Below are 576,716 nucleotides of genomic sequence, written 5' to 3' on the forward strand. Positions count from 1 at the left end.
AAAGCATTCATTGCCTGTGCATAAAATGGTAGGACAGAATGGCCAGGGAAAGGAGCAAAATAAGAAAATGTCAGCCAGCCAGAAAGTCTTTTAAGAGGCAACATGGAAAGGAAGGGCCTTATGAATGGATGCTAAGAGCCAAAAGAAGCTGTTTTGCAAAGCTCCACAGGATGCTCCTTCTGAGTATGAAAAACGTTTATAAACTGAATGAGTGCTCAAAGAAGACCAGAACTGTGTGTAAATAGAGGTGAAAGCTACCTCTTCAATACTAAGGAGGTGATTATAGGTAGGGAGAAGACAGGCCATGATAAACCTTGAAGTAATAACAAGTAGCTTAAGTTTCAAGAGCAAGTCAGTGGGAAAGCACAGAGAACAGACAACATGGTTAAACTTAAGCGTTGGGAAAGTTATCTTTGCAGGAGCACTGGGGATTGGTATGGTACATCTGTCACATTTATGACAGGATGAGTACAGTGATTGATCCGTAAGATAACAAGAGCTGAAGTTGTAACAGCGAAGTTGTAGTTTTCTGGGTAGAGAGAAAAGGATGTACTGCATAGATGGCATGCAGAATGTAGTTAGGAGACTCAGTTATAAATGAAGGGGATGTCAAAAAGAGTGAGCTTAAAAGAGAAGGAGGTGGTTCAGATTCACATCTTTCCTAATGAGGAAGGTGCATGGCACTCTTCATGCAAAAAAAGACAAGTGTGCCTTGGTCATACAGGCTTTGCTGTGGCATGCCACTGGAACACAAGAGAGCCAAAGGAGTTCTGTGGCTCTGGGGCTGAGCAGCATTGTCTGGGGTCAGTGTCCACAGGGATCAAAGAAGGACAAGGCTGGAGAGGATCATGAAATATAAGAGTAGAGACAGTGGCACCTGAAGGGCCCACAAAGGAAAGCGGGGGAAGGAAGGAAGGAAGGAAGGAAGGAAGGAAGGAAGGAAGGAAGGAAGGAAGGAAGGAAGGAAGGAAGGAAGGAAGGAAGGAAGGAAGGGGCGGAAGGAAGGAAGGAAGGAAGGAAGGAAGGAAGGAAGGAAGGAAGGAAGGAAGGAAGGAAGGAAGGAAGGAAGGAAGGAAGGAAGGAAGGAAGGAAGGAAGGAAGGAAGGAAGGAAGGAAGGAAGATGGCACCTGTGCTCACTTGCTCTTGTGAGAAATTTGCAGAATCAAATTTGCAGAGGACCTGGTCTGAGGAGCCAGTGTCTAAAAGGCTGTCAGCAACAATAAAGATGCTTTACTTGTATAATGCAATTGTAGTCCCACACCTGTAAAATGCTCCTAATGTAAACTTACCTTAACCCTGCTGTTTAAAACTTTCTCCCATCACTCCTTTTCTGCTACAGACATACCAACACACAGGACAGTATCCTGTAGAATGAACACTGCATTAAAAGCAAATCTGCATCTCTTACCAACTCAGCACTAACACTTCCCTTGCCAGTTTTCCTTACATACAACCAACTAAACCAGAATGCTCCTCAAAGTGTTTTCCCCCTTCCATGGTTTAGTGGCACAGGAGTGTCAGTCCAAAGTGGCATCATCACAGCCCTGTCCATGTCACACTTGAACCAACATTGTTCTGCCACAGGCCATGTCCCTGCTTACCTCCACTGTGCTGGAGTCCTTGGCTTCCCACAGCAGAGTGGCCAGGCCATGCACTGAGAGAAGGAAGGCAGGCCCTGTCACATCTCTGCCTTCAGAGACATCCCTGCTTCTGGGTGTGTTTTTGCCAGCTCCACCACACGTGTTCCACCCAAGTAGCTCCATGCCTGGAGACCTGGCTTGGAAGACCCTGCAGGTACTCTGTACCTCAGGAGTTTATTAATGCTGGGATTAATCTGGATGCCAAGCACATGGCAAGTCAGTCACATAATATTAAGCTGAATTCTTGCTTCTCTGCTTTAAGAAATAGGGCTTCCAGCAATTTCTCCTCATCAGATCCAGTGTTGCTCCTGTTTTACAAAGTTCCCCACCCCATGCTTACTTCAGCATGATCCCAGCTAGAGAAAACAGAAAAGGGAAAACAACAGCTTCTCTGAGTAAATAGTTTGGATGCCAAATATGGAGGTTGCACAAGATTTTATTCACCTCTTGGTGGAAAAAAAAAAAAAAAAAAGAAAATTGGAAAAAAGGTCTGAGAACAGAAAGTGTTTACCTCTTAGAGGAGTTACTTCTTGATAAACTTGGATCCACACTATCTGGGGTAGAGCACAAGCACTTGTGTTATCTGCAAAGTTATCAGCACCTTGGCTCATGTTTCCTCAACAGCCAGAACCCCATTCCCCAAGTTCTCCTGCTACGTCCTGCAGCAAAATGGCACCAAATGACACCTGGCTATGCCCAAACTCCAATTTCTGCCATGAGGATGAGGCAGAAATGCCAAAGGCATTGTGCTTATGTAGGACAAGAGATCTTCCTTTGGATTGCCTTGTATTTTTGCTGGGGTGTGAAACAGAAATCTGTCCATGTCTGTTCAGCTTCCTGCTGTTAGGAAGCTACTCAATAATTCAGTTATCTCTCTCCAAAGGAAGCTCTGCTGGCCTGCTGCTTGCTCAAGCCAGTTTCTGCTGCTCAGCAATGAAATCTGAAGTGCCACACACTTCCAGGGGCCCTTTTGGCACCAGCTCTTTTGTATTCCAGTGGCCAGCAGCAGCTCCTTAACTCTTTGACAGCCAAAGCTCATTATCATTTTTATAGAATTAAACAGTGCTGCTCATTCTCCTCAGTAGATTATCACAGCAAATTGATGGTTATTTGAAGGAACTGCCACAATAGGAGACAAAACACTGGCAACAGATAAAACAAAAGGATGCACACAAAGCTCTTTAATTAAACTCCATGAAGGGATATGAATTCTAGCAGAGATTTTGGTTACCCTGCTGAGTCTCCTTCTGATTAGCTACAACGCATCTGCTGGCTTTCCTAGTATCCATCTGTACTGTTAAAGAGAAATTTATTCTGGCTAGGGAAGATGACCTCAAAGATGTCAGTTGTGGATAGTCTAATAGTTTATTTATGTTGACAAAGTGGTTCTGAGTTCTCCTTCATGTGCTGAAGCGAAGAACCATCCTCTTTACATATAATGATGGGTTTAATATGTGCACACACACACATACACACACACACACACACACCAATGCCCACACACAAATAACACTGAGAGGCTAACAAGAAAGCCAAAAGAGTTTGGAAAATTGTGAGGGAAAGGATATTTCTCCAAATTGCTAAAACTTCTTACCAGCACAATTACTTTTTCTTCTGGCATACATCATCTATTTTCCCCTCATCCTGCCCCACCTCCTTCCCTCCAGCATCCAGGTGCAGAAACTACAGTGAAGGCTAATGGATGGAACAAGGACAAAAAGTCATAGGATATGTACTGTAAGGCATACTAATAACAAGTTAGGCTGTCACTTTGAAGTCTGACTTTTTTTCAAAAAAATTAAAATAAAATAAAGAAAAGAAAAAAGAGAGAAAGAGTAAGAATTGAAAACAGATCTGTCATGGAGCATTTGTAAGAGGCAATGCCACAAAACCCTTTGGGACTTTCCACTTAGGTCATAAGAGATCTGGTTCAAATTGCATTGGTCCTTAATCCACAGGTAATTGACAGCACAGCTCTCAGTGACTCAGTGTGGAACAGTGCTGCACTGCTCATTACTACTGCAGACCTTTAAGCAGAATATTTTTAGTCACATGCACCCTTTTGGCTCTACAGAGCCTATTGAGACAATAGACAATTTGCACGTTTATAATAATTAATTACCTGCTGGCACAATAAAAGCCGCTACCATCCATGTCCACTTCAGAGGGAAGTATCTGATGGAACAAGGCCAGACTATAACATGCACACACACAGCCTCAAAACACTCCTGAGAAAGGGCTGTTCCCTGTGCTAAACATAGTGCAGGGTTTTTTCCCTCAGAGCCCCAGGAACTTGGGTGGATGAAAGACCTCTTCCTCATCCCTTACAGAGCTCTGAAAATATCCCAATTCTGCCTAATTTATACAACCCAGTCCTCAGGGTCCTTCTCAGTTGCCAATACCCTACTGTGAAGGCTCCATTAAATCTTTTATTTATTTGTCCATAGAGGCCATTGAAGAATGTCACAAGGTATTTCCCTTTCCAAAGTAGGTTCAGCTAAACATGAATGAGGCCCCTAACATTATTCTGGATAAGGGTGTGTACTGGTATTTTTGCCAGATGACTGGCAGGCTGCAGGGAATACATATTCCTGAGCTTGACTTCTGACCACCTTATGAGCAAGTAGGTGCAGATTTGTCACAGTCATGACTTGGCAGTATTTTATGTTCATTCTTTGTAATGTCACAAGCAAATGAACACAAAGTTCAAAACAATGGGGGGAAAGTATCACACCAATTCTCCCTGCACAGGCTCAACCTCTGCTGCCACACTGAGCAAGCTGAAGTCAAGGGCCAGATTTTTCTTCTAAAATTATAATTAAATAATAATTAAAATGTTCCAGCACAGTTCTGGCAGTGAGATTTTATGCTAGCGTTGAACAGTAGGTTTACTGGTAACTCAGACAGCTGTACACCTTACAAAAATTCTCTGTAGCTTAACCATCCCCAAGGATATCTGTCCTGATCTAAGTCCAGAAACAGCTGAACAAGAGACTCTGGCCAATTTCAAGTACCACTAAAAATGACCGATACTTTCCTATTATAAAAACACAACTCAAGAGGATCTACTTTTTCTTTATTTTTTTTTTTTTTAATAATCACATGCAATTCTTATTACAAAACTAAAGTTGGTTTTCCATTTGACTCAGTCTGGGTAGAAAATACATTCCTCAGTTCTAAAGCCAGTAGGATTCTGCTGACTCTAAACTTAGCAATTCTTCTCAGCTATTCTGCACAAACAATAACTCTACCTCACCTCCAAATGCCCCAAGTGCATTCAAGGTACACTTGTAGGGCTTTTTGTTCCTTTGCAACTTCTGTCTCCAACTTCTTATCCTCTAAGTTATTAAATTCTTGGCACCTCCTGCTTCATTAGATTATTGAAGTCCAATGTCTGAAGAAGGGATTTTGGCACTATTACTGTAAATATATGGAAGCCAGTGTGATGACTGGTTACTTGTATTTATTTAAGTGTTCCTGTGCAGCATCCAAAGTCTGTTGACACCCAGCAGCACAGCATTCTGCAAAATGCTTTAAAAGCAAGCAGAAAGTAAGTTTCTGTTGCTGGCAGCTAATTCTTTTAAACTTGGAAAATGATAAGTTAAGTACTACATCTCCGGGTCACAGCAACCTTTTCTAACAGCATCATCTAGAAGCGTAATTTTCTCACATCAAGCAGTTTGAGGAAGATGAATCTGCTTCTCTATTTCCAGTGTTATGAAACCATGATAAAGAAACAAGCCAATAGAAGTACATAGCCCAAAAATATGCTTGCAATCTGGAACATCTGAGGTACTTGATAAAAGCATTTGAGGACTTATGCATAATGGAAGCAATACACTTCTCAATATAACATTAAGAACAAAGTTATATTGCTGAAAGAGATAATGCTGCATGATGTCCATGACCAGTGGCCCTGGCCTTCCTACTGGACAAATCTCTTACTACTGTTGAGTATTACAAAATCCCTGAGCTGTGAAGGACTGTGACTGTCCCTGGGACCTCAGATTCTGTGGGATGTTATTAACAAATACAAATACATTAGGTTTTGCAAATTCTGAAAAGTGGGATTGCAGTATTAGCCCACAAGGGTTTTCCAGAAGGAGATTTCAGTATTGCACTGCAATGGGGTTTGCAGAAAGGGTCAACCCTGTTGTTCTGTTAGGCTACATATCTTTCCAAGAGTGAAAAGAAGGGCAAAACTAGTTCAGAAATTATATGTTGTGGTTAGTTTCTTCCAGCTATAGCACATCAAGCCTGTGTACTTTAGCTAGGTGAAAGACTGTCTGAAAAAAGCACTTTTGGGAGGCTTGTTCAGTAAATTGTTTTTCCATGTCTTTCTGAAGAAGAGTTTGTGGTACTTCACAAAGTTGGCATGGAACTCCCCAGGTACCCTGATACATTCAGTATGCACAGCTACAAGAGCTATGGAAAGCTTTTTTCTATAGGAATATGAGTACCCGAGGCAACAACACTCCTCTAGTTTGGAAACTAAGCAGGTACTTTTGTCTGTGTTTACTCCTAGGGGAAACTAATGTGATCATCATAAGGCTGTGAGTTACATCAATTTTAAAAGATACTGCTTTGAATTAACAGAAAAGTGGCTAGGAAAATTCTTCCTCCTGGAAATCTAGTTCCCAGCTGATTATTTATGTGTTGATATTCATTCTTTCCAAGTAAACAAAAAAATAAACTCTTCTTATTAGCCAAGTGAATCAACATTACTGGAATGAAAATCATTCTCTTACATCAATTGTTTTTCCCCTTCCTCCAAGCCCTTAAGAAAAGGCCAGAAAACCCACCTTAGAAAAAAAATGTCTGCAGCAACCTTATAAATTAAAACAACAGGAGCGATAAAATTATAGGGAGAGAAGGATTTAATCTTTCACTCAAAACATGCATTGGAAAGAATTCTATTGCATATAGATCCAATGCATATCTGCAAAGAAGAATTATGAAAATATGCCCTTTCTGGGCTAAAGAAATATGAGATCAGCAGAGGTACCTGAAAATATAGATAAATTAGGATTTCAAAAAATTTAACTCTGCATACAGTTCTGGTGCTCCCTCTCTACCCCAGGGTTGCAGTCAAGGTAGGAATCCTTGAGTCAGATAAATTCTATTTCCAAATGAGGGAGAAGCAGGTCCTCAAAACCACTTTTCTGCAGTGGAATTAAAAGAGCTCACTCAGTCCTGTCATCAGGATTGTCTCATTCTGACAAGGAACCCCCACCACAACCACTTTCTATAGAGTCTCAGGCTGAGTGCAGACACTGACATGTCACTAGAACTCATCCAACTGTGTTTTACACAGATACCAAACAACCATCATAACAATGCAGTCTGTTTGTGAGTGATTTTTCATTGTCTGCAATATAAAAGTCAAAAATGGTCCCAGATATTGGCAAAGTGCCATTTCGAGCAGACACAACTGAAGGGGGAATTCCCACTGCAAAAGATGCAGGACAACAGAGAGAAGTATTTCTCCTCCTAAGGCTAAGGGTGGGGGGTGAGTGGTGGAGACTGTCCTTCCAAAATCTTAGGTGGCTATATGGCATTTTAAGATGCCAAACTTCTTAGCATGGTTTTGCTCCAGTCCTAGGGCAGCTAATGATGAAGGACACTACACAGCAGCAGCCATCTGTGTAATTCAAGGACAGCACAAAGTTGTACCACAAAGTACATGGTCAGAGCAACAGGCAGCGATGTAAAATACATCAGGAGGATTTCTCATTTTCTATTTGGAACATAAGTAACTCAGAAGTCTGCCAAAATTCCATAACCATTGATCTTCTGTGAGGAGCTCTTTCAGCCTAATGGAGAACACCAGCAGCAGCAGCCAAAGCAAAGATCACCAGCTCACCAGCACTGCTGTGCCTTTTTGTAATATCTGATCAGCCTGTTGGCTGCTAGACAAGCCCTTATGCCTATGACATCTCCTGCTTTTAAAGTGGGAATAAAAATCATCTTTATAGCACTCAAATCAAAAATCCATACACTCCTCCACGGCTCACCTGCAGCATCACCCTAGGCCCAGACTCCTGCAGAGCTGTACAGTCCTCTGGGAAGCCTCCCCAGCCCAGCCTCAGTCCAGCCCAGCCTCAGCCATGTGCTGTGCCCCATGTCCCCCAGCCTGTGCCCCCACACCCTGGTCACCAGGAACACCAGGTCAGCCCCAGCATACACAGAGAGCATCAGGCACAAGGACACAACTGCATTTCTGTAAAAGATAGAAGGCTTATGGCAGCCTCTGCTTTTTAGGCTGGCTGTGGAGGGAAAAATCTGGCACCAAGCCTACTGGTAGAAAGCAGCTTGACATATTTTGATCCAGCAGAATGAGTAAGTTTACACAAGCTCAGTGCTTTGTGTTTTTACTGTACCACCAAAACACAGTTAGAGAGTACACAAGTATTACCTTTACTGACTCCTTATCTTGGAAATCTTCTCTGTGTATTTCATCCAAGTCCTTTAAGCACCCACTCAGTGTGTGTGCAATCCTGACCTCCCAGGACCGGTGATATTTGCACACCACAGACACAATGGAGCCATTTGTCTTGCAAGCAGGCCTGGGCAGGGGAGACAGCTCTCTCCCATAGCTGGCCCCAAACAGGGCATTTGTTTCAAATGACTGAATTTCAGAGCCTTTAGAAAAAGACACGGTGGTGGTGCTGCTGCTGCTTAAACCTTATTTTCCTCTTTCTAAACTCACACAGACATTCTGAAGCCACTGGCTACAGAATGAACAGGAGAAAGACAAAAGTATATAAGAGTACATATACAAGCAGTGCATATACTCTTTAGTGAATGCAAGCCAATTCAGGGGAAAGAGCTGCAAAAAATAAGAATTGTTAGAAATAGCAGGATGCCCACACTACTCTGTTAAGAATACTGATCATAAACTGCTATTTTTTCCCTGGTGTTTCACAATGTAAACAGCTAATAATTTGCTTTCCACATGCTTTGGGAGCACTGGACAGACTGTCAAGCAAAGACCATTTCTGTTCTCAGTATTTCCATGAAGCTCTCACTACAAGTCATTGTTTTCCTACATGCTCGCACAAAACAAATTTGCATTTAATATCAATCTGGTGCAAGGACAGTTTTCTCCTTTACAATAATTAGGCTATTTAAAGGTGTTTTCATCAAATGCATGATAAGAACTTCTGCATTGTACCCCTTGAAATGTTCTGCTGAATTTTTGCTAACATTTGGTAACAAATCTCATGAGAGCCTTTAATGGAAGTTAGCATTTTTTTCATGTGTCATATTGCAAGTCTTCAAAGCAGAAGTTTATAACAAATTCTTAATGTGACTTTAAAGCTGGGAGCTTTTTCTAGATATCTGCTTTATGTTTGCTCACATTACTGACTGCCTAGAGTTTGGCTGGCTCTGACCAGATCTAAGCACAAAGGCAAACTGAAATGACGCAGAACTTACTTCTTCCTCCTTTGAACTTCCTTAACAAATAGAAATTTAGCAGCCTGTGCATCAGGAAAGTAAGCAACAAGAGAAAAGAATCCCCAAAACCATAAACAACCAAAACCACCCACTCTCATGCCAGCTGTTTTTTAAACTGATTTCTATGGTTAACAAAAGAGACAGATTGGGAGTCATGAAAGATGAAGCATGTTCTACCCACATCAACAGCACTTCCTGGAGGCCACCAGCAAATTGAACTCCCATTAAAAGGAAAAAAGAAAAAGAAAAAGAAAAAGAAAAAGAAAAAGAAAAAAAGAAAAAGAAAAAGAAAATGAAAAAAAGAAAAAGGGAAGGGAGGTTGTATTAGGTATGTATGACTGTATATCAAAAAGGAGTTACTAGCCTAAGGGAGAGGACAGGTTGACAGCAACTTTGTATGTCCTTTATGATGCACTAATCCTGAGCTGATCAGGAACATCACTGCAGTAAACCCTATCATTCAGCAACATCCTGCCTGCCCTATGGGCCATGACCTGGGCTCTGCAATTCCTGAGCACACCTCACCTTACAGCTTCAGAGCCGTGTGGAGGTCTCCAAACCACAAGTTTATGGCTCTGCTCCACAGTGCTCACCCAATAGTGATGTGTTTCCAGTCACGTATTGTGTGTCAGCAGCCTCTGCAACCTGGGAATGGAAGTAAAGTGGTGGAGTAAGGACCTTTCCACAGCTCTACTGTTGCAGTGTGTTCAGCAAGAGACACTTCAGCTTGTAAGACCCACACAATCCTCTCTGGCAGTTCAAGGCAACGTAAATCAGCCCTTGCCTTGCAAAGATGCTCACAGCAATATGAGCCATCCCAAAATGAGCCCCACCAAAACACTGTTGCAGTCAGATGAGCCCCCCACACTTCCCTTCAGGCAGTCTCATGGCAGCACTGCTGGTGCAAGCAAGAGCTGTCAATAGAAGGATGTAGGACAGAAAGGCAGCATCCTTAGTTTTAAATCTCTGTGGGCCACTGTACTCACTTCCTGAGGCTGCCACATTGATCCTCCTTTCTGGGAAATTAGTTTCAGCCTATAGAAACTATTGAGACTCAAAATTTGTTTTTGTAAGAGTACCATGTGAGTTACAGCCATTCTGTTTTGAAATGAAAATGTTTAATCTGCCAAGAACTATGAGGAAACATAACATTTTAAAATAAAAAAAGAGAAAAAAGTGAGCAAAATACCATAATTGGACTTTTCATGGATATAACTGTTAAAATGTAGTTTAATTTAAAACCATACGGCACACCAGAATAATTTATTTAAAATTTTTCCTTTGCTTAGGTCTTTGTATTATTTAAAACTTGTCCCATATTGATAATTACAAGGTATGGAAAGAACTGTCTATAGCATTCCTCTTCCATAAGGCCAAAACTTTTGCTTTCCAACCAACTGTGAAGTGCCTAAGAAAAGAGAAGTTTTATGCTTTCTTTGGCCATCACACCAGCTTGTTCTTACTGCCTGAAAGATGAATAGCATGTCTAGATAACTGAACTCCGACAATTAGAAAATCAGACTAGTTAGTGAACTGTCATTTTTTTAAAGCAAGGAGACCTTGTCAATTCTACCTGTCAAGTGAGTTTGGACAGATTGATAAACATTTCAAGAAAACAGAATAAAACCTGTTCTCTCCACGAAGCAGATTTTCATTTCATTTCTTTGCTCACAAGCACATGAAAAGAGAGCACAGCACAAGACTGTCCACAGGACCAGACTTTATTACCAATACTATTCCAGGTCTTTTGCTCAAGCTACTGCTGTGAATGGGAATGACTTGAAATTCAGTTTCATGGATTTCCTGGCAGATAAGATAGTATTTATGAGTTGCCTTAGCATTCCTACATTTGAAGCAATATGAAGATGATTGGCAGCAATCCAATTTCATTATTCTTAGATGAGTCAGTAAGTGTGGAAAGAGAAATTAAACGGGCAGCCAATCAACACACACAAAAAAAATCAGATATTCTGAGGCCAAGAAAGTATTTATATGCTTATGACTCAACTTTTGCAGCAGTGTCTGCAGCAAGAACAGGAAATATACTGTTGAACCCTCTTACGACAACAGCTTTGATGTGAAAGGCCGGAATAGCTCATTCTGCCTGCTGGGATTCAGAAAGCCAGAGTGTAATCCTGGATCTCTGCAGAATGCACTCACAGGAGCTTCCAAGCTCATTAAAGAACATCAGAAATACAAGGGTCCTGCAGGACACATGGTGAGTAAATGGCTTTCAAAGACTTTGGAAAGGAACACAGTTGACAAAGGGCTGGCCCTGGAAGTTCTGCTGCTGTTTTGCATACAATGTGTATGTAATATATAAGGCTCATCTACCTCTGCAGTGGTAGGTGACTGCTGCTACACAGCCGTGGAGGAGATGAGGTCCTCTGTCCTATTGTGGCAGGAAAATTTCTTATATTGGAATTTTCTGAACTCAGAACCTACAATTTACCACATCCTTTTCTGAGTATTTGTGTTGAGGCTCAAGACAGCCACTTCTTTACAAAGTTTAGGACCTGCCTCTTGTGTGCTGATTATCATTTGTTTTTCTTCTTGCACTGCAGATGTTGTGGAGGACATGGTGAAAGCAATGTATAATGCTGTCCTGCAGCAGTAATTCTTACAGCAGATATATGCTGGGGCAAGGCTATCAAATCAGCTATGTGTCTGACTTTAATGACACTATAAATTGGTAGAAACAGAGAATTTATCAGTGGATTTAGATTAGTTAACTTCAACATTTTTAGTATGCAATACCTGCAAATCTGTAGATAGAGACAGTAAATATATTAAATTGCTTGCCAGCTAGGCCTAATTTTCTTGATACCCCTGGTAGTCCTTCACAAACCAACTAAAACCTTCCAGTTTAAGTTCAAATCAATACAAAGATTAATCCATTCTACAAGTAAGATGCTGGTTGATGCAGGCTCACAGAGCATGCAAAAGAACGCAAACAAGTCTGATCTTAAAACCAGAAGCATAAGTGAATGATTTTTTTTCAGTATTATTTCACTCAGATAAAATAAAAATGGTTTGGGAACCTGAATATGTGCTTCCAGAAAAAAATGCCAAATAAAACCAAATCAAAACAAGGTGTCCCTTCAGAGCAGCACAGGGAGGAGATATGGAAGTACAGGAGGTTCAGATTTGTTCTAAATAATTTCCTTCTCACAGATCCAAAGCTGCTATCTGCTGTTAGGCTCTGTTTTATCCTTCTGCTGGAGAATGTTATTCAGACTGCCCTTTTCACCTACTAAATCCGAGCAGGACAGAAGCAAAATAATGCTGCTGCAGCATGTCCAAGCTGCTATCTGTCTTTTCTAAATTTCCTTAATATTACCATAATACTTGGAGATTAAGCTGTCCCTTGAGTGTGAACATCTTTCTCTCTGCCACTAGTAATCTGTACAGCTGACCTGGTAACATGCTCTCGTTTCCTCCTGCAGTCTCATACTAACACTCTGCAGGCCATGCCACACACAGCCCTTTGTAATCTCTTGTATAGACTTCTTGTAGCTGGTGATTTCTAGATATTGGCTTTTATAGCTCGTAAAGCCACTAGTGGATATCAAATTTAATATGTTCAGCTGACATCAATGATGTGTTTTATCTCTCACTCTGAATTACAGCATTTCTGGGATTTGCAAGTTCAAAACTAATACAGCACAGCAGAAGAGGCCTTTTAATCCTGCTTATTAGCAAATGGGAGTTTCTGACATAACCCAAAGGCTCTGGCAGACAGACACCACACAGCTGAGGAACAGACACTGCAACACAATGGATTCCAAGCACTGACACCTCTGGCAAATAAGCTTCTCTGGAGAAGTAGCATTCTTCTTTTCAGGGAAGAAGCCACCTTACTCAGAATAACACCCTTCTGAAGACATGTCATCTTCCACATAACAAAATGAGGTGCTGATAGCTTGGTTGAGGCAGCTGGGAGAAAGGGTAAGAGAGAATGCAGGCTCACAGTGGAATGGAGGTACTTGAAACCCAAACAAAAAGCTGAAGCTTTCAACCACTAAAGAGTATGCATTATTTACTGCATGCCACTGGACTGAGCAAGTTTCTTAGCTGGCCACAGTTTACCCATCTCCCCTACCAAGCAGCAAGAAATGCAATGCACTGACAAGCAGGGTGAGAGGGGACAGAGTTGGGATGCCCTCCTCCAGGAAAGTGTGTGTGCCCAGCTCACAGCCAGGGGCCCGGTGAGCTGGGCGGCGTTTCTCTGGCTGGGGCACCAGTGTGGTGGAACAGACTGCTCCAACACAGCACAGGAACACAAGTTATGAGTAGTTGGGAAGGGTGTCTGTGCAGCAAAGCCTTCCTAGCACCATTAACATTTTATTTTTCAGATTATACTGTAATGATATCCTAACCATGAGAAGTCAAATTTCCATCATATCATGATTTCATCACATTAATTTCTCTCAGATCCCCAACTCTTACTGTGTGCCAAGCAATCATGGCCCTTTTTTGGTGTGTTTTATCATCTCCAAGCTTCTCCTGTAATCTGTAACTCACTGGCAACTAACATTTGTACACCACTCCCCACAAACAGCATCCAGGAAGAGAGTAGACACAATATTTTATGCTCACTTAAGCACAACTATCCTGTTTTCACACTCAAAGACAGATGGGGCATTTAAAGCATGCAAGTTGTAGGCACAAATCTGCATCACACTTTGTCACCAACATTGAAATTCACCCCATTACCTACAACCAGCATTAAGAAACCATGCAGGGCAGATTGTCCTCTATAAAACATCATGTTAAGACCACTTTTTAAGAAGAATGGCTATAATTTCTAAATATTTTCCAACAAAATATTGTTGAAAGGATACTCAAATATTACTCTTTCTCCATTCATGGGACATGACTGAACAGCATTAATGATCCAAATCCATAACCACAACTTCCCAAATGGGGACTCTGGGATACCAGCAGTTGCAGTGACATGATTTTTTTTTTATGGTATTTGGCTTCTTTAAAATGAAAATAGACTATTCATAATTAATCTCCCTTCTATCAACTGAAGAACTTTCATTTAAAGGAAAAAAGCATTCACTCGAATGTTAAGAGCATGCATAAATCAAATATGGAACTAAAAGACATCTAATGATATTTGCACAAACATTTTCCAGCAATGACTCTGATTTTAATTATCTAGTGGATGAATCGTGCCTGTGAACAAGTCCAATGGTATTTTGCAGCCAATTCCTAACTCTGTGGTCCATGTCTCCTAGACCAAATTTGTTTTGCAGCTTTTGCACAAATATTTTTCATTTTGCACCCTAGTTTTACAGCCCCTCAATTTTTTCCTCTGCCTTTTAGTTTCTAAATGCTCTCTGTTTCTATCTATACAATCAACCACAGTGCACACAAAATATAACATGGGATATAAAACTGTGAAAATAAAATCTGGGAAAGTTGCAAGCAAATTTTCTAGCAAAAAATACATGCTTGAGAAGACATAAATAAAGATTTTAATAAGCCTCACACAAACAGGCACATGCCTTCTCATTCCTCCAAACTGTCAGAGCTCTTGCATAAGACTTCTTTTATATTTGTCTTAGTCCCTGAAGTTACACACGTCTTAAAGTTAAAAAAGATAGACTTGTTAATAACACACAAATGTTCATAGACATAACATCTTTACAGATATCCTCTGTGAGCAGATCAAGCTACTCTCCATATGTATTTAAGTGAAGTGGAAGGCTGGAGTTTTTAAGTTGTCAGATCTGTGCCTGGGTAAGAGTGGCTCTATTTTCACTCTTGGAGCAGGGAGAGATTAGCAGCTTGAAATCACTTTGACAGTTTCAGTTACTCTCCTGCATACTGCAGGGAATTTTAATTCCAACCTGTGAAATTGTAATTGCTTCTCAAGAAGAGCAGGAGGATTCTGGGTAATGGCCACAGCCAAGCTCAGTGTCAGAGTTGCCAGTTGCTGCCACTTCTGATATTATTTGCTGTTATTCAAAAATCACTCCAGTTTTCCATATGGGAAGTTGAACCGGGAAGTGAAACTAGATTAACAGTAGCTGTCAGATGTTCAGAGATGTGCAGGGAATGATGTAACAGAGGTCAGTCTCCTCAAAAAGCACCTTTTCTTCTTTCTCTTGCTTTATAGAACAAGCATTACATAAAACACTTCTATGTCATACTCTTTTTCTAAACAAGTATAGTATTACTAGAAAGCTACAATGAAAAGACTAAATGACAAAGTCCTCCAGCATACAATGCTCAAGCAGAAAATAAAATGTGTGTACTTAATGCTGTTCACAACAGATTTAAGTTGTCTTTGCTACTCAGGGTTCTGTGGTTTGCAAGATTCCTCATTGCAAACAGCCAAAGAGAACTCAGAGCTACCACAAACACTTAAGAAAAATAGTTGAGGCTTTCCTGGTATCAAATGGAAATTATATTCTTTTTTTCTCTGACAAAAGGTCATTGAACTGTAGACTGCTTATTAGCAGACACATTCTCTAGTGATGAGTGTGTTCAGCATGTGTGAAAGTGGGATCAATTGACTATGAGGTAACTTTTCCTGCAATGACCTTGTTAAGCTGGAGTGCCGCAGATTTCTCACCCATCCTGATGGCTTGCAAAGAGGGAATACTTGGAAATAGGTCTCAAACATAATGTTGATGTAAAAATTAAAAATGCTGCCTGGCAGGGTACTTAGGACATTCAGGGAGCCAAAAATCACAGATCAGATGTTCAGGTCAACTCGTTCCATGAGGAGGATCTATTTGTTCAGCTCACTCCACACTCACTGAGGTTTCCCAAGCTGCACCAGTTGCCCCAGGCAGTCCAGGCTTGGTCCAGGTGAGCTGTTTGACCAGAACCGTTTTGCTCAGCTCAGTGGCTTTGGAAGCTTTATTTGCACATAACCAGAATGCAATGACAAACACAATGCTGCTCTACAACACAAAGTGTCAAAAACCTCTCTCAAAATCTAAAGGAAGGCAACAAAATACGTGATAAACAACACTTCCTACTTATCAGATTAAAGCTCAGTTTAAGAATATACTGCAGGCAATGTCATTTACAAAGTCTTCTTTGGCCTCTTTCAGTATATTACACTATTTCTAAGAAAATAAGCTGGTCCCATTAAAGTCAACGATGCACAGAATCTAAATCACAAGCTTGGTAAATCTCTGTAATAGCTGATGCAATGAGTCTGTAATTGCCACGATTAGATAAGCTAGAGTGGCTGACAGAGATAATGCTAGAAGCACACAACATATCTGCATAGATTATTCCCGTCACATGCGAAAATTTGGCTCGGATATAATGATTTTGCCAATCCACAGTTTTCCTGAGAATCTCGCAATCTGTGGTACTTTCCTGAAAATTTCAACTCCCAGAGTCATGTTGGTGGGTTTTTATCTGAGAATTTTTCAGATTTGTTAAAAAAGTAAATTACTGATTGTTATATATTCCTTGTTGTACAGAAAAGCCTGACAAAAAAAGCATGCCAACAAACAGAAGAAAATTAAGGGCATGTTTTTGTTTGTTTTTTTCTTTTAAAACTCGTGGATTTTGAGTCTTAGCTTATGACCTTCAGTGGTTGCTATCAAAAATTTAATATTTGATTGATCACACACCTGATTTCCTAAAGACAGTAACATCTGCTGTTATAATTTACAGGCTGTGCTGAAAGCATCATGGTGGAGCTTCCTGGTTAATTGTCTGTAACTATTATGAATCCACAATTTATAAAGTACAAGCACTCTAACTAGGGGACTATTCCTCTGCACTGTAGAGACAATGTACTGGTTTTGGCTGGGATAGAGTTAATTTTTTTCACTGCAACTGGTATGGGGCTATGTTTTGGATTTTCTGCTGCTGAGGAGGGCTCACACAGAGTCAAGGTCTCTTCTGCATTTCTGGGAATGGCTGAGCACCTGCCTGTCAAAGTAATGAATGATTTATTTCCTTGGTTTGCCTTGCTTGCATGTGCAGCTTTTGCTTCATGTAAGTGTCTTTACCTCAACCCCTAAGTTTTATCACTTTATCACTTTTACCTTTCTGATTCTTTCCCCCACCCCACTGCAGGGGGGTGAGTATTTCAGCTGCCTGCTGGGGTTAAACCACAACAGCCACGTAAGACAGCTCAGCTCCATCTGGATGTGACACAAACATTAAAAAAACCCTCAACAGTGCCTGTGTTATGATTTTAAACAGTCTCTGCAAGTGGAAGTTTGGATGAAGATTCAGAAAGGTGACAAGTCATGAACAAACCCACAATATGATGAGGTCAGGTGCAGGAAGAACTGGGCACACAGTCCAGTCCCTGACTCACCAGCACACTCACAGGATGTGTGGAGATTCTGTCATGACAAAATGGCTTGAATAAAGTAGTTATAAATTTTCATTGTGTAAAATGCAGCCTCCCCACTAAGAGAGTAATAATTGTTTTACTGAGAACACAAAGCTAAGAGATTCCCAGGTAGTTCTCTAAAGATTGTATAAAATCTACAGACTGTATTAAATTCATTTTTTCACAGAACTCTATCACCAGAACAACATCTTCCCATTCAATTATAAAAACCCAACACGTTTAGAACTACTTTTATATAAAAAATAATTCTTCTTGTATTAAAAAAGCCTAATAACTCATTGTGAAGTTGAGAGATGCAAGACAGCAGGCAAAAATTCTTTCAAACATGACAGCAAAATAAATAGCAACAAATAACAAACTTTAATGGCCTTGCAGTGTTCATTCTAATGTAAAAAGACATATACCAAACAATCACACTGCATCAAGCAAAATCTTCAGGAAAGCTTTAAATAATCTACCCATAAAAGATGACCGATATCACTTAATGGAAAGATTCCTTATAAACTTAATGCAATTTTATCTGATACAGCAAATATGAAAAGAGCATGTAATGCAAACTTTGCATCATTTTAGGAAAAAAAGAAAAGGAAAGATGCAACAACCTGTTCTACCAACCAAGGATCTCAGGTTTTGGCAAGATAGGCCTTCCCACAGCTTATTAATGTTCTCTCCTTTGAACGACAGGAAAGGCATAGAGTGAGTACAAATTATTGCCCAATTTATATTAGCTTTTTTTTTCTAAAATAAAAAAAAGATTTGTTGGTAAAAGTGTTTCCTTTGAAGATTTTGAACAGCAGTTTCATTGTTTTTATAAAAGCCCCATTCAGTTCACAGTTCTGTTTTCATTCCTCCGTAGTAAAACATAACAAGAACTGCCAGTAGAGCCAGGCTGACAGACAGGATCTTCAGTCCACCTCCCTCTTGTTGCCATGGCAGCTGCAAAGCCATCCAGGAGCTGAGCCGTGCTTTCACTGGGATCTCAGCGTTAGGCTGTGCTTTCCACTTTGTGCCATTCTGTGCTGAACGTCGGAACTCCTGTGAAGAAATGCAGACGTTAGGACTGAAACTGTGTTCTGTCTTTTTGATTGTACATACCAAATACACTCTCCTTTTTGTGCTGAGGTTCAAATTATTGTCCTTTTCAAGACCAACAATTCAACCTGCACTGCATCATCACCAGGTCATCAGTTTTTTGTACAGGAATCTTATAAATGCCATACAAAATCAGTATTTCTAATGAAATTAACTGCCAAGTCAATGCAGCTATTAGCAACAGAAACAAATCTCCAGACCTCACTGACACCAGAGACAGCTGTTTGATGGTTATTTTTTAATTTGTTTTGCTGCTATCTCACTACTTTCCGAGTTTTAGCTTCTCCAAAAGAAATGTCTAACCAGTGATAAAGGGGACAACACTCAATCCTTTGCACAGCAGGGATTTTCTAAAGTCAATCATTGACTCCTGGTGTGCCAGCTCAGTGGTGCTTGAAAATCCTCCCAAAGGGCTTTTCCTTTCCCCTGACCCTCAGGAGGCAGCTGTGCTAAAACACTCACCTTCTCATTCAGCATATTGAATCCCACTTCCCTGCTGTGCCTGCCATTACCATTCCCAACCTGACTGCAAGCACCAAGATCCCCAAGAATATGATGTCTCTTAAGTGCAGCACAAGTTACAGATGTTGCATCACTATTTCAGCAGAAAATCCAAGTGAAATGAGTAAAAGGCTCTTTTCTCTCTTTTCTCCTTATTCAGTTCACTATTGTAGATACTCAAAAGGAAGAACATACAGTGAAACTCTGATGACATTTGCAAGAGATGTAAGTGGTAAAGGTGTAATTAAACAAAGGTGTAACAATGCTGCATCATAGGATGCAATATTTCTGTTGTTCCTTTCTGTTTTCCTCCCTCTAGTTGAATAATCTCTTGGGAATTCAATTGAGTTCAGCTGGATTTTTAATTGGTTTGAAATTTTCCAGTTAAAAAAAGGTTTTTGATTAAACCATTTTATTTTTTTTCTCTTTCACATTTTGTATAAAATAAATCAGGGACCCAGAAAGTACCTATCTGGATAATCTTGTGTTTCCAAGAAGCTGAAACAGGGCCACATGAAAATACAGACCAGATGCCCACGCTGTCTTTTACCAAACATTTCTGGGCAAACTCAAAGAAATATCAAAGCTCCAAGAAAGGTGCCTGCCCATGAAAGTGTGACAGCACAATTCAAACCTTCTGTAACTGCCTCCTGTTTTCCATTTCAGCAATCAGCTCCATTATAGTAATTGTAGAAGGAAAATAATGATTACTACTGGTTAGGTAAGTAAGCATCAAAAGGGCAAATGACAGCCTGGAGTAAGTGCTGTTCTAACAACTGAGTTATTGCTGACTTGGATCCCAATTCACACAGGCAAAGGGTTACTGATCTAGTGAACTATGAAATGAGGATGACTTCTCACACATGGGCACCTAGAAGAATGTCAACTGGGTAAACAGAGGAAACAGGTAAGCACACTGGGGTGTAATTCTCCACAGAGTGAGGCACAGGAACAGCACCACTCCAGAAATTCAGTCTATACTGTGCAGGACATGTTTACTTAATCAAAAACTATTGTTAAGTTATTAATTACGATCAATTTCTAAGGTGTCTGAAATTTTAGCACTTGGCCAAAGCTATCTTGTCCTCCCAAATCAAAGTTGATTAATCTTTGCCTGAAGATTAAACTGGAAAATGTACATTATAAAGGATTTTTTACAAATGAGTCAAAAATCTTTTGCAATTTATTCTTTCTAGATATTTATAAAGCATAAATAAAAAGGGCCAGTACCTCATAAATAATGCTGGACCTTCTCCTCAATGCTTCAACTCCTATCTACATTTCTTAGGAAGACTAGGGACAGCCAGCAAAATGCCCCAACCACAAATTGTAAGTTGTAAAATGTTTTGAGGGACTTCTTTTACATTTTCTCCTTCACAAACATTTAAGCACATCAGTGTTTCATGCATTCAATCATGTTTCTGTAACATAGTTTACAGTAGTGGTTTCACTGGCATTTCATTTATGTTACACAGTTTTTCTGTTTTCCAACATAAAACCAAAGAGTCTCATCTTGCTGGTATAATTTTGATCATGCCTATACTGCTTTTTTTTGTTACCATACTGTTTTCTTACACCTCTACTGCAACATGCACTGCATATGCATTAGGTAGTGCTGCATACTGCTGGTAGGACAGAATGGCACAAGACATTTTGGCAAGGTTTACAAAGTTCCAGTGGTGGTGAACACTTCTGGCGAGTTGTCCAAGTAGCATTTCATCTAAGTCAGCCTGTACAGCTGTGAAATTTGTTTTTTCCTTACTTCATCATATTTCCAATAAATGAGATGATCATACCGATACAGTAAACCCATTTTTGGGTTGTTGTTTTTTTTTTTTTTTGTAGAAAGACAGAAATATCTCCAATTGCAAACTGAAGTGACCCTTTTCTTAAAGACATCACAGCTTACCACTTAAACATGTTGTGTTTCTGTTTGATAGTGTACACCTCTTCAGGTGATCCTGCCAAATATTCCCTTCCAAGGAAAGTACAGTGTATTCATCTGATTCATGTTTTCTAAGCACTGTTCTCTAGTTTGGCCCAAAATTCTGCCTGACACATGAGTAATACCACAGGCTTCCATGAAATTTTCCCTCATTATCATCACAGAATATGCCTCTGTGGAAAAAAAAAAAAAAGGTACATCTGGCTCTCTGTGACTGAAAGGCTCCTGTAGAAAATAATCTTTTTGTCCTCATCCTGAGATTCATACAGAGCTTTTAAACCCAGGATAATCACTCAGAGACACCTGCAGGTGGATGCCTCTTCCTCAGAGTCTGTTGTGCACAAATTCCCCAGGGGGAAGAGGAGCCCTGCTAAAGGGACTGTGTCACTGCACCCTCTCCCTCCTGAGGAAGGGCTGAGTGGCCCTTGCCACAGCATGGCCTGTCAAGAATATAAGCAGTTCTTCCAAGCACACAAGTATCCCATAAACAGCTGTGTTAGTGAAAAACACTGTAAATATGACTCTATGCACATTTGGTGTAAAAAGCTTCGGTGGAGGTAAAAAACTAATTTTTTGAACTAGCATTTACACTGTCCACTCACTATGCTCTCACTTAATAGAAGGATTAATTCTGAACAGTCCTTATTTGTGTCTCTGTCTCTAGATACAATATTCAAAGTGCATTAGCTTTCCAAGGAAATCTTTAGGTAATTTCTGTAATATTCTGACCTGATATAGCTGTGATATTTACCACATACAATCACTAGTCAGAGTGCAACAGTTCCTTAAGCTGAGCTCAGATATCACACTTTTGTAACTGCAAGAGTCAGAAAGATTACCATAATGATTCATTTCAGTGGAATTTAGAGCAAAATTCAAAGACTCTTTCAACAAAAAAGTGCTGGGAGGAAGGCCTAAGGTAAAGAAGTTTCAAAAATACGTGTTTGTACTAGTTTCAGTCTTGATAGGCCACACACTCTTTGGTAGACTTCTTAAGCATTGCTCTCACTAAATAGGACCACAATGAAGGAAAAGGTACTCTAAGATTTAAAATGATATACTGTTAATCAAAATGAGGGAAGGAAGGGAAATTACCAAACTGAAATGCACAGACAGAGACTTTGAGCTAAGCATCTTGTATTTCCACGGAGGCAGCCTTTCATCTTGTTTTGGCAGTCACAAAGTAAACACAAGACTTTGCTAATAAGGTATAATATAAATTATTAAAACATCTAGCGTATGATCAAATGCATTTCAGATTATTTTTTGAATAATTCTGCCTTGACAACTGCCAGGAGTAATATATTTTGTGTACTCTTGCACAGACCCATTGATTGCTGTCTTTCTGAAACTCCAGTCCCAGAGCAAACCACTGTGCATGAAAGAAATATATATAATCACATCAAAACCTGAGATTTGGCATCTGTCGATCACAGCCTAGCTTTTTGTAAGATCTCACTTCATGTTAGTCAACAAAGACATAAGAGAAACTCTTTAGCTCTGAGCTGAGGTTTTAATAGATTCAAAACATTTCTTACATGCAAATTTCTTTTATGGCTCAGGGGCACTGTTAGAGCTTGAAGTGTTAGCTAACTGCTGTGAAAAACTTCTTGACTGAGCATATCTCAAGATAAATTAGACTTCTGAATTTTTTAGCCCAACCAAGTACATCACAGACTTGTACTACTGGCTTTAAAAACACGGACTTTTACATAATCATGCACAACAAGTCTGTGTGACAAATTTAAAGAAAACATGTTAAAATATGCATTACATCTCCTGCTGCACTATTTGAAACTCTGGGCTATTACTCTTTAAAGGCATTTTTCAGATTTAAAAAAACAAACAGTTACTGAAGGTCACATAGATTACACATCCAAAAAATATGTAAATTGAGTTTCATTGAATAGTTCTGGAAATGTCCCTACATTTAGTTCTGTAGGTATTAAGAGAACTCCTTTGATTTATTACTTTAAAAAGTCTATCAGCCTTCTGCAAATGTGGAATGCTGATCTTAAATTACAAAGTAAATGGCACAGAAAAAATTTTTTCCTAATGGAATTAACATGGTAATTCCTCTAAGAAGCATCCCTGCCACCATGTATTCCAATGAATGCCCAGTACGATGCTGTTAAAAGAAAATGCTGTCTACAAGCATGCTTATGTCAGATGTTTTCAGCTGTTCCTAGGAATTCACTGATTCCCAACACACACAGAGTTTACTTACCCATTTTAAAAAATGAGAAACCTTGAGGGAAAAAAATAAAGCACCCAGGTCCTTTTGCAAAGGAATTTCATGTTACTACTTCTTTTTGGGCTTTGAAGACACCCAGTGATGATCACCACAACCTCTCTTTGCCTTTGTTCCCCTGCTGGAGCCCATTCCCTTTATATCCATCTGAACCTCTCATTTCAACTTAGGCCCAGCATCTCATCCCCCCTATGTGCCAATGGGAGGCACTTGGCTCGTTCTTGTCAAGAACCCCTCACTGGGGGGCCTCTGCTGGGGTCCCCTGAAGCCACCCCTGCTCCAGCCCTGACCAAGCCTCAGCCTCAGCCTCTCCTCCCAGTCCAGCTGCTCCAGCCCCTGACCAACTCCATGATGCACATCTGAACTCCTTACAGCTCCCAGCTCCTCATTTGTGGCAAGATCCCTGCAAATGACCCAGTCTAAGCAGGTCAGCAATACTCCCAGAGGCTGGACCATGGTCAAATACAACCATACAGGTAATAATGGGATGCTGTAGAGACTGATTGACCTCAAGCTCATCTGCATTAAATCTGACAGTTCCTTCCAGCTGTCATCCTTTATGGACACAATCTTTAACCAGGGCCTTCCCTGACCTGCACAGCAAGTCAGCAAAGTCTGTGTTCTTTCCAGTAACACCTGCATGATCCGTCTGGTTCCTTTGATCAGTATGGAAAAAACCATTTTGCTCACTAGTCAACTTTTACCTTGATTACTACTACAATAATTTCTCCTGTCCATTCTCTTTTCCTTCTACTTCTCCTCATTTCTCTCTTGCATCATCTGACCATGCAGCCTCTCAAATAAATAAAGGCAGAGATGCCACTAGGAACAAAAATTCGTAATGTCATATAGAAACACATCTGGAACTTCCTCCCCCTACATTAACATTAAATTCAAATTTTAATATTCCTATTTAAGAGTATAAAATGAATTAATTTTCTCTCTGTAAATTCCCACCATTACTGTATGGCTGCATTGGTGTTTTTCTTGGCAGACATCTCCCTGCTCTCTTCCATGTTCTTACCTAAGGGTAGGCCCTTGCCTACCTACTTCTTTTTCCTCCCCCAGTCTTTCATATTATTCCCTCAATCAGCCCTCAAAATTCAAAAAGCACTTAGATGCTAGACAGAAGGCTGAGCAACTGGGGCTTATTAAATAACTTCCTTTGTGATGTACACTTTGAGCCGGAATAAAACAACCAAAAAGCTCAACTAACAAAAGAAACAAAAACAAGAGAAACAACCAGTTGAAAAAACACAAGCCAAAAAACACCTCCAAAATGTTTAAAACACAGTCTTGTTCTGTTTTTCATTATACCCACTTGTTTTACCCTGTTTCTTCATATTTACCTATAAATGCTTCCAGCCAGGACTTGAATCTCTTTTTACATATTAGACTTTTGTGCTGCTATTAAACTTAGTGACTCAGTACCGTTCCACTACACAAACAATGCACTGTCAAAATAACCTGTCATTCAAGGTCAGACACAACATCTTTAAAAAAGTGTGATACCTGGGTTCTGAGCTTTATTTTTTTTTGCAATGAGGTGTGTGGGGTGTCAATCACTATGACAGAATCAAAGGACATGACAGCCAGCATTCCAGCCAGCACCTGCAACCACAACAGAACTGAGAGATCTTCTACACAGAAAAAGTTTGCATTTCAAAAATCATCCAAGCAATGACTTGAAATGAAGAATAAACATAGCAGCACAATGTGGACAAATTCAGGATGGGGTTCTGTCACTATTTATCTCCCTGTGCACAGGACAGTTTTATGAAGAAGATGGCAGGTACTTGCTCTGGGCACTTATCTGGTAATTAGCTGGCTAACAGACAAATCTGTTTCCTAGATCACTAGCACAGGCTTCATGGCTTTGAAAATACATTACAGTGAATTACAGGACGTACATTAACTTGTAGTAACTAGATAGCATTTTTTGGTGTGCATACCACAGTCTGTCTTATTAGATACCATTCCATAAGATTCCAGCTTGCTCCTTCTTCAAAGGAACACTGAGATTTTTTTTTTTGGGGGGGGGAGATGTTTTTTAAAATAAGAATTTTAAAGTTGTGTTTATAATACAACAATTTTCCCAGTTTATTTTGTTGGATGGATGATGAAAGAAATACAACATGTGAATGTTCAAAGTCTGCTCTACAAGTGAGAATATTAAATGAAATATAATATGCTTTTTTTACAGCACAAGCTTTCAGAGACCATCACCTCTTTGCTTCCCTTTTAAATCTTGAAACAACAGTGACAATTATGTGGAGGTCAATGGTAGCTACAGGCAAAGACACAAAAGGTTTCCATCAGAAGGAGTATCCCAGTAAATGAATAGCTAGATCTGAAAATGTATATTCATGTCACAAGAACTACCAATATAACTGAATGATATTCACATATCAACAGTGAAATGAGTAATACTGGTTTTACTCAAGGGACACTGTCTCTCAAAATCAGGAGATTTCAAAGATCTTTCACATACAGCAGAGTAGAATAAACTGATATATGTACATATTCTTGGCTAAAGCCTCCCCCTTAATCCTAGAATATGTCATAATCTTGAATTTATGGTGTTTTCATTTCTTCCTACAGAACCAAGCATTAAAATGGAATGTTCCATAGAGACTTATATAATACAACAACCTCAGAGACAAAGGATACAGCCCTTCTTACAATTCAATGTCGTGGGTAATAAATATGGTTTAAAAAGAGCATTTTAAATACTTTGCAATGATACTAGGTTCCGGAGTTTCAAATTTCATTCCAGTAGGTATCTGTGGGATCTATATGCCTCCCTCATTTTTCAGGGAGAGAAAAAAAAATTAAGAAGATTGAAGTGCCTCCAGTGCCACAATGCAAGTCAGCAATCGGGTCTCTACAATTTAGATTCCAGCTGCCAGCAGAAGCCAACATAGCCTGTAAAGTCTGTGAAGTTGAAGTTTTAAAATAATTTTCTTAAAGCTAGGCAATGCCTTAATATGCAGGCTCCTAACAATTTCTCTTACATTTATTTTCACAGACTTTTCTACCTAGGATTAAACACCTCCAGTTCCTGGGAGTGCAGATGCTCACCAAGCACAGCTGGAACCAGACCTTGGCAGAAAGAAGCATTTCATGTAAGCCTAAAATTTACCAGTTAATACAGTGTGACTGATCTTGATCAACTTTGTGGCTTCAGTGATAATACAAAGGTTTTCTTTTCACATTGTCTGTGGCCCCTTTCCTTTAAGTATCCTTAGCTGTTTTAGGAGGTCTCCCACAGTGCCAGTTAGCATACTTTTGAGCACCTGAGGGAGTGTCTGGAAATCTGTGTCTCCTTTTTAATTTCACACTCAGTCAAGTTCAGCTGCAGTTAATGGAGGGCTCTCTCATGGAAACATCAAACAATGGTTACTTTCTGTGATTAGCAAGCCTAACTGCTCTAACACAATCTCTCTATCCCCAGTCACCACAAATGATTCGTCAGCCCTTCCCCACAAGAAAGATTACATGAGAAAAACCTTTCTTGGCTTGCAGTGTATTTTATTCTAGATAATCATGATAGCACCTTGGCACTCTGTCTAAGACATCAAAGAGCCTTAAGTATCCAATCTGCAGGCTGGAACAAATATCTACCCTCAGGAGAGACTTCGTATCATTCAGAGGGTGGTCTGACCAAAGTTCTGCAGTTGTACAGGATTGGAGTGCCTGAGCAGGGACTTGCACCCTGTCATGCTCAAATTCTGACCATCTGTACCCACTGGACCTCAGTTTTATCCCACATGGGTGTTACACAGTGTGCTCTATCAGGTTGTATCCGATAATTCTGAGGATTAGCTCATGAGGAGAAATTTAGTTCTTCTGGAATTACCCATGAAATAAAAAATACAAATTTCCTCTTTTTCTCTGAAATATCATCCCCTAGAGTTGTCTTAACTGCTGAAAAGTCAACACTGTATCTTGCTTGAATTCATGATACAAAATTTTAATAATTTTAAGTATCTATTTCCAAGCATCTTTAACTGGCCACCATCAAATTGAATAATGTTCTCCAGACTACCCTCCCAGCAGACACTTTAAACATCTGCTTCATCTTTATCAGTGAAATGGGAAGACAAAAGCTACATTTCAGGAGGATAATGTAAACATAAACTTATAACTGTTTCTTAAGCTCTCAGAAATGTAGTTATGGGGGTCACAGAAAAGGTTAGAAAGAAATAAATAACTCCCTTGAAAGAGAGGTTTAAAAGACATGTAACAACATTAATGTTACATGACAAACAATGAAGAGGAAAAGTATCTAACAGTAGCTTATTAAATTGGACACTAGGAAATTTTTTTTTACCCAAGAGGTTGTCAACCATTGCAACAGGTTGCCTAGGGAAGTGGCTGAGTCACTGTCCCAGAAGGTATTTAGAAGATGTGTGGATGTGGCACATGGGGCCATGGTTTAGGGGTGAGCTTGGCAGTGCTGGGTTAGTGATTGCACTTGATAATCTGTAAGGTCTTTTCCAACCTAAAAGATTCTGATGCTAAAGGAATTGTCTCAGCTCTGTGCACAAAAAAATTGCACATGGACACATGTGAAAATACTTCATAAACATAAGACTGAAACACAGTACAGCTGGCACAGAAATGAGGATTGTTAAACTTTCCTTTGTTTAGAAAAGGCTACTGGTCTGTGAGAATACAGCCCATAATATTTTAATACAGCTTTCTCTTGTGTTTTGCCATTGCTTTTGTCTCTAGGTGAATACAAATATTGACAGCAATTGACTCCTGGTGGTGTCCTCTACACCATTTCAATATCTCTGCCTGTCCTATTAACTTTTGAAGCTACTCACTTCAACAGTGGGAGAACGCCAAGGGCTGGTAAAAAAACCCTCACCCAAATCTAAATCACTGCTTCCGCTGAGGGAAGATCACAGCCTCAATAATCTATTTTATGCCACCATGCTGCTGACCAGCCTGTACTCCTGAAACTCCAAAATCACATGCAGTACTTACACAAACCAGGAGAAGAAGTTACAAAAAAAGGAGATAAACACAAATAAAACAGAGGATGACCTGAAAGTGGCAAACATATACCAGGTGTCTACAGGGGTGAGAAATACAAGCCCACAGGATGACAACTGCAGGGCTTAATGTAGTCTTTAACAAATTGATAGGTTTGGATTTTAAGATCTTTCATGTCTCCATACTAAAGCATAACAGCACTACAACAGTTTTCTTTTATCATACAAGATACTCCCCCAAGTATAATTCATTCATTTCCAGCTCTTAAGAGCTGCACATCTGGCTTTCCCCTGTGGTTCTGTGACAAAATCTGATTATATTACAGAATCTTAAGCACTCCTCACTGAAAAAAATAATGAACTAACATTTCTTTGGACAAGAGACACATGAGCTGAAAAAGGAAAAGAATTCCTGTCATTCTAAGCACTACTTCCATCATTTCACCAAATTAAAGTTCTTGTATTTTGAAAAAACTATCTGTGTCAGAAATGGATATTCACAGCTGTCCTTTTTGTATGATAATTATGTTATCTGCACTTATCAGAGATTTTGTATGTGAGAATTGCAAAATAGTTTCCATACGGATAAGATAAATCACAGTCACACTGACTGAAATGACTTAACAATCACATGCGAAGTCATGTCAAAACAAGGACGAGAGTTAAAAAAAAAATCCTCTAGTCCTGATAACAGGACCCTTTCCTCAGGACCAGAAATCCATCTGGTTGATATTATGCATAGGTAGTTTTTGTAGCAATGTGATTTTTTTAACAAAAAGAGCTTACTGCCTACATATTTTTGTTCCATCAAAAGTACTTTCACAGACATTTCCAAGCCACTCCAATCCAAAACGAAGCATTTGAGCAAATTCTGCCACAGTACAGATATATATATATATAGGTATGAAGAAGAATCTATCAATTTGAAAGCCAAGACATTTAGTGAATAATTTTCTCAGATAAAACTGTGTCAAGGACCCCCTGATTATATTCAGACTAAAGAAAAATAACAGTAATTTCCATGGGGCTTTTTCTTTTTGTTTTGCATTTGACATCTGTTTCTCTAAGCCAGTCAGGTTTCATTCCTTTCACTATTTATCAATCATACATTCATCTCAGGTTGTAGCACTTGGGTGGTCAAACCTTTCTGAGAGGTCACTTGGATCTACCAAGAGCCTAGACTGCCATGTCTTGCCAATCTCCTGGCCAGACAGAAATGCATCATGTAATTAATAGCTACGAGCTCTCCTGCTCCACGTGTCACACATACATGACACTGACCTGGCAGCCCTTGGAAAAGAGGGTATTGAATAACACCAAATGAGCCAGGTCAACTCTTTAGGTTGTCCCACACCAGGGGCTGGCCATTTCTGGAATACAGACAACATGCTCACACATGTGTGGAGAGGGCTTCTTCTTTACTTCTTTCTTTTCTTACCAGTAGAAACACAAAACAGTGTTTCTACTGGTAAGACCAGGTAAAAAGGCAAAAAAGCCCAAACAACCATGTCATAAAGAAGATACTGATAGAACAGTAAAATCAAGACTCATTTGCTGAATTAAGTTGAGGCAGAAACTTGGGATTAACTATTTTCTTATGGGCTGATGAGCTATCTACATCAAAAATGGTCTGTCTTCGGTCCTTAATTATTCTGTGTGATTGCCATCACCAAGAACAACTAAAAATCTACATTTCTTCTAGAAAAATATTTATAAACATTTTTACATGTATCCTTTTAATTTATAAATGACTTGTTGGAGCTTTTCCACAATAAAGAATGAGAAAAATCCATATTATTTCTTTCATACCATGGTGGCATTAATAAATGTGTAGAAAAACTTTGGATTTGACTTTATGCTACTGTATCCTAATTAAAAATTACTTCATGCCAGTGCTTGTTACCTTAGTGATTAAAAGCTGAAGCATCACTGCAGTACATATATTTTCCTCATCATAATTCCAGTTTTTTATAATATCTAGAATGGAAGAAATATGTCCTAGATCATGATTTTATTATCACACCAAATCTGAGTTGTGATCCTGACTCGAGGAAAAGAAATGAAAGTAAATATGCTGGAATTTTAGCATCCCATGGGCTTGAGTTTCAAGCACAGAAAAGCTGTGCTTGAAGCCCTCTGACTTTTTTGGAACCTCAAAACATGAACTGTTTCTGATGTCAACCTGTGAATCTGCTTTGAGTCATCTCAAAGTGGAAAAGATGAACAAGCTTTGGAATATGTTGTGATGAAAAAGAAAGGTTTAACACCTAAAGGACCCTGCAAACAGATGTAGCACCAATTTTACCTTAGTGGGAACATATATGGGATTTTACCAATTTTACCTTAGTGGGAACATATATGGGATATTTACACTAACCCTACCACACCACCACTATAACCATTCATGCTAACCTCACTAGATCTTTCAATCCAGAATTCCCTCATCCCACTGCTGGATCGGACCATTACAACAGATCCATTTGTAACTTCTGGCTAGAATAGCTGGCATTATAATAAATCAGTAGAAAATCTTTTTGCATTTTTAAGAAGGGTTCTAAGGTCTGAAATAATAAATTGTAGGTGAGGGAACTCTACGAGTAATTTAAATACACAATGGGAAGTAGTCAGAGAAAGGTTATCAAAGATTGGTGTACTGTGCACTAACCACAAGTAAAGCTGTCTTTAACAAAGTACTTAAATAATCAGTAATTTTTGTGTTTCTTTTATTTAATGGTCTTTGATAAAGCCCACAGGAACAGCTTGCTTTGGAACTTGCTAAAAATAAGAACTGATCCTAAAGCTCAGTCTAGGAGTCAGGTCCTGTGAAAACTCATAGGCCCTGAGCCAAGTTCCTTAAAGGGAGAATGCAATTTTTTACAGTGATTATTACCCTTGTAGTTTGAGAAGCCCCCTTTAAAAATATCTTAGTGGGAGAGATTGTAGTAGGAGGGCAAGGGTTTATTTCTATTGTTATTTGGTCCAGTAAAACTGCAACAACACACTTTAATAGCTAATGGCATGATAAAAGATCTGGAGGGAATGTTAAACTTGATATGGAATACAGCCTGCACAAACACAAAGTTACTGTATGTGACCTTTGAATAAGCAGCAGCTTCTAAGCTTGCCTAAGCAAGATGCTATAACATTCTGTGGACTGTCGTTGAGCACACAATCATTCTAATGTGTTCAACAGTCACAGTAAGTTCTTTGGATATTCTAGGGTAGTTGGGAGCATAAGCTCAGTGGACTAAATTTAAGGATGTGAAGTTCACATCCAATTCACTGAAGGATGGCATTTGAATATCTTAAGATACCTTTTCTCCAATGTAGCCATCAAATAAAACTTATTACTCAATGGAAATTTCATTTCAAAGACATAGCCCCTGCAAAAGTGACTTTGAATTTTTATATGCAGACATCTTCCCCAAATATAATTTAATAGTGTCAAAACCATACAAAATTTGTTTCTTTCTCTTACTGCAAAGCCTTTTCCTCTTTTTCTTATCCTTTCTCCTTACCCTATTACCATTGACACTACAAAATTAAAAACAAACATCTCCAATCTCTAATAAATCTCTTATAAGTATATTAAAAGCACAAACATAAATCACTATGTCCACGTATTATAAAAGTCTGACTGGAAGATTATGATTAAAAATGTATCTGGGTATCCTACTATTACTCACAATTAATCCTAATATTGCAGAGCAGTTCAATGCTTTTTCAATAGATTTGTCAGAATAAAACAAAAAAGTTACTTTCAAAATTTATGTATACCTTAGCAATTCTCATTATCATAAAGGGAATAAGCAAGAACACAAAGGATGATTATTAGACTATTAGAAACCCATTAATCTACTCAGAATCTAATAAAGATTTTGAACATGTAATAATATTAAAGGATATAGAACATGGCAGTTTACCTTTAACATGGTTTGGTAATTTTTTTTAAATGAGCTATACTTTTAAAACAATTTTTAGTTAAAAAATAGCTTAATGTCATGACTGTAATTTTTATTGCCCTTCAAAACAATCTCAAAGGTAATGAATCATCTCACTTCAATGGTTTTGGCAACAAATACATTTCTAAGAGGCGGATGTTCAACATTCCAGAACTTTGTATGTGTAAATTCAAACCTCCTACTGACCTTTCATTTGGTGATGGGGAAAGCTGTATCATGAGCTACATGTGCCTTTTTTTTGTGCTGTCCCTTTCAAGTATTGATGTAGAAAGACTATTTTAATTACAGCTTCAATAAAGGAGGAACAGAGAAAAACCATCCACTCAAGACATAATATCTGATACCTCTGACTGTGTATTCTCATAGGGAAAGGAGAGATAGGGAAGGAATGAAGAGAGAAATACTGCCTAAGTGTGCTTTTTTGGTGATCTAAGGAGTACTAATAAAAAGAAAAGGGATGACTAAGTACTGCAAACAGAGATAAAATGTACACATATACTCCACCTATCTTTGCTGGAGAGGTATAAAATTCAGACCTATGATGATTTTTGTGGACTGGATGTAGATGACTTCCAAAACAACATAAAATCTGAAAAAAGTTGTGGCTGCTATACGTTTCTCCTGAAAGCCAATTAAAACTTACTGAACATGGGTATATTAAATAAGAAAGGATTACCAAAACCAAATGCTATTTAATTTTTCCTGAAGAGTCTGTTAGAGATCTGATGGAAAAGAAAAAATATTTTAAAAGGATCTCCTAAATATTACGGGGAGTGTCAAGTAGTTAAAATTACCATGGCTACACATTTCCCTATACCAACAGAGAGCAGAACCTACTCACTGATCTTGCAGTGCAGCAGGTTGAGCACTAGAAATAATACACAAAAATGGCAGAACAATTTTAGCCCTGAGAGTTTTACTTCTGGAGGCAGAAGGGGTAGAACATTTCTGTTTAACCTTTGCTTATTCTCCAGAAAATGACTTAGAGTTGAATCCTCCCAGCCATTACTATTTCCATTTATTGCATGAACTGCACAGGATTAACATAATTATGTATTTTAAGTGATTAAACAGTGACATTCAGCAAAATAACACTGTCTGTTGAGGAAATGAAAAGTACATAAATTAATGTTCAGTTTTTTTCACCTGAAACGGACTGTGGTGAGCATTTGTTTGAAAAGGGTCTATGTAATATGTGTTGTTTCAGCTGAGCTTTGATCACTGTAGTTGAAATTCAGCCCTGCCAGAGGGAGGAGCAGAAAGACAACATGCCCATTAAATTAAAGACACCAGGACAAAACTACTTGGTCTTATGCTGGCTCTTGGGCTTGCTGCCTTAAATCACCCCTGTGTATTTTAGCCCTTAAAGCAGGGCAGAGAAATGTGTTGGATCAACACACTTGCACTACCTTCTGTTCCAGTTTGGGAGTCATCAAATGGCTAAATTAAAACATTCATTGAATTATAGCAGATAAGGCTGGAAACAAAGAAGTCACCTATCCTATACCCATGACCCAAGGTGGCTGACTTACATCTCCAGTGTTTGTCACAGCATTGGCTAAGTATGTTCCTAGAGATCAGCATTGATTAAAATTCCCCAACCACTACATGGGATTCGAGCCAGTGCTTATCTAAACCCAGCAAGAAAAATTTACTCTGCCCATACGAAAGACTTGACTGCAAGTTTCAAATTTTAAGCCAAGAAATGGGCTTCCAAGCAGAAGAAAAATTCAAGTCAACTCAATTGCCCAAATGAACAAAGCCAACACGGCACGCAGATAATGCGTAGATAATGAAAATCAGCATCTAAGAAAGAGCACATGACAATTTTCAGGAAAAAATGAGACTTTCAAAGGTCCTTTTATAAAACATCCAGAGGTGGCATTGAGCTCTGCTCTTCAAAAGGAAATATAGCTCTTATGACACTAACTTTATAGTAACCTTCCTGAAAGAACTGAAGAAAATGTAAGAAAAAATTATTAATTAAGAAGGATTTTACACGATCTTTTATGACCTCTATTTACAACCAGCAGGGAATACAAGGAGCACATTAAGCAAAACAGATTAATACATGCAAAAGCACTAAGTACTTGTGCACTTAGCCCTACAATCAGTTCTTTCAGAGAATCATAGAATGGTTTGTGTTGGAAGGGACCTTAAAGATCATCTGTTTCCAATTCCCCTGCCATGGGCAGGGGTTCCATCTGACCTGACCTTGAACACTTCTAGAGTTGGGACATCCACAGCTTCTCTCGGCAACCTGTTCCAGTGCCTCATTCCCTCACAGTACAGATTTTTTTCTGAATATGTAATCTAAACCTACTCCCTGCGAGTTTGAATACGTTCCCCCTTGTCCTGACACTACCTGCTCATGTAGGTAGTCCCTCTCCATCTTTGTTGCAGATTTCCTTCACACACTGAAAGGCCACAATTAGGTTAACCCAAAGTTTCCTCCTTTCCATGCTAAACAAACCCAATTCTCCCAGTCCTTCCTCACAGCAGAGCTGCTCCATCCCTCTGATCATCTTGGTGGCTTCCTCTGCACTTTCTCCAACAGGTCCATGTCCTTTCTGTGTTGGGGACCCCAGAGCTGGATGCAGCACTGCAGGTGGGGTCTCACCAGAAGAGAGGGACAGAATTCCCTCCCTCTCCCTGCTGGCCACTGCTTTTGATGCAGTCTAGGATGAGGTTGGCCTTCTGGGCTGCAAGTCCACATTGCCAGGTCATGTCCAACCTCTCACCCACCAGTAATCCCAAGTCTTTCTTGGCAGGGTTGCTCTCCATCTGTTCACTCCTCAGCCTGTGTTCATATCAGGGATTGCCCTGCAGCTCCTTGCACTTGGTCTTGTTAAACAAGATTGGAATTCCATCCTTCAGGTGAGACAACTGCACCATTCAGCTTAGTGTCACAAGAAAGGTATCAGAAAGAGGGAGAGAGTTCAACTGAACTAACAAAGGGATGTTCCTAAGAATGCAAGAGTACCAAGTAATGTATCGTATTTTCATAAAGAATTATTTGAAAATGATTTTACACAGAAAATGTTCCTTTTTTTGTCAGTGTGTTTCTCTTACATTTCTCATATTGCCCTTTCTTGGACTATGTGATAAAAAGATCCCTTTGCAAAGTAGTTTTCTGAGAGAGGTAAGAGGTTCTATATTCTATATTAGTTTATCTTTCTTCTTTGGAAATTCTGATCTTTCATTAGCATTTTTCATACTTTCTACAGTTTCTGAAATTTTATGAAAGATTCCTCTACTCACATCTCTATGCCATTTTTTGATCTAAGATTTGCTTCCTCATTCCCTTTTTGCCCTAAATCTCTAATCTCTAGTTCCTGTTCAGGAACCAAATTTTCCACCACTTTGAAACTCCAGCACATGTAAAAACTATGCTTATTAATTAACACACATCTTCCACATTTCCTTCCAAGTCCTTGAAGGAAGTTTCCATTAGAGAGATCTTAATTCTGACATGATTTCTTTCATTTCTGTTCCAGCAGAAGATATTTTCTCCCCCCTTCTCAATTTTATTTTGCCTGCAAGTGAAGCACCCTTTCTACCTGAGATCAGAGAGTTTCCTTTAAGCTATGCTTTGTTGAATTTTCTTGCTGGCAGGCTATAAAGAAGTGTTTGATATATGCATCTTTCCTGTTTCTTAACATCATAAAAAAAGGCTGGTTGATGTTTTTGCTCATGTAACTAGAAAATATTTGTGGCTAACTGTAAGACCAGTAACATAAATCTTCATTAGTATCCCGAAGCACAATGCCACGATAACCTACTGCAGCTAAAATGCAGGGAGGACGGGAGAGAAAACAGAAAAAAGCAGAATGGCCAAAATAATTGGCTGCTAACTGAAAATCAGTGGCTCACTCCTCATTTCCTCCAAAGAGCCCAATGACTTGAATAGCTATTAGCTTAAAAGGCCAGCTGTGAGTATTTCCAAGGCCTAGGAACCAGAGAGATGTGCACCAAGATCCCAGACTCACAGAAGGAGACATTGGAAATGGTGGCTCCCAACAGATGCCATTCACAGAGGAAGTGTTAGGCATGGAGAATATAATAAACAGAGAAACCAATGGAAAACAGAAAACTGAAAGATGTGCCTGTATTTGTTTGAAAAGAAAGTCAGTCATAGAGGCATTATAGAAACATGACCTATGAACATAAAATAATCATGACTGGGGATTAAACAGCCTGTTAAAATTATTTTTTTTTCCTCTTGCCTTAATTTTCCATCTGATTAAAACTTCCCACCAAAGGCCCTCAGACTTATGGGGCTTTGATTCTGGCAATGCATTGCAACTCTGGCAGGTAGCCAGCCTTTTATTTTTATCCCTCAGCCCTTTGGTCTTTTCTTCATATATTTCTCATCTTGCAGTATTTTTTTCCTCTAGCCACAGAACATATGTAAACAACCAGAATTATTTTTGGAGTACAGAAGCATAACATACTCTATTTCTAGTTCTAACAAGAGATCATATTCTTGCAGATTCTTACTTTTTTCAATGATTAGTTTTGGGCAAACATTTGTCTGTAAACAGGATACATTTATTAGGTACTTTACTTTATGCTGCTGAGAAACAGTCAAGATCCCTAAATATGGCCAAATAAAACTAATACAAATATTAAAATTGTTTTTTTTTCTAAATTAGATTACATTTAGACTGTTGACACACACTGCTGACTTTTCAAAAATATTATCCAAAGATAATATACTCAACACAATGTGCATTGCAAACCTACCTCCAAATCCTAAAAGACAAGTTTACCAGAGTGCTTAGGAACATAGTAAACATGCTAAATTGCTTTCTGAATCTCAAAATGCTGAAGTGCACTCTTAATGCTTTGTCAGCTTCAAGCCTACCTCAATGAAAGGATGTAACATCAACAGCATTTGCTTCTTCTTTTTGTTCTTGTGAAACTTAAGAGAACTAAATCTTGATCAGAGCTTTGAAATACTTATTCACTGATATCTGTAATTGCAGTTAGTAACTTGTGACAGGTTTGTTTTGTCTGAATGTTCATTTTAAGGTTATTGTCACTACTTTTTAATGTCCAGCTCACATACATCCTTAGATTTACTAGAACCAAATTCAAAACTGCCTCTACACGTGTTCATGCTTTATTGACTTCAACTTTCACCTGTATCTCCTCTGCAATGTATGCCTTCTAGACGTGGTTCTCTTACTGAATCAGCAACTGTCCATTTTAAACCCAAGCTTAAGATTATAGTAGATCTGTCAACCAAAATTTCCAAATGTGCTTGCCCTCCCAAATAGCCATCCTGTAAAACTGTGCCACTTGAAGACATCACTCCTTTTTGAGTGGCTTTTATAGGAAAATTCATGCTGAAGTTTAAAAAAAAAATCCTGGCAAATCTTCTGCATTTTACAACTTAGTATGTCCACAACAATCACTAAGTCTGATTCCTTTGACAGCTTTTTAACCCCATCTGCTGACTCCAAGACTCTTTTGTCCTTCCCATCCCAAATTCTACCACAGAGCCTAACATTATTGAATGTCAAGATCTTCCACCATCTACTTGGTTACAGTTTTTTCCTTAAAGAGTCTAATAACTGTAAGACATCTTACACCATAATTCCACATCATTAGTACATTAATGGATATACGTATTAGCTGTGTTCTTCATATACTGAAAAAGCATGAAATGCTAGAAATACTCTGAATTAATTCTATATATATTTCCCTCCTTACTTGTCACAGACATACAATGTGGGAATATTTTATGAATATTATTTTACACTTTAAACTGTCCTTTGTGTTTTTGCATTTTGCAGTCCCTCTTTTTCAGTCAAATCTGTCGACTCCAGTTGGCGACCTACTTCTTTTATTTCTTTGGACCAATTTCCTGCCAGAGTCATGCAGCCAAAAAGGTAAAAAAAAGGTCTGCAACTGCTCCTTCAGACACACATGTTGCTTGTGGTGCTCACTCTGAATTTGTCAGAAAAAAATTATTGAGGGTAATGTATCAGATGAGAAAGAGAGCACACAACTGCAGATAAGCTTTGATTCTTTGGAGGTACTTTTCCTCACAGCATCTCTAGAAGTACCTTCTTGCTTAGGATGAGTTTATGACTTGCTTTGACATCCTCACATGATGATGCTCTCAATTGATTAATTTCTTTAAAAACTACAGTTTCAAAAGCTTTCACTCTTTCTGTGAGCATTCCTCATTAGAGAGAAGTACAGCTGTGATGGATTTTGAAACACCTTTTACTGTGTCCTATGTAAGTTAATGAAAACACTATTAATAATGAGCGGATCTTAATTCTTGCTCATAAGTATGCATAGTGGAAAATTTATCCAATATTTTAGTTCTGCAAGCTGCAGAAAACCTGCTGGAGACACTTGGGACCTTGTTAAAGATCCAAGATATTTTGCTACTTTTGGGAAATTTGAATTCATCAGTTCTGAGTTGCCTCCTTCATCTTTCCCCAGCCTGCCATCCGTGCACGTAACAAGCTAAAATGGCTCACATGACCCTCGTATGAGCCCCTTTTATCTTACTCAAAGCATCTTTCATTGGAACTATGTGTCTTGAGCACACACAGCAGGAAGTGTTTCCCAGCAGTCCAACCAAACAGAGCAACCCAAATTGCATCTTGCAGCCAGTCAGAAAACCAAGGTAACTTTTGTGGCAAACTGACTTTTTTTTTTCCTGAAAACCTAAAGAAAGTTCCTGAGCTTCTATTTATATGTATGACTTTTCAAGATGAACTTCCCACTAAGAATTTCAGTTCATGTTCTATATATTATACATTGGCCAAGTGTGATTAAAAGCTTTCAGCTGCACCCTCTATGTACTGAAGCTGTTCCATCTACTGAAATACTGAGATTCTATTTTCTTCCATTACACAAAAGTTCCCAACATTTCCAGTGGCCCAATCATATATAAAATACTCCCTTGAAGGAGCACTGGTAACCACAAATGTCATGAAAAGCAGTTTGCCTTATCATTTGCTTGCTGCAGCCATTTATGGGGGGGATTCCAGGTACTTGTTCCAGGTACATATCTCAATGAGTCCCTATGGAAATTATCAGTATCCTTGATTGTAATATTTTAACCTCTCATTTTAACGTTAAAAAATTCAGTCAAGTCTGCCTGCTTGTCCCCATCTACAAGCTTCTGGCAGCACATAGTCAGTTTAATGACAGTCTTGGTTCCGTTCCAGCGGATTATTTAAAAAAAACCCACATTCTGATGAAAAAATCAGCTGTGCTTAAATAGCCACATAGTCCAACCAGACAATTTGAAGGTTTTGGCTGTTTTTTATCTTTTACAGACCCTTATCAGGCCAATATACACATACACACAGACAATATTAATGGGGAGCTTAGTAATGTGTTTGTGCCTAAGTGTCATGATCTGCTGAACACATTACAGTAGGTGCATTACAGGGAATGCATTATTGCTGCTCTGTGTTTCCACAGCCAGGCTTATTCAAGAGACCAAGGAGCTTAGCTTAACACTGGTCACCTCAGGTATGTCTTGATGATGTATTTTAAATGTGACTACTTAGAACATAAACAAGGACATGTATATACTTAAATACTTATCAGCAATTTACTGTAAAAGCAGTAAGGTGGCTGATAAACTGCCAATTATCCTTCTCCCATGTGCTACATATTTGTTGGAGATCTTAACAACAGTGCTGGAGAAAGGACATCAAATGATGCTTAGAAATGTGATACACATTTTCATTTCACACTCCATCAGTTTTTACAACTAGAGCTCCATGAAATGTATGAGAATACTTGGCTAACAGCCATATCTACTGAGCTGTAAAATAAGAATCAGATCTCTTTTTAAAAGAGTTTCATTTTTTTTACATGACTAAATCAGATGTTGACCTTTTTCCAAAATATATTGTAAATATATTCTGCACCTCTACCCATCAATTAATTTTGAATCTCTGAATAGTGTTTAGACCTTTTTAAACAGATATGTAATCAATACATTTTTTTGTTTAGAACAGCTTTGTAAAAAAATTAAACTAATTCCTCCTTCCATTAAACTGAAATATATTGAATTATATAATTACTGGTGTTTAATCTTTTCAATTCTAGTATGTTCTTTACCCATCTTGCATCTAGAAACAAGAAACAAGTGTATTATTGCCTTTATAGTCAGCAAAGTAAAGCTATGAGCATCAGCAAAAATATATTTTGAATTCAGATTTCAATCTGTCAGAAAAGATTAAAGCTTCATGCATATATAAATGGGAACTATAAAATGATAACAGATACATAGCATGGAATCATTTTGCTTGAACAGCTGTGGATTTGCCAGTGTAGCAAAGCAGAAAATTTCTTTTACTCACCTCTGTTAAACCAGAAACTTCTCCTTTTGCTAATGGTCTGCTGATGGATGCAGTATGAACTCTGGCATCTGATACTGGCTGCCCCTTCATAAAATGTTTCCCAGCCTCATAAATATTCACTTCTACCATCTTACCCATTAACAGTGGATCCTTTGGCACAAGAACCTTTCAAATAAAATAAAGACATAGTTACTAAATATTGCAAGGAACATTAGAGTCTCTAGTATTCATTCAGAAAACAGATTTTTGATAAACATCAGAGAAAATCCTAAATTTAAACATTTTAGTCACCAGTGTACACTACAGCCCTGGCACACTTGACCAGTAAGATCTCCAGCCTGTATTCTACAAGAGCTTTTCAGTGTTAGCTCAGCTCTTTTCAACTCCAACTGATTCCTAAAGTCATGCTTTTTGATTGATGAGAAAGTTGGGCCTGAATTACAGCTTTTGAATCCAGACCCAAACAGTTCCCAAGGACATTTGTACTACACAATTCTAACAGACTGCTGTAAAGCTTCCCATTTTCATCTCTGTCCCATGGCACTTAAAAAAAAAATCGGAGTCTGTAAAGGCTTCAGGACAGAAAGTATACCCTTTTCTCTCTTTGCACAAGCCTTTATTTTGATTGTGCAGATCCTTTGCAGCTGAGATGCATGATTGACAATGAATGCCTGTAAAAATAGATGACTGTTTCTTGGGTCAGCAACTAATGCCACTCTTTCCTGAATTTGCACAACCGTGATATCAGACAGTCCCACTTCACACAAAAGCACTAAACAGATGTTCTTAGGTCATGCATTTAAAAAAAGAAAGGGCCCAAAACACAGGAGCAACATTTTTTGGAATGGAAGAATAAATGGACTTTAAATGGCTCCAAAATAGGTAAGCAGTTGAAAAAGAAAGGCGGAATAATTTATTGATGAAATTACGTTTTTTTCACTGTTTACAATGAAAATTTGAATCATGGGGACTTATTAAATAACGTTTACTTGAAGCTTATCCACACACAGAATCCTAGAGTGGATCAGGTTGGAAGGGACCTCAGAGGAGTCATCTGATCCAATCTCCCTGTTCAAGCAGGGTTATTGTAGAGCACATGGCACAGGATTGCACCCAGGCAGTTCTGGAATTTCTCCAGTGAGGGAGACTCCACACCCTCTCTGGGCAATCTGTCTCAGTGCATGGTGACCCACACAGTAAAGAAGCTCTTCCTCATGTGCAGCCCCACATTTCTCTTCACAGAGAAAAGCAAGGCACAATTCTTCCCAAGAATATTTCTGGGTTTCACATTCTCTGAACATCAGAGAAAGAAAACACAATTCTTATCTTATTTGCTGTGCCTCTGTTTGTGCAAAAGTAGAATGCAATATGGAGATTGTTTACCCAAAGTGATGGTGTTTTGTTTCCTTGGCCTATCAGGGCCAAGAGTGTGTGTGTGTCAGGACTGTCAGCTGACAGTCATGAGAATTCTGAGCAGTTGTGTGCAGAGTTGAGTGCTTGGCAGATTCAGTTTAGATGTAATATAGTATAGTATTAGTATAATCAGCCTTTTGATAAGATGGAGTCAGATGCATCATCATTCTCTCTCCCCTCGTTGGGGTTGGCTGCAAATTCGATACTCATGTTCAGGGGGAATTTCCCGAGCATCAGTTTCTGCCCATTGCCTCTTGTCCTACAGCTTGGCACCACTGAGGAATAGCCTGGAAACACCCTCTGACACCCTCCCTTCAGATGCTTAGGGACATTGATGAGATCCCCTCTCAGCTGCCTCTTCTTGAGGCTGAACAGGCCCAGCTTCCTCAGCCTTTCCTCATGAGAGAGGTGCTTCAGTTCCCCGATCATCTTTGTTGTCCTCCACTGGACCCATTCCAGCAGCCCTGTGTCTCTCTTGTACTGAGGAGCCCAGAACTGGACACAGCACACTAGGTGTGGCCCTACCAGGGCTGAGGAGAGCTTTTCAAAGGAAAAGATCTTATCTTTTTCTCTTGATTCTTTGATGCTGAAATGGAAGTGCCTTAAAATGGCTTAATTTTTAGGACTACGTGTGCAGAGGACTTTCAGAGAAAAAAAAATCTGTGCCACCCACATTTGGAGACCATTTTTTTGCCAACACTGCCTCTCCATTTTCACCTGTCACAACTGTTGATTGTCCCACTTGGAGGAAATCACCACTAGTGGTTTTCCTTCTTCTCTGAAGGCTCAAGGTGTTCATGACTGTAAGCACTTTGAGATCCTAGGATCTTGCTGAGCTTCCTAGGCATCTTCCAAGAAAGGCAGAAATCTTTGCCTTTCAGAGACAGGCAAGCTGAGACTCAGCAAGCACAAAGTCAGGATTGCAATGCTCAGAGAGTGTTATAATGTGACTGGATCACAGTTCTTCCCAAGTAACTCATCTTGGGCAAATTTAAATCAAAGGGAAACTAGGTAGCTGAGTATATACTGGGCTCATGACCTCTGTAAGTCTTCCATCTCCTCATGAAAAAGGAACTAAATATAAACCAAACTTCAGAAAAAGAAACAGGTTAAGTGAAAATAACTGGGAGAGTGTAAACAACCAAGCATCCAGGCTTGGCATACACTCAGATATTTTTTGAAGTATTTGTTAAGAAAAAACCCTCAATGGTATTTCTAAGAAACTAAGTTAAGCCAGCAGAAACTCACCTCGGCTGTGGATCTGGCAAAGCAGTCTTTGGTCACTTTAGACTGTTCTGTTCAATGTAAACTGTACCACCTAAGCCTTCACAAATGTCAGCTGCAGCTCCACCACTAAGTCTGTCTGTGCAGCTGCACTGATGTGGGTTTAATAGCAAATTCTTTTAGTACAGATGAGCTCAGTGAAGACAGAATACATTTGATAACTATTTGAGTTAACAAAACACTACAGTAGGATTCTGAGCTTCAGCTTAAATAATATATAATATGATATTTAGACTTTAGAGTGGTTTTCAATTTACTGCTATTAATCTTAGTTACTAGCATGGATTCTTGTGCTTACCTGGGTGAGCAGTAGGATACCATCCTTATGAAACATGCCACACATAACATTTTAGGGAAAGATTTTCATTCTCTTAATGGAAAGCATTTCTTCCCTAATAGAATTTAAAATGAGTCCCTATTTGTATTTAGTGAATTCCTTACCAGTCCCAATGATGAGCTGCATAAAGTGCAGTACAAACAAAAAATCAACACTTTGTTTCCTGTACATATTGCTTTTCATTTAATTAATTAAGCTCCCATAAACAAGGATTGAACAAAAAAGTCCCAAAAAATTTCTTTTTAATCTCTATGTGGAAGACCATCTTCCTCAACTCTGACTGATAAGCTACAAAATCAAGGAGCATCAATACAAAATGATAGAGAGAAGTTGGATATGCAGTAAAAAAAAAGAGATTTATTAAAAAAAAGGAGAAAGTGAGGAAAAAATAATTAGTGACCCATATATCTAACAGAAACAGATAGTTCAAGAATAGTAATGTTACTTACTACTGAGGAAAAACAAATAAATTAATTCTGTAACATAACCCAAAACCAGAAGCACAGCCATCATCTATAATCTCTCCAGGTTCAGAAAACAGAATACCTAATGGTAGCAAAAGCAAATTGTAGACAGCTTAGTCCAATAAAATGGAGAATAACATCATGATGATTCAGGAAAGACAATTTTATTGGTCTTAAGCAAGTCATTGGCTTTTGAGCAAAAATAACCATTTTGTGAAATTTATGTGTGTACTTCTTTCCCAGCTCAAAGATAATGGTTTTGTGTGGCAAGAATTTATCTACTGGAAGTGCTATAAGGAAATGACAAAAACTAAAAGGAAGGTATGCCATTAAGGGTGACCCACACAAGCCTGAGAAGTGAAGAGAACCCACAAAAGCATAATGAAGTTCAACAAGTCCAAGTGCAAGGTGCTGCAGCCAGGTTGGGGCAATCCCAGACATAAGCACAGACTGGGAGAAGAACTCATGGAGAGTGAGAGAGAAGGACTTGGGGGTGCTGGTGGATGAGAGGCTGGACATGGGCCAGAAATGTGCACTTGCAGACCAGAAAGCCAATTGTATCCTGTGCTACATCCAAAAAGGGGTGGCCAGCAGGGCCCCTTCCAGCCCAAACCATTGTATGATTCTATGAAACACAACATATCGTGTTGAAGTCCTTATCTAAAAAAGTTTCTGACCCTTCTATTGTTAGGAATTTTTTTTTCAAATTGCATTGCTTGAAACACTTTTCAGAAAGATGTATGCAAATTATCATGACTCAACTATTTAGAAATCAGTGCTTTGGGGACACTGAAATTAAAATTCCTGCAATAATTAACAGCTTCTTAAACCACGCTGTACACTCAAACATCCACTGTATATTTCTTAACATAATTACAGGTAAATTATATTTAAAATACAATAATAAAACAAAATATCTCATAAAAAAGTCTTGATGGTCACATGTTTCCTGGAAAATGCTTCATATTTCTTTACTAGATTTTTTTTTATCCTGACACACTGTGTTGCTGGGATTATCAGAAAACAAAGATAAAAGAAAAATATGTTATTTGGTTTATTTAACTGTACCTGCTCATAGAAAGGATTGTGAGCAACATAGTAATTGGAGTCAAAGGATTCTTCTGTTACCAGAACTCTCTGCCTCTCACCAACCTGGAAAATAGAAGATGAGAGATGACTCAGAAAGCAAAACCAATGAATTATACTGAGAACTTCAGCTACAAACAAATGCCCTTAGCAGAAATAATCAAATTCTCTGAGGAACCTCTGTATCAGCAAGAAAGTGGAGTAGAGAAAACCCTACTTACAAGAGTCTAAAACTGACAGGGTTAAAAGAATCGAGGGATAGAACTGAGGGGCTGTAATGAAAAAAATGAGGGGCCTAACAGGAAAATCCAGTTCAGAAATATAAACTGATTTTTATTTATTAACATGATAGCAAATAAAAATGTCAGATATGAATGAAGTTCATTACCTTTTCATCCACCTAATGAAAAAAATCTGTGATCAATCACCAAAAGGGTGTCTTTTCTTTAAAAGTCACACTTGTAATTTACAATGCTGGGGCATCTCCTTATTCCCTCTTGGTGATCTCATTTCGCTGTACTCATGAGATCACACCAATTTCCATGGCAGTGGAGCCAACACTGCATATTACAATGACTCAAGAAGAAGAGTTTTTAACAACTCACAGACCCAACATGCTAAAGGCAAAATAAACACTGGTCTGGGAAGACCTGTGTTTCAATTATACTTCTCAACTTCCAAATGCACTTACACTGTTCAAAGGAAGCATCAATTTTAAAATTAACTTGAAGACTCAAAGACAAATCAGTTGCATTCAGGGACCAAACAGCTATGGAACAAAATCTGACTTTCCCCAAAGTTCAAAATCTCCCTCTGGTCCTGTCCATTACTGAGTTTATGATGAAGTGTATAGCCTAATTTCTGCAAACCTGGAAGGACATCTAGCTCACATTTTTAGTCTGAGCCCATCTCTACTTTTTCCATCTAAATGTGTTCTAGATTATTTCCAAACTATTTGACAAATGCATTCTGCAAATTACAACTGTCTAGCAAGTTAAATTTACTCACTGCTTTTATTACTATTCTGAGACTCAAGAAGGTTTCACATTTTACTCCACGGTTTTAATATCCATGAGCAAAGTTACATTCCCCTCCCCTCTCCCTGAAAGATTCCCACCACATCCCAGTGGCAGCTGTTACACACAAATTTAAAGATCTCCATCATAAGTTCCATGTGAACTCTGCAAGATTCAGAGAGGATAATAATGTTTTGATTCTTTAAGGTACAAGCAGTAAAAGATAAGATTGGGATTTTCTCTTACAGTTAATTGTAGAAAACAGAACTTTAAGAAATAGGAGCAGCAATGTCACATCTGCATTACAGTATGTATATGTACACACATATGTATATACATGAGATATGTATATAATTCTCCACTTGCTGAAAAGAAAGATTTCACAGAATAACTCTTGCCTTCTCTTCCTCGTGCATTTATCTGGAACATTCCCAAAGTAAACCCTGGAAAGCAAAGGAAACAGCAAGCACCCAGCTCATTTCCCCAAAGGCAGATAGACTTCACTCCCCAGAACCACAAGTTGTGGGGTACACAGCAGAAGGGGGCAAATCCCTGAGTTCCAGACCCAGTGACAGAATCCTAATAGTAGAAAAAAAAGTATATTTTTGCATACTTTTAAGAGGTGTTTAAGACTTGTTTATAACACATTTAGAATTTCCATTCTCTGGGAAGTCTGCAACTACAAATAACAACTGATAAACATACTCAAATTTTAGTAAAAATCCAGTGTAACCAACAGCATGGTGGTTTTTTTATTATTGTTTTCAAGAAAACAGTAATTAAATTTAAATCCCCAGAGGAGTTTTGCAAAACATGTCATTCAGGCACTCAAGATAAATACTCCAGTAATAAGATTACAGAAAACATTTCCCCTAAACTGAGAGGTTTTGTTGCTTCCATAATATTTGAGACCACAGCTTTTAAAAATCACAGCTCAACATCTGCTGTAGCACTGAAGTGCTCAAGTCTCAGATGTCCTGCAATATTATGAAAAAGAGGAGGACAGAATGTTAGATAAGCAACAGTCACCCTTGGGCAAACATGCTACCACTGAAAAGCACGAAGGCCAATCACCAAGTCATGTCCTCACATCCTGTTTATTATTTACTGACACCAAAACTTAGCAAAACTGGCTCAGAGAAATGTTGGGTCTGTAATCATTTCTCAGTTGTCTTGTGGTTCCCTGGCTCTCTCTGGTCATAACAGTCTGCCTTCATCATGGCTATGAAGCCTGCTTGTGAGGCAGACTAGGCTACATGTGTTATCTTCATACTCTGAGATGACAGAATGGTAAGCATATTATGCAGAAAAAAAAAATTAAAAAAATCAGAGGGAAGAAGAAAAGAACACCTGTGTTAGATAATTTGATATAACTGTGGTTTCTTCAGAGACATGTTGCCAGTTTTTTCTCAGCTTTGCTTCCAGGAGCCAAAAGAGGTCAGGTCGGCATGTCTCAGTGGGCCAGAGGGAGAGGTTCTGGGCTCAGAATTTCTTGGGAATGGGAAGAAATCAGGAAGACTAAATTCATCACATAGGATCAGAATGGTGGCATTTAAATTGAAGATCAGAAGCTCAGAGGAGCAAAACAGCCTATACCAATTTACAGTACATGCATACAGACAGACGCACAGAGAAGACTAGCATGGGGCACTGTAAGGAATGAAAAGTAAACCCAGTAATTGTCCACTTGCTGAAGTTATGGATCTGGCCAAGGCTGAGCTCCAAGAGAGATACAATACTCAGCTATTTGCAGACTCCTTTGCCATAACAACAGAGAAGGAAAATTCCATTTAATGAGTTAGGCCATTGCGTATTCATGATCTACAAGAGTAATTGGCTACATGCATTTGTAAGATAGAAAATTACTATCTATCCTGCATCCAAGTATAATTAAGAAGAAATGTAAGTACGCAGAACGCAGCTTTGGTATTGAAATTTGTTCAAAAAGTGGAATATGTCATCATTTCTGCAATTATTCCCCTGGGATCTCTAAGTGCCTAAGTTTCACCTCTCTCAGAATTTAAATATGCAGAAACCAGACATGATATCTAATAACAGTCATAATTATAATAACTTTGATGATTTTTTTTCAGGCATGTAGCAGCAGAAGTAGTTCAGTATCTTATTTTTATTCCTATTCTTTCATCTGCTTCCATAGGTACACATGAGTTCCAGCTCTCAGGGAACTACAATCCTGCCAAAGCATCTGGAACTGATGCAACTCAGCCCTGGCATCTCAATTTGGAAAGGTTTCCTATAGAAGCATTATTTATTACTTTATGGATGACATTATGAAAATATTGATGAATGATAGCAAAAAAACCTTGCCCAGCAACCTCCCCCATGCCAAAGTGGACTGGTCACATAATTTCCTCAAGGGCAATTTGCTTTCACCCAAAACCATGCAACAATTGCTGCTGGTCTGATCACTTCCTGCACTGCAACAGTTACCAGGAAGTTTGTAAATCTCAGAGTTAATAATCAAATCATTTAGGAACTTTTATTTCATTTTCATTTATCCTACAGGAAATTCTGACATGATAATTCTTTAACTCAGTTTTTCCTTTACCGGAAACCATGAAAAGCAGGTTTTCTAGCTGGCTGATTTTATAGAACGAATGAACAGCAAGAAATGTCCAAAATCCTTCTTGGCTGCAGTCAAATTAAGTTTCTCTTTTAAACCAAAACTGACTGAATCACATAAAACACAAGACCGATTTTTAAACTCTGCAACAGTTTGGGTGCCAAGGACTGTCCCTTTTTACATGCTTTGATAGAATATTGCTAAGTAACGTCAGCAGCGGTGCCTGCTGTGATTACACTCAGGTAATGTATACCTCCCTAATTTATTTTTTTCCATCAATGAAGACTATGATTGCACAGTTTGGATTTGTTACTTACTACAGCCAGAGCATGTGGAACATGATCTTTTCCAACGTTTCCTTGTTCTTTTACCTGTATTTTATCAGCTTTGTTTTTTAAGAGCCGCTGATTGGCTAAAAATATATAAAATTCATAACCAGTGTACTTCTATACCTCTCCCATAGAAGAAAGCACACTGCCCATGTAGCAACTCCACTGATTTAGAGATAGTGGCCAAACCCTTCTTCAGACTAAGTTCAATTCATAGTGGAATTGGTGAGCATGTCTCCATTTCTCTTGAAGGAGGCTGGCTTGGATTCTGACCCAAATCATCATGGAACATACTCAGTACAAGGCTTGGAAGCCACATAAAAATTTGCTTTCCTCTATTTGTTATTTAAATATGTCATAAAGCAAGCAACAAAAAATACACACCATCACAATTTATGTGTGCATGTTTTAGCAGATTATTCTGATGTATAGAATATTTCTAGTAAATATATTTGACCTTTATTAAGTATAACAAAGTTTAAGCAAAAGCAATGTAGATAGTGTTTCTTCTACATCAGTTTTGGTTTACTTCTCTCCTGATTTTTCAGTTGCAGTCTGATTATTTTGAATTAATTTTAGTAATTATTCAGACTATGTATTCTTCACTATAAAGCAGAAATGAACTACAGGATCTATTTTTTAAAAATCATGTGAATCCATCTGTAAATAGAAGCCAAATTTCTTGAAAATTATAATCAAGCATTCTCTAGGTCTTCTGTTTACATATTGTAGAGGTGCTCTCCACCTGACAAAGAAGTCAAAGTATGGCAGTACCTCCCTGTAAAAGCAACAAAGTTTCTAGAAACTTATGACATAGTCCTGTTTGGATGATACCAGAACACATCTCTTTTCAAAATCTCCTTTGTAGTGCTTTGCTCTGCTATGCAGCATTACTCCTCCAAAGTTTAGAATGTACACATCTCTCCCTTTCTGAAGGTAATCTTGGAGACAAAGCATAGAGTTGTCTCAGAGCTTTTAGACAAAGTTGTTTGGGATTTAAATGTGGATACTGGAAAGCAGTAACATTAAAATAGTTCAGCTGGGATAAATATACTTTTCTAGCACACAGCACAGACAGCTGCCACTTCACAAAGGCTCATGTTACAACGGCTGTCCAATTCCAGATGGGTACATGCCTCTTTTTTATTATGTTATGTTCAGTGCATAACCCTGCACAGAACTACAGCAACAGAGTGACATAAATATTTAGAGTTCCACATATTTTGCATCATATGATAATCAGTCAGATTAATCTTTACAGAATATGTCTGGCCCTTTTTACCTGGGCACAGAAACATTGAACCTGAGCACTTCAGTGCTGCAGAGTAGGCAGCTGAATTCACAGATTTCATGTATCCCTACTTCTTCCTCCCAAACCTAGACAATGCTGTCTCAGTCCTACAATGCCACTAATCTGCAACAAAACCAAAATTCCCAGTGTTTTTCCTGTACTTATATTGCTCAGGTTTTTTCAGCCTTGGGAAGAGCATTGAGTGCTTGTCTTCACATACAGGAAAGTATTTAGCTCTTAACTAATGAACTCTGGAAACCCAAGTGAAATGCAGACAATGCTCAGCAAGGTGTCTCATTTCACCGTCAACCAATACAGCTGATTTTGTTAAATCATCATTTTTGAACTGCCCTTCTTTAAACAAAGCTGCAAAATTATTTTTTTAAGATTGCATAAAAAGTATAATTTATGAAATAATATCTAGGAAAATGGCTTTTTAAAATTTTGTTTTAGGCACACTTGCTTCAGCCACACTCTTCTTTCCACAGCATCATTCAAAATTCAGAATGGACACAGGCAACAGATGCCCACAGAAAAAACTCTTTCAACCATTTTCCAGGCTGGCTTGAGGCAGTGCAAGCTGGAAGGAAGGATTAGGTATAAATTAAAAGACAGCCAGCTCTAATAGTACACAATCAGCATAACAAAAAAGTGCTTTAGACCTTCGGCAGCAGGCACTGCAGCTCATTAACAGCAAGTGAACACCTTCTCTTTGGTCCCCTTATGAATTTGTTGGCATAGTTATGGGGGAAGGAAAAGGTAGGGAGAGAAGGAGGTGAGAGATAGAAGTAGACTGCTTCTGCTTTCTTGGCCCACTACTCACGCTTCAGGGTAAATAGATCCTTTCTATTACTGTGCACCTGCATCTGACTGCTTCATTTTGATTTGGTCTCCTGCTGGGAAAATGTAGCTTCTCCCAGCACATACAAACCCTGCCATGCAGCTTAGATGAAAATTATATTCAGAGATGTGAGCGGTGACCTAAAAATGACAACTGGTCCTCAAAATATCTGATTCCTTTTAAATTCTGTAAGCCTGCATTTTGCTTGTCTCTCCTTTTCATTGCCTAGAAAAGGGGAATAGAAGTAGAATGTTGACAACTCTGCCATATTACATTTCCAAATTTCATTGACTGTGTACAATATTACAAAAGGAAAATAAGTTTTCTGAAATGGGAGATACATATTGCCCCTGAAAGCAGTCTCTCTCAATTGATCTTTGTTTTGTAAACCTCAGCTTCAGCAGAAAAAGGATGAGGTGTCAGAAACTGGCTTTTTTCTGGCTTTTCTCGTTGCTAAGACGCTGTTTTGTTGAGCTCTCTGAAACACTGTTTCCGCATGTGCAAAATCCAATTCTGACTGTTACACAGAGGAGTGAGCACAGAGCTGGGGAAGTTGCTACAGCAATATAAAATACTCAGTGCAAAACTGGTATTTGAGACTATCCAATATAAAATACTCAGTGCAAAACTGGTATTTGAGACTATCAGGTAGCATCAGCACTCAAGCAACTGCCTTAATGTAATACTGGCAAAAGCCCCTCTCTCCTCTTTTTCAAATGATCTAAAAACCGCCATAAAACTGTTGCAAATATCTACAGAAAAATTCTAAATAACAATACCATCTCAAAATAGGAACAACAAACATCTGAGAAGGTAAAATATGTTTAAGGTCTTCCTTACATAACCCTAACATTTCACAAATAAAACAAAAAACTAGACAATGAGTCTACCCTTAAGAAAACTTGACATTAAAAATAAAAGTATGGGAAAGCATACTGTCAATGCTGATTTTATAGAATGGAAGATGGCCTTTAGGAGAATCTTTTCATTTTCAACTTCCAGCCAATTTGGCAATCAGATGGATTATGGTGGCATGAGTAAACAAATATATGGGTTCTTTAAATTTTATTGTGCTTTTTTTCCAATAACAAGCTAAGCCTGTAGTGAAACGAGGCAACCAAGCTTAAAAGAATGATGGTCTTTGTTAGGAAAGGCCATCCTTATGCTTCTTCTGTGAAATTATTTAGAATTATTTAGATTGGGTGCTTTTGCTGGAAGCAGTTCCTTAAGACATACTGTGTATTTCCAAGTGATTTAAGCACAATATGAAGTGGTAGTTGCTAAGGCAACAATGTGCAATTCCTGTTTCAGTGATCTCTCTTAACAGCTGCATAAGCCCAGGCAAGTATCAGTTATATGAGAATTTATAAATCAGCTTGGTAAATACCCTATCAAATAACTTCTCCAGGAATTGCTTTAGGAACTCACAATACTAAACTGTTTACTCAGACTAAAGTCTTGTCTACACTACGGAAATAGAAGTGCTCAGCAGTGGCTCTGTCAGGAGGGTGCTGATGTAGCACAGAGAGATACAGGGCTGTGTTCAGCACCAGCAGCTGTGGGAGAGAATTGCCAGGAATAATAAGGAATAATAATTGCCAGGAATAATAAAAGGCCCCAACGTAAGCTCCACTTCAGTAAATCGCAGGCCGAACCACAGGTCGCTTCCTCACAGACAAAACAAAGAAGGCAAAATTTAGGAACAGATGAAAATACTGGATTTGAGAACACAGATGACAAAGTGAACACAGCACTGATACAAATCAGTCAGTTTTGTCTCCCCTGACATGATGCTGGGATCCCTCCAGTAAGATTGGGTGCTCCTAGAATTCATCTGTAGTCTGATATTTTTTAATCAAATACACCAAAAAAGATTGCAAAAAAAGGTCTGACTTCTCTCCAAAATATCACTGTAATTTTTCTGCTCATCCTGCAACTGAGGCCAATGTTCTCTGTTCATCTCATCTGAGAAGAAAGGGAGAGCAGATGGGATGAAACAGAAAAAAACAAAGGTTCAAAATGACCCTGTTTGCAAAGCCAAACCCAACTCTCCCCCAAAATCTACTAAACCTCTCTGAATACATTTAACAGCACACAAAATACGTAATGCACCATTGTGAGTTAATTAACTCAGAATACAAAATGGTGGCACTAGCTGAGAGTTTAAAAAGGGCATAAATATGTATCAGCCTTCTTTTCAAAAGAATATAAAAACTCCTCCTGCCTACACGAATCACAGGCTACTGAAAAAAGCATCTGAACATCATCAGAACCTGCTAATGTTAATGAGGATAGGATAATGATATTATTTTCTTTTGTTTTGAAGGTAGACACTATATGATCAAAAATTACACACTTCAGGGGGTTTCTTCAGTCTAAGGCAAGGTAAGACCCTAGAACTGCTGACACTTCTAGCAGCATAATGCTGAATGACAAATAACATCAAGGGCTCACAGAGGGACCAAAGTGAATGAGTCATTAAATAATGATAAATGTAGTGTGACTTTACATTGTTTAGAATTTAATAGCAACTACTCTCAAACTAAATGGGATGCATTTTACTATTTTTAAACTGTACGCCGATGATTTGCACCTAAAAAATGTAAACAAAAGAAACAATTCTTCATTAGCATACTACAATGATAATTTTGACCAATTCTTTATTATCCATTCAAGGAAATGTAAATAAATCAGTTCAAGAAAATTGTAAGATAAATAATTTCTGTTTTAAAACAAAAAGAAATTAGTACCATGGACTAAATATCTTCCTAATGTCTTCTCCATAACTTACTCAGTTCTCAAGGCTAAGCATAAAGTTAACACAGGAACCTCATCTGGGTCCTGTTGCGTACTCATGACCTTCTGCATTATACCAGGAGAAATATTTCAGATTAAAGGCTTGACTCCTCAGTAAATTCTCTTAAACATCTACTCCACTGTGTGCCATCTTCTCTTTAAAAAAAGCCCTTACATAGCTCAGACAGTAAGAAGTACTTAAAAACTGGAAAACACTATGAGTTTCTACAATCCTTCAAACAAGGCAGCAACACCCTTTGTTGTATTTGGATTTTGATACAACAGAAAGAGGAACCAGATGTACAATTAAATTGCAAGGAAAATCAATTATTGAGGTAGGTCAACAAGTAACATGCTAGAATTTCTAAACCCAGGTGTTATGATCACATTATAAACTTTTTAAATAAAAAAACATCATAACTGATGTTTAATATTTTGTCTGTAGCTCTGTGCATATCACATCACTAATCAGATTATTGTACACTCACCTAGTAGGTTTCCAATTCCACACCAAGTGTACTGGCTATTTTATTAATTAAGCCTATAGAATGGTTTGGACATACACACTGAACCTAGACAAGCCTGAAAATTTTTATGGTATAAAGTCTTTGCTAATAGGAAAGAAGTAGGAAAAAGAATGATCCTCAATTGTGTGACACATTTTTAACCCTCTGTCTGGGTATGACAAGAGGGATGGTTTAAGTGTACATGAAAATGGGGATTCAGAGGGAGATTTACACTCAGCAGTCTTGAACACTCAAGGAAGGAGTGGCCCTGCCTATCTTTATGATTTTTGCAGACCATCCACAAAGGAGGTTGATAGCTGTGAAACAGGGCCTCAAGAATAGAGGATCTTCTTATGCCTCTGTGAAAAAAGCCTGCAAATACAAATAGAAATGTGCCATGTAAACATAACAATTCTCCAAGGAAAAAAATATTTTGAATTTCTATTTATGCTCCTTCCCTTTTGTAAGTAATCTCCCATTAATCAGAGTCAAAACGCAACAGAAAATCAGAGGCACAGGAAACAAATCACCATTCATTAAAAGAAATGTATTAATCAATGTGGCACACTAGGCAAAAATCACTGTTGTATTCCCACAATTACTGTAAATGCTATAGTCTAATGTTCTCAAAGCCTAACTTATGAAGGTATCAAAATGATGCAGAAATACTTGTGAGAAAAGTTCACACAGTTGTTTTTGCTGTTACCTTTGCTCAATCTTGGATCACATCAGAAGGACAGTAGCATGCAGCATTTTATTGTCCTGTCCTGCCCTTGTTCTTCTTCTGTATTTCCACCTTTCAGAGTATTATTTTACCCATGCTTGACTGGAATGAATAAACTGAGTAAGACTAAACAATGTTCCCACTCCTCAGAAGAAGTGCAGACTAAAAACTTAAGAGCAGCAAGATTTCTCCTGGCTTCTTCCCTCCTGCCTACATCTTAGTGATTTGCCCAACACATTGTTTTATTAGGCTTTTCTACCATGTCTGGCCTAAGACAATTGCTCTTTTTATTTTCCCTGAAATTTGTTCTGCTCCTGAAGGGACTCTATGAACCTGTCTCATGCATGCAAGAAGAAATGCAAACCATTGTTTCCATTTCCTCCATGTTGAGATGCTCCAAACATGGAGAAAGAAAAGAGACACCCCCATGAAAAAAATGAAGCTTACTGTTTTCCACTTTTAAGACCTACTCCCCTTTCACCTCTTACACCTCTCCCTCTATTTTACACCAGTAAAGGCAACAAAACCATAAGCTGCCAGATTCCAAAGGCAAAAGGCTAGTAATTAACTTGAAGTTGCCTTTTAAACAACTGAGATGGGGCACAAAAAATGAGCCAGGCCTAGGTCTTTTTACACTTTAAGAGCCAGCTATTGAATTCTCCAAAATGACTTCTGCATCAGAATCAGCCTTGCATCATCTGTATCTTACTTCTATGTGAGAAGCAGCAAGAAGAGTACAAGCTACTTTCCATCAGGTGATCACATAAAACAGGTATGTAAGATAAAAGAAAAGAATGATATTTACATTTTACACTGTTTCATGAAATTATGAAGACAAAGTTGCCTGGCAACTGGGTTCCTCAACTATACTGGTGAAGAGGTCTGTGCTGATGGAAGTCTCATATTGCACAACCAAAAAAATATTATCAAGAGTGCCAGCATGGTGTCTGGAGTACTATTATAGCACACTATAATGAGAAAGAGATGAGAATGAAGCTAGCTGTCCAAAAATAAGAAGGCTCCTGGTTAAAAATAAAATAAAAAAATAGTATTGTTCCTTTCTCCTAAGAATATGGTAGAAATGGCAGCACAATTCATCACACTAAAAAATGACATAACTTCACATAAACTGCTCACTTTGATCAGTTCTAGCTAGCATAACATCTTTTGCCAGTATATCCTGCATCCAAGTAACTCTCCACATATTTGCACTTTCATCCTATTATTTTTCCTAGCTGATAATGTCAAAGACTATACAAACACCTCAGGATCACTCAGGTTTTTCAAGCTCTAGAAACTTGACAGGGATTCTGGTAAAGATGGGGATTGGTGATTGAAAATTGGTGGAAACTGCTGGGAAAATGGTGGCAACAGAATTTAGAGACATTGCGCTGGTTTTGCAGAACGAAAGGGCAATTTTTGTCCAAACAAAGAGAAACTCCACTCAACCTTCAAATCTACATTTTAATTAAGAATATCAGCAGCTTCATTATTAACATGAAGTTGGGCATGCCTTTATATTGCTTTTTAGTTTTCAAGATCATAAATTAAACAACTTACAGATATGTCCGCCAAAAACCCCTGCCATTTTATATAGTGGATTTTGCTATTCCATCATGTTTGAAAGCCAGTAGAGCGAATAGAGCTTTTGCTATATCTTTTAAGGAATACTGTTAAACTCTGAAGAATGCTTTTGGTAAAGGAAATATTTGCCCTTTTATTTGTTCTGTATAATCAAGGACAGAATTTCTTCAGGTAGTATGAGATAACTGGTCACGTTTGTATTTGAAGCACCTTGAAAATACATCTTTCAACTTCTGTCACAAAAATTCTGACCACGTAATAAATTTGCCAAACGTTTTTCCAAATAAATTTCTTTAAGTGCTATGCAGTGAGATAAGCCATAGTGTGTGCCACAAGTGACCTGATGGTCCTTCTAAAGGCAAAAAAAGGAGGCTCCTAAAACAAGAATTCCTTCTAGGTTTGTCCCAGGTAATTTCCTTTTATGAAGGCCAGATGGCAGGGCAGGAAATAGAAAGGCTCATGACTGCTAGCACCCAGCAATCCTCACGGAAGAGAAGCCTGATGCTGGTGAAGCCCAGCATTTATAAATGACATTAAAAAATGGGATTGATTAAAAGAAAACAAGGACTTCATACAGAGGCAAGGAAGATGAGGGGTCTTGGTAAGTCATGCAATAATTTTTCTCTCATATAAAGAGTCCATTGCAAAGAAAGGGCCTAACTCACAGGGTTACCTTTATTGGTTATAATTGCACACAGCTGATATTCCCTCTGCTCCAGGGTTGAAGAAGAGGTAATGCCTCACTTTCTAGGAAATTATTCATGACCCAGCTTCAGTGAAGAAGAGGTTAGCCTCTCAGAGAGGTTGAGATGAGTTATATGATCCAAACTCAAGAGAGCATGAAATAAATGCAGAACCTGGGAGAGAGGATATGCTATTTCATTTACACAAAGAGAAAAGAGATTGAATGAGGAAAGAAGTCAGCAACAGAAAATCTGTTTATGAAGGAAGCAGATCAAGTATAACAGAGTATCTGGAAGGGCTTTTTGCAAAACACAGATCAAATAGCATTATCTGCTCATACTTCAGGCTTCGCATGCATCAAGTATAAATTATTGCATGGAAGAGAACATGCTTTCAGAATCTGTTTATTGAAGAGAGTCAGGCAAAGAGTTTGCTGCACAGCTCTCAGAAAGAATCAGCTTTAGGCCTTGTCACATCAATGATTTATAGGGTGACACTAGGGAAATCAATTAAGCTCTCTACGCGCCCCAGTTTTCCCATCTGTAAAATAGGGGCAAGCTGTTATTCAAGGAGAGTGCTTTTCCATTTTATAGCCTTCCTTCTTGTGTTTGGGTATTTGTTATTTTGTTAATTTTTACACTATTCAGTGTATTGGTCTAATGTGGATGTGTTTTTATTTTGGCATTAGAATATACCCGTTCTTGCTTCATTTTAACTGTTTTGGTTTTATATAAATTCATCCTATAATTTTAGCAGCAGGATCAAAAATATGGCTTACAATGTGAAGGGAATACCTACTTTTCCCAGAACACACATCTTTCAGGAAACTATTAAAGAAATCTCATGGTAGGCATGAATGGAAAATCCAAAGATAAGGAAGTCAGGCAAATGTGGGAAACTGCTATTTATTTTCACTTTAAATTGTTTAACAGTTCTGCAGCATTTCAGCACTTCAACATTTAGTAATTCTTTGAAAAAAACTGCATAGAAAAAAATAATTGACAAAATACAGTCTAAACCTCAGGAATCTTGGAAAAAAAATGACATGGTTGTCCTTGGGCTTCTTGTTTCTTAAATTTTCTTTGTTTGTTCTCTGGTATCCACAGAGTAAGAAATTCACCATTCAGAAGGAAAATCTAAATAAATACCTTGCTGAGGTTTTGGACTGGAAAAGGAAACTCAGTCCAGGGCATTGGTAGCCTTTCTATTCCTACAGATAGATTTAAAATACACCAGTCACAGTTGCCTTCATTTTTGTACTATTCCACATTGCTTAAAAATGGGCTGAATAATAAAAAAAGCAAAGTAGTTCAGAAGCACAGAGATCTAATTATTTATGAATAACTGTCAGGAAGACTTATATCTATACAATGCTTTTGCCTCAACTTGGAAATTTACTCTTTTGCCTGTTGAGGTAACAATACATTCAACTTGTAAAGTGGGAAGAAAACAACTAAGAAAATGTTTTAAAATATAGTTTCTGTTTCAGTATGAAACGCTGCAGTCTCCTCTTAGGAGGAAGCCAGTGCAAATGTGATTGGCAGATACAGTAACAAGGATTTTTTTCTGTCCCTGCCATCTGAGCCCTCTGTTACACTGTGACTTGCATGAAGGATAACCATATAACTGTGAGGCCATCAAAATCTGACTCCAGCCCTGCCATTTGAAATTCTCCAGCAGACAGCAAAATTTCAGCAACCAGGTTCTTCAATTATAGGAGGACTGGGAGATTAATTTAATGTGTTTAGATACTTGTCTTGCCATTGCAAATATAATCTTCTTACTCAAGACACACCAGCTGCCTTGCGCATTAGAAAGAAAATTATTATTCTGCTATGCACAGAATGGTGCACAGGACATCGGCTGAAAATAAAGAGAAATGATGGTAAAGCAAACACCAGTTTGTGGTTACATTGAATCCTTGGCAAATGGCAAATGACTCTGAACTGGCAAATCCTTTTATCATTGCAGTTTTTACAGTAATCTCAAATCTCTCCTTTATCTGCTTTTTTTTTTGGCTTGTTTAACACAGAGACTGATGATCAGTGAAGCAAAAGATTTAGTTTAAAGGTGTCAGCTAATATCTACCACAGAGCTGCCATTACTCTTCAAACTGGCTTTACAGATAAGAGCTGGCTGCTCACTGGGTGGCCACAACAATATTATTCGAGAAAATATCTTGAGGTGTTCATATTGGCAACTGGGTTACAATATACCATGCATGTGTCCAGAAATGTTATCTAAAGTCACTGAGAGGTTAACAGTAAGTATGTATGCTTTGTATACAAGATACTATTCCAGGAGAACGCTGTGGTTGGGTGGTCTGATTTAAGCAAATCAAGTTGAGTCATATCACAGAGCTGTCTATTTTTATTGTTTTGTTTTGGGCTTAATAGATAACCCTTTTAATTTTGTTGAATACAAGATACTTTCTGTTTTTAATCCCATGGCATTATATTTTTAAAGAAAACACGTCTCTGATCTTTGTAAACTTCCATTTAGTTGATTTAGTCCCCATTTTTTCACAAGTTGCTCTTAACACAAACTACACTTGGACAAAGCACTCTGAATGCTGCTGCAGCACATTAGGACAGTGCAATTTTATATCCAAAGGCAACAGTGTAAATTGCAGACAAACAAAGCCAGTCTAGAGTGCAATCTGGAGACCTGAAGTATGTAGCTGGCAGGGTGACACTACATGGCATTCAACAGCTCCTCATTACAAGGGACAGTGTTTTGCATTTCTGACTGCTCCAGCTGAACATTCACAGGCTGGAAGTCACCATTCTCACATGAAATTCTGAAAATACTGTATTATTGTTCATGTGTGTGTTACTGAAATAGCAGACCACATAATACAACTGATTTTACATTAGCCACTTAAGTTTGAATAACATTTTTGTTGTTCAGGTTAAGATATCTCAAATAACAACAGTCAATGTTTTCACAAAACCAGTCTGAATCAAGATCAAAGCAGCACCTATTTGTTTCCACTGCACTCATGGTTTGAAACTGATTTCTATTTCTTGTGCATTTGCTGAGTCAGTTAAAAAGAAATGATTGGTTTAAACAAACAATTTGAAAAGAAAAACAGATAGAGAGGTGCACTCTATTCAGAATTTCAATGCATTCCAAAGAGAATTTCAGTGAATGCACAGCAAAACCCCATAATTTAAATAAATGTTAATTTTATAACAGACTGATGCAGCCCTTCTGAGCATTATTTTCTTTAAAGACCATAATTGTTCTAAAGACATATGGCCCACAAGGGAAAATGGATAGTGAGGACAAAATTCTCACAAGGAAATACTAAAATTGGAGTAGGAAGACTGTTGTGTCTACCAATACTTTGCATTGCATAGACCTGATATTTGGATTATGTAAAAAATACTCATCAGTTTAATCAAAAGGAATCTATTTAAAAACAGAAGGACCTTGGATACAATTATTTAATTGTATGAATAATGTAGGGATTCCTCAGTACAAGTGTACCAGAGCTGCACATAAGCCCTACATATGGATGCAATGCAATAAATCACACACAAATGTAACTCTTGAAAATAGACAGGCTGCTTCTTTACAAAATGTAATATCACATATTTCCCTGCTTTCCTAGAATTCCACTGACAACTTTAAGGTTTTAAAGTAATGGGTTTCACCCTGTGAACACATGCCACAGAAGGCTGAGGGAGGCACTTCATAGAGTTCACTATATAGGCTGGAAACCTAAACATTTGGTTGCATCATATAAAAGAAGCATATGCACAGCAGATCCATCTGACATTTTCACACTTATTTTAGAAAATCTCTTCAATTTCCTGATGATTTCAGTCTACATTTAGTTCATTACTAAGTCCTGCAATTGCAGAACTAAAATTAATCAGAATCCCATTTACTTTCTGAAGAGCACTCAAAAGTCTATGATTTTAAATTAATTTATGCAAAGAGAAAAGCTCTTGTCTTTGTAAGTATAATTCTAAGCCATATAAATCGAAAGTAAAGCTTTAAACCCGTAATGACCCCTTTTCCATCCAGTCTTAAATGGAGTAATTAAGCAATAACTTCCATTCCATCTAAGTACATGCAGCAGTGATGGGTGTCTGCTTGCTGACTAAAGCCTGAAGCATTTAATTGACCTGTGGGAGCTGATTATTGCAAGTACAGTCATATGGCATAGAAGCTATCTACTTTTTGCTAGAAGAAATCTTTCAAAGTAATTAATAATTTTGGTAATTTAGAAAGATTATGCATAACTATTCGCTCTGAAGAGACTTAAGCTGTAGTCAGCAAGCCTGCCACAGATTTTTAAAGATAATAATATCTGTAGGTGTACTCATTTGGGTTGTAAATTTGACTCTTCAGAGTAATAGAACAAAAATGAGTCATTGGCCAAGGGCTCAGTTCAGAACTCAGGAATTATCTCTGGATTTGCCTGGAGAGACTGACAATAAGGAATCCCTCACTGACTTTGCTTCAATCTGATGTTTGCTATTTATATCCTTGTAGCAGTGCTTAGAAAAGTCCTAGGTAAATGAAATTCATACAATTGAAAACAGAATACATGCTGTTTCAGATACCCTTCACAGCTGCACACAAGAACAGGCCAGTATCAGAACAGGCAGTCTTCCTGAAGCAAGTATTCCAAAGTCACAAGACCACTGAGCCTGCAGAGAGATTACAATCTCCACAGATAATGCAACATAAATGCACTTTCCTTGGCCAACCTGCACTGCACACTCAAAGAGGATATTAACTGCTGGGGGGAAAAAATTGAAAAAACTCTTCTGCTAGAAAGCGGCAGTGTGAGACAAGAAGGAATTTAGAAGACATTTGTTTGCAAGTTCTCCTCTGTCTAAAGAATAGGAAAATAAATTCACTGTAAGGATTGTGTCCATTGCTTGCTGTTAATAGATATTACCTCTGGAGTACTGGGATCAAAAACCAGATGAATATTTTCTTAGCATCTCAATGCCCAGGTGATGGCTTTAATGCCTCCTCAGCTAGACTTTTTAAAACTAAGACAAATTACCAAGTGTAAATATCCAGTCATAATCATGGAGTGCTAAGCTGAAAAAGACCCAAAGGTCATTGAAAACCCAGTTCAGCATTCCTCAAGGGATTGTCTATCCCTTGGTGGACCTCCAGATGGGTGTTGATCATAGTAAGCAGCTACTTAAGAGATAACACTGATCACCCAGACCTGGTGGAATTCAGACTATCAGAACTCATGCCTTACAAAAATGACCATTCGAAAAAAGAAAGCTTAACAGGTAGTTGTTTTCTTTTGATTAAAGACTGGGATGTGGGAGGGAGGTATGGTGGATTTATTTGTTGTTGTTTTGCTGTTCGCTTTTTTTAAAAATCTGTCAAAATTTAGGGGACAAGAGAAGAGTCATAAGTACAATAAATATTCCCTGGTGAAGCACTTTATACAATATAGCATAAATTACCATTGAATAAGATTTTGCATGTAATATATATTTGGGACAAAAATATTATCACATCCTGATAATGAAATGGGAATTGTTTCTAAAAGACAAACTGCAATATCTCAATTTGTTGGAAGCAAAAGATGGAAAACTTCAGCTATCAGTTACACATCCATCTTTATTTAATATATTCATACATGATCTAGAAAAGAGAGTAAGTAATACAGACTTGAAATCCATAGAGGAGATTAAAATGGAGAAGATATGGAAACACTGGTAAGAGAAAACAAATTGAACTATGTATAGAAAAACAAGATTCTCATTCTGAAAATGTCAACTGATCTATTTGGAAATACATAATCTGAAACACAGATGCTCTCTGGGAAACTTTGAAAACAACAGTGCTGAAAAAGATTGTTGGGAAGACAGAACACTGGACATTAATTTGTAAAATGACACAGTAGTGTAAAATAACACAGATCTACGTTATATTAGAATTAATATACATAGTATTTATATCATGAGTGTGGCACTAAGCCATTGAGCTTAAGCATTCCTTCAGGGCCTTGGAAATAAAGAGTTGTATTTTTTTACTCTGAAAACTATAAGTACTATGTCATTCCCTTTCCTTTGTTTTTGAAAGTTTTACTAAATTAAACCTACACTAAACTAGAAATCCCCGCAATTTTCTAATGCTGGTTTTGCCAATATTGAAGAGAGCAAAATGCACAGACAAATGGCCAATCAGATGTGAGCAATGTCCTGCTTTGTGGTCACTGGACCTGAGCTAAGGCTTTCCCTTCCAGAAGTTGAATTACAGAAAGATTTGGGAATTCTGAGAAAAAAAATTGACATTGGAAATCTGGAGCTGGCAAGTAAAGAGGCGAGATCACAAGGCTGACAAAGACAAGGAGAAAAGAGTAACAAGAAGCAATGAGACAGTGCAGCACCTCTGGAAGATATGGTCAGGTAAAACCACTTGACAAGGAACCTCAGTATGAGTCAGTTAAAACCACAACAATCAAAATATTAGGAAAAAAGTCCTGTGCCACATGAACCTTTATTATTCTCACATAAACAGAATTCTTTTCATAGGTAGCTTTTCTTAGTCTTGTTTAGTTTGAATATGAATGACATTTTAAAAACATAAATATTTCTCAGCATGCATTTGAAATTTTTCCTAAAGTTTCTACTGCTTTGGTTATCCTTTGAAGTATGTTGCTGCTGCAACATCCATTGCCTTTGAATGTCAGGCAGCATCAATGCCCTTCAGAAAGAATATAGAGTTTTACCGTGAAATTGGATTGTCATATTTTAAAGGAAAATATTTTTATTTTCTCTCCTCTGTCCCATCAACTTCATATGTTGCTCAGTAGCTGAAGCCTGTCTACCATTATTTTCACTTGTATTAGTAGTTTGCTTGGCTTGTTTTCTTTTTTTTTTTAAATCAAAGTAACTTTTTCACAATTAAGGAATCCTAGATGCAATTGTTTCATCCCCATTTCGGTTTGTGTAATAGTGGAGTGAATTTTGCAGTTTGTTATCTAATCTCTGTAGCACCGCTTAAGTAGAAGTGATCAGGAAAAGGCCTCAGAATTCTGTCTGTAAGAAAACTGGACATGACTGTTTTACCTAGCACTAACTTTTACCTCCTTGACTGCAAGAGTTTATTATAAAAAGAATCAAATAAACAGTACATTTCTCAGTAATCCACTTAGGTGAGAAATGGATGCTTAATCCCAACACATTTTGACCTCCCTTGATCAAGTTCACAATTTATGTGGAATGGGAACTGCCAAAACCACCCCCATGCTAATTATGTAAAAATAACAAGTGATGCCCTTTTCACCTTATATATAGAAAGAACTTTGGCAAGGATAAAGTATCAATGAGATGGGAAGTCAGCATGTTCTCATCTTTACTGACCAACCCTTTAACACCACTGCTTCTCTTTTAACTGCACCCTTCACAGAACCCAGCACAAATGAAGCCAGCTCTGTGTTTGCATTACACATGCAGTTTTTCAGGCAGTACTGGTTCATATTCTCTGATGTTTTATGAACCTACTGTTGGATGACAAGAGCTTTATAAGATGTCCATCAACCAAACTACTCCAACTTTTAGATCATATATATTCATTCAGCTGCTCAAATCATAATGAGAAGTAATGAAGGAAGTACATATTCTGGTATTTCTAATGCTAATTTGCTCATTGGCAGCTGCAAAAGTCAACTTTCTAGATTTTGGGAGCAAAGTGAAGATCCAATTTAATATTTTCCTCTCTGACATCAGCCAGCTCTCAGAGAACAAGAAGTTTAAGCTGTCTAGCAGCTAGAATTCAGTTTGGATTCAATGAAACCTTATTGGAAATATTTGCAAGAGTCACCTTCGGCACAAATCCTCTGTCCCAGGTGACAACCCAGCTGTATCCCTGAGATATACATCTGTATACTTTAGGGAGTAACTAACAGTAATTTTTAGTTGGCAAAAGACTGCAGCCACTCTTGGAAAGCTACTTAAGCTACAATTGCCTGTGTTTACTCTTGCCAACTCGGCACTCACAAATTGTCCTCTAGTCCAGATGACAAATAAATAAAGGAATATTTTGGAACTTGTGTCTGGCTTGCAATTCAAATATCTAAAAAAGCATTAGCACTAGCACCAATACTACATTGCCATTCGTGTCATTTTACAGATGGAGAGACCATGACTAAGCTGAGAATAAATATCTAAAATTTAAGAAAGCCTAGATAGAGGCTTTTGACACCATAGGTGTGCTGAGCACAGGCAATCTCTGCATCCAAGGACACTTGCTCTGTAGTGAACGTACCCAAGAGAATTGTACAGTAGCTTGCTATCCTGAAATATTGAACAATTTCTGTGTCTCACTACCCAAAACCTGTGTCCCAACAAGCCTGTCTAGAGATAAACAATGAAGTTATTTTCTGCCTTTTTAAATAGTCCTTTTAGATTATTTAATCTCAAACTACAGTGACTAGAAATATTTTTAGAATATGTAAATTGTACTAAAAAATCCACTTACTTTGAAGGCACTGGAAAAAAAATCCCACTTTGAAGTAGAAAGAGACATGGTAACAAAAATACCCCCAAATCTTAGCAGTGCTTGATTTCTCTCTTAATTACATTTCTGAGTGATCAAACCAACATATAACTTCAGGGAGTCTATCTGAAAGAAAAAATCATTTATCCTCAGCAATGAACCAAAAAGAAATCTTTTATATTTCTTTATTTATACCCTTACATTTCAGTTCAATTTGTGTCCAAACAAGACATGTCCCTGTCAGTTTATGCTCACAGTTCACCCTCATCTTTAACCTTAAATCTAAGCAGAGCTGATAACCTCTCTTTCAAGCCAACATGTATTTTGTTGGATTGATCCAACCCCTCTGCCTTTAATAGAACTCAGCAGCAGCTGGTTTCAAACTGCTTGAAACCTTGGAGATCAAAGTTTGATGAACCCCTGTCATTCTCCCAAAGAATTAAGATCTGTGAAGAATATATGTACCTCCTCAGGCTGATTCCAAAAATATAGCAAGTGAAATGAAGAGAAGTTGTTTATTAGAGAACCATGCCAAGCATTCATACTGCTGGAATAGGTATTTTCAATTAAAACAAATAGATACTTTCAACAAAGCTGTACAGGCATCCTCACAACAAATTAATTTGCGAGAGTTTGCAAGGCAACTGGATCCTCCAGAGATAATATTGATGGAAATTGCTCACTACTAATAGTTAACATACAGAGAATGTGGCTGTGCAGAATAATGTGATATCCTGGATTAGATTCAGATTTTACACATATATGTGAATTGCTCTTTTCCCTTTCCAAACTACGACTCAGTATGTGGAAAACTGACATACTGGCATAAACCACATGCAGTAATCTGTGATTTCTCTTGTCAGCCAGATGCTATTTATCACGCTCCCTTTCAGCAGTGCTCAATATACCACAGAGTTCTTTTAATAATCATTAGGTTGCCCTTCATCATCCTATAGGAAACACCTACCACCTGTTTTGATTGCAACCTACCTAACCAAAAAGCATGACTGGATAGGACCTGAAAAAGTCTGATGAAATAAAGAGTGAAGCAAGACCCTAACAAAATTATTTCAAGAAAAAAATCATAAATCTAACTGCAAATTCCCATTTTTCCTATTGGATGCTTTGAAGTCAGGGTAGACATCTGCATTTGAGTGTTCAACTAGCAAAGAAGGTATTTCATACTTGTTTTTGCTTTTAAATGAAAAGATACTTTCCTTTAACCCCAAAGTTCAGAAATTTTCTTCCTCCACCTTTTGCTGTATGATGACAACAAATGCAGTTCTTATAGATTTACTGAGGTCCTAGGTGATATATTACACAACCTAATTAAGATACATAGAAAGCAATGTTCGATTTGCATTTTTAAAATGCCAGATTTATAAATTGCCATTTTTACAAATGCAAAATATTTTTCTTTTCAGCTACATTCTTCTCTGAACTGACATGTATATGTGTGTGTGTACACCACTAATCATAATTTGAATTTGCTCCGCCATATATATATATACACACTCACACAAATGCACACACAGACATGCACTCTAAATGCCATCCTGAATGTGTAATTCTTCCATCATCACCATTTATTTATCATATAGTCCTGTAAGACCAATCTCTCTTCAAGATAATTCACATGCCATATGCAATCTCCAGTGATAGAAAAAAACCAAAAAACCACCCTAAGAAAACAAACAAAAAGGCAGTAAAAGCACATTATCCTTTAAGGATCAAAAGCTGCAAGAAAGGAGAACAACTGCATCAGGATTTTTGTGTGAGCTTTACTCAGGGTCCTTCTCCCCCTCCTGCACGCTGTGCGAATTCAGTCACCTTAACACAGGAATGGAGCTGCTACATCAGACTCAACAGCATGTGTGAAACATAAGTTCCTTCTTCCAACCCAGAGGGTTTTTACAAAAAGTCTGTACATGTCAGTGGACTTCTCAGCCCCCAGATATTTCTCCTCCATGCAACAACACAACTAACAAGTTAGAGCCAGGAAATTGAACATCTGCAAAAACACCCATCATTCATAAACACAGTGCCTGATGTGTTGGCTGCGCTGCTCACAGATCAGGCAACAATCGGTGATAAAGTGGATTTAGGTAGAAATTTACCTTTTTCAGTTAAAGAAATAGAGCATATGCTGTGGGACACCAGGTCCTGGTATCCTTTATAATTCATGATATCTCATGAATTATATTGTTTATTTCTCTTGGTTTATTGCTGATTTATTTTTTATGCTGCTAGCAAGCTATGTTTTGACTAATTTTTTCAATTGGCTTCCTTACTAAGGATCCTTAATAGATAAAAAGTAGCAAAAGCCAATTTCACCTTGGCAGCAAAAAATTTAGAGCTCTGTATTCTCTACTCAAACACAAAACAATGAAATCCTCATTCATAATATCAGATAATTCTGAATATTAAAAGCTACCACCTGTACTTTTTTTTTGGTCTGGTGTTATTTGATACTCTTCAAATTTTCACAGTATAAGAGCACAAAGTTTAATTTTAATGAATGTAGAAAAAAGGAATTATTAGTAGATGTCAAATTTACTTAGCTACTTTTTAGAGTGATACACATTTAACTGTGAAATGTACTCTTTATCAGTGTTCTCACCTCCATTTATTTAAGGTTACAGAGTCCTAGAATTAATAAACAAAACACTACATTTGTTGAATTATTTTCTATAATGCACTTCCCACACTGATGATGTCTAAGTTGCCCAAATGGCAAACAGAAGGAAACAAATCTTTGGCAGCTCTGAAAATGCTATACTAATGGAACATCCAGTCAGATTGTGCTAAGAGAACCTCCAATGTTAAACTCTGAACTTGGATCTCCGACTTGAAGTCCAACTTCATCATGCAGCAAATGAAGAGGCAAACTGAAACATAAACTTTTTTTGATTTGCTGAACACATAAGCTCAGTATCTTTGTAAATCAGACTCTACAGTCATACTGTATACTGTCAGACAAGTTTTAACGTAATTCTTTTGATTCTACTTTATAAATAAAATGTTACTTTCCTATACTAAGCAGATAATTACTGTACAGTACTGTGTGTTACAGATATTGCCCATAGGAAGACTCCCTTTATCAAGTATATAGTAAGATCAACACTACACATTTCTAAATCAAGCTATGCTGAAGAAAAAACTCATTCAGCTCTTATTTATTTTTAGGACAAAAATTTTACAACAAAACATTTATGACAAAAATCACAAAACAACATGGTTGGCATGGTTGACAACAACTTGTCAACAAACAACATGGTTGTAATAGTCTGAGCAGCATATTTTGAAACTTCAAATTTAGCCATGCTGTCCCCATTTGAAAACCCAAGAATATCTTGGTAAATCCCCGAATCCACAGGTTATTGAAAACTAAAGAAGTGTATTAGGTCTGGATGAGCTGGAGTTCATTTGCCATCAGCAGCCCTCAGAGTGTTGTGCTTTGCATTGGTAGCTGGAAAGGTGCTGATAACACTCCTGTGTTTTGGCTACTCCTGGGCAGGGCTGGCACAGCATCAGCACTGCCTCTCTAAGATTGCCTCCACATCACGGAGCTGGGAGTGGGCAAGGTTCATCCACTACAAGAAGTCACCTGTTATGGACTATCTGAGACTCAACATATCACAGTATTTCACGTACAAAAAACACAGACATGTTGGTGGTGGGGGAATGCAGAGCAGTTTAACACTTACTGAGGCACAGCAGTGCTTCAAAGAGCCAGCATTCAAGATGCAAGCTTCTTAAAGGGCCAGTGGAAGGAGGATAAGTTGGACTCTGAATGAGTCAAAATGTCTGAAGAAGATGGTTTAGTGACAACTTATGATCTTAGAAGATGCTTGAATGTATTTATGTCTTTTTGTTTCAGGACATTTTTATAGTAGAAGACCTTAAAACTGAGAGGATTATACTGTTAAAAATGGGCATGTGCATACAGAAAAATTCTGTACAAATGTAAATTACAGTATTTTTTTAAAAGCATGTACCCAAGTATTTTTCATCGCTACAACAGTAGAAAACTGCAGCACTTGATTCCCACTGCTGAGTCTCAGCCTGAAGTAGGACTGTATGACAGCACAGACACTACAATTAATATCACCAGGAAAAATAAAACAGGTAGAATAGGCAATAGAGTAAAACTGAACAATTTAGAATTCAGAATCCTGTGACTGGATTCCCCACCTCCACATCTCACACACATTCGCCAGGGTTCTCTGTAGCTTTGTGCACATGTGTAAAAAAGTTTTTATCATCCAGGGGAAACCACTATGGAAACCTGTGGCGAGAGAGGAAATAATAATGGCCTACACCTAGCAATGCCATAAAGTTTCACGCCATTACACTTTGGAACATTTTAGTAAAGGAGAAAAGACGGGCAAGAGCCACCGATCACGTGGGAAGTCAGCAGGTTTGAGAAACCCAGTCAGTGTGTGAGTGCCTGAGAAGGGGAGGCGCTGCTGCCAGGCAGCCCCAGAGGCTCCCCAGGCCTGCAGCTCCCTGGCTTTGCTGCCTGAATGTCGCCTGTTTGATGGTCCCCCCCAGCTCCCATGTGATGCAGGGGTAGCATATCGGATCACTGCAGATGCTGGGAGCTGAAGGCAACAGAAAGAAAAGCCTTGACGTTCTGTCATGGAGATGACAGGACAAAATGGCCTGCAATAAACAACAGTTTGAGCAGGATAATTTGATGCATTGAGTTCTTAAGCTTTTCCAGATGCTGAACTTTGCTTGGGATGTGAGATAAGGGGACCACAATTACTTCACTGAATAGAGTGTGGTTGTGTGAAACCAAGAAAAAGGAACCTTTCCGTGAATGCAGAAGAAATCCACATGCTCTCTTTTATTTTTTTTTTTAAGCCTTTTTTCCAGCAATCAGCTTTTAAGAGGATTCGTGTGCAGGTCATTTACTCTGCAGACTGAAACAATCAATGTTTCTAATCAATTTTTAGTAATTTTATTTTACCATTGTTGCATTGCCACTGCAAAACAAAAAATTAAAGCCCAATAAAAACCACCAAGCCTACACAAAACCATTTTTTCATCCTCCATCCTCCAGCAATCAGATTTACAAAAGTAGCTTTCTAACTGCTGCAAATGTTTTTAAATCTGTGTAAAGCCCCAGTTTCATACATCATTGTGGCAGTTCAGCATCTCTGTGCTCATGAAAGAATATATGAGCAGCGTTGTGTTTCTCTGGAAATTGGCCCCTATTATTGGCACATAGGCAGACTCGCAAGAAAACCACGCTGCTGGAGTACTTTCCATAAATAACAAGTTGTTAACCCACGCCTGTTGGGTCCAGTCCATCCTTTCTAAGCAGTTATTTGATGATATTCCACATGCAGGGGAGCTGTGGGTAAACATGCACGGAAACTGTCTCTCTGCAATCCAAATGACAGAAGAACTGCGAGCCCCAGATTTACATCACACTTGAAAAAATAATGAGCACCACGGGTAATTTTAGAGCTGAAAAAAGATATTTTTTTGCAAGTCTAATGGGATTGTATACGCTCCTGCAAATAAATACCCAATAGGCAAGGATCATCTATTGAATATTTGGACTGGCCTTTGTGCACTGCACTTGATATCTAGAATGCTTACTGATGTTTGAATTTTCTCTTGTGATACAGAAAGTTAAAGACAATTTCCTTCTCGTTCAATATACTGATTTTAATAATACTGCTTATACCATAGTGTGCATTTAATCTCAAAGACTCTTCATATATTCTAAGAGAAAATTAAAATCATGCAGTGCAAACCAATGTTATCACACCTATCCTCTAAAGAAGCATATAAAATGTTTAAACTTATATTGTCATAAAGCAAGACAAAAAAGGAGACAAACTACAGTCACTTTAATGAATTCAGCGAAATACAACTGACACCAGCTGTTGCCTAAGTGGTCAGACTTGGAACATAAATTCCTTGCAGGAAGTTTTGCATGGCCAGGTAAATGACAATTTAAATCTCCCTTACACATTATAAACACCTAGCAATACAGTCACAAGAAACAGCTCTGTCTGCAGAACATTGTCATTGGTATATTGGCTTTCATTAGAGGTCATACTAGTTAAACTCTTGCCTACGTTTAGAAAGTTGGAAACTGGTAAAATCAAAATTCACAACTGCATCTTGAACACACAGACTCCTACCTTTCTGATTATTAAATGTTTGGCAATAAACATTAAACTTAATTGACAGGACAACATAATAAATTAATTGGCAATATGTTTTTCAGGATATATTTATAATTACTAATAACCTACAACTCCTAGTCCCAATTTTCCCTGAAGTAAGACCCCCTTGTTATTCACTCTTTGCCGAAGAAGCTTGCCAGAATTTTCAAATTTCAGCACTTGTTTTAAGGTCAAAGCCAGTATCCTAAGGGAACTAAAATATTTCAGAGCACTCTGAGAAAAATGGTATTTGAAAATAAATTTTACACTTCATTTGTCAGGAACATCTTGAGGTGTTGTCAACACAAGAAGAATAATTTTCTAGAGATGTTTCTTCCATCACTTTAGTTCCAAATTTCCAGGGATGGAGAAATTACACATAAGAGTAATATTATAGCTAAAGCTATGTCCCTTCCTACTTATCACTGAAGGAGAAGAACAGGGTCTGCTTTCTATATGGAACATATACATTCCCACATTTCCCTTTCAGTAACTGCTTGCAAATAAAGTTTTAGTGTGATTCTGCAAAATGGTAAGCCATTTAAATTTTTTAATGTCTTCCCTGTACTTTTTATAAATAGTTGAAAAATAAACAAAAACCTTCATATATACTACTGGCAGTATATAGATATATATATATAAAATAGATAAAGAGATAAGAAACATGGCTACAGCACCCCCCTCAGAGACCTAATATTTTACTTGAGTGGTCCAATGCCAACCTTCAAAATTTATATAGTATATTCAAACTTAGGCATTGAGAAATATTTTACAGCTTTCTTAAGAGACAAATATTCTTAAACAGCCACTTAAATTATTAGTTTTTAATATAAAGAACAGCTGGATATAAACAGATTGAAGGAAATGTTACTTTTACCACTTCATAAAACACATGGCTCTCAGAGACTACTTGGTTACCTAAAACTGCTTAATTGTACTAGGAAGCCAAAATCAAATACTCAAAAGTTACTTAATTCACACTATGAATACTACTTCAGGGCAGAATTAGAATGACAGAGTCATTTAGGATTTTCTGCTGAGAATTTTCTCTTCCCTAGGTCAAAACAGCAGCAGAGATAAATGGTGCTGAGTGTTATTAGGATTTTTATTTGCTAAGCATTAAAGACCTTATTTAGATATCACTGAAGTTTCATAGATGAATAAAAGCATCATCTCATTTTCTGCCAACTCAGCAGTCAAACATTTTCTTCCTTCTGAATGACTGATTCCCTGTCAAATGCCCTTGTGACTCACTTTTATTTTTCTAAGGAACTAAATACCATTTATGAACTTACTTTTAAAGAACTCATTTGTGACTGAACTTTACATTCTCTTTAATTTATAAAATACTACTTCATGCATATGCAGATAAATTCTGGCTTTAGACACCTATAAGAAAGGTTTCTGCTCTGAGGCAGTGAGCTAAGGCACTTCTGTAAGGTTTGCTTATCATTTCCCCATACTTCAGATCCCTGATGTTAGAGCAGTGCTTTTTCAGTACTTCACAAGCTCTTGTGAAAAACTTGTGAATGCAGAGATGGCTGATGCCAATTAGAAATAGGTAGGAGGCCACATGCAGAAGGAGGATGATAAAAACTTAATGGAAATAATTAGTTGTTCAGTGAGTACTGAGCTTGCTTTGCAGCACATATGATAACATGAGATCATGTAAATGTAATTCAAATCTACAAGGGAGTAGGAGTAAAAGCTGTCAGACAACCATGAACTTGGTCTTGCTGATTCAGGAAATCAGACCTTGTACAATGTACAAAACCCAGTACAGGCAATGAACTTGCTGCACCAGTGAACACCAGAGTCAGGCATGTGGTGTCAGGGCTCTTTTTACACATCTCTCATAAAATGGAGATTCACTAAGCCTTGAAGGCTACTCATTCACGTGGAAGCTTGGTGAAACAGTGGGAAGTTGGAAAAACTGGCCAGCCAAGCTTGCCTGAAGAGGAAGAAGTCTGGGGTATTGGACTACACTTAAAAGGAGAAAAAAGCCTACGTGCTACAGCTGGATCTTCTATCTCAAGGCACCCAAAAGACTCAGAAAGAATGCACATGAACTAAAAGAAACAAATGAGGTTTATGCAAGGAAGAGGAAGAATGGGTCATACTTTCTTGGCAAAGGTATATCTGTAGGATCAGATCAAACAGAGATAAAATCAACAGGTAAAAATTGGACAAGACAAGGACATACTCCACGGCAGAGAGAACAATGAATACATAGGGGAAGAAACTGAGTTTAATAATGTGATTCTTCACCCAAGAGTGGTAGAGGAAATGAAGCTGTGAAATAGAGACAGCCATTTATTACTTTGCCTGGGCTTGTATACTACTTACTTAAAGAGTCTGGCATTTGGAACCTTTACAATGTCCATGTGCTTGTTAGATTAAAAGATTGACCAGCCCCGAAGAAACAAGTTTTAATAAGAAGCAGCCACAAAATTGTGCAACCTGAGTGTTTCTGAGCAAGTAATTTAATGCATGACGACACATGGAACATAGTTTCAGTAAGAAATGTATGTTTGCGTTTATATATGATGTCTGTATAGATGTACTGGGGAGGCAAAAGAGAAAAGGTATGTTTCTCTTGGCCAAATTCATTGTATATAAGAAAAATTCCTTGTGTTTGGCATTTTTTTGTACAAGCTCTCCTTGTACAATTCCAGAACTCCATTTAAGAGTATAATTTCTATTATTCTTTCTTACTAGAAATAACATGTAATCTGCTTTTACCTTCACTTGCTGATATTTTTGCATGCATTCTCTGCTTAAAGCTCTGCCACTCCAAAAACATATTATCTGTTTTCTTCCTTCTTCCAAAAATCATTGTTTTGTTTCCTCTCTTCTAGGGAATCATCATTAAAAAAAATACTGAAGTAATGAACAGAGCTGAGTGTGGGAGTTGATCTACCAGAAGATGTAAACAAGGCACAATCTGGGTGAAAGTGGACCAAATGACACATCAGGGAAAATCACAAGCTTTCCTCCAAGCACTCGTCTTCAAGTCAGGAAGGTGTTAATAACTGCTATCAATCAGGTCTTTCCTCTACAGGCAGCTACAGAGGTGAGATGTTTATCTGCTAATTAGGTATCAGTACTTCAATATGTTCTACCTTTTCCCTTTCAATGCTGACTGAAATAACAAAGTTCTGTCCTCCAAAGCATAAGAAATCCTTTAAAATAATCAGATACCACATTCAAAATTTGTTTGTGATATACAAAGGTCTGAGCAGAGAAATGTCATCACATCACACATACATGCTTGCCCAGCTATGACTCCTATCAATATCATAACACACTGCTAAGACCCTTACATTAACCATTTATTTTTCACTAGATTGGTCGCTAGTTATTGTAATTGCTTGTTTTGTAATTTGTAACTGTTTCTGTAATAACTTGCTGCTCTTCTTTGATTAGCCTGCCAGCTTTACATAAATCATTTTTCCTAGGATCATGATGCTTTTTTTCCCACATCCAGTGAGACATTAGCTATGCCGGCACCTGAAGTGTTCCACAATAGACTTAAATGAGAATGGAAGACATATCTTGCTCAGAGGTTTGCACCGCTCTTTGATGTCTCTGAATAAATCTGTAATGGCTGTAACCCCGTGGTAAAAACAGCTCATGAGCAATTAAAATTTAATTTTATTTCACTTCCACTCAGAGGGAGTATTCACCCAATTTCTGTACTATAAGCACCTGGTACAGCTGTATGATAAGATGGGAGAGTTAAGCATAGCAAAGCAAACAAAAATTTCCTCCCATACTTACCTGCTAGAGGCAGATCTACTGTCAGCACCATTATGCAAAAAAACTTTTTGCCTGCTTACCCTCTTTTCTGCACCTGTTTTTTTGCCACAATAGCATAGGGAGATGGAAACAACTTTCTTCATAAGATGCCTTTCTCCATAAGTTGTAAACAAATAATGTTCACTTCCACCACAGAGTACTGTATTTGTTTGTTTTGTTTGGAATTAAAAGTACAGAAAATGTTGCTTTTTGGTAAGCACAGGTTTTCTTTTTTAACTTCCATTAATAATCCACTAAAACATAGCTTTATGCATACTTTAATCAAAAATGTTACCACTTTTTTCAAAGCACTGAAGGAGATTTTTATTCTCTCCATGTTAATAAGAACATTCTGTGACCACTGATCGGCCTTGCTGCAATTGAAATGATAATACTGATATTAAATTTAGTTCTTACTCCTCAGAAGACACTTGCTGCTGCTAAAGCATTGCAACTTACACTGTTGTTATAGAAATTTCTAATTTAAAAAACCCACCAAACAAGCACTTAGTGTCTCAAACATTGTATTTCTTCCACAGGCAGCTTTTCTTGTCTTAGGTCTTTAATGCTATGTTAATGCAGTAGTGTGTTTTTCCCCATTAACAGTAAAATAAATCACCATGAACTACTTACTATGTTTTAATTGCTTATGCATGTATTTAATTTAATTTATATCACCATTTGCCTCCTTGCTGAAATCACACAAGGTTTTCAAAGTTGTTGACACCTAATACCATTATAATGATCAAACTGCTTGATCAGGTTTTTATATTTAAAGGATTAAAAATAGCAGCCATAATGTCCTATTAGACACAATGGCATGATTTCAAGGCTGTCCTATCAACTTCATCCTGACAGCTTTTCTATTTCCCACAGCTGCCTTGCTCACTTATTCCTTAGTGCGCAGAAATAAAAGTATAAATCCAGGCAATGAAAACAGTCAAGCTGCTCATAAAATGTCATATTACTCTGAGACTGCACATCACTTCCCAAATAGTATCCTGTCAGTCACATGCTCATTCTTTAAGCGACGGAAGCACTGGCCTGAAACATGCTTGGAAAAAAGAATCCCCTCTAAAACAAACAAACAGAAAGCTATCACCAGTAAAATTTAGAAATTTTTCCCTTAATCCCATACTTGCAAGGCATTCAATACTATTTAAAAAATAATTTTTAAAATAGCCATATATAAAATGGAGGGGAGTAAAGGTGACAAGACATCACTGTGCTCATTGTGTCACTGACAAATCAATAACCGAGATGTGTGGATATGGGGATACAGCTCTTTTTTTTTAGGACTATGATGGATGGAGTATGTGACACTAACAAATGTCAGTGCATTCCTTCAATAGAAATTTATGCTGTCAACAGCAGAGTTTTAAAGTGCTGGGTTTGGTTTGTCTTTTTTTTTTAATCTTCAGAAAAGTGGAGTTAACAAGTTTGTAACTGCTGTTACTAATCTGTAAGCTTGTGATCAATGTCCCTATATAATATCTGTGGTATTTCTGAAAAGATTTAACTCATCATACTTATTCCAAACTTGCAGATTTACTGTTGAATATGGCCCCTAAAAGATTACCTTGTATCTCTCCAAACGACATAAATCTGCTGACACATAAGGAGAACTTGCAAGATTCATGAAGAATTCCTGAAAGCACTAACTGGCCAGTATAACCTACTTCATTTTTTCATTAGAGAAACATGCTCACCTTCAAGCAGGTTTGGGGAATCGTGCACCTACTGGGAAGTGAGTAACTCAGGAACCAAAAGTTACCTCTCTGCCCTCTCACACAGTCATAGTTTTACACCAACTGGCATTGTACAGATTTTGGCTTGCTGGTTTATTTTAAAATTGAGCATGTTAATGAATGTAAAAGCACCTCAATGTGTGGACAAGTCTTTCCAACTAACCTCACACAAGTGAGATTCCCTTTCCTAACGTACACAAGTGAAACAAAAAATAAAGACTGAAAAGAATGCAAATCATCATTTGAGAACACTGAGAAGCTTCAGAGACACAACTGGAATTATGAACTTATTTCATCCAGCATATAAATCTGCAAAAATATTCCTATGGTCACTGTTGTCTATGAAGCTCTGATGTTCCCAGGGTATGTACACACACATATTACAGGAAAAATTAACACAGTTGTTTTTAATTCCAAATCTTTCTAAATTCTTGCTATGTGATTTACATCTTGTACAGTATTAGAATATAGATAATACAGTCTCCTTTTTATGGTAAGAAAATCTATACTTCTGTAATATCTTCTTTTGCAGACTTGATTTCTCTCCATTAACACTGCATTAATTAACACCTCTCACATTTATGCAATTAAAACCAATGCTGTTAAGCCAGTAGACTCTCTGCAACACAACAGCCATGCTGGCCATCCTGGAAAATCATTGGCAAATACTCCAAATTCCACCCCAGTGCTGTGACATGACACAATTTTACTGCAGAACAAGAGGAAACAGGCCATAAAAAGCAGGCTTATGGCTGAGGCAATGAAATATGCCACTGCCATCGAAGCAAACCAACTTTAATGGTAAACTCAGTATATGGAAACTTGGTAACTGTGATCCTGTGAGGCTGGAGATGTAGTCACAAGAGATACTACACTCCTGGAGCCAGCTGCTTCTTCAGACAGAGCCAGGGAGCTCACCTTGCCAGCTAAAGAAAACAGCCACCTACACAGTTACTTAAAGAACCAAGAAGTAATCTTAGAAATGAAGAGCTGTTACAGAAGATGGATAGGAGTATGCATCTTTCATTCATCAAATCCCAACTTCCTCCTCAACTAAAGCTTTAGGAACATAAAAACAAGACTCAGAACTTATGCCCAAAGATCTTTACATGCTTAACTGCTTCTTAAAAGGCTCGTCTTCACCACAGATCAGAAAGGATGAATGAATGAAAACATTTTTCAAGGTCTTAAAATACATGTTACAGATGTTAGAATTCTCCTCCTTTATTTTCAGTTTAATTCAACATTTCCAAGTGGTGCCTATAGACTACCAAGGACTCAAGGCATCACTTAGCAGCCATGGGAACAGAAGTATTTAAGAGTCAAGCCTCTCTGCACGTGGTACAAAGGAGACTCAAGTATGAAAAAAAAAATTTTTCCTTAAGGTCTGACTCTTATCAGGAATCCTTAGAGTGGGCTTTGCACACTGTTTCACACAGGTTTAAGATGACACTTAAATGTTCTGCAGGATTAAAAAAGAAAAGAGAAATACTATTCTGAGAAACATATGACTAAAATTATCATTGTAAAATGTAATTCAGTGGCTTCAGAGTAGCTGAGTTGCATAATGGTCACCAAATTATTTTATTTATAAACACAGAAAATAGGCTTTGGCAGATGACCTTGACTGCTTTTTCTTCATTAATCAAACTTTATTGCTTCAACTATAAAGAACAGAGCAGTTTGTCATTCAAGCAAGAGTAAAATATATACACATACACATTAAGAATATAATAGCTATACCTGATAACCTTCCAAAATATCCATATTTTATAATAATTACTGTTACATGAAAGAGTCATTTGACCAGCAACATAAAAATAAGCCCTGGGATTAAAATTTACCATCGCAAGCAACTTATGAAGATTTTTTTTTCTCTTTTCCCTTTTTTCTATAAACCCTGGATCTACTATAAAAACCACTGGGACCGGGACAAGCCTGAGAAGTGGGCCCATGAGAATCTTATTAGGTTTAAGAAAATCAAGTGCAATGCACCTGAGTTGGTACAGCCCCTGGTATCAGCACAAGCTGCGGGATGAGGGTACCAAGAGCAGCCCTCCTGAGAAGGATTTGGGGGTGCTGCTAGATAAGAAGTTCAACATGATCCAGCAACGTGCACTTGCAGCCCAGAAAGCCAAATCATTCTGTGATTCTGTGGCTAAGTATTTTACAAATAGAGTGAGAGAGCATGGATACACTACCAGTGGTTTCCCAATAATGGGGAAATTTACAGAAGATCAGAGGGCTATGACAAGGGCTTTATTTTGGACAGTATTTAAATAAAGAACAAGCTTTTAGTTGGAAGAAAACCAGGTAGAAATAGGAGTAAACCACTTCCACTGCACTCACTCTCAATCTGCTGCAAATTAACCCAATTAGTTTGAGAATATTTTCCCCCTCAATTCAAACACCTCCCTAGATCAAAATCAAAAACATTTATTAACTGATGCTTCCAACTGTGACAGAAATTACAGTCATTTTTGTAGTAGAGATGGTGTAAAAATGCAATCTAAAAATATGATTAAAAGCTCAAAAGATGAGTAACCCAAGTTCATCTTGGAAATGGCTGTTTGGATACTGCTAAAGAAATGCATTTGGAGTTAATTAGTTTGCTTTTTATCTGTTCCTCAATTAAGAACTTCCTACTCTCCCTTAATCATGAAACAGCTATTAAATTTAACAGACCTGTCTAGATGACCTTACACAAGAAGAATAAATTAATTGAACAGATTTTCTTAAAAATATGAGAAGCGTTTTATGAAAATAATGGTACTAGCAATGTTCTGATCCTTCCAGACTTTGTATCATATCAAATCAATCCCATATATAACATCTTAAATTCCTCCTGTAACTCTCATAAAATAAGTATTTTGGAACACTGGTTATTCAGGTATTTCCTGAGAGCAGATTAATTCTTTATATCCTTTACAAAAAAACAAACAACAAACAAAAAACCCATCAAAAAGGTGCCAACAAGTGAGAGAGCACACATGGGTAAATCATGTAGTATTTCAATCATTAACACTACATTGCAATAGAATAATGGGAAAAAACCCTGTGGAAGATGTGATTAGAACACATTTCTACATACAAAACAAGGACTCATCCCGTCAGTGTAGTTCCTTTAAATCCTGCTGGAATCCTGTTGGATTCCTGTTGGAATGTGGGGGGTTTTGTCCAAGAAAAGCCTTCATGTGTCAGAGCAATTCCCTTAGTGTTTTTCCCTTCAGAAAGTCATTCCAAGTTCTGTGCTGCACTTTCTCCATGTGTGAATATGGCAATAAAGGACTAGAGAGAGCTACAAAGCTGAACAGTGATGTTCACAGATACCTGCTGCTTTCTAATGCATTCCAGAAACACTTCTTTTTTAAAAGGCAGAAAAACCACAACAGTAATCTGCTCTGCAGTATTCATTCACCCCGCAATTAATTCACTTAACAAGCAGCTGAAATGCCCTGTTAAACTTTAGTAACCAGGTTAAAAAAATCAATATTTTTTTAAGAAAGAGGTCATAATTTCTCAGATCTTAAAAAAAACACAAACAACCCAAACCCACACAGTGTTGTTATATTCTAGGTTTGCCAAAAACAACGAAAATACACTGTCATAAACATAGAATCATATTGCCACTCATGCTATGAGGATGGTGGTAATGGGGAAAAAAAAAAAGCATGGGAATCCTAAACAAAGGCCAAAGCTACTTTACCCACCAGGTGGGCAAGCAGAATCTTAGATGCAGAAACCTACCTCAGGAGACTCAAACTTACTGAGACATATCAGAATGGAGAGGTGAGAAAATATTTTACACATATTTAGTAAACTAAACACAGGCCTTCAGATGTCCATTAATCACCTCAACCATTTTAAAATCTGCTCAGAATGAAGCTTTGTCCGTCATTGTCCTGGGTGACTTCATACAGCAGTAGAAAGGCTAGTTCTCACTGGTTTAACAGAGCAAAAAAATTACCTTCCAAGCACACAGCTTAATAAAATGATACTTTGCACCCCAAAGAAAGAAGTCTTCTAGGGGCATCATGAACAAATTTGATAGGGCTGTAAAACAAAATTATCTTTGTATGTCTCCTAGAAGAAACAAGGTACTAAACACAGATGAGAAAGGAACACCCTTTTAAGATTGGGGTGAAACAATACAGGAATGTGTCAAGATTTTTAATCTAGATGCTTGACCTCAAGGCTAATTGAGAGTTCCTGCTGTCTGTACTGTCAGCCCCATATTACACAGGCAACAGAAATAACAATCAAAAGACAACAATGGTAAAAAGGCATATTATCCTGACTTGCAAATTTCACCTATTAAACAACTGCCCCTTTTGATGCTGCAAGTGAGAAAGCATTAGCATTCTTCAGAAAAAATCATGATTTCATGAATCTGCAAATGCAGCTGTGCCAGGCATAAGAGTTATACAGCATTTGCCCAAAGGTTACAAAAGAAGAGCTTCAAGAATTTCTTGGCTTGTTTTACAGCAGTTCAGTACTGCTGACTATCAAAATAATTTCTGAAAGTATTCATTTTTCCTGAACCTAACTGCAGTGTGGAAGCCTGACTTTGACTCTTCCAGCACCAGCTCTCTTACCAATTGAATCAATCCTTTTTATTTAGAAAAAATATTTTATGATATGATTGTTTCAGTCCCTTGCACTTGATTTATCTACCACTGCAGTGTTCTGCATGCTGACATCTATTGACAAAGAACATGGAAGAACTGAGTTCAGACCTTAGGATGATAACTTTTTGTAGTCAGGGCAAGACCTTAAGATAAAGAACATGCAAATCTGACTCAGCTCTCATGGTTCAAGTCATCTTGGGCAGCAGAAAGCACTGAGTAACCAATGGCTGTCTGAACTCTAAGCCAATATAACTTTTAAGAAACATGATTGGAAGGACATTAAAACCATGCCATCATTAACCACCTTCATTCAAAATCCCACTATGTAGGACATTACTGCTACCATTTTAGACAAACACACAATGCCCTAGATACACATGGACCAAGGTGTATTGGTTAATACACATTGGTCCATGTGTATGTACAATTTAACAGTTCTAAAGAATTTACCTCATTGTTTTACTGTTAGTAGAAAAAGACCTGACCAAGTCAACAGGGAAGAATAGCTGATGAATTTGCTTCATTCTTGGGCCTTGCAAGAACTGGATGCATAAAAAAGTAAGCCCCCTTTCTTTTTTAGATGGATGCAGACAGCAACAAATAAAGACTGTTAATACAGGAAGCAAAGCAGCAAGGATGGCAACATATTGGCTCAAGTTTTTTTTTGAGAGACCAGTGCTGGAGAGACACAAGTGAGGTTGCAGGCTCCTTGAAGCCAGCAATACATTTTTGAAAGCAATCTTCTGGTACAGGATTTTGTGTCCATTGCCTCACTTCTTTCTTCCTCTTCTCTCTTATCCTCTACTCCAGCAGGGTAAGAGGAAGTTTTCAAGGTGAGGTAGATGAAAGAGATGGGAATCATAAGGGAAGCCTGCAGCAGACAGAATTGTGGGATTCTCACTCTCACTGCTCTCCTGCAAGGAGTGCAGGCCACCAAAAGATTGAGCTATGTTAGCTCTGTGTATTATTTGTGTAAACAAGGGGGAAAGCACGTATATTTGTAATATATATTCAAGGACAGGTCCCTCCTCCAACCCCTTTTAAATATTTTGCATGTGATCTGCTAAAAAGTCTCTTTTGAAACCCAGGTAAAGCACTGGTTATCCTAAATAATCACCCTAAACATTCACCTTCACAGTTTCATAAGTTGGCAAGTGTAAGAGAACACACCTAAGATAAAACATGTGGTTTCCACTCCAAAGAAAGAGAAAAGACAAATGAAGCCAAGCTGTTTCCATATTTTTAAATATGATTTAAATAACAGACCTGTTTTCTAGGCTGGTACATATCCTCCAATGCACATGCCAGTACCCTTTCCAAACTGGAGGAAGACTATTTAAAAACTGCATCCGCTACCACCAACCCCCCATTTGAAAGTTTCTTTCTTCCTTGACTCAATGCCAACACGATAATTCCACATGAAATGGGAGTGTAGGAGGGTATTATTGGCACTAAAGCATGGGAATAACCTGCGGGAGGAAAAGCATTTCTCTTATTCCTTCCTTAATCATAACTTCTGCAAATAAAATAGGGGAAGTTTGGACAGAAGAAATGTCTGGTTTAGCACAGAAACTGAATTCAAAGCAAGAAGTTTATCCTAAGGAAAACTTAAATTTTTCCTTCCTTACCTGCAACAGAGAAATTAGAAGGCCCACAAGGATTTACAGAACATGCGCTCTATGTGCATGGTGAAGGGGAGAGAAATGTCTGGCTGCAGGAGGCATCCAGGAATGACAAATAAGGATTATTTGCATGATATTCCAACTACCTGCATCTATTACTTCAACAGACACCATGACAAGGCTGCTGTCAGCACAACAGTGTTGGGATTCTTCCTTGGCACAGACAGACCCCACTCCAGGGGGAAGCAGACATTTTTACAGAAGTCTGGAAGGAGGCTGCTAAAACCAAAGGAATAATTTTTAGTACCTCTTAGGTTTTAGAATACCGCCTGTGTATTTATACCACCCTTTCCCATTCCAAGCATTTTCCTGGGAGGAAAGTGCCCTGCACAGAAACATGGGGAGGCTTCCTTGCCCATATTATGAGGTTTTTTTTCCATTTAAAGGAGCATCTGGTCTAATGTGTGTGTTTTAATTAAATGCAATCATTTGTAGCTCAGAAAAAACATATACAAAAGGCCATACTGAATCAACATAACTGCAGCTAGTGACATCTAGATTCCATAGTAAAACAATAAATACTCCACAACAGTATAGTTCTAAGATTAAAAAAGGGGGGAAGCAATTTCAATGAATTATGATCTGTGGTTCCTGCAGCTATTTACAAAAGAAAAAATCCTTTGATCTTTGCTATAAAGAACAAACAATACTTCTGCTGCAGTGCAAAGAAAGGCTGGATTTCTACTGAGTTGAGGCTGTATTCATTTGTTAAAAAAGGAAGAAGGTGACTGCAAGGAAACCAGTGCCATGAATCATTCCAATAATTCAGAACTATGCCACCCAGCTGCACATATCTCTTAGAGCCGTATGCAAAACATTACTGTACACAAGCAGGCAGATTAGCTCAAATAATGGTCTAGCCTAGCAAGACAGACCTCTTTTTGTTGGCTTGAATAAGCTCATACAACTTCAAATATGCAAATCTGAGCCCAGCTTAATTGTACTTGATTATAGGAGATGCTGGGTATGACAAGAGATAGAGTCGCTTCCAGTCAGGAAAAAAGTGCCAGTTACATCTATAAATCACATTAGTAATCAAATAAACATAATCCAAATATCCCTTTGAGAAAATACCAAATCAACATGCTTCGTTTGGTTAATGCTTCTGTTTCCACTTGCTTCTAAATGTTTCCCTCTGGTTATGCCACCTTCTGACCCACTCCCCAACCTCAGCCTTGCACAAGTTCTGTACTGCCTCTCTTCCATCTTGCCAGGCACAAGTGCAGTAGTTCTTCCTTGCACTACTACAAAAAGCAATTGAAAAAAGAAATAAAGCTACACAGAGTTCTGAAGTTGATTGTGTTTGTTGCAATTTGCTACTTCATAAGGAGATAGCAATATAGGAATCAGAGAACCCTCCCTGTTCCCCAAAAATTCAGTTCTGCCATCTTAAGTTATAAGGCAGCTCAGGAAATCCAAGATGACTCAGAAAATAAAGCCATGGGGGGAAAAAAAGGTGAAAATAACCTATCCTTTTGTTGATTTTAAAATAGTGGTGGTATAGCCTTAATGATATGAGGATACAAAACCAGTAAACTTCATATGGTGAACTATCTTTTTAAAAATAAATTAATATCAGCTGATAGATTTGGGAGCAACAGAAGAGCTTCCAACGGCCTGAGAATTTTTTTAACAGTAGCAATTTGTCTAATAAAAGACATAACCTCTGCATACAGTCTCTACAAACTCTGAAGTCATCTTTACCCAGAGAGTCTTTCAAAATAGCACGAGGCACACGGCCTGACCAGGATGAGGCTTATTTAACACCAGTGCTACAGACATGAACTTCACCTGCTTTGATTGACTTCCCCTATTCTGCGTCCAAGATTCTCTTCCTGTAGAAATGAAGGGAAATTGTGGGACTACTGCATGCATTTTCTATGTGTGATCTGCAACTCCACAGTGGCATTTAGCTGAGCTTTTCAGACATCTGTGACCAAACTGAGAACTATTGCTTTGACCTGCATATTTGACATTTGATAGATGACTTCAATGAACTTCCTCTTCCATGACACTGCGTTTGGGAAAACAATGTGTTCTAATATTCTCTGCATGAGGTTTATGAAAGGCCAGTGAACTACCTTGGGCTTTTCTGAGGCAGCAGATGTCCAGCTACTCATTAAAACATACAACAGTTAAACTTGGACAAAAAGGCACAAGAAGAGGAAAAAAGGTACAAGAGGAGGAAAAAAGACTTTCATGAAGTTTTATTTAAAAAGACAAAAATCCCAAGCAATATCTGTAAATGTACTGTCTCATTCAAGAGTCTTTCAGGATAAAGCAAAATTATAGTTTATATTAATTCTAATCCAAACTTTCTCTCATTCTGATGCAGAAATAAAATCAATAATTTACTGTGCATCCACAAACAGCTTTTTATTTAATTTGACCTTGCAAATATAAAACCAAAACATTTTAACCTTGTATACTACAGCTAATTGGAAGTAAATTTTACTTCAGAAGATACAAGTTTAAATAGATTAATTGCCTCATCAAGCAAGAATAAATAATAAAAAAAAACCCCACAAAACAGAAGTACTGTTTTGTACTTAGTACTGAGATTCATCTATAAAACCAAATGTACAAAGTTGAAGGCTGTGAAAAAAAATACTATAAACATTTGAAAATCACTGGTATGGCTTTAAGTCAATGAAACACAAGCAGGAAGCTCCCCTTTAACTATCTAAGAGCAGCATGCCAGGGCAGTGTTAACTGTTCTCTCCTGCTTTGAGAGGTTTGGTGCACGCAAACATGGAGATAATTTGAAACAACTGAAATATGACTGTAAAAAACAGGTAGACAATGATTCAAAAATTCTTGGGATTTAGGATTAGGCAGAAGCAGCCAACTAATTACACATTCTGTTTGTTTTAGCTGAGGGAACAATGAAGGTTTTACAGTTACTACATTCATCAAACATTTTTCACTGTTATATGGTAAACAAAATTTATGTCTTTCCTCCAAGTGAAGCAGACAGTGAGTCTGGTAGGACTGTTTTTTCTTTCCTTAAGCATTTGTTTCTTCACTTGCTGTTTTTCTCATATATAAGTCTCCTGAGGTATATCTGAAGGCACATTCACCTTGGTATTCATAAACAGTGTTTATATGAGGCACACCATTTACAAGGGCATTTCCTCATTCCCATCACTTTTTGAGGAGAGGGGCCATTGACTAAAAATTTTTTAAATTTAAATGTTTAACTGATGGCATTTGCACCATTACTCCTTTCATCATTAGAACTTTTTTCTATGTTTCCTGTACCTGGGATATTTCAGTGAGAGCAGAGAAAACATATAACATACACAGGCACAAGTTCTACTCTGTAGAATACTTTAAAAGAAAAACTTTAAAGAAAGCAATACCCTTTTGTGGTTTTTTAGAACAGGAGATCCAATTGTATTCAAGGAGTAATTTTTTCTGGACCCCAGAGGGAAACTTTTCCATGGTCAGGATGTGTGCAACATGCTGTGAAAAAACAGCTGAGCTCTGCCCCATGGTGCATGAATGTGGGGTTCTCATCACTGAAGGGCCAAAAGACGTACTCATTATCTCTATCCCTTTTAATTCTATTTTATAAAAGTAGCTCTTTTTCCCAGCTGATCACTGTCAAACCTTCTTTTGGATATCCGGAAAGAGCCATGCACCATCTCCACCTCTCTCTCACCCTCCCTGTTCCACTGGGAACAGCACCTATTGTAGATACACAACTGAGCATGCAGAGCAAGAAAATCACCTCTGAGAAGACATCTTTTTATCCTTCAAAACAATCTGCTCCCTCACCATTTCCTGTATTAAATTCTTACAATATTTTTATATTTACAGAAAAAATAAAGGATTTCTTTCACTTGTGTAAGAATAATAATGATTCCAAACAGACATTTTCAGGATGAAAATATACTCACAAAATTTCCAGAAAAAAAATTCCAAGTACCTGATAAAAGTCATGTAGACAATTATGCTGCATTTTCTAATTTCCTAAGATAGCTTAGGCTCAGTTTTTAAGATACAGTTTGCTGTCATTTGGTCCATAAATGCAAGCAATTGGGATTCATGGCTTCACACACCACTCTCATTATGCGTGCTCACTGCAAATGCTTGCAGTGTGGATATCACATTCTTAAAATAGAGTGTTTGAAAATAATTTAGTCTTTTACATGAGGTCACCTTTTCTCAAGGCACAGTATAATTTTTAATTTATGCTGGAGATCCTGTATCTCTGAAAGATTATGATTATGCAGACTTTATAAAAACACTTAAATTAAAAAATAAAGCAGGTGCTTCAAGTTTCTGCAGAGACATGTGCAGTTCTTTGGTTACAATTTTTAAGTGCCTATTCATTAGGCTCCTCGTAGGACAAAGCTGTGCATGGAGCCAGCTGGCTTTCAGGTACTTCTGCTGCTGTCCAATTTAACTGTGCAAGTGGTGCAGCATAATAATTCACAGGCTGAGATCACGAGTACAGTTACACCTTAACACAACTGAAGATGATGAAAATGTTTGGCAGGGGAAAAAGCAGCAGTAAGAGTCACATAAACACTATTTCACTAGGAATTCTGGGAAAAAAATCCTCCCTAAATGAAGAAAAGAAGAAGAAGAAAATGCAACCTTCCCATTTTCTTCTTACGGAAGAAAATGGGAAGGTTGCATTTGAAAAATTATCCAGTAATAGATAATCTCACCACGCTGAAATTAAAATTAAAATTTAATTTTTAAATCTAAAGTAATTTCAAATCTCACCATGCTGAAATTAATATTAAAAAAATACCTAAAAGACACTGCTCACAACATACCACCAGCAAAGTGTTTAAAATACAAAATCAAACAGAAATCCACCTTAATCCCTTCCCCTGCTCCCTGAACATTAGAACACCTTTAAAATGTAGATGTAAAATAATTACTTGATTGTGGATACAAATTACTATGATTGTTAAAAAGATCTGTTGTTATATAGCGTGTTTGTATACAGACTTGCATTTGTGGCATAGCACAGCACAAGCAGCAATAAATCTGCAATATTTATATACACACAGTTAGGTGTAAGCCCAAATTTACACCCCCAGAGACAAGGGATATCACTCCTAACAGGGCCTCACTTGGAACTGATCCAGCTTTTGAACTGTAGATTAAATACTATTTTTATTTTCTTGGGAAAATAAGGTAAAATTTATCATATTCAGGCAAGAACAGAATGGCAGGGTTCACAAGACAGATGGTGCCTGAGTACTACAGCAGTTGTCACTTTGTTGTTCACTGCTGAGGAAATAAGGCAGAACAATAACTTTGGACTGGTATTTGACTTAGACACATAAGTATGTGTCAGCCAATTTTTCTCCATACACTCATACATCCCCACATGCCTGTTATGTTTCCTATGAGATGCAAATTCCTTTTGCCCCCACAAATAAGCTGCTAGCAATTTTTGATTCTGGATGATTTATAGGCTTTAGCTTAGAATCAAAAGCTATCTTATTTTCCCGAATAAAATATGCTGATACCTAATTTCAAGTATATCTGTGGAACTGGGATTTTGAAAGATTGTGAAAGAGGAGACTGTTCCTCAAAAATCACAACTTCCACAACAATACACAGGCAGATACTGGCAATTAACTTTCTCCTCTCATTGGCTCTGAGTTTTCTTTTTTTGTGAAATTATGTTCTCAGAATCAGGTTAAAAAAAAAAAACCAAAACCAAGGCCCAGCAGAGCTCTTTCTAAAGATAGTTTGGAGAGCATTCGCCACAGAAATGACGCATATGTGTGTGATACACGGCATATTATTTACCACTAAAGACAAAATAGCTTTCTTGGCAATAACATGATCCTATTTCAATATAAATAACTGCATTACTTTGATTTAGATGTGAGGCATTACAAAGGTTTTACAGTAAGTAGTTTTGCTTTCCATACTTCCCCAAAATGTTTTGATGTACAGACCCAATTTCTTACCAGACACACGGAGCTTGCACAGCGTGCACAGTTGTCAACCATTTCTCCTATGCTACACACCCTCAGAATCCAACCCATACAGAGCTTCCCTTTCCTTAAAACTACACACACCTCAAGGAAAGGAAGTACTCAAACACAGTATTTATAAAGGAGTTAGTTTAAAAGCACCAAAAACCTGTATGTAGTTTCAAGGAAGAAGGAATCCTTTGTAATAAATTATAAAATATTTGCATGTGTACTTTCCCCATATGAATTCATTCAAATGCTGTGGATTTTTAAATTAAAAAGTACAGAAATTATAAAAATAAGTACCAATGGTATCTATTTTCCAAATCCAAACATCCCAAAATAAATTTACATTAGTTTCTGATACAAATTTGTTAATAACCAGAGCAAGAGCAAAACCAGATATAGTATATTAAATATTCCTGGCAAGGAGTTCATTAAAAGTCATCCTATTTGCTGATTTGTTACTGGAAAGCTATATAAAGAATGGAATATGTATACAGATACAGAATGTATACAGAAGCAGATAAATTGAACAGATTTTAGAGTATTTATTTACTCCTTACATTTCTTTCAACACAGGGAGTGACAATAAAGCTAAGAAAGAATGTAACAAGAATTCAACCCAAAAATAAAACTCAAAATTCAAATTCCTCCATCCTCCCTACTGAAATTTTTTTGTTTCAAAAACCACAGTGGCCATAAGAGCCCAGGCAGCATGACTACAGAAACACAGAATTAATTGACTGCACTGACATCAGGAAGCTAATTCATTAAACCTGCATAGACTAAGATAAGATTGACTGGAGCTGTTCATCTGAAAAGGCAGGCCTTGCATTTCAGAAAATATGGTAATACAATGTTTCTGCATATTGAGCTGCTTACTGAAAGTTGAAAACACCAGTAATCTGTATCTCAAGTTGTTGTGGGCTGCTTTCCTAAGGTGGCATGTACAAACTTGGAAGGAGATCAAAGGAGATCTACCATAAAAACATTTTACCTGTTAGGGATTTCTATCAACCATCCTGCAGGCCCTGATCTCACCCTTTTACACTACACCCCAGTGTTTGAATGACAATAGCAATGTTTTTTTCATTCTCAGGAAGACACTGCCATATATATTTTACCTTTCCCTCCATGTTTTGAAGTATAATGGAGAACATCTTGTATTCTGTAACACAGAATATCTTGCTCATACCTGACAAAGCTCAGAGGACCCTTTTCAGAATGCTGATATGAGCAACTGTCCTTTTGCAGACCTTCATTATCAAGAGTGTGTTGGGTGGCTCCAGCTTCCACAAGTGTGGTGTGCTGCTGTGCTGTGTGTGTTTGGTGATGTGCTCTGTGTATGTGTGCTGTGTATGTACAGTGATGCTGCTATTCCAAACTGGAAGATGGGTAATGAGAACACCAGGGAGCTGTATACATACTGAAGGCCTCTTCTGAGCTTGAGGATCCAGGCTTTTATGAACAGCTTAGGAGAAGATAATGCCTTTTGGGAAGACATTAACTTTTTACTTCCATAATGTCTCTGAGGTGAACTTTAATTACAATGATTCAGGCAAAATAAGGTGGGAGTTCTGCATCTGGGAGGCCACAGCAAAATTTCTCAAGATCACTTGCTGATTTATTAGAGAACTGTAATTCAACACTGGGCACAGTTTGGTCAGAAGTGTGGCCATGAAGATTTTTTTAACATACACCTTGTCAAGGGAATGAAGATGGTGCTTTTGTAATAATGATTAGGCAGGTTTTCTTCATCCTAATTTTCAGCATCCATACTTAATTTAACACACATTAATGGTGAATTATGGTTCTCTCAACCCCATATGTGTATTCTAAAAAGCTGTGAAACTATAAAAAAACCAGACAGGACTTGTTTTTAAAATAAATGTACATGAATACATGAACGCATTAGAGGGAGACAACAGAAAAAGTAGTTTTGCAGAAAAATGGAAATGAGCAAATGTGAGACAGGGTGCTCTCAGCATCTGCATAGTGCTAGACCTTAGAAAGCTTTATGAAATACAGTGATTGAATTTTCTAAAATCTTCCTCAAAAACTGTTTCTTACTGTATGTCAAACAACGTTCTAACATGCTGTTAGCTTGAACCCTAAGAATAGTTTTAAATTAAAAGAATTCATGCCAGATATCTCAAAAGAAACCTTGTCTGCTCTACAGAGACACATCATCAAGCCTGGCAGAAATAAAATTAGAACAGGAAATTTTGCTATAGTTGATGCTGTGGATGAATGTTGCTCCACCTTCCTGCTAAGTTATATATGGAATTCTTCCATACCTAAAGATATTATTTTCACATGGAAAGCAGAGGGAAAAGTGTGTGTGTGTGTGCATATAGATAAGATACCAGAGTACCTGCAAGCTCTGCGAACGAGACTACAAGAGGAAAAATGAAAGAAAATAGGACTAAAAAATTAAAACATGAAACAAAACCCCCACAATAATTCAATTCATAGCTGTGAATGAAAAATTGGGGGCTGCAATACTTACACAGCATTTGACTGGAGAGGAAGAGAGGCACACCTCAGAAAGCCACTCCAGTGGGACCAGCAAATGTTGGATTTAGGGACAGAGCGACTGCGCTCACTTGATTTCTTATTAAGAGTATAAAGCACTGCTGTCCATCCACCATTTCATGGAGTGTTAGATCCATAGGTGCAAGGGAATTCAGGGCAGGTTCTCATCCTGAGGTCTTTGAAACTTTAAATGGTAAAGATTGAGCACATTCTGAAAGCTAACAACTAGCTCATTGCTTCAATGTCATAGATTATATAAGACAGGCCAAATCTTCCCATTAAGTTAAATTGTAAACTATAACAGAATGAAAGCAGTCTAATGAGAAGGTTCACAGATAATGCTTTACTTGTAAATTAGAATACCGAATAAAATCTGGAACACTGAACAACTGCATGTTGGCTGCTTAGTTCTATATTGGGAGATCTTATTTTGCTAATCCACTGATACAATACCCTAAATCCACTATTGTCAAACTCTCTCAGAAGTTTTCAAATATGGCCAATTACCAACTTTTATATATTGTATCTATAATTCAGATTATTATTTTTTTCCTTAGGATGTGAATTTAAATATAACCATTTTAAGATGTTCTATACATACAGAATTTAAAACCTGATAGTCTGTTCCAGACCGTGGTGCTAAAAACATCAGAAGTGCAGGTTCAATCCCCGTACAGGCCCTTCACTTAAGAGTTGGACTCTGTGGTCCTTGTGGGTCCCTATCAGAATATTCTGTGATTCTTAGAGCTCATGCTATGTTTATAGAGAAATAAGGAACTTCAGTGTATCAAAAAAGCAGCAGAAAAAAATTTTAAGATTTACCTAAAACACCTGAGATGCAATTCAAACACTTTGGACAAGTCCATTGTTCTGAACCAAATATAATAGCAAAAAAACTCCCCATAAGGCAGTGACTCAGTGACTGTAAACAGATTATAGAAAGTAAAATGAAATAAAGTTAAAACTAAGAGTAAAATCAAAATATGGGCATTCATAAACAGAAATTTATTTAGAGACCTATGCAACTCAATCTGCATGAGAGGCTTATTGCACTCTTTTGCATGACTGGAACTTATAGGAATTAAATACACAAGCACATACAATCATGCACTTTTCAACATACAGCATTAAAAAAATCCTGTCGAAATTTTCATCATTCAGAATATGATTAATGCAGCCTATCAGAAGCCAGATGGTGCAAAACCAGAGCCATCAATCAAAATGAAAAGACCACTGTGTGCTATCCTGAGTGATGTGCTCTCAAATGGAATTTCTGGTCACAGATCCTAATGCATGATGTGCAGTGCCATAAACATCATGGCACTGCCCCTAAGGAACAGCCACAAACACAGCAGGCTTTGTTAGGCAAAAAAAAAAAAAAAAAGTAGAATTACTACTTGCTGCTGTAGACTCTGACTGGGAAAGGCTCTGCAAGCCAAATATATGTACTTTAAATAAAAAATTAAAAGCAATGCCTTTAATGAGTTTAATGTTTGCACTGATGACAGTACCTGTCAAACTGTGCACTTGCCATTTGATTTAATATGGGATCGTGCCATACATAAACAAAGCAGCTGCCACTGTCTGTCTGACACGTGAATTGGTATTTAATATCTCTTCCCACACAGGACTTACAAATGGTTCATGTTTTTAGCTTTCTATTACACATTTTCTGCAAATGTTATACAGAAAACAAGGTGGGGTTTGCAATGGAAAACAGTGGTGGCTCACATCTTGTAAGGTTTGTACCAAGCAGGCCTAGTACTTAAAAAATCAGCCTGTAAAAATAAAAGGCATGAAGAAGCATAATTTGCCGTACCATACACAAACTTCATAAATGATGCTATCAATATTAAAGGAGATGCACAAATGAGCAGCAGTAATAACATATAGGTGCTTTTACCTGGAACTAGCAAGGCAGTATGAAATAAAGGACTTGTTAGCATGAGTGCTTGTATTTGCAGCATGAAGTGTTTTATCACAACACTTCTCTCATGTGCGTCACATAAGAGAATATATCAACTTTTATAGAAATATATTTTGTGAAAAAATAAATATCACATTCTCTTTTAAAGACCTGCATAAACTACCTACATATCCATCTCTTTTTCTATAAGGCTTGGAGACTAGGTATGACTGTCAAGATTGCATGAGAAATGGGAGGAAGAAAAATTAAACATGACTAGAGCAGCATTTATATAAACTAAATGTCATCCTTCAAGATTAACTTCTTACTTGCTTTCAGTAGTATTACAAAATTTGCTTACTTGCTTTCAGTAGTACTATGCATATCAAGAAGAAACTGTAATGCCTTTGTTCCTCTAAGGAGATTACCCCCCCCCCCCCCCCCATTTTTATTCTGATGATCACGAGATACCCAACCTTAAATTAATCATTAGCCCTTTATACAACCATCTTATACTTCACTTAATGCAAATCAAAGAGAGGCAGGTTCCAGAATTACAGGAATAATCTACAGTGTCTTGGAAAGATGGTTTTTGGATTCTGGAATCTCATCAAAATTTGAACTTACAGAAAATTCTAGAGAAGATGGTGCCATACAAGCATCTCATACTGGAGCCTTTCCCTCAGAAAATGCATGAGAGCATGTATAGTTTCTTTTATCCCTCTATGGATGGGTACAGTTTTTTGGATGAAAAGTCTCCTATGTTCTTAAAATATCAGAAGAAAAAATTATATAAAGGAAATTAAGATGTCATATTAAAAGAATGAAAAAGGCTTTGTTAAGGTACACTTATAATAAAATCCAGGTTTGTACCTCTCTTCCTACTGACCAGCACCACTCCTTCCTCCTGATGCACTAAAGCTCAAGTATGTTGTGTTTAAGATGCTTCTTTCACCCTGAACTGGAACCCAAACCTCCCTTGCATGTTCACACTGCAGGCTGAACTGAAAAGTCTACTCAGATTCTCCCTCCTTGCCCAAGGTTTGAAAGCCTTTCAAGCCTACTGTAATTCACACAAGAAGTAAATGTTAGTATCTGAGACATTTAACCTAATGTTGCCAATTTTGCTGTAAACATATATACAGTGTATACATGTGAGAAAACTGACATCATCCAGCACTCATCCCACAATTCTCGGGAAGGCTGAGCAATTTGTAAAAGCCACAGGATGCTTGTCTAATTATATCTAAATACAACCACTCTTTGTCCCCTAAGATCACAAGAGCTTCCCTCCAACACAGGCACACTGAGTGCAAAATCACTAAGAGCATGTCTGAGAGAGCCCTGAATTTCACACACAGCTAGGACAATCACCTAGATTATGCATGGAAAATCCATGTGGTTTTTCTGTTAGATTCTGAGACTCCTCCTCCAGCTGCCCTTCAAAGCTGAGCTCTTGAGCTCACACTGACAGTGGCCAAACTGCACTGCATGGAGAGACAGCAGGAGAATTAGTTTCCTGTGTAGAGCAATCTAATGCCCAAATTATATCTACTGTTTTACACAGCCACTTTACTGAGACTTCTCTTTTCAACTGTATAACTAACCTCTCTTCACGCTTTTAAGTGGAATATAGTGCAGAGAGGAAATTATAACAAAATAAAAATTAATGGAGCATCTCAAGTTCCAAGAGTTTAAATTACAGCAGAAGATGGAATAAGTAGCCAGCACTGACTTATTCCAAATGGGGAAAAATGTGATCCTATCCTAGCATGATTTATGCAAAATATACCAGATTGTTTCTGGATGATACTTGGAATCAATCTCAAATCAAAGGTTTTGTTAATTATGGGGTTTTGTAGATGTGTGTATGTGCATATATGCAAGTCTGTGCAGAAAATTATACCTTATTTTCAGACAAAAAGCCAAAAAATCCACACCTCCTTCACAACTTTATGTCAAAGGGTCAATAAAACATGATTTTACACAGGAATAATTAAGAAGAAAAAGAAATGGAATATCCTCACTACATGAATAAAGTAAAAATCTACCCAAGATTTCAGGTACCAGAAGACTACTCAAAATATTCCAGTAATAGAAGTACTGATGCCTATTTGATTAACATCTAAAATTTTAAATACTATGTCAAATTAATTACAGTACACAGATTTCCAGTGAGAAGATGGGGATCTGAACATAAGCACAGTTATCAAATCTACCAGTGAAGTTCCCAAAACTTCGGTCTCTTGGTTAGTGCTTAAATAAATGCAGGCAAGTCCAAGAGCTTGGTCATATGAATACTTACATCAATAGCAAAGTTTGAATAATGGGGAGCTGTACTACCACCTCTGTGGATGGGTTTCCACAACACTGTGCTCATGCACTGCTATATTTGATGCACTGATGCCTTCCCCTCCCACAGCCACTTCAATGCCATGGCAAAGTACAGCTAAGTGGCTCCATAAAGAGGAAAATAATCAAGAAAAACAGAAGGGCAGGTGAACAAAAAAGAGCAAGAATGTAATGTTAGTACCTGAAGAAGATATTAAAGAAAGAATAATTAGAAAGAAAGAAAGCAAAAGAAAGAAGGTAGACTACATAAAGGAAAAACCCTTTTATTTTTTGAGGGGAGAAAGGGCAATAAAATAAAGAAAAAGGGAGGGGTTGGAAATGGGAAAAAGTGGGAGATAACTAGGAAATCCAAACCACTACAAACTGCAAAGCCAGAGAGGAAAAGGTCAAATGTGGTCTTAAGGAATAGAGAAGGAAAGATACCTGAACTTGAAATGCCCATGGCTAGTTATACACTCCATCACATTTTGATGTGATTTTGATGCTAACACAAGACTGAAGGGAGCTTTAAAAAACTGTAGCAGGGTCAAGCCTGTTTATTTTTTGTGATGCCAAGGTTTTCCAGCAACTAATTTGAAAAACCCTAAGACCTTTTTTTTTTGTATTTTTTGTCTCAGTATCAGATCAATCAATGATGGACAAGGCATATAAATGATACAAGACATGAAGCAAAAGGTAATGTCTTTCTCCAGAAAATAACAAGAGGATTAATGGGCATCAAAGAATTTGTTTTCCTTAAGCTGATATGGCATGTATTTAATGTCACTGTAAAACTTGTCTCATTTTATGTTTCAATATCTTTTGGAGTAGAATATCTTTATTTCAGGCAATCTACTGTACCAGGTACCATTTACAAGCTGTACCAAGGAGAAAAACTGTGAAGTAAATAACCACTATTTTAAAACTGTTTAACTGGATAAGTGGTTTTACATGGGGTGAAGGATATATGTGGATTTCATGAGTTCATTTATTAAAACTGTTGTCAAGATCACTAATGAAGATATTTCAGTAATACATCTGTGAAACCTTGTTCAACACCTAAGTACAAACATCAACATATAGCACAGGTACACCTTTGTGTATAGATACAAACAGGATTTAACAGACTACTGTTAAACAATTTTTTGAAAGGCCATTTAAAAAAGATAGAAAAAACACCTCTCTATCCTAAAACAGGAAAAGCCTCTGTTCTGGAATAGAGGTAACAATCCCAAACAATTCAGTTAGCATCAGACAAGGTTAGATGCTTTAAATGTCCAACTACAGCAGAAGTTACTAGCATTAAATATGGATTTAACCAAAATATTAATCATATCTACTAATAATGTATATACTTGTCTGCATATAGTCTAGGTTTTGTGTAAAACAAAACCAACCAAGAAAGCATTGGTTTTAGAGCAACAAATTCAGGAATTGGGTTCTTTGTTTCATGATTTTCTGGATGTAATGTGCACTTCAAATAAGACTGCAATTCTTTAATCACAACACTTCAGCTACAGAATTAAGACAGAGCAAATATGTATTTTTCTACAGCATATACAATGGAGAAGAAAGCCTTTTTGTTGCAGTGCTTGCCTTGTTTCTTTGCCTATTCTCTACAAACCCTGAAACAGTTCCTGGTGTATGAACAGCCCTTTCTAAACTATCTCTGTATTAGCTCACTCTGTGTTACAGATGGCACAAACTTAAATGTAGCTTAGAGTTAAGTCAAGAATAAGCAGGAGCTTTTGATACAATTAGATTTTCTTCACTATCATCAAGTAATGCTCAAGTGTGCCATTAGCACGAGGCCACTGCATGGCTCTTCCAAATAGAAATTGCTTTTCTCTTTCAGTAGTCTTCTTTGAAGCCTCACATCATATCAAGAGCACAAAACAGCTTTATGTAACCTCCTCCAAACAGCAGCTCTGAACAAGAGAGAAGAGAACAGAGAAGAATGGATGTAGGTTACAATAAGAGTATTTCCATAAAAAGCGGTCATATCTGACATCTGAGATTTTAAATTAAACCCAAAATCTATTTCAAGGCAGGAGATAGCAAAAGGCTCTGGCCCTTTTGAGCAATAACCTAAAAAACCTTTTCATCTTACAAAACAACAATTCAGAGCACCTCCTTTAGAAAATTCAGATCATGGCTTATATCACAGGCATTGCAACCTCACAGTTGCCTTACAATTTAGTACAATGCTGTTCCTGGAATAAATGAAAAGCAGGTTAAAAGGATTTTTGTTATTTTCCAGGATCATATATCCAAGTAATTACCAAAAAAATCTGAAGGCTGACAGAGTACCACAAAACTGCTTTCTTTTTTTCTGGCTCAAAAGTAAAACCTACACATTCACAGTATTCCCACCACACATCTTACAAAACACAGTTAATAACTGAGAAGCATTACTGTCCTTATGAAAAACAATAAGAATTGCTTGTGGTTTCAGCAGTTCTGTAATTTCCCATTTCCAGCCTCCAAAAATCATCCAAATTTGGTTTACGTAAACATGCTAAATGCCATGCTTCACATGTAAAACAAACCACTTCCTAATGCCAGTAGCTTTTGAAGATGACAGCAGCAAACATATAAGATGTCCAAGTCTGAGAGATCTGGAACTATGAACACAGAAAGATGTTAATCTCACCTGCCACGTTTAGTGTTGCAACTACATTTTAGTCCTACTCAGCTACTCCCACAGCAATACTTCCAACTCTACAGGTGTCCAAGATGTCGATTTAAATGTCCTCTTATGAAACACGTTGTCCCACAGTGCAGACGCATCTTCAAAAAAATAGTTTTAGAGTCTAATTAACAAGAGTAGTGTGGTGATGCCTGCCATTAGAAAGTTAGCCAACATCAGTCATTTTAGTTAGAGTGGCTTCATTCAATAGACATCAGAATTTCTTTTGTTCAAATTGGCTTATTTGTGAAGGAGTCCTGGTACATGGGAGAAAAATGAAAGAAAGCAGCTTATCAGTAGGAAAACTAGTCCCAACTTAAGTGATTGACTTCCCATCTCCCCCTGTTTCTGCTGTTGAGATAAAGAGTCCTCATCTTGGTGAAGACAGTTTTGCTGGTTCTCAGTGCCACCACCACACCCTCCATTCTCCTGCCACAGTCTATTTTTCCCAGAGGCCACCAGAACAGCACAGAGGTGGAAGGAATGCAGGACTTAACAGGTTTTTTTTATCAGGAGCCAGCTGACTCCAAACCCTCACCCTTCACCTGGCACTTTACACTTGCTTTCCAATATTTTATGTTTCACACAGGTGCCCATGATGATTCCTAAACAATGCCACAGCCCTGGGCATGGCCATGTTTAATATGCTGTGTTATTGTCAATGAAAACCACTTGGAGCATACAGATATGCCTCCTAAGGCAGCGCCAGAAGACATCCCACCTGTTTCATAGTGGCCCCTGCCTGCTTCACTGTGAAAATAGTTTCACACCCTCATTACTTACAGCCTATTTCAATGTTAATTTTTGAAAAATTTCTGACATAAAATGTCAACTGTCCAGGAGAGCTAAGGAATGCAGCAGCAGAAGCCTCAGTTTAAGGAAACTGACACTCGATTATTTATTTTCCATTAAGCATAAGGTCTGTGTACTATTGAAATAATTGCTTGAAAACATCATAGGTCTTTTAAGTAGCAGCAGCCATTAGTACCTTAAGCATAGCCTTGTTATAATCTTGTCATTAATGTTCCTTGAGTGAATTATGCACATATCTACCCTTATCAAAGACAACAGGACATAACTCCCTGCTTCCCAAAATTGCTTATGAGGCTAAGAGCTGACAAAAAAAATCCTCAAAAAACCAAGAAAATATTTTCTGTCACTTAATTGTGTATCACAACACATTGGTCCATATAACTTGCCAAACACACAGGCATTGTCTACGGGATTTTGCTCTTTTGCATGTTTTAACATTTCCAGAATACATTATTAAAGACCATTAGAAGCATGAGGCTTAAAGATTTTACAACTATTTTAGCAGAATTTCATCAATTACAGCACATTTTGAAATAGCAACTATTTTTTTTAATCCTGAGCACACCTTCATTTTGGGAGAAAATCTCTCAAAAAACTCTTCAAATCATATGAGTGTTGACTATACTTCTTACTGGGCTGGACACAGTATATGCTAAAATAAATCTGTAAAGCTATAAGACATGACCTTATTTTTTCATATATTTATTCATATATGTTGTACAGCAAGAGATTCAGGCTGCAAAAGGCAGAAGCAAAGAAGAAACTGAGTTTTCAGCACAACTCCCAGGGGATTTCTCAGTGTAACAGCCCCGTGCTGCCAGAGGCGTGTACAGACATGCCCTAAGGTATCCCCGGGTACCCTCCCAAGAAAGCAAGGCAGCAAAATGTGTAGTAGTTCTGATATACTGTGATTACAATATGTAAAAATGTTCTTCTGCGGAGCAAAAATTGAGGATTATAGTTTTAAACAATCACTCCAGGGCTAGACTGAATGCTTAAACTCATCTGACAAAAAGAAATGGAACTAGGGCTCTGCACTTCTGAATTTGGCTATTAGGTGCATACTGGATCCTGAAACTCCTATTAAGCTTAAAACCTGTTGTCTTCACCAGGTAAACTATTATAACAGCTACTTTACCAGCTTTAAAAACAACTGGCTCACAAATTTTAAAGAGCAAGGGTAATTTCAGAGAGAGCTCAAATTCCATTATTTCTGAGCTAAATATCTACTTCAGACAGAATAAAATTCTTACTGTGTGAAAAGTGAAACCTCACAGCGTACACACAAAAAACATTCAACAGAAATTACTTGTGTGCAAACATAATCTTTCATTAAGTGAATTAAGTGAGCTTGCAGGAAACTGGCAGAATACAGCTTCTCAACTATCTGCTTTTACATTTTAAAACATTAAAGTTGTTGTTGGTAAGCTTTATGAGGATGCCAATTTTATAATCTTTTTCTGATGGTCCTAGAAAAAGATTAACTGTATTTAAAACTGGAAGTGCTGTTCTATGGCTAACTAGAGAAAAGATACACAGCAATCAGAACTCAACTCTCAAGAAAGCCAGACCATACATATTTTTACTCTACATAAACATGGAAAAGCAAGTACTTCAGAACAAGGAATGGCTTAATCTAAAAACACAGTGCTATGTATTTTTACACATGCCAGCTGAAATAAGTTTGAATAAATGGCAATCACGCACCTGGAATGAGATATTGCTCAGCATTTCCTAAGTTAGTTCAGAAAATAACTAACTAATTATTTAGTTCTGAAAAGAAAGAATTTTAGAAGATACTTATTTTAAGAACAACAAAAGAAAAAACTGAGAAAAGGCAGTTCTTTTTATGTGCCTGACATGAAGAATTCAATATATTTGCTAGGCATTAAAGACTGATGCGAAAATGGCTAAAATGAGCTTTGTCTGTGGCACAGTATCTGAAAGACCTGCAGGTTCTGTAGTCAAAGGCTCTGTAAAGCATTTCAGTAACTCTAGGTAAAAGAGAGAAGGATCAAATCTGCCTGGATAGGAGAAGTATATAATGGGCAATTTTTGAGATTTGCTGTTGAATGGTTTTATCTGAATAATGAGAAGGGCAACTAGATGGTAATTTACACTTGTTTAGGAATTAAAGAATACAGGAGCTCAGCTAATTCTCTCCTGATACCAGCAGAGTATCTCTCCTTCTTTTCCATTCCTTCTGCAGGAAGAATTTGAAAGCTCTGCCTCCTCTGCTGCTGAATTAAGGCCTCATTGGATAAAAGATAAAACTCAACACCTGGAAGTGGAAGGGAAAGTAAATCCTTGTTTCCACATCTATAAAAGTCCTTGGTTTTCATCTGGGAATGAAGACCCACAAGCATTTAAATGTCTTTCAGGATGCTGTAAGTTACACTAGATTGGAAAATATATATTGAGGTAACATTTTCAGGGGGACAGTTACTGTTTCTAAGAGCTATTGGCCTCCTGACCATGCATAAATAGTAACAAGGTTAGTAAGGGTAGTATAGCTACTTCATCAAAATATCACTTTCTGATTTAGTGAGTGAAATGCAAGTATGGAAGAATGAACACTTTCTGATGTTCTGATTAATTTTTCTCCTTACTGTGAGATATCTCATCCTAAAAAGATGAAGTACTGTCAAATCTTTGTAGCAAGTCTTGTTTAAGCCACTGTAGTTAATGAGATTTTCACATCTGTTTTAACTACTACTACTAAGCACAAACATACCCTTAAGTTTTTCTTCTTATCTATTTTAGAAAGGTTCTCAGAGAAAAATTGTTTAATCAAGAAAGAAATAATCCTGGAAGCCACTAATTCCAATCACTCATGCCATGATCCTGCATCACCAACTCTTTCACAAAGTGATTATCAAATCTTCTTTTACACTTCCTGAAAATGATCTACAAAATAGCAAACAACATGTGCCCCTGCCCTGCCCTCAAATCCTTTGGCCATGTAAATCAAACAAAATAGAACTAGAGCAAAGCTAATACACACCTCCAGTAGAAATAACTGTATTCCCAACTAATGTTAGATTTAATACAAAAATTAAAAGCCCTCCCCTAGACTGCAATACTCATGAAATTGGAAGCTGAGGTGGAAATTAAAAGCACAGAGCAAGAAATCTGCAGTGAACTTGTTGCAGCCTACAAATAGGAAGTAGTTAGGAGAAGGAAAACCTTCACTGTCAAATGGAAAATATGGAAAGGCCATAACTTTAATACAAACTTTCACTTGTCCTTTCCCCTGCACTTGTACTCTCAGATATATACAGAATATGCTTGGAAGCAACAAAAGAGTGGAGGTACAAAAATCACCCATCAAACAATTGTACTACTTTTAATAATATATTAAAGGTCCTAAAACAAAGATCAAAAGCGAATATATTTAAGCATTTATATTCCATTCCACATTGTGTGATGACTAATTTGTAAAGAGTGCAGAAGTCCTCACAACTGCAGCCAAAATCATTTGAGAATACTTTGATATAATGCCACAAAGGATATGAGCAGGAAGACAGCAGGAGTTACAAATGGCCAAGTTCCATTAAAAGTGCTAATAAAAGAATAATGGAATTTCCTTGTACTATGAATAAAAAGTGTTTTGTACAGGAGAATTAAGGCATGGAGAGGAATATCAAAGTTTCTTGTTCACCAGTTGCATCTCCTTATTAGATCTTAATTGACTTACTATTACATTTACCTTAAAATGTTTCAATTCAAAGGAGCAACAATCCCATTCAAAATCTTATCACACTAGTTTCCTTTATTCTTCATGTTTCTCCATTAAGGCCATTTTCACAGGCCTTAATATCAGCTTCACCAATCTTTGTAAATAATGTGAGACTATTTATAAAAGAAGTACTAAGCAGAGATGAATTTTAACTTGAAATTATTAAAGCTATGGAATATAACTGCTGTTTTACAATGTATTTTTAAACTAAAGTTTCAAGTGGCCGGTAACTACAGAACTCTCCCAGCAACAACCTGCCTGATAAATTTAATCCATTCATTTACACACTGTGTTTCTCATTGACATATGTGTAGTTACACATATGTTGCATATGTGTATGTGTTCCTACAAAGAGATGGATGCACATACATACTTCTGCCACCTTCTCCCAAATATAAAACCTAGCTGTTTTTTCCAATATGTTTGGTAAATGGCCAGGAAAAGAAGAGATAGAGTTCAGAACTTTCCTTTGCAATGTCTAAACAACAACAACAACAACAACAGAAATGTTTCAAATCTTTCTTTGTTTTAATGGATACTTGCAAAATCACTCACACTTCTCAAAACAGAAGCAGCAAAGACAGACATCTCATACTGCTGACAAATTTTTAAAGGGTTTTGTGCACTTGTTATAAGAATATGCCCACAGAGGCATCAGAGATAGGAGGAACACCATGAAAATATTTTAAAACTTACTCAAAATTCCTTCAGTCTGCTGCTTAATGCTCTCTTCTGCATAACATCCAGAAGAACCCCATGACATAGCTATAGCACAGAAATACTGTGATCTCTGTCTCTCGGGTCTCCAAAATCTTCTTGTAACAACTTTATATTTTTTTTTAATTTCACATTGCAATGAGAAAGGACCCTCTTTTTTCCCCTAGATGTTACAAACAAGTTCTAATGATGCGTGTTTCTATTTCTTCCCCAAGACAACCACCACTGCTGTTCACCCAGCAGCCTCTTTGAATGATGCTTTTGTGATCAATAGATAATTCATTAGTATCATGTATCTCAGGGCCTAATTGACACAACAGGCTAAGCAACATACTCTAGGGTAACACAGTTCCTAAACACAGAGGAAAAAAAAGAGGGGAATCCAATACCACATGCAGTCACTTTGCAGGATTTAATGCCAGTCTATAAATTATACTTCTACGAGGTTAATGCGAGTCACTGGTTTCACCAATCAGAAAATGCACCTTTTCAAGCTTGGCTTAAAGAAACAAAGAAACATTTATGTGACAGCAGAATTTAAGTAACATGCTCAGCAATTTCAATTTTATCATTTCTCCTCAATTTTGCATCAAACAAGAAATATAGTTACCACAAATGTTTGGAATTTTTCTTAACAACAAACTGAGATAGTATATTTTTTTCTTACCTTATGATCATATGGGTTGTATGAATGAAACAGCTGGGACAGATCCTTCGTTCTCTGTTTCTTCTGTAAAGGATTATTAATAAATAAGCCATATTAGAAAAGTTAAAGGAGAAAGAGAGAAGCTACTGATTAAAAAGCTGTATGCAGGTACAAACACATTCTCTCCCCACTTTGTTAATGACACTGTAGTTATGAAGAGTAGTGTATGCAGATTAAGGATATTAAATATTACAGGAAATAATTAACATATATATTAACAATATTAAGGAAAATATCCTTAATAAATAATAAACATTTATCTGTGGAACCTCAGTGGAATGTGTAAACAATTCACAATATATCATAAATAATATTTTAGAATACAGATAATAAAACTGAGAGATCAGGCTACAATCTTGTAAAGACTTGTCTACTATTCTAGCATGTACATGCAGTATTGCCATATAGAAGACCAGGTGTAAAGGAAGTCAGTTTGAAGAAGAATCATTTATTATTTGTCAATTTCTTTTGATGCTAATATTCTCACTGCTTTGATTGTGGAAAATTAATAGGTGATATCTCATTTAATGCCAAGGCACAGGGAAAAAAAAATTTGTTCTGTTCAGAGTATAGTTCAAAGACAAAACCTGCTTGATCCAACTCCTGAATTTAGCCAAAGAGCTTTCAGTAATTTCAGCTGATGTTAAATAGAATTTCTCAGCTGTATCCTATGGGCAGGAAGAGGAGAAAAACATCCTTTGTCTTTAATGCAGGGATGAGTCACAAATGAGTTCAAAGTTTTATTATGTAAAAATCACTGTTTACTTATCTCATAGCTGGGGAATGCAAATCATTGCATGTTAGAAAATGTGTAAAGGGGAGACGACTGCAAGAACTCCTTGCTTGCAGTCTGTACCAGTGTCTTATTTAGCCATTGTTTCTGTGAAAGTAGTTTTACAGCTAAGCTGGAATGATCTCTTTATGTTTCCAGCATGCTAGGAGCTACATACACAGCTGCATGACTGCAGAATTTATTTTAACTTCTGGAAACTATAGGGCAATTTAGTAACTTTTGATCATGCAACATGAACTATGTATTTTCTTTCTTTACAGAGTTTTTATTTTCACTGAAATGTTAAGCAACTTACAATGACTTCTTTTCTGGTAGTACAGCTGTAGACAGTCAAAGTACTTAAAATACTATAAAAATTATTTGGAGAAATGTGATAAAAACTTAAAAAGAGATATGAAAATGATTACAAAAAAGAATGCTTGAAAAAAACTAATTTAATGTAGCATCATGCAAGAGGAAGACTAAAGCACTTGAGTTTTGGTTATGGAAACCCCACTAATCTTTTTAGGAAGAAAACCCTACAAAACCCAGAAAAAGTCCAAGTCTTGCTCATTATTACTGAAGACTATTTCTCTTGCATTCTTTTGACTGCAATTACTTTAATAACACTCAGTAAAATGATATGATGGAAAAGCAACCATCTTTCACCTTCAGACTCACCAAAATGCTGGTTACACATTGAGCTAGAGAAAGAGTGAAGATGGCTTCCCTCACACAACACACTGACACAGTCTTAATCTTTTTGTTATTATAGAAAATTATGGTTTCTTTCATACCTTTCCATAAAAGTTTTATTTTTTTTGTACAAAACCAAAACTCTCATGACTGGGGAAATGCTGGAAATTCCTAATAGAGAAAAACATGCAAAGAAACTTCTCAAGATGCAGATGAAGAAATGCCCCAAAATTCCCAGGATGGCTCATAGGCTTAGGTGAACTAAATCTAAACAGCATTTTATTGTTTTGTATGGAATCTGAATATATACAGATAAAAATGTCATAAGCACAGAGTTAAGGTTGCTTAGTGATAACTTCTGTCTTTCTACAACAAAAAGTGTACTTTAACTCAGATCTCTAAAACCCAAAAATATGTAGTATTTCAAAACACACACACAGGACAAGGAATTCATGCTGCTCCAATGGTAATCCCTTCAACTCCTACAGCTGGCATGAGTCATATGGTATGAATAATAAGTTTTTGAAATAAAGCAGCAGCATGGTTCACAGCTCACCTGCAGTACAGAGCAGAAGGTAAAGCAGGCCTCTCCATGTCTAGAGGCTACAGTGGAAAGTAAAGAGTCCAAAAGCTCCTTCTCCTTCACCACCTCCAGTGGACTATTTCAGTCCCTAAACTACCTATTTACACATATCTATTCAGAATTTCTTCCTTTAACATAGCTTCATACCCCTGTTTATGTTCCCTCAGCTTAGTCCAATATCCCTTTAAAGTACCCTTTGACCAAAAAAACCCTTCTATTTCCCTGCTCTTTTTCTTCAATGTTCTGATTCTCCAGTCCTTTGTTCTGTACCAATAATGTTGCCAAAAGCACATCATAAAAAGCCACTCAAAACCCCTCTCTGAACTTAGGCAACTGTACTAGTTTATCATATTGCTCCACGTGCAGCAGCACTACTGCTTTCAAACATGCTCACAGACCTACAGAGGATATATATCAATTATTCCTGAAAAAAATTATATTTTCTTTCCAAATTAGTATGAAAAGACCTTCCAGGAGTCTCATAGCAACATCAGGCTCATAGCTTATTCCTGTACTTCTCTGAGGCTTGCCATACAGTGATAGATAGTCCTTAGTTTGCAGCACTTAAAGGAACAAGTTCAGGGAGAGGAAATAGAGAGAGAAATTCAGATCCTATACTGATGTGAGCCACTTAAAAAATATATATGCATATGACTGTAAAAACAAATTTTCAGTTTTCTGTGTTAAAAAGTTGCAAAAATACCACATTATATAGGAGATAAAAAGGAGACACTTTTTATATCTTTATCAGGAAAACTATGTGAACATCTGCTGAAAATGAATTAAACTGCTGCTGCAGGACTGAGTTAAATACTGTAAAACTGTATATGCTTGTACACATAAGCATGCCAGGATGGAAGGTTTTCCTTAAATAAATCAATATTTTTTCTAAGTGAGTTATTTCAAGCTTGTTACTAAAATGCACCTAAGCAATTAACTTCTGAAAAGACAGGTAGTGTCCAAGATATTTATAAAAATAAGAACAAGAAACCAACATCAACTAATGACATTTCTGAGGACAGAACACACAATGTTAGTAGAGAGGAAACAACACATTATCTCAATTTCATTATTTCCCCCATCCTGCAAGCAGATATGCAATGCAAGTAACACACACTTTGCCCTGTTTATTTCCTTTCTCTCTCATTTTGCTGGGCCTCAGATTTTTGATTACTGATATTTATTAAAGGGATACTGGTCATCCACTATGCATATTATATGTTCAAGGTAAAGTAACAATAAAGGTTCCTTTGACAACAGTCTGGGACTATACACCAATAAAGCTGAGTTAGTGATCTTGGTGTTTTTACTCTTTTTCTAGTGCACTGCTTTTTAGCAATAATAAAACTTTTTCTAATGTCTTACTATACTGTGGATTATTATTCTACTTTTGCAGAATAATGTAGAAGTCATGAAAAATCACTTGAAGAACAAGAGAATGCAAAAAAATCAGCCAACCAACAAAAAAACCCCAACAAACCCTGTAGTACAGAAGGAATCTAAAACAATTTAAAATATTTTCTGCACAAGTAAACCAGAATAGAATTTTGTGCTGACTACCATAGATTTTTTTTTTTTTGCAAATAATGGTGTGAAAATAGGGTAAAAGTAGGGGTATCCTAATAATAAATTTTTATAATCAGAATATACTTTAGAAAAATAATTTTACAAATGGAATAGTTACAACAAATGCTAAACACTGTAGGCTCACACATGCACACATGTATATTGCACTTATCTTGTGATCCTCTTTTCATATTCAGGTGATAATTATCTGTCTTTCAGATGATTTTAATGTAGCCCAAAACTTGTTTGCTTTCTTTTCAAGCATGGTGTCATAGGTCTGCAATGTTTATTGTGAAGGAGAACTACAATATCACTGAGGTATTTATTTTATAGATTACTTGGAAGCTACTTAAATGGAATATTCTCAGATTTTCACCTAGGAATAAAAGGGACAAAATTACTCCCAATATGAAGGTATTACTGCTTTCCTTTAGACTCAACTTTCATTTTATAAAGCCTATTTTCACCTTCACAGTTCTTAATAATTCCAGCCTTATACTGTGGCAGATCTGCAGATTCCAGCAGTTCCACTGAAAGTCTCAGCATCAATATATTGCCAGCAAAGTTCTCTTGTCTTTGTTTTCTTGCTCAGATGATTTAAAATTATTCCAATACACAGGGCTGCCTTCAGTCACAAGAACATGTATCTGTTTTTGTTCAAATGCTCTTCTTTTCCTTCATGAGTACAGTGAATAATAACATGTGTCAAGGCAATCAGATTAATGTCTTTATTTCAGTTCTGTTCCCTCACTTACCAATCATCTCCCCCATTTCTGTTTTACATACTGCTGATCAGAATTAAAAAAAAAAAATTATTTTACCACAGGAACTTTATTTAAGTTAGAGTTTATAAAGCATCCCACCCCTATCCTTGAGCATGCTAAAAACCAATAGCAATATTCAGTTTTTCTTTCAAACAAATCTGGAAAACCACTTTACCTCCTTTCTGTAGTATCTAATAAATTCCCTTCATTTAAAGTCATATTAAACTTAGTGAATCAGGGAAAAATGTAACTACAATTTTGATACAGTTTGGGAGAAAAATGAAGCAGCTTTTCAAGTATTTTCACAGTTTCCCTCCCCAGTATAACTAAAAGCACAGAGGCTTCAGAAAAACAGATACTCACAAAACCATGAGATTGGATCTTTCTTTTCTGAAACAGCACTTTCTACCACGTTTTGTGTTATGGAATTCTCTGACTTCAGTAACATCCATTTTCTGATCAGTAAAAAAGCTGTGTCTTTCTTTTCCCTGATGTTACATCTGTGATCTCAAAACTACAAAGGCCTGGGGTAGTTCCAAACTCAGAACTTTTATAAATTAGAAGGAAGCAGGTAGCACCCTACCTGAAGACACCCCCTGGACTAACTTTGATCTCCACAGAATTACTTGGCAAAACACCAGAGAGGGAGATAGCAACTACTCCAACCAAGGTACATTTAAAAGCCTTGCTTGGAGATTCAATCCATAAAGTATTAAATCTGTGTACCTATAACCACAACAGAGATATGAGACAAGCCACTGGAACCACCATGTTATCAAAGTTTGCAGATTGCTTTTTGGTCTGCAAAACAGCTTTTAAAAAAGTGATCAGAAACCACTGAACCATTCTCTTTGACCTCTGTTATTCAATGCATCACCCTCTTAGAAATGATCCTGAAAAAACATTGTGCCCTAGCCAGATTTCTTGATAAAATCATACCTGGTGTTCTTTCTGCACTTGTATCCATGCCCTGTAAGCTGTGAAAGAACAGAAGTGACAATACAGGCCTGACCACTTCTCTGCTTCCTATCACTACCTCACCTCTACTGACATTATTCCTGTCTTTCTGATCCCATCTATAATAAAGCATAGAAGATAATTTGGGGTCTTTTGACCTAACCTACCTGAATTACTACATTATTACTATGTATTACTATGTTTACTCACTGCTCTACTTCAGCTACTGACCCACATATATATTCAGCTTGCTTTAAGAAATAACTGTCTAATAATTTTTGATCCATGCATAGAAAATATCATTTAATGTATAGTGTGTCATTCAGCAGTTCACATCAATGTTACAGGACAGTGGAGTTTTTTGCCAGCTCCAATTAACAACAGAAGTGTAGATAATTAATAATTAATATTTTGGGGTTTTTTTTATACAAAATAATTCTTTAAAATGTATAGCATGGTTCTATGACTCCATGCAATATTTGTCTATTTATTTTATTTAAATAAAATAAATTTAGTTTATTGTCTAAAAGAGCAAAATATATAAAACTTCACACAGCTTTACTGATAATTAATACTATAAAAGGATTGCAAACATTAAAAGAATACTGTCTTCAGATTACAGCAACACAAATTATTATGGTTTAGACTATTTTACATTTTATGTAGAGATTCTGATTTATGGAAAATTACAGACGTTTTCAAAAAACAGCTAGGATCTTCATCAGAATATCTGTCAACTGTATATTCAATGTCATCTGTATATTCAATTATCTGAAAATAATTTGTTGAAGGATGCATTTTCAATTAAATCACGTGCATTGCAATTTCCTCCTTCTTACCTCCTATATATTAGCTATGTAATACAGACACTTCAAACCCATATATTTCACAAATGTTTCTGAATTTTCTTCCTTCTGGTAAATTTGAGACATTTTAATTTATCTTATGATTAAAGCTTGCTATTCCTGTCACTTTTTATTAGAGAGATAGGCAATCACCAATCATATGAAATTTAACAAGGGCAAAGTGCTGAATTCTGCACCTGGGATGGGGCAAACCTGGATGTATGGACTGAAGAATAAGAGGCTGGAGAGCAGCACTGTAGAAAGCGATGAGAGGGTCCTGGTCGATGTCAAGGTGAATCTGAGCCAGCAGTGCCCTGGCAGCCAGGGGGGCCCCTGTGTCCTGGGGGGCATCAGGCACAGCATGGCCAGCCAGGCAGGGGAGGGCATTGTCCTGCTCTGCTCTGGGCTGGGGCAGCCTCACCTCGAGTGCTGGGGGCAGTTTTGGTGCCACAATGTAAAAAGGACATTAAACTGTTAGTGAGTGTCCAAAGGAGGGCCATGGGGATGGTGAAGGACCTTGAGGGGAAGCTGTGTGAGGAGCAGCTGGGAGCACTTGGTCTGTTCAGCTTGGAGGAGACAGCAGAGAGACCTCATTGCAGTCAACAATTTCCTTGTGAGGGGAAGAGGAGGGGCAGGCAGTGATCTCCCTCTGTGGTTCAAGACACATTTGGACAATACTCTCAGGCACTGGCTGTGATCCTTGTGATGTCCTGCACAAGGCCAGAAGTTGGACTCAATAACCTTCCAACTCAGGATATTCTACAATTCTATGATTCTATAAATTATGCAAAATTTATTCTGAAGACTTTTACAAAACAATTATTAATTTCAGGAAAAGCCTTCAGCACTTGTTCATTTTGAGGGTCCACAAATTCGGTATAGTTTGTAAAATGCTCTGTTGGACTTCTGATAGATTTTTGTATCTGAAATGCATGTTGAAATTTCACAGTCTATATGAGAAGGATATTTCCTAAGGATGCCACTATAACTGATTAGGAAGACTGCTTAGGTCAAAACAATTTGTAGGCCAAAATATCTAGCTGAATCTTGGCCTGTGCTATCAGCCATATTTCAAATCAGATTGACACTAAATCAGAAATAAAGTGATCGGTCATGAGGGATAGACTGGTTTTGAATATAGTTATTGCAGCCAGTTACACAACAATATAAACCAGAATGAACTGCAAACTACAGCTTAGTAATGAAATGTTATTTTAAAATATCCGTGTATCTGTATCTACAGACATATTAAGCCCAGGACAAACCTGTCTGCAGGGCACTCTTCCTTTTTATGGTCTGGTGAGGTGATTTATCTGTGTGCTGCACCACACACAAGCAGCCTTGAAAGCACCAAGTTTTCCAGCCTTCCAAGAAGAACAGAAAGAGAAGTGCTGAAGAGGGTACAGTGTGGTATAAACTGTGAGGAGCAGTGCTCAAGTGCTTGCTGTGTGAGAGAGACCACCTACAACACACAAATTCAATAGAAACAAAAAAACTGTTCTCACTGTTTTATTCTATATTTATTATATCTATTATTCAATCCTCCACTCTACTTACAGATTTTCAGGAATTCCTGGTTCCAAGAGTTTTAGCCCCATGACCAGAGGTGTAGGTACAGCAATGAAAACAGTGGAAGTTAAAGTTCCAGAGCACTCACTGTCCTGACTGACTGTGATGGCTTTGAGGGAGTGCACTTGGATTATCAAAGACAAGCTGAAGTTCAAGAAAGGGTCACCAAGAACCCACCTCAGGATATTTCAGTGTCCTTTCATTCCAAAGCATGTTGTATGGGCCATCATAAATGTTACATTATTTGCAAATGATGGACAAGCTTAGTTGCCTCCATGATACAAATGAATTTGCTGTCTGTGTTAAGTTACAAAAAATTACACCTAAACCACATTCTCATTTGAAGAAGTCTGGAATTATGAAAATTTTCTGTTCTGATGCCTATATCCAGTTTCAGGGAATAAGTTGTTACTAATTACTACAGCTGCTGGCACTGTTTTTAGTTCTGAGCAGTCTGGATTATAAAGTGAATTAAAATTCCAAACTGAAAAAGAGCATTTTGTTTCAGTTTTACATAAGCTACATAAATGTAATTCAAGCAAAAATTACAAAAATTACAAAAAGGCACAGTTAAGACTTCTTCCATGGCTTTTCTACTTCATTATGAGCCAATGAACAGGACAGTAGAATAAAGAGTAGATTGGAGATAAAACTGTTTTCTCTAATAAAATCAAAGGCTATTCTACCTTATCTCTGAGAGTATCTTCCTTTTCTTCTATTCAGCTCAGGAGTATGTGGTGTTCAAAACCCCTGGTGCTATTTCCGCTTCCTTGCAACTAAAAATCTCACAATTCCATCAAGGTTTTCAGACAGACTCACAGGGGAAGGAGGATGGGTAATGAATGCTCATGGCCATTACAAATCTTGGAGGACTGCACTTTCCAAAACTATTTTTTTATTCAACATATGTTCTGCACATGGCTGCAAGCATCAGTCCACAAAGTTACATGATCTTAAAAGCAGTTTCATTATTCTTGCAAATTCTGTAACTATTTCTGGCCTGACAATGAAATTTAGGAAGAACTCCCCCTCTTCCTCCTTATGTATATTCTCCATATTTTATTTTCCAATTATTTTTCTTAACAACATGGCCTAGACTGAACTCATAGTTGTGCTTTACTTTAAGATGTTCTAATTTTCAACTTTGATTTGTATAAAGTTTGTAAGGAAGCTGCTGGTAATTTTCATTCCAACCAGTTTCTGCTGAGAAAAAAAAAAAAATTAGAACACCAACTAAGCTGGTTTCCTAAGTGCATTTCCAATCCTGCTTTGAATTTTGACTTGTTTTCTCAAGCAACACAGTTGTGCTCCTTGAAAGCACAAGACTTCTATTTTACACCAGTGTAAGATTTAGGAGCCACAGCTCCAAGCTAGAGTAAAAATACTTTTGTCCTTTCTCAGGGGTCTGACTCTGCACTGTCCAGCTGTTACCGTGCAATTTAACTCATTCCCCAGATTCAGCTATGAACTGAATTTTCAGCAGCTCCATAGGCAGACCGTTTACAGCTCTCAAAAAGGGTTCAACCTATTTTAAAACCTACCAGCTCAACTGTCTCCCACAACAACAAAAACAGATTTTCATTTCAGCACCTGGTCATATAACTGAAGGTGGTTTGAGCTTGAACTGATTCTAGCCTAAAATAAAATGGCTTTAAGCACTTACAAAATTCTGTTTAGTAGTTTTGTCTAACCACAAAACCCCTATTCACAGGTAATTCTGCTCCTTTGAAATCATTGCAAAAACCTGACGTTCTTGCTATATGCTGGGGTAGATTTAAAGATACAGCAGAAAAGCAGTCAAATGTTTCAGCCATCTTCTAAACAGAGGAAAGAAAGAACCAGGCTTTCACAGGTCAACCAGTTTATAGAATAACTGGGAAAAAAACATGGAGGAAATAATCCAAAACTATTTCTAAGCATCTAGAAGGTAACAAAAGGAACCAACATTGATATGGCACTAACCAACAGACACACCAATCAAAATAAAACCCATCAAAGAATAACTGGGTTTATAGATGAGAGAATTCATAGCTATCAATGGTTTGTAGGGCCTTCTGCAGTACCTCACATGCTGTTCTCACAAAAATCATAAGGGAACATGGATGTAAATAAAACTACTAGAAAGCAACTTGATGGAAAATGTTAGCTTGGAATACTAGAGCAGTTCAGTGAAAAATATTAAGAATTATATATTGTTTTTTTGTTCATGCTCTACATTCCCCTCCAGTGTTCACATTTTTAACTCCCTGGTCCCAAAGTTGTCATGAAAATATTCACTCAGGTTTTTATTCTAGCAGAATAACAAACAGCAAATAAAAGTGTACTGCTGAAATACAGATTGCAGTACAGAGGTTCAGCAGACAAAATCAGACATTAATCAGTCTTGGCTTCTCTTACACACGAAGAACATTCTGCATGTTACACCATGCAGTATTGCAAGTGCTGGGGAGGGGAGATGTGTATCAGGGGGGCCAAGAACCTTTGATACACCAGGAGCAGTTATCACAGCTGCATCCAATTCCTGGGGCATGTAATGCCAGTTAGTCACAGCACTTAACAGGGGAGCTCATAGTGACAATACAGTGGAGAAACAGTACTGCTGAATAAGTGGCATTGTTTCTTTTTTTACTTACTTTTCTTTTCTCCCACCTTATGATCGCTGCAGCATTCCTCTTTAATTTTAGAAGAATATCCCTACATAATCCCATTGCATGATCTTTGGATTGGCCACCATTAATCTGATGCAAAAAGTATTATTGATTCTGCTTGGTCTGTGAGAATTAGAAATGAGGTGGTACCTTCCTGTCTGGGCATTTAAATCACATTAACTAATCAAGTCCACCTGAAGCTGCACTCTCTCAACCTTCAAGTGCTTAACAGTGCCATTGGTTCTGTCATGTATCACATGAAACCTTATCAAGTTATTTCTAAATCCATATTGGACAGCAGATGAATTCTTTCCTTGCTTTAGTTCTGACCATGGCCTTCCCAAGTACCTTGTGCCCCATCACTACCCACTGAAGTCTGAAACATATGCTCAAAGGCAAGAGTGGTCCTCAATTGTCTTCTTTCCTCACTGTCTGCTTAGCAGGTAGCTTACCAGCCTTTTCTTTGATGGGACACCTACAAGGTCCACTTGTGCTCCTTTCCTTTTGAGCTCTGAACATGGCTAAAGGTGTCCTTTGCACAAGCAATGCTATTCCATTTGCTGTCCACATACCTGAAGTTAAAAAGTGCCAAAGTAGAGGACAGCTAATATTGCCTGATGCAGGAGTGAGTGGTTATTTTTTCAGTGAGGCTGGGACAGTTTGGCAACATTTGGGAAATCATGTCTTTTGAATAGGTAAGAGCACATGAATTTCCACAGAAGATTCAGCTGCTTGTGTGCAGAGATTCAGAACTACAAAACCCATACCCATCCATCCAGCAAAGGAGGTAAACATCACACTGTATCTACTGGCACTCAAGAATGCCTATTTCTAGGCATTTCTAGTGCCTTGCAGAAATCAAATCAAAGAGAGATTTGGTGGATCTGCAGCCACCCAGTTAAGAAAGGGTATTATGAAACTTCTTGGAGATCTCCTAGAGGGAAGTAACAGTAAAGCAGTCTAAGAAACATAAGTAGCCATTATAGAATAAAGGCCACAAAATTTCTGCTCCCACAGAGATGATCAAATACAACTTGTCTGGCAGACAGCAGTGAGGTGTATATTGTATTATGCTATCCTTATGGAAAAAATCTCTTAGTGCATTATGTACTGTTCCTGTTATTGGGAGATATGAGAACAGATCTAAGTGATGATTTGATTAAATGGAGAGGGATACAAGGTCTGATCACTGATATTTATTTCTCCTGATAATGGTGAATGTACTAACAGTGTGTTAGTTTTCTAACCCTTCAGGGTGACCGAGCAGCTGCAGCAGCTGCCTCTGGCCAGCTCTGTACACTCAGCATGATGCCACATGGTATGGAATACTCCTTTGGCCAGCTTGGGGCAACTGCCCCAGCTGTGCAGCCTCCCAGCTTCTTGTGCCCCTCCAGCCTCCTCGCTGGCAGGGCATGAGGAGCTGAGAAGTCCTTGACTTGCTATAAACACTATTTAACAACAACCTGAAATATCATGTAGTGGTATCAATATGATTCTCATTTTAAATCCAAAACACAGCACCATACCAGCTACTAGGAAGAAAATTAACTCTATTCCAGCCAAAACCAGGACAGTTATGAAGTTTGTAAATTGGTTATTCACCTCAGTATAGTAAGCACAGTGCTTAATACAACTAATACAGAGAGAAAAAAATAATAAGACACTTCAGAGGAATTAAAGGAAATGTTCAATAGTTGACTGACAAAATTTTCTAGCTAGAAGCAATGTAATTATCTTGTGATATAAAGAGAAAAGGAAAGAGAAAGTGAATATATAATTGAAACTGAATTTCTTACACTATTGAAAATGTATACAGCAAAATTAGAATCCACACTGCAGTTGATAGCAGTGTAATCATGAAGTTGCAGCCACATTACTGCTCTCAAAACAGCTACCATCTCCTATTCTCAGTAGAGATGAACCTAATTGTACCTTGTTAAGATCCTTATTTTCAAAATTACTATTTCCTCATGTATTTTCCATGTGACAGAAGTCAAGTTGTTCCTGAGATGATAATCTCCCCTAATGTTTCAGAAATTGTGATGGACCAAATCACAAGGACAGAGGAAAGTCCCCACACGAGTAATAGCTGCCTTGAAAAAATAAAGACCAGAGAAGTTATCAAAAATGTAAGGCATTACATGCTTTTGATTTTCAAGAAAAAAAGTAACTTTCACCCTTAGAATTATTCTGATCTTTTGCAATGCAGCTAAATATGAGTTCCCTACCAGACACATCTGAGTCATGTTCTCTTATATTGCTTATTACTAGTTTAACTAGAATCTGCAATTTGAGTTATGCAGTTATCAGCACTATCACTTTTATAAGCAAGCACAGCAAGGAAATTGAGAAATTCAGATACATAAAAACAATAATAGCAGCAGTAACAATACACAAAATAGCATTTCATCGTTAACACATTTCAGAGTGAGAATTTTCAACCCACTGGACATAAGGAGCATCCAGACTCATCTCTGAAACAGGGCATGGAAAAAATGGGGGCAAAAGAAAGAAAAAACAATTGGGTAGCATTTAAGTTCTGGACAACATCTTGGCTCATTTTCCATGCACATGACTCAGCATTACCATAATTGCTTCTTAAAAAAAAAAATCATGCCTAGGTTTGTTTTGACTTTTCTCTAAACTGGAAAGAGTGTTTGTGGTAAGCATAATCTAATTGATGGTTATTAAATGATGAGACCATTCAGACAGATGTCTGATTCTCCATGGACATTTTTTCTCCAGGAGAAATAAGAAAGGCCTGCAGCCTAAGCTGTCTTTTCTGAATTTATGATGGCAGAAACATCCATCTGGATTAGTGTCATCTGCCATTTTAGCAAAATATTGATGCCTGTAAGGCTCTCAGTGATAAATTATCTATGTGAAGGGACGATTCCATGTAGACCTACTGATTGTTTTTCTATTCAGATAATCTCAAATGAGGATTTTCTCCCAAAAGGCAATTATATTTAAGATCATCATCAAAACCATCCCCTAAAAATATAAAAGTACTAAATATTACTATGCTTCATACTCTACAGATTGTCTCTAGAAGTGGTAAAGTCTTCCAAAAAAAGCTAATCTAAAAGGAACTGACACGATAAGTATGTTTTTGTTGCAGCTGTGATACTTGGGCAGAACCACCAAAGCCATTTGAGTCAGAATTGCTGAAGAGGAACTCAATAAAGTGGAGCAGTTTGCAACTAGCAATGGATTTGTCCACTGCAGAAGTGTATAAAAACTGAAACAACATAGCAAATATTTTCAGCCTTCAGAAAAACATAACAAAGAAGAAAAGAAGAATAAGAGTTGTCAAATAACTTGCTCACTGATTCAACATCTGATCTTAAACAGATGTTTAAAAAACATCTGTACAGACAAAATTCTTTTCCCATAAAGAAATGCTACCAACAGATCCACTGCAGTGGATACTGTCATGAACACCTCGTGGATGCATCAAGCTCCCAAGTGCAGCCTGGTGATCCAATGCACACTGAGGCTCTTGCACAGACCAGCTGTGTGGCAGTGCATGTGCTATTTCTTACCCAATGCAAATGCAATAAAATGCCTTCATTAACATGAATAATATTTCATTAAAAGATGAAAGGGTCAGAGTGCATAACGTGGATGGTTGTGCGCTACTTTCCTTTTCCTAGCAGAGAAACATAAGTTACTCTAAGCAAGAAATAACAAATAAAATGCCTGTCCATTTCTGGTAATGCAGGAAAGACCATCAGCTGCTGTCTAGAAGTAATGTGAATATAAAACATAGGAGATTAGCACAAGCTCTTCCTGCTCTGTTTGACTAGTTGCTCTCCATTTCTACTAAGAGATAAAAGAACAAAGGATCTCATAACACAGGATTTTTGAAGGACTACAAGGAGAAAAAAAAAGAAAAAAGAGAAACAAAATCTATTAATTACAGATTTTCATCAGCCCTGGATTAGAGGCCCTATCTTCTTTGAAGGTTCTATTTCACTGAAAGCAATAAGTACTAGTGCTACAAATAAGAAGAAAGAATGTAAAACTGGGTTAAATTTGCAATTACCATTTTCCAACTAATACTTCTAACTACAGAACAGCTAATGTTCTTTTAATAATTTATCTCTTCACAGATTGTCTTCCCATAAGTACCCAGTTAAACATAAGTGAGTAAATTAACTTAAGCTCTGCACCTCCTGTGAAAATGGCATGTTTAAGAACTTGTGCATAGGAATACAAACCTGAAACACAAACCATTGTTATGATTTTTAAGCTTCCTACCTTCCAAAAATTACATTTCTGAACCTTTTTTCATGTATCAAAATATCGAAAAAGCCTTCAAGACTAAGATAAATAATGCAACCATGTGAGTTGGTTACACTAAGGAGACTACTTCAACAGCAGGCATTTACACTTGAAAACTTACAATTTCCCATTATGAGATAGTCTATAATAAATTAATAAATTGCTCAAGCTCACTACACTAAACAGCAAACTGAAGAAGCCAGATATAATCTTATTTTATGTCTCCAGCAGCGGACACATCCTATGGAATTCATGGTACATACTGGGAGTAAACAGAGATACTTTGTTTAGCTTTCAGACACATAAGTAAAGGAATACAAGTTCCAATATATTGTTTTGACTTTATGTTGGTGTACCAGGATACATAAATTGAAAGAAATAGGTTTTTCATTTAAATTGATTTACATTGCTGGCTGACTTTCATTCTTACACTGAAAGGAAAAATAAATGTTATTTATGCCCACAAAAATGATACAGTACTGAGCTGAATTACTACAGGCATCAATCTTGTATACTTTCCTGTTTTGAGATTCAGATTACAAAAATAAAAATTCAATTTTTTTGAAATAAATCAAACCATGCCTTCTGATATGATTGCTATCATTATTGCTTATAAATAGCTATTTATATCTAGCAAAATACAATCAATAGCCATGTACCTTCTTTATAAAAACAGTTTGGAACTTAAGATGAGACTGTTGGAAGTTGGAGGGAGGGAGGGAGGGAGGGAGGGAGGGAGGGAGGGAGGGAGGGAGGGAGGGAGGGAGGAAGGGAGGAAGGGAGGAAGGGAGGAAGGGAGGAAGGGAGGAAGGGAGGGAGGAAGGAAGGAAGGAAGGAAGGAAGGAAGGAAGGAAGGAAGGAAGGAAGGAAGGAAGGAAGGAAGGAAGGAAGGAAGGAAGGAAGGAAGGAAGGAAGGAAGGAATTCAATTAATGGCCTTTAACCTGCAGGCTGAAGGAAGTAAATGAGCAGTGCATAAGGACAGTCTCAAGATAAGTGGCCTGTGAATTTAATATTTGACAAATAAATCAGAGAAGATCACTGTTATTAATTCTTTGCATAATTATTCATGATAAGCTTGAGAATGCTGGAGTCACAGAAGTCTTAAAATGGAAAACATTTCTATGTGTAAACAATCAGCTACTACTCTTGGTAGTCATTCACCCCAAACTTGATAAAAAGCAGACAAGATCTTCAGTATAACCACAGTATTACCCTTCCTGACAATCTGAACAGTCATTTCTATATGAAAACACATTCAGTGATCTAGCCTAGCATCATTTCCCTTACCGGACTGAAAAAATCCTTCACTCGAATGTGGCACAGTTCTGCAGAAATGTACATTTTTGTGTACATGCTTTATGTATTAAAGCCATCTGAAAATGCATCTTACCACTGCAGCTGGAACTTGAGGCATTTTTGCAGCTGGGGTTCCTGGACGTGGGTAGAATTGATTAATAAACAAACTTGGAAACCTGTACAGTTCTACAAGTTTCATCGTTTCTTGAAAATCTTCATCTGTCTCTCCTGGAAATCCACAAATGATGTCTGTAGCAATTGTTATTCCAGGCACTCTGTAAAGGAAGTAGAAAGAAACACTTAACTGAGGACATGTAGAAGTCTTGCACCTTAAAAGCTAGTGTACATAGACATATAACCCTCAACTTTATCTACAGAAATTGAGACGTACAAGGATCTTGGGGGAAAAAAAGATTTTAACCCCATTGTTTGGTAATGAGAAATGCATCTGGTGCTCATCTGAGAGCACAGTAATAGAAGATACTGCAGCAAATACTGGATTAGGATTGTGACAGAAGAGTGAAAACATCTGGATCAACTCTTCCTTCAATCAAAATTAGAGGTAATCAGCACACCTTGTTATTTCTTGAATTCTGATTGCTTAATCCATAAAATGCAAACCTTTTGAGACTCAGTCACTAGAAAATGTCAACTATTTAATATTTTATAAGGCTGCTATCAAAGTAGAACAAGATATCTGAAAGAGGGGACTGGCATGCCATATCACCTAGCAAATTTAACAAAATTGGCTTTAAAGCCAAAAATACATCTTTAGTCACAACTTAAAAATTGACTCAGTATTCTAAAACATCGGCCTATGCCTTGCTTTAAAAGGAAAACAAAATACTTAAGTTCACATGCATGGGCAGTGAGTTCTCTTGTTATTTAAGCAATGTCAACATTTCCTAACTGTTCCCCTTGGACTGAATATGCAGATCCCTCACACACACCAGGTTAAGGCAGCACAGCTGACAGACAACCCACAGACACAGAAGGTTGCACAGGAGAGGGTGAAGTTAGGGGGCTTCAGTTGAAATTGTGCCACTACCACCATCCTGGACATGGTGGGAACATGCCATGAACACTTTCCCCAGTAGATACTGGAGCAGCCATCAAGGCCTGCACCCAGACTGAGCTTTGTGTACAGTGGGAATAATGATAAGCATCTTCTGGAGAGAGGCAGAAACACATAGTGCTCCCTCTCGACACAGATGAGACAGCTTCCACAATGCAGAGTTCACCCCACACTGCCAGTAACAATGATAAACTGCAGAAAATATTGGAGAAAAGGAAGAATTCTATATAAATATGGGTGGTATCTAACTTGGAACTGGCCCTGTTTCAAGGAGGGGGAGTAGATGAGATGTCTTCCAGAGGTCCCTTCCAATCTAAATAATACTACAGCTCTTATATAGGCCACAGGCAAGGGAACAGAACAGCTGAAAGAGATTGTTTTAGGGGTGAATGGCATAAAGACAACTGTCACAAGCAAAGTTCACACTTGAGGTTAAGAAGGGGTCTCCAAGACTGTCTCTAACCTAAAGAAATGGATGGAAGGTTTCCCTTCCCCTCATCCAGTTAAGACAATGCAGAACTGTGAATGTCAGTGCATGTAATCCAAATTACATTTATAAAGCATTCAAATAGCCAAAGAAAACTATAATTTCTTATTAGGAACTACATCACCACAGAAAAAAAATAATGCTGTGACTATAGTGAGTGAAGAAACTTGATTTTGAATAACTGAAAGAAAAAATTCCTGAAAGAAAAACTTCCTGAAACAATGAGTTGTACTGAAAAAGGAAAACCTGTTGGCAAAAGACCCCAGAAAAGGGAAGCAGAGAATACTGTTCTTATTAATTTTATTAGGTGCAGTATTAGACCATAGCTTATATCTACCAGACCAGCCTTCAGACAAATTGTACATGGTAGTAAATATATTTTGTGATTTTTTTTCCCCCAAACTTAATTTTTTTTTTCCTGCAAGTATTGGCAATGAGCTTATATTAATGCCTTGCCCTTCTTTTAGCATGTGCCTGGACATATAGGTAGCAGCACAGGAATTTATCATCTATTATTAGAATCTTCTTTCACCTTTTCCTTACGAAAAATCCCCAGCAAAGAAACCAAATTCTATCAATTCCTTTTTGAATTCACAAATTCAGACTCCACCATCTGAGTGGTGGAGTCTGAATGTGCGAATTTTGAGGTTAAAAGGTGGCATTTGAACAACAAATCAAAACCACTATAAAACTGAATATTTTCAAGGACTTGATACAAAAACCCTAAGTGGGAAGCACAATCTGGATGTTGTGCAGAAGAGCAGAAATTCCCAGAGCTGATGGCTCAGCACCCTCAGTCACCACTGCTTTCCCAAGACTGACAAGCATCAAGACATGAACTTCTGCTTGATATCAAGTAACAATAAAATTCCTTTTCTTTAAGGAATGAGTGAAGAGAGCAGCACCACACCCTGCAACATGATTTTGTTCATACCACAAATATCTTGGTAGCAGTAGTAAGCTCATGGAAGAAAGAGTACTTTATAAACCAATGCCACCTAACATCAGCTGCCATTTCTCAGAACATGAACAGAACATTCATTACATTTGAAAAAACCATTATAATGAAGTTATTTTATCCATTTTAATGACACTATTGGCAACAGTCAAAGCATTTATTACCAATGGTAGTAGTAATACCATCCTTTATAAAGGCCTGGTTGTTTCTATAGCAACATGAATTATAAGGTCCAATCAAGCTAGATACAATAAAATATGCTCTTTTTCTCCATAACACCAGTTGTCATTCAGTTAAAAGGAAATTACATATTTTAAAAATTCATAAACTCTACAAATGTCTGAACTCCATTTGCTGATAAGGTGTTAATTATCTTAGTAATTAGATTTCTTCCTGGATGGAATTATTACACACAAAGAAAAGCCTGGATACAAAAAGAGAATAAGGACCACGGTGTATTCAGCAACAGCAATTAATTACAGTTCAATCCAGTGTAACTGCCTAAAATATGACATTGCAGAGTGCATTTTTATATCACTGCTGATTATATTGTTTAACAAGCAGTTTAAAAAGGGGAGAAAAGCATGAGATTTCACTCAAAGTCCAAAATGACAAAAATCAAGCTCTCAAAGACTTTTCAAAGCAGTGATGAACAAAAATATGTACAATTAGTTCCACATGTGAAACATAATTTCTTAATGAAAAAAGAGGGGAAAAAGATATCATTATGGAAAAATATAAAACACATACACACTTGAAAATTAAAGTGACCTTTTCTCTGACAGCCTGAAAGAAAGCAGCACAAAACTCTTTATTACTTTGATTCAGATGATGTTTAAGAATTGCTCCATCTATGAAATATGATCCAAAATCACATAAAAACAAATTCTTGTGCATCAGCCAATACTATTATTATTTTATACCAAATGCTGCTTATCTATTCTGAAGCAAACAAAGAAAACACTGCTGAACATCCCCTGTAACATTTATTACATAAACTCATTTATAGTTGGCCTAACTAACTATTCAGTTTTCACAAATGGTTTTTAGGGTGTAGGATAGAAGCTCTACAACATGTTGACTGTCAATTGATATGTTTTACAACAAAACTGTGGAATTTCAGAACAAGATGAATTAGAGGAATTATTAAAGCCATCTATAAGACAAAACATTTATATTTTCGAATATTATATTTTCTAACATTTATAATTTCTAATATTTATTTTCTCCCCTATGTCCCTCTACATATATAAATCCCTTCCCTCTACTCAAGCAGACTGATGTTTTGCCATTCTGAACTAGACCAGAAATGCAAATCCCATCAAGGCAAGACTGATGTTTTGCCATTCTGAACTAGACCAGAAATGCAAATGCCCATCCCTGGGCAATTCTGAATACCCAAAAAAGAAGCAACTGCTTCACCTTACAGTGAAGATGCATCTGTTTTAGTATGATGCTGTAAGGGCCAACACACCCATGAGCAAGTGCTGACACCACAGGTATCCAAACCTCACAGAAAGGAAGAACAAGATGTGTTTGAAAGAATACAGAAGAAAAGCAACATCTTGCCTTCTGACTAAAGAGGAACCAAGTCAACCTCTGGGGTCAGAGAAAAAAATCAGACCCAAGGACCTGACTGATGCCTGGAAGTCAAGTCATGGACAAGCGACTTAGAAAGAAGATAAAAGGGATAAGAGCTGACAAAAATAAAACAGCAAGACCACCCCCCCAACCCATCCCACCCCCATTTTCGAAGAGCAGTATTTCTAAGAAAAGCAGCAGCAAAATTGTGAAAATGTCTAGGATTCACTTGTTACATAGACCATTTAATGTGGTTTTAGCTACAGAAAACATTTCCTTTAGCAATAACCATTACAAACCAAATCCACGTTCCGGGAAGAAATTATGTAAAGCAGCTAAAATTATCACCTTCAGCTACTCACATGACCACTTGAAATTCTTTTGCATGATCACATATTCTTCCCACTTCCATTTCAGCAATTAACACTTAAATCCAGAAATAACTTAAAGCCACCAACTTGCTCTTAAGCAAGACCAGCTACCTCTACCCCTTAGAGTTTGACAAAATACTGGATTTTGAATTAAAAATAATGGATTAGAATAAATAGCAATATGAATAAAAAGAAAACACTATGTAGTCTTACAGAAGGGTATGAGAATACCCTGTGTAATCTATACTAATTAAAGTAAAAACAAAACGTGTGATGACATAGCAACTTCTTGATTCATAAATTAGAAATTTGCATTGAAAAAATATTAAGAAAAACCCCAGAATTTTTATGAAAATGAAACCAACCTACTCTGAAATGTTATTTCAGCATCATACATTATTTTATATTTTAGAATGCTTCCGCGGTATAAGCTTACTCAGAGAACATGAAATGGGGTTAATGGATGAAATAATTTGAAGGTATCTGAGTTGGTCTTTCAAGCGTATTTACAGAGCCTAACAGGCATCACAATGTGCTATTTTGTGTTGGAGCCAAAGGATGTGTTTGCATCTTCCCAGTGACCACACACAGTCTTCCAGAAGCCCTTTTCACTCCCTTTTCTCTTTTCTCCATCAGGCCTAGTCTTGTGGGATTTCTGACTTCAACTTTAATGGCACACTGAGGAGTCACACCAACTGGAGCTAGCACAAGAGAAACAGACTGCTCAGCTGGAAGCACCGTCAAGGAACAACAGGAAACTTCACCCCGCTTCTCTCTTGGCTATATGGAGATTAACCTGAGGATTAAGCCATGGAAAAATCCCCACACTTTGAGAAAGGAATTCAGCCTGTTTCTGTTCTGAAATCCCCCAGTGCCTCTCTCTCTCTCTCTCTCTCTCCATGGACTCATGGACTATGAATCCAGCACAGGACAATATACTCCTAAGTTAAGTGTCTGGAGTTGGGGGACTAAACCTGAGCATAATTTATGCATTTCTTCATCCTCTCCCATTTATGATTTACTCTAAATTACACAATGAATGAACAGGCATCTAATAAATGGATATCCACTGAAAATGTTTTTCTTAGTAATCTTTTCCATATGTGTTTAAAAGTAGTCCAGGATGTGTGAGTTCAGAACCTCTGTGTCAGAAAAACAAGTTCTTTTGAATCCTCATATCAACTGCTGAACTGATTTACACATGGAGTAAAAGTGGAAAGTACCTTGGTTTAATGACAACAGGTATGTCATAAACACTTCTATGTAAAGTCTCTTAAATGATAACATACTGGGCATTATGGCCAGATATAAACTATACTTTGGTAAGACACCTTATTAAAATGCAGCTATATATACATCAAGAACATTATTATTTAAGAGAATGTATATAGGAATTACATAAGAAATTATCTTATTTCAAATGTCAATATGTTCTCTATTACTGTGTAAGACAATTCCAGTTTGTCTCACAAATCAGTTCTGTTTCACCTCAGTTTGACAGAATTAAAGCAAAAAAAAGGTAACTAGGTTGATACTGCATGTAAAAGTATTTAAGTGGCTTCATTTATAAGCCAACTCACTTTTTACTCAACTATTGAGACAACAAATACTATCAGATGTTTAAGTAAGTCTATTGTGTTTATGTATGTAAAAAGCATAATTTTAATACTTTTTTAAAACCTATTTTCACAGCTTGGATCATATCCCTCTGAAATTGATGCCCAAGACACAACAAACCAGAAAAAAAAATGTAATGCCATATTGTTTATATGCTTGCTTTGATTAAAAAACAATAAAACAGACAAATGAAAGCCAGACAGGACCACAGAGAAAACCTCAGCATATTTTTTCAGAGTATTCTTGCAAATTTCCCTGAAGGAAGGTATGTACACCTGGGAGAATAGTTGGCAAGGCCATTAAATCCTACCAGTTAACTTGGAGGTGGTTCATAGTGAAACACTTCAAATTTCACAGGTAGCAGAAACTACACAGTAAGTCCAGCCTTACAGCTACAGAGTCAGGGGATGTATCCTGCTTTTTGCATTCCACACCTTACAGAGCACTTGAAGCTGCTCCTTCTGGTGATTCCATAGGGAACATGTTACACCTGAGCTTTGTGATCATCAGCAGTGTCCAACAGATTTACAAGTGCAGCTTAATATGTTGGGCTTGAATTTGGAGTAGTTTGTGGTTTTGATGTAAGTCATCTTAAGCAGGCTGTAGAATTGTATCTGTGATTAAGAAGCACAATCCAACAGCTCTCAGAGTTTAACTGAGAGCAAGAACAGGTATTTTTTTAATGACTGTTCTTTTCCCAACCCACCTCCTGCCCCCAGAAGAGCTCTTTCAGAAACTGGGCTGAATGACACCTGGAGGCAGCAAGCAGACCTGATTTCCAGAGCTCAGCTTGAGAAGGTATAGGTGTGGAGGACTCCGTGCAAGTAGGGACTGGGCTGTCCTTGTTACCAGGGAATAGTGACCTAGATAAAAAGTATATCTCATAATTAGCATGGCTCACTGCCTGAGGATGAAAAGAGTACACATGGTTTTACTCTCTTCAAACAATTATCGTGAAGGTTGCCAGAGTTCCTACTAGATACAGCCCAAATGGTTTAGAAGAAGCATTATAATACTTCCCATTATCAATTTTCCTTAAAAGAAAACAACCCCAAAAAACCCAACCCAAAAACTAAACAGTTAAGGCTTGGACCAACTTAATTCAGCTATAAGGTGTTCTACTCTCCCCATAAACAATAAACATTTTATAGAACTTCATTACAGATTTATAACTTCAGATCATTGTTTTATGATTAAAAAATGAGCGACTTAAGACAAAAAGCTCAACATCCTTAAACTTCATTTCCATTCAATCTCTAATAAATACCATCTGCTGTGTACTTTAGGGATATAATACCCGTCAAAAACTCAGCCGTATTATGAGAACCGGCACCAAGTTGATCTGAAATGCATATTTGAACAGATGTGTTTAAATTACATCTCTCCGTCTATCCACACACATAAATTCAGAATAAGCATGTGTTGATTTAAAATGCATAAAAAAGGGATTTGGAGATGCATCAAAAGTGAACAGCATCTCAATGGATCAAGGCTCGCATTACTAAAGGTCATCCCTAAAAATAAAGTTTGAATTTATTAAGGGTTGCACCAGGGAACCGTTCTTGGGAACTGACTTAATGTTTGCTGCTCTAAAGCAGCCATTGAAATTACACTAATTTTCTATGACCCTTCACATTTTAGCATTAGAGCTGTCAGGCATGGTCAGAAATAATAGGATCTCAGCCATGAGTAGCAGAGAATATGATATACTTTTTCTCAGTCTGACACAATGCTTATCACCAATACTAAATGTCTTGGGCTCTGAGGACCCATCCACGTCTGTTTCAGTGACAGTCATTTAGCTCTTCACTCTGACACAGAAATCAGGCATATAAAACAAAATGATTAGCATGCTTTTTGGCATGATGAAACCAAATTAAAAAAATTGCAAGCAGGGCTCCATTAACAAATGCTAATTAAAAAAAAAAAAAAGAAAAAGAAATATTTCTGAACATGTCTTTTCACCAGTCTATAATCTATAGTCCTGCAATGTTTCAGGGATCATGAGGATAGGACATACTGGACCAGAGGGCCATCTTAGTCAGCAATCTAGTCCTAGCAATGGGCATCAGAAGTAGCCCAGGAAGCATTTCGGATGTTGAGCCCCCCCAGTATCCTCTCGTCTTTCCAACTGGGTTTTGTCAGAAAGATATTTCTGTAACCAGCAGCTTCTGATGGATTTCTTTTCTATTAACTTGTCAATAAGTCTCTCCTTGAATCTAAACCCCTCCATTGCAAAATAACTTGAACCAAAAAAATCTCTGGTGAGCCTTCCATGTGCTAATTCCATTTGATGTCCCCTAATTGTTATGCTGGGAGAGACCAGTAACAACTCCATTCACCTCAGTGCTCTTCATGATTTTACTAACCTCTGTTCTAGTCCCTCTCAATTAGCATTTTCCAGACTGAAGAATCCTTAATTTCCTTTGTGCGAAGATCTGTCATACCTCTGATAATCTCTGCTAGTCTTTACAGTAACATTGCTCATTGTAACCTATCCTTCTTAAGAGGGGCACTGACAGCAAGTAACAACACAGGCACAACAAGATAAAAATCTCTTAAAATAGTTCTAGAATTTAGATAAATGTTCTGCTTTTAATAGTTTTCTTTCAGGTTTGGGTTAATTTGTTTTCTAGTAAGCAGGTAGCAAAAAGCAATGGACCATACATAAGGTAAGGGACAAGAGAGAAATAAGTTTTAGAAAATAAATAAACTAAAAGTGAAAACAAAAAGGCCAAGCACATTTCAAAGACAGGACAAAGTCAGCAATGTGGTGGTAAAGGGAACTGAAGATGTCTAAGGAGGAATAGTAGTATGACAAGTTGCAAGACTTTAACAGAGAATGTAAGATTTCTGTCTGAAGCAAAACCAAGAACCGAAAAAGATAAAAAAATAAAGAGGAAATAAAATTGCCAACGCGACAGATGTTTTATTCCTAGGTGTTGGTTCAAGATCGTAAATTTACATTAATGACTTTTGCAGCACAGGGAAAGAGCAGAGAATGGCAAGACATACGTTAAAACAAAGAGTTTGAAAAAAACATGCATAGTTTGAAAGAGTTCCCCCCAAACAGCTGATAGATTTAAAAGAGACACAATTCTTTCACATCACAACCTAAACAAACAAATTGACTGTATCTTTTTTCTGTCTTACAACTTTGTGAGAAATCATCACACAAAAAGTTTTCCAGTTGCAAACATCAACATGGAAAGGATCAACACTGAAGGAAACAGCAGTTAAAAACATAGGCATGATGTGAATTAAATTTAATGTAATCTCCATTCCATTTTCAAAGTACCTAATGAAAGAGAACTTTTACCACACCAGCTGATCATCCAAAACACAGCAGCTTATGTGCTACATCCTTATCAACACAGTACTTGCAGAATGTGTTGTTATAATTAAACCTGAGAGTCACAGTTTTAACAGAGCAGCAGGCAGGTTGTCTAGGGCAAGGCTTTAGCAGCCATAAGCAGTTTTCCTGAATATTAGCTAGAGGCATTTAAATCACAGTTCATGTACTCTAAATAAACAATGCTGCAGTTCTACACCAGACAGTTCTTGATGTACATTCCTATACATTCTTAAATGTGAATTTTTCAGAGCCAGCATCTCTCAAGTATCAACTATCTGGTAGGTCAAAACCCTTTACTGTCACCTCTCTAAAACTTTTCTTTTCCCCTTAGAAAGCAATGTATATACAGGAAAGGGGTTGCACAGGGAACTACTACTCCTATCAGCAGCATAAAAAGCAAATTTGAATAATAATAAAAAATTTCTCAAAGTGTAGTATTTGGCTCAAAATTCCAATACCATCCCCTCCCTACTCCACAAAGATTGAAAGCTGCTATCATGTAACTTCAAAGTTTTTCATTTTTATTTCATGATCCACTGGCAAATGTGACTATATGGTCTTAACACTTCAGACCCAAGCGTGACACGATGATTGGGATGTACTCAGAACACACCACCTATATAGCTTCAGAATTATATTTTCAGAAGTAACACTTCAGACTCACAAGCAATGATATTTCCTTATTAAGCCAAAACCCATGAGCTTAACTTCAAAGAGATCCAGTGTGCTTTACTAATTAAAGTGTGATAAGATAAAGTTAATTGTATTTCAATATAATCATACTTCAATCAGCATAATGCAATATAACTTGGATCACTGGAAAACAGAGAATTTACCTTTCAAGAATAAATTTAAAGAAATTATGAAGTAAATATTTCAAAGGGCATGTATAAAGAATTATTCATTCATTCATTTAAAAATATAATTGAAACAATAATTAGAAAGAACTGGGCATGACTGTTAATGGGCATCACTGGAGTGATAGTACACCACAAACACCATCTGCAGATCACTGTCTCATCCCATTCATGACATTCTCTGATAACAATCTGAATTTAAAGAAATCACACCAGAAATAATATCCATCTTTATGAGCAAGAACAATTCACTTGGCTAACTGGAAGGTAGCAGAATGGCTGTGAGAAGTATCTGTTTTGTTCTCAGGTATACCCAAACAGCAGGTGAGTTCAGAATACAAGAGATTATACAGGATTGGTCCATAAAAATAAAATATTATTTTATGTATCAGTTAATAAGACACAATTTAAAGCTAAATACTAGGCCTTGTCTTCCAAGTGGAGAAATGGTTAGTCTGCTATGTTGCTTGAGAACACTAGGCAGAAAAAGCAAAATCACCAGGAAATCAGCTCTAAAAGAGTTAACAGTTCCTAGTTAACCTCTCAGTTAAAAGGTCCTGAACAGTTTTCTAACAGTACCTAGTCAACCTCTCAGAAGAATGGCCTCAATTAGCCATGTTCTTACACATTTCATGTTTGTAATGTTTTGGTAGCAGCTTCCTTTGCCTAGAATTGCCAGTAATTTAAGAACATTTCCTTGTAAAAGACAGAATCAGTTTAGAATATTGGGGTCAACTGAAGTAATTAGTGCATGCATTCCTTCAAAAGTTTTGAAGGACATTCAGATTCATATATGCACACCAAGCAACACATAGGGGACATCGGAGGCAAAATCAGGAAAAGAAAGGATGGTATTTTAGATGTAGACTGCTACCTTGCCAATGACAAAGTTAAAACAATACAAAATCAATGAACACTGTTGCCTCAGGGAAGCTCTTATCCATTTCTCTCTGTTCAATTCAGTGAACTACTTCACTTTCAGTGTGTCACGAAGTTGCGGATACCTTAAAACTGACAATTGGGATAGCTTACCGTATCTTTATTATTGTCACAGTCAAATGCCTTAAATAAAATAAAGGACTGCTAAATGTGTAGAAGTTCAGGTGCCTTTTTTTTTGAGGACTCTGACAGGCTGTACACAGCCACAAATCTTAATCTATTCAAGCAATCCATTCACTTTGCTGCCTAAGGGTAGGGTTACTAAGTAGGAAATTTTAAAAAATTTCAGAAAAACGTAAAAGGAATACTGCATGTCAATATGAGAAGAGGTATTACTAAGTAATAATAGCAAAGCTATTAATGAAATCCAAATAAAATCCAGAACTTTAGAAAAGATAATGAAACTGCAACTATTCAAACAAAAGGCTGGAAGGTGGTCACCTTCATATTTTGGGCTTGCATGTGTCAAATGTCCTCTGCTTTGCTGAGGAGCACACACCGTATAAATGTGTTTGTACATTGTAAAGAAGTAAAATAGCCAGAAAATGAAGCCCTCAGAGTTAACAAACTCATATTGTGGAGAAATAATTAAGGCAACTTGATGTTGTGAGCAGTTACCTGATTTGACCTGCCAGTGACTGAAAGTTAAAAGAGAATTAGCACAAAACAAAAATATGCTGTTATCACTGAAGAATCATCAAAGACCAAATTAAAAGTATGTTTTATTAAGAATTCAAAGATATGACAGCATACCAATTATGGCAACTAAAGCTCTTTGGCATCACTGAACCATTAACATTGGATAGGTAATGTATGAAAATTGTATTTAGGGAATAAGGTTTCAGTAAATTTAATAGCAGTAGAAGATGAATAAAGATGTAACTGAGATGAGTAACTTCTTTCTCACATATGAATACATGTAATTAGGTAAGAGACAGGATCAGTACCAATTGGGTCTAGCAATGTGATTCAAAGCACAGGAGCAACATCTAAAGATTAAGGGAAACAGATTTTTTTCTGTCTTGACATGGTAAGACAGAAAGGCCTGCCACATGAAGTCCCAGAACCCAAACAGAGTCTATGAAGATCCCACAGTTAGTAAATTAGGCAGGACACTGCCTACCATTGAAAACTAAATAAGAATCAGGATGGAGCAAGGCAACTGCTCAGGAACTAGCATCAGTCCCCAAAGAGTTGGTAAAAGTTAAAAAAGCAATACTTAAGAAAGAAAAGGAAGAGAACTGAAAACCTTCAAAAGCGTCATTATGAAAGGACATCAGTGATGTCATCAGATGGGAATATTAAATCTAACAGTTCTGATAAAGGAAATAAATTGAAAACTTTTGTTACTAAAGAGATGAGTATAGAAACAAAGAGAGAGATCTTGATAGCAAGACTGACAGCGATGAAAAAAAAAAATGTTTTTCCTGAGGTTCCCAACATTCCAACATTCTAATCAGAAAATCATATTACAATTTGCAGGGGAAGAGACCTCCCCAAAAGCCAACAAATTTCTGTAGCAGGCTAAAACTGCAGAATTAAATGAAATCAATACAGAGAGAACTGAAAAAATGTCTCAAATGAATGAAATAAGGTGGTTATAACTACTCAATTTTGCAAGCTGAACACAAGTTTGAATGTAATCATTACCATGAACTCCGTCTGCTAAAGCCCACTTAAATGTAATGAATAATTTTATAAAATACTCAAAGTACAATACAAAGGGAGTAGAATATAAAAATGGAATCCAATCAATTCAGTGGAAACAGCAGTGTGTGCATTCAGACTGTATCACTGAAACCAATTTTATCAAATCACACAATGTTCCACAATAGCCTTTGGGCATCAGTTAAAGAACCTGGAAAACCTGTCAAATGCCTGCCAGGCACAACAGTGCCCTTTTGGCTCTGCAATACCAGCACAAAATAGGAAGAATTCTTAGGCAGCAAGATCCACAAGGCTGGTGCAAAAACTAAAGTCCCAAGCTGAAATCCAATGTCTGGGTGTAACGTGTCAGGCCTAACACAGACACCGGCTTTTCAACCATGAGAAAAACAGAAGGCATGGTATAAAAGGAAGTCTGAAGGAAGTAGCAAATCAGGATCATTAAGGATGAAACAGGCTGTATCTCAAACAATTTAAACTCATTCATTATGGAGAGAATATTGAGCAACTGATACAAAACTACCATCTATGTAACAGCATTCTGAAAATCCTTATTCCATGTGGGTGGGAATTTCAGACATGCTTGAAGTAGGTAGAAAAACATGGAATAACTTCAGAAATTATTTATTGATTTAACCTTTGAGTCCATTAATGAAAAATATTTCATCCTCTGTGATCTATTGCAAGTCTTTATAATTCACAACACCTCCTTTCCTTCTGTTTCAGTGCCAGCGTTGAAGTTCCAGGAATTTCAGTAGGTTGGGTTTTCTTATCAGCTGAGTAGAAGACATACTAGTTAGCATTTCTCTAAACGTTTTTTAGGGTTTTACCTTACCAGAAAAAAAAAATCTGAAAATATTCATTACATTTTACAGTTCTCATTTTCTTCTATTTTTCTTGTACTTTTTTTTTTTTAGAACATACCATATTTTTCAGCCGAATAGGTTTAAATGTTAGTATTTCTCCCTTTAGGGAAAAACTGAACCCTAAAAAATAGTAGCAATAACAAAATTTCTTTGGCATCTGGCTTGCCGTTAACAAAAAATAGAAGAAGTATTCTAAGGAGAGGATAAAGACCAGTTATCTTCCTATAGACCAGAGAAGATGAGTCGCCTACATGTGATCACATGGTGGTGTAAGCAAGCACTGAACTATGATGTGTTTTATGTCAGCAGCATCCAAAGAAACATCCTTCAGGCCCACATCTGTCAGCCAGTAGTTCATGTAGTAACAGGAGCAGCCCAGACCTCCTCAGAGTCCCCTGATTTGATCTAAGCAAGGAACACATCTAAATGGAAGGGCTAAATGTGCAGACAGCATATCTCAAAGTAAAATCTGTTACGGGCAAATAAATAACCTCTCTTCTTCAGAGGGACTCCTGCAGTCACTGCAAATGATCTAAGAGTATGGAAAATCTGAAGACAGGCACATTGTGTCTCTAAATGAACCAAGACTGAAGGACAGCTATGCCAAATGCAGCTTTTTGCTAGGCACAGGAGCACCTAGCAAACATGTAAGTGGTTTCAAATGTCCACTTCACATATAAAAAATACAAAGGTATGATGCAGAGTGTAGTTGTGTGAGGTTTAAGTGAAGGAGCTATTAAAGAAGCAGCAGATGAACCCTATTAATGACTTTGTAACATTCCTCTCATCTACTGTGAGAGTCTGAGGTATCTGTTAACCTGCCTGAACTCTTCATCACCAGATACAAGATCTTTAGGGATTGCTCTTTAGGGCTCTTCCCTAACATACAGAAGGTGAAATGCAGGCAGGATACAAAATAAGTATCTGTAAAGGAAAGCAGGAGGTTTAAGGAGAAAAACAAGGCACAATGACTTTCCTAAAATAGCTGAATGGTGGACGTCACCTTGAAGAAGGACTTCAGAAATACTACATGGGCTACCTTGCCTTTCTGGAAAACAGGAACAAAAGGAGAATCCGTGACGAGAGCTCAAATCCCTTTTTTCCTTCCAGCTAAAACACACGCTACCTTCACAGGCAATGATCGTAGTGAACTCCCAAAAGATAATGCAAGGCCTAAAATCCATTGTATATATGCAAAAGTAAATAGAAAGATGCAAGACTTTAAAATCCTGTCCTCCAGAATCACAGCTAATAATTCCAGAACAAACTTGTTTTGGTGATAAAGGTCAATTTACGTTAACTGTGGCAGCCTGCAAGGTGCAACAATGGCATCTCAGTATAACCCTGTATATCAAACTTGCAAAGGTACCATTTCCCACAGCAAAAACACTTCTTTGGGCCTGCTTCAGGTTTCAGAACTTGGCAGAAAGCTGCACAAGGACAACACACACCTTGAGGTGCCTCACCAAGCCTTCGAGCCTGGCTTTCTGTGGAGGCAATGCAGGTGCTACAGGAGTAACTGAGAACTGGCACTGTGAGGGATTTCCTTGACAAAACAGCACAGTGAATTTAGGAAGTAAATACTTGGAAGATGCCATTGTGAGTTTCTGGGTCAGGGCTCACTTATCAGAAAGACAAGGTATTCAGATGTAATGTGTTTTTTATCCCATAAAAAAGTAATAAAATAAAAGTAAATGTAATAAAGGCATTTTATTTATTATGAAGGAAGTCCATCAGAAAATGAAAAAAAAAAAAAAAAAACCAAAACAACATTCTGGGAAATAGGAAAAATCACATTTATACCAGGTCATTAAATACATTCTTGTTTCAAGGGGAAAAAAACCCAGCAGATCAGAGGAAAAATCTCAGGATAGAAGTTTAAAAAGAAGGATAAATTAATACCAAGAATTCATCAAAAATACTAGAAGATGATTTAAACTGGATGTGAAACAGGCTTTTGTGACAGAGTTAAAAAATGAAAGGAAAATCGTCAAAGCTAACTTCTGGATGCTCCAGAAGTCTAATGGAAGGAACAATTAATTTCTGTGCAAACTCTTTGCAGAGGATGGGAACATATCCCATAGAGATGCTGCATTACAAAAAACAGAATTAAAAATCCCCAGCCACTGCCATTATACTAACATAATCACTGATTCAATTCACATTTAGTTCAATCAACAAAACAATTTTTTGTTCTTAAGAATTATTTGAACATTTGCCTTAAGAAAAAAATATGTTTATTTGCATTATTAATGAAAACACAGTAATATTATCTCATCACTTAATGTCATAATTACTGTACTTCACTTAAATGCTGTCAAGTAAAAGCTGTATTTTGTGAAAACATACGTTAAGAGACAGACTTCAGCTTCTTCTATTCTTGTAATGATGAAAACTCTCAAAATACATCAAAAATTTGCATTATGCAGAAAATATAACTAAATTATCTAAGGTAACCAGCAGCAGCAAAGCATGTTATGACTTACTGCCATTAACTCTATATGATATTTTAAAGACATAAACAAAGCAGGAATGTAAATCTTAACAAAATCACGTCTGATCTTTTATATAAAGTTTTAACATTTTTGAAGACAAAAACCAGATAACTAGGACATTCTTTTTGTACATCACTCTGAAATACTCTGGCAAAGCACTAACAGTTCTGTTCACTATGTTATGATAAATGGTAATAAGGACTCCTTTTTCCCACAGAAAGTTGTATTGGTTAGTGTGGCAAGGTTGTGATAGTAAGGGAGCCTGCAGGGGTAGAGTATGCTACATGGAAAAATACTTCCCAGGTCACAGCTGGGAGTCCAGCTGGCTGCCTTAGCCATTTCTAGGAATAAACATGTGAGTCAGGTACTCCCCAAATCTGAAATCAGCAGTGTGGGAGCAGCTGTCTCACTGCAGTGGAAAAATTGTGCCAATCTGTTGTTCAAACCTGAACTCTACAGTCTGTCTGTCTGCCTCCCTCACTCTGCAGAGTCTGGGACAGTAGATTTCCCTTCACCAAGCACAGTGGCTAAACATCAACTGTGGGACACACACACACACACACACACACACACACATACAAATTCAGCAGCAGCTCTATGATCACACAATCCATTTTTCAGATGTGTGTACCATTGTGTAGTAAGTTGACGGCTTATGTTTTGTTGAGAAGTTTGTCTCAACAAAAATCCTTCAAGGCAGATGAAAGCTCAGAGAGATCAGTATTTTTCTGTAATACAAAGCTTTTTGTAGAAGACTGATTCAAATTTGTTGGGGTTTGAGATGTTCAAAAGGTATTACCCCAAAGCTGACTGCAAGTCTGTATGGAGCTGTGTTCTGATCTCAGAGTTGCCTCCCCTGCTGAGGGCCAAGGCTCCTCCAGAGGCCAACCACGGAGGCATCTGACCCAGCAAACTATAAGATAATTTATTTCTATGGCCTCTGGGTTTCGTTAATAAATATTTTCTCCAGATTCAAGACAAAATGGCTTACAATCAGCCACTCTAGCTTTCTCTTCTCCTATGGGAAAGGTGTTCCCATAGGAACTAACATTTTCCAGCTCGAACTAGCACCTGAATTACAATTTTCCAGTAGGTGGATTGAGAAGAATGTACATTGCCTCTTGTACCAGACTTGCAATACTGTCCTCCAACCAGACTTGCAATACTGTCCTCCTGTTATGAAGTAATTTAACAGCTGGACTTTGTCAATTACTCCTACTAAACAAAATGACAGCTCTACATAATGATGAGGAGCAAAATAGAAAGACAAAAATAATTATAAGTGCATGAGATAAGTGGTTCAGCTGTGGAAAATAAACATTCATCTGTTATAGTCAGATATTTGTCTTACGCACAAACCTTTTAAGGTTTCAGGTCTGTGACTATTTTGCCATGTAATATTAAGTTTACAACTATAAATGACATTCTTACTAAAAAAGAGGTGAATCATCAACTTCTGAATACTTTATACAGACCAACATAAGATGCACATGAACAAAATTTGAGCTTAGCCGAAGTAATCTGTACCACTGTCCCCAAATAAATATACAGACAAAACCTCTGGGTAGCAGAATTATCATTCTTCTTGAATGCAACAGTTTTAATTGGATAGCTACACTTTTAAAGAGGTTTAAAAGGCTTTGTATATTTCTGTTTCCTAGTTTTCTTCATTTAAGCAGTTTGTGTTTAAAAAAATAACCATTAAAGGTACCGAACAGTTACAGAAATATTGCCTTTTTCATTAATTCATTCTTTTCAACTGATATTCCCTGAAAGTTCGACAAATGTAGATTCAATCAGCACTTATCAGCTGGCCAGCTACCACCTTCATCAAAAACTCCTTTGTGTCACATTGTCTTATGTGATCAGAATAACATGGCTTACAAAATGAATTCATTACTTGGTACTATGGCAAAAAATGTGAAAAAAATACACACTGAAATGAAGAAATACTTCTCTGAAACATATCAAATATGAAAATTTAATGCCATCATCAGAATTTTCTGATGCATATCTGAGCACTATAAGGTGTACACATATTTATATCTGTACTAATCTGCTATCACAAATACTTATACATCTTAATATATGTTTGGATATGCTTAAAATCTCAGGAGCAAATTAAAACTGAGAATTATTTGCCAAGCCAATCTGCTATTAAGCAAATTGATATTAATTACAGTTATTGTTTTAAAAACAAATTAGACTTCCCTCCCCAGGTTGTGTTTCAAGAAAGTGAACCACAATAAAAATAAGTACTCAGGAAAAAGCCAAAGTGATTTTAGCCATTTTGCTTTAAAACACTAGAGAAATATCCCAATAAGTACAAACAAGAAGTTAAACTCATAAATATTAAATGCTTTAAAACTTATTTCCACTACTGCATTCCTTCCTTATATCCTTACTACAGATTTTGTATCATTACTTCCAAAGAACACATTCACATGCCTTCAGGGGGAAAAGAAAAAAGGAAAAAAAGATACCATCTTGCTACACTGAAGAAACTGAATTAGATGTACTTTACTAATTTCTACTGCATCATCTAACAATACTCCCACATTAGGATTTTACGGAAGAAAACTGCAGATGAGGCTGCCCAGAAAAAGGAGAGCCTAATAATAACGGCATACAGAGAGTATCCGTCTAAGCAATTTCACTACTTATCTTTAGCAAAAAGAGTAAGCCAGATTGTAAGCCAAGTATAATAATCAGATGAAATTGCTTTTACATTTCATCAGGGCACATATCTTCTCTTTCCAGCAACTATTCAAAAAATTATTCCTTGAAATTTTGGCCAAAGCAGAGCATCACAGTGTAATGATCTCAAAGGATTTGAACGGCAAACGCCCTGTGTGCCCACTAAGTCTGCACTCAGCAAGCTGGGCTCATCCTGGGTACTTGATTTCCCAGGCTTCACCCTCCAGTTCTTACTATGGGAGTTGAATAGTAACCTGAGAACCAGGAGAAAAAAACCCAAACCAACCCTCACATAATGGTTCTCTTATCTCCAGAAAAACCTGTGTGTTATATAGAAGAAAATGCTGTAAAATGGGAGTACCCATAAGCATGCACATCCTGCTAAACAGGTCAGTATGCAGACCCAAAGTGATCCAGAATCCAAAGAGACTTAATATAAAAAAATTACAGAGCATGGAAATTTTGAAATCATAGCTCCTTATACAGTATTTTCCTCAAAATAAACAGGTTGAAGTTACATTTGGTGTCAACTAATCTTCAAAGTAGTCTGTAAATTTGGAATTATTTTACGTTAACATCACATCACATGATTTGCTTGGGACTTCCATATTTTTATGTGTACATCCTCACACGTGAACCGACAAGATGCACAAACAACAGGATAACTGAGAGTTGACAGCCCAGAAAACTCCAATATTCTTGATGCATCTGGAATGAAAGACTATGGCTACCGAACAGTGACTAGTAATTTACAAAGTGGCAAAAATCTAATCCTGTAAACCATGGCAGTAAAGAGATCTCTCCATGAACTAACCAAAACCTGAATTACAATCTGTAGAACAGTGAAGACAAAGATTCAGAAGTTGCAGATATTGCCTTCCTGCCTTTCATTCCCTCACTAGGAAAAATGTATCTCCTTGCTGAACAGTAAGGGTGCAGTAGCATTAGCTGAGAAAAGGGCAAAGTGCTGTACAGGCCAAAATGGAAAGACTGTCCTCCTAAAACAACATTTAGCTAGGTTGAAGTCATGTTACAATTAGTTAGTTCAGCACCTTTGAAACCTCTAGCCTACTTACACCTCTTTCCAATACCTTGTCAATCAAATGCAGGGCAGGAAGGGTTACAAACCTACCAAAGTCCAAATTTAAATTTCAAGACAACTAATCCTGTGATAAAAAGGAGTTTGTCCATCAAAAGCTACACCATGAAGCACTAGGGTCAAGTCTAGACACAAACTTGAATATACCTCTGTACTATTTGATAAAAAACACCCACGTTCTAGCTTTTGGTGCTAATTCAATACCTTTTAAAGGCACTCAATTAATTTAAAACATAAGAAAAAAAAAAGAGACATGTTTGGTAAAGTGATTAGTTCAGACTCCAAGAGCAGACAAAAGACAGAGTAGAGAAAAGAGTCTAGAGACTGAGGTATAAAATTACAGATAAGTACCAAATACACTCAGCAATTTCTTAGCAGAGAACGTAATAAGGATTTTAAACAGATGACATTTGCATTTGCAGTAGTCAGACTGACAGAACAGATGTGCTAAAACCCATTAAAAAAAGCCCAAATCTGAAAGCCTTGTCAAGGTTTGTTAGGGACACGATTTACACGTCTGCAAAATGAGCTCAAAATGAGCTCTGTCTCTCTCTGAGAAACAGAAGTGCATTTTGAGAAAGAAAATGAAACACATTCACATTGTAAAAAAGTGAGGGAGTTGATATAGTCTACTTCATAATTACCTGCATTTTGAAAGTGAGTAGAAAAAGGTATATAAAAATAGTACATGGTTATTTTAAAATTACTCTTTTCATGGCCCTCTGATTCTACTTTCAGTAAATGTCAGGGAAGTAAGGAGCCTTGCTGAAGCCAGCTGTCCCAAATGGACTCTGTAACACCTTCTCTCAGTTTGGACAATATCTCTAGTTTCCTGGGACATCAGGCAGTTGTCTGTAATGCTGGGCAATTAGGTCTTCAGTTTGCACTTGAGTGAATAATTTCCTTCCAAGTTTGTGATTTATTTTCCACTGCACACATTTACTTTAGGTCCTTTACTGCCTTCTTCCAACCGCAGTAATTATGTATCTACCTGTGCTGAAAAATCAAGGCTTGATTACAGAAAAAATTAATGGAGGCTCAGAGAGGCTTTTGAGTAGGTCAGATTTTAATGGAAAAGGGAGAACCAGTGAAAAGAAACCCCAGAACTTTCTGCCTGACAGAGCTGTGGCTTCTCTGCTGGCAGACCAAGTTTGCTGTCCTTCTGATGATATTGGAAAGCTCCAATGTTTCCAGTCTGAGTTATGAGACAGTCTCAAATGAACAGCAGTAAACCTCCACAATTAATGTTATGCTCCTATCTCAGGGGACAAACAAAAACAAACTGGGAGGCAAACCCAGCTTTTCCTCAGAATTACTCTGTTCTCCAAAACAGAAAGGTATAGTCTTTCAGTCTAGCTCTAAATTTCCCTACTTTTCTATTTGTCTAGATTTTAGGTTTACAAATCTCTTATCAAGCAGCAGTATTAGGAGACATAAATATAAATTTTGATGAACAATCACTTCACAAACCAAAAAGGTAAGAGAATATAGTCTGGGCAACAAAAGCAAATTTGGAAAACACATTACCAGTCTAAGGACTTTTTAATGGGTATATATTCACATTGCTGATTATTCAAGCAATTACAAAATATGACATTCAGATCTCAGGTTTCTTTAACTCAAATACATTCCAATTGTTTGCTTTTACCATCAAAAGTAAATTTCAGGGGATTAAGTTTCAGAACTTCAAGATAATTAAAGCTGTCTTGCTCTTTTTGCAACTACAAACATCACCTTTCAGAAATATAATCTATGCTGAATCCTGAAAGTTGAGATCACTTGAAAAACAGCGAACATTTTGATATAATGACACCAAAAAGAAGACTTTAAGATAAAAGACTAAATCTGTCTCTGGATTAAATTCACTTAGCAGCAATTTCTAGAAGTCCTCTATTTAGTTGCAAACTCATGCAGGAATCAGTCCTGTGAATAGTGCCTGCAGATTACTCTATTAGCCCCCAGAGACGACAGACCAGGGCACTAGTTCTTACTTAATCCCTACAGACTGTGCACACCCTCTACAATAATAATCAATACATCCTCACTTTATGCTGTTGTTCTCTAAAACAGTTTAAAAATAAATTCTCAGGAAATATATCTATATATCTCTATTTATATATTAGATTTCCAGATACATGCAGATCGGTGGATCAACTGCTCAACAGTATTTTCCTAAACAGTCAAACATACTGAAATTTCCGTGCAAAAAAGTGCAAAATATGATAGAAGGAATTTCAAAAAAAGAAGTATAAAAGAAGCCTTTTGTACTTCAGTTTTTTACAGTCTAATGGATTTGCCTTTCTTGCTTTATATTCTATGCATTTTGCTATTGATCTTCATAGTAAACCAAAAATGTTGGCACATGGTTAGGGAGAGTGGCTCTGCAATACAGAGAGTTGCATATCAAAAGCCAGCACTAGAACATCAATACTAATTTTTAAAATTCATTTCTATTGCTCATGCCTGTAGAGAGTCCTCAAAAAGAGGAAAAGTGTGACATTTCTAACTTCACAGAACAGAGTGTCAAGAATGCTCCATTCTTTTAAAAAAGAGAGTTTCAATATAGAGAGTACTCTGTCTGGAGTACTCTTGGAGAACTCTAACTTCTCTATAAGGTATTCTGTGCTCAGCAGGATATAAATAAATCCTCACTCTGAAGAAGATGCCTCTGCAGTCACTTATGGCTCTCCAGAGGAAGTAAAAGCATTTTTCTCATCTTGGAGAATAAAAGCCCCAGAGTGTTTTGTTGGCCTGATTGAGAAAAAGACTCAGAAATCAGTTGGTTATGTCTTTGGGGTTCCAAAACAAAAATTATGACATAGCTGTTTCTTTTCCTTTTTTCTTTCATATTTACTTGCTGGACTAAATTTTATGTGCTTAGATGTCTGAATGCAAGTTATTAAACACTTAACTGATAACCATTAGCATTCCCTGATCCATGGCTTTACTTCTTCAGCAGGTTAACCTATATAACTGTTGCTTTCATAAAACTCTTGGTGAAGTTATTATTAGAGCAGACGTCACATTCTAGAGACAAAGGTGACATTTCGAATCTACTGATAAGTCCTTGTACATTTTGTGTAGGAAGCTTCTAGATAATTTTATGGCCCCAGCAATAGAGAAAAGAGATATAGGGGGTTCTATTTTACCTTTTTGATAAATGGGAGATAATCCCTTTTGGCTGTTAAAGTAGTTTAAACATATATTAATTTTTAGCTATTCTGGCTCTAGGCTCTGGATTTGTCTGCAGCCATGTTAAGTTCTGGTAAATTTTGTGCTGAGATCTTAAAGGAATATCTACATGAGAATGTAATAGCTGGCTGCTGTCACGAGAGTAAAGTCTACAAACAAAGACTCTATGCTCTTAAGGGCAAAGAAAAAAACCTTGCATTTTACAGATGAGCACATGTTCAAATATCCAAAACATTTTCTCTACCTTGCGTGGCTTCTTTATCCTGCTGCCATATAGTTCAAAGATTTTTCCATCTTAATATCTGGAGACTATTTTCTAACAGGAACTACTAGATAGTTTGGTATTTTCTTAATAAGTAGGATAAGTAAAGTTTATTGTTCTTTAAAATCAAGACATCAAACCAGTTTTCTTCCTTGTTAAGTTCACTACAAAAAAGCCCTGGAAAAAGACGTATGACATACATTACTATATGCTCAGTGACCAGCTGTTTTAAATTTGGGTATTAAGTAATTCACTCTTTGCTGTGTGCAAGAGCTGAATGATTTAATAAATCCCCATATGCCCCAACATGTGCCAGCTATACTGGGTAATCAAAAATCCAGCTGTTGTTATGATAATAGCTTCCAATTCTAAAACTACTGAAGAGAATAATGAATCAACTTCAAGTCAACTAAGACATAAACTGACACAGTTCCACTTAAGATACGTGGGAATACAATACATCTGTTAATTAAAAACTAACACTGATCCATAGTCACATGAAATTTAGTGCCAAGAATTCATGGGCATTGTTTGTGGTGGAAAATTAATGCAAATCAACCTGTATGAAGACAAGCAGCCCCGTTTCCATCAGTTGTCCTAGATGCATAGGAATGTCCTATAAATTACACATTCAGTTTGCAAAACAGATTCTATTGTGTCACAGTTGGCTTTCTTTCTTACATATTTTAATTCCCATGCAGCTATTAGATGACATGTTTTACATAGCTAGACTTCTCAATTTTTCAATTATCACAAAAAAACTGATTATGAAAGTTTGATTGGTTTGATGTACCAGTATTTTAATGCAAGGTAAGAGTCAAAGGTACAATGTCACTGCCTTAAGTCATTGAACAAAAACACAAACAAAGAAAGCAGAAAGAGAGAAAGTAGCCAAACAAGGTGTCAGAAATTATTCTCCAGACACATGGTTTTTTGATAATCAGTGCAGAAATACCCATCAAAATATGCCACTATTAACTTTTTAAAAGCTAAGAAAATACTTTCTTGGATATGAAATTATTACTTATAGTTACAAATGCTTTGCAGGTAGATACAACTTTCATCTTGGTGTCAGCATAAGCAAATACATTAATGATACATTCTTTCATTTCTCACAATTAGCTGTGTTATTAAGGGAAATAATTTTGAAATTAATCTAGAACTCATCAGTCCCCTAAACAAGATTAGAGTGTTACTATATTGATGCAAATTTACATAAGATATAGGACATAAAATACTTATTAGAACAAACAAACACAAAACCAAGCCATTTACAATTGCTGGAGCTGGATCATCTCCTGTACACAAAGTGTGCAATGCTCTAAAGCCGCATTAAAGACAACTTCAGTAACTCCAACTTCAAGCAATCTATATATAGTAGTTTATGTATAAAAAAATCATTTAAAAATGCATTTTTTCAAAAAAGTTTGGGAATATATTGACAAATTAAAAGCATGTCATGCAGAGATTTAAGATGCTTATAAAAGCTTGAGCCCAACCACATCAAGGGGCTTACAGAAAACTCAAAGACTTTGAAAGCTTAAAGGACCTCATTTTTTTCATACCTTAATTATGAAGTTGCAAATAATTGTGTTTTCAGCCACATGTTCTTGACATTGCAACAAACCCAACACTGTCATTTTCTCAATTATTAGTAGACTTACTTTTCTTTAAGGAAATCCACTACTTGTTTGAAGTCTGCCACACAGTATTCTCTTTTCATGTCCATGAGCACACTGTCAGAGGCTGACTGGACTGGTATGTGCAGAAAAGCATACACTCTTGGATGATTGAGAATCTTGGCCATTTCCTGAGAGTTATTAAAAGAAAAAGAAGCTTTAAAGCATTATGAAAATAATACAGAAAACTCAGATTAATATATGGGGTAAGTATCAGCAGTAATACTTCTAAAACCCAAACAATACTAAATTGCCCCAGCCCAGTTTGAAACAGTAGGGACAGGTGCAAACATCTGAAAGCAATTTTTTTTAGGAGAAAATAAGAAGAAAGTGATGAAATCAAATCTCCTTTGAGATAGGGATCACATTCCCTCTGTTGTATTGATTACGCAATTAAAAGAAAATTTTAGAGGCAAAGTATTATGAAAATTGGTGATTTCAGACAGTGGCTGTTTTCAGAAGATGGCAAGGGTTAGTTGCTTTCTTGTTGGAATGAAGTAACTTCTCAGATACCAAAATGAGAATGTCTGTAACTGGAGCATCCCTAAAGTTGGCCAGTTGCTAATTAAGGTACATCTCATCACTTGCAAACATGCTCCAATACTGGTCTGAAATATTGCGTGTGTTACATCAGAGAAAAGGACTGAAATTAAAAGTACTTGGCTATAATTTGAGTATAATTAATCAGGGGGCAGCTTAAAACAGGATGTGATACAAATGTAGATTGTACAAATGCAGAAGGTCAGGGGAAGAAAAAGTCAAGGTAAGAGCGAAACAAGGTAAGAGCAAAACCAAACCTCCTAATGAAAGCGAAACCAACCTCCCAACAGAGGCTTGGCAAGGAGAAGGAATGTGAGACAGAGAATAGAATATGATGGTCCGGTTTCTCTCATTTTTATTATTTAACCAATTAAGGACATACAGTCAGGCAACAAAGTTTAAGTATTTCTTAAAGTTGAAACCAACCAGCACTGAGATTGCAAGCAATATGGTACCATACTGCTTGTTAATTTTTGTCCTGCAACAAATAAGTGAACTTGGACAAAGAACCATATTCTATGAACAAGCACATCTTCACATATGATTTTTGATTTTCCCTTTCTCCCTGAGCTGTGGCATACAGGAAATGGCCTGGGACCGAGCACTGCTCTTCTGCCAGTGCATTCTGTGTGCTCCAGTCAGGCTCACTCAGGCCACTCCTCCTGTTTTCTCTGATGGCACAGATACTCTGGCTGACAACACATACTGTTGCCATATTTACTTTTTAAGCTGCAACTATTTACAAATTCTTCCAGGCCATTAATCAGCAATATTAGTCATGCATCTAGATTTTCTCTCTGCATTTCTAAAAGGCTGTCCTAGATTGTTCAAAGAGAAGGCAGACATCCTTATGCCTTTTCATTTGCAGGAGCTCAGTTTTTAAAGCACTGATTTTTGGAACAAGAAGAAAAAAATGCTCTCTCGATACTCACTTTTTATCTGACAAACAGATATGTACAAAACCCGAAACTCTGTCAAATCACTTCTGGAACCAGTTTTGAAAGTTTCTGTCCAAGATCCTATTACATAAATGTCTCAGAGAAGTGGTTACATTATTCTAGGCAACAGCTACTCCATCTCAGGCATGTAAACTCAATTTAATACATAGAATTGCACACAATTTGATATACAGAAAGGCTGTGTGCAGTGAACCTGGCTCTCAGTGGAAGCTGGAGGTAGCTGGCCTCATGAAAAAAGAGTGAAGAAAAGGCCACCATGCATCCACACAGATTTTGTGTCCAATTTAAATGGAACTATACTTATCTGTGTCCTTAATAACTGTAGATGTTCAGCTAGAACATATTTTCAAAAATGAAATTGTACAGAACAAGTACCTAAAAGTGGGATACCTTCCTTTTTTAAGCTTTAGAAAATCTTGTGAATGTAATTTATATGAAGCATCCTTGTAGTCATCTGTGACTTTTCTGTTTATCAGTAATCAAATATGTTTCTAAAATACGAAAAATATGAGCTGAAAATTAAGCTATGGACTACAAGCCTATTATTCTGCTTATCTCTTGGTTCCAAGTACCTGATTCAGTTTTCAAAAACAGATTTATGATATAAGGAATGAACGCAAGTCATGTTTCATAACATGCTTCTAAATCTGCCAAGTTCTTAAAAACAACTCACCCTATGACATAGGAAAAAATATTCTTTGCCATTCCTCTCAAATTTTGCATCTTCTGAATAACAGACTCTTACATATGAGATCAGTTTGTGAATTCTTTTTGAGAGTAAGAAATCATTTAAGTGTTATTTTATTCCAGCTTTTGTAAGGCTGAGAATCATCTGATAGAACAAAAACCCAAACAGATTCACTGTGTCTGTTTGTGATAGAAATATTCAATTTTAAAAATATCTTATTGTTTATAATATCTTATTATTTAAAAACCTATCTTGTTTTACCACAAAGTTTTGATTTTTAAAGTCACAAATGTAGAAATAGCAAATGTTGGTTTTATTTCTCATATTCACCTTAAACAATGAAAATGTTATGGTGAAGTGTGAAGAATGAAAATCAAATTCTAAAATCTCAATAGGGTTTTCCTGCTCAGAGGATTCAAAAAAACCAAAGCACTCAACCAAAGCCACTAGCTGCTGGTCTGACAGTAACATGCAGAAGCTGGTCTCACAGTTAATCTCTTTCAGGGGGATGTGACCAAGAGGGAGCTTTTGGCCACACTTCCTGTAAGAGGAACCAAACCAATGGTGTCCACCAGCCAGTGTTAAACAAGACTGATCAGAATTCCTTCTTCCAGTTATCCCGCATGTAAAGAAAGAAAACACATGTTTTGTGCGATCACTGTTGTCAATAACTTTCAAGATTAAGAACACAACTGTTGTCATTTAAAGTAATTACCCATGGTTCTGTACCAATGGGATGCAAAATGCCTGGCATTAATTAACTGAACTTTTCAACTATCCCTACAGATCCCTGCATACAGTAAAAGCTACAGCTGTAAGCCCAAAAACATTATTGACTATTTCACTGCATCATTTTGGTTCAGAAAGATACTCCATATCAAAAGAACTGGCATTCTTTAGAAAGTAACTTGCTTGCCTTGTGTATCAGAGATTCACATGCAACACACACATGGTCTGCCTGGGAACACTAGCACAGCCTAGCTGCTGTGGTCAAGGGTTTCAGGGATCTTATGGACAGTCAAAGCTCCTTCTAGAGATGAGGAGGTTGCAAACAGCTCTTTATACTGTAAACTCCTTTCTTTACTTGCTTTCTGTATCTAAAGCTACACAAAATGCACTGCATGTGCTTTGAATCAAAGATCCTACTGATAAACTGATTTCCCACCAGGTACTTGAGGATTGTAACGATTAACTTTGTGAATTTAGCACAACACAAATTATTAACAGAAACCAAACACACGACAGAAACACCTGATGACCCACTTTTTCATTGTCATTCACTTCTAAGTACTGCTGGTGGTCTCAAATTTACCTTTCATAACCAGAAACTCTGAGTGAGCCATTCAGAAGGAAACAGAATACTGAATTAAACAAAAGCTTTGCACGATTGCATCAGAAATCTGCATAAATCAATCTTCCAAAGTTTGCACTGTTCAGATAGAAATATCACATTCTGACCCGTAGCTTTAAGGCAAGACTGTTCCAGTCTTATCTTTCATCCTCCCTACCACTAAAATAACACTGAAGTTCCTTGCCACATACGTTTCATCAAATTACAACTACTCTGCACTTAACAGTCATACTTAGTCAATGCTGACAGAACTACAGATTGCACATAGAATATCAGATTTCATCACTGAATAAAACTATTAGTTAATATCCTAAAGAGTATTTGAAGGACATCATGGGCTAATGCATATTTTTACTTCACCATGTCTCAACATCCTAAGCTTAACATCTATTTCCTGTTGGTTTTTTATAATTATATACATTTACTTTTTTCTGAAGTGCTCTGCATTACTAGGTATAATTACATATTTCAGTTAGAAAAAAAAACAATCAAGAATTTTATTTCCATCTGGAAACAATAAATGAACAACATTTTGAAACTATATCACTGTGAAAGAAACTTTCTGTCTTTCATCATGACTGAAATGGCTGATTGCCTTTTCTTGCTATTCCCTGGAATCTGATAATGTGTCTATGAATGAAGGGATGCGCTACACAAAAATGAAATATCATGTAGGAGCTAAAAGGTCAAAAAGTAGCACAATTTGTTTTAACCTGACTCTAAAAAAATAGGCGTCATCTACATTTGGAAAATAACAATGTATGTGAAGCATCCTTTAGGATACTGATCACATATGAAATATTTTTTTCCAGTCCTTAGCAGCTGGAGTACATTAGAACACAAAGCACACTACTAGAAAGATTTCTATCTAGTCAGTGTACTTTATCCTAGCAATTACAATACACAAATTTAACCACCTAACCAGAAAATCACACCTACTGTTTGCAATGACACCATGTGCAACCATAGAAAATTGCAGAGACAATAAACATCAATATCTGTGCATCTTTATGTCAGTACCAGCAAGCTGTTCAGACAGCAATTCTTTCCCCTTACCTAAAGCAGGCAAAAATCCAAGTATTTGAATTCTGTCTTGTGTTTGAGTCATGATAATATGAACAGCTTGCTTGCTAGCAAAAGGATTTTGTCCTCTGCCAGCAGTGAAGCCCAAAGAAATCCTCGTCCATATGGAAACATGACAAAATGGCACTCCCTCAAAACTTCATCCCTTTGTGGCAGATATTACTTTGGGATATGTCACGATGGGTGTCTCCTGACTGTTGTCTTTCAGAAGCTGAGCGGTGCTACCACCAGCACAGTCTGGATGAAAATCAAGTGGCTGTGGCCCATTTTATAAATTCCTCTGCTGCAGTGCAGCTCAGGAACAGATGTGATCTTGAGATGCAGGCATGGGAATGATGACACAGTTATGATCCAGTCTGGAAAACCCATAGCAGCTTTGTTAAAACGAATGAACAGAGAACTCTCCCCCACTTCCCACCCCCTGTGAGCAATGGGGCTTTAAAAAGCTAAGAACATGTGGGATGTCCCTGAGGACACTGGTTGGAAGGCAGTGCCTCTCCCTCATCTGTGTATGAACCGGGGGAGATATGCTGAAGCCACATGATGGGCAAGCTTAGAGGCAACCGCTACCCCATGTAACATGACATGACATGCTCAGGTCTTTATCCTGTCATTAGGATAAAGGCAGGTCACACTGGAGCAGCTAAAAGCCCATGCAATTCTAACCAATGTAATTTGAAGCTTAAAATCAAATCTTTGGGTTGCCAGATGGAGGGTAAAAATCTGTTTTGCCATATGGGAAAAATGCCTTCTACATTACCAAACAGAAAACTGGTATTAGCTCAGGCCACCCTTGGAAGTGGATATAAACCAGACTGCAAGCTGTGATTTGCTGATAGGAAAACTAGCCGTGAGAGTCATATGCTCAGCCCTAGCTGCTCCCAGCTGTTCTCCTAGGTGTGGGACCTCTCTACTGCTTCCAGCCTCAGAAAACAGACAAACCATGGCTAGCTAAGCAACTTTTTACTTTTTCCTTCCTCACAGCTTAATATGTGTTAAACCTAATCTCTTAAAAAAAAAGAAGGCAAACCATGCCAAAGCAAAATCACCTAATATTCACTGAAGGGCTTGCCACATCTTCCTTTATTAAACAAGAGCACAAGCTAACTCGAGTTCCTGAACAAGAAGTGATGTTCAGATAGTATCACAATACAGTAACTGCATTTCACAGTCCAAAGCTTCAGCTGAAATTTTTCACATCTCTTCCCCTGAGTCAGTGCACAAAGGAAACACACACCACCAAATACACTAGGTACCTAATTTTGTAAACCTAGGTACCTATTTTTCTAAACACAAAAATATCAAGAATTCTCCTATTCCATTAACAGGTAGATATGGTTCTTTCTAAGATTATACATGTTATATCCAAGAATAAAAAGAAATTTCTTGCACAGTACCATTTATTCATATTTTTTGACAAAACCAGTAACCCCCAGTACAGACATCTTAAACCTTGGTTCCTGAAATTCTTCACAATGAGCAAGCTGGCTTCCCTATCACAATTTGCTTCCAATATTAAAGCAGACTGACTTTACATTGGGTAAAATGTTATCCATCTCCATTGGGTGGATTGCTTATTACTCAGCCTGTGATGAGCCTTGAGCCCAAGCACATCTCAGTCTCCACCTCACCAAAACAGAGCTGATTCAGTGACACCTTCAGCATGATACCACACTAATTTCTGTGCGCCATGCAGGAAAATGGTTCAGTGCTTTCAAAGATAAGAACTGTTATTGTTGCTGCTGCAGCCATCGTTACAATCTTAAAGAGCCTTTGTGGAGCTTCAGAGTGCTGTTTGTCCAGTTCCAAAAATTGACTCATTTTAAGGTGAAATGTACATTTCATTAATGGTTAAAGCGATGGTTTCATGACTTCAAACCAGCCAACCAAAGAGCTAATACTAATTACTTGTGAAATTATTAATTCTGACATGCAAGAAAATACACCTTTTTTTAAAAATTTTCTCTATGGTCCTCCCTAATTTCTCATCATTAAGCACTCCTCAAATGAAATATTTTTTTCCAGAAGTAAATTAATACTCCTTTTTTCAATATGTATTAGAAACACCTATTGGGAAGGTCCCTAAAAAGTTGATTTATTGCAACAGCACACTGCTATTTTAAATAACTCTCTGTCTCAATCATACTTTATGCTAATAAAACCTTGAAAACTAATTAAAGCATAGAGAGGCACACACAATAGGCAAGTAGGATTGTCACACTTTTTGTTTTCAGAAAGCTGAATGAGTGAAATGAATTGCTCATTTCATCCATACCATGAATTTGTTCTCCAGCTCAAAAATGAGAATCCCATAGGATAGAAAAGAATTGATGGTTTCTGCTCAGAAGGAAGACATAGAATGAATTGCACCCCTCCAGAGTTCATCTGTACCAAGACGGGGCAGTGCCAGGGAGCCTCTCTATTGTTTCCCTTCATTTCAAACAAGCAAGTACAAGATCTAAAATAGCAACTGCTTTAGCAGGTTCCAGTGGAAGGAAAACACTGGAAGGTTTTAATCAAAACTTAAACCTTTAGGCAAATACTATCACTTCCTTTTGTGAGCTGACCTAAATTTCATAGTAAAACAGAATAAAAATATTGCAAACCATAACGGTAAGATTTATATCATAGAATTCACATTTTTCAGTAACCCCTGCAATTTAACAGAGCTAAACCCATTGAATCCAAGAATGAGAAGAGATTTTACATCTTTTCCATGATTAATAGTGGTACAACAACACAAAGCAAATATTACTGTGCAGTTTTATTGAAGTTTCTAGAACATCATGTATTTTATTTTTCTCATTTTTAAAGAAAATCTTCACCTCAAGAAAATCAACCTTTTTTTTTTAACAAATGCCAATGCCTAACGAAGCAAGCAGTCTTACTGAAGATTATGTAGATGATGCTGCAAAGCACAGGGAATGTGACAGCTCATCTATCAAAGAAAACAAAAGGGTTTATGCATCTAAACTAACTAGAAGCTTTTGAAACAGCATGGAGAGTAGTTGGTAGAACTTTACTTATTATAATATAAATAACTAGGAAAGTGAGATGCTATTTGTTTAACAATGAATGCAGAAATTTTAAAAGATGGCACAGTTTTTTATGCAAGCTCTAAGTTTGACAATATCTTCTACCTCAATGCCTTGAAGTGCATGGCAACTGATAAAAATCCTATTTTTATTTAGCACAAATGCACTATCCCATATATGCATTTCCCATTCTTTTAACATATTGCTCAATTACTGGTGATTTTTATTTTCTGCTAGTAATTCACCAGAAGCTCCAGCTCCAAAGGACTGCTGGGATGAGACAGTATTGTAAGTAATTGACAGCCTGACACTCAGCACAAGATTGAGTGTGGATCTGTCTGCATTTAAATACTCTTCATTCTCAGTCAGTCTAACGAGCAAGAGCAACATTCATACGAGCAAATCATAATTAAGGTACAACTAATATGCACAGATTTAACTGGTCAAGCAGTGTGCTACTTAATGTTAACCCCTTTTTGCAATACCAGGTTTTATTCACAGATTATTAAATATAGAAGAGCACTAGATGCATGCATAAAATATTCTGTTGTGATAGAAAACTGAATTTTGCATAAATAAAGCCAGTTTTTTATGTATCTCAAAGCATTTTTTCTACTAGTGTTATAAAGAACATGAGCTCCATTCTCAACAACACAAATACTCCCTTCCATGTTGTCTGGAAGGAAACATTTATTGTCCAAAGTTCACAATTTGCTAAGGTTTTTGAGAGAACCCAATATTCACAAATACAGCATAAAACCTTCAGGAAGAGTAAAATGGGTTCTTATTTTGACATTTATTAAGCCAAATCATATTCTACCAGCTGGAAACGAACATGTCACCAGGCATTTACAGACGTTAGGATCTGCTGTGTATGCGATGTTAGAATTCTAGATTAGAGAAAATGGCATGACAAAATGTATCCCAAAGCACAGCAGAGATTCATCCATTTCCCAACTCCATAATATAAAAAAGTACATTGACTCTGGGGTGAGCTCATGTTCCCATGACACTATGTCTTAAGAAGTAATTTAAAGGAAATGTGCTATATTTGAAAACCCCAAAGACAAAGAATGCTTTGAGAGGAAGTAGAGGAGAGACAGACCATTTTAGTACAAAAAAATAAAAAGCAGGAATATAGAGAGTTAGCAAAGATGCACATACAGCTTCCATAGGACAAACAAGCATTTAACATAAAACCAAAGGAAATAGTAAACATCCCTTCATACCTCACCTTTTATTTTTTTCAGGAGGACAGAGGCAATTGCCCCATCCACCTCCCTTTAGTATCTGAGGTTCCTTTCAATTATACTGCCAGCAAAACAGACACAGTTTGCATAGAGACAACTTTGTAATTACAGCAAGAAAAAGTTGCATGGTCCACCGAGTACAAAACACTGCAAAACTCACAGTAATAAGAAGTCAGGGGCTTAACTATTCATTTATTTAAATGTATGCTGCAGTTTTCATTTTTTCTGGTCAAATCAACAGATTTTAATTGGCACTTTCAAAAGCAGCAGTCTATGAAAATGACAAAAAATAATACTAGAAACAAAGCAAATACATGCCCTAAAGTCCTTTTAATTCTTGAAATTATGCTGCCCTTTTATTTGCCATTGAGGAATGTGTGCATATTATTCCCTTTTTAAATGCATTTCAAATCAGCTTACACTCGAGGTTATTCAAAACTTGAGCTTATGCACAACGCTCAATAATGCTTGGTGCACTCAGAGGAAAAAAAGGACAACAGAGAAAAAAGAAAAGTGAATTAGTAATTTTACTGTAATACTGTAACAATTTCTTATGTGCTGTGTCAGGGCACGTTTGAGGGAGCCATCTGTAGGGTATCAGCTTCAATGAGGTTAAGAAACACAAACACCGAGCTGACACAAAAAATCAAAGCAAAAGAGCAAAGAAATACTACTGCGACTTGTGGTACACTTGGCACACCTTCTGCATTTAAAGGCTCTGCTGCCATGCAGACTCCATCTCAATGGCTGGTGTATCACTCAAATGTCCTGAATTAATAACGGAGATACAGCCCACAGATGGCATATAGTATGGTTTGAGACAGACTCATTTTGACAGGTGACAAAGACGACTACTCATCTAGTCATGTGAAATTAAGCACTTACGGGAATGGCAGGTGTGAACTGCCTCCTTTATACAGATTTGGAAGCATCCTATCACTCACAGAAAGTGCCGTACTAAAATCCCAGACAATTCTGGGATTATGTTAAATCCACAAAGGAGGCAAGTTAAGGCTGAGATGTGAGTCCCTGCCCTTTTACAGTCTGGATGATCTAGAGTCCCTTGTGATTTGGACAGAGCCCTGGATACTTAAAAAGAAAATTAAGTTTCAACCCAAGGAAAAGTGAAATATAGTTTAGGCAAAATCAGTATCTAACACTATGCCATTAATATTGATTTCAAGCTGCTATACACTTCACCTTATTTTTTACTTTTCAGACTAATTCCCATTCATCATTTATCTACTACCATTGCTTTAATGGATTTTTCCCAACCCTCCCTTTCCATCAGTCACTGGAAGTGGATGTTAAACACTGTTTCACCAGAGCACTAGCAAGTAGCTTCATAAAATGACTGGGGATAAAGTGTCTGGAGGTTACCTCTAAAGCAGGGTGTATTCCTTATGTACTTTTACTACATGTTGATACCATGGGGTGATAAAATCTTTGACATCTGGCAGTGTGTGTAACTAGAGCAGTAGCTCTGTGCAAAGACATATGGGCAAGAACACACAGGAAAACCACACACAAATACACTCCTTGCAGGTTTTTCTAGGACTATATAATGGATTTTAACACTAATCTTCTCCTTCACATTATATAAAACAGAAAACACCTGGGACAAATTCTTTTTCCCTGGCCATAGTCCATGTCTGTTTATTAAAATTTTCTTCCATGTAGATAAAATCCCAAGTTTTCCTCAATGTCATGTTGCATTAACATTTTAAGAGAGGACAGACACCGGGCAAGGGTGTGTCTCAAAAATCTTCAGTTTGAGACCAACCTTGAAATAAGCAAGCTATATGCTTCATGCTGTATCCATGCAAACAGACTGCTAAGACTGTGAGAGCACTTTGGAAAATGCAATACTACCTCCATGCCCAGGTTTTCTCCGAGGAAAACTGAGGATGTCTCCTGCAGGTAAACCAAACTCCAACTTCTTTCTCAGTCTTAGTGACACAACCAAGAGTTTGAGTCTCTGGTCCCTCAGTTACTTTGAACACCCCAAATAATCCTCTCTGTCATAACAGCAAACCTCAAGCTGAAGAATTCCTGCCAGGATTTGCTGTGTTCACTTTGATGTGCCCACTGAAAGCAGCAGTGAAATTTTAAAATGCAATTCCCCATTCTCCCTTCACAGCCATTGGTTCGTTCAGTCTGGGGTGAACTTCGTAGTGGACAAACTAAATTAGCTTCCAAGGAAATCAGAGCAGTAGCCATACTCCAGGTTCACCATGAATGTACTCCATCCACATAGGTGGAAACAGCAGGATTCAAACTAATGGTATGCCTTTGAAACAGCTTTGGATCATGGGTAGTGGGAAAGTTTGATTAAGAGAATTACATTTATTTTGAAGTAAAGAGTCCAAAATGCAGATAAATTGAGATATTTGGTAGCGTCTTCACTACCAAATTCTGTGTTTTCCTCATCTCCTCTTAATACTTCATACTATGCACTAATGTAAGCACAGACATCATCTGTGGCTAAAGAAAATAGAAGATAAAAAATCTAGGACTTTAGATTATACCCTGAATAATTATGACAAAGGCTTTTTGTAATGACATAGGTTAGTATCCAGCATGCCAAAAAACATCTAATATTTTGCATGACTATAAAACATTGCATGGTTCTAAACACATCTTTCTTTTTAGACAAGAAGGCCCGAGTGAATGCAGAATTTCTAATTTGAAAGCACATGTTTGCTTCTCATCCCAAGACTATTCATGCTTCACAAGGCACTGCTACCACCATATTTACTGAATAAAAAACTGAAGTACTAAATTCACAGACCAACAAACAAACACAAGTATAGTAAGGATTTTCATGAAATTAACAGAATTCTCTGAAATTACAAACATCTCCAAGTACAGAATGGCATTTATCTGACAGCAGTACCAGAAGGCACTGGTTATGCTATTTTAAATCATATGAAAACTTAAACTGACTCCCTACCTGACACAAACTTGAGTTTGAATGGCCACTGGCCCAGACCTCCAAATCTACCCAGCCTTCCAGCATAAGAGCTTTAATGTCCATTACAAGCACTCACAGCTTTTCTTTGCCCCCTCCTCTGTTCTATTCCCACCACTCCTGACCCAAGGGAAGTTGTCTTCTTCCTCTCCTTGTGCTGGCCTCCATCAGTGGAACAGCAGAGCTGTTGGCTACCACTTCTTAGTGGAGACTATGAAACTGATTCCCAGACACTGAGGCAGATGAAACACTCTCCCCTTCAGGTAAACTCCAGTAAATATAGAAGAAAAGTGAATGAATCAAAATTTTTGCTTTTAGGCTGAGTCTCTAGGGAAGCTTTATCCAGATCTCAAAATTAATTTCTACATTTAGAGGACTACTGTTGCTCTATGCCACATATCATTTTGAAAATGAAACAAACCCCTGCCATGCAGTTGCATGTGTACAATTGTATGCCAAAAATGTCTGATTTCTAAAAAAGATACATGATTGGAATGACTTTGTCCTTTGTATTGCATACAAAAAGGGACACAAGATTAATACATTTTCCCAGGTAAATTTTTTTCACAGAAAGCCAAACAACATGACAATCAGAAATATGACTTCTGAAAAAAAATCAGAAATTTCAATTAATAAAAATCAGGAATTTCAATTAATAAAATGCAGCACCTTCTAAAACAATTAATGAAAGATGTCTGCAACAAATAACACATCTTCATATCTTAGGAGATAACAGATCTACATCTGGATTTTATCCTAATCAACTGACATGAGAGTTAATCAGCTTCTCACTTAATTTTGGTTTTTTAAACAAACTACAGTTTTACCCTTTCCTCAACTGGAAAGTTAAAAGCATGTTGCCCATAAAAAGTTTCTTTTGTTTGGTGAAAACGTATACAGGAGACTGCTTACATTCCCCAGTGATCCTTCAGAGAAAAGTCTGGTAAGCTTGGAAGAGGAGATTAAATAGAAATGCAGAAAGCAAAAAAAAACCAAAACAAGCATTATCACTAATTTAGTTTGACAAATCAGCAAAATTATGTCACAAAATTTCAAGACCAGAAATTCTTGGTCACATGCGAAACACAGAAATGTGATTGAATAATCTTTAGAAAAATCATATAAACTCGAAACTGTATGGAACACTGAAGAGGATGAGCAACAGCAGATGTTGCTACTGCACAAAAAGGCTGCTGCACACAAACACATGGTTCTGCACAGCAACATTCAAGACACCCATTTTCAGTAGGCTTCCATGAATTCCTCTGCCTTTGCCATGACACCTAAAGATGCATTTTCAAAGAGATAAGAGTACTTTTCCTAAATGAGTCAGGTAGAAAAATAAGTCCTAACTACAGCACCTTCTGGAAAATTTAGAAACAGGAAGACTAGATATCATAAATTTACAGATTTTTGTGACATGCTCACACTTACTATGATTGAAGGAAAGCAACATTCTTTCCACTTTTCATGTATTATATCAAGGGTGCCCCTTATCTCAGCAGAGCAGTTTGTTATTTACAGCAATTGTTTTTTCTATTTTTTTTAAGCTTTGAGAGCACTCACACAATGACCAGCAGTGACAAAAGCAGCAGTCTATGCCAAAACACTTTTAATATTGTGAATGAAAAATGAAAGCAAAAGAACTAACTATGAAAATTGCTAAAAGCTTGATTTGCTTTTGTACAAGATGCTGAAAAATGTTAAAATACAAAAAGAAAAGAAGAAAAGCTTGTGGCAGATATGAGAGTCCCAGACACAATGCAAATTCTCAAAAACACTACTACACTGCTTCCTAAAGGCTCCTATTCAGAGTGCTGAGTTAAAAGCCTCTCTTAGTGAAGTATATGCTAAACCAAAGAATTAAATAATAACTAGCAAGTTTCTTGCAACTTTCTGCAGGTCAAATTCTTTAGCTGGTGAAGTGAAAACCTGCTTATTCCTACCAAGATGAGATTCCTCTGGCCCACATGCTTCCACAATAGGCAAAGGTGCAGTTATAGCACTCTGATGAGAAAATACTGTCCTTGACATCTTAAGAAAATATAAGTGCAACTATTAATGGTACATTATATTTGGGAAAGCAGCATGGATACCAGCTACTTATCTGGGTAGTAAACATGCACATGGTTACAAAATTTACTTTCAACTACATCCTTCCTTCCTTTTTTCCTCCTCTTTACAGTTATGTTTATTCTGTGGACAGTTTCTAGGAATTTCAATAAATTCATTTGGTGACAGAATCCATCAAAACCAACCTACCTTTCAGAAAAAACTCACTTCCTCCTCTGCATGAATAAGCTACACTTTCAAATTCACACTGTTATATACTTCTAATTTCATTGAACTGCTTTGTTACATTTATTTTAAACACAGATATACACTTACCAAGTGTATATCTATTTCTATATCTTATCAAGGAAGTCATAAACACGCTAAAAATAGGATAATGAATGCATCATTGAGTGAGACCACTATATAGTGTTTCTGGAAATATTTGTCTGAGGTGAAGCAGGAAGAAAAATTCAATCCCATTGTCCATCACTTGCAAATGACATTTCCTTTAGTTCTTGGAAACGCTAGATACACACACAAATGAACATTACTACCATAAAGTCCTACATGTCAGAGATCTCACTAATATTATAATTCCAAAATTACTTGAGGATCTTATTATCTCAGTAACTTGCTGTGTCAGGCAAATGGCTTTACACTGTTAGTCTAATGTTGTAAATGCATTTTTAAGTCTATTATGTTTTTAAGCTACTGCTTAAAATGAAAGACACTTCACATAAGGTTCCATGCTGACTCACTCAATGAATGTCCATGTTGGCATACAAATGATTCCTTTTCTTCCCTTACCTCCAGATGCTCTAAAATATAGGGAGGGTTTGTCATGCCAAGCCTCAGCATAGCTCCCTCAGGAATAACTTCAACCAGCTTCCACAGAAGCGTGGGGAGGTCTGTGCCAATGTCTCTGCCATAAGCCCCTGTGTCTTCACTGGTCAGCCATATCTCACAAACACCCTCTGTGAATAAAAGAAAGAGATAATTAACAAATCTGTTTTAGAGCTGTTTATTTTATCATACAGCTGCTCACTCTTTTAAATGCAGTATTTCACATGGCTATTATGCAGCCAGACTGGGTATTCAATTGCAAAGGGGAGGGAAGGAGAAGGAAGGCTTATCCCATGGGTAGCAGTGGGTTATTAAGTTCATTTTATGAGCACAAGAGTGCTACAACAATGCTGTAAATTATCATTGCTGTGGAGTGATTAACATTCACAGCCAATGACTAATTCTGTGCTGCCTCTACAGCAAGTCAGACAAGTTTAACACTCTGTTTTATTTTTTGAGTCTAATTCATTAAACACCGCAAGAGACATCACCCAAGCAGAGTTTGCACTAATGGTTATTACAGTAGTTAGCTTATTAGCTGGTAAGCTTCCAGTGAGCAAAACCAGCTGTAAAGCACTGTGACTGACATTCCTCCTGAAGTAACTATTAAAATCTTGTATTCTTTTAATTATACAATTAGCAATGCAATATTAAGGTTGCATTGAAAAGGTTAGTGACCACTGCATGACTGAGTGATAATATGGGAAAACCTGTTTCCTGGCAGTTAATGCTTCATTTTCCATCAATCAGAGCCTTAGGAAATAGTGCATTTGATTTTTATTGTAAATAGCAACTTCAAACACTGATATTTGGTAATAATATCCTCCTACCCAAAGAGAGAAAGATTGTACCACCCTTTAACAATAGTTGAAAGCACTGAGGTTTCATGCAGCCACTTCTGCCGGCCTGCCCAGCTTTCATCCTTTTTTGCAATACAATCCCTCCATCCTTCCTTACCACCCCAAAGCAAGAAATAAACCATCAAAAACAGGGTGTCTGTGAAGAAAACACCCGTGATTTACAGCAAGATAAGATACCATTAACTCAGTGAAGAGCTAAACTTCTAAAACCAGTCATGAACTGGTAAAAGAAATTATCAAACACTAGAAGGTGCATAATTCATAAAAGCACACTTTGGGCCAGCAGAGAATGTATCAGAAAATATAAATGTTTATGTTACAAATTTATACTCAAATGAGGAAAACTTAAGCACATACACCAACTTTAATCACATAAAAAGCAATAAACCTAGAAACCAAATGTTTTACAAAATGTAAATCCAAGACTGCTACTCCTAAATTCACACTGCAACAATAATGGCAGAGAGCAAGCCATGCTGAGCATCAAAGTTAATCCTGTTGGCACAGAAACGTTTTCAAGGTAATTTATTACTTAGAATGAAAAATGCTTTACAATTTAAGGTTAACTGGAAAACTTCTTACTTTTTAAGTTTTGGTTCAAGAATAGGTTAGTGAGGGAGATGTACAATTTGTATCTTGAGAGAAGTCTGGTGTAAAGCATTCCTGAAGTAGTAAGTGCTCTTTGGTCGACCATTTGCAGTCACAAGTTTGTAGTCACACTCAAACTGAGCTCCCTGTGCAGAATCTGCCTGCAGGACACAATTACACTGTGGATTTCAGTGCACTTGCTAATGTTTTTGGAATTCATCTCACCACAGGCAGTACCCACCATGAAACATACTCTTGGGTTTGCTGCCTGCCCTACATTTTCCTGAAACACATGAAGAAAGAAGTGAATTTTATATGCTGTATGTTAACAAAGAAGAGAAATGTAAGGAATCTAAATGATTGATAAGGTCCTGTTTTGTTTAGTTTGGGTTTCTCTATATGAGTCTCCAACAGCCATAGGAGCACTACAAAACTTATTGATTGGCTGAGTTTCTACTGTAACAGAGTAATTCTCATTTGCAAGCTTTCAATCTAAAGAGTTGCATGGGGTTTGAGTTGGATTTCCTTTTTCTTTTTTTTCATGAAAATGGCTAATGGAATACTGCCTCACAGTTGCCAAATGAACGCTAAGGAAAAAAAAAATAAATCACTGTCTAGGAATGGAAACAACATTCTGGTGGAAAACAACAGCGAGCTTTTAAAGCTGCATAGGTGGGGACCATTAGCCCCCTGGTGGGCTGAAACTTCAAATTAAATCACAAGAAGAGGAAGCAGCTGTAATAGTAAATCAGCAACAGCAGGAATAACTGTCTCATCTGCTCTCCGATCAGGGTGTTGAACAACAAGCAATGGGAATAATGCATGCTGAGAGATCCAAGGATGTAGGCTTATTACCGGGGGCAGGGAGGTGCAGGGAGGGGGAAGAACACCTGTATTTTAGGAAAAAGTTCATGTCTCAGTTTCAGGTTGACAAAATGGATCTTCAAATACTGAAAGCTACTGTGAGTGATAAATATTTACAAGGAGGATCATTAGGATAAATCAACTTTGTACATAACTGTGTGAAAGAGGTTTTGAGTGGACTGATTTTAGGCCATTTTTTTTTAGTCCTTTGTATACCCAGATTAGGAGCCTAAACTTACACCAGGTAAGAAGAGAAAACAATAGACCTCTCAAACAGTATTAATGAAATCAGTCAACACCTCTCATTTTCAGTCCACCCAGCTCCCCTCCAAACTCCAGCCTTCCACAGGAACCTGTTTAAATCCACCGTCTAATCACATACATAATATTTTTCCTTTCTTTTGCAGTGAACCTCATTCAATCATTCACCACTCTGTTACTGGGCAATTTTGGTGCTAATAAAGGCAAGCTGATTTTGTAAACAAGAAAATCAATCCAAACAGGAGGCTTCAGATGTGGAAACTCAGAGCATTTGTTACAGTATTAAGGCCAATTATCCCTATATCCAAGTAATTACAAGTCTGCCTTTGGTCACAGCTCATGGTTTTTTCTCACTCTGCCATCACTATCCAGCACAAAAGAGAAACCTTAAGAGTTGGCCTCTGATCTGCTGTAACTGGAGATTACGGAGAATGAAAAATGTTGGAAAAAGAACAGGTTCCAAGCAAATGAAGAAAGTTCTGAGCCTATTCCTTCTCACATGTCTCAATATAAAGAATACTCACTGCAGATTATCTGATACAGGTTTTAATTTCATTTCTGTGGGGTAAGCAATCCTTATCATGAAGGAGATAAGAAATCCGACATCTATCACTTTTACAAAATATGTGTATTCCTGGTTTAGAAACCACTTGAAATTATTAATTTCTTTTCTAAAAAACTTCTAGCATTTTTATTTTGCTTTATCTTCACGTCACTATTGTAAACACTGTTTTTGGCAGTACCAAACGTCCTTTAAACTGAAGTGTACTCCATCAGAAAAATTCATTTATTTCAATCTACAGAAAGATCTGAAGATGTTAAAATACTGGACACCAATCCCAGTGAAATTCTCACATTTGATAACTGACTGTACAAATTAAATACAATACCCAAATCCTCATGATTTTTCTTCTCCTTCCTTCCTTGTTCCTTCTCTTTCCTGGCAGATTTTTTAATGTGAACCAGAGTGGCTTTTCCAACAGCACAATTCTCTGCAGGCTGCTTCAGTGGGAGGCCCCTGACTCTGACCTTCTCAGTAGCCCACATATGCTTATCAACAACTGCCTGACCTCCTGGTGATTCCTTCTCCAACAGTGAATTCTTATGGCAGCCTGCAGTGCTGCACAGACCACAGAAATACCTCTCCCAGTGGTTGAGAAATTGAAAGACCATCTGCTAAGGGGAGGCCTTACATAAACGTCTGTGTCTTGCAGACTTGAGGACAGTCAATCTGACCATTCCTGATCACAACCTTAGAAACATTTAAAAACAAAAAAATCATGGTCAAAGATGAAGGCCTAGAAGACACCAAATTCATTGTTCAGAATGAGCTTAGCCTACTTTATTTTCTCTTCAATTATTTGAGTTTTTCCTTATTTATTCAGCATGGATTTTACGGGAACCATTTACATACTTGATGCAGAGCATTGTGCTAGATTACTTTGCTGAATCAAAGCCTTAACTGGGAAATTGTGAAGAACTATGCAAATAGCAGAACACTGTACCAATCTGGATATAATGCAAGTTTAAACAGAAACTGAGATTTGGAGGATTCAGTTTCCTCCTGTAATTCTGAAACACTCTGCAAGGATTGATTCAGCGTCATCCAAGTGTCCTGTTAAGACAGTTCAACCACATGGATCCGCACTTAAGCATCCCATTGCAGGGGCTTCGCTGAAAGAGAAAATCAAACTGGGAACAACTCACTGGTGCTAAGGGGGATTTGGAAGGATTCATTTCCAGTTCACCAAGAGACCCTTACTCTTATTTCACCTGAATGTATACAGGGCTTCTGGAAGACAGAAAGAATGGAGCTGGACACAATCCTATACAAACCCTAGTTATTCAGTAACTCACGCCAAACTGTCATAATTTGAGAATACAGGATTCTTGCATTCTGGCAAGCAGATGATACAAGTAGACTGAAGTAAAAAAGACAGGTCTAAGTTCATGGCTGCTGAAAGAGGCAAACTGTCAGGCTATGACCTAAAGGATCAATGCTTTTTCTGTATTTTGTGAAGTGCAGGTTCAGCACCATATTGTACAGATAAATGCATGGCTGCAGTTCTGCTCACGACGCACTATGTACAAACTGTCTCACAGCCTGTTTCTAGAGGATCTTTATTAATGCTCAAAACTATTTCCTCTTTTTAAAAGACCTATTTTTTTACCCTTCTGGACAGTCTTAAGGACATGGAAGATGGTTGTACACTCCTATTTTCTTTATGCTTGCCACAAACAGGAGAACAAGATCTGAACAACATCATGAATGTGGGCTGACCTACTACAATTGCAGCTGTGTTCTGAGTATTTCCAAGGACAGCAATACCACAGCCACTGTGGGCTATCTGTTCCAATATTTGATCAGCCTAAGAGTAAAAAGTTTTTATTTTCACCTAATTGCAATTTGCTGTGTTCCAACTTGTCCAACTTGTTAACTATCATCCTACCTCTGCAAGACCTGTCTGACTTCAAGACAGTCCAGCTCTGTCTTCTCTCTACTGTCCCATTAGGCCATTGCAAACAGCAATAACTCCTCTTAGCTTTCTTTTCACAAATCCATTTCTTGTCTATTATGTGCTCCATCCTCCTGATCATTGCAATGTCCCTCTGCTGAATTGCTGCATTGTGTCAGCCTTGTCCTGAGGCACCCAAAAGTGGACAGAGCACTCTCTCTGTGATGTCTCACAATTGCCAAATCCAAGGTACCAGTCGCTCCCCTGGGGCCTGCGGCTGCATTCTCCAACAGCAGCTGGGGCACAGCTGGCAAATGCAGAGGGGTTCCACTGCTGACTCATGTGCATCAGCTTTCCCAGAGGAACTCCAAAGGCTACAAAGCTGCTTCCCAGACAGTCAGCTCTCCACATCCATGGTGCAGCATTTGGTAGCATTCATAGTGCAGCATTTCATCCCAGATTCGGGACATTTTACCTGCCTTTGCTAAACTTCATGAAGTTACACTAAGTCCATTTCTCCAGGCAGTTGAGGTCTCTTGCAATATTAGCTGTACCCTCCAGCCAGTCAAGTATTCCCCTAATTTGAGTATCATCTCCCAGATTTCACTTTGTTACAAAAGACATGAAACACTGGCTGCAAAATACCCTTAGTACCTGCCATCTAGACCTTATACCACTCTGGGATTGCCACTCTGGGAACCTGGCAGTCCAATAAATTCCTTTCCCTTCTCACCATCCAGTATTTCAATCTATACTTCACCACTCTAAGAACATTAAGAACTATGCTGAAATTATAGATGAATTAAAGGTAAACAAAACCAAACTACACCTAAACAAAACAGAAAACCCCAAAAGGAAACAAAAAATCCAATTCCACAAAACAAAACAAACAAAAAAAACCCCAACATCCTCCTCCCCCCCCCCCCAAAAAAAACCCAAACCAACCCACCCCAAAACACCTCAACTCCACTGCTTTCCTACCCTCCACAAAGCCACACATCCCATCTGAAAAGTCACTCAGGCCTGTCTCATGGTTTGCTGTTGGTAATCCTATGCCAAGTGTTCCCAAGCACACTCTGGCCCTTCCTGTGCCAGGACACGGCTTCTAGGAGTATCTGCCCCATCCAGGGTAAGGTTCAACTGCCCTGTAGTTCCCCAGTCCTCCTGTCTTGCTCTTTCTGGAGGGCAGGGTGACACTACCCCCTCTTCCAGTCATCAGGAATCTCCCCTGGTTGTCATGTCCTTTGAGGGATGAGAGGGAACAGCCTCATAATGACTTCAGCCAGCACTCTCGGTACACTTGGATGCTTCTCACGGCAGGATTACTTCTATTACTTCTGCATGTCAGTCTGCAGGTACAAAAATTAGAGCTGTGTTTTGCAAGTGCCAAGCTCAGTACAAGCCTTTAAAGCAGTTGTGGTTTCTACTACCCACAGGATGACACATATATTAGAGTGCTTAGGAAATGAACACAGTAACTTTTATGGTCTACATATTTTTGAGAACAAATGTTTGGAAACTAATACAAAGTGGCATACAGACCAAGTTATACTGACTGAGATCATTCCACCTATGTAGGAATAATGTGTTATTTTAGAAGTTGAACACTGAACAGTATCACTTTGGAAGATTCTGCTTGGCTGTGTTGTCTACCACACTTAGTAATAAAATTAAAGACATTTTTTCTTTCTCCTTGCCAACATACTTCAGTAAATGTTTACTCTAACAAATTATTAAAGTTATCATGTATTTATATAAAAATGCTATACATTAGTATATATCCATGGTAGGAAATTCTTAGACCCACTGAAGCCATAACAGGAACTTGATTTAAAGGATCATTTACTACAGACATGACATAGATACTTACAACAAATTCCTGATCCTGCAAACTAATGCAAAAAAGTTTGGGCTATATTCACAAACTGCAAAATAGAAAAATTAATTGCACCTTGGCCCCTCTTAACTCTTCCAGCTATTGCTTTTTCAAAACTATGAAACATATTTTGGATTTTGGTTAGATTAAGTTATATTTTCAATAAGTAAAATGCACTGTCTCTCACACAGTAAGTTGCAACCAGAGCTTAAATGAACTTTGATGGAAAAGAGCTGAAGAAATACATTATCAAGCACAATACAAATTAGTTCAGGAAACAGTGTGGCTCTACTTCATTAAAAATGTGCTAATAAATTTTTTTAAATGTACATTTTATACATCTTTCCCCTCCAAGTGCATTCTTTTTTTTTTATTTTATGTAATTTACAAAATCTAATCAGAACTGAACCACAGGGAAAAAAACCCCAAAACAATGAGCATTAGGAACAAGAACTTTTTCTAATTACTTTTAAGTTAGAATAACAAAACACTGTGGTATTGCAAAAATTTAAAACTGCCCCCATCCTCTCCAATGCCACAACATATGCATATACTTCTGCTAACACACTCCACACCAATTTTTAGGGTTACTTTGGAGATTTTACAAGAACAAGTGCACACTGAAACTAGCCATCTACTCCTTAGTAACACCAAAGTAAGTTTTAGGTAATGATCCTCTACCATCTGCTTTCTATTTAGATGTGAAGTCTGATAGAAGAACCTAATAACCACATGACTTATAGCAGCTTTCTATTTTATCTTCTGTGCTTAACAAAGTGGAAGCTGTAAATGCATTTATTCCAAATTTTACTTTTCCAAAGTCATGCATCTGAGAAATGAAACTGATGAAATCATTTAGAATATGAGTTCACTGAATTTGCTTATTTATCTAAATCCATCACATAAAAGTCTCAAAACCAGAACTGCTCCTTCTGCTTTGCCATCAAGGCATTTACAAAGGAAGTTCACTACCTGTGACTGTTGTAGGGATTAGCAGTTCTACAATTTGTATCATAGTTTATTTTACTCACTTCTGCTATATTGATAAGCAAAGTATTTTTATAGGAGGAGTTTTTTGAAACTAAGGAACAAGAAAGGTTGTAACAGTACCAAAAGTTTCATTTAAATTATTCCTCCTTCCTATGGCATTAAAAATAAAAGTTTGAGAGTTCTCGATAAAAAGCATGCAGCAGATAAAGCCAACTAATCATTAAATACCAAAGAAAGCATAAAAGGTTTTTCTCTCCCACAAAGCAAACTCTTGTCCTTGCTTACAAAAGAGGTCATTCTACCCCTATAGGGCCCTCTGTTCCTAACAGCTCACTGCTAGAGCACAAACCAGCAGCCCTGTCTCGCTCGTTTTGTAGCTGCAGTGTGAGAGCAGAGGGGAGAGGAAGGAGGGGAAGCAAAGGGAACAGGATAATAGGTCACTTGCTGCTGCAAACAGCATGATAGCTAATCTTATTATGAGTCCAGTTCCATTCTGCTAGAACAAGGGAGACTCAAAGGGGCGTGAAGACAGTCAGGCCGCTGAAGTTTGCTCAGTGCCAACACTGCAGCATTATGCATCTTGCTTTCAAGGAGGATTAATGATACCATACATCATGATGATAAATTGGGGTTTGTAGCCAGTTTGAAGAGAAAGGGGAGGAAAAGATTTTTTTTTTAAATGGAGGGAAAAGTGCATAGCTGAATTTCATGAGTTAGTCCTATTTTTCAGGCTGAGGAAATCATTCTTTAAGAGAGAGGTCAGTGTTTTTTCTATTGGTCACCTGCCTGTGACCCTCCCATTTCCAGGCATGTGTGTTATGTACACAATCGCCTGTTTTGAAGGTTAGCTCTTGCACAAATGAAAGAATGGAAAAAATAAATCCACTTAATCATTACACTTGCCAGCTGAAAAGAGATAAAACTAAAATTTGCCATTCCAAATACAGACATCCTCCAAGAATTCCTTTGGTTTTCAGAGACAGTGGACATCTACTGCCTGAGTTAACAGAGTAAAAGTCTCGTGTATTAATTATCAGGGACATAATTGCCTGATGTAAATTAGTTCTTTGCTAAACCAATAACATTATTCAAGGAGCAGGTTCAATGATAAGCAATGGTACCTACAGGAAGAAAATAAAGCATAAAGGACTGAGCAAATAGGGAATAGATTTGCAAGAAGAGACTTAAACACAAAGGAAAGCAATTTCAGAAAACATAGACAAGGCATGAGTTTAGAATTGTTCTGCAGCCCTGTACACAGCATATAGAAATACAGGTTCCTGAAGCATGGAATTATTGCTCTCTACTCTGTACCTCACAAACACACTTCGTAAAATATTGATATGCTCGTGTTGTCCTGGTACTACAGGCAGGCAGAGAATATTTGACCCTCCACCAGAAGGGTCAGTCCAGCACCCTGCACAAATACTCTTCAGTTACTGAAAGACATAGAGCAAAATTTCCATAAACTTAAAAACTGAAGAAACAAAACCTATTATTGCTATGCCTATTGTCAAAACACAAATGAAAAACCTGCATTGAGCTCTGAATTCAAAATGAGGTATACGAGAAATCTTGTTTATGACTTTGGAATTCATTGGGAAAAAGAGAGTAACGTGCCACTCATTATAACATACGCTTGCTGTTTTAAACCCCAAACATGGGCTATCGTTCTGCTGTAGATGAATATCAGATGCAAAGGGTCACAAAACTGCACAAATTCAAGGAAATGGTCACGAGCTGTAGGCATATTACAGGATGCAGTGCTAATTAATGGAGGCTTTTTACTGAGTATCCATCTCTGTAGTGCTAATGAGTTTGGATTAATTTAAACAACATGTTTTCATGGAAACTGATTAATTCTTGGGAAGTAGCATGGCATACCAAGTTTCAATCATTAAAAATGTTTGTAGCCAAGCTAAATAACTCTTTGAATCTGAGTTTATCATTATATAAACTTCTACAGAAGGAGAATGACTTAAAACTTCTACAACAGGAGCTTGCACACAAGCTGCCAGGGTGCGTTGGAAGTATTTGACATGGAGCTTCATCCTCCACAGAGCATTCTTCTGCTCAAATTTCTTGCATTTTAAAGAGCTAAATCCTATAGTCCTATTTAATTCAATTTTTTTTTTGACTTTTACTTTTTAAAATAGGAACAGCAAGAGGAGAAAGAAAACACATTTTAGGTATTTAGAGATGATATTTTAAAAATTAGCTGAAAATTAGTTGAAATAAGTTGGGTTACAGTAAAATGTCAACATTTCAAAAATGTAATCAAAGAAAGGAGATAGTTTATGTCTTTCTTTGACTGAAAAGTTAACAAAAATGAATAAATAATCCTTATTCTGTGACATATACCAGGATTAGGTGAGACATCTTTTAAAACCTTTCATGTTCTAATCACAAAAGAACCCTAGAATTCAGAATAGAATGCTCTCATAAGGGACAAATAAAAAGGTGTTAAATGCTTTGTTTCACACTAAGTTATGAGCCAAGACATAATACTGTAAACCTCGAATGGCAATACAGAATACAGAAATACTTTAATAAAGACAGGCTTGTTTTACTTTGTTTTTCATCAATTCCTCAATATATCACTGTAATTTTATGTGGAAATACTGAATCTGAGGGAAAAGACTGATTTAAATTACAAGCATTCTTTGTATAAAGTGTGAAAATAGCTCAAGAATCTGTCAAACTGATGCATCCTAGAAAACAACAAAGCAGGGAAAAGAGTCAGCATGTTCAAGGGCAAGGTGGTCAGCTAAACATGGAATGCACTTAGGGGATTCCAGTTCCATAAGCCAGCAATACAGAGGGGTAAATACCATTTCTGGGGTAGATAATCCTTATCTAAAGTTACCTTCTCTCAGCAGCATAGATAATACCATCCATTCATTACAGCCTGTATCTACAGGTAAGCCAAGCTTGCTGCACCTGGTGCATGTGTCCTTTTCGGCTTTTCTGGGCTTGTTTTGTTTGTTTGTTCTGTTTCTTTAAATGAGAAAAATAATTGCTAGGAAAACAGGCATTACAAATTAGGAAGTCTGCAGACAGAAATAACATCGTAGTCCCCTGATTTCTGTCAAACACCTCTTTTAATGTTCACTGTTACTTAAAATATTTTCTCAAATGAAGTGTATTGTCTCTGCAACTCTAAATGAGTCAGTTTAACCAAAAAAGGAGAATGCTTGCATTGCACTAGTAACACACCTTCCCCCATTCTAAATCACGAAGTTCTTTAATTATATTCACTGAATTACCACAGAGCACTCAAAGCCTTTTTGGTGTGTAGCCACCTTAAAATAATTTATTTTAAGTATTCAATGATAGACCACCAAAATATATCATCAGCAGAATGCAATTAAAATGTGTTGGAGATGTCCACAGAGAGGTCAAATAGAAATCTTTCAAGGGCTTTGAAGGATATTAATGTATTTTTCTCAAACAGATTAATGCTCATAAAGGACTCAATCTAAACAATAATTTACCTTTTGATGAATTTATTATATGTCAACATAGGAACATGAATTAAATCTAAATAAAGAGAGATGAGCTTCTTTCCATGAACCTTTAACAAAAAATATTGAGAGTGAAATTACTTAGTCTTTTAAAGACTAGAATTCAAACAAGGTCCTAGTCACTCAGAAAAGGTTTATTATTCCATCTATTAGAAAACACCACTAAACAGATGACACTAGGAAAGAGCCCCTTAAAAAATATTATTGAAATAATCTAAGAACATCCATTTGTTAAAGATGTTTTTTTATTAAACACTTTTTTATTAAACACTTGGTAACACAAGTCTACAAGTGTTCCACAAGTTTACCTTTGTCTTCATTTAAAATTTTCTGAAATGTGTTCCTCAGACTTGTTTCTAACACCTTTAGAGCCTATATTCAGCTCTAAAAGACACAACCCAGCAATTAAACTTGAGGAGAAAAATTATAAAGGTATCAAACTTTGCAAATCTTAGAACTGCTGTTCAGCTGCATTAACTGTTAGAAATGAACGTGTACTTGATTTAGGAAGGAGAGGAGCAGGGAGCAAAGGCCAGGTTCCAAAGCCTGGCTGAGGTGCTCATGCGGCTACAGGGACATGTCCCTGGGAAAGGAACATGCAGAACATCCCAGGGGTTATAGGGCATGTGCTGCAGTTTGTGCTCCTGGCCTTGGCCACTGCATACCAGAAGTTTCTATGGGCAGGGGAAAATTATGTTGAAGAAAAACTCTTCCAGGCAGCACCAGTTCTGCCAGTTAGTATGGATATGCTAAGAAGTTGTATTAAAATGTAAAATATTCAGCCTTTCAACACTCTGAGCAACATTACCACAGCATATTGATGATTAATCCATGTAATTGTTGGATTGCAATCAAGCTTCAGAATTCCACAACTACATTATTTTTAGAGGAACTTAAAGAATAATTTTCTTTCAGAACCCTATGAGCCTTGAAAATAATTCAAACCCAAAATTTCTAGAGGAATCACAAATCAAACACAAATGCCATTCCAAAATGTTTCTCATTTTTTCTGAAAGAAATATGATCCAACAAATAAAGGAGTGCTTTTTTTGCATATGTTTATGTTTTCCAGTAATGATAGATGGGATATTTGCAGAACAGTTTTACTAAAAATGCAAAATGCATATCACTAAGTTGCATAAAGAAATAAAATACAGACAACACCCTACAAAGTCATCAAATATCCAACCCAAAGTACAACCAAAAAATTAAAATGTGTACTATAAAATACTCTGCCCTGCGGCAGAAGAAACTTGCTGCATGTTCATACACCATTTGTCACTTCTACATATGCCATAGGCTTTAGCAATGCCAGAAAAAAGAAGAAACCTAACGAAAGGTCTGGTTTTAGTCTGTTTCAGAAATGGGAAAAATGTCATTTCTTAAAAGCATATCTTGATTGTTAATAATTTCTTTTTAAGAACATGAACTTTAGCCTTGGGTCACGTGCTGCAATATCCAAATAATCTAATAAAGAGCTTACAGTAACTCTTAATTTGTAGCATAAGACATCTTTTTGTCCCTGTGGAACACTAACAACAATTTGGCTGCAACTTATATTGTGTTATATACCTTTAGCCGTTTTTTAATGAACAGAAACAATTGCTTAAGAGACATGGGAATAAAGTGGCTTTGTGAGTTTACCATATTTTCAGAAAGATTCCTTCTAATATTTCCTCTCTCCTGTCTCCAACCTCTGAAAATAATGAGAGCAATCACCTTTTTCAACCACTTACCTCAAACAAAAATTAAAAGGATGCCATAAATCCTAAATACAGATCACAGAATACAGTGAAACATATAAGCATAAACCCTAAAGTGATGCACAGGATGAAAACACTTCCATGAAACCTACAGAGAAGCTCTAGACACACATGTAGTGTATCTCAGCTCAGATACTGTTTGAGACTCAGCCATGGGAAAGAAGCCTTTCAAGACTGAGTGTGAACACATGAACGCAAACACAAATTGGAGAAATGAGCAAAACTGGCTGTATTCAATAACACCAGAGTCTTAACTACAGATTGGCACAGAAAAATAAACTAAAACCTCTTAAAAGAAAATGTTCAAAAGAAATGCATTCCTTTCCTCCAGCTGAACAAAATATCCAGTCATCTTGGGATTACTATGAAGTTTTCCCTCATTTGTTTAGGTTTAGAGTTACTATTCAAACAGGAGTTTTGATGCCACTCTTACTTATGAAATATTAGTTTGAATCAATCAGAGTGGGTTTTAGGAATAAAGAAGAATGGACAACATTCAGCTTTATTTTTTTAAAAAACAACTTCTCTTTTGCTTTTACTGTGAATTGAGTTAGTAGATGCCAATACTGTTAAGTGAATCTCCCTACTCAAGTCTCCAATGTGGATTCAGATTTCTTAAGCTTGTATTTAAGAAATATAGCTTTAATCAGGATACCTAAGAAAAAAAAGGCTTCCATGATCATGTTGTGCATGTATCATTCTATTGCAGTGACTTCTGAATTCATTGACCAATTTCTATGAAATTGGGCAGAAAAATAGTATTCTCAACAACAGTAAGTTTCCACAAGTTTAATGAACAACAGTAACCAGCCAGAGAAGCATTCCCCAAGCATTTGTCCCACTCAAGGGAAAGCAGGCAGGACTGACTCTCAGTTTATTTGGGTATAGCCACCAGCCTGGAATATCACACATGGAAAAAAGGGGGGTTCATACTGGTTGAGAAGTCTATCATCATCACAAAGCACCAAACTTTAGAAAGCAGGCTGTATCACACCACAAAAAAGCTGGTCTTCAAAAAATATCTCAAGCATTGCATAAATAAAAGTACAGATTCATGAGATTTTGCAACTTGTAATTATAATTATTTGTGCAAATACTTTAGTTTACTTCTACTTAAACCTAAAGAATAGTATGTGACAGTAATCAATAGTATGGGGCAGTTAAATGATTTGCCATCTTCAGGTTGTTAATATTCTTTATCACCAGGGCTCCAAGCAATTCATCAAACCATATGCTTGAATGAAAGCCACTGGAGCAATAGTTTTTCTGCATATTCTCTGTGTGTATGTTTCTATGCATGACAGAACAAATATTGAGACTATCTGACAGTCTTCCATTTTATTTTGCAGGTCTGTTCCAACACATTTAACCACAATGCATATCTCCTCTCTTTCCTCCCCTTCAACCTGCCCTGTTGATGACCTTAAATGCAATTTAAATGAACCACTCTCTGCTAGTAATGAGAAATAATTCAGCCTCAATGATGGTTTGTTAAAGGCTTCTCTCATAAAAGAAGGCACACATATCTTTTCATTTCAATAATTTTGAATCATATGAATACATTTTGGCTTAAAAAAATCATTCACTGGTGACGTTAGGGAGGACAGACGTAAGTCAAATTTCAAAGTAAAATAATTTATTTGTTACAGGCATTAATCATAAATGTAACATAAGGGAACCACAGCCTGACCAATTTCTGTGCTGCAGTTTCAGAATTACTAAGTTCTGCTGCCTTCCCATGTTGAGAGGAACGATTTCATAATTCTCCCCACTGCACATTAATGCCTTTTTCCCCTCCATAAAACAGCACACAAAATGCAAATATTTAACAGCACAAAGTGCACAAAAGAAATTCACTTGTAAATAAGTCCAATAAAGACATTTAATATCAAATTTTTGTCTAGCTCTGTGAAATTACTACAGACAGATCTACAAATGCATTCAGTCGCCCGGCTCCCATTGATACCCTTGAGCACTGATCTTTACAAAGGTATTTAAACACCTCTGAGCGTATTTTTGGGATATATGAACAGTGAACCTTGCTGGAATATTTTGTATGTGGTCCATAATTCTTTTTCAGCTTCACACGAGACCTTCTGCTATCTTTTTTGTTTAATCCAACCACTGAAACAGAATGATATAGCAAGACAGAAATTCTGGATAAGAAGCAAAAATTTGCAAAAATGGACTCCTCTTTAGCCCAGATAAACAATTTAACATGTAAGGATCTCAATGTACAAGTGTTACTGATTTAGAGGAGGATAATACTTATGAAAGTGTCTGCCTCATTAAAAACAGGATCATAAAACAAAAAGCTCTGTGCTGCTAGACAAACTCCATTGTGTCTTGCAGAAGTGTCAAGGCTTGGCAAACGTCCAATTGCTGAAACATTGCCAGGCACATCAGATATATATTAATGCAGGATAATCTGTAAGAAAAGCATTCTTTCATAAACATTTTTTTTCTTTGTAAAACCATCAATCAACTTCCTAGCTGAGCACCATGTGGCTCAGCTTAAGAGATCCTCAGGAATGCTTCAGTGTCTATAAACCACTGACTTACTTCACAGACTTGGTGCCTTTCAGTGCCCATTGTCCTAAGTATTTGCTGAAGTTATTTGGCTGGCTGTCAGCAGCTAATTCTGATTTGTAACTTGGGAAACCAGCAGCAGGAAGTCCTTGGATCTGACTAGTGACATCCTCAGCACCAATTAGCCAAGGTGCAGACTGCCAGTAAAGAATTTTTTGCAGTTCCAATTATTTAATAGGAAGATACAGGACCACCTAAATATCTGTCAGAAAAAGAACTAACACAAGCGTCTTGTTATTTAGCCCACCTTGAACTGCAATGAGAAACAAAAGACCACATGCTTTTGTTCCAAAGTTGTGTTTCCTTATTAAGATATATTCTAAAAAACCACAAGTGCATTCACAATTCAACACACCAGCATTGTAAAAATAAAACAAAGCACAAAGTTTCCAAAGAAACCTTATTACAGAATGGTAAATTTACATGGCTTATAAGGATTGAACTCATCTATCCAGGGAATAAATACATTGAAAGAATGGCTGAAATTATTTCTACACTAAAGGAATTCTACTGACATTCTGTGGAGTTCATCTCAAATTATCAGTATCTGCCTCTCTATTTCATAGGAAAAAAGGTAGTTTACTTAAGCATCTAATCTTCAGGGCCACTCACTAGCTTTCATCCGAAGCATTCCAATGTTATTACTTAAAATGTATGTTCAAATTCCATAACATAAATTAAAACACTATTATTTCTCCGTAAGTTCACAGGCGTCAAGATGAGGAAATTAGCATTGTTTAAGCCAGTGAGAGAAAATATAAGCAACCTCACTATAGCTGCAACTACTGGATTAATATCTTGTCCACAGATTTATGAAATGTGAGGGACTGAATGACTCCATGTAAAGGCAATAACGCATTTCATCTCAGATTGACTTGAATACAATCCAATTTAAAGGAGACTAGAAACCTGAAAGGTTTTTGATGGCTTATATATCACCAATTTGCTGCTTGTATGAAGTTCTAAACAAAGTGCTAACTTAAAGGAATAATACAAACCAGTGCATACATCCTGCATTACTGTTTTTGCTTGGACACGTCCAAGTGACCTGGCTTGCAGCAGCTATCCCAGACACTTATTTAAAGGAAAACAAATCTACTAGAGAACCTTGAAAAATAAAATTATGGGCTGAAGTTAAAGTACTAGAAAAAAAAACTAAAGGTGGCTTATTTCAAGCTAGATTGTGTTCTTATGCTGCAGCTGTGCCTGTAGTCTGGTTATATTTAATTTCTTTAAAAATGGTTCTTTAAGAAGAATCATATCACACTCTGTAATGTTAGCATTATTTTTTGATGCCTGAATGATCTCAGTAAATAAATAGCATTCATATTATCCTACAAAGAGTGCTTAACTAGCTCTCTTTTAAACTGAAAACACTTCACGGCTATGTCACCCAATGGAGATGCGATTTTTATTTCAAATAATTAATGCATGTTAGGAATAAGAAAATAAAGAAAGACTGCCCTTCATGTCATTTCTCTTTCTCGTCTAAAAAGTTAGTAGGTAAGTTTTCTTCTTAGCATAATTAGTTCTAATACGGTAGAAATTCATATGACTCTAACCAGTGCCATGTACTGTATAAACATCAACCCAATGCATCTTTTCTAGAAATCACACTCTTGTATCACCAGTTGGATACTAGAAGTGAAAAGCATACAAATGATAGCTCTCAGAAGTCAAGTCTGTTTGGAGCAGTTATTTCAGGAGATTATTTTTCCTTCACTTCTCACTCTAAGCCACCTCTATAGACTGAAATTATGACACATCAGTTTCAGCACTCCTGCAGCCTAAAGGAAAGTCTCAGTAGACATTGCTTCATTAAACATGAGCACTTCTTTGCAGACAAAGCCTGACAATCAAGTCTACTTGCCTTGCCAAATCTGTTCTGCTTCTTCCAAGCCCTTGTTTTTCTTCTAAGGGTCTCATCCTACAAGAATATTAAAAGGCTATCTATTGGATCTACAGTGGTCTCACACTCCTGTATGCTGCAGGTTCATGTCCCTGACTTATCTTTGCACAAAGTCGAACAGTAAGCTGAGGAGACAAACTCTTTCTTTTTCCCCTTAGTTTTTCTTCCCCCTTCTTTCTTAATTGCTGTTTTCTGCTGAGAAACAGCTTTCTTGCATGGTCTCCTATTTGGCGCCTCAGTAATGAAGCAATGTAATCAGAAAAAGTAGTTAGAAGGAAGAACATTTGATAATGGACAGTCCTGACACTGACCAATGTAAACTGCTGTTTAGAAAGAATGAGAAGATGTATCCAGGGGTAAAAGATGATGAAAACAAAGAAGAATGGCACGGCATCTTAAATAGTCACAACTTTTCTCCAGCCACCTATTTCTCTTCCGTCCTGCAGTGAGAAGGATAAAGAAATTAATGGACTAACAATGACCAAACCTAATCTGTCTGCATCCTCCTAAGGCTATTGCAATCCAGCTCTCCAGATGTTCACAGAGCAGACATTCAGTGTGTCATCCTAGTGGAGAGGGCAGTATAGGAGCCAGTACAAAGGGCCAAGAGTGGGGGGAGAGGAAGGTGTCTCTGGGAGCTCACTTTGAGCTTCTGTTAGCTTTGAAAGTAAAACTTCACCTTTTACCCACTCATTTTAGGGCTTCCTTCTCCTTAAATCAACTTCTCATTTCTCAATATCAGCTCAGTAGCTTTTCAGCTACTACAGAAGTAGCTACTTACAAATTTTGGAGCTTGTAGAACTTACAGGCTCCAAAATTTCAGCTGTCACAGGTGCTGCAAAGTGGTTTTCATTACACATACAAATTTGATAAAGTGCATCTAGAAAAAGCTCTGTAATAGCTACAATTCCAAGCTCAAGCCTAGGATGGCACAAATCAAATCAGACCTGCACTACACAAAAGGACATGAGTGATATTTAACTTCTCCACTCCTGATGCAAGAGTGCAAGCCCTACCAAGTTTCAGTGGCTCGTTTTAAAAATGTATATGCTGCAAAATCATTCTGCATAAAGAATGCATCTATTAAGTATTTAAACTAAGTATTTAAAATTAAGTATTAAAAATACTATGAAGAATTTAAAGCATAAGAGATTAAATACCTTTGAGCCCTGAATTGCATGTTATATGAAGGTGAGTGTTACATTTTATTCTGGTATCATTCTATCTTAAATTCTTAATAGAACTCTCTGTCACAGTAAGGGCAACTTGTATTTGTGTCAATTTGTGTCAATGTTAATCCTTATGCTTATGTGAATTCCTATCTTTATTATACTTTTTCCATAATTCAGTCAAAATATAGACAAAACAGTGCATATGAATTTCCAAAGAGCTCTCAAACACCCTTCACCAATAACTTGCAGAGAAGGTAATATCTCATGGGATAGAAGGACTGATGCCTCTTGTGGATTGCCTTACTACAGATAGGAAGCAAGTGTTAGGAATAACTTCCCAGCTTTTACAATAGACAGAAATGTCCACATTTGTATGTGGATTGGTGTGTTCAAGACACAAACAATATGAAAAAATTGTGAAATAGGAACACAAGAAAAATTTCTGGTGACAAAATTATGCACAAGAAGTCAAAACTAAAATAGTTGTAACAACTTACAGAGATGATAATGAACTAAGAGGTCATAATAATAACAACACAATAATAATAACAACAGGCCAATGAAAGCCTGTGCAGATAAATACAAAATTACACACCACAAAAAAGAAGAAAAAATGAAACCCTGAAAAAGAAGGGCTCAAAATTATGTAGTACAGCCTGAAAAAGGAAGATAACTTTTTCCTCTGGATAATTTTTTGAAAACATTATCTAACTAATTAACACCAATCAAAAAAAACTTGGCAGAATGCTAACACTGAATAAAAAGAGAATACAAAACTAAGGGAAAGCTAATGCTATGCCTTTTCACACACCCTTGGTATTTCAAAATTCTGAATTCTATCATGGCATTTCTTCATAAAAGTTATCATGAAGAAGACTGTAATAAAGCAGACACAAGTAAACAGACCAGGTAATCCAGAATTCAGTTTGAGAATGACAGAGGTGAAGGAGAATACAACAAAGATATACAGAACCTTGAGCTTACCATGAAGATCATCAGGAAAATGACGATGCACCTACTTTCAGTATTTCAGATTCCATGCGTTTATAGAACCAATAAGTGTCTTGGGCAAAAGCTTTAGGTAAAAAAATTGATATTGCAAACAGAAAGTAAAAAACTCATTGCTATGGGCTGCTGCAGAGACTAGAACTCTAAGTCTATAAGAAAATTTATGAATTTTCTATTAAAGACGATTTTCAGACTGCTATCTCTGACATGGGAGGACCCATGAAGCTGGGGGCCATGCAAGGCTTAAGCTGAGCCTCACCTTGAGCTGCCTCACTTCTTTCACTGTTGCCAAAGCATCCAGTACTGACCACCACTGGAGAAAAACAGAACAAGCTTACTGAGTATTCTTGGCAGTGCCCTGATACAACAGAGTACACTTCTTCATGATACCTACTTCAGTCACCTGTAAAGGTGTGAACAAGGCAGGAGAAAATGGCAAGTTACACTGATTATAGATGAATGCATGATTTTATAATAAAAGACAGTGTACTAAATAGCAATTCCAAAAATTGATATGTTTTTCATATCCTCTCTATTCCAGGCCTTGAAATTCAAGGGAAATGTGGGTTTTGGTGAGACATGCTGGGGAATCCCATTTTTTAAGGCAAAAGCAAGTATAGATATATGGAGTTATATTTTCCTCAAACACCTTGTCAGGCTGAAAACACAAACCACCTGAAAGAGAAACTGGAATGTCACATTAGGAAAATAGGCAGCTCAGCTCTGCCTAAGCACTTACATAGAAAGCTTTATCTAAACAATATCGCTCTTATTAATAGAAGGAAACCTTTTTATTTAAAGTATTAAAATATCTTCACTTGAAAAGCTGAGACAAAGACATGAAATTCAGATGCCTAAATGCTGGAGTTTCAATTCAGTCCAGTGGTGTGTACCAGAAAGTCATTAGGCATCTAAACAGAGCAGGAACAATCAAGAGCAATGAGAATGACGTGTCACAGAGCACGATGTGAGGCAAGCATGGCAGAGAGCATCACTGCTAAGTGCAGACACTCTGCCACCTGGATCCAGGCAACAAGATGACCACCACTTTGTTTTATTCCAAGGAAAAAGAACTGCCAAAAACTAAGAGGTCTGGGCTTGCTTAAAAGATACTCATCCAACTGAGATGATTTTAGATGAAAGAAAATGGGAACTGTGTAATTATATACACTTACCTTGACAAATAGAAAGCAATCTGTGATTAGAACGTAGTAATTAGTTACAAAACGCTTCCCATGGATTTAATTACCCATCAGTCTACATGTTTCTTAATTACTTTTATCTCATTGAATCAGTAAAAATTTCTGCCTGGGGCAACTGCCACTCACTTATTTACACAGCTTCTAGTTTTTACAGTGAATATATTACAGCAACATGGCCAAACAATGCTAGAATTACAGTTTAAATTTCATGCATAAGAAATTTCTCCCTCAATTTTCTATGGAAATTACTTTCTTATATGTGAATTCAGACCTAACTTTATTATCCATGTGTTCAGGAAGCTTGAAAACATTCAATGTATCATTGAAAAGAAATTCAAAGAAAAACCACAAAGTTCTTAAGTAAAAAGAAAAACAACAACAAAAATACATTGTACTCACATAAATGAAAAAATGGTTGACAAGCAAAATCGTAAACCTGATAGACACACAACTTCTCAGAGAAATGTATGAAATTTGTAAATTTGAATCAAATCTAAAGATGTAAGAACTTCTGAGGGTGTAAAATTGACTCCAAAACTGCCCTGTTATTGGTAACATCCTCCATCATCAGCACAGCCTCCTTGGTGTCAGTATTAGTTAAGGTCAAGAGATATGATTAAGTCACCCAACCTGCACAGAGTACTCAGCTGCCACAATCATTCATATGGACAGAGAATAATTACAAAAAATGAAACCAAATTTGTAGTTGCAGAATTAATAAGAATGTCTCCTTTGTCTACACAAAACCCAGAAGGGTCAATTCATTTGCCTGCATTTTGGGTATAGTGACTCCTGCTATGTTCACCTGCTGTTTGCTCTGAAAACAGACTCTTTGTAGCGAGAACTTTGTCTTTCAGTCAAATTGATGGGCACAATATTCCCAATATGAAATAAATAACTACTGCATATTGCATACATTTCTATAAGGTAATGTGCAATGACAAAACTGGCTTTTTCACAATTGAACTTTTCAGAATTTATAATTAGCAAAAGCATAAATATGATTTAAGTGGCAAATGTCAACAAGTCCTAATAACAAAAATTAATATAATTTACACTGAGAAAACACTGGAGCTATTCTAGCAAAGAACAAGAGCAAAAGGTAGGTTCCACTAGCTGCTAACACATTAGTTATTATATTTTTCTCAAAGAAACTTTCCTAAATGGCTAGTATCCTGAAGCTTGATAAAAATGCCTTCTCCAATGAGGGTTTGTTTTGTTTTGGGGTTGCTGTGCTTTTTTAATTTTTTTAAAATATTATTAATATATCCTGGTGGACCTTTCTGTCTCTCCTTTCTATGCCAGCAGTTCTGTAATCTCTCTTTCACCTTTGAGACACCACCAATTTCATATCACATTTGCATTTATTTGCTTATAAATTAATGAAGAATAAAAATGTTAAACATTGTCTATGAGTTGTGTGCTTTCTATCTTACTGTGTGTTTTCCTAAATGTTTCTCTATAATTAAAAAAAAAAAAAAATTAAATGTACAGTTATCAAAAAAGAGCAATTCCAGGATATGCCTTTGGTCCTATTTGTTCAAGTGTGTATAAAAGGCTACAACTCCTATACTATCTTTTTATTTCTAGAAAACACAGCAGCTTAGATTTATTTTCTCATGCATATAGGTATTGAAAATATTTCCACTAGAGCAAAGGAAAACATGTTGGAGTAAAAGCTTCTAGCAAGAAAAAAAGCAAAATCAGTCCTTGCACATCAGCAGGGACGCTCATGGCATCTTTTGGAGAAGCACCAATGCCAAGCAGCAAGGGCAGCTGGCTGAGGCTGAGCAGCAGCAAACCTCAGCTGCAATCTTTGAGGACATGGGGCAGCTCACCTGCCTGACATAACATCATCCCCTCTGCTGGGCTCCTTTCACACCTGGCCCACAAAAGCCCCCAGTTATCAGGGTGAGTCTGAAAATGCACATCTCGGTCCTGTCATCAAAAGCCAGATTTTCCTCGTAGCTTTAGTAGTTAAAAATCAATGAGTAAAGTAATCTTAATGTGCAAAAGTTGCAGGTCTGTTGAATTATTAATAAGCAATACAACTGTAAATGCTTTTGTTCACCATTCTTCAGTGCACTTGCAAATGATTTCAAAACGAAAGGTGCTGAAGCATGAAGATTATAGGCAGCCATTGCTTTTTGAAATCACAGTGCAGGGAATTGGTGGAATTCTTGCCTGCCTGGGTTATAATCAGACATTGTGAACTTTCCTTGAAAGCAGACTTCAAATTCACAGGGGTCCCCAGCCTTCAATCAAGAGAATGCTTGAAACGACCTCCATCTGCCATTTTAATGTATTCTTCCCAAAGACTTCCATAAATATTTAATATAAGAAACGCACTGTTTAAACACAATGAGTAGCTTGTGAAATTAAAATTGGCTGACGGATTACACAATATAATACACAGTAAACAATGGTAGAGAAACCATAGGCAGAGCCACACACTTTCCTTCTGTTCTTCAACTAAATGAATCAGAAAGGAACGTGAAGGCAAATTTCATGACACTCTTATTAAAGATATAGCAAGCCTTGTACAACAGCCTTAATGCAGAGCATGTCCCTAATCTCATGTGTGCACGGGCACAAAACAGACACTTGCCTGTCAGCTGGAGCGAAGACATATACAGAATCTCTTTTTTTTTTCTCTGAATGGCTTCTTTGCAAGGCAGTAAAAGCCTTCCTCCCCACCCTCTTCAAAGCCCTACAATGACAAAGCTGAGAAGACAAAGCTCTGTCCAAGATTTTAAGTTGGGGCTTAAAAGGGTGAATAATTAAACGGCCCAAATTTGAAAAACACTAGACATCATATGACACTAAACCCGCAGCAAATGCTTTGCAGGCTGCCTGACATACAGCCTCAACCAAATCACTGAGACAACTGCATTAGCAAATCTGTCAACAAAGCACATCCTGGCAATTTTTTCACACATTTGCACTTTCTGGAAAAGCAGTTGTATGTAATTTACAAAATTCCCAAATTTAAACATTCAGAAGGAGCTTAGCAATATATGCTGCCTGCTCTGCGTGCCTGCATTTGATATTTACATACAGATACATATACGCAGATATATACAGAAAAATATACGAATTTATTTTTACCCTACCCTACCATGTGGTAGGGGTATAATAAATATTATTATATTTATTGGTGAAATAAATAAATAAATAAAATATATATGGTGAAATAAATAAATAAATATATTTATAAAGTGAAATAAATATTAAGAATATTTGTATGTTTGCAACCCAAAATTACATCTCTTAAATATTTTGAAATACATCTGTGGTACATAACATCAGAATGTACTCTTCTACTGCAACCTACAGTGTTGCTTTATCAGTAAATAAGAAGTGAGTTTTGTTTCTGTAAGAGAAACAGTTCTTTTCTAGAAAATATCATGCCCTTGTTAGAGAAAAAAAAAAAAAAAAAAAAAAAAAAAAAGCCACAAACAAAAAACCCAAACCAATCCAGGACAAGTATGAAAACAATGCTTAATCTTGCATGAAAATGTATATCTAGATAAGGCTTAACTCCATATGAAGATGTAAACATGACACAAATACAGGAATTCACTGAAGAAACCAACCCTAGCATTTTTGTGTGTGAGAGGGATTCACTGAAGAAACCAATCCTAACATTACTTCTGTGTATACACACACACATATAAATGTGTTTATATGACATGTATATACATTAGTTGTTTTGCAGATTTCTCAAAGCCAGGACCTCATAATTCCTGTGAAAGCACCAATAGAAACATAGTAGTAAACCACTGTAGTTACAGTCCTAACTTTTACAGTAACCTTTTATACCTTTTGAAATAAATTAAAATAATTTTAAAGCACGTGAATTTTAGGCAAACAAATTGTTCTATCAGATGTATTTTTCTATTCTCTTTCCATTTTCTATTATTCCTGCCTACATATAGGCTCCTTTCCTCATTTTTGGAACTCAAAACTCTTTAACAAAATTTTATTTAAAAGAGAAATTACAGATCAAATTTATACCTACCCATTGCCCAAGTCAAGCCTTCCCAATCCAACTGCCACTATCTAAATCCTTTAAACTGCAATTACTGATAAAATTTATACTTAATATAATTCTAGATTTCAGTACGTTTATTTTTCAAAAAAAATCACAAAAATTCACAAACATTTACTGTCCCTTACTCTCTTGCTCTCTGGATACACTTATATCTACAAAAGCTCATTTACTGAGATTATCATACCAAATATATTTTCTGTACCATATGCAAACCAGAGTCTTGGAATCTAGATGGATCATCCACTAAATAACGTTTCTATTCATTCTTCATTCAAGGACACAAAACCAAACCAAAAAATCCTATTATACATCCTTTGAAAACTATTCCTGATTCGCTTACCAGCCATTGCTATATACAACATACAAGCATGTACACATATGTGTGACGACACTTATCTTTAACAGAGAGCAGTTTCTGGGAGACAGAAGAATGTCTGACAGGGCCCAGGATGATAATCACGATAGCATTTCAAATCCCTTAACAAGTTTCTCTTCAGCCTGAAGCAGCATTAGATTCTAATAAAATACAGAGCAATATGAAATGATGGGAAACGTCTGCTTTTCCCAGTTTTACTCACAAGCATATATTGATGGGTTGCTGGTCAAAAAAAAAAAAAAAAAACAAACAAAAAAACCAGAAAAGGGAGGAAGAGAGGGCGGGAGGGAAACAGTAATCTTTGGAAGAAGGGGAATAAAAATGAGTAACCCTGACCATGCAGAAAATCTGAGAGGAGGCAGAGTAGGAGGAATGCAAAAGTCACAGAATAACAGAGGTCATGAATCTGGTGTTTCCGAGTGCTCAGAGCACTAAATCTGAATTTACTGTTGACCTCGGAGGGTAAAAATGTTCTCCAGTTGTTCAGACCCATCAAGTAGATCATAAAAATTAAGATCTATAGAGATGCTCCTGCTTATAAGGGCAACTGCTCTTTATCATCTTCACTACAATTAATTCAAAATATTTAAAGAAGTCCATGAACTAGGAAATTACCGCTTTCAAGAAGAGATTACAACATTAGATAGCAGTGGCTTAATTTGCATTGCTGACAAGAAAATCCAGAAAACTCATTAATTTTACAACAGATACAACTCCTTATTTCATTACCTTGTTAACGTTTTTTTCTGCTTTATGTCTTCTTTTTGGAAGAAGAGCCTTGCTTCTCTCTCATTTAAACCTAATGATCTGGTCCAACAAAACCATTTAGCTACTTTCCTTTGGAATGGGTTTCCTGCAAGCTGTAGTAAGTTAAAATCTAGCTACAACTACCAATGCACTGACACTCAAAAAACACACAAGTTTTTAATGTCAATGAATATCACTTATATGTTATTTCCTTTTTGAGATATTTGTCAAACAGTTCATAACTGTAAGTGCCAGAAGCAATCAATTATGGAGTTTTTTTATAATGTTCATTTCCCAAAATGCTTATTAGCTTTTCCTTCCTTGCAAGTAAAATGTAAAAACACAATTTTGGAGAATTAAGCCATTGTATCACTTGAAAAAAATATCAGCAAACCCCAAACAAAGCTCCCAAATGTACAATCTAAAAACTAGGTTTCTTCTTGTGCTAGTAGAAGTCTTTGCCTTGAGGGAGATGAAGACTGAGAGCAAAGGAACAAATTTTGGCATCCTCACAGCTGGCAGCACTGGCCACTTAAAGAAGGAGTGCTCAATAATTGCTGTTTTAAATAAGCAGTGCCTGTAGACAGCAACTTAAAGAAAAAGCAGTGCTTAAGTGCTAAGTTGCAGTTACTTTCATGCCAAATTAGAATAAACTAGCTGGACACTATTTCTGTCAAAGTCACATAGACACGTAATTGAGGAGATACCATGACTGTACCCTTACATGATTCTGCCAGTCCAAGGAATTTACAAACATCATGTAAAGTGTCAATTCTCCCATTTATAAGAAATTAGCAAAAGCAGAATCAGTGCTGAAGCACGGGACAGAGAACACCAGGCTGGGTAGTGCTAAGCTGAAGATGGTGCAGTTGTCTTCCAAGAAGCCAAGAACTCAAAAAAGTCAACAAATCTCAAATAAATGCTTATTTATGTAAAAACACTGATATTGATGAAAATTAAAAGTGGTGCTGAAGACTAAGAGAGTCCAATACAATGGCAAAGGATTTTGTTGGTATTCTCAACACCCAAAATGCTGAGAATATTTATGTCAGAGGAACTGGAAAAACATATATTCTGAAAAGTATTCTTGCCTGAATAATATCAGGTGTGTATGAAATTTTGCTGACTTATGAATCAAAGTAAATCTTTTCCCACCAGGTCAATATCCAGGACAGAAGTATTTTATCTGATTTGTGGAACAATAGAGATCCTCAACAGTCCTATATATTCACAATACTCTGTACCTTAAAATGATGTATTTCGTAAAAGAAAGTGATGCTAATAATATAAATTTCCCAAGAGATTTGGTAATAATCACAATAAAAGCACTTGAAACACACTAACTTCAGAAAAATAATAAAATACTGTATTAATATAAGCTGCCAATGAAAAACTTGTTAGTTTCTCCCCGAAACATTTTAAACTAGTTCCTGGCAAACAGTGTCCCCTCTCCCACCGTTTTAATTCTTGTTTTCAATTTACTACTCACTTAGAAAAGTGACCTTACTTTTACCCTGTATCTCCCTCTGGTGGTTTCCTTTTCTGTCTATTTAAATGCAATTGTAAGGAGATTCTTCTTGTCTTGCTCTAAAGCAAAACAGAGTTTTAAGTTTCAACTGTTTTGATCTACTTCCCCTTTCACTCGAGCTAAACGAACACAATTAAACTGAAGTTGTCTAACTCAACTTTCCTTCCCCCACTGTCCCTGCCAAGCATTTTGTTGTTTCTTGGGCCATTCCTCTAGCCATACCCATGAAAACCAATCAGTTTTCTGAGAGAGGGAGCTAGCAGGATTATAAAACCAGGCAGTCCATACTGCAGACATTAATGCTCTACGAAGTATTTCCTTACACATATCAGCATTACTACAGTTGCCTGCTGATGAATTTGCATCGCTGGGGTTTACAAACTCCAATGCTCCCACGCTGCAGATCAACAACAGAATGTGAAGGTTTTACTGACACAGCTCAGAGAAGAGATGTGAATGAGCCAACACCAGCTCTCAGATTTCTAAAGGATGTCAACCTGTTTGCTGACAGAATATAAAGGCACACGTACAGGAGGAGAAATGCAAAATGGAATTCTCAACGAGCGCTGAAAACCTGCTCCTACAAAAAATAACACCAGCAAAGAGTGCATGTAACTACCACATTTACTACATTTCATGTTTATTTATCTGGATTGTTTTGGGGTTTTGTCCTTGTAGAAGTTGCTTTTAGCACCAATATTTTTATATGGAGATTATTGCCAACAATGTCTGATGCTTTTTGAACTTAAAAAGAATTAAGCCAAAGTTTCCAAGGGCACAGGGCAACATTTTGATAGGCCTTTGAGTACTTACCACCTTTTAACTACTAATGGTTTAAGTTTTTAAGTCATTACAGATCGTTCTGAAACTTTAACCCCAATATCTCATTTTCCTTAACTTGGTTATATTAAAATAATGTACTGTTCCTAACAAATACAAATAGTTTCCTACAGTAAAGAGTCACTTGAGAAAAAATGATTCCTCGTGAAAACATGGCAGTAGAGAGCAGAAAAAAAGAAAACCTTTAGAGTGATAGATGAGTAACTAACTACACAAATTGTTTCAACTCAATGAGAAACATCCCTGAAAAATACTCACCAAGTGGAACACAAGAGCTCTCCTGGCTTCAGAAAAATATGATAAACAATGGACAGAAAAATAAAACACATTGAAATGATCACACGAAGTTATTTCAAATGATGTCTAATGTTAGCACCATCCTCCCCTCACTTTTATGCTCTCGAGACACGTCAGTGTACCAGAGAAACATCAATCATCACACAAGAGAAAAACATAAAGCCTATCAAACAGTAGGCTGGTCTTTTCTCAGGAAAAATGTCAGAGCATTTCACTTTGATCTTTTTTTTCTCTTTCAGAAACAGACCAGGAAAACTTCTCCACCCTATAAAAATAATAAAGCACAAAGCCACACTTTCCAGTCCAATCCAGAAAAAAATCTCCAATGAAAATCGTTTCTTTCCAGTGACACCAAATGACAAATTAACATTAAAAATGCTGGATCACAAATATCATAATCATTATTTCATTTGAAAGAAGAAATTTCTGCTTTTATCATTGATCAATAAGAAAAAGGAAATAATATCTTAATAATGACACTAACAGACTAATTATACATCTAATTTTCAGTGTCTAAAAAACCTACATACTTCATTTTGTCATGTCCAGAAGCCTGTAAATTGAATATAATCAACACTATAATTAAGATTTCAAAATAGCTCCTATTGTACGAGTTTGCCTTCAGTAATTAATCACTTCCCAGGGGAAAAAAAAAAAATCTTCTGGGATTAAGTGACCATTTCACTCAGGAAAAAAACAACACACACACACTCTCTATATATATAATTTAAATAAGTCTATATGCTCTACAAAGAAAATAGACTTTTCCTGAAAGTTTTTAAGCTGAAAAGCAGAATATAACACAGCAATTTCTTAGTGGCATGAGAATACAACTGCTACATTTTAGTAAGAACTGGCCACAGTCTTCTAAAGAGAGACCACTCTGTTGAGGAGACACCTGGAATGTCAGCACCCACTTCTGGAAGGTACAACTGACCTTAATAAACAACTGATCAGAAATACAAGTCAGATGCACAGAGCCTGCCAGTGATGGGCAAATATTGAATCTCTTAACAAAAGTCAAGACTTTCCCTGAAGGTTTTTACACAAATTAGGTGTTTAGCAGAATTTTAGAGTAAGAAGTCAAGTCTAAGAAAACTGGTTCAGAGTCTTCGTCTGCCTACATTGAACTGGGACACCAAACCTCAGCATGTAAGCCTATGAATGCTAAGAAATAGCTAGAAATCCAATTATTGTTACTCTATCTGTATCATATTGAAGGCATTGAAGTAAATGGGTAATAGGCTGGGAGAATAAAAATTGAGTTAATGTAGAAGCCACTTTTCAAAAATCTGTTAGCTCTACTATTGCCTGTCAAGTATTTACAGCACCTCTTAAGACACTCTCCCGCTCAGAAAAACAAATCAAGAAATTAACTCTTGAATTTGCAAAAGTTCATTTTCCTAATACTGGAATTCAGGCAGATATACATATGTATTTCTTGTTCTATAAAAAGGCAAATGAAACATTTTTATCATAAAAGTTTCTTTCTTGTTCCAAGCTTTGGCAAATAAAAATCCAAGTTAAGTAAACCAAGAAATGGCTAATGACTCAATATTAAATAAAATTGCACTATTTGAAATATATGGCCATTGAAGTCCCAATATACTGGTATTAAACACATTTTGAAAACTGGTATTAATACTGGTATTAAACATATTTTGACAAGAATTAATCTATTAATCTTAGCATAAATATTTTTCTTCTATATGGAAAAGACTTTTATTGTGTGACTATTAAAAAAGCCTGTCATTCCTGTGTAATAACTGATCTATAAATGTATTCAATCACATAATCTTCAATGAAATTAAAAAGCAATTGCACATAAATAGCAATCTAAATGCCTTTACAGGTCACATACTTAAATATTTGCTTGTTACTAGACACACAGCTTGGCCGATTTCACTGAGGGTGCATAAATGGTGTAAGTAAATAATGGAGGCCTGAAAGGTAACGAATAATGTTGGTATATTTACAAATCCAATGACATATTTTTTCCTTGCCTATCCAAACTAGGATACAAACTGCTCAAAGCTCAGGGGTGAATATGGACAAGAACATCCTGTTTTATTGATTTCCCCCCTTCCATTCTGACAGAGGAAACACAGGCCCACAAGGCTGAGGGCAAATGTTCAGGTTCAGCAGGGAGAAAGGAATCCCCTACACCATCAATATATTGGCTTCACCAGGGTCTTTTTGAAACTGCTGACCCAACACACCAAGAGTTTATATTGTTTAACAGCCCAACTGATTAGAGGAGTTATGACCAACATAAATGGCAGAAACCATATTAAAAGTAGCATGGCAGTATCTAGCATTAAAGAAAGTTGTTACTGAATGGGATTAAAGTCTGATACAGTTTACAAATGCAAATATGGAAGGACTATAGAAAAACTTGTTTCAGAAAATCTAACAGCTCAGCAGATCTGTGTGAAGAAGCCTTTTATACTTATCCTTCAAATATTTTCAGTTCTAGTTGGCCACATAATTATCAGCTCCACATAAGACATTTTATCTAGATGGAAACAGAAAAGTATAGAAAAGGAAAAAAATACAGAAAAAATTTAGCAAGTTCTTTATGCTTGAAGGAGAATCCCCCAAAATTACTTGGAGAGCTCCACAGCCAGCAGCACAATCTCATAAGATCTTGATTAAGTTCTTCTTACTTAAAAAAAAAACCCTGTAGAATTCAGAAGGGGCAGGAGATGTACTCCTGAGCCAAAGAATCCTCATTCAGGTCAGTGAATTCTTACAGGACCCCAGCAGAATCCCTCCTTTTGCTACTCAGAAAATTTGCCTGAAAAGGAAAATTTAGAATGAAAAATGCTTCTGAAAATTGTAAATTTAAACTGCAACAACAACAAGCTGGACAGCAGTACAACTACCATGCATTATATACAGCTCTAAAAATCCTAGAAAACTGCACAGGAAAATGGAAAGAAAGAGGTGGGCTTATGAAACTCTTGCCTACTAAGGAGAATCTGAAACACATGAAAAAAGCAATCCTGCAATAAGCAGTCACAAAGACCAGTTTGAGCAGTTTACTGCCATAAAATAGCAACAGATACAATGTTACAAGTTCCCTCTGTTCCTACCAAAATACTTGTTACTTCCCAAAAACCAAGACTGTATTACTTGGAACCCGCAGGGAACACTGGCAGTACTAAATGCTACAGTATTTCCAATTCTAAGAGTTTACAATTATCAATATACACCTCCTCTAGAAATAACACTAATTAAAGTACAGAAAAACAACAACAACGATAAAACCCAAAGAAACTCATCTGTCTATGCAGTAAAAATGTACATGCAGTCAAAAGTCTGTGTGTTCTGCCAGGACTCAGATAAATATCAGTTACCTCATAAGCTGTAATTTTCATCTGTGAGAAGTCAGTGCAAAGCAGACTCAAGTTAATTCAATTTAGGTTCATCTGCAACAGGACAGTCTGAATCCTGTATCTGCCTAGGCTACAGTGAAGTTCCAGCAGTTCTCACACATGCAAAGCCAATATATCTATGAAGAACCAACAAAAAGATAGTAACACTTAGACGAACACCTCATTTATAGATGTGAAAACCCCTTCTTATGGAAATAGAAATATTAAATCAATACATTTAATAGTAAAGCCTAATGGGAATTTTATGAAGCTTCAAATCCTGGAAAATGGAAAGATCTACACATATACTGTGCTGTTCTTATTAGGTCTTATGTTAGATACAATTAAATATTTCAAGGTAACAATGATACAATTATGATTTACTCTAATAACTACACTAGAGTCAGACACTCCTAAGAAGATCATGCTGAACTGAGTGGTTTATACTGAAGCTTTTCATTGCTGTTTCTATTAAAATTACATTTGTATGTTTGCATGAACAGGTTTGGGGGTTTTGGTGCAGCTAAAGGTATGTAAGTTTTTTTGTTTGCTTTTAACCATGCGAGCATGGGCCAGACAAGGACTTGTAACGTCAGTCCAAAGGAGACAATTAAACCTTTAAAACTAGAAGGCAGGCAAGGACAGACTGTCTCTGGAGATTCAAAATAGTACACTGAAAAACTATTAGCCATTACAAAGACTACTCTATGATTCAAAATTGATGATCAACATAAGTCCTACACACTTGCTTCTATATTCTCTTGCTCAAAACCATTAGTTACCAGTAAACAGTACTAATAAACACCTTGTGATATGACAACCTGAGGACATAATGACTGGATAGCCTGTCAAGACCAGCAGAAAACAAGCCCAAACAACTTCCAGTGAAACCACATTCTTAAATTTAGGGTTCAAGGATAGCAAACAAGAAAAACAAAACAAAACAGCATACAGAGCATATTAAAAAATATGCTAATAGCTCTGTAGCACCCTGAACCACCAACAATTTAAATGCCAGCATGCTACAAACCAAACAAGTAAATTTTCTGTCACCTGACCTGTACCAGTTACTGATACTATTCTGTGAGCAGTAAAACCTATCTATATGTCTGCTGTCTAAGACCAATAGGGAAAGAGTTGCTTTCCCATGTACCTTCCAGTAGTCACAAAATTCAACCATAGAGTCAGCTATGCTTTCTACCACAGAGCTTATTTGCTTCTTCAGGTTTTAGGACATAAGGATACTCCAGCAGACATTCAAACAATTCCCTATGGTTTATGATAGAAAGTGTGCATGATCCTTGGGTCACTTTAATAAATTTTTAAGTTTGGATAAAATAAATTTGCACCTTGAAATGGATTGTTTTAGATGCTAAGCCCTGCAGCTACCCCTAACAAACACCTCACAATGAGTTTTAGCATTTGCACAGGGAGATTATCACAGTGGGCTCCTTGACACAGCAGAGCTCACTGTGATAAAAAACAAAACGTGCCTTCCCCTTCTCCCTGGGGGTGTGCTGGATTCTGAACCATTAGCAAATACAACTCCATTATGTGGGAAGGAAGTGGGAAATGGTTGTGCTCTGCAGGTGTTCAAAAATACATTTTCAGTAAGGGAGCAGATGCTTGAAAAGAAACAATTCAAGTAAGCACATGGCACCATAATCAGTCTTACCACTGTATTTGAAAGCAACTGTCTTCCTCTCAAATATCCAAGTTACTTGCTTTTGGCATCACATGTATTTATTGCACCTGCAAGTGCTTGAATATATTACATTTCTACATTTAAATGTACAGTTCTTTTAAAGCAACAGGACACAACCGATCACAAAAAATTATGAACAAGTCATGAGCCTGGTCACAATAAACCCTCTCAATTTACATGGCACAGGGAGTTGCCTAAAATGAATTTCAATTTTCAAACTTTAATGCCAATAATGTATACAGAAGAAGGTGTAATAAAATACCATTACCTTCATTTTAGATGTTTCTGCTACCTTATATTGCCATACAACTGCTTGTTTTTATACTCTGAATATGTGAAACATCCACTGTTAGAGAACATTTTGGTTCAATTCATTTCGAGGACTAATAAACCCAGACAGAGCCAAAGTGCATTTCTTCATAAATAAGGGTCAGGAAAATTATGGTCTTTCCTTGCAAATGTAAACCCAACAAGAACTGGATCATTCAACTGTGTTGAGTAAAACAGCTATCGCTTAAGCAGAAACTCTGAAACAAAAACATAAGTTATTTTCTCACTAGCTCCACTTATCAGTGCACTTTTCTTTTACACAGAAACAGACCAAAGGGTTACAGGACAGCACTATGCATGACTACTGCCTTTTAATAAAGCTGCACTTTCTTCTGAATACCAGAACTCGAGGACTTCTAAATAAGGCACTTAGAACTTGTAACCAAAGCCTCAATTAGTGTTAAAGGCATCTAAAGGGCATCTAAAAAGTGTTGATTTATGATTAAATGATCTAGCACTTGGCCAGTAGTTCCAGTCAATGCACTAAGAAGTGAACAGGTCAGGAGACTGAACTATCTTGTCTATTTCCAGGTGGCCCTTGCAAGTAAAGAGAGAAGGGTATGATTGGGCCAGGAATAGTCTGCCTCACGTCGTACTGAATTCACACTTAGGGAGAGACATCAGTCTGCCACTGCTATTCTGATGGTTCTTGTGAATATACAATCATTGACTTTTGCTTTGTTTTGCTTTTTAAAAATGTTTAATGACTTTCCTAAGCAGCAATTTTTAAACACCTTAGAATCTGTTTAATATTTTACACTTTGTAAATTAAACATTTTCGTTGCCTGCATATATGTAGCTTCTTGGCATTAAAAACTCCCCCTTTTTTATTTCTCTCAGATAGTACACTCTATCAAGACACACACCTGCCTTTATGCTAATAAAAATCAAATTAAAGCTGAACCAGTTCCTCCTTCCTTTTTCACTTAGATTGACAACATAACCCCAAATGGGAAATTTAACTTCCTTATTCCTCCCTGTTTTGTTTTATTTTTTTTTCAAAAGTCCTCTAGGGACTCTCTCCGCCATGACTGTCCCCTAGAGTAAAATTCAATGTAAGAACAGCTGCTTCTTTTATCTATTTGAATTCCTCCAATGTCCTAAACCATTTTTCCTCTATATCGATTTTTCAGATCTATTTCTAATAGGCCTACAAATGACACTATCAACTTTGAGAGTAATTACAGCATTCTTTTCCAACCTGTTGAGCTATTAAATAGATACTGTGCTACCAAATGGAATTTTCACTAAGTTTCAACCATATTTCAGCAGTGTCAGCATTTTAATAGGTCCATATTCTTATTTCAAGAACTTTTGTTTCAACATTCAGGATAACTGTTGATAACTAGTTTTCCAGATTACTGTTCTATGTTCTTGCATCATTCTGCCACTAGCATTTACTCTATCCAGAATCATAGTCTTGCTCATATGTTATTCATATTCTGAAGGAGACATGACAAACATACCAGATAGGTTTAATCATCTAGGTCATTCACTGCCCACTTCTTTAAAATTTTCTGTTTTCAGAAGACAAGAACTCAGTTTGCTTTGACCTAAATTTATTCTCACAATAGTTAATTACAGCTATAGCTCCATGAATGGTGTGCAAAACCCTACAAAGTCCCAATGATAAAGAAATTAAAATTATGAAGTTCATTAAACATAATGAATTCTCCTGTGGTTTACTGGCTGCCTACATTTGACCCTTCCCTAAACAGTATATTGATAGACAAACACTTTTTACACAACTATGCATTAAGAAAGAAGTTGTAAAAAGCGGATGCCTTTTAAAAGTAAACATTTACTATGCCATGGTACTGACCTACAGTGGTATTTCCTATGCTTAGTACACATACTGCAGTGATATATTTTCTCACTGTAAGTGTTTATCATTAATGTACTTCTGTTTCATAAGGGAAGGGTAACAGCAAGAAAGTCTCTTTTCCTCATTCAGAATTGATAACAAAGCAATCACAGTCCTTTATAGAAACAATAAAGCAGTATTGCTTTCTATTCTATGCTCTTTCCCCTTCCACCTATTGCTACACTGCCACAAGCCACACAAAGAAGTTAATGTTTTCTAAGTCAAACAACTGGCTGACTGCTTATCTGAAAACTTCAACGTGCTGGTGCAACTTGCAGCTACCTGTGGGTGAGCACAGTGCCTGGCAACCCCACAAAGCACACGGGCTCCAGCTCCCAGCCCTCAGAGGGAACATTCCCAGACCGAGCGGGCACTGCCAGCCCCCGTCCCCCACGGCCTGCGTGCTCTGTGACCTGTGGCTCAAAACACCCAATAAAACCAAGCTGCACACAGAGGGGGTGGGTGGGGCAAGAAAAGGCAGCTATTTGGGTCAGGGCCAGGCCCACCTACTGGCTAATCCCGGTTTACATCCGACAGCTGTTCATACTCACCTGGCGTGCGGCAGGTGCGGGACAAAGGGGCACAGAGCCCTGCAGCACCTGCTGCCCCCAGCCCTGCCCGGGCACCTCCCGGCACCTCCTGGCAGCAGCTGCTGGGAGCGTGGCCCAGCACCCTGACCTTGGCTCACTGGGGAACAGCCTGGCACACCCGGCTGAAGGAGGCCGCTCCTTCACGGCTCCATCACGGCCCTCTCAGTGCCTCCTCCAGAACGCACTCAGAGAATTGTCACTCTGGCTGTGGGGAGGAAAAGCCAGCTGCTGGTGCTCAAACATTTCCTTTGGCTTGGTCTTAAAAACCACAGAAGGTTTTTTGCTTTACTATGCCCAAATTGCACAGTGAGCACAATTTTTGGAACAAGTTCTCAAGTAAAAATAATAATAATTTAGGTGCAACAGACAGAGGGCTGGAGATGTCACCACTCCTTGTTCCAAGCCAGCTGTTTAATCATCACTGTGTTGTGCTGATTTTGGTGCCCCTCTTATGCTCTGTCACATGCAGTTCTTGCTACATGAAGTATTACTGGCAACAGGATGTTACAGCCAACAAAAGCATTTTCCTGCCAGCCATAGTCAAGAGTCCTCAGTCCTTTCAGTTCAACAGAGCTGAAAGATTGTCTTCCTCTTTCGCAGGTAAACCAGAAATGTGGAGGACGTGTCAAAGCTGAGAAATTAACAACCAGGCCTAAACACTGCAAAGGTGCAGGACTAAGGCAACATAGAAAGGAGAGGGGAAAAGAAAACAAAAACCAAAACCAACAGCAAAAGTCCAAACCAGACATGATGGCCACAGGTGCTACTTTTATACAGCTCCATGGGATGTTGTTTTCACGAATGTCATTTAATAAACTAAAAGTATTCCACATACAGCTCTGACCAATTTTGTTTGCCTGAAAGTCCATGAGTTTTTTTCTTGGGCAGGTGACTGAACAAAGCCCTCTGCTTGTCTACAGGGGAATCACAGAGCAAGGATCTCCAGATTAAGAAAGAGATCCCCCCAAGGTCCTTTGATCTAGTATCTCTCACTTCCATCACCAGAGGGAAAAGCTGATGGTTTTAAAACAAAAAAGTCAGGCTTCACCCTTAATACTGTGAGTTCTACAAAGAAGAGGGAACAGTAACTGCTTATACCCAGAGGCTGAGCAGCACACATTGTCTGAAAAACATTTGTTCAAAGTGGTAAGGAGAGATGGTAAATCCAGCCCACACTGCAGTGCATTTGACCAAATTCCCAGATATATTAATTATAAAATGCACCCATTTCAACTAGTCCCTAGCACAAATGACACAAGTACATCATTCCACAACTGATACATCCAGAGAGACAAAAAAACCCAAAAAACTCCAGCTGCTATTAAAAGAAAAAAGAAAAAAAAACATGTGGAAGCACAAGAACACTGAAAAATAAATAAATCTCACTTAAGCATATGCAAAGGCTTTTACTATTAGAAGACTCAAACTTTATATAAAACCACTAAGATTCCAAGAAGAGGCAGCTTTAACATCATGGTGTTAAAGATATGCAATTTAACTTGTGCAAGTACATACCTTAGTCCAAACAGTGTAATCAATAATAATACAAAATCAGCAAGCCTATTTTTTGAAGCATTTAATATAAGATTCAGCACCTATACTATGTATATTAGTTGCAGCATGGTTCCAACAACTACATGAACAATTCTGAATGGCTAAGTTACCAAAAGCAGCTGATAGGACCAGAATATATTTGTCACAGAGTACTTTAAATTTTAAACTGAAATTTATCCATTACTGCAGTAAGAACAGGAACAAATGCTCCAAGTGTCTAGCAATATTTCATATGGAAACCATGAAAATAAGAAATACAATACTTGAAAAGAAATCCAAAAATAATCTTGCAATTAAACCTGAATTATTGCAATCAGTAATCTAAATAGAAAAAGGAAGTTTCCAAAAATCAGATTATGTAAATTTGGTTTACTTTTATGCATTTACATGGTAGTAACATATGTTCTTTCCTTAAAGTATACCATAATACAATATAAAGAAACTCTACTCACTTTATAATATCAAATTATCTGTAATTTATATATTCCAGTAGTAAACTGGCCAGGAGTGTGGGGAGGTATCTCTTACCAGGTACCTCTTCTGACTGAACAAGCTAACATGCTTTGCAGCCTGCACTGCAGGCAAAGAGCAATGACATCCCTTAGATTAAACCAGTTGACAATGAAAAGATCCCTTCATGAGAAAGACCTTCAAAAATCTGTCCCTGCCTGAGCAGGAGGTTGGGAGCAGAGAATATCTAGAGGTGCCATCAGCCTCAACCCTGCAATGATTCTAGGAAATAAAATTCTCCCAGTTTCCACATAAGAAAACATGACATCACCTCCGGTGTTATTTGAAGTCTGGAAAGATGTTATGAAGGTAGTGTCATGCTTATTTTCATCTGTAAATTCTGCAAGGGAATTTTCTGAATACTTTGGGGAAAACAGATGGGTTTACATTGATTTCAAGTATCTCATTTAGGTGTCTAAATAAGATTATTATTTACCTTTATAGTCAATGAAGACTGGGCTTTAGTTCTTAATTCCTACACATCTTGGGTAGGTTACCTAAGTGCACAGCATACTAAGAGAAGCCAGGAAGCAATTCTCTTGGAACAAACGATGTCATCTTAAAAAATGAAACCACGGTAAATAACTTTCACTGTGTTTGAAATCCTGCTTTCTTGTGCCATTTTCTGTCAGTTTGACAAAAAGCTTGAAGAACTCTGCAAGATACAGACTTATGCACATCAAGCCAAAACAAGCTCAATTACACACTAAAGTCAAATGCATCTTTAAGACTGAAATCCACAGCATCAGATGATGTCTACCAACATTTTCTTTCCTTTACACATTCATTTAATTGCAAAAAAATCCAACTTGCATCTCTGTGCTGAAAATTTTAAAAAAACCAAACCACTACTTAAAGTGGAAGAGCAAGATTCAGAGAACAGTAGAAACATTTAAGACTTGCAGCAATTTTGCAGGATTTAATTAAAAAGCTGCAAGACATACTTACGGATAGGTTGTTTTAAAAGAATTCATGCCTTTGGCATGCAGTAATACATAAGACTTCAGCCACTCAATAGTTCCTTGTATTAATGCCCAGTTTGTCTCACTGTGCATACATTATGGTTAATATTAAATTATTTCATCTTTAGCATGTACCTGGGGGGAGGGGGAAACTGCCCATTGGGAGGAGTTTTTGTGCCATATTAGCACATATTTCTGCCTTCTACAGCCTTGTCTGCCTAAGAAATCTGGAACCAGAAATTCCCTAGAAGTAATCACAAGCATGATTGTGACAAGTAACACAGGTCAGGATTCTTAAACAATGCTGTCATTGTAACATCTTCAAAGATTTCTTGATTTCTACATTTCCTCTTAGTCATGTCTTAGTCAAGATTGACACAGGACTAAGACAGTCTAGCCAGGAAGCAGCTTAGATAATTACATGTACCAAAACAATGGAGGAATAAGTTTGTACTTCTGTTTCCAGTGGGCCGACCCAATAGCAACCTGGATGCACGGTGCTATTTAATGATGGCATGTTAGCATGCAATGTGTATCAGATTCAGGAAACTATTAAGGATACTAATCACCACATAGACTAGTTTTAAAATTAACATATTAGGAAAAGCCCTCTAGTGTGTTCAGACAATGAGTCAGCTTCTAAAACCAGAACAGAAGCAGCTAATACAAATGAAATGCTAATTTTTCCCCAGACAGTGAAGCAACACTCTCTATGTATTCCAGTTCTTTTGTAGCCTGTGAACATTTGAGTTTATTCTCAAAGACTACAGTGTGGACCCTTGAAGAGTTTTTTTGCTCTTTCCCATATGGATCAGCACTGGAGCACAACGAAAAAAGAAGGTTCAAACCCTACATTTCCACGCAATCAATTAATTGTACACAAGATGTGCATTTCCATAACCCTTAGTACCCACACATTGCTAATGCCACAAAAATAGCTCCAGTTATTCTTCAGATGTTCACTCAGCACCAAAATAAGCAACGCAGACTTGTTTGTCTATCTCCTCTTCACCCTCAGTCACAAAACTGTATCAGCACTTTTGAGTGTTGAGGAGTAGCTCTGCTCTATAATAAGAATATGTAGGACATCACCTTCCTCAACAGACCTACTTTCCTGAATTGAAACTATTTCTCTCCCCTTAGATCATACTCCTAAAAGAAGACAACATCTTTTTCCTACAACCGATGCATCATCAGAAAGAATCAAGTAAACTTTAGTCCTGCCTACCTAGGAACTATCTCACATTCCATACGGCCCCACTCTACACACAGGTACCTAATACTGTTTTACATACTCTGATACATTTCTGCAATACAGTCACATTCTGATTATAGAAAAGTTGTGAAAGTATCACACTACATATTTGGCCAGCATAGCTTACTGCTTAAAACATGTAGATCAAAAAGTATGCAGCTTGACATTTAATCCCCTAAAATGAATATGATTGTGACAAATAGAAAATGAAAGATTTTGTTCTAAATCATCTAAGGACCAACACAATAAAATCAGAAATCACCACAGAAACATCATAATGCAAAATTTCATATTAGAAATATCTCTTAGAGAAAAGAAGTCAGTAGGTCCTCTACATGTACTCTTCAAGTTAATACCTTTTGGCAGGATGAAGCTGTTCAAAGAAATAAAACTGAAATAATAACCACTGCAATGGTATTAACAGACTTTTTTTCAAGCTGCTTTAATCTTACAGTCTGTCCAAGAAATTAGCAGAGTACATACATGTGACTTACTGGCAAAAAAGAAAAGGGAAGGTAATTGAGCCAAAATTATTTTTTTATATCATTGCTGCCCTCTTCTGGTTTAAAACTGCTCATTCTCCATACTTCATATACTGACTAATACATCTCAACTAATTACATTACATTCATATGGAAGATGTTCAGAATTAAATTAATTTCATCTAACACACAAGCAATTCTGGCATGCTAAGAGTCCCACACACCTTTAAATATTATAATTTGAGAGTTATGAATTAAAACCTATTATTAAAATTGATTGCTAGTATAATTTTTAAAAATTAACTGTTATTCTAAAGTACAGGAGTCAGTTTTGACATCATGACAGGTGTCAAGTTAAGGTTATCAGGAAAACAGAAAACCAACAGAAGAATTTGAAAATGCTTTTTCAAAAGAAGTATAAGGAGAAGACAGAATCACATTTTGTATCTATTCAGGCACAGAGCTTTTACTTGTTCCATTACAGAAATATATCCAGCAAATGCAATTCAATATAAAACCAGTAATTCATATTTAAAGGAGTTTATTGTGTGTTTTATTGTGAACTAAGCACTTTTCATATTGCCAAGATCCAGAAAACCAGGCCGGCATAAATAACATCCACCCTTCCTTCTTGCCAAAATATCAAACATCTCAGTAAAGAATTCCAGAATAAAACCAGTGAGTACAAGTTCATGCATTGCTCAAGGGCTGAAGAAACTCAGCATAATCTGTCTTCATGATGCCTGTAGCATTGTCCATTCCCCTTCTTGTTCCCATACATACCTTTCCTCCCACTAACTTGGCATTATAACTTCTCTCACCTTTTGCTGCTGCTCAGAGCAGGCTTAAAGAACAGCATACCCGAGCAGCTCATCAGGGTTTCATGTCCAACTTAAAAGCAAGACAGCCCATGTTTCACGTTTAAAATCAGCTTTGCAGTTCCTTTTTCTCTGCCTTAATGGATGGAAATGGTTTCACTTCTTATGGTCATATCATTTCATGAGCTTTATCTGCACTACCCATATAATTACTCTACTGAAGACAGACAATTCTAAATATATTGTCAAACAAATATAAATAAATTTATTGCAAGTTTTTCCCTAATGGCACCAAGTATTTATAACAATGGAGCTGTTAGTCACACAGAGAAGCTGCACAGTAATGGATATTTTACTTGTGATGACCCTACAGTTTCTAGGCAAGAATGCTGTATAAAAGTTTCTTAAGCTGAAAGTTTTCAATATAACAGCTATTTTTGTCCTGAGAATACAAATAATATGAGTGAAAGCCACTATAGTCCAATCTAGATGTTTGCCAGAATCAACTGTTTTGAAGCTATGCTTTGACTTGGTTTGTTTGTTTGCTTGTTTTTGTTGGCTCTTTCATCAGCTGCTATAGAATTAAAGGCTTCATCTTGATCTTTAAAAACACAGCATGTATACTTTGGAGGATGCAGAAGGAGAAGAGAGATCCCTGGAGTTCAAGAGCTGCTGCTTCCATTTAACTTGGAAATGTAACTTGCTACTGACAGTTGCCACCTCATATCACAAACCAAGGCCAACAGTAACAGTTTCAGAGACTTATGCCTGCAAGGACAAAATAAGCTCTCTTTCACAAGAGAGAGAGATATGTCTATCTAGGCAAGAATGACAGACTGGATTGAGGTAGAAACTGCATTTAAAAGACAATAGGTATACTAAAATCTTGCAAACTAAGGTCTTGTCTGAAAAAAAAACCAGGCTGCTATTTCCCCCCCCATCCCATGCAAAACTAAACTTACCATAATTTAGGACAGAAACACTTTAAATATTTCTTGCCCAGTGTTAAGCACTTCACTGGCAAACCTTTCTTAAGAAACCCAAAAACAAACACTCAACCCCCAAAACAATACAAATCAAAACCTTTTATATTTCAAATGCTGATTTAAAAATAAAATCTCACTCCCAACTCCTAAATCAAAATACTTCTTGGTTTAAGTTCCCAAAGAGAATGCACTTATGCCTTTCTCAGCTGGTATGAAACAAGGCAGAAAGAAGGAGGAAAAGCTAACTGTACACCAAGTCCAGATCAGGCATTAAAATTAAATTCTAAGCATAGCTTATGGGAGCAGTTAAAAAGCCAACACTGTTCTTCGTCTCTGAAGTTATGATCACCAACAGGATAACAATGTAGTCAAGTAAAGGGGTAAATGGAGTCCCAGAGTTTCTGCAAGCATATGTGGTGGACACCTGTACATTAAAGTACCACCAACACCAATAACCATTTAAAAAGACTAATTCATGTAAACATGCTTTCTGTCTTGTGGTTGCTGCTGGAGAAAGAGAGGATCAAAAGATTCATCTTGGACCCCATACCCTGAAAAAAGAGAAAAAATAACATATGTGGTAGCAGAACATAAAAACCCCTGAGCCTTCCTTGTTTTCCTTGAGTGTTACAAAATGTTCTACCTTAGTAAGATCAATGGGATAAACACAATACTCCAGTACTCTAATCAAAAGAACTATTTTAAGTATACTAAGAGCAGCACATCCAAGAGTTCTACAGCCTCTCAGGTCACAGGCTGCAGAGGTAATTTATCCACCAGGCCATGAGATATTGATACATTCCTCTGATAAAGGACTGCCACCAAGTTAATTCTAAAAAATGGATTGCTCATGCTTTCATTCTGCAGGGGTTACCAGAAGTGAAATAAAGGGCTTAATAATGTTCAGAACTGACTGGCTTTTGTCAAGCTGATAAATTTGAATATCTTTGCCATCCATAAGTACTTTTTTTCATTCAAAGTTTACAGTGATTAAACTTTTATGTTCCCTGTATGTGCAGCTTGTACACATACCTATATTTAAAATTTCCATAGTTTCTCTCACTAAAGTAATCAGTTTAAGATGTGACTTTTCTTTTTTTGTATTTCACTCATAAATCAGCAGTAACTTATGTAAATCAGCATTCCAAAATCTGGGTTTGTTTGATTACTTAAGGTAAACAGCTACCAGGAGCTACCTCAGACATATAGAATTGTTTCCATACCTAGTCAGATAATTTTCTTTTTATTTTTTTAAATACTGTCAGGCTCCAGTTAAAAGCTGGGGGAAACTCATCCAAGGTATTACTCCACTGACTTCCCTGTAGCTACATCAAGTATGAGCCTGACCCTAGGGCACACTATTAAAATTTTTGAAAAGTCAGATTCAGCAATGTTATTTTTTTTTATTAGGGAACAAACAGTGCAAAACTATACAATGACCTATATTCAGCAAGGGAAAAGTGAGATCAATCAAAATGTCAAAGATGTATAAAAGAGGCATTAAAATAGAAAAGCTATATCAAATACAAAACATTTCACAGTAATACAATCAGACTATGGCCCTCAGTCCAGTAACTGCTTTGGAAACACTGCACACTCTCAGGCAAGTAAATGCACAAGCACAGATCAGTTACCAAATACAGATGAATGCAGGGCATCTGAGATACATTAAACCTTCTCTACATAAGACTGCAGCCAAACTGCATGTGTTGCAGATCTATGACATTTGGAACATTTGGTGTTCTTGTGTGAATGGTGTCTTTGGAGGCACCAAGCTCTTTTTCCCCTTTTAAATTTGAAAACACAGATCCCCCTTTCCCCTAGTAATTACCACAAATGAATGGTAGTTCTCATTTCTTAGTCTGTGCAGTGATTCCAAGGAGCAAAAGACACTTGTAGTGTTTTCAACTAACAACCATTTATTCCCATTAATTACTTAAGATAAATGCAAGTAATATAAGGCTTACAGATTTCCACTCCAATGAACAGAAAATACAGATGCCTGTCTGCAAAAATTTTTAGTATTTTTCATCACCCATTTAAGACATAGACATATCAGTGTAGACAACCCATATATGCACAAAGCCTTTGAGTATGAGATACTGCCTTAAAATATAACAAGAGCACATTTTCCTACAAGCCATTTTGAGAGGAGGTTTAAGAAGAATGCAACATATGTCTCAGTGAGCTCCAGAAGGGTGTATTAATCCATTCTACTCACAAGAGCTGCTGTTTTGCATCACATCCACTCCAGTGTTTGGGGCTATACCCAACTAGAAGGAGACGTGACACTGAACAGACCAAGGGCTGCTTAAGCCTGTGCAGTCCAGGCTTGGGGGCAGAAGATTTAATGAGGAAATGAGAAAAAAGCAGATGGTGCTGCAGCATTTCTTCCCGCGTATCTGCCACCTCAAGCGGCTTCTATACAGGCAAAGCCCTGGGGCCCCACCTGGCAGACATATAATTACCCTAAATGTGCACTTATGTTTCATTACACCTTAACCATCACTATGCACGCTGATTACAAGTATCAATCCATTTCATTTTCATACACCTCTGTGGTTGTACAGCATTCAACTGTGAAAATTCGCCACTCTCGTCACTTCTAAAACAAGGCCCATGCTGATAAACAGCAGTGGGCAAATTATTTGTCACTCTGTAGGGTGCCAGTAGGGTTTGATAAGGATGACATCACTCCCATTTTACCAATAACAATGACACTAACAAGAACATGTAATCAGCAAGCCTCAGCGCTTGGTCTAGCTGTGGCAGGTGCAACTTTTTTTATGCTGTAAATAAGCCAGCCAGCATTAGCTTCCAGCACAAGTACAAAACTATTTATTTTATCAGAATGTTAAGCAGAAGTTGGCTTCCATAAGGCACTGCAGCTGCTGTCGCTGCTTCTGCAGATGCTTTCATTAATTTTATCAAGGACATACTGAAGTAAGTGCTTGATCAGCACAATGGCTATTTAGGAACAGCTGAAGAAATGAAACAATTAACTTAAGGAGACTATGCAAGCCCAATATGCAAATTAAAATAATTAAATATTTTTTAAATGCATCAAAATACATGTAAGAATGCTTTATAAATACTTTATAAAGCAAGATTTGCAGTGGGGACGGGACTGGGAAAAAAATAAAATCTTTACAGCTCTAACTTACATCTAAATAAAATTCCTGTAACCTTTAAAATTAACATAGTAATACCAACTTAGATACTTTAAAAATTGAGTTACAGTGAAAGATATTGTTTATGATAACCATCCCAACTTAGATACTTTAAAAATTAAGTTACAGTGAAAGATATTGTTTATGATAGCCAAGCATGAAAAGGACTATAATATCCTTAGAGAAGTTTCATTCTGTTATTTGCTGTGAAGAGATATTTTGCCACAGTGGACTAGAAATTTAAAAATGCTATTTGTTTTATGTACACTTTTACTGCTTAGAATACTTAAAGAACCAAACATACTTAATAGAAGATGTTTTATTTCTCCTTCTTCAGAAAAGAACTTCATATTGTGCTCTAACAACGCATTAAAAAGAAAATCCACTTGCTTATGCTTCCTTATTCAAACTCTCATGGTATCTGATTAAACCTCCAAGAAAATTTCTATCCCTGTGTTTGCAAAAAACTTTCCACCTAAGAGTGGAAATTGAGTAGCTGAAGTTTCACCTCCCTGCATCTTCAAGGCCATCCAGCTACCACTCCTCAGATTTTGCAAAGAACAGCAACAGAGAAACTGATGCTAGTTTTATTTCTTTCTCTGCCTCTGCTCAGGATACTAAGGGTTTTCTGCAACACTACTGTTCTGTCTCATTGCTGCAGCCTGGGAAAAATATGGCCAGATGCAGGAACTAGCATATTCACAAAGAAGGAAAAAAAAATGGAATGGTAAAAATAATAGAGTGTTCTTCACAGCAGAAAACCTGGTGCAGGGCAACATTAATTACTTTTAGACAAGTGCTCTGGGTAGTTTTACTGAAGTCAGCTTAGCTGGATCTGCCCGTGGCAGATGTGACACAATATCCGAGATAATGTTTGCTGTTTTCAGTAGGGGGTATGGTGGGGGGAGCTGCAGCAAACATGTCCAAAGAAATCACTCCCATGATGCTGTAAATTTTGTTCAGACATGCCATTTGAATCTCTCTCCTTTCTACACCCAAGAATGATAAGAAGCTTCTTGTATGAAAGACAGAATAATCTACTCCATTTGCAGAAACTGGAAAGTAGTAAAGGATAAAAGGTAAGTCTCCTACACCCTTCCAGTGTTTGAATGCACTTGATATTTACATCTACATTTATTGTTAGGAATTATTGCAGCAGTCTGCAAGTACATGTATGTCCAGTGAAATCTGTGAAATATACCTTCATGGATTAACCACAAGGCCTTTAAAAACCCCAGAGTTTCTGAGCAAAAATGTCTTTGTTACTGGTAATAAAACTGAACTTGCTTGAACTCTTCATTAACCCTTCCTCTTTCACATTCTCCAATTAGAAACCCTATTTATTAAGCTTGCTATGATAAAATTTGTTCCAACAAAATTCTGTTCATGTCATCTATGTTTAAATAACAACACTGAGCACAGCTGAAGGAGAATCAAATACTAATAAAACATTAGCTTGTATCAATAATGCAGCCCACACAAATTTTACTTTAAATATATAAAGGTAAGCTTTACTATTTGAAGAGTATTATGTACTACTTGCATAAGATAGACCCCTGTTAAATGACTGCTATGAGTATTTGTCACTTTCTTTGAGTAAGACTCTGCAGGTTAAAAATTAAATTTTTTTTTAAAAGTCCTACTACTAATGTTCAACTCTTGTTCGAAAAGTATGTCAGCTTACTGTTTATCCAAAGGCAATGAAAAGCCTACTCTGTAATGAGTAGGATTCCTACTGTGCAGCCAAAAAGGAATTGGGGGGAAAAAAAGGCAGCTGGATAAACTGGATTTTCCTGCCCTGCAGAGTATTCATACAGATTAAAAATCATGTATGTTTTATCTATATACAACAATTTTTATTTTGCTATACATGTCTATCAAAGCCTTCAAACAGCTTCATTTCCTTAACCATTACCTATTCCTTCCCTTAAGTAATTTGGAAATTTTTGAGGTTTTACCACATACAGAAAGTTAAAGTCTAGATTCTGATGAGCTAACTGCAAAGCTAACCTTCAAAAATCTAGTTAAGGGAGAACACCTTATTCTACTCTGAAATGCCACTTCTTGCTTCTAGCAGGGCAGTATTACTTAGGTAGGTGAGAACTGCTTACTCAAACCACACAGACTTTTCAAAAGTGACAAAGACAACAATTTCTCCTTTAAAATTCACAAAAAATGTCTCACAGATTTCCGAGGTCTGATTTACATGGTACAACCACAAAATTTCACCTGAGATATTTACATATTAGTGTCCTAAAGTGACTCAGGGGTTGTACCCCACACAGCACAGCATTATAGTCCTGAAACAATAAAAGTAATTTAACTAGCAAGAGATCAATTTAGGAGATCAGGCAATCAGGCATGCTTAACTACAGGTGACTGAAAGGAAGTTGGGCTATGACAGCCACAATCATTTCAACATCTAACAATGTGTCAGCTTTCAAATCAATGCCCAGTGACCTACAATGCCTCTATATGAAGAAAACTGATCCAGAGTTTGTTGTCTCCTTTGATCGTTTTAGGAAACTCTGCTGTTATGCAGGGGTACATTAATGTGGTATATTACATCTGCTATTGCATGGAAAGATAAAACCTGAAAAAGGAGGAAAATTTCAGGCTTAGGTAGGTCCCATTTTTTCCACCATCACTCACTGTGGTTGCTTACCACAATTTGATAAGTAGATCTGGCAGATTTTGCTAAAACTTACTTTCTGAGGAAACTGTGAAGCCATTTTCATAACATTGAAGATGTCTTCAGGTTAAGGAATGAGATGCTTTCAAATTTCTTCTTCCTCTTCATTGTGACAACAGCAGACACTTAATCTAAGAAACTCTTCCAAAGCTCAAGACACCAAATATAAAAGTGACACCATATAGCCTGTTCTCCACAATGGGTTCAGACAGGTGAGCCAATATTCATTCCACAGGGAATTTTGGCTCTAAAGGACAGGCTTTTATGCACATGCAAGTCAGCAATCCATGTCACTGTAACACATGGGCCTTCTGCAGTGTTCCACTACAAATACATGAGTTACATGTACTCCATGTTTGCTTACCCCTAAAACACAGGACCAGAACTTGCTTGTAAGACAAGCTGGAATCTAATTGTACCATCACTTTCTCTAATTCATTTTTGAAAAGGGAAAAATAAATTACAAGAGGAAAGAAAGCAGTATCCATACATAAAAAATGTGATTTGTACTACAGCATCCTGTAAGTAATGGCATGCTTTCCACGTCCTTTGCACTTGGTGTATCTCCAGCATATAAGGCATCAAGTTTTTGTCACCAGCCTGACAGCTTCTGATAAACTATTTTCACAGTGAAGTAAAAAAATAAAATGTCCCTGCTAAAAAGTTTCCAGTCAACAGACATACATTAAACTCAGAACTAAAAATTGATATAAAAATACCTTCTAGACTACCTGAGAATAAGTCTCTGTGTACAAAAGCACATGAAGTTCATAGTTTATTATGTATATACAATTTTTCAAGTTGTGCTCAAAATCAGTGCAACAGTCACAGACCCTCATCATTATCATCCACTAATACAGAAGACTGAAAGAGTCATTAAATTAAGATTTTGTAACAAGCATAAACTTTCATAGCATATTTATATTACAAATCAGGACTAAAGAAATGGGTTCTTGTGGAAATAATTAAATGTATAAAAAATTTAATTTCTCATCTACACAGCAAATAAGCACTTCTGTATTTTAATGCAGCAAAACGTTAAAGGTTCTGGAAAGTTTTGCATTAGATCCTCTCTCCCCTTTTGATCGGCTAAGTCAATTTTGCAAAAAATTTTGGAAAAAACATCCCTGTCCAGAATGCCTAGCAGCATGGCCATAGAGTATAAACACTTTCCACTTTGAGTACCTCTGATATTTGACAGCTCTATGAGCACTTGAACATCATTTATCATGTTTATTTTTAATAGCTCTCCCTGGGCACAGCTGCCTTGGATGCCAATCTTCTTTTCTTTAGCCTCCTGTAAATATTTGAAATAGCTATTCATTAACAGTTGCAGATTTATTCGGCACTGTTGTACTGCTTGTGGACTGAAAATAGCTTTTCTTTTTCTCCCCCCCCCCCCCCCCCCCCAATCTTCTGGCTGATCTGAAAAAAGCCTGCTGTTTAGGTTCAATCTGTCAGGATTTAAATTATGCTCCAGCTGAGAGCTAATCAAGGGTATCTGACCTGGTTTACAAATAAACTAGGAACAAGAGTGTTATTTCTTCCTTTTTTTTCTTTAGGGCATGGGCCCATATATGAAAACAAACCATGAACAGGTCACAAATACAGTTATCCTAAATTAAAGCAGAAGCAACTTGCTCAGAAACAACTTGTTCTCACAGGTGCCTTCCTAGAGGTTCTCAAGTATTTTCACTGACAGCTCTTACACCTAGCTTACGTGCAATATTTGAATTTCAGATTTCAGTACTTTTGCACAACGTACACAGCATTAAAAAGGCATCTATTAAAGCCATCAAGACACCCTGGTGTGCACATCAGGAGTCCCACACATCTGTACAAATCATAGCTTTTATTTTCATGGAGTGATACTGCAGAAAAAAAAAATTGTGTCATTCATCATGATTGCTCCTAATCTATTTCCACATACAACCAAACCGTGCATAAGAGCCATCTCCCTAATATCTGAGCTTACCAAATTGTACAAAGTGGGTCTTAAGTGCATTTTAAGGTCTATTTTCTTTGGATTTAGACTAGAGAGGCCAAAGAGCTCCCTAAAATGTACCAGTACAATACACACCTAAATTGTTACTTCTGTAGGATGTAATAAGAACATCAAATGTTTGAATGCAGACACTTGCACATGTGAGAGGGTTTTAAGATAAGAAAAACTGCAGCCATGTCTTGTCTAATGAAAAAAGTCCCTAATGCATCCAATACAATAAATATAACAGCCTTCAGAAGGCTGCTAAAGCTGCAGAAAACATTTTGTTTAAAAGAAGTGTTGCTCGATTGGTCTTTGTATTACATGGCATGAATGATGACAGGGCAGCATGCAAGTAATGTTTTCTTCTACTTATTCCTGTCCTGTTATTTCATGAACAATCACAATCACTGTAGCATTATGTCTAAAGCTGGCATCAAAATATTTTAGTATATACTGACTTTTTCCTTAACATAGTAGGAGGTACTCAAGGGAAGGTTAAAAGAAAGAAGGGACAATAGTTAACCATGAGAGATCCATCTAATTTCTGGGCCCAAGCCTACAAATTTATTTTTTATAAGTTACATTTAGTAGTCTCTCAACATTCTCTCCCTGTCACATCTGGGCTCATCACCACCCAGAGTTTTACTCTCACTATGTCCTCACTGACTACAGCATGAAAGATTAGACAATTTCTTTTTATAACTTACACTTTACACCTGAGATATGCTGTGAGTTGCTTGATGTTGCAGTCTCTTGCTTCTGTGAACTGCACCTTTATCATTTAATCACATAACACTTTTAAAGGTCTTTGAAAGAAAGTTATCTCAGATCAAACCAGCTCTTAGTTTCCTATTAAATTAATCTCAAAAGTTACAATCTTATATTAGCACTAGATACAGAGATGGCATGGCCTTGAGTCACAGTGGTATTGTACAACATGTCAAGAGGATCACCACAAAACCAAACCTCCAACTCATTACAAAAGGTAATTGAGAGCAATACTAAAAGCATAAGGCACATTTTATATAAAGTACACTGGGGGAAATGAGTGACTTGCTGAAATACTGCTTAAGAATAGCCAAAAGTAGGACCATTAGTCAGCTTAGCCTAGAGCCTTCTCCCACAGAATGCTTAGTGGAGAGTATAAATGCATAAATGACTTGCTGAGCACTCAGAAAATTGCAACACTTGACAGAAGATTTGTTATTATTTTAAAAAATTGATTCTTCTTCCATGCCTCTGTCCTATTTCTTCCAAATGCTCAAACTTCTACTATATCCTGTGGCGTATTCACATTCTCTGAAAAAATCCCTTCGTCCAGGATTTTTCTCTTGGGAAGCTGAGAAGCCTCAGAGAAAAGGAAATTAATTCTTATTTCTTTTGCTTCTCCTGTATGGAATGTGTTTGGAGATTGTTTCATTGGATTCTGATGTGGGTTGTTTTGACTCATTGGCCAACCAGGGCCAAGCTGTGTCGAGACTCTGGAAAGAGTCACGAGTTTTCATTATTAGCTTTTTAGCATTCAGTAAGTAACCTTTCTGTATCCTTTAGTATAGTATAGTATTCTTTAATAAAATATAGTATCACAAAGTAACAAATTAGCGTTCTGAGAACATGGAGTCAGATGCATCATTACTGCCTTCATCGGGGCTTTCCTTCAAATACAATATGGTCCCATGCTAGGGGCTTTCTCAGTTTTAACCACACTATGAGATTAAGAATCCCACAACAATTTCGTCTGAACCTGGCCTTTGCTAGCTTCACATAATGCCTTGGAACTTGGTATGGGTTGAGACGTCCAGCATTGCTATTCATTTTACGTAGTCAGCAGACTGGTCACCTTGCAGCAGAAGGGGTAGTGGGGCATGCATGACTCACTTAGCCCATGAACAAAAACACAGAAAGGAGGTGGGCAAAATTTATGCTGAGAGGTCCTAGTTCTGTCACAACCCCAATTCCTAAAAAAAAATCTCTCCTTCACACCCCCATAGCAAAAAAAAAAAAAGTTAGCAGAAGGACTTGAGTAATTTTGTGAGCAGGAGGTTTCAGTGGCACAGAACAGCTAAGGCTTGTTCCTACACAAGCTGTCCAGCAGCAGACTACTTACCAGATGATAAAAGGAATCATTGCTGCATTCTGATAAATTACGTTTGGATGTGTGACATTAATGTGACATTAATGATGACCTCAACTTGGTAGGTGCATGGTGCAACACAGTGCATCAGATTTGTTAAATTAATGATTTGGATTCTAGTTACCAAATCTGTTTGACAGTAGAAACTGCTCATGATATTTTCACAGGAGCTATAGAAAGCTTCAGGCAGCTGATTGCAGCATATTATGCAAAGCTGACCCCGAGAATGCTCTTATAATGTTTTGGAAGTATTTCTAATTCAGGTTTAACAAAACCAGCAGTAAATACATGAGTGAATTAACAAAGAAATACAAGTTCCTATAGCTGAAAAAATATTTGCAAGGAGTGAAAAAATTCCAGTACCTCTATGGTTAAGAAGCCACATAAAACCAAACTTCCACCTTCAAACAAATTTAAAGATTAAAACCTTTCCCCTCTGAAAATCACATTTATTTAAAAGATACATCATACTTTAATTCCAAGTCTTTTTAAATTCAAGACTAAATACACACAAAACCAACTTAATCTGCCTGGTAAAGAGTTTACTGGCTTTGACATTACTGAATTCTGTGGTTTACACTCCATTTCAAATAAGGCAAACTTAGCAAAAATTAATATATAAATAAAATTAACAAGCAAGTAATGCAACCCAGATTTTTTCTGCTGCTGTTCCATTAAATAAGCATGGAAAGAATATAACATACACTACTCTTGTATGACATAAACAAATTTTCCAAAAAAGAGAAAAAATAATTTCAAGCAAACATCAGATTGATGAGCTCTTCTGAAGAAGCCACAAATGAGCCAAACATTCTGTTAAAAAGCATGAAGACTAGAGTGTGTTTCAACCCTCTCTTTTCCTCTTCCCCAGTTAAGCTGGAACAGGTATCTCCTGTCCTTGGAAGATGAGAGAAGACACCCCAGAGTGTCCAATATTACAGGAAGTTCTGTAGGACCTTTTCTCATCCCAAAAGCAAGCTAAACTGGCCTAGGAAGGAGCAGCTGTGTGATGAGAGAGAGAAGCTTGGGCTGATTACTAAATCTGGTTTCCCAGACATCCATCCAGTCCTTTGCTCCAAACAATAATTCCATTAGGATACTGCAGAATTGTGGTACTTCCACTATGTCAGCATCTGGGAAGATTCAGCTTATATCAGTTACTAATGTCACCCTGTGAGGTTTCTAAAAACACATTCAGTTTTACCCCAGGTCAGTCCCCCAGCCTGATTCACACAAGGAACACTCTCCCAGCCACAAAGCAAGTGGCCTGAGGAAATGATGAAAAAAATAAGGTGCAACAGGGAGGCTGGATGGAGGGGGAAAGGCAGGGGAAGAGATGGCCCAGAAATGCTCCTTCTACTTGCAGTGGTTGCTGAAAGTACAGCTGAAACTATAACCTAAGGCTGAAGATCAAGTAATATTTTGAATTGTTTACATCTCTGCTTTGGCTCTTTCCTATTACACTTTTATTTCACACAAAAATAAAATGCACCTTTTTTCATAACAATACAAAATTAAACAGGCTGGCTGTCATTCAAGGATTTTAACACACAAATGCAAATATTTGAGTAGGAAAATAAAATGGAATGAGAAGACTGAATTACATATAGGAAATGTGACCAAAAATTGGGTTTTTCTTTCTGCTGAAGAAAAAAAAATACAACCTTCATCAGACAGACTTTTCCGGCTCTTGAAACTGCCAAAGCTAAGAGATTAGTGGAGTCTTATTGTCTCTAGGATTTTAAGTCAGGCATGCAAAGTAAGCATTCCTGTATTCAATTTATAATCCTTATTTCCAACACTGGAAGGTACAACAATCCATGCATAGTCAAAAGACTTCATAAAAAAGGCGCATTACTAGAATAGGTTGGATAGAGACAAAAAGGTTATCTGGTCATGCTATCAGACACTTTGGCAACAGTTTCAATTTATCTGGCAAGTTAGCTTCTGGACAACACCTATGTACTTCTGGCAACACATAGAGAGAGAACAGCATCCTAAAGCAGCAATTGTCCCGATTTTCAAAAAATATGCCTTTCATTTCATGTAACAGCATTAATATGCTTTATGTTTTGGAACAGATAACCATGATATGATAAACATATCATCCAAGGCATCCAAATAATCTATTTAAAGCTATTCAAGCTTATAATAATCCCCACAGAGGAGAAAATACTACTTTCAGGAACACAAGGCAGCCCATGGAGACTTTGATTAAAATCTTTATGGAAACAAGATTTTTTGCAAATTCTAGGGTGACAGCTCCTCATTAAATGAATGACCACTCCTTGTTACTGCATTATCTTCTTTCCAGTCTTCACTAAACCACAAACTTTGCTCTGTCTTCCCACACAAGACCTGAGACAACGCCATGGTTGTCTCAAATACAATGACCAACCACCTATTATCCTGAATGCAGTCATGTGTTATTCTGCTTCAGTTGTTTACACTGCTACATTACAAGCTCTTTGGGGCCACATTTTTTTTATCAGGTACACAATACTTAGACAATAAAATCCCAATTATACAAGTAGCAATGAGTGACAAAGTGGTTTTCCTTTAAAGTGAACAGCCCAATTACAGCTCTGCAGGTTATGCTGCGTACTTGCAAAAGCTACTGTGATTAATTTTTGTTTCTTAATTGAGGCATGGGCATGAATTTTTGGCAAATTAACTCTTATGGCATGATTGCTCCACAAGGCTGTTTGACAGGACTAAATCCTATAGGAGTAGTGGAAGAAGGCATTGACACATGGAGCAAAAGAGAAAGAGGTTTCCCTTCCTCATTTCTGATGCCTAGTATCACAGTAGACTTGGCAGCAAGGGAAAAAAACATCATGCATAAAACCAAACTGAGGTATGGGAGCATGCCTACAAAATCTAACAGGCAAAATCAAGTGAGTCTCCACAAAACCCATTTGAACCAAGAAAAAAATAAAATTAAATTCAATTAAAAAAAATTTTAAAAAAGGTCACCTAGGGCAAAGTATCTGATCTGCCACACTAAGGCACAAAGGGCTCCATAACTTATTAGTAAGTTCTTCTAGTTTCTAAACTTGTCAGGAATAACATGTTTTCCCAAATGTAATTCTTGCAAATAATTTGATGATTTTAACTAGAAGTATCAATTAAAGTTTGACAGAGTTATAAGGAAATGGAAGCAAGATTATATTACTGAAAGTACTTGGCAACCATGAAATTAGAAGATGCCATGTTCTACACCCTTAATGAAAATATTAACAACATATTAAACTAAATCTGAGCCTTCTGCTGATTCTTAGTGTTTCTGTGAAAAACAGTGGCATGTTGTGAATCCCAGAATCCTTTGTGGCCAGAGGGCACAGAGATGATCAGTATGTTTAATATTTTGATGACAACATCAAACATACTGCAAGTGCACTGCAGAGTGATCAGCCTTTGGCAACAGATCTTGAAAACACTGAATTTATTCTGCATGAGTCTATCACCCAGCATGTGCAATGGGTTTGAAGCATTCTGACAGCAGTGGACTGACTGCACACACAACACACTACAAATGCACAAGAATGGCTACATGGCTTTTGGCTCAAAGTCAGCTCACATCTGGCCATCTCAGAAGGAAGCTTCAATGTTAACTGCAAAAGGCCAAGTAAAAACATGCAAAACAAAAGAAAAACATGCAGAGAATAATTATATTTTTAAATGCAACAATTTTTAATAAAATAAACTATTAGCATAAAATCCACACAGAATTTTCACAGTACTTAATTGTCATAATAAAATGAATGGAGGAATTTATTTAAAGCATGTTAATAAGGGTGTTGTCCAAATGCCTCTTCAACACTGACCAGGTCAGGGCATTGAACACCACTGCAGGAACCCTGTTCCAGGGCTTGAGTGCCCTTCTGGTAAAGAAATATTTCCTCATGTGAAGTCCAAACCTCCCCTGAGGGACACAGCTTTGAGCCATTCCCATGTGTCCTGACATTGGATGCCATAGAAAAGGGATCAGCACTGTTCTCTCTGCCTTTGCTTCTCAAAAAGCTGGAGAGAACAATGAGGAAAAAACCTAGACACCAATAATTTAATGTAATTGCCACTACATTTCTGAGTAAAATTTAAAATAATGCAAAGGAATCTTTTATGCAACAGGACCTCAGAAGACAACAGAAATAACAGTAACATAGTGGTCAACATGACTGTGTAAAATAATGTACCAAGAAGACAACAGGGAATTTCCTTCAGAGCCAAGAAGAAAGTTCACTAAACTAATATGCTTACTCAAAAATAGCTGGAAAATATCTCCAATATTGCAATTTACTACTGAAAATATATTTTTATCTGTTAAAATATCTCTTTGCTATATGATATTGGTTATATGTGTTTGTATATGTTACGCAGTAGTTTTCACATACTTGGAGATGCTGCTTCTATTCACTACTGATGGATTACAACATCTAAAATAATAAAAATAAAAAAATACATGTGGACAACGAAAACTAATTAATAATGCTATCCCATCTAAGTATGAAATGACAAGCTGGTACAAAAATATTTATCTTGGCCTAAGTATTCTGTGCATTAGCAAAGTCAGCAGTAAAAAAGCTTGAAACATTCATCAGACAAAAAATGATACAGAAAGAACTTTAATATACCTTAGATTAACAATGAAAAAACCCTAGCTCAAAAAAACCTATAGCCATACTCAAAAAGCACAGCAAAACAAAGACAGGTTTTTTTATCAAAGTGTCTTAAATACAGCAGCCCAAGCTCTCTGAAACACAATTTCAAATTATGAAAATAATTCAGGAGCAATGTTAAAGTCTACATTCCCTGGAAGTCAGTAAAAAGGCTGACAGAAAAGATTGGTTGTAGACAAACAGTCACCATTCTCCTCCCTCCTCTCTCTCTCTAGGTCAGACTGCAGACACAAGTTCTCTCTCTATAGTGTTAGTTTCTATTCTGGAAAGACCCTGAGTGCACAGCCCAGGTTCCACCTGGATAACTGGACACCCAGTCTCTGTCAGTGTGTTCAGAGACAAAAACCACTACCAAGAGTGTGGCCCAAGCATCCTGGTTTGGTACCGCTTCTGCTAACCAATGGGAAACTCAAACATTGCCAATACTTCATATTTGTCCTTTCATGACTGCCAGCTGCCCTGAAATCATACAGAGAATTTACTGGTAGTTGTGCAAGGGCAAAACAGCTACTAGGAATAAAGCAGAATGTCTTGACAGTACCTCATCAGAACTGCTGAAACCAAAGATCCTCAGCAAAGCTCACAGTCATCTGAAAACCTCCAGAAACCAATCACATCATATAAAATCAATCCTTATCATCACCCATAAACACCTGTTTATGGCAAACTTGTTGAGAGAAAAATATTTAACACTAATCTCTTTTAAACTCTCAACACTCCAAGGTCTACCAGATTAGGGATAATTGCTAAAGACAACTAATGGAACTCAAGACTCAAGAATCTTAGTTTTGGTATTCCCTGCTTTGCAATGCTACACGTTGTCCAAGATTTCCTAACAGAAGTGCTATTCAGAGCTCCACACCACTCATGCCAGTGAACCATCATGCTAATAATGGAATAAAAATAAGTGATATTTTGCCACTACAATTACCCATCCAGAAGCAATTGTTCCACATAGTTTGAGGAACACTGTTTCCTGACAAGACTGACTTTCATCTGAGCACCCCCGACTGCTACCATAAAGTAAGCTAATGTAGTAGTTAATTATAAAATGTATAATTAACAGCAGTATATTCCCTGCCATCTGCAACAGACATGCAATGCTTAAGAAGTATAGTTTTGTAGTGGACATACAAAAGATTTTCATTCTAAACTAGAATGAATAACAGCTAATTCCATAAAAAATATTTATATTTTTAACTTAGTTTGCTGAATGAGCCAAAATTGCTTGCAATATAAAGTATTGTCTTTGCCCAGAAAGCCTCTCACAATATGTAGGCTTTTTATAATAATGAAAGCCCCACTCAAGGAAAAAAATCAATTTTGAGTCCTGTAATTTAGCCAAAGCCATCCCAGGACGCCACTGCACACAATATTCAAAGTTCAGGCTTGTTTAACTTTTGTGTCTCCTTGGAATACTGTTCACTAATGGCAGCTCCCCCAGCCTTCCACTTTATATACTAAGCAAAACCACATTGTTATACATAAATTTGCTTTGCCCAGGAAAGAAAGAGCCCTCTCATAACTGTAAATGTGATCCCCTAAAACACAGCACTGAACATGACACAGCACATTTTGAAAAAAACTTACTAATAAATTGATGACACAAAGAAAGCGCTGTACAATCAGCTGTAGAAAAACACTGCATAAACAACCTAACAGTAGACATTTGTTCTCCACTCAAAGACCACTTTACTGTATTTCACAATACTTTTTCTTTTACTAGCTTTCTTACAGAACTCTGCTATATATTCTGATTTGACATGGCTGCTCATGTAAAAAAATTAAATTACCACTTACTAACAGTTGAAGTTCAGAGAAAAACACATTAAAGTTAAAATATGAAAAAATTCAACAAACTACTTGCAACTTGAGATAGATTATTTTCTTAATGAAATTTTGTGAAATATTCAAGTTCATGTGACTTGTAACTTCAAAACTATTATGGAGGTCAGAGAGGAAACATAAACCATGCAAAAGTATGCAAAACCCCCTCAATTTCAGTACACCTCAGTACTGAACACTTAGTCCACGGCATTATGAAAGTATGCAGCGTGTGCTAGAAATCTACAACAGTTTTTGTGCACATCACATTGAATTCAAGATATTAAAATAATATACAAAAAGAAAACCAGCTTATTTCAGAGGCTGAAAAAGTACAAGAATTAGGCTAATATTTGTTCAATCATGGTGAATTTCAGCAATCTCTTTTCAATCAGTTTTCGAAGTGGAAAAACTTTTCATGGCACATCTGTACCTCCCTGTTTTTAACTAGAGCTTCAGCAATACATCTTCTGTGAAAACAGAAGTGATTGTTGAAAAGATTGTGGCTCAATAACTCAGCAAAAAATTGAATAATGGCTTTGAATTGCTAAAGTCTTTCACTGGATTGATGAAGATTCTGCAGCCCACAGCTGCAGCAAGCTGGCAGTAATAAATTCTCCATGCACTGCAAACTAAGGATCTGACTATTTCATCCATTTCTAAGTATGTGAAAGCTGGAGGCAAAGCCATTTTACAACTGAATAAATACTTGCTTCTTTCCTTATGGCCTCTAACAGAGGTAGTAGTGTAAGGCCAAATAAGAATAGAACTCCCTGGAGATGCCTGCTGTGAGGAACGTCATAGCATTTCTTCAAGAAATTTCAAAACAATAGCTTAAGGGCAACTTTTTCCATTAGAAATCAAATTATTTTGAAAGAGTCAATATTTATAATAAAGGCCACAGTACAACACATGAATTGAATTACTCATTTTTCAATCCAAATGTACAATACTCAAGTTCAAAATACTTTCCAAAATTTCACATTCATTGTCTGCAAAGACAAACAAAACTTGAGTTTTCTTTCTTGTCATGCCAAGCAAATACATCTTTATGCTAATACAATGTGGAATTTATGGTATATAAGTACAATTATAACAGAACAGATAAGTCTGGGGTTTTTTCTTTCCACGCATGCCATAAATCTAAATAAAATTTAGATAGTTAACTTAAACAAGGTCATAATCCTTGCTTATTACCAATCTTATCTTTGTCATACTTTCCTGAAGAATAGTCCAAAGTTTCTTTAGAACAGCTATACAGTGCTGAGTAACACTTCTTATGCTACTTATAAATGGCAGCTTCACTCCTGCTCAGTAACTACTTGCCAATTTCAAAATCATCTGTTTTATATTACTGAAAATTCCTAGCTTTCTGAAAAATGTTTCCTGAGCTGCTTCTCCACCAAAATAACAAGCATATTTATGTATCCTGTATTTCAGTTATTGATTATTTCACAATATGTATATAGGTTTTAGAAACTTATCCTACTAAACCAAGAAATCTGATATGACAGGATTCTTCTCAGACAATCCTAGCAGCCAATCCAATGCACAACAATAAGAACATTAATTCTACAAACCTAAGCAATAAGAAAAAATTAGTGGAAATCACAGATGAGCTTCACAGAAGAAAAGAGAGGTACTTGGCTTTTCACAAAAGTGAAAGGAAAGGGCATTTTCAATTTTAAGCAAGAACCTTCAGTGTGTATAATGTAGAACTTAGAATTTGTGAATATGGGCTTTGATTAGGAAAAAGGGTTTCCTTGCATACAACTGATAGGAATAGACAAAAGTTTATCATTGGCCTAAGTAAGGTTCATTATGGATCCCTAAATAAGGATAGATTCAAAAAAACTTTCAATCATTGGAGACTTCTTACTAGAACATTTGCAACTCTCAGAGCCATAAGTGAAGCCCAGAGGATGTACTGTCTGTGCATCCACAGAGGATGTGACATCAAATTTGCATTTGCAAATTTGCATTTACTCCTTTTGATTCAAAGTATTCCATACAAAGATGAAGGAGCTGCTACAGGAGAATTACCGGAGTGTTTTTAATGTACATTTCAGTCCTCCAAAATGGTACACAAACAGAACAAGCATCACCTGTGCCTTCACAATGAATACTGGCATAATTTGAAATCTGTATTTTTGAAACACAGGTAAAATTTAGATATAAAGAACAAATACTAAGATACAATAAAGCTATCATTGCTAACATACATGCAAGAGCTTTAGGCAGATACTGGCCCCAGATAGTGTACTGCAGGAAAAACTTAGTATTTGATTGAATCCATGTGACACTACAGATATTCTTCTGAAGTTAAAAGCTGATAAGCTTTGTATGGGTCTCAGAAACACCCCAGAATGTCTCCACTAAATCAACTATCAGCAAAAGCAATGTATTGCTGAATAGGATTTAAGAATCCTTGGGAGGCTCATTAAATTTTCATAGCTGAATGAAAAAGGTTTCCACCACCTTCTTTAAGAAATTAGAGATACAGTAAAATGAACAAATTTTACCATTTCCACATCACCTCCAAAAGATCCACGCACAGAAATTCACTTGAAGAATACAAAATCAAAATAAAATACTTCTTAAAAGACTGCATTTTGCAAATAGCGGTGTACACCATAACAAAAGCATGGCTTTCTACCACAAAGACACCACGAGACACAGCTGTGACTATTAATAACAGAGTCATATTGTGCCCCAATCATTATGTGTGAAGGTAAGCCCAGATACGCCTCAGTGGCTGACTGTTATTGTAGGGATAAAATTCCTTACCTTGAAAAGACTGCTTGGCTCTGTCCACCAGTTCTTCAATAGGATAACTTGCTAGATCTCCTCTGGCATGCTTAGTTTTACAGTAGGTACATGCATTGAGACACCTGTTCAAAAAATGAAAATACTCAGTTTCTAGCCAGGAAAGCCTTTATAGGCACAGCTGTATTTATTAAGTACCTCTGGAAAAATGAGTTTTTATATCTATGACCAGAAAAGAGTAATATTTTGTTTTTAAATCGATGGAATACTTTTTAATCTTTCACATGTATATGAAAGTTTGAAAAACAATCAGTGGGAACCACAAACAAAACTAAGAGTAGCAATTTAAAAATTTTTAGAAAGGTATAATCAGGTTAATAATTTTTTCATTGCTAAAGATCAATTTCCAGGTTTCTGATCCCTCTATTACATTAGAAATCCAACCTGAACCAGAAAGTAAATGAAAAAAGTCCCAAAAGGCTTAAAGTAGATTTTTAAAAGTGCATATACTTGAAAAGACATTTCAATTCATTTTTTAAACTTTACTTTGGCTTGTATAAATAGAACAAACAATGTAATGAAGACGGAATCACCAACTAGAAAAGAGAGTTTGGCACAAGACTGCAAAACTAATGAAAACTCCTACAAGAAAATGAAGAAATAATGTGATTGCTTTTAATTTACCTGACAATATACTAAAGGCAGACTTATTCAGAGTACAAGGATGGAAAGACCAAAACAAACAAAAACTACCTCTCACTGTAAACCTGTTGTGCTTTTCTTCACTTCTCGCCTTTTTAGAGCTGATATTGCTCTAGGTTTTTTCAGGTTAAAGCATTTAAACCTAAGCCCTAAAAACCTCACAGACCCCAAAAAACTCTTTAAATATTTCTATTGTTCATGCTTACTTGAAGACCATAAATTCTGTCCAGGCCACAGCTTCATAAAATCATACAATCTTTAAGGCTGGAAGAGACCTCCAAGATCATCAAGTCCAACATTTGACTGATCACCACTGCATCAAATAAACCACAGCACTAAGTGCTACATTCATCTCCTGAACACTTCCAAGAATGGTGACTTAACCACTTCCCAGGGCAACCTGTTTCAATGCCTGGCCACACTTTCAGTGAAGATGCTCTTCCTCATGTCCATCTTCAACCTCCCCTGACACAGCTTGAGGCCATTTCCTCTTGCCCTGTCACTGGTTTCCTGGCAAGTGATCCCCACCAGGCTACACCCTCCTTTCAGGCATCTCTAGAGGGTGATAAGGTCTCCCCTGAACCTCCTTTTCTCCAGGCTAAACACTCCCAGCTCCCTCAACTGCTCCACATCAGATTTGTGCTCCTGATCCTTCCCCAGTTCGGTTTCCCTTCCCTTCCCACTCCAGCCCCTCAGTCTCCTCCTTGCAGTGAGAGGCCCACAGCTGAGCAGAGGATTAGAGGTGCGGCCTCACCAGTGCTGAGTACAGAGGGACAATCACTGCCCTGCTCCTGCTGGCCACACTATTGCTGAGACAGGCCAGGATGCCATTGGCCTTCTTGGCCACCTGGGCACTGCTGGCTCACGTCAGCCACCGTGAACCAGCATCCCCAGGTGCTTTTCCACGGGACGACGTTCTGTCCACTCTTCCCCCAGTCTGTAGCACTGCAAGGGGTTGTTGCAATCCAAGTGCAGGACCCAGCATTTGGCCTTTGAAATTCCTAATCTGGTCCTTGACCCATCAACCCAGCCTGTTCAGCTCCCTCTGCAGACCCTTCCTACCCTCCAGCAGATCTACACCCCATCCCAACTTCAGTGTCATCTGCAGACTTACTGAGGATGCACCTGATCCCCTCATCAATAGAGATATTTAACAGGACAGGAAAACATTTAGGTACCAGAAAAGGCAAATGTTCCAACTATAGCATAGTTGGAACTAATACCAGAGTTTCAAAACAATACTGGAAAGGCAAATAGAGCACAGGGCGGGTTTTGATGAAGTCACCAGCTCCAAGATTGTGTTCACTACTTGGATGTATCTTGTCTTCTATTAGGATGTCTGGCATGTCCATGACTAGCTGATTAGTGCTTTGCAAACTCCAAAGGTTTTTCTTCACAAAGACTCCACTCACATGTTAGTTCTGCTGCTTTTGCATAAGAAAGGGTTCAGGAAGGGCAGAACACTGCCCAGAACATTTGTTCAGCTGCCCTCCTGCCACTGCACATTCCCTCAGCCCCAAGACTTTCTCCATTCAACAGAATCCTAAGTTCTAGGAGAACATTTAGGTAGTTTGTGATTCTCTCTGGATATGTATATTATTTGTTGTGCCTACCAGACCAAAACATCAGATTTTAGCATTCACTCCAGATCAGAAAACTAAAATATACTGCTTAACAGCAGCAGTCAGACTGTTCTATTAACTAAAAATATATATGAAAAAGGTTGCCAGTGAAATATCCAACTGGCTATTAAAAATAGAAAAAATCCCTAAATCTGAATCTTTACAACCTGTTCCAAAAAAGTGACCAATTGCCACCCAAAGACAACTTATTCATCAGATGTATCTCACCTTTCTTCTGCAAATCAAAAGCCTTTCATTGCACAGGATCTGAAGCATGTGTAAAAGGTATCACTTGAAATCAAGAAAGTGTAAGCAGATAATTGGTTTATACTTTGTCTGTGTAACTATGTAGCAAATGAAAATATTTTTCTTCTAGGTCACTGTCATCTAAACTTTGCCATGAATGGCTTTCCCTCAAAGCCCATGGGTACTTCTTCCTCTCCATGGTCCCGCTATGCAAAACATGTCTCCCTCCTTTTTTTTTCTTTTCTTGACTTTCTTTTTTGTTAGTTTGTTTTTAAAGCACAACTCTCCATTCAAGCCAACACTTCATTTCTAAGCATGCTCCTATCCTGACATACCACTGTCACACTCCTCTTCCTCTACAGAATTTATTCAGCAAACCAGCCTTTTTCCACATAGCTACATGGAGAAAAAGCATTACAGATCAGTCAAGGAAACATAAAATCAGTTTCAGAACAAATATGTCTGCCCTTTTGGAACTAAAACACAAAAGGTGTGATATTATGTACTAACCTTTGTACTATACTAACCTTTGTTTTCTCCAAGAAAATAAAATTGCCTGCTATTTTGTCAAACTTCTCAGGTGAAGAAGAAATTTTACTACAACTATCCTGCCCCTTGAACAGCAGGTTACTTTAATGCTGGCTTTTTCACTCACAGAAGAGAATACTGTCAGCCATCAGTAAAAAAGGGATGCACCAAGATTTTTTTCTCTTGGGATAAAGTAAATTTATTGGGCTCAAATTGAAGCTCAGATTTGGAAAAAGACAACAACAAATAAGAAAAATGCGACAACAACTTTTATAATTTCCTTAAATTTGCAAATTCTGCCTTAAGAGTTGCCTCAAGGCAACAAAAAACATTATCACAAATTTTTGTTGCCTTGAACTGTAACCTTGAATGAAAACAATGCTTTTTGTCAACCTTCAGGTGTGTCAAGTCATCCTAAGATTGTTAAAAACTGAAATATTAGTAAGTTATTTTAAAAAACTTTTAAACTTACTCCTGTGTAATAGATGTAAAACATAAACTGGTGTTGAGGTACAGTAAAAAGGATAATTTATGCTATATACATAGAATTTTCCTGTTCCTTATCATGTATGGTGTGTCTATAAAATACACCATGTCACCACTTTCTCTCCTCTCCTCATTATTTATGCATAAATCATATACATTCCTTACTATGTATTTTGCTCTATATTTGGGTAGTAGTATTTGAAAAGCTTTACAGCAAAAATAGCAAACACTAGGAGTGTTAAGTGCTATGCACCAGTGCCAAATACTGAAATATTAAATCTCCAAACCTTGAGCATAATTCTCACATCTTCAATCAATGCTCTTGTCCTACAAGACTGCACTACCTGAAAAAATGCAGTAACAGCAGCTCTTCTATGGTACTTCAGTAAACTCTGTCACAAAGGGAGCATGGAAATGTGGAGAAAGAAGCAGCAATAAAGAAGATGATATTTTCCAAATATTCACAGTATTATTATGATATTTGCCAATATTTTCACAATATTATATTTTCCAAATATTCACTGTAGTATGTGGTATTGTTTCCAAGACATTTACTATGGTCTTTGAGTACAACTTCAGAGGGTTTGTTGATTTATTTTGGGGTAGGAGCTGAAAGTTGGAACTTGGAGGCAGACTTTTTTCAAGTTTTGCTGTGTAATTAACTTACTCCTACTATAAAAAAAGAAGTATTGGACATGTCTAAATAATTTAGTTTTTTCTTTTTTTTTGGTACTTAAAGAGATGATAAAACAAAACCAGAAAGAGACAGGCTTAGATGTAATATACAAAAGGATCAGTTTTAGAAAGCAAGCTAAAGGAGACAAAACTTCTATATCCTGTTTGGACTATATTTGTTAATAACAACTTGTATAAGGAAATAATCTTTTGGAATACAGCTGACCAACAAAAGGATGCAGATTTAAACTACTTGTAAAAATGCTGAACTGATCACTTTTCACAGATATAAGAATTACCAATTCTTGAAAATAGAAATTTAAACCAAACCATAAGTATAATCAAGGATCTGTAGTGGTTTCTTCCCTAGTAAGCCAGCCTCCTCTCCAAGTTTCCAGCATAACAAATTACTCATATGTCCATGCTGCCACATACTCAGACCACAATCAAGTGGAAAAAGGCTTTTGGGAACTCTGAGAATCTGAGCACTGCCTCTTACTAGGTGGCATCCACCCCCAAGTGGATCACCTAAAACCAGCATCAACTTAAAAACCAGCCTTTACCACAGCTCTAGCTCACATACACAGGACTACACAGCCAAGAAGCCAGTACTTGCAAGAGTGTATTTGCTTGTGTTAAACTGGGAGCATTCTTGAAGCATTTATAGCTGGTTTGTAAATGTTAGTTTGTATTAATGCAGGTCAAAGCTTTTTTTTTTTTTTTTGCACAAAGAAATCAGACACTTATAGAAAATAATTAATGATCATTGTGTTTGCAATTGCCAATATTTGGCTAAATTTTAGAGTAATTCCAGAACAAAAAACACCAAATCATGATTTTCCAACAAACTAAATTGATTAAGGTACTTTGAATTGTTAACCTTTTGCTTTGAATTATTAACCTTAATCAGTTATGTGCCCAATACACAGAACTATTCACAGCCAGATAAAATATTATCCACAGATAAATTACAACAATGTGGCTAATTAAAACACTTTTCAAACACATTACCAAACTGAGCATCATCAACATTTTGGTAAAGTGTCTAAAATTTTCTTATAGACATAGGTAACAGTGGTCTTTACAATGTTTAGCTAGTACATGCTCATGTTTTGCATTATACTAACCTGACTCTTCATTTTCAAAACAGCAATATTCTTCATAAAACATGCACTTAACATGAAAGGCTCCCCCTTACAGATGGAACTAATTATGAGTAAGAATGCTTATGACACAGCAGACAAATAAAGACTTTCCTTCAGTGGGACTAATCAGTGGATTTCAGCAGCAGACAAGCATGAGAGTGCAGACACGAGGAAAAAAATGCTGGTTCCTCTTAATGGGACTTATGCCACTAAGTTTAGTCAAGACAAGATTCCACCCTCAGATAGGAAAAATATAAAATATCTTTCATTCAAGGATCAGAAAACAGCTCAATTACAGTGTGTGATGAGCCATTAGTGTGTGTGTCATTCAAATTGAAAGTGACTGATCAAGACCACACATCTGTGAGCAAGATGGGAGAGTTGAATGCTGCAATGAGATATATATATATATATATATATATATATATATATATATATATAAAATATGATAGAAGATCTCTGCTACTCTGCAGGTGGTTAGTCTTGGGGAAGTGTTCCCTCAATAGCTGGAATAATCTGGTAAAATCCTGCTTGCTCCTAAGGTGGTGTACCAAAGTGGCAATTTGCATAAAATCATTAATCACAATTCAGACTAAACACTAATATTTGCCATCATGAGATCTGACTAACTTTACATGTTCAAAATTTTATGAAGTTTGCCCTGTTTTAAAAAAACAAAAGAAAAAATTCTGCCAGTATTGCAGTCCCACTGACCCCCCTGGCACATTACATCAGTACAAACATGGAAAGATTGCCCATCACTGCCCCCCATACCATTTCTTTGCACCTACCACCAGACTTCCCCAGGTGGTCTCAATAGCTCCAGGCCAAGAATATTTTGTTTTAAAACTATGGTTTTCCTGAAAGGAGAACATCATTTGCTTGCTTCAAAATACAGGTTAGAGAAGAGATTTATGCTTTTAAAAGATATTTCTACAATTTCTATCAAATGTCATTTTGACAAAAACATTCTGTAGTGTGAATACAGAGAAAACTCCCTTTGCAGGCTTGACTGAGCAAAAGAAATACACAAAATACCTACTGCCAGCAGGTGAAAAGATGGATACTAGTCACAAATTATTCATCAAAAGCTAGTAGAGTTCTACAAATGTTTTTCTGCTTACCAAGTTTTGAAAACCTAACAACACTGAAACTATACTTATAGCAAATATCATATTATATTTGTAGAATTAAATGCCCAGTAATACTTCTTTGCATTCTACCTCTATGAAATCTACTTTTATTTCCAAAATATCTAAATTTCCTCAAGCATAACTGTAATGGATCAGGGGAAAAATTGTTCACAGGAAAATTAAAAAAAAAAAAAAAAAGGCATGCCCAATCTGCCTGACTTGTTTTCAGGAAACTGTTCTTTTGCTTGAAGTTTGCACATTTCACAATAAAGCTTTTCAACCCACAATGGCAGGGAGTATAACTTCCTGACAAGTATTTGGGGTATGGGAGGTTGTTTTCACTTCAAAAATATTCAAGATTTAAAATACCTTTGAAACAGCGGCAAGCAATTTCTCATAAAGGCTAATTAGTCTAAGCAGCAAACCACATTATTACAGAAATACTGCTTCTGGTATCCCAGCTTGTTCAGACTGAGCTTGGACACCAGCCACAGGTACACACACACACTTGAGGTTACAACATTTTCGATATGATAAGAACAGGACTTGTCTGAACTTATCTTTGTAGCCAAGTATTTTAGAGATATGCTGTGATAAAAGTTCTCTGAAAGTGCAATGCCAGCCTAAAAAGTCTCTCAAAAGAGTTCTAGCAGAAAATAGTATGATGCTTCAAGCAATACTATACAACACATGGGACTGCACACATTTTTCTCAAAGTAGGATGTCACCATGAGATGCTGTTTTTTAAATCTGCTACTCATGCCATGTTCAGCAAAGTGGCAAGGAAATGCATTAAATTTTGCTCTTCTAAAGATATTGGAAGCCAGTATTTTATTTGGTAATGTCTCACTAGTTACTAATCAAAAGGAATTTGGAGAGAAGGAGCTCCATTGGTTTGATAAGACATAATATGATTCAATTTCGTACTTTAAATATTTGCATTTTCTGAAACTGAATTCCTACAGTCAAGTGCAGGTGATTCAAAGGTCACAGCTGTGTAGTTATATCACCTACATTCACCTTGCTCACTTCAAGGTCAATGATTTAAAATCAAGTGCATTAATGGCACTTTTCAGTGTTTGTCTAATGAACTTCTTGATTAGTTACTCTGGCCACACAGTTTTGCAACTGAATTAATGTATTAAGGCATTCTAAATTGATATTAAAAGACAAAATGTCCAGTCCACTGCTAAGGTGCACACATCTGTGCTCCCCATCCTGACCCAAAACAGTGCTTGATGCTTACTGGAAACTGCAATGGTTTTGTTTGTTGTTGTTTTTTTGTTTTTTTGGGTTTTTTTCCAATTCAAACTACAGCCCTATGATTCACAGAGACATAACTTATTTTAGAAGTATTTCCAAATAGCTTCATGGCTATGTAGAAATCAGTTTTGGGGGCAGATCAAGACAGGCATTAATCAAGAAAGCAACTCAGCTAAAAGAGCACAGGTAGATAAATGAGGTTCTGTGGTTGCATGGAGCAGAAAATGCCATGGCATTGTAACTACAAGTCATCAATTCTTTCAGCACTTCATAAACAGCAATAATATTTAGAAGATGATGACTCCTGGTCTTAGTCAAACAGTAGTAACGAAGGGGGTAGAAATGAAGAGCTATGGCAGAAGAATCTCAGAAAAAAGATACTTCCTTAGAAATCTGCTCACAGCTAATCCCAGAGGCACAGCAGCAGAACAGCCCAACATCACTTTATCATGAGGAACTGCTACTCTCAGATCCCTCCTAATGAACAGCAGTGGCTGAAAAATGACCCCTGAGAACAGGATTCTTGGAGACTTGCTTTAATTTATAAAGTTCCAGAGGGCTGTGATTTGACAACTGCCTTAGTATTTAAAGCAACAAACAGTGTAATTGTATTTAAAATACTCTACTGGGGGGCAGATGACGTAGCAAAACTTACACAGAATGTGCTGCAAAACATAATTGGGTTAGTAATGAACAATTTCCAAAGCTTTTAAAAATCAAGCTTTCAAAGGTTTTAATGACATACTACTATTTCAATTAAAATTGTGAATTTTAGGGGCATGGGTGTGTATAATGAGCACATTTAAAGTTCTGTTTCAGGAATGAAGCATTTCAGCAGATCTCTATGACTGGAAGAAGGCTAAAGGGAGTCAAGTGTCCTTCTATAATCAATCCACTTGATTTACCATGCATCTTCATAACATTAGCAGCTCCTGAACCAGCCCCACAGAAAACATGGTTGAAAAGTAGACCACTGCCTGTGACAAGAGCTATTGTTTTTACTTCCTGAATGGGTTTTGGGACAGACCCTTTTAGAGTGGTGAAATCTCACAGGAAACATTAGGCTGCTGTTAATTCTGTAACATACAGCAGGTACCACACAGATTCTTGGGATAAAAGGTATTGTTTTTGTACTGGTCAAAACATCCTGAGGGGAAAAAAAAAGTCACATTTCAGCAGCACTAAAACTACCACGCTTAATTTAGACTTTATCTGAGATTGCCATCAGACTAATTTCCAAAAAAGCATTTGTAAAATGTCTGTGGGAAACTGGATCTGAATTGTCTGGGTAAAATAATGGAAGTAACTGCATAATAAAAACAAACTCACCAATTATAACTTAAGTCAAAGTTATATATTGCTTATATAGCTTGAGTTATAAGATATCAATATAACCTGAATCATGATCTTTTATATATCTATATATATATATCTATTTTATATATCTATATATCTATCTATATATCTTTTATATATCTATGGAACCTGATATCAATTTAACCGGAATGATAGCCTTTTATACCTAAATAACCTGATATAAATACCTTTTTATACAATATAGTGACTAGTATATAGTTAACTAGTTGCTTAATGTTGAATAGACAAAAAAAAAAAGAAAAAACCTCACCAGGTGGATAGCTTTAGATAAAGATAAGTATAGTACTAATGAAAAATTGCAAGTGCAAAGCCAATTAGACAGAAAATTAAGAATTTAGACCAGTTAGGACCAGACAGACCAAGGAACACTGTAACTGCACATGCTCCAAAGACAAAGTTGAAAAGTTCAGATCTACGAAGACCTTGGAAGCCTTCATCAAAGACTCCTGACAACCCCAAAATTGGGGAGATGCAAGTGCAGTGCGAAAGAACTAATAACCATGAGATCATGCAATGTAAATTAGTTCTGGAGCCTACATGATGATGGTGTAGTGACATAGTGACACTAAACAATACCTACTGTACAAATATACCAGAGCACTTGACAAAGGTGGGTGAGTTAGGAGGAGATATCCCCCTCACCACCAGCACTGCAGTCAACAAATACCTGCTCTGTAGACATCACTCTATGGGGATTTATTTCCATCCTATCTTTCAGGCATCACTAGAAGCCCTTCCCAATGACTGCATGCACACAAAGCTTTCTGTCCCAAAACATCCTACTGGTTGTGGTAGAAGTAGGACTGTTAGAAACTCCAATGTGGACAAGGATCTAAGCAATTAATACTATGCTGTTGCTCCTAAATGTAATTTCTATCTTGCGATAAAATGGTTAGTCCTGCTGGGAAATAAAAGCATCTGTGCAGCAGTAGATACATACATGCTTCAAATACATACCCCTCCCTATGTATTACTTTGTCAATGTAAAATCAAAGAAGACCATGCATTTCAACACTAATTGCCAATCCTAAATCACAGATTTCCCAAACAATTTAATGAACTGATTTAAACAGATTTTCTTATAAGATGCATGGACTGATTTCTTTTAAAAACAGAAATTTAAACCAGGGCCCTTATATGTTTGCCTTTAAGAGTCTCCAAAGGGATTTTTCAGAAGCAAATTAATCTCCTTTTTGCACAGTTACAGAGCTGAGTCAGTCAGACCACGGACATAACTTTCTTAACAAAGAGTTATGAATTATTTTATTTTCATTATTTTGTAATGTTATTCTTTGAATGTATTTAATATTTAACATAAAATGTATATTTTGCAGACTTTAAAACTAATGACAGTTCAGAACACCAGGAAAAATGTAGTTTTTCATTACTAATGATCATCAACTTCTCCATCTGCTTTACTACTCTAAAATTCTCCCATTCTAATAATTTCTCAAATCTTTTATTCTACTTTCTGGGTTTTTTTTCCCTGCCATTTTCTTAAGTTGTTCATCTTGTCTTGCATTTGGTGACCTGTAGGGTTTTAACTCTCCTGCAGTGTCCTCTCATCCCAGTGACTGGAATGGTCTGACATTCTTCCAAGCTAGTTGGCCAGTGTTTGTATGCTTTGATTTCCTCTTTAACTACTCAAGTCTGTGGTGAGCCTGAAACTTTTCCAGTTCAATTGCTGCCAGCTCTGACAGAAACCATAATTTGCTAGCTTTTTTTTTTTTTTTTGTAAAGCACTAAGATGGACAACGAGCTTTAGACTTTAATATGACTTTTTTTTTTGCCTTGTCACTTCCATTGCAACTCAGACAGTTACGGTCAGTCATTTAAAAGAAAATCAGAAAGACCATTACTAAAGCACTTAATGCATAAATCAGAGCATTAAAAACAGGCCACAGAACCTCTTGGGGATTCAGGGTCTAAACAGCCTTCTAGACATTACAGGCTGGAAAATACACAAGAGGCAGCCCTAGTCATCCAAAGCAAGACTTAACAATAAAAAGGAATGGACAGACAAAACACAAAGTAGCTCAGCAATTCAGTTGTTTACAGGCCTTAGTCAATACTCAAATGGCAGCTTTTTTCACATTTCCACATCTCCATCTGGCTACAACATTATCTTTGCAATGGCTGACTTGAACTATTTTTTCAGATTCAACCAAGTTCTTTAAAAGACCCAGCCTTTTGGATGATAGGGAGTTTTGCAGGATGTGCCTATGGGCTGCTGAACAAGACCCAACAAGCTGATGGATTCCCACAGAACACAGACCAGTTACTTCCCTGCAAGAATGCTTTCACAAATATGGTTGATGACGTACTATAAGACGCTTATGTGCTTTTCTAGACATGGGTTAAATAGACATTTTCCTCAAGAGGCTGAGCTGTCCGAAGACACAAACTGACCTTGCCTTCTACAAAGAGGTGGTGACTAACCCTGTGGGATGGGGAAGACTGGGGATGTCGTAAGACTTGATATTTTTCATGTTTTTTACTTGCAAGGCTCCTCTAGAATCTGTAAAGTCAAAATTCTGTGATATGGATTGAATAGGTGTTAATTAGAGTGGGTTAAAAATGGGCTGGACTCTTGGGATGTGGTGAGCAGTGCAAAGTCTAACTGGTGATGTGTTCTTCAGGGACTGACTGATGCTGGGGACACTCCAATCTCCCAACTTTATTAGCAATAGAGGTGAAGGGATGTAATATATCCGCAGCAAATCTACAAGTGGAGCTGGGAGGATTACTTCACATGCTGGAAGGCGGGTTTGCTGTTCAGAGGGACATCAATAGCCTGGGGAAAGGGGCTAAGGGGGAACCTCATGAAGAAAACTGGTTTGTTCCTTGTTGGAATGAGGAGCTCTTACTGCTGTCTACAAAGGGATGATGGGAGCATACAGTGAAGGCACAGCCAGGCTGTTGTTGGAGGTTCGAGGTCTCAGGATTAGAAGCATTGGATGCAAGTTGTAAAACAGGAAAATACCATCAGACCAAAGAAAGTATTATACCATGAGAGCCACCAAGTATTGGAACAAGCTGCACCACAGCTGATCTCATCTCTCTGAGACCCTGGAACCCAACAAGAACACTCCTCCTCCCTAGAGACCAAGGACTTCTGCTGCTCCAGGTTTAGGTTTGTGTCCACATGTATGCGTGTGAGCAGATGTGTGCCCATAATTTAGTTTCCTGAATGGAGGAGTATATTTGTGCCTCTCCATATTCCTTTGAAATGTTCATATCAACCCAAAATGTAAATAAGTCTTACCAAAAACAAAAGGTTAAATTTATCAGTTTTGTTGTGAGTTACATTTGGCTGTATTTTAACTTCTGAATTCACTCAACTTGAATTCACCCTAAAATCCTAAACTCTCTTCTGCAAACACACCTTTACCACACATAAAAGAAAAGCGGGGGGGGGTGGAATGGACCTGATTGCATTAAATTGATTGTAAATTGTATAAACAAAAAAGAAAAGCCCCCAATGAGCAGATGTGCAGTAAGCTGTTCGCGTGTGTTCATGTCTAAGGCAGTTTATTCAAACTATAGAATCAAACTTTCCAGTCTCACAAGACTTGATGGAGATAGGTCTCTATCTCTTAGCTTTGCTTCACAGAGGAGCATTCATCCCTTTGGAAAATAAAGCCATTCAGTTCCTCTAGACCAAAATAAAAAAGCCATTTTATTTACTGAGTATTTATGTATTACTCTCATAATTTTACTTCAAAAGAGAACTTTGCTTTTCCCCACATATTGTTTGCATAAGAAAATAATTGAGCATACAGTATTCAACAACATTCATAAAATATTCCACATGTACATAAGACATCATAAATCCTAAACTCCTAAAGAAAGAAAGAAAAAAAAGAAAGAAGAGCAGGAGGACAGCAGAGACCAGAGTTTTAAGTGGATATAGGTAGAGCAATATTACCTTTGAGAACTAACTAGCAGTAAGTGCCATTTAAAAGAATATACATAAATCAAACTGAAAGGAAGTAGGTTATAAATTAGATATAAGGTTGAAATTCTTCACTGTCAGGTTGGTGGTGCACTGAAACAGGGAAGTTCTGGTTGCTCCATACCCTGAATTGTTCAAGGCCAGGTTGGATGGGCTTTTGAGCAGCCTGGTCTAGGGGAAGGTGTCCCTGGGGATGGCAGGGGGGTTGGATTGAGGCAATCCTTAAGGTTCTTCCAACCCAAACCATTCTGTGATTGTAACTCTCTGTTTTGTTTAACTGACTTTTGTTTTATTAAGAGGTATAGCTTCACTCCTATATTTGACTTTAACACTACACTCAAGGTAACAACACTCAAAAATACATAAGCTGCTGGAATGAACAAGCAAGGCCTAGTTTAAGCTTAATGATGAAAATTCCTATTATAGTCTCTGCAGTAAGTTCAGCAGCTGTCTGAACCACAAAGAATGATTGTGTTACATACCAGCAGCTTAAAAAGTGTCTGCAGCAGCCTGACTTGCAGCACAGTTGCAGGGGTTGTATACTGAGTGTGTTAGTGTAACATTTACAGGAGAAAGGAACCTACAACAAACAAGCTTGTACAAGCTTCTTTGATGCTTTCCCATACACATATCTCTAAACTTGGAGTACATTTCCTGTTCCCACCAAAAAAAAAAGCTGGATTAGGATTTTAACATGTCTAAAAAACACTTCTGAGACCAGCTGCAGATATAGGAAGACACCCTGCAAACCTAGCAACTGCAGACACAAGCCAACAAGCACAACACTATCATACTCCTCCTGTTCAAGCAAAATGGCCAAGTCGAGAGAAGACATCACTTCTAACTCTTGAGTCAGGATCAAAGGTTATTTACATGGTTATCGAGTGCTTGGTGATCACACAAGCTGAGCTGTCCTAAAGATGTTGATACTTCCTTAAATAGTTTAGCTTCTACTAATATTTTCTCTCTATTGCACAAAACTGTTCTTTAGACTAGTCCTAAATGGTAAATTAAAAACAGTATCTCAAAAGTTATTACATTTTATTTTACTGAAGAATTATAATATAGCTAAAGCAAAAGACAAAAGATTCAACATGTATTTGACTAGTAATAAATCACTACACTATTTTACCCATACTTAAAATTTTAAATAGTAACTGATACAGTTTTGTAAAGGAAAAAGAAATTTTAGAAAATTAGCTAAAAACCATAACTTGCAGACAAAAACCCTGTCCCATCTGCACCAATAATAAAGGGAGTTCTTCTTTAAGCTCTTTAACAAATGATCTAAACCAAACTGTTAGAAAAGAGGAATGTGAATGACTAAACAAACCCTTCAGTAAACATTCCCCAGCTGCAGTTTTCAGCCTAATACCAAGTTAAAATGTGGAGACTCCATCTACCTTCTGCAAAACTTCAGAAACAAAGCAACATTATATGACATACATGACTCACAAACCATAGTCACTGCAAACAAAAAACACTAGACATTTATCTCATAAAAGCAAAAAAGACACCAGGACTGGCACCAGTCTGCAATGCAAGAAAGAGCATGTGATACTCAGACACTTGTGTATTAGTTTAAAAATAAGCTAGATAAGCATGTGATGAGTGACAATTTTGTACTTGACCTTTGCTTTAATAGCTCCTTTTCAAAAAGTCCACACAGACATCAACAAAACTCCTAAAAAAATAAGAGCTAAAACCTTACATCTCATCCAGGGTGTTGAAAATAGTCCTTAAAACCAAAATTCTACATAGAAAAATAAAAAACCCATATATTTGAAGGACAAATTCAGAAAAAAATGTTTTTTCTTTAAAAAGCATTGAGGTCTTGTTGTAAATCAAACTGATGAAATGTATATTTCCAGTGGGAATATTTCATTCTGCCTAGCAGGCAAGGAATTTGGAAATAAAAGTTCCTCCTTCCTGAGGCTGACCAGGCCTACAGGATTGCACAGGAAATTCTTTTAAGTCAGGAAATGAGGATGCATTCTGCATGGGACAAGAAACCCTTACTTTAGGGTACTACTTTCTAAAGTGTGAAACCACAAAATTTACCCTTGGAGTAAGGGTCTCCACCAGCATTAAGCAAACTCATTATTATGCATAGTATTTGTATCTAAATCCTCATGAGTTTTTCTGTTGCTGTTTATATTTATTTAAAATATCCCAGAATCACGGAGTGGTTGAGGTGGGAAGAGACCTCTGGAGATCATCTGGTGCAAGCCCTCACTGCTCAAAGCAGCAGCAACCAGAGAAGGTCCAGACAGCTTTTGATTATCCCTAAGGATGGACACTCCACAACCTCTGGGCAATCTCTGCCAGAGCTCAATCACCTCCACTGTAAAAGAAGCTTTTCCTTATGTTTAAATAAAATTTCTTATATTTCAATTTGTGCCTCCTGGTTCTTGTTCTGTCCCTGGAGAGTACTAAGAACAGCCTTAAAAATGTGGTTTACCCATTTAAACTGAAGGTAAGGAGATGCATGGCACAGAGTTTCATATTTTAGGCCTAACCTCACAGTTAGTTTTGTGTTTTACCTAAATATATATGATGCTGTCAGTGGTGATATTCAGTTTCAAAAGCAAAGCTGTTAAGCACACTCAAAGCAGCACAACACATTCTTTTAGGCTTCTTTCTTCACTTTCATCTAGTGTATTCAAGATACAGAGTAAAGACTTAAGAGTCCCCAACCACTCCTGATATAGACTAAGAATCTCCCTAAAAATGGGCAACCAACAGTAATTCTGAAAAGAGGAATTAATCATTACAATTAATCATCAAAAGAGGTAAAAAATTTTAAAAATGCATTTTCATTTACCACCACCCATCCAAGAGCAACCGTTCTTTATCCTGAAGTCAAAACCAAATATGGCAACATCAGAGAAATTTTCTCACTGCTTCGAACAAGCCAGACAACTAAACCCCATTTGTAAGGATAAAGCCTGTTTTAAGTAACACTGACACAATCCCACCAACAGGCACTCTGGTTTCTTGACTCCTTGGGAATGATATGCAAACAGGAAAGCACCAGCTTTCAGACTTGCAGTAGTGTCTGCAAGAAAGGACATTAACGAGAATCACACACAAAGTTCCACTTTCATCATGCCAGCACAATTTCTTTTGGATTCACATTCTTACTATACAGGACATGATGAGTCCCTGAAGATGTAAATAAGACAAAGGAAAAAAGAACAGATTAAACAGAGGTCTAAAGAGCTGTCTCCTTCACATGATGATATACATGACTTAATGCTACACTGCTAACTATAACTGTCAAATTTAGGCTCATTCCATATGGACCTTTCATGTCTGGAAAAATGGTTTATGCAAACACAAGTCAGGAGCTCCATCGAACACCTGACATACTGATGTAAACTTTTGCTTTGGGGAGCTTCATCTACCAATACACTTCATGGGGATAGAGAAAAACATCTGATCCTCATTTTCTATACACAGTAGTTGGGGAGCACTTGACTGAAGCCTTCTGTACATCTTGCTATACATCAGAGCAGAAGGGAATACAGAACAGTTGTACAAGCCTCACTCCACACTCCTCAGCAGAACTAGCATGCTGAAAGAAGTTATACAACTACCTTCTACTATAGTCTAAATAGCAATCCAAGATCTCATTTTGCCACCTTTTTTTTTCCTCTCAATTGAGTCTGATCTTAAGGAAAACAAGGATGACAACTTCAACAAGGGAACTAATGGGTGATCTCTGTCAAGAGAGAAGGAACATGTGAAAGACATTCTCTAGTCAGGGAATTATCCAGTTCAGTTAATCCCAAACACAACTATTAATAGTTGGGGTGGAACCAACTCCAGGCACTTCTCAAATCTTCACTTCTGCATTTGTATTTCTCTATTTGAAAAAAAACCCAAACATCTTCTAGGTAAAACCCCAAACAGACGTGGTTTTCCACACCCTCCCATAATTAGTATCCAGTTGACAGAGAAAGAAATTACCTTTTGTGGGCCCTGACATTTTAAGTCCCCCTGAATTAGCACAGTACTGTTGCACAGAGCTCAGCAGCAAAGGAGTCCAGAAACATCTCAGCATTTTCCATCATCTGCTGAGTACCCTGAGTTTCTAAAGCAGCAACTTGCCCAGAAAGAGATGATCCAGAGGGGACCTCAAACTCAGGAAATCAATCTCATTTGTACTACTAGATGGTTAGTGAAAAAACACATGTGATTTATTATATATGATTCATCTTGGTTCGGTAGAAAAAAAAATTTAAACTAGTCAAAAGAAAATTTAAAGCAAATATTTCAAAGGGTTTTTGTTAAGACTCCTCATTGGAAATCATTGTGCATCCACAAAAATCTACCATTTATTGCACAAATGGAGATGGGGACCCTTCAAGTGCCTCCTTTAAACTTATTTATCCTTGGTGTAAACACTAAGTCTCCTAACATGCATCTTGCAGTAAAAGCAAAAAGAGAAGAAATCCAGAAATCTGCACTAAGTATCTTACATTTTTTTGGTAACTGAAGCACAAATAAAACTATTACTCAATTCAGTGTAGCTTGTTTTTACAATCAGGAATTTGATTTTTTCAAGAATTTTTTCAAGAAGAAGAATACAGAAAATACACAGATTTTGAGACTCTCAGTAAAATTAACAGATCAAGAAATAAGAGAGATAATGTAAATTATCTAAAAAATAAGGATCATGTAATCTAAAAATTCACAGCTTATTTGAACTTTAGCATAAATATCAGAATTAAAGGGTGTTAATTTTTTTTTTACTTTCCCATATAAATAGGTCATATAAAGATACTATTCCACACAAAACATTTGATATAATATCAATAATCTTGGAACAGGTTACATTGGATTTTATGCCACCTATTATCTTCCAAGCACAATCTCAATACTTAACTTTTCATTTATTATTTGCTTGGATTTTTTTCAAAGCATCTTTCCTTCAGTGATTTTGCTCTTATGTTGCATACTGATTAACCACAGTTTAAATGCCCTATTCCTCCCTATTTTTCAAATCTTACAAATTCATACATGTCAATGAGATTATCATAAACACATGCTTTTGTGTACTTGATAGGTAATGCAAAATATTTTTTTTTATTATTTTTAAGCTCATAAATTTTGTTCATGGAAAACTCTTTTTCTATTAAATTGCTCTCTAGGTCAAGTCTAAGAACAAATTGAAGACATTTCCCAAATCTGATTCTTATTTTTACACCTCTTTTAACACATTTCCCTTTCAGGTCTCCAAAAAAAATTCAACCTTGACCTGAAAGGGCACAAGAGACACTTCAGTCAGACACTTTGACAAGATGTTTTCATTTTTGGTGATGTTTAAGATGTCATACGGATGCCAGCAAAATAAGTTGGTTTTATTATTAGGCAACTAAAAGTTACCTGCTTCTGCTGATGAGCAGTAAAGGCAAAGACATGAGCACTTAGCTCTAAACACTTAGGTTGTACAACACTTTAAAGAACAGACCACTAAACCATCCAGAACTATGAGTACATAAAAGCCCAGGCATTTCTCATACTAACATTCAGCAAGAGAGTATTTTTGAAAAACAATGGATTCTCTAGTGCTTGTCTTGTTTTTCAAGTTTGGGGGTTTTTTTATGTGAAAAGTTGGGACTAAAGACAAAACAATATCAATTGTAAGTTTGACATAGGAGCTTATTTCTCAGTCTTTACTGTAATCTGAGAAATGAATAAAGTGGTTCTCAGTATTTTGTCCAGATTTCCCTTAGGAAATACGAATATGGGCATAAGAGAAGGGACACAGATGAATGCTCTGCTCAACAGGGAGGAATTTATCTCCAACCTCAGAGAGTAAAGTGATGTCAGAATTACGGCTATATGAAACTGCAAACAACTTCAGAACAACCTCTTCTCAGACAGACTGCAAAATGCAGCTTGTTGTGTGATCCAAAACCACTTCTGCAAGGAAGCATTTGCCAAAGAGGCAGGCAGGAAGTTGCCTTACAGTGCTCTGTGCTAACCTGCAATCAGGTTCCAGGATGTTAAAGCTGTCTCATCTTCTCAATCAGTCTTCAAAATAATCGGGAATGTGGCATTGAAAGGATTGAGCTGAAAGTGCAGGAAACTGCAGATCATAGTTACACAAAGCAAAATAAAGCTTGGTGCCCCCTCTCAACTCTTAGCCTTTCCCCCACATAATTTAAGTTGGAAACTGGGGATTGTGTTAAAATTCTGGTGATCTTCCTTTTGGGTTAAGAGAGTCACAAAACTGCGCAGTGTGGGAAGCCACCTAGTGACGGAGAAGCACAAAAATGCGTGGAACTGCCCAAGGTTTTAACGAGATGACGCAGTTGGAGCATGTGATGACCACTGTTTTTCTCACTGACTTACAAGTTGTGTGGTATACTACAGTTTAGAGAATTGCACAGTGATTCCTGGCAAGTTTTATGAGTCTTACTAAGTCTTGTAAATGAACTGTGAAATAGCAAATTTTCTCGAGATGTACAAGAGCAAAAGGAATTATATCAAAATGTATAAGAAGGTTTGATGCAAATTTTAAACTCATGGTGGCGCTATGTAGAAAAAGTTCAAATTTGTGAGGCTGCAAGGAAATAACACAGGGGAAGCAAATGTGCAAAAATGGAAACAATCAAAACAAACTATTTTCTTCTAACTCAATGCAGAAGTAATTCAGTAGACTTGAAAGAGGAAGTTTTCATGACCCAGAAAAAATAGCTGTATTACACATACTTAACCAGCATCTTTCAAAAACTGAGAGCTCACAAAGTAGCATGAACAAAACACTGAACAGAAAGGTTTCTGGGCCAGTAATGCTCAGTGTGTACAAACAATGTCATAATGATTTTTGCCCATGGCGAAGAACTTTACCAGCATGTACCTTCTGACTCCACTGAAAAACCACACTGCATGAAAACTGCACATGACTTAAGAGAAGAGCCAAGTGGACAGAGCAGGTTTAGATGTCAGTTTACTTTGACATCATCAAATAGCACCAGTGAAGCAACAGGCACAAAATCCATCATCATAACAACAGGGAAATCAAATATATTTGTTCTATTACATTATAATACAGGCAGTATTACAATCTAGTATGAAATTGCCAGAGTATGTCATTCTGAATAGCAGAAGAAAGCCAAAGAAACACCTATTTACAGGAATAATTCTTAGGTGTCATATGCCAACAAACTTAATGAGGGACTGGCCAAGCATTTTTTGGAAAGGACAAGATGCATGCTGTTCATTGAACATAAGCTTCTCTTAGAGCCATTCTAACAGCATTAAACAACAGCAATGAAAAATACAGCCTGAAAAAGAAGTATGAGTTTTCGAGTCATCATACCACAAATGATGTTATGACTGCAGGTATTTGATGTACTAATGAGAAAAGTCCTTTAAAGACTCTTTGAATGCTTCCCCCCCGCCTCCCCCCTCAAAATTTCTCTTGGCAGAGGATCATGCTCTAAACCATAAAGGGAAAGTTCAGGATTACTTTGTCATTGAAAAAGCATGACATCAGAGAAATTCAGATCCTATAGCTAAGGGGTTTCACAAGTTCTGTACTTGAAATCCCGGGGATAGAACTGAAATTCAAAGAAGTGAGCTCAGGCAGTGAAGACTCTAAAAATGAGAAAGAAGTAGCATTATAAAGAGAGTGATGGTGGCAGAAATCATGAAGGTATGTAAAAAGAACAGTCTAAAAGCATAAGAGAAAAAATTGTTTCTTACAGGCAAATACTTGGTGAAAAATTTCTATCCTTATTATATATTCAATACAGGTATGCAATAAACTTTTTGTGTATAAACATCTTCCTTTTTGTGAGGGATCATCTTGAATTCAAGATCATCCTCCTTTCAAGGTTATCATGGTGACAGACATTTACTCTACAGGGATCTGCAAAACATCTACATCGTATTCACTATTCACCAAAGCAATTTTGTATAACACAGCTCAACACAAATGGCAGAAATACCGTGGGCAACAGGAGAAGGAACTGAAGATATCAACACCTTCCACCTTCCCAGTAGCAGAAGGAAATTTATCATACTAAACTCCAGACAGTCCCATGAAGATGACGAGGCCTAATACTTCTGTGGGATGAGGAGGACCACAACTACCTCCACCAAGAGAGAGAAAGGGACCATAACTACCTCCTCCTCCTCCTGCCCTCAGCTGTTGATGTCCATGAGCAATTAACCCCTGCAAGCTGCACCAGCAGATAGAGGTTCTGACACTGAAGGAGGTACAAATCTGTGCCACAAAATGAGCTGCAGAAGACAGAAATCAAGCTGCTCAGGAGGACCTTTGCTGGTCCAATCCACTTACTTTCCTTCCTGCTTTCTTAAATGACTGCCTGCATAAGCTGCTGAAGGAAACCACCTTGTAAAACACACCACTTTTCTGCATGAGGAAGCACAGCGGGCAGGGACATTCTCAGCAATGGGGACACAGAAGCAGGACAGACACACAGAACAGAAATGACTACAAGCACAACAAGCTGGTAAGATCAGAATGCAAGCCACACTGATAAATCACCTCTTTATTATAAACAATACAATTTTCCCAAGATTTCAGTGAAATTGCTACCATGAAGCACCTATAGATTTTGTAGCACTTTTTTAAACTGACTATCACATATAATTTTATAGTCATTGTACAAATGCAATTGTAATAATTGCAAGAAATTACTAATAACTGAAAAAGAGAGAAATCTTTCAGAGAGTGTTATCAATATGCTATTTAAATATCTAATTAAGAAATAATGACCTTAGATGTGAGTTACAGTAAGTTGCAGTGGAAAGAGACCTTAGGCAAAAAAGTAGATTGTTGGGACTTTCTGTTGTAAACAACTGATTTTCCTTTTCCCTCAGTTACAGCAATGTGGTTTTTGTGCGTTTTGGACTACTAGCTTTTCAGATGTTATTACTAAAATTAAAATGCCTAGATACACATAACTATGTTACCCATCATTTTCATTATGTAAATTGTTCTGTGAATTGTGCCAAGCCAGAACAGATTAATATCAGTTACATCCACATTTGAAATAGATGCTTGATAGATAGTATAGCCAAAATCTAAATATATGAACATGCAAATACCAATTGAAATATAAACAAAAAAGCCTGATGCAGAGGTTTCCTTTCAAAAACACATACACTACCTTTCTACCTTCCCTGTTTCTGAGAGTAACTGACATGATAGGCTCTAGCATGTCATCAATGTTTGACCTAAACAGTTATGAAAAGTGCCTATTTAAATATTATAAGGTAAAGTAGGTTCAAAGTAATTATACATAGCTTCATATTTCCTGGGGAGTTCACTCTAAGCATTTACCTTGAACCCAACTACAATTAAATACAATATGTGTGCATATAATATGTAATTATATACTAACTGTATTATTGTAATCCAAAGAAACATTATTTTGCCTCTCCAAGCATAATAATCAATGCAAATCAAAACATATTTTAATCTTGTATTCTCAAAATCTACTTTTGACTTCAGAGCCACTTATATGAGTACCTTCAAAAGTAAAACATTAATATACGGAAAAGGTGTGTGTTATTAGTTTGTTAATAAACAAGCTAAATCAGGTAAATTGAAGGTGTGGAATTCATCCTTGTAAGTACTCAAAGATTTTTGCAAAATATGAGCAGATTTGTAATTCAGACTCACTATTTATTCAAAATGGGGACAGCAATATTTTGGAGGGCAATTTGAAAACACTGTGTCATAGCTGGATAGACAAAAAATATACAAGCATTTGCCAAAAAAAATAGTCTATCACTGTCAAACAGTAGGTGATCCAATTTTTCACATACCAGAAAGATTTTCACTTTCCATCTCTCTATATATTTTTATCTAGAGATAACTTTTTACCAAGGAATAGATTTCAATTCACAAGAGTAAACAGCCAAAGAAATGGCTGTTCTGCTGAACTGATGAGATTATAAGTGAAATAACCCACAAATATCAGCACAGAAAGGCACTGGCTACACATGCTCTCACACTTAAGCCACAACATCCTTATCTCAGAAATCAAAGATATTTTGATATGGCTTTAAGAGGGTGACTCCAGAAAGTTCATCCCTGTTACAAAGAAATCAAAGGTGATGTGAACAAACAAAGCCTTTTCAAAGGTGGACCCACAGGTGTAGGTGATGTTTGCTGAATGCCACAAAAAGGTAGAAATCTAGCTCAGACAGTTCAACTAGGCAAAAATGTGGACAGGCAACACAGGTCACTGCAAGAACTCAGGGATTTAACAGTCACAGTTAAGGCCTCTTTTTGTCTGATAAATAGCAATAGAAAAAAAACCTAGTGGATGCTAGTAGATCTCTGTACTACTTTGCTAAATATTAATTTTAAATCACTCTTTAGACTTGCTAGACCATGTTCAGGTAAAATTAGACATATATCTATAATAGATAACTAGATAATTAGACAAAAACCCACAGAAGCACTCAGAAGTGTTCCCAAGGACTTCAGTATCTCTCAGTGGAGTATCTTATGCTAGCAAAGGAATAAATACTGTTCTAACTGGACTCTACACATCTGTTGGTGTACTGGCATCAAATAAGAACCAAAAATTTTCCCTCCATCAGAGCAGGAAAATAGAGCACTGTACTTCTCTTTTTGATTTCTCTGTTGACATTCTCCTCATTTTTGACATTCTGTCACTGTCTTCCTTACATTCTGCTGGCTGGGGAGGCCTACTGATATTTCTTCTTCAGACATCTCACCCAACTGCAGCAAAGAGATGGAATATGATCTCCTTTTAATGCCAAAAGCAGCCTGAAATAGGTGTTGATTCAATGAAGACTATCTGTAGCAAAATGAATCTATACATACTGCCAAAGATTTTTCCAGACCTCTTACCATCATTATTTTACCTTTTTCAAGGAGAAAACCAGCTAATACTGTGAAGTTTAAATGTGACAAAAGTTAACTGAATCAATTATTTCAGAAAACCACCTTAAAAAAAACAGAGAGTTGAAAGCATTTAATTTATGACCTCTTTTTTTGGCACAATTTAAAAAAGACAAAACCAAAAATACCAAAACCCAAATTACCTACACTTTCATGGACATCCAGCTCCAAGTATTTTATATATTCAAACCTAAACAAATGCTGAAATGAAATCTATTGAAAAATTATTATGTGATCTCATATAAATTAAAAAGCACCTCTTGGAGAAAATTCAATTCTTATACTCCCCAATTTATAAAACTGAAATATCTGCTTACAACACAAAAAGATGAAGAAATAGAATTTTAACCTTTCACAATACATAACCAGGGAAATATTCCTGCTTGGGAAAATCAGGATTGACAATAGTAACTCTTTTGCTTCTTTTTAATGCTGACTTTTTAGTCACCTGATGTTGCAACATATGTCACAGCACATGCCACAGTCCAGACTGCCACTATGAACAGAGTCCCACCATACCGCATCAGAAGGCCTCAAGCATCTGCCCTTCTTGTTCTTTAGCCCAAGCTTTTATACTCCTCATGTTCATGCACTGCACCTGTGTGCCCTCTCTACCTTTCTGTCATTTATCAGTGCACCTGGACACTCTGTGTCTCATTACCTTCAATACCAGTCATCTGTCCTGCACAGCTGTAGCCCACTGGGGATGAGGCTCAGCCACAGCCCCACTCCCAATCACCACAAACTGTGTGCCTACAACCTGATTGATAAAACAAACTCAGTTCTGTATGTAAAACTACTTTCTTTTTTTAATTCTGCTAGATTCAGATCCTTTGGTAGCTCAGAAACACTTTGAACAACCACCACTAGATAACATGACTTAAAACATCCCTACAAAACTAGCAGGATGCATCAAGCTTTTAAGCAATACTGTGTATGCTCACTTTTGCAGTTCATCAACACAGAGTACTAAGCTTGAAGTGTTATACTTTATTAGCATTTAAGACACAAAAGCAGATCTGATAATCTTTTTGAGATTAAGTAACATGTTGATCGTCTCTAAGATGCTCCAGCACTGCAGGAATAATCTAGTCTAATACATGCATGTACATTATTATGCTCCTTTTGGTTCTGAATTCCCTGTTCAGTATATTTTAATTCTTCTCTAGCCAATCATATGAGCAGTGTAGTTACTTGCCTGTTCCAATAGGAGAGGTAGAAACTTCAAAAAGAATACAGAAAGCACTTCAACAGACCCATGTGCAAATCCACCCATCAGTAAATTCTAGTGTGGGCTCATTTTCAGGTGATATTACACTCATGCTTCCCAGGGCATCCAGAAAAAGCACAAATAAAGTCATATTTGAATGTATGCAAATGTTAATAAGGAAGTTCAAGTAATACCAACAACAAAGATACATGAGTAATAGTCCAAGCTACAAAGCAGATACAGAATTAATTAATATGTGGAAAACCAAGTCTTGATCCCATTAAAGAGAGCTGTCTAGGTGGCTACATGGGTTATGAAACTGGCACTAATGAAGATGAGACCACAAGGAGAAAAAGATTTTTCCTTAAATCTAAATGAAGCTGTAATACAAAATGAACTTGAGAACATTTCTCTTTCTTACTTCAAAGTAACAGAATAATCACATTAGTAGATTAGTTTAAAAATTTATGCCTTTTCTCCAAACAGCATTTAACATGCTTTTCTACTACTATTACCTGGCTTGTTCCAGTAAGATGATGACCTGTACAATACATGCTTGTGACATAAATAAAAGTGGAAGAGATTTAACCAAATGCCTTAACTTAAAGCAGAGAATTATTTTGGAGTACAGGAACAATTCTCTGTTTCTAGGTTCAGATCTACTAATATCATTGCAGGATATACTAAGATTAAGACAGCTATCTGGGCGCTGTGACAATCCCTGGCTTTTGACTGCCTACTTTATAGAAAAAAAAAATTATTTGAAAAATATTGCAAAGTGTTTTCTAAACAATAACAGAGAAAGCAAACCATACAGGAAGAAAGGGTCACTTATTTCTTAGGGAGAAATTACAGAGGCCAATCTACAGCTTGTATGGGATACTGGGGTGGTAAGGACTTCTTACAGATCTGCAGATAGAAAAATGAAGAGTCACTAACATATCTTTGCGTGTCAGAGAAATCTGGTAAATCTCCTGTGCCTCTATTCTGGTAACTCACCATTAGTCTCTGCAAACATACTTGGAAACTCTGAAACATGTCGCTCCTGGGATGGGAGCTTTTCTCTAGAGTCACAGTCTGTTGACAGAAACCACCAACTGTCATGGTAAATTAAACAAATAGATTGGATTTCTCAATAAGAAAACAACAACCCTCAGAACAAACAAAATTAACAGTAGGAAGAAACTGTCCAATACTATAAAAAAAAGAAATCAATAAAATAAGTGCCAAACTCTGAAAAAGACACAGGTCCCTGTAAAGGCAGAGCAACACCTTTTTAGGGACAAACATGTCACTGTGCAAAACCTCTGAGCTGGCTCACAACTGACAGAAGAGTACCTGATCTTCACAGATACTCCATACCTAGTGGGCTCTTGTTTTGGTTTATTTTTAATTATAATTATTACAGACTGCACAGTGCAGTGGACAATATGTCTGTCCCTTGATAGGACAGATATGATTTATGCAAACAGCTGAGGACAGTCGTGTACAGCAGCAGTCCAGGCAATACAAACACAGAGGGGCATGTGCATATGTAGGCATGCATTTGTGCTTGGACAAGTACAAGAAAAGTTCAAAGCTACTCTGCAAGGACAAAAATCTTTGGGTTAGGAAATTTTTTTCCTCCATTTCTGACAGAGGAAGAAATCAATAAAAGAAATCTCAAGTCAAAATTACCAAATTTGACACCACCTTGAGTTAAGAAACAAAGACACAGATGAGAGTTGTCTTAACAATCAGCATTTCTGGAGACTCCCAAAAATTAAGTGGTCCTTCTGAACCCTCAGAAGAATACCTCCAGCTGGCAGATGTCCATGTACATAAAGGAATTCATCCTACTGGAGAAGGAAAGGGGTTAATGTGAGCCATGGAAGACTCCAGTGCTTTGGGAGGAGGGAATATACATGCTCCAATAAGCCTTTTCTTCCCCCACAGAATTACAAAAGAGGCCAAGGTTTCATTAAAACCCCAGCTGGAAATGGTAATTCAGCACCACCTGTCACAGCCCCGTGGGCACCCCCAGGCCCTCGCTGACCTGCCCAGCCTCAGCTGCTGCCTCCACAGCCCATTCTGCACCAGGAGCCCCAGTGAAGCTCAGACTTCTGTTCCTAGACCTGGCTTGAGCTTAAGTACCATGCCTGCCTCCGGTCCTGCACTCATTCCTCAGACCTGTGTTATTTGTACTCTTCATAGCCAGGGTGGGTGATCATTCCATCACCCAGGCACATGATGTAACTCTTAGGGCTGTCCTGTGCAGGCAAAGAGTTGGACTCTATGATCCTTGTGGGTCTCTTCCAACACAGCATAATCTGTGTTTATGGAATTTTCCATGTCTGGGACTGCTCATGGCTCCCACAACCAGCCCCCAGCTTTGTCACACTGCTCAGGCCCCATGGCACCAGGTGTCCTGCTGGAGTGGGCACTGCCTGGGCTGGTGGCACCCTCACCTCCCTTCTTGGCCTCCCTCACAGAGAAGCCCTGCTCATGCTGCTCCCAACATTTAACAGTATCAGATAAAAATATTTCCAAAGAGGAAACCACTCTTTTTAACAAAGTATATTTTACTATTTTAAGACCACTTAGTCAGATCCAAACTCACCTCTTAATAAAGATCACTGTACCAAAAAATAGTCTTCAAAGTTTCCTCAAGTCTCTACATAGAGAAAACTTTGGTCCAATGTGGTGTTGGTACTAAAATTGACATAACCAGACGACTAAGGCAAAGCTGATAAAATTAGCACAGTCAAATCACGGTGACTAATACAGTCTGTGTCTTGTTCTTTGTTCATTAGAGTTTTATATTTTCAGAAACTGCTGCACACTGCTGCCTTTTAAAGCTATGCTTTGTTTTTCAAACCCAGACCACCAGGCAAAAAAGTCACCTACGATACGCAGCTGGGGAGACTAGGAAAGGGGAAGAAAAAGACAGGAAAACCCAAACATCTGTATTTCAGGAGAGGAATGCAGGCAATATAACACATAGTAGATAATTTATGTATCTTATACAACTAACTTGTTTGTTTGAGGCTTTAAGAATGCTTTTGCCTTATCAAGTCATATTTGACTTTCTTCTCAATGAAACAGATATGCTTCTTGTGGCTTCCAATATTTTTTTACATTGTCTTATGTTAGTAAGTAGGCATTTAATTGACCTGAGAACAGCAAGAACTACTACGTAATGTAATTTTTGTTTGTAAACTATCAGGTTCTAAAGCAAAGGGTTTCTGAGAGTAACTTCTTAGGAGATGTTAACAGTCTGCCTTTTGATCAATTTGGGAAGTAATTGTTTTTTCAAACAGTAAAAAAATACATCTGTTCAAAATATATTTTAAAAAGTTTCAAATGGTTGCTACCCTCATCAGTCACCTAATGCTAAGTGTACATACCCTACAGTACCCTTGTATTAACCTCTGTAATTAAATTAGTAATAATCTGATATTTGAAATAATAGTATTTTTAATTTTCCTATCTTAAATTCATTACTGTACATCAAAAGACAGGAACAAGACCACAGCTCAATTAGCTCACAACCTTGACAACATTTACAACCAGAAAGATATTATAACATTATACTGCGATAAATATTAATGGAAAAGGAAAATTTTTACCATCTGAAAGTCAGACTCAGCAAATGTAAAAAATTGTTTTAATCATGAAGAGGATTTTGATGGGCAAAAACAAGATGTTCATTCGAAAGAAAATAAGGTAAAGAATGTAGAACACTTGAAGTAACTACACCGAAGAGCTTATATCCAGACTTCAAAACCAATCCGTGAACAAAAATGCAGTTTAAAAAGGTATTATAATTCAGCAATACGACAAAATGTCACCCATATATTTACCAGAAGTCAGAGGAAGAAAAAGTAACCACACTAAACCTTGAACTGGTATTCTGACCAAAACAGCACACTAGGTTTCACAGCAATTATGAAGGCCACATTACTAAAAGACAAGGAAATGAGAAAGAAGATAGTATCAAAACTCCTCTATGAAATGTTTATGAATGTGCTAATCTAAACTCAGACCTGAGATATACCACTTTTTTTTTCATGCTAGGCAGTAAGTTCACACCTACCTGGGATGCCCAGAGCAATGCATTTTAAATTCAACCAGGGAAATTACCACATAAGTTGGAGAAGATAGGAAAATCAGAAGAAGACTTTTGTGATTCTTGCTGTTGCTGCTTTGTTTCTTTTCTTTTTTTTTAATAAATTGACAAAATGGAAGGATACCAATTGGCATTGATAAACGCTTCTGAAAGCAACAAGGGAAGGAAGATTAAAATAGAATTCCTCAAAGAAGAAGTACAGAACAGAAAATACTTGTAGCCTTGCTGGGAAATGGGCATCCAGAGTTGATTGACAGGAGAGAGTAGCTTGTTCAAATGAATATAAGAATGAAATATATACATGATGACTCTTCACAAACAGGTTAGAGGAGCAAGACAGAAGTAACTATATCTAATTTAGCCATTAATAAATCTGGGCTGACAATCACATCAGACAGATCTTAACGATGTTTACAGATCATAATGAGTTACTAAAAATATTCTGGAACTACCATCTTAGAAATCAAAAAATCACAGAGGGGGAAAAAACCCTATAAATGCTCTTTTCATTCTGTAACCAAATAAGCAGGGATTTATTTTCCAAAATTAATAGAATTTAATATCTTAAACTATTTAAAAGCAGTTATCCTGTCTCCCTCTGTGTAGCTTAGGAGTAGTACACTAGACTTGCAGAAAGACATAAAAGGAATTCTTCTGCAGTACTGAATGTTTTGTAACTTTGGAAGATTCTTACCCTGTATTGATGGAAATTATTTCTATCAGTGGATTCTTCCTAATCTTTGGCAAATCCAGTCGTGCTCCCCCCAAACGTTTTCCATTATCCTTTTTCTGCCCCAGCAGTCTCACAGAATGACCTTCAAATAAAACAAAAAAAATGCAGTCATTACAAAGAAGTCTCATCATAGTTGTTTTGATTTGCTCTTCTTCAGAAGTAGTGTTTATATTTCAAAGACTGAAAATGAGAATGAGATGTAATAATATATTTCCACCATCTGGAGCATTTATAAAGAGACACTGACAGGTAAAATAAATCATCTTAAAATGAGAAAATTATTTCATCCAATTATCTCTTCACACTTACATTTTCTGTTTTATATGATTAAAATTATCTAAGCAGTCTCATTTTCAGATTCTCTAGCAAATAGCAACATAGCAATAATATTTAAATGAGTTGCATGGCAGGATCAGATGATTCTTCCTGAAAAATTTAATTCAAACCTAAATTAGGAGGTAATAAACAACTAAATACTGTTTTAGCTTATTACATGGAGAACCAACACATTTCAAGGTTACCTGACTGTGTAAGTCTGGAAGTGCTGTGAAGCATATCCTCACATGTCCATGGCTAAGCTGACTACCAAGATTTGCACATATTCCTCCCACTCCAGGACAACTGCAGGTCAGAAAACTGCCTCACAACTACTTTCCTGAAGCCATTAATGTTCAGGGAGTAAAATAAAAATAATTTCACCAACTGCCTGCAACATCAGTCATGCCACGACAAGTCCTATATTTAAAGAGCACAAATTACAGGGTTCACTGATATTTTGAAGAAAGAACTAACAATGAAGAATCAAAACAATTGTGTGTATTATTGTATAAGGTAGTCTAAAGTGTTCCCAAGTGCTATAAGTGTAAGACTTGTATCATTTACTCCACAAAGCCTAGAACAGGCAGGTGAGAGACAGCAAGGGAAAGCTAATGGTAGATGCCTGAATAGAGTTGGAAGACAACAAGTCAAACTGGCAGGAAAAGAAAGCATGTGTCTCTTGAACTTGGAAAACTCCCTGATAGTAAACCCTATAGCTCCAATCCCCCACATATTTCAGGAAAGAAAAAGCTAACCCTAAAATAGGAGGGGGGTGAGAGGAATGCATGAAACTATGAAGTACAAGTTGAGCTACATCCAGCACAGCAAAGCCTATGACCACTTCAAATCATTTAAAAACTATGTTACATCAAAGCTCCTGTTACCAACAGCTATTTACTTTAATAAGAATTTAAATTAATTCCTTCATCAGTCAAAGCCTTTCTTCACTGCCTGTTTTGAGTCATAAATTAATTTTTGAATAATGTGGCATTCATTCTCTTAAATCATTTCCTTGATATGGCAAAAACAGCCTGGAAAAAACCCAAGTACTTCTAGAATAACATCTTCTTCAAGTTTTTTAAAGGTACATAAAAAGTTTAAATCAAAAATGTGATCTAATGAACAGGAGAGCAGGACTGACCTGACAGCATAAAGGTTAATACCAATAGGAGACATAATGGTTAATACTGATAGAAGACATCATCATGTCAAAAGGAAACAAAAGGCATTACTTCTGCAGTGGCATTTGACAAAAATTTCATTATATCCTGTGGTGAATTTAGTAATATGGTGCTTGTGCTACTAACATTTGCTAAATTACTCACTTCTACCTTTTCCTGAGAATAACAGCAATATCCTTGTCTCGCAATACCATCATTTATTTTCTAATCTAATGCTTCATTGAAGAGCTGCAAGCATGGCATCATTTTATTTACTTGTATAACCAAAGTGAGTGCCTTAAACCAGAAACAGAAAACATTCCTTTTTTATTTCTTAATACTGTGGTTTATTTGGAATAAACCAGTTTTTCCATTTTTTAAATACTCAGCTACATTGCCATATTAAAGGCGTATTTGGATTTATGGTTGAAAATACAGTGGAACAATTCGCTGTAATCTTAAAACAATCAAGTTTAAGAAGTTACCCAAAATTTAAAATTAACATACTTAGAACTGGGGTCAAACCACCATTCTTAAGTTTAAAAAACAAGATGAAAACAACAAACCACAAAACCAACCTGCCCCCCTCCCCAGGTAATATCTCAGTGTGCAGAATTGGGGAGGCCTCATCTCCTCAGAACACGGACCCTCAACATGCAGAAGCCATGTGAGTAACTGCTCTCTAACAGGAATTTAGAGAGCTCATGCTCTCCCTTTCTCAGACTGAGAGCAGTCCTCAAATAGGCAACCACCCCCAAAAACACCCCACAAGATGAGGCCATTCTACAGATAGAATATGGTTTATTGGGAGAATAAGACTGAGCTGCTTCTATCGTCAGAGACTTCCTTTATTCAGGAAAGATACCCCAGCTCTGTGACCATCCCCCATGTGACCCACTGAATGTTAGCACCCACCCCAACCCTGAGCCAGAGCTCAGGAAATCCATGGCCTGGCAATCAAATGCGGCATCTTATTCTCACCTAAAATACACTTCCCATATTCCTCCTGAAGGACACTGAAGTTTGAATTAATACAGCCTTTTAAGACCTGTGGGGTACTCAAGAATAACAATATCCCTGTACTTTTCAGTCCAGACACCAGAGGCTGAAAAAATGCCTCTAGTAGGAGATGATTTTTAGCAGAGAGTTTAATGCTTTCAGAAGGCAAGCAGCACACACACATCCAACTACTGTGACTTGTGTGGCAGGCACACTTAATTATTTTTCCTAATAAGAAAACCCCCTCAATTACAGTATTTGTGACCTTAAATCCTTTTTCCCCAACTCCATACAAGGACTATTCTGTTTCATTTTAAGTAAGCACTAAAACATCTGTTTACAGAATTGTTTCTATTAATAAAACATAACTTGATAAACACTGAATCATACTTTTTCACATGCTGTAAATCTTTTTTCTCTCGTACTTATTTCAAGAAAACTTAAGTATTCTGCTATCTTCAACTAGGAAAAGGCTAAATGACCTTTTTATTTTTAGATTGCCTAACCAGCACTATTAGGCCCAGATCAACATCAAGTTTAACAGAAAAGGTAGTAACTTGAAATCTCATTCATGACCTCCTTTCAAAGCTTAGAATGGGACAAAACACTGCAATTAAGCTTTACTTCTAAAGCATTTTATCTGATTAAGTTACCTTCTCTCTGACTTTACAGGTTGCATAACTTACCTAAGCAAAGCAGGTGTCCCAAACTTAAAAGGAGTCTTTCTTTTCATGTTTGTTTTCTTTCCTTTTTTTTTAAGTTTTGTACAACATTTTTGAAAACTGAGTTAATCACAAGTCTATTACCATAATGATGAGTGCTCCATCTCAGATATCAAACAAACACCACTCCTTTTTTGAGGGCTCACTCTACAATGCAAGCTTTGAAACACAGCTTAAAGACAAACAGATCTAGTCAGGTTAGATAGGAAAGCCGAAACGATCTAGGCCTATTAATTGCTTCTGCTATAAAAATAACTTTTCTTCTTCCACACAGTCTAGCAGCAGATAAAATTCCATTAAGAAAAAACAAAACAAAACCTGAAAAAGTTAATTAGTGGTTTAGGTCATGTGTCAGAGCAGTTTTTCATTAATTAGTAGATAATTAATACAGATTACGAATAACAGAAGTACTAACCAAGTCCAGCAAGGACACTTGCAGAGCAGAATCACTCACATCAAATGTAAATGAAATCAAGCTAGGAACAATTTAAAATGAATCAGAGCTCTCTAGTTTTCAGAATCGTTTAATATTAAATTCATCTTTACATAGAAATCAGTAGATGCAATTCACATTACTTGGTACTATCTGCAAGAGGGATGAGGTTGGAATGAATTAACCAGGATATTAAATCCTAGTGTTAGTCTAAAAGAAGGCATTTAAATGTGTCTAGTTTGATCATTCAGTATGCAAAATGAAAATATTTTCAAGGTATTTATTTTCACTTGTTAAAAAGGACACAAAGAGTTTTAATGGCATGTACATATTCCTCTAATCATAAATGTATGTGCTTCAGGATTGATGGAAAAGGCCCAATCTTGAAATACAAATATATGAAGGGAACAGGTAATGGAATTTCTTTGTCATAAGATTATAACATTAAATGTCCTGTGAACCTCAGGTTACCACCATATCCCTGAGACCTAGAAGCACAGAAGCATGCTAATGATATAAGAGCAAACAGATTCAAATGGGACTGGTACCTTCCTAGTTTATTACAAGTATAAATCAGGGGAAAGTAGCCTGGCTTAGTAAATTTTAGCAAACTTTACCTGGCTATCAGCATCATATCAGATACTAGGAGATCTATATTATGGTTAAAAAATTGGTCAGTTTCACTGTGTCCATAGGCTTACACTCCTCAAGAACTGCTGGGAAATTATATCTGCTTGAAAGATGAAAGAGGGCACCCACTGAGGGTCGCTCCCCATCCCTGCACACCCCACTGGAGCTATACAGTGTGACTCTGAAACACAACTTCCAGCCAGACACAGATTTCTTAGCTTCCAAGTTCAGTGCAGATATCTCAAGCAGCTCAAAACCATGATTTTACAGAAAATCCTCAAAGATGCAGGAAACCCCAGCCTTGGCAGCAACAATTTCTATTGTTTTCTGCTTGTTCTGTTACACACTCTTACCCTTTCCCAGTTACATCACTGTGCTTAGAGGTTATTCACCATTTCCTGAAAGATGCTTTTCTCCTCAGAGCACGGCTGCCAAAGCGCCGTTCTGCACTTCTCAGATGTCTCTCACCAACCTGATTTTCTCCAACATCTTTAAGGAAGCAGATTAAGCACTATTTCATGTACTCCTGCACATGTTTCCTTCCACCACTGTTTGGCTCTTAATGAATAGAGAGTTTCCTTTCCTCAAGGTTAGCACTGGAAAAAATAGCACATAGGAGCAGTGTAGCTAAGGAAAGGAAGGTAAAAGTGTATGAAGGGAAAACAAAGTAATACATTTCTTCAAAGAAAAATTAAAGGAAGAAGTGTAAAGAAGAAGCAAAAGCAGTAATAAAGACTGAAAGAAACATCAAGCAAGGGCAGACCATAAGCTCCTCTCCCATCTTTTCTCCCTGCCCTGCAGCACAAACATGCTGTCCCACAGCAGACATGACTGATTTCAAAGGAATTCCCAAGCTCCTCAGAGCAATCACATGCTGTCAGACACACACAAGTGCAAAAAGAAGGACACTAATTGGTTTAGAGCTCTGCTGTTTGGATGCTCCCATCCAAACCAACCCCAGCTGGCCAGCAGCACATTGGCATCCCTGAATGTCATCAGTGGCATTTCCTGTCCCAAGTAAATTCAGGGAGCAAAGAAAAGCCAAACCTAACTGAGAGGTATAGGCCCTGCTCCTGACCAAGCAACTAATAAAAATTATTCCTCTTCCAGATCAGTGAAGATGATAGGAATGCTCTGTAGCAGCCCAACTCCTCCATCTGGTGTAGGCAGGAACAGGGAACAATTCAGACTAATGGTGTCAGAGTTACTGATCTTTCCTTGTGCTTGGGCCAGGCATCCAGTGCCATTAGGATAATAACAGCCGATGCTATGTTTGATCCAGTCTCTGCATTCAAAACTCTTTCATAAAAAGACTGCTTTCCACCCTATACCAAATCAAAAACTTCATAGAAATGTGCAGGAATTACTAAGCATAAAGCACATTTGTAACTAGCTTGAAATACAGAGAACTACTAAGTGTTGCACTTAGAATTAGCATCCAACAATAATACTGCTTTGGAAGACTCTGGAATGTGAGTGTCACACTGGTGAAGACAGGAGCTTTTTAAAATTCACTTAATGTAATTTCAAAAACAAGATATTCAGTAGAAAAGGTCCACAGGTGTCCCATGTTGCTAAAATTAATACACTACTTTCTCTCCATTAAACATGCAATACCTCTTTATTCTTGGCATGTCTCCAGTGTATGACTCAATCATAACAATATCTGTAAGCACTAAAACCATACTGTAGAAGAAGTCATACAGAAAAAGAGATAACTATTAACAAGAAATTACTGTCCATGTAAAAATTTCACCAAGTTAAATTAAGAATATAAGCATTCAGGAACATTTTTGACACATCCATAGTATTTTCCTCTATCACAGCAAAAGCATTTGAAATGCTTAATAGGCACTATTAAGGCACCACTGCTTTTTTTTTTTTTTAGGATTCACTAGCTCAATCCTACTTATTCTGAGATCAGGCAATGTTATTGTCTTTCTGGAAAAGTGCCTGAACATTAAATCTCCTGTGAGCTCAAAATGCCAGCCACAATTCCACAGCTCAGAAGGACAATACCTAGAATCGACTACAGGAAGAGTTCCCCTGACCCTCTGTCCTCACCTCTCTGTGAAGAAATCCATTTGATTAAGATCAAAGATTCTGCTCAAAACCTCAGGAGGTCCTGGAGAGAAACTTCCAAGGGAAAAGACATTTTGAATCAGATAAAACAGGCTGCATTATGAGGAAGGGAAGTGCTGAAAGCAGGATTGTCAGAGCCAGCTGCAGCAGCACAAGTAACTTGCCTAATGTTTTGGGGTGTGCAGGATGAACAGAATGAATTTAGCATCAGAGTGAAATGCTGAACTGAACTTGTCACTGTATCCAAAATCATGAGGTACTCTTTACATTTACCAGCCAAGAGGATTCTCTAATAGAGCTAAATCCAGGTGAGTCTAATCAATGTGAATAGGACAGAAAAATAGGGATGATGTAAGATTCACTCAAAATGTGGAAAAGAGCACATACGGGTTTGGAAGAAAAGGCATCTTTTCCATGTACATCACAGGCTCATTTAGCAATGAGCAATCACAGTTGTGCTACTGAGATTTTCAGTCTGTTTCCCCCAATTGCTTGTTTTCTTCTTCTGTGGCACTATTTATCTTCCATTCAGTTTCTGTGAGCTACTTACAAAATAAAGTCATAACAGTGACAGTCATAATAAGGATAGTCAGTTCTATCAGATTTATAAATTAAATCAGTGAAACACCTACACTAAGAAAAATAATTACTAAACCTATCTAAAGTCCTGGATCATCTCACATACCTAATAGTTCCTGCATGCCCAAAAGCATTGGAACAGACACAGCAAAAACAGCAATAAACTTTCTTGTAAGAGCAAAAATCAGTTGATAGTAACAGAAATTTCTTGCCCCAGCAGGGACGATTTTAATGTTGAGCCACATTATTAATGATGTCTTACAAAAGCAATTAAAATCTGCCTTTGCAGAAACAGTTTCTCCACAATTTCTGTATATTCCTCATCATGTTCTACATTTTTATTTAATTTACAGTATACAAAGCTGAACCCTCTGAACTGATAATGACACAGATCATGGTATTACTATTTGGAACTCATCAGTACCCTTCAGTACATCACACTTTTAGTAAGCAGTCAGAAAGGGGCAATCAAAATGCAACGTGGTGCTCTCACTGAAGCCTCTGGCCACATAAAAAAACTTTTCTTTAAAAATCATACAGTGGGACACCTTCCAGCCAGGTCTTTTATAAGCCAATGCTTGTTGTCAAAGTAGCTCTTAAATAACAAAAGAGGGGGAAAAGCTACTTGTTTGAGCAATGACGCTCTTTCTACCCATAATGCTCTGATGACAACAAAAATATTATAATTTTGTTTAAATAGGAGTATCTCCAAAATTTCCAATCCAGGGCACACAAAACAGAGGCAGGTGACATGTACCACATTATGCCATTAACCTCGGTGATTGATACATACAAATGAGTGATGGGCGAATCCTTTAATCACAGTCACGGCCCCAAGTTACTGACTCACTGTAGCTCTGCGTATTTGCACTGAAAACATTATTTCAATCCCATCCAACTTCCTTAAGTCTTTTAAACACAGTCCCTGGCATGAGTTCATAGAATCACAGACTTCTTAGTTAAGGGGTTGGAAAGCACCTTAAAGACCATCTGGTCCCAACCGCTGTGCCATGGGCTCATCTCCCACTAGACCAGGTTGCTCAAGGCCTCATCCAACCTGCCTCGAACACAGCTTTTCCAGTTAGTGCCCTTACTTTTCCACAATCTCAGTTTAAAAGGCAATTCTACCTCCTAGAAATCGCATTAGGGACATGGTACTCTCCCAGGGTGTGTGGAGGGGGCTGCAGGGGCCTCTGCGAGGAGAGGCCGGGGCTGCCAAGGGCCAGACACAGGCAGCTCCAGCTGGCTCCAAAAGCCCTGCCACACGGCACCATGGAGCTCCAGAGCTGCCACAGGTGTAAGAAAGGGAAAAACACTGCCTGGCAGCCAGGAAAGAAGCGTGAGGGAAAGCCCTGTGAGCAGCAAGGAGAGAAGAGGAGGAGGAGAAAGAGGAGAAGGAGGAGTTGCTGCGGGTGCTCCAGTGGATTCCCCTGCAGCCGCTGGAGAAGAGAAGAGCAGAGCGAAGGCGATCATGCCCCGCAGCCCGCGGTGGAGCGCGGAAAGGGAGCGCGGAGCAGGAGCGTGCAGCAGGCAGTAAATGCACGAAGCCTGTGGGGACCCCCACCAGGGGAGCAGCCTGGCCTGAAGGACTGCACCCCCTGCAGAGGACCCGCGCTGGAGCAGTTCCTGGATCCCCAGAGCCCACAGGAATGCCCCAGGCTGGAGCAGGGGGACAGGGTGGGGAAGCAGAATCAGCACAGAGGGGCTGCACTGGGCTGACCACACACTCCCCATCTCTCTGCACCACTCAGGGGAGGAGATGGAGGAGTCTGGGATGAGAGAATGAAGCTGAGCATGGGAAGAAGAGGGGTGGGGGAAGTTCTCACCACTCTATTCTATTTTTAATTGGCAGTAAATTAAATTAATTTTCCCCAAGTCGAGTCTGTTTTCCTCATGATGGTAACTGGTAAGTGATCTTCCTGTCCTTATCATGACCCAAGAGTTATCCCATTTTATTTTCTCCACTGCCCTCGTGAGGAGTGGGAACAAGAAAGCAGCTGGGTGGGGGTCTGGCAGCCAGACAAAGTCAACCCACCACAAAGTGAAATAAATAAAACAACCCACCCAAAACTGCTCCCCCTCACCCCTACTTTCTATGTCCTTTCAAAGGAGATAGAAACAGAAACAGAGACTTGATGAGGCCACTACCCTCCCTCTGACCCTCCTTAAGCTGCATTTTGGCACAAACAGTCACTTTCCTGACTGGGAGCCAAATGATACTTTTCCTCAAATAGGAACTCCTGACTCCTCCAATTTTTATTCTTCAATTTGGCCTGTCATCAACTTCTCAAGTCAAGGCTACTCTTCCCACAGTCATAGAAATTGAAAATAGTCTATTTTATCTACTGTTACCAGCAGATTCTAGTGAAATCAAGCAGCACATACAAACACCGTTTAACACTCCGGCATTCATACACGTACAGATAAGCACATATACACACACACTCACTGTCAGGTGGACAATCCAGTATATATTCTACACTTGAGCCTATATATAATATAGGTACTGTTTATCCCTTTTTCATACAGACACTGCAACTATCATGAATCCTGCTAACCACGTGAGCAGGATTAATTAAACAGTTGAGCAAATAATGGTCAATGTTTAAACTGGGAATGGATGGACAACTTCACCAGACAGGTCAACGTGACTGAAACTGAGAAAGGTTATGTTAAGTATAAAGGGCTCAACCCTGAAGTAATTTCCTTTGGTTGTTTTTTATAATCAGGTCTAATGACCCATTGTAAAACTATGTTTTGTGAAAGCATTAGACAGACACAATATGGACAAAACTCAATTCAAACTATGTCCCTCATCTCCCTAAGGCCTAAGCTAAAAGCAGACTGTACACAAATACTCTGAGTCCCACATCTCTCACCCCCACAAACCCTTAATAACTTGAGATTTGAGAGCATGTCTAGAAAGGAAGGGGGAAAGACCTAAATCTCTGAAGACCTAAATTCAAAGCCAGAAAAGAATTTTTCCATTAAGCAGTTAACATTTTTCCTTTAAAATATAGAAGAAACGTATTCTCTTGCCTACTGTAAACTGTTTATAGCCAAGCTTGTATACACACACAGGCTTTTTTTAAAGACAGATTTTAGAGTGATTCATAAAAAGCTGACTTGAGTAGTCACCATAAAGATGTTCTGCAGTTCCAAAGACAAATCTTCAGCTTTTTGGAGCATACCATAGAAACTGGTCATTCCAAATAACTTTTATATTCTATACAGAAATTTTACTAAGTGATGCAACATATATCAATTATAGGCCTGTTTTCACCTAGCTCACAGACACCACAACTCCCTAGCAATATTTTCCTGACATTCTATGTCATCATAACACCTTACTGGAAAACTAAGCATATGGAGTGGGTATGTTGCCCTAATGTTGTAAAAATTGCTGTAATACAGACTTAAAATTTGGAAAACGTACAGATGAAGCAAGGTTTACTGAACTGTTAAATCAGAGCCCTGCATGACAAGATCATTCTGTTCTATCAGGAAGAATGAGAGACACACTGGCTACACAATTGTGGCCGTCACTTTGAGAAACTCAGTTTTGAGACTGTCAATGAATTATTTTGTCTAGTTCCTCACAGGCAGTATAGAGGTTTCAGATTATAAATTACCATATCATATGAAAAGTACCTGAAGATGCCTCTAGTTAAGATACATCTTGGGACACAGTATAAATATTAATTAGACATGACCTGCATACAAATACTGCACTGCTATTGAAGATTGCTTCTGGAAGTGACAATTTACCTCTAATTTACCTGCTAATTAGGAAATTTCAAAGATTCAATTCAACACTTGTGATAAAAGTTAGGATGGCATAAAAATGAGAAATCACTAAGCATCTTAAAAGTCTCTCTTTCTCTCTCTCTTTTAACTGTCAGTGCAACAACAAATGTGCACATCCTTCTTTTCCATTTTCTGATGAAACAGGATAGAAAGATAAAGTCATAAAAAGTGTTTATCAGAATTATCTCGATGGAGAGTTGGGAACTAACAATTACACTGACTTCACATATATGTGGTAAAGACCACCACAAAGATATATTTCTTGAAACTACCACCTCTTGACCCAGCAGAATGGAATTGCTCTGAAAAGGTCTTCCTGACAATGCCCTTAAGACTGAAAAATAAAGCTAGAAGAAACCCTTTCATATTTCATACAAAGAGTTCTAAATAATTCCAAGAAATCAATTTACATTGGGAGTGCAGCAAGCTTTCAACCAAATCCAACAGGGAAGCCATTTTCATGAAAAACTGAAAAGATGACTATTAGAAAAAAAAAATAAAAGGAAAAAAATTCTTTCTGCAAACTTTCCCTTTTTGTAAACTGTGTACTACAAAATTTAAGCATCCAAGAAAAAAACTTAGGTACCACTTAAGAAATGGGAAGCCAGGGAAAGCCAGACTTTTAGACTTAAAACTAGCATCAGGGTAACCTGTTTCCACCTTGGTATTTGGCCAGAAAATCCAGACAACTCAGTTAGGCTGATCAATCTACAGTGCTGTCCTACAGAGCAGAGACACTATGAAGTTCCACTTATTCAATCAAATTTTCTTTAAACATTCAGTATATAGTATTTTTGAAGCTTTCAATGTATACATAACCACACTACAAGAGTATATCACCCATGCAACCTTTAGCTTTTCTTAAAAAAAAAAAAAAAAAGTGAAAAAAATGTTGTTGTACAGCTATGAGAGACACTCAGCTTAAAAGTCACAGGTGTAAGCTGGCTCTGAATTCAGAATTCATATTTAATCCCCTGTCCCACATCACCTCAATCTCCTGAAAGCAAAAGCAGCTTCAGAAGCTGTTGCCAATGATGTAGACTCATGAAATGAAAGGGTTACATTTCATTTGATCTAACACTAATTTAATCTTCTACCATGTGTCTATTTTATATAATAAAATATTCTAATCAACAGTCCTGTTATCTACAGTATTTTACTTCACTTGGACAATGGAAGTTCACACACTCTTCATAAAACACAATGAAAAAGAGCTTCTTCTTCTTCTCCATTAGTAGATGATTCCAAAATACATAAAATAATGCAGCTTATTGAAGTAAATTAAATAAATGTAAGTAAAAGCTCCTATTTTTATGGCTAGCTTTTACCAAAGCAAGCCATTATCCTATGATCTCTGCCAACTTCATTCTCCTTCCAAATGCAATTTGCCAAAGATGGGTTACAGCTGGAAAGGACCACTGGAGACCACATTATCCAGCCCCCTCATCCAAGGAGAGCCACTGAGCGCCAAGTCCCCAGGACCCTGTCCACAGGATTTGAATACAGCCAGGAATAGAGTCTCTACCACCTCCCTCAGTAACCTGAGCCAGGACTTGGTCATCCTCACAGTCAAAATGCATTTCCTGGTGTTTGGAGGGAATCTCCTCTGCTTTTCTGTGCCTGTGCCTCTGGTCCTGTCTGTGGGCACCACTGAAAAGAGTCTGTCTCACTTCCCTCTGCACACTCTTTTCAGGTATTTATCTATTTTGATGTGATTCCCTCTCCCTGAGCCTTCCCAGGCTCTCCTATGAGGAGGAATTATCCAGTCTCAGTCTCTTAACCATCTGTTTGACTCTCTCCAGTATGTCAATGTCTCTCTCAAAACAGAGAGCTGGTTTTCATTCATTTTTTTCCAATGAAACTCCAGAAATCCTGTGTTCCATTACCTTTCGGGAAATCCCTGATGGAATTGGCACTATGTATGGAATTCAGCAGCTCATTTTCTCCTTCTAATTCAAATCACTTTTAGTAAGCTAGAAAGGAACAAAAACCTTTCCAAAAATTCACACTTTTAAAGTTTAAATGTTCACTAACATTCCTATGAACATTATTTTCCAGCATTATATCAATGTTTAAAATGCAATCTAAAAATCCATTTGGTGAAAATCATTATTTTAACAGCTGCTACTAGATTATTTGGACTCTTTAACATTCAGTCACCATAACCTGAGTAATTATGTTATCAAAAAAGCAGTAATATCTGGAGTCAGTATAAATATTACAAACCCCATTTTTGTCAAGGGAGGGCATGCTGACCCAGGTTATCATCTTACTCCCTTAAAAACTAATAAAATTTGGGAAAAAGCAGATAGGGATCTAAAATACTCTTGTAAAAATCATGAAGCATCATTATTTCCAACATATTGTCATGAACACCATGATGCTTCTGGGGAAAGAGTTTGCCTTATTAAATAAAAAATATGTACTGAATATATTTCTTCTTTGTTTGTATGGAAAAGTAGGCTCTACCCCCCAAAAATAGATGCCATAAGTAAAGGATAATCTGGGGAAAATTTTGGTTGGGAGTACATAAAAATACTGGTTTCATTCCTGAAAGCATTCAAAGCAACATGAAATCTTAAGGCCTTCAAACCACAAGCTCCAGAAACTTTACGGCACACTACACAATTTCATGATAGAAGATTTTTTTCCTTTTAAAAATTTGCACTGCTTTAAACTTTCATGCTTTAGTGCAAAAAAAATTGTATTCCAGCAATAAAGTTACTGACAATGTCTTGTGGACTAGACACTTGTTTATATTGAAAGTACAGACAATTAAACTAAAACTTGTAATTTAAAGCTTCATGGAACAGTAATTTTTATGGCCTGATAAGTAAAGGAGACAAACTTAGGTAACCCAGAAAGACCCAGACAAATATATTTATTTAACAGCAAATGTTTACTGGTCAGGCTGCAGAAACAATACTGGGTTTTTTCCCTCCTTTGCTGCAAAGTACTAAGAGTACACACACGATCAAAGCCAGAGAGAACAAGGAACAGAGTTACAAAAGAACATTAAACCAGAAGATAATTTATGTGCCCGGCTGAGAAGAGCTCAGGGAGGTAAGCCAAAACATTGGAAAAGAAGAAAATACCAGAGAACTAAACATAAGAAAGTAGAAGTGTAACACTCAATTAAAATAGTGCAGGAGAAATACTCTACACCAACCTACACTGATGAAATGATTTCTTGATGTCTCCTCTTGATCATTTACCTATGAAACCAACAGCCCACAGAGCTCCTGACAGAAAACACTCTGAAATTATCACTTATACAAAGCATACATGACAAAGTGTAGCACTGCCCAAACATTCAGCTGGAGCACAAAGCAAGAGTTAGGGTGAAAAAGAATGCACCAGCAGCACTTCTGGTAAAGCTTACATGTTTCCAACTAGCTGCAATTAGTTCAAGTGTGATGCTTACCTTTAATAGTTTCCTCCACAACTTCTACTACACGATCTATCTGCTGAACCTAAAAAAAGTCAGAAGGTAAATACCTAAGTAGTCAACAACTGGACATACTTTCATATTAACTAGTCTTTCAAGAGTGTCTTCTTCTGGATTAAGGGGGAGTAAAGAATTTTGAGCTGTGTTTTTAGCCAGTTTTAACTTTCTGTGGATCTTGGTCAATCTGCCAAAAGTAACTTTAAAATTTACCACCTAATTTAAACCAAATTTTGTCCTCAAAAATGGCAAGCTCCCATAAATTTGGCAAAAATCACCAAATTGCTAGAAAAGTGTTCACACCTTAAGTGCTGTTCATGGTTTGTGGCAGACAATGGTGAACCAGGCACTCAGCAGCTGGGCGGCTCAAACAGCCAAAGTGCTCCCTCACCCCAGTCTCCACAGCAAAATAGTGGATGGTGGAGAACACAACAAAAAGCTGAGGATATTGTTAGGGCAGAATATAGGGGAGAAAATGAATGAGGTACTAGAGGGGGAAGAAATTAAAAATACTGTTGTAAAATTTAAAAGAACAAGACATTCTCCTGAAGGTGATGCAGGCTGTGTTTGGAAATCGAGAGAAAAGCCCTCATGCTGTTCACAACACAGAATAATCTTTAATTACTTTTATAGAATGTCTGCAACAAAGACAATAAATTTAATGCTATATTTGCCAAAATCCACCAATAATGAGATAAATAGTTCAATTATTTCTTAATAGATATATCAGTCTTTAAACAAAGTCAATGGCCAACACATTGTAGAGATTTTGGAATATAAACTAAAAGGAATCAACATTAACACTACAAAATTAAACACTCAGGAATTCTTGAAGCTCAGGTTCTCTCCAGAGCTTTCATCCAAACCACTATTCTGTGCAATTCTACTCTACATACAATTCTACATTTATATACAATGCAGAAAAGCCAACTTGCCATACTTAAGTTTGTTTGCAATTTTTCCGCATTATTCCTTTTTAAACACTACTTCTCTAAGCTGTACATTACATTAACTAGATGTAGTATGAATTTAGCAGTCTTTTCCTTGGAGATTGTTTTCCAACTTTTTTCCAAAACAAGCAGAAAAGCACAAGTTGCAGAGGCTTCAAGAGAAGAGCCTGGTCTGCAACAAGGAGCCTGGAACTTGGGTCCCTCATATCAAAGCCATTAAGTCTCTCTGCCCTAAACCACTGAGCTTGTCATCTCCTGTAAACACAAGACTGCACAATCTTGTCTGCTTCACATTCATTTTTCCAATCTGTCTAGTAGAAGTTAAAAAAAGCTCACCTATAGCTGGAGTCTGATTTTAAATTCCCAGCTGAAGTCAGTGGGAGTCAATTCCTTTCCTTGTCTGAGTGTTGGATCAAGTCCATGTAAAAGTATTTTTCTTTTTATTTTCTTTTTTTTTTTACCTTTTGAAATACAGATTTTAAAATAGGGATGTCCACCATCTCAGATTATTTAATACAGTATACTAGTTAAGAATTCTAGAAATTAAGTTACAGTATTCCTAATATCTCCAGTTTAATAATTTTATTGAAAAATAAATGTATTTAAATAATTTTCTGAATCACAAGCATTCACATTACAGACATACATATCTAGCAATCAACTTATAAATAAAGTACACATAAGCAGTCATATGGAACACACGCATATTTACATACTTGTGTACACATCCATTTTGGGTGTAGTTTTAAAAATTATGACTCAAGGTATTTAACATATATACTTTCTACTAAATGTTTAAAAAATAAATAGAAAAATTCCATTTGAAAATAGAAGTGTGCACACTTAAAACTACACTACAGACAGGGAGTGAAGTCTGTGTTATATTACCTAAAATATTATTGCTATATGTCTCAGTACTAGACTGTTTAAGTTCATGACCATTTTAATAATTTAAAATATGAGAAATCTGGGTGGTTCATAACCTGAGCTACCAATTACTTTCTGCATTGTGCATCTGAGGAATTTTTGCATTGCTCCAAATCCCCTGTTGAATAAAGACAGAAAAAAAACACCAACCATTATATTGCATCTTCATTTTATTGGATAAATTAACTTATTCTCAATATGTCTGTCAAGAAGATGGCTCATGTAAGTAATTAAAATTATAGGTCTGAGATATAATGAGATCTTCTAGAAATGGATATTTGTTCTGCCTTACATGTTATTTCCCACATTAAATATTTTTCATTTGAAATAATTTGGCTAAAGCCCCAAGTGCTCAAGAAGAAAATGTGGAATGCTTCCAGTCTGCATTTATGAAGATAAAAGTATCTTAGAAAATGTGAGGTGAACATGAAGTGAAAAGAGGGAAAGATTTATAAAATTCTTATTTGAGAAAAAAAAGGTGGGCGAGGGGGGGAAATGAAAAAGGAAAAAAAATTACAAAGTTATAGTAATGAAATTTTCTTGAAAATATAAAGGTCTGGTGGATGCTTTTCCTCACATCTCACTAACCTTATGGATAATTCTGCTCTAGACTGGTATCAAAGATATGTATAAACCTTCATAGCAGAGCTCCAATAATGTCTCTCTCCATCAGGCATCAGGAAGTCCATGAAGCACAGAGACATCCTGGTGGTGTATGAAGGGAAATGACACCATTCCTCAACATTTTTTTGCAGAATGTCTCAAAAAACCAACCCCCCAGGACTGACAGCAGGACACCACTCCTGGGTGTGGTTAGTGCGCCCCAGATGGTTCCACAGATCTTGTGGGACCTTGGTTCCAGCATAGTAGGTACCTTTCTGACTTAATGTCCACTTCAAATGGTTCTCTACTGGGAGGTGAACAGAACAAGAGCCACAGACAGAACAGAGTTGACAGCTGTCAACTGGGAGGGGAACTGTGCAAAAAGAAAAACAAGAAACAAAACACTCAACCACCACAAATCAGGGCTGGTGCAGAAATCTGGGCTGAGATTGATACAGGCCAAGAGTAAGGCAAGGTTCATCAATCCATGGAAGAGCAGCCAAAGCAGGGAACTGTCTGGTGAAAAAGCAAGGATAAAGAGAGTTTTATCAAAGCACGAAGGCTGAGTTGAAACAAAGGCCAGAAAAAATCTTTGACCCTTCCTGGTGGGATCAGAACTAGGCCTAAGTGCAGCTCAGCAATCATTTGTATTCATAATAACCCAGCACTGCCAAGCCCCCCACTAAACCATATCCCTAAGCACCACATCTACATGACTTTTAAATACCTCCAAGGATTGTGACTCAACCATTTCCCTGAGTAGTCTGGTCCAATGCATGGTCATCCTTTACACAAAGAAATTTTTCCAATATGAACACCCTAGGAGTGAGCATAATATCTATACAGAGCTGCTTGAAGTAAAACAATCTTTTTTTCTCATCTTGAAGAAACCCTATACATTGATCCTCATTGACATAGTTAAGAAACAAAATGGTCACTACACAGATAAAATAGTCTATCTTAGGTAATTAGAACATGCTATTTATAATTCTGAAGATTTTAACTCCAGCTCACCAACTCTGTTTCATCTCACCTTGTTAAGGGATCTCTGCCAAATGCTGGATGTTAAAAGACTACTCAGCCTATCCCCTCTCTAAAGCCAGTAAAAAGGGAAATACATGGCTTCAAAAGGCACCTCAGGTCTTCTAAAAATCTAAATTATTTTAGAGATAATTATCTTCATTGACCATAAAGAGAGCTGAACAAAACAGACTCTCAAATTACAGCACTTAGGCAAGATAAATCTAGGGCTTAGTACATAACTTCAAAAGGCATGTGACTATAGCCACCCTGGCTTCAGAGGGATAACATCTGTGTTCAAAACCTTCGCTGACAATACTGACCAAATGGGCATTATTCTGGGTTAGGAATGTATCCTGAGAGGAGGATCTACACAAACTTTAAAGGGAAGGGAACTACCCCAGAGATGCAAGTAAACAACTGATTTTCATTGCTAAACACTGACACAGCTGAAGGATAATTCTTATCTAAATTAATTGCTACACCCTTTGATTGATAGGATAGTACATAGCTGCTGTAGAAATGAGCATTTTCTATTTGCACATCCAATTTTCAGTTTAAAAGCAGGTGCTTAACTGACACTCTTTTCTGGCTTTCCCAGTTCAAGTGTCCTATATGAATATAAACCTGGGAATTCAAAAGCCAAAGCTAACCAGCTGAAAATTGTATGAAGCCATTCTTAGCCATAAGTTACAGAAGAAGAGCATCCACCTGTTCCCAGGTTTGCAGCATGCTTTCCAAGAAGTTCTGCTAATTCAAATAATTCAGAGTAAAATTCCATCAAATTTGGCTTTCCTGAAGTACATATTGGATATTTGCATTTCATGCAAGGCTCTGTTTTAAGGGCAGCAGACAGGCTCCCAATCTTGAATGCAGTCTGGCCTTATAAACACTGCAAGGTAGGCAAGTATCACTATCACTGTTTTGCAAACATCATCAAAACTTTTATGACCTGAACCACAGAAATACCATACAATGTATCTTCCCCATTTATGAGGCCAAAGCAGCAGGGATGTATGGACACTTGGCATCTTGGTACAGTTCCAGTGATTTCCTTTCACAATGGCACTACTAAAGCTTTGCTCACTGGAGCATTTTACAAATGAAGGAATAAGGTACATTAAACTTAAAAGTGTATACCAATTACAGATGTACAGCTTGAGAAATAAAGTGCTTGCTTTTTGTAATGCACTTAGCATTTTTTATGCTGCATCATCTCTTTATAGCAGTGCTCCAAGTGTTATGTGCTGCTGCTGGGAGCATTCAGCACTCCCACTAATCACATTCCAGAGTTTCAAACTGGATATGAAAAGAAAATTACTTAAGGCTTGCCTTATACAGTAGAATAGCCAGGGGAAAGGGTTAGTTGGAGGTCAGGACAATGCAGGGAACCTTGGCAGAGGGCTTTCATAGCTATGTATTTCTCCTGGAAGCAGTGGCTTCAGGCTTACCTTGGCCAAAGAGCCTGAAGTGCCCTACCATGCACAGGACCTGCACCTTCTGACTCAGAGAGCAGCAGCAAAAGGGGCGGGGGGGGCAGGGGTTACAGCCTTCCAGAGCTGCAACACTGGCTTGCTTGTGTGGGTTTGTGCAGATGAAAGAATAGGCAGAAACTCTTCCCTTGGTCTTTGATGCTAGATGTTACACTGGGAAAGATAGAGAAGGAAGGAGAATTGGAGTTCTCATTCAGGATTCACTCACCTGTGGAGCTATTGTATGCTTTTATCAGAATACATTTGTGGATTAGGCCTCATGCTTTCAGTCTGCACAGCAAGTCTGATGATTTCAAAGTATGGATGCACGGGCCTTGTGAAGCCTCTTAAGACCTATAAACTCCCAGCAATCTGACCAGGGGGTCCAACACACAGCATCATTTGGAGATCAAGCACCTTAAAACTCCAGAAAATGTCAATGAAATAAAATATCCCATTCCAATGGCTTCAACTATCACTGGGAACCAGGGTTTTGCATGTTCTTGTTTGCAGCTCAGGAAGTGAGGAAACACTGCCATTACCTACATCCATTCACGGGTCCTAAAACATAACCTGTCAGCTAAATCTTCCATTCCCCCTTGTCTCTCCTTTTCCTTCCCCTATGATCCCCTCAAAACAATCTGCACAGTCACACATCCTACTTTAGGATGTGTAACTTAGGTGTATTTAGGATGCGTACTTTAGGTGTAACTTTTTTTTTAGTTACTTCTCAGCAACTAAAAATGAAAAGTGAGGGATAACTGCATAGGAGAGTTGATGTCTCTTTGTGCACTGCACGAGCACTTGAGTTTGAAGCGAGTATGCCACAAACACAAAGGAATAAGCTTTGGAAATCACCAGAGGGGAACTGGCTATGAACCTCTGTAATGCATTATTATGTGCTTCAGGTACTTTACACCCTTGGCAGGTTTATTACTGCCTAGAATTTTCCCATTGCACAAAAGAGCTCCTTCACTTTGTCATGTCACATTATGGTTTGCCTCACACACAGCCTATGGCAAGGCCTCAACCCACATTTTGTTTATAAAGTAGCAATTATTTTAAAAAAACACAGAAGCACAGTAACATCACAAATGGTAAGAAGGATATGAAGTTGCCCTTCCTTTCCTTCTGCCCAAGGAATAATCAGGCAATAAAAAAAGAACAGTGGAAGTTCAGTCATGTATTTTTCAAATACAGATCAAAACAAGCTCTGGTTTACTAGAATTTCTCTGGTAGTTACAACACAGTTTCCTCCTCCATCCTAACAAGAGGAGCAGAAGAGCCTCTGACACACTGCCTTTAGAAAGCCACTCTGAGGGAGTTTCAATTGCTGGTAAATAAACACATTCTCAGACAACATGGTCTTTAAAATAAATATTGAAAAAGAGAAAAAAAAAAGGGGGGGGGATAGAAAATAGCAGAACTTATATAAGCAACAATAAATCAACTAGGTCTCTCAGCTAAGTTGAAGACAAAACCAACCTGGTATAAAAGAAAGATTTTCAAAACTGTACCCTTAATGCTCAAAATTTTAAAGTAGAATCGATATCCTAACGCCAACAGAACATTTTCTATTTCTCAATTCTGCAAAAACTGCCTTTCAAAAATATTTTGCAATAGTAAGATAACAAGTCTTGTCTTTTAAATACAGTCACCCTCTCACACACATTCTTTATAAAATGGGAAGAAAATCTTAAATGTACAAACTGAAAACATAGACAATAACATTCTCTTAGCTTTGTTTTTGTTAATAGTTTTGCCTCAAGGTTGAGATCTTTCTGAGCTGAGGGATCTCTTATTCAAAGCACAGTAAATTTTTCCACAGCAATGACAGCCAGAGGACAGTGTTCTTATTGCAAAGACTAAATTTCAGTATTTTCAGGTCTAGTTTCAAAGCACTTGGGAACACTGCATTAACACCTAATTCATCTCCTAACAGAAATCTTTCTGTAAAAAATACTAAACTACTAATACTTTTCATGAAACACTGGTTCTAGGTACTCAAATGAAGACGATGAGAAGAGGTTAATTTTCAGAAATTACATGTTACCTAAATGAGAATTTTTAAAAAGAGGGGGAAAATGTTAAAAAAAAAATCTAACTTCCCAATTTTAATAGGTTAAAATTCATCAAAACTGAAACATTGAATTACAGTCTTGGTCAAAAGATAGTGACTTGCTCATTTTTGTCCCCTCTGTCTACATATGTGTAGGTATTATTATACTGGCTATAACAACCAATTATGGATCAATAACTTTGTGGCCTCTGAGCAAAGAGGAAATCCATTCACCCATTTTACTTTTTTCTTTTCCAAAGGCGATTCAATGATACAGTAGTACCACATCCCACAGAACACTGAAAACACTTTATTACTTAAGTCAAAGCTCTGTGGTTTCATTTTTGAGGTAAAGCTTGGTAACTGTTTAACAAGTCAGTCACCAGTGGATTTAACTCTTCAGACTGCCTCAAATTTAAACAAAATAATAATTTCTATTTTTCATTCTGCTTAATAGTGTGAAGTAAAAAAACAACCACGAAATCCTCATCTGTGTCTGTGTAATTCATATGCTTTAGTCCCCTATGCTTTTTCCACTGATTTTAACAAAGGTCTTAAGGTTTGTCTTGGAGCAAATAAACTGTGATATTCTTAAGAATATGGTAACTGATATCTTCATCCTGGACCAAGCCTGGAAATTTCCAGGCTTCAAAGGGCACTGGAAGTCAGCTCCAACAATAGCATGCTTTTCTTTCTCCCCTCTTTTGCCACAGCCAAATCAAATCACCCTCAATTGAAGGAAGGTTTAAATGTTGTGTAATGCAAAAAGATGAGTAGAAGGGGCACATGGCAGGAAGCTTCTCTGATGATTTTTTCCCAGAGAAAGGTAATAGAGTCTAGATATTGACATTGACCTACTGAAAATATTTATGAAAACCTTTGATTTCTAAAGATACATACCCCTATAATACTTAAGCCTTTCAGGTACTCCTGGCGTGGTTGAGCTTGTGGTACACAGCCTGCTAGCACAACTTTCTTCTTCCCTTCTTGGGCTTTCCTAAAGAAAGACAAACAGTGTGTCAATATTTTTTAAATTATCATTTTTAACTTCAACACAATCACGTTATACATGTGACAACAGAAAACAATCCCAGTGAAGACCTTGCCAAATCAGAAGCAGCTTGAGCATGTCTGAGCCTCAGAAACCAAAGAAACCAACACACCAAAAGAACCCCATATAAAGCTACAGCATACCTGGTTCAATTTGGGGAGTATGTACAGAGACCATGACCATTGCATATGTTGGTCAAAAACACAACCTTGAAAGCACTAATCAAGTTCACTTTATTTGCCAAAATGGTAGAAGAGAAACTGGCCAAGAAAGATGGGACAGAGTAATTAACATTGATTCAAGAAGTTACACAGAATGCAAGGGACAGAGGACAGGATGCAGGCAGGAACCCCTAGCTCAGAACAGACACATTTATGTAGCACCAGTCAGAACTGACCTGTTACATCGGTCTTCTGATGTCTACTTAAAACATTTATTTACTTTAAAATATGGAGTTTAAAATGTTTCAGTATTTAAGCATATTGAGCTCTTTGTCCGGATACCTTATTTTATTCCTTAACTTTTACACTACCTTAGCATCAGGCAGGAAATGAAAACACTAAGATGAAATGGTTAACACCGTTCATCTCATTAGTAACATTTTTACTCACTTTGAATTCAGCAGGGAGTATCAAGCCAGCACTGAGTCTCAGAACTGATGGAAGTTCTGCACAGAACTAGCAGCCACACACAAAACAGTGAGATGCAAAACCTGCCAATGTCCATTCAACTTTGAACATCCATCACCACATTAACCAACACAAAAACTGCATTAACAACGTGCAAAACACAAAAGAAGGAAAGTGCTGAATAATATTAGGAGATTTGCTAGGTCTAACATATTACGGGTTGCTCCAAGAACAATCTTTCATGGTTGCATGTTGTATCACGGCTTCTGTCAAACTGGAACCTGGATCTTTTCTCCAGCAATGTATGAATTCATGAAGTGTTTACCATTATGTTGGAATAGGCTAAGACACATCACAACAATTTTCAGAAAAAATATCCAGAATATGTGGGTAAGTTGAAAATTTTATACTCTTCAGCTTGCTTGAGCCGTCTGCAAGATGAATGCACTAAAGGAAGTGATGTTCAACAAGCACATGAACACTAAATGAGTATCTGTCCATCTCCAGCAAAAGGCAATTTTAACAAAAAACCCCCAGACCAACCCAGAGTGGTACCACAGAGAGTTTCCCTGCTCAGAATTTTCACTCCTTTCAGTCCTCAGAATTCTCACACTTGTTATATGGACAAATCTGTTTACAATTTACAGCTCAAATGAAAGCTCAAAATAACACACAGATTGCAATAATAAAGGAGATCACAGGCCATTTTCCTAAATACCTTGTGTTGGCTGCTGCACTAAAATGAGTTACTTTAATGGAAAGAAACAAACACAAGTGAGAAATAACAAGTAAATAGATTATCACTGTTACCTCATATCCAATATAAATGCAGCAAATACCCATAAGTTATTTGATTTTGTTTTAGTGGGACTTTAAGGAAATATTCAGACATTCATCATACAGAACCTTGTTGGTCCTCTACTTGCACACTGAGTGTATAATATAAATGCACACCTTTTCATCTCTTCCTTGATAATATTTCTGTGGGTAAAGAACTATGATAAGAAGCTAATTTATTATATTTCTTCAGCACAGAATGTAAAAACATGTCTCCAAAACCTGTAATCCCTCTTTTCTTTCAGTGGTAAACATTTAAGGGTTTTGCAAAACTTCAATGGAGGTTGCCTACTACATATCCAAGAAAAAATAAGAAAATAAAAATCAGACTTCATGCTTTACCTAAAAATGTCACATAGCACCATGTGACACTCCACTAACTCAAAGGATAAAAATCACTACTTATATAGTCTAACAGACTCAACCTAATGCCTGGAGGCAAGACAATAAGCCCTGTCTCCAGCAAACAAAGCACACATCCCTAGGCAACTTGGCATCTGGTATAATCTGCTGCAAGCAACAGCCCGCTCCATCTACTTGAAAACCTGTGAGCACCACAGAAGAAAAAGCTTTTATTCATGTCTTTTTATCTGAGAAAAAAAAAATAAACAAAGTTTCCCTTGACACATTAAATGGCATTTTAATGTTATTTCACAGCTTTAACATTTTGCTATATCTTCTGGGACTATAACTAGAGCTAGGGGGGAAAGTTAAAATGAATATTCTTCATAATAAGCACAGCCTTCACTTAACTTTTTAAAAGTTGTACAGGTCTCTACAGAGTAAAGAATTTTGTACACTGAGATTTTTTTTTCTTTAAAATGCAATTAAGTGGTAATGCCAGAACTAAATTTTCAATCATAGCAAATTTTCATTACCTTCATAATATACCACACAATACATAAAACCCATCACAAATTAAAAGCCATTGTGAGGAAATTATGATTTTTTTGCCTCATTTTCAACAACCACTTCTCCAAATATGCATTCCAGTCCTATATTGTCACCTCCTTTTAATATTGTTTAATGAGCCCTACTCATATTAACAAAAGCCTGCAAAAATTATCCTTCAGAAATCTAGTTAGCATGAGAACTGTATTTGAAGAGCCTTTAGTCTTCAAAAACATGAATAGTAAGGAGAATAATACCTCATGGAATCTAGTAGGTGGCATGAATAAATACAGCTTCTCTTTTAGAACCCTTTTTATTTTTAAGTTACATGAACTTTACCTTGAACTTTCAATTTAATTGACTCATGAAACATCTTCTAGAAATATTCATTTCTAAGAGCTACTTGCAAGATATACATCTGAATAGAAATTTAATTAGAGCAATTATTATTTTTTTTAAGAAAGGAATTATTCAAGCTACTTCCTAAGTAATGGGTGGGAAACAAAAAACAAGTGGGAAACAACAGGAGCATGAGGTGCTGCATACAGCAGAGGACTCATACAGGACCACAAGATTTATACTCCATTGCAGAGATAATGACATATGTTCCATGTATTCTGCCTTTAAAAAGCAAATTTAAGAATGTAACTGGAGAATTTCTGCCTTGCTCATGAGCACTTGTATTTATGTTAGGAACCTTCCTAAACTGGAATATTTTTCTCACAATTCTATGTAGTTTGTGGCATGGTTCCTCCAATTTTTCTTTTTTAAACTCCAAGAAAATTTAGTCAGTAATACAAAGACAAAGAAACACCTCCCACCCTCCAAAAAAGCTCCCCATAAGCATTTGCTACATCAGCACTGTGTGTATAGCAACACTGCTGGATACCATGGCAGCCAGGGCAGGAAGCTGTTCCACTTTTTCATGACTCACAGATATTTGGGTGGAACCACCAAAAGAAAAAAGCTAGGGACATTTCCCTGAGCTTCAAATCTAAGGAAGGCACTAAAAAAGTGAAAGCAGAGAAGATGGGCCAAGTTCAACAGAAGACCATCTGTGATAGTGAAAGTAATTGCTAACTTGCTCTTTGCTAGAGATAAGAGGAGCCAGACCACCACCGCTTGGCTGCTCGTTTCCCTCTCCATAAGAAGAGCTGCCCACTGGAGTTTTGTAAGCTGTGAACTCCTTAAGTAACTCAGAGCTTTCAGGGAGCCACTACTACACCCCACCAAGGGATCCCAGCTGCACAGGAAGGCTTAACAGGCATCTGAAATAAAAAGCACTCTGGTCTGCAGGGAGGAAAGCTAATAAACTACAGACTTGTCAGCATGAAACAAGTAATTTGTAAAGTGCTGCTCTAGTATCAGATATGTGATACCAAGTATTTTGCCTGCAAACCCCACATTTTTTTTTCCAAAACCCATTGTTGGTGGAATTTAATAATGAAGAAGTGTATAAACAATGAGCAGAAGGTTGCCTGCAGCAGGACTAAGTAACAATCAAATAGAAGTAAGAGAAGAACCAAGAGCAGAATTTTTAAAGAAGCACAAGAAATTAAGGGAGAAAGTGCTTTACAGTAAGCTTCTTCAGGCTTTGTATGGATAGCACTTGGGAAATGTTCATAAAATAAGAACTATTTCTAATGCTGAAGTAACTTTGTTAACTGAAATGAAAAAGTAATTATTTCAACCTGAATCCTACTAGGCAGATGACAACTGACCATCCATGAGCTATTCCCAACAAATGCAGCAATCACTTCCTCATTGTTGTACCTGCACAAACCTGGCAACTTCCCTGTAAGATGTGTATACTTAAATTGAACTGTGCAATGCATCACTGTAGTCTATTCATACCATTTTCATGGTCTCCTATTACACAAAATCCACAACAGTCCTTATCGGGTGTTTTAGAAAGGTGTGAAGCCATAAACAAAGGGGAGCTTTGTGACTAGAAGTGCCCAAAGAACTGTCAGCATACATGAAAATGTTCTGCTACAGCAGCTCTAGCTAAATACAGTATTAGCTGGGTATATGATGAGATCGGGCTGCCAATAGTTATAAAAAGGAAAAATTCAGGAGATACTACTTCCCAGGCTATAGAAATGATGTTGTGATATCTCTGGGGAAAAAGAAATGCTATTTGGCTGAAGATGCAAATATGTGAAAGATCTTCCAACTCTCTCATCTGCTGAATTAATCAGCAGAAAGCCACAAGTCTTAAAGAGAGTGCAACATCCATGGAATTAGAAGATTCCACAGCATTTGGAATGCACTCCTGAAAATCCATAAAATCACACAGCAGTCTTCTGTTTGAAAAATTACAAATGGTAAGTTACTGTGGTTTTACAGGCATCTAATGTCTCATTAGTACTCAAAAGCTCACTTCCCATCCTCTCTGTCTGCTGTTGTTGCTCTTACCTTTCTCCAACTTCAACACCCCCTCTTTCTCACTTCTGGCCATCTGGTATCACTCCTCCTCTGCTCCAAGCTCTGCAGCTCACTGGGCCCTTCCACAGCCCCAGTGGGCTCACTTATTTAACTCACTGATATAGGAGAAATTTACTGAGCCAAGATTGGGGAGTTTAACCATTTTGTTCCATTAAGTTAGCTCATGGGAGAAGGGATGCAGCAGAACCACCAAAACTGAGCGAAAACAAAAGGTGTTGGGAAGGAAACAGAAAAAGAGAAGGATATGGGAACTCCTTGTTTTATCTCTGATGAGCTTAACAAGTCTTATGAAACCTTTGAGGGCACAGTATGCTGAGCAGAGTGGGTGAGTAAGAAGCAAAAAGGATGTTAGAAACTCAAATGCTCTGCTTTCAAAGTTATGGACAGCCCCATAGACAAAGCATTGTGGAAAACCTGATGAAAGCTTGTCAACATTATTAATCAGAGCAGAACCACTCAAGAGTCTGCTTCCTTGTGCACTTCCCACAGCCCCCAAAAATTACTGTAGTTTATCTTTGAGGCATGTGAAGATGCAAAGTTGATCTGAGGATGTCTATGCTGATTCTTGGAGTTTACTGAACTGCTCTTGGAGGACCAGTCTTTAGCAAATTGGCTGTCTCACTGCCAAGCTACACCCACCAAACTTGTCAAATAGCATTTCCTGTGGCAAATACCATCAGGTTACATGCAAATATTCCAGACTGAGGCTGTAAAGACATGTTCCAAGCAAAAATTAATAAATAAAAGCATAAAAATATCCTTCCCTAAGAGAGTTTTTTATAGCAGGTGAAATGTCAGCTCTGAGAATAACCTCAAGACTCACATGCTACTTATCAAATTACTCCCCAAGTTCCTGAATTCAATGGAAACTTGTTTTCACCCAACTACCTGGCATGAAAGTGAAGTGACTGCAGCTTTGTCTGCAAGAGGAAATCTGAATTGAAACTCTAGACACAGTCAAATCGGTGCCTGAGTTTCACTCAAATGTTCTGTAAATGTAACTTTATAGGCAGCAATTAAAGATGCAACAGCTATTCCTGGGCAGTCATTACTCACACAAACAGAGCATGTTAGTGGCAATGGTGGTCTTTTCTTCCTGCAAAGGCTTTCAAATTAATAGTTCAAAGACTTTATCAAACTGAAAAATCAGACCAGAATGTTTTCAGGAAGAGGATGGGATAAGGGAACAAATCCTCAATCTCACCTTGGCCCTGGCTAGTAATTTTTGTTGTAGCCCCAACCAAGGCTGAATAGATCAACATGAGTGAGAAACTTCCAGGATGTCTTTTGGTCAGGCTAGGCAAAAATGGTTACATGCCAGTTCCTGTCCCCACAGATGATTAAGAAAACAGATTTTTATAAATCAATATACCATAGCTTTAAAGCAAATCTGCAAAACCCATAATTAGAAGTTACCAGCCTTACAACTGTTCTTAAAAGGAAAGTGTAATTAATGACAATCTGCTCCTTAAAAAATTTCGTCTTGGCTGCTGGCAGACAGATTTTTACTTGTTGGCTAAAAAGCATATATATTTTAAATTTTAATTATTTTTCCTTGTAATTACAAAGTTGTTGGTTTGGTTTTTTTTCCTTTTTTCTGTTTATTGAGAAGACTGAGGGACCTTGTCATGTAACAGAAAATACTAGAAATAGAATTTGTCCTCCCAAGACTGTTGAGCAGACTGGGACCCAGCAATCTGCTGAGGGGGTGCCAAGACACCCACTCAACTGGTTCAAACCTCCCCCAGCTCTTGTCAAGTGAACAGCACAGTCTGCCAGGACTTGTTGAGCACTGACAAACCTTCACTGCCTAACACAGGTGACATCCATGCTTTGTAGAAGGTACTCACTAGAATGCTGAGAGAAAATTTCTTTTCTGCAGTATTTTGCAAGTGTTTAGCATCCCACCATTCTTCAGATAAAACAATCAAGTATTTGCCTTTGCTGCTCTACAAGTCTGGGCTTTATGAGTTTTGGTTTCAAACACATTGTTGGTAGGAGACACTACTATGCTTCTCAGCTCCTTTTCCTCCTCCCCCCTTTCAGTGCTCTTCTTTATCCCTCTGCTGACAGCACGAGTATTCTCAACTTCTCTGGGGCACAGAGTTCCAGATACACTGAAGAGAACACTGAGCCCACTCAGTCTTGAAAAGCAGAGGCTGCTAGAAGCCAAACCACCAGGGAGCTGATGCAGGTCACAGAAACTGGAATTGTCCTTCAAAAAAATTTGCAGTTTCTGAACATCCTTGAATCTTTATGTCCTTTAGCACAGATATGACGAGTTGTAGTAGAGTTGTAAAAATATTTCACTGTCTTTCTAAATCTTCAGTTTCATGCAAGCCTTTCTTCAGAAGAATCTCAGAAGCGACAATGGCGAGAGAGTTCTCAGAAGCAGAAATAGCTCCAAAGCTCTAGCAGCAATTTTGTCTTTTCTCTTTGCCTCCTGACACTACTCTCCTTCTTTAAGAGCAAGCATTTTCACTTCTTTCTACTACATCAAAAAAGCAAGACATCATGCTCCCCCTTCAAATTGGAAAACTTAATCCTGTTCCAAATTTATTTTTGCATATCTAGGTGGACTGTCAAAAGGTACACTTGTCTCAAAAACAGTGAAAGGAAATCTCATATAAATTCACTTGCAAAGTGACACTAAACTTCTAACAGATTAAAAAAATGGAAGTCAAAACCATAACAGTGAACTTTTATATCAACCACACAGCTCTTATGCTATTCCTCTGTTCTTTCAACATATATTCCTGCAGGAGTGAGAATATTCTATCACAGTATTTATAGCATATCTCTCCTTTATATTTAGTTAACTGACAATTTATTCTACTTCACCTTCCCAATCTTACCCCCCTCTTAGTTCTATTCATCTATTAAAAAAAAAAAAAAGGAGTGCATTTAGGGCACAGAATAATGATTGTAATTAATGTGTGAAATACTACACTGCCTCTCAGGTTCAAAGTACAGGCAGGCTTCAAGTTATATGTATGCATGGCCAATGGTTGTAACAGAAAACCCTGCTGATACAATGACTAAAAAATGAAATTAGTGTTGAATGAAAATTAAATAATCCGTTCTCCCCCGCCCCCCAGAGGTACAGCATGCTTCTCACTAACAAGCTAGCTACAAAATTTAAAAGGTTTTGTTCTAGAAGAGGTTGTTAGTACTTCTCCAGGTTTTTTGCTAAGTATAATACACCAGGAATCTTTTTCGATAGGGTAAGAATGGTGAAAATCCAGATGAAGAAAGCAGAATGTACATGGACTAAACACACAGGGCTGTACATGATTCCAACAGTGTTTTACCAAGTCATCAGAACAAAACCCCTGCACAACTCCATGGCATGTCTGACATGGAACATTCTGATAAAAAAATCGAACATAACAAAGGAACTAACAGCCAATTCATTTTTTCTTGGACTCCTCCAGGGCAGCTGAGGAAGAAAAGCACAAAACTGAAAGGCAGCCAAAATTCTCAACATCTAGGCTTTTTTTTTCTCAAAATCAGGTGGCTACAGCTACTACATGAAAGAAACAAAAATAACTTCTTGAGAGCCACTAAATATAGTTTTCATCTTATGTGCACAGAAGACTGTCAGAAGTTATCCAACAAAGAAAAGGACATAAAATTCAATGAAGTAATTTTTCAGAACAGTAAGCTGCATGTTCTTTTTTTCTTTATGGAACTCCTATACGAGCAGCCGCACTGTGACTAGCTTTTGTAAGGAATTATGAAAAAGACTATAACATAGTGTGTTAAAACAGGGGAAAAAGCAACAAATAACAGAGCAGAAAATTAAGGAGAAAAAAAAAAGTCACTCCTCAACACTGGAACCTTCAATCTGTCCAAATTTCACTGTATCACATTTTTATTAAACTTTAGGTTTTTTGTTTCCTTTAATTCTTCCAATAAAGCCCAGCAAGCTCTCCCTAATCAAAATAGATTAGAACTGATCACAGGACCTGAACAGCAACAGAAATTATCCACTAGCCTCTACATCCCTGATCGTTTTAGCAGGTCTCCAATAGACTTGGCTCCAGTCTTCTAATATCCCTCAACTGCCTCTGCTACACTCAAGACACAGCAATCCAGGGGAAGCCCCACCAAGTAAAGAGCAATAAATGCTTCCTCTCAATATCTGTTCATGTTTTACTTATTTACAACTGAGAATGACTCATGAGAGCTGGTTCATGTTTCTGGGTCTTCACCATACATCTCACATTCTTCACAACAGGCCACTTAGCCACCAGCCTTATCTCAGTAAATTACCAAGAGGTGCCAATAACTCTTCGTTGATATCTTTAATTTCTCATTGTTTCACACAACACCTGAAAGAATGGTAAAAATCCAAACAATTCTCCATGGACTACATTTTGACATACAATTTATTTTTATGGTTTTTGTATTGCTAGAACATCTTAGTGGTTTCTGTGCTCACACAAATTCATCTCAATCCCTGAAAGCAACAGACTCCTACACTGTTTTAACTTTATGCTTTAGGAGGGATTTGCGCCACACGCTACAATACAAATGGAAGAGAAATTACAATTTTATTTCCTTCAGAGACTGAAGCTTTGAGTCTATGGTTACATATATAGATTCAAAAGTGTAATATTGCGTCTGAAAAAAAAGAAGATTTCATCTTTTCTATTCAGGCAATTTTAACTAGAGTATCAAGGGTGACTTGAACAACAACTGCACTTCACTTCTGCTTGTAATGGTGGAAAAAATTCTCCACTCAGTTGTTGTCACTGATGCTTTAGCAGGGAAAGGGGAGAAGATGCTGTTAAAAGGTGGAAGCCCAGAAGTGCATCAAGCAGCGCAAGATGGCTTTAGTGCTCTCCCACTGTGAGGTGGGACTGATCAGAGGAGCTACATCTGCTCCTTGCTTACAATTTATGCAGCACACTTCCTTCCATTCTGGTTTAGGGTTTTTGATGTCTGTGGTTGGAAAAACATTTCCTGGGTGGTTGCTAAGAGGAAGAAGAAAAAAAAGACAAGTCCTAGAAGCAGCTCTGAGAGTTGCAGTTTAGACATCTAAATCTAGTTCAAAATGTATTATTTAGAGAGCTAAAAATTGTAACTTCTGTCAGAGCTGAAGGGGTAATTTCTCTAAGCATATTAGCTTGCCTAAGAATGTTTCCTAAAATAACCAAGATATCATTCTAGTAGTTTTCACAATAGATGATCTTCTAGAACTTTAATACATTCCCAGGCATTTTATAGGGATAATAATAAATGTATGGGTTCATGTAAGTTTTAAGTCACATGCATATCTGAAAAGTCAGAAGAATTTAAAGGATTCTAGCAACAAAACTTTTAATTTCTAACAGAGAGCAATCCAATGCGGATTGATTACAGCACCAAGCCAGACAGAGCTTAAGGAGCATTTGGACAATATTCTTGGGCACATGATGTGATTCTTGGGGATTGTGCTGTGCAGGGCTGGGAGTTGGATTTGATGATCCTTACGGGTCCCTTCCAACTCAGCATGATCAGTGTCATTCTCTGTGTGTGAGTGAACATAAATATTTGCATGTGACAACAGCTACTTCACTCCTAAAGCTCTATTTCCTTTTTTCCCCTCCAAATTTTCCATAAAATTTAATTCTATCAGAGCCATACCACCATATTTACAGTGCTCCTTCACCTGCACATAGATGGAATAATCTAATATTGAAGAATAAGCAGGCTCCAACACTGCACAGCAGTACATATGCAGTATATAACCAGCAGCAGTAACTCTCTGGGCACAGTAAACCACATGTAACACTTCACCAGGATTTCACAGCTTTGTCACCCATCCCAGTGATCAGGAAGGTCAGAACAAAGGCCTCGGAGCGATATGTTATTGATCTCTTTAGAGATAATAATTGATAATAATCAATCAGAAGAGTAATAAATCATTTTTAAAGGTTACTTTGCAAGGAAAATTTTTAAAGGTTACTTCTAGGTAAAATTAGCTTGGTGCTTTACAGATAAAGCTTCTGTAACCACCTCTAACCTTTTTCTCAGTCTTGTTCCTGAAGCATGATCACCCACAGGTGAGTACAGGAAACGGAGGCAGACTCCAGCTGCATGTTTGTGGGGCTCCCAGACTTTCCTTGTGCAATGGATCTGTGTTTGTATTAAAACTCTAATGAAAAAGGCCCTCCTCATAAAGCTCCTTTCCTGGACTTCCAACACATAGTAAATTCACCACAAAGTTGTAACATTCAGGTTTCTCTCTAACATATAAACAGCTCATAACAATGATGATATCAACCTTTAAATACTTCTAAGAAATATGAATTGCTTAAAGAGCACTTCCTATGCAACCACTTCATATTTTTAATTCATTTCTATTTTTTATACAATATGCATCTCTGCAGATTTCAAGACACCTCACACCAGAAAACTATACTAAATAATGCAAGGCTCTGCATCAAGCTCACTTAACTCAAAATTCTACTGAATCTCACTGGAAATTGTCATCCTGCTATGAAACTCCAGAAAAGAAACCCCTTTGCTCCCACCAGCAATTTCAAAGAAATTGAGTTCTATGGCTCCCAAACACTACAGAATTTGAGAGGGTGGGAGAAGCACTAACTGCACAACTTATGCCTTTGAAATTTGCTTAAAAGATTTTTTCATGTCTTTTTTTCCAATTTTTCTAGCAACTCAAGTACTTCTTTTAGACTCTGATTGCACTAAACATATAATATTTTTTCTTTCAAATACTACTTCATTAATAAACATTATGATTTTTTTTTTTCTACCATAGCCTCTATACAAAGATTCAAAGTATTAAATAGGCAATTGAGCCTTTTTTTCTGAATAGTCTGCACACAGGAAGATCTTCTCCTGTGAGCAAGCAGAAGCTTAACTTTAAAACAGGTGCCAGAGGAAGGCAGAGCTTTTCTTTTGAATAAAACTCAGATTAGGAAATTGAGCACTGTACTCCCTGAAACACCTTTCAAAATCTGCGCCCCATTCATCAACTTTTCACATCTCTTGCATCAGACAACACACTCCAGGTTTCCCTAGAACTCAGGGGAGCAAAGTGTGTGTTAAACCTTACTTCAGATGATACAAAATGCCATATGTGTAAGATACAGGCCTACCTGTATCAGCAAAAGGCAGCTTAATTTTTCAGTAAGGGACGGGACACATGAGCTTACATGGATTTGTACTTCAAAATACACTACAGCATTACGGAAGTAAAAAGGTCAATTCTACATTGCTATTATAGCAGCAGCTCAACCTGATTTTTTTAAGGTTTCTTCAATTTAACATTACAAAACAGCAGGAACAAACATCTTATACTCCTAAGCTGGTTTTAATAATACCCTTTACACAGAGCTAAACAGTGCTTAACTGCTCACATATTTTTTGTTTTGTTCTTTTCCTCAAATTAAAGCTTTTACCCTGTTTTGTGCCCTGATCATGGGTCAAGTTAAGGCCAGATCCACTCTGATGACCTTCAGAAGACTTGAGAGCCTTCATTCCCCCACTCTCCTTAAAATGTTGTTACAGCTACATTCTCCCTCCCTACTCCCATGAGCGTGCCAAAAATTGCCCTTACTTTCCGCCTCCATTCACAATGTATATCAATTCATTTCTGCCAGTATTTGCCACTTTCTGAAAAAGCTATCAGATGTTCCATGCAAGAGTGTCTTCCCTCTGATGGGAATTAGGCAGACCCAGACAAGACCCTACAAGTAAAGGTAGGGTCTCTTTCAAGGTTAGTTGAAAGAGACACTGTATGACTATATTCATCCTGCTCTGTGGAAATAGTTGTATTTAAAATAACACTGAGCTGGATAAACTCTGTATCTATCCAGTATGAAATGTCATCAGTATCAGAAAATCACATTGTCAATAACAGAGATACGAATTAAGAAAACATGAAGACATACACCAAGAATTATTTGCTGCAGCAAACTTCTGCCAAACCATGCCTCTAAAAACTTCTGCTTTAAAAAGTAACTCAGGAGAAAATACAGATAAATATTTTTAAATATTAATACATTCGCTTTTTCAATTTTAAAGCACAAAACCAGAGTACATGTGGTGTCCACAATGAGTTACAACTTCAACAGGACTGCTCAAGCTCTGAAAGTACATGAATAATTTGAGAGTTTGCACATAACTTTCAAAAGTTATAAATTTTAACAAGCCAACTCCTTAATTTCATTTTCTGTATTCTAAAATATGCTCACTTGACCTTGACATCAGAATAGACAATGATTCTCTCCATACTTTCAACTTACATACAGTTTAATTAATATGTTACCAACCATTCTCACTCTTGGTACTCCACATCCTGGTATTAGAGAGTCTGCAACACATTTACTTCATTTCATACTGCCCAATACAATACAAAATATTTTTATTTTTATTATGCTTTTTCTTTTTGCAAGACTGGATATAATAAAACGGATGCATAAATTGAAAGGAACAGTTCAAGATGCCAATATTTTCCTGAAAACAGCATTTGCTGACTGTTACTACAAAGAGAAGTCACTAAATGCTAATTGAGAGAAATCACTGCTGAGGCTATGGTCTACAGTCAGTGGATATCCAGCTATCATCTTCCAGAATTTACCCAATCCATAAAACACACACTTCAATTCCTATTTGTACCACAGAAAGTGCTTGGGAGCTGTTGGAAAACCTGTCTTTTCTCTCCTGTTCTTCTCAGACTCCTCAGCTGTACACACCCTTCCTTCTATGAATGCAGCACTCCACTCGCCACATGGTCATCAGCCAATACCCCAGAAAGAGCACAAATACCAGACTGGCAGTCCTGTGCAAGCCCAAGCAACACTTTTGGATGCTTCTTCCATGGTTATCAGCAATATTTTTCTCTATGGGCTATACACAGTGCTCTCCTATCTTTCGCTTAGCTTACAGATCTCTCCAGGACAAAGAGAGCTTATGAGTACATCAACAATCTGGAGCATCTTGCTTTCTGTTGTTATTGTTTCTTTTATTATTATTGCAATATTAGCATTGCCCTGGTCTAATGGAACTTTCTCAGCATTGTGACACGTGTTTGATTTAACATCCATCTATTATCACCACAGCCAGTGGCATTTTAAAAAGGCAGCACTGACATGCTTTGTATAAATTTGTACATAAAATACTAAAGATAGACAATAAATATATCTCTTTTAACACCACTCCAAAATTGGTAGGCTCTCTCTTCTTAGTTCTAATGCACATAGCCTTTCACTTATTCTTACAGCTCTCCACCATCTATATTCCCTTAATAACATTAGTGTTTCTTTGCCAGAATTCTATGTTTTCTAACATTCATCTTGTAACTTTTTTCCACTTTCAGGTGGATATCTAAAAAAAGCTGCCTTAATATCACCCAATTAGACCTTTATTCCACATTCCTCACTCTTCTTGATTACAGAATTGTGGACTAGCTAAGGAACTCTTCTCACAGAAATCTCAATGTAGCCTAAATTTTTCTTCTCTAACAATTTTACTGGCTTTTTTATTTCTTTCCAAATGACAAACACATTACTCACTGAGATAATCCCCACTGAAGACAATCAGCTTCATAAAGTCCCTAATCATTCCCAATCTATCAGTTTGAAATCCATTTATGGTTTCATCTTCACCTGACACAGTTCAAAAATAGCTATCACCTTCTTCTAGGTAGAAAAATGTTTAGGGTAAAAATATAGACATAATTAAATGTGATGGTTTAAGGTTACTGAAGAACACTGTTCAGTTCAGAAAGCAGATGAACAGTCCAAACAGGTCAAAGGGACAAATAGTTGTGTTGGAAGGCACCTTGTAACACTGAACTTCTATTTGTCAAGCAAGCCTCACTCCAGCAGAAGTTGCCCATCTGTTGTGTATAAAAATAGCAAAACCAGTTTGTTTGCATTCCCAGTAAAAGCTAATCAGCATGGGGGAGCAAGACACATCTCTTTGCTTACAAAAAGGCTTCCTGGAAGGGTGATGGAGAAGTTAATACTGACAAGACTCCTCACAAGAGGTAGCAGGAGGGAAGGAGAGCTTCCCAGTTTTACTGAAAATCACCTGGTTAGCTGTGATAACATGGTAAAACCAGTAAAGGTCTTAGGAAATTCAGTAAAATAACAACCTCAAAGTAAAATTGTATGGGTTTATAGTATGAATTTCAGAAATTCTCATGACATCATTACAGATCATGGTTTTACCTGGGTACAGCTTCTCTCTTTAGGAAGCTGAGGAAACTACTGTTTGTCCAATGATAAAAAAAGGGAAAGTACTTCTGGTAAATAACAAAACTAATGAAATTATAGACTGATAGTTAAGTAGCTGTTTTCCCACTATATAACAATGCAGTTGCTTTCAAGAAAAATCTGATTTTTTCCTTAAAAATTATGTGCCTGAGAAGTTGACTGGCTAGATCCTCCCATCCTCTTCCAATACACATCTAAGAAATGCTGTTTAGAAAATATTCCAGAGACAGTAAATGTTTTAAGAAGAAACACCACCATATGGTATCAAGTATTTTTAAGCACCACCTGCAGCAAAGGAAGGCAGCAGAGCAGCAAAGTTTCTAATTACCTGCTGTAACAAAAACCACACAGCACTTGAAATTATCATGGGTAAGGTAAGCCCTAATAGAAAAAGTTCATCTTTTTTGTTACATCTGTTATACCAAACCAGTTCTGATTAATAATTTAACATACTTGAATGGTTAAGACATTTATTACTCCATATTCTACATAATCAACAACCTCTCCTAAAGAAGGGCAATTACCAGTCATCAGCTGTCTGAACATTTTAAGTTCATTCTATTCCTCTCAGAAGCCTGTGGTTATTGATGCAGGATCTCACACACCATTACTGTCACAATGTTTTTGGATAGAGTGAACCTTACTCATCCAGAAGAAGTAAAAGCTACAAATCCAGTTGACACAAAACACAGAAATCTAACTCTTGCACATGACAGACTCTGGAAAATTTGGCTTTATTTCTCTAGCAAAGTAGTATTTACTATAAAATGAAAGTGCTGAATAGGATGAAGACTTGTGACAGATATGAGATGATTTTGAACTATGGTTATGAAGGGTCAACATCTTATCTTGAACTATGCCATTAGAAGACATCATTAGCAAAACAAAAGCTCCCAAGTACCAAAGCGACTGACATTCACTCACAAGTATTGCTCACTAAATAGGAATTAAACTGAGCTCTGAAAATTCTAGTGAAACATGAAGGCATTATCACACTAAAGAATAATTCTTGGCATAAATAAAATTTTAGTTATTGAATGGTTGGGGTTGGAAGGAACCTTGAAGATTACCTAGTTCCAATCCTCCTGTCATGTGCAGAGACACCTTTCACAAGACCAGGTTGCTGAGAGCCCCATCCAACCTGGCCTTGAACACTTGCAGGGACTGCGCACCCACAGCTTTTCTTAGCAGCTTGTTCCAGTGCCTCACCACCCTCACAGTCAAGAATTTCTTCTTAATATCTAATCTAAACCCACACTTAGTTTGAAGCCATTCCCCCTTGTCTTATAGGAATGCCCTTGTAGATGGGGTCTCTGCATCTGCCTTGTACAAAACATACCAGGTAAAAGAAATTTTCCTTTTGCAATATTTAGTATGTGCACACATACTTTTGCAAGTGTAAACAGTGAAAAAGTGAGGGAGGAAAGTAATTTCTTCACATAACCATTATTATCCAATTCTAAAAAATATATACCATGCCAAGTACCTGAGTAATACCATAAGACAAATGAAAAAGCTGAATTAAGAATTTCTGGTTTGCCAGAAAGATCTTGTAAATAACCAGCAATCAATGTTTTTATTATTCTGAATGCAAAAGCTCAACATTTGTGTTCTTTTTTGTTTTTTTTCCTAAGACCTAGAATGCATTAGGATTGTACTCTTGTAGAAACTATTTTAAGTCAATTTGGTTTAGAACTGAGATCTCTCTCAAAAAGTGAAGCAATCTGTGGTCTCTGACTGATGGGGTTCACCTAACTCAGGTCAGAATTCCTTGTCTCACAGCAAGGTGGATCTGTTAACAAGTTTGGCAAGTAGCAAAATGAAGGGGGGCAACCCCATACCTTAGCTGCAGGGGTGGACAGCTTCTGGAATGTTGCTTTCCACCTCAGACCTGGCAGTGTTTACATTTGAAACTCACAGTGAGTTAGGAACCCTTTTATCAGATTACAGATAAACCAAGAGTAAAGCTACAATGTGGAGCAGAAGAGCAATTTGTGAAATCTTACATGAAAACAAAACCACCATCCCTCAGACAGCCTCTCAACAATACTGGATACAAGAGCTAGCCTCAGGGGAAAAATTCTGAGATCAACCTCAACTGGTAAAATAAAATAAGAGGTCATGTCAGTTTGTATTTGTATGTTTTGTATGTTGCTAAACATACTTAAGATTTATTATCTTAAGTTTATTAGACAAATGTAAGAGACCTTGAATTCCTCTTGCACTAACTGAGGCTGCCTACTTTATTTGACTTGTGTTGCTTCTCACATGAGCTCCTTCCCATTCAAAAATAGGGTCTGGGAACTGACAAACAAAAAAGCCTCAGTAAGCAAGCAGTACAAATGAAGAGCTTTGTAACTCTGTGCAGAAACTATCTGGTAGCACAGCTACCAAGCACCTTCTGCAACAGTGTATCTTATAACCTCAACATCCTAAACAACATGGAAGACTGGACAAACACCAGGACTATTAAAATACTTCTTTTCTAGTGGTAATACAGTGTGTTTAGGTAATACACAATATCTTTCACTTAAATCTTCAAGTGTTCTTTTAAATACTAAATCTCTTCATACCTATCTGGTTAGCTATTATCCACTTGTTATGGTGGCCCATATCTGTACAAAGACTGAAGGGAGTGCAGGGACAGTGAAAGAAGAATGACCTGAAGTCTCTACAGTGAATCCTATAAACTAAGTCAACAGCATTCTCTGTTAACACATCTGATCTCCACTCCAACTCCTGCAACTTTTCATCCACTTTTACAATGAAGGAAGAGTGGAGGAAAGAAACCTCAAACTTCCATCCAAGTACGTTATTGCTCTAAATTAATCAAGGATTACTGATAGAATACAAAACACATCATTCAAACACACAGAAACATGTGCCGGCAGTTGGGTCAAAGACCATCTCAAGCATCCCAATTTATATTCAAAGTTACTAGTTATGCTGATTTCAATAAAGATGAGATAACTATTGAGTAAAAAGTAAGAGTCTACTAGTCTACTACTCCATATTCAAAAAGACATGAGCATTTAAAATCGCTCACTCTGGGTTGTCTTCCCTCTATGTTCCCCATTACCAACAGAAGAGATTGCATGAGCATTTCCAAAGAACACTATGAAGATTAGTTCAGATACTTCTGCTGGAAGCTCCCTGTTTCACTCTCACTTGTGAATTGCTTGACATAGCTACAAGGCTCATCAAACTCACCCTGCTGTCAGTGTGCCAGATACAAAGAGCAGGTGATAGAGGGATGGGTAGAGCAGCAGAGATGCAAAGAAGGATGGCCAAGAAGGCAAGATATGAGGGATTAGGTATATTACAGGAAATGTTTAGTGATTTACCAATGCCTAATGAGACCTGTCACCCTGCCTTCAAGTTTCACAAGTGCTACTGGAATCCATTCCCTCCAGGCTGACAATCTAGAATGACTCAAGGCAACTGAATTACAATGCTGTACAGCCTGAGTTCCTAAATGCTCTTCCAAAAGAGCCTGAAGATGCTTTCCACCTTTACAGAGCATCATCATAAGCTTTTAGCCTAATGCCAAAATCCAGAACAAGCAGTTGTTACACAAAAAGAAAAAAAGAAAAGAAAAAGACAAAGGCAGAAATATCACAAGTCTTCACCTGAAGTAAAATATTTGGGGAAACAACATATTTCAACAGTAGTACACAAAATCACTTACAGACATATTAAAACACTACAGGTAAGTAATGGATTATTGCTGATTTACTACCACTGTGACATTTAGCAATGTGTAGAATAAGTGAAAAATGCAACAAGTAATGTAACATTATTTCCTGGAGAGCAGGGCAGTCATCCTCTACACAAAACCAGGCTCTATCTCATGCATTTATTTAGACTACTGTGTAACAGCTGCACTTAACTGAGCCCCCAAAGTGGAGAGAGTTCTCAGAATATGAGACTCAGAATAACAAGTGCTCTACATTTCACAGCTCAACCAGTACAAAAGACGTAACATTTTCTTAAGACTGTGGTATGCAGAGCTGCAATTATCATTGACAAGACTTTTAAGACCCCATCCATGTTATTTCAGACTCGGCTTGATTTAAAATATTTTCCTTCAGGATGTTTGTGTTTTCACTGAGTGGTTATCTGGTCTGTATCTGTCAGCAGTTACTTGTCACTGGCTTAGTACTGCAAGAAATTTCAAACAAAAGACAGTATCCTACCATGTTACATATCAAAATAAGAAAAAGAACAAAATGTGTGATAAGGGACAATTCTCATGAACTAAAGGCAATGAAGTATGACTTTTCATGTATCTAATAAGGCACTAACATTTTATAAAAATTTTGTTTGCTACAGAAAACCAGTGCTGCTAGAAGAATATTATGCCCTGCAATAATTGTAAAGAATATTTTACAGAACAACTAAATTACTATATATTTATCTCAAAGCATAAACACACTGTTAGGGTTATGAACTTCTCAAAATACATTTTTCCTGTAACTCCTGAATAAAGGGACTGCCCAGTACTGTCCAGATACTCCTATTCTAATGCTGCATGATCAATAAGGCTAACAAGAGCAGTGCCTACTTCATTCCTGCCATTTATTCCCATAGAGCACACTGCCTAAAAGCCCAGTTATCCCACCTTACTGCTTACTTTCCTTCACTCCAGCTCTTTGACTTTATCTAATCTACTTGTGCTACACTTTGCCACTCTGGTCCCAGAAAACCATGAGACTCAGAGCGAAACACAAACAAGAAGAGGGTATGAACAGATGCCAAATGAGGAAGACTACTGAAAGGAGAAGAGTAAGTTGTCAAAACTCACAAAAAGGGTGGCCAGAATTATTTCCTTTAGACCTCATCAACAGGCAGGTTTTTCTTTGTCCTAACGTAGAAATGCAGCATTTTTATTTCTTTGACAGCATCTCTGTCATACATTTACCTGCTACCTTCTCTTCATTCCCACTCAGAAATGGGCAAGATTTCTAATTATAGTATGTTGTAGGTAATCAACTGGCCACAAGAGAATCTAGGATCACTGTTGTATTAAGTCAACATGCCACCAGTGTATATGCAAAACCAAAATTTCCAATGGGACCAGCTGCTGAGTATTCTACCCAGTGACCATTTTCAAATGGATCATGTTCATTATTTGTGTTGCTTGAAAAAAAAATCAATGAAAAAAAAAAATCAGGTGAAGAGCATGATTATTCACCATCATCACATGAAAACTTGTGCCTAATGGGGAATTTTAAGTGCCTAAATTTGGTCTACAGATTTGAAAATCTGGCCTCAAGAGAACTGTATTTCTACAGTGGGCTATAATTAAAGAGAAGGCAGGTGACAGAAAAAGAGATCTTCCAGATTACTTCTATAAAGCATGGTCTTTGTATTTCCTTCCCAGTGGTCAGCTGAATGAGTTATTACAGTAAGATCCACCAAGCAACACAGATGAGATGAAAAGAGGACATAGGTGGAACAGGAAGGAATGCATTTCTTGACCAAAAGCAGTTCTGGCTTGCAAAATGGGAGGGTGACCAACAGATCAATGGTCAGCTCACATGTCCAGCTATGCAGGGATGGGTCATTTCTGGATGCATTTGCATTTACACAGAGCAGAAACAGCCAAGCAAAAACCTTAACATCAGTTCAAAAAGAAGCTGCTCTTCTTATCTGTAAGTCTGTCTGAAGCTCTAGCTGGAAGTCCTGCGAAGTGCTGGAAGTACTAGTGAGGAAAAAAAGCACAGTAAACATAACAATTTTAAATTAATAAAATTGTTTGCAATGTCAATCAGAGAACAAAGAATGGTTTGGAAGTGATCTTCATGATCCCAACCCCTCTGCCATGGCAGGGACACCTTCCACTAGACCAGGTTGCTCAGGGCCCCATCCACATCGCCTGGAACACTTGCAAAGATGGGGCATCCACAGCTTCTCTGGGAAACCTGTGCCAATGCTTCAACGCCCTCACAGTGAAGAATTTCTTCCTAATGTATAATCCAAACCTACTGTGTCTCTGTTTGAAGCCATTTTCCCCCTTGTCGTGTCACTACATGTTCTTGCAAGTAGTCTCGCTCCATCTTTGTTGTGGTCTCCCTTCTGGGAGCAGCAATTTTCACCAGATCTACCCACACACAGAGAATACACATAGCTAATTTTGATACAAAAATCCTCACTTTCTCTGCCCTATTTGATAGTTCAGCATTAGAGAATACAGCCATACTAATGGAAGCTATGAACTTTTTATTTTGGAAGTTAAAAAATTCAAATTTGAACAGTGGGACAGATGGGGAAAGTGCTAAGCTTACATAAAACTGCATATTTCAAAGGCTGTTTTCTGGCATGATAATAAAAAAAGATAAATCTGCTAGAAACCATGCCAGAGGCAAGTGGAAATATAATCAAATCAGAATCAGTGCCTGCAAAACCCACCTTCTGAAGACAATTTGCTCTGTTCCCAAGCAAAAGACTGTAATTATCTTCTCAAATACCTAGAGCAGGCTGTTCAGTTTAATGAATTTCACTATTTGCAAAAGAGTTAACTGCATCACAGTAAGAGTTAATACATTCCATGTTATAAATAAATAACCATGTCTTGAAATATCCCTTAAAAAGTTGTAATGTCTAGGAATAACCTGGTAGCCCTCTGGCTCACTAAGACCCCTACCAAAAGGCTCAACTTGAACATCACTATGAATACATGGAAGCTTGCTTGGTAACCATACACAGCAGACACGTATTTCAGCATGTCATGATATGCTAGAGCTGACTATCCCATTGCATACTAGAATAATCTTGGTTTAAAAAAAAAAAAACCAACAGCTCAGAATGGTGCTGCTTTGCATTTTATGTATCAGCTTTCATCCGAGGATCATAAATCCTTTCTTTGTCCAAGAACCATTTTTCCAGCCTCATATCCATAAGGTGGATATCCTTTCTTTATCACAATTTTACAACCCTGAAAAGTAAAGAGTGACTTGTTCAAAGTCAATCAAGCAGTAAAACCAAAACCATTTTCCAAAATCCAGACCATCATCCTGTTGTCAAAATTAAGCCAGCCTGGGTTGGTGCGAAACAAGAGACAGACTGGCTGCTACTTTTTCCACTTCGGCGGACAAAGCTTTCCCTTTAAGTGCATTACAACATCGGAGCCAGCAGAGCCAAAAAACTGCCTAACACAAAATGAACCACATTCAGACTTTCACTGCCCAAGTGTTGCACAAAGGCTCCATCTCAGAAAGACGACTGGCACACGTTCAGAGTGATGAGTAAACCTATCTCCTTCAATGTGCCATTTCTGATATGGCGTGAGGGACAAACAAAACCCTTTGTACTCATGAGGGAGTGAGTTTGGGTTTGAGTAACTCGCACTTCAGTTTACCTATCTCACATGGCTGATTTAACTTTACAAGGTTAACTCAAAAAAAACCTTTTAGGAAATAAGACAGTGTCAGGGGCATTCTCTTTTCCAGAAAAATTACCAAAAAATGCACAAGAGGCCAAATGAGGAGTTGTTAGTGGTCTGGCTCCAGCCAGCTGGTTAACTTGTAACCCTGAGGCCAGACCTCAGGCACAACCCACTGGGTCTGAGATGAAGAATTTACAGCAACCTGAGAAATAATGCAAGGATGCACCCAAAAAACACAGGCAGGCATTCCTTCCCAAGTCCATGCTTGGCAACAACTCCATGGAGCTTATTCACCATGTTTACACACCAAAACAGTTTAGCTGAGCCCAGTCACATTTTCTGTGCTCTTCCATGTATTTTAGATAATTTGACAATGGGCCCTCAATGGCAAATTGTCCTGAGAGACAATGAGCATATATCAAGCATCCAGGCTTCCTACATACACTTCTCCAGTGAACACTCTGGATTTAACTGCACACAAGCATTTCCACTATGTCAATATCAATCAAAAGGAAAAGTTTTCAAAATTGTTTCTTTTTCCTTAAAATAATCAACAAGACATTTTGAAATTAGAGATACAGTTCAGCACTAGAGAACCATGGTATGGAATTTTTTGTTATCAAATTGTTAGCAATTTTTGTGTTACCAAGTATTTGTAGTGAAGGTAAAGCACCATTTATCACATCCACCTCAATGTACTTCAAGTGCATTTGGACAGATTTCTCCAACAAAATAATGGATGGTACACATGGGTTCTTTTTCAACAGGTAATTTAAGAAAATTATCAATTTTTCTGCCAACAGAAATGTTACCTGCCCACATGTTAAAACGTGAGTATCTTACCCCTACTATGCTTCTACTGTAACCGACCATACTCATGGTTTATAAAAACAAAACAAAGCTACTACCACACACAATTTTCTCTTGTTTGAGCATTTTCTCAGTTTTCTCTTGAAGGAAACCTGACATGTTCAGGCTATGAGAAAGAAAGTTCAGCTGGTATTTATTTCCACAACAATCTTGAGCTGCCTTTGGAACTCAAGTTCCTGTTGTGAAACTCCTCATCCTTCAAAGCCCAGAGGCTGCAGAGGCCATGCTATCTGACTGGCTAGAAAAAGCAAGGTGATGTGGCTTTGAAGGGGCTGCAGCAGGTACTGGAAGCAGTCCCCCAGCCACCCCACCAATACACTCCACATATGATGAATTATTTTGAGGATAGTTCAAGCAGGATTTTGCTGCAGCTGACTGCTTCCAGTTTGCCAGTCAATTCCCTTTGAAACAAGCTGAGGTACCACAGGCTACACCACCTCATGCTCCAAAAAAATGGCCCTACAGAGTGACAGAGTTAGCAGCTGATAAGCTGTTATGATTCAAGGTGCAGTATTTCTACCAGAGAAATAGCTGTAACACAGCCAGCACTGAAGCTTCCCAAAGCTAGGAAGTGGGGTTCACAGCAGGAACACAGGAAAGGGACAAAATCAGGAACACAGGAAAGGGACAAGATCTGATCTAACTAACAAATGTGATACTTTTAAACTTCTAACTTCTAAACAAGGCAATTTATGAAATGCCTTGACATCCCATCCAAGCCTAAAACATTGTTTGTTTATATAATCCATATCCACATGAGAGCTGAAAGCTATTTAAATGCCTACCAGTTTGGTGCAGACAGAACTGACTCAAGTTAAGCAGCTTCCAGGATGTGTCAAATAATGTTGGAAACAAGAATACAAGAGGCCAGCATTTGTCAGTTAGCAAGCTGACACAGGAATGCATTTGTGATAATTACTCAACACATGATTGTTTAATTTGTTTTTTTGTAAGCATCTAATATGGGTCTCTGTAAGCAAGAACTTTCAAAAAAACAACAAGAAAAAACCCACAAAAACCCAAACCAAATCCCCAAAACAAGAGGAAAAAAAACCCCAAACAAACTGCAACAAAAAGTACACTACGCTAGCTTTCTGCTGATATTAAAATTACAGACATCTGCAAATAATGCTCCTTTAAAAATCACAACAGGCAAGTGCAAAGAAGTTTTCAAAGAGCAACAGGAGTATGTACTGTACTGTCTTCCTCACTATTTCTGACTGCACTTCCTACAAAAAGAGTATTAGCCTTCATAATCAAAAATCACGTTTTTCTGTAGCCTAAAGAAACAAGTACATGAAGACAACTCATTTAAAATTATCAGATTCTAAGTACAGGCTACAAAATACTTCCAGTTTATGTCAAAACAAAAACAATTGTGTTATTTATTGCATTGAAAATATTTTGGGTGTCTATGCTTTTCCTTTAGAGCTTATTTTACAGTAAATATTTTCTCAATTCTTATATAAATTTAAATGCAACATACTAAAAACCTCCTAGTACTCATGTAGTGCTTTATGGTAAAGTTTTCAGCCAATTACAAAAAATTGCAAACAGCAAATTAGAAACAGGTGTTCCTAGCCCTATGGCTTCCTAATTGGTATCTAAACTCAAAAAGTCACCAGAATGTAATGATATGAAAAATACACACCTATTAGTGTTTAAATAATTCCCACATTCATCTCCCACATTACTGGGGCACCAAAATGTCCCTGTGAAAGAATCAAATGAGAGGAAGCTGAGGGCCACACCAGCAGACCACAGCTGCCAAATCTAGGCTGGGGGTTTTTATCCAAATGGTTTGATGGTGAACAGTGTTATGTGCTTTCTCTGAAGGACAGATCATAAATACTCAAGCTGAAAAAAAAAATCCAAAAAACAAACTAAACCAAAGAAACAAAAAAAGCCTTGACTAATAAAAAACAACAAGCCTCATGTCAAGAGCTGTGTCTTGCTTTGAGCTGAGCCCACTCCCAAAAAAGTGGGCTACCCCCACTACTCCAGCGCTCCCTGTTGAACTGGAACCTCCCTGGTTCCACGAGGGCATAAGCAGCAGGTGCTGTGACAGCACTGGGAATTCTGTTACCTGAGAGTAGTGCATTCCTTTTTATTTTAATGATTAGCAAAAGGAAACAAGTTAACCTATGATGACGTTATAATTCACCTGTACGTGATAGAAACACAGTGATGCATTTTGTGATCACTGGAAGAAACCTTAGCAGTTTGGGGTTCTGTTTGTATTCAAGGGGCCATCGGCCAAGCATTCTCCAGGCTGTGCCAGCCCAGGCAGTCTGCAGCTCCCCTGGATGAGTCCTAACATACCCAAAAAATAAAAGCACCAAAATAGTGCAGCCACTTGCCAGATTGCCACCAGAAAAGAAGCACAGCAGGTGGCCATCCACAACTCCAAATTAAATCACATGCTGCTCAGAACTTTATACCACTCCCTCTGTAGTGTTGTATCTGTTTAATGTTATTCTTCTTCCTCAATTTTTAAAATTAAAAGAAAATGGGTTTTAGTGACACACCAACCATGGCAGGAGACAATGATCCAAATGGTCTCATTCAGCACTCAATAAAACAGAGAACAACTATGGCATCTTTCCCCCCTCCATTCTCCATTTTTTTTCCCTTTCAATATTTATTAAGTAAACCAGTGCTTATCTGGGCTAAATCCCCAGGCTCAGTGAAACACCAGGTGGTAGGCTGGGGTAGTTTTTCTAGCAACAGATGGCTCAAACATTTTATGACAAACGGACACGGGACTATTGCTGGCCAGCCCATCTTTCAGTTACTCCTTTATGTAACAGCAGCGGCTCACCCGGGGAGCTCAAGCAGCTGCTCACCTGCACCAGGCCCCCCTGGAAGCAGCCAGGAATGTGGGAGCCTCCCTGCTGCTCCCAGCCTGCTGCTCAGGTGACACTGGGCACAGGGAGAAAACCCAGTGCTTGCCATCTCAGACAAGAAACCTGGGGAACATTGGTCCTAGAGAAAAGCCACAAAGTGCAGCCTGTGACTCTCATGTTAAATGTATTATTTCTCAATAATTTTTACTTGCTCATTGTCTTATCTGCCCGTGCCCAAAGAAATTGCAAGCAGCTACTTTCAGGCTTAAATAGGAAAGGAATTTACTGCCTTCCACACTTTGCTGTGCACCATAAAGGAAGGTTACTTAGGTCACCTGAAGTGAAGAAAAACATTCTGTCATTACAACCGTGCTGGTCTGAATAAACAGAAGGAGAGAACAGACCATAAAAAGCAGCACTGAATACTCCACTAATTCAATTCATTTCTCACTGGTAATTTAATTCCAATAGGTTTGTACCTGAAATGCATACTGTAATACTCCCTCTCTAGTCATTCAAGGAGGATGGGGACAGCACAGAAGCTACCCCTCTAGGCACTACTGCACTTCACATGCCCCCTTCTCCCTCCAGGATTTCTCAGAAAGGGACATGGGAAAAACATCTGCCAGTCTCATGCTGGCATTATCTCGAAATCTGAAATACCATTTGCATTTATTTGGCAAAGGTTAATAGTATGCTTGTAATATTTTTAGTGATACAACATTGCTAAACTGATGTGACAGAAGTAAGATATGCCTAAAAATAATCTCAACGCCCAGTACTGTCTGCTCTGGGATTTTGTTTTCTTGATTGCATTTATTTATTTACTTATTTATTTTTAAATAAAGGACATCACCACTTGCAGAAGTGAAAAGGCTAAGAATTAAAAAGTTTATAGCCTAGGAGAAAGGGCTAAAGGATAGAAAATCAGAGGCAGAAGCTGAAAGACTTTTTACATCCCTAAAAACACATTAAGGGTTTGTTGGTGCTTCTTCTCATAGAATAAATTTAGTGAGCTGAGACTGAACAAACTAATGTTACATGCAGAAGCACTAAAATTACATAGAACTACATGTCGTGTGAAAAAGAGCATTGCTACTCAAATTTTGTGTTAGTTTTGATGTCTTCAGTCTGTGGCTTTCCTCTTGCAATACTATTAAATTCCATTCTGCTTACTGCAGTAGTTACCCCTTCTCAGTCGAGGAGGCATCAGCTCAGAAGAAGAATTAAGAACAGTTGCATAATCTATTTGATATTTAATAAACAGAAGTGTATAATACATAAATACTATTGGAATAATGAATCAGCCTACTAAACCAGATTATATGCTTGAATTCCTCACTGGTTCGAGATAAAATATTTATTGATGTTTCAACTGTTATTAAAATAAGAAATTTGGACCCCAGTTCTGGTATCCAGGCCCATGCCACAGCATTTTTAACACTGCAGTATAATAAAATGGAATATTATAAAATGTTTGTTACATGAAGACACTACCACACTACTCTGATCAGATACACAAGTCAAGTCCAAATAAGACCATTCAATTCAAATAGCACTCCTCTTTCTTCAAGAAAAACCCCAAGCCCAGAAAATACCCACTTGTTTCTTCTTGTCAAGAAATAAATATCTCCACATGGCATGAGTAGATACAGGTTATCCAGTAACTTCCTGGCAAACAGGAGAAATTGTATAAAATAGTAAAAAAAATAGTGCAAACTAGGGTTGCAATAGGATTGTGGGAACTAAATTATCATATTTCTGCAGCCCTAACCATGCACCCTACAGAAGTCCTAGTCCAACCTCCACAACCCCCAGCCTGGGTAAAGCAAGGAGGACCTAACACCAACAAAAGGAAGATGCTCTGAGGGCAAATTGCCTTCCTGAACTTTTAGGGCCCACCCTTGTAATGAATGCTGAGGTGGTAGGAGGGAGGAAACAATCATATGCTCACACCTTCCAGTAATAACTAGCTCATCCCAACTTCACTGCTTTCACAAACTTGACAAAAACCAGAAAGGTACCACCCCTGTGAAGCCAACACTAACACTCAGCTGCGATGTATTTACACACTGGCCAGGGATAGTACACAGCATTTATCAAAGCTTAGCTGCAGCAGGCCAACGATGCAATTCTTGCACTTCTTAAGCCACAGCAAGAGGTCATTCTTCCCCAGGGCCACTAGTCAAAGATTTGAAAGCAAGACAAAATTCCAGTGGAAACTGCATGTGCATTAGTGTTTATTCCATGTAGGTTTTTTCAGTCCTATATTGAGGTGGGGTGGTTTTGCAGTTCCTTAGTTAGATAGTGTCCCTGACTAAAAAAATCAGTCCTTTTGCTCCCAGTGACCAGCCAGCCTACCTTTTACATGGTATTTAATATGGTGTTATACATGCTACACTACAATGTAGTTTTCCAAGGAAAACAAATACTTGGAGTAGTGAAGGATTCAGATTGCAGCAAACAGAGTAAGCAAACATTGTGTTTGCACACCTGTGCAGCTTCAGCCCAACGTTGCCTTTTATCACCTGCAGCTGTTGGGGCAGACAGGCACTAGTTCCACAAAAAGCAGGAGGACACTTGCTTACGAGACACAGGGCTTAAAACTGCTCATCTAGATTGTACTTTGAGGTGCATGCCAATATCCTTCTTTGATACTTCAGAGTCATTTTTAACTGTACACTGCAGCTATATTTCAGTAAGTGGTACAAAGGCCCAGGGACTCTATACCAAAGCATTGTCATGTGCGAAGATATGGAGGGGAGAAAAGTGAGAATTATGGTCCTACCTTTAATAGTATTATAGTCCAGACAGAAAAAAGCAAGAGCCTCTCTTACATGCTCTCTACTCTTATCAAGTGACTCATATCCCTGCACCTCTCAGAGAGGCATATGTGTAGCTAATTAAATACCTGCTCACTCCAAAGTGGGCCTGGGGCACAGCTGCAGGCTGATGGTGCTTACAAGGCAATAGAGGTGGGAGCCCAGCTCTTAGTTTTGAGCCACAGGTCAAGACTCACGGGATTTTTATGCATGTCAGATCAGATCAGCCACCTGTCCTTGTGGGCTGGATACACAAATGTACTCCAACTTTCTTCTGTTTGAGACAAATTTTTAAGCACCAAAAAATGGCAAAGGAACAGACAAAAATCTAAGCTGTTCTTGAGTATGTCCCTACTCAGACATCAATCCACAATGAAGGATTCAAGATCAATAGCAGACTATATTCCAGGCACACAGGAGCTTCCCTTGAGACAAAAGAGAGGATGCCACAATCCTTGACTCAGAAAAGAGAAGCAAGTGGCTATCATAAAATGCACCAACTTCATGGACTATGAGGATTCATTTCTGGTAACATTCCAGGAAACAAATTCACTAGCCACAGAGGCAGAAACAAGCTTATAAAAAGTTAAAGATACATTGAGTATTTTAGAATAGTTCAGTTGGAAGGGACCTGCAATGTCCAGTTTGTCATCTAGTCCAACTGCGCTCCTCTGGACCTATCACTACCTCTTCCCAAAATCAGGATGGCAAGAACTACACATTCAAGGTGCAAAAATCCTAAATCAATGAATTGAAAAATTATTCTCTGAAATTCCTGCTTTAAGGATTAAGCAATTTCATTTTAGAAATGTTACTTTTAGGAAGACAATGCCTGTAAACAGTTAACAATTATCTTGTTTACTCTTCTACATTTTTCCATTGTGACTCCTAGCCAACATTACAGGCATGGCACTCTGGCCTTACTCAATAATGAGGCCATTTGAAAGTGTATATGCCCCTATCTTGCTACCCTCTTTTCTTAGGAAAATTATAAAGACTGTATTTACAAATATCTGGACTTTTGAACAAAAACAAGGGAACAGCAGTGTTCCAGACTAGCTGTGTAAGCAAACAACTAGCTTGTCACTGAGAGAATTTTTATTTGTAAGAATATTGTTTTGCAGCTCTTTTTGGCTCTGCTCTTTGACACTAATGTTGTTTTCTGAAGATGCCAAAAGAAAACACCCCCACCCCCAGTCAACTAAGCTCTTTCCAAAACAAACAAAACAAAAAAATCACTTGAAATGACATATACATACACACACTCCAGAGCTAAACTGGCCCAGTCCTCAGGCCTCAAAAACCAAGCTTCTGTTACATGTGCCTTGCATAAGACAGGTTTATATAATGATATAGAAAGTTGTCTTTGGAAACCTTCATCAGCAAGAGAGCTGTATAGGACCATAGGAAACCTATGGTTAGGTGGGACCTCTAGAGTCCCCTTTCACTTCCCATCTAGTTCCAACACCTGCTTAAAACTGAGCTAATTCCAGAGTTCAATAATGAAACCCAAAATTGTCCATTTAAGCTTTGAGCAGATCTGATGTGACAGATAACTCCATGTGTGTCCCTCCTGAAGGTGTGTGCCTGTCAAACAGGACAACGTGCCTGATAGACTTGGTCCCATTCTCTGGTCTCAGGATGGAGACTCCCAAAGGCCTCTCCAGGAAACCTGCTCCCTCTTGCCATGAACATTTTTTTCCTTGTAACCAGCCAGAATTACAATAAAATCATTACTCCTGTTGTTGCCATTACTACACCAAGGTCTTGCTGCTAAGAGCACTGCTTCCAGTCCTATCATTGGGCTCCTCTGAGAAAATTCAGGTTCTACTTTCTCTGTAGCTACAAATCAGGCAGTTGAAAACAGCAATGATATCTTATCTCCAGGTCACTGATACCCATTTTATCTTCAGAAGTCTTGTGCTGGGCAGTTTTCCAGCCCCATTCTCCCAAGTAGTAAACAAGAGTAATCCTTTTCACCCGTTTGCTGGCTGCATTCTTGCTGATGCAGCCAAGACCTTGGCCTTTAGCATTACAAGGGCACAGAGTTGACTCAGCCCAGCGTCCACAAGTTTACTTTTCTTTAAAAAACCAAAACACACACAAACCACCCACCCCAAAAAAACCAAATCAAGCACAAACACAACCCACACATGAAGCTGCTCCCAGCCCACACTGCTATGTAGAGGCTGTTCTAATCAAGGCACACATGTCTTCTCTGAACCTCAGGAGGTTCTGTTTGCCCATTCCTCCTGCTTGCTGAGGTCCCACCCAATCACAGGCTGCTGTGCCATCAAACACTCTTTGTGTTTGATGTCCCTTTCATGTCATCCACAGACCTGGTAAAGATGAGCTTCATCCCATCATCCACATCAATGAAAAGAGCCCTGAGCGAGATAAACACCCAAGAAGCCCCAGTGATACATGCATTATTGCCATGCACCTGAAAAGAGTCACGTAGTGACAGCCCAGACTGTCACTATTAAGTAAAAAATGAGCAAACAGAATACACTTTACAGTACATGGTATATCTTCATTTCAGCACACAGAGTTGGAAGATCCTACACTTTAAAGGTATGAAACATTAAGACCAGTTGAATATTATGGTAAATTCTCTGTGTGTAAAACAAGTAGGAAACAGCCAAACATGAAGTGCTCAATATTATACATTCAAAATTAATAACCAACTGCTATTTTTTATCTGTATAACCAAAAATTGTGAGTTGGTGCACTGAAATTGCCAGTGTACAAGCAAGGCTGCCTATTACTACTATAAGACAAGTATGGTGCACACAGGCCACACAGTCCTAAGACAAGGAATGAGGAGAGAAAAAAGCATCACCCATAACTAATGAAAGTATGGTCCTAGATCCAGATAAACTTGGCACTGAAATACTAAAGCTTTGGAAAAGGGGCACAATTTTGGCCCACCTTTGAGTTCTTTAACACAACAATTGTAGAAGTCAACCAAGAATGATGAGATTAGGAGGGATGGGCTTTACACCTCACTTCATTGCATTGAGGCACTGAGCAACAGCAGCAATGCAGAGCAGCACTGCAGCATCCTTGAATTGCATGAACATATTGAAACACAGCATCCCCATCCTACATGTAAAGAAAAGACAGTAATGTGACTTTTAAAACAGCAAGAAGAAACAGAGGATGTAAGTGCCAGCAGCTACAGAGACCCGTGGCTGCACAGAACAGCAGGAGCACAAGCTTCTGTGCTCCTCTCTAAGTGTACAGAGCTTTTTGTATCTCTTCAGCTCCCAGTTTAACAAGATCAGCACGAAAACAAACACTAGGCAAGCAAGCCTTTTTTTTGCCTTTGGTAAAAAGACACTGGCTTTTTGTTAGCATGAAGCAAATTCAAGATCTTTCAATATAGGTTAGCAGAGACAAAAAAATTTCTCATGTGTTTCTGTTTTTCTTTTAAAATGAGAATAAACAATACAATTCAGTCTTAAACACATGACTGGATTTGGCTGTAAGCTCAGGCATACACAAGAGCAAAAAAAACCTTGATGTTATTGGAATTGCAGTGGGGCTCTAGTAAACCAGTTTGGTTTTCTACCTCTGCTACCAATGTCCTATGAGAACCTTGTTAGTTCTTCTAATGCCTTCATTCTCTTAAAACAAAACTGATTATACTTTCCTTCCTCACATAGTACATTAATTTCATTAATATTTTTTAGATGCTGATTATATAAAATGCAATTAAGTACATAATTAGTACATAACACAGTTTTCTTTCTTGAGATCTCACGTAGTTCTCTCAGTGTCCTCATTCCTAAAACTCACACTAGTTTTATCTATTCCATGGAAGATGCTCCAAGATGCCTACCAAACAAAGCTACAGCCAGGCATCAGAACACTTGTAATATCACAGTCTTGAACATTTCCCTTGTTCCCAAATAACCTATAGCTGGGTCAGTTACAGCTAAAACCCCTTTAGAGAGCACAGCTGCCTTTTTTCTCACCTCCTGACACAAAAGTTGAAACCCAGTTTCCTTTTTCTTGTCCGTCCTAGAAGCCAAGCTTTACAAGATATAGCAAGAAACTTGACATGGAAAGCCAATATTTATTGGGCCATTTTGCTTTAGGGATCCAGGTGTTCTCAGACTACATAAATAAATCATGTTTCACTGCTTACCAAAGTACTGTAATTCTACATAGGAAGGAAAGAAAGAAAACAAGACCTGTGGAGGAAGGGGGACCAACAGTTTATTTCCATGCTAAACCTTGATGCAGGTTACTACTGGCCTTGTTTAGTATAAGCAAGTACAACAGATTTATCAGACAATTTCCCTTTTTTGTTTCCTTAAACAATGAAAAGTAAAAGCATCCTCCAATTACCTCCTTACCAAGGAAATTAGTTACACAAGAAGCTTAATATCAAAATCAATTAGGACAAAGCTAAAGCTGCTGCAAACACGTGCCTTAACTAAGGAATCCTGGAGGTAATTCAACTTTCATTTCATCACTTGTAAGTTATTACCAGTCCCACCATTTTAAGTTTTACATTTTCTCTCAGTACTAATGGGTTATTCCAACTGACACAGAAAAGTCTGGAAACCACAAAAAAAAGCCCCTTTCTATCTTTAAAACCTCATCAATTAGAGCTGAGTTAAACCATGAGCAGGATTCAAATTCCAGTATCTGCACCTTTTTTATCCCCTCCAGATTTTGAAGTGCTCAATAATAGATTTCGAGTAATAGAAGAGCCACATGGCTCATTAATTTCAGCAAAACAAGGGTACCAACTGAAGCCTACAAAGACGTGTTAGGGTGCAATTCTCTCATTCCTGTTACATGGCAGTAGAGAAAACCTTTCCTAACATGACTCACAAGTGTGGAGAGTGGCTACGCCTCTGACCTGAAGACACAACCAAGGGAGGCTCCACGAGGGGAGAGGCTTCCTGTCTGTTTCAAGACTGCTGGAAAAACGCTTTGAGCCATATTCAACTCAAGTTACAGCCAGGCTTTCCCTGCCTCCCACCTGAGTGCAAACTCCCTTCCTGACTAAGGCTCTTCTCTCCTGTGCAAACACCACACCTGTATCCCATGGTTTCCACACAACAAAACACATCTCAGCTACGTGCACCAAAAGCTCTGCTTCCTCATCCTGCTTAGCCCAGGTACCTGCATATACCCACACTCTGGGCTTGGCAGCTGCTGTGCAGCTTGTGTTTAGGGTTTTTTGCTTCAGAACAGCAATTATTTCCAGCATTTGACAGGTGTAAAGCTAAAAAAAGGCCTTTGTTTCACCTGGTCTGTAGATAGTTAGCCCCCACTGTTTAAACTTTAACTCATGAAAGGTGAGACAGATTTTTCTTTCATTGTTCAAGCTCAGTGAGCCTTCCACACTGACATGCAACTGAAGCAGAAAAAGCCCAAAACATATTAAATGTTGTCCTTACAACTACTGAGGTAAGTGTATCAAGTAGTAGTTATTTTTCTGATTAAAGCTAGGCCATTACTCTCCATTTGCTAAGTGGCAGTGATGAATGACTGGGGGTGTTTCTCAATTTCATCCTTAAAAATAATGTGACTGTTTTCAAAGTTCAAAGAACACCCAGAATCCACTGCACTTTCTTTAACCATTTTAAAATCTTCAAGGACCAAAAAAAAAACTAGCTTTACAGGCACACTTCAAGCCACTGTGGCTATAGCTGTTCCTGAGCAATATCAGTTGGCCAGCCTATTCATTAGTTATAATGAAACACCATTTTAAAATGCCATTTGTAGAGCTTTAACTATTCTACTCAGTTATGAAACTGCCCCAGAAGGCACAGAGTTATTTCCTCAAGCAACCATTACCATTTGGTAAACAAAGTGTACCTGTTAACTACACCTCCATCTGTGGGAACACATACAACCCCCATTATCTCCCTCCACCACTTGTCAAACCTTTGGGTTCACAGGTCACTGGGGTGTGGATGCAAAGCAGGAGAGGCCAGAGAGGTTCTGACATCTCTGCATCTCTTGGGCCTTCTTCCTTGCAAAAATATAATTATTCTATTAGTGGTCATTTTAAAACAATTTTAGGATTACCAAACTCAAATCAAGCACTACTCAGCTGCTGTGTTCTTCAGATTGCTCACAAACAGTAGTCTACCAGCTGGCCAATACCTTATTTTTCAGCTCAAAACCCCTCCCCTCTAGCAGACTGTAATTTCTAAAGTATCTAATTAGTTCTGGAAACACCAGCATAAAATCCTAACTCTCAGAACTGTGAAATCACAGCTGTCTTTCAAGAGTAAGACTGAAGACCCAATAGAGGCTGCCTGCCCTGAGTACAGCGAGGTAGGACAGCTTTCCCTCCAAACACAGCTCCAGGATCCAGCAGGCTGCATCCCAACCACCCATCAGCAAGCAGTGAGCCTCTGCTGCCTCTGCTTTCAGGGACTCAGATCTGTTCAAGCAACAGCTCAACTGCACAGCACAAATTCAGGGTAGAGGTGAGCCAGGGAGTGCTACTGGGGGGAACAGTGACCAACTTGGCAGCCTGGAAAAGACATTCCAGGGATGCATGGAGCGCAGCATTATGTAACAAATTGCTGTTGGGGTTTTTTCTGGCTTGGGAAACAATGCACACAAAACTGTGGGCAAAACACACTATTTAGGTTGCAAAGTCAAAGATTTAAAATGCAAAAATGTCAGAAGTGAGGCTGCTCCCACACATTAATATTTCCTCCTGGTGCACTTGTAACACAATTATTTACACAGGCTCATAGATTTCTCCAGGACTCTCATCTCACCCCATCCTGGATAAGATCAATTTCCACTGCTTGTGTAATGAGGGCAACTGAACTTTCTATGATCTTTTTAACAGTCATGAAAAACTGTGGAGCCCATATTTAGTGGGCTCCAAAAGAAGAAAATATGGTGTCCTAATGAAGAGCCCTCATTATCCTCAAAAAAACCTGTACCCCCCAAAAACAACAACCAAACAACAACAAAACCAGAAACCCAGTCACAACCCAGTTCCAAAGGGTGCTCCTGCTCCAGAATTGATTTATCCTTGCACATTGAACTTATATTCCTTTTAGAACACACTACCCTGGGTGAAGCCTGCCTGACTTGCACAAGCAGCTTTCACTAAGAGGCACCAGGCATGGAAAGTCACAGCTACAGCTTAAGGCTCAGAAGCATGAAACCTGTGGGAGTCACATATCAGATGACTAAGCCTGGGGATACATTTGACCCCACTCCCACTTGCTGAGTTTCCAAACACTAAGAAACAAGGAGTATCATGAAGCTCTGACCACAGAGAATAGTGTGAAAACAAATTAAACCATTTGTGTAAAGCACTTGCATATTACAGGGATGGAAAGTAAGGAAAAACATAAGAACATTAAAATCATGCCCTCTGCAAGAGTTTTCAAGTTTTAAAAAGAATTAGAGACCAGTAAATAACACCTGAGAATGTGCCATGGAAGTTGCATCACAGCACTGAAACTGGAAGTAACCTTTAGCAAACACCAGCAAGTAATCACCAAGTAAGAATTGTACAACAAGGGTACAACAAGGCTGTATAGCTGTTCTTCATACTGATCTTCATTTCTGCCTGCTTGATTCTGGAAAATGAGTAATACACCTTATAGCTGTACATCTGCAGCTATGAGAAAAAGGAATTGCCACCAATACAGACTGAAGGCTGCAGAGATAGGTACTGACCAAAGCTTTGGGTCTGAAATTATAAAACAGATTTCTAGTTATGACAAGTACAGAGTGACCTCAGTCCTGCACTTTACACACTTTCATTCCCTTCATTGGGCTTTATAGAAGTCTAAAGAACTGCTTGAAAGAATGGAAGAAAATTGACTACAGATTTTTCCTCCGCTAAGTCTGATGTAGGTGCAGTAACAGGTCTTAAACCATCAGAAATGTTTTTGTTGAGCCAGGGGCAGGGTAGTTTTCAGCTCAACAGACCCCAGGCAAAAGGGTGGTGCCACAGTAAAACACTTCAAGAATAAAACACAATTACTTTGGTTTGTGTTTTTTCTCTCCCCCTAAATCAATCTGTGTCTAACAAAGCAGCCATTCACACTCCTATTTCAAATTTACTCCCTTGTTTTTCTGTAGTTTTACGTGAGCATATCTCCCCTATGATGTAACAGAAGGCATGAAATACAAAGAGAAAAGAAACACTTTTATTAAAATAAGTTTTAATAAAAGTTTGTCCATGCCTGATTTTCTAAAACTGTTAGATATTTAGAAACTAGATAAATTACATATTAGAGATCTAGTAAAAACCTGTCTCAATGCATTTTATGGGAAGAGTTGCAAGGAAAATCACCTACTCCCAACTAGAAGCACACACCCAAATAAAACATTTTTTACCAATACATCAAAAGTAAAAAACAGTTATTATTCTGACATCCATCATATTCGAAGAAACTTACCCTCCAAGAATGCATAGAAGTTTACAGATTTACCATATTCCACGTAAAGCAAAAGCCATCCTTCTCTAAGCCCACCATACACAAAAAATTTAAGAAAATTGTGCAATTACTAACAAGACAGAGCAAACAACATAAGATTTCTAAGAAAATCTAAAACTTTCCTAAATGATTGGTACCATAGAAGAAACTATCACAATTTCCTTAGTATTCTGTTAAAACACGTTTTACTGTTGCCATTTACAAAAATAATTCACTGTCAGTAACAAACATGACAGACAATGGAGACCTGACATTTTTCACATGAATCCTGGAATCACCTGACATCCATCACCTTGACATGAGATAAACACTGATGAACCAGGGTACCTGCTTCACCTTCCACAAACCAACAAAAAAAATTCTGCTTTTAATTTGACAGTTTAAGGCTAATTTTGCCCATGTTTCTGAATTACCAACAGTCACGGGAACTTAGGAGTTAAGGAGCAGAAGGTTTGTTAAGTCTGCATCTTTTGAGGAAATTTTACCTTGAGACCAGAAATGGAGTTGTTAAGTACATCAGCAATTTACCCTGAGATTACTTTATGTCACAAAATAAGGTTGTATCAAACATACCAGGCCTCTCTAGAACTGACTGCCTGGGGATTTTTCAGTGTCTTGCTTCCCAGTATTTACTAAGGAACATCTGTAAGCTATCTGGGATTCCTTTGCATAAGTGAGCAAACAGGATGGAACAGCTCAGTGCCAGGAAGTTTCATTAGCAGTTTTCAAGTATTAACATCAAACATTAGATCAACACAGAGTAACAACTTCAATTCGACATTAGAGCATAGGTGTAGTACTTTGTAGTGGACTTTGTATACACCTTATCAGTATTCCTTCCCCTCCATATTCTGAATATATTTTCAATTGAGAGTTAAACAAGGATGCAAATTTCATAATGACTCCCCAGGCAGTAACCCCTAACAACAAAAAATCATGCATCTGTTTATGGGAAAATATTTTGAGTACTAATTTGACCTGCAATTTACGTTTCACACATGAGTTCCCTGGAAATTGCCATAACAAAGTGCTAATTGTAACTGCTGACACAACTACCCATGTTTCCTACTGCTGTGGCTCTTATCACCCCAGTATCTCCTTTTGCAAGGCCACCAGGGAAATTTGGAAGGAGCAGTGGGAAGGTCCTTGGTTTCTTCAGTAGTAACTCCTTAGAGTCAGAGGTAGTCACATAACTTCCACAGAAAAAAGACTGCTCTACATCCATAAGGAAGTGGAAGCCAGACACAACCACTCTGCTTAAGAATGCAATGCCTTAATCCTTCGCAACGATACCACTTTTGATTAAAAAAGTAAAATTTTGCTCTCAAAGAGATGCATAACAATATCCTTAGGTGATATAAAGCTAGCACATAACCAGGAACCTTTATTGAGATATATATAAACACACAGAGACATACTTTTTTTAAATATTACATATAAAAACATGTTTAAGTAATATACAAGCCTGCAGTGCTTGATGTAGCAGTGTTTATTTTAATTGCAGTATTACAAGTACAGAAGAACTTGGAGATTGGAACTAGGTGAACTTGAAGGTCCCTTCCAAACCAGGCCATTCATTATTCAGTCTAAGAAAGGGGTGGTTTGTTTGTTGTTTGGGTTTGTTGGTCCTGGTTTGTTTGGGTTTGGGATTTTTCTGAGTTTTCCACCCCACAACTGCCAAACGCTGTATTTCTCTGCAGACAGCTATGGATGGACATTATAAATGCACAGATCAGACATGCTTATCTGCAGAGAGAGTAAAGCAACTAATAAAGTCTACTTAAATTATATGAGGAACTATTATTTTTTGCACACACAATAGCAACAAGGAAGTTGAATAACCTACAGCAGTGAAGAGGGACTATTTGTGTTAGTCATTGCTTGGCTGTGGGGGACTGCTCAGAACACAACCAACTCTGATACGGAAAACAGACAAAAGACCTTAGGAATTACTGATCCATACTTATATGTTCCAGTTGTACTTAGTTACCTTCTCAACCTGCATGGATGCTGATATCCCAGTACAAAATAATTCAACATAATTACATCAGATATCAAAAACTATAAACAAACATTTTTGGCTTAAGTTAATTTAAAAGAAATATTTAAACTGTTTCAGGAATTTAATTAAAGCAGTTTGTTTAAACATAGTAGAGAAAGCAATGGTCCTATGCTATTTTTGAGTATCTTCTTGCTCTCCATCTATGATACAAACTCCTTACAATCCAGATTTAACATAAGCCTTCCTAATACCTGGGTTCATCTTGTAAAACCTTGGGATTCCTAGGAGACAAAGTACCAGAAACAATGCTAAGGTATGGAATAAGGCAAAGCTGCCTTTGAACTACCTATGTTCTCACCTCTCCTTTCCACGTAAAGTACAGGTTATAGAGGATGACAGAGAGCAATGGCCCTGTAGAACAGCTCGGTAAGAGAGGTCCAGAAGCAGCACTGCTCATCTGGGGGCAGATGGAGAGCAGTTCTAACTGAAGATGGCTGCTTTATTTCCATACCTGTCTCAGAGTTCTTGGATACTTAACTGAGATATATAAATACAAGCAAAATAATTTTTACTGCTGGTGTAACTCGAATTCACCAATCCCAGCTAATAATATATCTTTTCTCCTCCTCACCTGCAGGAATATCTGGAAAACAACCTTACTTGTGAGTATGCAGCTATGAATCAGTAGGAGTTTTTCCAAAATATAACCACTTTCCCCAGATCTTTCATCAGGTTTTGTTGCACTATTATTACAGCACTGTGCCGTTAATTCCTATGTGGGATCCAATGTATTGGTCAAAGATAAAGTGATATCACTTATCTAATAAAAGGCTCTGCAAATAGACTCAACTAGGATTTCAGGTTCCAATTCAGAGTCTTCCCTGTCTCTTAAAAGCAAACACCAAGAAACACATGCTCAACTCTAACAAATCTGCTTGTAATAGCTACTAGCCATGCTCACCTCTTGCATACATTCACATCGCAATATATATTTTTCCTCAAAAATGCAAACTGAATCCCTGTGCAGTTGAATCAATGATGGTTGGGGTAATGGTTCAGTGTGTCCACATTGCTACTATAGATAAGTGTCCTTAGAAAAAAAATTAAGCTAACCAAAGGAAAAACAACAACAACACAGTCCAAATTTACTGTGGGTCAGTAACAAAACCTCTAGTTACACAACTTCAGATCTCAATGCTGAAAAAAAGGTAACCCTGGGAAAACATACTGCAAGCATCTCATTACCATTCAAGTCAAAGTAAGAAATAATATTCTTATTGAAATAGTTTACCTCTTCCTATTACAAACATATCAAAATTAGAAACCAAGAAAAAAAGCATTACAAACCAGCACTGGAGAAGTAAAAAAACCCAAAAACCTCACACAGTGATGTAATGATTTTCTAACTCTATTTCAAATCTCAAATCCTCAGGATGGTAGGTAAAGATTAACAAAAGAGCACCCAGGCTGCAAAACAGTTGCATGTCCCTGTCAGGAAAGACAAAGGTGGGAAAAGAAAATGTAGTATCACCATCACTAAGTTACTCGAAGCATATTTTAAGAAGACAAAATAAAGCTGCACCCTCTCTCCATCCTGCTACCTGCCATCTGTCCACGAGGTCACAAAGCAAAGCCACATCTTTGGCAAGGGGTGAAGCTGGTAGCAGCTGTGTCACCACAACAGCTCCAGCAGGGAGCAGGGGAAAGAGAAACAAATGGGGCAACTCTGTTCTCTTCACATTGAATTATTGCACCAAGAAGTGATTCCCAGCTGGAAACCTCGTTATGTAAGCAATATCATTTAGGACATTAGAGGAAGTCAGTTACAGCCCATTCTCCTCAATCCAAACATATTCCTTGACCATTTTCTTAGAATATGACAATGTCATCTTAGCATGTGGTTTCTGAGCAATAGTCACAAGAAATTCAAGATCACTCACTGCATCTCAACCACAGCATCAGTAAAGAATCATAACAGAGTGCGCAATACCTGGCTTATTCTCATTAAATGTCCTTCCTGCAATAATTGTAATATGTTAAGCAGCATTTCACAATAGCTTAACTTAAAAATTTTGCAACAAGCATGCTTAACTGGTGTCTTTTGTGAAATACAAATGGAAACCACAAAACCAAGAGCATGCACTGCTTGATGTAAAAACTGTGAACTGTTGTCTTAAAAAACATGTTGCTCAAGAGATATTTTAACACTGCATTATGCCATTAACACTGAAAACCAGTGTATTTCAAATGTGAAGCAAATAATCCCTTGCCTTGTGAGAGGAAGCCAAGAGGGATTTGGGGGTGCTGTGGGATGAAATACTGAATTTCAGCCATCGATGCACTCTTGCAGCCCAGAAAGCCAATTGTGTCCTGGGCTGCATCCAAAGCAGAGCAAGCAGCAGGATGAGGGAGGGGATTCTGCCCCTCTGCTCTGCTCTGGTGAGAGCCCACCTGCAGTGCTGCATCCAGCTCTGGGGTCCCCAGCACAGGAAGGTCCCTGACCTTTTGGAGCAAGTTCAGAGAAGGCAACAAAGATGATCAGAGGTCTGGACCACCTCTCCTATGAGGAAAGGCTGAGACAGGGGGTGTTGGGGTTGTTCAGCCTGGAGAGAAGAAGGCTCCAGGGAGCACTTTCAATACGTAATGAGGGCTTATAGGAAAGATGGGGACAGACTCTGTAATAGGACCTGTTGTAATAGGACACAGGGTTATGGTTTTAAACTAAAGAGGTTGTCTAGAGAGGTGGTGGATAATCCATCTCTGGAAACACTCAAGGCCAGGCTGGACAGGACTCTGACCTAGATTAAGATGTTCCTGTTCATTGCAGAAGGTCAGACAAGGTGACCTTTAAAGGTCCCTTCCAACCCAGACTATTCAGTGATACTGTGATAGTGAATCCTACAGTTACCACAGCGTGAAGCTCCAAGTTTACCATACATTGAATTTATATTAGTTCAGGACTAAATTAAAAGCAACTCTGCTGAGCCATAGAGGGAAGGTCAAAACAAAGCCTGTGCAAAACCACATTTGACCTGTTTTCTATAATGCTTGAGTATATATGTGTTACATCCATGTACACATAAACAGTCAAATTTACAGGTTATAAATGCAATTAAAAGCTATAGGACCAAAAGAGGCCACATAAATTTCATATGTATAAAAGCAAAAGAACCACCACTTCCACTTCTTGTGTAAAAGTCCATCCATTTCAAAAATCCTTCTATTTTTGGTCTTTTCCTTTGAAGAGTTTAAATCTTTTTGCTGGTTCAGTCCAGCACAGTTCACATTACCAAGCTAGCAAATGTGGCCAACACTGGCTAAACAAGAGAGCTCCTACTAATAGCAAGAAAAACAACATTTTACTAATATGAAAAAAATAAATACCTGAAATAATAATTTCAAGTTCAGATATTATGTATTTAAAAGGCAGTATTTAAAGCTAAGAGCAATCTGAAGTAAAAACCCAATTCTTGCAGTTTTCCTTGTATAAAAAGTTTTACAACCTGGATTCAGGATCCTAATTAAACATGGTATTCCTTTCTGAAATAATGTGAAAGAAAATTCTTCACTGTATTTAGGATATATCAATCATTACATCTTTTCTGTCTCTAAAGAACATTTTTCACTCATCTTCATTTTTTGGAGTTGCAGGTATCAATTTGACAGCTCCACAAAGTAAATGTTCCTATTTAAGGACTGGTACAAGGAAAAGCAGACAAACTAGACATCTATTATGGAAGGGGGCTACAGTAACAAAGCACAGGGAGAGACAAAATAAAAAATGGAGACATATGAAGTATTTAGAAAAAAAAAAATCCATGCTACCCAATTGGATTGACATAATCACAGATTGCTTCTACAATGAGTTTTGCTGTATTTTAGACAATTTTATTTAACACTGTACTTTTGTAAAAAAAGAGCCTCTGCCTCTTCACTACTGAGTTTCCCTTGAGGTTATGCTAATAAAATATAATAGACCCAAACAAAACAATAGCTTTTTTCCTACTTGGAGTAAACACATATAAAATTTCTTGGTGAGTATTTGTGTTATGTTGGTAGCTGGAGCCACTGACAAACATCAGTTTCCATTGTGCTTGGAGTGGTAAAACCAATACATGAAAAAAGCTGACTATTTATCCTGTTAAAAGTAGTTACCAGACATTATCTCTTAGCAAAGTTTCAAATTCAAGCACATACTTGCAATGAAACAATCCTGTGGTCAACTGTGTCTTGGTGTTAGCCTGTGTTTCTGCATTTTTTTTTCATTGAAAGCTAAAAAGAAAACTTTACAAGAAAAAAATTTGGATAAAACATTAAATTCAAGAGGAACAGTTGTCTATGCTCATGTCCCTCCCAAGAGTGGTGCACCAAGAGTCAAGTCAGTAGCTGAGGTGTACAATGCCAAATGTGAACTGCTGTGCTGCACTGATAGTATCCCAACTTGCCTTGACTAAATATGCCACAATTAAACCTTAACAGACACAGGAATTACAATGGAACTCAGTGTAAAAAACAAGAGCTTTGTTGTATACAGACAAAGAAAAAAAATCACCAACATTATTTTTGCTCTTTGTGGGTTAGAATCTAACAACCATGAGAAAAATGCTTTCAGAAGTATGAGAGAAAATGCTTTTGACACTCAAGCTTACCTGAACAAGCAAGCATACTGTTTTAGGACAAACACCCAAAAAGCATTTAGTAGATAATCTTTTGAATCAAAAACAAATAAAAACATACTTGTCAGTAAGGACAAGTTTAGATCATGTTGATTTTTGCATTAGTCCTGCTACAGCAAGTTTCTGCATGTTTTCCTATGCTCCCTCCCTAGGAAAAGTCAGGCCTGCTAGGACAACAGGCAGCCTGCAGCTAATTAGATAAATAGTCTAAGCTACCACCTGCTTCCAGCACTCAAATCATTAACCTTTTCTGCTCAATTCATCTATCTGAAATGGTAAAACAAAACACCTGTTAAGATAGGGGGACACATAATATACCAAACACTAATTCTGTAAAGCTCATATAACCCATTCAAAAACCAGCTAACAATTAGTATTGCTGAATCACCCTTTCATCATTCTACTGTATTTCATATATTCTGGTCTACTAGTTAAAAGCTCAAAAGAGCAAGGGGAAAAGGGAAAACAAACAAAGCCAATAAAATATTCCATTCTTTTTCAACTCTTATGATTTTCTGTATGCAAGCAAACCAACCCAAGCAGAGCTCTGTCCTCATCCTGTCCCACATTATTCCAATGGACATCAATTAATACTAGATCCTCTCTCAGTAATGCTATTGCTTATTTGAGGCAAATCTAAAATCTCTTAGTATCTCCTACACTTTTTAATGCTGGAGAAAGTAATTTGGTTACCTCTCAATAAGAGAAAGAAACAAGAAATTCCCCAACAGATGGGAGGTGAATGTCACACGGCAGAAGCAGCAAGGATTCCGACTGCAGATCCCCAAATTAATTGCAACACACAAAGTTCAGCTTCAGTAGTCCACTACTGGGCACAGTCTGCTTGGATAAGTCATAAATATTGTTCCAAGGACAAGAAAATACACACAGCCTACTGTTTGAGGTAATAAAAAAGCACGCTACAATGTCTCAGACTGCTGCTGTTTCCAGCAGTTGCCCGCTATCTCACCACTGTTTGAATCACAAGTTCCTCAGGGGTTGTCACCAGCTCTCTGCTTTGGCAAACTCCACAGGGGCATTTTCCACCTGAAGGCATGCTGACTTACAAACTGTTAACATCCTGATTCCATTTACATTCCTCAAATTCACACACACAGTCGTGGATTTTATTCTTTCGCACACCACAACCCAAATGAGACTTTTGAAGTGTTTATTTTGTAGTCTGTTTTTTGAACAGTGAACAGAAAACCCTCCAATCCAGCAAGGATTAACTAAAGGCTAAGGTGCTAATCTGAAGTGTGAGTTAAATCAAGGAAGGAACTTGGTCACGAGAAATCATTGTCCCCATCCTGTTAAAAGAGGCAAGACATTTCAAATAGATTTCAACATGTTTTTTATGTACATGCTCATAATAGGAAACCAAGCATAGTTTTGCTCAAATGTCTCCAATCCCTCAAAAAGTCTCTTCTTTAAAGCCCTTGATTAAGCAACAAAACAAACCCAAAACTTCTGACCCAAAACAGTGCCTGGATCTATCTGCTGTATCTGTCCCTGGTCTGGTCAAAGAGGGGGTCACCAGCACTAAGAGCCCAGGGAAACACCCCATCCCCAAGGCAAGCATATAGCAGAACAGCATGAGAAACACTAGGAAAGCCCAATTCTTCCTTTTGCTAATTTCATTACCTCTGTCTGGAGAGGTTTCTGAAAATTATACATTTTGACCAAGTCTGAGAGGAGGGGGAAGAACTGTTCTGGTTTTTAACTAGAGATGGATATTAGTAAAAGGTTCTTCACTCAGAGGGTGGTTGGGCACTGGCACACAGCCTCCCCAGGGAAGTGGTCACAGCACCAAGCCCGGCAGAGTTCAAGAAACATTTGGACAAAGCTCTCAAGCACATGGTGTGACTCTTGGTGTGGCCTGTGCAGGGCCAGGACTCGATGATCCTTATGGGTCCATTCCAGCTCTGGATCTTCTACAGTTCTATGATACCTGTGTTCCCATTTTTGGTTGACAAGGAGAAAGGTGAAAGCATTAGTCCATGAACTATCAGGAGAGCTCTACATTTTAAATCAGAAGTTTTCCTTGTTTACCCATATCACTGAAGTGTAATGGTTGATTGCATTTGTTTGCAAAGGAAAGTGTATCTTGTATGTTTAGCAATGAACTTAACTGATTTTCAATGTCTGTAAACACTGCCTGTGAAGCACCAGTGCTCCTGGAGCCTATATACCTGGGGACATGTAACTACAGCCTCAACAAAAAGTTCAAATACAGATACATGAAGTTATCAACTAGAGTTGGCCTCTCATGTCCTGGCCATATTTCTTCCATAAAATTGCAATCAAACATACATTTGTCCCCAATGATCTGGCTCAAGACATAAAGAGTATCTAAAGCTAATTAGCCACTAAAGCATCTGAGGCTTAATCAGCACTGCAGTAACCTCTCAAAGTATCAAGATCATGTCGTACTTAAAGGAGTCCCAAATGTGTTCCTATCAAAACAGAAAAGATTTCTAGAATCACATTTAGAAGTTGATTTTAACAGTTTCTGTTCCTGTACTTTTTAAAAAACCTTTAAAAACATTCAATTAAAGTGCACACAAGTTTATAACCCAGGCTTTTGCAAACCTCTGCAAAATGTGGCTATGTAACACATGCATTCACAAGCAGTCCATAATCCTTTTATCTTCTAAATACTAAGCAATGGAAAGCACTCAGTTCTAAATGGTGTGCTTTTTCTGTGTTTTATAGCATCATGTCAACCAGCTTTTAACATTCTTTTTCACGGCAGACATGAGTGCAAGAAAAAGAACACACTCAAATGTAGCTAAAAATCTTCCACTAACATCATTTAAATCACAGAATTCTTCACCAACAGCTATGTCTTCCATCAGCTTAAGACACTAAAAGCATGGTTGACAATATTCAGTAAGTGTAAAAAGAAGAAAAAAAAATACTTACTAGATTGGAAAAGTTTTAAATAAAGACTTCAGTTTAAAAATAATTTTGTTCTAAGCCTATAAAATCCTTCTGCAGCATTTGGAAGCCATAGAGCATTTGGAGTCAGCTATGCTCTGTGGTAAAGCTTGACCAAATATATAAATGTGAAACTGGTATTGCTTAAGCTGAGAAAGGTTAACTAGTACAATGAACATTTTAAAAAAATCATTGTTTTGTAATATGGATGGGCACAGCTTACAAAAAAACCCTCTCAAATGCTAAAGTAGAAAACCCGTCTTGAAATTTTTGCCGAGAAAACCCAGAAGCTCAAAAAAAACCCCAAAAACTCGTGAACATAAGAGAAATATTCAGTATTCAGTGTTTTCAGCTAATTAATTTGTACACATCACACCGAAGATTAGAGCACTTCCTAAAAAAAATAAAATATTTCTTTACAAAACAGAATGAGGTCCAAAACTAATTTTAAAGTTAATTTTGGTTAATGGTGTGTGATTGCTGAGATATTAATAGATCTCCTACATCTGTAAACATAAAATATTGTGCCTAAATGTATTCCAATCAAGGTTTTTATGAAGCAACTTCAGCAGTCACATAAGCTCCTCAGGTTGTTCTTAGAAAAGAAACGTGACTTTCAATTCTAGCTAACTGATTTACAGCCTCCACTCAAAACCAAGTAACTCCTATTGGCTGGGGAAGGAGTTTCTCTCACTATGAATATGGTATGAATCTTGAATACAAGCACTTTGCCAATCTGTAGGTGTGTGAGCCTTTCATCCTGGCAAAAAGCAAGGTTTTCACCAACATGATGTAGACTAGTTTAGAGAGTCTGAGCAAGGAGTATTGTTGGCAAGTCTTAAGGGAAAAAGAAATCGAGTGTCCAACTTCCTCCCACCCAATGCATTTTGTTTTGCAGATATTTTTACTTTAGAGAATCCAGGCCTTCCTTAGATTTCTTCAGTACAAGTGGGGAACAGCAGTACCCCTACCTACAATTCTCAATACTGCTTTGGTACCTTAAGTACTCCAACACAAACACCCCAAGTCATGGCAACACTCTGTTTCTGTAAAATGTAACAGCCAGGCTCTGACACTCAGCTCAGAAACTTCCACCTGGGGGAAGTCATCTTCTCATGTTAAGAGGATGTATAAAATAAAGAGCTTTGAAATACTTATGTTTCCTCTCCTGGAAGTACATTACAGCTTAGATTGTATTGCATGAACAGTATAAACAACTCTAAATCACAGTCTACTTCTACACTGGAAATGTATTAGGAACAGCAAAAGGACTAATGCTGCATTAAAAAAGTGATAATTCTGCATAGTGTGCAATTTTTCATTTTGCTCCATTTCAAAATGCATCATATAAATTACATTCATAAATGTTGGGAAAATAGAAAACAAAAAACAACAAAAAACCTTCTTCCAGGGTTATTTTCTTTTGCAAAGATTTCAAGCAGCAGAAAATTATTCTTATCTCTGAACAAGCTTTTGTATTTCTTAAATAACCTCCTTCTGTACTTAACACCAACACAGTTGCATTTGGTTAACAGAAATCCTGTATCATCCAAAGGCAGTCATGCCTTTTACTCTTCAATTTAATCCACTGAGAGCTTTAAACAACTTGCAATGTCTACAATCACAGTCCTCTTAAACAAACATTTCCACAAATTCTACGGGTTTTGATGCTCCTTCTAGCATGAAAGTGAGATGCCCCACACAGTGTTTATTCATGAATTGGTGAAAACTGTAGCAGGGACAGAACTGGAAGCCACATGGTGCTACTTCAGTGCTAAAAGCCCTCGCATCTCTGTCACAACTCATAGCTATCAGAAAGAAAAGGGTTGAACACACACTGGAGCATGCCTTAAAGTGAATGCAGCAACAAATATATCAGAGAATGTGTGTTAATGCTACATGCTCATTGTATATAGTAACAAAGATGATTATTTATAGTGGTCAGGCTTTTTCTATAGCATGAGACAAGCTATGGACACCTCAAAAGCATAACCACATCTTTCCTCCCAGACATCATTCTGGCTGTTTTTATAAGCGAGCCACCAAATTCCTCTCCAAAATACTTCAACCAGAAGGAGAACTCCTTAAGGAAAAGCCAAAGTCCCCAAACACATGAGTAACTTATACCAGCACTTAGGAAAGGATTAAGCAAGGGAAAAGACAGCTAGGCTAGAAACACTCAAGAGTTTCTGAATCTTCAGAAGGCATCAGGAAAACTGGGTTATGTATCTGAGATGTAACAGTCAAGAAAAGAGTATCAGAGCACAGAGAAATTAATGGAGCATGAAACTGAAGAGCAAAATAACATTATTTCAAACGAAGCAAGCTCCTCTAGCACATGCTCTTGAGCTTAATTCTCTTCATCAGTCTTACCAGATTTACTGTGGTTTACACAAGTTAAGGTTAGTAACTTACTTCTTGAATGTTTATTCTTGCTATTACCAACAACTAAGTTTTAAGAAAACTACTTTTAACTAAAATAAATGATAGCAGAAAATGTTACCTGATAACCTTCTGCAAATGAGAAAAAAAAACAACCAAACAAACAGAAATACCACAAACACAATAAGCAGAAGCACATACATGAACCACAAAAAAACCAACCAACATCCCCCAAAACAAATAAATAGTGACATCTCTCTGGAAGAAATTTAATGATATTTTACTTAATTTTTTGTTATTTATACTTATTTATAATATGTTACATATGTTACGTATTTATAATGTGCTATTGTTTTGTTGTTTATATATATGTGTGTTAAGTAAACACACATATACATATACAGTTAACTCATCCATGTTGGTCACACTGACAGATGATCAGGTCCAAAACAAAGATATCATACTGAAACATTATCTGCAAAAAAAAGAATGTGACTGACTTTTAAATAAATAGATCATTTTCTAAGTATTATTTTATTTTAAGGGAAAATAAAGTCAACTTCAAAAAATTGAACTTTCTAAAAGCTGCTAATTTCCTGGAATGCCCAGCAACTACTCTACAAAGCACAAGAGGTAGATCCATCACTAATCAAAACATAAGCCTTAATAATTTTTTTTTAAACTCCACCCACTTAATTATAGTGGGAATTCTTTACTGCTATTGCCTAACTCTTTAATCTTATTTTAAGATTAATCAACTGAGAATAAAATCTGCCCAGGGAACTCAATTCCCATCTATAAGCTAATGTTTTTAAACAACACTTTGCCCTCTCTACCATTACTCTAGTTCAGCAAGTTTAACTTTATTGATACTGAAGGAGACTATTCCTAAGAGCTATAAGAAAAAAAAAACAAGCATAAGGATTGTACTGTCAGTCATCTTGTATCAGCTGTATACACATCTGCAAAGGTTCAGAGCATCTAGGAGTGGTTTTGCTCCTTTTTTAGAAGAAAACCAGACCAAAAAGGTTGTACCTACAGGACTTGCTGGGTTCTGACACATTCTTTGGCCCATGCTACTAGTGAGTGATCAGCTTTTCACAGCCATTCTCTAACCACCAGTGGGAACACACTACCACTAGTTTGAATCAATGCATTTAAAAGTCATATATTCAAGCAATGTAGGAACTGTTGCTGTGGGCAGAGAATAAATACTATTCTCAATAACAGGCATAATACAATGTAACAGTTTCAGACTGATTTTTTTTTTTAAAGAAGAATTTTACAGGGCTGGGTATTAATTTTTCTGCTCCAAGCATGTTTGCTTTGACAACACACATGCACACTACATGTTTATTTTGTTAGTCAATTCAGAAAAAAAAAGATTTCCATAGTTACCAACAAGCTGCTGTAACAGGATATAATGGCAGTTCATTTTCTACCACCCAAACTTCATGCATTGCATTTTTGCTGTAACAAATTAAGAACTATTTGGGAGAAGTTGTTCTTCTTGAAGAGACAATGTGTTTCCCTTGTGTTTAATGCAACAATACGAAAAATCAGAAACAACTACAGAAGATGTCATTCTCCATGGCTGGGAACTGCCAGGATCTGAGACTAGAGCATGAATGCTACAGGAAAAGAACAAGTATAGGGAGATGTAAGGATAAAAAAGAATAAATCCAGGCTACGAGTAACATCAGGTTCATGAACAGAGCAGCAACAGAAACATGTTCTTCAAAGAAATATTTTTGGTCATTTGCTTTCAGTTAGGCCCTCTTTCTTAACTAACTCTATCCTCCTGGCTGGGACACACACCATACCACATCATTTCTGGCACAGGATGAGTAAAACAGAAGGATGGCCACAACTGAGCTGGAAAGTATCTTGTCATCAGTTCTGCTGGCCAACACACACTAACTGCTGGAAGTATTCTGGGAATAGTTTGCCTTTTTGATTTTTTTTTTTTTTTTTTTTTTTTTTTTTTTTTTTTTTTTTTTTTTTTTTGGCAACAGAGAAGGGAAGGCCTAAGCCATTCTGGTCACCAAGTGCAACACCAGCAGCCAGAAAGTGAAGCACTCTCAGGGGTGAAGGAAATTTCTGCTGTGCCACCTACAGCAGGTTATATCTCTGAGATCCTGTTAGTAACTCCAGCATTGCAAACAGGTAGCTTATATCCAGCTTCTCTTCTCTCCTCTTTCCATTCCCAAGAACTATGTGTTTCTAACCACAATAGATTTCAACAGCCAGTCCATCCCCAGAGCACCACACTAAACAAATGGCTGCACAAATAGCCAAACTTGTGTACTAAATGTAAAATCTACAAAACACACACCACAGTATTTCTTTATACTGGGCAGCTGTATGTGTACAGTTTTTCCAGTTACTCTCACCATAATTACACTTCTGCAGAAATTGGAGGCAAAATCACTACCATGTCATTTTGTTTGACATCAATGGAATGGTACTGACTAATAAAACATTCTTCACAAGACTTCTGTTATAGGCTAATCAACTAATCTTCCAAGAAAATGCACAGTGAAATAGCTGGTTTTAAGTATATTACCCTTTACAAAGAATCACAGAATTGGTAGAGTTGGAAGGGACTTCTGGACATCATCTTGTCCAACCCTCTGCCAAAGCAGGGTAACCCAGAGCAGGTGACACAGGGACATGTCCAGGTGGGTTTGGAATGTCTCCAGAGAGAGACTCCGTGACCCCCTTGGCCAGTCTGTTCCAGTGCTCTGACACCCTCAACATAAAGAACTTCTTTCTCATGTTAAGGTACTTCTTGTTAAGGTACTTCTTCTCATTTAATTTATGGCCACTGCTGCCCACCACTGAAAAGCAGGTGCCAGTTATGCCATATTTAAGTAGGTGAAAAATGAAACAACCTAACATTTCATATATTAAAAAGCAAATAACAAAACCAAAAGCGCAGTCAATTCTTCAGAAGACTATTACAACATTGTCTTAAAAAGTGATATAAAAGTCCCTATATGGGTCAGCAGTTCCCCTAAATAAGTGCAGTGATAATCACTTGCAAGTTATTGCTATTTTTTAAAATTCCAGTCTACCTTACAAATCCATTCTAGAGAATTCACCATTGTAACATAAACTCAGCACATTTATTACTCTAAAACACAAAATTACTTCTAGATTGAAAACACAGAGCTTTAAGACACGCAATACTCACTGATAGTTAAAAATAAAAATCTTTGTAAGGAAACAACTTACTTGATTGAGTTTCTGAAGTGGTCCTCAGCAGGATTTTTTACTGTACAACTGTTCAGCAACCATAAATCTGCTTCATCAGAGTTATCTACAAAATAGAAAGAAACAAACTTGTGTTAAGAATTATTAAACCTGCCAATTCCTAACATATAATATTTTAAAAAAACCCAAACTGAGCCATTAACAATAAGTTGGCTATTTGCAAGATTACTTTATATTCAATTACATTCTTGGAAGAGGTTTTTTGTTTCTCTTTGTTTTGTGTTAGAATAAAAAGAGACACATGAGCATTTCCATTGTAATTTCTTTTTAATTTTTTGCCAATGGGGAATGAATTGTTAACTCATTTACCAACTGAGATGCCACTAGGTTGCACATCATGGAAAACAAAGGTAAAAAGAATGGTCACAACTCCCAGAAAAGTCTTGCGTAGACAAAGGCAAAATTAAGTGGTCAACAAAAGCAGGTTTCACTAAGAAAACAAAATCCCTGCTTCAGCTCCACTGTGAATTAATACTACAAAAGAAACAAATCACAATTCATAACATGTAAACCTCTACCAAAGAGAAAAGTCAATGTAGCTGGTTTGGAAAGAAACAGACATATTTCTAGTTTTGGTTATATCTTAGTTATGGTATAATTATAGCTCAGCAATTTTCAGACAAAAGATATTCAAGCAACCAGTATCTATCTCCATTCAGATAAGAATACTATTTTTTTCAGCATCCAAATATTTCTGTATGTTCAGAGCCTTTGATATCTAAATTCATTAACAGAACTGAATCCCAGAATTATCTGCAGAAGCACATATACAAACCGTAATCCTGTAAAACATGGCCTATAGTACAAAATGACTAGCCTAGTCATTATCTTTGTGAAGTTAGAGCTTCTTTTTTTTTAACAAAAGAATTAAGATAATCTATCTCAAATATTTTAGTGCTTTCATCAGAATAGCTTGTATCAGTTTGGATAAGAAAATTCATGTCACTCGCTACTATTCAGTACATGTAGCAGTGAAGTATTGACTGATGTAACTTTAAATAACATAAGCCAGTGAGCAATGAATACAGGTAAAACATAATTTTTAGGATGCCTTACTTGATCTGATGTCCTGCTAAAGAAGGAGAAAGCTGACATAGGCATATTTATACATGCACCCATCATGAATGCATCCATACAGGCACAAATATCCGTTTCCTCCATGCACACACACTTATGACAAAATGCTAAAATTGAAAAAGCTTTCTGTCTCATTGACATTTTCTTCAAAGAAATAATCATTTACAATTAATTATCAGTCACTTAACCTAGGAAGCAGGTAAATTGAAAATAATACATAAAATGCAACTAATGCTAAATAAGAGAAAACATTCAGGGGGGTTCTAATCATTGTTGACCAATATTACACTATTCATTTGGCTAAAACACAACTTTCTTTCACAACAGGGAAAGACCACAAAGCAGTCACCTAAACAACAATCAGACCTTTAGCTTCTTTAAACAAAACAAATACCTGACCCTATCAGGTTGGGAAAGAGCACTCTGTTTTTTAGCCTACATAGAAGTCAAAAAAAAAAATGCAACAAGACAAAGAACCTCTCCGGCATGAAAACCACATTTTTAGACTAATGAACAGACTCATTTACTATTAGAAATATAATCAGAGGTTAAAAAAATGGATTAGGAATTATGTACAGACAAGCAAAGAAACAGTTTCAATGTCAGAAAAAGAGTGATCTCTTGGCCTAGTCAGATGTACCAAGTACGAAAACAAACACATTTTAAAAGTAGTTTTCCAGTCACACAGCCAAACCCTTGTATTTCTTATTCTTTTCAGCAGCATAAAATGTTTATAAATTCAGCCCCACACCCATAACACACCCACCTGAGAATTAGGGGTGGGACACACACACACACACACACTAAAGAGCAAGAGGCCAAAATTTAAGTGAGACATTACATTTAACAGACAACAGTTCAGTTGCAGTAGCACTCATTCACCACTGTAAAGCACAACTATTTTCAAGAGATGCCTTAAGACAGAGAACACCAGTTCTGGGCTTGGTCTCAGTTCCTTCTTGTGCCATGGTTTCCAGGTGTGCAGGAAGAGACAACACTGTGGCAACACTTCTCCCCTAAAGCCAAAATCAAACCCTCTCTTCAAAACAGCCTTGGAAAAAGCACCACATTGAAGTTTAGAAATACACATAAATTCATTCCTTAACAGGTTTCAGATTCTTCTGCAGAACAGAAGATAAAAAGCACAGGCTATTACAGAATAAAATCTCCTAAGTAGTTTTGGGAAAAGGAGTCTCATTCATGTACATATCTAAAAATCATTTAAGGAACATAAAAGTGCAGCTGAGGTTTGTCCTCCTCTTACAGCAGTAAGAGTTAAAACAGTAGTGTTTTATCATATTTAGTTGTTCTATTTCTGCCTTTATTTTTAGATTTTTTTTTCTAATTAATTTTTATTATCTATCATATGAAGATAGGTACATACAAGTTTTGATTATGCATATATATAAACATACAGACACACACTCATGAGTTATATTCATTTATTAAGTGTCTATATCACAACTCTTCAAAATGATAGCTGAATTTTCTTCATACTTTTCTGCCCTATTCATACTTGAAATAATTGCATGCACTGTAAACTCACCACAGACTACTACATTTTTTCAATAAAATTTCAGTTAAAAAGAAAAAAGCTGCCAATGGGGCCTTTTTGTATCAGGTTGCAGGAAGATGTGAACATTTGCAACATTGTGGGAATAACTTGTCAGCAGTCACATTTTGCTTTGCAAGGCCTTGATGGATGTGTGGAAACAAACATTGACCAAAAGAGCAGACTGGGCTTGGCATGTATAAACAACATCTTCTGGCTTCATAATTACTAAATATTAAGCAACACTGGGGTAATAATCCTTTATTCAGGGCATGGAGACTGGAGCAACTGGCTACCTATATATATATACATACACATAGGTATATGCATGTGTATATGTGTGTATTTATATATATATTTTTTGCATATATACACCTATATATGTTCTGACATGAGTAGGTGCTACTGTTCTGCACTGTCCTCAAATAAAGAGTCAAACAGCTCTGACAAATACACTCAGGCTTCTCAAAACATACCTAGAGGGGTGGGGGCAGACAGCCCTGAGGATTCCCTGTTTATACCCAGGCAGACAGATGAAGAGTTTAGGTCTGGATGGGAAACACCACATGAATATGGTGCTGCACTCACTGAGGCATCCATGCACCCTTCCTTGGAAGCTCTCCACCTGCCACCTTCTCCAACTCCATAGGTAAAGTTTTTGGGAGACCTCCAGCATTTCAGTGAAGAACAGAGGCCTGTGTTTGGGAGCTCACACAGATCTGAGTGAATGGGACAAACTAAACTTGACAGAAGGTTTTCCAGCAAGTCATGGAGACCAACAGGCAAAACTGAAGCAAGAACCATAAGTACAGTGAACATCAGTTACAGCAGTGAATATGATATAGGTGCATATATTCTGCAACAATCTTCTCTATGGGGATCTTCTTCAAATTATTTTTGTCATATATTTAGCCTAATGATACTTTTTTCATTATGATATTTTGCTGCCAGCATTTCTTTTTATGAGCTACTTAAACAGTTTCCTCTTTGATAAGACATTTTTAGAAAGAAAAAAGGAAGATATGTCAAATCAGCTTTGTATTAAATGCTCAAAAACACAACTCAAAACCATGGACTTCTTGCATTGTGACATCTTTTCCATAAAAAAAGGCTACACTGGAAGTAAACCACAAAGTCTATCATACTCTCTGAAAAACAACATAGAGTACAAAGGAACCTAAAGGTCATGGAAACTTCTGAGCACTTAAGTTAATTGGGAAACTCTGGAAAACATGAATTGGCTGTGTTATGCAATACTAAGATGATAAAATGGTAAGAGTCTGTAACATCAGTATACCTACAGAGGAAAATAATATTTACAATTCTTTTCTAACTAGCAGTGTCAGTTTTGTTATCATTTCAGAAATCATAAATCAGCAGAATTTCTTAAGATTGTAGTAATACTATCAGCTGAAAATAAACAACTGACTTGGGTTTGCCTGGTCTCTTAACTTTTAGTCCTTCTTCTTTCAATTTTTTCCAAAACTTTGTTTTCTTCTAAGCCCCCCCAAACCACACCTCCTTGAAAATCAAAACACTCACAAAGCAAAAAATTAGAAGAAACACAGCTAGTGAAGCCCTAAAAGAACAGCCTTTCTTTACTTTCTTCAGCACATCACTCCTCTCTCTGCACTCAAACCACTACCAGATTTGCTCAGCACAGTTCGCTAAAAAAAACATGACTCATAGCTATTATGACATACTTTTAAATACTGTACATTGATCTGAGAAGTTCAATCTGAAAGCAGATCTTTCTCTGTAATCACTGAAGGCTCTTCCGGGGCATTTCCAGCTGTCCTTATCCTGTTCCTAACCACTCTGCGAGTCTTCTTTCTCACCTTTTCTGATTTTGTTACTTCTAACTCTCTTACACAACAAATATACCTCCAGTTTCTCTATTTCCCCATGCTGTATTCTAGCCTCTGTTCCCATTTATGGACCTCCCCATTAAACACTTTGTCCTGTGTGTTCTTCCTTCCAAAACAGCTCTGCTCCCTCCCTTGATACCTTGGTTGCCATTTCATGCTCTGGAATAGCATGAAATGTAGTAGATCCAGTAACATCCAAGGTATCTGGAATGTGTGCCTGCAACTGTACTCCATGGGAATCATCTGCCCCCAAAAGACACAAATATCTAAGCATGAGGACACCTCACAGCCAGTTACAGAAGTCATGGAGCATCCTGACTGGAACAAAGTTGCCAAACTAATTCTTTTCTTTCAACATCCCTGTGTCACAGAAACCCACTGTCACTCAAATTAGGTTACTGAAATTAGGTGCTGGTTAATTTAATGATTTCTTGGACCACTGGGCATTGAGAGACCTCAACAACTATTGGGAAAGAATCTCCTCATAAATACTAGTTCAGAAATGCTGTGAATCATCAGTGCGGGAGAAAGGTACATCTTCCTCTGGGGACAGGGAGTTATTTGTTTGCAGACAATAGGCTTTGCTTGGAAGAAGAAAAAAGCTCAATAAAGTTTAGAGTAACAAGAAAAAGTTTGGCGTTTTATTTGTGTGCCTTTCCTCGGCACACAAAATACTTGGCTACCATTTGCTAGTTCTCAATATTGTATCAAATATAGTTAGCTATCAACTTTCATGTAACTTGTCCTACAGAAAAGATTCCAAGCAAACAAGCTCTTTCCGTGTGTCTGCACCCCTGACAGCAACTACAAATCAAAACCACAAGTTATCATGAGTTTCCAGATGGTACTTGTTTGGAATCTCAGGGACACATTATCAGTTCCCACCTCTGAAGACGTACCATGCATTTGCCAATGATACAAAACACTCAAGGCATGCTGAAAATACCAACTTTGCAGATTGCAAATGTCTTTCAAAACAATCCCACTCATGCCTTATCAACACCATCGGGATGTAAAATATAAAAGGATCAGCTTGATTGCAACATGACTTCTGTTTTCTCGTTAAACTTCTGAGATACTCTGGACGTAACAAATTACTTCATTCACAATTAATGAAAACACAACTATTTAGTTCACCCTGCATATATGTTATTTAAAGTTCCAAAAGGAAAGCCAGGCTGCTTATCAAATCAGGTAATGCAGACAAGCCTTCACGAAAAAAAAAATTCTCCCGCCATGCCTCTTGCCCTGATTTAAACTACAAATATGCAAATTTGCCATTTTTATTCTCCATTAACATTTTTATTACTGAGCTAATAGTGTAAGTAACCTTTCTTGGGTTTTCTGGTTTTTAAGAAATTTAGTATTTTTAGTAAATTTTCTTGAGCAGGCAGACATCTCAACAGCAGCTACTGCTGGACTATAAGCAGATTTTATAAAGCCTTCCAGATCAGGATGCAGTGCCTGCTATCAAAGGATATTTCTCACTGTCCAGCACCAAAACAGAGGTGCACAGGGACTTGTCCACTGAGCACACCAAATAAGTAGGAACTGAGCACATTTAAACACACAAGATCTAGCCAGTTAAAATCCAGTAATACACTACTGGATTCAAAATATGAAACATTAAATCATTGCCTCTCCTCATTTCAGTACAACAGACAAACAATCCAATTTTATGTACTCATGCCTACTTTCAGGACTGAAAGTTTTCTAAAAAAATACTGGTTTATTTCCACTCACCTTTGAAAACTCTTTTTGAAAAAAGAAGCACATACACCTCTCTTTTCAGCTGTTTATGGGGTATCATGCAGTTACTGGGACAAACTACTAACCTATCAGTTGATGTCCATTCAATCTGTTCATGACCTGGAACTCCTTCCCAAAAACAAATTCCTTCAAAATATATTTAGTTTGCTAAAGTTTACCAAGGTCAGAAAAACAGCTTATGGCTTCTGCCACCATCACTAAAACTAAAGGGTGACTGTGAGATCACTGAGAACATGAAACTGGAACTGGAAAAATTACAATAGGTGAACACCTGAACTAACATAAGCATATTTATAAATAGTGCAGACAAAAGAATCTGTATTTCAGAGCATGTTTATTAAGAGAATACTTCAGGCCTGGCATGGCGGTACTGAACACTAGACAACACAGGAGAAAAAGTACATGAAAGAATAAATTTAGCTTCAAAATATCAATGATGATAAACTTTACTTCTCACTTCCACTCTGCAACCATCAACAGCACTTACAAGAGTAATCCCAATTTATACTGGGATTTTGAAATGAGTAATGTCTTCTCTAAGTACTTTTCATCTCTGCCCTAGACACAGCACAGGCTGCACTCTGGGTCTGAGGTGATCCTTGTGAGCCGCCTTTTTCTCCCACTTTCTACACTTCAGACTTGTGTCAGACCAGCAGGATATCCCAGCTACACAGCTTGCTGCAGCCCAGGGTCTGCACTGCAACACCCAGACACACACAGCTGCATAGGGAGGCTTCAGCCCATCCACCCTCAGCAACACCTAAGCTCCACAAAGTAAAGAACAGGAGAGTTAAACCTACTAGAAAGGTTTACCTTTTAGCAATGTAAAAAAATCCAATTAGGTTATAACTTGTATTTTCATTCCTTCTGCGATGTCCTGCTGATTTTTCTGCCTTTGCATGCAGCACAGACAACATGAATTGACAAATTACTTTGGTATTTTTGTTCATTTTACTTTAATTCACTAGATTCTCCATGCATTAAGGCACCTGAGGGTAACTTGAAGTTGCAAAATGATTTATGTTTAAAAATGCTAAAGCTAGAAATGTTTTTGAAAAACAGCAGGTTTCCTTTTGGAACTTTAACATTCTAAAATTGCAGTACTTGTAAGACATTTCAATAATTCCCCCACATGAATGAGAACTTTCCCAAGCCTATAGCTATTGAACAACTCATAGTTGTTCCAATCAAGAAAGGGACTGATCATTTCCACATCTTACCTGCTTGCTGTCTTTGTTGATCATGGAAAAAAATTGTATACTTCAGTTCAACTCTGGGTACGGTTTAGTTTCATGTGCCATAATCTGCTGCATTTTAGTCTACATTCCACACTTGTCTTGTCAAACAGCTCCCAGAAAGACACTTAAAGTAAAAGCACCCCTCTTAAAAGTAAATGACCATGGCCATGTTCTAAAGGAAGCTTATTCCAACATGACATGGCCTTAATGGGCTACTCTTTTCTCATGGCTCTTTTTTGATATAAAATAGTCAAAGCTCACTCTGCACGTGGTATTATATACCAAAGGTGGAAAATATAGGCTGCATTTTTAGCTCATTCCTTCAAAATAAAGACTTCACAACTTTGAGAAAAGTGGATCATGTAGCTATTTCTTGAACAAAACAAGACCTTAAAACAAGAGAAGATAAATCTCACGGCTAGCTAAGAGGTGTGTTGGCAGAAAGCCTAAGCCTTGCCAGTGCCTGTTCAGCACAATAACACCTGATGTTAAGGAACCCAAATTACCCTGGGCAGCAGCAGATGCAGGTGCCATAGCATGGTGCTCTAAGGTGGGCATTTCACCCTGCTCTTGAGCACAGACATATTTTCAAGGCATTCCAAGGGTCAACTGCTCCCTTCACTTCACTGAAGACTTAATGATCAGTGTGAAGAATTTCAAAATATGCAAAGTAGTGATGCGTGATTTATCAGTCTCTTGGGAAAAGTCCCATTACATTAGGAACAAGGTCAAGTAGCCTGTTTCAGCCAGGCTATGCTACAACAACACACAAATAACTCCAACTCATTCTGATGATTAATGCGGATAGAATTTGTTTTGTTGACAGAATTTGGAAAAATCCCAGAAACTCCTCCTCCTTTGAGTCTTAAGCCTGCTTGATATTCCAGAAATAGCAGGCACAGTACAACTCAGTGCTTTTCTGTCCCTACATACAGCTTCATACGCAAAGCACGAGTTATTCAAATGAGCAAATACAGACTGATTGCTTCTGTCTTAGTCTCTCAAAATCCAAAGCCAACAATGAACAAAACATCTTGCACAACACCATGCAACTGAAGTTTCAAAGCATGCTGCAAATATTAACTGATTTACCTTCAACAGCCACATATTAAATATGCACCCTTCCCTACACCAATTCCTTTTCATCTCATAGATGTAGACAAGTAGTTTCAGAATTTCCATAACTCGACAGAGCCACACAGGATTTTGTCTATGCAAACAAGCCAAGATCCTAGCCAAGTTGTCCCTGCCTTCAGGTCTGTCCCTGAACACAAAGCCATTGCCTAGATTCATATGCACTATTTCAGTCTACATCCTTTAGAGGCCAGATAAGTGATATCCACTAAATTTTTGACAAGTTTAAAGGCAATCACAAAACCCAACTTTTCAGTAATTTGGGTTGCACAGCAAATGAACAGAAAACACTGAACAGCAGAACAAACTGACTCCTTTCTATGGGACAAGGTTAAAAAAAAATTTAAAATCTGTCCTCCCCCTCAAAAAAACTATCTCAAACAGATATAATAGCTCTAATTCCCCATGTGTGCTCAAACATAGGTCTTGCAGATGTGTTACCAGCTGTCTCAGAGCATCTATTGAAGTCTAACTACAGCTTTAGAAGGATGACAGCTGATGGGTGAGCTCCAAGAGAATCTCCAGATTTCACAGGACTCACTGAAAAACAACTGCATTCTCATTTTGATACAACACTTCAGAAATCTCCACTTGCTTTATCTGTAGTCTCAGAATTAGCCTTACCTGGTAAAAATGATTAAAGAGGATTCAGTTGTTTTGCAGATCGGAGTTTCTAAAAAATGGCTGAAATTTAAGTGAAAACTGTTGATGTTGAGATGGGCAAGACACAAACTGCAAGTCAGAAATGTCATCTAAACTATTGATTTGAAAATATCACATACTGTGATGCTTCAGGTAAAAAACTACTGCAATCACGCATAAGCAGGTATTTCATATGATGATAGCAAAGGTATGGGTAAATGAAAAATGAAAAGTCTATGTTTTCCACTATGCATCATTTGATTCCATATGAATTGCTGTAAACAGCAATAAGCAGTTCAGAATCAAGAAGGATTGACTGGAACCTGCCCCAGGAATATAATTTTAATCTCCTTGAGGTGTAACACTATGACAAATCTCACATATATAAATGCTTCTATCCACAGAGCTAATAGAATGTTAATGGCTCTTCCTCACCATGTCTATGGGATAGAACAAAGAAAATATAAATTGATGGTTATTCAGTCCCATCATACATGCAAGTACAATCTGTTGGGCTAAGGAACAGAAAAGAGAAACCAAGGGCCTTCATAAAATGCAGTTGCATCACTTGAATTATCTACCCAGAGGAGCCTCTTGCACTTCTAGGCCCTGTAAGCCACAACTAAATCCAGCAACATGAAACTCAAAGCAGTGAAGTAGAAGATTCTCAAGCATAACACAATCCCCAAGCAAATGGGAAAAAAGTCTTTGCTTCATTTCCCGTGTAATACAAAATGGATCTTAGGTAATTAACATTATTTCATTTATTATTTAAGGCATAAACACAGCACTTTCACTCCACAGATTTCTTACTTTTTCAGTACATCTAATTCCATACAAGTTGGCCCATGGCAGTGAACTTCCACATTTCCACAACTTTCTAATCTCCATTCATTTTCACAACAGCCAGGATTAGAACTTTGCTATAGTCTGCAAAAGAAACCTAAATTTTATTCCTGTATCTGTTTCACAATCTTTTTCCTCCAAGTTCTGTCTGCATTAAGTTGTACCTAGAAGCCATTTATTGATTCCAAATGCCTTGCTTCCACTTATTTCTCCTGATACCTAATGCCACAGGGAATATGGATTTAGGTTTTAGCTATCACTTTTAAAAGAGTTAAAATTATAAGCTATTTGAGCCAGATATGTCTAAACACTTATTAAATTGTAGCTTCTGGCTACTTATTGACTTTTTCAGAACTACCTTCACACCTCATCTATTTTCTACTTTATCAGTTTTCTGAAAAGCAGGAGATATTGGGCTTAAGGTACCATACTCAGCAGCCAGATAAGCCTCCACTGTGGTTAATTCCCAACCATCATCCCCAGTTCAGACTATCAGCAAAATTTAGTGCTTGTGAAAGCTCCAGACTAAGCACAGCAGAAATTAAAGCTCACACTTTACACACACAACCAGTAAATGCAGCACAGCAATCAGCAGTGCAAGCTTCTTCACAAAATCCCACCAACAAGTTTGGAAAAAGCTTCATCTGGAAACATTTAGGACAAAGTAGCAGATCTACTTCTACTCCCATTGAGCCAGAATAGTAAGGAAGCCTGTTCATGGCAGAGGAGTGAAGATGAGCTGGGAAAGAAAAGCAAAGACAGCATGGGCAGGTGTGCAAAGGTGTATCCCAGCCCCTGCTGCCCTTTCTCCGTGCCCTGACTCATGCAGAGCAGACACACCAGCCCATGGAGCTGCTACAGAGCCATGCCTAAAGAGGTTGAATTGTTCTGTACCAACACTGAGATACCCATTACAGCCTCACACATTATTTCTCTACTGTGTCTCCTGTCAATCCTGAGTGCAGGTTTGATACCCTTGTTAGAGGCAGTTTTGTTAAATTTTGTTAAATTATCATGCACATAAAAAGCACCAGAAAATATTCTTCCAGTACAGTATTGCACGCAATAAGACAAGCCTATTTTGAAACTTTCAGCAGCACTTACAAGTGCTGAAGTTAAAACATGCCAGTTTTGCATAGAAAAATGTAGCTTTACGGCCTCAGAGTGGTTCAGTTTCATCAAGCACAAACCAGTTCAAACATTAGTTTGAGACATGTATTATTTGATGTAACAGCAACTCCCAAAAATAAAAAGAACATTTTGACAAACAAGAGAAGGTGGGTGAGGATCCATTTTCTCATCTTATTTGGCAGCCACATCTCAGGATTTCAAGGACTGTCACAAGGAGTGATGCTGGTGTATTACAGCCGGCAGAGCTGCACTTTAAAAATGCACAGTGCTGTCTAGCAGTTCTCAATTTCCTTCAAGGAAAAGGCAGAGGATTTGCTGGAAGAGCTCCATAGGTCAGAGGGATTCAAATTTTTTTGGGATGTTATCTTCTTCCTAGCCCAGGCTCCGCACTGGGAGTATCTTCCTTTGGCTGGATTTACCTTTGTCTTTCCTACTTTGAAGGCAAGGTAAAGAGCAACAACACAAAACCTACATTTCATTACACAGCTCAAGGTATTGAAAAAACCATTTTGACCTTTCTCCTTTCTGAAAATTGAAGATACTTCATTTCCTTACTTTTAAGACTTCAAGGCCTGTAGTCATCCACAATTTAATTTATATTTTCTGACGTGAGAGGGATCTTTACACAAACTTCTCTTTTTCGTTTGTCAGTGATGGGAGTTTAATCCGGTGTTTACCATGATCACTATCCTTTCTTTGCATATTTATATCTTATGATTTCACCTTTTTCTTGCTTTCAAAGATGAATTTTTAAAAATAGCATATCAAGTTCCTACAAGTCACATAACCCATCCCACTCTGGCACATTATCTGCCCAAGTGTTTGATACTGACTTTTTTTTTTAGAAAGCTTTTGGTGAACTCTAGTTGTAAATCTTTAAAAAAAGTGAAAACCATAAGCAAACTACTTTTTTATTTAATATATACTTTGCAGAAATAAAAATGCTTATGGTTGTAAACTCCCCTGGCTAAAGGGTTATGGTCACTTCCAGTAGGAAAAGACATTCGTTATCTGTTGTACCTCACCTTTAGTATTTTAAACATTTTAGAAGAGAAAAATCCAACAGTAATTAGTGAGAAGTTGCTAGATACAAGGGGAAGGGTGGCAGACAGAGGATACCAGGAGGCCCATGTCTACATGGAAAGCCTAGACTACCTACCTTTAGCCCATAAAGTTACTGATTTGTAACCAAGGGCATTGGTTTGTAATTAGTCTTTATTTATTTCAACTGGCCTTGAAACCATGACCCTGAAAAACAGTACGACCTCTAAGTACATTAACAGACCCCTTTAGGTAAGGAAAGCTTAAAAAAAGTAATTTCTGAGTGTCCTGTCTGGCTGCATCCAGCAAGATAGAGGAACACAAGTATTAATTCAGCTTTAGGGTCATCAGCACAGCTGGACAGGATCTAAACTGAAATACAGCTGGTAATCCAGGCTATGAACACAGCATGGCTCACACAGCAAAAGACAACGTGGAATCATCAAGGTCTCCCAAAGTGCAGGCAGAGCAGATGGCTTCCTGTCTTTGAAATCACTTCATCTCCATTTCAGATTCATCCACACCATTCAACCTTTATAAAGTACAGAAGTTAGCTGCCACAAAGTGCCTAACCCTTTACTAAAGATCCCACTCTAAGGTCTTCCAACTAAAATACTAAAATTGAACTCAGATAAAAGTATTTACTACTGTTCTAAATCCAGGAAAATAAAGATACCCTGAGACAACCATGTTAAGTTCACATTTTCATGTTGTCCACTTCCTCAGTCTGACCAGCTCTGTCTCTGCTAGCATCACTTTAAAATTCTCTCAACACAGGTACTTAGCCAGCAAGGCTGCAATTTGGATTGAATTTAAGCTCCATATACTTGAGCTCTATAAAGCTAAGTTACTTTAGTGTTTAGTACATAAGACAATATACAGCACCCTGCCTACTGCTCCAATGGCTCTCCCCTTACTAAAAATCAATTATCACCATAAAGTAACAAGTACTTTACAGCACCTACTTGTAACTGTGGAAGAGAAAAGGTATTACATTCTTTCAAAGGTTAAGTGCAGAGAACAAAATTTGTGGTCCTGATGTAAATAAAAATTAAAAGTCTTCCAAATTCCAGAGAAGAGAATACCACATCCTTTAATTGGATTTAAATCAGATTCATAAGAATTCTGTCATGTGAAAATCCTTTACAGTTACTGTCACATTCCATCTGACTCCAGGAAACACTGTGCTGCTTCCAACAGATCCAGAGAACACGTTAAGAGAACATTTCTCCTCTCGTGGATGAGAAATCACAGGAGCCAGAATGAGCTACATGCAGTGTATGGACAATTGACTAATACCCACATAAAAAGAAGTGGTCTAATAGTAGCTAGATATTGTTAACCACAGTCTTACATCAAAAGATCTTTCCAGTAATTTTTAATAATTTATTTCACAAACCAAACAGCCATGACAGGGAGAGAGGGTTTATACATGTAATGATAGTAGTGAAAAGGCAACTGTAATGGAGAGGGAACAAAGGCAGTATACAGACTGACAGAAAAAAATCAGGAAATAAAAACACTAAAAGCACTACCAATCCAGGACAATTTCCAACTGTATTTTTTCACATTTGAATGCAAAGTATTTGTTACATCCTGGATACAAACTGCCAATTTGCTTCTTAAAAATGGCAGACACTTTATCACCAAAAACAGGAAATAAATAAAAAGAAGTGTAAAGTTTGTTTGTTGTTTCCACCAAGTCTGGATTTTAAAAAAGGAAAAAAATAAAAATAAAATATCTGTACTCAAACTTACAATAATATATTCAGAAAACAAGCATCACAGCACTTTCATGGAGTCATTCAGGTTGGAAAAGACCTCTAAAATCTTAGAGGTCTTAGTACTGCCAAATCCATCACTAAACCATGTCACTTAGTGCCACAACTATGAGCCTCTTAAATGCCTTCACGGATGGTGACTCAATCACTTCCCTGGGTTGCCTGGTCTGGTCCTTGACAGCCCTTTCTGTGAAGAAACTCTTCCTAATATCTAACCTAATCCTCCCCTAGTAAAACTTGAGACCATTTTGTCCTGTCCAGTCGCCACTTGCCTGCAAGAAGAGACCGGCCCCCACCTGGCTACAGCCTCCTTTCAGGCAGTCGTAGTGAGTGACAAGGTCCGTTCTGATCCTCCCTTTCTCCAGGCTAAACACCCCCAGATCCTCAGCTGCTCCTCATCAGGCTTGTGCTCCAGACCCTTCCCCAGCCTTGCTGCCCTTCTCTGGACACACTCCAGCCCCTCAATGTCTTTGTTGTGGTGAGGAACCCAAACCTGAATACAGGACTTGAAGCACAGCCTCACCAGTGCCGAGTACAGGGGACAATCCCTGTCCTGGTCCTGCTGGCCACACCATTGCTGACACCAGCCAGGATGCCATTGGCTTTTTGGCCACTGGGGCACAGCTGGCTCCTGTGTAGCTACAGTTGACCAACACCTCACCAGGTCCTCCTTTCCTGGGCAGCTTTCCAGCCATTCTGCCCCCAGGCTGGAGCACTGCCTAGGGTTGCTGTGGCTGAAGTTGGGTTCAACTTCATACAACTGGCCTCAGCCCATCAATCCAGCCTGTCCAGATGCCTCACCAGAGCCCTCCTACCCTCCAGCATATTGACACTCCCACACAGTTCGGTCCTCAAACTCACTGAGGATGTACTTGATCCTCTTGTTTAGCTCACTGAGGTACTTATCAGGACTGGCCCCAAGACAGCCCTGGGGAGCAGTGCTTGTGACTGGCCACCAGCAGGACCAAACTCCCCTTTTTACCAATTCTCTGGGCAGAGAGCTTCCAAGCCGGCAAACAGTGCATTCATCTAAAGCATGAGCAGCCAGCTTCTGCAGGAGAATGCTATGGGAGACTTTACTGCAGTCCAGAAAGACAACACCCACAGCCTTTCCCTCACCCTCTAAAGGGGTCACTTGGTCAGAGAAGGTGAGTGCCTCTGACAGCTCCTTCAGTACCCTCAGATGGATCCCACCCAACCCAATAGACTTATGTACACATGGCACAGCAGGTCACTGACCATTTCCCCTTGGATTATGGGAGCTTCATTCTGCTCTCTGTCCCTATTTTCTCTCTCAGGAGGCTGGGTACACTGAGATTAACTGGTCTGACTGTTAAAGACGAAGCAAAGAAAGCATTAAGGACCTCAGCTTTCTCCTCACCCTTTATTTGTTTACAGGCTTTGTTACAAGCTTTTCGGAGCTATTAATCATCACTGGGTCCTGCAAGCACACACAGTGTATTTTTCATTAATCATCTGGCACTTAATACACAATGTTGCAAGTGGCTTTGAACCAACACATTTTGCCAATACTTCCAAGTTGTAAAACCAACAAAGCATGCACTTCATTGCAGAGCTTCTTGCACTTGCCACACCTGAAACTCCTGTATCAGGCCCCCCACCTGCAACCCAGGTGTTTTCAGTGTCCACACCCCCAACAACCCATCCATGCCAGGACTCCCATCATCTCTCAGTACAAAAACCAACTTTCAGCTCCAAGAACATCAGCAGACTTGGTCAACTTTTGTCCAAGCTCCACAAGAGCCGAGATAAGCCCCATACCTTTGTAGCTCTCAGACTGCCCCACAGGGGGTGACTTCATTTCTCCTGGACTCTCCAGCCCACTGCACCCTGCCCTGCCTGTACCCTCAGTCAGCAGGTAAAACCTCCAGCTACACTCAAATCTAGAAGCCCTGCACAGCCTGGTATTCCTGATGCTGAGTAATGTATTTTTGTCCCATTTTGTGTAATCCTTAAATTGACAATTCGTACGGGATCATGAAAATAATTATTACAATTGCTGTATTTGGTTTTAAACTGTACACATAATCCAAACTCCCCAACAAATGTGAACTCTTACACACAAAGCACACTTACGTCCTCAGATCAAAGCAAACACTCAAGATAACAGGTGTAATTTCTTCCAAAATGTCCTGCACAAAAGGACATCAATTATTCACAACTAAACCAGTGTTATTAAGTAGAAAGAAGATCGATCTACAGCAGAGGGATTGAAAAAACTAATTTTTGAACACTGTTAAAAAAAAAAACTTAAATGTTTGAAGCTTCTAATACCTCATTTTTTGCTGAAGTTACTTGAGATCCAGCATTACATTTACTTTCAAAAGCAATATTCAGCACTTATGGCAAATAGATTAGCCCCTTTTCAAAACTTTGAATGACTTCTTATCTTTCTGTTCCCCACTATCTTTTTACAGTATCAATATACAGTTAACTTCTTTCCTTAAAAATAAAAGTTAATATTAAAGGTAAAGCCTTCCTTTAGTGTCATAAAAGTAACAGCTGCTTCACTTTTCTTACACTTTCTGATTTGTTGAAGTCCTAGCTAAGGACATTTAATGAAGATCTCTATTATTTCAAACAGGGTGTAACTTCAAGAAATTCTTGCAAGGATTAAACTATTCAAAAGGCTAAGGCATGCACTAAAAAGGTACAGATCAGTCATCATTATGCTCAGGCTGAAGATTAAATTAGGTAGGGGCAAAAAATGTGCATCACAAATACATGAAAGATGACACCAACAGCTTCTGAATTTTTACAAGGTCTCTGAGGTTAGGGAGGAAGCAGGCTCAGGTTAAGACCATGTTTAGGAAGCACACAGTAAAATCACAGAAGGGTACATTTCTTCAACAGATCCACAACAAACTCCATACAAAATTAATGACTGGAAACAAGTGCCAGTAGCATATATAAACAGGTATGTTTACTGACCCATCCATTTGAAACAAATGGTTACTGAAATAAATAAGTGGTAGAATTTAATTGCTTAAAACCATTTACAAAAGCAAGTAAAAAGCCACACATAACATTCCCATTCCACTGGCACACAGAAGTATTCTGAGAAGTATGAAGAATTGAGTATTTACTAGAAAACAAACTTGTCAAATGCATATATTCTAAATATTCCACCCTTGATTTCACAGGAAGATTTCAGTTTCAACATAGGCATTTAAGGGGTCTCCATTGTACTACAGGAGCAAATTTGATATACACTATTAGGATGACTGCCTCAAAGAGGAAAACTTATTACATCTGTTTCAAGCAGGTGTATATTAAACACCAGTACCTCTGACAAAGTGGGCATTATTCCTTTAAAAAGTCACTATTGATAGATGTTTTTTACTTCATTTTAATAATACACTGCAAATAATATGGTAATGAAGTCTTCAAGTTGCTTTTGTTTCCTTATTTGCTAATTGTACATCCAGTGTCTTTTTTTACCATGCATGAAAATATTAAAGGAATCTTCCTAGCAGAAGTAATCCTACTTGGTAATTATATTTGTTGCCCACACATACAAAAAAATCCCAATATACGTACAGATAATCGACACACGTCAGTCTAGAGGTAAAGTACAATATGAGCTATAAGGTTGCTTGGTTGTTTTAAACCCTTCAAAGAAACTGCCATTGCATTTGAAAGAAAAATTCTATATGACCCTTAAATCCTTTATTTTTACACATTTATTACCACAAGACACAGTCATTAGCCAGAAAATTATCTTCAATGCATTTTGTATTATTTTCTGATGCATTAAATAAAGTCTGAATACACATCTATCTTCTCTTTTTCAATACACTGGTTTTGTTCAAAGTGTATCCAAACATGCTAAGTCCAGTTCAGTGTTCTCAGCCTTGCAACACAAAGCACTACCAGAAATACTTTGCAAAGCTACACTACAAGTATATGGGCAACTAGAGTAGTCTTGCAAGAAATGTGATTAAGAACTAATGATGAAAAATTGAAACTGGTAGAATTTTAATTATACCAGACTAGTAGTGAATTTGACCTGAAAGATAAATAAATGTTTATTTGCAAAAATGGTTGTGCCATTCAGGGTATAGTAAGGTCTATAAGCAAATGGAAAACTGATTTTTTGCCTACCAGACCTGTCAGGAAATTGAAATAACACAAACAAATATAAAGCATATGGGTTTCAGAAATATAAGTACCACCTTACTAGGGGGAATGAGCAATGACATAGTAAGAATTACTTCCCTCAGGATGAAAGCAGGTTTCTGACCAATCTTTAAGAACTGAGGACTCTTAGCAACCCAAAGGAAGAAGACTCATCCAATAATGCCTACAACTTTATTTCATCAGCACCCTGAGCTACCCAGCATACAGCAGTATTTGCAAACATTTAGCAGAGAGGCACTGACCAGCAATGCCTACCTAACAAAAGCCAAAACAGCCACCATGCTACACCTTGCAAACACCCAAGTGAGAGAATTCATCAGCTTTGGAAGCCAGATCAGCTACCACACATCTCACAGAAAAGCAAGCCTCTATGTCTCTCCACAAGAGAACTTCAAATCAGCATTTATGAGAAATAAGCTAAACTTCTTCTTCCCCCAAAGGGAACCCTTTTATCATCCCTTATCATTGGCCCCACCATAAATTCCACTGTCCTTTTTTTTCAGGGATATGTGACTAAGCAGTCGTTCTCAACATTTATTTACTTTTGAAGTCAGCTGTTTTTATTTCAGACCTTATGTCTGTGTATGCAAAAGCACATCTGCTTCTTCAATTCTTATGCAATAAAACAGAATCAGCCTTACCCATAAATGTTGTACAGATTCTAGTCTTTTCTGGGGTGTATGTTCCAAATCTTGTGTTAGCACTTTCAAAAGTAATTAACCACCTTGGAATGAAAATAAAAACAGCAACAGCCACCAAGACTCCTCACAAAAGATGTAGTCCAATCTGGAGGGGCACTCACCAAATCATACAGCATCCCAGAAAGATACAGTGGCCTTTAAAAATTTACAAAATATGATTAGATTAAAACCAGTGTTTAGCTACTATTACATGAAAACAGCAAATTCTCTCAGACACAATGTTAAAACCGTATTCCTATTCTCCTATGGCTTTTCTGTCATATGAAATTAGTTTTATGAGATCCTAGAATGTTGCTGAGCTTTGAGTATGTAGTTCTGATAATTAATGAACCAGTTCACAAATGTCAAGAACAGGTTGGTATTTGCTCCAGATAATCTGTCTCCTGCCTTCCAAAGATCTGACATTACATCAGTTTATAACACATCGTGGAATATTATGTCACAAGTCAAGCTGTGAAACACATTACAATTCAACAGGATATTGCTTCTGACAATGTAAATGGATTCTCAAATCCTAAAACAATCCCGTTCTGCCTCCAACAAACACAAGAGCTGATGGACATAAGACAATGAAGGTATTCTTGGGTTTAAGTGGAATGATTTCTAAGTCACATATACTGACCTTGTGTCATGTAAATGCACACCAACTCTACAGTAAATGACCAAAATTGATTTGGAGCAAAACTATATTGAATACTAAAATTCAAGTTGCCTTTCACCAGATAAATATTCATCAATTTTCTTTCTTTCTTTCCCATACTAATCATACACACATAGTGCATTCCTGCTTTAGACCCTTAACAAAAAAAACAGGATAGGCTTATCACACTAAAAATACATCAAAACATTAGTAGGTAGTTAAGAGCCTCCCTGCTGACTGTTTTTGCTGTGTTGTTTTGTTGAGCTTTTTGTGGGAAAAGTACACAAATACACACAATACTTGGGCAGGGTTACAGTTGTTACCTTGATGCAGCAGAAACACATCCTCCAACCTGAATTCTATAGAAAGAAAGCAATGCATGGAACACACAGCACAAGAGTTTCTCCAAAGCTAAAAATCAACAGAAAGCTGGGTATGAAAAGGACCTCTGGAGGTCATCTGGTCCAAATTCTTTGATCCAGAAGGACCACCCACAGCCAACTGCCCAAGACATGTCCAGATGTCTTTTAAATATCTGCAGGCATGGAGACTCCACCACCACCCTGGGCTACCTGTGCACCTTCACAGTAAAAGAGGTGTCTCCTGGTACTCAGAAGGAACCTGCTGTGTCACTGTGTGCCCATGGGCTCCTGGCCTGTCACTGGGCATCACTGAAGAAAGTCTGGCTCCAGTCCCATTGCACCCTTCCTTAAGGTATTTAGTACACATTGATGAGATTCTTCTGAGCCTTCTCTTCTCCATGTTGAATAATCCCAGCTCTCTCAGCTTCTCCTCATAGGAGAGATGCCCCAGTCCCTTAATTGTCTTCATGATCCTTCATTGGAGTCTATCCATTAAGTCCATGTCTCTCTGCTGGGGAACCCAGAACTGGACACAGTCCTCCAGGTGTGCCCTCAACAGTGCTGGGGAGGGGGGAGGATCCACTTAAGAAGCTACACATTTTGAAATCAGGTTCATTACCTACACAATTCTTTCAATTACATATTTACAGTGTAAAAAAAAGCCTTGAAAGCTATAGCAATAATTAAAATGTAGTTGCAATCGTCCACCTGTAATGAAAAATGGAACTGCTACTTAGTCTCAAGAAGCAGATGCTAAACATCACAGAAAAAGTAATCTCCATTACAGAGCTCTGACTGAAAGAGGTGACTTCTACTGAGACAGCTTTCAAAGCTACTGTTAATCTCTTCCTACAGTCTGGATATCCAAGTTGCTTGTAAAACAGATCCCAGGCAGCCCAGTGTTTTAAAAGAAACTAGCCACATGCTACACAAAATGCAATGTAAGTTGTCCTTCCTCTGGCACCAGAGTCCCCAGAGAAAAACCAGATACTTTTAAGTGGACCAAGGTGCTTGAAATACTCACAAAGCCCCATTCAGCAGGTAATGGGAGATGATTATTTTTATCTTTCTCACTCTCCAGGAGAGATGAGCTGTAGAGCTGAAATACACAACACAGGTTTGGTCTACATGGTGATAAATTTAAAAACCCTGCCCAGCTTCTCTTCCAGAAGATTTAAAATTTTACACAGTGCAGAGGATAAAGGCAAGCAGTAACACCTTCTAAAAAGTCAAATAATGATTTTTAATTTGTAGAACAGTATTCAGACAAGAAAGAATACAAGGCAGACTGGAACAGGGTCTTTATCCATGACCTTCTGTGGACATTTTGCACCACTGGAGAATGGATTCAAAAACACCAAGGAGACGATACATGTAAGGAAGCACAAACCAGCTCCCAAAACACTGCCTGATTACGGATGCGATGTCCACAGGCTTTAAACACAAAGTACTTAGGCATCTGAGAAGAAGGGATTTAAACCAAGGTCTATCCCAAAGAATACCCTGCCTATAAAAGACAGAGTTTTGTCCTTACCCTAATCCTGCTGTTACCAAATTTTGCCTCCTATGACACCATTCTATATGTCTCCATTTAAATATACTGTGTAAATGTAACTGGCACAAATGACACAAATAATTCAATGAAGTGCTTAGAATCCAGCACTTTTGGTTGTTACACTTATGCTCACAGAATGGCAAGCCAAGGAGCCTGGTCACAGTAGTAAAAGGAGTCAGTTGAGGAAATCAGCAGAAACAGAACAAAATAAGGCTCTGATGATTTTTGGTCAGCTTTTGCATTCACTGCTGCTATTATTTTTAGCACAATCAAGATAATGAAACATTTTTAAACCCTCTTTTTAAAAACATTTTTTTACCCATACTGTGTTCATGTGCCCAGAAACACTGCTACCTGATCACTAAAAAAGACTATCAATCTGTACAAGAGTGATTCTTAAATCTCAGTAGATAAAAAAGTATTTTTACTACAGATATGAAAATTATTTCTGGAATCACTAACAATGACTTTCAGATACAGAAGTTAAAGAACATCTCTTGGAGAAAATGCATATTTATCTGTTTTGTAATAAGTTTCAAAACACATTTCCCCTTCAAGGTACACCAATAGACTACATAATATACTTTCTCCTGCATAATCAGATCTACTTTGAATTTCTGATGTTCATACAGTGTTGACACCAACCAATGTAATGAAAAAGTTATTTTTTCCTGTTAATCACTTAAATAGGTAAAATAAATTAATATTTCAAGATCAGCATGAGCATGTGAAAAAAGAAAAGCTACTTCCTTTGAACTTAGTCATATGAACTCCAAGTATGTATCCAAAGACAAAATATGCAAACCACAGGCAAAGCTCAGGCTTTCAAACACAGCTTATTGTTCTGCCTAGTGCAGTGTGTAAAGCTAAAGAAACATGCAGCCATCAGCAACAGCAGTAAATCATTGTGTAAAACCAACCACTTCATTCCTTGCAGAAATTCTTTGGTCCTCTCTCCTCTCCAGTTCTGGCCCACACACACAATTTACATTTTTTTTACACACTGAACAGACTTGGGGCACAGCTTTACAAAGCTTCCCTCAAGTAGCAGCTTTCCTCTTTCTCATACCACCCTTTCACGGGAATGATACCACTATAAAGATTAGCTGGATATTTGTCCTGGGATTAAAAAAAAATGCACCAGGCCAAAGGACTGCCTCTGTTGGTAGTGACCTGTGGGATGCAGCACATCTGCACTGGCCCAGCTGGGCAGGCAGGGGAACACAACAGCAGCTGCTCACACTGACATTGCTGCCTACAGCAAGAGATGTGCAGCCAAAGCAGGGGAAATCACTTTCCAATGCCATGAAGATGCTGGTACAGGCACTGGAAATTATGAAAATGTTTTTAAAAGTTGACTGTCCAATATTAACATACTAATAGGCAAATAAGTTACTGTTTAGGAAGCACACAAGTATATTACCAAAGTAATAAACTTACCACAATTTAGAATTTACTGAAAGCAAATCAAGCTCAAAAAGAACTAGTCACATGCAAGTGGCTGGTTTACTTTGACATGCAGAGGTAGGATTTTACACACATGTTGTGGAACTACAGAGCACCACACAGTGAAATTTGTTAGTGACTTGACAGTCAGGCTCCAACTGCAATTATTTTCCACCAGTCTTTGAAAAAGTGTAGGATTTTAGTAAGTTTTCAAAGATTTGAGTAATATCAATTCAAGCTTGTAGATCTGAAAGAACAATGAATATTGATTATGCTTCAAAAGGAAGCCAAAATTAACTAGGAAATATTCTGAACACAAATGGCAATTTACTGTCAAGAACACAACAAATCGACAGCTCACGCTATCAGTCATGAACATGGCAATGAATCAGTGCTTCTGTAACAAATGAATGGAAGAACCCAGGGAGAAAAGAAAAAAAAACTACAACAAAACTCACACACACAAACAATACAAACTATCGCCTATATCTGTTTTTCTGCATCTTCTATGAAGAACAAGCTTCAAATTTGAGTCCTTGGTAAGGTACAAATACAATTAAATTTGGAAACATGCAACGCAGCACACGCATGTGCTCCTGAAAGGTATTATTGATAGGAACACTTCATACTCATGTTGCCCTTTTAAATCTTGTGTTTGTTACAAAATGCTAAGCAGATTTTTTTTCAAGTGCCTTCCACTCAGTAATAGGTCATGCATAAAAAGAGTTAATGCCCTGAATTCTGTGTAAAGCTTATTTCACTCAACACAAAGTAAATCATATGCAAATTTCTTAACTGCAAGTATAGTGTGGGGCTAATAAGCACATGAATGCTTCACTATGCAAAATCCATGCAAATACCTGCAAAAGTTTTTAACCTTGGAATATTCAATATTCAAAATGCATGCAAATACCTATGAAAGATTTTAACCTGGGAACACTGCCTGTCACACTACCTTTCTGTGTTTTGTGCACATTGTAATATTTTTCATAACTATAACATCCGCACTCCTGATAATACAAAATACCAAGTCAAGTGATTAGGCAAATTCCAAAATAAACCACTTTGAGAAACATCAAATAATAAAGGAGGTCATATTTATATAACACACAGACTGTTTGCATATGAACACAAGTTTGCACACGGGTTGGGTCAAAGTGAAACATTCAGAAAGGATGCTTCCTCCATGAGGACATAGTAATGCTGGACTAAGAGAGGTTTGTTAGATTGTTTTCAATGAACATAATTTTTCTCCAAATGAAGCACATGTAGCACAGCCTCCTAAACTCCTCTTAAACAATGCAACTTGGGTACACAGTGCAGTAAGAAATAAATCAGTACAAAACAGTGCAAGAATAAAAATATTCCTAAAATGCCATGCAAACATCAAATTAGGAGACTTTAGGTATCACTGCAGATTTACTGAGATACCATAATGACTAATTTTCTCAAATGCCATGATTTTTTTAGGTAAATTAACTCTATTTATAGTTTTTTTATCAGGCAGTAGCATCAGAGTCCCCATATGTTAACAAATATGGAAAAACTGTTTCTATTTTAGGCAATTACAAATTTGTAACTGAGACTTCTTCGGCAAATACTGAAAAAGAAGTCTGGAATGATACTGAAGCAGAAGTGTTTCATGAACCACAACACACAGTAATACAGTCTCATCAAAGCAGAAATAATTGCCATAAGACAAAGAAAGTAGTGGACTTTAGAAATGGTGGACTTCTATTAACTAGCTTTCAATAAAAAAAAAAAGAATTTTGAATTAGAATTACAGACTTGGAATTTACTACTTTTTCCTTAGACTTACTGTTCCCATTTTCATCCTCTAGAGGAATAATTGGCTACCAGTCTTATTAAAGAGTCAGACAGCAAATGCATGTTTAACATCTAATAGAACAAACCAAACAGACTGAATAAAGCTTAAAATGCATGAAGTGATGAAAACTTCAAAATCAAAACAGTTTGCATATGAATCATTTAAACCAGTTTTTACAGATTAACACTGAAGTCATGCATTTTCTATTAAGTGTTTCTTACACATTTCATATTCCCTTCACATTTGGCTTCTTCCATTACATGCCTGCCATTGGTGACTTTTATTTTGCCACAATGTGCTATGCAGGCAATATGACACAGTGATAATGTGGGCTGCAAGTGTATCATTGTTCTTAAAATCATGACCTTTTAGTCACTGGTGTAAAGATCATGAAAGCCAGGGTCAGCTATAGCACTGTGAAGTTTCAGTGCTCAGGCTAATATCAGCCCTGCAAAAGTGCACTGGACTGTAAGGTTTGAGATAAAAGCTGCTATTTATCTGTCCTGTAACTAGTGGCTCAAAACTCTCCTGCTTTCTGTGCCAGTCTTCACTGAATTTTGCTGAAGTGCTATTGTTAGAAGGCTGTATCTGAATGCTTTTTTGACTGGGAAACAGGCATGAGATGTATAAAGCAGAACAATTTTGAAGACCATCTACATCTCTGCCTGCTATTCACATCGTAGCAACAGATCTGCATCTCCATCAACACTGCAATGCACTGAGGTGATGCATCAAGCACACTTCAAGAGGTAATGAACCAAGCCCTCAGAGGGCTTTCCTCTGAAAAACAGACATACAGAATTAAAATTTTTTTTGGTCCATAATTCTTTTTTTGCTGAACAGAACAGTATGTCTTGCTCTTCTTACCATTCTAGTAACCTGGCCTCCTTGCACAAACTGAGCAGCCCAGAAGCCAAACACCAGCACAAGAGCCATTCCTGCTGGCCAAGTACAGCAGGTGATGCCACAAGATTAAGCCACTACTCCTTGAAGGACAAATGAGTCACTAAGCCCACTACCAGGCTTCTCTTCAGCTCCTTTTACTTTAAAGAAGGTATCAGTCAAGCCTCAAAGGAGGCTTTCTCACTATTGTACAGATCTGCCTGTATTGCCCAAGACCTCTGAAACAGCAACAAACCAGCCTAGCTCAAAATAACCAGGAGACTGAAATCTATGAATATAAGGAGATATTTTTATCCACTAAATGAGCTGCATTTGTGGAAGACTAAGGTAAAGAGAATAGTTTCCATTATAACAGCATGAATAGAAGCCTTTTTCTTTAGGCTGGTAACTTGCCAAGTGGAAACTATAACCCCCATCTCTTATTAAGGATTTGGAATAAATCCAGCATCTGTTGTAACTTAACGTCAAAAGGCAATCTCAAATCTGCACTTGAAACTTTTCAAACTTACTACACACCCTCTCCCATGATAACTGATTTACTGAAGGTGCCATCTCACCCCCAACGGTATTTACAAAGAAGAGCTTATATACAGAAGTAGATGATTGGCAGGAAAGCTGTACATCAACAGGCAGCACAGACACGTTCCCCAGCCAGTGAGCCATTACAGTTCAAGGCAGTGTTTTAAATGTTTGCTGCAGGAAAATCTGCAGGCACATTTCTGTAATCAGTTCCCACTGCCCCATTGCCAGCTCCTGGTAACTCCAGCAGACTTTTTAGCACAAGAACCACCTTGTCGATGGGCTGGCAGGATAAGCCACTCAAATTAATTTCAATCAAGTGTGTACCAGCAAATTGTTTACCTCATGGCACTATAAGTTTAATTTCCCCTCTACTTAAAAAAATCTATTTAGGTTTCAAATTATTTGACTTTCAAAATCAGTGGTAACGCATTTCAAACACATCAATACTGAAGTTCAACAGAAAACCTATCTTCCATTTGAAAAAATACAGGAAGTGAAACACTTAAAATTTCATTAAATATCAATTCACAAAAAAGTGGAAAAGATCTTTACATTGTTACAAACTATACTTTTAACGGTTCAAATACAACTTTTTTCCCCTTTTATATATGAATCAATATTAAATGTTTAAGAAATTCTCATTAAATGCTGGTGAAAATGTTTCAAGTTACTATTATTTTGGAGAAAAATACAATTTTTCTGCAACATTCCTAACTGGAACTATGAAGCTCACTATCTCTCATTTCAATCTTAGTGTTCTTGTCATTTGGACTAGCAGCTTGTTGAAGCTGAAAAATGGCCCAAAACACATTAAAAACTTCAATTAACACTTCATTGAAGAAGAAGAGATATTTCCCTCCTCTGCCCAAAGACTGCCTTTTTCTTCCAACCAAATTGTAACACTTGACACAATGGAACATTTCAGTCAGAACAAAAAATGGTAAAAATTAAATCTGTTTTTCTTTAAACAATTTTAATCATTAACAGTAGCTTCTGACAAAGTAATATAAAGTAACATGCTGAAGTTTATGCCAACACATGAATAGTAGCAAATTCTTAACCATTGCAGTCTTTCAACAACGCTAGCCACAAAACATGTCACCACTTCAACACTTGCAAAGATTAAACGTTATCTTTAGGATGACTTTGCTGCTTTGAAGCAGATTTGAATATCAGCTTGGTTTGAAAAGTAAGACAGCAAGGCTTCAAGGTTAAGCATAGTTATGTAAAGCTACTTGCTTTCTATTTTACTGTAGTCAAGAAGCACAACTTTAACTTCAAACTCATGTCATAAAATAATAGCCTGCTCTGAATTCCAGTCTCTAAGTTATAACTTCTACCAAAATCCTTCTTTGCTAACCACAAAATACACTTCTTTCTATACTTAAGAAGTTGTGCAACTTCAAGACAGACTTCTGCAGATTCTAAAACTTCACATTTTCACATGTTAAGAATAATCACTAAGTATTTTTCTTTACCAACTAATTAATGTTTAACTTTTCCTTTGTCATTTACGTAGATCTCTATTTTGGATGGAAACCAGAGGACTCAAAACCTCAGTAGCACGCATGGAAAAGCCTCTACTTCCTCGTCCCTTCAACTGCGCAGTTCTAGGAGAAAAATGTGCTCTGGTGGTGTCACTGTATTTTACTCCTTAAGCTTTTGGCTCACTGTTAAGAACTTACCTATAAAACATTTAGAAACTCTACACAACACGAGGGGTTTTGTGCAAGATAGCACCATCCCATTTCTCTGCACTAGACAACATGTCATTTTGAAATCACTTCCATACCAAACTGCACTTATTATTCTGTAATATTTTCATTCAAAAAGGTATAGGCACAGATACAAAGGAGAGAGATATGTAAATGCCTTTCTCTGGCAGGCTTTGGGATCAGGCAGTGGCAATATACATCTCTATTTCACACACAGCCACATGTTTTAGGAATACAAAAGCCAAGAAGTTTAGACCAACACTCATGTGATGACTGAAGACAGAAAAAGAAGTACAGTATGAAACAAAGCTTTGTGTACAGGTTGCAAATGTTAAATATTATGAAGAGCTTTAACATCTTCCTGACAGGCAAATGCCAGCTACATTTATAAAAGTTGAAAAGAATCCTTCTGACACTGTGCAAGAAGTACTAACTCTTCATGAAGAAAATAAATTTTCTTAAGAATTTTCACACTTACTCAGTATTATTGCTGTTTGTTAAAACCCAGTGATTTCATAAAATAGGCCCATTTTTGTTCTCTGCATGGAAAGCTGCACAAATTACAAGAATATTATCTGAATAACAAATGATCCTTACAACTTCCTCCACATACTCTTTGGACAGTTAGCTGATGCAAAATAACAGTAGTGCAGAATAAGTGCTTTTTGCTTAGCAATTTCCTCACTGCTGACACGCTGGCCAGTCTCTCTTTGTCTAACACTCTGGCAGAAGGGCACACAGGCTCTTTCACAAGAAGGTGTCAAAAACATAAGAGCAAGTGAGTTATGAAAGAAGCTGCTTCCAGGCCCATAGGTAATGACACCTCACTTAATATACGAGGTATGAATTCATTCCTCAGTGTCTGGCCCTGAAGATACTTCCAGTAATGAATTTCAGGAGCTAAGCTTACAGCACATACAAAAGCACTGTATTTTAAAATTTAGCTTTTTGTGGTTTTAGCTTAGCTGCCTGTCACAACAGTAGCAACACAGTAATGTAACAAGTCATATCCCTTCCAATGTTTCTCACCTAGTATGAGCTGAAACTCTCAGTTTTGAGCATTTTCTCACTGATCATTCTCTACATCAAACCTCATTTTCACAGCTCCTTTAATTAGCTGTGTCTGTCCAGTAACTCAGAAAATGCTGCTCGTACCACTTTAATCATAGGCACCGCTTTAAATCAAGGAAAAAAGCATTCATAGAACCACAAAAGCAACACAAAAGAATTGGTCATTTCTTACCAAGAGTGAGCCACATGCTTTAGCAGAGAAAAACAAAGTGCAATCAAACTGTAAATTAAAATGACTACATACAAATCACCGTACCTGATACAAATGACAGATCTGATTTTTTTTTCTTACTATTATCCTTTTAAAGAGAAGGAAAACTAGCTTGTGAGCTTTAGCAATCCTGCTCCTTTTGACACTAGTAGGAAAAATAACCCCCAACTTTCAAGACAGTTTTGCTCTTTTTTTTTTCACCATCTTTCAAATCAGACATTTTCAACACAAAACCAAGCATTTTCAGACTCAATCTTCAAGCTTCAGCTTGCTCTCCTGTCTCTCTTCCCTCTGTGTCTCACAAACAACTTTCTATGCCTCCCCATAAGTTTCTTCGAAGCAAGCCTTAACGTGTTGCATATGCAATTTCTGTCTAAATAAATTAAAGAAATTATCCATTTAGACAAAGAGTAGTTTCAAAAAAAAAAACCCCAAACAAAAAAAAAAAAACAAAACCAGAACTTCCATCTCTTCAGAATTTATCTAGAATAACTTCAATAACATTACTTCATGACTATTCCTTCCTGAATCTCTGCAGAAAATCTCAGTGTTCACAGAAAGCCAATGGATCACATGTGATTATTATTTTTCCTCTCTCTTTCCTTTTTCCTCCACATCCTGGGAAGTAATGACATTTAAGCCACGTCTGGGGGACAAGTATTTCAGTGCCCTGGCAGGGACAGAGAGGCTCTGCTTGTGATGCAGACATATTTTATGAAAAATCCTTTTGCCAGGATCTTTTCTCCTCAGAAGCTGAGAAGCTTCAACTTCTCCATGTTTTGCTGCTTTAGAATGTGATCTGAAGAATTGTTCACCCAGCATGTGAAATTGTTTTTACTTGATGACCAATGACAGCCACCTGTGTCAAGGCTGTGAGCAGTCACAAGATTTTATTATCATTCCTTTTCATTCCTTGCTAGACTTCTGATGAAATCCTTTCTTCTATCCTTTTAGTATAGTTATAATATATCATTTTTTAATATAATATATATCATAAAATAATCAATCAGCCTTCTGAAACATGGAGTCAAGATTCTCATCTCTTCCCTCATCCTAGGACCCCTGCGAACACCACCACACTGCTTGGGCAAGGCAGCAGCTCAGCTGGACAGTCCTGAAGGCCACCTTGCCCAAAGAAGGGAGAATCCAAGCTGGTCTGCCCAGGCCAACGCACACAGGAAAGCCTTAACACGTACAGAGGCCAGGCACTTACCTGCTCTGAGCACAGAGCCAAGGGAATACAAGTGGGAAACGCTGTTTCCCTACAACCCTCTCTGGGGGCAGCCTGCCCCCTCCCTCCATGCTGCTCAATGCAAACACCACGTCTGTAACTGAGAGCACACAGTGTTCTGTGCATTAAGAGTGTGAGGGAATAAGAGATACCTGCCCCACAGAAGTAGCCCAGGGCAGGCTGCCTGTTCCTGGGGAGCAGTGTTCCCAACGCCAGCTTTTCATCTTGCAGCCACTCCGGCGTGTGCCTCTCCTCCAACACAACGTAGTGCAATCCAGCAGCTGGCCATCACAGATGGTAGGCAGGGGGGCCAACTAGCCTCTTGTAGTTAATACTTTGTATTTGGATGCCTTAACTATGAAGAGAAGACATATTTTACTCTGTTACCTCAGGGCTTATCAATCCAAAAGAAAACAAATCAAGTAAAACTCAGTTGTGCTTAGGAGAACTTTCAGGAGAAATCCTGCAGATTTAAAATAACAGTTCTGTCTAATAACAAAAGAACTGATGAATAATAGCAAACAAAGAGCATCTCTTTAAAACAAAAAAAAAAGTGATTTTTTTTTTAAAGATACACAAAATACTGTTTTAGAGTTTCAATGATATAATATAGAAATATAAAACTGCTTTGTGCCAATCTCTGGACAGAGAGCATCTCACAGTAAAATTCCAAGTGTCAACAGCTACTGTTCAAAATTTCTGAGACTATTACCTACTTAGCAATGAAAGTCTCTGTCCATTTACTTCACATAAAAACCAAAACCATTAGTCCATTAGCAAGCAGATTTTCAGTAATTTATTAAGATTTATTTGATTAAACGTTAGAAAATGTGTTCAAAACTCAAACAAAATAAATGGTAAATGCTTTCAGAACTGGAAACTATGAGAATGGAATTTTCATAACAACAATCATCATCTGATTTTAGAGCCACTCATTATTTAGCTATTCAAAAAACAAATTTCAGACAACATGCACTAAAAATAAACTCTCCGAAAAAGCAAATTGCCCCCATGCTGTTTTGTCATTTAAGCAATCACATTTTTCCAATAAGGAAGTTAATTCATTATACATTTATAAAAAATACATTTAATTCTTTGCATGGCACTCCTAAAGACAGACTCCCCGCTAAGCTGCATAACTCATTAACTGGAAAGAAGCAAATCCTGTGGCGTAATCTAAGGTTTGGTGCATGAATGATAAAAAATGTCCAATTTCAGAAGACACTTGTCATATATTCTACATAAATATACAAGTAACCGCTCTAAAAACTGAAGTTTCCTCACTTGACCAGTGCTTAGCTCTCAAAAAACCTACCAGTCCTAGAAAGATCTCAAATTCCAACCTATCAGCATAGATTTCCCTAACAGCAGGTTTGGGTTGGTTTTTGTTTGTTTGTTTTAAATCTGAGCTCATACTCTACAAAAGAAAAAACTGAAGCAGATGTCTTCAAGTGCTAGAAATAAAAGTGTGCAAGATGTGTATATACCTTGTTTTTCAAAAAAATGTTAAATTGGTCCCTGCAAGCTTAGCTCTCTGCAATCTACAGCTTTGTGATTAAAAGAAAAAACTCATTAGATTGCTAAAATATCGGGGGTTTTCCTGCCCTTTTTTCAGCATTCAGGAAGTCAATGAAAAGATGGCCACATTTAATTACAGGTGTTACCACCTCTGCCTTGCCAGCATGGCTGGTGAGCGTAGGAGAGTCCAAGTCAATATCCAAAAACTCATTCAGCTTTGAATTTGTTGGCGTCAGGAGCTCAGCAGAGGCTATAGGTTGTGAGGCTGGATGTCTGATGGATACAAAACCATAGAGCTGTGACACCACGAAGGCCCCGTGGCAAGGTGAGCATGTGGGAGGCACAATTCTGTCTGTCATGCTGTGTCGTGCATCACAATGTTCTGTCTGGTGCTATCATTAACACTTCTGCACTACTTTCTAATTTCAAGTTATACAATTGACTTTCAAAAGACACTTGCATGTCATCTGTCTTTAAAACAAGGTGCTGAATAATCTAGTCAAAAGGACTAGAAGGGAATTCACACAGAATCAAACTGACTTCTCCCCCACTGATGATGTACTGTCAAGTACTTAAAGCACTTTTAAATCATTATGCAAGCACTTTTCAGAATTAAATTACAAGTGTGACATATGGCATGAAATGAAGGAACCAGACCACAATGCTGTCACTGCTGCTAAAATCCTGTATCATTCAAAATGTGAACAAATCAGTTATGCCACACTTTTTCAGAACTGGTACATTCTGAAACAGCAGTATCAAAGCTACAGCTTTTGGCATCATGCAGCTCACAGTTTAAGGTTCTTGTACTCTGGCGGAACTGTGCTGCTGCAAGAGCTGGTGATGGAGCATTCTGAACTACACAAACCAGGAATCAAGTCCTGCTCTACCAATTCTCTAATGACAGCCACTCCCACTCCCGCTGCTTCCTCCTGATCTGTAATTGAGATACATGCACTGCCCACATACAGGTCTGCCTGCCTCTCCTCCTACATGGTGGTAGCTCTCTTTCCCCCTAGACACCTCCCTAAACAGCCTACTCACACACTGACCCCCAGTACAGAGCTGCCCCCTATTTTCAACTCTGAACAGCAGCTACCAAACTCATCCTCCTGATCCTGCAGAAGGAATTTTTCTTGTATACATAAAATAAAATTTCCAATCAAACATTGCTAAATTTTATCTTAGGGAACTGCTCACTGTGGCAGACTGTGGATAAAGGATTAACTGTGTTATCCATACTGTCATTTAATTAAGATGCACCAAAAAACACATACACACACACACAAAGATAAATGTTTTGCAGATTACCTGCAATATGTTCCACAGCTCTTCTATAATTCCCAAGTTAAATACAAACAAATGGTAAAAGCTGCTTTGCACCTTAAAACAAACAGCAAAACTGCTTCCATGAGTTTTTATGAAGGCCAAGAGACTTTATGTGCCTGTTGATCTATCTGCCTCAGAGAACACAGAAGCAGAGACCTATATTCTAGAACAAAAATACACTTGCAAAATAATTTCTTTGTGTTCCAAGGAGGCTGAAGATACAAGACCAGTGTGTAAAAATAAGTAATCCTTCCCAGCTTCCCGGGGTCTGACACACAAATGGGTGTGAGGATGCCTGTAAGGATGCAGAGCAGTGAAGTGCAGCACCAGCTGGGAGCAACATCCCACAGCTGATGTTCAGCCCCAGCACTGGGCAGTGGCTGTGAACTGCCTGCTCCCCCAAACACTCCCACCAGCAGCCCACACCCCCTTCCCATTTGCACAGGACGCCAAGATGTGCTACCACAACAGAGACATCTGTGTGCCCATCACCTCCTGCTTCCCAGCCTCCAGCAGCAGAAATCAGGTGGCCACAATTTGGAACAGCAGTGAAGGAAGGTGTCTGACTGCACGTTTTCATTACTTGATCATCTTTGTTGCTTCTCTTACTAAAGATCTCAATACACTACTTATGTCAGCATACAGTAATGGAGAAACATAAACCAATTTTGAAACTGATCGCAATTCAAGACAAGAGAACTTTTCATTTTGATAATGATTACTTCTTTTAAATTTTTTCCATCTATAAAAGCTTCTTTAGTCTTATTGAAGAAACCAATTAATTGTGTTTCTGTGATATCTTTCATACATTGATTTTTAAAGTCAGCACAAATAAAAGATTACTTGAAAGAGAAAAGAATATGCAAAAAAATGCTGTCCAAAATATTATTTCTCCATCAGTCTGCATTCCCTTCGATTAGTCCACCTCTCCACTGCACAAGCCAGGGAAGGACATGTGGTCTTTCCCCACACACAATTCATCTTTTAGACACCTTACATTGTCAGAATATTGCAGGTACACAGCAGGTTGACAGACTCCACTCACTTGGCAATTACTTTCAATGGAAAATAAATTACACTGTTGTAAAAGCAAAAACTACACTCTTCAAGTTCTAATTAGTTTTATTAGTTGAAGCAGCAAATCTCAGAACAACTGCAGAAACTGGAAAAGAGCAAACAGAAAGCTGAACTCAATGTTGAAACTATTTAAAGAAAGGTCTCCAACACATTAAATAATGCCTGTTAACTTTATTTCTTCAAGTGAGAAAAAGCAGACAGGAGCCAGAGTGCAAGTTTTGGCTACATAGCTTCCAATATTTGGCTTTAAAACGTGAAAAGAATACAACATAATTAGGACAGATGTGTTTACAAAGAAACAAGCTGTTGCAGGTAAGACAGATTTTTAAAACCACTACAAGAACTTAAAAGTCCATAGCAGATCAGAATAAAGAAATATAAAACCCTGCATCTGACCCACAATGTTCTCCTCTGGTAATCTTTTTAATGAAGGAAACCAGAGATAAGGACAGATTTGAAGTATTGTTCTCATGGTTATATGAAACACAATCTTTTGTTTCATAATGCATGGAGTTTGCAGTAAGCCAAGATGAAATTATAGCAGAAGAAATTATTAATAAACATATCCTGCAGATGACACAGGAACAATGTGCAAAATAACTTCACAGATAGTTCAGCTTGCAATTGCTTTCTATCACTCAATCTAATTGTAAAAGAATTATTAAAGTGTCATTAATTAAACCACCAATTAATTCATAATTATGTACATGTAGTTAAGCAGAATCTCAATAATTTAAAGCACTTAGATTTTTTTTAATATCCTAAGGAGAGTAGGTTATTTGTAGCATACCAGATGTTTGCTGACAAGAAAGAAAATACACTAAATCAGCATTTTAAGCAACATGTAGAAATATACCCATATAATTTATCTTGTTCAGATGATAACAGATGATACCTACTTAAATTCTATGGGTCACATTTTCTGCCTCTGATAAAACTTTACTCTTTCTACAGGGATACACCAGCAGTGAGCTATTTCCTACAACAAAAGACAAACTCTTGCTATCTTCTTCTTGCAAGATCCAAGAAAAACCAGCAAATTCTACCGCCTAGCAAGTGTCCCATTAATTTCAGTCAAAGTTCTCTGTGGAAAGCCTTACATATGAAACTCTTTCAAAGAAGTATAATATTCTACCAAGATGAGAATCAATGAAAGTATAACTAAGCCCTAGCAATAAAAGGTGAAGGTCTCCAAAGCATGAAGGTAAAAGGCTGTCAGGTAAAGAAGAAAATCTTCACAAACTGAAAAGAGTATAAAAGAAACATCAATTGGTTTAATAAAGACAAAGTGCTGCATTCTGCCTTGAAAATTTATTTTTAAGAAGTACTTTATGCTCACTTTGTTCTTTCTCATCCCTCAATAGTATTTCACACATAATCAATAACTGAGCCTGAACTGAGAGGGAAAAAAAATGAAGTCACTCTTCCAAACAGTACATCAATTCTAAAGTTTTGATCATAGTTTGATCAAAGGAAATGGTAGCAGAATCACATTTCTCCTTACTGAGACTTGGGCAGTTTCATTTAAAAAGTGATAAAGACAGTAACACCTAGGTTAGTACAGAATTCAACTTCATAAAAACTGAAGAGGAGTTAGAAAACACTTTCTATGAGATAAAGGAAAATTATGTAAAATTCTTCTCTCTCTACCCTCACTTCCCATAAGTGCAAGAAAACCAGCCTCCCTCCTCTGCAAGAGAGATAAAGACACCTCATGGTATCCTAGTAACCCAAGTGCAGACCCACAGACTCAAAATATAAGTACCAAGGACCCACAACTCAGAAGACTTCATATAAAAAGGAAAAAAAAAAGTCTTTTCCCCTCCCCAACATCCTCCTCCTTATCTAGAGGCTTCTGAAGCTTACAGTATTTTGTAGAGTCACAGAGCAGCTGAGGTGGAAAGGAACCTATGGAGATCCTCCAGTCCAACCTCCATCCTCAGCCACAGGAGCAACTGGAGCAGGTTGCTCAGGGCTGTGGTCAGTTGGACTTGAAATGTCTTCATGGATGGAGACTCCACACCTCAAGAGACATGTTACAGCATCTGATCAAAATCACTATGAAAAAAAAGAAGCCTTTTTTGATGTTTACATGGAATTTCTTGTATTTTAGTTCATGCACATTGCCTTCTCCCATCACTGGACACCACAGATGCAAATCTCAGCACAGACAGGCATCATTTACTTGCACGGGCAGCAGGGACATCAGTCAAGCCCTCCACAGAAAGGTCTGGGAGCCTTCATCAGAGAAAACAGCAAATGTATTTAAACAGGGCCATTATAAACCTGCTGCCAGACTCCAAAGTTAGGAAAATAATACATTTATGCTGTTACTGGCTCAATAATAGGCAAGAGAAATCTTCAGATCTTATATAGTCACCAGAAAGTAAATGGATCTGCAGGTCAGCCCTGCTCAAACTTCTCTTAGATTTGAAAATTTCCTTCTTTCTTATTAAGGTTTGAGACAGATTCCAGGTTCCAGCCTGTTTCAAACCTCTGCACCTCAAATTCCAGGCTTCAACTCCTTACAGAGGGTAAGAGTTCATAGCAGCTACTCCACTCCAAAGGAGTAATACCACATACCTCCTGGCCAACATCCACCCAGGCTAAGTCTCCTGAAATATGGCAGATCCCATTCCAGCAGTTAGCAAGGCAAAGGTATTGGCACCTTTTCAGTTTTCACACATCATCACCAACTGAAAGAAATCATTACCTTCCCAATGTAGCTACTGGAGAGGAGAGTTTGTGTGATGGAAAGGGAGACAGTCCTGGACAAGTAGTAAGCAGCTCATCATATTCTCCTTTCCTCAGAACATTATTCTATTTGTGGTTTTCCCAAAGAGTTCATTCCTACTAGGTCTTACACATAGCTGAAGGAATCTTAGTAGCAAAGCCTCATATTAACCAAAAAAATTCCAAATTGTGCATATGTTTCTCCTAAGCACTGTGGTAAGTAGACAGAAACTGATAAGCGGAAAGTTTAACTTCATTTTTAATGCAAAACCACTCCCCCTTTTCCAGTGTTTCAGTCACCATAAAACCAGACACATGAGTGACCCCGATACAGAAATTTAAAGTGGAACTAGCTACTTAGACAGGCCTTAGTAACAGATGCCTGACTTAGTCCAAACAGAGCTAAGGCTCTTTGATCCATGCAGCCTTGTCCACACTGCAGGTGGACTGGCAGCCACCTGCAACCCACCCTGCTGTAATGAGCAACCACTGTGTGACTAACAAGAGGCTCGGGAAATCCCCTCCCTACTTCCAGAGGCAGTCTCTTTCTATTTCACATCTTTCCAAAAGTCTAAGATACAGTACATCAGATTGAGATACACGAGAGACACCTGTGGCCAGGTGAGTAGTCACCAATCAGCTTATCCTCTGACTGTTCATATGGGCATGCTTATTCTGCCACCTGGCTACTTCTTCCCCAAAAATCAAACATTTATTAACACTGCTGGTCATTCTTCAAATCTTTATCTATCTTTGCTGGTTAAGCACTAATACAAACCACTAGTGAACATTTCCAAAACACAGAAGTGTCAGCATTTTGTACTAATATTTGGATTAATCATGCAACTCATCCATATTTTCTGTTTGTAGAAGTCCCAATAAATCAGAAAAAAGCCACAGAAGTTAGTCCAAAGGCAAACTCATGCTAATAAGCTACATCTGGAGTTTTAGATTAAATACATCACTCCTCTGCTTAACAGACTTTTACTCTAAGATCCCTGACTTTCTAAGGCTCTTATCAACCCAAATCCAAATCATACATATGCCTCCCTGAACTGGGCCTGCCTTTTTTTGTGGTACCTCTGTTTACACAACTTATCCCTTATCACACTGCCAACACTGGGAACCACAGCAGATGGTCCCCTCAGACACAACTCTAACAGGTTTTCTCCACTCCCCCATTCCACTTATTTTTTTGTGCAAACAACTGATAAGGAGGGCTGCTGCAATGATTTACTGATATCTGAAGTTGAAAATTGACAAAATGCAAACTGCTTTTGTTCGCCCCACCACCCCCCATGAACTGTTTAACCTCTTAACTACTAAGCAACACAGACAAAGAGTATTAATAATTGTACAAACCATACAGTCTGCTGGATTAGCATTTCAAACACAAGCAGTATTGATGAATTTAAAAATCATTACTATGTAACTTTAAAAGTTATGCCAGTTTCAACAAGCAGCCTTAACTATTAGTAAAGGAGAAAACACGAGGCAGTTTCCTTTACTGTTAAAATCCACTGGTTTGGAAATGCCTTGAAATTATGTGCAAAACCATTGCCAACAGTCTACTGAAAACAGGCTCTCAAGCAGAATTTAGAACAGAGACAGGATATTTCATTTGTATTTACTTTTATCTAAAAACCCAGAACAACCTGAAGCTCAGTGACATAAAAATGAAAATGCTCTCAATATTGCTATTAGAAAGACAGAAATATGCTTAAAACTAAGCTCCACATAAATTCTATTAAACAAGCCAGGCTCTTACTACTGGAGAACATAAATTTGCAAAACCACTGCAGCAAAACGTCGCAAAAAAACCTAGAGGTCTGCAAGAGCATCTCAACTAACCATCTATGAAGAAGCATCTGCAAGTAGACAGTAATGAACCAGACAGACCCAGAGGGCTTTCTTAAATGTAGGTCATGCCTGTCAGACCATAGCAAAAGACAGAGTAACATTTGCTGAAGAGAACCCCGAGTTATTATTACACTACATTGTAGGCAGACATTATTAGTTACATATTTGCAATGATCGCTATCTGTTTAAGAGGAACAAGAAGGAAAATCTGCATAAATTCAACAGCTGTACTGAATTTAAGAGTAAGAGTCATAAAGCATTCCTTATAACATTTCACACTTTACATGCTTCTCTCTTCATAAAGTAGTAACATAGAAGAAAAATTTCTGTTGAAATCCAATGTTTGTTTTACACCAGGGACTGGGAGACCAGCAAAGAAGTAGGCCAAAAGGTGGCTTAGAAAAAGTAATTTTTGCTGGTTTATGTCATATTAAAATGAAGACTTAAATTACCTAATTACTGAAATGACAAGTTAAAACCTTGAGAATTATTACTTTGATATCTGCAGTGTTCTCTTTCCTTGATTGATGTTTTCAGTATTTGATTCTGGTACCTTGTATTTAGTTAGAACAGAATCCCATAGTAGAAGATGGTATAATAAGTTAAGATGTGGAGACAGATATAAGAACATGAGATAGCATAATGGAAGTACATGTACCAACAGCCTGATGCCTGGCTGGGTTTTGTTGGCTTTTTTTACTCACACAAGTAACACAAAAAAAAAAAACCAAACCGTTAAGAATTTAAGAAAAATTCCTGACAACTAAGAGAGTCAGCAGATTAGAAATGCAGTTACTTTTCACCTGAAGATCAAAAAATTACACAGCTAAAGAATTAGTATTTCAAAGCATAGAAGAGTGAAACCAACATTACTCAAAAACACATGGCCCTGCAATCACACATTTGCATCTCCTGCTGTAAAATCAAGGACACAAAACATTATTTATTTCTTTCTTGAGGCCAGTAAGATAAGAAGTGAGGAATCTCTTTTTGCTTAAAAACAGATTCACAGTCAACTAGGAAACAAGAAAGAATGCTTTAGGATTCACCACAGATGAATCTTTCTGGAAGCAAGGCATCAGGTGAACACATAAACACTATAAATAGGATACATAAAAGACTGGAACATAAAATTTAACCAATTAATCTCCACACTCAAGAGATTCTATAATTAGACAGTAAAACATGAATTCAAGCTAGAAAGTTATTTAATGAAGGAAAAATTAAGTTCAAAAAATCTGATTGCTCATTCTTTGTTCAGCTAGCAGTCATCAATCATGAGTTCAAAAGAAGAAAGATTCTTCATTGGCCAGCAGCAAAACTTCCCATTCAGAGCTCACTTATTACAGGTTACCAGTGTATACATTTCTCCTGTGAATCTAAGGAGATGATATTTACCAGAAAAAACCAGTATAGGATAACGCCTCTTTCAGATTCAAACACAATCCATGTGCAGATGCAGCTACACTAACACAAACATTTTTATATTTGTTAATAATTCAAAATATATTGGGGGGGTTTGGGGGGATGGAAGGGTCTTTTTTGTTTGACTGATTTTCACAAATTTATGTTGTTTATAGGCTTCAGATTTTAAAACACTGTTTCTCTGAACTACTTAGAGCTGAACACTCCACAGGTAACAGCTTTGGACTTATGTTCATTATAGTCTCAACAGAAGTAAAATAGATAATGTACCAATAGGCCTTTCAGTCTTCCAGTCTTTGAACATGACCTCCAGTAATCATCAGCATTATTTATTAATTTTTAACAAATTAAAAGAAAAGAACTACTGGAAAGATTTCCTGCTGTCATGTTACTGTAAAAAGCAATTGATGCACCAGTACATTGATCAGCTTTCTTGCCAATAATTTTCATTTCTGCAGACACAAGCCTGAACCTCAGTTTTGCAACATTGTAAAGTTTTGTGCTGACTGAGAAGCACTTAAGTGCTTGAACTTTACTTGACTTACAATCAAACAAAAATTAGCGTCACAATGTTTGTGTTGTCAGAGCTGCAGCTCTCTTTTAAATATATGAGTTAAAATAATTTTGCTGTAGTGTGATCAGGGATAGAACGAATGGCAGCATTTAGACTATTTACCTTCTTCTGGGAGGTGTAAGAATACACATGATAAGGAAGAGGATGCTGTGGTCACAATCAAATCTCTGAAAGGCCACAATGCTGTTTACTAGAGAATGTTTCTTCTGAGATAGAATTTTGCTGACAAAAAAAATCTGCAACAATTTAGACCTTCCTGAAACAATTTTACAATTTCTAAGACTAATTGCATGTATATACACAACTAGAAAACAAATGGGATCAATTTTTCAAGATATATGACAAAAACCCACATAGCGCACACTGAACCATGCAGAACTTCAATGCTGTCACTGAAATGTTTTAAAATCTGTTAACAAATACTTTCACAAATAGGAAAAAAACAAGTTAACATAATTAACTTATATAGCATTATCACAAATTTTACCTGTACATACTGTAAATAAAGAATAAAAATAGCATACACATTTCCATTTAAATTTGCCTGAAGATAATTATGAATGCACTCTGGCTGAACTTCAAGTATTCAGATTTTAAACATTAATTTACTTTGACTATGTGCATGTCAAAATGAAAGATTGCTGTCTGGATCCAGACATGCAGTATTAATACTGAACACGTGCATTCATTTCAGGTCAGCAGACATTCCAGCTCTACTTCAGCAGGTGGTAGGAACAGCACTCTAATTAAAATCTATATTAAAAAGTTCACAATGGGCTATCTACTCTGAATAGCACCCATACAGAAACATCACTGCAGCTGAAAGACTTAGAGCACCTTCCCCCAAAACATATGAATGGCCCCTCACATAAACCACCTTTCTGAACCATTTCTACTTTTTCAACCTACCAGTAGATTTTTCAAGGCAGCCCAATAAAGATTTCAGCACCCATTTAAGATACTAAGAAAGGTACCAAAACAGTTCTTCAAAATAATCTCACATTTAGATATCGAAGGAATGAAAATGTGATAAACAAAGCTCATTCCCTATTAGATGTTTGTCTCTGGCCAATCCCTTAATAAAATTATTGCCATTCATAAGTGATACATCTGAGAACAGTGTAAACAAAGTCAAGGCAATCTCAGCCTAGTAAAAAAATTATTAAGTCACAATTTTAGGGTAAATATCTATCTGTCTGGGGTTTGTCTTTTTCTAACTTAATATTTTTACATTACACTTTCAGGGTGAGGTTTTTGGTTTGTAATCAACGTATGCTATACTGAAGGCCAGAAATATCCTGACATTTGACAGTGTACCAAATTCTTCAGTTACAGTGCTTCATATAAACAATAGAGAGCACTAACTCCACACAACACCCACAGTCCACTCACTCCTTGTACCTCACTTCTGCTGCTGAATGAGGTGATGGTATGACCACCAGGCTAAACGCAAGTACTTAGAATTTTATGGCAACCACAGCAAATGAGCTGGATAAGGAGATACCAAAAACCCTGAAATGGAACGTGTAAACCAAAGTTTGTTCCTCAAGTGTAACTGATAATTGCATTAAATAACTTCCACAAAAAGAGTGATATCAGTCTTCTAACTCAGAAGACAAATAGGTCCTTTTTCTTCTTCAGATTTGAAAGCAACTAAGGATAAAGAACTATTCTATTACTGATAGCAAAACCACTCTTTAATTACCATTCCCATAGACGGACTAAACCTTCCACAGGAAGCATCAAGATGATGACAATTCCAAAAAGTATTCTCTCTTTCTTTCAGAAACTACTTGTTTCTCTGCACTCATACTGATGCCCCATGAAGTGAAACTTAAAGTGTGACCTAATCCCTTCTCTCTTGAAAACCACCCATAGCATACACCCTTACACCTCCATCTAATTACTAGCAATAAGATCAAACTGATGCAAATTGTAGCCAAGGACAAATTCAAATAATGTTGTATCCCACACAATTTACTGTATTTTATGAGACTCCAGTGTGGAAGTAGTTCAGGTTTGAATTGCATGTGCCAGTCAAACAATATTGGATGTTATCTGTTATCCAGGTGCCACTTTAGATCTATAAATTCAAATATTATAAACAACAATGACACAAGCTTAAACTTCTTCTACAACAGTTGTTCATCATTAGATGCCTGTGAAGTTTTCAGCACTCAGAGAAATGGGTCTTTGCAAGTGTAAGCAGAAATAAAGGAGCATTTTCCTTCCCTGGGTAGAGTATCTTGTTTTTCTCATGTGTGGAACTCTCCATTATACTTCCTTTTAACCCAACCAGCCCAGATACTTATAATGTTAGTATGTCTAGTGCAAGGCTAAAAACATATAAAAGTATATTTGACCTGCTTCTTTCTCCTAGTAAACAGAATCTTATCATACCCTTCTATTTAAAACAATTTTGGCTCCTAGTGAGAAACATCCATTGCCAAACAGCAAGAAAATCTATATATAATAGTTACTAATGTTGCATTGAACTTTGGTTACAAAACACCACATTTCAATTTGACTATTTATTTACAAAACAAAGACATCATGTAACCCCTAACATACAAGGACATACTAAGAATATTTAACACATCATATTAGGGAAAAACTTTAATAGTCTTATTCTTTTCACAGACACAAAAAGAAATCATGTGTGAATTTTGAAATCACAGATAGAATTCAGCAGAACACAGTACTGGTTTGCCAGGCAAACATGTTCACAGCTCCATCACAGAATGTTAGACTGGTGTCATTGCAGCAAGTGGTTCCTCCACCTTCTGTTTTGCTTCTTTTAGCTTATAGGATAGTGCTCAGTGTATAAACACAGGGTATACATACAGAACTGGACTGAATCTGTTTCTTTTCAGACAGAAAGAGCATTTTAAGAGAAGGTGGCAAGACAGTCCAATAAGCAGATCCTGTCCATTGTCAGATGCACAGACAGATCTGCAGCTGTTTACAGGATGTGTCAAGGAACTGTGTACCTGCTTCTCTGTTTTAATGATGATGTATGAATCCACAAATAAAATTATCACATAAGGCACATCAGAAAGGCATAGCAATTACTTTTGCCAAAGCAGAACTGGAACAAGGATCATTTTTATCAACTTATTCATGGCTAACTAAGTATGTTGTTGAAGCTCTGAACTTAAAACACAAAATCTTGAGCCCACCAAATAATAAAATATCAACCAACAAGAAATAAAAAACTTGAAAGTTGAACTGAACTTGAAATTGTATTGTCAGCCTGACCACATTACTTTCATGGTAACTTATTAACACACTTCACATGCTTACCTCTACACATAAAAACTCTGCAGAACTGTAAGGCTGACTAAACATTGAAAGGATTTACGTAATTTAAGAGAAGATAAGGTTAAAACAAAATACTTGGTCTTACTGTATTAATAACTGGGTATTCATACCATTTCAAGCTATGCATCTCTCTTAAGTGTCTTGCCTGAGTTAGGACCAGAACTCCCCCTACAATGAAAGGAAGAAAGCCAACACACTTGAATTCCTTACCTCCAGGGGGTGCTTCAGGAAAGCAAGTATATTTTCACTTAGCTAACCGGACCTAACTTAGAAACTTAATTATGGGATGTATGGTAACAACAATTTTTGAACACCTAATTTGATAGATATTTGAGCATTCCCAAGATAGTCCTTTGTTTATGATCACTTTAATGCAGCAGCTAAAACGTATATTTAAACAAGGACAGAAAGTCCCATTTCAACAGTTTTTTGCTTGGAGGCTTTTGACAAAGAAGTCTTTTCATTGTTTATTCCAGACTGACATTTTCGAAGACACTACTCTATTTTCAAGGTGTAACTATTAAAACATTTGTGAAACAATGCTACAGAAATCAATGCTAAAAATCAGCAGACTCTGTAGAGGTTAAAAAATACATGTTTTAGCATACAGAAAGTCATACGAGCAGTTCCATTTAAAACATGTCTTAAATCCACCTCATTCATCAGGCTTTAAATCCTTCATTTTAGGAATCTTGTTTCTTGAGGATATGGTTTGCAACATAGATGGCACATGTGTTTTCAATCCTGGAATGTGTCTAAAGTAACTGGGTACAACTCTGTATCAAGTACCACACAGTTTGTTTCACAAGTCACACACTCCTTGATGTTAGCAAGACATTAACTGGTTCCACACATCAAAGTTATTCTTGATTTAGTTCCTGGTACCTGAAGAACATGTTAAGGGGAGTAGAATTGCTTTTACAAAAAGCTGGACTGTATTAATGAAAATGAAAAAAACACAGCTATGGAAGCTTAAAACAAGGTTTTGCAAGGGCAAGAGGCTGATTAGCAGGAATTTTTGTATCCCAGATCTCACAAAAACAACAAATCCAACCCTAGTCCAGAGGGATTTTCAAATTTTCTTCCTTTGTAGATATACCAAAATTTAGAAAAATGTTTACAGTTTGCATTAATTTTTCTTTTTTGTGTGTCCACCTGTTTGAAAAATGCAGACCCCTTCAATTACCTTCTTGAATCACAATTTGGGTGCTGATCTCTAGAAAGAAAAATAAATAATAGTCCTTAACGGGTAGCTCTCGCAGAGAAGTAAGAACCTATAAATCAGTTCATACAAAATATTATTTTCCTTAAAAAATCATTTTCCTGCAGAACCAAATTAACTGAGATACAGGAGGAAAGATCTCAACTTGAATCAACTACATGTTATTAATTCATCCTAGAAGCTGCCTTACTGCTTCAAACCAAAAGCTGTGAAAACCTGCAAAATAAGAAAGAGAATTATGTTAAACTAATTCTTACACATTTTAGACTGAACTACCTCAGAAGCACTGCATCATCATCAGGGATCAGCAGCTATGGATATATTTCCTGGAGTTATGCTTTGTTTTCTAAACTGAGGAAACTTTCACCTAAGAAAAGAGATCTTCTTTGGTGTCCCACAGTTTACAGACACAAACATCTAACTTTTGCCATCCAACCACATACTGCAAACCAATCCAGATCATCATGACTTCAATGTCTTGAATTATATAGGGCTAGAAACTACTTTTCATTTCATTGTGGTATACAGTATTCCTAAGTCCACTTCTTCAATACAAATGAGCTATCCTCCCCAAAAACTGTGAAAAATATTGTTGTAATAAAGCTTTTGCTGCTAAAGAGAAGCAAAATACTTTTTGCTGCTCAGTATTTCTTTAGAATCTTCCTATAAAATAAGTTGTTCTGCTAATATTTTTCTTTTTTTTTTAACCTAAAGTGTTATGCCAAATACCACATTTGCTCTTTAGTATGTGCCAGGTAGCACACCTGGCACTTCAAGTACAAATTTATCAACTGATTTCAATTAGTGCCACAAAGGTGAGTCAAACTAGAAATGTTGTATACACACAATGCAAATAATCACTGATACACCTGTAGAGGTGTGATCCAAGACAGCAACCAGCAAGATCTCAGGATGTAAATGAAGAATATACTCTAACAAATAAATCAATGTAATCATTACTGTAAGAAACAACTACAGCATTCACCAACTTTATCTGTTCCCCCCTTCCCAAAAAAACCAAGTAAAACACACTTAACAATGGAAAAAAATTCACACATGCACACAGAAAACATGCAGTCTGGTAACATAAATGCCACTTTTGCACTTCACAGACCCTTTGGAGTTTGGTTGGGGTTTTTTTAATGATACATATAACAAGCTGCAGCTGAAGCAAACTTTCTTCTTTTGCTGGAAGAATTCACATCTTTAAGAGATTCAAACTTTCCTGGTGTACGTACCTGAGCCCCATGAAAATCTGCCTTGCCAAAATTTCTAAAATGTTTTTAAGCATGACAGTAAAGGAAACGGACTGCTTAGCACATTGTACCTCCCGCACAGTGAAAACCTCTCGCTAACGCTGAGCATTATGAAAAAACCTCACCCCATCCTGATTGGACACACAAAACCCTGGCTGCATCACGTTGCAAGCGACTTAGTACCACACCCAGAAATCTTTATTTGGATATGATCTTTTCCATGAATGAACAACTATTTGTTTACAATTATATAGCACACTCTGAAACCAAAAGTCCAATTTTAGGACAGAAAAAAAGTTCAAATTATTTTAAACTTTCCAGCTAAAAAAAAATAAATAAAGAGTTAATAAACTAGCATGAACATACATGGACAATGATCAATTAATAAAAATCATACAAATCCCTCTAATCTCAAAAGACTTTTACACTAATCACTGCTTCATTTCCTTTGCGACCATATTGGAAATGACAGTGGATCTCATTTTTTCGGAATAATCTTCTAGGATATTTACACAAGCCTAATGTATGCAATGCTCCTGCATTATTAATAATTTCTGTGGGAAACGAATGAAAATTTTACCTCACTTGCTACGGTTTCCTCTGAACTTTTGAATCTTTTCAAGCAATGCAAAGCAAGGCCCTGAGCCAGGAGATCATTTGTAGTGGGATCAATTAAGTGACTAAATTGAAAATAAAATTCAACAAAATGGCATTTTTAACCTAAATGTTAATTTAAACGGTTCTCCAGAAGAGGTTTCAGCACCCATTTCGGTGCCAGCGCGGTCACACAGCGCCATCTAGCAGTGACTCACAGTACGGCAGTTACTGTGACACCGAGTTTGACACTTTCAGAAATCAAAGTTTGTAAAATCCTCACTCATTTAAAGAAATTAAAAGAATCCAGGGAAGTGACCCTTACAATTGCTATAAACAAACCCAAAGCTGAAGCTTTACAGACCGAATCTACACCAACTGCTGCAATTCTCTTCCTATTGACCAAACTTTGGCCTCCCAAAAGGGAGAAGGTGTTAAAAACATCTTTGATAGCTTATTACTTCTGCAAAAATCTTTCTAAAAATGATCTGAAAAAGCTAAGTAAGCATTAGTAGAACTCTTGCTGTAATGTAGTCCTGCGCAGTTCTTATTGCAAGTCTGACATCAGACTCTGATCTAATGTTTCTCCAACGTGTTACCTTCACTTAAGTGGCCAAGATTTCTCTGCTTGTCATGACTAAAACTGTTGAAACACCTCAAGTTACACACACCAATAAATTCAGGGTTTCTAACGTACTGGGTGGGGGGAGGATCTTTTAAGGCCCCAACAAATGGCATCAAGATGGATTCTTTACCAGATCAAGTTGCACAAAATACTTGCAGAAATCTATCATGGCACAAAACACTAAAACAAAGCATTCCAAGTCTAAAGCTATGATTTCACAAGCACATAATTTAACTCAGCACAAGGAAGCCTTAGTGCTAAATGAAAGACAAGCTATCTCTTGTAAGCCATATCTTGCCCACTCAGTGCAGGTAATGTTCTGCCTTCTTTCTTTCTCAATGTCTCAATGCATATGCATAGACACAAAGATTTGCACTGAATCAAACCAAGCAATTAATATGATTTTACACTAAAATGGCCCAAAAAAAACACCAAAAGGTGACAGAGTATTTTTGAAACGACAGTGGGGAAAAAGTAAAAGCAAATAACAGAAGTGTGATGACAATCCTTTACTTAGCAATTCAGAGTTAGTATTACTAAGAACAGTTATTATGAACAACAGTGGTGGCCCTAAATGAGCTGTGAAAGCAAAGCCTTAAAAAAAAACCCACTGTGACTCTCTGTAAATTAGCAGCATTCACTTCAGACACATTAAAAAACCAAAGCAGAGAAGCAAGCTATTCTGACAAGGATAGTTGACAAGCTAGCACCAAGACATCAACTTCCCCATCTTCAACAGTTTCATTCAAAAACTATTTCCTGTAAGTATTTCTCTATGGAAGTGGATTTCAGTATTTCTCATCTTATATAAAAAAAAAAAACATTAAGTCAATTATGACAGAGTTATTCTCTAACAGAGCCTGATTAAGGTTTCAGCTGTCCTGGGACCTGAATTGGAAGGTTTCATAAACTGTATTTTGAATAAGGCAACATAAACCCTCCCTCCTCCACATCTATCAAAATTGTACATGCTAGATAAACATACTAATCTACTCAAAGATTGATGCAAATAAATAAACTGGATAATGTCCAGAGGAATGGAACAAGAAAGGTCAGAGTTCTAGAGAAGATGACCTATGAGAGAAGCTTTTAGGAACTAGGTCTACTTAGCCTAAACACAAGATGCCTATAGAGAGAAGGCATAACAGCATTCAAATATGTGAAAGGCTGCAATGCAGAAGAAAAGAATCAGATGTTCTCCATACCCACTAAGGAACATACAGGCAGCTAAAGGCTTAACTGTGCTAAAAGGTATAGGTCACACACCCAGAAACACTTTTCAACCAGAAAGGCAGTTAATCATCCAAAAGGGGTTATGAATTCTCCATCACTACAGGTTTACAACACCCAGCTAAAACAAAAGCTGCTGAATGGCCCAACCCTGGGAAGGGGAGCTCACCTTGCCAGGTGCCTTTTGGCCTATGATCTTCAACAGAATGCAGCAGTCTAAGAGGAGGCTCTGTCAGCCATGAACACAAACTTACATCCTGCAGGTGGTGAGGGAAAACAGTTCCACTTAAAATTCCTCTCCCAGTCCTCCTCTGCATCAGTTTACACCCCAGAACTAAACCCCTCTTCCTGCACCTGGCAGCTGGGCTGCCTGCAGCAGGTGAGCAGCATCAGACTGAGGTGCTGATCAAAAACTATGTCAATTCCTCCTCAAGCCACCAAAGAGTAGAGGCAAAGTTCACAGTCCCCTCCATTTAAATGTAATTCTGCCTCAGTAAAGAGAGGAGCCACTGACAACACTGAAAAGCTGCACCTGTAAAAGAACTGGCAGTCACTTACAGAAGAAGACACTCTTTTTCTTGCTCTGCTGTGTTTTTATTTGGAAAATCATAAACAGACTCAAAGACAATTCTGAATATGCAAGTTTTCCAACAAGCCATTTTTAACAAAAAGACACAAGTGTCGTGGCAAGAGTTTGTGAAGAAAATTTCCTTCCTCTCATTACTTTCCTGGAGTTTGGGGTTTTACGAAAAATCAAGGTAAAGAAAAAAAAACTTAAACAATAAGAATTTTCTCCTGTAAAGAAAATTCTGGTAGTGCTTTTCTTATTGTACTCTAGTGTTACAAAGAATATCTGGAACCATCAGCAAATATATAAAGGTGCCTGTCCTACAACTGAACTTAATTTTTTTGTTTTCTAGTAAGACTTCCAAACCATATTCACTTGATATTCTCCTTCCATCACTACCAATTATGAGACTCAAGCTTCTAGTTAAATAACTACTGGATGCTCAGATTTACCATCATCTGATGGTCTACATCTTTACACTCACAAAGGAAAATCAGCATTTCCACTGGGAAGTGAATTTTTCAAATCATAAAGACAAGCAGAAAAGTGGCGACCCATGAATAAACAACAGAATCTCTAAAGTCAACTATCAGTTAGGGACTCAATTACAAACGAGCACACTTTTACCCTTAAAACCCAGCCAACAAAAGCTGAGGGTCCAAAATGCCTAATAAAATCTGCAGTTCAAGTCTTCTGTCTTCTATTAAATCACAAGCCAAAAAAATCACTTCTCTATACACCAGTGTCTTGTACCAGTCAACAGCAATTCAGTTTTGGCACAATTAACTCCAAGTCTATTTATAGTTATCCACGACAAAGTTTCTGCTTAACTTCTTTCTGTAAGCAAATTCCAAAGCCAGGGATTTGAGACAAGACAAAAGCTAATGTCTTCTGCTTAAATAGCCGGGTCCTCAGCCCCAACATTTAATCTGCTAACTCCAACTGGTAGCACACAAAAGCCACAGGATTCACAGCAGTGAATTCAAGATTGATAGATGTGCATTGCTGTAGGTCCATCATGCTCTGGCTAAGCATGAGTGTTGGAAAGACTGCACCAGCTCAGTCAGCTTAAGCTCCCCATGGGTGCTGCTTGGCCACAACAGCTATCCCACTTTCGCCAAGTGGTTGAAAATAGCACAAAAATCACAAAAACTGGACAGGATGAGGCTGAAGTTTCATATGAACAGCAGAAATAGGTTATGACAACATAAAATATTCTAACACATAGTTTTAAGATGCAATAAAGTATTTTCTCTGCACATCCTGACATGCAGAGCAGCCTTACCACTTCTCTCAGGGTGAGACAGCTCACCATCTCTCCAGTATTGCTGAGACCAAGTAATTACTCAGTTGCTGTGAAATATTATGAGCCTGTGCATAACTCATTTGGTTTCAAATCAGGCTTATCAGCTTCAAATGCTTTGGCATTACAGCAATGCCAGAAAAGAGCAGGACTGAATGGTTATTTCATGAACACCATGAGGAGGATACAGGTCACATGGGAGCCTGCTTCAGCTTTGCTTCAGACGGTAGCACAATGTTATTTCACTATCACAGAGCTCCTTCCCTGCTGAATTAGAGGCCTCCTGGGGCACAGCTCTACTGCCCCCAGAGGTGCAAGGGACAGACTGTCCTTTGACAACTTGTTTGTCTCCACTACTTCAAACATCTTTCACAATAAAAGATTTTACAAAACTAAATTTAAAATATTTAGACGGCAAAAGTAAGAAAATTATACAACTCAGAGGTTCCTGAAGATAAGCTCAAGAAAATGATATGCAGTCAACATGAACAAACTACTTCCACAAACCTTAAGTTAAGGACATGGAATACAGAAGCCAAGTACACAGCTAGGTCTTACCCACAGTCAACTTAGGATGTTAATTCACAGCAGGTATCATTTTCCCTCAAAAAACCACATTAAATCATATCCTGTAGACTGTTTAGAATTTGCCTGAACAAATGAAAAAGCTAGCTTTGGAAACTTAGGATAGCACCACAGTCGTGACAACAGTTACCAAATACTAGCCCTAACAAGCTGTTAGGCACCCAAACAAATAAATATTGATGTCCAACCTGAAAATCATCTGCCTTTACACTCACAGTTTTATTTATGATGTAGTTATGCATTTCAACAAGTAGTGTTTGTTCAGTAGTCCTTATAGTAGTTTTTAGTGTCTCGGCGAAATACAGTAAGACAGATTAAAAAATGGTTTAATTTTAATTTACTCTTTCTTCAAAGAAAATAGTATGTTGATCATTATAAGCAAACTCTCAAATAATGCTTCAAAGATAAAAGTAACCCAGCCTACCCAGATCAGCAAACATAAAGCAGAAACTGCTTCCAAACAGAATAGTTCTTCAAAAAGGTGCATTTAGGCAATTACACCTTATGAATCTCATCTCCTTAACAGAGACTCTCTAGAAGGGAAACTGAGTCCAACACAAAACATAACTGAAGTTAAAAAGTGGTAACTCTCGAGACAAAACAGAAGTACAAAACAGACCTTCATAATCAACAGCAAAGTTGCCAATTACACTGGCATAAGACCAGAACAGCACCAAGTAACGTAAACCAAAGCAGGTTTATTCCAATGCACATGGCTGTATTTCCCAGGAGCCTAAGGCTCCAGGCGCCTCCATCCATTCGGTGTTCCGAGCCCAGCAGGGCTGGCCGGGCCCAGAGCACGTTTATTCCTATGCACATGGCTGTATTTCCCAGGTGCCTAAGGCTCCAGGTGCCTCCATCCATTCGGTGTTCCGAGCTCAGCAGGGCTGGCCGGGCCCGGAGCCCTCCCGGCCGGCGCGGCGCAGCGCGGCACTCCTTGGGCACTGCTGCCCCCTCTCGACTGCTCCCGCCAAGGCTCCGGCCCAGCCTCACCTCTCAAACCTTCTCCAGCTGAAAAAAGCCTCAACTATTTCATACATTACCTTATCCCAACTGTGTGTGTGTGTGCCTGATCACTGTATAAACATTCTATGAGAAGGAAACCAGAAGGATAGTGTCCAAACTCACTCATACGGCCAAGCAGGCCTGGGGAGACACAGAGCTGTATCACTTATTAAAAAAAAAGGCATAAACTAAAAGCACAGATGAGCTAAGACAGTAGCAGGCACACTCCAGGGATGGGAATCGAGAGACAAAAAATTGCTACATTTCATTATTTGTTCACTCAGCGACAGGATCTGTTTTAACACCTGAGAGCCATGGAATCACCTACCAGGCTTACATGAACATAACCAAAGCCAGCCCTGAAGAAGGAAAAGAAATTACACCCAGTCTGAAAGTCCTTTTCTTTCTCTCTCTCTTTTTTATTCCCCCGTCTTTCTTTATTTGCTCCCATCAACGAGGAAAAGCACCAAAACCAATTTGTGTCTATTATCTGTTTTAGTGCATTTCTACTGTCCCCAGACAGCCTCCATAATCACACAGCAGGTCTTTTCTCTTAGTATGCCCTCAGGCCTAAAACAAGGAGAACAACACAGATTAACGTTCTGTATTTGGAGACACAGAACAGTCTGAGTTGTGCTACATTCAAAATTCTTAAAACTAACAAGCTAGAAAGCAACTTGGCCAGGCTTGCCTTGCTCCCAGAGTAACTTAAGAGTAATTCTCATACGGAGGTATCCACACTGCAACTAACAAAAAAACATTCCCAAATATATTCAAAGCATCTTAATGCAAAGCTGCAACCCTGGCAAGTTCAGAGAACTCTGTCCTCATTGGCAGCTAAACTTCATCCTTTCTAGCAAACAAACTGTAGTCAAACTGAAGCAAGAGCCTGCAGTGAACATTAACCCTCCATCACTATTCCCCAGTCCTCCAGGGTAACAAGCACATCTTTTTCAAATGCTCCTACAGATGTTCCTGATCAAAATAAAATCCTGCTCCTACCTTTGAGGCTACATCGTCAAAGAAATCTCTTCAGGTTATAAAAAAATGGTTTGTTCTCCCATTAGCTTTTATAAATCTACTATAAATTTTCCTTAAGCATGAAGAACCATGAGACATGTGAAACTAATGTCTCTGTAGAACACCCTATAAAGCATCCCGTCATCTGGGTGTGTATGCTGAACTCACTTCATCACTGCTATTTATGCTTCATTTGCTAATTGCTTAACTATCTACTACAGGGACATGTTCCACATAGGAGGATGGATGCTACCAGGAGTTGAAATTTACCTTTCACGGTTCAATCCTTTTCAAATTCATTCTTCTGGATAACATTAAGTTCAGCATCGCCAGAACTAAACTCCATTGCACAACCACCAGAGCATGGAGCCAATGCCCTGTCACTAGAAGTAACCCTAAACATGTCGTGCATGCTTAAATTTGCCTATCTGAGCTCTCTACAAGTGTCTCTGAAGATAATGTGCCCGTAGGATTTATGAGGTTCTTCAGTGTGCTCCCAACTTTCAGTTGCCTGCCCTATGATTGTGAAATAAAAACACTGAAAGAGAAAAAAAAACAAAAACAAACAAAAAAGCCACTCACAGATGAATACACAATTTTAAAGAGGATAAGGACAGTACACATTTTTTCACATCAAGCACTAATGGCAGTGATGCCACTATGAGAAGAAAACAGACTCTAGTTCTTATCTAGTTCCCCCATAAACAGGGGACACGTTACCCAGTTTGAGAACTCAGAGTTCTATTCTGTAACAGAGACAACATCCTCAAAGCTGGACTCCCCACTTAACAGAAAGTTGCCCAACAGGAATAAGAAGTTGATCCTGAGGAAGCTGAGGTAGGAAAAACCCACCACAAAGAGGTCATATATCTTGCACTGTGCTACAAGTCAGAAGTGATAAGTAACAGAAGTCTAGCCACACATGGGTTAGGAAGTTTTACAGGGAACACTGGAGCAGTAATACACAGTTGCCAAAACCACAATTATACGTTAGTTTACAGACTTAGGGAACGTGCAGTGCTGCACATGAGTCACAGCATGATGCTGTATGAACTCTATACTGCAAGAAACCATCCCAACAACATCCAGATTCATTGTCCCTCACTGGCTTATAGGACACTGGATGCTCTGGGAATATCTAGTCCTTCTAAAGAACTGTGAAATCTTGATCACCTACAGTTGTGCAACCCCATCTGCTACATCCCATGAGCCTCACCTGTTTTTTTCCCCACCATGTCCCATTTCACCCTCTATCCTCATCCTCTTAAACATCTCACCATAAAAGTTTTAGATTTTAAAAAGAAGAAAACCTTCACACCCACATCCCAAGTATTCCCATACTAACTGCATGTCAGAGCACACTTTTCAAGCCTGAGCATCAAGAATCAGCACACAAAACAAACTTATGGCAAGCAGCAACTCTGATCTTCTAACAGCAGGAATACGCATTGCTGGAACTGTAAAGATAACAGGTACAGAAATGTTACTTTACTGCCTCACTTAGTATCAACATCCAAAAGCTTTTACATCCAGAAATAAGAGTCAGCTTGAATCTGAAAGAAAAATCGGTGGCAGAACAGGTATGCTGGTAAGGTTATCAAGCAACACAAAAATCATACAGGGCTGTGACTCTGCAAGTTATAGACAATGGGAGAATTCTTCAGTGAGGGTACAAAACACCAGAATTTACATCTCTGTTCACTCCTGTTCATTACTCAGCTGCTTCAGAGACAGTTTCATGACTGCAGTGTTGTAGAGAAAACAGAAACACTTCTCATCAACAGAAAAGTAGCATGGGGTATTTTGCGTATTTAAGCACACACCATGCATACCCTGCCCCTCAAGAAAGGATTGCCAATTATTTTTTCTTTCTAAATTGGAACTGCACTCACAACCATTTGAAAAGTACAAATCCAAACGCAAGGACTAACCTTGAATTCTCTGACTAATAAGGCACTTCATGAGCAGCTAATAAAGATTTGTCTTTTAGCTTAATAAAGAATACTAAAAATACCTCACAATGAGGATGGCTCACCCCAAAAATTACACAGTAGTCACTACAATTTCACATGATACTTATGAAGGAACAGATGAGCATTATCAGCAGGGTGGAGAGCAAAAAATGGAAAGACCAACTGCTGATTCTGAGCAACTAAAAGCATACACTGGAAACCAGCAGAGATCTTAGTCAAAATACTTCATCAACCACTATGCAAGCTGCAGAGAGCTTATTTTAATAATACAGTAACCTATTAAAGAGATCTCTACTTTAAAACAATAAAATAAATCAAAATCTAGTATTAAAATTTTATTGTGTAGTACAAAAGTACTTTTAAGAAGACAACACTTGAAACAAAGGACCAGATACTGAAGCGATTCACAAGCCAGGAATCAATACCTGTACAGTCTTAGTAATTTTCTTTATTTTGCACTTGGATGAATAAAATTCATACTTGAGCATGCTTTGCTGCATCTGCATGGGGATGGCCAAAATCTACACAAGCATGGCTTATGCAACACAATGAACACGAGACAATGCCATTGAACGCTGAAGTCCATTTTAGATTGCAGCACCTCATCTGCTTTTCAACAGCAGACTCTTTCCTTTTACACCTGTCTTCTTTTAACATGAGGTCTTAAGGAGATCATTCTTTCTTCCTTGTCTTCTTCCTTCTTTCTTCTACTCAAACATGTTGTTTAAGCAGATGGAGAGTCTTAATGATACCTCAGTTATATCCACTGGTAAGCAAAACTGACAAATGTTTAGAAAATTAACAAGTAGAAGAGGCAAAAAACCCCAGATAATTTCTTTAACAGGATTTCAAAATATTATTTGATATCTGCCTTAGAGAAATACATAAATTCTCTGCACAGGGGGTTACAGAGGTGTAAGACATATAACTTGGACTATAAACAGTAAGAATTGGCAAGTCTCACTGATACAAGTCCTGCCAACTAAAGACAATAATGGAGTGAACTCTACACAGCCAGCAACTTTGCATCCAACACACTTACAGAAGAAATCTCTAAGACAGTGAATAGGATGCCTGAACTAATTTCAGATTAGTGTAAAACTGCACAAGTAAAGCTAAAGGTCTATAAAATAACCCACTTGCTAAGTGCTTCATCAAAGCTAAGCCCACTGACTTAGCAGAAACAATTCTTGTTTGTAGAATCCCATGCTAGATGAAGAGTATGTTCTGTACTAGCATTTATTTCTAAAATCCATGAAAATGTAGTGCAGATAAACTGTGACTGGTTTAGCTTCACTGAATGTTTAATAGCAAATTTTGCTTTGTCTCCATGAAATAAAAAGTTAGTGCTCGTTTTTCTGATATTTCTAAGTTACTAGCAATGCCTTTCTTACCCCCAGCATGTTTTACAATGGCTGAGGAGGGAATGCTTTTCACCTTAACAGCCCTGAGCCAGAAGCAACCTGTATGAAATAACAAGCATACTTAATGTCTTGGGTCCACCAAAATGCATTCAAAGCTGGGCCAAAACCCATTAATTCCACAGAACTAGAAACATACAGATGTCAACATACGTGAATAGAACTGCCCACTTGAGAAGTCAAAACATTCTGTGTCTGACTACACATGTGCAGTTCCATTTTTCAGAGAAAGCGAGCTACATGGCAAACATACTTAAGTCCCTTCCAAACAAAAATCTTGCTCACAATATTTGAAAGCTCCCAGCTCGCCCACTTCCTGTTTTTCACAGCAGGCATTACAGGCAGTCTGCACCATGAGAGTTTCTTCCTCCAGGGCGTATCTCACAGGGAGCACTCCAGCAGGTCTGCAGGCATGTCTAAACTATACAGCAAGGCATGCTGCCAAGAAACCAAAACCAGTTTTAGAACCAGTAAAGCCACCATCAGCTACACCATTTTCAGAATATGAACAACTACCCATGGTACAGCCCTACATTGGCAGCAGCTGGTCCACACATTTCTGTGTGGCTCAGGCTTATAAAGGAGCTTTGTGTTCCCACAGGATGGTATGCAAGATTTGTTCAGAATGCTGCCCACCTTCACACTGTAAAAGCAGATATAAAAATAGGTTCAGCTCTTCTGCTGGCTTCCCTTTGCCTATTTTTAAGCTGATGCAGTCCCTGACTTTAATCATCATTGCTGTTATTGCAGTATCTGTATATTGCTGATTGACACTCTGGTCTCTTGCCAGACAGAGGCAATCTTTGCTGTGAAAAGTACAGCCCTCAGTTTTCACCTTTGGATATAGACACTCCTGGAAGCAACAAAGGGTTCTTGTACAGAAAGAACATTTTTGAAAAACAGGAAAAGCAAGGAGGACATTATATCCATGTTCAGTTTCAGATAAGTCAACTATGAGGCAGGTTGCATTGTTACAACTTCCAGGTAGCAACAAGAGTCTGTCTGACACTGCTTTTCTTCCTTCTATATTTTTTTCCGATCTTGCAATTAGACAGAAGGCACTAGAAACAGTGCTTGACTCCTTCATAATGGAGCAAAAACTGCAAGAAAAGCTCACATCTTATTTTCTAAAGCCAGAACTTCATTCCAGCATCTTTTCACAAAGTGTTGTGTCAAAAGCTTAGGAACATGTATGAAATAGGTTAATCCAAACACTTTTAAGTAATAGCTGTCCAAGACACTGTGACAACACACAATCTTTCATCTCAGTGAGTATTTCTATCTTTTCCCCAAGACTGTAACAGTTTTACATAACACTAACAAATTCTAGCAACACAGAGACTGATTTACAAAATACCTCTTACAAAACATTTTCTTCTTAATTTTGCATACCGTAAACAATATTCAGTTTAATTACAAGAAATGTTTTACATTTGGATCATTTAAGCAACAGTTACTGAGTAGCTGCTTCACTGTACAGGACAAAAAGATTAAAACCCTATTTGACATCCTATCTCAACTTCTCAGATGACTAAATGTAAAAAAAGCCAAACATGCCTTCTTAAGAACAGACTGACAAGAATTACTTAATTTCAAAAGAAGAAACTACACTGCGTAATTTCTGCCTATCACCTAGCATTGAGGCTTTTTTGCTTGTTCCATTTAATGTATGTACACATGTTAACATAAACTAAATCAAGACTTAGATTTAATAATGACTAGAAAGTAGTAGTCAGTTTCACATACAACTACCAAAATTACTCTGAGACTCCTCTCCCAGCAACTGCAACTTTTATTAGGTTTTTAATTCTCAGTTTCAGATTCTAGATGTAGACTTCATTCTATTCTAATGTCATAAACAGTTAATTTTCTAAAAAAAAAAAAGGTATTGAAAATTTAACATAGATCCTTCCTTCACTGCACTCCCATCTTCCCTACATCTCTCCTGGTAAAATTCCAGAAGCACAGAACAGTCATCTGAATCTTGACAAGCCAAAAGCAGCTTCTGGAATAATGCGCATTAGAACAACAAAGGTAAAGAGGAATTAAATTTAAGAAAGCCATAAGGAGAACATATTTGTAATCTTATACAAACAGCTGCCACAAATAAGGGGTTTTGGACCAGTACTCAACTTGTCTGTGGAAAGAGCCTACCTCTACTCCAGAGTTGTACTACTAATTTAATCATCACATGGGTTCCCCAAAGTAGTTCAGCACTTAAATAATTTAGTGTCTTATTTCTACATAAGAAAGATCAGCAGCAATAAAGAAAAATAAGATGCAACTGTTCAACGGTATCGTGACACATTCATGTGAAAATCAGGAAGTCATTCTGTGAAATCAGTATTGTTTTTAGAAAAATGTCAGGAGAGACAACTTTGTGGTCTTTCAGTTTACAAGTTTAGGTGCAATACACACCTGAACTTGAATTAATTAATAAAATTTAAGTTTCTGTTTTGACTAGTCAAAAGCTATACAAAAATATTCAGATAATACTTGTACATTGAAACATGGTATTAATCCAACTTTTCAACTTTTTTGTCAGCATATTTTGCATTAAAGAGATGAAATGTGGTCAGCATAAGCACAAGTTTGGACGTATTTTTGGGCTTGGGGAGGCACAACAAGATGATGGGGAGATTTTAAAATACTTGGAAGGAAAAGAGAAATAGCATTCTCAGCTCTTTGAAACCTATGAGGTACAATCCTGTACCATCCCACCTCCATCATACTGATCATCCCTCCTGAAACAATGTTTACCTGGAGTAGAGCACCTCTGCTCCAATGCAAACACACACATCACCAAGTGAAAACACTGCCTCTCTCCCTCTTTCCCTTGGGTTCCACCAATCACAAATAAACACCAAGAATTAATGGATTTCCCATCCACTCTTACGAAAACTTTTCAATTCAGTATAGCAAGTAAAATGTGAAAAAAGACACTGAATTGCATCTATCTGATGTCTGCCCTGTCAAGAAAATCTAACCATTCTGAAAGCACTCATTCTGTAATCATTCTGCTTAATGCCAGGAAAACACTTTACCTCCTCACCTTCAGATCAGAAAGGGATCAGAAGTGGATTTTTAAAAGCATAATTAAGACTGAAAATATTTGCTGACAGCTTCACAGCTCTGAACATTCACCCCAGAAAAACTGAATTACAGGACTCACTCATACTGTTACCTGTAATTTTGTATCCATATGCAGCCAGCTGTCCAGCCATGTATTCACCATCTGAATTATTGTGAGAACATCCCCATGTACGAATCCAGATTTTCTGAACACCAGGAATAATGCTGTCAAGTAAAAACAAATGAGAAATGCCAGTTAAATGATGAACAAGCTTCCCTGTTAAGCCCACTGAACTGACTGAATGAATTGTAATTCTTCAAACATAAAATAAGCAATGCAAGTAGTAACAACTCCAAAACAGCTGAAGAAAAACAGTAATTATGTGATTTTAGTGTAATGGGTATTAGGCCTTGATGAGATAGAGTAACAAAAACCACTGTAGGGCCGTGTTTTGTGTTTGTGACTGTAACAGTGTTAACACACCGGTGGTTTCAGCTGTCATTGAACAGTGCTTGCTTATTTCCCACTGTGCTCCATCCCACCACAAGCAGGCTGCAGATGGACAACAGGTTGGGAGGAACATGAGCAGAATAGCTGACCAACAGGATAATTCATTCCAGATGACATCATGTTCAGCAATAAAAGCTGTGGGTTCGGCCTTTCCAAAATAACCACTGTTCTGAGACTGGCTGGGTACCAGTCTGCTTGTGGGAGGTGGCAAATGGCTGCTTTTGCATCACTTGGGTTTTTCCCTGCTCCTTCCTTCCTTCATTTTATCTGTCTTCATCTCAACCCACAAGTTTTCTCACTTTTACTCTTCCAGTTCTCTCCCTTGTGGTAGAGTCAATCCACCACAACTAGTAAGAAAAGAGATAGAAGAGAGTTTCAGCATGGAGAAAGTGCAGGAGCTGTAGGATAACAACAGAATCAGTACATTGCAGTTATGTTATCGCAACAACAAAAACTCCAACAAAACACACAAACAGAAAAAAAAAAAAAATCCCAAACTTAAACTCCGCGAAGTTCTCAAAATTATTGTACCACGTAACAAGGAACCTTCAAGTGACAGCACTGAAATTAGGCCACCAGCAAACAAACTGCAACCTTCTGATATTACAGCATGCATTGACTGCAGTTCCCTCCACACAAGCCAGCTCTATAAATTAACTTGATGGCCACCAGCCACACGAACAGCGGAAAGCCCCCATCCCAACCTTTCCGGGCTACAGAAGCAGCATGGCAGACATGCAGTCTGGAGCTAGCACATACAAGGCTCCAAAAACCAACAAAAAGTTCTGTAAGAAGCTCTCATTGAAATTCCTGGGATAACTGCCAATGAGCTAAAGATGCCAGTACAAGAACACCACACATCCTGGAACACAATACTGTGCCCTGCCTACAGCGTCTTTTTTCCTCCCCCTCCCCCCTCCACGCTTCTTTTTTAACAGACACTTCCCCTAGCTAAAAATAGAAATTTGTTGATGGAACATTAATGATCATTAACTGCAAACACAGGATATTTAGATTTCCTGCTGTCTAAACAACACATGTTCAATGTGCTTTCTTGGGTACAAAACACTAAAACACAGCCTGCTAGAGAATATATAGTACCTGAACGCTTTAGGGCATGAACTACTTGTGTGAAGTATCTACAGAGCACCAGCTCAGCTGTCCATACATTCCTGGCAGACTGGGGCCAATGCACCTTTAGGGGCATGCAGATAAAAATGCATTGTTATGCTTATAAAATCTCTTTTTAACATCAGTGAAAACCCAGAACTTTTTTCTCCACAGCAAATTAAATTTCCATACACAATTTATTTTCATTCTTATCATCTAGGGAAATTTTATGCACCAACTTGAAACTAATGTTTGGGAAAAAAAAAAAAAACAAACAAACATAGATCTCAGACCTGCAGTAGAAACTATAATCAATAACTGAGCTGACCTATACTCTAATCAATTCCACTGCAGCAGAAAGTTGATTCTGTTCTTATGGAAATCATAAGTAGGAAAAACACAAAGATGCATTTCATGCTTACTGCATACTATTTCCACTGAAATAAAACACTGAGTTCAAAAGAAATTTTACCATGTCACTTGCAGGATATACACACAAGAAGTACAGCCTTTGCACACCCCAGGATGCAGAAAACGGATTTAAAGACTGAAGCAAGGCTGATGTACCCTTCATGAAAGGAGACTGGGTCAGAGAATACACAGTTCAGCACACTGAGCATACACAAGTCCCTGGGCCCTGACAGGATGCACCCACAATAGAGACAGGGACGTACTGGAGACAGTCCATCAAAGGGCCATAAAGATCATGAAGGCACTGGAACACGCCTCGTAACAGAAGCAGGATCGGACTGCTCTCCCTGGAGAAGGCTCAGGATGATCTCATCAAAGTATATAAATACCTGAAGGGAGAGTGCAAAGAAGGCACAGCCAGGATTTTTTTCAGTGGTGCCCAGTGACAGGACCAGAGGCAACAGGCATAAACTGAAACATCGGAGGTTCCCTCTTAGCACCTTTTTCACTCTAAGAATGACCAAGAACTGGCACAGGTTACTCAGGGAGACTGCAGAATCTCCATCTCCTGGAGATATTCAAAAACTACCTGGTCAGAGTCCTGCCAACTGCTTTTTTGTGGCAATGCTCAAGCAGTGGGTTTGGAAAAGATGACCTTCCAACCCCAACCCTTTTGCACCTCTCAGGATTTTGCTCCTATTACTCATTTCACAAGTCAAAAGGCTACTCCAGAACTGCATTTTGAAGAGCTCAGATTATATTTAGGTAATTAAGATTAAACAGACAATTTTTCAGAAATCCTTTACACATAAAAGCGTAACAGAAACCATTTTTCCAGTCTGATTATTCCATTCATCAACATCTCAGCAGTAACTGATTTCCACAGAAAATCTGTCTAGGAAAAGGAATTTGCTTAGGATTTATTATTTATTCTCTCTACATTCTATGCGGACTATTTTACTCATTTTTATCTTGTACACAGATTTCACATTAAGATATAACACAAACTTCCACCTTATTTTTAAAATCTGACAAGTGCATGGGCGACACAAGAAAAGCACCAGCACAGGGTCAGTGTAAGACTTTACCTGTCACTTGGGGGCTCATCATCTGTCTGAGCGTTCTTCTGGGAGTTGCGTTTTCGCACTTTGGGAAACACATTCCTTCTCACAAACTGCCGATCATGTGGCTTCAAATCCTCTGCTGACACGATGTCTTCAATATCCTCAAGCACTGACTCACAGGCAGCAGGCATCTTCAAGAAGTGTTGGGAGAAGATTGGCATTAGGAAAGCATTTAAATACAAAACCAAGGCCTTGTATCTACTGCACATTTCCCACAAGGAAAAGTCAGATGTATCTCTAAGCATATGTGCAATGTATCACACACATGAGGGATACTGAGTACATAGAAACAATCCACTACCAGAGACATTTCCTGAATGTCCTCTTCCCCCAATACCTCGAACACAGGCAGGGAGAAAGTCACGAACCATATAGATTCTTAAGAGCTTATTTATAAATCATCTGTTCCTTGTCATCTCCTAACTCAAAACCCCTTCACCTCCTCTGACACAACACATTCAAGATACAGGTATTTTTAATCACGTCAGCATCATAATAAAATAGTGAGCTCCTGTCATATGATGGATGTACTTCCACTCACATCACAGAAAAAGAACAAAAGACACAGAACCCAAGTGACTGCTCCAGAGCCCATTCTGGCTCTCTTATCTGTGTGTGGACTCTAACCAAGTATGTTTTCACAGTCCTTCTGAAAACAAACCAAACTTCCTACAATTCCTGATCCCACATGGCTTTCATCTGAATTAGTTCATTCACTGGGACAGTAAAATAAAAATTTCTGTTTTATGTAAAGAATGCTAAACAACTATACCTAACTAATAAAATATATATATACTATAATCTGGCTAAAATAATATATTAAAAGATTGCTAATATTTAATTATATTTTTCACAAGAAACTAAAAATATATGCATATGTATCTCCAGCAGATGCGAAAATCCAGATCAGTTTTCAGGAATCAAAAAAAAGCCATTTGCTAGAAAAGTCTATAAAAAAAAGCTACTGAATTAATTACACACCACACTGTGCTGTAACTCCTAGTTAGAATAAAGTCTGAAGTACCAGTGGAAACTCAGGTGTTTTACATAAACCAACAGCCTACTAAGGAAATCATACAAGGGTATTTCACAGTTTACAGGGGAAATACAACACTTTCCTAAGTGACCATGAAGAACAAAAAACCAAGGCTTTAATGTCTTTAAACTTATACTTCAGTAACTGAAGATTTGCTACTGGCATAAAAACACTTCCAGATGTTGCAAATGAATTATTGAAGAACATAAAAATTTGAACACCCGTGCACTTTCCCAGTCAATCTTGCAAAATATACTTCAAAATAAAACTTCATGTAAGCTGAACCATCACACATCTGCATTTAACTTAAAAAGGAACAGAATGATGTCACAAAGAGGATGCATCTGCCCAAGCTACTTAGGCAGTTAGCATTCTTCTAGATTAAAAAAAAAACAGGATCTATACAATAATGCAGCAAAAGGCAAACAAAAATAAACATTTGTGAAAACTCTGGCAATAAAGAATGTGAGAGAAAGGTGGCATCTCATATGTCTAACCTACACCACTGAGAATATGTACAAATAAGTAAAGTTCAAATCAATATCTGGAAGGGAACAAAAAGTTTTGATTTATCATTTTTTCTCTCTTACAGAAAAATACCCAATATAATGGAGCAGCTGGAAAAACAAATAAGCTTAGCTTATTTCAGTGACCCATGGAACAAAGAACACAGCCAAACTAAAATTCCTACCTTTTTAAGCAAGGTAGAAATCCTCTTGGACAGTAAACCTGGGGGGTGGGGGGAATAAGGAAGAGGAAAAGGAAAAAAGATATGGCATGAAAAAGCAGAACTAGCAGACAGAAAGCCATGAATTCATGTTATTGTCCAACAAGCACTCATCCTCCCTTTGCAGAAATACATTCCTTGCTCATGAGTTTGACCTCATGTGGAGCTGGTACGCATGCTGGCTGGCAAGGTGGAAGAGTTCCCACGTTTTCCCTGTCTCCTGAGCAGTGGCACTGTTCTTTTTATCCTTCTTCTATAGAGTCTTTTTTTTGTCTAAGTCAGATGTATTTAAGTTATCTCAGACTTCCTCCAGATTCTGTCCTCAATCAGTTTAAAATTTTGAATGAAAGAAGGGAGAAAGATTAACAGCAAAATTTAGTTCAAGTCATTCACAGTTTTTTTTAAAATTAAAACACTGTGGAAGTTATTTTAAAACAGATTACTTGATATCTGCACTAATTCCATATGCATACATGAGATCTCCTTCACAAGGAAAAAACAAAAATAAAGATGAATTCCTGCAGCTATTCTGGCAGAGGGACTGAAATAAGAAATGATAACAAAATTAGAAGTTAATGTATTCTTCTCATACAGCCCAGCTGCACCTACAGAACTCTACATTTTTCTTTTAAAAAAACATTAGTTTAGAGCAACATTAGAGCAATTAAAAAACTAGAGTTGTTTTAACATCTTGTCACAACCAAAACTTCCAGTGTGCCAATCTGGTTTGGTCACCCCTGCTCAATCTCCACGCACATTCAAACGGGGAACATCCATCCAGGTGGAAGAGGGCTGCTTTTTTCAGCTATTTACCAACGCGTGTCTCCGGTAAAGTCCCGGGATTTTATTCCCGGCGCCACACAGAGCAGAAGAAAATTGCAGCGTTAATACACAGAGACTGAGTTTAGAGCGTATACGTTATGTTTTATGTGTGTGTGTCCATATATATGTACATATCACAGAACGATGGAATTGTTGGCGTTGGAAGAGAGCTCCAGAGATCATCCAGCCCTGTCACGGGCAGGGCCACCTGGGGAGGTTACAAGGGAATGTCCCCACGTGGGTTTTGAACGTGCCGAGAGAGGGAGACGCCACAACCTCCCTGGGCAGCCTGTTCCAGTGCTCGGCCACCTTCAATGTAAAGTTCTTCTTCCTGTTAAAGCGAAACTTCCTGCCTTTTAGTTCATGGCGGCTGCTCCTCGTCCTGTCACTGGGCACCTGAAGAGTCCGGCACCGCCTCTGAGATATTTACACGCATTAATGAGATCCCCTCTCAGTATTCTGTTCTCCAGACTAAACAGACCTGGTTCCCGCAGTCTCTCCTCATACACATAAATATGCGAACAACGTACATACATACATACATATATATATATATGTAGATATATATATAAACACACACATAACAGCGGCCCACGGGCGAGGGGCAGCCTGGCCCATGCACATCCCGCAGCCCGGCTGGGCTCCGCTCCCCCAGCCCGCTGAGGGTACCCCATCATCCCCGAGCTGCATCCCGGCCGCCGGCCCCTCCGCAGATTCCCGCCCGGACGTTCGTCTCCTCCCCCCGAATTTGACACGCAGCCCTGGAGGGCCGCACAGGGGACGGGAGCATGGCGCGGGCAAGAGAAGGGCAACTCGGCCAGGCCGTCACAGCCAGGCAGGGGAGGGAAGGACGGGACAGGACGGGAAAAGAGGAGAGGGATGGAGGGGAAGGGGGCCAGGGGCCAGGGCCCAGCCCGACCCCGACACTCACCCGCGCCTCACCCGGGCTCCGCCATCACGCCCCGCCCCGAGGCCTCGCGCGCGCAGCGGCGCCAGGACGGCGGCCGGCGGAGGCCAAAACAGCGCGGAGGGCTCGGCCCCACCGCTTCGCCGCTGAAAGCGCGGTCTCCCGGAGCCTCGGAATTTCATCTTCGTTTTAATTGGAAAATAGCAATCCCAGCTATACCTATCCTGCGATGCTGATGTATCTGATCCAAATGGGTGATGAGCTATTCAATCCTTTTCTCGCCACAACGCTCTTTTTTTATTCTTATTTTTATTTTTCATTGTTTATTTCCTCAAAATACAATGTTGGTGGCAGCTTTGCTGAATACTATAAAAGATATTGGTCAAAATATTCAGTATCAGATGGCTGAAGTTTCTGGCACTGTTTTTGTCCAAACTTTTCTGTTTGATATTTAGTAAAACACCAGGGTGGTTGTTGGATGGCTGAAGGTAAAGCTCTGAGCAGATTAAGCATGCAGTGTCCCTGCTGATCTAAGTGTTGTCGAGAGTGAGCATATTATTATTGCTTTGGCTTTAATATACACAGTTAACCTAAAACGATTATTTATATTGTATACTATATTTGTATTTAGTATATTCTATTTTGAGGTAGTCAGCTTTGGAATGTAAAAGTCACCATTTCCTGTAGTTGCATTTCAAACGTTAGGTTTCTCTCTTTAGAAGGAGCCTTTGGAATCAGTTTATTCTTAAAAAAGCAGATTGTAGCCTCTCTGGAACTGGAATGAAAGTGAATGAAAACCCTGGGTGTTCTCCATAATAGGTCTGTCGGTTGACTCACAGATAAAATGTGGCAACTTCTAATTAAGAATATCATCTCCCTCTCCTTTTTCTTACAAACTCGTGCTTACTTTATATAATGCTTATCTGACAATGCTCGCAGGAAGAAGAAAAAAAAAGAAAAGGAAAAAAACAGAAAATGTGGACAAAGGAACAGGTGAGATTTAAAGAGAACAGGGACAGAACGAAATAAGCACCTCACTTAAATCAATCTTTAAAAACAAATCATTCTGAGCAGGACTGAGCACTATTAATATCATCCTGATCTCATGATAGAGTCATTGTTACAGTTGAAGATATATTTGCCTTCCTATTTGGTCTTTGCTTAAGCACACAAGTACTTTCCAAAGATGCTCTCAGTGAGACACTGTCTGATGTGTAGTAGTTTGTTACTTTTGCAGCATTTTTAGCCAGGAGAGAACGGAGGGAAATATTTCAAAATGGGCAGCCACACTGATCTATTTCAGACCACCTCCTATGGAGTAAGAAGTCCCTGCCAGGTCAGTAGCAATGGTATCTGTATCCCCAGTCAGCATTTTAACTGCTGCCTCCTAAGGGTAGCAATTCCTTTCCTTTCTTCTTTTCAGTTCAAAGTATTTCACATGCAGTCCTTGGATTCATCTTCTCTCTTCAGGGAGCACTGCACTGCCCTCCCTCACAGCTGTCCCCACCAGCCAAGTGCTCCTGCTCTGGTTAAAAACCCAACTGGGCACACACCAGTGCTGACTTACAGCTGGCTAAAAGAGCAGACACAACCAAAAATCTCCAAATGGCCAGCACTGACAAGCACTACTTATTAAGGGGAGGCAGTGATCTCCAAGAGCAGCTCCCAGGCAGGAATAACCCATGAGTCCCATACCTAGTGACAGAAATAGGCCACACTGATCAGCTCCAGCATGATCTGGCAGAGCCTTTACCTTGTCCTGCTGCCAAGAATTCATAGCAGCAAGCAGCCCTTGTGCCAGCACGGTCCTGGTGAGCCCTAGGATGTAGCCACAAATTGGAAGGCGCTCTCCCAGTGCCATGGAAGCTCACAAACCTAAATTGCTTTGTAGCACATTCCTAGCAGGTAGCACAGCAGGGAGAGAAGGGAGCAGATAATTCCCTACTACATCTTGACTGCAGGAAGAAAGTTTATCCATACCTACCTGGGAAAACTGCTTCTTATGTGACAGTGGCTGGGAGTACAACTTCCAGTGCTGGCCTTCTCTGGGCTGGAGATACTGGAGCATACACGCTCCAGTTCCTTGAGTGTCCAAAGAAGAGCTTTAGATTTCATAATTTCCAAGTTGCCTGCAGACCTCACTTCCTACTCTTCAGGGGTGGTAGACTCAAACACATCAGCCTCAATTACTCAGTTACCTGAGTTACCTACTAAAGTCATAGGTTTTGCCAGGAGCAGGTGGTTGGAAAAACACAAAAACTGCTGGGAAAATTAAATCCAAATCTCAGCTTCACATCCTGGTAAGTAGAAGATACATCCTTAGTGGGTTTAGAGCATCTCAACAAACATCCTTAGGGAAGGAAAATGGCCAGGGAGGTGAAGGGTCAATTTCTATATGGCAACCTAATTCTCTGGTAACTAAAATCATATCTGGGTTGAAATGGGTGGGAAGGTATTAATAAAAAAAAGGAGAAGTCCTAAAAGAGACACAAGAAATTAGATCTTTTTTTCCTCTACTCTTGAAATTTAAGAGAATTTGGTTTGTCATTTGTGAGCAACATTCAGCACCATTCAGAACTGGTAACAGCCTATTTTTTCCTGTTATATATGACACTTTCTTCCTGTCAAGTTTTAGAAAGAAAATAGTGGGTAAAGAAACTCCCAGACTTAATAAATTAAGCCAAGCAAGCATTCTTCTGATCATTGCTTAGCTGTAGAGTAATATCCAGGCAGATCTTACTTCAGCATGAAAAGCAGAATGGAGAGATGAATTCTGCTTGTTTATGCTTTGGTTAGTATCACTTCACTGACTTTGCTATTCAGGCTCATGGTTCACTCAGTGTTGAGAACTGTTGGCTGCAGGAACACTAATGGCATTGTGCATTAATTGTGTTTCACACGGGGGAAAAAAAAGACATATAATTTTTTTGCTTTTAAACATATAGCTCTTTCATGCTACCTCACATATCTTGCATTCTTTCTACAACAGAGATATTCATGTCAGCATCAAGATCAAGGTGCAATTTATTCTTTCAGGTATAAGTAAAAAGGAATATAGTTACTGTTTCTGGTCATTTGTAGGTGAATGAGTTCTTACTGTACATGAGCATGAACCTCCCTTTTTTTTTTTCAAACCCCTTTCCTGTGTATAAAGAAATAAACAGTTGCCTATCATTCAGGCTATGTTGGCAGATTTTTCCAAAACCTTTTCCATCTGCTGGCAGCCAAGGAATGCAGCACATACAGGCCCCAATAAAACCTCCCTGGAACTAATACTTGTACACTGAATAATATTGAGGTACACCGTGGTAGCCTGGAAGAGCAGGAATAAGTATTTTAACTGGCTGATTTTTTTATCCTGCACCTCAGCACATCCCAAGTTTGCAAAGCAGATACAGAAAGCAGAAGGAAGGATAGGGGAAAGTGACATGAAAACTAGTAATCAGAAGCAGATTCTAGGGGCAAATAAAAAAGTGCTTATGGCAAGTGGAGTACAGAGAAACTGAGAACAAGCCAAGGAGGTACAGCAGATATTTATTGCCACCTCTGCTTCAAAAGGAGATAATGGAACACAGACTTCTGGCCCTCCTTTATTATTCATTAAGAATATAGAGAGGACATTTCAGTAATCTTCCTTTCAGTACTGTTGTGTGCAGATGTTTGAATATATACAGGTGCACAGAAAAAGTAATAGCCTTCTCCTAGTGTGCAGGAAGTCAACAAGACACAAGTGACTTGCTCAGAGGTACAACATTTAAGCAATTAACTGTATTACTGTGATTTTATTATCCTTTTTTTTTCTTTTTTTGCAGTTGATGGATGGCCATGTATCTAAAACGGTGCAGCACTAATACCAGAAAAGAAGTACAAGTTCGTAAATATAGGTCTGGTGCAAGGGACTGTTGGAAGTGACTCAAGAAAACACTTCTTTTCAAAGCAACTTTAGGAAACTTCTGGACAATTATTGGGGCAGGTTAAGCAGATCCTCAACAAGTACTTTAATGTTATTTAATCCTACAATAACACCATTTCTATCAAGTGTGCGAGAAGTCTGTTCATAATTCATATGAGAGGAGAGGGAATAAATAAAAATAAATTTGTATAATCCCAACCTCTGGATCACCTGCTGTGTCTTTTATTTTTGTTTCAGTCTGGCTTAAAAAAACCCACTGAAATGTTGGCATAATTAAAAAAAAAGGGATTGAAACTATCTGTCAAATGAGTGCTTGCACTAATAACGAAAACAGTAACAGGTTTCAAGAAGCAGTATGACAGGCACCGAGACTAAGAAAAATTTAAATAGTTGTATACAAATCTAAAGTCTTTAAAAAATTTCATTTTTATTGATTCATTACCATACAAAATTTATTCAAATTACATCCATTTGAAGTGGTAAGATCACAGCTAGAGAACATGTCACCCTTTAGTAAATCTATTTACAAAACTCACCATAAAAGCTTTTTTTGTTGGTTTTTTCCTTTTTTTTTTACAGTATTTTACAGAGGTTTGTTTTTTTTTTTTAAACTAGCATACAATGCAAAGCTAAATTAGATTAGTATTTTGCCCACACGCACTGGGACAAGTGTTTAATTTGTACAAAAAAAAGATGGTCTGCGTTAGTCTTCATTTTCTCTTCCCTCGCAAAAGTGCCCCTTTGTCTCGCAAATCTTCATGCTCACACAACTTTTACTTTCCTCTTCCACAAGACAAAAACTTTAAATACTACAATTTTATTTACAGATCCACATCTAAAAAAACTCTTAAAAAATTACAAACCAGCTAGAAAATATTCTGGCAGTGTTTACAAATTAATTCTATTGTACAAAACTGCTAGATAACTAAAGTGTGAGTTGAGAACATATATCAAATTAAATACAACTGCTGAATGATCTATGCAAACATTTGTACATATAAACACACACTTAACACTGTTTAACAGTTCTTTATGTGTTGCCCTTTATACATTTGTTATATTCTAAAACCCACACAGTCATACAGTTTCCTTATTAGTACTGTGACTTCTTGCCTTTTCGTGTGTGAGCTTTCATAGCAGCAACTCAATGGTACCAGAAAACCTGCATACATAATATTCTACTACAGTACAAATAGTACTAATTTTCTGAGTATGTCAGATAAGCACAACAGTAATGCAAACAAAAAGATTATATGGGCATCATCTAATCAACATTACATTAATTTAGCCCGGAACATGGCAAAATATTTTACACTCAAGGAAAAAAAAATTATTTAAGACTTCTTAGAATTCCTCTGACGTTCAAAAAATAAATATTGGTACTATACTATACTAGCAAAGATCTTCAAAAAATAAATGCAATTCAGTTGATGTGGTACTTACAGTTATGTACTTTGGAAAAAAATTAGTTCCATTTTGCTGGCGAAGAGAATTATAAAAAGCTGTAAGCAGAGGAAACTAACCCACTGAGATAAATATGATATATTGAACAAACAAAGCTTGGCATAAGTGTTTTCCATAGAGGGAAAAACCCACAGTGCATCTCTAGTAGGCACTTAACATGAAGCCCCACTTAGTACCACAAAAATTCTTGTACCAGTTCTAATGCACACTGGGGGCAGTAAAATTGAACTGTGCATCTTCGTTCTAGTTTAAAAAAAACAACCAACAAAAGCTACTTTCACACACACACACGCACACACAAGCGTTTTTAAAAATCTGCGATTACTACGAGAAGTGGCAGAACTTTATACTTTTCAATATCTGCAATATACACTACATTTACAGTGTATTTTCTTTTCATTAAAAGCTTTTAAGGACATAAGTATTTGACCTCATAATGAGACATATACATAGCTCAAAATGAGCATTATGACAGCAATTTAAACATTCCCACAAGTAGCTCAAGAATCCCATTCCACTCTTTTGCATTACTTCATATTTACGTTCACTGCATGTACAATCCATGTTGTGACACTCCAAAGACATGCATTCTCTGCAGAAGGCACGACCTGAAATACTATTACAAAATTGTGATTTAGGACTAAACCAGTTCATGGAGCCCTTCTCCGTAAGCCCACTTGTCACGGGAAGCAGAGACTGGGGGAGTGTGAAGACAAAACATCCACGGTCACCTGCTTGCACCTGCTGACTCGCAAGGCACTGGAGCTCGGGGTCAAGGAGAAGGCTCTGCTGTAATAGCCTTCCCTTGTTTCTTATGGTGTTACAGGGAGTATTCAATTAAAATATCAGCACTGTTCAGGAGCCTAGTTTATTTAATAATGCTATTTTATGGTAAGTAGAGGACAACTCTGAATGACGGCAGGTTTTTTGATTCCATTAAAAACATAGTTTAGATACGGACAGAACTTAAGACAATCAGCTGTATATAAATTCATCCATCAGTGAAGGAAGTTTCTCTAAATCATAAGCATCAAAGAGGTCACTGATGCCTTCTTCATCCCCAAGGCTCAGCAAATAATCTTCCTGAAGCAGAGGAGGCAGCAAATTCACAAATGGTCCTTCAAAGTTTGAGGGAATTTGGTCCTCGGTCTGCTGTAGAAGGTTGGCTGGAGAAGCCAATGGAGAGATTGTTGCCATATTTACTGAGCAGTCACCTTGTCCTGAGTTAGCAGAAGCCACTTCTGTGACAGGAGCAAGAAAAAAATAAAAGTTGTCACATTTAATCTCTGTAGAAATATCAAACACAGATCAAACAAAGTAACCACTGCATAAAGGGCCTTTCATAAAGAATCATTTCAACAATAAAAAAATGGCCTCCATATAATTGCTAGCTTGTTTTTGATGTGTTACAAAGGGCTTCTCAAAAACGATCATGTTGCTATCATCTCTGACTTTTCTATTAAAAAAATCATCCTACAAGATTTAAACATCTGTAGGGGGAAATAAACATTGTGAGATGCCCATTTTTCAATGGTGTTCATAGTCAAAACTGAGAAATTTCTAGGTACCAGATGTCATCAGTGAAGAAATGTAGCTTCACTTATACCCATACGCAGAGATTTCTGCCTCTTGTGTTGAGATGGATCTTTACTGCTACTGTCTTATTTGAAAACTTAAAAGGAACACTATTGTCTCTTTCTTCAGAATTACATATAATTTGGTTACATATGATATGCAAATAGAAAACTTACTTTAAATAAATGATGCAAATGAAAACTTATTTCTGACTACATCAACCACAAATACATAGTGAAAAATTGATACCTTAGCTTTCCACTTAGAAAAATAAAGCCAAAGAAAAAGAGCTGGAAATCCAAAGTTCAAACTGAAACCTTTAATGTGAGCTTGAAGAAAGGCCATTAGTAGTGCAAAGAAATAATTTTACCTTTGGAAATGGTTTTGGAAATATTTCCATTGTGGTCCTGACTATAGGTTTTCATTGGACTGAGGGCATCATTTTCCTCTGGGCACAGATAAACTTCAATAGGTCCTTGAGTACTAGATAAATGTATCAATGCGCTCTGCTAACAAAACAAACATCAGAATGGTGTTACACCAATGAACACAAGAGAATATTGATGATACTGAGTAAATTCTTACCGGGTTGTGAGTGTTTGAGAACAGTTTTACTAATCAAAAGAACCTGAAAAGAACACCAAGCTTTTTTTTTTTTTCCAAGATGTGAAAGGTTCAGCTATGTATCTTATCTTGCAGATTAGAACATAAAAACTTTTTCCACTGTAGTGCACAAATCTCAAAATCCCACCATTTTTGTATGTCATATCATAAGAAGGGAGGCATAAAGGATTAAACTCCAAACATTTTCTTATAACCACAATAGCCTGGAGCATTCTGATGGAAGGGAACTGTGGGATGCAAGTCACAGGTTTTATTATTATTCATAACAATAATATTGGATGTATTTGTACAAATGTTTCTGCTTTAAAAAGATGCCAAAACATCTTTCCCACTTTCCCAAGGGCCTTCAGCACCTACTCAACTGAACTCAGATACCTGTATGTAAGTTCACCTATCTATCAGGCAACATCTCCAAATAACCAAAAATCTCCAAACCAGATGCCATTTTCTTCACCCAAACTACTTATGTAAGTTCTTCTTCCCCCTCAAGGCAGTGATTTTGATGGCAGTTCTGAATAGGAACTGCTAATTTGTTGCAAGAAGTCACATTTTTCTTAACTTTCACACACTGATGCAATAAACCAACATGACCCAGGCACAGAAAACCTGCAAAGCTGCTCTTTGTGTTATGATGGAAAACCATAAATTACTCTGGTTATAAATAAACCTGCTGCTGCTGAATTGCATCAATAGTTTTCTAAAAAGCATAAATATAGGCATTAGGTACCTCTTTGCAGACTTGTTTAAAATATTTCCTTTTGTGCCCTTTGACAAAATGTTCCTTTTATTATTTGGGTTCTGACAGTTATGTAACATAATAGACAGCATTTACAAATACAGAGAACAGCAACTGAATGGGAGTTTGCCAGGGAAGAGAAAACAGTTAAGAGTACTTAGGTCAATGCTGCAGATAACTGGAGAAAAAGGAGATGTAAAGAGCAGGAGTTGAAGAAGGAAGGTACTATTGAGTGACTGAGGTATGCAAAAAAAAGAACAGTGAAATGTAATAGCATGTGACAGAAAGAAATAGGACCTTACTGCCTGAAGCTGAAAATTAAATAAGGTGGGTATAGAGGATAAGGGAGGTCTAAGCACTAATTTTAATGATCGTGTGCATCTCTCTCTGCCTGCCTGATTTTGCTGAATTAAAAATCAAAGCAAAATGCCCAGGGGAAAGAAACAGGAAAGCAAACAACAATATCAGTATATATTTATGAATACTGATAAAAGATACCCTTTTCTCATTGCAGCAAAATGATTTATTCTTCCTGCCAGAACCTGCAACAAGGTTCAAAGGGAAAAGTAAGGACAAAGGCAAAGAAAAGAAAAAAAGAAGGATGGAAACCAAAATGGGTCTAAGCAAGTGCAGAATAATCTTAGGACAAAAAGTGACAGGGAATCCAGAGTCTGATCCTGCCCACAGGGCAGCAGGTATGGCTGAGCTTGCTTGGCCTGGTGTAGGGATGAAAGATTAATGCACAGCTATGAACAAAACATTTACAGTGTTTGTGGGGTTAGCCCCATCTCTAGCTGCTCCTTGAGTGAAGAAATTAGGTACATTTTTTGACTCTCTAACCAAGCTATTCCTGCCAATTATTCCCATTTGCCCAACATACTTGAGTCTGTCTTCCTAAGTGAGAATTAAAATAAATAAGTGCCAATGAAGCAAAGATGATGATGATGAAAGAAGGAAGGGCAAGAATGTTTCTAGGAGTAAAACACAAATTTCTACAATACCTGTAATACTTCAGAAAATAAATTCCTACATGAAAACATGTTTCAATAAATTAGGATATCAGTTATATGCATTGTCAAGATGCTTAAGGCATTGAGTTTTCCATTAACTTTTTAACTAAGATAAGAAAGCTGAATTTCTTGTGAAAGACTTTACATTGCTACAAACCAAGGAAATTTCAATTGTCAAGAAAGAGTTTCTCTTTATGTAAAGCATAGCAAAAGAAAATATCTGTAAATAGTGTGGATTACTCTGAAGAAATCTGAAAGTGAGTGAAAAGGAACAAATAACGATTGTTCTGTGTGAATTGATGTTTAAGTTTCCCCTTCCTTTTCTACAGAAACATCCCTAAAATGTGTAAGAATATAGGATTGTGTACCTGGGCACATATTACAGTAAGACTCAGGAGACACTGCATTTGTAGAAAAACTGTATATAACCAGGCAGGAAATGCCAGATTCTCCTTACCTCCACTGGGTCAGGCACTTCAAGTCTTGTTTCTGGAGGAGCTTTCACAACTATAACAGTTTGGTCTTTAAGGCCACTAATTTTTCTAATATCTTGGTACGTCACATAAGCTAATGTAATCAGTGTTAAGGAATTTTTCAACCCAGGTTACAATACACTCACACTATTAGAAAAGGCCGAAGTCTTTCAATTATTTTTCCATTTTCTCGATTTTCAACAAAGCTCTTAGCCCAAGGTTTTCTGTTCTCTACAGAGTGATTGCCACTGTGAAGCCCTGTGAGAACTTCCCTTTGATGTAACAGCTGGGGCCACCACTCAGTGAACAAAAGGGATTCTCTGTGCTGAGTGCTCCTCTCCTCCTCAATATGGGGGAAACTACAGAAGTTCAGGTTCAACAACCTGAAATTACTAATAGACTCCATGAAGCAAAAATTTTTATGCACTTGCTATCAATATGCAGAGAGCTGAAAATCACTGGAAAAGGGTATAGGAAATTTACAGATGCATGCTATAGAAGTGCATACACAGCATCATAGAATCATACAATGGTTTGGGCTGGAAAGGACCTTAAAAGATCATTTGGTTCCAACCCCTCTGCCATGGGCAGAGACACCTTTCACTAGACCAGGTTGCTCAGACCCCCATTCAACCTGGCCTGGAGCAATTCCAGGGATGGGGCATCCACAGCTTCTCTGGGCAACCTGTGCCAATGTCTCACCAACCTCACAGTAAAGAACTTCTGTCTAATATTTCATCCAAACCCACCTTCTTTCAGTTTAAAGCCATTTCACAACAATGTCCTTAATAAAACATCCATCTCCAGATCTCCCATAGGCTCTTTTTAGGTACCGGAAGGTGCTATAGGGTCTCCCTGGAGTCTTCTCTTCTCCAGGCTGACAAAAATCCTAATTTCAGTTTAAATTTGAGGGGCTTTGCAAACATAAATATATAATACATAGAACCTATATAAAATATATATAAATATACAAACATTTATGCAACAATCATATATTTATATATTAATTTATGTAATACAAAACTATTTTTAAAGCCTGTTTAAGCAGCTACTTTAAACCTCTAGAGTGCAGAATGTCTATTTCTGCATAAGGACAGAATAAATATGAATATTTTGCTGTTCAACAAGTATTTGTCAAAATGTCAGTGTTTTAGGGGTTACTATATGGGGAAGCCTCACATACTGATCCATGTAACTGAGATGTTAAAGTGCTTTTGTCTCTGAAAAGAACTGCATGTGAAATGGTGATGATCACATGCATACAGCTCCAGCTCTTTAGTTTTGTCATCTGTTACCTGGCATAACGTTTATTCCAGGGGAATAAAAAGCCTGACTTTATATATACTTTTGGGTGGTGTGAGTGTGTGCTGTTACTGAGCAGTACAGCAAGACAGACTGCCCAAGCTCCCATACATACTGTATCTATCTTGGATCAAACAAGTCAAGAGGCAAAGTGACAGGTCATCATCTTTCACCCAAATGGCTTTTATCAAGGCTTTTGCCACTCGTTAAGTAAGGTTTGAAAAGGCAGAGTTCATCTCCACAGGATTTAGTGCTACAAAAATTCAGAACTGTCATGTTCAGCTTTGTCTTGCTTATGTCTCTTCATGGATTATACTCTTAGCTAAAGGCAGTACTGATCCTACTGCCCACTCCACCTGGCGATCTTTGGTTACATCAAAATGTCTATGAAATCCAGTCAAAAGTCAAGGTTCACATAGTTCAAGTACTTTTTACTGGTACTCCCATAGTTACTTCCTGTCCCTCAGAACAGAGAATAAATCCACTTTATTAGATGCTATTTGAACACTACTGATTATATATAGTAATAAGTTTTCATGTCAGCATTTGATAAAATGCTTTCTTGTGTTGCTAATAGTTGGGAAATCCAAGGAAAATGACAACTGGTTAATTACGAAGAGCATTAACAGCCAAAATAAGTCATATGAACCTTACGCAATTATTACATTAAATAATTCAGCCTAAATTATTCTGAGAGCTCACAGAAGTTTTATCTATATTTTATTACAGATTCTCCAACCGGAGGAATCCGAAACTTTGTTGCAAGTTTCATACTAAACCTAATCCCAACTTTATCTTCCTCTCTGTGCCTGTAATTTATATTTAAAGTGAAATAAATTTAAAAAAAAAGTAATGACTAAACAAGTCTGTTACCTGACCAGACTCTCTCTTCATGCCTTTATAATTTCTAAACACATAAAACTGCGGTTTGCTGTAGGCTTGAAAAAAATGCAATTGGATATCCTCACTCATTAATCAGTAAAGGTTCTTGGTTCTACTGTAGGTGAACACAAATGTTAACAATCTCCTTCATGTATCACCTTTTCTGGTTTTCCTTTTCACATTCCAGAAGCATTGCAGGTTCAAGCTGCTTAAGCAGCTTTTATATCAAACCACATTAAAACCTTTTCAACTTCTAGAAGCTTCTGATGCTTTCTTTCAATGACATCACACAGAGGAAGTCTTCTAGTATTACAGGGCACAGCAAGGAGGCTGAGCACCTTTGAGGTTTTGGGAAAAAGGATATCTCTGATTCTCTGAGTCCTCTGTTAGCAGCTTGAGGTCCAGTGTGCAGCTTTGGATTAGCTCATCCAGTTTCTTCTCTTCCTGAGTCAGTTCCGTCACCTCCTTGGTGAGGCCCTGGCGCTGCGCCAGCATCCCACCGTCCTCGGACAGGCTGCAGCCCCTGCAGACACACAGAAGGAAGGAAGAGTTCTGTAAAACCTGATTCTACACCATGGTAAAGGGGAGAGACAGGGTTTTACACTGCAGATCAGGTTCTTCATCCTTTCTCCCTAAACCCATCCCTACCGAGTCAACATAAATGATGCTTTCCAGAAAAAAGCATCTTTTTATGACAACAACACATTCTGGAACTGCCACCAAGATGAAAGAGTTTAGTATTTCCAGCTACTTCCAAAATCTTGTTTCTAACCACAGTTTAAAAAAGGACTTTTTTACTTACTTTACTTTTTATTTTTTTACTTTTTACCAAGGAAGGCAGTAGGTAGAAACACATACCTAAAACCTACTCCACATGCACAAGTAAATTAATTAATCCAGTTTTCAAACAAAATGCTGATTTCTAAATTCCCTGAAAAAGGCTTTTTATAAACTTTTCTTAACAGAATAGATTCTGTTAAGAAAATAGGACTTTATTCTGTTGGAAGGCATTTTGGATAATTGCTTGGAGCAAAGTGTTAGAACGAAAGGTGGGAGAAGAAAAACACTGCAGCCCTGTGATAGTGAAATCAGCCAGCAGGGATGGAAAAGGATAATGAATACTTACATCCACTGAATGTTGTTTTTGGATTTTTTCTTAATGAGATGGATGCCTTCCAGTACATTGGTGATATCGTAAATCCTCCTTTTTTGCACCTTGAGGACCTCTGCTGCTCTGTTCAAATCTAGGACCCCATCAGGAGATTGGCTCAGCAACTGAATGAACTTCTTTGTAAGAAGGCCAAGGGATGTATCATACCGAGTCTTTTCTGAAGGAGATTTTGGAGCTTGGAAGGAAAAGGAAAAAGAAAGTTAAATCAGTTTTTTTCTCATTTTGGTTCCGAAAGCAGCAACCAAAAATGAAATTACATATATTACAGTTACTTCTTTCATTTTTACTGAAGAAATCTCTCATACCTCGCATTAAGACACAACTTACCACTATGTATTTGTATTTCAAGATGTACTTTTCCAAAAGTCACAGGTACATGAGCAAATATATACATTTTTTAAAATGCAAATATTTCCAGTAGTCTGATAGATACATATGGAAATATTCTGCTTAGGCTTTTTCTATGTGAATTCATAATAGTATTTTTAGTATCTATTTATCCTGGCAGCAAACCCAAAAAATCCCCTGTGACTCTCCTTCATCAGTCTGATAGCCAGCTTTCATCAGGGTTTGATTTTCCCCTCATGTGAGATAAGTGTTTCATATGCAATTAAGCAGGACTTAGGTGTACTTCAGTGGGTGAACACAATGACAGATTCCATCAGTGTCAGACTCCACAGCTTGAGAAAACTCAAGTGAATTAGAGGAGATTGATACAAAATAACAATTTATAATCATCATTGCTTCATAACCAAGCAATGCTTAAACTGGGACAGAGTATCCATAGCTTCTAAATTAGAAGTCAGCAAATGGCTTGGACCAATTCATGGTTTCCATGCACAAATGCAGCATCTATATACTTCACAGATGGGCTTTTAAGAGTTTAAATACTTGTATCAGAATGATGCCTAATTCTAAATGTTCAAGGCCTCTCTGTCAAGGGAAATGAGCCAGCCATTATTACAAGTCTGCTGGGCTGGTACCTCTTAAACCCTTCATTTGCTTCCACTATTATGCAGGGTGGAACTTGGGCTGATTTGGTGGTCTTTTTCAGGTTTTCAAGGGTCATGCCATACATTAAACTGCAGAAGTCAGTCAAAACTGAAAATCCCACTGAAGAGTGAACTTTTAGATTACCCTGAAATATTTTGAAGAATACAATGGCTTTTCAATAAAAACCAAGACATTGCATCTTTGCAAAGAGAACCAGCTAGCTGTATTTCTTTGGGTAGACTCAGAGCTTGTCTGCTCTAGGAAATGGAAGAATATTCATAGAAAGGCTTGGGTTGGAAGTAGAACTTAAGAGATCATCTAGTTCCACCCTCCCTGCCATGGATAGGGATACCTCCCACTAGACCAGATTGCTCAGAGCCCCATCCAACCTGGCCTTGAAACACTTCCAGGGATGAGGCATCCACAGCTTCTCTGGGCAACCTGTTCCAGTGCCTCACCACTCTGTGAGGAAAGAATTTCTTCCCAACATCTCATCTAAATCTCATTCTCGTCACTTACATGACCTTGTGGATTTAGAGCAAGGGTGGTTGGTTTGTCAGGGTTTTGTTTGGGGCTTAGAAAAGTGTAAGAGGATCAGAGTAATAATGGCAAGCACTGGCTGGAGTCCCACCGAAAACGGCTTGTGCTCTTCATCCCACACCAAATTCTTTGTACACGTTTATCAATGCTGCATCAGCACCCTGTGCACCAAACAGTACTGAATTTCTACAAAAATCCACTTCAATTTAAAATAAGCTTCATACAGCTTAACGAAATTTAGTTTAATTAAATCAACTGTGGTTGTTTAACTCCTATGCTTTAAGTTTCTATCTTTAACTACTTTCACTTTTCCTATCTGCCTCAATAGAAACCAGCAGACTGATGAGGAAGGCCCTTTGGCATCTCTTGCTCTGACATCACTACCACTGCTGCCCCAGTCCTCTCCTTGCCCCATCTGGCTCCCCCTGCCAGTCTAACTCTCCTGCTGAAACCCCCAAACAGGACAGCAGGGCTACAGCCCCCAGCTTCTGTTGCAAGAAGCCCACTGCCCAAGGCAATGCAGATGTACAAAAATCAGTACTCAGAGCAACTAGGCAGTGGCAGTATCCAGAGTCCCACTGCAGGGACAGAAGGCAGCTCAGGTGCCACAAAGAGCATTTTTCATGCAGTGCTGCTGAGGCACAGCTAGCATTCTTTGCAAATCCCTGCCCAGGAAAAGAAGTCCTGGCAGGCAGCTGCTGTAACTCCAGCAGCCAAGGAGGAGGCAGGCCTGATGAGCCTTGTCTAATAACTGTGCAATCCATGCCATCACGCCACCTTCATTCCTCAGCATCCACCTCTCCAAGCACCCCAGCATCACATCCTTGGCTAAAGAGGAGGCCCTGGGCAGAGAGAATACAGGCTGCCCAGCAGGCAGAGGGACACACCTGGCAGCCAGGAGCCTCTGCAGCCTCTTAGCAACCCCTGCTCTGCAGCAACCCCTCCATGCTGCAAACCTGCTGACCACTGCCCAGCTGGGGGGCTGAGTTTGCTGCATACACATCTAGGTAAGGACAGCAATAAACACATTCTAAGCTAGGTAAGGCAGACTGATGACAGCATGTTACCAGCTCCCTTACTTTTTGGACTATCTGGACTTCTTGTTGCAGCTCTTCCTTTCCCCTTTGGAGTCTTTAGTCCTTCTGCAAGATACTGGTGGCCACTTTCTCCTAGCTCCAGCCTTCGTTTTGCCTGTTAAAAAAAAAAAAAAATGCATTGTTAAGAAGTATATTTCACTTTATCAAACACATTATTGGGACTACAGGAAAGGCAGAGAGTGGTGAACTTTTCACACCAAGGTATCAGTACAGGTTCATAGCCCATATGCATCACAACGGAATCCAAATATTTACTGGAATCTTAAGGCGGACTTAAATATACCACTCAAAAGCTAGGTTGATGAGGTTTTTATTTGAAAATTCAGCAATTTTTTTTAGATTTGAAAAGCTGAGTGGCCATTTCACGGTATATTTCAGTCTAGTCTGGACTTTCTTGAATAGGTATGAAAGATTTCAGCCCTCACTTGAGTTGAGAAGATTTCATTTAAGAAAAACAAAGACAGCCTCTCAAGCACCCACATGTATGAATCCACAAATCTACATTTCCTTTGAAAAATTTGTTATAACCATCTAAGTTTCTGCAAAAGTAGTGCTAGTCCAAGTTATATTTTTCCCTTCACTGTCTGAGAGGATGGCTTTGAGGGGACCAATAATTTCCACTACTATGAACTTCCTACATGACATGACACCAAGAGCAGCATTGGACAAGTCCTCTCCTCTGCCTCTCAAAAACTTGTCCTCATTGAAAGCACAACCACTACATTTATTTCACATTAACTAGCACATGTGCTGCCTAAATTAAAGTGGAGCAAAAGTAGTATTAGACAAAGCCTGAAAATCTGCTAAATGTTGCATTCAGCTCAAAGGAAACACATCTTGAATAACGAAAATAGTGAATGAAACCATTAAACTTTGCAGCACACAGACAAACTGCAGTGAAAACCACCACCAATATGAATTCTGTTCCTAGACAGAAACACAATATACTATCTTTGGAAACAATTCTATACCCTTCCTTGCCACTCAGGTTACTGAAATTAAATCTGGGGATACTCGTTATCCTAACAATAGAAAGCACATTACCTGGAAGACACAGGAAAAAGAACTTTTATGTCTAATCAAGTTTAGAAAAATAACTGTTCCTGAAGAATGTTGTTTATTCAGTTAGGTAGAGCAATTCAGAGTACATTATTTGCTTGTTTTTTAAGATTCACCCTATGGGGCTGGATAATGTCTTGCTCCTCACTGAACCAAGACAAAACAATATGTTCTGCTATGGAGTTGAGACAGGTATTTCTGTATTGTGGATTTCTCTTATGCACTTTACTTTGCATCTGTGACCAACAGAAGGCTCTAAATAAAGTAATTTATATGCATTTATTTATGGATAGCTAAATAACATCTTTCTGTTGGACTCTGCTTGCAAACCTCAGACTTATTAAAAGGCAAGTTAAAGCACATGAAACTCATACAAGTCCATGGTGTAACAGCACATGCAGAGCATTCAAGCCACTCTTCTCCACATTTTGTGTGAAGAGGCATAAAATTCACTGGCAACAGGGCAAAACTGAACTGCATCCTTCTAACCAACACAGGCACTACACTCCCAGCAGACCACTGGTGGCAGCTTCCAATAGCATGAAACACCTCTGCTCTGTTCAGCTCTGTAATCCAAGGACACAGAATTCTAAAAGGTCAAGTGTTAACAAAAGCATCCAGCTAATATGTTTAGCCAACATAATTGGATTAAATTAAGATTACAGCTATTCCACAGAGACAAATACATTTCACACTTTTTTATGCAAGTGTTTTTCCACCCTGAGAACTGTAAGAGCGAAGGAAGGAGGGGTGAAAAGGGAACAATTCAGGGCGTGGGAAGACTAGGCCAAAGGGATACAATTAAAGATAAAAGAGAATCTCAAAACCAGGTGTGAGAAGGAGGGGCAATGCTTAAAACATAAAATCCAGAGATTTGCAGCTCTCTCCATCAGAAGAGAAACTTAGGTTTGGATTACACATCAAAACTTTTTGTCTCAACTTGTCTGCAAGATAAAAACAACAGTATTTTGCCTCTACTTTTGTGGTTAAAGACTTATATAAGTTTTTCCCGTGAACTTCAAATAATCTGAGAGAATGCAGACAGCATCCTTTGGTTGCAGAGCAGCAAAAGCCTCCCTGCATCTGCTGGGGCTGGCACAAACACCACACTCTTGTCAGGCTCAGTGCACCTACAGACACTGTAAGGCTAGTGAAAAAAATACCACATGACAGCTATCTACAAGATAGATGCTTTTTAGTTTACAAAGCATACAGCAAACCTGAGAGATATATAGAGCAAAATATTTTAGTGGAGTCCAAAAGATCCTGATTACTGACAGGCAATTCTAGGAAACACTGAGGAATGTTTCATTTCTGGCCAGATGTTACACGTCACTCAGCAAGTCCTCACTTCCCCTTCCTGTTTTACAAACTTCATTACTGATAATATGCAGGACTGAAGTGGTGTATTCTCTCAATTTCTTCTTTCATGAATTGCAGACTGAAGATTTCCTAGTGCTGTTTTGTTTGCACTAGAGATCCATGGTGACTCACAGTTTCTCTCCCATCTCCAAAATTATTCATAGTGCCTTCCAATATCTGGCTTCTCTTCAGAAATCTCAAGATCTGTGATCAGCAGAATCAGTGAGCCTCTTAAAAAACATCTTGATCTGTGTCACTTATTTTTGCTACAGCACTGTGTTCACTATTTGCACAAATTAGTATTATTTGTCCTTATTTCATTACGTGATCAATCATAGCATGCACAACCATCTGACACAGTAAGAGGGACCTGCTAAGACTTAACAAGCCAAAGGACACCAGCACAAAGCATCCCAAATGACAAGGACAAATAGGAAGCAAAGGGACTAAAAATTTCTCAGTGACGTGAAACCTGAGTGCAAGAAATGGGAAGTCAGATTCTTTAGGGAGACAGTGAAAGGAGCATAAAATAAAAGGAACTATGAGACAGGTAAGCCACAAACTGATACTTTCCAGCAAGAGACACAAAAGTAACAGGAAAGCAAGCATCCCATTAAGCTAAACCAGACACCTACCCAACCCCTTGGTCCAGATGTAAAAATTGTGGCATCAACTGCTTTAACTCAAGTTTCTCTTCCAATACTATGAGCAATCCCTGATATAGATACAACTACAGACCCACTGTTCAGTGCAGACCACGAAAAACTGATGCCACCTTGAGTCCTGTGTAGGTTTGCCCTTTTAGCTTCAATTCTTTTTTTTTTTTTTTTAAAGAAACCTAGATAGCTACCACAATCCACATCAGAGGCAAACCCACAAGAACGTCTTTCCTAAGAACACTTGTCTCTAGAGGAAAATAGTTTAAAAACTCCCAGGATAAGCTAAGTATTTTCAAGTATACAGGACCTGATGCAATTCACTTTACAGTACTCAGTCTCATGGATTAACTTTCAAGAGGAAGTTGGAGGCTGGTTATGCTTATAGAAGAGAAGAAAAGGAGCAAGTGTAGTATTAACTAATTGACAAAAGGGGTGGAAAAGGTGCAAAGGGGAAATTATAGCCCATTCCCTTTAATGGGCTGGTTTGAGTTCATGGCTACCTAGGTCTATCAGGCTGCTGACACCACCTCTTCTGCATCCTCCCTCCATCCCTGCTCTCCTGGTGCAGGCAGCACTTGATTGATATGTCCTCATCAGCCCCCACAGAAAGGTGGTTCAAGAGGTCCCCACCAGCAGGAACTTAGTCCTACTCCAAAACAGAAATTATTTTTCTGCTGGGTGGGGGATGAGCCTGCACTGAGAGCTGCTGAGGAGAAGCAGTGTAACACCCACCCATGCCCCTTGGATCATCAGACTGACATTTGAGCAGCTTCACAGTCATGTCACACAGCAATCAACTTCATTCTTGGGGAAAGAAACTGGCAGCAATTAGATATAAAGAAAAAATTTCAGAGTGTTACCTTGTAACAGACAAGTAAAGGCTAAGCATCAGGTAAGAGCCAGCACAGGGTTTTGTCAAGATAGCAGAGCACAGTGTCCAGGTGGGGCAGATATCAGTTTTTGAGGACTGCATCATATCCAACCAAAGCCTTAGTTTCTCTGAGAATTATATTTGTAAGTTTGAGGGAAGAAGTAGTAAAACACTTCTTAATTCTTTCCAGTGATAAAATCATGGAGAATAACTTTGCCAAAGTATGCGCACTAGAATTTGTCCTGCTAGATGTGTGCTTCAGCTTGTTTACTGGATATAAATTAATTGCACTGCTTGCAAAAGACAGACCTAGGAAAAATTATATTTTAAATTACATTACCTGTGCTACCTTCTGAAAATCTTTTTTCTGAAATATTGCTGCACCCATTAGACTTAGCAGGCATATAAAGCTTGCTGGAATGATCTGAGTTGGGCATATTCTACTACCCCAAACCCTAAATTCAAGGTCATTTGGAAAAGTACAGTCAGTACATTTTCATTACAAGTGTGAAGCACCAAATTCCACTTCAAACTCCTGTCACAGCTCTTGGGCCTCCCAGGCTCTGCACATCCCACCTCCTTGGAAGTCCTGAGACCTACCAACATTCCCTGCTCCCCTAGCAGGCATTCAAGGTGTGTTTGAGGAGCAGCAGTCTGATTTAAATACAAAAGGACAAAAGTTGATCTCAGAATGAGAACAAAAGTAACCTGGGACAAAGCCTGCTGAGATGGTGATGGAAGATAAAAACTTATTCCAAAAAAATAATGGGATGAGGAACTGAAAAGAAACTCTACTTTATGGTTGACTGGGGTGGAAAAACAGGAAGACTGGAAACAACCAAGCATGGTAAGGAATAAATTGTTTGTATTAAGTGATAGCTGACAGTGAATTAAGCAGTAAGGCAGAGAAATGTGTCTTAGGCCTCAGCTGTGGGTGTCTCAGAGCTAGGAGTAAGATGGGCAAGTTAAGCAAGGGACGATGACTAAGCCTGGTGCAGTCTCTAGAAGATATTACAATTGCTAGGGGCAGATAAAATGGCAGCTTTTCTGTATTTTACCACAAGGCTGATATTACTGGGGAGGGGATGCAAGCCTTTCCAGCGAGCACAGATAAATTTTGACTGCAGCAAGGAAGCCATAGCATGGTTCTCTACCAATCCCCACACACTTTGCACAGGCTTTCTTCTACATTTTCTAAATTAAGCAGTCACTTAAAAATACAATTTAAAAGCTGAGGTTCTGCAGGCATGAACTCTAGTAAGCTGTTCCAGAGGTCAGGAGCTGCAGAGAAGAAATCAAATATATTGCATGAAAGGGTAAATTAAACTGGAGCTTGATGAGGAAGGAATGCACGAGAGGGAGCAAAGGAGAACAGACACCTTGGGGTGAATGCAGAAAAATATTCATACACTAAGGAAACGTCTCCACTGAAGGAAGGGATACAGGCTGAGCATTCAGAACACACTCAAATGAACAAACCCAGGTATGTGGAGAGCTGTGAGTGTCTGCCAGAGGGCTGCACTCAGCTGAGGGCACGGCAAATGTTCGGAAGACTGGAAAACAGGGAGAGGCACAGAGAGGAAAGCAGAGGAGCTCTCAGTAAGGAAGGAGCTCAGCTCTGCTGGTCAGCTCACAAGCAAAGAAACACCCAAGGTTAGCAAAAAGATGCAAGAGGAGCTCCAGAGTTCCTGGCTTCAAACTTACTGACAACTCATTTCATACCCCCTGCCTCACTTCTCAGCAGAAATAAACTTGCAGTTCAAACTCCTGGAAGGGAGAGGGATTTCCATCTTCCACGAAGAAATATTTACCCCAGTGGTCTACACACAGATACCAGTAATTTGTACCATACTACCCCCAGTTTCAGTAGTTAACTCTGACAGGGTAAAACATTTAAGAATTTTCAGGAAAGAATAAGAAAATAAAGAAATAACTGGGAATTAAACTATTTGCACATAAAAGACAACAAAGCATGTCCTTAAAAGGAAAGTTCTGTAAGTCCTCTCAAGTCTTCCCAAAGTATTATTTCCCTATGGAAAGCAGGCAGTTCCATACAGAGGAACAAGAGGAACAAGACCAGGAATGGCACTTTTAATGAAAACATGACCTCAAAATTCTGCTTTACTCATAGCCGTTCATAAGACTGAAGTAAAAGAACACAAAAAGATATATATAGAAATAGTGCCTTGAAAACTGAATATATTGTAAAATCAACACAAAGCAGAAATAAATAATTTCAGGAATCTGAAATAATAGCTCCTTATTCATCAGAATAAGCAGCTTGTATTTAAAGTAAAATTTAAACAATCTTTTTAAAGCAAATGAAAACAGTTTACAGAAATCTAATCCAACAAAAAAGTCTGAAATTGTCTTCTTATAAAACAGCAATTGTATATAAAAAAGGACCAAAAAGTACTTTCTATTATAGCAATTTCTGTTATCTGAGCTATTAATAAGCCTTTTCCAGCTTATTATAGTTTTGACTGAGGGAAATTCTTCTCTAGATCTTATATTGAAATTATTAATTGAGCTACAGTCAATTTTTTATTTTTAATGTAGATGAATATTAAAAGAAAATCCCTTTTATATGTGTTAATTTGGTTTATAATTCAATAAGAAGCACATCACAATCACCAAATAAAATGACACTCTGATCACACGCAGCCCTCCATTAGGTATTTGACACTGAGGGCTGAAGTCTGATGTTACTCTGATGAAGTTTCTTTCAAGGCCTAATTAAACCATCCTATTTCTATAAATTTCCCATTTTCATGATTGCCACCGAGTATCCAAGAGCCAAGGAAGCCATGAACTGTAAGCACTTAGAGATGAAACCACACAACTTTTATTTAGCTCCAAAAAGTTAAAATGTGGGTGGCCAACTTTCAGCGGCAAATTCTTGTTTGAAAGTGGGACCCAAGCCAGAGGAACTGAGCGGCAGCTCTCCCTTCTCAGGATGAATGTGCAGGAAGAAGCAATGCAAGTGCCATGAGTGCCTCCCAGTTGTTGCTGCAGAACATCCCACAAAGCCTTTTTTAACACCTACAGAAAGGAATACATCAGCTTCCAGGCACGCTCAGCGCTCCCGCGTTAGCAGCTCTGTGCATCAGTGCCACCCCAATGAGGCGCTTCACACTCTCATCCCCAGCCTGGCTGAACTGAACATTTTCAACTGCTTTTAAATGAAACACAATGGCCCAAACCAAATCAAAAAAGTACTGAAATGTAGCAATGAAAAATGGTGGTTTCTCCCTACACCGGCACAGTAAGTCATCACTGAAGCAGGATTATAATCTTAATGTACTAATTACCTTTGATTTTCATCCTGATATCTCATGTGACCTGGCCTGCCCTCTGGTCTGATTGTCTCATAGTCACCAACGCTAACATAATTCTGACACCAAGGTAAGTGGCCAGCCCTGTTTGACATCCCTCCATTTTAGGCTCATAGGTCTACTGGAATGCCATGGGATCAGCCCCACACCCCACCAGACCTGCACTCAGTATAGCAGCCAGTGTCAAAACGTGCAGCTTATCTTGTTTTCCTACTCTGCTGCAGTACTTCATATTTTCTTTGCACTAAAAGAGGAAGGACATTACAACGGTTGTGCAAGACATAAACCAAAGCACAAGCCACGTTTCTGGCCTCAAACCAAGAGAATTACACCTATGCTGCATAGGAAATGAATCATCTGAGATCTTTCTTATTGCAATTTTTCCACCAAATACGAAACAATTACTTCTTACTGGAAGCAATGGCTTTGCACTGTACTAAGGTTGAAAGCTCCAGTTACCACTTCATGTTGAAATATGAAAAGTTGTTTTCAGGAAACTGCACCCAGTTTTCATCTTAACTGCTGAACTGCCCATGGTGAGGAGCGCCTGTGTCTCTGGGCAGTCTGAAACACCTCCATGCAAGCCCCTGATCCCAACAGCTGCCAGGGGCTGAGCTGCACCTGCTTGGTTAAGGTGGAAGCTATGGAGACAAAACTTCCAGAAAATGTAATGACAAACACCCAACACTCACATGCAGGAGTGCAGCCAGACTAACCAGCATCTGGGATGTGGAATCCTGGCCACAGATTTTTGGGGGTGTGTCTGGATGCAGCAGGATTGTTTCCCTCCCATTCCCTGGGAAGCATGGCCTGGGCCTTGGTGGTAAGGCTGGACCTGTCACTAGCAGGCTCTAATGCCATCCTACAAACGGGTGTCAAAGCTCCCAGCCCATTTGCCTACCCCATTCCCAAAGATGCCACCTCAGCAAGGCTGCTGCCTCCAGAGCAGAGCTTGGGGATTTTCAGTTGTGGTTCACATCAGTGATTTCTCACCATGCACATCCTTTGAAGAAAACAAGATTGTCACAGAACAGGCTGATGCTGAACTTGCAAACTCTTGGCAAGCAGCTGGGGGGTGGAGGGGGGAACATGATGGGACATAAACACAAAGGGGACAGGATGTGACAGCAGACCAGCCATGTAAGAGACTTCTTGGTGTAATTTCTTTGTATTGCATTTATATGCAACAGTTCCACCAACATGAGTCCACTTTTGATGCTACCCATTGCGAGCAAAGTAAGCCAAATAAGGAAGTGATAGTTCAATTCACATGGTGTATGATAGGGCACAACATCTCAGTGTGGCTTCAGAGCTGCTTGCAATGTTTCAGCCCTTCAGGAGACTTTCAGCCTCCCGAATAGCAAAGCTAAAGTTGAACTGGACCAAGGGAAAGAACTCTTTCCCTATCATTTTACAGTTGATCCTAAAGAAAAACCATTGCAAAGGAAATCAGTCTCAAAATACATCCCAGAGATATTTTTTCTTTTGTATCTAAGGATTATTTTTTATTTTAAATGTCATTAACTTCAAAATAAGATTGCAATTGGATTTGTTTCACTGAGTGGCTTCCACTCTATGTGTGGAAATTTGCACAGCTACTTAGAAAAGAAAAGCTTTTGAACACTGTCCGTTGTCTGCCAAATTGTCTATTAAACAAACAAGCCCTGAGACTGGGGGAGGAAGGACACTGAGAGCTGGAGAATATAATAGGATGAACTTCCTGGTAGGAAATTCCAGTAAATGCCATGGAGCATTAGATAAACAGGCTAAAAACTAATAGCAGCATTCCAAGCACCTATATTGACATAGGAATCAGGAAAAGTGTTACTCCTCACTTACAAAACATACAGAATACAGTGATAAACCTCTCCAGGAAGATGTAATTAATAAGACTGCATACATACACAGTGAAAAGTGAGGAGAAAGAGGAGCACTTACAAAGTCACACCAGAGCTATCGCAGTGTAGGTGCTCTGTAATGGTGCAAGATTGGACTTGCTTTACAAAGTTCGCTCACTAAACTGCCTGCTTAAGCCACACCATCTTGAGCTTTGTTTTCCTTGGATACAGGATACCTACAAGAGAGGACAACTGTGGAATTTCACAAATGAAATTTCTGGAGTGCAAGTTTTCGTGCCTACACGTGTCTGCGGTTCACGATCTCCCACCCTGGCACCCCAAACCTTTCTGTATTTCACACGAAACACCCATACCAAGTTACATTACAGGAGTGCCATGGGACTGCATCACTTGACTCACTGAGAGGTGATTCACTGGGAACTAACAAACTTGTACATTCTTTCAAAAATTAATGATGCAAAGGATACGTATGTAAACACTTCAGAAACTACAGAGAGCTACAAACTAGAAGGTAACAAGTTTTGAAAACTCAGGTGCATGTGAGCATTAGTGCTGGGTGTTCACATCACCAAAGCAGGTGAATCCGTCCTTAAAGGTCAACACCAATCCTGACTCCATATTTTTAATTCACTGCCTGAGGTACGATGGCTCTTACATCTATCTACTTTTTCAATTAATGTAATTAGTAATGAGAAGTCAGATCTTAAGCAGCGAAACCTTTTATTCTGAAGTACTTTCTTAACCCAGTTTCACCCAAGTATAAAAGCATACACAGCAGGATTCCCCAAAAGTAATAAATGGACTTTGAATCCATTTGGGGTGATAAAAATATTATCTAGTTTCCAAAGGTCATTGTGAAAGTTGACAAAAAACATTCAGAAGATCCAGGCAACATGCAATGATTTGCATTTACAGAATCAGACAATGAGAAATAACGTGGGGTCCTAAGCATTTACTGTAACACAGGATAGTTCTGTACATTATGTAAACTGTGAGTGTTAGTTCACTTTAAGGAGTCTCAACATTGTTCAAACAGGTTAACCCTGATAAGTTATGCTTGTACCTACAAGTAACTACAATGCTGACTTTGCTCAAGAGATGGATTTATCATTCTAAACTTAATTAAGTATCGTTTCAAAAATTAAATTACCAACATTATATACAAAAAAAAAATCCTTACATAACCTTGATGAAGTTAACACAATAACCTCTTCCACACACCAAACCTCCGAGTAACAAAAATAAATAACAAGTACCCAAGAAACAGGAAAACATGGTTTACATATCCAAAAGCAGCTATTCCCAAAAGCACTTGGAAAGGAGGCTCCAGATTAGCAGAAAGTCACAGAAATAGATAAAAGATTGTAAGAGAGCAAGGGTGATAATCACAGATAGCTGGGCCCTAAAGACCCCAATGATGACTGACAGCCTCCTCCACCCTAGAGCCGGAGCTGGTACTGCCATTAGAAGGCTTCTCTTTGCAACACATTTCTTTGACTACAAACTGAACTTGGTTTTCTCCTAGCATGGGTTGCTAAACTCTAGAAACTGATGACTTCCTCCCTCCCCACATCAAGGTAGGCAGCTGCTGCATTTACTTTTATTGCACGGGTCAGTTTGGCAACAGTTTACATGGCTGAAATGGCACAAGATAGCCAAGTTCCTGATGCTTTAAATGCTGTGTAATGTCACAAAGACCAACTAATCCACTGAGCTTTCACTGTGATGCACATTCTACCTTGGCAGTCTCTTATCAATCCATCAGCAACACCATGGAGCAGAACAACCTGAGCGTGCTGGCAAAAGGACAACAAACTGATTTCAAGTAGGAAGCTTTACTTATTCCCATTGACAGAGAGGGAATAAAAAGAAGACATGATGGCAGCAGGCCTTAAGTGAAGTGAATGAGCGTCAATGACTAAATTTTCTTTTTCACATTTAGGAAAATTCTGTCATGCGCAGGACAATCTAAAACTGATGCGACAGCCTAATTTACAAGACAACAACCAAAACAGATGATTTTCCTTGGAGTCACAGGTAATGAATTTGTAGGGGAAAAGACATTAAAGATTACATTGAATATTTTCAAAAGTATCCCTTTTGGCTTTGGTGAAGCAGAAAATCTCCAGTCATACAGTCAAACAAGAACTTTAACCTCTGCAAAAACTGACCCACACCAGACACAATCTGTCCCTTCTACTTTGTCTTCTTTACAATGTATTTCCTAAACACCTTGAGATGACTTCTCCAGAAAAATCAGTAGCACTCTGAAGTCTCAAATTTTAAAATGAAGTGAATTTGCATTTTTCTCTCTAATCTACACTTTGATGAAAGAAAAGAATCTGACTTTCTAATATCACCTCCTACGTATCACAGACCCTAGCTGCTGTGCTATTGTTGCCAAGAATAAGAATGCAATTTTAGAATCTTTGTTATGAAAATGAAATGAACAAGCATCTGTCAGGAAGTACCATAAACACAGTTGCTCCCACCAAAAAGCAAGTAGAAGGATTTGCTAACCTCAAGGCTGTTCAGAGTTGAAATTACAGAGCATAACTCTACAGAGAAATTACAGCAAAACAGTCACTGTGTCAAAACTGGAAGGCATAAACTAATTATTTTCCCCTCACTTAAAAAATCTAATTTCCACTTTGAGTTTGCATTGTTTAAGCTTTCAATATTAAATCATCCATGTGCTCAAGTTCAACAACTTAGAAGTCCTTTAACACTGGAATCATCTCAGGGAGTGGCTGAGGTGGGAAAACACCTCTGGAGATCACCTAGTCCACCTGCCACTGCTCAAAGAGAAGGCAACTAGAACAGGATGCTCAGGGAGTTTTTAATGTGGCCAGTGAATGCAACTCCACAGCCTAAGGGAGCTGTTCCAGTACACCTCTGCTGTATCATCTTCTGTTTAAATGGACTTTCTTCATTACAATTTTTGCCCATTGCCTTTTATCCTGTCACTGGCCACCAGTGAGTATAGCCTGGCTCCATTTTCCTCACTCTCTCCCATCATGTGTTTAAACACCTCCAGGCTCAACAGTCCCATCTCGCTCAGCCTCTTCTTCTATATGAGATGCTCTGAGGCTTTAACCACCTTCATAGCCCCTCACTGGACCTGCTGCAGTATGTCCATGTCCCCTCACAATGGGGAGCCCAGAACCCGACCCAGCATGTCAGCTGTGTCTCACCAGGGTTGAGCAGAGGGAAAGGATCTTCTCACTCTGCAGAGCTGCTTTACAGCAGGTTTGTCCCAGCCCATGCTGGTACCTGGAATTATTCTTCTGCAGAGGCAGGACTTTGCCCTTCCTTTTGCTGAACTTCATGAGGTTCCTGTCAGCCCTTTCCTCAAGCCTGTCAAAGTTCCTCTGGACAGCAGTGCAACCATCAGCTGTATCAACTACCGCCCCCAATTCTGTAACTCCTTATCAGTCAAGTCACTCCTTAATATTAATTTCATAAGCAAAACATTGCTTAAGTTGCACTGAAGGGCATTTTCTTTAGACCTCAAATAATTGATGCTGTCCTGTTTAACAGCATCTTCTGATTTCAAGATCTTTCCCTTACAAATACTAGCACTGAATCACATTATGTCATTTCAGGTATCAGTTACACCAAAAGTGTTGACTGAGGCAAAAGTATCCCCACTCTTGTTCATTTTTTTGTACATGCCAGGATGCAAGCCTCAGTGCCATTGCCTCTCAGCCTTGTGCTGGAAGCTGGTGTGCAGTTGCTTGTCTACTACAGACTTCTGAGAAGTGCTGCTTTCCAGGATACAGGCCCCCTTTCATAAGGCATGGCTTGCATTCCCTGTGCTCTGGCATACAACTTTGCCTTTGGCCGTACTAAAGACACAGTGTGTCTGAATGTGCCTACAGAGCAAGTTGTGAGAGCTCCATTATCATCTCCCATTCTGCTGGCAATTACTATCAGTAACAGTTTTTTTGTTTACTTCTGCGACAACGATGAAAGCACTTCATAGTATTCGGATTAGGGAAAATACTCACTGGAATCAATCGAAAGGTCCCTTTTCCTGCCACTTAGCCGATTTTTTAAACCAATTTCACATTGAGAGTTACTTTTGTTAATCAAAATGCTTTACAAAATTAAATGTATTTTCTATCAGCTTCATTGACATGCTGGACAGCTGTACCTTTGCTAACTTCCAGCTTTTGGCAGGAGAAGAAGGGTGAAGCTAGGAAGAGCTGTCTGTGGGATACTGCTGGTAAACCCTTTGGAAACACCACAGGCACTCTTTGCAGTGCTGTATACAGAAGAACTCCATCCTCATAATTGCACACTACTTAAACCCTACAGAGAGATTTATTTCAAGACTATTGACCATCCCAAGTATTCTGAAAGTTTTACAGGCACTGGCACAAGGCTGGAAGAGCAGAACGTTAGCAGAGGGATAAAGAGACAACACCTGGATTGAAAGCAGAAACTTGTGGATCTATTCATGAGCTTTAATTTCCATTGATTGTAGCCTAAAGTTCTGAGAAAGTCCATTTGGCTTCTTGTACTGTGGCCTTCCTCCTCTTTCCCTTTCTGCTACCTGTCCTGCTGTATAACCATGCAGCTATTAGAACGATCCTGTAGGCAATGGACAGCTAAATGGGATTTTCCAGAAGCCTGGGGAAGTCTTCCAGTGGAATCTAGCACTAAAATATCACCTATTAAAGGCTGCACTAAAAATTCCTTTCTTTAAATAACTTTGAAGAGAGAAGAAATCTATCTACTCAATTCAGGCCCATGGATTCCTTCCCAAACATACCTTAATCTGTTCAGAAGATAAATGACCATACAGTTTAATTGTGCCTTCTTCACAGAAGCCATAACTTTCTCTCTTATGATCAGTACACCTTGATCCTTTGCATTTTCAAATGCAGTCCCACTTATGAGTCATCTTTCCCTCCTCTCACACACACTTTTCAGTCTCTCCTCTTCATCCTATTCCTCTTGTTTTAGTAAAAGCTGTAGGTAGGGTGAACTAAAATAGCAAGTTTCACAACTGGACATGAGACATCCTTAAATTTAGATCAAATAAGCCCTTCAAAAGTACACGAGAGCTTTCCATCCAGACAGATTTATAAAAGCTACATATAATTATGGAAAGGAATAAGAATAAAAATAGCCTGTGGACGATGCCCTCTCTCAACAATATATGGATAGGAAGGAGGACAGCCTTGTTCTCTTAGAAGCAGGAGAAAAGGTAACTTGAGGCAGCTGTGGGAAGCTCCCACAGCCTGTAGGCTTGCTAGATTGCTAAAAATCCTTAAGCATGATAGATTCCCATAGAAACCCTCATTTTCTACACTAATTGTTTTCCCAACCCTAATTCCAAACTATAATCAAACTGTAAAGCTAAGATTACCCCAGAAAACTTGACTACATCTCACTATCTGGGACTGCAAGTTCTTATCCAAGCTAAAGCAAAGACAGTCTTGGACGAAACCCGCTTTGTCAGTCATCAGTTTATCTTGCAAGTCTAAAATTCAAGAAAACACAAAAACCTGTTGTCTTGCCTTGACATCCATAACTCCTACCCTTTCAACAGGCGCCTGCTGATGATGGCAGCAAGAGTCGTCTTACTCCCGAATGTCCTCCCACGCTTTGCACTGGCAAGGAGCCCTCACACACTCTGTCCTGACTTGGAATGAGTTCTGCAGCCTGGTCCTACGCTTTCCACCGTAAACTGGAAATTTCGTGTCCACTTCAGGTAAATACATTTTATTGAATTAAATGCAAGAAAGTAAATATGGCAGAGTTACAGCACTCCTTGTGTAAAACATTGACTTCCAAGATAAACAGGAATGCTACACAGCTTTCGCCTACTGCTATCCTGCAAGCGTTTCAATGCACAGTGGTGCTAAAGAAATCAGGAGAAAGATGGAAATCCTGGCAGCTGCTGAGAGGAGAACTGAGGCTACTGGCAGTGGGCAGCATGTGTAAGGATCAAGAGATAAATACATCAGACCTTTTTCGCAAGTAATCAATAACAAAATAGTTATGCTTGAAAACAGACAACAGATTAAAGTGAAACTCTTATTTCACAGCCCTGAGTTACAGGCTGTCTCCAGTTAGTTCCGCACTAGCTGAGTTTGTAGTGGAGGTTTACTTACAGTAACAATGATACACCTTCTTTTAAGCCAAAGCTGAAATTCAGCAGTATGTTCTGGTCACAAAGGCAGAATTCTGCCATAGCATGGAATAAGCAGGACCCTGGATGCTCTCGTTGCCACAAAGGCTGGCTCCACGTCGCCATTCAAGGGGCAGAAAGGAGACTTTGCTACGAGCGCAGTCACGAAACTCAACCTTCCTCAGCCAACTTTGCATGTGACTGGTATTCGTTACCACCCATCTGACCAGAAGCCCTATGAGCCTTCCCACCTTCATAAGCTACACAAGACCCTTGGCTGCAGCGGCTGTTGACTGTAAAAGCCATCCCAGTTGCTATCTCCAAGGATTCTGTGATCTTTCACACAAGACCACAGCTCCTTTACTTTCACCTATTACCAATCAGTCACATTAAAGCCCTGTTTAGAGCTGTACCTGCCAGAGCAGCAAAGCCAGTCTTTCCTCTGGAGGTATACCCTGATAGCAGCGATTGCCGAGAAGGCCTCCAGTATTGCAAGTTCACTACATACATAACTTCTAGGCACAAATTACATTTTTATCTTCACCTACTTCAGTGCCAGCCATCAGACTGTAATTAAATTACACGTAGCCTGGGAGCCTCGGTCAGGGACTGGAAGACAAGCATATGAGGCATGGTGCAAACAGCACCGAGCAGATTCCCAGTTTAAGCAAATATGGCTTTCTTCCATGAATTGAGGATGCTTTCAGCCATAATTACTCCTCCATGCGCTCACAAACCCACTACACTGCCCTCAAGCACTTCAAAGCTGGAGATGGGGAAAGCGTGCGAGCTCCCTCCAGCCCTTGGGCACTGCTGGCCAGGCTGGGGGCACACCCAGTAACCCAAGCAGAGAGTAGTGGCACAAAAGCTGCCTATTTCTTTGCATAGCCATCTGCTAGGGTTTCATTCTGCACAACTCCACTGGGTTCTAGGAGATGCTGAGGTCACACACTCAGCGAGGCTCTTGGTCTGCTGCCACTCCAAGCAAGCGTCCTGTGTGTGGGGAGAGGGCACGGCCGGGGCAGCCTCTGCCGGCCACCTCCACCCTAACCCCACAGCCAGCTGGGCCAGGGAGCTCCCTGTGCTGAAAACTAATCACTCAGCCAGTGTTAGCTTTCAGCTAGAGCAGTCCCTGGCCTGACAAACACAGAGAGGTACGAGGGCAGGCGCCAAATCAGGGAGGGAGGGAGGGCAGCGTGACCCTATTTGTGTCATGGCACCAATTTGGATCGTGGCTGCAAGTTGACTCTGAAACCACATCCCCAAAGGGTCTCCCAGCATGGTTCCAGGAAATACCTTCTGTCATGGGAAGAACTTCTAGTAGCACAGACCTGGTTCCCAAATCATCCTTTCCCTTCCTATCCCATGAGGCAATTAAGGCTACTTTGCCTATGAGAGGATTACATTTCATTTCCAAGAATCTGCAGATAGGAAACAGCAGGATATTTTAATGTCCAAGACAGAGAACCATTCTCTTGCTGCTGAACTGAATGAATACAGCATGTTGATCTAGGGCACAATGGTGAGGACCAATGGGAAGACCTCTATCTCTCAATAACCTGCTGCAGAAACCCATCATGACTGAATCACTTTGCATTCCAATCCCTGCATGAAGCTAGTGACCACCTGAAGGATCTTGACATGGTATTTAATCCTCTTCTCCATCTAACTGTCTTCAGAAATACCCAGAAGTTTACCAAGCAGCACAACTGCTTAACAGCATGTGACTATTTAAAATGCTGAAAGCAAGTCTTATCATATCTACCCTAAAAGAGTATCCTCAAAGTATAACAAGGAAACTGGAACCATCAGTTAGTAATATTATCGCTCTTCCCTCACAACAGAAAACAAGGAGAAAAAAGCTAATCAAATACTACCACCTTTCTTCCCCTCTGCTATTGCTTCTCCTAACATTGACCACATTTGTGGTTAAATGCAGGGAGTCAAACTTCCTATAAGCAGTGTTGTTATGGTTCCAGATTTCCACTGTGGTTCAGCTGTATCACAGCACTGGAAAGGCAAACTGGCACGTGCTCAAACCGCCACCTTCCCTTGTTAGGGTGAAAAAATTTCATATTGTGATTCTAAAAGTTTCTTTACCTGAACCACCTCACTGGCCTGTCTTCTAAGATTAAAGACCTTAATAGCGAACTTAAGAAAACACTTTGTTGAAATTGATATTCTGGATAAAAATGCTTAGTGAAAATACCGATGCAATTTCATCATGCTACAGGAGATGCATGTAGCCAGTTAAAATGTACCTTCCCATTGAGACAATTCTTCTAATTCAGGGTTCTGGCTGGGAAGATCACTGCACCTGCTCCACGCTGGGGCTCATGCCCACGCAGTCATGGAGAGGCACTCAAAGACGAGGCAGAGCAACAATGAGGACAAAAAGCATCATCTCTCAGGGAGAGGTGAAGTACTTGTAGAAGGCATTCGGCATCACTCTGCAGCAGAAGGAACAATACATTTTCATATGATTTGATCAACACTAACAAAGAAACTGGGCTAAATCCGAACAAAGAATCTGAAATCAGCTTTTCAGGAGGAAAGCAAATCTTCCAGTACCATTACAGGCAGGCAGGCAATTTCTAATCTTCTAGGCATGGCACCCTTGCACTTTAAGTGGGAAAGCTGAGGTAGTTCTGGTGAGCAAGTACATTTGCTGGGATCTTTATGCCACCCCTCTTACACCACTACACTATTACACAAAGTTCCAAATCTGCTGGCTTTTTCCACTTCAACAAGGTGTTGCCATCCAACAAGTCAATAAGGCAAGCTCAAGTATCTGATATTTTTAGCAAGATATACTATAGCACCTCACACTTGCCTCAAGATTTCTCCCTGCAAGGTCTTGAAGGCAATTCCCTCCTTCTCTGCTGCTGGTTGAACAGAGTTTGGGACCTGCTCTCCACATGCTGAGTCAACTAAGCTTTTTAAACAGCTGGGAAAGCCACATTTCTCTGCTTGAAATGAAGTACAGATATAATCCCTGTCCAGTACAACTGGGGCTGCTTCCTCACCTTGGAGGAAGTAAGGAAATGGTTTGAAACTGGCACTGAGGCCATCAAAAGAGTGAAAGGGTAGTCAAAAAAGCCCCAAAACTGCACAAATCTTAAAGGGGAAAGAAAAAGACTGAAATTCTGATCATTTCTTACTGAAAACACAATGGTAACTCTTGATTCACTTCAAAACAGAAAGACCTGATTTTGGCCTTAGAGAAAGGAGTCCATCTTAGTCTCTGCATTGCAGAGGAGAACAATCACATTTTTGCTTGCTCTTACTTACCACTACATCGATTATTCTCCAGGACTAGGAAAGAGGGAGAAAGGAGGCAGATTGTAATCACCCTAATAAGATTCTTTTAGGTGAAGGAAGTGAATGCATCTTACTTTTCCTAGCAACCCTCTTCCCTAATTCTGAAGCAAATAAATCACACTAAGCATAGTAGCTTGAACATATGGCTCTGAATAAGGGGGATTTGCCTCCTTTTCTCTTTTTTTTTTTCCTCCTCTAAATTAAATATGCCAGTCTCTGGAATTCCCTACACATTCCATTTCACAGCAAAAGGGGCTTCTGTCCCCCTAAAATACAAACACCACCAAAGAAATTCCTTTGTAACTACTAACTTAATTCTGCCCACAGAAGGCTGTACCTAAGTGTAATATCTAGCCAACTGCACACAACCTGTTCACTACTGTTGCGTTCACTTCCCACATATTCAGCAAACACGATGCCACCAAGACAAGAATAGTGAAGGACTTCAGTGCGCCAAGACCAGCAGCAACACGAAGAGCACCTTTACAGATGAACAGGTCATAACAACGCTGGAGGCTGCCAAATGATCTTGCATCTTTCTTTGCCATCTCTCTTGGTAAACACCTACAAAACACATGGCTCCAAGTACAGAAACTCATAGGATGTGTTTTTATTTTGCCCTTTGCTTTTCCATGCACAAGACACCCCACATTGCATCGTGTGGGCTTTGAATGCTCCCCTGTCTTTCTGCAGAGCAGCTAAGTGGAGAACCAATGGGAAGGATGCTGCTAACGCCTAGATCTGGAAGAGGCTTTCCAGAGGCACCCTGCAGGAAGGGGGAAACACCTCCTAAAGTTCCTCATTCCCCTGCCTGCAATCCAAGAAGGCAGCTGGTGACACTGTGTGGAAGACGATCACAGAGAAGTTTTGCCAGGAGGAACGAAAGAGTAACGAGGATGCCAAAAGCCAACGGTCTGCATTTTTCTTTATTTTTGGTAAGCAAAAATAAAACCAAGCAACACCAATGTGACTAGCAATAGAAATCAGGAAGGAAATGTAAATGATTTTATAGAAAGCGTGAATCAAAGTCATACCAAAAGCCACCTGAATGTTTCTCTATCATAGGCAATTTCTCATGTTCTTTTATGTCATCTTTGCAGTGTCAGTTTTTGAGAGAACAATTCTCAGCTCAGCACGACAGAACAGCAATACCAACGGGCATGCAGAACATTAGCATGTTATAAATAAACTGCTAATTTGAGGTGGGAAAAATCATCAAGGCAGCTCTTATGATTAAGAATCAGACAAAGAAAATGAGCAACTTGCTTATGCTTTCAGGACACTGTATTTTACAAAAAAAAAAAAAAAAGCTTTTTCTAACCCATAATTCCTGAGGGAAAGAAAGAATAAACCCAGTGCCAGTGAAATACCCACGGTTGAGACAAAGAAGCCAGTGAAAATGCTATTATAATTTTGAAAGTCCTTCCTGTACCCACCTCAAGTAGTAAGCTGTATTTTTTACTGGCTGAAAGAATTTTGTGCTTAAGGGTACTACAGCCGGGTTGTGAAGTTTCAGCTTCCTCTCACCCGACTTGCAGCTTTACATAACTCCCCAGAGACACTTTTTGGTCACAGATACCATGCAGCTGAAAGCAAAAAAAAAAAAACCAAAAAAAACCAGCCCACCCAAAAAAACACAGTGCAGAAGAGGTGCAGAAGCATTATACAGCAATTCAGAGCTGGGTTACTTAGAGCCACTCAATAAAATTCTTACCATGAAAAGTGAAACTTTATTCTGCTGAGCCGACGGCCAGGATTATTCGTGCCTGCGATAGCCCTGATCACCACCCTCCGTCTGCCCCATGTGGGGTTCCCTTCCCACCCTGTCCCCAAGTCTGCAAGGACAGATAACGCCCTGCCACGGCATGGCTGCCACCTCGGGTATTATTTCTGTCCTGCTCCAGCATTGTCACTCTGTCCCAGCATGACACTTACCAAGCATTGCTATAAAAATTTCTGCGAACATCTATGTTTTCCACAAGCGGAGATAATGGCCTCATTGCAAAAGCCTTGATAAAAGCTCCAACAAGACAGCTTTCAGATATCACCACACAAAAGCCTTCTGTGAGAGCTGTAACCAACATCAATTCCCACTATGCGAAGACATTAGGCAAAGTGTGAACTAGCTTACTGTATGGGGACAAAAAACTGACTGCCAATGTGTGGGACCAACGCTGTCTAAAAACACAGTGCTGGCAAGGCAAAATAGCACCAGCATATATACATGGTAATTGCCATTTAATTCCAGAATTAACAGCACAAGAAAACAAGTACTGAAGGCACTATTAGGTTACTAGCATCACTCAAGACATTATAATTCCATATAATTCCATTTCTAGTGTCCCTGGTAGAAAAATTACTTTAGAGACAGCAGATGTTAAAAAACACCCAAGCAGAAGGTGAAAGAAAGCCCAGTTTCCATTACAGAAGCACTCAGAGAATGCAGCAAACCCTTCAGATCTGCTCTTTAGAGCATGCATTTTCCTATAGAATCATGGAATAGCTTGGGTTGAAAGAGATCTTTAAAGGTCATCTAGTTCAACCCCCCTGCAATGAGCACTGACATCTAACTGGATCAGGTTGCTCAGAGCCCCATCTAACCCAGCCTTGAATGTTTCCAGGAATGGGTACCTATCACCTGTCTGAGCAATGTGTTCCAATGTTTCATTAGCCCTGCTGTAAAAAACATCTTATATCTAGCCTAAATCCACACTCTTTTAGTTTAAAACCATTACCCATTAATAATCACAGAATAACCTGAGCAGGAACAGACCCATAGGATCACTGAGTCCAACTCCTGGCCCTGCAGAAGACAGCCCTGATAATCACACTATGTGCCTGACAGTATTGTCCAAAGGCTTCTTGAACTCTGCCAGGCTTGGTGCTGTGACCAGTGCCCTGGGGATCCTGTTTCAGTGCCCAAACTCCCTCTGGGGGAAGACCATTTTCCTAATACCCAGCCTAAGCCATGGGAGACAACCTGGGACACACAAACCACCATTGCACCTATGGTACAAGATGAAACCTTCTCTGGACACCATTTTGTACTTTTTACATAGTTACCTGCTTACACTTGCGTAGCACCTGAAAAGTCAGAAGCCTGTTGTTCACCTCAGTGGACTGCACCAATATAATTGCTGGGCCAAGAGATAAGGTTTTTACTCCCAGACCTAAAATTTGCAGATGACACCTCCTAAATTGAAGGTCTAGGAAGGAGGGAAGCAAGCAAGTCTACACATCAATTTGTTTCTGAAAAACATTTTAAAGGCAAACTTGAAAGCTAAGTTTTTAGACAGCGTAGTACACTCACCCCATGGAGAAATATTTCACTCCAAAATTACATCTGTACTTTAAAATGTGTAAAAAATATAAAAATCCTACAGTGCATATTCAGTGGCTTGCAAAAAAAAAAAAGTATCTGTTACTGCACTCTATTTTTAGTATGATTTTATAACTAACGGGTAGAACCAAAATTAAGACAAAGTTATATTCAGCAAGAACTAGAAGAGTGGACCAATGAGCCTGACATGACATATAAGAATTAGACTCTTGCAGTGCATGGTGTGCACCACTGAGTCCTAAACCAGAGACCTTTAATGTCACCTTAATTAACAAGGAAGGAAGTTTGCCAATGAGTTCCTTCACCCGCCCCCCTCTTCTAGCACTTAGTTATGCAATATGCAACAACCTTTGAACCAACAGCTGTACAACAAGCAAAAAACCCCAAACCAGAACAGCATGGTTAAGACGAGAATGTCTTTCAAGAAGTTCATTAATGAAAATTACTTTTAGAATCTATGCATACATAACCAGCAGACATACCACAACTCAGGGCAGGAATGCTGGAGCTGAAGCAAGGAAGGCTAAGCAAACATCTCTTGCTGTCCAGATGCCCAATACAACTTATTTTTACCAAAAATAGTTCTTTACACGTTTTCTAAAAGTTTTCACAGATGTTTGCAAAACATCTAGTGGCTTGCAAGGTCTATGTGACAGGATCGTAAGATTTCATTGTAAAAATAAATAAATGAAGGCCAAAATAATAGCAGCCTCTGCTTTAACAGTGATTTGTCCATATAAAACTCCAGATACCAAGGACTCAACATCTGAAATACTGCAAGCGTGCATCACAGGAAACACCCCACATCTTCTGAAAAATCAGGTTCTAGACCTTTGAAGTGAGGCACCTGAATATGGCACCAGCCTTACGGAGTGGACACTTCTGGGCCTAAATGCAGCCACACACAAGTTGGAAGAATCTTGAAGGTAGCTGGAGGTGATCAAATTAAGTCTCCTACTCAACGAAAGCAATGAAACGGAATACTGGTTTTACTTCTAGAGCCAGGAATAAAGAAAGGCCGTATTTGCCCACATAACTCAGCACACTCACAGAAGAGACACCAGCTGATTCTGAGAAGGTGATCTTTAATGCTCCATTTTGCCTTCCTAGCTTAGTCCTAGGCCAAGGAGCTTGGACACAAAACACCTGAGAGCTGCAGGGCATGCATGTGCAGCAGTGCCAGAGTTAACATGTTAGTTTTCACACTGTCACAGGTCAGGTCAACAACTGCCCACGTTCATAAAGTGGGACAGGAGACTCGTGACACACACCATTAACCTTAGGCAAGCTCAGTTTGCAAACAGCACATTTGCTATGCATTCATGTATGTATAAAAGGGATGCTAAAACCCATGAAGTAGTACTCTAACCACACAACAGAGGCCATTTTCATTAAGCTCTGGCTTAATCAACACCTAGTCAAGCTCCTGCCTTCTCTCTTTACAGGGTTTGCAGATGCAAATATTTACCACAGGCTATGTTGAGCTCACAAGGCATTAAGAACTCCATGAATGCCACTAGATCCAGCAAATAGCAGCAGCATCCAAGCAGACAGCATAGCACTTCAAGAGACACCCATGCCAGGCATAGCACTTCCAAGTGTGGTTTTGGACCAACTTACTTGAGGAAAACAGAAGTTAAATAGTTCCTTTTTAAAGATGTGATATATTGGGCAATTTTGCCAAGCCCATCTTCAAACAGAACTGAAATTGAAACAGAATCCAAATACCTCACCAGCAGCACCTCCAGCACTGCAGCAGCCCCATCCCAGAGGCACGGGCAGCCTCCCTCCCACTGCACACCACTTCCACCAGGGAACATGATGGGGGTTTCTTCTCCCCAGAATTACTGTTTTGTGCACAACCCTAGTCTTGAAAACTAATGCAGGAAGTGATTAACTCTGTCAGCCAAAACAAAAGCCTGAAGTCCAACTTAGTCATTTGTAAGGAGGAGAGTTACCTCCATATATACACACTCAGGGCTGCCAGCTGTAAATGGGATTATTTGCAGAGACTCTAAAACCTGGAGATTTAGTTACTCTAAGAGCTTTCCATCTGCTGAAGCCCCACACTGGGCTGGGCTGGATCTTTGTTACCACTGAGAAGCCCACTGGAACTGAAGTCAGAGTCTCCAACTCATCCTTAGCAGGCAGTTCCCCCACAAACCAAGACTAAAGCCTAAGCCACCTTCCCACCCCTGCACACCAGCCGCAGGACCAGCCCTGCCACCAGAGCCACGGCCATCAACCAGGCAGACACCTTCAGAAGCGAAGCCTGAAAGATACCATACTTGAAGCTACCAAGAAAAGCTCCTGTCTTCATTTCACCAATCTCATACTTGGTGCTCTGAACAGGAGGGATGGGCTGAAATTCTCTCCCACAACCACACCAGGCCTACTGGCCTGCACAGGACTGGACTCCAAAGAGGAATGGTGCTACTTCACTTTCCTTTTTGCATCTCATAATGAGCTACTCCCACAGCAGCCATGCCTACTCATCCCCTCCCCAGGGCCAGGTTAAGACATCAGGAAACTAGCTGGGTCTGAAAGGGTCCCTGCAAAGTGAGTTTAACATGTGTTCCAAACATCTTTCAAAGCTGCCAGTCCACATAAGTTTCACAAGTAAAAACTCACAGTTACAGAAGACACACTTGTTTTCACACCCATGTGGTTCCTTTACAAAAGGACAGCTTTAGCTTCACATTAATGGCTTTCATTTCAGGAGAAATGAATTGTCTGACACTCTTCAGAATGGAGAAGACATCTGAGGACATAAGATAATTTATCATAAACTGTGCAGAGAAACATATATCAGAAAATCATTTTTCCCTACCACAATATCTAGGATCACCCAAGAACGCTATAGACATCAAGTTCAAACTGAAAAAAAAACCCAAAAAACTAAGAAGCAAGGCAAGAAACAAAGAAAATAGTTTGTTCCTTTCATACAAAATAGCTAAATCATGGCTAGAACTTGTTGCTACCTAAGGTTAGAAATACAGCTAGATTCAAACAGGGATCACAAAAACCACCAGCCACTGGAAGCTATAAAACCCACTGTAACCCCTGACCAAGAAAGTGCTCTCTTTGAAGCATGAAGGGCTTTCCTGTGCAAGCCTCCTTCCCTGTGTTCTTTCCTGAAACACTTGCCACAGTCATAGTCAAAGAAGTAGTGGGGAAACCCTTCATCTTGCAAAATATACAGCTGTTCCTGAATTCAAAGATTATTCTCCTTGTAAATGCTTGCACATACTCACAGATAAGCACACAGTAAAAATGAACAAAAGAGCACCAACACACCTGGAATAAAATGAGGGGAAACAAAATGCCTGTATTTGCTCAACCAGGTGGAGCATCCTCTACAGAAGGATAAACAGGACAAAGTGACCCCTACCCAGATTCTGGTAAGCAGACTGGTGGTGCAAGAAAAATACACTCACAGAAAGAACAGTAAGACCAACATGATAAAATGGAGGCTTGCTGGGACAATTTAACACCTCTGCACCACCATGGGCAAGTTCCTGTCTCCTTCCTCCTCACTCACTCCATCTTGGGCCCAAGATGCCTGCCAGACCTAGTGCTCAGACCCAGTTCTTCTACCTTGCTCAAACAGAATAAAAACCAACCTGTCAGCACAGCCAGATGCTCCCCAGGCACAGTAGGAGGGGAAGAACCCTGTCTGGCTATAGGCAGAGCAAAGGAGATGACAAAGAGAAGACAGTGAGGGACAAGCCAGCCTACTCCTTCCAGCAACAATAAAGCCTTTGAGCAGCTCAGCTGCTCATGGAACCCTGCCAAAAGCCCTTATCATCATCATGGGGCTACCATACTCAGGAGCTCTGGTGCAGATGGAGCCACACCAGCACAGCTGGACTCTGCATGAGGATAGCAAAGCCATCAGCAAGCTACAGCCTCTTCCTGTGGGGTTTTAGTTGGATGCCCACTTTTCACAAGATGTTTGTCAGTGTAGTTAGGGCAATCATGATTTGTACTTCTTAGAACCTGCCTCAGACAGCTGCACCCAAAGGACCATGTGGTACCTCCTAGGGCTCAGAAATACTGTGTTGCTGGAGCAGAGGGATTTGAACCAAAGAAAACCTCTTAAATGCTAGTCAAAAAGCAAAGGTCCCAGACTCATACTAACATCCATTTCTACTAACACAACATATCAGGCAAAGAAAAAAGATCTGAATATGAAGACACCTGTGTCTTCACATACAAACCTTTTCTTTGCTGCAAAATAAAGAAAAGCTACTAAGTTAACTGCCTGCTTCTTTACGTGACTTGCATGTTCTTCTTTCACACCCTAATTCCTTGTTCACTATTTATGTCTTATTTGGCTTGCTCCTTTACATAACACCTAGGAGAAAGACTGAGTTACCCCATTTTTCTCCCCTTCCAGCTGCATCTTGCTGAGAAGGAGGGAGGAAGGAAGAGGTACTTTCTAAACTACCAGAAAAATGAGAGAGGTACTAAGTATTCAGCTTGGAAATGTAAATCCTCCTGCCCCCTTCTGAAGTATGCCGAACTAGCCTCTCCACAGCTCATGTCATCTAAAGGCCACAGGAGTTCTCTAAAGATATTGTTGTTAAGAGGATTTAGCCCCTTTTAAAAAGGACTTAACATGTGGGTGGTGTCTCCATTTAAGCATTTTCTCATGGCTAAGAAAATGGCCCTCTTTTTAGAGGCTTATCTTTATAACCCAAAGACAGTAAGAAATTCTCTACTATTTGAATTAGAAACATTTTGAGCAGCTTGCTTTTATAGCAAGCCCATTTCTCAGTCCAGGGTAGTGCAAATGGTAGTGACTTTCTCACATCAAGTGAGAAGGCAACCCCAGTGAAAATGCTTTTGGGGTACCTTATCCATTAATTTCTCCTGCATTCTCATGAGGATCCAAGTCAATTCACAAACTCACTGACACTAAAAGAGCGTGGTGTCACAACTCCTATGCCATATCCCTGGCCACTACTTTCTCTTGATGGTCCCTGGCACTTCCCAGACCTGCCATTAGCTGGTTCAACCTGCTTGCCCAGCAGAAAACCTTTATTTATTTAGGTCAGGGTTAATTTTCCATCCTGGGAAGCCTGAGATTCCAGAAGGGAAAAGGCACCAGCCCCCAGCAGGGTGCAGGAGAGCATGGGAGGATGCAGGACCACTGGCCCCTTGCCACAGCACTAACCCTGTCTCCAGAGGCTCAGGCTCTCCCAAGGGGAGCAAGCTGATGGCTGTTTTGCAAGGGTTAAATAATTCATTACTGCTGGTGTTTAAGCCATAGCAGGGGTTCAGATCCACCTGGTAACACTTTCCATTAACTCCCCAGGAATCCTGCAAAAGCCCCTCAGGTTGAAAGGGCAGGCAGGCTAGGTCACAGCCTCCCAGAGCCAGGGCTCTCCAGGGCATGAGGACCCAGTTTAGCAACCCTCAGGCACAGGAGCTCCACAGAGCAAGGAACTGGCTTTGGACACTATGGAGACGCTTGCTGGGGACATGGAAAAGTGTGCAAATTCTCCTCAGTGTAGGGTTGGAGAGGCCTGTTGGACTAGGCCACTTCTCAAGGCTTTTCCAGTAGTGTTACACATACACAAGCACAGATAAAAGAACTACCAAATTCCCAAGGGGAAGCAGCTTATTTGGGCCAAAGAACATTTTCCATTTGCTCGTGTAGTTGAACACCTCCCTGCACAGCCTAAACTATACTGCTGTACTGACTCTTTTTCAGTGTTACCATAGTTTATATTTGGAAGTGATGGGTGGGTTGCCAGTGCAGTTACATCTGCAAGGCAAGAATATTTTCATAATCCTAACCAGTGCAGGTGTGCTGGCTAAATTTTAGACTTACCTCTACAGTCTTTTGCATAGCAGGGCCTGTTTTCAGCTGGGGGTCTCAGACTCCATCCACCACTTGCAACTCAATAATCAAGAGCTAAATTTATATTGGTGTTACTTGCTTAAGCTCACTGCCTCAGCTACCCAGCGTTTTCTCATTCCTTTCACCAGTCCACCTAATGCTAGGTTTGTCAAAAATACTCTGCTAGGAACAAAGGGCAGAGCATCCTCACCTCCCAATCCCAGAAAATCCTCCATGACTTTCAAGGAAAGCTACTTGGAAGCCACAGACCAGAAAGGGCAGGATAGCATCCCTGCCAAGAAGTTTGGGGTGCAGAAAGTCCAGGCAGAGCACTAGGGCGCTTCAGCCTGACTTCCCAAAAGATGGGTGTGTGGCAAACCAGCACAGCTCCAAGAAGGGCACTTGTATGAGCATGGCTCACAGGGCAGAGCAGGATGCACAGCCCCTTTCCTGGTGTGTGCCATGCACGGCTTATCACCCTGGGAGGGTGCCAGCCAGCAGCTGCAGACACTGCTGGCCTGACCACTCTCTTCCTCCTCCATCCCACATCTCTTCCCAAAGCTAATATGGGGGCTGAGGGTGTACAACAAACTCGTCACTTGTGTGGGGACTTCTTTGCAGGCAGAGGCCAAAATCACTTTCCCCAATTCCAAACCTTTAAGGTGGAAACAAGCCTTCCCAGGTTTGTAAGGCCAGGAGTTCCTCCCAGAGGTGAGCAGCACACACACAAAAAAAAAAAAAAAAGCACTCAAATCATACATGAAGGTCTTATAGGACCCATTAATGAGAAATTTTAGGAGTTCCTATGACATCAACATCCCTCCCACAAAGCTAAAAAAGCCTGTCTAATTTTTTTCCCAGAATCATCATGTAACATATGCTCCTCTTTATATTCACTTACCACCACCTTCTAGGAATCAACCTTCACATAGGACAGCCAAATATTTACAAAGTGGCCTGAAGTAGCCTGCTTGACACTGAGTGCTATTAGGATATGCTGAAGACCAAGAGCATAAAAAAAAAAAAAATCTATTCTCTTTTACAGCAAAGATGCTTATTTTTAAATGTAAAAAAATCATAATAATAATTTTTAAAAGAGCTTTGGATGGGATTTGACGAGCCTTGAAACTTCCACCACTAGATCAGCAACCAACACCTGCAGAAACCCACACACGAAGCAGCTCATGCCATCCTCACGGGCCTCCCAGCTGCCCCCAAAGCTCTTCCAGAAGTATTTCAGAATTACAGCACCATCCCATACCTGGACCATCACCGACCAGATGCAGGGAAAAGGGGGCGGGGGGAAGGGGTGCTAAATCCCCTTTTGCCCTGGCAGGGGCGCAGCGGGGCGGGAGGTGGGAAGGAGTGGAGCAATCCCACGCCGCGGGGTGGGCGGGGGTCGCGGAGCCCGGCGGGGCAGGTGAGCCCCTCCCGACGCCCACGACCCCCGGCGGCGGGGATGCCCCGCGCCCTCCCCCGGTCTCCAACTCGGCGGAGCCCACGAGGGCCAAGCGCGCACCCGAAATCGGCGAGGACAAAGAAAACCCCACGAGTGGGGGAGGCGTTGTTTTTTTTTTTTTTTGAAGGTGGGGGGGGGGCGTAAATTTTAAGGAGGGGGTATAAATTGTAAAGCGGGGGGAGAGGAGGCTTGGTGCTCGCCGCCGCCCCACGAGTCACTGACCTGCTGCAGGGGCATTTCGGAGAGCGGCGGGGGCCGGGGGCAGCCGGCCGGCGGTCGGGCTGTCCCAGGCCAGAGGGAGGAGGAGGAGGAGGAGGAGGAGGAAGCGGCGTCCCCCTCCCCGCCCGCCCCGGCTCCCAGTCACAGCCGCGGCCTCCGCGCACGTGTGCCAGACGTCACCGGCGGCTCCGGGGGTGAAGCGGAGACACCGGCGGGGCACGGCCCGGCCCGGCCCCCCGCCCCGGGGCCCTTCGCCGCCGCCGGCTGCTCGCTCTTTGCACCCGTGCGGTGGGACGTGGCGGGAGATTATTATTCGCCCCCCCCCCCCCTCCCTTTTTTTTTTTTTTTCCCCTCTCCTTTTCAATAAGACCCGGCAGCGGGGGTTGGGAAGGAGGCAGGAAAGTTTATTGCAACAAAGCGCTGCCTCCGCCTTTCCTGCCCTCCCCCCGCACCCCGCCCGGCCCCCGGGTCCGGCCGGCGGCGGGATCCCCCCCCGTCCCCTTCACCCTCCCCTCGGGGACGGGGGGAAAACACAAAATTACCGGGGGGCGGCCTCCGCCTGCGGCGAGAGCGGGCTGCAGCAGCGCCGTCCTGCCGGCGGGTCCGTGGGGGGTGCAGTACAGCGAGCTGCCAGCGGGCTGGCCCCCATCCGCCGCCGGGGCAAAGGCACCGGGAGCCTGGGAAGCGGCGGCGGCGGAGGAGGAGGAGACAACACAGGGCGCCCCCGCCACGGCGCCGGTGCTGCGGATCTGGATGAAGGTGCCGGCGGCAAAGCGGGCCGGGAAGCCGGCGGGGGCTGCTCTGGAGTCCGTGGACGGCGCGGGCGGCGGCGCTGCTGCCGGGGCCGAAGGCTGGAGTCCCCTTCTCATCCTTCCCTCTGGGTCTGTCCCCGCAGCCGCGTCTCCTCCTCCCCCCCGTCCCTCCTCCCCCCCCGGCTTTCCCAGCTCCTTTCCTCCTCGATGCCGAGGCCCCGCGCAAAATACTGGGGGCTGCGGGTGCCGGGGGGGCCCCGGCTGCAGGATGCGGGGCGCCGGGGGGGGACGGAGGCGGCGGGGCGGGCAGATGCGGCGGATGGAGCGGGGCCGCTCCCGCTGTGTGGGGCCGGCTGGAAAATGGCTCCAGGAAGCGGCGGCTGCTGACAATGAATGAAGGGAAAGGAGACGGGTTACGCGCCAAGGGCCTCCCGCGAAACTCGGATTTCCCGCCCTCTTTTCAAACTAAATTTGCATGTCCCCGCCCCCGGGGCGCGCCCCGCCCGCCTCACCGCCTCATTGGCCCCCGCCGACCTCCGCGCCGTCCAACGGGGGGGTCGCCTCCCCGCCCCTCCGCTTTCCCATTGGCCCGGGAGCGGCCGCGATTTGCATCCGGCGCGGCGATTGGCTGCGGGGGCGAGGCTGGGGGATTCCCCCTGCGCGCGGCCGGGATCCCGGTTCGCCGGCTCGCTGACAGTGACAGCTGCTCCCGCACGGAGCGCCCGGCCCGCCCCGGGCCCCGCCCCGGGCCCGCCCCGGCACCGTAACCCACACCCACACCGACCCTACACCCATACCGATCCGGCACCCACACCGATCCGGCACCGACACCGCCGGGCTCCCCTTGGCGCGGCGAGCATGTGGCGAGCGCCGTTCCTCAGCCCTCGGAAGGCTCTGGCCCGCCCGGTGGGCGCGATCGCTGCCGCTGCCCCCGCTGCGGAGCTGCCGGGAGGTGCCGGTTCCCGCGCGGTAGCTCTGCGGCTCGGGAGGGGTCACCTGAGTTCTCGCCCCGGTTTGCTTGGAGAGGCACCGGCCTGCGCCAGCGGGGAATTCCTAGGGACCCTTTTAAAAGCGTCCCGGCGCGGGATGTCACCTCCGGTAGCTGGGGAACGGCTTTTCCGCTTTCTTCGTGCGCCTGCATCCACAGATTTTCAAATCAGCTCACCCGAAGCACATTACTTATTTTTCTCCCCAAAAAATAAGCGATTAGCAAAATACCCCCTTCCATTATGGTCTGTATTACCTCCAAGAGGTGAAACAGTGGAAGTATGCTCACTAGCTCTTCCCAGTTCCCTTCACTTACTAAATGCCTCCTTTGGATCATAGAATCGTTAAGGAATGGAAAAGATATCCAAGATAATTCGGTCCAACATTCGGCCAAACACCACCCTACCCCCTGAATTTAAACTGCGTTGCCAGCACGCCCCCTTAATTTATTTAATGCCCCACCCTGCACAGCACCCACCAGCCATGCCCCATTTTCTCATGTTTTATTTCCAGACACACCTTTCCCTCAACCAGTGCTCCCAGCAGACAGCGTGTCCAGGCTGCCGCTGCTGAGTCAGGCAGATAAGGATCCTTTTCCTTGGGAACCTTCCGTGTTTCCGTCTCTAGCAGGTACATGACCAAGTGAGTTGCTCTATCAAATCCTCAGCCCTTCCTAAAGGTTCTCCTGGTCTGACCCCAGGTCAGTCAGAGTAGATGGCTAAGGTGCAATACTGTTGCATATTAAATAAGGGCATCTTCCATTGTGGGCATGTCTTCCATCAAAGGAATAAATTCTGCTCTGTTTGGCACTGAAAAAGCCTTGATTAACCTACTGGATGCATTTTGGGCACTGCACCTTAGGAAAGATACCACATGGAGAGAATCCATAGAAAAATGGGCAAGAAAACACGGTCAGAAAAATGTGTCCTTCTTTGTAAAAGAAGAAACCTTTGCTTCTGGCTTTTGTTTTGTCACAGAGAAAAGTAGGGGAAGAGGAGATGATAGTGGTGACCTGATACAAAAAAGGTGACAGAAGATGGCTCTTCCTCTGTGGAGAGGGTAACAAACTTTTTAGGAAATATTGAATTTAATCTAGACAATTGGGGATCAATGAATTTTGTGGTAAGGAAATCCTACAGTAGCTTACCACGGAGTCTTTTTAATAGATGAGAAAGACTTATTTTAGCAAGTCTTTTCAAATTCTTTTAGCAAGTCTGCATTTGTGCTCAGCATCCAAGACCTAAAAGCCTTCCAAAGTCTTCATTATGGTCCTTCCAGCCCAGGCAGGAGCAGGGGCTGCCTGGAAAATTTCATGTTCTTCTGCAGAACTTTAGCAGTCTTTAAAGTTTCACCCAAATGATCAGTTCTGCTGCTGTGGACTGCTCTTAAGGAGTCAGCCAGCAATGTCCAACTCTGTGCTCATGCACATGGTGAAGCAGGTAAAAGTTGTGTTTAACATGCCCAGACCACAGCACGTGTAGCAGCACCTTGCTGGCTGGGTGAGGCTCCTCAAGGAGAAGCAGGGAGAAACACAAACCTTTCCCTGCTGCAGAGTTCATCTCCAGTCTCCTTCTGAACCATATTTTATGGTTTCCCTCTGCCACGGTCCCTGCCATCTTTAGTTAACTACCCATCCTTCAAGAGTGTCCCACGGCAGGAGTCACTGCCTCATGCAGAACTGAGGCACATCCAAGGACCAAAACAGGGAAGAGGCTGAGAAACAAGAACAGCAGGCAAGAGGTGAAGGGAAAGTCCAGACAGAAAGAAAAGTGCAGGCAGGCAGGCAATGTGCTCATAGTTCAAAGTAAAGATTTAATTTTTTTATATGTATGGAAATGGTAGCACTACATTGGTATCAAGGATCCTGCAAGACAGAGAGAAGAAATGTGGGCCTTGATATTTCAGCATAAGGAAAGAAAGCAATAAATAAAAAAACACAGCAGAATGAGGATGGCAAAATTAGAGAGCCTTAGAGCAGTCCTTTAAAGAGAAAGAACGGCAAAAATGAGAGTATAAAAAGAGCCATGTAGATGTAGTAGACTCGCCAGGATCCCAGGAGCAGAAACAAAGCACAGTTAAATTGAGGGAGTAAAACAGACAGTGCATGGGCTAATGCATGGTACACTTCAGAATTCATTTTCATGTATTGGTTCTTTCATCCTCTAAGTTTCTGCGAGTTCATTACTCTGTCAAGGGTGTAACTCAAGTAGTTGAAATAAAGTAAAGCTAAACTATTAACAGTTGCATCCTATCTTGCTTCTTTCTGTGTTGTTTTACTTTTTGAAAGAAAGGGTCTGGCTTAATGCATAAGAAAGGTTAGAAGTTTACAAGAAGCAAGGAAAGCAGTGTTACTCTCTGAAGGACACTTTAACTGAACTGCAATAAACCCAGAAAAACAACAGCTATTTTTACAAAAGAATGGAAAAGAAATCCTTACCACTGATTTATGTCTGTAACCAGACATATCATGTTAAAAGCTAGTCCCAGAGTTGCACAACAGCCAAATGGGATGGCCAGGAGACAGGGCCCATATCATCTGAATGGGAGGGTCCTATGTTCCTGTCTTCTGGAATTGGAGTTGTGCTGTGACTGTGGGGTGCCTGGTGGAAGATCTTTAAATAAAAAGCATGGGTTCATCTGAACAGCAACTTTGCTGTCCATAAACTGAAATCTGCAGAAAATACTGCAGGAGAAGAGATGTATTGTTCTTTTCTTGAAACACAGTTCTGTGGCAGATATTTCAGTTTGCAGTGGGACCTGTTAAATGTGCATTTCACTTGCTGGAGCTAGTGGAAGGAACATAAAGAAAGTGGAAATTAAATATACATAAGAAGTGTACAGAGAGCTACATAAAGGAAGCTAATTGCAGGCCCAAGGACTTCTGTTGGTCTGTAAAAAACAAATTACTGCCTAAAGGGATGTCATCATCCAGGTATCTGTTGCAGAGAAAGTACCCTGCAGAACACAAAGGCCTAGGAGATACTATAATTAAGGCTGGTGTGCAGCTGTGATTTATCTTTCCTTGTGAGTATGGTTCTATGGTACTGTCCTGCTATCTTTGCCAAGATATGGTCTTTATCTGTGTGATGATAAGCAATTTACAGTCATTTAGGGAAAAGGCTGCATTTGTCCTGAAAATAATGTGTAATGAGAATTGCTTTCTTTGGGATTCTTACTTGTTACAGGTAGTGGAAGCAATAAAAAAAAATCTTTGCTTAGATGTTAAAATGGTTAAATCTGACTTGAAGACCTGGATTCCAATAAGACTTCTCCCATGAAGAAGTTTCTGGACAACGTTACAATGGAGACTGCAAAACATTCCTAAGTGAAAACTTTCTCTAAGAAAGTTTGTAATAGAAATAGATAGCAAAAATCAATGGATAGCCCTGCATATGGAATAATTATGAGGACAGTAAATACTCAACAGCTACTTACTCCATGAGACTTGCCCATCCTTCATACTGAATGAAGAACTATGCAGGAAAAATGTCCACATAATAAAAGACCACGTCATTATGCATACATGTGAGGGGTAGAACTGACATTGTACAAACCCCCCCAGCTTGCTAATTATTACCCTTTAAATAATTAATTTCCTACATTTTGGAGCTTGATTTCATAAGCATGCAAGGAAGAGTTGAGAAGGGAAGGATGAGATTGTGCTCAGTACCACACATCTGGAACACAACCTGTGTGACAGCAAAGGGACATCTGGAGGGAATACTGAGACTGATGGGATGTGTGTTTCCTGCTGTCACTGAAAGTGTGACATCCCATAATCTAGGTCATTAAAGAAGATGTTAAACACTGTCAACCCCAGCATTACCCGTACCAGACACCACTAATGACTGGCCTCCAGCTGGACATTGTGCTCTGGATGAGAACCCTCTGGGCCTCACAGTTCAGTCAGTTTTCATTCCACTTCACTGCCCACTTAACTTACCCAATACTTCATCCATTTTTTCATGAAGGTGTTACTGGAGACTGTCAAAGGCTTTAATGATGCCAGGATAAATATCATCCAGTGCTTCATCCTCATCCACTGAACTAGTGTTACTGCAGAAGTCTATCATGTTGGTCAAGCCTATCCTTGTCTTCATAAACTGACTACTGACTACTCCAAACTGACTACTCCAAATCATCTTTCTGTGTTTGGAAATGGTTTCTGGGATAATTTATTCCATTACCTTCTTTTTAGGGACTGAGGTGAGGCTGACAGACCTTAGTTCCCCAATCCTCCTTGCCCTTATGAAAGACAGAATTGATAATTACTTTTTTCTCATTGTCAGGAACCTCTCCCAGTCTCCGTGACTTTTCACAGATTATCAACAGTGGCCTCACAGTGACATTGGCCAGCTCCCTCTGCACTAGTTGGTATATCCTGTCAGATCCCATGAACCTGTATATATTTGGTTTGTTGAGATGTTCCCCAACTTGGTCCTGCTCTGCCTAGAGTAAATCCTCTTTTCTCTAGACCTTCCCACTGGTCTCTCAAAAGGCTGAGATTCCTGAAGACAAATCTTGCCAGTAAAGACTGAGGTAAGGAAGGCATTCTGTACCTCAGATTTCTCCTTGTCCTTTGCCACCAAGTTCCTTGCTCCTTTGAGCAGTGGGCCCATATTTTCCCCCATCTTCCCTTTGCTGTTGATGTACATAGAAAAGCTCTTCTTCTTGCCTTCCACATTCCTCTCCAGATTCAATTTCACAAGGGCTTTCACTTTCCTAAGCCCCCCCATTAATGCCTGAACAGCATCTCCATATTATTGTTGGGCCACTTGTCACTGCTTCCACCACATTTTTCCTTTGAGTTTTGTCAGGTGCTCCTTGTTCATCTATATCAGCCTCTTGTTGCCTTTCCTTGATTTCTGGCTCATTAGGGTGGGACCATGTTAAAGGTGGAGGAGGTCATCCATGAAATGCAACTGATCTTCTGGTCTCCTCTCCAGGACAATCTCCCATGGGACTCTTGCAGTCAGATAACTGGAAAAGCCAAAGTCTGTTCATCTGAATTGTGATGCTATTTTTTGCTCCCTCCACTGATGATTGCCATCCTAGGATAACATCTTCTGAATCTCTGCTAAACAATTGTGAGCTGATATGTTCAATATGTTTTACCTCTAGAAAAAGAAAAATTCAGAAAAATTGTATTAGATTTATTCTTGACCAGATTTCAAGGCTTTACTTCAAAGAAAAGCCTGTCAGATTTTTTTAAAGACAGCTTGTTTTCCTTTGCCTTGATTCTCAAGTGATTTCTGTGTGAAATTTCAGACCAAATTATTTAGCTTTTAGAAGGTGACAGAAGGTTGAAAAGCTGTGTCCCAGAATAAGAAATGCTGGATAACCTTAAGTATAGGCATGTCTACCCTCACAGAGAGTAATATACAGGCATCCCTTCTAGGAAGCCTTTTGAGAATAATCACAAATAAAAATCTGAGCAATTTCATGAATCACATCTACACTTCTAAAATTTACAGGATTGTTATATTTTATATTATATAGACCAAAAAAAAACCCCCAAAATACCAGTGAAATGAAACTAAAACTAAATTGACTTCCTTAGTCTGTAAATTCTTCTAAGAATGTGATCTGAGAATTTAGAAGTGAAATGACTGTTATGAGAATCATGTGATCTAGTTATTTACCTAATAGTTTCTGGAAAAAATTAAAGGGTTATTTTCCCTTAATTTGCAAAAGGCATCAACCTTGAAATGTCACTTTGCCATAAAATTATTTGTACATGAACACAATTTTTTTTAATTAATGAGACATCTCTCCTATTTCAGTGGTTTCAGAGAAAGCAGGTGACCACCTAACTGGAGCAAGGATATACAGTTACAGAGCATCATTTGGTAGCATCTCCTCATTATTCCTGTGTAGCATCCATTAAACCTAAATATCAAAAGAACTGTATGGTGAGAAATGATTGCCTGGTTCAGATGAGTTTCCTTTTCAGGGTTAATGATTTTTTTTTTTTTAACCCTAGGCAAGGTTATCACAATCTGTTGATATTCCAAAAGAATTTCAATTCTTTGCATGTAGCCATGTATTTATGTTTTAAAAAATCCTGTATACATCTATAAACTTATCAATGTCTTCCTTTTCTATACTTCATTACCTACATACATTGGCAAACATATAGTTTTGATTTGCAGCAAATGCTACTTATGAAAATAAAACAAAAATCATGCATGCATTATAAATTCTGTATGTCAGCACAGTTCTGCTTTGGGGAGGGTTTTAGTCAGGAATGTCAAGCCTGACCATCTGCTTGATGAAAGGGAAAGGTGCTGTGCCCCTATCATGGAGAGACAGAACATACACTTGACCTTATGCAGGCTAGTTATCACAAGGTGACTTTAAGTGTCTGTGTGTTGCAGGATTAGGGGATTGGCTGCTTTCTAGACTGCTGGTCCTTCTGTTGCAACTTTCTGCCTTTCCCTTTGCAAGATTACTGCACATCTCTCAGTTCTTGCCCTCTGAGAACTGTGCAGGGGGTTTCACTGGGAATGAGAAGAGATGTCAGGTCTGTTCCTCTCTGTGCAGTTCCAATCCCTTTTGTCAATTCAGTCCAACTCTGCATAAAGAGTTAATGTCCACAGTAGCCTCCTGCACCATGTACTGACACAGTAATCAATTGAAACCTTGTTCCTCTTGATCAAGTGTTACTTAAAACACAAAGCAATTTAATGTAAAGCTGCTCTCAAGCCATCTAACCTCTTAAGTCTATTCCTCAGACCTTCAATCTTTTATTTGTTTCAGCCTTTGTCTAACTGAAAACCGTTTGCCTCCCAACAGAACAAACAATCTCCTTGCAATAATCAAGGCTAAGCAATTGTTTGTAAAGAGACTCTGCACCCAGAGGGGATTGCTTCACCTCAGCTCCTTGGCCTCCAGAGTATGTAGGTGTCTGTGGGACAGCTGTTCATGCAGGCACTGAACCTCTCATGCTCTAAACTTCACGGAACAACTAGTTTTCAAAAGTTGTTGAGGTACATAATCATATAATCAGGTATATAATATTGACAATATATGATTCATTAATTTTTGTGTATTTTTGTATTAAATGTTTTTATTAAAGAACAAGTTTTGGGGGAAATACAGTTTCAGGGCATTCTGATTAGGCATCTGTTTCAAACTTCTGGAGTTTTCTTCAGTTTTCCACACTAGACCAAGGGCTTCAATCCAGGTTTTTGGTTCAGTTACTTGGAATCATTTGTTGAGGATTTGCTCTGACAGTGGTCTGGTTGGCAGGGGAACAACTCCCTTGGAGGGTGCCCACAGCCCGTGCACTTTCCTAGGGCAGAGACACATGCTCAAACCCATGTTCCAAAGTAAGCAGAACACAAATTTGGACCCAGGCCTCTAATACCTTTTGCTGTGGGGAAACAGTCAGAAAAAACTGCAATTTCTGCTCAGTAACTTGCTGTGAAGAACTGGAGTAAGAGCCTCTCTGAAGCTTCCTGCTCATTTTGTTGGGTTCTTTTTTTTTTTTTTTTTTTTTGAGCGTGTAAGGCCAGTTGTTAACTTACAGTGCCTGTTTCTCTCCACTCAGTGGATAGGAAGAGCTTGAGTGCTTGTTTCAGACCCATAGGCTTCACTAGGAGGCCAGGAATGTTGGCCAAGCACATGGCTGCATGATGGGAGCCTGGGCTGGGCATGAGCCTAGGCTGCAGGCAGAGGATGAGGCAGAGTACCAATGGCCAAGTGGCTGGGAGACTGTTTCCTTGCCACAGTCAGGGCCTACAAGACAGGCACCACAATACTCAATTTATATCCCCTCCATCAATCCTGCTCAAAATTACCTCCAATTAGAGGATACATGAGCAGAACTACTTTACTAGGGCGCTGTCTCTTCTGTAACTAGAAGACTTTCATCTCTGTGTACACAAGGTCTCCTTTATCCTTCTTTAACTTATAAGTGAGCTTATTGTAGGAAAGTTATACTAGTGGAATGCCTTAATTCAATCCAGGTTTGTTAAGTCTCTTTTCCACATTCGTCCAGATCAGATAAATTGCATGCTGTATTTACTTTTTTGAGTAGTTGCCTAAAATGTTCAGGCACTGAGGCTGTTTCTCATAATGTGCCGACTTTTGGAATGAACTCTTTATTTACAGGCTTTGGCAAAATGGCTAGATTTATTATTTATTAACCAGAAAACCAACAACCATTTCTCTTAGAGAGGTGCAGAGTTGCATGAGGCATACTATGCTATCAAACTTACAAGTTTTGTCCTGTATTTTTTCAAAATTCATATTATCTGTGGTTTGATAGATGTAGAAATTGCCACTTTTGGAGAAGGAAATCCTGTCCTTCCTTCTGTTTTGCTTTCAAACTTCTCTAACACTTCAGGAACTCTTGCATCAGAATATTTGTAAAGTTTGCTTTGAGATCACAGATTTTTCTGTGCCTTGTGAAAAAGCATTTCTTTACTGTGTTATTAATTTTCTTCTTGAAATAAATCCACTGTTCACATCACAGTGGGTTTCTGTAAGTAAAGTTATGCTTGTCATTATCTTCCTCTTTCATATGCCTGTATACAGTATCAGTTAGTATTTTTCTTAGGTTTGAACTGATTTGCCAGTATGGCTTTTGCAGGAATATGGCCTCACTTCTCCAACACCTGCAGCTTGTCCAAAATCTCAGACTCCATCATCACAGGAGTGTAGCTGCAAGAAATGCGCTTTGGAGGCATCAGAAGTATTTACAATAAATAGTAATAAACTTTCAAACAATGCTTCAATATTATTTCAGCACATAAGGGCTTCAGAAACTCATTCTATTTAGCCTACAGTGGGAACCAAGTTAGCAAGACCCCAAGGTTTCCAAATGTGGTCAGCACGACTCCTACGGGACTCTCTTCTGTCTTCCCTGCTATCAACGTGCCATGGTGCTTATGAAGACATTTGGGAATTCCTGTTTTCTGACTTCTAGCATCTTGCTTTGTCTAGAGCTGTTCAAATTAGGTACCCTTTGGGGATATATGAGCAGGGGGTATAGGCAGAGCAATCCAACATTGCTCCAACAATTCAGGCTTGAGCACTGAGTCCAAGAGCCTCTCCTCTGGGGCTGTGGTTACATGCACAACTTGACCAGGCAGAAGCTGTCACTGCCAACAGCAGAAGCAGTCCTGCCTTTCACTTATCAATTGTTCCTGTTCCTGTGCTACCCCTCCCTTTTGCTTGTGGCTGGGGAACTGATCTGAGTTAGAGCCAACTTTGACTTGGGCTGGGTTACTCTTGTATCAGTTCCTGATCTGTTTCACTGTAGAGCTGAAGAGAATTTTTCTCATGCTAACACAAGAACAGAAACAAAATGCAGACAGGGATGATCCAGGTGCCTGGAAAAAAGGGAGAGGAGATGACAGCAGCTAAAAGAGTTAATGAAACTCCATACTTTTTATCAACTGCGCCTCACAGGAGTGCAGTTAATGAGGCCAATGAGTGTTGAATTTTTGCTGTCTTGCCACGTTCCTCACCCATTTCTGTACAACAGGTGACTCACACAACTTCCATTCCTCTGGCCTTAGCTAGCCTACCATTCCTGCTTTCCAAGGTGGGACTTTGGGAGCCCCCAAGCTCAGTGGAGCTGTGTGTGTCCCAGCTGCCTGCATCCCAGGCAGGAGAGTGGAGTCTGGTGGCCAGAGAGAAAACTGCAGCCAAGGAGACCTTACTGCCACCTCAGGGTTCAGCAGACAGCTCCTGCTCACCTGCACAGCAGCCCCACACAGGTTTCCTCCTGGCTGAGCCACAGCTGGACGAGCTGCTCAGCACTGCCCTACAGCAGCCTCGGCTCTCTCTAGAAGGGATCTTAACAGAGCTGATGCATTCCAGTTTGTGGCCCTGGGCTGTGTTGGGTTTGCTTGAGTGCAGCTGCAAAATCGTTTCCTCAGACCTGGCAGTAAAAACTGACATAATAGAGAGCAGCTTGCATTGTCCCACTCTCCAGGACTCTTCTGCATAAAATGCATGTAGGGGTGATACCATCTGCCCTCAAACTCGAGGGAAGATCCAGCTGCAGATGCAGCTGGAAGAACCAGCTCCAGGAGCAGCTGTTGGTCGGTCTCTTACTCTCAGTTTTAATACACACCTATCCCTGGCAAGGCCCTGTCTGCCTACTTTTCTTATTATTTACTTAGGTTGGCTTTTCTCAGAACCTCCTCCCACGAAACCAGGCCATGTCCTGCCACCAGTTCATTGCACTTGACTTTGCTTTGATCTCACCAGTCTTTGGCTTTTTAAAATAAAAATAATCTTTTTATAACCAACTATCATTGCACTCCATGGTTACCATTGTAAGAACAAGGATCATAAATATATTATAGTTGGCTGTTGAGGTTGTGACTGATAATGGTGAGCTGGGAAAGACTCTTGAGTAATATCACAGAGGTGGACAAATCTTACTCCCTTTCTTTGGAGAACTCCATATGCATAAGTGGGCGTGCAGTGGTGTGGCTGTCAAAGTCTTATAAAAAGATGAAGCTTGTAGAATGGACAGTTGTGAGAGAAGACACTAATGCAAATTGTTCTTTACTTCTAGAAGGAAACAGTGTCTCTTGGGATGCATTCCTTCCCCACAAGGAAAACCTCTTGTCAGGTTTTCTGCTCCCTTTGTGTCCCCATGTTTCAGCACAATCTGGTCATGCATAAAGATTTTAGGATTCAATTCTCAAAATGATCAATCCTGCTATGCATCTTTAAAAAACCCAAAGAGATTCAAGTCCATGAGAATCTCATTTGCCAGACATCAATATTCTGAGACTAGAAAGAGTATCTATTGGAAGAAGCATATAGTTGAAAAGCATATTATTATTTATAAATGTTTACAAATGGGAAATGTTTCTCTGATTCTATCTCTTTTATTCTTTTAGGGTTTTTTTAAAGTATCCTTTTTCTTTCAAATGAGAACAAAGATAATTTGTGTCTCTAATTTAAACTCTGAACTTAGCAGAATAGAAAATAGAGGCTTATGCTCTGTTTTTCATAATTTATCATTTCAATTTCAGAAAATTGTATGATGCAGGAGGTTAAGTTAGCTGTGCTGGGGTATAAATGTGTTCTTGTTTTGGTCCTTAATTCACTTTCATGTCTGACTCATCTGGGAAGATCTTGTCTTTCTGGGAAAGAGATGGCAGCAAATCAGTTGGGAAAGGAACAGATTTCTTCAGATCTCACATTCTTCTGATTTTGCAGAATGCCATTTCTAAGCTTGTGAGACAGATGGGAAACCTTAGGAGCCTGGAAACTTTGGAGACTGTTGCACTGAGATTAGTGAGATCCTCATGAACTAGTCAACCACTTCATCAATGTTTTATCAAATGTTAAAGTCTCTGCATACCAGGAATCACCATGGGTAAATATGCAATCTCTCAGAGATACAAGAAATCCAATTTTTGAGGTAAAGGGCAGCAAAAACAACAGGAGGATAATTACATACTCCTGATTCACCCAATGGGGCAGCACTACTGAAGCACACAAAAAGCCTGAGGAACTTTACAAAATGTGCTGTCTTAATATTGCTTCCCTGATCCCAGGACTGCCAGAAGCCTCTGAAGGGGTGCCGTGCTGCTGCACAATGAGCCAAGAATTGTGTAGAGGTGCTTCACAAGTTCACATGCTGGTGGTAGAAGGTGCTGGCATTAATTTAGCAGAGGGCTGTGGAAGCAGAGAAGGCTGCCAGAACATGAGGTGGTTGTGCAGGTCAGCCTCCTCCCTGGAGCTGAAATATTGCCTGGCTGGGTCAAGTCGGATGTGACCTTGAAATGGAAGCATTATGAGAGACAGAAGCAACAATACCCTGATTATTAAGTCCCCAAAAACTAATTGTAGATTTTTCTTTTCTTTCACAGGAACTGGTCAGAACTTTACCCACACACACTTCCTCAGTTCACTTACAGCTGTCTGTTCCCTTCCAATTTATAAAGCTCTACTCCCTGACCAAAACACCTCCATGTAAAATAACAACAAAGAAAAATATACATATCCAAGTTTTCTCAGCTGTTTCTCAGAATCCCTTTCCACCTACTGCCAGTTGAATATAATTTTAAATTGTTGTGTGATTAAGGAAGCAAGGATTGCTACTGAGAAAGTACTTAGAAACTTAACAACTAAGTGCTAACTTAGCTTTTTTAGGGACTGGGTTTCCTTGGTGGGGCCTATTTAGGCTGACTGTGACTTAAACAAAATCGGCTGTGCTAGTACAAGCACGAGGTCAGTGAATAATTCTGTGAATACTGATTTCACAGGAATGACAGCAGAGTATGTTAATAACATGAATGCTGAGCAATACAGCCTGTTCCTGCCTGCTGTTGAGGCTCTTTGTCTAAACCAGGGCTGTTTGAGTGCATCTTCTTGGGCTCATTGACATTATAACAAGTTAAAACTGTTACTGCACCTGCTCACTCCTAGGCTCTGAAGACAATGTTAAAATGAAGTGACCCTTCCTACGGAGTTAACTGGTGACATCAAACTGACACACAAGCATTAGTGGCTTCAATTGGGATGTAAATGAGAGGAAGAGCAGAAGTAACCCTGCTGCTAAGAGATATGGAATGGGGTGCAGGCTAAGGAACCAAAATCAGCTGTTTCTGAATGTTGATATTTCCTCATCTTTTGTTTCAACAGGACCCATTTACATGCCGATGATGCATATCTTGAGATCTTTTGGCACCAAGTGTGCAATGTTAACTGTCTGGGCAGGTTCATTTAGAAAACAAGGGTTGGAGGGTTTTGGGAAAGGAAGTGTTTTTCCTTCTTCCCCTTCCCCAGCTGGCTGGAGATGGGCCTGAGGAAGGTAGGATGAGATGAGTGGGTGTGTCAATTCAATGTTCTGTACTCATAAACTGTTCTGTTGTGTCATTTTTCCCCTGGGTTTTGTCTAATTTACAATTTTGCTGAGGAAGAGCTTAATTTTTGTGTGCTACTGAATCATGTGATGTTGCATCTTAGGCCTGAATTAATAAAATTGCCTAATTTGTGCCTTTTTCTGCAAGAAAGGGAGAAATAAACTAAGAATTGATGCAAAAATCTTAAGTGAGGTTGTCTGTTCAGAGACAGTGTTGTTACTATGTGTTACTAAGAAATTTAAAAGCATCAGGGAACTCTTCTGGACCTTGATTTTTTTTTTAACTTTAAAATTATATAGAATATTGCTGGCCTGATTATGGTCCTGACTAACCATGATCCCAGATCAGTTCTCTGCATAGTTCAGGAATTGTTGCAGGCCTGGGACCATTCCTAGTTAACCACTTGATGTGGCCATTCTTTTTTGGAGGATATTATGGATTCTTACTTTTGACTGATATCTCCCACTATTTCATTCAATGAGTCATATTTCATTAGAATACTTCAGGTTCTGGAAAGAAATTTAAATTATATTTTAATATCAAAATAGATTAAACATTTCCCACTTTTTGGACAATTTATTACTCTAAATCATTTGGGCTTACAGTCTGTTTCTAAGTACATGGCTCCAATTTCCAGTCATTGATTGTCATTTTGATTTTCTTTTCAGTACTTCTTTCTTCAGTATATACTTATACACTGTAATCAAATATGATTTTTATAACAGATTGTGTTTTCAGGTCTTTGTCCATAAGGCAGTTCCTATAGCTCTATAATAAATACTGCTGCTCTCTTCCATATCAATACCCATTTTTAACATCCTTTTAAATAATGATGGCTAATGAGGTTTTCATAGAATGGTTTGGGTTGGGAGAGATTTTAAAGCTCATGTGGATTCAACCCCTGCCATGGGCAGGGACATCTTCCACTAGCCCAGGTTGCTGAGAGCCCCATCCAAACTGGCCTTGAACGCTTCCAGGGATGTGGCACCCACAGCTTCTCTGGGCAACCTGTGCCAGTGCCTCACCCCCCCTCACAGTAAAGCATTTCTGTCTAATATCTGCCCTAATCCTTGTAAAAAGCCCCTTCCCTCTTGCAGGCCCCTCCATGGTACTGGAGGGCTTATGGCAATAAGGTCTGCAGTTGTGCAGATTTCTGGTGCTCTTCTTTCTCCACTCTCTCTCCTTCCCACCATTTCTCCCTGCAGTATTTTCCAAGCCATGCCAAACCTCAGCCCTGCACTCACTGGAGGCTTTGTCCAGCTGCTGTTTCCTGCAGCTCCTCCTGGAGTCACCACTGCCCAGGCTGCAGCCTCCCATGCTGCAGGCAGAGCCTCTGCTCCCTGTGAAACTGTACCTTTGCTGCACCTTGTTTGAAAACATCCCAGAATGACTCAGACCACTCTCTATGAGTGCCTGTCCCTTCAAGTAACTGTGACCAGGCAAAGCTTTGCTGTCCACAGATCAAATGGGAAGTGGCCTTGAAACCATTTTACAGCCTTGAAATAATTTTTATTTCTTCATTTAATAGAACCCACAAATACAACAAAAATGTCAGACTAACAGGGCCCTGAAAAATAAAATCTTTCTGCCACAGCAATTAATTGATCTTTATTTCCATTTAAAAAGAATTATTTAATTTTCATTCTACATTGGGTTGCTATATCTTCATCCCTTTTCCATTTATTAAACATTTATTTGAATATTGTCCATTTTTTTATTAATATGAGTTTTTTCTTTAAAAAGCACTATTAACAAAATCATAGAATCATTAATTTGTAAAAGGCCTCCAAGATCATCAAGTCCAACCTTCATTCTGCATATGTTTTAAGAGCTACTACAAATCAGATTTTTAGTGATGGCATTCAAGCTTCAGCATTATATTTTTTTGGGCAGATTTCTGTAGGTATGGATGGTTTCTTAAGAATAAAAAAGCCTTAGTAAGGGAAAGTTCTGATCCAGTTTCACTGCAAACTATAAGGGGAAAATGTCAAAATGGAGCTATCGGGCAATGAAAATAATATTTTAAATTGCAGGCAGTATTGTGGAGAAATTTTTGCCTTTTATAAAGTATATCTAATTCTAAAAAGCAATGTATTAGAAAGCAAAACTCTCATGATTTAATCTAAGGAACAGTTGATGATTGTGACTGGTTGTAAATCTAGAGTAAAGCAGAGGTTAAAAATTCTTTCCTCGCATGTTCTATATAACAAACACAGAGCAGAGCCCTCCACGAAGTTCAAGGTTCTCAAATTTCCCTAGGCCAAAGATATATACATAGTTTATAGAGTCGAAATAAACAATTAGCACAACTTTTTAAAAATGGCTAATGTGTTTCCATGTGTTATTAGCCCAGCAGGTCAATAATTTGCTGAGAAGCCTGCTAACCATCCAGAAGTTCCCACTATTATGCCCCTGACTATGGATGATATACAACATTCAGCACTAACTATTTACAAGAGACTTTACACTTTAGCTGTTAAATGGGCCCTTGAAATATTTGCTTGGAGTAATAAGTACTTTGCAGACTATATTTTCTACTTTCCTGTTCACAGTCTTGAATTCCAACATGAACTTCAAGTGCTAGAAGGTGTTCAGTTTTACTTCTCAGCCCTAAGTAACTGGGGCTATCTCCTAAGTTGCAGAAATTCACACTGGATAAGCTGCAAGCAAAACAATCTTCAAATACAGTCACAGACTTAGGAAATAATTTCTGGTCTTTCCTTATAGCTATGAAGCAGTAGCTGGGTTTTTGTTGTGCTTGGGCTTCTCAGCCTGAGGAACCCCAAAGATGATGCCAGAAACTAGAAAGTTATTCAGTGAGGCATGGGACAGCCTCAGACACGTGTTGCAGAGACACAGCATGGTTTGTTTATCTACAGGGAACATCCCTGCCAGAAAAACTACTGCAATTTGCAGAAGTTATACAACAGAGAGTTAGCACCTACTGAAAGGACCACACTTTTCAGAACAGTGTGGTTTTTGGATCCATAGCTTGTTTCATAATTCTTAGCAAGACATAATATCTTGACATTACAAAAACATTTTAATAACTTAATGTTTTAATTTTGTTTTCTTTCTGTTATGTCCCTTGGGAATATTAGAATTACATGTGTGTTTTGCACTTTTTGCCACATCCAAAAGTGAAGATGAATGCTACATCTGCAGGGATCTTGAAACAACAAAATTTGGACTTTGTAATGTGTTATTTTTTTCTATTTCATGGTAGCATCATGTGTGAGAAACCAAAGAAACAGTTCGAGCAAGCAGTCAGCACTTAATTATCTGCACACCCAACCTGAGCTGAATTAGGTAGAGGCAAATTAGAATGGGAGTTGCAACATTAGGTCATAATTTACCATACTGTAAACACTAGCAAAGGCTAGTTTTAACCTTCCAGAAGTCTAATGTAAAACTCTGGGATGTTTTTAACAACCAACCTGTCCTGCCACTCCTGTGACCAGAAAAATCTTGCAGGAGGAAGATTTGCAAAGAGGACAAACAACTCTGCTTTTTCTTCCCTCCCCTAGAGTCAATACTACAGTGTAGGGATACATGGAAAAGTTGGCAAACCCAATGGGAAGAGGAATCAGGGACTGCTCAGAGTCAATATACCTTCAGCAGTGTTAGTTTTCTGTTACACCCTGTTGTTTTCTCCTGGCCATCTCAGGAGTCAGAGTGCCTTTGGGGAGAGTCAGGCCATGACAGCACAGTCACTGAGGGAGCTCCTCCAAGGTGGCTGAGGAGAGGGCTTTGCCTGCAGATATGGGAGCTCAAGATGGCTGTCCTGTGCTTCAGATACTGTCCCACTGCCTCTTCCTTTCCCTGGTCCCAGAGCATGGGTGTGGAGAAGATGCTTCCCACTGGTAGGCACAGTAGAACAGCAGAGCTGAAACCATTCTTTGTCCTCTTCAAGACAAACAAATAGCTGCATCCCTCTGTGTACATGGCAGATGAAAACTGCAATCCTCTGCCAAAATCATTACATTGCTTGGTTTCAAGAGGTCAGGAAGCTCTCTCTAATCCCCAAAAATCAGTAATGACATTTGAAAGACCCACATAGCTGGAATATGTTGCCCATAGTGTCACTGTGCAGCAATCTATAAGACACTATCTGCAGTCTAGCTGGAGAAGATATATTCAGGTTAGATCAGAAGCCTAAATGCTTCCTTATAGGGATAACTCAGGCAAGCTGCAAGCATCAATGGAAACTACAGGAGTACAATAACTATGTAATGGTGATCCCCCTCGTTGTCAGCCTTGCCTATGCATGGGATGGGAAAGGAGACCTTTCATTAACTGTATAGGAGGCTGGCACCACCGCAGATCCATATCATACCCTGTCACATAGGATGCAATTTGTCAGCTCCTGCGTAGCGAATGACGATGATATCTGCTTAAGAGCACGTTTGCAAGCAGTCAGCTGGCAAGTGCATTGTACATTGGCCCATCTGTTACCTCAGTAATTGGGTCATCCCCTTCAGAAGAAGCTGTTTTGCCCGTGTAGTGACAGCAGCAATGACCTCCTATAAAGAAAGCCTGCATTGGACCAAGGATTCTAACAATGGGATAGAGGAAAGAAAGTATTCCTATGGAACCAGCTGGAAACAGCAGAGCCCTGTTAGGCATGTGTTCAGCTGAGGTTCTGGAGCAGGTCTAACTGCTCCTCAGAAATTATGCTGAAGGAAAGCACAGAAAAAGGTTCTTAGAGTTATCATTACCAAGGGGACTGCACCTTGCCAGAGAGAAGGGTGCCAGGACTAGCTGTCTTCTTGTCCAGTGCCACAGATCACCAACTTCAGCACCCTTCCATTAACACCTGATGCTATCCCTGTGAAAAAATGGTACTGGGAAGGAACTGGAAGATATTTTTAATTTGTAGGTTGGCATTCTTGTTTTGGAATTTCCTATTTAATAAGATTTAATAACAGAGTTGGTTTCTGATTTAAAGATAATCAGGATTGTGGTTACAAATATTACGAAGTTATAGCTTCTATTTTACCTGTATATGACAGGAGAATCAGTCCTTCCTCTACACTAAGTATTCATTTTTCACCTCTCTGTCTGTCTCTCAGGCTAATTATCCATTAAAACTACTTCAGTAGGACTATAACTTTTTTCTATCCCTAGCAATTTTAAAAGCTAGAGAATCTGCCTGTCTAAAGTTAGGCTCTGGTCTGAACAAGAAATACCTGTTACAAAAAGCTGATCTTACCACATGAGTTGGTTCCCCCCCACCCACTCCAATCTTTAACCCCTAAACCTTTTAATTTTCTGAGACAAGCTTCATTACCATGTGTGCAGAATGAGTTTCTGAGAGTTCAGGTGTGCATGATGCCTTGGCCACTTCCACAGTACAAGCTTTTTGTAGTGAAACTCAACAGTTTCTCACTAATGCAGATGTAGGGAAAACATGAAAAAACCTGAAAAACTTACCAAAACTTCTCTTCAAATGTAAGGGAAGCAACTTAGGGCTATTTTTGGTGCTTAATATCTACATATAGTACATATTTTTCATATGAAGTCTAAAGCTGATTTAGTGTAAAGAAAACTACAGAAGGATGACAAAAGGAAAGCTTAATCAAGTTAAAATGAAGCTTGTTTAGACTTCATGACCATCAGGGTCACTTCTGGCCTTATAGCCAGTGAATCTCTACCAGCAGTACGTGAGGAGTGAAGCTTTCAGCTACATTAACCATTTCCATCACATATTTCATACATTTTAAATCCCCCAAAGTACTTAAGAGAGTCATCATTTGAACAAGACAGCAGTTACTGAAAATCAGTAATGTTTGACTTAACCTAGAAGAGTGCACCACTGCCAATCAACCCATTTTTTAGATGAGCTGTAAAATATGCAGTGAAAAACATTCAGCAAAGACAAGCTCATCACAGTTCTGCCAGTTTAAGTAAAAGGCTTTTTGCTAGTGGTAAGGGAGTGACTGCTGAAAGAGAAGCTAAATAGTAGGAGTGAGGTAGAGAGGGAAATACTCAAACATCTTTCCAATAAATGCAGTCTTGTTATACATATAACATCTAGCCCCTCATTTGAAGGATCTTTGTGTACTTTCCTGTTGCACCATTCTGATGGCACTTGGAGGCCCAGTTTTCTATGCACCATCTTAGCCTTGTGGGAAATGCATGCTGTGCCATGAGATTGGTCTAGCTGGACCATTAATAAAGCTAAACTGTAATTTGGATGCCCAGCTTTGTAGTAGGACAGATTATTACTTTTTATTTTATTGCACTACTAAGAAACCTGGAATTTGTTCACTTAATCCTGTAGGCATGGTGCTCTCTCTGAGCAACTGCTAAAGCAGACAGTGGCCAAATTAATCCAAAATGTTCTCCTTAACTACACCTCCTTTTCTAAATAGAAGTAGCCTCACATTTATGAGACAACCAAAAGGTGTGCCAACATCCATGATAACTTTATAAGATATCTGCTCACAGATGTGATTGACATGAGACTTTGAATATGAGCATCAAGTTTCTCTTTCTTAAAAGTATCCAGTTTTTCTTTGATTATCCTGGCTTGAGGCAGCAAAAAAGACTGATCCATCCAGGAGGGTCTAGTAAGTGGCTGCCTTTAAAACAAGCATCATCAATGTTTTACAGATCAATCAGCAGGGGTCCTGCTTTTGCCAGTGATGAAAATACACCTAAAGATCTCATTGTTAACTGGGTCATGTTCCTCCTGGTAGGAGTTTACTGTGTGTTGAATCCAGACCTTTTCCCCACACATATAAATATTACACACATAATGATAATTCCAGCAGTAATATGTTTATTATGTTGTTATCACTGTGCCAAGCAGCTGCATTCATGGAGGAAGACCCTGTTTTGCTGGATGTTACACAAGCTCAGAATAAAGCAGGCAGCTCTGGCTGAAGGGGCTAATGATCTAAGTAGGAGGCAGGACTCAAAGCTGGATATAGACCAGCTGGCATAGAAGGCCAAGGAAACAATAAGACAGCACTAATCAGTGAATATGCTGTGATCTCAGCATAACAAGTCTCTGTTGACAAGCTTTCAGTAGAAAAGCATTTCCCCCTCCCCCTTGAAACAATAAGAAAAAGAAAAGTTTTAAGAAGTAATTAAAAAGAAGATAGTTTTTTAATCTTGCATGGTTATTGGGGTCAACTCCTAATTGTAAAACGGCAAGTTTAGAAGAAAAGCCAAGAGTGCTCATTTGAAAATCTAACATAAGGGCTAACGCTTGTCTTAGGGTGGATGAATAGACAATGGGAACCCAGAAAAGGAAGAATGGCATTAGAAGGAGCGAAACAGAATATGCAAAAATAAGAGTGACGTGTTCTAAGAAGTGAATTTGGAAAGTACACTTTGCAGTAGCTTTCTGATAGGACAATGTCTGATTTGCCAGTCCTGGAGGAAAAAAGTTTCAGTTGTCACAAGAAGAGACAGTGAGAGGGTGCATGAGATTTTAGCTGAGAAGGTGTTAACCAGATCTCCACAAGTATTCACTGAAGCAGGGTAATGAAGTACCAATTTAAAGAAGAAAAAGGCAAAACAGTTAGAAAATCTTAACAACCCAGAATTTATTGTAATTACGTAATTAATATATTGGTAATCCTAAATAACACTAATCAGCTTCCAACCATGCTCATCTCTAATTTCTTTTTTTTCCTTTGGATATTTTTGGAAAAGTGATGACTGTCCACAACTAGAAAAGTAATGCACACAATTAAACCTCTTTAACCATGTACTGAGGGACAAAGTGTTCAGTTAGCACTAATATTATTCTAATATATCTTATTCAGGCTATACATGTTGCTGAGCACTGTTATCTGAGCAATAGTGAACAAAAAACTTTGTAGATCTTGGCTGTCTGAATCTATGCACCAGTACTGAATGATTCCTGCAATGTAATTGAATCTTTGCCATAAGACTTTTAACAACAGTTGAAAGGGCTTGTTTGAATATACCAGTTTCTTTTCTCCTTCTATAAAACTGTAGTGTTACACCTACAGCTTTAAAAACTCTGAAATACCTTTCTGGTAACTCTAAGTCTTGACTGGTCTCAACATCTATTTTTACTCACCTATTATAATTACTGCAAAAAGGATTTCTGAAGAAGAAAAAATTTAAATTATTCATCTAACTTTCTGGAAAAGTTAAATTTATTTTTCTCTGTGCTGTACAGTTTCTCCTCTAGATGGTAGCAGAGAACAAAATCTAAGGGACCTGCACTGTGAAGACTGGGATGATATTAAATAAAAACCTGCTGCCAGTGAATTATGATTTAAAGAAGCTGAAAAGTCGCTGTACAGTAAATTATTTTCACGTTCAGTTTTCTTTTGACATAGGTAAGAAGAGTTATACTGAAAACACCAATGGTTCCTAGTATATTGGACTTTTAAAGGAATTTTATTATCAAAAACCTTAATGCTGTATGATTTGCCTTTACACAACTGTTATGCAAACCCTTCCTTAAAAATACAAATATTGTTATTCTAATAGTCCTATACGTCTTCTGTTTTCTTTATAAAACCTTCTCTTGATTTCCTTAATGTACTTGAACTGAAATCTTCTGCCATGTCCAATAGTTACTGGATCCTGAAGTATTTGCATGAACAAAGGTTCATGCAAACTTTTTTTCATATTAACTATGAGGAATTCATATTAAACTTCAATATTTACAATTTTTCATTTTGTACATCAAAAAATACCCTTCCAGGTTTTTAGTTTCAAGCTGTACTACACAGGCTTCTACATCTCAAGATGTTCTGGAGTGAAGAGCAGTAGAGTTCACAAAAAGATCCCATGCAAACCACCTTCCTTTCAATTCACTAGGAAATGAAGAAAAGAGAATCTTTCTATACATACATGTGCCTGCTTTATGACCACTGGTTTTAGTAAAGTCAAGATGTCCCTCTGAGCAGCAGGAAAAGAAACTAGGCTGCAAAATCATCTCAAGCCTGGACGTGGAAAGCCTCATGTTGGTAGGATGAATCACAAGCTAAGGGTGTGTGTAAGCCTCCATTCATTGTCTTTTGTTGTCTTTCATTTCGCATCAACAGATTCCAATTCTAATTCACTATTATTTGCAAATATTAAAAATCATTATCCCATGATCTTTGAAGACTCCTTCAGCAGGTAACATTCCTTTTGGATAAGGGTGAGTGCTCCTTTGCAGCGGGAAGGATCAGCAGCAGCAGCAGCAGCAGCAGCAGCAGGAAGGGGCTGTGCTGGCCCTATGTGGTGGAGCCCAGTGGCTGCTGCCCAGGGCCCAGGCCAGATGTGCTCCAGCTGCAGCAGGGCACTCTTTGGACAGCCCCTAGCACCCCCCTGTGAAGAGAATGGCATGCTACTCTGGCCCATCCAACTCCTGGGCATCCTGCAAGCAAGAGGGACCTGTGCAAGAGGGGATCTTCCACAGAGTGCCAGCAGATAGCCCTTCATGAGCTGATGGAGATCCTGGATGCTGGCAAAGACAAGCTGTGCTGCTGCTGGCTGACCTCAAGGTGATCCCTTCTGACCTGATGCTGGAAGAGCTCCTTTCTGGCCTGGAGTCTCCAAAGGCTCACTGGGAGCCCTTGAAGGACTTCCTGCAGAGCATTCCTGGCAGAGCTTCTCATGACAGAGCTCTGCAAGGAGTGCATGGCAGCCAGGCAGAGGAGCAGCAAGCAGGCACAGCTGGAGGAACTGAAAGCATAAGCAGGGATTGCAGCCTGCCAGATGAGCAGGCACTGGGAGGGGATCTGCACTTGCCTGCCAAAGGACTGCCTCCTTCAAAAGCTGGTGTTTCTGGTAGCTCACCTTTGCTGGGGTGCACTTGTGTATTGGGGGAAAATGCATGGGCAGACAGCCTTCTGTAGCTTGGGCTTGGCTGGAATCAAAGCTGGGAAGCAATGCTGGGCTTCCTTCCCTGCTCAACCACAGGAGCCCTGATAGCTGGCTGAGAACACCTGCACAGCTGTGCAGCACAGCTGCTGGCTGCCTCCTGCCCCAGGCCAGCTCTGGGATCAGCTTGGTGAACCTTGTGCTGCTGGCAAACCTTGCTTGGCATGGCTGAGAAGCCACCAGCAACCAACCTCTTCCTGAGGCAGCTGCTGGACTTCTTTCAGCACACTGGCCTCAACACCTGCAAAATCCCTCCAGAGACAGCTTCCCAAAGCAGAGTCTTCCACCACAGAAGGTTGTATGGCACTGAAGGGCTCTCTGTCTCACGAGAGCAAAGAAAATCCCAGTGGAATAAAGCAGGCAAACCTTTCCTTGGCTGGAGAGTGATTGCAGGCTCCCCAACCCATGCAGCTCCCCAATGAGCCAAGGGTCACCCTCCCAGTGAGTGAACACTGTGTTCCCAAGGCAGGGCCTTGAAGAAAGGTCTGATGTAAACCAGCCCAAGGGGTCTCCTCTGCAGAGCAGAGACAAAAGTGGGACAGAGTCTCTTCCTGCTTCAGGCTGTCCCTTGTCGCCTGCAGACTCCAACACTTCTGCTTTAGGCACCCATTCCTTTGTCTCCAACCAGCCCAGAGACCGGGTTAGGCTGTCTGGTATGTGCAGGAGACCTAGGGAGCCTGTCAGAGGAAAGAAGGTAAAGGGAGGCAGCTTTGGTTAAATCAAGAGCTGACTGCAGTTGATCCTACCTGTCCCTATCTCATCCCACTGTGGGGTAGAAAGTTTTGTACGCTCCTCACAAGAAAGCAAAAAGCCAAGAAAAAGGAGGAGAAGTGAGCCCTGGGCAGATGACAGGGAATGGCATCCAGCAAGGAAAAAGAGAAGGAGGAGACTGAAACCAAGCACAAAGTTTCAGAAGAGGAAGGGGCCCAGTTGACTACCAGGCTCTGCTGCCCATTTTTCTCAGTTCTCAGCCCTGCTCTAAGTCAGTTCAGCTTGCTGGCAAGGGACAGCAGGACAACAGCATCCCTGGATGGTGCTGCACTGGGTTTGGGAAGAACTCCATGGCAGCTCCCCAGGGGCTCCATTGAGTCCTGTCCCTTGGCACTGGGGCACTGTGCATCTCTGCACGTGCATGGATTCCTAAGGACATTATTTCCCAAGGGGATGAGGCGCCGGAGACAGCCTGTAACCAATGTCAGCACTAGCTCTCTCTTCTGGGCTGTAAAAGATTCCTTGTCAAGCATGTTTCCCAGAGAAAGGGGAACCAAGGCATGCCTGTTCCTGCCTCTGGAGGTTTATCAGTGCCTTCTGGCTCTGTTGTTGCAGGTACTGATCTCCTGTCCCTGGGTGCATCCTCTGGGACCCTCAGGCCCCTGCACCTGATGTTCACCAAAATAAAAGGGGCTTTTCTCTCTCTCTGTTTTACTTTCTTTTTGTTTTATAATTTGTGCCTGTTGCCTCTGGTCCTCTTAGTGGGCACTCTGGAGAAGAGCCTGGCTCATCCTCATTTCCTCCCAGCACATTTAGAAAGAAACATATATTTGAGTTTTTAGCTTTTGTTTCTAGAGAGGTACATAATGATAACACATCCACCCTGTCCCACAGTGACAGAGAAAAGGCATTCCCTGGGGAAGAGCTGGCAGTGAGATGCTGAGAGGGAGGAAATCCTCACCATGATTTTGGTGGTAGGTGGGAAGTTATGAATCAGAGAGGGATTGTCCATTTTCCAGAGCATAGCGCTGGTGGCTGTTCCACAAGTGCTTTAAAGACTGGGCTGGTGCTTTTTTCACACACCTGGAAGCCTGGAAGGTAGAAGCACCTCTTTACTGGAAACCACTAGTGTTGAGGCTGTGACTTGGGAGTTCAGGAGAGGAATTTAGCTTCAGACAAGCTTTTTCATAACTTCTTTTGGAGTATGGAGAAAGTAAATGCCTTGAAAAATTCTTCTATGGAAGGAACTTGGATTAGGAACTTTTCTTCAACTGCTGCACATCAGTGCTGGTGCAAAAGCTGGGGTCCAGGTTGTAAAAGTGAATGTCCAGTCAAACTACTCTTAAAGACTTTTGTAAGGCAGCGGTTTATACATTGAAATTCATTGGCACTAATCAGACAGTTCACAGTATAAACAGTATGCATAAAACTTGTGCCTTTGAAAATCTATTAAGCATAATCATGAAATTATATGTTCTTGATATGCAGAACTGTGAATTGTTTTACAGAGAATTAGTTTCTTCTAGTTTATTCCAAATAAGAAATTTTTGAAACCTTTTTAAAATTAAAGAGTGGAAGCTCTCAGCTAATAAAACATTAATTTTTAATTCAATTTTGTTCCCACTGAGGACAAGGGAAAAGCAGGGATTCATTTATAAATTGCAAAAATTAGTGCTAAGTGTCATCACAGGTGTAGGTGACAGCAAGAAAAAAATGAACATTTAAAGGCACTCTTGGTAAACACAGAGGTTGTTGAAAGTCTGCCAACTGCTTCAAAACCCCCCTTTGTTTAAGTCAGATGCTCCCTGCACTGTAGTTAATACTAAAGACCTTTCAATGTTTTGGTATCACATGTGGCAGCAAAGACTTGTACTTTCTTTCTTGAATTTTCCAAATTCTCTCCACTTCCTTATGACCTGCATAGTTCCCAGTTGATTTTAGGCCACTTTTTCCATTTTACTACAAGGCTTCAAGAATTCTGAGCTTGGTTCAGCAAAGCACCAGTGTTCACATAGCATAAGAAGATAGAGCACCCTTCTCATGAGGTTATTACTAGATTTAGGTATATTTTCTTGTGAAATTATAGCAAATTTCAACTACAACCAATAATAATTTCCCATCACTAACATAATAAGAAGATTAAATTATTAACATGCACATGAGTTATGTGTGCAGTGTGTGTGAGCACGCAGCAAATGCCTGCAGTTTCAGCACTCACACACATCTGTAAATTGATGGATACAAAGGTGCACACACAGAATAATCTACAGAGAGCAGGTGGCTCCACTGTCTCTTGCCATGTCCACAGCACTTCTTTTAATCAAAACTTGGATTGAAGGCTGTCAGCCACCCAGAACAAAACATCCTTGAGTGTATCCCATTCAATCATTTTGATTGCAACTACTTAGTAAACACACCTTTCCTGGAGATATTTCATTCGGTATTTACATTTATTATCTAACTGTTGTTTTAATCTACTTTTGGGGTAATCAATTAAAATACCCAAGCAATAATCCTCTCCCTATATTTTCAAATAATCAGAATACTCATACTGTTCTATTCTTCACACAGGTTTGTTTCACTGTACTTTATATGAGACTGAGAGGGGATTATATTTTCCTTATTTTCACCCATTTTTTTACACAAACATTTTGGCTCTGACATGTCAAGGCAGCAGAGCATTAGTTAAAATTCAATGAAAACTGCAGTCCTATAGGATTTAAGCCTATGCTTTAATGCTTTGCTGAAATTAGGAATCTCTGCAGGGAGACACATAGAAATTTGGTAATCTTGCCAGGAGCTGCCAGTGAACAGATAAACTCTTGTCATTTGCTGAGTATTGCCTGAACAGTGCACACATCCCAATAACCCAGGCCTAACCTGAACTGTGACATTGAAAAACTCCCTGAGCAAGTGTAGCTGCACCAATAGTCTTACATTTATAATTATGTATCAGCTACATTGTCAACGTATTTTCTTTCACAGTTGCAATAGGAAAACTAGCAAATCTTTTTGGGATTTTTCCAAGTTTTAGTTAAGGGAGAATTCTATGAGCTGCAAAATTGCCAGGTTTGTTAAATTAGTCACCCAAAAATAGATTTACTACCAAACAGGTCTTGATACGGAAGAGTACACATATCTGTATGCTAGTTCTCTTTAATAGCAAATTATTTAAAAAATAAAACAAACAAAAAAATCTTAAGAAGCTCACAGCTGCATATAAGTTAATAACAATAACATTAGACAAGCTTTACAAAATAATGTGTTTATGAAGTAAAACTCAGTTAAGCCATCAATGAGCACAAATTCAGACAGGAAAACTATTAGCATGACCACCTGGATGTTTCTTGCCTAATTTCTAATTTTAATTCAGAATTATTTGTTACTCATTAACAGTTGGTTTCCCTAAAAAAAGGAACCTGGTATAAAATTAATGTTGTCAGTGTTGTAAGGTAAATGATAAAATAGTTATATCTCTATTTCCAAACAGTCTGATTTGCTTTTCTGAAGAAATATATCCTGTCTTTCTTACAAGAGAACAGAGGGGAAAACATTTTAAAAGTTAATTAACACTCACAGGGAGTTAATATTCCCATGAAAGGAAATGATAATATTGGACTGTACTAGAATTTAGTGTAAGCTTTTAAAGTACTCTTATTGATGGCTGTGAGTCTTTTAAGCACAGAAGACACACAGAAAACTATGGTATAATGGGAAAACTATAGTCATTGTACAGAAGTTATATATCACAAATCTATTAGTATTCTCTAAACACCAAGAGTGATCCTGTCAAGAAAGTATATTTGTATTTCCAGATACAAGAAGGGGTAAAGTTTCACACCCAAAAATTTTAAATAATCACAGAATCACAGGAAATACTTCCCCTGGGTTTACTAGCTGTTCAAAAGAAAATAAATAAAGGATGAGAATAAATGTTGAATTGGAAGATAATACAAATAAACCTGTCCTGTTGAACACTCTAAGGTTTTGGAAAGGGAGATAAGACAACCAAGTTAGCAAGGATATGAAGTAATTCAGCATATTCAGAGCTTTGTTATTGAGCTGAGACAGATTTAACAATGTTGTATGTGGTGCAATTTAAGTAGTGTTAACATTTAATATTGGTAAATGTAAGCAGGAAAAAGCAAATCTTGATTATACATACACATTAGGCTGTAAATTACCTACTACCTCTGAGAAAATAGACTTTGAAGTCACTGGGGATGATATTAGAGGTTCTTGGTAAAGGAATGTAGAACAATATAGTTCATTGCCACAAAACTTCAGTCTCTTCCTTTCAAAGAAAACAGAATAGGGTGAAAAGGAAGGACAAAGATACCAATAACTTCCATGTAATAAGAGATTAACTGGAGTCCTCAGTGAGGACAAGAGGCAGCTCAGGGTATATGAAGTTCTGAAAAGCATGGGGGAGGTGGTTAAGCAATGATTACTTGTTTATTTCTCAGAGCACAAGAACAAGACAGCCCTCAATGAAATTACAAGGCAGCTGCTTTAAAGCAAACCAAGGGAAGTACTTTTTCATGCAGCACATAATTAAACAGCAGAACCCATGGGATCCTGTGGAGGTCAAAAAGATAAGTTAATTCAAAATATATTAGAAATGTAAGATAGGCCTATGAGAGGCTATTAAACATGATATTCCAGATGAAATTTCCATTTTCAAGTCCTGATGGCTACAGTAGAAGGTAAAAGGATTGCTCTGTTCCTTTGTATCTGTAGCCAGCTTTGCTCAGTTCCCTTCACCAAGCTTCTTGTGCTAACCCACTTCAGAGTTGCCATCTCCTTCCTTCTTGTGCTCTTGTGCCTGATTTTCTCCATCTGTCTTTCCCTCCTTCCAGCTGTTTTCCGGATCAGCTGTTTCCACCACCGCACAAAGCCCAGATGGCTGAGCCCTGAGCACAGAGAGACATGCAGTTCCTGTGCCTAGAGCTGGGTGATATCCCATCCTGCTCCTCTAATGGCAGAAATAGGTGGAGTCCAGTGACACAGAGGAAATGTTAAGGGGAGAAGAATGCTTATGGTCTTCAGAAATATTATGTGCTGAGTCCTGAGTATCCACATGGATTGTGTGTGGCTTTCCTCCCAGAACTCTGGCAGTTGATGGCTCTTGGGCAGTTTCACAAACACAGTGAAAGGCATTTCCTTGATTCAAAAAAAAACTACCATGTCTAAACTTGAAGTCACCCTCCCAGAGCTACTAGATTTCCACAGTGAAAAAAAAGCTTTGATATTATCTGTACTGTGTGTGTCATAAATCACTTTTATTCTGTTCCCAAAAGCAGATCAATGTTTTTAGCCAAGGCTCAACAAGCAGCCTGCTTGTGGAAGACACAGCCTATGGAAAGTTCCATCCAGAGAGTTTCAGGCTGGCAAATTTTAAACTGGAAAGAGCAATTTATAATGGAAAACGTTAAGAACTCCAAAGCACGGTTATCCAGTTCTTCCAAACCTCTTACTTTTTCCACTTAAAGTATGTGTGTGCATGTGTATATTTTCACATGCGTTCAAAGTGGCACCACTCAAATGATACTAAGAGAATCTTGTTTCTGTAAATCTCCTTCCCCACTGAACAGCCTTTGCCTGGGTTTTCCCTTGCACAGCATAAGCAGGGCATTTCAGCATGGCACAATACCATTTTAAAATGGCACAATACCATTTTAAGCCACTGTTACAGTTTCAGCTACCACAGTTGGCAATTAGTTGAAGAAAAGAAAACGACCGGCCTATTGAAGAGTGTGTAACCAAGCCCACAAGGACCCTTTGGGATATTCCAGGTTGCGAGCGTGCCAGCAGCTGTGAGCTGAGCAGAGAGCTCGCAGCGCTGGCCGAGCTCTCCTTGCAACACAACACCGCATTGTCCGGGGCAGGCGTAAGAACACTCCTCCTGCAGATAAGACGAGCTTTCTTGAATTTTCCAAATTCTCTCCACTTCCTTATGACCTGCATAGTTCCCAGTTGATTTTAGGCCACTTTTTCCATTTTACTACAAGGCTTCAAGAATTCTGAGCTTGGTTCAGCAAAGCACCAGTGTTCACATAGCCTAAGAAGATAGAGCACCCTTCTCATGAGGTTATTACTAGATTTAGGTATATTTTCTTGTGAAATTATAGCAAATTTCAACTACAACCAATAATAATTTCCCATCACTAACATAATAAGAAGATTAAATTATTAACATGCACATGAGTTATGTGTGCAGTGTGTGTGAGCACGCAGCAAATGCCTGCAGTTTCAGCACTCACACACATCTGTAAATTGATGGATACAAAGGTGCACACAGAGAATAATCTACAGAGAACAGGTGGCTCCACTGTCTCTTGCCATGTCCACAGCACTTCTTTTAATCAAAACTTGGATTGAAGGCTGTCAGCCACCCAGAACAAAACATCCTTGAGTGTATCCCATTCAATCATTTTGATTGCAACTACTTAGTAAACACACCTTTCCTGGAGATACTTCATTTGGTATTTACATTTATTATCTAACTGTTGTTTTAATCTACTTTTGGGGTAATCAATTAAAATACCCAAGCAATAATCCTCTCCCTATATTTTTTAATGGCCATATTTCACTTGCAACATAAACACATCACTTAAAGTTTACTACTCATTTTTCCATTTTTCCCCCGTGAAGGGTCTCTGTATAAATAAATGAATAAATAAGTAAATAAATATTTATTTTCGGGACTGTTTTGGCTGTGACACCCCAGCTCTCCCCTGCTTGGGGGCAGCTACGAGCTCTGCCGGCGCCGGACAAGCGTGTGCTTTTGGCAGGAGCCTGGGGCCGGGACACTGCACCGGGGCACCGCGCCCGCCCGCGGGCGGCGGCAGGCGGCAGATGCGGCCCCGGGCACGGCGAGGGCTCCCCGCTCCCCGCCCCGGAGCCCGCCCCGCCCCGCCCCGGCCGTCGGCGGCGGCCCCGCCCCGCGGAGGGCCCCGGGCGGGCGCGGAGCGGCGGCGGCGGGAGCGGGAGGTGCGCGCAGGTGGCGGCGGGGCCGTGCGGCGGCCCGAGGGGGGATGCGGCATGGCCGAGCCGCCCGGAGCCCCGCACCGCACCACCGGCTCCACCCTGCTGCACCCGCTGAGCGCGCTGCTGGGCATCCCGCTGGACCAGGTGAGAAGGCGGGAATGCCGCGGGCCCCGGCGGCATCCTCAGCGCGGATACCCGGCCGGCAGGGGCGGAGGGAGGGACGGCGGGTCCGTGGCTGTCACGCCGTGTCTGCCCGAGGGCCTCGGCAGCAGCGGTAGGAGCGGCTTTGGGCGGGGGTCGGGCTGCTGTCACCGGGGAAGCGTTTCGTTTTTCCCGGCAATGCCTGGCGCTTCTCCTGCTCTCGCAAGAAGTCGCCGCTGGACGCTGCTGGATGCTGCTGGATGCTGCTGGATGCTGTCAGTCACGGTGCTGGGCTGGCTGGGGCAGAGTTTGGAATGCTTCGGGATCTCGGGTGCTGGTCCAGCCCTGGCAACCGCGTGGGGACATGCAGGGTGCCCTGTAGGGAATCCTTGCGTTCAGGCTCTGCTTTCGTGGCTACAGGACTGTAGAAGGGAAGCTCAGAAGCCGCTTCCAGCCTAGTCCAAGTGCCTGATGGAATCGCAAAGTGCATATATGGAGATAGGCAGAGCACACAGACACACAAGTGGTCTTCTGGGAGGGCAAGCTTGCATTAAATCCTTCACAGCATCATAAATTTTTGGCTGTGGTGGTGTTTTCTAATTGTTTATAGTCTCCTAGTTAACTTTATCCCTAACAGGCAGAAAAACGTTGCTCTCCCCTACCCCCTGCCTTTTATTGTCCCTGTGCCTGCATGCACCTGCTGCCTTCCTGCATTCTTTCAGCGACAAGGAAGTTCAGTCTGGAAGTTTGTGCTGACCAGAAAAAGACTCCATCAAGCTACTAGGAAGCTGACATGTGCTCTAAGAAACCAGGGCAGCAGAGGTGTGCTTGGTAAAATATCAACAAAAGGTTGAGATTTATTTGCTTTCTCCTGTTTGCAGAGTGAGTGGTGCTATGTATCATTTTTTACTACTGTTTGTTTTTAAAGCTGAGTAAGGAATATGTCATTTTGTAGATTAAACTCCTTCATCTAATCATGCCAGTTTTCCCTTTTTTTGACAGAAAACAGGTTTTGATGCAAGAAGAGAGATATGTTGCTCAACACTAGAACAGTCAAACAATAAAGGCCTATAATTATCTGTGAGCCATTAGATTAGGAGAAGGCACATGAATAGTGATAGCTTCTTTTTTGAGGTATTCCATGCCATGATTGATGAATACAGGAGCAGCAAAGAAGCCAGGAGTAGCAAACATTTGCTGTTCCAGCTTGTTTGTGGTGCCACAGTGTACGTACAGAGTTAGGCTGACTCAGTTCCCAAACAATGAGGTCTTGACAGACTGCAGTTTTTCTTTCTAAGCTTTCAAAATCTTGCCCTTCCATTCAGCTGAGGTGATACAAAGATGGTGTTGTCTGTGGAGAAGATTCTTCTCATGCTCTTCTGGGCCTGAGGATGCTTCACAGTGTCTGGTTATGTGTTGTGTTTGTCCCTGGGCTCTGGTCTCATGGGTGCTGGTGCTGGGCATTTCTGTGTTTGCTGGTTTGTGTCTCAAGCCCACAGTAGAAAGCAGGGCCATGTGCTCTGGGCTCAGCAGTGTGCCTGGGCTGTGTCAGTGTGCCTGGGCTGTGTCAGTGTGCCTGGGCTGTGTGAGAGTGCCTGGGCTGTGTGAGTGCCTGGGCTGTGTGAGTGTGCCTGGGCTGTGTGAGAGTGCCTGGGTTGTGTGAGTGTGTGTGCCTGGGCTGTGTGAGAGTGCCTGGGCTGTGTGAGAGTGCCTGGGCTGTGTGAGTGCCTGGGCTGTGTGAGAGTGCCTGGGCTCTGTGAGAGTGCCTGGGCTCTGTGAGAGTGCCTGGGCTCTGTGAGAGTGGCTGGGCTGTGTCAGTGTGCCTGGGCTCTGTGAGAGTGCCTGGGTTGTGTGAGAGTGCCTGGACTGTGTGAGAGTGCCCGGGCTGTGTGAGAGTGCCTGGGCTGTGTCAGTGTGCCTGGGCTCTGTGAGAGTGCCTGGGTTGTGTCAGTGTGTGTGCAGGTGTGGCTGCTGTCCCTGCCATGACCCTGCTGGCTCAGGTGGCACGGGGCAGTGGTGGGCCAGGAGGAACCCCCCCTTTTCTGGGGTTCATCAAGGAACTGTAGCATAGCTGCAATGAAATAGAACTTTCCTCGCCTGAAAATCCCCCTATTTAATTGTCCCCGTGAGATTATGCAATCAATACTTTTTAAAAATTTCCCCCACTTCTCCTGCCCTGCTGCAGTATGCTGCTCCATGCCAAGCATCAGGGACTTCTGCTGTCCTGGGACAGGATATACCCACATTGTGGGTATGTGTGGAAGCACTGTGCCACCACTGTTCCCTCAAATTACATGAGTCTCAACTCTGACCTGCAGTGCTAAGGCCCTCAGAAGCAAAATAAAATCTTTTTTACATGACTCTTCTGCCAGGTGGATTGCTTCCCTTCCTCATAAGAATGAGAGAGTGTATTGCTGAGGCAGGGAGAAGTTCAGTCACTTGCTCCTCTGCACAGAGTGGAGCTCTGTATATGAAAGACAACTTTGCCAGATCTGAATCCCATGTGGATTTACAGGAGCCCCTTAGTGCAGTGTTGACAGGCTCTCTGTGCCTTCTGCTCAGTGCCCAGGCTGCAGCAGGGGAGGTATCTCTGCTTTGCCACTCTTGCCACATCATTATGCTTAGCCTGTTGGAGGGTGACAGCCCCAATCTCCCTCTGCTCCATGCAGCTGGCAGTTCCCCATGGCTGGCCCTGAACCTTCAAAAATGCCAGAACGTGCCTGAAGAGCAAGAGGCAGAGGTGAAGTTTAGACCCGCCAGGTCACTGTGATATGTGAAAACCATGTATGTCTGTGTTAAATGACAGAGGACTTGTCCCTTCTTTCATAGAGATGATTTTCCATGGGGACTGTGCTTTGTGAAAGAATTCACTCTGTGTAAAAGACCAGAAAAAAAGTTGAGCTGAAGGTCTGAGAAATGAAGGTTGTAATCGTTATCCTTTCATGGCTGGGGCAGAAAAGCTGTGGTAATGGTACTTGGAAAATGTTTTGTCATCTCAGAAGCAGCTGTTGTGTCACTCAATATGGGAAGCATGGATGACTATGAAAATGTCGTTTTCCACATTGGTGGTTTTCTTAAGCAAAAAATTGCGACTTGGTTTTAAAAGCAGCCCAGAATTACAGAGGGTGGAGCTCCTCTCTGCACTGTGTACCTGGCAGACTGCTCACATTTTGTTTAGGAGACAGTGCACTGCACAAGGACATAAAGGTGTTTTCTGCTTTAGATGCTGAAACAATCCTGATGTGTCAGCATGTATTTGCACGTCTCTTCAATGGATGATTGATCTTTGAATTTAGCACTGAAATATTATTTTTTAAGAAGTGCTATATGTGGTAACAAGATTAATGATCTTCAGAGAGGATGAAAAGACTCTCTGTATTCAATTAATTCTCATATCTCAGGAAAGCAGACTTTGAAGTTTAGCTGACTTGTGTTCTAAAAATACCTGTCTAGGTCAACGATATACCTTCAGCAGCAATTGCAAAAGAATTTTGGGGTGGTTTTTTTTCCATATCATGTATTCCCCAAATCATTGATGCTGGAATATCCTCCCTCTCATTTGCTTATACAATGACTTTTGGAAAAGTATACACTTTTTTGTTATACATGCCCAAAATCACCAATTTTGGGATATAGTCCTCTACCATAAATCAGTGAGATATGGAAAGTTAAACATTAAACTTTTAATACTGTAATTTATGTAAACAAAGCTCATGCATGTAAAAATACTGTGAAGAAATAAATATACTATTTCAAGCCATATTTAAAGTAAATTTAATGGCATTGTTTATTCATATGTAGTTTTACCATACTTTCCTAAGCTGTAGGCATCTTCAGACGTATTCAGGCTCTGAGGGTTAAGACACATGATTAAAAAGTTTCACTTCCCAAGGTTATTTTGTAGTATCCTTCATATGCTGGGTTACCAATTGCTTTAGAAGTAGCAACCCTAGTGCAAATGGTCAACTGCTGTATAACAATAACATTTTAACAGGCCTTGTCACCCTGACCTATTGTCAGACAGTACCAAGGCTATTAACTTTGAGGGAAGTAAGTTCAGAGGAAATTCCCCCAGAAAACTCTATGAGCATCTTCTCCTGTTTATATCAGAGGGCTTTTAATTTTGGTGTTTTCATTGATGAGGCCAGCCATGTTTCCCCAAAGAGGAAAAAAAAAGTCCACTTGAACTTAGTTTTGGCTTTGTCTGCTGGTGGGAATGAAAAATTTTTCATTTTAATTCTTTCATTGTAGGTCATTTGCATATTTATATTTTGGCAGCAGTTTAAATAAAAAAAACTAACTGTGAAGGGGTTCTGGGACATGTCTCTGAATCTTGGGATAGTTGGAGTATGAAAAATGTCTTTTCACCATTCCTTAAGTTTGAAAAACTGCACAAAGCATGCTGGTGAACTGGTTTTAAAAGAAGAAAGAAGAAAAAAGTATATATATATTTTTGAACTTTTACAAAATCAACATATATTCTGATCCCAATATCAGGGATGGTTTAGTTAAATTTTTTTCTTAACATTTTTCTTTTTTTTTCCTCTGTCTGACTTTAGTTTTACTTCTCTGCTTTCTGATTTAACTAGTCAGAAGATCTGTTAGTCCCAAGCCTCTTGGCATGACTTTTCTTATCCAGTTTTTGGGCAGTATAAAGTCAAATAAAAAGCTAACTTTCTAGGAACTTAACAGACTTTAGTCTGTGAACTTTGAGGATCCTTTAATGGTTGTCAATAGAGACATTAGAAAATGTAATGCTGAGGAAAGAAAGGTAATTTGTCACAGACCAAAGTCAGATAACTGAAGATGGAAGTTCATTAAAGATTTAAGTGGAGATAGCATCAGGTTTTTAACTGAAAAAAGCTGCTCTGAAACTCTGGAAAAAACTGTCATGGTTGGTATAACTCTGCTGTATTTCAATTTCCTAATGTCATCATTTTACAATTGAAAATTCTACATTTCCTTTTTGAATTGCAGCAGTATTTGTTACATTACATCCCTCCCTGCCTAACACACTCAACTGCAAAAAAAAAAAAAAAAAAAAAGCCATGTAAATCTTAGTTATTTGAGAAGCAAAAAGAAAAAAATGAAAATTGAATTCAACACATTTATAGAGAAATATTACTTGCATTGCCAAAACCAACTTTAATTTTGAGCCTTTCTGACTTTTGAATACTTAAGTTTTATAAAACTGTTTTCCTTGAAAGAAGCCATTAGCTTCTTACTATAATGCCATGAAGGAGAAGGCATGATGTAAAAAACAGAGGAAGAATCTTGCTGATTCTCATTTGGGTCCCCAGTTAAACAGGTGCTTGTGAGCAGGGCAGTTCATACTGCATTTGCAGTAAATCCAGACTCTTGTTTCACCACTTGTGCAAGGTCCAGGAGTCTGTATCCTCCTGGGGCAGTCCTAGGACAGAGGTGTGATACTTTCTTCCAAAGTTTAATGCCATCTCCAAAGCATTTTTTCCTTTTCAGGTCAGATATCACTAACAATTGCAATAAATACATGTTCTCCTCTGCTTTGGAAATGTGTGCTGCCTTTTCCAACATGTTCTCACTGTGTTTGGCACTGTAGTCTTGAACCTTATGGCTGATGTCTTGATACTACGAGTGTAAATATTTCCACATCCCTCATGCCTTGAAAACAAAGCCTGTCCTATTAAGTTTTTTAATTTGGCAAGGGACAAAAGTGCAACTGGAATCAGCTGCTTACAATTTTCCCCCTTTTAAGCACTTTCCTTCTCATCTGTGTTAAACAAGATCTGGAAAAATAAACGTTGAAGGGCTGCATGAAGCTCCCTGAAACCTTCCCTTTGCATCAATCACGCCAGCGCTGATTTAGTGGTGCTCTGCAGCTATTTTGAGAAAATCTCAAGTAGTGATGAAAACTCTTGGGCTCCAGCCTAGGGGTCTAGGCACTGAGCACAGAGCTAGCTCTGTGTTTTCGGGGGAGCCCCTGATGCTTAGGGATTTGCTGTGCATTTGCCAGCCTGGCACAGTGTTTAATCCTCTGGCTGCTCCTTGGCTCCTGTTACAGTTCCCAAGGACAGGCAGCTCTAGAGGCAGGCTTGCCAAACTGCAAAGTGCTGCTGCTAGTCCCTGGGCAGGGCAGGCTGCAGCACTGGCCTTGGCATTGCTGCAGGAATCCAACCTTTTGTACTTGTCCAAAATCAAGGAACAGGTAACATGATTTTTAAAACGTGTCAATGGGCCATATTTTGCTTTGGAGTTAAAAAAAAATCCCTCTCTATGTTACTGAGTAGTTACAGATAACCTTGAGGGTACAAAACCTCATCTGGATGCTTGGATAGTCTAGTGAGGGTCATTAAGGAGATCTTCCAGAAACTCAGGCCTGCTCTCAAAAGTACAGCCTGATGCAAAAGTTTCTACAGTTAGTTCACTAATGGTGGTGAGAGTGTTTATGTTAATATATAGTTTGGACCAGGAGTGTGCTTTGGGAAGGAATCCCTTGACTGTCCCCACTGGGCACACTTTGGACACAAAGTGTCCCTGGAGCACCTACACAGGGTTCCTTTCTGGGAATGTGAAGCCAGAGGATGCTGCCCAGGGACCTGCCATGGCTCAGCTGCTGAGGGGCACACAGCCCTTGAGTCCAGGTCCTCTGATCTCAGACCCTGCAGACAATGAGTCACATGGATGAGGCACCTTGTCCTCAGCTGCCTTGCTCTTCAGAGCCATTTTTGCTCCACCTCAGCACGTGCAGAGATGGACAAAGTGGAATTCTCTGACGTTCATCTGGTGGTTCCTTCAGTGAGGAGCACTGGTCAGGCTTGTTTGGTCACTGCTGAATAGGTGGAACCCAGCCTGTCCTGCGCAGGGCTCGGCCAGGGCAGCCTCTGCCAACAGAGAGAATGGCCCCTGGAGAGAAACAGCCAAGGGAAAGCCTTTGGGTGGTCCTTTTCCAAGATTGCATCAGTCTCCCTTCTAATGACCTTGATTGGGAATGTTTATCTTCACCAGTCCTTTTTTTCCCCCTGGCTTAAAGCATTTTAAACAGCTTTTGCACAATCACAGGTGAGCACAGATGCACAGCCAAAAGCACACATTCTGACATGTATGGTTTTATTTGAAGTTTTTTGGATGGGGTCTACTTACAGTATTTTTCACCCTTAATGGAGATGGGTGGAAATATTTTTCCTCTTTTGTTTTTGGCTTCCCTCATGATAAGAAAATTCCAGGCTTTACAAAACCAATCTTAATAGTGTGAGGAGAAAAACCCTTGTAAACATATTTTTGAATAAAATATGTTGAATCATTTACAAATTTCCAAAGAATTTGTTCTCAATCATTCCTCTAAATGTTAGTAAAATACCCAAATAGAAGACAATTTTTAAAACCCAAATCCAAAGTATTAACTAGACAGTTTTCCAGCCAGGAATAATTTTTATTTTTTTCTTTCACAGGAAATAGTACTCATTGTCCTGAAAATTTTTTATAAAGTTAATCAATCAGTCTGTAGCATGAGTGTTGCCATGCTATCTGGTCTGAGGCAAAACAAATACTAAACTTAAGACCAATTCTTCATTTCCCTCTTTCTGGTTGCTTTGTCCTTGTAAGATTTGGTGATTACCTGGTGACAGACTGGCTGGATAATGGGAGTTTTGCCTGTGCCCTCATGTCACACCCTGCAGTGTAGTGGGTGGGAAGCTGTCTCAGAGCATGTGAGCTGCCTGCCTAGATGACTTCAGCAAAAAGCAAATAGACCTGAGTGTATCTGGCTGCTAAATCCCAGACAAAGACCTGGCAACCCTATGGAATAGCAAGTTTTAAATTTTTGATCAGTGAGAGATTGTATTCTGTGGTCTTCAAGTTCAGTGGGTGTGGCAGGTTGGGGACATCTAGGATGGAAAAGGGAGGCAAGAAAATACTCTTTTAAATAATTTATTTGGATTACATGCAGAATACTAGAAAAACTAAATAACCATTTCAGGCCAAGAAACAGACTTCAAATGCTGACTGACTGTCATGAACTGGGTGAGTGTTTGCTGCTTCCATAGGCCCTGGTCTTGTGACAAAGCTCTAATTGGACTTCAGCAATTTCTTCATTTGTGGTTTCTTGTTCAAGTGCAATTCGGCCCTGGTATGCAGATAGGGCAGGAATGGGGAAGGCAAAATGACAAGGCAAAACCTAAAACAGTTGAGGACCCCCTGCTTTCAATATTTCTTAAATAAATCCTGTGCTTATTTTCATGCTCATGTATTGGTTCTAAGTAAAACCTCTTATTTTAAAGGACCACTGAGTAGGAAAGTTTTAATTTTTAACTCTTACATCTGGCTCAAATGATATTATAAACTGGTGAAAGTAAGTTTTGTTTTCCTGTTACCAGTGTGAGGTAATGTTAAAGAGAGTACAGCAGTGACTGCTCATCTCATGTGCACACACACAGAAGGCAGGTTCAAATCCCTGACTACTAGGGTTTGCACTAAGTATTTATAGCAGCAAATTCCAGCTGATGGATCACTAATTTATCTGTTTTAGAGAGAGTTTTATAATTACTCTGTTCAGTCACAAGTGGAGTTTAAGTAGTCTGACATTTACACTTCTCATGTGTCAGGGTTTCTCAGGATATTTTGCCAACTATGCTGTGTTGAAATTGGAAACAAAGTATAGACAAATGGAGACAGTGACTGAGAAGGTAAAGTTCATTTTTTAAAAATTAAATTCAGTTTTTGATGGCAGCATTAGGCATCTACAGTGAGTTGTAGGCACTGTTAGGACCCACAATTGTCTTTGCCTCAATGTGTATGTTTGTGTTCATGCTAATTCTCTAGAGGCAAAAAATTGTGGTCTGTAGTTGCCACAGCAACAATAACACTGCACTCAGAGTATGGGTGGGTTTTCCCTACTTTGTACAAGAATGTTGAAAGTGTAGGCATATTGCTGTGAGACACTGTGAAATATGATAGACTCTTGAGAGAGAAAACACTTGTTTGTTTTTTGTTCAGATAATATAATCTTAATTTTGTGTTACCTTTGTTGCCACTTCTCTGATAGGGTGTTATTTCCCAATTTGCAAACCTAACATTGCAGAGAGGAAAATGGGCTCAGCAGTTTGGAAAAAGAAAGTTTCAGAGGTGTTCTGCTGATGCTAATCAGTAAATAAGATGAGGATTAGAACAAAGAATGCTCAGGGCAGAGTGACATTACTATATTTCTGTTCCATTGTGGTCAGTTTTGTCAATGAAAAGATGACTGTAGATGTTCTTTGCCATGAACCAGGATGAAAACTGGAACTAGATAAAAGAGAAAAAAATACAGGGTAAGCTTATTTTCTTAAACCTGCTAAAGCAAAGTGAAGGAACAAAGAGGTTTGCTTTAGAAATGTGACTTTTAAGAGGGATCATGGTGAAAGTGTATGTGAGCAGCATGAAAGCAATGGATTTAGACCTTAGAGTAATAGAATATGTTGGAAGTTCATTTGGCTTCAATCCTTATGCCAGGGAACTTCCACTAGGCCATGTTACTCAGAGCCCCAGATGGCCTTGGAGACCTCCAGGGAGGAGGAGTTCACAACTTTTCTGGTCAAGCAAAGAAAGGACTTATTCCCTTGTGTCTCCCAGTGTTTCTTCATGTTCAGAGAGACATGTGATAGGCTGCAGATTCATCAGTGATTAAAATTAGGGTGTTTTTCATGTGGTCCAGACCTGGCTGGGAAACCCTTTCAACAGGAGGCTGCGAAGGCCAAGAACTTGGCCAGAGCCAGAGTGGGCTTGCATGTTTACATGAAACATGAGTTTCTAGGGTAAGCACAGCTTAAAAGAAAAACCTTTTGGAGGAACCTGTTCTTTTGCTGGCTCCTTTCAGGGCTTGTTCCCCCTCCAGGCACTGGTTTCTGTCAGCCCTGCCTCTGGTGTTGCTGGTGCCTTTGGGATCCCAAATCACTGCTGACAGCCCAAAACATGGCTACTTCCATTATGGGTAGGTGGCTCTGCTAGAGTCATCATCCCCTCCCAGACCTTGACTCATGCTGGATTTATTCCTTGAGTTTCTTCACATGGTGATAATACAGCAGGAAGCACCAGATTTCTGCAGGGAAGATTAGCCAACACCCAGGAGAGGTCATTTCTCTCACATCCCACTTTCAGGCAGCCCCAGCTGCAGCTGTCCTTCTGTTTATTGGTTTATATAAAAAGTAACTGGCTCCTTATATGTTTTGAAATGTATTCCCCTGTTGGGTTATCCTCTTACTTTTCTGTTCTGATTTTTAACTGCTGGGGGATTTTTGTCCATATGCTGAGCACCTCCCCTCTGTTCAGTTCATGCTGCATATCTTTAATGCTGTATTTGATAGTTTCGTGGTCTGCATATATTCTTTGAATAGATTATGCCAGCAGGTGTCTGGTGAAGTCTGCCTTCATCCTTTGATAGGGTTCTGACATCCTGATCTGTAGTCTGTTATCTACCTATTTATCAGTCATACATTTTTATGTGCACCATGAACTCAGTTGTCTAGGGGTCTCAGTCTTCTTGTTTTTTGGTTTTTTTTTTGTTTTTTTTTTTTTTTTTTGTCTAGATAGAGTTGAGTTAGTGTTTAAATGATTATCAGGAGAAAATAGATTCTGTATTTGCCTTCTCTATTTCCTTTTCCTTTGGCACTTCAGTTTTTGAGCATAGTCACTCACTAACAAGGATGAGATACCTGCCCAGTTTTAGAAGACCCTAAATGGCAAGTGTGCCTGTTTGCTGTGTCTAGGATCGTGTTTTTGCAATGGCTTGGAGAATTTCTGTCTATGAGATGGTGGCCTCATTTATTTGTTGACAGGTGGAACTAGTGGCTTGTGGCCTGGAAAAGCTTCAGGTGGTCTTTGGGGACCCAAAGGGGTTGCTGGTCACCTCCAGCTCCTGGATCTCCTCTCCCTCATCCCATATAAACTCTGTGTTGCTCATTGCTCGGGTGCCTCCCAGCATCAGAGAAACTGAAACCCTCCACACATCTGAATCTGCACCTTAGTCCTACAGCAACAGCGGGAAGATCACCATGTGCATTTTGAGATAGCAAAGTTTGCTAAAAATCAGACCTGAAATGCTTTCTCAAAGTGCCTCTGAGATATCCAGATGTTAGTGGTATAAAACCTTGTGATAGGGAGGTGGAAATACATTTTGTAAGCCAGCTGGGCAGATCATGCAATGTCCTAGTTCTTTCACAGTATGTTTTTTTAGGCTTTATGTGTAAAGCACTTGCTTGAAAGGGAAATTATAATTGTTTATGCTACTTAAAGGATTGTTGAATTTCTTTTCCCTGGCTATGTTCAAATTCTTATGGTATTTTGAGAAGAGTTCACTTGGAGTTTTTGGAATTTTGTTGTTGTACATCGTTTCTTGGATAATAAGTTGCCTGTCACTGCACAGTAGGAGCATCACTGCAATAATTTTAAAATGTAAGGACATTCTTCTCTTTTTTTCCTAACTGTTCAAGAGGAAAAAGTGAGACTTATTCCCCTTGCCTAAGAAAAGCAAGTTAAGTTTCTGCTATTGCTGACTCATAAGCATGGCAAGAATACAAAAATACCATGATTAAGTAAAGGTGAGTGAGTTTTTTCCTCCTCATATTGCAGTTATCTTTGGAAAATATCAATGTTATAAACCAAAGCTCTGCTGCACTGCATGCAAATAGAACTACGGAGCTCCAGTGGGGGGAATGTGAAGAAGGCTTTAATGAGGCCAGGAAATTAAATATTTTTTTCTCAAATATAGTATAATGCAAATAAAATTAATTTATAGCAAAAGCCAAATATCTCTTTTTTTGTTTGTTTGTTTGCATTTCTTTATTCACCAACTGACGCTTGATCATGCTGTGTGTTTTCCTGTTAGTTTTTGTTTTGATTTGGTTGCTAAGTTTGAAAACTAGGAAATGTGGGCTTTTTTGGTTTTCATTATTTGTTTGTTTAATTTGAAGGGGCAACCCCTCAAATTCCTTCAGAGCATGACTTTTTTGAAAGGTACTGATGATTTCCAAATATGTTAGTTTAGTGGTGGTTGAGACGTTTGACTTGTGCCAAGTCCTGAGCACTTGTCATCTCCAAGTTACTTGTTTTCAGTAGTGTCTGAAGCTGAGTGCCTAAAATTAGACATGCTCCTAAGTTCAGCTTTCAGAGATATTTGCTGTAGATGTAAGGTGCTTGTAACAGGCACAACTAAACAGCTGGGGTTATGTTCTTGTCTTTTTGCATGGTTCACCATCCAAAATAAATGACCGTGGAGCAAATATGCTGCAAATTCTGAGCAGAAATAAGGAAGGAGAAAAAAAGCCACAACAGGATATTGTCACTGTGCACATTTTGTTGCTGTCTTCTCTTCCTGCCACGGTTCTGAAGGGATTAAAAATAAGTCTGCAGCCCACATAAATGAAGGTTAGATAAACATGTCATATATTGAAGAACACAGGGCAATAATTTTACTTTTAAACTGTACAACAATAGGAAGGGCCAGTATTTTGTGGTTGTAAAAGTGAATATCTAGAGCTGGCAGTTAACAGAGGTTTGCAGATTCTACATGGTCACTGTAATAACAAAGGAATTAAATGAAGATAATTGTGCTTGAATTAGTAAAAAAGAAAAAAAGCAGCAGATACAAAGTTCTTTGGAAATAGGCTAAAAATGAAGAAAATAGCTATCTAGAAAATCTGCTGGCCAGGAGAATCAAGTGCCTTGGGAGAAATGTGTGACTCGGCAAGTTGCTGGAAAATATAAAGTTTTCATTGTTTTTGGAAACAAAAAGAGTGAGTTTTTCTATCTCTTATGTTTGCAAATATAATTGTCTAATATAAACTGAGTTTCCCAATTAAATGGTTCTGACTAAGGCTTACTGCCAAAAAATGTGGTTGTGCATATATTTCCTGCCCTTGTGCGATGCTTCTTTTTTTCCCCATGTGAAAAACCTCTCTAACGTGCATCTGGTTGAGCTGACTGAAAATTAATTCTAAAGAAAAAAAATTCTCTGCAGATTCGCTGCAGATTTTCCCTGGCCCTTACTGCTGGCTTCCCAAAAGTTTTGTGTGTCCTCTTCTGCCCGTGAAAGGTAGCTGGGAATACTTTCTGTACCTCTTTCACCAAATTCTGTTGGCTACATTAAAGGAGATTTTCTTTGTTTAGAAAATAAAGCAAATCTTTATTAAGAAATAAAGATTTGCTTTATTTTGCTAGGTTGGAGCATAAGACAGCAACATAGATCTTCATCTTTCCTTGTTGATGTACCCCAATATTATGTTTCTGTGCTTGTGTGAAGCATTTGCTTTGTTCTTCACTCCCTCTGCAAGTGCTGATCCTGTGTATTTCTGAGACAGAAAACTGCTTAGTCAAGGAAGAGGACAGGAAGAAGTGAGGTTTGTAGCACCTGCTTGGGGAAGCAGGAAACCAAATGTGTTTGACTACACCCATTGTGTGGGAGCATTGTCACCCTAAAACTCTTCTACACATATCTAGCAGTAGATATGCTACCTTGCTTTTCTCCTGACTGGCATGGTTTGGTTTTGTTTTTTTTTTTTTCATTTGGTTTTGGGTTTGTGTTTGGTTTTGTTTTATTTTATCCCAGCTCTGTTTCAGGCACTTGAAATTAGTGTAGAATACCAGCTTCTGGAACATGAAACCTTTTTATGGTGGCTTTAAGTGTTAAACCAAAATTTGAAACATGAGAAACTATGGGTCACTTTTGAAAACTTCATTTCTTACAACTAAATGAAGTCCAGTTTCACAATCCAGGAATTTCTTTTTGCTTCTGGTAAAGTTAGTTTGTGTAGTATAAATACTGTTTATAAGTATGCACTGTACATTTCTGCACCTAACCTTAATCATCTAGAGTACTTTTACAATAGAAGTACCTGTTTTAGAGTTATGCTTTGGAATTTCATGAATTCCAACCTAGAATTGCCTTTTTTCCTCACTGAAATGAAAAGAAATTTAGATAGACAAGCTCTGCTATCGAGATGAGTGTAAGGACATATAAAATCCATCCTTTTTTCTAGCAAAGTCCATGCATAAAGTTTTTAAGCACATCCTAAAAGGCTAATTTTACTGTGCCCTTGTTTTAAGTTACTATGAACATGACTTGGTATTTAAATACAGGATGTTCCAGATTTTCTGTGTTTAAGGGCCTAATAAAGGGTTACATAATACCATTGCAATGTCTGAAAAGTTTAGTCTTTGATCAAACCACTAATTCCAAGGATAATGTGCTTAAATTTAGCACAGTGCTGACAGTTTCTACAGTGGGGAAAAAACCAACTTTCTTTTGGCATAAAATAACCTGTCAAGTTGCAACTTTTTTCCCCTTGCTGATATTTGTTTCTTTCTGTTGTGTGCACTTACTGGGACATCACTGGGCTAATGAGAACAAAACTGCTCTGTTTGTATTGGTTTGTTTTTTTAAAGACCACTGACATTTTTCTATAGAATAGGAACTGAAAATAGAATTGCACAGACATTGCAGCAGCAAGAATGGGGCAAGTTATTTTAGATATGTCAGTTCCCATTCTACTGATGGATTGCACTTTAAGCCTACTGTTTTATTTTTAAATTGATGAATATGTGCAGGCTCAAGGCTTTCATCTGGCCTGAAAGTTAAGTGTGTTTCTGAATTGGGACTTTACAAACACTGCTAAAAGGATCCTGCCATCTTTGCATTCAGGCAAGCCCCATTGTTATTTGGGGAAGATAATTTACATTGAGGTCACAGAAGGGTGGTTGGGTAGACAAACATTTGTATGTATTCCTTCTTTGTGTTTTGCATAAATCAGCTGTGTACTTATCAGTTACACAGGCAAAATGAAAAGGTGCTTGGCTTATTGTGTTTTGGTCTAAGTTTTTAAAAACTAAACCTTTAAATGTGGTGGGAGAAAAATCAGGTCTGTGTTGATGCTGTTCTTAGTGCTGCTTCTTTGAAGTTATTTACTCAAGAATGCAGATGTAAAAACTGGGCTGAAATCTCAGGATCAGTGCTTGAGGCTGGTGAGCTGAATCATGTCTAATGAGACCTGTCTTGGTCCTGCTTCCTTTTTGGTGCTGTGGTGTCCATCCACTGTCTATGGTGGATGAAGGGACACAGTGTTGTGGATTGGGAGCTCAGCAGTGCTCTTGGAAGGTGGTGTGGAAATACCTGTTTGGGATTTGGGGCACTCATCACATCTGAAAAGACTAGCTGGAGTCAGTATCTGTTACCCAAGAATTCCTTTGTGAGAAAAAGGTGGGGAAGTGGTGTATTTAATGATTATGGATGCCAAGGATCCAAGCTCCAGATAGGTGCTGAGCCCTGCAGGTGGCTTAGAAAGAGAGGGGGAAGCAGTGCTGTGGTGCTCCCACCCTAGGAACTTCTTAGAGTTCTAGGGACTTTCAGAGAAGGCCTTGCAGGGACTCAGGTGTCTGCTTTGTTGTATCTTACTCTCCTGGAGTAGGTGTCTTCCTTGTTTCTGTTAATTTTCACTTAAGCATCTCTCTCCTAACTTTACATATGTTTAAATGGGGCCTTCTGAGCATACCTGACAGAAGAGCTAGAGTGTTGGAGTGATGTAGTGATAGAGGATAGATGGTGCAAGATGCCATCTTTCCTATCAGAAGTACTTGATCCAAGGGACTCTTTTGTGAAGAAGCAAGGCTGGTAGTTCTGGTATTGGGTTTTTTGCTTGCTAATTTTGTTGGGATTTTTTTTTTTTGGTGTGCCAAACTTCTTGTTTTGATAACAACACTTCAGTCCTCTTTTCTTTTTCTTATTAAAATACCCTCTATACTCTGACTTCCTAGTTGTAGTTCTGCTTTTAGACCTGTCTGACACGTAGTACTGTGAAATACTCCACCTGCACAGAAGTATGTAAAATTATTCTTTTAAAGTATTTTTGGACTTAAAGGTACTGTAATTAGTGTGCTGCCTCACTGCTGAGCAGTCTGAAGGAGCAAGACAGATCTTCTAATAACCTAGAGGCATTCTGTTTTAAAAGAACCACCAGGATGACTTAAGGCTCCAGATTGTTTGATTTTCCTGCTGTTCCTATTACAGGTAGGAATTAGTGCTGACTATCTTAGATACAAGGGAATTTCATCATTTGGCATGACTTGCTGAGAGAGCAGTAATTAATGAGGTACAGGTAGTGGCAGAACATTGCTGCACAGAAATGATCATTGCTTAAACATCTGTTCAACATACAGAGTCATTACGGCTCAATGTGAGAGCTGTTGACAATGAGCTAAAGTTGTTTTTGGATCAGATCCACATATTAAATTTATCAAAGGTAAGTGTATGGGAGTGTGACTTAGCACTATGATGTAGATTTGACTTCTCAAGCTTACTTTTGACTTAAATGTTTTTCCTTTAAAATTTTTGATGACTCAGGGTTTAATCTATAACTATATTTTGTGTCCTGCTAGTGATTATTCTGCTAGTGGTTTCATAGAGGTAATCCAGAAAGAACATCTGTTTCAAGTTTACAGTCTAAATCATGGAAGGATATTTGACCCTGTAAGTAGGGAAACAGAATTTACCCAGGAAAACAGCACAACAAGCCAAAATACTGTCAGTTTTGTATATTCTACTTCACCAACTCAATTCTCTGCATGCAACTGCACAAAAAACACCAGGCCTGTGACGACTTAGTGCTGCCTCTGAAGAGGACAATAATCTTTAATTAGTCATGCATACATGCTTTTCTCTCTCTGTCTCTCCCATGACAGAAATTCTGTTTTCAAGCCTTTGCTTCTGCCCCCCAAAAATCTTGCAAAGGACTCCTACAACACAAAGCCAGAGAAATAAGTTGTTTCTATATAGCTCTGGAGATGTGACATGGCAGCAGTGGAATCAGTATTTCCCCAATGTAAGTTGATTTTTCTCCTCTCTGATCCATGCTGATTGCAGTCTGCAGTGCCTGGCTATGAACAGAAAATACAGCATCCTGCAAGTGACAGTCAGTTCTGCTTCCTTTACAAATAAAAGCCTCTTTGTGCTGGCTCAGTGCACTGAGTTCTGTGCAAAGCAATACCACTGTGGGCAATAAGGGGAACTGCATGGGCCATGTTACACAAATCCTTTTCCTTCATGGAAGCCTAGGTCAGAACTCTAGCAGTGGGAAACATGACATGGTCTCTGTGGTATTGCCCTCCTTTTTGGAGATGCTTGTCCTCTCCCTGTGTAGAGCTAAATGATCTCTGCAGAGGATATTTGTCCTTATAGTTCATAAAAATAGTCTGGAAGATCAAAATATTTTGAGAAATTTCAGCAAGTATCGGATATCTTTGAGATCTGATTAAAGACTATTCCATCTCTCATTCTTAACATGCCCTTTCTAAATATCACACTTTTGATGTTATGAAATGCTCTAATAACAGCAGGTCTGTTTTACAACATCAAAGTAGAAATGTCTCCTGCAAAGTGAATTTAAACATGTTGTTTGCCAGGTGTCTTTGGTTATATGTGCAAAATAATCTTTTACACATGGAAAACAAATTACTGCGTTTCTGTAGCTCTTGCTTTATTCTTTGGAAGAAAGGCATCACCCTGGAAGATGGGGCTGATCTCTGGCAGAGTGGAATGCTTTATTATGGCATTCCCTTTCCAAAATACTACCCAAGCACTGTTGTACTCCGCAGACAGTGATTTGACTTGAATTGCTATTGCTGGAAGTAGTTTCTGTTAGCAAGGTTCTTTATGCTTTTCCAAATACTGAAAAGAGCTGTCTGGTTGTCTGTGGTAAGTCTGTGAATAGAGGAGAAAGTCTAATTTACCAGATAAAAACCATGTAGCAATGTCCTAAAGTAGCTCTTAGAAGTTCATTAGTAATGGCAACAGAGTATCTTCACCATGAGATGTAACTTCATCTTCCTACTGAACCACTATGAGAGGCCTCTGTTCTCGTAGTTCTGTGCAGTAAATGAAATGCAGATTTAAACCTTTATTCTCTCAGTTTTCTGCTGAATCCAAGACCTAGAATAAATTAGAGGCATCTTCTGCCATATCTATAACCTGACTGCATCATCTGCTACATGTGGAAGTGGACGTGGACCTGATGCTGGCTGGGAATATTCTGACAGCCTGGCTGTGCTCAAACACACTTGTATCTCTCTCTGGGAATGTGTCTGAATGTGCAACATGCCTGGTTTTTATCCACAGACTGTGTGCTCTTGAGGACACACCAGCACCCTGTCATCAACAAGGGGCAAGTTAGCAGTGTGACTCCTGTTAGTGATTGTCAGAGTAACAGCATTAACAGGAGTTTTGTTTACAGAGGATGGTCTGGTTTGGGTAATGGACTTAATAGGCATTTGGAGTTTGGAGAGAACTGTGTGGTCAATTTGTTATATCCTCCTAGATTTTTGGAAAGTGAGATCAAATTTTCTGCAAGCCTAAGGGAGGAAAAATGTAGTAGAGGGAAGAGAAAGTGTTTTTGTGGTCAAAACAGAATGCGGGATATTTCCTTCTGGTGCTTAACTGTAAGGAAAAGGTTAAAAGCCCTATAATAAGAGGCTATGTGTTTGACCTTAACTATCTCTTCCTACAGTGTGATCTAGGAACTCTCAACTGTGTATTGCCACTTTTTTAAACAGGGAGATTTGCAGATGCAAGGCTTATGGGGTGAGCAGAACTGAAACTTCCTGAAGTGCGTTATCAGTAGCCTACCTTCAACTACAAGAAGCAGTGACCAAAAGTATTGGTAATGATTTGGTTTAAAGGTGTATAGTCAGATTTTGTCTCCTCTCATATTTTCTGTTTCCCTCTCAAGAATTTCTAGCTAGGAAATGCACTTTCTCTTTTTTCCTTTTCAGATTTTTGTGGGATTTTTTCTCAGTAAGTTTTCAGTGTACCAAGCAACACTTTACCTCTCTCTTTGGAAATCCTCTATGGCTCCATGGCTTTCCTGTTATAGGGATTTGACCAGTTACTACTTTTGTTTGAGTTTGATTTTTCCTCCTCAGCCTTCACCATGGAGCCAGTTTGCTCCCAGCACAAAAAGTGATAATTGCTTCTATTCAGTGTTATCGACATCAGGCTCATGTCCTGCAAAGGGTGAAATTTTTAGATGCACCTATTTAACTCCAGGTATTTGGAACCTTTATTTTATGATTTGCCAACTGGCATTTGCCCTTAGAAGTGCCCACTTGCAAATGGTTAATTGGATCAAATAAAATACTGGGCAAAAAATCATATGGATTTCCTCTTAGAGTGGTTAGGAAGTTGAGGAGATGACTTCACTATGTGAAAGGCCCTGCCTGTTGATGGAGATGACTGAAAAGGTGATTCCAATCCCTAGGAGTTAGTGTTTCCCCTTCACACATACCACTCCAAAGTTTGCCAAGTTTCATCCTGTTAAAAATGGGAGAAGATACAACTACTCAAGACAGATGGAACTGACCTTTTATGTACTTTGAGGGATTGGATTACAGCATAATCCAATAGGGGGATCTTGAAACCACTGTGTTTGGCTATTCTTGCATCAACATCGTGGGTGCTTGGTGGGTTGGTTTGACCTGATTGCTAACTTTGTGTAAAACTCAGATTTACTATCTAAACATCACTGCTGAGTTATTGCTACTACAGAAAGAATACAGGGAGGAACTACAGTTTCTTTTTTTCCTTTGTTGTTCATACCTGCTCTGGATCCATCAAGCCTTTTAAAGTTGAGACTAATAAAGAATTAAAGGCTTAATTAAGCAGACAACAATAACGATCGACTCGGTTGTGCTGGAGCTGTTCCAGATTTTCTCTCTCTCCGAAAGTGTGGATATCTTGTTTCTGCATTGCAAGGCTGTCTCCAGCTGGCTGTGACTCAGACACAAGTCTTCCAGATGTCGATGCAGAATACTGTGATGAGACTGCCTTTCTGTCTTCCAGTGTTTAATCATGGAAAATGAAAGGAAGATACTGTCTTCTTTTGGCAGCATATCATGTGCTCTGGTTCCTAATTTTATTACATCTTACTCTCTAGAGCATGGAAGAAAGGGACTGTAAAAAGCAAAGGTGTTCCCTTTCTGCTAGCAAAGTTGAAACCAGATGTGCAAAATTTTGGTGGCAATACCAAAGAGATGTGGCTAGCTAAAAACACGTGTCAAATGACTTGCAATGCTGTAAAAGGTTAATTGGCATATAATTTTTATTTCCGTGTTGTTTTTGCCTGGACACCATTCATCAGTTTTCAGAAGCTCTGAGTTTTCTGTTTATAAAGTGTTTCTAGCAACAGTGGAAATAACCAAAAGTATGAATCCTTTTCTCTTTGGAAAGGGAAAGGAAGGAAAGTGTGACTTAGTTCATTTGTGATGCAGCACATTTGTTAAATTCTTAGGGATCTGTTTACTTGGATGCCTTAAGTATGTAGAATGAAGAATAAAACTAATGTCAAATGGAATGCAGTAAAGTTATTGTCAGATGAACTGTCAGCCTTTGTGTGCATGCATGTGAACACTGCATGTGTTTGAAATGGTACCTAGAAATTACTAAATAGAGGAGGTTATATGAAAAGCTGTTGCATCCCTCTATTCCCTTGTGTGGTATTGGTGAACTATGAATTGCACACTCTGAAGGTACATATCTATAAGTAACCTGAACAGAAAGAGAGATAATAATTGTTTTCATTCTTCCTCTCTAAGTTTCCCAGGCCTGAAGCTTGGGAGAATTCTCTTCGACTGAACTGAGAATCTCCACAGTGTAGAGCAGAGCAAGTCTGGTCTATTGCCAGATTATTGCTTGCTGAGTGCATTGGGTCTGTGATGTTTGGCTGCTGCGCAGGAACAACCCTTAGAAACCAAAAACTCATTGAAACATAAGGGTGATGTTTTGGCCTGGTACAAGGCTTTGCACCGACCCTTGCAAAAAGAGCTTGGAGTCTTGGTTAATTGTCTTGGTTAATTTGCACAACAAAATGAAGGTGTGACAGTGGCATGGTTGGTAGCACAGGTAACACATACTCAAAGGCCAAGGCAAGCAAGAGCATGTGTATGTGAGGCTGTTGAGATGCTTGTGATGAAGTCTCTGCCACTTTTTTGCTGCTGCTGCCACTGTCATTCCCTGCCTTAGCTGTTTAAATAAAGTGTGTCTGCTCTGGGTTCTTGCACTTTCCTTATGCTGTGTGTGTGAACCTCTGAGATCCCAGCATTGTTAACATCTCAAACTGGGCTTACAAGAGCCAGGTGAAAGTAAAAAACAAATGCCTGCTTATCATGATGGTTTTTCCTGGTATAAAGTTTCCATGAGTGGCACTGCACAGAGGGGAGTATTGTCTTTCAAACAATCAACCACATCAGTTTCTGTGAGTCTTTGCACTTTCTTTCCATCAGTTTCTGTGAGTCTTTGCACTATCCTTTACACCAGATCAGAGAAGCTCTGCATGCCACAGAGTTGAGCTGCACTGGATGTGCCAGTGTGACCCCAAGCTGGAGCAGGATGGGGGGTATTAAGGGTCACTGAATTGTCACTGATGAGTTGGCATCCATCAGTCTTCTCCCTTTGAAGGAGAATCATGAGAGTCTCTACCCTCTTTGGAATATATATTGCTGTCTTCTGTTTGGGTGGTGAGTATTTAGTCACCATTTAGACAAGACTTGGGTAAAAATAATTTTAAACTTCACATCAGCTCTTTTGGATTACATCTTTTTAATCTGAAGGCCCTTCCACTTGCTTGGAAAGGATGCAATCAGAGCAGCCCTGTAGGAGCTTCAGCGGTTTCTGCTGCACCTCTGTCTGTGGAAGGGTGGGAGCAAGGTGTTAGCATTTTGAATGTAACTCTATGGTAACAGACAAGTTCAGGACTTCTACTACAGCATCTGGGTTTTGTGAGACCAGTGCAATTTTGTTCTTTTGTTCTTTATGTTCTACAGATCTTGCACTAAAAATGAAAATTACTTGCTTTGGTTATAATTCTGTGATACTATTTATTATAAATGCTGCTTGCTTGCATGAGTAAGAAATAAATTGATATTGTCTCTGCTCCAAACAACTAGAATTCAACATACCTAAATATTTAAATTATTGCATTATTTTATTGCATGACTGCCTGCATCACTGAAATAGAGCAACTGCACCAATGAAGCCAACAAACCTTTAATGGAAGCATTTTCATGAACAGCCAACACCATGTTGGACGTAGTCCACCAGAATAAAAGCACTTTGGGGCTATAGTATCTTGTTAAACACATTGTAAATGTTTTTGACAAGAAGCCTGGCAGAATCCAACCAGCCCTGGACAGCCAGCATGTCAGAGCATTTCTGAGTGAGATGTATTATCCTGTCCTGGACTGATAGCTTCAGATAATCCTCTAATCCATGTGATTGCTTAAATGTTGCAGCCTGCTTAGTTTTGCTTGGTCTGGGATGACTTGCTGCTGGAGAGCTCAGGGTGAATTAAAAAAAAAACCCAAAAGATTAAAAAGAGAAAAAGCAAAAATCAGGACTGAGACACTGTGACTGAATAAATGAATTTACCTCCAGCTGTCCAGGGTCCAGGCTGGACTTAAGGATGTTGTATCCCAGTGGTGTATTTGCTCTGTTAGAGACAGCTCCTGGCTCTGTTTTGACTGTGACTTTGATCTGTTTTTCCTCTGACTTCTGGGATTTTTGCTGAGGCTGTCAAAGAGAAGGTGACTTGAAGAAGGCAACGTGATGTCAGTTTTGCTCTGGAGGACACTGAAGCTTTTGCTTGTCCTTGTGTCTGACAAGAGCAGCCTCTACTCCTGTCCTATATCCCCTCTGCATGTCTTGTGCTCCCACTGCCATCTGTACCTCCTTGCAGTGAGGCCAGACTGATTTTCACATGCAGTACCAAAGAACATTTGAGAAGCATATTCCTTTAGGTGTCTGCTTGATGGTAGCGCAAAGTTGTTTGCTTCGCACTCAAACCACAAAACAATGGAGAATTGGAAGGTCTGTGTGGGAGATGCTGTGGAATGGAGGGATTCAGCTAGGGTGGCTGCCCTGTTCTCACTGCTAGTGAACAGTGTCTCATCAGGATTGTTGATTTTGCCCTTGTGTTGGGGTGGGGGACAGTCAGGTACTGGGGTAATATTTCAGTCCCAGACTGCTTCCTGGCCCCTGCCCCTCGCCAAGAGCTCTGAGAAGGGGAGTGATGTGCCCTGCACCTGGGCCAGGCTGGCAGCAAAACAGAGCCTTCCTCTGAGGAGAGTGAGAACCACCAGAGCCCAGCTGTACCCTGGGGCAGCTGGACCTGACCTTCCTCATCTGCTTCTGCTTCAGGCTGTGTGCCTGTTTAATCCCTTCTGTCACTGGCCAAGAAAAGTTACCACATGAGTTCACAAGGGAGAATGTTGAGAAGGGAAAGATTCCTAGCTCATGATTTCCTCCCCTTTCCTTACCTCTGCTCTTAATTTTTCTGAGAACAGAGGGAATCCTCCCCCTCCTCCTCCTCCTCCAAGAATCAAAACAGTTTTTTGTTTTGCTTGTCTTTTACAGATCAATTTTGTAGCCTGTCAGCTGTTTGCACTTTTGGCTGCATTTTGGTTTCGTATTTACTTGAGTCCCAGTCATGCCAGCTCTGCTGTTCGCCACGCATTTGCCACCCTCTTTGGAATATACTTTGCTGTCTTCTGCTTTGGGTGGTGAGTATTTAGTCACCATTTAGACAAGACTTGGGTAAAAATAATTTTAAACTTCACATCAGCTTTTTTGGATTACATCTTTTTAATCTGAAGGCTCTTAATGCTACCTTAAAAAAATATCCTAACCAACATAACCATTCCAAACCCTCAAAGTAAAGTGACTCATAAAAGTATTTTTAAGTGAAGTATTTAATTTAATTTGTGATGTTTGTTCTGGCATTTAAGGCCACACCAGTCTGCTGTGAAGATACCTCTTCTGGAAAAGATGTATCCAACTTGAATGTGCACTTTGAGCCAGGCTTCTCTTTCAGTTAAACACATGGATAATATCTTTTTAATAAGTATCAGTCGTGTTGGATAGTCAGATGTCCTGTGGTAATCCGTGTTTACTGGTAGCCTGATATGACATCACATTGATGTCATTTGCGTGGAAAAATATTCTCTTGCTCTGAACTGCCAGCACTTCCAGATAAAATAGCAATTATCTAAATACTCACTTTGTTGTCTTCAAGGTATTCCATTCATCTTTTTGTCCTGGTGATGATGAACTATGGCATTATGAATATGGCGAGTATTCCCAACATTCACAGGTGAGCTGATGTGGCTGCAAGTCTACAGCTGCCCCTCTGATAACTTCTCTGCTTTCAGGGAGAATCATGAGGAGTTTTTAGAACCACCTTTTCTTCTTTCCTTCCCTTCTTTTCTTTCCCAGATACTTGCAGGAGCTTTGTTCATGGAGTTACAGAAGCAGCTGTAATCTCAATTTGTGGTTTTTTTGGGTTGATGTATTGCATTTTCCTATGAAATCACTGGCCTCAAAAATTGACTTTTGCAAGCATAATAATTTATGGACAAACCTTTGATTTTTTAAACATAATGAAGTCATGTTCTCCTTGGTCTTGTATTCTTCCAGATTGCATTTTATAATCCTTTTTAATGTGTTTTCCCCATTGCTGTTTGGCCTTTAGGTATTTTCCACTTATTCTTGAGTTAGGTTGTTCAAATAAGGTCACTGATGCAGCTTAGCTTAGTGATCCACAAAATGAGGTCTTGCTTTTGGTACTGGGCTTTGTGAAAAAGTAGAAAATACCAGAATTGTTATTGCTTCAAGCAGAACCTTATGGTTTGGGTGTGTGACAGGTGTTTTCTGTCTCTGCACTGTCTAGCTGTCTCTGTAGCTGCTGCTGAAGGCTCAGAATCCACATAAATCTGGGCTGGGGAATGGAAACCCTTTCTTCACTTGCCTTCAAGGCCAGGGCTGTCTGAGAATCTGATGGTCTGATAAACCTGTCACCTTCCTTTTTTTCCTGAGGAGGCCCCTTTCTAATATCTAAATGGGAACCCTACTTATGATTTTTCTAATATTATTCAGAAATGTGAACTGTAAAAAGCAATCCTGTCTACAGCATTTTGCACCAGCAAGATAGGGCATTAACGAGGTATTTTTTTTTCCCCTCTCACAGAGTGCAAAGCCCAGAAGTCTAGAGATAATTAATAATGTCATAAAAAAGAAAGGTAATTGGACAGTGTTTGTTAAAGAAATGCCATCCAGAGACCAACCTAAAAAGGTCTTACAAATTTGTATTATGGTTTCCTGGTCATTGTCCCTGCCTGTCATTGAGGGAAATGCAGGAGTTAGTGGCTGTAGATCAGAAGAACCAAGTCTACAAAGGAATCATCCACTAGTTATTTACATCTTCCCAGACAAGGTGGGGTGGTGATAAGGAAAAGGACACGGCTTCAGAGGGAAACCCCCTCACTCTTCCTCTTTAGCTAATTAGCCACAGTGGCTAATAACAAAACAGCTTTATACTGAAACACAGATCAAGCCAGTTCATATAATGTCACCCACTGCTGCAAGACAGTCAAGTGTTGATTTGAGTCAATGTGAAATGTCCATCCAACCTGCTGAAAAACCTCAGGAGTTCTGAGGGAGAATTGGGTTAGGGCTTTTCTATTGTGTTCTACTAGCCATAGCAGTGTGACTCAAAGTGCATCCACATTGTTAATTTTGGCAAAGTAACAATGTTTTCAAACCAGATGAGAATAAGCTTGAACGAGGCCACTTTAAGGTCTCGACCTGTTCATACAGAGGAGCAGACCCCTCAGAGTGGGGCTTCAAGACTTGCCTCTTTATTTCCCCAGAAAAATGCAGTGGAAGAGAACAAATTAAATAAACTGCCTAATTTAACCTTCATTCTCTTTTCCCCGGTTATTTTTTGCTAGTTTGCTCTCTGGTGAAGCTGCTAGCCTTCAAGGCCTATAAATGGACGAATTAATCCAGCATCAGAAATGCTCCCAGCTGCAGCAGCAGCTCAGTGTATCTCTCCCTGCTTGCCCCCTGTTTCAGTCTAAGTGCTTTACACCTCAGCATGGGGGCTTATTTTAGATCCTTCATCCTATCTCTTGCTGTTACATGTCTGACTTGCCTTTGGATGGATGCTTGCCATTCTCCCTTGATGAGAGGGGAACCCAAGGACCTTGCTGAGGCAGGACTGGATGCTTGACCCAGATAAAATTCGATAAATTCTACTCTGAATCTCCTGAAAAATCTGTCATATCCCTTCAGTCTGCCTTTCATCCAGCTGTTTGCTGTGGGCCACATGACCTGCAGGTTGCCTTGTGATCCATCACTGTCACTCACACTGCAGCTTATTAGCCCCCAGGGAGGAAAAACTCATTTCTTTTAAAACCAGCCATAATTTGACAAAGGCCTGGCTCTTTTTCAGTTGTCTGCTGCCTGATCCTCTTGTCTGATTTCACCTTTAGTTCTCCCCTGTGGTGGGTGCTCTCCTGGGTCCATGAAGGACCCTTCTTGGCAATGTGTGCTGACCAGCCCCCGAGGCTCAGCACTACCAGGCATGCAGGATGTGCCATCTCCTCCTGTAGTCTGTTGCTCTTTTCCTCTTCTGCCCTGCATGGATACCACAGAATAATAACCTCACCTGTGGAGGACACCAGCAGACCTGGTCCTGGCCTGTCCCTGTGGTGCCAGCCTTTCATTCTGGTGTCCCAGCTCTCCATTGCATGGTGTAATTTGCTTAATGTGTCAGTCTTTCTCCAAACATCCATCCAGTTCCTTCCTCCCCAGAATCCTCTTCCTTGCTCATGTAAATACAGGGAGAACTTACTTGTATGAAATGCTGCATCTGCCCATGCAGACACTGCAATATTTTCAGTCTTCAGACTATTCAGCTGTTAAGGTAGAACCATGCTACTGCCCTGCCCAACAGAAGTGGAAGTGTGCTACCATCTTGAAACACAAAATGAATTTGTCACATCCTACCTAAGGAATGCTTCTGAAGTGATTTTCTAGGTCCTTTCCAATCTATCTGATTCTATGATTTTTCTGGAAGATGGTGTGGCTTCTGCCATGATATAAAATCATGAGAGAGAGAATACCTTAAGCTTGAAATAGTTTAGTATTTGCTATCTTTGCTAGATCTGAGGAAGAGTTGTAAATAAAGAACGTTTACAGACCAAAATGCAGTGGATAACTTCAGTGAATGACATACAGTATCATCTGCTTTCAAATACTTAAGTTGGACAGAAATTCCAAAATAATATGTGGAGATGGGAGCTTTGAAAATTCAATTTTGAAACTTGAACTGATCCTATTTCTTTTTCCATTTTTTCTCTACCCCCAGAATGAGGAGACACCTCTGTAAGGTTTCAGCTGGGGACACAAAACCATCAGGCCCCTTTGAGAATTTCTTCCAGGTCTTGTAGCATAGCTCCAGACTTTTTAACAATCTGATTTGAAAAAATTGAAACAAGCCCAAGCCAATTTGAGTGATTCTAGTTCTTGTTGGTACTTGTGTTGGTAACTGTGTGTTCTGTGTGTTATGTTTTTAGGTACTCCTTTGTCGTAGCCATGGGATACCTCACACTGTGCCACATAAGTCGAATATACATATTTCATTATGGCATTCTCACTACAGACTTTTCCGGGTGAGTGAGTCTGCAAACTGGTTCCCTTGTCAATCAGTATTAGTTGATTTCAATAAGTAGTAGGAATAATTTTTATCTTATCTGTGGAGCACCTGCAATTTTGTTTCCCTTAAGCTTTTTCCGAGGCTTTTGTTGTGATCTTTGGGGTTTTGTTGGGGTTTGTTTTGTTTTGGATTGGGTTTTTTGTTTGTTTCTTTGGGTTTTGGTTTTGTTTTTTAAAAAAGGAATAAGCACTGTATGATTTTTGCACTGATTCATTGTTTTTACTGTTCTCTTGCTGGAAGCTGTGCAGTTGGGAAGGTAGATCTTAGTTAGCTAGCTAGGTTTCCCTGCAGAGCAGCCTGGGAGGACAAGTTGGGCAGTCTCTCCCTGGAGCTGTAGGAGTGACTTATGTGGCTGATGGTGGTCTGCCCTGAGGGGTTGGGTGGGCTGCTCTCCTTCCAGCATCCTAGGCACAGCTGTCAGCTCTGTGTCTCCTCTCCCCCATTCTGATTTACCTTGAAGCCCCAGCTGGGAAGGTGTTTCCCAGCCCAGGCTCTCCAGGATGTGAGGGCAGGACTTGGGCAGGCGTGAGGTGCTGGTGGAGCTGAGTGAGTAACCCAGGCAGAGAGACAAGAGATCAGCTCAGGTTGTCAGCACTGGTTCTCTCATGGGGCTAGCTTGTGGCTGCTGCTTAAATAGCACAACTTTTTGTATGCTGTGATATGTGTGAAATGGTTTTCATACACACTGTAGCCTCTGATTTCACTCAGAGAAGCAGTGGAGGATGCTTGGCAAAGATAGAGACAGCTAACCAACCCTATGAGCTTTGTTTGTGGGAGGAAGGTGTGCTTTTGTGTGATTTGAAACCAGAGTGCTAATCTGTATTCCACTTGTTTAATTGAATGTCTGAAGGCACTGTAATCAGTAATATACCAGGAAAAATTTCTGTAAACTTGCACAGTAAGTTTTACATGACTCTTCCAAGTCTCTTTCATCTTACAGGCACAGAGTAGGAGAATAAAGGTTTTTGCTGTCTTTGTGCATGTGTCTCTCTCTTTGAGGTGGTGGGTTTCAGTATTTAATTAAACTTCAGGTGGTGGAGGGGAAGTTTCTCTCAAACTCCTGAGGTTTTTTTATTAAGGAGGCTGCGGTAATGGGAACTTATATGTTTAAAGAAATTTAGTTCTGTAATTTTTTCTGCAGTTCTCTTAATGCACAAAAGCATGTCCTCAAAGAGCAGACATACCAAGAAGGCTATAAATGGGATTGGAATGCTATAGTTCAGTGTGTGTAAGAGACAGAGACAGAGAGAGAAATGTGAGAGATCATGCTTTTCTGAATGCTGTGTTCAGAAATGCACTGTCAGGCATATTAGCTCTCTCTCTCTCTGAATACATTTAATAAAAATCTAGCTGAGACTGGGGGTGAAAGAAGAGGAATGGTGGTTGTTTGTTATGGATTAGGTAGTGTTCTCTGCTCCCTTAATGGAAAAGTAACTACTCTTATTTAATGATGAGCTTGAGGATAATAATGGTACTGAAAAAATAATGCTTGAACTTACTCTTTTATTTGATTTCAACTAGCTGCTTCAAGATACACACCAATTCCTAAACTTCAGTCAGAAGTGAAACCTACCAAGTAGTAAACAAGAGTAAAATGTACTATGGATATGAATTGCACCTTCATGGTATATTTTAAAAGCTAAGAATGAATACAAATACTGTGGTGGTATCAATAAAAACTTGCAATCCAAAGTGTTGAAACCCAGATCACCCTCGTAAATCTGTCTTAAAACCTGTTTTCTTCAGCTGTAAATATGTGCCCATTGAAGCTTTTTGCACATACCTGAACAGATATGATGATCCAGAGAGGCAAAATATACTCCCTGGACACAGTTTTACCATGTATGAGCAGCAACTGAACCTCCTCTTGCTCATTCTCCCATATTTGATGGTTCCTCATCTGTTGCATGTGGCAATAGGGAATCATTAGGACAAGGTGTGGCTGGGAGGATGGCATTGAAGTTCTCCCTCAGGGTTTCAGAAATGAGTGAGACAGAACCATGGAGCTGTGCCCATCTCCCTCAGGCCTCCCACAGTTTTGGGTGAATGTGGCTGGGGATATATATTGAGAAGGCAAGACACTGGTCTTGGGGGAATCTTTAAGATGCAACAAAAACCCATCAGCTGCTGGCTTGCATTTTGAGGTTTCAGTACCCCATGAGTCTGGTGATATCTGGTTGCAAGGAGGAAGTTATAATCCACATCAAATAGGCACATAACCAGTTCTATTGCCATCAGCTTTCCAATGTCAGTTCCCTGAAGTGTCCCTGAAGTGACAAGCCAGATGATCATTGAGTGTTTCCCAGTGGTAGTGCTGAAAGCCAGCATTCCTCATTTTCTCCCTTGGCCTGCCTGGTGCACTTAACAACTTGCACGCATAACCCTTTTTAAGTGTGCTTGCAAATACATTTTTGGGGCATTTTTACTAATAGTTGGTTATGCTATTTGTTTGGAGCCCTTCCATTTTGAGAACAGAGCTTATAAAACCCAGGTAGAGATGGAGAGAACAAAGTAACTTTTGAGTCATACCTTAAGCAAACTGGAAAATGAAAGATCAAGCTGTGGCATATCACTTCCAGGTTACAGAATAAGAAATAAGGGACTCCTTACCTGCTGGTGATTAGTTAATTCTTACTCCTGAAAAGGGAAGGTCACTGAGTCCCACTGTATTCAAGCTGCTTGCAGCTATTTCTTGATTTAGGAGTTTTTCATGTATTGCATAATACTTAAGGAAAAACTCGTGTTTTTTTTTTTAAACTACTGCCAGGTTTTAAGGAAAACAATTTCCAGCTTACTGCACTTCAATTTTAATTACTTTTTAAAAAGTGTATATATTTTATCAAATTTCTTTCAGTTCTATTATTTCTCAAATAAGTGATGATGTAATTTAGGAATTGTCCCTTTAGCACTTCCTCAAAAATCCTATTTGTTTTGAACGCCAATTATACAATAACTGAATCCTGTGCTTCCTCCTTAATTTAAATCAATCTTTGAGAGAAACATGCATGTTTTATTTTGCTTGGTTTGCCATGACATTTGTACATTGTACCTGGAAAAACTAAATCCTAACTCTTTCTCTCTCTTATTTCTTCTTCTTTATGCTAAGAGGATTATGCTGGTAAGTTGCTTGCCTATACAACTTCATAAAAACCGTAATAATATCATAGAATTTGTGTTTTTTCCCTTTGTATCACAGGCTCAGCTTGAGTATAGCAATATGATAGCTTTAAGGAAAATTAGTTTAAAATAAGGAATCTCGATTATAATTTTTGGAAAGTAGTAATAGATAGGGTTTCAGTCTAGCAAGCTTCATGACCAGATGCACATGATCATCCAGATAAAATTCAGAAGGTATGGAACTTGTGTCTGTTTCAATCCTTTGCTTGATTAGGGCTGTAGAGCTTTTTAGTTTCCTCTTTGAATTCTTGCAGTGTCTGAGCAAAATTCCCTAATATTGCAGGTTATTCAGTGAAATGTCAGAGAATGATTGTGCATATGGGAGTTTCTTTCATATTTGAGTAGTGGCTGAGAGATTTGGGGTTGTTTAGCCTGGAGAACTGGAGGGACCTTATCACTCTTTACAACTACTTGAAAGGAGGCTGTAGCAAGGCTGGGGTAAGTCACTTCTCCCATAAAGCAAGTGACAGGACAAGAGGAAATGGCCTCAGGTTATGCCAGGAGAGGTTTAGATTGGATTTTAGGAAGAGTTTCTTCACAGAAAGTGTTTCCAAGCATTGGAACAAGCTGCTCAGGGAAGTGGTGGAGTCACCATCCCTAGAAGTGCTCAAAAATGATGCAGTTATGGCACCTGGGGACATGGTTAAGTGGTGAAGATGGCAGTGCTGAGTTAACTGTTGGACTCCGTGTTCCTAAAGGTCTTTTCTGGTCTTAATGATTCTATGATTCTTACTGCCATCCCTTACAGAAGAGAAACTCGGTTTGTGAAGATCACCACACACACTGGCACAGTTTTCAATCTTCTGTTGGTCTTAGAGTGACCATAGCTGAAGTATGTGGGAGGCCTGAGCAGTTTTCCTCTCCACATGTGTCAAATCTGTAGCTCTTACACAAGTGCTTTGGTGGACATCACTGCCCAGACACCACCTTTGTGTTCACTCTATCCCAAATGCAGAGCAGCAGCAGCAGCATTCTCAGCAAACCCCCTAGAAAGGAATGATCGTTGAGAGAGCCCTCTCAAAAAGCCATATATATAAGCAGATGCTTCAGTAACAAGTGTCACTTCAGGCAGTGAAGTTTTGCTGGGTGGTTAGTGCTTTGTTGCTGGATTTTCCTCTCTCAGTGGCTTCTTGTTTCAACCACAAAAGGAAGGAATAAAAGTACAGCAGCTGTTTTTTGCAAAGGAAATACATTTGCTGATGAAAGCAAAGATAGATGTTACCATGTGAAAACACAGAGCAGAAATGTTGTCTGGTCCTGCAATTTCAGCTGGTTATTTTTATTTTCTTGTCTTCTAAATGTATGACATGCAGTACATTGCTGCAGTGTCTGTTCCTGCAGCGCTGGGGAACCTTGGTGTGCAGCTGGTCCCCAGAGGCAGTGCAGCAGTGCAGGTGCAGGGTGAGTAAGGGGGGGTCAGTCTGTTTTCCATGCCTGCTTGCTGCTTTACTGCCTGGCTGGGTGCTTGCCCACTGGAAACAGCCGTGAGATCACTTACCATTGGAGTCACAGGAGCCCTGCAAGAACTGCTGTGTGGGAACTAGGCAGAATTCAAGCAGGCAATCACTACTAGAGAGCTCCATGCATCTAGTACATCCCTGGACACTTCTCCAGAAGTAAACACTCTTTTAAGTGAAATGCTTCTACCATGAAGGCTTAAGAAATACTGCTTGGAGCTCTCACACACAGACACACACAAAGGCAACACATCACATGAAGGAAATTCTAACTTGCTTAGGAGGTGGCAAGTGTGTTTAGTGAAGTGTTTTTCCTCTGATGTACTTCAGTACCTCTTCCTTTTACTGTTGAAAGCAAAAGTATGAGCTCACTGCCAGCTTGGCCATCCCCTTGTCAGCAATGGTTACTGTCACAGTAGGGTGTGACTGTGTGAACTTGTCATGGCTTCAGTGCTGCAGAGGTAACCCTGAAATACATATTTGCTGCTCTGGAGTCTTGTCTGCTATGAGCCTTTTGACTCCACCTCCTCTCTTAGTGAAATCAGGTCAGTGGAAACTATTTCTAGCGAGCGTGTGCCAGACTTCTCCACGGGATTACCTAAGGTCAAGCAGACTATGCTTGGAAAATGTCTTTTCTCTTGTAAGCAGTGAAAGTTGCTCTGTGCAGGAGCCAGCCTGTGATGCAGTGAGGACCCCCACAGTGGCCTACAAACAAAACATCTGTACTTCCACTGGCCTTCCATTTTGTCACTTCTGGCAAATTTATTGCCTTGGGGCAAGCTGGATTTAAAAATTATATTAACTGATAGGTTTCCATTTGGAAGGTTTATTAGAGGAGTAAACCCCTCTATTGAGCATTCTCTGTAAACGGTTCCATCTTAGTCTTGTGTTATTTTTAAAGGCATCTAATGTGAGGTAAACAAAAACCCAAAGCTATCTTTACCTTATATTAGATGCCTTGAAAAATAAAATTGTCCCTGGGTCAATTTCTTGATTTCTTTTTTTTTTTTTTTAATTAAAAGTTGACCACTATGGTTTGTGTGTAGGAGGTACTGCACAGATACAACCTAAGATTAAACTCATAACCAATACATAAAACATGGGAAGGGAGGTGAAATCACACCACACATAAATCAGATTCTGTGTTTCTGTGGTAGTTTGTACCTGTACTGCTTAATAGGACAGGAGGAGAGGGTGTGGAATCACCACTCAGCATGTGGCTACAAAGCAATCAGTAGGTGTTCAAATGTGATGGATTGCAAGTTGCTTAGGCTTCTAAATGTGTTTTATTTCAAATGCTTCCTTCCTAAGGATAAGTCTTTGTGCTTCATCTGTAAGTGCAAGTGTAGATTTTCTTTTTGAATTCAACCTAATTGCTCCCCTCCAAAAACCTGTGCATCGCAAAATTTGAGAGTAAGAAAAGAGATTGGGAGTTTTATAGTTTTGTTAACTTCCCTTCTTATTTTTAGCACTCTTGACTTTTTCCAGTAGTGTCTAAAGGTTAAAATAGTACCATGTTGGAAACAGTTGACTATATGTGATATGGTGCTGTATTTAATGTATTAACTTACTCAATGTTTTATTGCTGTTTTAAGTTACAGCTTGCCTGAGAGGCTGAATAGAAATGGCAATTTCATACTCTGGTATTTAAAAGTTTTAATAATCAAAACTCATATGTTTAGGAGTTTATGATTCTTCCCTCCCTCCTCCCTGCCCTTAAGAGAGAGTTCCAGTAATGCCATTATTTTGTTGTGCTGTGACTTTTGCTGCAGCACAGATATGGTCCCCCTGAGATCAAGTCAGAGGGGAATAGTGGGCAGGAGAAGAGGAGGGAGGAAGATGCTCCTTGTTCACCTGAAACATTGCTTACCCTTTGTGTGAGATGTTGGCTGATACCTGACACTGATCTCGTGAAAGATTTAGTGTGTGTCATCCCATTGCCACTCTACTGTAGTTTTCCACCTTCCTGAGTAGGGTAGAAAAGAGATTACAGAAACATTTAGATTGGAAAAAGACCTCTGAGATTGTCAAATCCAATTTATGACCAATCACTACCATGTCAACTAGACCATGGCACTGAATGCCGCATCCAGTCCTTCCTTAAATACCTCCAGGGACAGTGACTCCAACACCTCCCTGGAAAGTCCATTCCAATGTCTAAATCACTCTTTCTGTAAAATATTTCCTTGGATGTCTAACCTAAACCTCTTCTGGTGCAGCTCAAAAGAAGAGACCAACTCCCACCTGGCTACACCCTCAGGCAGTTGTAGAGAGTGATAAGGTCCCCTCAAGTCTCATTTTATCAAACTTAACAATCCCAGCTCCCTCAGTCACTCATCTTTGGACTTATGCTTCAGACCCTTCCACAGCTCCATTGGCCTTCTCTGGACATTCTGCAGCCCCTCAATGTCCTCTGAATTGAACTGAGCACAGGATTGGAGGTGTGGCCTCACTGGAGCTGAGTACAGAGGGACAATCACTGCTCTGGTCCTGCTGACCATGCTATTCCTGATACAGACCAGGATGCCATTGGCCTTCTTGGCCACCTGGGCACACACTGGCTCTTGTTCAGCTGGCTGTTGACCAGCATCCCCTGGGTTCTTTTCTGCTGGGCCACTTTCCAGCCGCTCTGGAAAATACATAGGACATGTAACATGATGATGTCAGGAGGGAGAGCAGGAGGTATCTAATGATACCTCCTTCCCACTCACCCTGACAGACATGTCACTTTTGTCATTTCTTGTCTCCTCTGGAGCTGGGAGATTTGAGGGAGAAAGACTGTCCGTCTTTTTTGATGAAAGTGCAGGAAAGGCTGACTTGTTCTCTTGGCTTACAATGTGCCATCAATGAGGCAATGACTTCCTAATATAGATGAGGAGAGCCTCTCTCCTCTGTGTTTATATGTAGTATGACTTCAGTGCAGGCTTTACTCCTGCTGCCCTCGGATTGTTTGCATTTTGGTTCTCTCTGGTTTACCATGGGGGCCTTGTCTAAGACAAGTGTCTAAATTTAGACACTTGAAGTCATACGGTTTTGGCTCAGAGCCTGAGGTTTAAAGTTACCCACTTCAATAATGGTGTGAAGTCCTTGCCATAAGAAACATATGCAACAAATTGAAGCAATTTGAAACAAGTCATAATGTTCCCCCATAAAGCTAAAATGGTCAAACACTTTCAAAATAAAAATTTTTGTTTATTGCAGTAAAACTCCTTGATTCAGTGACAGCCTCTCTCTCTCTTAAGGATTAAAAAATCTGCCTTTTCATATGCTTAAAGGATTAGGATTTATGTATCTTTGAAAGCAAAGCTAAATTTTGTCTGGGAAAATCTACTTTGAGAAACAGGATGTTGAAGATAATGGTAAAAACAGCTTATAAATCACTTTTCTTGAAAGCTTAATTGGAATAAAATTTAGAATGACTGTATGACAATATTGCTGGAAGGTGAACAGTCATTGTTGAATTCATCCATTCATTGACTACTATCAGTGGTCTAGGTGACCCAAGAAAAGCTGCTGTACAAACCCCTCTGTTACAATTGTATTCAAGTTTTGTGTATATTTAAGCCTATTCTGAATTTTTTGTGCAAACTTTTTTTCATTGGCAGTTCAAGTAGGTACTTCTGAAATGATAAAAGCAGTTTCTGATTAAGTAATTGGCTGATATTGCATGTTCTGGTCTTGGGTAGAAAATACAGAATTGCTTGTGGACTTTTGGAAAAAATCAACCATATTAAGTGTTAAAAAAAAGACCACTTAAAATGAAAGAATGTCTTTTTCCAGTATTTGTGTGTTTACCATGCTCAGCCTATGAATTATCTTGAGAATCTGTTTGATTTATATTAGTGGGATAATCAGGTTGTAAACAGTTTATCTTAGCCATTGGGTTAACATTTGATTGTAAGCAGTAGGTTCATTTAGTTAAGGATGATCCCGAATCTCTTGAAAATCTCTGTAGGACATAAGTATTTGACTTTAGACAGAGACATCACTGAATGTAAGTTCCACTTTCCTTTACCTTGAGAAATCTGTGAGACAAACACAGTGCTGGAACAAAAAAAAAAGAAAACCAACCATCCTCAACATTTTTCTTTAATTGTGTTCCAGAAAATATATTACAGTAGTTAAAATGAACAGCTGTAATGTTTGGCACAATCATCTATGTCTCTTAAAAAAGTTCCATATACCGGTCAAACTGTGTAAATAGTTAAATAAATGTGTACAAACTCAAGTTTTCATTTCCAGGTTGAAGATATCATTTGTGTTCAAACAGAAGCCTCCATCTGGTTAATGTTGTTAATTTATTCTCAAATGGAGAAACAACCCATTGTATTAATCCTCAGTGAAGACAGATCTCTTTTGTGGGACTGGTTTTACATACATTCATCACAACTAAGGCTTTTAAAATAGTGGTGTATCCTCATCACTCATTCCCATCTTGTGGCTATTGTGGTTGTGAGAGATCTGGGCACCCTGTGCTGCTGTCTCCCGTGGCAGAGAGATGGGGAGAAGCAGTGTGAGGGGGTGCTCATCCCTTGTTTTGCCTGCCATGGGTCCTTCCAGATTGCAGATGTTCAGTGCCAGGTTTCATGTTTAGGGTGCCACAGACAATGGAGGAACTGGTCAGCTGTCCCCATGGCTTTCCTCCCATCTTTCCTCTTACCTTCCTCTAAATACACTTGGCTGTGTCCTTTTCCTTGTGGGAACCAGCTCCTGATGCCACCAAGCTGAGTTTAGTCTTTTCCCCCGTTTCTTAGCTGCAGCAGCTCACATCTGCCTTCAGTGCCAAGAAGCTCTGTAAAGCTGGATATGGGAAGTATGAGTGGCCCTACTGGGAGTAGTGGCTATTTCTATATGGCATGTTCAGTTGGCACCAGAGCTGCTGGGTGGCTGGAAGGCTGGCTTAGGTACAACCAGCTCCTTTTTCCAGGGGCTCCAGATTCCACATGCCCATACACTCCCAGTTAGATGGTGTATCTTCTACAGGCTGTTCACAACACAGATGCATGGTCAATAACCAAGTGGGAAACTGCTGTGCTGACAGCTATTCTGGTATTTGCACACAGTCCTAATTGATAGAGCTATTCATGTGGGGAAATAAGCATCTGTATCTGCAGAGTCAACATTTTTTAGGGCACTGAGGAGACAGACAATAGGAGAGTAACAAACAGTAAGAAGAGCCAGAGTTGGGTTACAGCAGCACTGCTGTATTCTAGTGTTGCATTGTATGGGGCTTCGATTTCGTCTTTGCCTGAAAAGAAGTTCAGTGGGCTGCAGAAGCTGGTGTTTCCTGGTGGTGTGATTTCTTCTGAACTACAATTTGCACTGCTGCACGATAGGGAGATATAAAATAAGGCTTTGTGTGCACTTAGCAATTAAAAATTCCAGTGCAAGTTACTGTGGGGTTGTTTTGAACCCAGGCAATTGTCTTATGCCTGAGTGCCTCCTTCAGCTTTAATTGGATGTTTTCCACTTGTTGCTAATACAGTTATGCCTTTTAAAGGCATATTCAGTGAGAAAATTGGGAATAATTTGTATTGCAAGACACGTAACTGCTGTTTCTGTCTTTGTTATAGTCCGCTGATGATAATAACACAGAAGATCACAACACTTGCATGCCAGCTACATGATGGTAAGAAGAGGAATCTCTGTCCTGAAGACAGCCTTTATGTACCAGTGAATTCTATGGTTGATTTATGGAGTAAATGAATGTAGTGCAGTGAGTTGTTCTAAGTGAAGAAGAAAAATGCTTTATGGGGGAAAAATGAGAAACTTAAAGTTTTGATCAGTTTTTAGGATCAAACTGTCTTTGCAATATCAGAGACAACTGTTTTCCCCTTTGGGTATTCTACTTCCTTGGGGCCCAATTTGGATTTTAGCTAGTGCCAATATCTCCTGTTTAGATGCTACAGTGCATCTCCATTAAGTTCTCTGAAGCTGTTACAGATTCTCAGAAGTCAAGAGCTGATGATACATACACTCAGTCATTAATGTTAATTTAGCAAAAAATACACTAGCACTGATATATGCAGTGGTAATATACTCCATGAGTTGTGAGAGATAGAATTCAGTAGCTTTTCCCCAGTGCAGAGAGAATCACAGTTGCAAGCAAAATAACATTGTCTTCAGTCTTGTGCTGTGCTGTGACAAAGAGCACTATTATTTCCCAGTAAAACGCCTGTGTCTACTATAGTGCAAAGGCTAAAAATGTCACTTGTCATCAGTAGCATTATTGCTCGTGCCTACTGATGTTGCAGTGCAAATTTCTGATGGTCTGAGGCCCACTGCCTTACAAGTTGTGGGTGACTGAATAAGTGCCTTGCTATAGAGTTGTTGTGAGCAAGGATTTAGGTGATGGCACACGAGGGTCTGACATTGTTTGCAAGCCAGGTTTGGACAAGTGAATCTAATGCTTTTATCTGGGTATAATAGATACAGCTGGAAGCTTGGCTAATTGACCATGTTGTTGGCATTCTAGTTACTGAGGCTTATCTGCTTCTGTAAGTTGAGTCAGCTCTGGTATTGCTGTAATTCCACAGCAATGTGCAGCCAAGGTACACAGCTAGGATGCTGAAGGTAAACGACCAGACAGAAAGGAAAAAGACAACAGCAGAGGCAGAAACATTCTAAACAGACCAGAATTCCTAGAGATTAATGATGGTGGAAAAGGCTCATTACATTGCAAACATCCATATATGGAGCAGTTGATCAAATGAAGGCAGCTTTCAGTTCAAGCATCAGTGGCAAATTTGTATTTGTAAAAATTTAACACAGCTGTCTGTAAATGGAAACAGACAAACAAAATACCCAGTCCTTTAAGTAATTAAGTGCTAATTGTTTCTCTGAAATTCAGGCCCTCCCAGTATTTACAAACTGAAACAGTAGAGAAAGAATGGAAATGAGCAGCTTATCAGCAGCCGTTTTAGGATGTGGGTCCTGTGTCTGTATTGGTAATTATGGCCAGTATGTTTAGAACAGGAGTGTCAATTGGTGCCAAGCCCCTGATCTTCTGGGCCTGTGCACATGGAGCTGTGCACATGCTCCACACCACGTGCTGAGACTCATCCTGTGTAGTTCTGCTGAAGCCAGTGGGATTCCCTGCAGTATGTGCAGCTAAAGCTCTAGACTGAAGGGTTTGAGGTATGTGCTATAAACAGTATTTGTTTACCACTGGCCATGATACAAGGTTTTTCCATCATTTTCTTGGGACATTGAATCTGTGCGTTACCTCTGGCCCCAAAGGTCTTGTGCACTCAACAGCAGGTCACCCTTCCAGTCTGGACCTTGTACAATTCCAGATTATTGCTGATGTGGATGTTTAGGCTTGCTCCAGCAGCAGGAAGCTCGGCTGCTCGTTCACACCAGTGGAGCTTCTGTTCCCTGAGTGCCTGTTTGCCTTCCCCTGCCCACTCCTCCTGCTGTGAAATGCTCCATTTCTCACCAAGGAGCCAGCGGGAGGCTTGTGCTTAAATGAGCCAGCAGCTTCTGGCAACAGAGGTTTTTCTAGCCCAGGACAGTTTGTAGAGGCTGTTGGGGGTTGCAGCCAGTTGGTGGCATTGCCACTTCCATTGTGTGTGTGTGGGAATGCTATGGCTGCTCTTCCTGACAGTGTAGCCAGGGTGAGAAAGGGGGAATGAGGTAAGGAACTGGGTAAAGAGGTACAGTAGAACTTGGCATAGAAGTTAGGGATTGAGATGTATTAAAACCACCTGCGACAAAAAAAAAATTGAAATTATGGCCTTAGAAATTTATTTGTGGGGTGCAAGCATAAGCCTTTGGGAATAGCTTTTACTGTTTGTCTTTAGGAAAGGTGTAATGTGTCTTTTCTTTCCAGGAATAGGGCGACAAGCTGAGGAACTCACTGCTGAGCAAAATCGGCTTGCTGTAAAGTAAGGATGTAATTATCTGAGTGATTTGTGTCTAATTTCTGCCAAAGAAGTTGACTGTTTAGGTTGTTCGTTATTTGTTATTTTGTTTGGGTTTCTTTTTTGTTTTCATTACAGTGTCAGGGACAACATAGTGGTCCAGCCATAGAAATGTTTCCTGCTACTTTCCAGTCCATGAGACACCAAAATCCTACATGCTTTTTCTATTTGCTTGCGATGTTTTTTCTTTGTAAGGCTGCTTTCATTACCCTCCTTAAAACAAACATACCTTCTCTCTCATATTCCTTTTTTTTTCTTCAGTTCAGGACCTCTGCCTTTATCACATGTGCTGGTCAGTAAAGCACTGAAGTACTTGGCAATGTCTCATAATTATACTTAAATATATACTCCACGTGCAACAGAACAAGTATTTGCTGTATTAACTCTTTTAAATTCAGGCAAAGACTATACTATACAGACTTGTTGGCTGTTATCTTCATCTGATCTGTGATGCGCTATTTTTCCAAGTAATTACTCCTCCCCTGTCAACAATCCACTGCATAGTAAAAATCCATTTTGGTTTGAGTCTGACAGTTCAAGTGCCACTTTCCTTTGCCATAATTTCTGAATGCTGGATTTTATTTTTTTTGGTCTCCCTCCATAATGTTAATACTCCTAGGTCTCCGCGTTATGTAACTTCTAATTTTTCATATGGAGAGAGCACTTCTTTGAGCACCCTTTTTTTCCTAGTTTGTCTCTCAATAAAAATGCAACATGGAGTTGAATTTGTAAGTGTTTTGTTGTTGTTGGGGTTTTTTTTTTTTTTGCTTTGTTTTTGTTTTGTTTTTGTTTTCAATGAAGAATTAACGTTACGGAATTACTCTTAGAACCATAACTATTTTTCACCATGATATGTTTGTTATGGCCAAGGAAATTATTTCCTTAATTTCCAAGGCAGAAGATTCAGCCATCAGAAAATCTGCCTATGTACTTCAGAAAGTAAGGGAGTCATTTCTTGAAAAGCAAAACGCTTGTAGGTAGCTGTGACCCCATAGTGTCTATTTTTAAAGCTCACAGCATAATTTCTAACTGCACTTGGCCCTTAATCCTAGTCAAATTCTCACTAAACACGCTTGGTTTTTTTTCTTGTACAGTAGATGAGTTCATAATAGAAAAGAAGATGCCAATAGTTAAAGTGTCAGTTGCAGGCAAGTCATAACTGAAGAGTTTTAAATCCCCTTTGGTAATACAGCCTTTTGTCTTCCCTCCTGTTCTTGGTCTGTTTTTGTTTCTCACTCATCCTCTGTACATTCCTTTGTGCATTGCTCATGTCTCCCCACCCAACCATGTGCAGAACCCAAGTTGAAACTGACTTTATTTTTAATCTTACTGTAGAGCTAGGAAGCCCACACCATGGACCTGTTTTTGCAGGACAGAAAGATGACTCTTACCCCAATTGTTTGCTCCATCTTTCTGTGAAATGCTTTCACCAGAGAACATACCATTCAGGCACTAACATCCACAATTACCACTAGGGTGAATGCAGAAAACCCTTGCTAATCTAACTGTTTATTCAAACTAATTCCACTTCAGAATAGAAGTAGGCAACAGAAAATGTTTAACTGTTGCTTAGTTTTTCTGCTAGAGATTTGTTCTAGTCTTAAAGAATTTTAAGTGTGTTTTGGTTATGCGTGTCCATCTGTGTCTTGGGCAGGAGAGCCCTCAAGCACTGTGCCCAAGTTTGTGTTCTCATCTGAGGCCTCCATGTTTACTTGAATGGTAACAATTAGGACATTTGTGGAGAGCACTCACTCTAATGCAGTGCAGAACACAGTGCACAGTTTAGATGATGGCATTTTCTGCCACATAAAAACCTTGAGCCTAACAATTTATGAATTACACTATTGCTGAGAGGCCTTTGCATTGTAATGATCTGTAGCAAAAGTAGTGGATCTTCTTAATTTTACATCAAATGTACAGCACCAGAAGGAACTTGTGGAGTATGCACTTGCAAAATGGAAAAAAATTAATATGACTTTCATCTTCAGCCATCTTTCAATTAATATGTTCCCCCCCGCCCCCCCCCCCTCCTTAGTTCCTTTTCCTGTTCATGATGCAATACAGGCAATTACTTCCTTTATTTGAACAGTAGGAGAGAGTGCTTCTCTTCCTGTATGTCTCACGTGACACTTCCCATTTTTTGAAAGGCTGAACTGAAGGGAGGGTAAAAGCTCCTCCCAGGACTGCGAGCCCTGGTTTTAGAGACTCCCTGCCTTGTGGTTTCTATAACAAGGCAGTATGGTCCCTGATATCCTGGACAGATGTCCAAAACCAATAACCAGCTTCTCACTCCTGGTACTGCTGACCTGTCCAAAATGGACAAATTTATTACTGTTTTTAGCTAAAAAGTTTCTAAGATTACAACTTTTAAAATCACTAGCATTAGTTCACCTGTAGTTTAAGCACTTTGACTTACCTTTGCTCTGACTGCCATCTACCAGACATCACCAGAATATGACAGGCTGTGTTTTATCTTCCCCAGAACAGACCTAGAGAGCTTTCAGCTGGGGGGAAACGGGTAGGAGTGAGGTTAGGACTGAGGCAGACAGTGCGACAAAAAACGTTGGTGAAAGCTTTTGATATGTTTTACCCTGTTTTGGTTTTTTTTTTTTTTTTTTTTAATTTGTTCTGTTGTGTGTGGCTGATTTTTCACAGGTCAAGACCTTCTTTACTGGAGTATTTAAGTTATCTCCTCAATTTTATGAGCATCATAGCAGGGCCTTGCAGCAATTACAAGGACTATATTGCCTTCATTGAAGGGAGGCATGTGCACATGAAACTGTTAGAAGTGAACTGGAAGCAGAAGGGTTATGACAGACTTCCTGATCCTTCTCCAACTGTAAGTTTTAAAATGACAAAGATTGATTGCAGGGGGCAGGAAATTACAGCTTTGTACATGATTCTCATAATTAAAAGCTAAGAAGAAAAACCAGTTTTGGGTTATCTTGCCAGTAAAGGTTACAGTGAGTTTTTTTCTGCCAGTGGCTGCTGCTTTTATCACAAGGTCAGGGGTGAAGGGGCTGGCGAATTTGCCAAATGGATTTGGCATGCAAAAAAGGGTCAGTTGTTAATGGGTGTTCTTTGTGCAACAATGGGAATGGGCTGCAGGTTCTGACAATGACAAGTTGCAGTTCAGCTCCAGACAGAAGAGGAAATGTCAGAAAAACAAAAAAAAGTCAAATCTCCCCCACAGTGCGGGAGATGTTAGAAGTACATGAATCACTGATAATCAGAAACTGTAACCTGTCCAGGTGCTTTGCAAGAATACACTTTAAGAGGACTCAAGAGGTAATTTTTTCACCTAGTTTTAACACTGATCTGGTTTTATATATTTTTTTAACATTACTTAAAATATTCTTAGAAAATAGCCTTTTTGTAAAGCAGGATAGCACAGCATGAGGTCCAGATTTTCTCTCTTAAGGTGACACTGAAAGTGTAACTTTGTGTGTGTGCAGAATGTCTCCTCTGAAGCTGAGCATGTGCTTTTGTATAATGATTCCTGTTGCACACAGCTGTCGTTCTACTGACCCTAGTGGTGTCAGTTCTGATTTACATTAGTCTGACTGAGGTCAGAATAAGGTCTATATTGTGGAGGATGCAAGTCAGGAGAGAGTATTGAAATCTGCATTAAAAAAAATTTTCACATTACTTTATTCCAGAATATGGAGAATATATAAAAATAGATCAAAAGTCAAAAGGATAAACAAAATACATGGTTGTTTTAATAGTATATTTCATTTTTTATTAGCCTTTTGAGAACATGAGTCAATTTTCACATGGTATCCAAGTGCCAGATTACTTTTTAATTACAGCTGGATCAAGAAGGGTTTACCCATGGTGTGTATTTGCAAACAAGCTTTGAAGTACTGCAATGATTGTCAGTAATGGTGTGTAGGAAGCTAGGGAGCTAGAATAGAAAATGTGTGGCAGAGCACATACCCTGTATTGTGGGTACAAGTGTGCTGTAACAACACAATGCTTTTTGGACAAGTGATTTTTTAGCAAGTCTTCTGGGTGGTAGCTGGGTAATAAGACCTACTGTTGCACAGAAATTGAGGAGATATTGGTGATTTTTGCTTCCAGGAGGAATCCAGTCTTTAGTTCCAGGAGGAGACAGTACATTTAGAGAAGATTTCTGCTTTCCACTGTAGGGCTTGATTTGCTTCCTTTCCCATTTTAGAATCTCCGCACACTGATGTAGAGTCTGTCATGAAGTTCCTCACTGACTTTGACTTGTGATTGTCCTACCTATCTACAGGTAGTTCAGTAAACCAAATTAAACTAGAGCTGTGACTCTGGCCTTCTCTTGGTCACCTCTTCTAAATTAATTAGCATCTACTTTGTCACTGGTAACTTTAATGGTTCTTGAAGCCCATTGTTTTTGTATGTCATGAGCAGTGCCTTGTTCTTTCCCTTAAACAAATGTTTCTAATGCATGTTTCATTGTTTGTGCTTTTTAGGGAGCAGTGATGTACAAACTGTGTATCACACTAGTATCTCTCATTTTATTCTTGACACTTACCAAGAACTTTCCTATGGCATATATTATTGATAACGAATTTCTTGATAAAACTCCCTTCTTGTCAAGACTTGGTTACCTGTATGTTGTAACACAGGCAGCAAAACCAAAGTATTATTTTGCATGGACGTTGGGTAAGTCTGGCTACATTATGTACTTTTGTGTGTAGCAAATAAGTTCCTAAATGGGGGGAGGTGGTCTGAAAGCTGGGATGGGGGGGGGGGGGAAATAAAATTGTCCCTAGACCTGTAGCTCATGTGGGAGATGTGTTCCTTTAGGCAGTGGATCCTGTGCTTGTTGGGAGGCTGATGCTAGGCCTTGCCTCTAAAGCACAGTGGGGTCCTGTATACACCTTGGCTTTGAGCAGTCCAGAGAAAAAATTGGAGAACTGTGGAGAGCAAAGGAAGTGTTGGGAAGGACCAAAATGTCTGCAAGGAAAAGGGAGAGAAAAAGTAACTGAAGAGGGAAGCAAATTTTTTTAAGAGCCAGTCAGACTGGTGGTCAAAATAATATTTTTGCATTTTACCTTCATCTTTTACAAGTCATGTTTCACCATCTATGTGTGAGGAGTCAAATCCTTCAGGCCAAGCTGAAAATCTCCTGGATTTTTTTGCTAGTATTACAAGACATTGTGTGTAGGGGAGATCCTGGAAGTCCAGCAAGGAATGCGCATACCTTGAGGCTGAGCAGGGTGTCACTGAGCTGGAAATAGCCAGGGAGATTCATTGCAAGGCTGTGATTAAACTGCTGGGAATAAAACTGTCAGATTCAGGGAAGGCAGCCAGGACTGGCTTGTGTGGGATGGGAAAGGCTTTGAGATAAAGAATGGCTTGCTCACAAACTTACTTTTCAATGTTAAATTGTTGCCTCCATTTTTTCTGGCATTATAGTTAACTGGAAGGCCATTATTAAAGAGATAAACTGAACTTGCATTTGTGACAAGAGCAGGCTGCAGAGGCTCTAGAAACGCCTTACAAATGAGGCAGTTAGCAGAAAAGTATGCATTGCATAGCGGAGGGTGAGGCCTCATCTATTCACATCCCAAATCCAGGCAGCAGAACAGCAGGCACTTTATCCTTTTTTTATCCTTTCCCAGTTTTGCTCCCGGTGGCATGGCCCAGGGCATTACAAAAGCCCTGCTGAAACGGGCCGAGAAATGCTTCCTGTCCTCAGGACAGGACAGGAGCGCTATTGTGTGGGAGCTGCACCACCCAGATCCATGGAAAGAAAATTCGGCTTCTCGCTGGCATAGTTCTGGGAACACGGCTGCAAACCGAACTCCCAGCTGTCACTGAAACCACTTTGGGTCCGAGTGCCTCCAAGCAAGGAGCTGTGAAAGCCATGCACAGCCCGAGCTGTTGCAGGCTGCAGGGAAGCGAAGCTCGGCGGAGCTTGAGAGGATTCCTGTTCGTGAGCAGCTTGAGGGCACACAGTTGCGACTTTCCTGTGCTTCACACCGTGCTCTGCAGACAGCAGCCTGGGAAGCAAATGGCCAAGGGGGATGCTATATAATTATTGCTCATCCCATGATTCCTGCTTTCTTGGTTTTGGCCGAGAAACACTAATTATTTTGTCCCTGCTACCCTTGGAGCAAGGAGGAGTAAATCCAGGAGTGCACTGCTTTGGGAGGATGGTTATGTGCAGCTCCAGTCTCTGAGACTGGGCAGAATCCTCTGGGCCAGCTTCAGGCAGGGTTGTTGTTCATTGTTTGAGTGTTTTTTAAACAGGGAGAAAATTAAAAACATGGAGAGCTTTCTTTTCATCGATAAAATCTCTCTCATTTAGGAAAGTGGAAAACAAAACAGAAAGTTTCAGGTTAGAGAAGGTTGCTTGTTTATTTATTTATTGTTACTCTTGTTGCTTGTAGTTAGGTTTCCTCCCTAGTTTTGTGCACTAGGGCTTCTCCATGAGCTTGTGCCTGTACTCACAGCATTTACAAAGTAAAATCTTGGGGAAGAAATGCTGACCTTTTTAAAGAATAACCAGGCTTGTATTTTGTAAATGACCTGGAAGGAAAAGCCTAACCTGTATTTGCGCTTCCCGTTTTTTTTTTGCTATGATCCTCAGTGTTGGCTGCAACACTAGTGATCCGGAGACAATAATGAATTCTCCCTTCTGTTTTCTTAGTACTCCAAGTAGGTATTTCTAGCAGGGGCACATTGAAATCAGAATCTTGAGACCCAGTGATGAGGTGATTCCCAGGCACTTTGAGAGAGGAGGTGGTTGACAAGAGTGCATCAGTGTGTAATGCCTACTCTTATCCAAGATTTTACTTGCTTTAAGGTAGCTACATGTGTAACTGAAGTTACTCAATATTTGGTTCATAGAGATGTTGAGGCACTTTATGAGGCACTCGGCAAGAGGATTAGGAAAAGGCTTTGTCTGTAGAATTCTGAATGACAGTCTTAATTAACATAGCCACGTTGGAACTCTTAATGGAAATAATAAGCATGTCTTTGAGATATTAAGTTTTTTTTTTGAATTCTGGAAAATGCTGTGACATCCAGATTCCCTTTTGAGAAAATTGCTCATTCATTTTATAGTAATATCTGTCTTGGATGATAATAAAGGCCAAATAATAGGAAAAGTGATTTATATTAGTTGTTTTTTTATTATTTTCTTTCTTCTGCACAAGGAGTAGCTAGTCTTTCCTCTTGAGGAAATTACTATTGTGTAGTCTTATAGTAATGCCCTTTTGCAAAGAAGAAGCTTCTCCTAGGAAGAGAGGTTGCTAAATCCTACAAAGCTGGCTTGAATGTTTGTTTAGTGCCATACTGACTTGTAAGAAAACATGTCTCTTCCAGCAGTCTGATTTTGACCTGTTTTGCTTTGACATTGCAGCAGATGCAGTCAATAATGCAGCTGGTTATGGATTCAGTGGAGTTGATGAGAAAGGCACTTTCCGCTGGGACCTGTTGTCCAATTTGAATATCTGGAACATTGAGGTGAGATAAAGGAGTGGCTGCATTGGCATAATTATACAGAAATGAGCATGGTAATGGGTAAAGGCTTTACTGAAAGGAAATCTATGCTACCAGGCTGCTCCTCTTTAGCATGAAGAGGTTTTGTATTTTATCTGTTGGACAGATAAAATGGATCTGTCTCACAGGCTACCTCATGCTCTGTATTCAGGTTGTACTTCTAAATAGTTTTGTGAGGGCTAAAAATAATGATATCAGATATTTAATAAATGAACAGTCAATTACGGTAGATTGAGGCTGAGCTCAGTGGGTCAGTAAATTGTTCGCAGCTATGATTCTTCACCATCTGTGGTGTGTTCTGTTTATTTACTTCTAACAATCTTTCACTTTTGTAGCCCAGTTGAGATGAGTGGTGGTAGTGAAAGAGGCTGCCACAAGTGGCACAGACACGTGCAAGGGCGGAACTGCCTCTGGTACATGGAGAAAAGCAAGGGTAGGAGACATAACAGGTACAAACCAAGCAACCTGAGTGAGAGCTGACAGGGGCACACAAAGCTTAGGTGGGTGCTGGCCTTAGAACACCATGCTGGGAGCCACACTGTTGCTCAAAACATCTCTTACTGCTTCCTTGTGACTGCTGCATACTTTTAAGATCCATTAGCCTTTTGAAAACTATTCATGTTTGTGTCTCTAATGCAAAAGATGACCCATATAATTTGTTTGCCCTGAAGAATATTTTGTGAGTGCCCGTGAGATGTGGAAATATTTGTGTGTCTGCAACTGCTTTCTAAAGGCTTCTTTTTTAGAAATAGGAGAAGCCTCCCTCTGTAATTCTCTAGTTGTGATTTTAAAAGTAATCACAGATAAAAATAAGTTGATTGCTTTATTGCTGAACAATCTGTGACTAAGTGAATGTACTGTAATAGCTCTTCTCAAAAATGAAATAACCCCTGTAATTCTTCCTTGAAGATGGCAAAATTGGAAGTCTCATTATACATTGCCTGTTTTTCAACATTCTTTCTCTTTTTCTTTTTTAACCATGATTAGTCCTCAGTGTAGTCCTTGATGAGTACAGGATACACAGCCCAGAAATGCTCGACACTTCTTGATGACACCAACACCCTAGATACCACTCTGAGATCTTGAATCTGTATCTGATTCAGTTTTGGGGCAGGAGATGATTCTTTGGTGGGCTGAGGCAGCTTCTGTTTTGAAGAGGAAAGTAAAATGCAGCCAGTACTCTTCAGTCAAGCCAAATGAAGGAGCCTTTGCTCCTCTCTACCCACTGAACTGATGGCCTCTCAAAACTTCTTTTACGGGTCACATGGGCAAGAGATCAGAAATTGTTTCCAAGAGCATAAAATAGGGTGTTGTCTGATTTTTTTCATGTTTGCAATGAGAAAAAGAGAGGCTACAGAGACCATGGCTTTGGCTAAGCCTTGAACCATCACTTTTTGTGCCAACAGCAATGCTGGCAGCTGAAGTGTTATTGTACAGTGTATACAGATGCAGTCTATATATTCAGCAGGTATAGCCACTTGCATGTGTAAAATTACCTCAGAGCTGGGAACTTGACTGCTAAATGTGACTATCTGATCTGTAGAGAAGATAAGCACATGGAAGGGGTTGTGTGGGCCTTAAAACATGACAGGGGCTAAGCCCACGTGGGGGACTTGAAAGCCTTGGCAGCGTGCTTGTTTTGACAGCCAGCAACTACTTCCTCTCTTGGTAATGTAACAGGGGAACTTAAAGGAGGCCAAAAGAGAGTGACAATATTAGTTGGAAGAGAAACTATGTTTTTCTTGGCTTCTCGTGGTGCAGTAATGCAATTAAAATGTGGCAGTGCTGCAGCAGGAATTGTTAATCATTTTAACTCTTTAAATACAGAGGATGAAATGCTAGCTTTAAGGATTCTGTGTGGAAGTGGAAAGATATTTGCACATTCCCCTTGGAAGCCCTTGCCCTTAATCCATTTTTCAGTCATTTTTTCCATTCCTTGCCTTCAGCTGATATGGCATAATATTGTGGTGTCACTGAATCATGTTCCCACTTGGCCAGGGTGTCCTTGGAGGTTTCTGCCAGCAGGTGAGGGACCAAGGTGGAGTTGGGAGGGGAAGTTGATCAGCAGTAGGGGAACTGATGCTGAACAACAGAGTCCAGCAGTCCCTAAAGCTGGGGGAGCTCAGAGGAGGAGGTATGGGTAGTTCTCCCAGGATACTGGAGTCCACTCTGGTTTCTCAAGCTTAGCGGTGGGCTGAGAATTGACTTCTAAATTTAGTCCTAATTTTTTTGCCCATGTTTTTCAGTCTTCCCCCTTCTTTCTCTAAATAGTAATAATAATAATAAAAATAATAATAAATGTTTGGGGTTTTTTTAAATAACACTTTGTTTTAGTACCACCATAGGGAAGTCCAGATTGCATAATGGGTGGCAAGATATCTCTTCCAGAAATAAAGCTGTTTATGAACTGAAAGGAAGGCCAAGCATATAAAACAAGAAAGCTTCTCAGATTGCCCATTATTTGAAAAGTAACCAAACACTGTATTTAATTATATGAGACAAAGTGAGATTTTAGAGCAAGTGCCAAGTGTTAGCAGTGAGCCATCAGCCTAGTTAATGTCCCTCCCAAGTCATATTAGTATAATGATGGATTGTGGCACAGTCATCATAAAAGTTAGCTGCTAGTATTAATATTTTACATGTACCTCCTCACTAATTTAAATTGCAAGTAGTATTTTACAGGCTTCATTGCTAACATTTCATGTGAATTTCTTTCTTAGACTGCAACAAGTTTTAAAATGTACATTGAAAACTGGAACATTCAGACAGCTGCCTGGCTGAAACGGTAAGAGTAATGAAACAGTTACATGCTTGTGAGATCCAAAAGCTCTCCGTGGCCTGGAAAAATGATGCTTGGTAGCTCTCATAAATATAAAGCCTCTTGTTCTTCCTTTGTTTCCTGTGTCTGTAATAGTTGGTGCAATACAAGGGTATTTGGTGCTGTAAAGTTTTATTGCTGCAAGTGTAAAATGCTCGTATTTTATTTATGAGCAGCAAGTCATAAACAAACTGTTCAAAACTTCCATAATAGAAAGCAATAGCATTTTGTTCTTTCCCTCCATTAACTTTCCTGTACTGTTTTACTTTGCTGTGTTATGTTCCCCACACTGAGGTGAGCCTTGCTGTGTCACTGGGATCCAGAAAGTCAATGAGAAATAAGGTCAAAATCTTCAGAGCCCCAGTGTAGTCTTGTTTGGAGTTACCCTAAGATGCTTGCCAGGCAGTTCTTGTTTAGGATATGGGGAAGATACTTATAGCACTGAGAGGATCTGGTTTTAACCTGTGGCTGTTAAGGCATGTATAATAAATACTAGCATAAGTCCAAATTTTGTAGATTGGACTATGTCTCATTACTCATTTCACTTTTTGGTGTGATTAAAGCTCAGCATACTGTCGACATAGTGTCTGAAATGCAGGCACAGATTTATTGTAATTATTGTAAGTAAATCTATACATCTTAAAAGTCAATATCTACTATTTTTCATTATTTAAATGGTTCCTGGTAAGAAATGTATTATCTTGACGTGTTTCTGTGGAGCACAGCATTTGATTTAAACTTCAGATAGCCAAATAGACTGGGTGTTGTTTTCTTGAACTGTTATCCTTGCATCTTGGGAGTAAGATTTTTGCTGCTAAAGTTAGCTGGAATCCCCTGTTTTGCAATAGTTTACGGCACTCCCTGTTGTTCCCAGCATCTGCCAGATAACTGTGCCTAAAAATACCTCTGTCACTAGAGTGAAGGGTGGGGTCACATCTATTTGTCTTTCAACTTGCTCTTGATCTGTCATCAGAGTTTGGAAGGGTAATGTATGATTCCAGATAGAGATGTAAAGGTGAACAAAGTCTTGCCTGCCCTTTATTCCATTATTGATTTAAATGCTTTGAGCACCAGAAATATTTGTTCAGGCACTCTTTGTAAACTCATTTGCATATAAGCATGCTTCCTCATTCCATCTAAACCTCCATTTAAACGAAGGGTGAGTGTCTCATGCCTTAGCCTGTGACTAAACCAAGATAAGACAGCTAAGAAAACACAGAGTAAGACCTTAGAAACAGAAGGATTTCAAGCACAATGGCCACTGTTCAACCTCTTCTGTTTTGTTTTCATTTTTGCAGTGTCTGCTATGACAGAGCTCCCTGGTACCCTACGGCTTTAACATTTATCCTCTCGGCCCTGTGGCATGGTATCTATCCTGGATATTATTTTACGTTTCTCACTGGAATCCTTATCACACTCGCAGCCAGAGCAGTATGTACCTTTCATTGTTCTCTTCTAAGGCTAGACACTATCCAGCTGTCAGCTGCACCCTCACATGGTCAAGCAGCTTGTCCCTGCTGTGAGCCCTCTTTCATGCCTTTGCAGGCTTGATGCTCCCTGAAACCCTGTTCTGTATAGATGCTAATTGCTAAGTACCCAGCAGTTATAACCAGCACCAATTCTGGACATGATGCACTGCTGTCCCTGGCTGTCAGAGGAAATGTTGCTTCAAGAGGAAATGTTGCTTCAGGATGTATAGTTAGGGGTGCCACCAGCTATGTCTATGCAGTCAAATTAGCTTGGGATTCAAGGTCATGTGGGATTCCAGACTTCTGCTGGGTCATGTTGCCTGTATGCTGGCTTGTAATTAACTCTGGGCCCAGTCTTGCACAAGGAGCTGCATTAGCCCAAACTTGAACAATTTGTGTGGATCCAACTGATGCAGTAAAATGAGATCTGTGTTTATGGGTCTTATTTTAACCAAAGACAGAATAGGGTTCATGTCTCACTGTTGTTAAATTTATCACTGCTGATCTTTCAGGCTGAACCAGCCACTTGTGCAGGGCTGGGAAGCACCACTGTTGTCTTTTGGAGATGACTGTGGATAAATAACCAGGTTAATCTGAAAGGAGATTTAAACTAGTGACCAGTATTAACCGGTATCACTAGAGCAGGTTGCTTTGCCTCTCAATTATGAGGATTTCAAAGATGTGAAACTAACTTAAAATCTCTAGGGAATGGCACACACCTGTAGGTATAAGCACTTACTTGTTCATTTAAAGTAACTTTGATTTACTGTTAATAACCAGTAAGAAATGAAAGTCATGAGGGACGAACAGCTTCCCTCCCAAAGAATATTGTACCAGACATCCAGAATCAGAGAGTCTGCACCTGTAGTTATGACAGAACAAGCTGGAGGCCACTTCCCTGTTTGCCACTGGATGACTGTGAGATCTTGAAAATGCCAGTCCATAAACGTCTGTATTCCTCTCCCAGTGCTTTGTAACTGCTGAATAAACCTTCCTGTGATACTAATGCTGATGGTAAACAGAGTCATGCACTGCTGTGTGTCTGTGTGGCTTTGCCTAAGAAATGTTTATATAATTTTCTGCTTACTTTTTCCTGACCTGCAGATAAGGAACAACTGCAGACATTACTTCCTCTCGTCAGTGCCTCTGAAGATAGCCTACGACGTGGTTACCTGGGCAGTCACTCAGCTGGCTGTGTGCTACACTGTTGCACCATTCGTCATGCTGGCTGTGGAGCCCACCATAAAGTTCTACAAGTAAGTCCTCTGCCCTTGACTTTACTCTCCAGGGTGCCACAGACTTGTGTTAAATAACCCAAACCACGCTGAAAGGCAGTTAGCATTTCATCAAATTTGAAAGTAGCCCAGACAGGATGCTTGCTAAAGTACACGAGGTGACTTTTGCACTCCTGTAATGTAATGAGATTATAACAATGCCAAGGCAGAGCACTTTGGTTGTTCTTCTCATTCTGTGTCCTTACACGACATTTCATATATTGGGTTTCCATTTCCAAAACAGCTGGGCCTCAACCATTAGCAGTAGCCAAGGCTGAAGAGGTTAAGAATAATGTGAGTTGGCAGTAGGAAGGAGGTGCTGAGCAAAGACCAGGCTTCCAGCTGCTCAGTGCGTATAAGGGGAGGTGTGATGGATCAGCAGGAGATATGGAGGGCTCCTGGCAGAGCAGTGCTCCTTGAAATCAGTGTGCTTTTCATTATGAAAGTGTGCTTCTCTTATTACAAAGGGAGTATTTCCCCAGATTCCTTAAAAATAAGATTCCTTAAAAAAAGGAAAACACTGGTGTTGCAGAGTACACTGAATGTGCTCTAATAAAACCAAGCTGAAACAGAAAAATTGAGAAAATAAGTAGAAAAGGGAAACAGGACTACATGGCTTTACTCTTCTTTCATTTTACTGTCAATATAGAGTAACAGCTTTTGGTTAAGAAGAAAGTCAATTCCCTCCTCCAACATAAAATACACAAAGCTGGTAGTCAAGATAGCTGCTGTCTGTTTGCAGGAGGCTGAATTTCAACATTTTCTATTCCTGTTTCTTGAAACATTTGATTTCAACACAGAAAACTTATGATGGAGTAAAAATTTCTCCAGATCTTTCTTAGCTTCATTTCTTAATAATTTTGCCCCAGTGACTTTTGCCCTGGTTAACTTTGAACAAAGTTAACATTTGAACTTAGAGACTTGTAAGCAAGGAAATGTTATGCTTTTGGACTAGGGCATGAATTTTTGGAGCACTTCACACCACAAGCAGTGGTCTTAAGCACCTTACAAGGATATTAAAAACTATGGTAAGAAGCATAGATGAGACCACAGAAATGTACATTGCTATGTTTAACAGCTGGACCATACTGGTCCCAATCATCATCTTCCCCTAGCTGCCAGAACCTCATCTATTTGGTTTAAGTATTTTTTTATTTCTCTTTGAACTTGTGTATACTGAATTATTTGAAATAAAAATATTTGATGTTTAGAAACATACCAAATTACCAGTTACCTTCAGAAATGCAAGCCTTCTGTAAACGTCATTACCTGACCTTCTCCGGTTAAAAGCTGAGTGTTTTGATTTATTTCAGGTCTCAGCATTTTGGTTGAATTTATTTCTTTCTGTCACTTTTTAAAATTCTTTTTGAACCATGAGTGATATTTCTTCACAACTTGGCCTTGTAAATTCTAATATTAGAAGAGAGATGGGCTGAATAAGTCTGGGGTTGAATTAGATGGGTTTATCTGAGCTGTCAGACTTTGGATTCTAGGGTTTGCTGATGGTTGCCTTGCCCCATTATCATCCACAGCAGCATTTTCATCCATGCCAGCAGACATCATATTCCAAGACTGTGTGAAATTCAAGGGTATATTTTTGTGCTTTCTAGGTCAGGTTCATACATCCTGCATTTATTCCTTAGCACTAAATTCTGCATATTGGGGCTGCAGAATTACTGTTTTTCCCCACAAAAATATAATATTCTTTCTGCTTTTGTTCCCAGGTCTGTGTATTTTCACATGCACATTCTAAGCATCCTGGTGTTGCTCCTGTTACCAGTCAGACCTCAAACCCACTCTGTAAGAAGGGCTCAGAATCAGGCCATGCTGAACTCTATTAAAAACAAAGACAAATGATGCCTCCAAAGAAAACTGCCAGCATTGGGAAATCAATCTGTTGTATTGTAAACAAAAAAAAGGAAGAAAAACGGGTTGCAGGAGGATCAAAGTACAAGACAAGTGGCATTTCTCTTGGCTATCTTAAAATCTTACTGGAGAGGGCAGAGAAGAGCCTGAATGACTGTAATTCAAATTATTCCAGTTAATGAAGATTTTACAGGCAACGTTTACAGGCTCATGGGGCATTCAATTTTTATAATAAATATTTTTATGAAGTGTTTTTATATATTTAAACTTTTTCACAGAGAGACATTTTTTCTCTTTTACAGAAACACACAACTATTAATCAACAAATAATCTTGTGATTAGAGAGAGGGACAGAAAGCAGCTAGTAAATGTTAGACCAGCTGCCTGGTAGCCTGGTGCTGTGGGCAGCTGTCAGGGGAAACTTTTCATCTCTTGGTTGTGGAGAGAGATGGTGCAATTAGAAGACTACAGGCATGGGGTTGCTCAAGGTGCTGGCACTAACTCGTGCCCCAGCAGGGGGAAGGGGGAGCGGGGCTTTCCCCGGAAAACCGCGGAGCAGGGACTGCAGCCTGAGCTGGGCAGCAAAGGTACTTCACATCCTTCAATGTGACACCTGCTGGTGATGAGGGCAAGACAAGTCCCTTGGGATTCGATGTCTGGGAGCAGTGATAACTGGCTAAGCCAAAATTTAAAGCCAAGTAAAAGAAAAACAAAAGGCAGAAGGGGGAACTCAAATCTAGAGTAAAAGAAGGGACATACAGCCTGTGGTCTGTAGAGTTGTGCTTCTCTAATGACACAGCTGGTGCTCATTGCTACATCAGCCTTACTTTGTAGTCTTAGTGATGCAGCACTTCCTTTTTGGTATCAAAATGCATGAGGAGCCATATAGGGTTAGTGTTTTAAAACCTGCAGTTATGGGTTAAATCTGAAAAAGCTTTCTAGTGGATCAGACTGTTCTACTCAAAAACATCCCATCTTAAGGAGGGGTTACATTCCAGCAGATAACACTAATAGGAAACCTGAACAGTAATTATCACTGTCATAATAAATCATTCTCTACAAAATATTGTGATCACCACAAGAGTCAAGACTGAGTCCTTGTGTGATCTTCACATCTGACTTAACTGTTGATGCAAGTTTCCCTGCTTGTAAAGTTCTTGACTTACACGGATGTTTTGAGGCTTGATTCCTAAGCGCTTGTTGTGCATCGAGATAACCTGCTGCAAAATGCTGTGTCAGGGTTTTTTATAATTTTTTTTCTTAAATCCACTTAACCCAGTAAAATAGACTGGTACAACACATCAAAACCAACTGAAGCATTTTTTAAAATGTTTTCCAGGAATGTTTTTATCAGGATTTTGTAGAAGCAGTTCCCTTGTTAATGTATTGGTATTACTTTATCGACATTTAAATAATGTGTGATTGAGGAAAGAACCTGCTGTTTCCTGCATTCTGATTTTTGTGTCAGATTAAAGTTTTGCAGAATCCTCATGTTTTGAGAGAAACAAATCAATGAAACCAACCCAGTTCCAAAAAAAGTGATTTTTTTTTCATTGATGGGAATTTTTTGTCCCATGACCACATTATGATTTACAGCATAGTTCATGGAAGAGTTTATTTGCTAATTTATTTTAAAGGGCAAGATGGGATTAAAAGATTGATCTGAATAAACAATTTTCTTTGTGTCACTGCCTGGCATTATTGATCACTAACATCTAATGTGAAAAATGGGTGAGTGGGTGGGTGAAATCACACTTCTGAGGGAAGATGTTCAGGTCTGCTGGATTTTACAGCAGCTGAGCTTTCCATCCTGCTCCTGCTGAAACAGAGACAAGGTGACCCCTGTCTGTTTTCATGGCAGCTTTGCCCTTAACTTGGCTGGTCTTTTTTTGTCATGGTGTGTGTGTTCTCCTTGTGGTACTAGCCTCAGTTGCATTTTGGGCATTTAATGCTTCCCTTGAGGTCTGATTGTGCCATTCCTATATCCTGTGGGAGGGAACCAGGACACATCCCCAGAAAGAGATGGGGAGTTGGGTGCTGCTGGCCCTGGAATCCTGTGGGCTGAAGCCAGTCTGCAATTGCCTCTCAGAAACAAAAGAAGCAGTGTGAGCTCTGCCAGAGCCAGCAAAATTCACATCAATGCTGGGCTTTGGCAAAAGTGAGGAAGGCAAATGTTCCCAGCAGGTTGGCCTTAGCACCTGCTTTGGAAAAAGAGTGTTCTCAGAGGGGTTTGGGGGTCTGTACCTGCTGCTCTGTGCCTGAGATCTGCCTGCACAGCTCGTGCCCTGTTCTGCAGTTCTTCCTGAGCTGTGCACATTCAAGAGAAGCCAGGTATGACCAGAGGGGTTTCTCTTCTAGTGTTTCCCCAGGTGAAACTTGCTTATATGTAATGCTATTGACTGATGTTGTAGTTTCAGCTCCTATAATGTGATGAATTAGTCTGGGCTAGTGAGAAAACTGTTACTCTCCTGTCATGTTGTCTTCTCAGTCTGAACCTCTCCCTGAAAACAGGTGGCCTGGGAATCAAAGAGAACCAGTCATACAGATTTAATGTCATATGTTACATGAGCCAAAATTGAAACTGGCTTTTTGAAACATGGCATTTGCAGGGAAACTTGGTGGTTGAATTAGTCTTAAAGCTGGATGGAAAAGAAGAAAATTACCTAAAATCTTTGCTGTACTATGTTACTATGGACTAGGCAGCAAACCTAGCCAAATGTGGCAGTCCTGCAAAGCTAACACAGAGTGGATATAAATGGCTGTAAAAAATTCCTTTGAAAAAAAAGGCTGTTAGCTTTGAGGTTACCTTGATCAATCTGGTGTGTTGAGCCTTCCTCTCCTTTTCTTCTTCTCAGGGGGATGATATTTTGTTTTATAGAACGACTGCAAACAGATGCTACTCTTTAGAGGAGACTCGTGCTAGCAATGTGCATCTACTTTGCACAGGAGTATGTAATTCAAAGAGCCAAAGTAGAGATTTAGGTTAGAAAAAGATGATATCAGGAACTTGAATACTGGTAATTCTAATTCTAGTGTCATTTGGGAGTGCGTTTCAGTGATCAAAATACATGGTGGTGATTACCAACATGTTATTAGTTTCTAATCCCTCTCTGGGTTCTTAGTGCTGCAAAAAACTCAAGAGCATCTAGATAAATTCTGAAGAGAGCAACAATCTTGATGGCTTGTAAGAAAGAAATACAGGACTATCACACAGAAATGAGAAAGGTAGATTGTACTGGATGGACAAAGGTTGACTTTAAATATGACAATACCAAAAAGACACCACCACCATTACCCCCTTGTATTGAAGGCATATTCTAGCTGTTGTTTTTCAGCATATTTTGATTTTTCTAAACTAGAAGTTGAGATGCACTTGGAAGAGAAAACTGAATAAAGAGTAAAACTTCATTTCAACTTAATTACGAGTCTGGTATTTAAAGAAGCAAGTGTTCAGCAATTTCTTCAATGAACTGAATGCACAATGTACATTTTTACTGTCCTGTAAGCTGTCCCCCGTCCTAAGTACATTACTGCATGTCCACTTGGAGCTTGCCAAGCAATGGAGGCAGCACAGAAGTGGGATACAAGGTGGGCAGATATTTTTTTTCTCCCTGTTGGGCTGTTCTGTTTTGTATGCATACATTGCACATAGCTGGGATTTTTGTATCACTTAAAATGAAGTAGGTGGTGAGAAAGCTGTAGATTTTTACTCTGTTGGTAGGTGTTTGCATAAAGCTGCAAACTTACCTCTCTACACATGTAAAAGCAGGCCCAGCAATCCTGATCTGGATTTTGCAGAAATACAAGTTGAAATCCCAACATCCAAGGAAGTTTAGGGGCAAAATTCCTATCAGTGAGGCTAGTGACTCATGTTTAAACCCTTTGTCTCCTTATCCCTGGACTGAGGACTTCAGAAAAATTATCTACTGGCTGCAGAATAAATAAAAACTTGTCTTTAATGTATAAGGGTAGAATCCACTTGCTGTGGACATAGGGAGAGCATGTGTGTCTCCTCATCCTTGCCCAAGAAGAAGTGCCATGCATGGCTGCATATGGAAATATCAGCTGTCCTTTGAGGTACCGTTCTCTTTCCTGATGTCACTGAGCCGATGCAGTTCAGCTCTCAGGGGCTGGAGGCGTTGCGCAGCGATACAGAAGGGGAAGCCTTGCCTGACTCCTCAGCATGAGCGCGAGTGCTCAGTGTGCGCTGTCAAATCGCCTCCTTTTGTGCGCCATCAGCCTGCTGCTCCCTTTCTTCCCGCCGATGACAGTAATGATGTGCACGAAGGGTTTGCGTTTGTGCTGCCCATACGTGAAGTGGCAGCGCGTTTACTCACATACATTTACGAGTGGTGCCCTCTGTGGGCGAGCACTCGAGAGAAGATTCTCCTCCTGTGCCGAGCGGGGGACACTGCGCAGGCAAAAGGTTTGGCAGCAGCCAAGACGCCCAAAATGCCAGGCAGCTGGTGGGTTTCAGGTCTGTGGTAACACAGGTGTGCCGTGCAGGAGAGTGGGAGAAATGGAAGACCTTAGATAACTGGGGGAAACCTCTATTATTACAGGAGGAAATGCTGCTTTGCTCATAGAAGAAATGATGTTTGTATGCCTTAAGAACTTGTGGCACGCTTTCATTCTCCTAACTCAAACACAGTCTTCGGAAGGGGCGCACAGGATGAGGGAATATCAGTTCTGAGAGGTGCCCTGACAGTGCCCTTGGGACCCAATTTGTTGTCCATCCATAGAACAGCTCTGAAAGTGAGACCCCAGGCTTGCCTGGAGGCTATTCTGCTGCAGCATGACTCCCTGTGCACCCAGATGAGGGGCTGTGCAGCTGGCCTCTGAAGCCCTGGCACCAATGGCAGGCAGCTGATCCAGGAGCATGCCATGCTCACAGTCAGTTTTCCTGATCCTTCTGTCAGATGCTGTACAGGTAAATACTGTGCCTACCAATGCTTAGAAAAGTGTTGAACACATCGAGGCCAAGCCAATCATGGTGGAACAGGATGAAGAGAAATGCTGCCACAGCCCAGACATGCTATGCAACCCTTGTCTTGTCCAGGGATGGAAACCCTTCTTCATCAGAAACATCTTCAGACAGTGACATTGCCACTGCTCTGAGACAAATTGATTTCCTGTTCATACTTATTCTCGCCTTGATGTCTTCTGTATTAGTGCACTTTAGTTTTTCTGCTTTAATTTATAATTTGTGCTTGAGAAAGATGATTTTGTGGCCATTTTAGGTCTGATCAGGCTGATACACTGGTAAGCACAACCTTAAAAGAAGTGGGTAACATGAGTATTGAAAGAGATAATGTGAACACATTCCAATTGATTTACCTGTCTGTTACTCTGATGTGTTTTGCGTTTTTTTTCCCCCCAAGTACCCTTAAATGACACCTTCCAGAGTGGAGCAGATAGTGCGTTTTCCCTTGGAGATGTCTTAGGAACCAGCTTAGACAAAAAATGTCCATTTCTGACACCCAGAGGTCCCCTGGCTGGCCTAGTGAGTGGCTGCCCAGGACACTTTGGGGTAGTGGGGAGTCCCATGTACTCCCTCCTTGTCTCCACTCTGGGAACACATGTGTGATCCACAGCATGCATGAGAGAGAATTGCAACTGCAGCCCTCAGCGTGTAAATCAGGGTGCGGGGTCCTCGGGCGTGTGAAATAAGGGGCAATCCTCAAACAAACAATTGCATAGGTGGGGACTGGAGGCATAGAGACTGTGACAATTGACTGTGAGCTGCAGCTCATTCCACAAAAAGAAGAAAAGGCAAATTTTCAAAGTTCCTGTGTCTTCCTGTATGGCTTCCTGTGTCTGCTGCTAGGAATGGTGACAAGGTTTGTCTGCTGTTTTGGAGGGCTCCATGTTGGACCCAGGACCCACAGGGCTGGACACAGCCCCCATGGGAATGACTGTCTGCCACAGCATAGCTGTAGGACCTGGGTGGCACTGAGGGAAGGACTGCAGCCCCATGAGCTGCAGCCCCATGAGCTGCCCCAGACACTATGTGACTGTGCCTGGACATTTCGGCTCCTGGCCTAGACTCTCCCATGTTCCTCCCACTCCAAATCAAAACATGCTCTTGAAACATAAAATGTCATCAAGAATCTTTAGTGTCTTTATATTTGCCTTCTGATCTTGGCGCCTTTGAAGCCTGTGCATCCAAGCTGTTCCCAGCTGCCAAGGCCAGAGAGGCATTTGGAAAGCGCAGCTGTCAATAAGACCATTTCCACGCTGCACCCAGTCCCCCCGTGTGTTCTGCAAATGGTGTAAAGCCACAATGATGTGCACGGGAGCTCTCCTCTCTCCTTTCTGCCCGGAGTTTCAGCTGGCAGGAGAAGCAGTGGCAGAAGTGCCCAGAGGATGGGAAGTGGCATTACTGGCAGCTTTCGGAGAGCTGGCTTCTGCGGAGCGGGTTTGTTTGCAGCCAGCGCGTGGTCCCAGCGGCACGATATGGGCCTTCCTCAATTAGACTTCTTGACTGATGGCCAGTTTAATGAGCCCATGTACAGAGGGTCATTCAACATGGCAATTATACCTATAAATCTATTTGCAGCAGGGCTCGAATAACCTTTTGTGCACAGTTCTCCATAAAATGACTGTCTGATTAATTAACATTAATTTATCCACTGTGTGTTACCAGATGCAGTCTGTATGAAAGCCTCTGCTCTGATGTGCAGGGCACTGTGTGAACTGGGAGGATTTGAGGATGGGAACGGCTCTGATGTTGTTTAAAGACTGTCTTTTAGATTTTTTTTTTCCCCCCTTCTTTCTTCATCTCTCCCTCTCTCTCTGGTCCCAGTTGATTAACATTCCAGGGCAGCATCATATAACAGGGGGCAAAATTCAATTAATTGAATATGAAATATTTATAACCCTACTCTATGTGTCTATCAGAGAAGGGTCCTTAATAGATCTTCTCATTAGCATGGACTGGTGACTCACTTCTCTGCTTTCACAGTCATTTGGAATTAAAATCCAATTAATCTAATGTCCCTGTGAATATTATTAAACTATTTGAAAAACTGCATAGAAGAGATATGAGGCAGGGGGTGAGGGGCTAAGAGAAGAAGAGGGAATATGTCTTGAGCTCATGAAGATTCATTTCTTCTCTGTTAAACACGTAGTCTGGAAAGACTAATTCCCTGTTTTCTGGAAAGTGGATAGCTAATTCTTAATATCAAAAGCCTGAGAATAGAAAAATATCTCGCTTTCTACAAGCAGAACTGTGTCGTCTTTGAGCAGGCAAAAATACATCCTTACATCCTCCTGCCTTTCAGGTTGCTCCACTTCTTGGGTGCCTGAAGCAATGGACAGATTTACACAAGGTATTCAGAGTGCCCAGCTCTTCAGCAGTGCTCAGCTGTGGGGCTGGCTCTGTGGCCAAAGACCCCAGCCGCCTGCTCTGAGGATCGGAGGGCACTCTGTGTCCTTCCTGACCCTTTGAGAGAATTTTCCTTCCTATAGGATGGGGAGTGTGAGGAGAGGCAGGGTGATAACCATTCCAGCATGGAGTGAAAACAGTCAGGGCACGTAGAGCCCTGGGCTGGGAGGCACTCCTGGACTGCCTCATACGGATGTAGCCTAGAGGACTATTTAATTGTTAAATATCTCTCTCTCTTCAGTGGCTAGGGCACTGACCTGAAACACAGTGAGGAGGGATGTTAACTGTGAATTTCACATGCAAACCTTGAGCAGGAGGCAAGTTTCTAAATTGAATATTCCCCTAATGGGAATGACTTGAGGACAAAATCCTTTAATGGCTCAAAGGAATTCAGAGACTGCTGCAAGAAAGTGCAAGTGAGGAGACAAATATTTCTGAGCTGGAAGAATATTCTAGATATCCAGATAAAAAAATATTCCTTCTCTGTTTTAAAAACTACAAAATAAAGGATCTAGCCACAAAGTTTGTTCTGGTTTTGTTTGCTTGCTTTTGGTTTAGGGGAAAGTGGCCTATTACTTTGAACATTACCCCCTTTTTTTTTTCCCTTCTGTTAGAAGCTTAGTCCAAACATTATAACAGAACATATATACAAATTAGGATACAACTAATATACATCTGAATGTCTTTATGAAGCCTTAAAAAGCCAGAGTGTAGAGAGACCAAACATACTTCCCCTGTCACAGAGATACAAATCATGCAAAAGTCATCTGCTCTGGACTTGATGTAGCAAATAAATAATTGCTGAATATATGTGTTTTTAATTTACTCAGGGGAAGTTATACTTAACATGCCCCTTTGCTCATTGTTGTAAACCTACATGCCACCTAGGTATGTTTAAATTTCTCAATGTACTAGTAGTGAAAATCTCACAAGCAGTTTGATTTGCTGCTCATCTGCACCGAGGACCTGAAGACAGACCTGGCAGAAACATATTCCCATCCACAGTAAACCTGAGCAAGACACCTCTTAGTTCAAGCCACAGCTTTTCAGAGAGCAGGAACCAAGAACTGAAATCTTAACCCTCTTCACTCTGGAGAAACCACAGCACCTGAAGTGTGGGGGCACCTCACAGGACAAACCTCAAACGCCCTGAGAGTGCACTGTTGGACTGCTGAAAGCTGGTGCTACAGCCAAAAGCTGCTGGTTGGCCTTGGTGACATTACATACCTGTTTTGTATGCCTGTCTTTCAATCCTTATTCATTTATTGCTGCTGACTTGCTATGATGGATATACAGAAGTGACTGAATCTGAACTACAGCTTAAAATGTTATTATCTAAGGCTCTAATTTGGTTTGCTTTTGATATTAGAAGAGACTGATTATGGCAAAAATCTGGAGCACAATCAAATTAAGAGAAGGAACAAGTTTTTCTTTTCTATAACTCTGATTTTTCTGCAGCTTGTCAGTGGATGCTGTCCCCAGTTTATTCTTATTGTCTCTACCATCCTAGCCAGAGATAAATGTGGTAGCTCTTCTCAGTGATTTCCCTCTCCGTTTGTCTGTTGTTTATGGTCTCTGTCCTAGCTTAGGCTCCAAGCCCCAGTGGTCAGGGACAAATGGTGTTGATTGCCCCTTTCCCTGAGAGTTTTGCAGCAGGAAAATAAAGAGAAAGGCAACAGAAAGTGCACTTGTTCTGTGCTGTGAAGATTGCACTCCCGCTTTGTGCTGGTATAAAATGACTGCTGCTGATGAAGGGCAGTGGAAAATCAAATCTCTGGGTCTTTTTTCTCAATCTTTTGTGGCTCCCCTGCACACTTCAGGCGCTGTATTAATGATTATAATTTCTTCCACATTGCCACTTTGTCTGTGAGCTTCCTTTGAGCAGTGTTTCCTGTTTTGTGCTCTCTTCCAGCAGGCTCCAGCTTTTCTGGAAGTGGCTGCCTGAGCGCTTTCCCAGAGCGAGGGTATGCCAGCCAGTGCATCAATCCACTTTTGTTTTCATTATGCCAGCTTCCTGCAAAGTTTTCAAATTAATTTTACTGCCTTCCTCAATTTTAAGGCCTATAAAAAGAACTTGGTTCTGCTTACCTTGGTGAACTGGGACCTGTTCAGGAATCTGGAGGATGCTTTTGCCTTGGTGCTGGGGGTAGCTGTTTCCCCTGCCTGCATCCAGTGGGTTCCTGGCACTATCAGTCCGAAAACATCCGGACCCCTCCTCAGCTTCCATCCTGGGTCAGAGGACAGAGCTATATCTGGGATGTCACAGCCCTGTCCCACGCTGTGCTGGGTCAGGCAACCCCAGCAGGGCAGTCCTGAGCCTCACACCCGTGTCTCCATGCTCAACTGGCTCATTCCAAAAAAGCCCAGCTGAAGCTGGTGGGTAGCAGTGAGGCCGAGGTGACAAGTGATTTGATTTTCCTACACAAAGTTAAAAAAAATTAAAATTAATAAAAGCTTAGGTTTGTGTCTGTGCAAGTCAAAAGGGTGCAGTTTATGGTGGACTTGTTTACCCACATTAGCTTTAAACTGTGTGGCTCTGTGGCAACACAGAGCTTGGCATGGGCTCAGAGTTGGCAGAGGTGAGGGGGATGAGGACACCCTTGTACCTCTGACAGCTGCATGAGTTGCACAGGGATCTGTGACTTGTGGATGCTTGTGGGTCTGTGGACAGCAACCAAGACCTCCATGAGAAAAAGGCAAACCTGATGCTAGCCTTACATTTGTGATTTAGACATCTTCACCACCAGTGAAAAAAATATTTAGTGGCCTACAGATCAGAAAAATAAGAGCTCACCCAGGGGCAGGATGCCTGATTGCACTGGCTAACCCCTATTCTGCTCTTCTCTTAGCTCTTTGCAAAGTGTTTTTGAAACAGAGCCCCTTTCTGATGAAAGAAAGGACATGTGTGTGTGGTAAAACAGTCTGGAAAATGTTTGGTTTGTTTGCAAGGGGTTGATAAGTCTGTGATTCCCTCTCCCTTTCTAAGACTCATCTCTAAGATTTAGGGGGTCAAAGCAGAGTGTAGAGAAATAACCATCCTGTGCCCCTGGGATCACAGATCTATGCCACTGGAGAGTGGTTGAGAGCTGCAATAGATCACGATGGAGCCTAACAAGATTAAGCCACTTTGCACCAGCAGGAGGTCACAGAAGCAGCATAACTGAGGCTGGAGTCAGGTTTTTCCAGGCTCACTTGCTGCTGCATGGGGCTGACACAGGGACAGGGGTGGGGTGAAAGGGCAAAATATTGATGAATGGGTCCCACAGCATTCTTTCTGTGTCTGGTTGTCTCTTGTTCCCACCAGCAAGAGACCCTGCCACTGAAGTCAGCGGAATGGCACTGCCAGAATGTTGTGTGAAAGGGACCAGAAGAGAGAATCGTGGCTTTCCCCTACTCTCAAAAACCTTTTGAGTGTTTTAAATAACAGGAAAGGAAGAAACTTCTAAAACCTTTCTATTCACAACAAAGAAAGCAAAAAAATTGCCAGTTTTTCAACTGGCTGAAGCCTCATGGTCTCGACTCAGACATTACCTGGTTTCCCCAGTCAGATGGTGAAAGGAGCTCTCTGCCAGTGCTCACCTGCGCAGCTGGTGCTCCAGATAAGGCTGAGGCCTGGGTGGCTGAGAGACAGCCTACTTATTGTGCTTTTTTCCTTCCCGACATCAGGCTGCAAATGGAAATACCTTTTCAGCCCTGGTGTTATTGCCTGTGTGGATGGCACCTTTAGTGTGTGCTATTCATTGCTGTAATAGCTGCACCTGTGTATAGCCGGCGCGCTGGTGCTGCGGCAGCTGCGGGTCCTAATTGCAAAACATTATTTTCTGTTTCCTGTTGTTGTTGTTGCCGTGAAGGTCCATTCATAATGACTGCAGACCTCTCTCTTTCTGTAGGATTCCCTGTTAGACCAATTCCTCCATGCTGGAGTTCTTCAAAGAGCACTGTCTCACATGGGCTCGTGCCTGGCAGCCTGCATGTGCATGTCCAGCAGATGGGATGCTTGCTGTGGGTGCTGTGTGGTCGGCTGAGGGGCCAGGCTGAGCCCCTCATCACCACCACTCTGGGCAGTGGGCTTTTATGTGGGTTAGCACAGAGGCTCTGAGATGATTAATTCATTTGTTCCCGGAATATTCTGCCCCTGGGTGCCTGCGTTACTGTGAATCAATTTAGTACTTTCGGGCCCGGATTAATGCAAGTGCCGATGGAGCATGCACAGGAGGAAGGAGGGGGAAGGAGTGGGGGAAGCAGGGGGATACCCAGGACACAGCTAGCAACTCTCAAAAATGAAAAATACGGAGATGGAGTGTTTCAAGAACAAAATTTTTTCATTTGTTTTTCAGTCCTCTCAGCTATCACGCTAAATTCAGTTCACTGAGAGGCAACGAGCTAGTCAGTGTTTCAGGTTGTGCCTTATAAATCAAGGCTGTAGTAAGGAATTTGAAATGTATATTGAGGCTGGCTGTTCTCTTACCTCCTGCTGTAATGAATTCATGTCTGCAGACAACAGACACAATTATTATGGAAATTGCACACACACACACACACACACACACACAAACACTCAGAGGAAAACGGGTTTTTTCAGAGCTCTTGCTTTAGTGCTCCTAGTCCAGCCCTCCTGTGCCTGACTGGGCTGTCACAGCTGGTGGCAGCAGGATTTTGCCCACCTTGTCAGGCAGTGCTGGAGGACATCACCCACAGCCTGCCCCGAGCAGGGGGCTGTGCTTCCAGGGGTACCACTGCTCCCAGCCCGCTGCCATCAGGCAGATGCACCAAAGCTGTCTGTACCTATTTAGGCTAAAAAATGGCTCAGCAGTGCAGCACAAGTGGGGGAAATGACCACGTGTCCATCCGTCAGTCATTCTGAGGGAGCTGACCGTAATTAAATTAAGTTAGTAAACCCAAATGCTGCTAAGTGTTCAGGCGTGATATTGTGGAGAACGGAATAGGACTGATGCGATGGAAAGTTGGCACTTCCTGGACTCCATTTTGAAAGCTGGAGAGAGACTTTGAAGGCTGGAAAGGGACTTTTTACAAAAGCACGCAGTGATAGGACATGGGGCAATGGCTTTCTAGAAGCAAAGTAGGTCTAGATGAGTTGTTAGGCAGACATTCTTGCCTGCGAGAGAGGCGATGCATGGGCACAGGCTGCCCAGAGAGGCTGTGGGCGCCCATCCCGGGCAGGGCCCCAGGCCAGGCCGGGGCGCGGGCGGGGCGGGCCCGCAGTGCCCGGCAGTGCCCGGCAGGGGGCAGTGCTCCCCCAAGAATTCGGAGCTGGCGCTGCAAGCCCAGCGGCGTCTGCACAGGGGCGGCTGCGAAGCCAAACGAAAACGAGGGCCTGGGTTCCTTTCCCCTTTCTTTCCTACTGCTTTTTTTTTTCATTTTTTTTTTTTTTTGCATTTTTTCTTTTTTTCTTTAGTTTTTCCTTTTTTATTTTTTATTTTTCTTTTTCCCCCTTTTTTCCTTTTTTCTTTTTTCTTTTTTTTCTTTATTCCCCCTTTTTTCCTTTTCCCCCCTTTTTTCCTTTTTTCTTTTTTCTTTTTTTTCTTTATTCCCCCTTTTTTCCTTTTTTCCCTTTTTTCCCTTTTTCCTGTTTTTTCTTTTTCCCCCTTTTTTCTTTTTTTCCTTTTTCCTTTCTTCTTTTTTCCCTTTTTTCCTTTTTTCTTTTTTTCTTTTTCTCCTATTTTCCTTTTTTCTTTTTTTTTTCTTTTTCTTTACTTTTTCTTTCCTTTTTTTCTTTTCTTTTCCTTTTTTGTTTTTCCCCAAAGGGAAACATAGAATTGTTCAGCTCTCCGCTGCGTTTAAAATAAATCCTGAATGTTTCCTTTCTGTGCCTAAAAACGGTCAGACCCTCAGCTCACTAGCAGGTCAGGGATGAGAAGGTATTCTCAGTACTGCCAGCCACTAATGCTGATGTGTTTTGTATCAGTGAAATGGCTAAAATCCTGCAGCTTGCGCATAAATGGATTTAGCTTTCCTTCACCTGAGGCAAATGCATTTCTTTCTCCTTCAGCCCCAATGACAATTTATACAGGCTTTTGTAAAACCTCGGGTTGTGTTTTGTTTGGTTTTTCCTTCCTTTTGCATGTGTTCTTTTTCATATTTTATTTCAAAGAATCACAGAATTTTTGGGGTTGGAAGGAACCTTAAAGATCATCTCGTTCCAGCCCCCCTGCTGTCGACAGGGACACCTTCCACCAGACCAGGTTGCTTGGAGCTCCATCCAATCTGGCCTTGAGCACTCCCAGGGATGGGGCATCCACTTGTTCCTGTACCTCACCATGCTCTGAGCAAATAATTTTTTCCTGACATCTAACCTAATTCTCTCCCCATTTAATTTAAAACTGTTCTCCCTTTTCCTATCACTCCTTGCCCTTTATTTCCACATTGTGATGGACTCTTCCTTGCTTACTTTGTCTTCGTGCCACAAATATTAAGGTAAGGGCAGGAGTACAGTGCAGACATTTCAATAATGCAGGGAAAAAAATAAACCTCACAAGAAAAATTGTCCAGATAATGATATATCTGAGTGCTGCAAACAAATCCTCCTTGAATGTCACAGCTCCATGAGAGTCGCTGTAGTAGAAGCTAGGAATCATCAGTGTATGGAAGGAATTTTCTTTAGGGTGGTTTACATGGGAGTTCCTCAATTCAAACTTCTTTAGCACTGCATGCATACATGAAGGCTGTTCTGGAAGTGCAAGTGAGGTACAGAAGGGGCTGGATGGTGGCATGGTGTGAAGGGTGCTCTGCAATGTTATGTGTGTTCCAGGCTGCCTGTGTTTCTGACCTGAAAATGCTAGCAAGAAACATTTGCAAATGTTTGTTTTTCTTTCAGGTCCTTTGAAAGTGGCACCCAAAGTCCATTCTAGCCATTTTCCTGAGGAGGCCAAACATCTGTGAGGGACGAGGCTGAGGGCTCATGGCCAGCTAACCTCTCTGTAGGCATTGCTTTTCCATCTCCTGTGAATTCAGTGAGTGTGGCAGCAGCAGGGTGGGGAGTTCCAGGAAGGAAAGGAAAACCCTCTGTACACAAAGCCACCACAGCAGCAGGGGCAGCTTCCCTCACATGCACTGCTCCCTTCTGGAAGCACCTCACACCTTTCATGCAGGATTTTCATTTGGTCCATCCCTTGGGATGCTTGGACACAGCTTTGAGCCTGGCAGAGCTGGTGTTACCTGAAGTTACCTATCTCAGACAAGAGACCAAGGCCACAAATTGCTTCCAAAGAGGCTGGTGAGTGACCATTACTGACAGTAAGTAGCTTGCCAGGCTGAAACTGTAATTGCACACAGACAATGAATGGTAGGTTCCCACATAGCCTTGTTCATCCCTATGCCCCTTGGCATTTTCCTGGCTTGCCTGCTCTGGAAGAAATTGTTTTACAAAACAACAGGACAATGCTGATAAATTTTTCCTGTGGTGGGGAACAGCTTTATCTGGATTTCAAGACCATATGGAACCTTTGAATGTTCTCATCTTGCTGCTCACCTTTTTCTGTGTGCTGGGTAATTCAGTTGGGGGAAGCAGAAAGAGAGAATCCTACATCCTTATTTAAAAAAATATTAATTCTTATTTAAAAAATTAATTTCAAGGAGGAGCAAAGCAATGGGTGTAAGATGGCTTTACCAGTGAGTTGTATGACTGCAGCTTTTTTGTGCCTTTATTTCAGAGAGGAAATCCTAAAAGATGGATGAGGTGTGCAGGGTTTGATCATGATACAGCAGTTCTTGCCTCCACTTCTCTGGCTAAAACCAGCTGAGGGCTGCATGGATGGCTGTTACCATCTGTCAGTTGTGAAATGATTTGATGGTTTTGAGTTGTGTTTCTATGGGAAGAGTTTCTATTTAACAAGAAAACACCAGTGAAAAAGGCGCTTTTGCTAATAGTTAGAGGGGCCAGAGATTGAATAGATGATGGAAACTGCATTTCTTTCTCATCTTGCTCTTGTCAACACTGCGTGAAAAATAGAGCAGGCCTCAATTCAGGAAAACAGCTTTGTCAAATTTTGAACTTCTTAAGTTATTTTCATTGTGCAGGGACCAGAACAGACTTTTTAAAAATTTCTTGTGAAATAGGCCATAGTAGCCTTTAGTGAAATTTGTTAGCAGGATAACTCTTGAGATATTTCATTTACTGCAAGCAGTCTTTCTTTTTCAGAGAGCAAAACCACTCAGCAGTAACTTCAGTGCTAATTTTGTTAAAATGATGGCAAATTTTTGCCAAAAGGAGGGAAAATCCCAAAAAATGTCCTTTTTTTTTCATCTAAAATGTATTCAATGTGAAATTCTCCATTGTTCCTGGGTGAAAAATGTGTCCTAGCCATTATTCATTGATCATTCAAAGCCAGATTTGGGTTTTTTTTTATTTGTAATAATTAGTAGCAACACTGGAAATCAGATCTTTAGCTGAGGTTCATTTGAACTCCCTTTGGTTGCCTATCTTTAAATATTTTAACAGATTTTGAAGTTTTTAAACCTTTTTTTCCTCTCACTTTTATTTTTTTTTCATTAAATCCATGCCAGCAGACTTGAGGGAGGACTAGGACCCTGTTGTGAGCAGTGTTGTACAAGAGTGTAGCAAGAGCCAGTTGCTGCCCCAAAGAGTTTTATAAACAGTGTGATGAAGGCAGATGACATTTGGGAGTGGGAGCAGGCAAATGGAGACAGAGGAACTTGACCAAGGTCAAGGCTGGGATGAAATCCAGATTTCCAGTGTCCTTGTCCAGGTCCTGAGTCATGAGTGGCTCAGGCTTTTCCACCCTGACCCCTTCTTCAGTATTTTGCAGTTGGGTGCACTTTTCCATCAGCCTTCTCTTCCATTTGGCAGCATCTTTTGGGGAGCCACAGCCTGCATGGTCAGACCTGATAGGAGAGGTCAGATGTCAGCAGAGATGGCTCAGCTGAGCCCTGAGCTCCGAGCCTATGGCCAGGAGTAGCTGGAGCCATGTGCTTTGAGGGGATGGAGGAAAATCCCACAGCAGGTGGTTATGGAATGGCTCACCCCTGGGAAACTTTCCTTTGAACTGCTGTCAATTAAAGGGTGACTTATGGCCTCAAGCAGTAGTTGATTTTTATCTTAATATTTACTATTTAAATTCTAGATGTTCTTGTTATCCAGACTTGTTTGTGCTTGGTCTGCCTAATTTAAGCTAAACCAGCTCCTCAGGGCAGAGTTCTGGTCTTCTTATGTTTGTTAATTGCCATGTCCCCCCTAGAATCATGCAGATTGTAATAAATAAAATAGAAATGCTGGGTCCTTCTGGTTTTAGCCAGTCATTCCCAAAGCCAATCTTTCCTTCTCTTTTTGGTGCTGGTTAAGTATATCTATATATATAGGTATCCTTGTATTGAAATCATCTTTGTTCCAGATTTTAAAACAAAAGAAAATTGTATTCAAATGAACAAAATCGCATCCAAGGAGAGGAGGACCATATTTGGGATGTCTGTATCTTTGTTCCTGTGACCTTTGTTGTTTGGGCACCTGGTTCACCAAAAATTCCTCAGCAGTGAAATTCAATATCAAGAATGAGACCTTCAGACAGGATAGATCCAGCTGCTTCCCTGAAGGAGAGGGGAATTGAGGGCATGGCACCTTTGAAGCTGCTCCAGGGGCACCTGCCAGACAAGACTCATTTTGGGATGGCTTGTGGGGTGGAATCAGTTCCTTAGGAAAGAGCTCCAGGGAAGCCACAGCTGTCCTCTTGCCTGCTCCTGGCACAGCAGCCAGACTGGGTGAAACCAGTGTGTGATGGGAGAGGTGGATAACGCAACTTCCCCCTAGATGAGGCAAAGATGTAGCTCTTATGGGGTCTTCTCAAGGCTGTAGTTTTGGATGATTTGGATACAACCTACCCTGGAGCATGTGCTGAGCAGGTGTGTGTACTGAAAGGGAAATTAGCTGCCGCTGCTTTGGAAAGGGAAGGGATACCACCTCACCCATGACACTTGTGGACCTGATGCAAGGTGTACTTGGCTTGTGAAGGGTTTGGCACCTTTATCATAACCCTGTGGATCATACACCTCCACCACAATATTGTGAATGCCTTCTTCCCCCAGAGCACAGAAAAATAAAAGAGGTTTTTCAGGGCAAAATGAGTTTGTCTGATGTTGTAGCTGGAGTTTACATTTCACTGTGCTTGTCTAAATGTCACTAACCCAACTGTGAAGCAGTTGAGGAAACCACATTGCACCTACACAAATGTGGTGGTGTAAAACCCAAACCTGCCACCCAACTCCAACCCTCCGTGGTCCAGCCTCAGAAAAATGAAGATAAACAAAATCTCATGTGAATTCTGGTCCAACCTCTGTCTCCAAGTCTGGCTTAGATTGAAGATGACTCATTTGCTGTGACATGGTGGTGAAAATGAGAGTCTGGACTGGTCTTCTAGCATGCAAAAACCACACTGTGCATGCTGCTGTCCTGAACACTGAAGTGGGATTGTTTTAACAAGTGGACTGCTAGAGCTCTTATCCATCTTCCTGCACCCCCTTTCCTCTCCTACAGCCCCAGAGGCCAAGCTGGGAGAAGTCAGGCAGAGGACCTCCCACCCCAATGCATCCTAGCCTGCACCCTAAGAAAGAAGCAAGCACACTGCCTGCCTGCTTGGGAGCAGTGCTCAGATGCAAGCCTCCACCACAGATGGCTGAGACTGAGTTTTCAGTTCACTGGGTCTGTTATTTCTACCCTGTTTGAACCAGAAATATGTTTGTTTAAATATTTTCTCTGAAATTTCACTTTTGGAAATTTGCCTTGTAGCATTTCAGAAGTAGATCGCTTGGTCATTTATTTAATTTGGAAGCTAATTATTGCAATTTTATGGTGTTCATTGATGTCAGTTATCAGAGCTATCCTGATAAGAAATACAAATAATACAACCCCCAAAATAAACCACCTAAAAACATTTTGACATTAGATTCTCAAATATCATTTCAAAACAAAAATCTGACCTCAAAATGCCAACGTGTTCTGGATTGAAAGCACCTAACTCATTTTGATTTCATTCCAGTGTCTTTTTAATGAGATTTTTATCGAGATCATTGCTAAAGAGACTAAATTGGGTAAGGGCTTCAGTTTTGCATTGGAATTTCACTCTTAAATTCTGTTGCCACTACCCTGCACCTGCAGCAGAGACATTTATACAAGGTAAATGTTTCCATTGAGTCTGGATGAGAGGCTTTTGCCTGGCTCTTAGAGAAATGTTAAATGAAACATCCCGTTAAGAGTTTGATTTAATGCCACAGTGAATTTATCTTAATGTATCTTTCTTTTCTCAGACCTATCTGGACTCCAGCTCTTTTCATTAGAGGTAAATACTCAGAAACTAAGTCACTGCCTACTTACATGTCATACCTGACCGAGCCAAGCCAAGAGGGATTTATGATGTCAGTATTAAATATGAGATGAAATATTAACATGTAAATACGGTGATGGAGAGTACCAAGAGAAAGCTTCTGCTGTATTTCTGTGTAGCTTTCATCACCCCTTCTGAGAGGAAAGAGCTGAAGGAGGGATCAGAAGAAGACAAGGTTAGGAGATAGGGCAGCAAGGCTCTAGGTTTAATATTGGATGTGGCAAATCTTGGGGTCATTTTAATTTCTGATGGTGGTGAGTTCCACACCACATAAATCACGGGTCTGTGGGAGAGTGGCCATGTGCTGCTGTCAGGAGGAGATGGATGGCTGGTGGGAGAGAGAGGTGGGCTCCCAGGTGAGCCTGGCGGGGCACATGCAGCCACAGCAGGCGCTGAAACCTCTCTGGCTGCACCAGGAGTCTGCATCCCACTAACAGGATGGGGGGGAAGGTTTGTTCCCTGCTTTGCTGAGCAGATGTGCTGCTGCTCTGCTTTGCACCAATGCGTGCTTTTTTTCTTTCTTTTTTTTTTTTTTTGTTCTTTTTTTTTGGCATTTTTCAGTTTCTTTTTGTTTTTGGTGTTTTTTTGTTTTTTTTTTTTTTTTGTTTGTTTGTTTGTTTGGTTTTTTGGTTTTTTTTTTTTTGGTTTTTTTTTGTGTAACAGCAGGAAGCATCAAAACTGTGCCCACTTCACTCACCCTGGGGACAAACAGTAATCATGGGCAGGTGAAAAGCACTTCGTTTTGTACCTGCTGTTTCTTATCTCACAGTGCTCAACCCAGTCCCACGGCGCCAGGACTGACCCCAACAGCTGAGTGGGCATTGCCAGGCAGAGGAAGACAGCTGAAACCAAAGAAGCCACTCCCACAGGTGGCTGATATTGCCAATGTCCTGTCAGGACACACATGGGAACAACACAAAAGCTGCTCACAGCCCATCCCTCCAGAGACCCAGCATTCCTCCTGCCAGCCTGCTGGCCTGGCATCCAGAAGCCCTTCTCCTGACTGGACCAAGAGCTGGAGTTAAGCTGCAAGAGGACTGAGGCTTGCAGATGGCCTGCACAGTTCACAGAGAGTGCTGCTGCTAGCCCCCTGCATGAGGCTCCTCATCACAGGACAGCAGCAGGGTGGCAGGACTGTACTGCATCTCATCATTGCTTGTCCCCTCCTGTCTCTGCACTTCTTGCCCTGTGCTGAGCAGGATAGCAGAGTGAAGATAATGATCCTCATTTATATCAGTTAAGGTCTCAGCCCACTCTGAAATTTACTTCATTAGGACTGTAGGCTGAATTTATTTTCATTTCTCCTACTCTAATGCCTTGCTGCAGTTTAACTGGAGCATCTCTTCTTACTGTACTGAAGTACCAGACTTGTCTCTTCTCATTTCTTTTAACCTTCTTCAGGTCTCACTTCTGCCACTTCCCACTTCTCTTTCTCCCACTTTCCTCTCTCTGTGAGCTATTTACCCACCTCTTTGGTCATCCAGCCTCTGATGCTGGGCATCATCTGGATTCATCATCTGGATTCATCATCTGGATTCATCCTCTGCTAGCAATGGGAAGGCAGCAGGCAGGGATGCCTGACACACTTGGTACTCCCCTGGGCTGTGGGTCAAACCCAATCTCACTGCAGGGGGCAGGTACATATCCCTTTTCCAGCTGCAGTGGATCAGAAGATGTGCTTAAGGTTAGAGGCTGACAGAAGGCAGAAAGCTCCTGCTGCCTCTAGGACAGGAATAAAAGAGCAGGAGAGACAAGAGTTAAAATTTAAGAAGGAGGGAAGCAGGTGGGACATGGGGAGTGGAGATCAGGGCCCATTGCACAGAGGGGTGTGCATGGTGCAATGCAGCTGTGCATGGTGCAATGCAGCTGTGCCTATCTTACTCTGGTCTGGTCAAAAGCCATTCTTCCTGCCCAGTCCTGCTCTCCCTCCAGCCAGGGGCTGGGATGGGACTGATCTTTGAGAAGCTGCCCATTTTGCAAGGAGGCTGGGTGCTCCTCCCATTGCCCCCTACTCCCATTTGTGCCTTTGATGGAGGAAAAGCAAGACAAAAGAAACTTTTGAGGTGGCCTTCCATGGGTTGCTGCCTCTCAGCACTTTGGTCCGGTGTTTCCTCTGCTGGGAAAAGTAAAGAGATGAAAATCAACACAGAATGGGCAGAATTGGCCTGAAAAGTGCTAACATGACACTTTCTATTCTGTCAGAGGCCTCTGTAGCTGTAGTTGCAGCCATTGACTGTCAGTGGACACACACAGAAATTTGTTTGTTGTTCCCATGGGTTTTTCCATGAGTCTATGCTTTAAAAGAAATGTATGGCCTCCTTTCATGACAGACTGGCTTTACTACAGCTGGTCTGGTCCCTATGTTTGACCGTAGCATGAGACTCTCCAAATCCTCACCCTACACTCGGTGGGCTGAGGGCTGGTGGCTCAGCACACTCATCACTTCTTGCTCTTACACCCTTAAAAGCTCCCTAGGGGCAGAGAAGTCCTTCATTGTGGGTTCCCTTTTCCAATAGCATCGGTGTTGTATTATAACACTAGAAATGTTATCAACAAGAGAAATGGCAAGGTTTAACTGTGTGTGCTTGTGTGTTGCAAAAGCCTTGATCCTGCATGTGTGCTGTCAATGGACGAGGAGAAAGTGTGTGCCAAGCTCTTCATTTGTTTTGGAGTTGGTGGCAGCACGTTTGCTTCTATAGAAAGCTTCACAGACTTTTTTTTCCCCATCAATGGGCAGTCCCTAACTGCATTTATTCATTCCATTGGAACAAATGAGTCTGTGGCTGGATCTGGCTGCATGGCCTTCAAGGGAATTTATTTTGTATCTTTTGTGTTAGTGATATCTGTGAAAAATAGGAAACTGTTTTCCCATCTCATTCACATAATAGATAAGATGAGAAATTAGCTTCTGGATGAGCATCCCGGGCGCTTTTTATTTTGTCACAATAACTAAGGCTCTGCTGTCTCCTGTTCACACACATGTGCACCAAGGCACACACACACACATATGCACACTCACACTCCCACTGTCTCTCCCTCAGTGTCATTTTCTCACTTGAGAGTGGCTCTGCCTCATTGTGACAAACCTGATTTGGAGAGATTTCCCTCCTTCAATTTCTCTTCTCTCTTGCTTCGTCCCAGAGCTGCTGCATGTGGGGTGCCTGGCCCCCACAGCTGGCTGTGTGCCCCCCTAAGGGTAAGGGAGGAAGGTTTGGGTGAGGAGTGGATTTTCACCAGCTCAGCTTGGTACATAACCCCTCCTGCTGGCTGCTCTTCCTCCTTCCACCTCCAGGGCCAGGCACACGACAGGAGGCCCCATGTGCTGCTGTGGTGACCCCCCAGAGTGTGACCCCCTTGGATGACCTCCACAGCTTGACAGCAATGATTCTTCCCCAGCCCCAGGAGTACCACACTGTCCTTCTTCCCTCTGCAGATGGTGGCCGGTGCCATGTCCAGGTACCAGGTAACCCACTGGTGACAGGCAGCACCTACTTTCTTTAGAAATTTCCTTTTCCCACCACCTCACATTTTGCCCTCTTTCAGACAGTAAAATGAAGTCAAAAATGGGTAGACTTTGTTATGACCAAGAGATACAGTTAGTCCTTAGGATGAAACAAAAGTATTCCCAGGAGGTTGCTGGAGAAGGAAAGGGTGCTTTGCCCTCCCTGCATTTGCCTTCCTGCCGACCTGGGTTGGGGGAAAGCTCACAGTCTTGGAGCAAATTTGAAAAAAGGAAAGTGTAGTCAAAGCAGAGGTTGGGGTTTTTTTTTTGTTTTGTTTTGTTTAATGTTTAGAAAACTAAAGAAAAGGAAATCAATTATGAGGCCTACCTGAATTTTATTTCCTCACCAAAAACCAAATTACTCAGCAAACTTATCGCTTGCTATTGCAGGCCTTGGTATTAAAGAAAACAATCAGGCCAGCAGGATTAATCTCTGACAGCTGCCTTATCTTTAACTTGCACCTTTGTTATTTTCTGATGAGCTTCTCTTTTTTGGCTGCCACGTTGTACCATACCTCACTGGTTCCTTTCATTTTATCATCAGGCAGGAGCGGAGGACCTTTCAGTTTATTAAAAAACCTTTATTTGTGAAGAACAAAGAGAGGGGAAAAAAGGCAAACAATGAGGTCAGACAATCTCCTTCTTGCCAGGAGTCACTCACCTGTTATTTAGAGTGTTATCAGTTCGAGGAGACTTGCATCATTGAAAATCAGTCCCTGACAGCATGCTTGGTAAATGCACACACACATGGACGTGCACACACACAAAAGACCCTCACGATTGACTCATACCAATCTCCAGACAAGGTCCTCTCCTGCCAAAACCAAAATATTTCCAGGGGGGGAAGTCCATTCTTGCTCTGGCTCGGGGGTGGCAGTCAGGGTTTTGGTGCAGGAGTATGGCTTTGGCAAGCCTAGCTGTACCAGGCTACCTGAATCTCAAGCAGTGTCCTCTGCCCCCCAGGAAAGCCTCCTGCCCCAACCTGCTTTGTGCTCTCCTGACAGTGCCTTGGCACACAGTGGAACTTCTGGATTTTCAAACAACAGCATTCCCTTCTGCAGTGCCTCTCCAATTCTGCTTTGCTAAAGAGAGTGATTCAGGTAGCATCCAAAGTGACTTTGTCAGGTAAGTGTCATTTCTCAGTTTCAGTCCTCAGTTTTGTGCAGATGCCAATCCCCTCAGTGCAGGAAATGCCTCCTGCCTTTGTCCTGCTGGTGGGTACTGCTGTGGAAGTTTTCACACAAGCCTGTATGGGCAAGATGTACTCTGATTGCAAAATGTAGAGCTGGTTTCCTGTTCTTCATGTAACAAGTCCAGCTTGCAGTGTTTTTTTGCTTCCTTTCATCCCATTGAGTTTTGGACTTGGAGGATGCGAACTCATGATTGAGTGAATTTAAGTTAGAGACATCACACTGCTTTCCCTAGGATTGAGAGCTGCACATATGAAAACAGAGTTAAAAAACCCAGACTTCTCTTCTTGGATTTCAAAGAGAAAACCAACTTTGAAGCTAACTTTAATGAAGAACCTGTTGAAAATGTTGAGATTATTGGCGACTAACTTGTGACATTTGGCAAAGGAGTTAGTGCAACTGAGAAAATGTTCAGCATTTAAAGAGAGCTAACAAGAGAATCAATGAACACACCCCAACCAACCCCAAAATAATAATAAAATGGTGTTCCTCAACTCCCAAAAAACCTGAAAAGGCCTGGAACACAAGAGGTGAACACCCAGATACAAACCTTTACCGTGCTCTGTTGGGGTGGTTACAGACATAGCTGTGTACACGATGACAGAAGACATGATGATCCAGCAGGATGAACACTACTGGCAGAAGTTTAAATTGGTCTCCTGTAGGTCATACTGCCAAGAGTGGTGCATGGCACTCTTGTCCTTTGCCTCTCCTCTGAATAAGAGGGGGAAGCAGATGGTATAAACCCGTTTCTCCCAAAACTATGCCAATCCTCATCACAGGAAAAAAGACCAAACCTTCTGCTGCCGGTTTGAGGCAGCTCTCAGTCCTCTTTATACCACTGGAGACCTCCTCAACAAAGCTTTTCTAAGGTAAAGAAAGCACAGCTCCAAAGAGCTGACATACCCTCCTCTTTCCTGGTTGCATGCTTTGGGGCCCTGCGTTTCTCTCCTTTCCTGGTTCTTAGAGTGATTTCTGCAGTGTGTTCTGTCCATGGTTTTGTCCTGTAAGCTCTAGGCAAGAAGCTCTGCCTCACATGGCTACAGAAATCGAAGCACTACAACTGTCATTGCATACCCAAAAGCAATCATTAATTATAGCTGGTTTATTAAATAAAAATATACACAGGTGTCTAGCTAAAAAGGATACAAGTGTCCATAAAATGATTAGAGGTATTTCCAGACTGTGGAGTTACACAAAGAAATGCTTTGAGAAATTATGAGCTATTTACCTGTGTGTGTCTCTGTACATGTATGTGCAAGTGCCTTTCAATAGAATCAGCTCTATCATATGGGTATTTTCAGCAATCTGCCTCTCTTCTTTCCAGGAGTTTTCATTTCTGCCCTGTAAGAATTATTTAGTGTGACTGCTTAGTTCTAATCTGCAATATTCTAACCCAACTGAAAAGAGCCTGAGAAAAAGGGCAGAGATGGTTACACAAAGGGGGGACTAAAATCTGAAGAAAAGGAGAAAATAGTTCTTTGACAAAGGGTTAGGGATCTCTTTTAATGTGTTCTGTTTTTGTACCCCAGGCTTTGTTGGTGCTTATTATTCTTCCCTTCCCTTCCCTTCCCTTCCCTTCCCTTCCCTTCCCTTCCCTTCCCTTCCCTTCCCTTCCCTTCCCTTCCCTTCCCTTCCCTTCCCTTCCCTTCCCTTCCCTTCCCTTCCCTTCCCTTCCCTTCCCTTCCCTTCCCTTCCCTTCCCTTCCTTCCTTCCTTTCTTTCTTTCTTTCTTTCTTTCTTTCTTTCTTTCTTTCTTTCTTTCTTTCTTTCTTTCTTTCTTTCTTTCTTTCTTTCTTTCTTTCTTTCTTTCTTTCTTTCTTTCTTTCTTTCTTTCTTTCTTTCTTTCTTTCTTTCTTTCTTTCTTTCTTTCTTTCTTTCTTTCTTTCTTTCTTTCTCTCTCTCTCTCCCTCTCCCTCTCCCTCTCCCTCTCCCTCTCCCTCTCCCTCTCCCTCTCCCTCTCCCTCTCCCTCTCCCTCTCCCTCTCCCTCTCCCTCTCCCATTCTCTCTCTTTCTTTTCCTTCTTTTTCTTTTCTTTCTTTTCTTTCTTTTCTTTCTTTTCTTTCTCAGTGTCTCTGTCCTTTCCTCTCTAGACCAATGGCAGTCCATATTGCAGCAAGTTCTCTATATGAGCTTGAAGGACACATCACATGAGACCTCAAGGATCCCTTTGCAAGGAACTTATCAGTGGCATCCCATAACTTGAGCTAAGGGAGGTAGCCTGTTTAACTCCCTTTTGTTTGGCCATACCTAGTTAGTAATTTCTGGAAATACAGTGTTCTTGTCTTTCCTTCCCTGGCTCTCCAGTAAACAGCACTGGCCTGAAACAATTGCAATTATTTATTTGATTTCATTTATGCTCTGCACAAATGATTTCGTTAGCTGCAGTTAAAATAAAAACAAATCAAACCTCACATTCCCTACTGAATTATACTGCCATGACAACAATGAAAGTAAAAGTGTCCTCATCAAAACCTCCCCTTCACAGCCCACCCCAATATTTTAAACTAAAGCTTAACAAAAGAGACAAGTTTTGCAATGTGCCCTGAAGGTTTGCCACACAAGAAAGCAAATTCATGAGTGTGGGCCTTCTTCTGCTGAGAAAAAAACCCAAAGCCATTTCCAAATGTTCCAAGGACTTCCAGTTCAAAGGCACCAACTTATCTCCATGGTGGACCTAGTGTTCGTGGCCAGATGTAGTTTCTGTGGGACGAGCAGGTTCAAATCACAAGGAGATTTAGAAACTAAGGCCCGAATTGCACCTGGAAATGAACTGAAAATTGGCGCAGCCTGTGTGCCATCTGCGCTCTATGGTTTGTGTCTGAAATGTGGATATGTAAGCAGGCAGCTGCATACTGCAATTAGCTGAAGTTTCTGAGTGGTCCTCAGACGTAGAGCTGAGCAGACCACATGGCAGCGATCCAGTCTGGAGATGAGAAAAGCACAGACAATGGCGACACAGTCCAACAGGACAAGAGGTTGAAATCTCCTCACCAAGCAGATAGGAGCAGGGGAAATAAACACTCGTAGCTCCTGCTGCCACTGGAACATTCAAAAGCATCTGGAAATCCAGGAGGCCTTCTCCAGCCGGGCAACAAAGGGCAAGGCTTCCCTCCATCCAGATGGCGAGCACCACTTTTGCCATCTCCCCCAATTATTTCCTGCCACCATTATCGTTTTGATTTCATGTGCAGTCAGCTCTTGTCTTCCAAAACCTGGATTTAGATTGAGCCTGAGAAAGCCAAATGTCTGCAAAACCTGAAGTCCCATGAAATAGGAGTCACAGTTGCTGAACAACATGAGCATTTTCCTGGCATTGTTTTCCAGCACTGTGATGGTCCCTTTGTGAGCACCACAAGCTATCTGTGAAAAAAAAAACCCAATGAAATAACCCTCTAATAACATCAAAAAACATGTATTTTTTTATTCGCATGGCAGAACTTCTTGACCATAAACTAGGTGGGTGCAGACTATAAGTGCTGTGAAGTTTCCTGTTTGGGAATATTCTGTCTAGAGTTTGTCTTAAAGGTGGTAGTCTCCTTGCTGCAGTGAATAAAACCTATTTGAGGCTTACTGAGGCTATCACACCCAGGATTCACTTTTAGCCATAGTTATAGGAGTGAAGAAGACTGCAGCCACATTTCCAAAGGAATTTTTGGGAGGAAAATAGTGGCTCAAATGGGGAAGTTGAGTTTGGAGCTTTACTGTTGTCCAAGAATTGTACTGAGAGCTCAAGTATACTGTATTGTGAGAGACTGATATATGGAAGGGATGCCAAACAGATGGATTACATTACAAAGTGACAACTGTATCATCAGGAACCCAGTGCATCCACTCTGCCCTGCCTTGCTCAGATTTTAGGCTGGTGTAACTCTTTTAAAATGACTTCTCCCTGCTGAGGCATCCTGGAGCCATGCATTGTCCTGGAGCTGTGTGATGGTGCAGCCAGTCTTGCTTCTTGAGGGACAGAGAGCAATTGTGCTGCTGGGGTGAATAAATAAAATCCCTGCACCTCAGAGTTTTGACGGCTGTGCAATCTGATGGAAGCCACTCATCACTAAAAGGAGTTTCATCAATGAAACAATGAACATGTGGAAGCTCAGACAAACACAGTTTTTGGAGCAAATTCCAGTTTTTGGAGAATGATTGTATGTCATGAACAGTAACATAGAAACCCACCTTATTATATCACCTGGATGTGAAAGGTTTGGTGTAAAGTTAGATTTATTCATTGTCTTAGCTGAAATGGAGACAATGCTCCTTTGTGTTCAGGAAGCACTGAATATCCAGCCCACTGTGGGATGCCCTGCTTGATTTTGTTCTGACACACCCAACATCCTGAGGACTGGCAGCTAATTTCAAATTGGATGGCTTTGATTGTTACTGGTGTGTGACACCGAATGGCAGCACAGGCTGAGGCTGTTGCTGACAGTTCAAATAATGATCTTTTTTACTAGTGAACTGTGCACATCTTGAGTCACTGAGAGAAAATGGCTTGCAGAGAGATCCAGAAGACAGCTTGCATACTCCTTTTTTATAATACAATGGCAGGGGAGACTCACACTTGAGATTTCTGCTCACTTAATACCAGTTTTGATTTGTCCAGCTTTGACTTCGTTCCTTGCACAAACTGCACCTTGGTTCAGGCCTGCTAGTTTGCATTTATCCCTAGGAGAATACTGATGTGATTTGTCAGTGTAATTTTCTGCATAATGAATTTGGTAGTCTTGATTTTAAAGTTTTCTTTTAGGGCTCTGTGACCTTCTGAAACTCTGGGAGCATGCTGTTAACCAGGCCACCCACCTACCCAGATATCCCAAGCTTTCTATGCCTCATTTTGTGGACCATGCCAGTCAGTCTTGAGGGATCTCTCCACCTACTTGTTTTCCCATGCTGCATTGAAATCAGTTACATATCTTAATTTTCAAGGCCTGATTCCCCAGATAGAACATGACTGATTCACCACCATCTCCTGTGCACTCATGAAATATCTGCTTCCACCTCCAGTCAGGCAATTTTCTGGTGTCTATTACCCATTTATTAAATTTTCAAACAACGGCCTCTGTGTTTTCTTCCCTGTTGCATTGTTAAAGCTTAAAACAAGTGTCTCTCTGTTTCTTTTCCTGCTGCATTTTGAGCTCAAGATGCATTCCCTGCAGCCAAATCCAAACTTGCCTTATTATTGCTGTCCAACCCGCCTTCAAACTGTCCTTCCTAATGGTATCTATAAAAGACTGAACAACTGCTTGTGGGTGTGCTGGAGTGACTGCCTGCCCAGCTGACTATTATTTTCCTGTTATTCCCTCATATTTCCTTCCTGTCTGCATTTTTCTGTCATCTTCTTTCTCCCATTAAGCCTCATTCCTTTGTATTTTAGACCATTTTTCTTGTGTTCTGCTTATACACCACATGCCACAGTGGGAGCCTTGCCTGTGGCTAGAGATCTGGGGCTTGGTGATGGCTTACATCAGGTGGGGATGTGCTGCTGGGAGAGAGGAGCATCCCTGTGCTGCCTCTGCTAGCGTGGGACACATGTTCCTCAATCCCCTGGCATGGCTGTGCAGCCTCCTGGCACCCTCTGTGGAGTCCAGCCCTGGGAATTTGGGACATGGAGAGGGAGAGGGAGAGGGAGAGGGAGAGGGAGAGGGAGAGGGAGAGGGAGAGGAGAGGAGAGGAGAGAAGAGAAGAGAAGAGAAGAGAAGAGAAGAGAAGAGAAGAGGCATTGTTTAGACCTATTGGCCAAACACGTTTAAAAATATGACTTTATTTTTTCCACCTCAGTGGAATAGAGAAATTCCGTGAAAGTATTTTAAAGATAAGTACTAGTTAAGTAGCTCCCAAATAATCATATTTTTATTTGAGCTTTATATTTCTCTTAAGTTAAATCCATTAGTAGATTAAGTTGCCAGCTCTATTCACGGCTATTTGATCCTTGAATCCTTTCAAGAAAATCAATGTGTGGCTTTCCAGCTAATTAGCATCGCGTTAATAAAATGTATAAGGCCGAACCCCTCACTTCGTCTTACGAGGTCTGCGGGGAGGATCAGCAAGTCCCGGGGCGCCGGGGCAGGGCGGCATCCCGGGGGTGGGTGCAGCATCCCGGGGTGGGTGCAGCATCCCGGGGTGGGTGCAGCATCCCGGAGGTAGGTGCAGCGTCCCGGGCGGGCAGGCACGGCCGCCCCTCCCCGATTTTCCGCCCCCCTCCCGCTTTCTTCTGCAAATCAAAGCCGCCATCTGCTGTGACAAGTGTTCCCATTCACCTTTTCCCTCTTATCTGCTCCCTCGCAGGGAAGTGCTCTGGAGGCTGACAGCCTGGTCTCCCTGCTGAGGCTGCATTTCTGCAGCCATCGCCCCCCGCCCCCTCCGGCTGCGCTCCCTCACCGGCGGGGGCTCCGGGAGAGAGCCGGGAGAGCGCCGGGGCTGCGGACCTGCGGGCGAGGAGGGGCTGTGGAGGTGCTTCCTATGCCCGAGGTACCCCGCCGCTCTCCAGCATCCCTCAGCATCCATCAGCAGTGGTCTGGATGCATTGACTCCCTCATTGTATTTATTACTCCCGATTTTGAAGGAGATGTTGCAGGGGGAACACAATGAATGGTTAGACGGACCCCTTTTCTCATTTCCCCTTTGCCTTCTTTCCCTCAAACTTGAGCAGCTCGCTGGTGTTTTTCGTTTGTTGAGAGAAAATCATTTGGGTGACTGAGAAGCGTAAGGTAGAAATGTGTGTAACAGGCCCCAATAAATCACGGCAGTAATGGCAATGCAGCAGATCTCAGAAATGCTGGGGGTAAATATTTTTTTCCTTTTCCACCCAGTCAGCTGACACGTCTGTGGTTGCGTAGGTGTCAACAGAGAGAGAATTATTTCCCTGCATGAAGGAAACCTGAGAAGGATAAAAAAAAAATAATTGAGGAAAGGATAAGAAGCTCCTGTGAGTACTTTTTTTTCCCTGCCATAAGGGGAAAAAAATCCCTTTGTTTTGTTCTCTTGTCTGGATGTGACATTTTACACCGCTTCTCTTCTATTCTTTCTTTTCCAATTCTAAAGGCTGTGGCTGTCTCACACAAGTATTCCTGTGGCACGCTGTTAGCCCACTGAGGGCTGCCAGTGTAGGCCAGCAGCAGCAGCAGCTCCATCCCCAGGGCTTTACCCTTGCAGTCCCACAGCCTTCTCAGGAGGGCATGGAGTGGTTTCTCAGGGCTGATGCTGATTGCTTGAGAGTTGGTGATGATTCATAGTAGAGTAAATTCCACACTCTCAGCTTTTCACAGCTTTTGGTCCAAAGCACACTGTCCTGGTGTCTCCCTGCACAGCTGCACAATAAAACCTTTCCCTTTATTTGAGCCATTGGAGGGTAAAAGAACTTCTCAAGTTCAGTAAGGGTTAAGAGCAAAATAATGTCATTAGATTTCCTGGTAACTGATAGAACAACATCACTAGATGTTACTGGAATGAAACTGAGAGTGGGTGGTAAGCCTGCCTCAGCCACTGCTAAATTTGACCTGAGACTGGCTCCAGGTTTTGTAGCCTTTTGACCCTCATTCCAGGGAATGTGCTGCTTAATGCTCTTCTCTTGCAGGCTGTTACTTAAATCAGCTAACAATATTTGAGCTAATACAAAACCCCTTAGGTTTCAGAGCTCCTGAAGACTGTGAGGAACTTTGGAGTAACTTGATAAAGTCAGGTAGGTTGATAGGTCGAACCCAATTATAATTAGTGAAAAAAGGTGAAGGACATCCATGGAAATAATTGGAACAAATCACAGAAGCAAGTGGAGTATCATGAAAAAAAAAAAAAAGAAAAGAAGTAATGTGTCTTGGAACTCTGTGGAACTTAAAAAAGCAACTCCCCTTTGTAAATCACTCTTCAGCCAATAGAAGGAAAGTTAGTCTATCTTAAAACACTTTTCAGTTCATCAAATAATTAAGAAATTTTAAAAAAAGCTTGATATGCAAGATGAAAGTATCTGCAAAGTGAAAGGCTGGGAGCTGTCTGTAGAAGCTGCAAGAGACATGGAAAGATGGCCTTGGAGAGAGAAGGGTAAATGCTGGAAATCTAGAGTAAACCAGAGACTTGTGAGGTGCTCCCAGAGGTGCGTGACCCTGAGGATGTCTAAAGAGGAAGGAGAGCTGGACTCTGCCAGTGGAATAAACCCTAACACTCCATGGCATGGCTCACACACCCATTGTCCAGCTTCAGAATATATTTTTGAAGTTGGTAAGTTGTTTCATAACTCCTTACCACAAATAGATTTGCCTTATCATTGGGACTGCTCATACTGGTTGCTTGTGGAGGCCTAGTATTTGTCTGCACTGTTGACTTGTACTGGGATAAAAGTACATGTCTCTGTGTCAGATCTGTAAGGGTTGTCAGTGGAAAAATTCTTTTAAAAAGGTTCCTAGTATTCTGTCCTGTAAATGTCCTTGAAAATTGTCTCAAGGACTTCTGCCCGTATTCTTGGTGCTTTCTCCCAGTGCACTGTATTCATGTGGGCACCGCTGTGTGTCCTTGTCTGAATGAGTCAGGAAGTTTCTATGGGAGGACACTGGTCTGGATCCAAGATGTGCTTTTATATAAAACAACCTTTCCAAAATAAAATAAAATAAAATAAAATAAAATAAAATAAAATAAAATAAAATAAAAGTGTGTTTGGCCAGTATAGTGTCAAAGCGCTGAGCAGTACATTTTCTGAGCATGAAACATATTGACAAAAATTCCCTGTCTCACTAGATGGGATTATGATAAAGTGCTGTGGCTTCATCACTATTACCGCCATGCTGGGTTTTTGCTTATTGGTTTCTTTAGGTTAACATTTGTAATGTTGCTAAAAAGCAATTCTCTCCTTGTTCCTGATTCAGCTGTTCTCCTTGTGTGTGGTGGACTAAAGAAAAAGTAAAAAGATGCAGGATGGGAATGTGGTCAGCTCTGACTGGCATGGATGGGACAGAGGGCAAAGCCTGAGAATATCTCTGCTGTTGTGCTGCAGTGTGTGTGTGTGTGTCCTGCAAGGCTTTGGGGGCATTACTAGTGATGCAGAGCTTTGGCTTTTGATTTTTCCCATGTGACAGATGCAGACTCCTTTTCAGCTTGGCTTGCTCTTGCAGCCACAGCGGCGATGCCTCGGTCATGGCTCGGGTGGTCTAGCACATCAGGAGTGTTGAGGTGACATGGGAAGGTCTGACCCAGCCCTATGGCTAGAGCAGAGGGAGCTGCTAGATGTCTGCAAGGAGAGAAGGCATTTATGTAATCCTTCAGGAAGCTTCTCTACCTTGAACTGACTGGCAAAGGTTAGACTAAACTTTCTGTGCTGATTAATAAAGCCTCTGTGGATGGGGTCCAAGCCAAACCTGTGAACAGTCTCTATCTCTGAATTTCAGTTTGTTACAGCATTTACATTAAGTTGTAGATAATGTGCTCATAAAGCATTAATCTAATACTCTGATTTATGAAGCCGTTGCAGTTGAATTAATGTCTTTTTACAATCAAGTCTTATTTACCCCTTATGTTCAACTTCCCGAAAGAAACTCTCTTCTACCTATAATTTGCATATCTGCTTTTTAACAAATCTGGTAGAACTCTTAAGTGGAAAGTATGAAGTAGATTAGTGAAGGTATTTCACAGGCTTGGGCACGTAAAATGAGCTGCAGTATTTATTTTACAATCGTTTCCCCCATTTTTAAACTGTGTCTCGAAGTTGCTGTGTTTTGGAAGCATGAGCTGCAAGAAAGATGCAGATTGCAGAGGATACATGCTGTTCACTTTGAATTTAAATCAGTTAGACATGCAGTAGCTCACCTCGTGAGTTTAGGAGGAATTCAGCTCAAGGCTGGAAGATGAATTTGGCACATATTTACAAAGGCAAAACTGCAGGACCCACCAGCCAAGCATTTTATTAGAAAGACAAGTTAAATTCTGCTGGAACATCCTAAAATAAGGTAGCCCTAAAGTCAGAAGCATGCATAATCCTAATACTGAATGTAGTGGGGTAAATATATTTAAAAATAATTAAATAACTTTGCATGATGGAAAACCCTAAAGTATGTAGATTTGATTTTTTTTTCATTTCACCAAGTGGTTTTTCTGCTAATGAACTGTAAGAGTGAAGTTTGAATATTACAGTATTTGTCAACAAATATGTTTTCCAGTCTGTTTTGTTTATCAGCTAATTATTTAATTCAGATTGCCAGTAAGGTAGAATTACGAGACAGCAAGTGCGGTACAATTTAATTTTTCAGTGATTTTCTATGAGTCCCATTAAATCTTTAGGGTGACTACCTGAAAATACCTCAAAATTTTCAAAAAAGCTGTTTGTTATATTTACTAACTGTAGGAGAAAAAATTGTAGCTTGGCAGGTTAGTTTTGTGATGATATATATTCTTAATATCCTGATAAATTTCTAATCCTACCGAATTCTTTTTTTGCCTTCAGTCATATCAGTTGACATTTAGATCCTGAAGTTACTTACATTTAGTATAGAAATAAATAAACCCTTTTATCAGTTTTCAATTGAATGCTTTTCATTTTTTAATCTCTTGTTCTTTCATTATGAGAAACAGCAGATAACTCAAAAGTAGATTTTTTTTACTGTCACATGAAAAAGTCCATTTTTGTTTCTTGTCTAAACTAGAAGTCCTGTTCTTTTCAATCTCTCTTCCTATCGAAATTTTCCTCATATCTCTAATAACATGGCCCTGAATTACATAATGATGAACTGAAACAGGCTGTTTCCTGTTGTGCAAATAGCTCTGATGAGTGGGTCTGCCAATACCATTGACGATCAATCGTCAGTTTGTATCGAGTACGTGGGACTCAGGGTTAATGGATGGAGTAGAAAGTCTTCCTGGTAGGAAAATGCCAGGAGGGATTTGCCAATCTAATTTTGGAGCGGATAGTAAGCGGCACTGTTGAAGGGGCGTTGTTCCAAATTCTTTCAAAGAAGTAATTGTTGAACGCTTTCTCAATAAACCATCTCTTGTTTCTGATAAACTCACCAGTGTTTGTTCTGCCTCTCCTTTTCCTGATAGGAGGATCAGGCTAAGCAGAACCAGCATCATCTGAGCCTTTTGCCTCTCTTAACCCGAGTGGTTGTTGCTTGCTGTGAGACCCCTGTGGGAGTGATGCTGCCAGGCTGTTTGATGGAGCTGCAAAGGGTCACGTTGGTTGTGCTGAATCCCTGGGGAGGGGGGGGTGTCCACTGTGGAAGGGCACATGTTTTCCAAGAGAACAGAAACCTGGTGACCATGGTGTTAGCACAAGCTCCATGGTGGGCTATGGTTGTCCTAAGACCTTTCCTGGGATCAATTACACCTTTGGTGGGCCTTGTTTCTGTTTCCACTCCTGTCATTTTCTGGACCACGTCAGCCTCAAGCTAGCTCCTAGCTGAGGAACTTCCAGATATTTCCTTCACCACCATCTCCACCTTTCTCCCTCAGCCCATGATGGTGGCCTAGTGTCCCTTCAACCCCCTTCCCTCACAGCAATTTCCTTTCCCCATCACTCACAATTCCCTCTGGTATCTTTTTCTCCACTGAGTCCCAGAGCAGGTCTTTATTTTGGGTTGTAACAGGAACATTCACATGTGCAGAACTTGTGCAGTGTAAATAGTCTGGGAGCTGCTTCTCAGCAGTGTTTAGATGTTGCCTGGGCATTGTGGAGAACAAATAAGCTTGGTTGTTGCTTTGCCTGTCCAAAAACCTAACTCTGTGAAATTCTGTGTCCAAATTATGAATACTTGCTTCTTCCAAAACTCTTCCTTCTCCTGAAGTAGGTGAGAAAATAGCTCCTGTGACTGTTTGCTATTTACAGAAATGTCAAAAGCAGTCTTTACTAAAATGTAAACATTAGCAGAGACAGTTCTACAGTGGACATTTGATTGATATGGACATTTGATTTAGCTTCCAAACACTTTGGTTTTCATTCCTAACCTCAGATCTGGGAATGTTTAATTTGTATGTATGTGCCTGGGAGATGAGGAATTTCCTCTGTGTTAGACTGACTTCAGGCTGAGTGTGGTTGTTGATTTGTGTCATAACAAAAATAAAATCCCATTATCTAGATACCATTTCTCAAACTTTGATCTGACATGAGTAAAACAGTGATACTGAATTAATTTAATGTCATGGCTTCTGAATCTTATATTGTATGTGTGAAGAAATGTCCATAGGGTATTTTTTCCTATGGACATAAATGAATTCGCGATTTCTATATTTCACTCTTGGTTTATTGCCTTAAATACAGCACACAGAGAAGCATAAAAGCCAGAGAAGAAACATAAAAATGTCGATATCAACCTCTGTATGACCCTGCTAAAAGTAGCTACAGGAGTGACCCTTCAATGCATCCTCTCAGGTTTCAGAGTTCTGAGCAAATATTCCTATAAGGATCACTAGAAAGAGGAGTTACTCTGTAGAAGATATGTGTGTGTCTGTGTATGTGATAGAGGCAGTCAGGGCAAGTTTCTTAAAATTAGTATTTAAAGTCTTCTGTAATTTGCAGCAAATCAAAACACATTATTGTGTGAATAATATGTAAAGAGATAGTATTATAAATGCATGCTACATTTCTGTATCTGCATACCCAAGGAAAGAAAATTTTATTCAATCCCATAATTTTGTCATCCAACTGCTGTAAAAAAATCTCACTTCTTTTGCATCTGTCATTATAGTATCTAAAATATGAATATATATTCATGCAGCAATATCTTGGTAGACTGCAGAGAGGTTTCTGCTCCTCCCCAGCTAAAATGGGAAAAAAAAAGTCCTCCTTTGCTATAGAATCTTTCCATTTTTATTTTACCGAGAACTCCTTTAATGTTTTGTTTTCTGTTGGTTTTATTTCTTCTTTTACCTCCACTTCTTTTTCCAGTAAAGAATAAAATAGAGCTGTGGGGTAAAGCAAAAGAAAGCAGGGAGAGAAGAAGGATTTACTCATCCTTAATTTTGACATAAAGCTTCAGAGAAAAGAGTGAATGAATAAAAAAGTTTGTCCCAGAGCTGTCAAAGTAAAACATTACTGGAATCTGTTACAATTTTTCAGGAATTTGAGTCGTCACCACTTGCAAGGGGGCAATCAGCTGCATTCACTTAGCAATGCAGTGAACTGAGGTTTCTTTTCCCTGACTGTTGATGCTGAATTACTGGAACTGTTTGACTACTTTCTGACATACTCCATTCCTAAGGCACAACATTTTTTGAGATCCAAACTGTAGTCATGATTTCTGTAGATTAGATTTATTTGAAATACCCTGGTGGAACTCATTGCCTTGGTACAGAGGTCTCATCTGATCCCTGCTTTTAACATGCCCATTCCTAAATTGAGAAACCCATTGTTCTGTCTTAAACCATTAAAGACACAGATTAAACTATCCAAAACCAAAGCACTTAATGGGGAGTAGCCTTCAAAACATGTATACATGTGTTTGTGCTTGGGAAACGCCTATATTTTGTGCCACCCAAATCCTTATTATTTTTAAAGGGGTGAGAATTTCTGAAAACAAAGCATGAGGGGGATGCAAGGTGGCACTGCTTACTGAGATCTTTGCAAAAGTACACGACCCAGAAATTTCAGTGTCCTCAGTGTCACCAATGAATAGATTGCTGCAGGCAGATGTGTATGTATGCAAGGGAATTTAAAATGTTTGGTTATGTATATTTAAGTGCATGTGATTTTATAGGTAGGACACATTTGTTTTTCACAGCTAAAATCTATTAGAATGCAAAATGCCCTTTGCTGGACACAATAGGGAATATTAAACAGAATAAAAGTTTTAAAGTGCTGCAACTGCTTAATGTGCAAAACCAGCAGATAAACTTTTTTTATGCTTTCCCTTGTCCTGTGACATTTAAAATATCCTGCTCACAGCCATCCTTACCTTGCCTAATTCTGGCTTTATATCTAACACAAAACACTTCCATCCTGAGGTGGGTCCTTGACAGTCTTTAATATGACAAAATGATTTGGGCTTCCTGTTATTCAGCTTAAATCACTTTTCTACCCACGCATAAAAAAAGCTCCAGCACAATCCTTGATGGCCTCAAGAAAAACACGTCTGGTCCCAGCCTAACCCTCAGCTGCATGGCTCTGCATTGTCATCATAATTGGATGTGATAGATTTTCACTCTGCTTTACTAAAATTTTGTTTGTAATTGAGTAAATGTGCCACTTGCAGTTGAAAATAAATTAGCCCAGAGCAACAGCAGCTTGACTGTTTTTTAAAACTCTGTGTGTGGGCTTCTAAAATACATACATACACACACACACATAAATATAAATATAAATATAAATATAAATATAAATATAAATATAAATATAAATATAAATATAAATATAAATATATAAAATAGAACAGGTCAAGTGTGTAGCTAGGATTAGAAAAATATCCCTTTCATTGTTAAATGGCGTCCTGAACTCCATTTTCTCTATGTGTTGTTGTACATTTTCCCCCTCAGAGAGGGTGAAAACATAAAAGCAATACAGCAGACTGCAGCGTGGGGGAGGGTTTTTTCCTTCCTCACACTTTCTACTTTTGTCAAGCCACCTGAGAAGTTGATATGAGAAGGGCATTTTAGAATAAAGACATTACTCTGACAGCAAGTACAAATGAAATAAAATTGGCCTAAGGCTTTGATGCCAGAACCTGAATGGAGAGCTGAGACTCAGCAATACACTAGTTTAATACACCAGAGAAATAGAACTAGAATAATTTGCAATGCAGGATGATGAAAGAAGAAAATATAACAAACCCAGAGATTAAAACAGAGTTTCCAGCCTGTGTATATTCACATTTTGCACTCAAGTTGACCCATAAACATTGCAAGAGAAGCAAATATGCACTTCACTCTTCTTTTGGAACAAAGCTCTTTGATATGTGGAGATGCCATGTCAGGATCTCGACCTTGACGCTCCAGAGGGAAGGATCTGAAGGTCTCATCATTTTGAATGAAATCTTCTTCATGGACATCTCCTGACTCTAGAAGTAGCCACTGCCAGCCATATTAAGCCATGTTGCTCTGGTCACTGAACAGACAAATGTGCTTTGTGGTGGAAGAGAAGGAATCCTTGAGAGAAAGAAGGCACTCATAGGGCACCTTGTGCATGTGGTTGATGCCCCTTTTCCCTGTACGTGTGTACACACATACCCAGCTTCCTCATGATCTAATTACTTTCCTTAGTGTAATAACTCTAAAGTTAAGGACTTTTTTGGGTTTTGTACAGCATTTATAACCAGAAGCAATCCTATGTGTTGCCACAATGCAAAAAGAAAAAATAATAGCTAGAGGCTTAAAGACTGAATTGTTTCACATTAACATAGGGGTCTGTTTATTTTCATGTCCTCCAGAAGACCTCGTTTATTGGTCTCTAATGTTTCTCAGGTTTGTATGACCCAAATATGAATTGTTCGACTTTTTTTGCAATAGGCATTTGGCAAGTACTGAATTCATTTTTTTGGTATTAAGTCAGCTGTAGAAAAAAATAAATAAATTGCTGAAGTATCAGAGCCAATTATGGGCACTGGTTCATGTGCTGGATTCTGCATTTCTCTTTTAGATATTTAAATTATTTCAATGCACAGGCCCAGTCATTCCAAGTCTTTGCATGTATTTAAAGCAATTGAAAATCCCTTTTCAACACAAAAGACAAATAATCTTTTAGCCCCTTTAACAAATACTGATGGTTACCTTAAGATTGTGTCAGGATGTAAGTTTTAACATAAAATTCAACTTGCTGGTAAAGAAGTGTTCAGGTTACACAGGAAAAGTGACATAAAGTATAAGTAATAACAACTAGTCTTTTTCCAAAAAGCCACAAACCACGGTTCAAAGACTATGCTATCTTCAACTCCTGGTGTAAGTCACTTCACTTTCTTCAGATGTGGAGCTTGATTGAAACAGAGAGTGATTTTCAGCAAATAAATGTTAGTCATACAGAATTATACAGGTTTTTCCTAAAGGGAGACTTTGCTATCATACAAACTACCCTTAGGAAGGAAACTAACAATTCAAATAAACCAGTCATTAATTTACATCTAACTCATAAGTCTGAGTCCTCCAAACCATTAATTTTGGGTGGGAAGGGCAAGAGTACTGCTCTTGTCTGATTCTGTCTGTGGAGTAAGAAGATAGTGCTGCTATCTCTTTCATCAGGAATTTATGTACATTAGAAAAGCAATAACTTTTTCACAAGTATACTAACTATCACAAGTAAACAGCTTCTTCAAGCCTGATGGCAAAACCCCCAGCATGCTGAAGCAGCAGTGCACTTATTTATTATCATACAGAATTTAACCTGTTTTTACACTGTCTGATTTCCTGCTTTTCACGCAGATATAAAAAATCTAGGCTCGGGTGTAAAGGAAGGCAAGGCTTGTAAGCAAGAGCTGGCCAGCTGGTGATAGAGGTTATTAACTGAGGACAAAGCAGACATTTACAACAGTGGCACAGAAAAGGGAGAATTAAACAGAGATCTTTAGCAATGTTTTCCTCCTTCAGAAATATCACTTCATCTACAGCCTTTCAAATATTGGGGAAAAAAAAGAAAAAAAAAGTAAAAGTAATATGGATGTTTAGGCTTCTGCTAGGCACTTTCCATGCTCTAGATATCCCGACTGTAGCAGAGTATTGTAGCTCATCACTGAACAACGTCTCAAATATGCCCTTTCCCTCACTGGCTGGAGGGACTAATTTATGAAGAGAGATTAAAAGAATTAAATATAGATAGCTTCACTAAGTGAAGACTACAGTGGGACAAAAGAATAGCCTACAAATACATGGAGGGGGTTAATTCCTGAGGGAGGTGAATTATTTAGGACAATAGGAGTGGGTTTAACTAAGAGTAATGGGATGAAATTAAGAATAGGAAAAATTAGGCTGAATATATAAAAGGATCCTTCTTGACAGCTAGATCAATTTGGCTATGGATGACTGTCCCTTGGGAAGTGATGAAAGACCCATCATTTGGTATATTTTGAGGCAGGCTTTGACAAAACATCATTTAACGCACTATGGAAAACCACTTGCAGGGAAATACATGAGAGGATAGGTGTTGTCGGTCTCCTCAATCTTTCTGTAAAGAATTTCATCAAACCAACTCTTCAACTGAGCATACCAGCTTTGTCATCACCACACTTGGACCACATGGATCCACACTGCTGCATGAGAGCCACACCACCACCATCCCCTCGCCCAGATGGAGCCGGGTAAATCCTGCAAGCTCTTCTCTTGGCCTACATTCATTTGGCAAGTCATGATGCAAATGGTGGCCACCTCCACCACAGGGCTCCTTCTGTACTCTCAGATGCCAAATTATCCTTTCCCTCCTGTTTATTCTACACCGCCCCATGGAGGTGCTGCGGCAATTCCTTCATTTTTAAATCCTCCAGTGCAGATGGCTTCATGTTGGGAGCCCCCCAAAACTGCAAGTGTTTGAAACACCTCCCTCTCTTTCCAATGTGTTTCAGGAAGACAGTGCTTGTAGCCACCGCCAGCGAGAGCAGTAAGCAATGCAGTGTAAGAATTTTGTTTCCTTTGAGTTTTGTTAGACATAAAAAGGTGGTGATGGCTTCATCTTAAATCTAGGAGGAGGAAATTGGTTCCTGTAGCTACCTGCAAGATTCTCTACCCTGTCTTACGCTTGGGCATTAGAAGGAGTTGCAGTACAGTAGAGTTTTTACATAAGTTTATTTTAACAAAAACTGCATTAAATAGAGACTTGGAGTCTATAATTTTTAATGAAGTGGTGCAGCGAACTAAATTCTACATGTCTTTGCTGCTTATTCAGGCCCTCAAAACAGGAATAACATGTCATGATAAAAAGGTGTGGCTTTCCAGACGCATCTGACTTCCATCATAATGAGGAGCTCCATTTTGACACCTTAAAATCCTTAAACTTTAGTTGAGACACAGAATGTTTCCATATTACATGGAATGTTTCCATATTATTCCCTACAAATCTCTCTCTCATCCAAAGTCTCACTATGACCCCGTCAACTCCTGATGACTGTGCCACCACCCTGAGGGATAAATACCCCAGGGAAAGGCAGCTTTGAGAAGGAGCAGTCTCACACAAAATGAATTCAGAAACTCTAGTTTGTCATTTTGCCCTTCTTTTGCAGGGAAAAAATACCCACCATCAACAAAAAAACCCACGCTAGTGATTTCTTTTGACTTAAACTGGGCATTCAAAAAGCTGTTTTTATTAATGAATCATATTAAGCCATCAGTGAAAGGCTCCCTGACTCTGTTTAAATAACAGGCTATGATTCCTCCCTCCCGCACCCCCCTTCCCTTTGGCTCCACTGCTATTAATTGAGGAGTTTCTTTGTTTCTTTTCTAATGAAGCTAACAGAACACATCTGTCAGGTGCTTGTATTCTTCACCCGTCTATAGTATGTAATAGCCCAGCTGGAGGCTATAATGCTACACAATACCCCTGGCCGTTACAGCAACTATTTATTCCTGGGCTTTTCCTCAGATAGGGATTTGAAAAAAGTCTGAAATTTGGGCCTAATTGCTATTTACACAGCGATAGACACCTGTTCTAGCTGAGACACTGGCTCATGAATCCCACACCTGAGACCTTAGGGAAAGGGAAGGGGAAAATTTCAAGCAGCTGCCAGTCCGGTTCAGAAACAGAGAGCTTTTCTATGAGATATGTACGTACAGTACATAAATCCGTGCCTGCCTATTGCCATAGCTACTGTTTCACGGCCAAATGTTCATTTAAAGGCTTAGCATATGCTGGATGCGTGGACACATGTACACAACCGGGAGGAAAGAGTTTTCTGCCTTTGCTTCCATGTTTTTTATTGGACTCTCCCAAATTCTTGGTGCCAGGATTTATTTCTCCAAAGATCTGTGGCTGCGGGTTGCTGCCAGCCACTGAACTTCCACTCCTGCCTCATGTTGTGCAGCACAATTGCTCCATTTTCCCCTTGTTTGTGCAAAGGATCCTGCTCTTCCTCTTTGTTTCTGTTCAGGGAGCCCGTGTGCTCCTCAGGAGCAGCAGTCCACGGTGGAGACTTTGTTCTCCTAAGGCTGCTAGCAGTAAAGGGGCAGTGTGAAACCATACATGAATCTAAGTTTGCAGCCTCTCCAATGCAGTTATGAGTGAAAATCTATTAAAATGCAACTAGATCAGACACAAAGACACAGAGCCAAAGAAAAGGTTTCTTTCCTTCTCTCTCTCCTCTCCTGGTCATTGTCATTCCCCCCCCACTATATGTTTCTGTCATTCTGCCCCCATTTTATGTTTCTGTTTTGTGCCAAACAGCCCCGTTCATTAGGTGCTGGACAGAAATAAAATGTTATTGCCCTGCTACCTTATCAGATAACAGTGTCCTCTGCTGCTGCCAGGGAGAGGAGATGGTGCGCCTGCTTTTTACGGAACTTTTCCCTCTAGTCAGGGGGGCCCTCTGAGACTTTCAGTCAAGACCTCTCTTTTGTGAAAAGACTTTTAATTCAGGCTGTTTCTTCAATCCAGCAATGCTCTGTCATCTCAAGCCCACCTTCATAACACTTTTTGTTTGGGGGGGAGGGAAGAAGCATGAGAAGGGGTTGAATAATTAACTGGAAAAATTGGTTCTTATGTCATGCAAAAGACTTCTGAGAGCTGCTGAACATCAAATGCAAGAAGGGAAGGTGAGGAATAGGAAGGTTAATAAACTGATTTAAAAAAAAAAGTGAGAAAAGCTCACACGAGGGATGAAATGAGAGTACTGAGCCAAGCGGAATATTCTAGAGGCTTTTAAAAACACATATATCAGAAAGAGAAAGATGAGTCAAGGAGCCAGAAGTGCTTTTAGAATGGGGTGGGGCACCCAGATTTGTGAGAGATGAGTGGGATAGTGCTAATATTAATTATTTGCTGCAGGGCTCACAAAAGCAGTTCAGGAACTGAGAACAAAACCAGAAATTCATTTCCCAGAGGAGAAAGAAAGAAGTAGTGAGTGATCCCAGGGTCATTCCAGGACAGGTGATAATGAAATTAGAGTTAATGAAGATGAAGAAGACACTAGAGCCAGATGAGCCTCCATTCCAAGATTATGAAGCTGATGCTGATAATAAATGCTCCCTGCACATGAAGGGGAATCTTAAAGGTAGAAGGAAACCATGTCTGCATCTGATTTAACAGGAGCTCTGGGATAATAATAGATATTAACCTCTTTCTTCTAAAGACTGAAGTTTTAGTAGCTGCTGAGTGCCTAGGAGCACAGATTCACCCTGATATGTTGTTAATGCACCTTCTCTGTCTATGGAATAGACTCCAGATTAAAGGGTAGTACAGGATGGATTAGATATCATTTCCTTGCTGTTTGGCCCTCTATGGCACTGGGACAACTTTCTGATGAAACCAAATCCTTGATCTCTGGTAGAAGTGAAACTAAGTATATACATATGTATAAGTATTTACATTCCTCACTGACAAAGCTGTACATGACTGTGGATATAAACCAGAGGAAATAAGATGAAAGGAAACAAAAATATCTCTTTCACAGACAATAAGGCGATGTGGAAACTATAAAGTGAAGAGGAGAGAGCTCTGATCCACCGCTGGCTTGTGCCAGGGTGATTTAGGGGGATTTTTCCTCCAGCTGTAGCCTTACCAGTAGGTAAGGGTGTAGTGACTGAGCCTACACTGTGGTGGCACTGATTTCGACTGCCTGATATAATCTTATATTTAACAAAGGGGCAGCTTTGGGGGTGTGCTGTCTGCTCTGCTGCTTGTGTAGTCCCTCAGAAACATATGTGTGGTTACTTAACATCCACAAAGACAAGACCTTAGGTCTGTGATCCTTGCTGCACAGCACTCCTGCTGATTCACATCCCATGTCTAGCAGAGCACACAACTTTTCATCATTTTTAAGTGCCATGACAGGATGTTAGTACTCTACCAGTCTCATCCATGTTTAACCAGCGTGATGTTTTTACTGTTTTGTTCTGGACTTGTGATTTTGTCCTCAGTACCAGACTCATCCACTGCTTCTCTCTATTTTTGCCTATATATACTTTATTTCACCTGGTTTCATATACGAACTCTTTCTTAAATTTTTATTCTTAACACCATTGGATGTGTTGCAGATCAAATCATGGTCCTTTCCATTTCTGTTGCTACAGATGTCTTCATCTGAGCTACAACAAGATGATCATGAGGACAATCCCTTGAAACACCTTTCTATTGTGAAGGTTTTGTAGGACAGAGTCTTTTTTTTTTTTTTTTCTTTTTCTTTTTTTTGGTAATCAAGTAAAATGCTTTTCAATTGAAAATGAAAACATTATGCTTTTAAGTAGATGGTAGCTATCCTCTCATGAATCAGCTTTTTGTACGATGCTTCCTCAAAACTTTTTTGTTGTCTAGGTAAATAATGCTCAGTGGTCTTCCTCTCACTGATTCTGGGTGTTACTTCTGAGTGATTTCTCTCAGCTTTTTTGGCCATGCTGTTCTTCATTAAAGATAAGCCTACACCATTGGTTGGACAAAACTCCATTGAATATCTCATTACTACAGCTCTGTGTGGTTGGTATTTCCTTATTTGGAATTCAAATTTACAGCTGTAAAAGGTTTTTTTCCAATCATTAGTTGCACATCTGAGTTTAGCAGTCTCTGATATTCACCTTGCTTTCCTCTGTTATTTCTGTTACCAAAATGACTACATCAGAAAAACATAGTTGTCAGGATGCCACTTCTTGCTCTATTAAATTTGTCTTATGCAAGGATCAGGGTGGGTAGCACTGGCCTCAGTAAATGTAAAGAACTTTTTAGGCAAGCAATGGATGTTTGCAGTCTGTGGGATGCCATCATTGCTTTGGTTTGGCTCATTATTAATGGGCTGAAGTTATAGATATAAGGGAAAGAAGTTAAGGCATTTCAAAAGTTAATTGATTATGAAAGATCTTAGTTTCTATTTGTCAGCAGAATAATCAGCAGCAGTGGTTTGTCTCCATCTCTGTCTGGTTCTCAGATTTCTGTCTAAACTTGGTTAAATCTGAATGACAGGTTACTTTCAACCTTTCCACCATATTCTTTTTAATGACAAAGTGTAAAAAGAGTCAGTTGGTCATTCTGAAGTTTAAAAGTTAAGAGAAATGCTTTGCAATACTTAATCACGATTTAAATCTCAGCCAATTCTGATCACTATTGCAATATTATCTTGCTGCCTTTGTTGAAAAACATATGACCTTTGAGAAATCCTGTTTATTTCTGGCAGCACTGCACCCTACATTACAAACACAAGATCAAACACAGTTAGTTTTGGAGAGGGAGAATTTAATACTGTATGATTTGATCTTCCCCTGTGAAATATTCTCTAGACCAACATTTATGCTTGTTACAATCTGAAATGCAGACTATACATACACATCCAACACTACATATATGTGTGCCTAAACCAAAAGCACGTGCATCTTAGAAACAGGTCTCCTGAAGTCAGTGACGCTGTTCCCAGATAAAAGCATTGCACAAGGTATGCAAAGGTTTCAAATTTTAGGACTTTTAAACCCAGCTCTAGAAATCAAATTAAAAAATAGGTGGGAAGAGGGCAATGAGGACTTCTTTGGGCTATGAACTCTTTGGAGCCAGGGTCTCAGCACACTCTGTGTTTGCACACTGCCTTGCACAATAGGATTTTTTTTTTCTGGCTGATTCTTAGACACAGCAGTAGTGAAAATGAGTAACACTGACAAGATGTTCTAGTGGGGCTCTTGGGGTCAGTCCCTCCCACATGTGAACGTCTGGCCATACAGAACATTTCCTTCTTACCAGGAACTGCAAAACCTTCTTGTGGCCAAGACAGTAATTTCTTATAGACAAAATTAATATTGTGAGAGTATTTACCGCACTTTAAGCTGCCTTTTAATCCTATTTAGCAGGTGGAAACAAGAAAGAGGTTTAGCAGTATGTGAACCATCTGCTCTCAGTGGAGTACCAAAAGGCTGGAGCAACTGAGTTGAGCTATCAGAGACACTCCCAGATGTTGTCCAACAGCATCCATTTGACAAATTATATGGAATAATAGTGCAATCCAGATGTGATGGAGCTGCATCTGCGTTCTAAGGGAAAGATACTTGCCTATACTTGCCTATAGATATTACACAGTGGCTTGGCACAGTCCAGCAGTTTATTTTACATCCAGTGTTTAACCTCTTTTCCCCCCAAGGTACAAATGTCAATATTGGATTTTCTCTGGTTGAATGAATGTGTCACAGAGCAGATTAACCACTGGCAGTGAAAAAGGACTTCCTCTTGCCAAAGCTAAATTTCTCACAAATGGATCAAAACAGTCTGAGGTACAGAAACGAAGCAAAACCAGAAATCTTGCCAAATTTAGTCATGATGGTTCATTAAACTGAACTTAAGACCTTGGTGTATTTACTTTATATAGAAGCTCCTGCTTTCAGCTGGCAGGATGTAGAGGCTTGTGTGTACCCACATGTCTGTGTGTGTAAATACATGTACACCTGGGCATGAGGTGGCAGGGCAGTAGCTAATCAGACAGATGAAGCTAATACTCATCACAGCAGAATTCCTCAAGAGCGCACTACTCTCTGGGCTGTCTCCATTTTCACAGCATAGACTGAATTTCCCCCCTCACTCTCTGGGTAATGCTGTTTCACCTCCTCACGTTGTGCTTTGCTAATTGCAGAGCAGTGTTCAAAGCATGTGGGCTGGGGAAGGACCTGGTCCTTGTGAGCCAGGCTGGGTGGAACATTTGCTGCTGAGGGAGCACAGGCTGCCTCTCCATGCTGGGTACAGCTGCTAACACTCTTTGATGTCTGAGTGCCTGAAAAAATATGTCTCTTTTCCCTCTCCCTAAACCTGAATGGCATCTGTTATTCCAGCATAAGGAGCCTCTCTTTTTGCTTACATGCTAACATGGGTTGTGTGGTTAGTTGACAAATTGGAAAGAAGTGATGCCCTCCAGAGGGACAGGCTTGAGAGGTGGGCCTGTGTGAACTTCATGAAGTTCAAAAAAGCCAAGTTCAAGGTCCTACACCTGGATTGGGGAAATCCCAAGCACAAATACAGGCTGAGGGATGAATGGATAGAGAGCAGCCCTCTGGAGAAGGAATTGGGGGTGTTTGTGGATGAAAAGCTGGATATGACCTAGCCATAAGCACTTCCAGCCCAGAAAGCCGACTTCATTCTGTGTGGCCAGCAAGATGAGGGAGACAATTCCCTCCCTCTACTCCGCTCTCTTGAGACCCCACTCTGGAGTCTCAGTGTAAGAGGAACATGGACCTGCTGGAGCCAGTCCAGAGGAGGGCCACAACAATGATCAGAAGAGGTCTGGAGGACCCACAAAGGCAGGCTGAGAGCTGGGGCTGTTCTACCTGGAGAAGAGAAGGCTGATGGAAGACATTACAGCACCTTCCAGTACCTGGAGGGCCTGCAGGAGAGTGGGAGAGCAGGGCATGCCTTTTCACAAGGGCATGCAGTGACAGGACAAGGGGAAATGGTTTCAAACTGACAGAGGGTGGGTTTAGATTAGATATTAGGGAACAATTCTTTATTGTGATGGTTGTGAGATGCTGGAACAGGTTGCCCAGAGTTGTGGATGTCCCATCCCTGGAAGTATTCAAGGCTAGACTGGATGAAGCTTCAAACCAGGTCTAGTGGATGGCACCCCTGCCCATGGCAAAGAGTTTGAAACTAAATTATCTTCCAACCCAAACCACTCCTTCTATCTGTGGCAGGTTTTTCAAGTTAGCTGAGCTCACCTTGGATTCAGTTCTTGCTGGAAAACTTAACTGACCTCGTTATTTATTATTCTTTCAATTTTTCTGCTCTCTGCAATGCTCAATGGCAATAACTTTATATGTTCTTCTGGTTCACTGATTCTTTTTTTCCCTTGGTATCATTTCAGAGGCCTTTATCAGTTTTCCACTTCTGTGGTTTTTAAGTTTTACATGTTTATTGCCTTGTTAATTATCATAAAAAGGGTAGGAGAGGAAAGA

At 39.0% G+C, this 576,716-nt stretch overlaps 3 protein-coding genes and 1 long non-coding RNA gene across 8 annotated transcripts; 1 reads left to right on the forward strand and 3 right to left on the reverse strand.

Moving 5' to 3' along the window:
- Positions 1-17,783: 17,783 nt before the first annotated feature.
- Positions 17,784-395,923, reverse strand: CDKAL1 (CDKAL1 threonylcarbamoyladenosine tRNA methylthiotransferase). 2 transcript variants are annotated; one of them, XM_071451003.1, is made up of 16 exons: positions 395,807-395,922; positions 394,018-394,055; positions 392,255-392,421; positions 389,247-389,359; positions 328,959-329,043; positions 276,162-276,258; positions 268,210-268,258; positions 254,017-254,137; positions 223,973-224,076; positions 161,327-161,493; positions 146,573-146,718; positions 121,487-121,667; positions 105,370-105,432; positions 45,112-45,195; positions 40,546-40,710; positions 17,784-18,481 (listed from the first exon to the last, which is right to left on the reverse strand). In XM_071451003.1, the coding sequence occupies exons 3-16, from the start codon at positions 392,419-392,421 to the stop codon at positions 18,275-18,277; spliced, it is 1,749 nt and encodes a 582-aa protein (XP_071307104.1). In that variant the 5' UTR covers positions 394,018-394,055; positions 395,807-395,922; the 3' UTR covers positions 17,784-18,274. The 2 variants fall into 2 exon arrangements, with proteins under 2 accessions (XP_071307104.1, XP_071307114.1); XM_071451013.1 differs by lacking the exon at positions 105,370-105,432 and having other exon boundaries at positions 395,807-395,923.
- LOC139601760 (uncharacterized) lies at positions 97,715-99,722 on the reverse strand. Its single transcript, XR_011683013.1, has 2 exons — positions 99,398-99,722; positions 97,715-98,672 (listed from the first exon to the last, which is right to left on the reverse strand). It is a non-coding gene; the product is annotated as an uncharacterized lncRNA (long non-coding RNA).
- A 4,175-nt stretch (positions 395,924-400,098) lies between the features above and the next one.
- E2F3 (E2F transcription factor 3) lies at positions 400,099-442,164 on the reverse strand. 2 transcript variants are annotated; one of them, XM_071451040.1, is made up of 7 exons: positions 441,579-442,164; positions 411,545-411,656; positions 408,888-409,107; positions 408,124-408,284; positions 405,562-405,674; positions 403,105-403,240; positions 400,099-402,400 (listed from the first exon to the last, which is right to left on the reverse strand). In XM_071451040.1, the coding sequence occupies exons 1-7, from the start codon at positions 441,903-441,905 to the stop codon at positions 402,135-402,137; spliced, it is 1,335 nt and encodes a 444-aa protein (XP_071307141.1). In that variant the 5' UTR covers positions 441,906-442,164; the 3' UTR covers positions 400,099-402,134. The 2 variants fall into 2 exon arrangements, with proteins under 2 accessions (XP_071307141.1, XP_071307134.1); XM_071451033.1 differs by having other exon boundaries at positions 403,105-403,243; positions 441,579-442,162.
- Positions 442,165-473,120: 30,956 nt separating this feature from the next.
- On the forward strand, positions 473,121-530,030 carry MBOAT1 (membrane bound glycerophospholipid O-acyltransferase 1). Of its 3 annotated transcripts, none has more exons than XM_071451071.1 (14): positions 473,121-473,323; positions 496,719-496,864; positions 497,377-497,454; positions 500,720-500,815; positions 503,966-503,977; positions 511,067-511,122; positions 513,325-513,379; positions 516,071-516,254; positions 517,876-518,068; positions 520,776-520,879; positions 523,636-523,700; positions 525,032-525,099; positions 526,307-526,458; positions 528,201-530,030. In XM_071451071.1, exons 1-14 carry the CDS (start codon positions 473,234-473,236, stop codon positions 528,315-528,317), a joined length of 1,416 nt encoding a protein of 471 aa, XP_071307172.1. In that variant the 5' UTR covers positions 473,121-473,233; the 3' UTR covers positions 528,318-530,030. The 3 variants fall into 3 exon arrangements, with proteins under 3 accessions (XP_071307172.1, XP_071307153.1, XP_071307163.1); XM_071451052.1 differs by having other exon boundaries at positions 473,123-473,323; positions 525,032-525,164; XM_071451062.1 differs by lacking the exon at positions 503,966-503,977 and having other exon boundaries at positions 473,123-473,323; positions 525,032-525,164.
- Positions 530,031-576,716: the final 46,686 nt, after the last annotated feature.

The sequence above is a fragment of the Agelaius tricolor genome, unplaced genomic scaffold (assembly GCF_023055355.1).
Source record: "Agelaius tricolor isolate 1412-34295 unplaced genomic scaffold, bAgeTri1.0.p SCAF_2, whole genome shotgun sequence".
Taxonomy (NCBI): domain Eukaryota; kingdom Metazoa; phylum Chordata; class Aves; order Passeriformes; family Icteridae; genus Agelaius; species Agelaius tricolor.

Bases quoted from the DNA above. Each gene is read 5' to 3' on its own strand.
- CDKAL1 (XM_071451003.1), bottom strand. From the start codon at position 392,421: ATGCCTGCTGCCTGTGAGTCAGTGCTTGAGGATATTGAAGACATCGTG. The intron at 389,360-392,254 runs GTAAAGTCTTAC...TTTACTTGACAG, and splicing joins GATGAGCCCCCAAGTGACAG to CATTATTCCTGGTGTTCAGA. The intron at 268,259-276,161 runs GTATGTATCTTT...GACTTTTTTTAG, and splicing joins AAGGCTTAAGTATTATAGGG to GTTCAGCAGATAGATCGTGT.
- E2F3 (XM_071451033.1), bottom strand. From the start codon at position 441,905: ATGAGAAGGGGACTCCAGCCTTCGGCCCCGGCAGCAGCGCCGCCGCCC. The intron at 403,244-405,561 runs GTAAGGAGAATC...TTGTTTTGTTAG, and splicing joins AAGTGCCTGACCCAGTGGAG to CAGAGCGCATTGATACATTT. The intron at 402,401-403,104 runs GTAAAATTATTT...CTCCTGTCACAG, and splicing joins TTCCAAAACCATTTCCAAAG to AAGTGGCTTCTGCTAACTCA.
- MBOAT1 (XM_071451052.1), top strand. From the start codon at position 473,234: ATGGCCGAGCCGCCCGGAGCCCCGCACCGCACCACCGGCTCCACCCTG. The intron at 511,123-513,324 runs GTAAGAAGAGGA...TTTTCTTTCCAG, and splicing joins TGCATGCCAGCTACATGATG to GAATAGGGCGACAAGCTGAG. The intron at 525,165-526,306 runs GTATGTACCTTT...CCTGACCTGCAG, and splicing joins TCACACTCGCAGCCAGAGCA to ATAAGGAACAACTGCAGACA.